Here is a 425,000-nt window from a genome sequence, read left to right on the forward strand (position 1 = left end):
TGCTGAACTGTTTGTTGTGACTGTCTGGAGCTATACTCGTGACTGCTTATCTCTTTTCTCCACATAACACGTAACCCTTTCTTTAGCTACACATGGTGCAAAAAAACGAGAGGATACTTTACTAAAGATTGAAGTAAGATCAAAATAAAGTGCTGAGAGAGGCTGACATTTAATTCAGGACACATGTGTAGCTAGGGCATGAGTTTTACTTTTGCTTTTATTTCAGCATTATGTTAGTTTCTACAGACCGAGTTACTGCTCTGTTTGTAAAGAGAAAAACAATGAATCCAGCCTTTAGATTCAGACTTTCATCTTCCACCATCCATCCTTCATCACTGCCTTGCTCTTTAAAAAAACTAAAAAAACTGTTTCTACAAGTTATGTACACACAGGCTGGGGTCAGTGAAGAGATGTTTGTGTTATCTGGAGGAGCCACTGATCCTGTCTTATAAGACTTTTATAAACACAAACTTGGAGAAAACATAACCGGTTATGGTGAGAAGTTGCTGCTTGTGTAACCTGCTCCACTGGTACGCACATGCCTCACCTATTTGTCCCTTGTTCCTGATTGTGTGACTGTGCAGACTCGTCATTCTAGACTAACCATGGAGCAGACTTATTTATGTGCCACATAGTTAACCTCTCTTACGAGACGATGTCTGATGACCAAATGACTCCAACATCATACTTTCTCAACTGTACCATGAATAATTGACTCATCTATTTCATTTTGCTCTATTTATACATTTTTGATGGTGTGACTCGGCAAAACATGCACCACTAATTGCAGCTTTGGAAGCAAATCTTATCCCTCACCTACTTATTTTTTCTTTTTCTGGTGTTCGTTTCAATCACTCTTCTTACCCAAAAAGTGGGGCAGGATCTAAGCTGCATCTTAGGTCTGGCTCCCCTCCTGCTCGTTCCAAATCGCTCCCCAGAAAGGCTATCAGATTCAGAGGGAGGGGAAGGTGTGATGGACAGCTAATAAAGGGGGGTTTTGTCTGCAGGCGTCTCCATTTTGAAACCCCAGGACTCCCGAGTTCTGGCCAGGGCCCAGACTGGAGTGAAAGGGTTGTGTTGCTGCTGCCTTTAAGGACTCACAGTGGACTCTTTACCATAGAAATACACACTCTCACATAGCTTTTTGCACACACACACACACACACACACACACACACGTCCCCTTAAATTAGATTAAAAATGTCAGCCTCTTTAAAGTCAAAATGTTCCTGAATAAATGATCCTGATAAGAAAAAGGAAACTCTAATCACTACACTCTGGTGTGAGGAGGGGGAAGCACTTTTTGTGTGTGTGCGCATCTGTATTGTTGCTATGGCCGTCTGGCACCGTCTGACACGGTTGTAAAAGGCACCCTGCTCTAATATTAATGCAACACAATTATGTGATTACATCCAGATCAGTGTCAACATAGCTAAGTGGCCTGTTTTTACCGCAGCCCTCTTTCAAATCCTGGCAGGCTAATCTGATCTGTCAGGCATGAATGTCTAAATTGCTGTCATTGTGGGTCTTCAAATGCAAGCTAATCCTTATTTTTTAAAGCAGGATCAAAGGAGGAATCTATCCTTGTGCAACTTTTCTACTCAGACTTTAGGGCAACTTCTTCTTTTGAGTTTGTTTAAGTTTGGCGTATAGGCTCAATAGAGGCAATGGAAATCTGTAATTGAGGAACACTGATTGTTATTCTAAATGCAAACGACAGACTAGCTCAGACCTGACTGTCTGGTTATTATCACTCAGATTAGATTTTTAAATGAATTGAATTGTTGCTGTGAAGTTATTGTGCAAAACCTAGGATTGCTGTTTATCCTGTTGTGGGGAATCCGGCGCAAACATGCATATAAACATTGTTTTATTACTGTGTAGAAAAACACCTTAAAGCTTCAATTAAAACGTCATACATAAAGTCAACAGTTGCAGGAATTTTTAAGCTGTAGGGATAAAGCATCTGTTATAATCTTCTGGATGAAAAAAAAAACAGTAGCATGAAATGATCATTTGAAAAGCCTCAACATCTTCAAATATCCATTTTGGGTACAAACTCTTCTAACTGCACGTGAGATTAATTTTGTCGCATCGTGACTAAAACAGCACAACGCTTTGGTGAAGTTCATTGAGTTAGCACATTTCTCATTGGAGTGAATCACACTCAATTTATTTTTTTCATTACTGTCCTGTGAGCCGTAATTTAGGCTCTTCCATCTTTGCAATTTGTATATAATGAGCATCTCAATGCTGCCCCGAGCCTGCGATTATATTTATGATGTTGGTGCTGATTACTGCAGGTCCGGTCGATTGGAGCCGTTTCCTGCAGACTCTTGTGAATTTAAAGCCCGGTGTGATCTTTCTTGGGTAATAATAAGTTCACTTAATTGTGACTGGGTTTGTTTGCTCCTTCTCTTCACTTTTAATGTCATTTTTCTGGAACATTTCTAAAATACCTAAGTGGTCACGTTTTGTTTTCAATTCTGTCTCTTTCCATTCTCTAGAGATTTGTGTCCTGTAGGGCACCCCGAAGCTCTCCGCCAATCAAGGTGCCTCCCAACGGCTCTCCGCCATGAGGGTGCGTTTCTCTCGAAAATTGGGCACCCTGGCCAAAGCTTGCTTCCTGCTCTGGATTCTCTGGCTTGGCTACCTTGTGTTAGCGCGCTCCTCTTTCCCCTCCTCTTCCCCAGCAGAGGAAGATAACGAGGAACGCGATGTCCACGTGAGACAGTTCACCGCAGAGGAGAGCGCGTCCGATGGGCAGCTTATGAGGCCCCTCTATGTTAAGGCAGCGCCAGACGGCACTGCGCCTGGGGAGTGGGGTCGGGCCACACACCTCAGCCTCAGCCCTGCGGAAAAGAAAGTGGAGCAGGACAGCGTGGAGCGCTATGCCATCAATATCTACGTCAGTGACAAGGTTTCCCTCCATCGGCACATTCAGGACAACAGGATGAGTGAGTGAGTAGACCAAACAGAAATGACCAAGTAGTCAGAGAGTGACTCACATTCTTTTCCAGCACTATCTTTTGCTTTGAAGGCTGCACCAGGCTGATAGTGATGCTAAATCTGTTTCAGGGATATATTACTCAATAGAGATTAAGTTGAGCTCCTTACTGGAATCAGTTTCTCCACTGACAGTTTGAAACAATAATGAAGGGTATCATGATGCAATGCAGGGCTTATTGAAGCTGTTGTAAGCCGCTCTTTTCCTGAATGGAGTTCCTTCATCCAGAGTTGTCTTCCACTGATATTCCCAGCTCAGCCTGTGGGATGAAGCGTGAAGTGTGAAGGCTTTTATCAGTAGTTTCTCCTTCTGCGTTTTGCTTATCTATTACTGGCTTCCATTCTAATGAAAGCCAGATGTGGTTTTCAGTGTTACGCTGTGTGTCCCAGTGAAGCATTTATTCTCTGTAGAACTGGATCCAGGGGGGTCCAAAGGATGCATTTTTTAAATTTGATGGCATTACACATGTTATTCAGCGTTTGTCCAGCTGACCTCACACCCTGCTCTCCTCACTGTCTGCTGCACATGAAGCAGAGCATTACAGCTGAAAAGACGACGGTCCACAGTAGAGTTGATTTAGACCCTAAAGAAAAGCCGTTTGAAAAGACAATTATAAACCTTTGCTTTTTTGTGCAAAATTGGGGAATAATCAATTTGGAAGAGTTCTATTAATCCCAGCATATCATTCCTCTGTGGTCCTGTGGTCCGCCGTCCCTTTTATAGCAGTGCATAGTGGGACTTATTGGACATTTTTGATAAGTGCACACTATTATTCCAAGTTGGCTACTTTTTTCAGTTTGGCTTTATGTTGATGAGTGTGTTATGTGAAATGTGTTAGGTCGTTTAAATCTATGACTTTAGGGTTTTGCAGTTCTGCATGTGCTGCACAGTCTCATCAGTTTCCTCCAGGGAACAGGTTTTCTGACATAATGACTTTCCCTCCACTAGGAAATGTTTCCAACATTGTGAACAACACAGTGCTGATTGTGATTATGATTATGAAAGAAGGGAAATCAGCTTACTTCAATTGAGCAAACGTATTTGATCTGATTCTTAGCAGTACCGGCAGAATTTGAGTTTCCACTTCCTGTTTTGTACACCACTTAGGAGCTCATAAAATGTTTTGGGCCCTCTTTCTATTTTATTGCTTGTCTTCTCATTGTTTCAAGTTTCTGCTTTTTTTACTTTGTTGTCCCCCCCCTCCCTGTCGCCCTTTTCTCTCTCTGTTCTGCTCTCTTGGTTTCTGTTAGTTCAAGTTTCTGTGGTCTCTCTCAGAGCACTGCTGTGGTATGTTGCTCACTGGTGTGATACCCTCCCCGCCCCCATCCATATTTCTGTGGCTCTTTATTGTTTTAATGACTGCCATCTGGATTAAGAGCAGATACCTCCTCCTGTCTTAGTAGTTTGAAGCTGCTCTGGCCACATGAAAAAAAAACCTCTGTCCTATATGAGTCCATTTAGGATGCTGTTGTGTGTATTTGTTTCATAAATATGTACTGTACATGTGTACTGTTACTTATGTCAACTCTTCCTGTTCCTCTTCTAACTCCCACACACACTCACTCATACCACAGATGCCGAAGTAAGAGGTTTGACTACCGGCGTTTACCAACCACCTCTGTAGTCATCGCCTTCTACAACGAGGCCTGGTCCACGCTGCTGAGGACGATTCACAGTGTCCTGGAGACGGTGCCTGCTGTACTGTTAAAAGACATCATCCTGGTTGACGACTACAGTGACAGAGGTCTGACCTGTTTGTCTGTTTTTTTGGTTTTAAATGATCTGACAGGAAAGGGTCTTTTAGCGCAGAAACAAAGACATGACTTTTTTTAACCTTGTTTATTAAAGCAGACAAACCAGACATCAGTTATGCTTTGATTTCTAAACAGGGACAGAGTCATGCTGCTCTCTGCTATATATAGAGAAAAGATGCAGTAAATAGATAATGCCTCTGGATGTATTTCAAAAGCAGTTAGAGGAAACAAGTCTGAACACATTCTCGTAGATGGTGGACTAAGGTCTATAATGACTACATGACAAACTGGAAGGGTTTTTTCCTTTCTTTAAATGTAGAAATGCAGGAATGTGGATGACGCTACAGTCATCATTCAGAATGAGAAAATCATTGGAAAAGTGATGGCAAAGGATTTGCCGTCTTACCTGTGGGTCTATTCTCCAGGCTCTTCTCGTCTCATTTGTAGAATTTTAACACAATGATTTTTTATGCAGACTCTTATTTCAAGGACAGTTAATATATTTTATTTAGGTAGGTTTTAGGAAGGCTTGTGAATGAAGTGGTGCATGCTATTCTTGAGCCTTCAATGTAGCTGCACATGATGCAGGTATGAATCTGAGTACTTAGTTTGTACTTGATTTCATATAAGTGGAAAAAAGCCTGAATCCTAATCTCCACTTACTCTCTTTTCTGATCTTTTAGCCCTGCTTACAGTGTCCATCAGCAAAAGAAATGTTGAGTGATTTCTGCAGTCCTTCGACTCTGAATGAATCTGCACGGTCACAGAAAGTGAACATAGGAGTAGCTCAATGTCCATTTGTCCCAGTGGAATAAGTGTTTGGTCAAAGCTAGTCTAGTCTGTACGTAGCGGAGACATTACATCATAATGATCACGTCAGTGTGCAGTGAGCTGCCATGACATCATTTCCTCTTTTTTAACCATTCTGGCCAACTGGAATGCTAGACATGCCGCTCCCAGACCAGGACAGTGACTGCAGACATTCTAATTTTTACAACTTGTTAAATAGGCCCAACATACAGAGCTTTGGAGCTCCATTGTCCTTGGACCATAACATGTGTGTGAAAGCCTAGAATGCTTAGACATTAATGTATTACTTGATGTATTAGGTAGCATTTTAAGCTAAAAACATTGACAAACTCACTATAAGTACCCTGCCAAGCATCAACTATAAATGAGAGCCTATGTGTATTTCTGTGGGACTTATTTGAAAGCACACTTTTCTATTGCCAACAAATAAGCCACAGCAAACAACTTAATATGTCTCTGCCAGTTTGATTGTATTGTCTGTCCTCCAGAAGCCAAAAATAACGAGACAGGAGAAAGAAGTTAAATGCAGGAAGAAGAAATAATGTAATTTTAATGTTACAAATTATAATTATAATAATGTGTTTTTTGTTTGTGCATTGTAACCAATAATAGGTTACCTGAAATCCAAACTTCCTGAATATGTGAGCAATCTGCAGCGAGTGCGGCTAGTCCGCACCAAAAAAAGGGAAGGTCTGGTCCGAGCACGTCTCATTGGTGCAAACTTTGCTACGGGAGAAGTGCTGACGTTCCTTGACTGCCACTGTGAGTGCGTCCCTGGCTGGATTGAACCTCTGCTGGAAAGGTGGGTCGACCGAGCTAGATGAGCTTTCTGAAAATCTAAAGCAAAAGAAACAGAAATACTAGACTTGAGTTTCTTTTTTTTTTGTTCTCTCTCTCTCGTGTTTAGGATTGGTGAGAATGAAAGTACCATTGTGTGCCCTGTGATCGACACCATAGACTGGAACACGTTTGAGTATTACATGCAAACAGATGAGCCGATGATCGGAGGCTTCGACTGGAGACTCACCTTTCAGTGGCACTCAGTCCCTGAACCGGAACGGAAAAGGCGCAAGTCTCGCATTGACCCCATCAGGTGACACTTTGATACTTTACAAGGACTACTCCTGTGGGTGAACACATAATGAGTTAGCCCGGACTAGATTAGAGTACTGCTAAAAAATGCCTCTTAGTGCTAATTTTTCACTCTATATTACTTAACATGTTCATATCCATCCTAATTTGTGGATCTCTTAAACACTAGGATCAATAAATCAACAAAGAAATGCCATCCAAAATATATGTAAACTTTTTTTTATGCTGCCTCAAGCTCAGTTTATTTTGCCTTTACACAAAATCTTGGATGGAGTTCAAGGGATTGCTGCACCTAACATCTTTGGGTCTTGCACTTCATGCGGTCTGTTGTGCTTGTTATCACACCCATTTGTCAGGCAGTATGTTGCAATATTGAATTATGGAGTCTTGCACTACATGAGCCGTGGAGATTACATGTAGCAACCACATGTCAGCTCTACAAACAAGACTATTGGCTTACCTTTTAATGCCTTCTTTCAATAAGTGAGTGTTTGTCTTTTATAAGGGGTGTATAAGACTCTTGAGTAGAAACATTAGCATTTGGTTGTTACAAGAGGACAAATTATGTTAGTAGAGGGGAATCCAGGGTGAAGAATGACCATCCTAAAGTGTGTTTGTACTGTTTCTCCCAGGTCTCCAACAATGGCAGGTGGCTTATTTGCTGTGAGCAAGAAGTACTTTGAGTACCTGGGAACATACGATATGGGCATGGAGGTGTGGGGAGGAGAAAACCTGGAGCTCTCTTTCAGGGTGAGTTCAGTTCTCCTTCAGTGAGGAAACAGAGCAGAAGCACTGTTCTATCAACTCTGCATACCGTACTTTGTTGGTTACTGTGATACAGAATGAAATATATCAATGAATCCCTTGTTCAAAGCTTTTGCGTTTGATATCTAGATTCATTCCTTTAACAGCTAACAGTCACCGTTGAGTAGGTAAGAGGGCGACACATGTCAGTGTCAGATCACAGTCAGCCACGGCATCTGGGCCTGCACCCTGATATTGGCTGACACCTTGTTGTGACGTTGGTGTTGCTTTTCACTTGTTTGCGTCAATCAAATTGGCACAGATTTAAGGCGATGTGTGAGTTTGTTGCGGCAAGGGTTTGGCGATGTAAATGAAGTGTGCATGATTTATAGTGTGTATGAGGTTTCACAGTGAAGCGGCTCATCCCCCTGAGTGATGCGTTATACATGTGGAAATAAAAATGCCTCTCACCGGGACTCTTTGCCATTCATAATTTATGTTCAGTGATTTGGTTTTCAGAGCTGCTTTTGGAGTGCTCAAAAATATGTTGCGGGCTAGAACTCCTGCTGAATTAAGATAGAAGGGCCTGTCATTTAATGGCTGTTTGGCTATGGATATATGATAATGATTTCCCGTGTGTAATTGGAACCCAGCTCAGCCAACTATTAAGAAGGACCTTGTTAACAACCTTTAAGTCTTTAAGGATGTTTTTTAGTTTGTTTTTGTTTATCCTTGGCGGAAGATCAAGTAATTATAAAATGCTAATTTCTGACATAAATCAGTTTTCAGATGTAGTCTCATGACTGAGAAGAAGAAGAGGTTGAATGAATTGTCACTTTTCTAGTCTTCTGACTACTCAAAGTGCTTTTACACTGCATACCCATCCACATCATTCACACACTGATGGTAGAGGCTGCTATGCAAAGTGTCCATCAGTATTAGCTAATCCCATGTAACACAATCACACGACTCTGACGAAGCAGTGGGAACAACTTGGGGTTAAGTGTCCTGCCAGAGGACACATGGGACATGTGGCTGCAAAGCTGGGGATCAAACCCCTGACCGTTCGATTGATAGTCGACTGACTCTACCGCTGAGCCACAGCCGCCATTCCCCCCTCCCTGTATGCAGCTTTGTTGTTGATTATTAATTTTTTTAATTACCAGCTGGTTTATTTGCAAGCAATTAAAATGCTTCCATGACAGACACTGTATTAAATACTGGTTGTAAATAAGAGTTAATTTCAGCTTACTATGTTTACTATGTGTACGTCATTGTGACAGCCTACATGAAGGCTTAACATGTTCCCTTTCTGCTGCTGTCTATAACACTTTACCTTTGGATGATTTTCTTTATTTCTTGCAGGTTTATAAATATCAACATAAACTTTTTTTATTTGCAGTCCACAGAGAAATTATGAACCATTATTTTAAGGTTAAAGAAATCTAAAAAGTACGTATGTTTAACCCCTCCTTAGGTGTGGCAGTGTGGGGGAAGCCTGGAGATTCACCCTTGCTCTCATGTGGGCCATGTGTTCCCTAAAAAGGCCCCCTACGCACGGCCCAACTTCCTGCAGAATACTGTCCGAGCTGCAGAGGTTTGGATGGACTCTTATAAACAACACTTCTACAACAGGAATCCCCCCGCCAAGAAGGTAGGACCGAATAAAGGAGCCACTTTTTTTTAAACAGCACATCTCACGAGTCATGTTGCTGTGTGAGGCGGTTTGAAAACTCTCCTTGTATCAGATTTGGACATTCAATAGGCCTTGAGTTTTGTCCTGGTTAGCCCAGTACAGGTTTGTTTTCATTCATTAAAATTAAAGCCCTGCAGTGATGCCATGTTAAACCCAGGATCACCTTGTTAATATGGCTCAGCGTGGCTAACTTTGATGTTCGATTTAGATGTTTCATATGATATGATTCACCTCAGTATATATATCAACATATGATAAAACACGGCCTGTCTGACTGGGTCAAACTGGCTTGTGTGTGTGTGTGTGTGTGTGTGTGTGTGTGTGTGCATGTGGGAGTTGGCATGTGTGTGTGTGTGTGTGTGTGCCAGAGCATGCAACAGTGTGTGCAAGGTGTGCCGTGCCTCTCATGTTCTGAGTACCACCGTCAGCATCAAACATTCATGTATCTCAGTTTCACCTCTCTGAAAGAAAGTACATTATTAATGTCAGGGATCTTTGATCAAACAATAAATTAGCTGGTCAGGGGGAGATTGAACACAGCAGTGCCAGACCACATAGCCAGCTTCAAATCTATAGTTTCTCTGTCTGATTGTCACTCTCAGGTTGTGAGAAAAAACCCTACCTGCGTGTTGTGCACACTCAAACCTATCGTACGTTTTTTTTTTTTATATATATATAAATGTTTGTATCCTTGATAAAGACATTTATTTTTAGATCTATCTATTTAAAGGAAACATTTTCACACTGGATTGTTTACTGGTTTATGTGAGAAACATTGCAACATTATGTGCACATGAAGCACCAGAGCATTAATATTTGACTAAATCATTGTAGCGTATCTGGGAGGCCTGGTAGTTAAATCCTCCCTTCAGGCAGTGCAAAGGTAAACTGTGTGTTTTGGACTTTGAGTTTATTAAGGCAGAGCTCCCCACCTCAGCAAACACAGCTATGTACAATGTGTCATATAGATGCTGCCATTCAGCTGCTAGTTCGTTTCTGGTTGATGTAAGGTAATATTTGCTGTAAGATCCAGGATGTAAATATTTAATATTAGGGCATGACTGTTTTGTTCACGACTCCTCAAATTTTTTTTTTTTTATCATATATCCATAGCCAATTTTTGAAAGATGACTGAGATTGTGTGCTTTCTTTACAGGAGACCTATGGGGATATTTCAGAGAGGCTGGTGCTGAGGAACAGGCTGAAATGCAACAGTTTTGACTGGTATCTGAAGAACATCTACCCTGAACTTCATGTTCCAGAGGACAGGGAAGGCTGGCATGGGGCTGTGAGTGTCTTCCATCTGTATCTGTATTTCACTATTTATCTTTATTACAAACTGTTTGCAGCTTCTGGGTTTCATTCTTGTGATTTGCAGCAGTGTAGTGACTGAAGGAAAAAAAAAAATTAAAGGTTTTGCAGTCGTGTCTTGCTTTCTAAACTTGATCTATTTTGAGTGATAGCGTTTGTCCTGGGGAAAGATAGGGAACATCCTGATGAAAGTGAGAAGACAGTTCTGACAAACAAAAGGCTTTGAAACCCATTTGGACTGGGATCAAGACCAATTCATCCAAATACAGGGTGCCGGATTCCATTGAAAAAGGCTTTGCACCAAAACATCTCTTCAAAGGAATGTTTTTGGCCTTATCATCCAAAAACCAAAGCCTACCAACCACCTTGTTATTTGTCTGCTTGTTTCACTCTCAGCAATGATGTCTCGTGTTTTATGTAACATAAATCCATAAACCTAATATAATATCTACTAGTGGTGGGCGATATAACGATATTAGATCGTGAAGGATTTTAACGTGCTGACGATCTGCCAAAGCAGGGAGATCGTAGAACCGGGCTAATGTGTTTCATCTATCATGCTGCAGTTTATACTGCGACACAGACGCGTCTCCCCCTCTCCTTTTTTGCTCCGCAGCGGTGAAAACGAAACTTAAAAGTAAAGTCCGCAAAAACAACTCCATCTCGGTTATATGCAACTGTTGTGATATTTTTCCAAACGACACGCTGTGAGCAACAGTTAACTTATCTGCATAGTTTGCATAGTTAAATTTACATCTCAGATAGCGACACAAGAAACCTTTTAATGAGCCGGAGAGACGTTAACAGTCAGAGACAGACAGGGCGGAGCTCAGACAGACAGTGGAGATATAACCCCGGTGTTTAAAATGTTGCTGTCGGTGTTTTCTGCTCTCTCAGTTTTTAAAAGTTACTTATCAAGCCTCTCCACCTGAAGCTCACCTGTTGTGATTACCAAATTTATAGGGATTACACTGAACGATGTTACATGTTGTGTGCAGCAGGCAGGTGAGAGTGAGTAACCATGGTGACTGTCTGTCTGTCAATCAACAATGTCCTGCCCCCTATGAATAAAACTCTTCTGTCAGTAAAACTTACTTTGATCATGTGTCACAGAATGAACACATTCTGTATTATGTTTGATTATATATAAACCAAACTAAATGATGTCATAAAAAACAACAAAGGCTGCAGAGCCTGTATGAAGCTATAGCTGGAGGAACTCTGCAGGGCTAAAATAGAACAGAAACACAAGAACTCGAAGTCTATGTTTTTAAATGAATGAATCACTGCGTGAAAATGTTCCCGATGAACATAAAAAGAGGACACATAACTAAATCATATAATAAGTGGTGCAGAAAACCTTCAAATTGTTCATAAATATTGATCAAATTGAGGGAAAGACATTTCTGTTGCTAAAGATGTTCTGGGTGTGAGACCTCCAGACCTCCTACAAAGATGTTTTTCAAATAGATTAAACTTGTCAGCACAGTTTTTGTGCATTTAAAAACATTATACAGGGAAATAAGTTTGGTTGAACTGGTCAGTAACTTGCAAATTTGTCTAAAGATAAAATCGTGATTGTGATTTTGCCAAAAAAAAATCGTGATATGATATTTTTCCCATATCTCCCACCTCTAATATCTACAATAGGGTAGGGAAAAAGTATCGGTACAAAACTTCAAGTGATCCTGCACTTTAAAGGTGCACTATGTAGATTTGGTAGGGAAATGTGAAATTTGGAGAAGTGTACAGATTCTGTGGTATATGTTCATAACTCTAAACACAAACTGTCCTCAGAGGAAAATTTGGTCCCTGTGACACTGTTTAAAGATAAAATGCTACGCGAGAAGTTATGGTGGGGGGCCCGCATTAGTGAAACTGTAACTCTCCTGGTAACTTTTTAGCTCCAAACAGCGTTCCAGGGAGCCATTTTTTCCTTTGAAGAAGTTAAAGTTTGTGTATTTAGTTCAGAAAATATAGCAGAGAATTGTTTCACGTCTCTGAACTTTCACATTTCAGTGACATTTCACATTCATTTTGTATTTTCTGTTTATCACATATTGTCTATGATTGTTTTGCAAATATATAGAATATATTGTGCATCCTATCTCATCCTTCCCGTCTTGAGGACTTTTGTCTGTAACCTCAGAGTCTGACCTGCTTGTAGAGAATAAAAACAATTAATCATGGTAAATTCATTGATATGGTTATTTATTGCTGTCATTCCACCAGGTTCGCAATTTGGGAATCCACTCAGATTGTCTGGACTACAACGCTCCAGATCATAGCCCGACAGGTGCCCACCTTTCTCTGTTTGGCTGCCATGGCCAGGGAGGCAATCAGGTACATACAACTGTTCACACTTATATCCTGTCTGTCTCCATCTCTCCTGCACATATTCTTGCTGTCACAATCTTGCAACCTCTCTTAAACCGATTGGGAAATGTATCTTCAAATGTCAACATTTTTTTGCTAACCCCTAAAACCAGCTGCCAGTTGTTTCTCATCAGAAAATAGCTCTCTGACGGTGTGTCTGGCATGACTGGGAAATGAAAGGCATAACTAAGTCTGGTATTATTTTTTATGCCCAAAAAACATACAGGTGAATCAAAGTTCTTTTAAATTGGCACCCAGCTCCTGTGATGGTGCAGCAACAAGCAGATTATTTATCTGTGAGGATGTATATTTAATGCTGCAGTCAGATAATAGGCACAGCTCTTTTCTGTGAATCTCTTACCTGCTCGATATCTCTGATTACCCCACTGAAGCACAGCATCAGGTGTCCCAGGTCACAAAAAGCACCACGTAAGCCTGAAAATCAATGTTTGAGTGGTTCGCAACTGAAGCAAAAACCGGAGGGCCCTTCACCGCCTCTTCCCCCTTTTCCCCTTGCCCACATAGAACCACAGTCCATTTAAAAGATACATGAGCCCTGCAGGCAGAATGAATGGCACAGCCCGGGTAAATAAGTTTGAAGCCAGACACGGGGTCTTTGAGCAACTCTTTTATCAGCAACAACCATTATGGGCCCAGATCCACCTGAAAGATGTATGAGACGTTAACAGAAGGATGCGGAGGTTTGAAGACTGATTAGCTGACTAAGCATTTAACGGTTAGACCGGGGAGTGTTGCCTCCTTTGTCCAGACAGGCCTGATTGTTGAAATGACACCAGAGGGAGGAGAGTTTGGTTTGTGTTCACGTCCGGTTGATTGAAAGGGCCAAGGCCCCGTCTGCACTGATGAGATCTCTTGACAGACATGCCATGCATGTAGCTTCTTCAGGACCTGACCTCAGAGCAGAGTGATAGAAGAACACACTTGCAGAAAGGCTTTCTTTTAAATGAAAGTAGATATGGGAAAAGTGCTTTTTTGCAGTACTTGTTTTTAGGTTGTTTGATTTTGTGGAAACAAAACAAAACAGGCAACTTAATTCCTCCAAATGTACTTACACAGTATTTATAACAAAGTTGAAGGTTTGGAAACATGAAGAGTAATAAAAAAAAAAGAAGGAAAAAATTAAAGCAATGAAGTGTTTCAACCTCAATGTGTACTCCCAGCTCAGTTTCTTTCCAACTAATTGAAAAGTTATTACAAGAAGATACACATGTTTGATTATAATGTCTGTCTTTCTGCTCCAGTACTTTGAGTTCACATCTCAAAAGGAGATCCGGTTCAACTCAGTAACAGAGCTGTGTGCTGAAGTAGTCCAAGGGCAGACCTCCATTGGGATGAGGCACTGCCCCAGTGACGCAGAGCCCAAACCCACCAGCATCATTTGGGAGTTCAGAAAGGTACGCACTTCTACAAAGGGTTACACCACCATTATCCTACAGGATTTCATTTCACACATTCTCATAGACTCTGTCTCCATCATTTCTCAGGATGGGACCATCTACCACCCTCACTCTGACATGTGTGCAACGGCCTTCCGCACATCGGAGGGGCGCACAGACACACAGGTACGCCGGTGTACCCCAGGAGACAAAACCCAGCAGTGGAAGTTTGAGTGGTAAAAGAAGAACAATGATAGAAAGTAGCAGTGAACCTCAAGTGACCTTTATTTTTTACCATAGTGCAATTACTACAGTGGATGTCTTCTGCTCTCGCTCTCCAAGACCACACTCCATTTTGAATGGGAATAGAGAGCTAATACAAAGATGGTGAAAAACTCATCATAAGCCAAGGACTCACCCTGTTCAGTGCTTTTATGCCCATGTGAATGTCTCAAGAGGAGCAGATTGAGGCTGAGTGAATGAGAATTACATGTCAAGGCTTATTTGGTCTTGTTACAGAGACCAGCTGAACTTTAGACTTTCAACCTGGGTGCTGCTTTTCATCCAAGTGCCTCTGCAACCAAAATGAAATGAAAGAGTGCATCAGAATAATCTTTCTTTAAAAAAAAAAAAAAAAAAACTAATACAAGAACTTGAAACCAGCTAAATTGATCTGAATACCCAGCAGCACACCAAGAAGTGCCTTTGAGACTGAAGACAAATTCCTAAATGAAACTACATGCAAAAAGATCATGCTGCACTACAAAATGCTACCTTAATGTGCAATAGAAGAAAACAAAAAAAGCAAAGTCATGATGCAAAGAAAACATGGCAGCGATGTAGTGCAGCTGCATGTTGCCCCTCACTGACTTTTTCCTACGTGCTCCATCATGTGAGAGGTTAACAGGGAGAGAGCGCCGCGGTCATACTAGACTGCCTCTCAAATCTATCTCTCGTCTGCGGAGCCGGTTCCACGGTAGAATGCTGCCTGAACAAGACCTGAAGCATTCATCAAGGGTGGTACTCAGTGCAATTCGTCCCAGAGGGCTTAGAGAGTTGACAGGAATGTTGTAATCTATTCTTCCCTGTTGTGTAAAATTAAGAATACCCTCAAGACTCGTCTGTCTGTCACTGTGCTTTTTCTGAAGAATTGTCACCCTTAAAGGACTGTTTAGTGCCGAAATGAAATGTGCCAGTGGATGTCAAATAGAACATTTAAAATGTTAAAAACAACCCTGGCTTGATGTACTTGATGTGTATTAAAACACAAAAGCCTTAAAAGTAAAACCTGTTTAATTTAATTTAATACTTCAATTTGCAGTGCCAGACTGTGTAAGACTCCAGTGTGTAAACTTTACTTGAAAAAATGTCAAAAACACTTCCTTGCCGCCGCCCCCCCCCCCCCCCCCCCCCCCCCCCCCCCCCACTGAAGACCCTTGTCATGTTTCTATTTAAGGGACCAAGAGATGCAATGTAACTGTTTTGGAAATGTAGCAGCAGCTGTATTTGCCGAAGACTGCTTATCACTGAGCGATGTTTGGTGTGGGTGCTCCTTTGAAATGATGAATATGAGATATTCATGGCAATGAATGGACACAGTGCGTTAACATGTAAGAGGACTCCTGTTAAGTGTTACCTTTTTTTAAATGATGTTTGGTGTAAGGGACCAGAGTGGGACGGGGTGCTCTCAAAAAGGAGCTCTAAAACTACTGATAATGAAAAGGGACGATGGTGATTACTTGATATGAAGGAGCGGGTGACTGAAGTGGGACGGATGTTTCAAAGAGGATAAAAGCTTCTTGGATGATTGAAAGAATAAAAAACTAACCACAGACGCACATTGTCATTTTCTTTGTTTCTATGTCAGCTCTACAGTGTGTGCCTTTTCCTTATATTCCTGTTTTCTCCGATAATCTGACACGTGCAGCAAAAGACAAAACGACTAAAGAGCAGATTTAATTCTTCTTCATTTAAATGATGTGTCATGTTGAATAAAAACAAATGGTAAACGTTAAAGAACTGCCACATCATCCCAGTGCTCAAGCCATTCAGACAGGGATCACAGTATACACAGTGATGTGGCTCCACCTACTGGTAGGAAACCTGGTAACACTCACAACAAGTGATAAGTTAAAGTCGAGACACAGGGTCATCAAGGTCAGTGGGGGGCTAACCTTGGTGGTTCATATAGAGGGTGATAAGCTGAAGAATGTTAGCCATGTGTTTTATTTTTCTATATATTAGAAAATGGTTAACAACAGAAATATGCTTGGCCCTGAGGTATTTGTGTTAGATTTGTCTTATTCATAGAAATTGCTTTTCAGAGGAACTGAATGTGTATTCATGCTGTAAGTAGTAGTAGTAGTAGTAGTAGTAGTAGTAGTAGTAGTAGTAGTAGCCACGGTGGTAGTGTGGCAGTTGTTAACCAGTTTATCCCATTGATTATGTTGAAGCTGTTAAATTGTTGTCTTTTCTGGCTGAGGAGCTTTCAGTCATACAGAAGGTCTCTGATAGGGATATACTGTAGTACCTCCATTCATCTGTTTTGGAATTACACACCATATCATAAATCATCAATGAAAAAAAAATATCATGTCACACATGAATAAAGCAGGTCAGTAAGTATAGAGCTGGGTAATTCAGCGATTTCAGTTACAACTTTGGCTTTCCACGATCATGAAAACAAGATAATCAAGAGTTAACGATTGCTGTGCCATGTTGCTCTCGATATGTCCCCTATGTTTTGTACCTCAAAAACATAGTTCATTATTTTGTATTCATATATGTTTCATTATAAATCATTTTTATATATTTATGCTATCTATTTATATTTATTGATTTTGTTCAAATTGTTCAGAATGTTGAAATGTTGAAGTTTGATAACTCCATGTGATGCAGATGTTGTCAAATCAATGACTAATCATGTTTAATAATCAGGATCTCAATGTCAATAAAAAAAACATCCTGGTTATTATGTTTGACATAACAGAGCAGTCCTATCAATGATCCTTTTATTTCTTCTATTTTCCTAAATATATCCTGCTGTGTTCACACACCAGCTCACCCTGACTCTTTGTGGACTTTTGACTAGATGCTGGCAGGAAAAAGTTTGGGTCAAAATTTTCAGATTTATATTCCCTCTTTGCAGCCCAGCCCGAACAGTTTGTGAAATTTCAGGACTGGAGTGCAATTGCAAAAGTGGCTTAAGTGTGTCCTTCCCTGTTAACTTAGTTTTACACTTGAATTACACTAACGCTAGAAGGATATTATAGCCCAAAGGTGCACATGCTGCTCCCTATTGTTTGATTTCCAACCCAATATCTGTTACATGGAAAAAGTTATCCATCATCCAGTCGTGAATGAAAATGCCCTCATGCATTCACATTAATATTGTGTCCTTGACAAGACACGACAAGCTTAGTCTAGCATGGTATATTACAACACTCAGGCTGACTTGTTGCCTTCCCACTTCTCTTTGTAGATTTCACAATATGGGTGCTCAATCAAACACTATGCCACTCAGATTACCTTCTCGCCTTGAATAATTGCTTTAATTATTTAGTGTTTTAATTTGCTATAACATACATTTTGTGTCACATTTCATATTTGGTGACAAGAGTCTTCCTATCAGTTTCATATGAGGGACAACCGGCCTGCACATGAATAAGGTTAAGGGACGCCTTGGCTTAAGTTTATTTGAATCAGGGACAGTGTACAAAAAAAAAAACATGAGTCTCAGAAGAGAAGAGATGCTTTGTACCAAATTTAGCTAACTAGCTCATTTCCATCTCTTGTAAAGTCAGTCACTTTATCATAGAAAATATAAATGGATTTTTGGTATATGTTTTAGTCCAGTTAAAATGACCCTCTTATAAGTTGTGGGACTGCAATTATTTTTGGAGTGTATAGAAAAATTGTAAGTTACACTGATTTTATTAAGATGACTAGCCAATATTTACATTTAGGCTACATTAATGCTTAAACATAAATAATGTGAGAGTTGGTGTATAACAGTCTGCATAGTTTAAAATGAGTACAACATGGTCGGCCTATAATATTTATGCTTGTGAAAAGCTTCCAGGAATGCAGAAGGTAAAAAAATCATTTCACAATAATTTCTCAAAACGTATTTTAATGAGGAGCATGGCAAGTAGCCCTATTTGAATTATTTTTAAGTGACTCCCGTTGACTACAGCTAGGCTATTTAAAAATTGGGTAAGTAGCTCAGACCTTGAAAAAAGATATGGCGTAGCCTGTAAAAATGTATTTATAATGACCTTACCAGGTTTAAACTACCCCACGGCATAGGGTTTTATAGCGAAACAACTTTCACTTTGCATTGACCAAAGACTCTTGCTCTGTTGTCATGGCGGATATGTTTTACTTCTGTATGTACTGCGGTCAAACCAGCCGCTCCTCGAGTTTACATGGTGAAGTGAGCCGCCCCTAAATTTGAAGTGCCCACGTATTCTGATCTTTATGGTAAATGCTCCGGACTCCAGAGCGAGCAGGAGTAACAGACAGAGAGAGCGATGAAGTGAAGTGCTAAATGCCTAGGTCTTACCATAAAACTGACTATGAGATATACGTGTATGAAACGGGAGCAAACAGAATGCTGTACAGGGAATAGCTTCGGAGGTCGAGGAAGTTAGTGTGAGAATAATTCTGCGAGGCTGCGGTAACTTCCGTTTTTCAAAATAAGGTGTTCACAATTTAAAAAAATAAATATTGGATAAAACAGTAGTTATATATATTTTCTTACATAAGTACACCATGATTCTGATATGGTTGGACTTAGTACGTCCTAGACTACATGCACCTGTACTATGAAGTACTTTTACTGTGTACTTTTTGAGAAATTCATTGTCAAAGTCCATAATAAATCACTATAATGAGTGGTTTTTATGACTTTGATGTTTTGTAAAAAAAATAAAATTATTCCATAAGTAGAAAATGATTCTGATATAGTTGGACTAAGTACTTCCTAGACTACATGCACCTGTACTATGAAGTACTTTTACTGTGTACTTTTTGTGAAATCCATTGACAAAGTCCCTTATAAATCACTATAATGAGTCTTTTTTATGACTTTGATGTCGTGTAAAAACAAAATCTTCCATAAGTACATTTATGTACTTTTACTGTGTACTTTCTGAGATAATACAGCACAATAATGAGCCTGTTATTTTCTCAAACCCTGGGACCCTTTTCAAAAAACTGTTAATTCATCAAAAATTGTTCTACACATTTATATAGGCCTACCTTTAACTTCATAAATACATGTCCTTTAACCTATTGTTTGCCATCATAACCCACATTACAATGTGTATTAATTATAACGATTTTATGTTTTAACAATAATTAAACTTATAAATAGACATTAGTTTTACCCTATATGTTCTGTAATAAAAAATATATAATAAAATATAAAACACAAAATGTGCAATGGAGGAGTTGTGCAGATATGTGCATTATTTGCAGTCTAAAACAGAGTGCAATGTAAACAGAAAATATATAAGTCCAGTGAGTGTTGATGTAATGCATCAAATCAGTTTCAGCCTTCACATTACTGTCATGTACTGAGCTCAACTTTACTTTTGACACAAACCGGCAGCACTTCTATACAGAGATGTTCCTAAATCAAAATTTTGTCTCAAAGGCTGAATGTGAAACATTTTACACATATTGTAAATATAGCAGAAATCCAGTATATCCTCTGTAAATATCGCTGTGAGTCATGACTGTCTACAATGAGTGCCTATAACTAGAAATTTTTCTCTATTGCACATGAAAAATGCTTGTATGTGTGTTTATTGCAAAGTATTAAAAGTGCAACATGTAGCTGTGACAGAGCGAATCAAATTGGTACTGTCACATTCAAAACACTGCAGAGAGCTGTGTCATAGTACAGGTGCATGTAGTCTAAGAAGTAATAAGTCCAACCATATCAGAATCATTTTCTACTTATGGAAGATTTTTTTTTTTTACAAAACATCAAAGTCATAAAAAAGACTCATTATAGTGATTTATAAAGGACTTTGTCAATGGATTTCTCAAAAAGTACACACTAAAAGTACTTCATATTACTTGTGCATGTAGTCTAGGACGTACTAAGTCCAACTATATCAGAATCATTTTCTACTTATGGAAGAATTTTTTTTTTTACAAGACATCAAAGTCATGGAAGAACATATATTTTTTTTCCCACGAAAACACCTTATTTTGAAAAATGGAAGTTATCGCAGACTCGCAGTATTATACTCAAACTAATTTCACCGACCTCCGAAGCTATTCCCTGAACAGTATTTTGTTTGCTCCCGTTTCATACACGTATATCTCATAGCCAGTTTTATGGTAAGACTTTGGCATTTATCACTTTTGCACTTTCTGTCTGTTACCCCTGCTCGCTCTGGAGTCCGGAGCATTTACCATAAAGATCAGAATACGTGGGCACTTCAAATTTAGGGGCGGCTCTTTCACCATGTAAACTCAAGGAGCGGCTGGTTTGACCGCAGTAGGTAACTGTGTCATTTCTAAAGAGATTAACCTGCGGCCACACAAACATTGAATTATACTTCCAGTTTGTCAAGCTACTTGACTTTATACATTCCACATCCGGTTAAACTATTTCTCATTTAATTTAAAGTTGTTTTTTTTAATATATTTTACTGGTAACAACACGAAAAGGGAAAATTTGACCAAAACAAAACCAGAGTGAACACGAATGCTAATACAAAGACTTTAAATATTTTAATCAGACTAGAACAGTTTACTGCGTAAACCGGAAGTGTAGCTTCACCTCTGCTTACTTGATAGCAGGATAAAACTTCAGAAGAAGTTGTAACGGGCCGGAGGTAAACTCTTGATATCAGTCACAGCGGCTAGAAGTAATACCGACAACTCGAGGTAAAGCAATTAGAAACACGACGAAGAGTTGACATTACTATAACATTACTACATTTTGGAAAAGCTGGACCGACTAATGTGACCTAGATTAGATTTCCTTCGTGCGGGTGAATCCAGGTGAAGTCTGGTCGTATTGGTGAGCTATCGAGTGTTAATCCGCTGGGAAAGGTAATCCGCAGGTGTTAATCTGTTCACACTTTAAAGCACTGTTGGAAAGAGTCCAGCAGGCAAAGGAGGAGGAGTGTCCTAGCGTTATTCCCACTGTCGTCGTTGTAGGCAAAACTCAAACATTTCGTAATTAGACCATTATGTCAAAAACCAGGTAAAAACCAGGTAACAATCAGGAGAAGTAGGCTACTTCGTGAAGTATGAGAAAAGTAAAAGTCGTCAAACGGAAACGTGTAGCAGGCTTGTGAAACAGAAAGGGTCATTTCTTCAGCGTGAGGTTTCAACGGAGTGCAGCTCCTCTGGGTATGAAACCTTAACCCATTTTTTTTTCCTGCCGAGCAGGGAAGCGACACGATGGCAATTTGTGGTAGAAGGAGCCAGCGCAAGCTTGTGTTTTTCATCTGTGGAGTCACTTTAGTGGGATACCTCATACTCTCAAAACACAACTCCGGGGACGTGAGCGTGACACATGAACGGGAGGCCCCCACAGAAAGAGAGGTGGGAGATGATGAGCTCAAGAAACCCGTCTACGAGAAGCCTCCCCTGGATTCAAACAGCCTGGGGGAGCTGGGGAGAGCCGTCAAACTCAATCTGAAAGGAGAGGCGAAAAAAGAAGAGGAGGAAAGCATCAGCAAGCATCAGATTAACACTTATGTTAGTGATAAACTCTCACTGCACCGCAGGCTGCCTGAAATATGGAACCCACTGTAAGTATGAGCCAAATGTCAACCAAGGAAACTCTTACTATCGCTCTAAAGGGGGGCTGCTATAATCCAACTCACATAGGATTGTGTCCTTCAATGTATAGGCTTCTAACAATGAATTTGCTGCACAACTGTTTTGTTTTTTTGCCACATCAGAAAGTCTTATATTGTGTTCACTTCTTACTATTTACCTTGCACAGGATTTGCTTAGTCAAACAACATTAAACTCAAAGCCAGATCATCAATGTGCAGGTTAAAACCAGTCTCACCTCCTCTCTTTGTCTCCATAAGCTCCTGCACTTGATGGCCTAAAGTGTAGCATGAACATTGTTATAGTAAAAACAAGTAACAATGCAAGTAGAAAATACAACTGTCACACACTTTAACTGAACAAACCCAGAGTAATGATTTTAATTCCCCCATAGTAGTCAGCTGTGACAGTTTTAGGTCTTTTGTACATTTTATTTTTTTAAAGATATATTTAGAAATGACAACGGATAGAGTTGAACACCTGAGAGAGAGTGAAGAATGACATGAAGGAAAGGGGCCACAAGTTAGACTTAAACCTTGAGGACTGCAGCTTCTGTACATGGGCCTCGCAACCTAACCACTAGGCTACCAGCGCCCCTCCTTTTGCACATTATCCCGGGAACCAGGGGCAGCATATTTAAACATTTTGTTCCTTCTTCTGGCTTAACTTTGAAGATACACATCTGTGCAACTTGGGAGCGGACAGGCCTTACTGTTTTAGTTTTTTACACACATATTCACACAGATATGCATAAACTAGCCCAAGAAGAGATTCATATATAAGTGACAGATAATGTGAAAGTCTGCAGGCAGTATCCAGCTTCTTAATGTGCTGGTCAGGTGCACTCATGAAGAGCAGATCACACGAAGGATAAACATGTCCTTACATTGCAGCTGCAAGGAGCTGAAGTATGACTACCGCTCTCTGCCGACAACCTCTGTGGTCATCGCCTTCTACAACGAGGCCTGGTCCACCCTGCTGAGGACAGTCCACAGCGTGCTGGAGACGTCACCTGACATCCTGCTGAAGGAGGTGGTGCTGGTGGACGACTATAGCGACAGAGGTATCCATGGGCACAGAGTGATTTAAGAACCCTGAGAAGGACAGACTGATGGACAGGCAGAAGGGATGTGTAGGCACGCGGACTCGGCAGATTGACAGTCAGGATGGACAGAGAGGTTGACACACAAGGAGGCACACAAAGGCAGATGGCAGTCAGATAGAAAGAAGGGAGGAGAGACTGACATGTTTGCAATTAGGTGAGTCAGAGAGAGTTGGACAGGGAGTGACGGGCAGGGAGTGACAGGTTGTGAATCTAAGATGTAGATAAAGGGAAATGTAATAGTCATCCAGATAGACTCGCACTGAAAATACAAGACTTTTGCATCATGTAGAATAATAATTAATAACAGTACATTGCATGGATGGTAAATACAAAAGAGGAGTCATAAAACATGCTTAAAATGTGGCATCAAGTTTCAAATTAACTAAAGTGAGATCAAATATATTCTGAATAAATGTAGCTGAGAAAACTGAAGGGAGTTGTTCTGAAACTTTTTGGCTCATAACCCTAAAAATGAGGCAATGCCTACCTCGCCCTCTGCCGTGACACTGGCTGCGTTAACATAGTGGTTTACAAGTATATCCAGCAATTATATTCTGGCTGTAGATTGCATCATTTGGTGTGATAGGGGAGGAGGCAGTGAGAACAAAAAGAAAAAACTTGACAGTATTCTTCTTAATATTTTAGAGGAAAACAGGCATTGTCACAGATTTGTTAAATCAAGATGTTTTGTTAATGAAAGCATCATCAAATGGAGCTGATGAGCTTTAAGAGCCTCTAAATAAGGAGATATTTTAGCATGACTCACTGTATAATTAAAAATCATGCAAGAAGCACTGCTGTGTTATTAAAACAACCAGAAACTCAATGGATGATCAAAATGCAGCAATTGTGTACGATCAACTTTCCTTTCTTTAAATAAGATTCACCAGATGCTTTCAAAAGCTAATCACAAATTGTAACTGTTGTGTTTTGTTCTTTAATTTTTTGTATCTTAGCAGTGATTGTGAGAAACAATAATTCACAATACAAACATAACCTTCATGAGCAAACATAGAAAGTAACACTTTAATCACATAACATTTTATTCTGGTTGATTTTTCTTCTTCTTAAATTCTGCGCAGCTCATCTAAAGGAGCCGTTGGAACGGTACATCTCAGGTCTGAGAAAGGTGCGTCTCATCCGAGCAACCAAGAGGGAGGGGTTGGTGCGGGCCCGGTTGCTGGGGGCGTCTATTACCGAGGGTGACGTGCTGACCTTCCTGGACTGTCACTGTGAATGTCATGAAGGCTGGTTAGAGCCGCTACTCCACAGGTTCGAGATTCATTATCAACTTTATTTTTATGTGCAGAGTTTAAGGACTCTTTGTCTGAGTATTTCTCCCAAAGTGTGACCTTGTCTTTTTAGCCTAGCTGAAGTGTCACTGTGTGAGGCAATGAATGTCTAGCAGCCCTGCTGAAGGAGTGCTTGTCAATCTGACCCAGGCTAAATATCTTTGGAGCGAGTGCAGCAGGAAAAGCTGAAATGATTTGTATTACTTGTTTCTGAGTAATCTCAGTACTCTTTGTTGTCCTTTCTTCTCCAGGATCAAAGAGGAGCCATCAGCTGTGGTGTGTCCTGTCATTGATGTGATCCACTGGAACACCTTTGAGTACTTAGGGAACTCTGGTGAACCTCAGATCGGGGGATTTGATTGGCGGTTGGTCTTTACCTGGCACACTGTCCCCGAGTATGAACAGAAACGCCGTCGTTCCCCTGTTGATGTCATCAGGTGTGTGTGTGTGTGTGTGTGTGTGTGTGTGTGTGTGTGTGTGTGTGTGTGTGTGTGTGTGTGTGTGTGTGTGTGTGTGTGTGTGTGTGTGTGTGTGTGTGTGTGTGTGTGTGTGTGTGTGTGTGTGTGTGTGTGTGTGTGTGTGTGTGTGTGTGTGTGTGTGTGTGTGTGTGTGTGTGTGTGTGTGTGTGTGTGTGTGTGTGTGTGTGTGTGTGTGTGTGTGTGTGTGTGTGTGTGTGTGTGTGTGTGTGTGTGTGTGTGTGTGTGTGTGTGTGTGTGTGTGTGTGTGTGTGTGTGTGTGTGTGTGTGTGAGATTTAAAATGTTGTGAATTAACTTCACAGAATAGAAATAAATTTATGATTTATCTCATCAGGAGTAAGTCCTCATTTATAAGATGAAATCCACATTTTTTCTTCAGGTCTCCTACTATGGCAGGTGGCCTGTTTGCTGTGAAAAAAAATTACTTCCATTACCTGGGGACCTACGACACAGGGATGGAGGTGTGGGGAGGAGAAAACCTGGAATTTTCCTTCAGGGTAAATAATTATGTGTCTTTAAGTGTTTCGTTTCATGTATCCTGCATGTGTAAGGCCCAAGCTTTAGGACAACTATGCAATTTATATTTTTGCACCACAACACACAGCACTTAAAGGCCAACAGATCTGTTTCACATTCATCAAGAACCACATTAACTGACACCTCCTTATTCGCTTGGAAAACCAACCAGAGAAATAATTATATCCAAACAACCAGTGGGAAAAAAAAGGCAAAGATCCTGATGCTTTAATTGAACTAAACAATTATAAAATCCCAACAGGAAATTCCCATAGGGAAAGAACCAGAAATATTTTCTGTCAAAAACAAACTTTTCTATTTCCAAGCTCAAACAACAAAGCTGTGCTTTGTTTTGCCCAAATAAGTGATTGAATCATGACTAAGCCTGACCAAAATCTCGTGGTTGTGTTTTTTTATTTATGTCTTTTAGATTTGGCAGTGTGGAGGCAGCTTGGAGGTCCACCCGTGCTCCCATGTGGGTCATGTGTTCCCTAAAAAGGCCCCTTACTCCAGAAGTAAAGCTCTGGCAAACAGTTTGAGAGCTGCAGAGGTCTGGTTGGATGAATACAAAGAGATCTACTACCATCGTAACCCCCAAGCACGACTGGTGAGTCATTAAAAATAATGTGTGTGTGTGTGTGTATGTTGGTGTGTGTCAAAATGATTAAACACAACCAAGAAACATCTTAAAGCAAATAATGGCTGCATGATGTGTTCCTTTAAAAAGTATTTTGAAGGCAGTGGATTTTTTCCCACAGCTGCAGTCATCACCGAAACTGTAAGACTGATTACCCGCTTATTTCACACAATGTAGAAACTTGGTCATACACACACACACACCCACCCACACACACACAGATGCACAAAATATTCACACAAACTACACACATACAAACTGACTGCACCCCCGCTGTGATGTAAAAGCTCCCCTGATTAAGTGACGCTTGGGATACATGAGCATCAGACACCCGAGGTGATGGGTGTCAGGGCATTCCGGTGTGTGATTACCACCTTTCCGTGTTAATCGCTGCCAACGGGTGTCACCCACCTGTCCTCGACAGGCTGAAGGCTGTGCTAACCTATGGGGTGCCCTGCCTTTGTGTGGATGTGTGTTCATGGAGAGGGAGCTGTGCTGTTGTGTGACAGTGTAGTTAAGAGGAGAAGCTCTCTAAGCACAGATCTGGTGGCACTCTCTCTCCATGAGAGGAGGCAGCACTGCCAACCTTGCCGTGGCACGCCAACCTCATCTACCAAAAGCCTCATGGATACCACCTTATAAAGATATTGATCCTTTCTAGCCATTTGTGCACCTCAGATGGCCTTTAGTTGCCCCTTAAGCACTTTTTGTGACCTCATTTATCCATTTACAGGAATTGTAATTGGACTTATAGTTACTCCTGTGCTGGTTGTTTTTTTTCCTTAGCTTGCCTCCTATAGTGTAGTGGCACAAGAGACCTACATTACTGGTCATTATGGGTCCTTCCCATCAACAGATTATCCCTCTCGTCACAGAAAAAAACAATGAAGGCCAATTAAGGCTGCATTCAAGTCAAACTACCAGCATCAATCATCCTTTAATGTTGATAAGCCTGTTCTCCAGCAGGGAAGGGCCCCACCAAGTCAAACTGGAGACACTCTCTGACCTTTAACTCACAAACTATTATCACTTTGGTGTGTGTGTGAGTGTAACTAACTAGCCTCCACACACACAGGGTATTTCATTGATTATACCTTAATACTGTAAGATGCCTTGGTTAAAAGTTTTATTGGGTAACTTCATCACAATTTCTGTTTTAATTCAGGGGTTTAAGGTTGAAAGCTGGAATTAAAATGAAAAAGGGGGAAATTGAATTTGTGGTCTTTGTTTCTAGGAGGCCTTTGGAGACGTGTCCGAGCGGTTGAAGCTCAAGGAGAGGCTCGGCTGTAAGAGCTTCAAGTGGTATCTAGAAAATATTTACCCCGATATTAACATCCCAGAGGATCGCCCAGGCATGTATGGCATGGTAAGAACACGTTTTAGTAGAGCCCGACTGATTAATCGGCCAGCCAATAATATCGGCCGATAATAGCATATCCAGTGATTATTATTATTTCATAGGCCAATTTTATCTTAGCTATGTTACCATATTACTAGATTTATTCACCAGTCAAATAGCATTTCATTTGAGTATCATTGTACTACTTTAGCAGTTCTCTTTCACCAGCAGCGTGCGCTATATGGATTACAACAAGCATTATCACTCTCCAGAGTGTCAAGCGGTGATGCGTGTAAATGTCCAGTTACTTTCCAGTGGGGTGACCATCTTGTCTTTATTATATATCTTTCCCACAAGTGTTTGATTACTGCATTTGAGGAATCAACACAATGCATCTGTACATCTATATCTATTCATTTCTACAGATCAAGGACAGAACCAAGAAAGATATCGGCCGATATACCAGTATCAGATTTTTTAAAATCCCCAATATCGACATCGGTATCTGTCCGAAAAGTCCCACATCGGTCGGGCCGTACATCTTAGTTGCTGTTTGTCATGATGACTGAACTTGTTTTCACGAATGAGTATGAGTGTAGGTAGTTGTGAGACGCAGATAGACATTATTACAATCACCAATGTAGCTTCTGTAAGGTTAACGTTATCAATACCTGATGTGTTGTTGTCACCTTTTTAGCTGAAGAGTCAAGGCATGGCAGACTACTGTTTCGACTACAACCATGATGAAGACAAGGACACGTTTGGCGAGAGGGTCATCCTTTACTCCTGTCATGGCATGGGTCAGAACCAGGTAATGGAAGTTAGTCTGTGAGCCACAAAAAGTGTCTTTATGTCCCTTCAGCTTGTTGTCATGTGCATTGACATGTTTAATTGATTTTTTTATCAGCTTCAAATACTTTCACCTCTTTTTTAAGTTTACAATAAAATAATAATTATATATGCTGTATGCTTGCGGTAAAAAACCCATTAAAGACTTGACCACATGTAGACTTGTTTAAATACCTTTACCTCAGGTGTAAACAAAATGAACAAGAGCTACATTGAGCTTTTGATTAAGTTTGATTCCAATTGAACATCATTTCTTTTCTATCCCTTTGATTAAAAAGACTTGCCAGCAGCAATACAAGGGTTGGAACAAAATATTGATAATGCAATATGTTGTCGTCAAGGGTATCAAATATGGAATACACAGTTTTACCCACAGCGACACCACTCCATTACTCCTCAAGGTGCTGCTAATGACCTGAATGAGGGGAACGTGAACAGAAGTTATCAGGCCTAAGAAAAAATTGACAGCATGGATAAAAGAAGAAGACAGTTTACCTCAGATCTCAGAGCTGGGAATGACGTCACACTTGAGTTAAACCGCCTTCCAGTTGCAAGTTAGAGAAGCAACATGGACGCCTCCAGGAGTACCTTTGTTTTGTTAGCTAATACTTGATGATAATACTTGACAGTTTTAATACCTGACGATTACAACGCACTACGTGATAGTTTGCGTACGAAAATAACGTGACATCATGTCTACAGGTAGAACTTGCAAAATACACTTCGGAATTTCCGACTTCCAAGATGAAATGGAAGGCACCATAATGCCGGACAACAGTGATACGAAATTAAGAGATGAAGATTGATAAGAGGTTAAAGTGACACCAAATTGCAGTACATAAACACATGAATCCTGCAATTTGACTTTGTAGGGACCTTTTGTATTTTCCAGTTAATCGGATATTGTGATGTGTAATCAGATGATTGTCTTGCAGTATACATTGCAGAATAACTGTCGCACTGTATCTTATCGTATCATAAGTTATCCTGCGATTCTCACAACATTCTCTTTATTACTGTGAGAGTCACAAGCCTCATTGTAATTCTTACTCTTCCCTCCCCTTTTTTACTCCTTAGATTCCTTCAACATCTCAACTCATTCAAAGTAATACAATCATCTTAGTTCACATTATACCACAATCTTACAATTGTAATCTTACAATTTGGGGAACAATGGACTAGTTCAACTTCCCCAGTTTGCAAACTGATCCGCTTGCCTTGTTGATACAAAGGAGTGTGTTTTCCAGCACCTTTATACTCTGTGGTTGACAGAAAGCGCTGTGAAATGTACCACTGTTATTCCAGCGGCCCTCTGTACTAATGTTGTCTCTGAAGGAAGTTGGCTCAGCAGTGTTTGTGTTGCAGGCCTTCAGGGATTGTTCTGCATGTAGGAGAAAAAAAAAAAAAAGATATTCACCTTACACTTTCATTTATTGTGTGTGTGTACTGTGTGTGTGTGTGTGTGTGTGTACTGTGTGTGTGTGTGTGTACTGTGTGTGTGTGTACTGTGTCCTTTTGCTTTGATGCTGCATATCTTTTTTCCCACATATGCATGCATACATGTGCATGCAATGAGTCTCCGTCAGTGACTTAAATGGCTGTGTTCTGTTCCAATAGTAGATTTCAAAAAAATAACTAACAGAAAAGACTTGTCTTTTTGTGTTCTCCTGCAGTTCTTTGAATACTCTGAGAGGGATGGTGAGCTTCGCTATAACACAGTCGAGCCTGGTGGGTGCGTTGTGGGAGACAACGTTAGCGCCTACCTGACGATGCAGCATTGTAAAAAAAAGGGGAAACCTGTACCTGTAGACCAGAAATTTGTCCTCCGAACGGTAAGGAGCCCTTTCTGGTTTTATATCTTAAGCTGCATCTGTTTATCACAGACAAAACTAAAGAGCCAGCTTCATACATGTATATACTTCTGTATCTGTAGACCTATTCAGACTGCCGTTTCAAGCTGCCATATTTACACCCCTGTGACATTTTGCCTTCAACCTGAATGTCGCAAAGGCGTTACGGGTGGAAAAAGTGATCCCCCTCTGTACCGTCGTCAGTAGTAACAGACTGGGACACAGATATTACGCCATGGCGGAATCAATATGAATGTACAAAGACGTGATGACAGCTGAGCTGGTAACGGCACTTGCAAAAAAAAAAGCAGTCTGAAAAGGGCTTGTGTCTGTATCTCCTCTTTCTCCATGAAAAGTAATGCATATAATTGTACTGAAACACACTTAAACAAAGAAAACACACAGCTTTGGATTATTGATTTAGACGTCAATCACCATGGCTACGGGGGAAGCTTCAGAGCATTCATGTCACACCTTCCTAATACCAAAATGTAAATCCCAGAGAATTAAAAAGCTGGGTATTCTCCACTCAGTGCTGCAGGTTTCTTAGCATATGTTCAGTGTAGTCACACCACACTAATGTCTGCCACACTATCTAAATGTAAATGGACCCAAGAGGGACAGAATAGCTCCAACAGGGCAAGAAAAAAACAGAGGAGGGAGGTAAAGTGACCTTTAATACAAGAAAAGACCATTTTTATCCGGGCCAAATGAAACCTAACGATAATATCACTAAACTGAGCTGTCGTATGTCACTTTAGAACTGTATTGTATAACCCACATTGCTCCTATTTTCAATTACTTGTTGTAAATCTGAGGGTATAAGAAACACGTTACCACTATATTCCAATAAAATGATATCCCATTTCTTTACCCTGTATTTTTTCCCTTCTGTTTCCAGGACGGAGGGCTTTACCATGTAGCGAGCCAAAAGTGTGTCCAGGCAGTGGAAAACAAAAAGGAGGGGAAACGATTCCCTTCGCTCCTGCCCTGCTCTGACAGTCCTCACCAAAAGTGGCTCTTTGAGCATTGATCATAACGGTATTAATGCAGAAAACATACACAGATATATTTTTCATTCCGGGTCAATATCCTGAGGAGGAATTTTTACTTGTTCTAAGAGGAGGAGGAACTTCTGTTTTCCATCCCAAACCTAAAACTTTTGCATAATTTTGTGCCAGCTGGATGAAATGGAACAAAAGTAAATTATACTGGTAATTGTACTGATGACGTACTTTGTAAAGGGGGATATTGTTTTTCCCTTGGAAGCTGTTGCTGGGTGACAGGAATGTGTATACTTTTTCTAATCAAGACGATAATGAATATCCGTGTGAAGTTGCAAAATTGTACTTTCTAATATTTTTTTCATGTTTTTCATTTACCTTCACACTGGTGCAACCTTTCAGAATAAGAGCCCTTCACCTGGAGGGATACTGAAACACAGGTGTATCTTTGCATTAAGTGGCTGACATCAGTTATTAAAAGAGCCACGTTGTGTTTGCATGCTCTCCTCTAGAGGGGGCTAACGTTCCTTTCAGCAGGTGTTCTCTCTTTGTCAAGAGAACGTGGGACAAATCTTTAGGTGTTTTGAAAATAATATTTCAGCAGTGTTTGCTCTTCTTACGCACAGTGACTTATAAGAAAGCCTTAGATCACAGGCATTATGCAAGTACCTAGTACCTCTTCAACTTAATCACAGAACTACTGATAACAGCAGCAACTCCAGTCTTGTTTCATTCTCCCTCGACTGAAGTCATTTTTCAATGTAAATGTGACCGAGGTAAAATGACATTGGACATTCTGCAAGTTTTGCACCACTTTTTGTAACATTTTTTTCCTTCTTATGCTCTTTGAATGATGTGATCATAGCCATCTTTTAGGGATTCAATTCATAGGATGTCAAATATGGATATGATGCTTTTTCTTTATTATACAACATTTTTTCTCCAATGTAGGCAGATCTCATCTTTAGTCTTTATTTTGGACGTAGTCACTTGATAAAAGTTATTTGCAAAAGCTTACACACAAAATATGTAAAAGTAAGATCTACAGTATTACCCATCTTTCTTGTCCTTGAAAGCCATGGAGTGCCTGATTTACAAAAACAAAACGTCTCTTGTTTTGTGCTGAATGTATACTTTGGCAAACAAAGCGACTGAAAGAGAGCTGAATTAGATTTGTGTCAAAGCATCTGCACACTTATATTATGCATGCTCCCCTGCTGAGAGCAACAACCAAGGTGTTCCCTGGAGTCTTCGTATATTGCTCTGGTGGGCTGATTTGGGCACACTGTCTCTGTTTGCATCCATCAGAGTCAGACAACTATAGATACCTCTGTTCCGAGCTGCGGTCACTTGTGGCTGTCCCTCAGGCTATGCAGAGTTGCCGAGGGAAACACAGCGGCGGCGGCGACAGTTGTTGGTGTCTCCAGAGTGCCGGGATGCCAGATGACTCCCTGATTGATTTTCTGGTCCTCTCTCAATTCTTTATCAGCACCTCTTCCTCTCTGGTGTCAGAGGTGTGCAGAGAAGGACTTCTCTTTTTGGACTTGTGCCGGCCAAATCCTTCTCACATGAGGACTTGTTACTCGTGGGCTTGAGGTTTGATTTATGGATTGAAGTCTACAGGAGTACAGTTTTTGACAGCAGAAGGAGATACTGGAGGAGACTGAATGAAGCAATTTGTGACCTCTTTCTTACCATTAACCTTCACAGGCTGTTGGCTCATCGGCCCCAGAGGAGCTCTGTTAGGAATTGATGTCCGCAGAAGATCGTACTGATATAGATTTTTGCTATTGATTTAGTATGTACACTCACAATAAGATGAATGGGAGGTGGAAAGAGACAATTTTTCCAGCCCCATAGCTGTGACTCGGTGGAATTTGGATTACTAAATTTGCCAATTACAAGAAAAAGTAAAGTATAGTGTAAAGGTGATGATGTTGCAACTACGTAATGACATACATGACAGTACAATGTGCTTTATTTGCCACCCATAGCATTTGAAAATAGCATCATGCAATTGCTGCACTGTTTAGCCTGACCTGAAGGGCTAAAATAAGATCAAAACTTTTGAATGGCCTTAATTTGGAGCTTTAAAATTCTAGCAGTCTGTAAAGAATTCTGGTTCTTGATTGTGCAAACCAAAGGAAGAGCGGATCTTTGAGGATTGAAAGTATGTTTCAGGGGATAGAGCCAAAAAGGGTTAATAGTGTACTTAGTGAACAGTTTCTTGCTCTTGGTCTTGATAGACTATAGTTGCTTCTAGATTTCCATGTTCCCTGGCAAACTGCCCTGTCCTGTCAGAATTTAAGACCATGAAAAAGCTGCTTCAAGATATCCGATACCTAAAAAGAAGTGACAGCTTTAAATCATTCCATCAGTTTATGTCTTTAGCCTTTCGGGGGTAGTCTAAGTTTTCCAATCTGTTATTATAAAGGGTAATTCATTGTCCCTATTGCCATTTGTTATTCAAGACATGTCTAGAACATCATCTTTATGCTGGCAGTATATTGTATGCTAATGTGATAAGGAACCTGCAGCTGTAGTAAAATTGATAGCCAGGGATCATATCTGTCTAGCAGGTCATTAAAGGGTTTTTTATGTCAACCATCCTGAGCTGTAAACTTGTAATACTCCAAGGATCTGTTGAAGCACTTGAGCCTGGAAAAATGGCTGATTTCACTGTGTCCTAACTCTGAGCCAGTGTCGATATTTAAGTGGTAATATGTGCAAATAATAATGCTGGAATGTAACACTGTGTCTGGTGTATTAATGCTGGCTGTAGCTCAAGTTGCCTTACATTGTAATTAGAAGAGTGAAGGATATTGCTTAAAATATTTTTGTATTTGTTGGCACCAGAGAAATGATCTGAAGACAGTGTATCTGTTTTATTGTCAAGATAAGGTAATAAAATATTCACTTGGATTTGTGTCTCTGCCTTTTTTTTTCTTTAGAATGTTTTTTTTTAATGCATCAATGTTTTAAAATAATCCTAAAAAACACTTTTTTTGTCTCACTCAACAGCATATCTTTATAACTGTGACTCATAATGGGGGGGGGGGGACAAAAAGGCTATCATCCACATTTAACCGTGATGGAGATGTGAATCAAGATGCTTTGGAGGGTAATGGGAGAAGAAAATGAGGAATAAAAAAGGAGGCAGTGAGTTTACCAAGCGTATCAGATTGGTTTGATCACCAGCTGCTGAGTTAGATGTTGAAATGGCGTGGTGGCGCCGAGTCGCTGCGTTCCCCCTGGTGTTGATGCTCGGCCCTGCAGTCTCTCCCAATTACTCACTCGTGATGCTCTGCTGTTTGTTTGATGGGATCCTGAGCGTGTGAGGCCCATGTGTTCTTGCACATGGCATGGTGGATAAAAGCTTTTTACAGTATAGTAGAAATGCCAAACAAGGAAAATTCTTTTGTTATGTAGTATCTTTAAATTTCAGCTGTTAACGTGAACTACTGTACAGCATTTGCACGCAGCAAGCTGGTTTCTGTCTCGCTCTGGATGACATGCTCTGGTGAAAAAACTTCACATTCAGACAAACGCTGCTCGGCTGCTTCCATAAGAAAATGAGAGGCACTGCAGAAGGCTGTGCTGCTTCTCTTTAAAACTGCTCATCCTAATCTTTTGCATGCTTCCCTCATGAGATATGCACACAACGATAAAATATCCTCAAATGCAGAAGAATGCGTCCACAGAAATGTTGCTGCAATCTGTGCACATTGTGTACTCCTATAGTGTTTGATCTGCTGTGGCATACATGCTGCACTTCAGTCTCCCTCAGCCCATATGTGTCTTTAATGATAATGCAAAACAAGACTCCCCATGGTGCAAGTCTTTGGAGATGCTCAGGCTTCAGTTGTCAGGGAGTGAGAGGAGGAGCACACACACACACACACATAGAGCAGTGTGGCCATTTCCACACTGCATGTCTGTTCAGTTTATGTAATCCCCAATACCCAGAACAGCTCAGGAGCAGTGGCTGTTGGCTGCATACATTAGATGACACACTTTTCCCTTTCAGGAGGGACTCCAGACGGTGCAGTAAACATGTGAGGCCTAGATAGTTAGCATCACTTTTCACATGCAGCGCCACAGCCTGACACTGGAGGAGGTGCATCATGCAGAGAAGAAGGCAGCTTTCCTGAAGTCCATAAATTCAATCAAATAACCATAACTGACTTTTCCATAGAAAACGGTAGGGTCTGAGCTGTATTATAGTTTTTATTTAATGGATATGTGTGTTATTTCCACCTTAAAATCCCTCTCTCTCTCTGTGAATAATATAATGCTCTTTTCAACAAGGCCCACTTCTGCTGTCAGTGTGTAGCCGACGTAGACCATTGCTTAGGTTGACAATGACATCAGCGGACCAGTCCTTCATAATGACTCACTTGTCACTTGCTCAGACATGTTACACAGATGATCCTGATTCCACTGCAGACAGAGGAATACAGCTGGTGTTTTTTTTTTAAATATATGCTTTCATGCTTGTTTTCAAACTGTTTCCATTTTTTACACTGACTGTTTTTTTTTTACCCCTGTAGAAATAACTGATTTTCTTTTTAAATTAAAGACAGAAAGAATGTCTGGGGTACAGATAATCATAACCACCCTGAGGATGAATCCAGATGACGTTGGTGATCTCCAGGCATTTTCTTTCTTATCCTAGGCATTTTCTTAACATGAACTGTAGTGCATTGTGGGAATGAAAATGGTTCCCTCTAGTTGCAGGTTAAAAATCTGCCCTGAAATACCTGAAAAACTAAAGTCATTCCATTTACTTAAAATGGTGAATGTTAGTTGCTGCTAACATGAAAAATACTTGAAAGGGTAATTATTAAACCTACGACACATTAGCATTGTCATTTTCTAACATGTTGCCATGGTAGCCGTAGACGTTCCTCGGATGACCATCACAAAGGTGCTAGCTTGGCTATTGACTGTTTTGTCACTTTCGCTGTTAACATTATTGCATATTAATTTGTCAGAAACTCAAAACCAAATCAGATCAGAATTTTGTTTAATCATCACAGTCAGGAGCGTATTCTTTGGAGTATTTTACAATTTTCTACTATTAGTTAGAGATCCTAACAAGAGAGACGAAAAACTGCTTAGGCACTTGACACGTTGGATTTGAAATGGCTGTATTTGAAATGCAGATTAAGACTTCTTCATCAGTTTGATGTTTTATTACACATGAGATGCAGAATGCAGGCCTTGTTTGAAGTGTTTGGTGACACGACCAATGTATTTCATCAGAAAAAAACATTTCCATGTTAAAAGAGAGACTAGTCACAATGCATATCACACTTGTCTTCCAAAACTGCAGTCTGTCACTCCTTGCTCTCCCACAACGAATAGACATGACAGAGCCTGGAAATACAAAATGTTTTATTCCTAATGTTGATTACATAATACGGGATGTCAATAGGAAGAGACAAAATCATTTGTGCTGTGGTTTAACAGTTTGTTCAAATTTTTTTTGACTTTGTGTCTTTGTCAGATTTGGATATTTCTTTACTGCAGGTCCTCCATACCTTTTTTTTTGTTGCTTTCCCTGTCATTTGCAGTGTTGGAAACCTGTGGAAACCGAAAGTCAGATTTGGCAGAAATCCTGTACTTTGGTTTGCTAAAGAGAACACGAGAGTCACATTGATTCACACCACGCCAGACTGCGATTTCTCACAGCCTCCCCCAGCATAGCAGCATAGCCTACATTGACAGAATTCCTCTTTAATGTGTTCCTACGAGATAAAATACTTCCACAGGCGATTATCCATTCTACCCCTCTCTCCCATTCATTTCACTTCATCAGATTTCTTCATTGCTTGCTAAATGGACTGCCCCCCTGCCCAGCACACACCACCACCACCCCAGGGAAATACTATGTATGCATTTCCTTTGGACAAATGAGATGTGCTGGATTTGTTTATTCTCACTTATTCGATCAGCCTTGGTTAAGTTCAGTCAATCGTACCTCAGGTCGGGAGATATTATTAATCCTTTCCAAAACAGATTGGAGATTCAGGTCTACATTGCGGCCCTGAGCTGTTTCAGAGTTTCAGGCCGTGAATAGTGAAATTGGAAAAATATCAGTGTAGTTTACAAATGATGTAGAGTGAATTAAAAGGGGTTTCTGTCCAAGTGCTGCATACTATTTCCTGTCTCACCACTTACTACTGTAACCATGAGCTCTCTAAAGGCTGCTAGATCATTACATTCAGTCCATGTGCTAAAGGAAAAGTTAAACATTTTGACACATTGAAAATATGTTTATTTTTTGTCATGTTGAGACTAAGTTGAGAGGATGAATACCACCTTTATATTTTTTTCGGTATTTTGAAGGTATACCAGAAGATGCTTAGCTTAGCTTAGCATGAACACTCGAAACAGAGGACAACTGCTAGCTGGGCTTTCTCCAAGAAATCAAGCTACACGACTTTGATGCTTCTCATAACTACATTATGTTTTCAATAAGAAATAAGTTAATAATAAATTAATATTAAGATTGTACTTACCTCTGGACAACTTACTATAGCACTTATTGTGTTGCTTTCAGTTGCTTATTTATTTTAACTTATGCCATGGTCCCACTTTCTAATAGAATTGTACATGCCATTCTAAAATAGATAGTGAATATTTAGTTTCAAGTGTAGATCAGAGCTGTTAGTTCTTTGTTAATGTTGTCGTACTTTTAAATTCAGCCCCTATTCCCTTTAGTTTTTGAAATGGTTGCTTGTTAGGTTACCTTTGGATAAAACAAGGCCAGCTGTTTCCCTGTCTTTAAAGTGTTTATGCTAAGCTAGGCTGCCCAGTTTCTATATCTGGTTTGACTGCAATCCCTTCAACTTAGAGTATTTCCTGCCGTATCAACCACAATTTGTATGCAAACCCAGACTAATTTGAGTCACTCACATGAACATGGATCATTCATTCTTCAGACAGATCAGAGTGCTGTAGATGTCGTGCCATTCACTAAAAAAAATATTCCGACACACTGGAGAAATTACATCTGCACAGTCTGTGAGAAAATTTGTTGCATGTTTTGTTTTCAGCTGAGTGAGATCTGCCTGCCGGATGCTGTTTTTGCATCTCTCCCATGAGATGAAATATGTCCTACACCTTGACATGCTCCTGATTTGAAGTGCTAAAGACATTGACATTGCTTTTCACAGTGTGCGATCAAATTGAATCTTGCCTTCTCTGAGGGGCTTTTTCACTTTAAGGGGGTAGTGATGCAGGTCAAATGAACCGATCCCTTGCTGTCTGGGTGTAGTCATGTGTGAATTAAACGCCTCATCACTTTGCAGAAGCAGTGTCAGCTGTGTAAGTTAATTGTGATGGTCTAGCAAATTAACAATATACACACAGACATGGATCTATATGGCAAATACAACCTGACACCCTTGTCGAAGAAGTCCATTGTGAATTATTTTTTCCAATCAGCACCATATTCTTAGCTTATCCGGAATATAAAAAATAAAGGTTTTTATACATCATTTTCCTGCCAGAGAATTAATTACTGTAGTCTATTAATCTTATCTGTTGGTGCAGAGGATAAGAAACTGCAGAGAAAAAAAAGTAGCAGGAAGCAGTCAAGCTTCAAGCTTGAGCATCTGAGGACTGGCTAATGTTCTTTTAAGAGAGCAGCACTTAGAGTTCTTTAGCAGTCGCCAAGTCTGAGGGAAAAAAAACCCATCCTGCCTCTGCATAATTCATTACCTATGTGATGATGATGATATGCTTGGTCAGACAGACAACCAACTACTCCGGCAATGGAAATTTAACTTAGATTGATGCAGCATACTCAAGATATTAATCATTTAAATCATTGAGCTGATGCCTTATCCAGTTTTGATAAAACATATTCATCTCTCAAATTGGTTACACCGACCCTCAGGACACATTTTTCCAAATAGTTTTACATTATTATGTGAATATGAACGCAGCACTAGTTTGCTCCTGTTCACATCCTGTTTCAGCATATTGACAATTTGGGTAATGCAGTTATGAATTTCTTTGCTATGAGTTGGATTAGAAGATTGTTTCCAAATGCAAGAATTCAAAAAAGGGTATTTCCAATAAAACTAAGACTTTTTTTCTTCAAGCTCAAGTCTAAGTGTATTTTTAACCAAGAGATAATGGTGTTAACCTATAAGAGTAACATCACCTTCAGGGCCCTGCGCTGGCTAATTAACAATCAATAAACCCTGGTAATGACTGAAATGTTATCGAAACCTTCCTGCACAAGCAGCAGGAGATTCCATCGCTACATATGCAGCCTCTTCTGGTGCCAGCCTGGTTGGGCAGCAGAGATTCTGGGTGCACAGTTCCAGTGAATGCCAGAGCACCAGGGGGGGGTGGGGGTATTCGGCAGTGAGCCAAGTCCCTGACCTTTCCTGCTTACCGATCGATAAGGCTCAACATTGCAGGGCTCCGGAAATCCCTCAGCAGAGAGACAAGAAGCAGAAGACGCATGCTGTCAGATGATGTGCTAATTGCTTGTGGTTGCTAACCTCAGGTGCCCCCTGCTGTGACGATCTCAGTGGAACGATTCAACCCCACACGCGCCTGGGACCTTCTGTGGTGTGTGAGACCACAATTCACTGGGGTCCACAAGGCAGGTGCTTGTGTACTGTATATGCTAGGTCACATAAGGTAGAATACATTGATGCTATGTGTAAACAAAAAGGCAACTCATTTTCTAATGCAAAGGGGCACGACAGGAAATTACTGGGTTTTTGTTGACTGAACAGATAGTTTTTTGGCATTTAATGGCCACAAATAACCACTGCTTAGAGAAAAGTATTTTGATGGTTGGTGTTAGTGAAAAGCTAGCCATCATGAGTTAGCCAGAGCAGAGGTTCAAAGTTAGGCTTTAATCAGCCAATGGTAATCATGTTATAGCCAATCATAAAGGACCTACTGTATGTACTATTGTTTTATTGGTTAAGGTCTTAAAGACAGAAGTGTTTCTATAGCTTAGGGATATTTACGTTAACGCTCTTGTATTTATCAGACTGCAAAGAAAGCAACCAGGTATACAAAGAGACACACACAAGAAGGACATATGATAACTATGTACGGTATAATACCAGAGGATGTGTAGCTCATATAAATGCTGTGTTTACTGTGGTGGATGTTTTACAGGCTTTATGATAGAGTATGTTGCAACTTCAAGCTTACTGGTGTTTGAAGCTCTTGCACTCGTACAGTACAGTGTTATGACATATGAAAGAATCACAGAACATAAGCTTCCCTGGATAAGAACATCTGCTAGCTGCACAAAAAATCCACATGGCAGCCTTCTTTTTACCATTGAAATCCAATCTACCAATTGCTTGCACTGTTCAGTATAAATACCCACTGATTTTAATAGTTTTACCCTAAAGTGACAGGTGAGCAATGCTCAGTGGGTAGCGGTGTGGAAACGTTGCATGTAGGACCACGCTCGATGCTGGTTCTGAGCCTGCAGACATGTGGAGGAGTGGCAGCTAGCAGGGCCAGTTTCTCTGCTTTCATCAGGCTTGTGTGCCTCGGCTATTAGACCTTTGTGCAGCGTTGAAGGGGGGAAGCTCAATGTGCCAGATTGGTTGGCTAGGTAACTTCCAAACTGCTTCCAACAGCACAGGTGCTCTTTGATTAACTGCTGAAATTAGGATTAGCCTTAAGCATTTAGATTTCTTACACATACTGCATGAATCAATTTGCTCCATTTTAATATATTTTATAAGGTTTTTGCACAAAAATCTTCAAATGTGAAGTTAAACAGACAAAACAATTTACAGACTCTGGATTAATTGACAGTAATTTTGAGCTGACATTACATGATAAAACTACAAGAAAATTGCTTTACGGGCATCATGCATATTTGCAACTTGAACAATATAAATTGATCTTTTTTCAGTATTGAAATGGTAATATTTCTCTTTTTTAAATGATGTATTGTTCGAGCAAATTAAAATGAGAGAAATGTACATGTAGACAAAACATATTTTTCTGTTCCCTGTGATAAGATCATGCTTTCATCCTTTGAATGTTTTCATAACTAATTAAAAATTTCTTACCATCGATTTGATTTTGCTTTATTTTCTACCCTCAAAATGACTTCTTCGCTCCTTTTCATTTCTTAGTTTGAACAGCATGACTATAGTCAAAACAGTTGACAGTACATTTGCAGAGCACCTCATCATAACCTCATCTCTATTCCTGAAGATCCTCCTCTGGATGCCATAATATTAGTCATGATGGGGGTCAGCCCAGGCTGTTACAGATACAATATGTTGTTTTCATTCTGCGCCAATACACTTACAAGGAGCAAACACTCGAGGGATGCAAGGAAAGACACGAAAAAACGAAATCCGTAGGGGTGTTTGCAGAGCCAGAGGTGGGCTTTGGGACTATGAAGCTGCTACCAGAAAGGAGTGGGTGAGTGAGTGGCAGGTGGCCTGGCCCTGGGGACTACTAATGAAGAGAGTCGGCCTGCCTGCTTATCGATCCAGCCACATCAGCTGATCTGAGTCCTGGCTGACTGGCAGACTGGGGGGGGGGGGGGGGGACGCTTAATAGGCACTTCACCAGCAAGGACCAAGCCACAACCAAATACGTTTAAGATATTTAATAATAGAGCATATGAATGTGCGACAGAAGAAAATATGCTAAGGTAATGATTATGATGGAGAGGGATGTTGTTGGTTGGCTGGTCTGGAAGGTTGGACTGACTGCAGGCAGAGGGAGACTCAGGATGGGGGTTCCGTCTCAAGCGTAATTCTGCCCGAGCTGATCACGGCCCAGACTGTGCCTAGAATTAGAAAAAAGAGATGGATGAGGAAGGAGGTTGATTGGATGAGAGGGAGGGAAGGAGATCGATTGGATGAGAGGGAGGGAAGGAGGTTGGTTGGATGAGGGGGAGGGAAGGAGGTTGGTTGGATGAGAGGGAGGGAAGGAGGTTGGTTGGATGAGGGGGAGGGAAGGAGGTTGGTTGGATGAGGGGGAGGAAAGGAGGTTGGTTGGATGAGGGGGAGGAAAGGAGGTTGGTTGGATGAGGGGGAGGAAAGGAGGTTGGTTGGATGAGGGGGAGGGAAGGAGGTTGGTTGGATGAGGGGGAGGGAAGGAGGTTGGTTGGATGAGGGGGAGGGAAGGAGGTTGGTTGGATGAGGGGGAGGAAGGAGGTTGGTTGGATGAGGGGGAGGAAGGAGGTTGGTTGGATGAGGGGGAGGAAAGGAGGTTGGTTGGATGAGGGGGAGGAAAGGAGGTTGGTTGGATGAGGGGGAGGAAAGGAGGTTGGTTGGATGAGGGGGAGGGAAGGAGGTTGGTTGGATGAGGGGGAGGAAAGGAGGTTGGTTGGATGAGGGGGAGGAAAGGAGGTTGGTTGGATGAGGGGGAGGGAAGGAGGTTGGTTGGATGAGGGGGAGGGAAGGAGGTTGGTTGGATGAGGGGGAGGGAAGGAGGTTGGTTGGATGAGGGGGAGGGAAGGAGGTTGGTTGGATGAGGGGGAGGAAGGAGGTTGGTTGGATGAGGGGGAGGAAGGAGGTTGGTTGGATGAGGGGGAGGAAAGGAGGTTGGTTGGATGAGGGGGAGGGAAGGAGGTTGGTTGGATGAGGGGGAGGGAAGGAGGTTGGTTGGATGAGGGGGAGGAAGGAGGTTGGTTGGATGAGGGGGAGGAAGGAGGTTGGTTGGATGAGGGGGAGGAAAGGAGGTTGGTTGGATGAGGGGGAGGGAAGGAGGTTGGTTGTATGAGGGGGAGGGAAGGAGGTTGGTTGGATGAGGGGGAGGAAGGAGGTTGGTTGGATGAGGGGGAGGGAAGGAGGTTGGTTGGATGAGGGGGAGGGAAGGAGGTTGGTTGGATGAGGGGGAGGAAAGGAGGTTGGTTGGATGAGAGGGAGGGAAGGAGGTTGGTTGGATGAGAGGGAGGGAAGGAGGTTGGTTGGATGAGGGGGAGGAAAGGAGGTTGGTTGGATGAGGGGGAGGGAAGGAGGTTGGTTGTATGAGGGGGAGGGAAGGAGGTTGGTTGGATGAGGGGGAGGAAGGAGGTTGGTTGGATGAGGGGGAGGGAAGGAGGTTGGTTGGATGAGGGGGAGGAAGGAGGTTGGTTGGATGAGGGGGAGGGAAGGAGGTTGGTTGGATGAGGGGGAGGAAAGGAGGTTGGTTGGATGAAAGGGTGGGTCGTCGAAGAACTGAGACAAACGGTGTGGAGTGGGATGGCTCAGTATAAGTAGTCTTGTCAGGTGATTGGAGGTGTGGCTTGGGCATAGTCCTGCTGCCGAACCTAAGTTAATATACATTAACTCCAACTTGGGCAACACAAACACAGGATGAAAAACTTTGACTCAACAGTTAGTGTATAGAGTGTAACATAGAAGTTGTAAAACTTGTTTGAAAAAAGTCTAGTATAATTTGAATACTTGTATTAAAGTAGGAGTGAATAAATACAGGCCCTGAGAGATGGTGTAATATGATCCCTAGGCTAAACTATGCAAAACTAGCTAAACCTAATATTGTATTTGGGACACCATTACACTGAAATAAATACAACATTTTACATATACTGATAAATATTCAGTGATTTACAAAGGGGTAGTTTGGAAAGTAAAATGTTACACAAAAAACCAACCATTTTTGGTGAAATTGTAATGTTCTGAAGTAAAGAACAGACACATTGATACTTGACTTAAGTACTCCAATAAAGCATTTGTATGGGAATGTTTATTTTTTTGAGAGTTGAAAAGCTTGTTAGTTGTTTAATGTGGTGGCAGAGAGTACTTTGAAGCACACAGTTCAGTATGTGTGTGCATGAGTGGGTGAATAAAACATCTAGGTATGAGTCAACGTCTTTAATATGGAACCTCTTTCTTCTCTTTTGATGGAGCACAGGCAAAGCAGAGGCTGAAGAAACAACAGCTGTCTGCCTGTCACACATTAACTCAGCATTTCTAAGCCACTGTCCAGTATAACTTACTTTCTAATACACACACACACTCACACACACACACACACACACACACACACACACACACACACACACACACACACACACACACACACACACACACACACACACACACACACACAAACACAAACACACACGCACCTCTGCCACCACAGATGCTCCTTCCAGCTCATTATTTTGGGGACTGCCAGCTTGTGGTCTGTTGTGTGTTGGGTAATGCATCTTAAGCCTGACTATCAAATATGAATAAAGCACTGACTGCCTCATTCATCTTTCATGGCTTTCATTTGTTAAGCCTTTTGCCTGCAAAAATATTAAGCATGTTCACTTACTACTGTGTATTATATGCTCGAGCAGCAGCAGCAGTAGTAGGTCTATTAGAGAACTGAACATTGCTTTCTAGTTTGTGTGAATGTTATTGTTCAGGGGGGATTTGGTTAAAATATTATCAAGAATGCGGCTTTGTGATCCTAATTGATATTAAAAATTTTCATTTTATGGTTTGTGTGACTTCATGATTGAGTTTGCTTAATATACAACAGAACACGCCTGTGTGGTCGTGTAATTTGCTTTCTATTTATCTCTGTCTGCGCTTGCCTTTTTCGGTTAACATCAACATTGTGTGCATGAGTGTGTGTTAGCATGTAAGTTTTTTTTGTGCAAATCAATGCATATATGTTCATCTTCCATGCCTAAATGAGAGGGAATATACTTTCTTCATAAATTCTATACTTTGCATGAACAGATTTGCATGAACAGTAATAGATCCTCTTTTATAAGGATAAATATAAGGATATTAGATATATATTTGTGTGATGTGTTACATGCAAGTTCTGATCTTCTCCATTAAAATTGGATTTAAAGTTGTTGACTTAAGGAGAATCCATATACGATTTGATCCAGGTAAAAAAACATTTTGTGTTTGCTACTGAAGAAAAAAAAGCTGAGGTTACAATAAAAACTGAAACGTTTCCCTGAAAAGCCTCCCTTTCACTGTCTAGGAACAGTTCCTCAGTTTGTCATAATGATAACCCAGAAATGAGGGCAGCTCTCTGAGGCCTTGCTTTGGGTGAAAGCTGTGCCTGTTCAGATCACAGACACTGTACTGGATTTGACAAAAAGCACAAGCAAGAATCAACTGCAACTGAGCTGGATTTCTGCACAAGTGCCCATGGACTTGACACTGCACTCCACAGTTCAAATTGCTGAGCCAATAGTATGTCAGCAATCCAGCAGCAATCAGTGATCAATACACATGTTAGAGCTCAGAAAAGCTTAGCATCTCCTGTTTCCATTAGAAGAGAAAAAGAAACGACTAACAAATGAAGCCATCTTTGTCCCGAAGAGCCAAATCAACTAACACAGACATCATCTAACTGCTTTGAACGTCTTAAGGGTGTCGTCTCTTTGTCTTAGTAGATGGAAAGGCATTATGTATAATTAATGCTGGTGGGGAGAGTCGTTGTGGGAGGTCTTGGAAAACCGCTGTCCCCTCCTTCCATTTCTAAAAACGTGCACTGCGGCTGGCCATGTGCACATACATCAACGTCTATCATTAACTTTGACCAGGAGATTCTTTATTCTTCATCTCTTTCTTATTTCCCCTCAATTCCTCATTTGAACCCTCAGACTTTCTCTCGATTTTCCTTTCACTCTCCTGTAAGTATCTGTATTATCGCTTTGAGTGACAGTTTGTACAGGATTCTGTACGAGGAAGAACAGTGACGCATGTGATGAGGGCAGACTCGAGCTGAGTGTGTGTGCATGGGCCTGTGACCATGTTTGTCTGTCTAAGTCAGTATACTGGTGCTTGCCTTTGTGTGTATATATCTCGCCATACCCACTAATTAGACTGACAGTTTTTATTAATAGTTTGGGGCTAATGTGAAATAGCGTGACTAGCTTCTCCACTAGCTCGTTTACCATGCTCTCCCACCACCCCAGGCCTTATTATTAAGCCGGCGATCTGACATCAGAGCACTAAAACTGAGACGACACATTGACATGTTGTTACTTTGGACTGTACCTCCTTAAAGCCGAGGTTACACTGCATACCACAGACTCAGTCTATTATGTAGGCCTATGTTTTCCTCTTAGCATGACTAAAAACATAATCTCAAACTCCATTCTCCTTAATTTACAAGGTTTGAGAGACCTGCTTCTTCATAAAATAAAGATAATCTGGTGTATTATGGTTCCACATGTCAGGAGTGATTAATCAATCTCAGAAAAGTAAGACAACAGCAGATGGTGATTTGTTTTGAATTTGTGTTATGAAGTAGATTTCTTTGGTTTTTATAGTAGGCAGGGTCAATATACATTGAGTATGAGTCAGAGACAGCTCCTTCTGGTACATGAGAAAAATTAGCATGCATGGATCAAAAGGGTGCTAGTTTGTGGATCTATTTTCAGACTATTCCTTGTCAGAGAGGATATACATTCCCCTTTTATCTCTATGTATCACACAAGAATCTAAATATTTACTCAATCCAAAACAATTTTTAATCATTATTCTGCAAAAATAATTTCTTCAGGGGTATACCAATTTATCTTAATATGTGGCTGTATTAGTCTGACATTCACAGGCTGAACTCTTCCCTTTTTCCACCTTGTTATATTCAACCTGCAGGCGTGTACAACTGCCTTTAAAACAAGCCCTGCTCTCGAGCAGCTCTGCTGTACATGACGTTAGAAACATTCATTGTAAGTGTGATTATGTAAGACATAGTTCTTGCTGTTACAAAGACTTGACAGTAATCAAAATAGTGTCCTCCCACTGCACAGCCATAGCCGAAGCTCCTTTGAAGGCAGTGGCCTACTTTACGCAGTCTCCTCCACTATTCCTGATTTAATTTCAGAATGGAATAAGAAAGGCTACAATAACCCGTTCTGACCAGGACAAATGTAGCATGCCCATTCAAAATTATCTCTCCTGGGTGCACAGCAGAGGAGCTCCTTTAAATCAGAAACATGAGCAGTTTATGCTCATTCTGACATAACACTCGGCCTGGAGTACACCCTGCTGTAATGCTGTCTGTCCATCAGCAAAATAGCCAACGTTTGTCCCAGTCATTTTTTGCATTTGACTATTTTGCAATGTTAATTACATTCAAGTAACGCAGCTATGTAGCATCTGTTTTTCCTGGAGATAAATAGCAGCACACTCTGAGGACTCTAGGTCATGGACAACACAACACTGGTTTGAATACATTTCCAAATTCCTAAAAATCCCTGTTATCTAGCTCCAATGTAAAATTAAAAAATATTTGTAGCATAACAAAGATGTTACTCTCATTCTTAAACATGACATTCCTGAAAAAAGGCTAGAGCCCTCTTTCTTTGAGGGGTCTTAAAAAATATCAACTTCTGTCTTAATATTCTGAATATAAGTCAAAATATTAAATAAGGGGGCAAAAAAACAAACAGCAAAATTAACCTGATTAAATTAAACGACCTGTAAGTTTTCTTTGAAGTTTCTCTCAGATAGCTAAACACCAGCTTAAAGTGCAAACAGCTGCAAGAGGCAGCAACGAACACCAAAGTATAAGACTGCTAACATGTTTTACAATGTTTTACAAGACTGTCTAACAAGTAATATGTTTCAACATGAAGTTAATGGCTGATTCAATCTCACCAAGGTAGTCTCAACTGTGAAAAAATGCGTAATTTAGTTTACATTTGCGACAAAAGTAGAGAAGCAAAAACAGCGAGAAAGTGATTTGTATCTCATTGAAACTTATATTTGTTTTTGAAAACTATTAGCCTGCTTTTGTAAAACATTGACCTTATTGGTCATTTTTAAAAGTGTTATATAAACATGTTTGTTTCCGGTATAGTGCCATGTACTACTGAAGAAGCTGACAGAAGCCATCATCAACCCACACAGGTGTTTTCACTTAATTTAATCAGAAAGCTTTACTAGACCTTGTTGACATGTACAGGCCATTTCATGTGTAAGTCTCATTACTCCACTCACTCCCTGCTTTTATTAATGGTTGTTAACTCATACTGGTTTCTTTCTTTTACTGGTTTGCTTATTTTACAACAACCATGTGGCTACCCTGAGTGGTTAACCTACAACTCTCAAAAGTTTAATAAAAAAGACCAGTTGAAATGTGTGTACTTTGACACAAAAACACACTTTATTGGGTCATATTTAACATTTTGTGACATCCCTTGTCCCACTCTTTGTGTTAGCTGGGTTTTTATTTATCCCAACATCATCCTGAGCCTGTAAGAGGGCAGCGTTTTGTTGTTTTCCATTTACATCTTTTGAAAAATCAATTTGATGCGTTCCTCTTTTTTTTATGAAGCCAGTAAATGGTGAAGTAATGTTGATATGAGGCACTTTCCCCTTTACTCTACATGTGCATTACATGTGCTTCAACATTTATGTCACTAAAGTGAACAAAATAAATATAGTCAGAAATGTACTCTAAGGTATCCCCAACAAAGGCTATCTGAGTTATCCATCTCCCTTATCACAAAAGGGAAATTTCCCAGTTGACAGTCTGCAGTTTTCCATGTTTTTCAAGCTCATAAAAAATTCAATCTCTGATGCCATGCATGGAACACGCCCTATTGAAAAATCACTCCTCTACTTGTTGGTATGCATGGGATTTGCAGGACTGTGACTCCAGATTCTGAAACCAATTATTCAAGTAGCTGCCACTGTAACTCGCAGGGCAAGCGTGTCGAGAACAAGGGGAAGAAGCATCTCAGAGATGCATAATAAAATGTTCCCTGCTGTATCGTAGAGTCACTTATATGCACCATTTTAAGTGAGATAGAGTCCAGTGTCCTTGAATTGGAGTTTTGAGATCAATCATGTGTGAGATAACTGAACTAAAGATATTGCATGGGGATAAATGAAATCTGTTCTTGCTTTTACCTTCAGTGTATGTCTTATTGTTGAGATTGCAGCTATGATTTTCAAACTGTAGTTTTTTGTGTTCAAATCAAACTTAGCCTTAGTGACAGATATAGGGATAGATATACCAAACTTAACACAATGACCCATCACAGGTAAATCGTGAATAAGTAACAGGATGTATGGATAAAAAGGCAAACGTTTCCATGTGTCTTAGCCAGTCAATTTCAATCAACACAGCAGTATTTTGATCATGTGTAGTTATTAAAATAACTGCAAGAGAACAAGTTTCCATGAAAGCGACCTGAAGTTGATTAATTGTCATATGGTGTTTAGGCATTGTCTCATTTTGGAAATTCCTCACGGTAGCACAAACATCTGAGCTATGAAATATGAAAGCATTGGAAAGATAATTTTTCATTCATTCGATTCTGAATACCTGGCATTTGAAATTCATAGAGCATCTTATGGCGTTTTGTCAGAGTTTAGGTGAGGGATCTCCTCAGGCAACCCCATTAATCTGTATTAAGCAGGGACATGTCAGCTGCTCTGTGTGTGTGAGTGTGTGCGTGTGCAAGCACGTGTGCACTTGTGTGGATTGGATGATAAATCTGTGAGTCATTTCAGCATTGAGTTTCAGGTGATCAGAAGATACAATTCTGAATTCCTTGTCATATGTTGGTTTGTTTCTAATTGATTTACAGGACCAACTGTATAAAAAATAACTCATTACACTACCTGAGAGGTTATGACCATGTTGTGTCGTCACTGAGCCTGGTACTGCATTCTGAGACTCCCCATAAAACCAGGTATCCTTAGGGCCAGTGCCTTACATACGATTTCTCACACTCTGTTGTGTGTCTGATAAGTTTTCTCATCAGCTTGTGTTTGACTGTCTTGTCACATTTTGGATAAACTAGCAAACACATTTTTGCCTGAACCACAAAATTTATCCAGAAAGAGAACTTGGTGTACTTGTAACTTCCATCAGTAGTGGCATTGTATTTTAAGAGTCAGAGAGCAACTAGACCCCCCCCCCCCCCTTCCGGTTTCAAATTACTTCTATCTTACTATTAATACATTTTGGGATTCACCTTAATAATTTTATACTTTAAAGTATATACAAATTCAAGTATGTGGGACAGTATTTGACTACTTATTGCAAAGATCTACTCTTCAGCCTAACCCACAGACCACAGTTATGTTTCCTATTGTGAAATGTCTCATTTAATGTTTAGGAACCAAATTACTTAATTCGATTTAGAAGAGATTACTGTTCGGGCTCAAATAACATGTTAACATGTTTTGGTTTTACAGGGGACACAGTGATCTTCAGGATGAGAAACAGCTTGACTGGGACTGTCATGGACTTCTTCAAAGCGTGTGCTGCTATTTCCTGAAAAATCACCCCCATGAATGCAGGTGCAGAACCATGAATCATTGTATCTTGTGTCATGATATAAGATTTGTTCTCTGATTGCTCAAGTACCAACATCTACATAATTTTATCAGTGTGTGCCCTTCATAGCACACAAGTTTGTTCCAATTAGTGATGATATATTGGCTTGACATCGCGGTTAGTAAGGATGGGCAGATTGCAGAGCCGTGATTGAAAACTTAATGAATGATTCATAAACTGAAATGAAATGGACATTTTCATTTGGGCGTCTGCAACAATGATTAGCTGGACACGCAGCATTTCTACATTCGTAAAAGACAAACTGCATCAATTTAGAGGCATTGCTTGATTCTACCTTGAAATGTCATGAAAGAGTTGTACAAAAACCTCATGTCAAAGCTTTTCAATACCAATAGAATAATAATTTCCTCTCCTTATGTACAAAATCATTTAATTTTCTGTTTGATGTTGTGTTGTCGCTCTTTATCTTGGTACTATCTGGGTGTTTGAGGAATTGAGCAGGGAGGCTTGTTGTCTTGTGTGAAACAAACAGATGGGACGACAAACCTGACCTACTTCTTCATGTGGACCATTCTGAATAGAAAGGACGATCTCTGAGAGAAGAGGGAAAATAGAGCTGTGTGATGAGTTAGTATTCCAGATGAATACAAAATTCATGAAAACAGCTACTTATTATTATAATTTTTTTTACATTTTTTTTTTTACATTTTTTTACATTTTGCTATTATACTCACTGCAATCACCTTACAGGATTCCGTGTCTAGTTTCTTCAGCCACTATTTTTTTCTTGAAAAACAAGACCCTGTCATGTAGTGATGTTGTGAGAGAATATGTCTGATTTGAGAGAATAATTGAAATATGAATATATGAAAATGTGTTTGCCAGAGATAGAGAAAGATCTAGATTATAATCCTTGAGTGCTGTTCCGAGATCCCTTGTGATGTATGCATGAAGTTTCTTTGCCTTGTGATAAATTACCTGTTTTTTTCAGCTCTGCTTTGTCAGCCATGATAGTTTTGTGCCTAAAGCCCTAATGGAAAAAAGGAAAAAAGTGCGAGGCATGAAAAAATCATATTCTAATTACGAGTATTTGCTAAATTAAGGTTATTACATGATAACCAATTTCAGTACAATAATCTAAAATATGAAATGCTTCTTGAAAGTTTATTTCAATAATCCTGCATATGATGACAAATCGTCTTACAGTTGCCAAACAACAAGAAATGTATCCAAAGCTGTTGCGTCATATAGGTTCATGTCCATGGTTAGGGGGATACTGAGGGATGTAGCAACAGCTTACACATGTAAACAGTGATCATGAAAAGGGGTCTTCTCACGTGACACTCCTATTTGTAGAGGTTTGACTCTGAGTAAGATGCAAGCTGTGACAAAATGTTAGTCCTTTGCACCTTAATAGATGCCAATAGATGCATTCTCTTAGAGACCTCCATTTGTGGAAGGGCTAAAGCGCAAGAGATTCATTCTACTTTACTACTTTTTGTGCTTTTATTCAGGCATCTTTTAAAGGAACCCCTGGATGCTGTGTGTCATTTTTCTTCTTCTTGAATAGGTCAGACTGTATGTGTGGCTCCGGTTGAAATACAGGTGCAGCTGATAACTTGAAAAGTGTTTATTATTTCCCACATGCAGTGAGCTGTTACCCCCTGGCTGAATATTCTGTTTATATCCACAGCCTGTTAAACAATATCATGAACTGTGTTTCAAACTATTGCATTGTTTGCATTTTTTGGACCTGGGGGCTTGCAGGAGAAGGTAATACCTTGCAAAGACATAATGTGTTCCCTTGCCCTGAGGAAGTACAGGTAATAGGCTAATACACATATGTCAATGGGAGTTCAAGGAGCTGCTGTCTTGTTCATTTCAGCACCATGGACAGCACTGAAGCTTCACAGAATGGATGGTTCACTGCCCATGGTGCTGAAATTCAAATGGACTTAAAGCAGATACTCTGGTCTTTTTCAAGTCATTTATTATATTAGAATGTAGTAGATTAAACTTATATTCATTATGGCCACTGGTATACTTCCTCTAAAAGATTCAAGTTTATTTTCACAAGTTCACTTTGAACGTGAAATGAACTTTTCCTGTGAAATCGATTAAACAGAAAAACCATACAATATCTGAAAATAGGCACGTTATTTACTTTTCTGAGAGCCTCTGCTTGTTTCCGGCCTTCTTTGGTTTGACCTGCACCTTTTACTTTTCAGTCTTATTGTTGTCCAACGATTTGGTATAATTGTCTTTGTTACATCCATCTTATTAAAAAAATATTGAGTGGAATTTGACTAAACAGGAAGCTGTGTCTTATCATGCTATGGGACGCTTCAGCAGACAGGGGAAACAGGTAAAGAGGGATCAAAGCTCAGCTACCTGTGGGAACAATCTCTCCATCCCTAGGTAACGCATTTATAATGAGTCACTTAAACTAAAGCAACAAGAAGTGTTTTTGATGCTGCTTTATTAACAGAACTGTACATCTGCATGGCAAGTATATTTTAAATAGCCTGCATGCATGTCTGAACCGCCGTCTGCTTCCCATAAGATGAAAGCCCAGTAAATCACTCCTGGCTGTCAAGCCGCTGATGTGTCTGCCCTGCATAAAGCCTCTGCAGCCTTTCCACCAGGCTGTTGTATCCCTCCTCTCCTCCTCACTTACCTCCTCCCCTCCCCTCCCTCGTTTCCTCTCCTCCTCCACATTCAGTGCTCCCTCTTGCGCGCGCGGCAAGCAGCAGCAAGGCTCGGGCGCTTCTCTGACGCACCATCAGAGATGAGCATCCCGGTCCCACAGGCTGTCAGGGCAGACTCTCTCGACATCTCCCCCCCGGACCTCTGCGGTCAAGATTTCAACATCGGCTCCATTTGTTTGTAGTCTGTTTTCGCGTTGTAGTCTGTCACATTGAGCTCTGCGTTTGGCTGGGATGCCAAACAGTTGCCATCGTCAGGGAATTTACTTCGGAGGTGATTTCTGTATCCGCAACAACTGTCATCGAGAAAGTGACACATTCCTGTCTACATATGCGAGAGACTTCTTGCTTTCGGGACATCCTTCAGGACATTCCCGCGCTTTAAGATAAGTGGTTCAAATTAAAGGTGGAAACGGGGGCTGAATAAGAGGGCTGTTTTGACAGGAGATCGTTTGGATGACGGACACCGAGACGCAGTAGCGCGGATCTGCGCCCTTGGAATATTCTTACAGTGCCTGTCATTCAGTAGAAATATTTTTCTGATTTTGCAGTGACAATACATACGACGAGTTTGGCCACTGCAGGGCTGCTGCGGCGTTCCTGTCTGTTCTGCTTTGAAATACGGTTTCCTTGACGGACGGGCGTCAGAGCATCCCGGACAAGCCCGATTTTGCGATGCTCAAACAGTGAGGGGCACGCTGGGATCTCGTTTGGTCACCCTGCGCGGTCGCATGGCTTCAGCCCGGAGGGACTGCAGCGGCTGGGAGATGTTCCTCCCGAGATGCCTGCTGCTCTCTGTTTTGCTGTTTCACCCTACTCTGGCCAAGGTGTGCAACGATCGTACCAAACACGGACAGGACAACAGCTGGTTCGCCAGGGACGGGGAAAACTTGCCAATCATGGTTCTAATGCCCATGAACGAGTCGGCCTTGATGAGCAGTATTAGCCAGGGGATCGAACCGGCGGTGCAGCTCGCCATCCAGCACATACGGGAGTCCAGGAAGTACTCGTTCTCTCTCATCACCAAAATCTACGACACCGAGGTAAACATCCTGGCTAAATCCCTCCACTAAGCTGCCGCTGGTTGGCTCAGGCGTGTTAAAACTGTTGTATGTGCCGTGTGTATGTGTGTGCCCGTTCGCGCGTATCTGTTTATGGCGCGCGCTTTGCCCCGCAGCGCTTCACACATTGTGCGTCCAAGGGGAAACGCTGGGCTTTGTAATGTTTGGTATGTGTGCAGCCCCGTTGTTGCGCAAAAGCCAGCTGCTTTCACTTTTTACTATATGACATCGCGGCGCTATTTCCCATGTAACTCCCTGTCGCAGCTGTCGCCTGTCGTTGGTGTTGAATTTAAATGTAACCTGGCATCGTAAAGCACTGCATCACCCGGGCACTCCAAAGACACACTCTCGTGCTTTCCCTACATTGGGCGTTTTAATGGTTTCCGCAATCTCAAGGCTGTTTGATGATGTAACTGTCATGCATTGCTGTCATTCTGCTGGCTTTTAAACACACGATACATTCAGTCTTTTTGTTATCGTCACTTGCTAAGATATGTGTGTATGACTTTAGCTTTCACTATGAAGATTTTTAGTCACGATTTAGTGACTTTCACAGATTAAAGGGCCTCCTCTCATAGTGCCTGAAGATGGCAGTAATTGGATGCATGATTTCTTGTTACTCCTTGCACCATTGAAGAGGGTATGTGGCCCACATAATCAAGCACCCAAATCATATATTTTTATTATAAATAAATGATAGATTATCATTGATAACATTACCAAAAAATATTAACAACTCCTGCAAAAGTTTAATGAAGTTTAGTCAACTCCTGAATCTGCAAACTTTGGAAATACAAGTATGTTCTCTGTGAGATGATTTCAATGTCCACCTTATTGGCCCTTAGGCTTAGTTTTTTGTCCTGTAAAGACACAATTCAGTAGAGGAGTTTAAAGCTGCAGTGTCAAACAGTTGCCATACCAACATGAAAGGATGTTGGTAGTGTGACAGATCTGTTTTAACACCTTAACAAGACAATTCGTTGCTTAGTATTTCATTGCCTTGTTAAGTGAATAATTAGTAACTGTTATAAGATTGCTGCCTGGGATAGCAGTAATTCTTTTGGTCTCCTGTCTGGCACCTTTTCAGTACACTGTATATTCACAGGTGTGTGTGTGTGTGTGTGAAAGAGCACACACACATCTCTGTTGACAGAGGTAAGCTCTCACAGGCAGCATGCGCTCAGACCACGGGATTAATATGCTCTTATGAGAGTTATGATTTTTCCACATCTACTCCCTGGGAGCGAAAGATGAGCTGGAAGCGAGAGGTCAGTGGGCCAGCCTGACGTGTGCTCACTGGGAATGTCTGATAGTGATGCCAGCTTTCTAATACTGGCAATCAATGGGAACTCATGAGGACAGTGTTATGTGACAACACTGTGGTCAAAGGCTAAACTCTATCACTCTGTGACACTGCCATTCTTTGGATATTTGACGTTTGTTTAGTTAACAGGCCAGCTGAAAAATCCGAGCTCTGTTCATGCTTTGAATATGGCAAAATAAAAATACTCCATGGCCTCAGGAAAACCCTTGATATTGCCTCTCAATTAGCAAAATATTGCTTTCTTTCAGTGCACATATGCATGCTAAACTTTATTTTGAACACTGTTTTTTATCATTCTTTTGTGGCCGACCCTATAGACATTTGTAACTGTAGTAGATGATTGGGTAGGCTGTTGCCCAGTGATAGCCCTTCAGCATTGGCTTTATCAGAAAAAGTGCCTTGCCAACAGCTTGGAGTTTATTTACAAGCTATTGAAAATCATTCGGCATAGCCTGGCATGGTTAAAGTCAACAAGACACCAAAGGGAGTGCGTTGAAGCACAAATGACTTTATATAACTGCAACAAAATATTGTTGTATTTTATATTATCTGTGAATAACATAGAAACATGATGATGAAACTTGTATTGTTTGTTTATGAAGAGGGCTGAGGTGCTCTGAGTGTCTCAACACTTACAGGTGGGGGAGACCCCTGCTCAGGGTTATTGCTGTTGTGTTGACTGAATTGCTGTTAAAGCCTCTGACATGTTTATAGATCCAATAATGCAAAGTTAGTGACGGCTGTTTTGTTAACAGTTAATTTTACTTGTGTTCATATATGTTTATTGACCTATAACATTTTACTTTCACATGAATAAAAGTCCAGAAACACACACACACACACACACACCCGGACACAGCTTCCTCACATACCACATGCTTATGTCAGAAAACAATACACGCATCAGTGCATTTGCTGCAGCAGATAGCAGCAGGCCAAGTGTGTGCCTCTGTATGGTGTTTGTACTCGTGTGTGTGTATGTGTGTGTGCTGGGATTTATCCTGGCAGATGTAAGTAATCAGTCCCTGAGCAGAGGCTCTTTATCCTTTTATCCTCTGTCAATGGAGCCAGGGGTTGACAGGGCAGACCCGGTCCATCCCCTGGTGGTAGGGAGCTAGGTGGTGCTGCTGATGAAGGTAGTGGTGTTTTACTGGGGGAGGGGGGCTGTCCCATGGTGAAAGGTCCAAGAAAAGAGGCCTGGTTGCAAGAGTGAAGTGGCTTGTTGTTGGAGGATTGAAGAAGCAGTAATTGAAAGAAAGCAGGTGACCTGATGTGCAATTCCTGGAGATGAGATATTTTAAGGTGTGAAATATGTGATCAATGCAGACTGGGACAATGGAAATTAGATTTGTTTTCTTTAAAACCAAAGCATTGCAGGTAGAAAAGAAGCTGGGTGGATTATATCAACTGGGAGGCTTAGTGCTGGAGCTGGAGTTGGGCCTCCACCACAGCTCCGGATGTGTGAGTGTGGGTCTTAGTGTAACCGAGCACTGATACTGTAACTCATGCAGGCTTAGCTGATCAAAGCTTTGGAGAGGACAGGAGGCACTGGAAGAGGATGGAAGGGAGTCTTTGGGCCATGTGAGCGTTCTAGGCTAAGCTACGCTAGTTCACCGGCTTAAAGGATGTGTGACAGGCCCTCGAGAGGAGCCACCTAGTGCTGGATCACTTTTGGTAACCTTCTGAATCTTAAAGATGTTTCCCCCCTGTACAGTTGTATTAATTAAAAGTTGAAAAGGTTTACCAGGGTATCAGTGGATTGGATTTGTAAGCACTCCTCGTTCCATAAACAGCTGATTGATGTAGGCACTATGGTACAGGACAGTTTGAGATACATATGTGAAGCACAAGTGAGAATAAGAGTCAGTCTGAAAATATAACAGAATCATGAAATGAATGAAAACACAAATCCACAAAGGCCAAACTAAAAATAAATGTAAGTACTGTTGTCACATAATTTGCAATGCAACTGCTGTCCTAACTAACAAATTTACAGGGGGACATCAGATTTGTTGTTGTGGTCATTGGTACTGCCGATGGTCGTCCTTTGTGTATGAGTTGCTACACCTTTAAGTTAGCTGGAGTACAAGCTGAAGCTTATACCATTTGTAACTCAATAAGATCATTTTCAGTTGCTCAAAATATATGTATATTTTATAAAAGATATATTTTGGGGCCTTTGTGCCTTTATTAGAGAGATAGGACAGTGGACTGTAGCCTCCGTACATGGGTCCCACACACTAACCACTAGGCTACCGGTGCCCCCAAAATATGTTTGGCAAGAGGTCTCATGGAAACTTGAAATTTGATATTGATCATTTAAATCTTCTTTTTTGTTTTCAATTAAATAGTAAAAACAACAGACTGCACTTCTTGGATTACATCTTAAATGTAATTCATGCACTTTTAGAGAGTGTGCTTCCTTGCTATCATATTTCCTCCGTAGTCAGAGGATAGTGAACACATGTATTTTTAAAGGCAAATCAATACCTTCACAAAGACACTGAGTCTGCACTGCACCACATACAGTATGCAGATGGGTATTTATAACATTCGACTGTCCATCCATGCACTACTATGTGACTCCTGAGACTATGCTAACAATGAACTGTGTTCAGACATACGACGCACAGATATACACTGCTTCCCCTGCTCTCACAGAGGACTAGATGCAACATGTCACATTTGTGTACGTGTTGCCAGGCATGAAACCCCCATACTTACACTCATTCACAGGAGGGAGAGCATCCCTCCGAGCGTGTATAAGGCGTTCTGTCATTTTGTCTGCAGAAGTTAGGATTGTGGTGGAAAGCATTACCATAATGGAGGTCAGAGTGCTGCTAAGCATAGGTCTTAAGTCCCACTGAGCTGTTGGTGTTTTTTGCTTTGAGGAGAATTTGTTGTGTCAAAATGTTTTTTGTTTATAGTGTGAGCCATTTATATATTTATTTAAAATAAGTATGCTTGAGTGATTTTTGACTGACCCTACTGATTCCCACACTCAAATTCACCTCTCAGCTTTTGTATTAAAGCATCTGACACAGGCCACACAAAAGCAGCCCCTTTGGACATCTTGTATGTCAGGGTCTCATATTGTACGCCACACTTTATCTAAATATCTGACATCCATGCAGCGCATGGGGCGGTGACCCAGGGGGGTTCCACAAAGATTGCCTGTCACTGTCCTTAAAGGGAGGGTGAATATTCAGGGCTAGTAGGGGAAAGTAGCCTGTGACAGCCTGGGTACTCTCCAGGCATACAGAAAATGCTGAGTGTGGCTGTATCCACTGACCCGACACAGATAGAGGGGATCAATGTGCACCAGCCCTTCTCATAGAACGAACAGCATCTCAGGGGAGAATCACAGAGAGAGCCAGGAGGGAAAGAGATGTGTATGGCTATGAGATGGAGATCCCGAAATAGAATTATATCATCTTCTGTGCAGGAAAAGGAAATGGCCAGCCTCTTAATTCTTATTGCATCCTAATGTAATGCCATTTGGGTTGTTTCCCTGAGGCTACATCGTTTAATGGCCATGTGAAGAAAGGCAATTACTGCATGCAATGAGGTATGCACATTAGATCAGTTAAAGGCCCCAAAGATTTTGTGCAGTTGTGTCAATGATCTGATTTTAAATGTTCATGAAATAATTGAAGTTTTTATTATGCAATTTAGATTACGTTTTTCACTGATAAACAGAAATTTAAAGGAACATTATATGAAGTTACTATATTCGAGAAATAATTGTTGACCTTTGTGTGAGTCAGGCTGCCATAGGCCTGCAGGGCTCAAGCAAGATAACTAGTAATGTAAACTTTCCCGATATGAGGCTGGTGTGTGCCCTGTAGCTGGTTTTATAACCGATACTGTGGCACACAAGCATAATCATTAGCATAATCATAATGATGTGTATTCATGCAAATATACTCATACCATAGACAGTAAATAATAGTGGATGAAGCCTGAGTGATGTCACCCATTGGTTACTGCAGGGGGCTTCCATTGGTGGTCGCCATGCTGGAAATGCTGTCTCAACCTAACACCAGGCTGAGAGCTGATAACGATAATGGTCTGATTAGTTATTGTCCTCATGGCACTGTACGAGAAGTGAATTTCTTTGTAACACATCCGTTTTTATTTCATGAACGATACATGTTTTCCATAGTTAGGCTTTTTTGAACGATGTGGGTATGTGACTTCTGGGTCACTTGGAGCCAGCCTTACTCCAGGATCTTCAGTTTTATGCACTTCCGCATTGGCTTTGTTTTTCAACACCAGATGTTGCCGCTTGGCTCATGTACGTGCTGCAAGTTTCATGCACAAAACCCCTGTACACACATACCGGTTTCCTCCCTTTATAAATACACATACACACACGCCGGCTTTTCGGCTGTGGCTCTGTTGTCTCTCAGTCTGAAGGTCTGGGGATCGATCCCCAGCTCCAAAATGCCTTTAGGCAAGACACTGAATCGCCAGCAGCTTTTGAATGCTTGTGAATGAATGTAGTACTGGTGGGTGGTTGTATACTTTACATAACATTCTCTGCCATTCGCATGTGAATTCGGTGTGAATGGGTGAATGTGACATGTAGTGTAAAAGCGCTTTGAGTAGTCAGAAGACTAGAAAGTGCTATAGAAGTCAAAGTACATTTAACATTTCAGACATATATTAATGGCTGTTATTAATAGGCCGCCCTGCAGCATTGCCTGAGGTCAGGACAATGGTAAGCAGAGCTGTTTCTGTATAAAGCAATGTCATGTTTCTGTGTCTTCGTTTTATTGGAACATCAGTAAATTTATCTATGTAGTCAGGGAAAAATTTTTGATCAGTCACATGAAACAGTGAATCAATTTTTTTTTCTTTTCATTTGATTTACAGGGGACACCATTAATTATGTCAGTCTGGGACACCCATTGATAGCTTTGCAAGATGTGTAGCTCAAAACCCTCCTTATTTATCTCATACTGGTGTCATTAAAGTTCCCCATTTTAGCCTCTGCCTGAAACGGTTAATTTCAGCTGCTGTCCCTTAAAGGCAACCCTTCCCCATGTGCCTTCTTTCCACTGATTGGCCAGCTCTGTTTGCAGTCGCAGTGACATTTGAGTGGTCTTCTGGGTGGGTGTGTCCTCAAAAGAGCTGCCTGGGTGGGCTTGTCATGCCACTTTGCTCCATGCTTTGCTCTAATACGTTGGCATAACCTGATGTCAGGTTCTGGCTCGCGAAGACATCGTAACATTATTTGTATGTATTTAAGTATGGATCAGCATAATAGATCTCCTTTAATCTATTTTATTTGTAAAGGGGCCATGCACAATATTTAACACAAATTTTGCCATTTGATGCATTGTACCGTAGTTAACTTAGGGCTAGTTTACATCTGCAGTCCCATGGCAGGTTACAACTCAAGAATGCACTGTGACACCAACACTTCCCTACTAGGTTTGTTCAATCACTCTGATGTGCGACAGATTACAAAATGTTCTTCTTACCCATTTCATGTACACCAGGCCTTGAACAACCAAAGACTGGACCTCTTGACCATTCTTCCGTATTTTTTACATACATTGTTTGACTGATCTTTTTCTTTGGTCATACTACATCCTGATATCAATGCACTGTGTGTGGTAACAAGGCAATACTTTATAAGATATTGATATTCCGTTCACTGACATTCAATTGGTGAGATTAAGTGTGACTAAAACAAATACACATTTTGGCCTTTTCCCACCTTGCACCTTACATTTTCCTGGAGTAGATGAATCTAATGTACTGTATGTCGCTGATTTGATAAAGCATGAGAGAGTTTTTGGAGTTACCCCTGCAGGGCCCAATGGGCTGACCAAATCAAGGGCTTATCACATGAGAAAGCAACGGCTAAATTCAGTTTCAAAAGCACCTTAAGCAAGTCCTGTTGGTTGCTTGCAAAGCAGTCATAATGTGCGTTTCTGCATGAGCGTTGCTGCTGGAGGTTTTGGAGGGAGGGTAAATGGTCTGCACACTGGATGTGTGGGAGGAAGTATTAATGTGAATATCTCAGAGGCTGGTGAATGTAATTCATCAAGATGGACCCAATCACCCCAAGATAATATTGTTTAAAATCAGATGTTTTCACAGGAGCCTCCAGCTAAAATGTAACATAGCAGAATGCTGTTTATAAGTGCATCACTATCATAACTGCACATCTTTCTGCTCTCTGCCTGTCAATGTTTTTTTCTGCATTTGTTATCTGCCTTACTGCTACTGGCTGGACTGTAATTTATCCCTTTGTTCGCTCATTGAACTAATAATATTCAGTCAAGTGCCCTAGTGCCGGCTCCATCACTTAGGTGGTGTATAATGGATGAAAAACTAGCAGAAAAAGAGAACACGTCAGTGCAAGAGAGAGAGTGCAACCTTGTTTAAAAGAAATAAAAACACTAATGATATTAAAGCACTATACTTACATACTGTACATTCTAGCATCCTCTGTCACCTGATAGATTGATTCAGTATGTACAACTCCACATATGTTCACCCTGAATTCATTGCATCTTAATTACAACCAGGCAGCATGCTTGTGTAGTGAAAGCTTTAATGAATTCAGTTTGTGATAATCAATTAGCTTTCAAATGAATTTGTCATTGTCAAGTTTTAATCTTCCTTTCTTTTGTGCCGTCCTATCGTGCTCTCCCAGCAGATGCTATGATGAGACATCTGTTGGTGTGCCCCCTCCTCTTCTTTCTCTTTCTTTTCTCAAAGACTCTACTGTTGTTGCGATTCACAACAACACCAAAAGGTGGTAAACCAAGCCAGGCATCTGGCTGCCATTAACATTAAACAAACAGTTACTCTCCGTTTCACATTCTGTGGTGCCCAGGGAGATACACCCACTGGGAAGTCCCCCAGGAGACAGATAGGAGGTGGGAAGGTGCATGTTAACAACAACAACTTTAAAGTTAAAGACGAGAGCTGAGGATTAAGAAAACTCCCATCTTTATTCAGTGCTGCTGACAATCCTGACAAGATGGCTGCTGCCATGTCGAGTGCATCGCTAAGTCAGCCCGTCTGGCTGCTTCTGCTGGTGCATCTATAAAGCTGCCATTGATCCCCAGCCAAGCCATTTGCCCAGACAATTAGCACAGTGAATGTTTATCTGCTGCTATAGCTTGTTCTTCTGCAAAACTATTGAAAAATCACTCTTTTAAATCCCAAATGTGGTGTGAGCATTAGGATTCTGTCAGTATTTTTGTTTTGGTCAGTAAATGGTTTCAGAATGATATTCATGATTTTCTAGTCTGTTTAATGAACTCTGTTTCATGCAGACAAGATCCAGGAGAATATGTGTTTGTGTGTTTATGGTTACGAGACCCAAGAGAGGTGGCCTGCTGTTGCACGTCTGGAGAATTTCCATCACCAGAAAACCTGTGTGAGTGTGATAGAAAGAAAGTGGTTGTATGTGTAATATGGGTTTAAAATGTTTTCTATTGCTCCTTTTTTGACCTTTTAACCTTTTAACAAAGCAGATTCTCACCACAATCCCCCTGTACCAGATGACCTTTTTAAAGGATGACTTGTTTTTTTTTAACCCAAAATCCACTTTGTCAGAGATTATTAGACCTCAATCCTCAAAATTCTACCTTCCCTGTTCACTCCATCACTGTCTGCTGCTGTCACTGCTGTCACCCCCCCCCCCCACACACACACACACAGACAACGCACCACATGCCTCTCTGTCCCTCTCCCATGAGTGGACAGAAATGAAAGGATTATGGTGGAAAGGGTGTGCTGTTGTCATTAGAGATTGGACAAGTGCTCTGAGCATGCTCCTGTCTGTCGCTCTCAAGAGGGCCCGGCACAGAGCAATAAGCAGAGAGATTGTGTCCTTGCCAGTCCTGTAATTACATTAAAGCTTGTGTAATTCTTAGCCCCCCCAAAAAGAGGGGCCAGCCCTTGTCTGCTTCTTTATAGATAGTAGATATAGAAGTCTATTGTGCGTGTTTGAGGATATGCATGCATCTTTCTTATCAAGAAAAGTAACTATTTGGTGCTCACACAGAGAATGTGTTGCCTGTGTATTTGGGTGAATCTCGCAGCATGTAGAACATTCGATGCTAGCATGTATAAATTCTATTCCGAGGAGTCAATGGCACTAAACAATTATTCCCAGAGGGCAGGTGGGTTGTCATGGCCACAGCTAAGGGATGTGTGGAAACTCAGGGCAGGTGCCACAGATGAACATCACCATTTCCTGCATTGTCTCTATCTTTCTCACCATGCAGCGGCCCGCCCCCCCAAAGCTGTAAACCTAGGGGAAACACTGCCATGACATACAACTACACACATTTTTTACAGACACTGGCTGACTTTAGAATATTAATGTTTATATAGTTGTTGTCAAATTGCATCAAAGAAGTCACTTATATGATTGGCTCTAGCATTATGTGTTTGAATAACATGGGAACAGATGGTGGCTAACAGACAGTGTTAATTTCCTAATGATTACAATAACAATTTATCAGTCAAGGTTAATATATGAAGAAGTGGAATGAGTCTTGTTCTGTCAAATAATGTTTTATTTTAGCTTATTTAGACATCATGAATCTGCAAGGTGAAGTGTTGTGGTAGAAGAGGATTTCTAACTGTTAAAAATTGATTATAGAATACCATTAACTATAAAGGATGTAAAGGGAAAAGATAGTTGTCTATAATTTAAGTGCAAGGATGAACTATCAGAACTTATATCTGTATTTCAGTGTTTTAAATTCTTAAATCTGTCTTCATCAAAAGTAAGACTTCTGCAGCTAATCCAATGCATATGCAGCAGTTTTAAACCAATGTTTTCCTTGGGGATATCAGATCATGTCATTGTCACCGCTGTTCCTCCGTCCTTCTCTAGAAAGAGAGGCTCAACTGAAGGAGCGATTACACAGCTTCACGCCGATTAGCACCTTCATGAAGCACCTGTCGGAAGCCTATAGCCTTCACAGTTGTTATTTTACAGAAATAGACTGTTGGATTTAATACATTAATCATCCTTGAGCAATATCTCATGCTTTTGTGCTCATCCAGCTGTGAGGAAACAAACTGTCAGTTTGTGTTTTACTTTTGCTCTTCCTGTGTATGCCATTTAGATTTTGCGGTCGTGAAACATTGTAATCTTCTGTGTGTTATTCAATATTTTTCTGCTGTAGCTGACATATGTGCAGGGAATGTCTCAGAGTGTAATTGTTGTGATTTTCTTTACTGCTAGTGGACTCGAGCATATGTCCTCTGCTCCTGCAGTCTCTGATACACATCAGACCTTTTGTCCGTTTGCCACCCGCTCATAGTGGCTCCCACTTCCCAATCCGTGATTGCTGGGGGCTGTTAGTGGTGCCAAGAGCGATAACAACAGACAGTAGAATCACAGATGTAACCTAAAACACGCACTCCTTGAGTGCCCATGCACAGCAGTGGTGGTATACACATCTGTCATGCTCATCCAAAGAAGGCAATCATGCCACATGCAATCACAAAAGCCTGTGCAATGATGATAAGAGATAATATGCAATAGAGCTCTATCTGCTGTGGCTCAGTCCTAATCTTTGTGCTTGTATGTATGTATGTGTGTTTGTAGTGTTTTGTCATGAATGGGTAGGTGGACAAATGGAGAGCAACAAAGATTAAATTGAGCTTTCTTATGTTGTATCAGTGAAATTGTGTTTTGTCAGTGAAAAACATCGAAGACCACGTTGCATTTTGCTTTGAGCAGTCCCAACTCCATATGGGAAAAAATGCAGTCCACAGTCCCAATCACACACACAACCACATGCAAATACCACATACACACCTCTACTCGATCCATCACACAGAGGTAGCTCAACCATAAATGTTTCTCTGAGCTACTCTACATGTTGCAATGAAGTCATTTCTCTTTGTTTAATACGCCTTTAAACAAACCATGTTATAGGTTATAGAGTAGTGATTGCGGCTGTAAACGGTGGTTACAGAGGCTGCGTCAGACTGCGGCTGATGGATGGTATGGGGTCCTGATTGGAGGGACCCAAGGCTGCCTGTCTAACTAATGAACTGTTACTGTAAAGCAGCAGCCTTTTATGACCTTCTTTATAGGCAGAAGAGGGTACACTTATGACTGTCTCCTTTATTGAGCCAAATTCTTGCTATGTACACACACACAAGGGCACACACTCTCAGCACATGTGTACAGGTACAAACACATTGTTACTAGGGCTTGGTTCTCCCTTTAAGGAATAATATCGCTTACGTTTTATTAGCAAGCGGCCTTACAGGGGCTGGTTGGCCAACAAAGAGAGGACTGCTCCGATGACCAGGCAAGAAACTGCCAGAACGTGCTTGTCGGTAAAAGTTATCCACGAGACTCAGTTTCATTTTATCGACATCAGGTCTATTCTGTGATTGAGTGCTTTGATGTAGCAGCATGCCAAATAATGTACAAGAATGGTGAAAATTGATTTCAAGTGGTGAAGCTTAGAGCTACAAATCCTGCTATTTATTTTAAATCATATCTGCCTTGAGCTTAAAAATAAAAAACATACAGAGCAAAAACATTGGAAGCAAGCTTGGAAATCCATTTCCTCTATCCTCTGTGGCTTTCTAGAACACTCCGGTCACACACAGGTGATTGTGTGTTTGTTTATTTCCACCTGGGCTTCCCATCAATCGCCCAACAGAAGCTGTGTCATTTATGATCCATCAGCATGGGCTCTTGAGTCTACTTCATCAGATTTGCAGGATGTGAACTAATATATATGTTCATGTATTACAATATGAAATAGATATATGTCCATTCACATTTGTTGTTGTTTTTTTGAATGCACATCTTTTGCACATCATCTTGTACTTTTGTGTATCTGTTTTGTTATCCTTATATTAGGTATTTTTGTATTATAGTTTTTAAAATCTTATTATACTTAGCTTACACCTTGGTTCGGAGAGAAACATTTTTTTGATTTTTCTGAATGTCCAGCATGTTTGACAATAAAGATGACTTTGACTTTTGACTTTTGAAAACACTTTCTCAAAGTGTCACAGATGAATTAAAAATTCAGGAACTGACAGGACCCTACACTGCAGCTGATGGAGACAATCAATTTTTATTCATTCATTTCCTCATTGTTTTATGTTGATGGGTGTGATCATTACAGTCTCTATGTTTGTGTTTTAAAAAAACCTGATGCTTTAAACACACAAAAAATTTTTTTTTAAATGTAGCTTAAAAAGGTTTCACCATGATGAAGATAGAGCTGACTTCTGCATATCAAAATGCGCACCAACTGTTTCTGTTCCTTGATTTTGAAAAAAAATTTCAAGCATGGAATGTGAAAATCTTAAATCATAATTGACATGTTGAATGGAGACTTGTGGGGATACATTTAGTATAGTGTAATAATCCTCATCTCAGACGGTCTTATCTCTGCATAACACTATTTACACGATTAGATGCTCTTACTCTCATACTGCCGTCCAAATGCACAACAGTCTTTTGCCAGAAAGAAGCTCCTCTGTTCATGCAGCCCAAATGCCTGTATTTATTCATGGCTTAAATCAGGGTGATGACGGCAGAGAGCCTGTTTTATTCTTCCTTTTGGGAACCTTCCAAGAACAACTGATCCCACACTTTTGCTGCTTTGAACCGACAGGAAGAAGCAGAATCCAACTGCACCTCAGTATCATCACTTAAATACGCTTAAATTGTGTTTTATTTGATTTGTCCATAATGTGACGTTTCATGGCCACAGCACATTGCTTGAAGATTTGGTTTTCAGCACTCTGTCAAGCGACACATCGCTACTTCCCCTGCTGGCCATCTTTTATTAAACCATTTCATTATGTTTGAAATTCCAACGTAAAAAACAGCTTGGGGACTGAATGTCATAAGCCATATTCAGCCAATTCAACACACAATACAAGGGAGATCAAGCAATTAAATTGCCAACACAGTTAAATGTGTATATTGAGCTCTCACAGTGACAAGAGAGTTATTGGCGGTTTGTCTCTAAAATAACAGCATGGCTATAAGTTGGAGACCCCCATATTACAGTCTTGCAGGATCATCTCAGCCATGTATCATTCCTTCTTCTCGTACTGTCATGGTTATTGGGCTTTTTATGCTTTTACTGCCTCTCTTGTGTGTGATTGATGTGCCCAGTGAACGGGGAGCTCTGGTTCGACTTATGACACCCCGAGCTGTGAGGAGGGATGATGCCTATCATGTTAATTCAATAGAATGCAGTTTGTTAGTAAGTGAAATTTCATTATCCCACGTAAAGCAGAGGGCCATCTGGGCGAAAACAGGGCATTGCTCCCAAGGCCTCTTCATATCAACTGTTATACTCCATAGACAGAGCTATTACAGCCCTCTGATCATGTAGTGGCAGTCAAACTGTCTTTTAACCAGTGCTATATTCGGCTAGGAGTGTATGAATGGACAAAAAAAGTGTGACATCCTTTGCATTGCTTCATTTTTAGAGTGAAAAGTTTGTTAGCATTAAGTATCTGCCAAACAGCCCCAATGCTAATTTAGAAAGGTCCACTCTCTGCCAGGGGCTTCAGTTCCGTTTTACAAGCGATTTCAAAAGCAAAAACCAACTCCTGTCCACACTGAGCAGCAGTCCATGTTACACTAATTACTACCCTTATTAGTATTCTCGTGGAACATTCGCAATTAGCATAGCCATTAAAAGCGTAAGGATCTCCTGAGGGGGGAAAACAGGAAAGAAAAACAAAAATGAGTCTAAAATGCACGTTTTATGCCATTTTCACATGGCTGTGTTTGTGCAATTGGGTTCCACCTTTCGGCCTTGCCAGACTAATGTTTTACGGCTGCTCTGACTATGCAGTGTTTGTAATGTATGTAAATTGTGCGGAAAGGGGACATCAATTAGAGTTGGTTGTGTGCACACGCTGTGCATTTTTTCATGAGGTTGATAAACCTGCTAATTATATGTACCATAGACATCTAGACATGTATTATATTGTAGATGTTTTGGCTGGATTAACGTAAACACAACTAACAGCAGCATGGATGCTCACAGTCTGTCCTACATAATAGAACCTCCACACATATGTAAAGATAAGCAGATATGGATAGATGAGTGTGTTATGGTGTGCTCAGAGACATCTTAAAAAAGAAAAAGACACACAATCATAGAGACGTGTGCATGAATATGTAAAAGAGGAATACCAAACAATTCTCCTGTTCTGAACTGTTGCTGCATTTATTCTTATTGAATAAATGAACATGCCTCATATTTACCAGATCACTGCTTTTAAGATGTATGAATCAGAATTATACATGGTCCCTGGTGGTTGTTGGCAGTCTCCCTCTACATAAATATTATCTGTATGCCCTGACTCTGTGCTACTCTCTGCTCTGTTGACTTGCTCTTACACACAAGGGAGCTTCTATTGATTTCTGCAAGGCCGTCACGCCAGTTACTTCAGCTCACTGAAATCACATTTTCAGGACTGGGTCTCCCATCTCTCATGGTGTGCAGTATCTCAGTTTTTCTGTCCAGTTTCTCAATATATTTCTTGTATTCTCTTGCTAGCTTTACCTTATAATTTAGATTTTTCAGACTGATAGGGATTTACAATTTGTCTTGGATTGTTGCTGAATTTGTTGCAGTATTTGGCGATCCACAGATTTGATATTATCTTACGAGCTTAACAAATAGAAAAGAATAGTGAATAATAGGAGGTAAGTGTAAATAACATAGAATTTTCATTTAGGTAAAACCTTCTTAGTAAGCCACTTTTTAAAACAATTTATTTAGCACATTTTCATTCTTATTTTCTGGCTTCAGAACACATTTTGCAAGTGTAGGCAGCCAAAAGCAAAGACGGGTAGTTAAAGGAAGAAAGTGTGTCAGGAACCATTATGGCTGAACTATTTTTTTGACATGTGTTCATATTTTATATATTGTCGTCATATTATTCCACACACACACATGCTGTCAGTGGTGTTGCATCACAGGGGAATCAGTGTAAGCTCCCTCTTTGCTCAAGGCAGAATGTGTGACAACGATGGCGAAAGGGTCATGAGGTCACAACCTTTCCTTTTTCTTTGATAGAGGGGCAAATGTAAATGTCAGCGCCGTCTGAAAAAGAAAGGTCTTCTTGTAGCTGATGCCACTGTGACAGATGGAGAAAGGGTTGCAAGCTGCAATTTATGGAGGAAAAAAGAGAGGATGAGAAGCAACACTAGAGGAATGAGGAACCCTTGTGGTGCAGACAAAGGCAGTGATATCAAAGTAAATGTATTCGCCTGATTGGAACATTCAACATTATTATGTGTTGATGAGCTAGTTGTTACATTATTGACAGAAAAAAAACAGTGGAGTTGCTGTTATGTTATCATTTGCCAAATTTCGAGGAGCTGATCTACTAGAGCTGTTTTGCTATCAAGAAAACTATCATCAGGATCCTCACGGTTTTTTAATCAAGTGGAAAATGTCCCTGTTCCTATTTGCTGAAAGAAGTGTAAGCCATTCTATGCAAGTCTTTTTTTTTTTTTTTTACTGAATTGCAGTCATTGTTTGGTTTTCAAGCTAAAGCTACCTGTTCCTTGATATCACTAAAAAATATTAAAAATAATTCAATAAGGAACCAATAGAAACAACAAAAATATTAAATAAAAAATCAATGCTTCTTAAAAGACACATATATGTTATCGGTTGCATTATCTTGGAAATAATATTTCCATCCATATCTCCCAAATCACAGAGCAACTCAGTAGCTTCCTCCCACCACAACAGAGGATGAAAGAATAATGTTAATGCCATTTCATTTATTTACGAGGATAATTGAAATATTAGCGCAGCTGGTTAGAAACTTGAGATTGAAGGTATTCAATGCTCAGATCTTCCTCAACCTGCCATGGATATCATCTTTTATTTACACATAACCTATGTCCCTCACATCACTATCCCCAAGCTTAGCGCAAGTGTTTCATGAAAGTCCCTGCAATTTTATTTTTATTTATAAATGTATTTAATTTTTTAGTTGTGCTATGTAGAGATTATTTATGTCAGACATCTTATTTCTCCTTCTAAAATACCAACCAAAACAGAGATTTGACATGTTTTTCATCGAAGCACACCCAAATAATTTGGAATGATATTGTAGCTAGCAAACAGAGGGGATAATGATCAGTCTTGTTTAGAAATAATCAGAAAGACACAGGACAGGATAGAGGAAAAGATACAATTCCAAGAAACCAAAAGAGGATTTTTGGAAGAGGGAGGAAGCAGCTGAAGGACTGACTGAATCTGACTGATACAAACACAACCTGGCATGTTTGCACCCTTTCTTACGTAAAAAAGAAGGTGTGTGCAGTGAAAGTCAAACAGCAGCACATCTTCCCTGCGTCTGTGAAAGGTTTGATCTCTGCAGACTTAGCTTTAGCTTCTCAGGCACGTGGCATCTTGTTTCTGTACCTACATCTCTGCATTGATGTGTGTGTCACTACATGCGTTTAATTGCACTGATAGGCATCTGTGTATATGCAAGGTTGTGTGCATGTGCGTGCCTTCGAGCTAGTCATTTGGGGTTGCTGGCAACAGAGCGAGAAGGAACATGACAAGTGTGCTGAGGTTGTTGCGGGGTGTTCTCAGACAGTCGGGGGGGAAACGAGCCTGCAGAGGACTGGGGTGGGAGGGGGAAGAAGCGGGGGTGTTACGAGGCCATGTGCCGCTACTGTCACATGTCACGCTTGGCACAGTAGCGGGCACAGAAAACACCACCCACTGGGAACGGTGGGTGTGGGGGCTGGATAAGCAGGATGGCTCCAGAGCTGGCGCTTGTTCCCCAGGCTTTGTCAAATGGAAAAAATAAAACGCACTGAGATAGATCTGCCACCAACAATCAGAGCAGTAGCACACTGTGTGTGTGTGTGTGTGTGTGTGTGTGTGTGTGTGTGTGTGTGTGTGTGTTTGTGTGTGTGTGTGTGTTTGTGTGTGTGTGTGTGTTTGTGTGTGTGTGTGTGTGTGTGTGTGTGTGTGTGTTTGTGTGTGTGTGTGTGTGTGTGTGTGTGTGTTTGTGTGTGTGTGTGTGTGTTTGTCTGTGTGTGTGTGTGTGTGTGTGTGTGTGTGTGTGTTTGTGCATGTGTGTCACAAAGGGAGAGTGGAATGCCTACATTCTTTTTATATGTACTGTTTGTGTACAGCAACCCAATCTATGTATAATATGTGTTATAACAAATGTTTCACTTTTTGCAAATGTATTTAAGTATTCTTTGTAATTAATTTCCTTCAGTACTTTATGAATGCACTTTGTTTTTTTGGGTAAGGGGTTAGGGTTAGGTTGTTTTCACTTTGAGCCGATAATATTGAATCGATGTATCCTACGGGGTAGGGAGGATTGAGCGGTTCTTAATTAGTAAGTTATAAATAACTTCTACAATTTACCACAAGTTCATCAATGAACTCTTAGACTTTTATACAGTCCGATTTTAACTTTCAGGAGAGTCGCCCCCTGCAGGCCATTGGAAAGAAAGCTGGTTTAAGGCACGAATGCATTGGCTTCACTCATCAGACCCTGTGTCTTCCTCCAGTTCCTTAAGACACAGGGATTCAAGTGAAGCAATGGATTTCCGTCAAATAACAATGACATTGAGGAATGGGAATTGATAACATAATTTAACTGAATATTGATACTGCCTTCTTTTGCTCTACTTGCGTTTTTTGTTGTTGTTGCTTTTTTATAGTTTACTTCAACTGTGCAATACTTCAGCTCAACTGGACTTTAAGTTGTGTGAGGTTATTTCTGCACTGTGGCATGACTACTTTTAGGCTACTCTTAAGACCTGAGTGCTTCTTTCACTGTCACCTATTTATTTGTTGTCTTAAATTCTGATTCCAAAACTCTCTACAATATCCCCCCCCCAGCCCCATTGCTTCTTTTTCTTTTGTATTTTCTTGGCTTTTACATTTTTCTAGAGTTTGCATGAGTCATGAATACTACCACTATAGCTTGCTGATATCTTAAGGCACACAATGTACTTGACTGTGGGCAGCCTTTCCAGCAACCCTGATGCTGAAAGCAGCCACACTGTGACCCTAGAACTGGGGTCTGCACCTTTTAAAGTTACTCAGGCATATGTAGGGCATTCGTCTGTAACTGGTTCAAGATACTAAACATTTTCAGTCAAAATGTTGTTCTGTTTTAATCCCTGAACACAGTCTCAGGGTTTGCGTTGAGATAACATCACTAAGGTTACGACTAAATCTGACCTTTGGTTTTGGGTCAATCTTTTATTTCACACTGCCTCAAGCTGTGTCAGATGGAATTAGAAGCATCTCGTTATCTGATCTGCAGGAATCTCCACTAATGCATCTTAGAATTATATTTTAATATATTTTTGCATTTTTTGGTGTTTCATTGAGAGCTCCTGTTTAGTCTTGAGCAGGTGTTTAGCCCCAATGAAGACCCTGATTAACTGCAGCTACACAAGCATTCATGATACTGCTGTAATATAACTTGACAAGGAGTATTTGTTTGTTTGTTTGACACACAATCTTAAGAATTTATGCCACAGTTCAGTTTTGGAAGTGGCATCTGGGAACCCCAGAGTGGGTCACTGCTGTAATCAAATATGTCGAAATATGTCGCTGGATGTGTTTGAACACAGTTAATTGGCTTGACCAGTGCCTTCCTTTGATTTATATTTCCTGTTGCCATATTGTGATATGTTTTTCTTCTTTGAAACTCATTGTGAATAGTAAGAGTGCTTGGCAGGTGTGGTGGTCCTTCACTAAAACGTGTCCATCCTCATTTAGATCAAGAGACATCTCAAGTTAGATCAAAGGAAACCAGATCCACCAAGGCTCATAGAAAGGAGGAAAGACATTCAGTATGTAAATGAATTATTTCTGCATTTCAGATTCAGTCTGGGAATATTTAAAAGTGTGTTTTAAAAATAGAGCAAGAGAGAGCGCCAGAGAGACACAACGGGAGGAGAAAAGAAAAAAGAGGAAGCAATGCTATCTCCAGGGCTAATCTGATTGTGTGTTTGTGTGTGTGTGTGTTCATACTCTAGTCATTGTAATGTACAACATATGTCAAAGTATTCTGTGTGAAGTACCATACGGAAAAACATGGTTCCCATAGAAACACCTACCTTTTACCCTTACATATGAAGACTAGCCTCACTGGCCACATTTCTTTAAACCGCCATTTCCCTGTCGCCCTTCATTCCTGCGGTTTGATCCTCAAGGCAGCCGATAATCCACACCCCCACGCTTGTATTACAACATCCCTTGTTTCCTCTTTAATTTCTTCCTCCCCATCACTTTTTCTTCCTCCTGTCTCTACCACCTCTACCCTCCGCTTGGTTATGATGGATGTCTGCTGTGTGCAGTGTACGGAGGCCTGGAGGAAACATTCTGTCACGCATCATCATTATGTGCCCAAGGACGGCTTGTGTTTAAGCCAGGGACCCTGGTGCTGTCATGTCCCCTGATTATTGTGTAACTGATTGATTAACCCTCGAGTGGAAGCAACCTTTTTCATCACGTGGCAGGCCGCCACTACTCTCTGGGGTGTCACTGTAAATATTTGTCTCTTTGCTCACTCCATCAACAATTACACTTGTTGCACTATTGATTAACACAACCATCAAATCAATGCCTTTAAGGTAATGCTTCTTTTATTCACGTGTGCTGCAGCTGCAGTGAACGATGGCTCAATAGGTATTCCGATGTTAATTTGTATAGGTGTAGGCGGACTGTGAGGAACTTGTGTAGACTGTGCATTATTTATAGAGCCATAAATGCCCCAATGTGAATGTAGTGCATTGTTTATTTACAGAGAGGAATAATCTAATATTAGTAAATATTTTACTACATTTCTTTTTAAAGTGTATATCAGCACACACATAACTGAAAACACAGTTATTGGATCAAAAAACAAATCAAAGTGAATAAATAGAATTGTCATAATGTTTAATTTTTATATGCATTATAGTTAATTCACAGCTGATTGTCTAAATGTATTAATCACAAGACATCAAATTTAACTTGAAGTAAAATCCGCGTGGTATTTTAATCAGCAAAGGATCAGGAAGATGTGTCGTTGCATGTGTGCACTCCTTTGCCGGGATTAATAAAAGGGAGTACAGAAAGAGATTTCTTCGATTTAATCTGCTTCTAACTTTCTCTGAACGGAACATTAAACTGCTGGGGAAAGTCTGAACGAGAGTCACTCTCCTTCTAATCTGCTGATTTGGCTCTCGGCGAGATTAAGGGTTATGCTTTAGAATGAAAGAGAGGAGAGGGTGAGAGAGAATAGATGACGGGAAAGAGCAGATTGAGAAAAGAAGGCAGGGAGGGAGGGAGGGAGGGAGCAGGGCGGTTTTGATTAGAAGGGAATTGTACAGGAGTATTGGAGAGATAAAAAATTCTGCAAAACACATGCAAGGAAAAAAAGGCCTGTTCCGTCTTCATTGTCTGTAGAACAACTCCAAGTTTTGGGGATTTATTTGGGGGTGTGGTTTTGGTAATGATGGACAAGCCTGGTTGGTTAGCAGAGGTCACGATGTCATGCTGTCTTTTAATGAAGCTGCTGACAGCACAGCTACTCCCTTTCTAACAACTGAGCTTTGACTTGATTTTACAGGCTCAAACTGTCACTTGAAGTTGTTGTAATCAGCAGTTTTGTTCCAGGAGTGCAGTCTGCGACAAATAGGAGGGAAGGCTCACTGTAAAAGGTGGTAGGTTTTAAATACGTTGCTCCGTCATCTGTCGCAATAGTTTTGCTATCTGTTGCAATAACTCAAACAGGGGATCTATCTCACTTCATTGTTCTTGTGCCACTCAAGAGTGGACTGTTCCTGACTTTTCTCTGCATATAGCTGTACAACATAAACTTCCAATAATCATTTCATTTTTTTTCAGTCTCGCACCAAACCAAACTCCTGGAAGCTAACTTAGTCTCATGTTTTACCTTTAAGAAGCACATTGATCAGTCTTCTGTAAGCACTCATTTTGGCAGGCTAGTGGTTAGTCACACCACCATAATGTTGACCTTCATTCTTGAACTACAGTAGAGGAAGAGTTTTGGTCGGTTAAGGTCTGGAAAAAGAAACAATTTGAGCTGAAGTTTGTTGCAAATGATCTGAAAGAGAGCCTCAGAAGAAAAGTCAATTTTTAACAAGAAACAGTTTAATTCAGTGTCTTTACCAGTATTTAGCATGTCATGTGCGAAGCATCATGGTAACAACGTTTTGTAAAGTTTACAGCCTTCCCTGCTGATGCTTCTGCAGTGCTCTGTTTAAAATGATGGCACTCTAAAACAAAAAGGATGAGGACAATTCAACCGACAAAATATTGTTGCAACTCTTTTTCTCCCTGACTGATGTTTCAATATGTTGACATTTAAGGGGCCAGTGTAGTTACATGGCCTGGATTTTTCTCCCTTCTGTCAGTCACCTCAAGTTTTTCATTCAATTTCAATTTCAATCTAGATGATGCAGCTTTACTTTTAAGTGTTTTTCAAGAAACCAATGTCACCACCCATTTTATTACCAGTACTTGCACCTCTTTTTTCATCTTCAAAAGCAAAGTCTAGCTGCAGATTTATCCTTGGGCCGTTTATTATCGACCTTTTCCTCCTGTGATGGATTTCCGTTTTGTTATCTGAACTGAGTTGATCGTCTCTATATATACACCAATTCTTCATAACTTGTCCCTCATAGGCACAAAAGCTGAAGATGGGTTAAAGTTCAGGCCCCTCTCGTAGGCTTTCAGATGCACACAGAGCGATGAACGACTCAATTTTTCATCGGGTATCAGAGAGACTTTCTTTTCACAAATACAACATGAAAAGACATTCCCTGGGTCTTCCTCTGCCAGGATTTGTAGCCTTAAAGACATGCAACCAAGCCCCCCCCCCCCCCTCTCCCTCCTCATTTGACAGCCCTATTTGTCTTGCCTGGTCAAGCCTATTCATATGGCTCACACAACCATAAGTACAGGAGTGGTACAGTTTATTTATAGCTCTGATTCAAAGCTCATCCTTCAGCCTGGCCAGCAGTGCTTGCGTGCAGTACAGTGTAGATAAAGCATATATTCTCTTTCACCCTCAACTCTCTACACCACTTTTTAATGGTCTTTGCTTTAACCTTGACACTGAATCATGCACACTCAAACCTGTGCACATCCACATTTAAAGAACACACACAGCAACACCGCTATCTAATTGGGCTTTCCTTTTACATTTCCTGTAAGTTATTACCTTCTATACATATAATGTCAGCAGCTTCTTGTGCCTTCACTTGACTTCCTCTTTCATCTAAACCCCTGTGTGTTTTTAAGAAACATACAAAGGATTTTCCCTCTGCACAAAATGCTAGATTAGCAAATGGTAGCATGTATGAAAGCATGAATAATGGAGTTCTTAAAGATTCTCCACTATTCTTCTCATTCATGGCTGTTTGAAGCACAGCTTATATGAAGTGTTTTGACCTGCAGGGCTAACAGAGAGGAAAGCTTTAATGAGCCAGCATCCCTACTAAAGTGTGTATTTATGTGTGTGTGTGTTCTGTGTTTATGTGTATGTGCCTGTTTTCTCTTGCTGTGCATGTGTGTTTGTGTGGAAGACAGTAGAAGATTTCTCCTGCAGCGCATGCACATGACTGTTGTTTCTTCCAAGCTTAAGTCCCCAGTTCATTAAGTCAGTCAGTATCCCAGAGCAAAAGAGAGAGAAGGACAAACAGGAGGAAAAGTCAGAGAAGAGTTTGAGGATTCTGTGAACACCTGAACCCGAAGAGGCCTTTTCTGGCAGCCGAGGCTGTAGCTTCAGTGCACACACAACCAGGATCAGACACACTCGCCCCTCAGACCCCTCCCACCTCAGCACACACTCAAACTTCCTCTCTTTACCACCCTGCTCAAACCATGAACAAGCAGGCCCCCCGTTCCACACCAAAAGCTGAAAAGATGGGGAGCACAGCTGACACTTGTGCCGAGGAGAGGAAGAGCAAATGCAGCCAGCTCCCCCTCCTCCCCTCTCCGCCTCACCTTCTCTTTCCTCCTCTTCTGTTCCAAGTCCTACTGCTGCTTTCTTAGTCCAGGCCCTTTTTGCAAAGCCTTTAACATTTAATAGCAGTAATGCACAGGCCTCTCCTGGGCTTCGAGTCACAGCATAGTTTATTCATCAGACCTCAGCAACTAGGTTGAAAGAGGATATTCAGATTTGAGGACACAGAAATATTGGCTTGGGTGGAGTATTTCAAGGTATAGTTTAAGGAAAAGAGGAAGGTATGTTACCTTTCTTTGTGTTTGAATATACAGCATCAAGACTTGTTCTTTTTTGTTTGCTGGGGTGGTTTGCACCATATTTTCTACATTTCCTGTCTTGTCTGACTTTTTTCTTCCCTGCCTCCCCTGTCAGGAGCAGTATTAGGGGAACTAGTGTTTTCTCATTAAGTTAGCATGAAACTGTAGAGCACAACACTCTAATATCTGCCCAGATGCCCATTAGTCTAGCAGCTTGGCCCAGCTGATGGGAACACAGATCAGAGGGCAGACAGTACAAGTCCCCACTGGCCCTGCCTCATAAAACATCCTGTTCCGCCAGCAACGTCGGAATGGAGCCGTCAGTGGGCTGTGATGAAGCCACAAAAAAGGCTGCTTAAAGGCGGCTGCACAAGAGCGGAAAATGTGTTCTGTGCAGATTTTTAGGTTTACAGAATGCCTGGCAAAACATGACAAACAACAAAAAGACGTGATGCTCATTATCGCCGCTATCCCGTCTTTCCACCCTGATGCATTTAGTTTTCAATTTCTCGTTGTCCATTTTTTAAGATTTAATATTTTTTGGGCTTTATTTGAGAGACAGCACAGTGGATAGAAAATTGGAAATCAGGGAGAGAGAGAGAGAGTGGGGAATGACATGCGGGAAAGGGGCCACTGGTTGGATTCAAACCTGGGCCACCTGCTAAAGCCTCCATACATGGGGCGTGCTAACCACTGCGCCAACAGCACCTGCAAGCACAATCGTTATTATCGAGTATATTACAGGTGTTCTTCTTTGATTTGTTAACATGTGATGTTTGTGTTCCTTCCTAATGACGATTATGTGTCCTAGACATGAAAATTGTCCGATATTGTGGAACCAATTAATGCCAGTGTGATGAAAAAATAAATACTTTATTTTGTTGTGAGGACACTGATTTCTAACATTTCACTAGATTTGAGTAATATTTACTACATTTTGGGTTACGGATTTAACCCTGTCAGTGCTTTATCGCTGTCCCTCTCTGAAAAGGAAGGGCAGGACATATTTGGGGGTGGGGCATACAGTTGGTTTTGCACTTTATTCCCATTAAATGTTGATTTATCTGCTGTATATTTTCCTGGATGCAAATATGGGCAGTGAAGAGTTGTTTTGTCTTGTGTTCACATGTAATGTTTTCGAAGGAAAGAAAGCGATGATTTCATACAATTTCTCATTAACTCAGTTGAAGTTTCATAATCTCTTGACCGTAGCATGCTTTTTATTTTTTCTGTATACATTTCTGGCTTGCAATCCTTAGATCCTTAAACTTTCTGTCATATTAACAAGATACATCTGAAGCATCACGTTTTCATACAATTATAACTAATAAAAGAATAAATGTACAGTCCACACTATGGTCTAAGTTTGCCATCAATCCATGGTTCAGCTTTAGACAACTACACCTCTTTTTGATTTTCGGACAATATTATCAGTAGGGCCAGTAGTAACGCCATTGCCTGCAGCATGTACAGCCTCTGCAGAAAACTTCACTTTCTTCTTCTTTGGAAGTTTTTGCTGCATGTTTTCTGGTGCACTGGATTGATTCTGAGACAGCGCTGCTACCACATTGACATAAGCCTTAATTATCAATGGGAAATAAAAGAATTACCAATTTCTGTCCTCTGAAAATGGTGTTCTTCATGAAAACACTGATCAGACTTTGACCATGGCTAGGGGCAGTACAGAATATGGCTTAGGTGGCCAACTTGCAGTTTTATATGCAGGAAAAACCCTGTAAACCTATATCTGCTGTGTGCTGTTCTGGTGATGTCCTGCCTGGTGTAATGGATCACTGTGTCTAAACACACATCATTAGTCCCTTCCTAAGCTCATCATCTCTATTAACCAGATCAACTATATTGTATACAGTATTAGACAGCCTCTTCCAGTGTGTGCCTGGTGGGGTCAGATCCGCTGTACAGAAATGCCCAAGGCGGCCTCTACTCTTCAATGAGACCAGCCTTGGTGATGATAAAGAACACTTGAGGAGGCTGGAGAACATAAAAACTCAGTGAACCAGAAGCAGAGCCTGTGTGCACCGAGATGGCAGTGTATTACATTTACATAGCAAGCGGGAGGCATTTAAGCACTTAAACACAAATTCTCTGACTCAGAATTTACTATTGCTTAGTTTATACTATGATGCAAAATACTGGGGTTAAAAAAATGCAGTTGTATTATGACGTGCTAGCTTGTTGTCGAATGCATTTCCTCAAAAAATTACGAAAATGTATGTCTGAATTGTTAAAATAGAGCTTTGTTGCATACTGTCCATGGACTTCTTTTAGCTGTTGATACTATTGATAAGAAAATTATTCAAAGTTTTCTAAGAAAAACAAGGAAAATATATTTAAAAAAACCCCACTGTGTTTCACATGGAAATGATGTGCCAAAGAAATCAGAAGAAATCCATCTCCAACCCTGTGTTGTAATGTGAGCATGCAGTCTGTCAGCAGTAGTCCTGAAGAAGTGCTTGTAGTCGTCCCCTGAAGACCAGTGAACTTCTCTGCATGTGACTTGTATTATATTTCTCAGCAGTAAACCACAGCATCAGCATTCTCCAGCACTTAATGAACAGCCACACAGGAATCACAAACGTATTTTATCCTTAGGACAGACTCCCCTGCATTGCTGCAAGAGAGGCTTGATGAAAAAGAAAAGGATTTACATGTTTTCATGTACGGAAAAACTTCTACTGCGCTTTAATATATACTTAAAGATCCTTCGTAAATTAAGGGTAAGAACTAAAGCATGAAACATCTTGTTGTGGGCCTCCATGGTTCAAATGTTCCAAAGGTCTAAACCATATTTCACTATAAAATCTATGATTTTTGTCACATGGCTTGCTGTATCTAAAGACAGTTGGCTGGAAGAGTGTGTTTTTTGTTGTTTGCTGACATGCTGTACTGTATGTAGTTTCTAGGCTTGTGAGGTAAAATTAATTGAACATTGGGAAACGTTCGCTGTTTGGATAGAGCAATCAGCTTTGATTGACAGTGTGAGTGGAATTATCTCAAAATAACTTGTTTCAAGTCATATCTGAAAATGAAAGTAAATAAAAAAATACAGTAACTTGATTCTGCCGAATTGTTTACACCTTCCCTTATCATGTTTTGTCAACAGCTTACCTGCTACCATTAGTCCTGTAGATCTCTTGTTTGAACGGTTTTGTGTTTGCAATGAAAGTCTTTGGTGAGTTGAAGCTGAAGAGCCATGGTTGTACTTGAGAACATCATTGTCCCTGATTTACTAAGTTACCAACTCTACCTGCCAAGTACATACAGCAATCAAGTGTTCATTTCAGTCTGTATTGCAAAACACATTGGTATTGAAATGAGTTACTTCAGGAAGCTGTGATGTTGCAAATTCAACCAATACTTTTTGCCTTTGTGGTATTCCCCCCTGTCTCCTATGGTTTTATAACAGTGCAGCACCCCATATGCAGATTACTCTTTGTATAGCATTGAAAAGGGGGTGTGCAGTACTAAATTTGTTTTTCATGGTAATTTACTTTTGTTTAAAATTTACAAATTTTAAATGCCATGAAATCAGGCTTTTAAGGCCACAACAATCACAGAATAAGCCCATGGAATTTTGGAGGGACTGAGTAATGCACATGGACATAAAGCTGACCAACTTTCCTCTGTGATCTAACTTCACTAAAAATCACATTTAACCATCAACTCTCTTTTGTAAAGTGATCTAAAGTTCTAGGTATACAGACTCCGATTGTACCACTCAGTGGTAATTTGTCATGCATCTAATTGCAGAGCCTCAAAGCATTCGAAACCTTTCTGCTGGTTTGCAGTGAGCTCAGTGGGAGCATGTGTGACACACACACACTCAACACAGATTTATGATGAATTGGTTTTGTTTTAAAAATACATTGAACTTCTCCTGCAACCATGGAGACAATAGCAGCCAGTGATTTTGCTCTCATTCATTCTCACTCATTATCTCCCCCTTTTACCTTGTCAGCTTCTGCTACCTCTCTCGCTCTCTCTCACACACACACTCACACACTCACACACACATACAGACGCATTCATGTTTAGTAAAAAATAAGCAAAAACACGTTAACTTATAGATACACACACCGATTGCAGAAACACACACACACTCATTTTTCGCTGTGGAGCTGTTCAAATATGCAAATACCATCACATGAAAAAACCTTTTTCTTCCTCGAACACCGGTAAGGCAGTTAACCCCTTCAACAGGTTTCCTGTTGCCATGGAAACATGCTGCAGACTGACCGAGCGGGATGTTAGTGAAAAACCCATTTCCTTGGCAACCAGTAGAGACATGCAGAAACATCAAAGTGTGTGTGTGTGTGTGTGTATGTACGTGTGTGTGTGTGTGTGTGTGTGTGTGTGTGTGTGTGTGTGTGTGTGTGTGTGTGTGTGTGTGTGTGTGTGTGTGTGTGTGTGTGTGTGTGTGTGGTGAACGAGCTGATGTGTGCTCCTGTGGCAGGATCTCATCAGTGCCCTTGCCACCTAGCTTTGCATCTCATCCTTTCCACCAATGATGAAACAGACTGTAAGTAAAGGGGCAGGATCTGTTTGGATGATTGACATGACACTTTGTTCTGCGAAAGCAATTGACTCACACTCTCTCTGTCTCACACACACACACCCAAGAAAATAGGTAAAGTTCCCCTTGTTCCCCATAATGACTGCAGCCCTCGTTATCTAGCAGCGGTTTGCGGTTCCGCGTGCGGGAACATGGAGACATGAAAAGAGAACAGTCTCCTGCTCATTCTGCATCACCTCCTCGGATGAGCTGATGCGAGAGAGAGAAAGAGAGAAAGTCATGAGCCAGTTCCCTCTGCATTCTTCTCTCCCATGAATCTGCCCACGCGCTGCCTTCCACCCACATCATCGCAGCAGTGATGGAACTTTTTTTTCTACCTCCTCCCTCGCTCATTTTCTCACTCTCTGCTCCTTCTCTCCCTCCCATTCACACGCTCTCATCCCTTCCCTATCTGTCACGCTTCTTTCTGCAATTTGTGTCTCCCTCTCTGCTGCACTCTTCATTTGTCAATCCTGAACTTTACCTTCTTCCCTGTGCCATTTTTGCTGTATTTCTGTCCCTTCATGCCGCCCTCGCCCTGTCTTTTCTGAGGGAGAGCACATCTTAAATAATCTCTGTGTGTGTGTGCGTGTGTGTGTATCCATTGGAGCTGGAGTTGTGCTTGATTTTTAAGACTTTCTCCTGTCATTTTAATTTCATAAACAAATCCTATATTTGCTCAAACTTAAGTCAAGCTTTTCTTGGTAAACTTGATTGAAGATTAACAGAAACGTTGGAACAGGGGATTCCCAGTTATTGCATTGTGACTAAGCCAGACACAAAGAGTACATTTAATTCATCAGCATTTGTAGAATCTCTATTAAGTATGCAGACAAATCGCCCAGAATTCTGGTAAAATTCCAACACAGTAAGCTAAAGCTTCGATTCAATAGCGTTGAATCCCTGTATAATTCATTCCACCGTCAGAGTTACTGCATCATCTCCTGGGGCAGGTGAATGAGAGGGGAGCAGTTTTCTGCGATCACTGCAAGCAGAGGTGCCTCATCAAAGGCCTGCTCCCCCAGGGGGGGCTCTGCCATCCTCCAGGAGACACATCAAACACATGAAAGGAAAAAAAAGCTTCAGAGTCACACTCCTTTGGCTCCATCACAGCGCTCCGCGTTTATCATCATACCTGACTGCCAGTTATTTCCTATGACGCCCTGCGGTGAGGCGTCCCGAAATTGCCTCAGATTCTGTTGGTTCTGTTTGGGTTGATCCGCCTTTTGAAACTGCTTTTAGACACAAAAACAGATTTAAATGTTGGAGTAGTTTCAAAATTCCCCAGATCACCACCTTGTTTGAATCAGGAGCCAGTCACATCAGTTAGTAAACATATAATTTTCACGCTCCATTTGTAAAGCTGTTTTTATGAGCTGTGCAGATTTGATCCCCATTTCATCTCCTGTTGGGACTGTTGGGAATAACTAAAAGTAAAGCTACAACTCTACAGCACAATTCACATGGATATCCTCTGTTCTCTATTACATATTCTTCCATATGATTACCTGCAGTGTGCTTCCCCACTTCAAGCTGTAGCAGACAGTGTGCATGACGAGGGATTGAGGGAGGGCACAGATGCAGCCATCTTGGAGGCAGTGGTGCATGCCAATGTCTGCCTGATGAGTTCACAGAGGAAGTAGTTCATCTTCCTCCGCTGTTATTTTATTCATTACTGCCTGCCAGAGAGGAGAACAGACACACAGTAGAGACACGCATACACACAGACACGGAGGCAATCAGGTGGGCAGGTAGGCAGAAGCGTGCACATTTCCTCCGTAGCTTTGTATTCTCTCTTATCCTCTCTCCTTTTCTCCTCGCCCTGTACTTTTTTTTCTGTTCATTATTTTTGTCTCATAATGGTTTATCTCCTCCATACACTCCCGATTCTTATGGTATGTCACATAGGCTCATTACAGTTGCCTGAGGCTTTTAAACCCATCTTTAAATAGTAGCTCTGAAGCCTTCTGAGGATTAAATGGAGCTATAAGAACCACCATCGCCTGTGGTGATGCTCTGCTGTGTTCTTTGTGTTGTCTTTTGTTTTGTCAATTTAAGAATAACCACTTTGGCCTACTTGTGGAGGGCAGGGGCAATTAGTTGGAAACCCTTGGGCAGTTGCTGTTGAGGATTTTTGAATTGTCTCACTTTAGTAAACAGTAGTAGGTTGAAAATACACACGTGTACACAAACTGACACACACAGAGTCAAAGGTAGGTGGCACAAATGGCAGCAGAGCACTGTGTTCAGACCCTGCAGCGGTAGTTATTTCAATGTTGCTTCTTAGGCTTTTGTATGACACTTTGCGTGTGAAAGGGTTGTTGGTTTGCTGGGAAAGATACAGAGCCATTGGGCATTTTAGAGTCAAAGAGGAAGGTAAGGAGAGTGAATATCTGCCTGGTAGCCAATGCTTACCGCAGCTCAACAACACTCATTAAGCTCAGCTGCCTGTGCTCTTACAGTTCTTTGAGATTCAAACTGAAGGAAGACGCATATCCCTCCTCCTGCAGGCCAAAGCAACCTCTGAATTAGACTCTTATCTCCATGGTTTCATACTTAGACGGAAATAAGTTCTGATTTGCCTGCACTGGGGTCTGACTTCTGGAGGCATTAGACTGGTTAGCGGCCATGTTTCAGGGTAAGGCTCAGCATCATACTGTGCGGTAATGTATAAGAAAGTAAGACAAATGTTAGCCTTCCTGGAATTTGTATCTACTTTACTAGTATACCTGAGCATACACCCAGATTATCTAGTATCACTCAAAGGCATCTGGACCAAGGTTTATTATAGATTATTAAAACGGAAGGAAAAACAAAAACTATTCCGTAGAACAAAATTCCCTCTTTTTGATGATCTGGATGGAGCATCATCTCTTCATGTTAATAGTGGTAAGGGAGAGATCACACAGAGACACAGCTCACTGCACTGTCTGTTTATTATCTCAACTGAAACACTGTTTCTGCTGTCAAGACAATTTAAAGACAATCAGGCCAGGCAGGGACAGCCAGCAATACCTCCTGGTTTTCCTAAGCCAGTTTGGATTTTTCAGTCTAACTGGTAAATGTTTATGGTGTTAAGAAATCAGAAAGTGACTCTCTCAGCAGAAGTAGTGTCAGTCACTGTGGATTAGTTCGATGAAGGAGAGATGGACGAAGGCTACATCTTTGAGCTGGCTGATTTTTACTTTGGTAAAAGCCGAGTCCTTTTCCTCTCATCAAAACAACCCTGCATACATCCATCAGCTGCAGAGCAAAGTAACATGACGCAATTTCAAGTGGTAACGTACTAGTTTGACAAGCAGGGGGTGATCCATAATTTATTTCATTAAAGTTAGATTAGTTGTCTTGATAACGATTCATGTTGTACTATCACATTATTAGTTATTATAAATGGGACTATTTTAGATGTATTTTCCAAACGCAGATGTTGATGATTAAAATACATTTGTTTTCTATTTCAGTTTCATGTATTCTTCTGAATAAAAGAGTCCAGACTCTTGGTGTCATATATTATGATTTTATATATTTGTTGGTCAAGGTATACACACATCATTGATCTGAAACGACCACCTCTGGGTTCCAGCATAAATCCCACTAAAACTAACATAAATGAACACCCGTCATTGTCCTTTTGTCACGAGCTACCAGCCATATTTCACCAGTTGTTGCCTTTGTTGCTCCACATACTGCTCACATAACATGAGTCAGTGCTGATACTAGAGGCAATACGTCTTTACTGAGCTGTACTGTCATCCAATTGTTCTAGGATATTTTCTGCTGTGACCAAGCTCTTCCCCGAACCTTCACGATGACAATCATTTTATTTTAACGCACATGACATCATATTACTTCAGAAGCTGCTTTAAGAAATCTGACACTCTTTTAAATTTTAAATTAGGCTAATTATTAAAAGGCGAAACTGTAGTTTGTGTACATTTCGACATAACCCTTCAAACTCTAATGTTGTATCGACATTCATTGAGAGGGTCCTTGGAGAATAAAAGTAGAAATCAGGAATGATGGACAAAGGACTTTGATGCAGGGAGTCAGTGTCTCTGTGATGCTTTTGAACTTCAGGGCCTTTACATTTGTATTAGATGTTTAAAACGCTTTTTAAAGTAAAACACTTCTTCATAATTAACTTCCTATCAAAGAGATGTGTACAAAGATTGTTTCTAAATGTCTAGTTATATCTGTAGACATGAGCCTGACACAAACTCTGCAGACAGAAGGTGGTTATCAGTGTTTGTCTATTCAAATATGTACAGATACTTTAATAGGACAGGGGCTGTTTGTTCTGACTTTAACATTAGTGTGCTGTGACTTTTTCCACAGAGGCCACCATGCACAGATGTTAGGGACCATGTTTGTGTGTGCTGACTGTCAGTGACACACACACACACACACACACACACACACACACACACACACACACACACACACACACACACACACACACACACACACACAGATAGATAGATACTTTATTGATCCCGAGGGAAATTCAAAGCATCCAGTAGCAGGTTACAAAGATGTACACAAATGTGACATGAAACATTTGTTACAAATTAACCATAAAACAGACGCCCCCCTCCCATACATATATATTAACCCGAAAAAAAGATTTAAAGAATACACCTAGATGAATCAAACTTAAACTGTGCAATTAAAAAATAGACTCATACAAGAAATGTACACAACCCGTGCAGGGATAAAAATATATGTGCAATAACACACACACACACACACACACACACACACACACACACACACACACACACACACACACACACACACACACACACACACACACACACACACACACACACACACACACACACACACTCCAGCATTCCTCCTGTCTCTTCCTTATGATCCTGCAGACTCTGAGTTTAAAAAGTGAAGGTGGCCAACACTGCTTGATTTATTTATGAGGAGGGGTTCAATACTTGCTTTAAGGCTGCTGTTTAGGTAAGCCTCTTATAGTCTATTCTTATTGACAGCTTTTGTGGTGGTCATTAATATTACATTTAGACATCCTGACAGGTTTGCATTCCCACAGGATTGCAGCAAAAAAAAGTTTTTTACTTCAAAAACACGGCCCCAGTACTTTCAGACTAACTTTGTTTTTTGATTTCACATTTCCTTTTTTACTGCTTTGGTTGAAAACATTACATCCTTGAACAGATAAAGGTTGAATGTATTTATCATTTATCATGTTATCATGAGTTTGTCCTACTGTAGGTGCATGAAATCTGAGCTACATTGGCTTTCTGAGTGTTTACCTTAAGATTAGTTGTAGCTTTGATTTAGACTGTTTTAATGGGTCATGCAAAGCAAAAAGTATCCTACACAGGTGAGAAGAAAAACAAACTTCTCATCAAAATGGCTAATTTTGTAATAATACAGCAAATTAGAATGGCTTTGGGGTGAAAGTCTACTATTTCAGATGGTGAAAGAGATGCAAAACGTTAAAGCAACAGACTGGATACATTGATCAGGATAATGTAATGTACAATTAGTAGTGCATTTTGTCCTTTATGTGGTTTCCTTACATGTAATTTAGAATGGGTACTTTGCTGTCTTTTAAATTATTCAGGCACACAAGGAACCTACACACACACACACACACACACACACACACACACACACACACACACACACACACACACACACACACACACACACACACACACTCACACACACACACACACACACACTCACACACACACACACACACACACACACACACTCACACACACACACTCCTGCACTAGGTAGGTGATGCAGTTGCAAGGAGTCACTGCTGATGACTGTCACTTGTGGTCCCATGGGTGGCTCAGTGGTCAGAGACTGGGATGTAACAGAGGAAGACTATTATTGTGATCCACTCAATTATTCATCCATGAAAGAACTCAATACCCTGAGTAAAAGAGAGTGAGCGAGAGGACTTTGGGTTGACATGAAACACAGCTGTCATCTGCTGAAGCATGGATAAAATGTCTGTGTTTTAATGTGACTCTCTTGTAAATAAAAAGCACATTTACAAAGGAAACAGTTGGTTTTGTAAAGGAGTTTTTTAATGCTATTGATTTAATTATTCAATATAATAATTTATTTTTATTTTTCATACAACTCATTTTAAGTCTGCACATGAAAAATAACCACACCTAATCTCTTACAAAAGGCCTGTGAACATCAGCGGTAACATTTCCACACTGTGCAAAGGAACCACCTCTCGATTCTTCCTCCAATGTCCAGAGGCATTCTCAGCTCTTATCTCACCTGTGTTCACTTTGTTCCTCCCCCATTCGACTCATCTGACTGCTGAGTGTTTCTCCGCAGATAGCATCGTCAGCTAGCCTAGCTTTACCAGCATACATGCAAACTGAACTTGAGCCAAATATTGCATCTGTGTATTTTAAACAATAAAACTTGCCCCAAGCAGTTTTCAGTAAGTGGATTCTTGCTTTATGAACATTTGCCCAAAAAACGAGGAGCAGTCGTGAATGTAACAGAAGGCATTTTTATCTCATGTTGTGTTTACATACCAGCAGAACCACCTTTGATGGGATTAGAAACACTAAAGATGTGCTTTAGCAGGCCTGGGAAGCTGCTAGCAGGGAGAATGTGCAGGGATTTATGCATTTTTGATGCAGCGTGGGGAGGAGTGGAACTATGAAAAGGCTGCATGACCTACTTAGAGAGCCGTGGAATTCAGACGACTCGTCATGCCACAAAAAAACTGAAAAAAATATATCTTCCTCTCACTCTCTGTATATGAGTGTGTCAGAGAGATGTATGTAAAGAGTGCTCTTTCACATGTTATTTTCAGCCTACTGGTGTTCTTGACGCGACACACACACATGCTCACAATGAGTTCATCAGTGTGTTTCCTTTTTTCCTATATTTCTCTCTTTACTTTGCATTAACGTGTATTCTACATCTTATTTAAAGCCTGTTTTATTAAAGCCTCTGTAATGAAGAGCCCTCTGACATCCTGCATCACTTCTGACCACAGTCCACTGAGATGGCATTCAGCTGTAGACATGTGCACGCTTACACTAACACACATGTTCACTTTTATCCAAACAAGTACCAGACTGACATAGGGTTCTCCCTCTGTCCCCATTTAATGGAAAAAAAATGCAATTTTCTTTGCGACATGGCCTTGTACACAAATTAATTTTCCTTTGCAGTCTAGCCCCCTCTCTCTTCCTCCTCACTCCATCCACTCCTCTCTCTCTCTCTTTCTCAGTAGCTATGGCAACACAGTGTCTTCTCAAACGAGAAGGTATTGTCCGATTGCTGGGGCAGTCACATTCCAGATTTACAGTCAACTGGTTGGGCGCGAGAGAGACTCTTTCTTATTGCTCCCATGTCATTCTAGTCACCCCAATACAGGCCACTCAATAAGCGATTCATTAGACACGACAAGCACTCACCGTCAATGCCTTCAGCTGGAGGGTTTATTTGGCCCGCCATTGTGAGACAAGAGTCGACCACCTGGTTGCATTGTGTGTATGTGTGTGGGGTAGTGTGCTTGGAGCTCTTGGTGATTGATGATTGTTTGTGGACACTGTTGGCATGGCCTTCAGCCTGGTTGAATCCCAGAGTGCATGATTTTTGTGAGTGCATGTTTGTGTGTGTCTGCTGGTGACAGTAAGTGCATATAAACTGGTGGCAGTGGACCTCCGTTGTTGAAGTGAGGCATAGTTGGTCCAAAGTAGGTGAGCTCACACAGAGCTATCATTGGACCCAGAGTGCCCAAAACATAGAAAATAATGTTTGTCTTTTAGAGTTTCTATTTGTCAGAACAATACAGTATGTATTCATACTTCATACATTTCATACATGCACTTTTTGTTTGGGAAAGTGATGGTTATAAGTCTTTACATGTCACCTCTTTTTGTTAAGTATATGTAATAGAACTACCCATAAGCAGTCTAAACAGATTCACTCTTACATAAAGACCCAAATCCGGCCTGGGACCAGTTCAGCTTGAAGTTCACATTATGTTATGGTCATATAAGTCTGGGCCTACCAGGCCAAAGTAAGTTTAGAAACCCATAATTTTGCTCTTGAAAGAGCCAAACTAAGTGAGCAGATGGATATCCTCTGTTTCATCGTGATTTAGAAGCTAATAAAAAAATGTGTAAAAAGGTAATGCTAGAAGGAACCAGAAAAACAGTCCCAGTATTCTGAATCCAACATTATTTTAGACGTACAAAAGCATTGTTTGTTTCAGATGTGATTCCAAGGTTTATTGACTATTTTACTGACATTTATGATACCAGGTCTCTCTCTCTCTCTCTCTCTCTCTCTCTCTTCCTTTGGACACGCACTTGGGCGTGTCTGTTTGTACTTTAGGCCATGTAATATATATATATCTTTTTTAAATATGATCCAATACAATCTTAAGAAAAATCTCTGGTCAGTCACTGCGGACTAATGAAGACCTCAACCATCCCACCCTAAATGTACACCTTTCCTGTATCTTTTCATTTCACTTGGCTGTCATAATCCATTCATCTCCAGCAGCTATTCTGCAGTCCTCTGTGCTCTCCTGTCACTGACTATTTAATCAATTTTCAACTAATGTTAATGATTGATAAGCACATTTGCTTGCCGTGTTATGGAGGTCCACTCTTTTCAAAGCATCCTTTGAAAAATACGCTTAGGTGGTTAACATTAATTGGATCGAGCAGAAAACTCCAACGTTAACATCCCGAGAAGATGTGTTAATGATGCAGCCGCCACTCACAGCCATGACCCCCAATAACTCACAGAGAGCGAAAGAGAGAGAGAGAGGAAGAGAGAGAGATAGAGAGGAAGGCCAAGTGCGAGAGATGGAGAGTAACTGTAAAACAGAGAGCGAGTGCATTTGAAATAATAAGAGCAAAGAATGATGATGTTGATGAAGTGAAGAAGTTTAGAGTAGTGGATAGGGAGAGAGGGAAATTTAGAGAATGACGTAGAGTTCCTAAATCCAAACAGGGACTAGGCCGGGATTCCTGGGGGGTGGCGTTTCGCTGTAACAAGATTGATGTGCGTGGACAGAAGCATCCTGGGGCTTCACAGAGGGCCGCCTGAACTGTGCTCTGCTGTATCCTACTTAGTACACACACGCACAGACCTCCGCACAAGCACCCACTCACCATCTATAACAGGCAGTCTTTTGAATCCACTTCCACATGCCTACACTTCCCAGACTCCCATCTGTCTTGTGTGGAATAAACACTGGCGCCTCACTCCGTCCTCTCCTGCCTTTTCACAAAAGTTGTCCATAGATGGTCCACCTCATTTGGGGAAGGATGAGTAATGTGGTGGCGTTTGTCCTTTCAGACCTGACTAAATGTCACCAGCAATATCTGCACTCGTTTTCCACTCTCTAAATGGCAGTTATTAGATAACCAATAGTAGACAGGACTGCTGGCAATGTCATCTGAAAACGAGAGTGCAGACGTGACTTGTGTGATGATTGCGCTGAGAAAAGTGCCCTTCCAAGGGACAATGTCATGGTGGTTCTGAAACAAACTTCCCACATGTTGTTACACAGAAGTTAATGAAATAATAACACCAGAATTATTGATAGGTGAAGCCACAGCAAAACAATTGTGTGAGCAAGTGCAGTATCAACTGTTTTCCTCCAATCATTTCAACATTATTATGATAATCTCTATCTATATCTTGTTAAGCTCCATAACTTGTTTGAACTGTGTATAGTCTTCAGTGGTTCTGGAGTGTTTTCAGGTCTATGAACTAAACCCTTGTAGTCCTGTGTGTTATCTCTGCATGGGATTCAAATTTATAACAGAAAACTTACTGTAAGATCTTTGTGGATAGCGTTTGATGGAAACACAGGTTTGTAACCAAGCAGGGAAGGTATAATCGATTTCCCCTGTTAAGTTGCATCTTTAGAATTCAAGGGTCCAGCTAATCCAAAACCTTTTACAAACTCACAAACTTTGTGTAAAAGCAGTGCGATGTAGTTTTCCTGACTTAACTGTACCGTTAGCACCTCTAATTCTAACTGAGAAACATACACAGAGCAGTAACATGCAAGCAAACACACCAGCAAACGTTGGACTCGGACCATTACAGTCTAGTTTGTGAACATTTCTTAGGTCTCTCTCCTTCTATGCCTGGACATGACTGATGGTCTCCACTCTTGCAGACAGTATTATTGAGGTAAACAGACTGGAGAGGATTAATAAAAAGTAGAGGCAGGGACTTTTCAATGTGACTTATTTGATAGCATAAGTCAGCGATACCCAGAAGGACTTGTATTTTTATCTTAAAAGAAGAGTTTTCATAAAGATGGAGATGGACAGGAGGAGAAAAAAAAAGGGTTGACTGGGATGAAACTTCCACTCACTTGTGAATATCCCTAATTAAAAATAGGTTTTTATGTGCTGCCTTATTATTCAGTTTATGTCCTGCTTCAGTGGAGGAAAAAACTCAAAACAAAATCTTACAAGTATCTTGAAGGGTAACAATTTTTCATTCTGAGTTCATTCGAGGTTGTGCTGTCAGTGATTGAACAGAAGAAAAAATGTATGCGGATTGCCTTGAGACAAAATCGACAGCAGTGCATTTTAAAGCAGCCGATATCACGACTTCTCTGTCAAGAATACTAACTTTTTTGTCTGCAGCAGTAACAGTAGCACCAACAAACATAATAACTACTTTACATTTAACTAAAAGAATATTTACCCTCTGTTTCCTGTCTTCTTTACTAAATACATCCATGGCAGAGTGTCTTATCACACAGTACAATGGTATCTATTGCTGAATTAGTGACCTATCTTAGAGATGCATTGTGGAATACTTGAAGCCCACGGTGCATAATGGTTTTTACAACAACAAACTGCACAACAAAATGGCAACCTTGCTGAAAGTGTACCAAACGTGGAGTAATGAGTGATTTGGGACAGTGGGACTTTTTTAGAGCAGAGCCAATGGTAATGTTAAAAGTAACACCTGCGCATTTCTTAATATGGAAACTTCCCCGTATGCTGATAAAAATGCAAATCTCACTAGCAAACCACCGACCTACCTGCAGAGCTATCAATTTAAATACTCGCCACTGCTCTCCACTGTGTCGAGCGTGTCCTTGGAGAACGATTGGCCCGTTTCAGCGGGATACACTTTGCTCTGCCTATCTCACTGGTTAGCTCGACATGTTCCTGCTGATGTTAGGCCGTGTCAAAAGCACACAACAACCTGTAATAGGCTTAACACAGCGTCTGCTTCCTGCGCGACACAGACTGCTAATAAAGGCACAATGTGTTCACTGAGATTTTAGCACAACTGCCCAATTTGAGCTTACTCTCTGATTCGTGAGTAAGCCTGTGTGTGTGGGGGTACAGTTGTGTTTTGTCACACATTTGTTGATGGATGATGCTTTCCCTAGTGTATGTCTGTGTTTAACAGGGCGACGTGTGTGTGTGTGTGTGTGTGTGTGTGTGTGTGTGTGTGTGTGGAGTGGAAAAAAGTGAGAAAGAGACTTGTCACCACTGAAGAGGCTTCCAACGTACCATCATGGTTATCCTGGTAGCCATCTGAGCGTTCAGGAAAGCGAGGGATGGATTGAGTGCAATAACAGAAGCCAGGCTGCAGGGAGAGAGGAGGCGATGGAGGGTAAACAGGCGTCAGTTTGAGCAGCCCGGTCGGTCTGTTGCAGTTGTTACATGCCAGCCTCTCCCAAGACAAGTTGCAGGTTCTTCAGTTTCTCTCTCTCTCTGTGTTTAAGGCATGCAGTATAAAAGAAACTGATTGAACAAAACAACTCCATCACTCTATCCTAGTCTCAATTTGACTTAATCTACTCTCTTTCTCAAATCAATGTGTACTCTCCTCATATACTCCAGGGCCTGCTGTCTAAATGTTACCACAAGGAGGCTTGATGCTTGCTGCATACACATCCATCCTCCCCTCTTCTTCCTCCATTTCTCTTCCTCTTATACCTTTTTTTCCAGCATTGAGTTTTTTTTTTCTTTGGCTCCTTAACTCTGTGAATTACCTGTCAGCTATGTCTTCCAGGTCATTTAGAGACAGAAAGAGGAGGCCTGGTGGGTGATATGTTATGACCCAGTGGACAATTGCCAAGGGGCTCATCGACGGAGAACAAATAGCTCTGGCTTCTTAAAGATCTTATGTCTCTGTGTGTATAATAATGGTGGGAGGCAATATGAGGCTGCTACCACTGTGTTATTTAGTCAACAATGGAGAATGCTGACCCTAAATGTCAATGAATGACCCCAGTGAACTCGAGGGAACCCTTTTTATCAAATTACTATTGATATTCTACAAAGATAATCAAATATAATGTTCTGCAGCTATGTTCCTGTACACTGGAATGAGGACTCTTTTCTAAACTGTTGTGGACTTTATCACATGCTCATACACCCCTCTCTTCCCCATTCTTCCTCTGCAGACACTAGTTGGTATTGGCAGCCATGACAGAGTTTAGAGGATTAGTTTGGTTGTTTTACATGGGGAAATAGATAATCTCCTTTAGATCTGACCCTGCTAACTCTATAGGTCTTTTTAATGCAAAGCACATGTTTAGCAAACGCTGGCTGGATTCTGCGTGGCTAACTTTTCCTCTTCTGGCTTGGGGATGTGGAAGTAATTCAATGAGGTGTCAGTGCATGCAGGAGGCGGATGTAGCTGTTAGTGGAGACCAGCTTCTTGCATCTGCTGCATTGTTGCAGCATGGGGAGATTATTTAGAACCGTTGCATCATGAAGGCATGATGAATGTATGCATGTGTATCCTGGGATATGTTATAGGTTTGTGTTGGCCATGCATTGATTTGAACTATTTGCGCTGCCCAAACACCAATAAGTATTGAAAATGCCCAAAATACAGCCTAAAATCTAGCATTTAGGTATCAACAAGTACGCAAGTTAACATGAAGAATTTTAGCCCGCCCAAAAAATCCCCCAACTTCTAATCCAAAGCAGTGTCCTCCATTCTTCATTATGGCTGCCACTACCTGTGGCAAAAAGTAACTGATCAGTCTTAATCACTTGGAGATAGTTAAAAACATTTGATTCCATTTTTTCTTGTTAGAAAGGTTTCTGTGGATTTCCATACGTCTGTATTACTGTGTTCAGGGTGTTTATGAAATATAAATGTTCCTCAAATGCTTTTAAGTGTCATACATTCTGTTTGTAGGATTGAGGGGGGAGTATTGTTTCAAACACACATAGCACACGCGGTAAGCACCTATTTGAGAGTGTTTGTAAATGGCATCACTTTATTTGCACAGTTGAGGCAGTAACAAGTACAAAACATGAAACCTCTTAGGAGAAATTCTTCAGATTTGTTCTCGGTAATCACCTGTGCTGTTGGCCCTGTCATGAATAAATGCGATGTGTGTGAGGAACAGATTGCTTCTGACATCAGATCACACTCCCCCCCTCTTCCTGTCTGTCTCTCTGTTGTTTTATGTCTCTCCTACATACTCACATGTGTGTGTGCAGGCTTGGGCCTCAGGTTGCTGATTTGGGTTCAGTAATTTGCCATTAGATAAGGGACAGGTGCAGCTGCCTCTGTTTGCAGCACTAACAAGGCATTTCATCATGTTTAGCTCCCGCCTGGATCTCTGATCAGCTCTTATTCTTGGTCACAATATCACACACGGGTACACTTATACACGTACAGTACAGAGACACACCCTCTTGGTCTCTACAGGGTTGTTCTACACACAGAGCTGGTTAGAGCGGAGGGTTTAGGTTCAACACTTAGAATAACTTGTACGTGTAGGACAGGTTTAGCATGCTGTTTTAGAGCTGTTGCATGTGTAACACTCAGGATACAAAATTTACTCTCAATCAAATATGTATTTATAAATAGTAAATTATCAAAAAAACAAGATGTAACAAATTAAGGTGTACTGGGCTAATGTAGGTTAGACTCTTGGAGCTGGTGGAGAATTAATTAAACACATGACACAGAATGTTGATAACCGGTTTTGTATTTCAAAGTTCAATTTTTAACAAATAACAAAAAAAAACACTTGAACTTAATCAAGGAAAATACCACAATTAAATAAAAGAAAATAGGCCTTCAATTAACAGATTCTTAAGGGCACTTTTTACCCTCCATACAACATATGCTAAATATTCCCAATTCTATTCGTATAAATCATACACCAAACACATTACACGTACTGCACTTTTTTGTTATGTGTGTGCAGATGTCCAACGAATTCAAATGTTTATTTAGGTAGGGGAAATCCTACCACACCCTTTAACCAGACAGCCAGGCTTGAGGCCTGCCTTTTGAGGGAATCTTCTTGAGTCTTTTGAAGTTGCTCCTTTAGCTCCCCATCTTCTTTGCTCCGGCAATATGGCCTGACCAGTGTTCAGCCCTGACACATTCCTCCACAGCAGCTCCTCAAGGGCTTGAAGTTTCAGTTAAGTTAAGTCCAGCTTTGTGTCCAGGGTTGAAAAGCACAGTGTTTTTCTTTCAGAAGTTCTCCTTGACTGTTCTAGGAATGACTATGTCCTGCTGCCTTCTGACTGACTCCTTGATTGGTTTCAATCAGGTGATTAGTGCACCTGGTGAAAGGGGGTAGATGCCTGTTGGCTGCAGACTGCATCCAATTGGCTCAGGGGATTTGAATGACAGTTGCTGTTGTCCAATTTCAGCAGTGTTACACATGTGTGATAATCAGTATTGTTTCCAGCTGAGCCTTCCAATTTAAAAACTGAGGACTTTTAGGTATAATATCTATGTGACGTGACGGCCTGGTTCGTAATGGGGAGAGAAAAATATCTGAAAGATGGCAATAGGAAGTGATTATTTGAATAATAATATCGAGTTATTGAACACTGAATCGATTCTTCAATCCACGTCTATGCATTGTTACATTTCTCAAGGCACATTGTTATTAGATGCCATTGATGTAATTTTTTCAGCCCTTGTATTCAAACTATTTCTTTTAGCTCTCAGAATACACAAAGCACTGCTAGTGGAAAATGAAATTCAGTTAACAGCAACTCAAACTGTACAATAAACAATAAATTGTTGGCTTGACTAAAAAAGATCCTCTCCAATGATGTTTAATTGTATAAATGTTTTTGTCTTTTTGATGGTTTTAAGTTCTGTTCCCTTTAAGTAAAGAATCACATTTAATCATGTTTAGTAAGAAAATCTTTATTGTTAGAGCCTTTCTGGAGGACAAATGCAGATCTGCATGCTGACCTTTAAATAAAACATGGCATTTCAAAGACTTTATAGATTCTGATTTTTTTTTAAATGTATGTATGCAAATCATCTCGTGCAACATTAGATATTAGGGAACAAACATGAGTTTCCCTCTGACATTATGGGGTAGCTGATTCCTAACATTTAGCCTAATTGAGTGTGATTTATCGGTAGCACAAAAACAGTGAGTTAATGTATTCATGTAATGATAAATCAGTAGGGATGAGTGTTAGGCGCTTTGTGTAAAGGTCAGAGTCAAGGAAAGGAAATGGAGACAATGCATTTAGGAGGGTATGAAATATATTCCTCCTTGGCACGCTGTCCCACCAGTAATATCTTTTAAATATTTTGTGCTAACTCAGTGCGTTGAAATGTCATGCTGAGGCGGCGACATCTTGAGAAAATTAAGAGTAATATAGCCGGAATATTGAAACAAGTATCTCTAAATCTGTGTGTGGGTGTGGGTGGGTGTGTGTGCTTGGCTGTATGTGTGTGTGGGTGTGTGTGGGTGTAGGCAGGATATGACACTGTATTACATTTTCTGTGTATGGATCTTCATCATTATATATGCCTTCCCTGGAGTTTCCATTTCCAGATTTTCCGCAATCAGCCTTTACTCCTCACCCCACCAACTTCTCAACGCACGCACTGACACACACAGACACACACAGACACACACACTGACACACACCTTCTTTGGCTTCCTCCCAAGGCGGTCAAACAGATTACTACGGGCGTTAACCCCATCGATCTGCTCCAAATGCCAGGAATTAGATTTCAGACTGGGGAGGAGAGAAATAAAGTGCTGTAGTATTTCTTGCTGCTCGACTTGAGAGTTAAGTGCTGCTATGCCTCTCTCAATGTACCCGTTTTTTCCTCGGAACTTCTTGTGTTTTATTTTTTTATATTTCTCTGGAAAAACTGGGATGTAAGACCCAAACCTCTAGAGGAGCTGCTTGGGAGACCTTGAAATATACAAAAAAAACTGTCTCTGAAATTTTGAGTAAGGATATACAAGATTGAAATAAATAAATGTGAGAGCAGAACAAGTGGCTCATGTACATAAGAAACAATAATCATTTTTCTTAAAATGTATTTTTTTCCATATATAATGGGTAGATAGGTAAACCAGCAGCTACTGAGCCATCACTCTTAGGTTAGTGAATCACTCCTTTGTGAGGTTGTAATGGAGGACTGGTTTATTACTGTTTGACTCTGCTTTATTAGTGCACTCTGAATGTCAGGCTGATACGTTTTCACTTTCTCTTTTTTGTCACTTTCTCGTCCCATCACCATCACTATCTCCATGTCTCTTTCCCCTCGAACCTGCTTCATGTCCGACATTAAGCTCTGCAGAGTCTCCATAGCTGCATAAGTATTGATTAATGTCCGACTGGTTGTGCTACCTAATGACAGGCTAAATATAACCATCTCTACACCGGCCCTACCACCGCCTCCTCCCTCATCTTGGCTCAAAGTGTGGATAGTTACACCGTTGGCATGACAACACAACACTCAAGGCTCTGTGAGCAGTCACAACAGATTGTGTGCATGTATGCCCAGCACAAGTAGGACAAGATGAATGAAGCAGGAGGGATGAACAGACAACGTGACAAAAAGACGAGGTAGCTTTTTAATGTTGTGATTGTTCATTACTTTTCTTAGTCGAGCGATGGCACAGTCCTAAAAGAAAATATTTGATAAGAGATGGAAAGGTTTATGGAAGGATTTGGTTAAAACCCTTAATAGATAGTTGGTGAGTTTATTAATAATGAATAAAGCATCACTTGTCAAGAAGAAATGCTACAAAATATGAAGGTTTAGATGTTCCATTGTATGGATTTGCTGCTTAATTGTGATATTGTTGTACTGTGATACTGTGTTTTGAGGGTCCACAAATTTTCATGAATTAATGTATTCATGATGAAATATCAGTAATGCAGATTTATTAGCATTATCTTCATACTTGAATTACTGGAAATGCATTCACTAAGGTGTTCAGTCATCAGTTATGAACATCCCTGAGTCTTTAACACATAAGCCATGAAGAAGAAATGCTGAAGTAACCATGATCAACACTTCCCTTTAACTTGTTTGTAAAGAAATCATGAACATCATGAACATCCCTCAATAACTCATGACTCATGACGACTGAAACACCTTAGTAAATGCATTAATGAATGAAGATACTGTTGAATACATGTGCGTAACTCATAATGAATACATGCTTTAATTCATGATTAATTCATGCATGACATTTATGATACGTGTGGACTCTTATCTGAAGTGTTATCAGTAGACAGACAATATACACGCATAAAAACAGTGACAGCTACAGTAATTTAGATCATTTAAGACAAATCTGGGAGTGAAAATAACATTTTGTTTTAAAAAAAAGAAACTGAACAAAAACATAAATGAGAAAAATGAAACGGGTGTTTTGTTTGATTTGATTTGATTTGACTACCTGTGTGAGTGTTGCCTGTAGGAGAGAGTAGAGAGAGAAAAATAATAGTTTTGACTGCTGGACAAGAAAGCATTAAGTTGGAAGAAGTTGTAGTCTTTAAGATTTTAGGATGAGAATTACACTTTTCCCTCACTGTCATTATACTTCCACATGCTGTGAAGGATGCACTACAAGAATAAACTGCATGCTCACTAGTTCACTATAATGTTCACTGTTCATGAGAAACAATCTGAGACTAAATATTTAATCACTTTTACTCTCTTAACATGCCGACATACATTAATTGAATCTGTGTGTGTTTTCAAATCATCATGTTAAACTATGTATCTCAAAGGCTGCATGAGCAGGGCCCCCGCTCTGATCCAGTGCTGCAGCCATTTTATGTTGCTATAGCAACCCGAGGTAAAGAGTGTGTGAAAGGGAGAGAGAGGGAGAGAAATAAGAGAGAGATGAAGAAAAAACAGCGTAGGTCACTTTTGATGGTACAACAACTGGCTAACTGGTTTTGCTGTGATCTCCACAGTTTGTAATGATATTCCTATCAGCGTTGAACACTTCCAGCCTCAGTCTTTTATTACACACACTCAATTCAGGATGTGATTCTGTGTGTGGCCGACGGACAGATGACTGGCTGGCTGGCTGAAAGGCAGGTGGTGTGCGTGTTGGCGCCTTCTAACAGAGTCCATCTCATCTGGAGAGTTATTTGACCTTGTTAGCCATCAGGCGGCGACTGAATGAGATTTCTCACTGAAGAACAAGCATGGCGGGGCCCACACAGCGCAGATTGAAAAACTGAATGTGGAGGGATGAGACGTCTATCCAAACATGTGTGCGATGTGTTGGTAACTTTGTAAAGCGCAGGGCAGGTGTCATGGCAGACACATGTGTACAATATGTGTTCTCTTCTTGTCTCTCTCTCTTTTAAAGGAGGAGAAAATGCACAAGCTGCTACAGTCAGATTTAATCATGAGCTACTGGTGTGTTTAAATAATCAAGTATTTTTGTGTGACTCCCTTTCAAATTGTCAAATATAGAACACCAATTACTGGTATAAATAGGCTTTCCCCTGAGCACATACAGAGAACAATATATCCTGTATTGTCAGTCACAAGCACACTAGATTGTGGATATGCCTCAGGTGGAATTAAAGGGAGAGGATGTGATTAGACACGGTGGGGATTCCTTATCCTATTCACACAGCGGAATAAAGCAGCAGGCTATTACAGAACATATCCCATTTGCATACTTTTACCATTCATTTCTAACCAGCTGGCCATAACAAGGTGGGCTGCTAGGATTGCCACTCTCACTTTGTTACCATGCAACAGAGAAGAAAATGTGGGCAACTCAACTTGTCAGTGTGAGCACAATAGAGCCTGGTGATACAGCAGCTTTAAGATGATTTCATACGGAGAATGACAATGTGATGTAGGTGGGGAAGAATGGTTATGTTCCTTGCTTTTTCTTCAGTAAATACAACTGTTTGACAGTGTTTGAAATCCTAAAAAAGAGACGCTTAACAAGTGTGTGTGAATGTGTGTGTCTGTGACCACAATGTTTAAGCAGTGGTTTGTATATTTTTGGATGAGTGACATTGATTTTAGTTGCCGAAACTGATCACTTTAACCATATTTATATTAGAAAAATACCACAAGCTTCTAAAATAGCTTAAAAATTGCCCACATGTTATAATGGGGGAATGACAAACATATAAAGGCCAATAAATAAATCTGATAAACTTTAGTAAATCAATTGGTCTATAAAAAGTAAGGGAAGCAGATTTTCTTGCACTAGTGGTAGCTATTGATTTATTGAACAACAGAAGGACTCACAGAGTACAGTGTTAAGTGTTGAACTCATTTATGGACAATTTCCCCAACTATCAAATATTTCAATTACCCACTGTCTCCCATTGCTTGCAGAGCAACACAAAGTCTGTATGTTAAGATTTTTGTCTTCTAAATGAAACTTACAATGCTTCTCTTTTTCCTTGTTTCCCTCTGCCTACCTCTTTCCCAACTTTATCTCTCTTTCCTCTTCTCCACCTCTCTCTCTCTCTGCAGTGTGACAATGCCAAGGGGCTGAGGGCCTTCTTTGATGCAATCTGCTACGGCCCCAAACACCTGATGATCTTCGGCGGAGTCTGCCCCTCTGTGACCTCCATCATCGCGGAGTCCTTGGAGGGCTGGAACCTGGTCCAGGTAGGGTTTGCACAGTATATATCATAGTGTGTGTAATGTATGTGTGTTGAATATATACGTTCACTGTTTTTGAACACTGGATGCTGTAGTGCCAAGCCGGTCAGTAGATCACTTCTGTGCACATGCTTTTACATGTTTTCTCAGATTTGTATGTTTTCATGCACTTCTATCAGAGAATTATTATATAATTTGAGAGTTAGAGTTTCCCGCACTTCCTTTCCCTATATACGGTGTGCAGATGTAATCCAGGATTTTAAAGGGGGCTCCAGCTCATGGATTAATCCTTCATTAGCCTTGCCAGGGTGAATTTCTAATTGGCGTAGCTCTTATATGCAGAATCCTCCCTCGTTCTACAACCAGACAGATTTAAATAAACTTAAACTCTTGGTGCAGCATAGAACTTCAGTTTTCAAAAAAAACTTCCCAAAACACGCTCTCACACTGCAAAATGATTGAGAGCATATTTTCAAATTATTAAACAATCTGAGGCTTTTTTTCTCACATTGATGTGTTTTTGGCATGAACACAAAAAAGTTCTACTAATCAGTCCTGATGATGTGAATTATCAAGAACATGAAATAGATAAGGGATAAGGCTTTCGTTTTGTCCAACGTCATAAATTAATTAGTCATAAATTAATTAGTCATAAATTCATTAGATTCTCTATAAACTTCTTAAAGCTTTATGATTTCTCCCTGCAGGTGTTAAACACCCCTCATTCCTGCATCTGGTAAACTTTTGACCCCCTAACTTTATTGCACACAGTTTCTTTGACTCTGCACTATTCTGCTGTAACAAAGAGGGGAAATGCTTCATCCAAAGAATACATTCCATTTGCTGTGAACTCTACAAAGGTTATCAGACGACGATAAGAAAGGAGTGAAGCTTGTGTGCGGGGGAGATAGCAAAAAATTCAAGAGGCTGCATTTTGAACTGAATGTCACATTACTCGGCATATTTCTTCCACACACACACACACACACACACACACAAAAAGACTTTGAATCTGCTGCTTTTTATGCCCCTCTTTGCTCGCTGTCTTGTCAGGGTCACTTACGATTGAAAAGACCGGGCAGGATGAGCGAATGAAAGGAAACCTCATTTTTTTGTTTCTGTGTTCACTTTCCTTGGATAGTAATGAGCTCACATTAGAAAAAGAGGTTTTTGAGTCAGAGATGAATTTCTAGTGCTCTTAAGTAGTTGTCTGTCTGTGTGTGTGTATGTGGGCTCCCCCTCTCAGTTTATTTGGCTTGTTTGCTAGTGATTACCTGCGAGAAGTGTGGTAGCAAGCTTAAGCTCTGCAGAAGAGTTTGTGTGGTACAATATGTTCCCCAACCAGGCTCCTTTTTTGCTGCAAGTACGAAAAACAAACCATGCCAGTGTGATCTCAAATACACATTGTGACACAAGTCAAACAAGTCAAACAAGTCACTCTTGTATTCAATGCCCGGGGCCACATGTAAAATTTCCATAAGCAGGTTGAAACACAAGCTTGATGTTGTTGGTGTTAGGGGCCGATAGACGGTACAAATATATAACAGATATATGGTAGCCAATATGGGCTGATATAGACACACACCAATGCTAAATGCAATGATAATTGTGATTTTGAAAATGCAAAATATGGCAGAACATGATAGCTGAGTGGACAGTGGTCAGCATAAGAATAAGACTGCAGGTATGTACTTTAATGTTTAACAGAGTTTACTATTTTTTTGTAGGAAGCCTTATGAATTGTGTTCGTGGACATGGATAAAGACAAAACATCAATTTGCAAAATGTATTAACATTCAGGCTGTAGTTGTTACATGTCATTATTGAACTAAACATGAATGTAAATACTTGAACGTGATCTGTTATATTTCTGGTGCTCTACAATATCAGAAGTTCAGGTTTCAGGACTTTGAGTAGCAGGATGTCTTTGCAGACCTAAGCTGCATCCTCCTCAGTGTATGACTCACCAAGCAGCCATAATGTGCACTGGAAACCTGCAGAAAGAAACGTCAGTGAATGTAAACAACACACCAGATAGCTTTCAGGTGTTCTCTGAGGCACACATGTGCAGTGAGATGGCACCTTGCTGTTCAGCTTGAGCCTCTCTGCTCCATCTCTCAGCCCATTGACTTTCACTTGTTCCCACTGAACGTGTCTGTGTATCCCTCATGTGTGTGGACATATGTGTATGAAAGGGCTTAAGTCTGAAGGTGGGAATGAGAATGGGAGTTGTAGAGTACGAGAGAGAGAGAGGGATGATTGCATTTTATAAATACTGCTGTCCAAAACATCAAGCCTGCAACATTAGCAGGAGATGTTTCTAAAATGTGAGCTCTGTCATATTTTTAACCCAACCCTGTCACCTTGTCGCTTGAAGACTTGAGTTGGTGTGGATGGAAAAAGAGAATTCTTCTTGGTGATGTTCAGGGCCAGGCTCAGCAAGCTCATCATTTCCACTTCAAAACTGTGAGTGTGCAGATACTCTCTACAGTAGAGACAGCTGAGAGAACAAACTCTCATATATAAAAAAAGAGAAGATCACACACTCTTAAAAATAGCTTTCAGTCAGTATTGATGCCTAATGAAGTCAGCATTGAAAGACTCACAGAAGAAACTACAGTTGGATCTGTGGACAAAACGAAAGCCTTATCTCTTGCGGATCTTGTCCTGTACATGTGTCAGTGGCGTTTGCCAATAAAGTCATTATTGTGTCTTTGTTTAAAACGTCTAACATGCAACTCAAATAATATCTTAGGTGTGACATTTAAAAAAAAGGAAAAGGCTGTTTCTTTAGCTTGCAGCACTTTCATGCACAACAAGATAGGACCAGTCAATGTTTGCGCTGATAGTCTTCTTTGCTATTTTTTTTGTCTTTTTAAAGAATCAATATACATTTCAGACGAGGTTATTACCTGCTAAATAAAAAACTCCTCACAGGAGCTTGAGAGTAGAAGAATCAGTGCCAATATGTGTTTTACTGAAAGCCAAAGGCCAACATCTTATTTCCTTTAAGAAATTTGAATAATGTCTGAACATAAAAATATCCTAACAGCTTTTTAATAAATATTGGGGTTAAAGGTTGATACAATGATACAAATATATGATTTAATAGTTGATAAAAATTTATGAAGAAGGGCGAGCTGCGCTAACTCTGTTCATGGGTAGTTTCTTAATGGACCTCTACAACTTATAAGGAGGCGATCACATGACTGACTTCTAGTCTGTAATAGCTCTACTGACTTCTCTGCATACTGTATATTGTAGAAGAGGGAACATTTTGGGGAAACAAAAGGAGAATAGAGTAAAGCTTAATAAAAGACCTGCACTCTTTCATCCCTTTTTACATCTAACAAGCCGTGATTTGAACTATGCACTTAACAAGAAACAAATTAAAGACCTTTAGCAAGCCAACTTCTCTCATAAACATGACTTTTTTAAATTAATTCATCCGTTCAACCTTTATCTAAATCTCAAAGAATCATTGAGGGTTTGTCCTCATTTTCAATGATGTAGAGAGAACTACAAAACAGAATGAGTACAGAGAATGGCAACAACACAATCAAAAACGATCATTTACATCGCTTGAATTCAAATTAGAAACCCCTTTAAGAATGACTGTTTAACATTCCTATCATAAAATAGTTATTCTGCTAGTGAAGTGTCTGCGTAGAATATCTTGACTTGAGAAATATAAAATAATAAAGAGATAATTGTCCAATGCAGTCGTTAATTATCAACAATCACATCCTAATTTCATCTCTCCATTGTTGCGAGGAAAGACTCATAGAACATGATCAAAGCCAGAGCCAGTGTGGCTAAGACAACCCTGTAAAAAATAGTGATCAGCCGTGTGTGCACAGATGGCATGTCACAGTGATCAGATTGCCCGCAGTGTATTGTTAATCTCTGTATGTGTGGTATGTAAGGATTGACCTGTTTGTGACACTCCCTCTCTATCTCATGTCTGGCCTTGCTGTAGAAATGTTTGGTTTGTCGATTTCCCCTTACTTACTGTCACATTTTGTAATTCAGTAGTGTACATGTGCTAACATGACTGCCCCCTCAAATTAAAATGGTAGATAAGAATGCTTCCAGGGTGGATGGACAGATGGTGAGAAGCGGATTGAGGGAATGATGGAGGAATAAACAGACAGTCGCACACATCGCCTGTGAGAGCATGAGAAGTGAATCTCAAAGTACCAGGGCAAGATGCAGCTGTGTGTGTGAGCTGCCATCAGCCACAAACGCCTCTGATTGCTGTGTTTTTTTTAATTTCCTCAAGACAATGACTGTTGAAATCAGCCTCTTGGCAGCCATCTTGGTCTGTGATTAATCTTGTGTTCTCCTCACCATGATAGCATATCATTCTAGAAAGCATTTGGCGAGCGATTTAAATACTCGCTGGCACAGGTATCTGTAAACCAGTCAACATGCTGCACTCTCTTCAACCATTTATTCCCAACTTACACAGTTATTTTCCTCTCCACACAGTGGTGAAGGATATTTTCTGTAAATGGTTCGTTGAGTGCCAGGAAATAGTCCAAGCCCACCCTCTTCACCAGTTGCTGTCCCTCTTCTAACTCACCAATTAGTTATATCAATGACGGCACTGTTCATTTTCATCAATGTCGGCTGTGTAATGAGAAATTATCCTTCCAGATCATTTGTGCCTCTTGTAAGAGAAGGAGGAGACAAGAGGGCATTAGTCCTGAACAGAAGACATCATTTGCAGAAAAAGGCTTCAATGAAAAAGGCTTTTGGTGTCATGTTAATATTTTGTCCACTGTAAAAACAATATGGAGAAGAGGCAATTGTGTATTTCTCCTTTTTCAGGTTGTATGAAAACAGAAGTGAAGATGAGATTTCACTGGTGCATGATATGGATAATTAAGGTTTAGATTTTTTTACTGGCACTTGTAACACTGCTGAAATTGGACAACAGCAACTGTCATTCAAATCCCCTGAGCCAATTGGATGCAGTCTGCAGCCAACAGGCATCTACCCCCTTTCACCAGGTGCACTAATCACCTGATTGAAACCAATCAAGGAGTCAGTCAGAAGGCAGCAGGACATAGTCATTCCTAGAACAGTCAAGGAGAACTTCTGAAAGAAAAACACTGTGCTTTTCAACCCTGGACACAAAGCTGGACTTAACTGAACTGAAACTTCAAGCCCTTGAGGAGCTGCTGTGCTGCTGATGTTGTATGGAGGGTAAAAGGTGCCCTTAAGAATATGTTAATTGAAGGCCTATTTTCTTTTATTTAATTGTGGTATTTTCCTTGATTAAGTTCAAGTGTTTTTTTGTTATTTGTTAAAAATTGAACTTTGAAATACAAAACCGGTTATCAACATTCTGTGTCATGTGTTTAATTAATTCTCCACCAGCTCCAAGAGTCTAACCTACATTAGCCCAGTACACCTTAATTTGTTACATCTTGTTTTTTTGATAATTTATTATTTATAAATACATATTTGATTGAGAGTAAATTTTGTATCCTGAGTGTTACACACTCATTTAGAAAACAAAATGCAGACTAGAAAATCCTCCTCCTCCTGTTTGTGCGATTCTTTGTTGTACTTTTGATATTTCCAGGTGCCCTGTTCCTCTCTGTTTTGTGTGCAAAACTTGTGACCAAAACCTTCAGAAGACATCAATTTATATATATGAAGGTTAGGGTTAGGGTATGCGCCTTCTGAGGGTATTATGGTCAAGACCTGAAGTTTGAACTAATATTTACCTTCATATGAAGCCCATTTTTCTTCTGCTCTTGCTGTATCGATCGCCGATGCTTCATTAAAGCAGACAATTTGAGGACAGCAAAGTCGCATCCCTGCCTCCTTCCAGAGCACAAGCTCTTGTTTCTGAAGCCTCCCCCAACTCTTTTGGGTCTTCCTTTTTTTTTCTTTCCCAATTTTTTTCTTTTCTCTCCCTCTCCCTGAGTGCTACACTGGATGCTTCAATAAAACATGTGATGCCGAGCGCTGCAGTATTCTGCCTCACTTACATCCAAAATTCTCCTGTGTACCATATCAATATTTCATGGCTTTCAAAGTTTAGGCTAAAATCTCAGAGTGCAGGGGCGAGGATGGTGTGAGCATCACAATAGATCATCATATATTAACTTTCTGAGGATAGTTTGGACTCAACTCTTTGTGCTGTATGTGTGTATTTGGCTCTGCACGTATCTTATAGGTAATATTATCTCCACTCTAAGCTTAAAATTATATCCCAACTCATTCTCATATTCATATGTCAGTTTCCTAAGTATAGGGTGTATTCAAACTATTTTCTAATCTCTTTCTCAGGACAGACCAGAAGGGAAAAAGAGTGCACACTAAATCAGCTAGTCATGATTTTCATACTGTCTCAGAGCTTGAAACAAGACACAGGAAATACTGGACGCATACTGTACGCCAGTCACACTGCTTTAATGGTTTTCCGCAAACTGGCCGGGGAAACATCTGATGTCACTGTTGCTTTTTTTTGTAATGGGCAGACACTTGATTCGCTCATGTTATCAGTGCTAGTTGAGGTACACTTTGGAGAGTGAGTGGGAGGACTTTTCAACATCCTCTTTTATGGGTTGTAAATTACATCCCAGATTTCTGGCACAGACTGCTGATGAAGTTAAACTAGGCGAGTGTTGACATTTAAACCAGAGCTAATTCTGGGACAAACGAGCTGCTGCACTGACATAAAAAAACAGGAAGAGTGTTTCCTCATTGCTATCGCTCTCTCTTTTATTGCTTATGTCAGAGAAAGAGGCTGAAAGAGACAGAGGAAAATATGAATTATACGCTGTGCTCAGACTGTTTTGATCATGAGTGCTGCCTGCACTTGTAGAGCGCACCAGTGCTGTAAAGCTGAGCTAACGCAGGCTGTTGTACCTACACTGACTTTTGAATGCACGCCATTTGACAGGAAACACAGTAATTAGCTTATTAGCAACATTTGTTGGATACACTTGTTAACGGTTGCAACTGTCTGTGACACATATTGAACAAACATGCTAGTTCATAGGCACTCGATGATAATGAGAGCTTGACAAAACATCTTTCTCTGTTTTTCCAACGAGGTGTAAACAACAAATGGAAACAGTTTCTCATTCTCTCTTTTTACCACTGGCACATCTGTTTGACACTGAGGTCCATGAGACGCATTCAAAAGGAATACAAGATGAACACATGCTGAATTCAACCCGTACATTACTGAAGTACTATTGTTCCTTCAGTTGTTTTCTGAGGCAGGCCGAGTAAAAAAAAGAAAATCAATGTGTTGTACTAACAGCACTAATGATGGTGCAGGACCTGCCAGCCACAAGCAACATTAAACATACCACGCACATGAATAGTTTAGGCTTGTTTTTGATGTTTCGCACAGGGACCGTATCATACACACCCATCTTGGGAAGACTGTAAGATCTCAGGGTTGGGTTGGAGGGGGGGGGGGGGGGGGATGTAGGGCGCACAAATCGTGGTTCTTTTCAGGTTTCTCTCTTTTCTCTTTTGGGGTTTTCAGACTTTGATATCCTTTATTTAGGTCATGGAGTCCATAGTTTTTTGAAGAGCTAGCTGAGTGTACACAACTTTAGGTTCCTTAATGAAAATGTGGCTTTAAACAAGAGAACTACATAGTTTCAATTATTATATTTTTTTACCTTACATTTAAATGTATTTATCATTATAAACTGTGGCCATGATATACGCTTAAAGCCAAGGTAGTTTAGCTCAAGCTTCTAGACAGCTGTTACGTATTGAAGAAACGTCAACAGAACCCAGAGAGAAAAAGGTGTAAGGGAGCCGGAGAGAGAAAAAAGTTTGGGGATCACAGTGGAGGAAAAGAACGACCAGAAGATTAAATAGTTACAGACATGAGACTGATAAGGGATGTTTAAGGCAGAAAATATTCCAGTTTTAACACAGAAAAACTATTGAGAGACCTAATTTCTTAATCATTATATAAATATAGAACAAATTGCAATTACATTTTGTACAGATTAGAAAACACACATCGAAACAGAAATATCTTTAATACACCCAAATCAGGAAATTATCAACAGACCATCGTATCGGTCATGTTCTAGGTCAAATAGTTCTAGGTTATGAAAGTCACTCAATGGTTGAGAAAGTCAGAATTTAGTTTCTCTGCACATGTTAGTTCTGGATATAAGAAGTAAAGATTGATTTCACATCGCAAGTCCGGTTAAAGAGGCTCCTCTCTGATTGTAGCTACACATTAGAATTTGAGTATTTAAACATCAGTGCAGGTTCAGAAAGGAAGTCAATCTCAGTGGTCTAGATAAGCTCATCTAATCTACATCATAGCACTTTGATTCAAGTGACCTTTGACAAAATGCCAAAACACAGCTCCCACCCAACCCGCTGTGGTCTCCTCTGATTTCCTCCAATACAGGGACATTTTAGAATTCCGGGGCCAGGTACCTCATCGACCTGAAAATTCATGTCGGAAATTAGGAGGATCCTTTGAAATGATATCAAAAACAAGGGCAGACTTGCAGAGCAATTGGACATCAAAGAGGCCCCTGATCCATTACAAGCCATTAAAACCATAACGGCTGCTTGGAAAGAGTGAAGCTTAGAGGATCGATAAAGGGCAGTTTAACTGTCTGACACGGCTCACTAATATCTGAAACATCAACTCCTCTTCAGGAGGCAAAGAGAGAGAGAGAGAGAGAGAGAGAGAAGGTGAGGACAAACTTAGTGGGTGAGAGAGGAAATGGAAATAAAGAAAGATTACAGATCATTACAGAGAACTTTCCATCCTTGTCTTTGTTCTCTTACCTCTCCCTGCTGTACAGTAAATATGAAATGATTTCACCTGATCTCCACTGTAGATTGGACCAAACAATAATTCTAAAATTAAACATCTCCCTCTCTAGTCTCCACATATCCATGGGGGTGGGGCGGGATGGGATTAAAATTGTTGAAGGTGGATTTAGTCGCATTTTTTGTTGCAGCTTGTAAACACAATATTCAAACTAGGCCCCTCCTCCTGGGCTCAATATTAGTCTATATAGTATATTTAAAGATATAAGAATTGCATGTTGACCCTTTTCCTACATTTTGGCGAACGGGTTGATTTTCCCAGACTTATTTTTCTTAACAAACACAGTCTTCATGAGGCGAACAGCTTTCAATTCCTCAAAAACACTAATCCCTCTGCCAGTTTGTGTCCTCTTTGAACAGCTGTGCCACTCAGGCAGATAAACAATTGTTCAGATGGATAAATGAACGTGCTCATACATGCACAGAAGCAGCAGCAGACTTTTGCATGCAGCCTGTTGTAGCCATGCAATAAGTCGTTCTCTCACTCCGTGTCAAATCTCCTGCGTTTTATCCTCTTTTTTTTTCTAACCCTTTTCCTTCCCCTCAATCTCTCCTGTAACAAAAGGGCTTTTCCTTTTCAAAGGGCCTCAGAAACCCCGGGGCACACAAAGTAGAAACGTCTATAATCGGTGAAAATGTGGCAAAGCGTTTGGCACCATGGAAGCCACATATTCTCATTATGCATTGCTGGCAGAGGAACAGACCTGTGCTGTTTCAGAGTGCAGAAACAACACGGCTGAATCTGCTCTTATATGAATAGTCCTAACATGTTATGTTATTATGAAATGTTTATAATGGAACATTGGCCAAAGATGTATCTTTGTTTTGTAGATTCAGCATCAAATTTGAATTTAAATTGGTACCATGATGTGCATATTCAAAATGACGGAGCAGTTTGTTCATGTTATATGAAAACAGACATTTTCAAATGGCCGCCTTGAAGCCTTTTCATGGGCCCGATCCGCTACTATCGCGCCGTTATAATGCAAAGCAGGCCATTTCTCTGTGATGCTCAGCTATAAATCTAGTTATATAGTTCCAGTGTTTGTACAGTATACAGAGTGTGGCTTTTTTTCCACACAGAGAATAATTTCAATACATTTTGCAACACAACAGCTGCTCGAAACACACCCTCATCTAGTGTGACATTAAACAGAACATTTTAAGGAACCTCTACAAACATGCTGCCTGACAGTATGGTCCCTGATTAGTGAATCTGCAGCTCCAGATAAAGAATAACGTACTACACTCTATGGAGATCATCCACTAAAAAGCCACTCACTATTGATGATTCATATACTATTGACCTGATCTTTATACAGAGTAAAGAAGCTATATTATATTAGCATCATTTAAAGTAGAATAAACAACCTTTTGGTATACTTGAGTCAATTTGAAGGTTGAGTCTGTTTGACTTACCCCCTTAAGATTGACAGAAGCAGGAGCTTGATGCAGTTCTTTTATACATCTCCTAAAAAGCTAAGGATCTGTAAAACAGAAGAAGATCCTGCTCCCCCTCAAAGAACCATGATTTACAATACTTGATAAATAGAGATTACAATTATTGACTTAGTATTTCAGCCTATGTTTTATTTTTTTAGAAGAACTTGAAAGAAGCTGAAAGTGTTTTTGTACTTGGAAGACTGGCACAAAACTATACGACTCAGTAGAGTGCTTCGAGTGATGTGAAGTGTTTTCATATATAAATGTCCTGAGATGCAGGCAGCTCAGCACAGCTCTGTTTAAAATTTTAATTCAAACCTTTTAGTGGTTTTGCAGGCAGGAGGGCCTGAGAGACAAAGCAGAGCGAGCATCACAGCCAGCTCATTAGAACAGAGTGAAACTTGCCTGTCCTTGAACATTTCTGTCCATCAACCATACACACAAAAAATGTAGACATCATATAAAGGATATGAGTAATCGCACAAAGAGACAAACAGGTGTGAAGGTGCTGGGTAGTTGTCCGTCTAAAAGCATCAGATCTGTTCCTTGTCATGCAATCTTCTTTTCAGCTACTGCACATCTTGTCCCATTTGGTAATAAAACTCAGAACTAAGCACCACTTTTCTTGTTAATAAAATGATTTTGTCTGGAGCTATTGTGACACATTGAAATGATTTAAACCTGGGCAAAAAATAGTTTTCCACCTGACTGCTGAAACAAACCAGTTATATGGCTCACATTATAAGATAATAATTTTGAACCAAAAAAAGAGCGTTGACTGGGAAACTAACTTCCAAGAAATGTTTGCCAAAGATCTGAAAAACATACCCATACAGCTGCAGAGTCATATATTTATTTTATGTATCACAGCGTTGGGATTTAATGATTGTTAGTGATGTTGTCACATCCACTGATTGGCCTGACCAGACTAATTAAACTGATGTTTGTTGCCCACACTGAAATCTTTTACTGAGAAAATGGATTTTGCCAGATGCAGTCTGGCTCTGTGAGGCTGTTGAAACCTCCCTGAACAGCACTGCTATTTTTAATGATGAATATATTACCTGCCTCTGCTCATTTTTATTTATTTTCCAGATACATCTTGAGGCTGAATACAATATAAAACAATCACAAACAATTGTGCATCACATTTCCTTCTAAACAATACATATTTACCTTGTACTCTCAGATGTGCTGCATATTGATTGCTTCTTTTTTTTTTTTCCAGTGAGCTCTTCCTATCCACTAAATTTAATCCCATTCTTAATGCCATCTCCTGCAGGTGAGAGGCTGATACTTAATTTTCAGTTCAAAGGTGTCCTGTTGTGCTCATCTGAACATGAACCAATGACAGCGCTTCGTCGTATGAAATCAGGCATGAAATAACAGCTACCTCGGAATTCCATTACTGTAAAAATCGTTCATGTAGCTAATGCTGATACAGGATCGAGTTCCACTCACACACCCGGGCACTTGGCCTGTCAAACAGCTTCCTGTCTTGGTTAATGAATCTCTGTGTTGAAACAAGATCCATCACAGCCAGGTCATGTGGATATACGGTAGGATATATCAATGTGAGGTGGAACACACAGGAAATTGATCCAGTGCTTAAATGTTTAGTGATCCTAAATGGATTGCTTTCATTAAATAAATCAGACACTATCATTTTTATTTTTAAGGATCACTGAAGAAGGTTATGAGGAAGAAGGAAGAGCATGAGATGTGGAATTTCATTGGACTGTGTTAGCTGATATTTACCATTCGATAGGTTAAAGCCTCGTGGGGTCGCCGCTTCCTGCAGTGGAACGGCGTGCATTTTTAAAGACACAGCGCAGACACACCAGCAGGACGCCAGCTAACTCGCTCAGTGTTAGGAAACGCACATAAACACACCACCATTGACCTTAAGCTCCAATAAACACCATTAAAAATGAATAAGGACATAATTGAAAGTAACCACTGGCACTTTCTCCTTTCTGCAGCTGCGCACACAAACATAGACTAACACTTCTAAAAAATCCAACCACACATTAACTGGCTCACTACCTGGCCAATAATAATCTTGACATTTTCTGCGGTGTCATTAAGAGAGACTGCAGAAACCCCGCATAGAGTCAAGACTTTGAAGGTGCATGACAATGTAAAAATGCCCATTTGTAACTCGACGGCTGAAATAGAGCAAATTCATGGCTCATATTAATTCCAGAGTGATTTTCACATCACTTGAAAGAGAGAACCGATAGAGGTTATTGAAAGACAACAATGAGAGGTGGGTGGGAAATATTTATCTTATCCATCAATTGGCTTTCAGAACAGCTCCCCTTTCCCCCTCTTCCATACCGACCTCCTTCTTCAAACTGCTTTCATTGATCCGTCAGGCTGAGAGAGACAGAGCACGCCTGGATAGATATTTAACTTGGACCGGGTGTTTATCCTGCAGAGGTAAACTTTGAATTCAGCCTCTGTTGTGGCATTACTTCCTTTTCCCCCACCGGCAGAGAACAGTGGGAGTAAATTAGCTTAATTGGAATAATTATGGGGTAAGCGCTGAACCCTCAAACACACGCCTCTGCTTTTCTAAACGGATATTCACAGATTATGGGGGTAAAGTTCTCCTCAGCAGAATACAGTAAAGCTAGCTCTCCTTTATTTTAACAGAGGCTATAATCTGTTTAATATTTTCATACTTAAAAACAGAGACGATCCAATCAGCTGACGAGACCTTTTGTTTTATTTTCTCATCTGTCTTCTTAACAGTCTAGCAGAATTATCCCTTTAAAATCTAATTCATTGGCATTATTAGTTTTGTCAATAAAATACATACAAACAAAGGACTGCTACACTGGAGACTGAATCCTGCGTTTGGTTGGTTGACACAACAAAAGACGGTTACATTTAGGGAAATATTATATTTTTTGTTAAATAGTTTGTTACAGTAATTACAGTAAACTTTTGGAAAGAGAATGAAACCAAAATGTTTCTGACAAAAACTTTGTTGTTGTGAATATTGACTATAAAAACATGTTTTTTAGGAGACATGGTAGGTTAATTACTATAATTAGCTAATTAATAAGAAATTTGTATCTTTGTTTGATGAATGGTGTTAAAATTAATTCAGCAAAATAAGCATTCTACTGCTTCATTTCACTTTCTCCCTTTATGCAAATGTTTTCATGACCAGATGAACCTTCACCTGATGACAACAACAGGCTTGAAATGTTTTTGTACAACACTCAACTCCTCCAATATTCCATCATCTCTTTAGCAGCATTTCATTTCATTCCCTTTATTGTACCACCATCCTGTAGAAAGCTTTGAGTGGTATTCAGTCGTTGGTGTCATCAGGCTCAAGGGTCTTTCATGTTACTTGTCTGACTGCCAGCCCACCTTAGACCCCGGCCATGTGTTCCTTGCAAAAGAAGATGGAATTTTAAAAATTTACAGTCCTCTTTGAGCTCGCCTTGTGGCCCCTGCAGGTCTCTGGAAATTGAAAAGTCAGAGTGAGGAAAAAAAAAGGTAAGATGGAGGGAGGGAGAGGGGCTTTCTGTAGAGCTGGACATATTTTGTAATACCCCTGTGGCAAGTTTTCGGCCACTTCTTGTTTCTCTCTCTTTCTCTCTGCCCGCTCTGTGGAGTGACTCTCCACAGCAAAGGACAGATGCTTTTAGATATCATCACTGAAAAATGTAACTTGTGTTGAGGGCAGTTCACTGAAATGAATCCCCACTCTGGGCTCTACAGCGTATTTCACAGCTGAAGCTGTTTCATGCCCACCATTGAAGGATAATTGAAAATCCATGGCTGATTGACTCAGTCCCTTGGTAATTAATTTCCCCTCAGTTGCAGGGCTAAGACCCACACCCACATCTGTGCTGTGTGGAGGTTCATGTGCTGCACCGAGGTGGTATGGACATGGAGCTTCTGTCAGCTTCAAACTTTGATGGCTTACATGTAACTTTTGATAGCAGTTTAATACACATATGTACGTGTATGTATATATACAGTATATGTACTATATACATATCAGACCTCTGATATTTCAGTTTGATTTCTCTGATTCAGCTGAAATAACTCATCAACTGTCAAGAATTTTTATCTGTATACTCCCCACAAGCATAATAAAAAATTATACACAAAACCCAAAAAAAGTAACAGCAATGACAAATGAGAATTCAAACAAAGGAGAAGAAAAGAGAGCGAGACAGACCGAGACCTAATGGCATGTCTCACATTGAGGGACCTTGGAGCCTGTGTCTTGGAGATGAGTCGCTGATATATACCCAGCATGCCGAGTGTGGGAACGGGCTGCTTTCCGATCCCAGTCACGTCTGCAGCAAAGCGTTGTATGGCACTGTAATCACGGTCAGACTATAGCAAAGAGAGAGAGAGGTGGTGTGTGTGCCACAGGTAGCTTTACTGAAGGTCTTTTTCCAAACAGTCCACTGTTCGCATTAAAAGGCATTTTCCTGATTAGCCCCATGCTGGGCTGTCTTGATTGTATTTAATGTGATGACGTATATGACTAGCATTTCATCGTTTTGTTGTATTTTCATTCATTTTCTGCACATTTTAGACAAAGTAACCCCAATACTACCATCTTTTTTTTCATCATGTCTTGATATTTATTTTTTGCAGCATAAAAAGTCATCTACAGGCCCTGATTTTTTGCATTATGGTTCTGCATATGCATGGCTATCATCCAGACCACGGCAAAAATTAGTGTTTTATGTACATGGATATAGAAATGACGTTGACAACCTCCAGGAGTATTGGTCTTTTTCCTTGTAATGGCAATAATCCTTAGAACCTTTGGTTTAGAGCATTAGAACGTTTTTGTTCACATCCAGTAGGCTGAGCAGATCTGTGATTTAACTTTTAACTTGTTGCATGTGTCAGCCTTTGTCGGTACAGTTCGTCTTTAGATTTGTGTTTGGCAATTGCTATCTCTTTTGAGGCGATTTAACTTCATTACTAAAACATTTGCAGTAGAAACACAGATGCCTTGGTTTTTATGAAGCTTATAGTTCTTCATAATTAAAAATAAAACAAACACAATAAATAAAATATGGCCTCTTTTTATGCCAGTAACAGTAAAACAATTGATGCACATAATTTAGTTACATGATGAGGATTTAAAAAAAATGTTGATTTCTCTTCTAGTGTTGGCACTGTGTTTGTAATAACACACACAAATGGTTGGACATTTCAGAAACAGCTTCTCTTAAAAGATGGAGACAATCCTTTCATTAGTGTCAGAAGCAGGGATGTTATATAGTTAGCATTCTTCAAAGCACAGTTAATGTTTTTCATCTTTTACAAGCTAAAAGCTAAACTCATACTATTTGTGGCAATTATGTACTTCTCGAAACTTGACTACCTAAGCCGAGTTATAAACACATTCCAGAAGTTATACTGAGTTTTTGAAAAGTGCTTCTCTTTGGCCTCTGTGTATAACGAAATCTCATTGATGTGAGCCTCACCGTAGGGCTCCTTCTGGGTTAACGCATGGGAGAGGAAAACCTGGCCACTGTTTTTTTTAGTATGTGTATCAGTGTGAAGCAGAGGGGAGGTTCTAACCAGCCTCCAGCCTCGCTCCAGGGAGGTGAACGCTCCTTCCACTCCCCTCAAAGCTCCATCAGTCACACAAATCCACACAGAAAGCAAGTTGAATCTGTGTGAAGGCGGCTGAATAAAATAAAGTGGAATGGAGTGAAGAATGTAGCCAGTGAGAGAGAGAGAAAGAGACGGCGTAAATGGGGAAAACAGTGACCAGAGACAGAGGAATAGATGCTGCTCTGTAGGCGGATTAAAATGAAGAGAACATTCATAATTTCTCTATGTGTTTATTATAGAGGCCGACAAGGGCAGACAACAGCTACAACAGCCTAAAATACTATTATGTAAAACTGACAGCAAATCCAGAAATGATGCACATTTAAAATACATGCAAAAATACAACAGGAATACAGAAATCCAAAACAAATACAACAGAAATGTGCTGCAAATTAAAACAGTTTGAAAAATGTTGTGTTGCTAAAAAATCAAAAACACACAAACGAAAAAAATGGCCCAAAAAATACTATCTGGTCACCAAAGCTGAAGTGCTCAAGGCCTGTAGGGGGCTTGTTTGCTCTTTATATAAATACACCTTTAAAGTAATTCAGATTTGATGCAGTGCAAAAAAGATTAGGAAGACATGCATTATACTGTCTTAATGCATCATTCTTTTGAGACAGCTTCCATTATTGGCTTAAGGAACTTATCATTTTAGACACATAAGCCACTGCTAAAGAAATCACCTTATATTCTCCCCAGGCACATTGCAAGACTGCTGACTAAATAAAGAACCGCTCACGCTTAGACTTAAAATCAGAACCATACAGCCGCCATCATTGACCTTATGAAGCACACATTATTGAAAGCTTCCACTTCTGACAAGTCCATTCCCAACTATAACCATTGCAACTTGTCACAGTCGATCCCACAGCTACAAAAAGCCCCCAGTTGGGAAACCCTTTGACCCTTTAGTCATAAATCTACCATGACATAACATTTCCTGTAACAGCATGAGCTCAAACTGTTGCAAAGGCTGCATTTTGAACCGTTTAGAAAAGACCTTTCTTTCTCCTTCCAAACTGCCTTTTTGCTCAGAGGATGCTTGAGAAGAGCCAGAGTGTCAAAAACCCCCCAAAACAAAGCAATTTGCATGGCAAAGAGGTGTTCTGACAAGCAAGGGAAGGAGGCAGCGGAGTTTGTTGCCCAGAGGACTGGACGGCTGTTGAGCAGTAGAGAGGAATCTGCTATTCGCTCTCCTTTTTTCTCTGGAGAAACTGCCAACTGCAGCCTCCCCTGAGGGTGAGGAACGCTGCACAGCACGGTAATGCATTTTGCGAATATCAAATAAAGGTACTAATACAGTGAGAAAGCAAAGGCATGAGCTGGAATGAGGAAAAAAAAACTCTGCTGAAGAGAAAGGAGTGCATGCATGCTTGCTGCCTGTATTCATACATTACATATGAGTGTGTCAGCAAGGTCTATTATATGCGTTTTATTGGAAATCTGAAACAATGTCTCCTATGACAGAACAAATCTGAAGTCAAAATATAACATGGAGAAGAGTCCTTTGAGGCTTGATGTCTCAAAAAAGATGCATTGTTATGTGAATAGGTGTGTAGGTGGCATTTAGGGAGATCTGCTGATCATCAAAAACCAATGAGTGGTCAGATAGCATGATCGCCGGAAGAGCAGGTGGGTGCTTGCAAACCAACGCACGCCCCTTCTTGTGATCTCCATAGGGTCGTGCAAGAAGATGGAAGCAGGAGCTGTTAGTCAGAGTGTTTGGAACAACATATTTATCTTGAAGACAATTTCTGCGATTAAGAGTCTTTGATCTAAGGACATTTGGAGAAGTGTTCCTTGGCAACTTGTGGAAGAAATCAGCTTAACAAAAACTTTTCGTACTTTTAACTTAAACCCCTTGTTGTTGGGAAATATTTATTGCCCCAAGGTGTTTTTTTGGTAAGTGTAAAAAAAAAAAACTCAAGGCCACATAGTTTATCTACCACTGTGAGAAGATTGGACGTAGGGATGTGGAGGAGGTGGACAGGGATGCAGGTGGTGCTTCCTTTGAGTTTCAGTGACAGGCAAGGATTGAACACAAAGTCAATACTACTGCAAAGTGCAATCACAATGTGTTGGCTAAAGTAGATGGCTGCAATGAATGGTACACCAGGGCCAGTCTCAGCGGCCCGGTGGCCCCAGAAGAGATGTTTTACGTGGGGAGAATTCTTCAGACTGTCTGCTTTCTGCCTCTCTCTCCATGTAAAACTATTTATTATTTCCCTGTTACTTACTGTAATATTGGAACAAAGGGTTAGGGGTTAGGGTTTCTATGTGAGCAGTCTATTTTATAATTAGATTGAATTATAGTTGGTCCAAACCATGCACTCTTTCAGTATAAGCCCCCATTTTTTTAAGCAATCTTCTTAAAAACTAATTTCAAATAATTTTTTGCCTTGTTTAAAACTTTTACAATATTTTTTTAAAACCAGAGAAGAAGAAAAAGGAGGAGAACAGAGCAGCTGTGAATGCTATTAAGAAAATAAAAAGTTGGGTGGACAAGCTATACTGACGCAGCCAAAGAGGATTAGTTGTAAAATATATCATTTTACAGCCCCACCTATCAGTTACCAATGGGACTGCATTGATCAGAGAGAGAGAGCTTGAGTGTCTGATTGTAAAACAGACAGAGAGAACAAGGCCCCAATACAGGATGTCAGAAGCGTTCTATAATTAGACCCAACAGGAGTCAGGATATCCTACAAAAACCTTTTAGCGTTTGTGTGTGTTGTTCAGTATACAGTTGCCATGAATTGTGGGTACTGTAGCATGACGCACATCATTTTGCTTGGCAGAGTGATGTTTGTCATTTTTCAAAGATGGTTTTGTTTTTCATTGGTACTGTTCCACTATTTGTTCAAATGAGCGTCATGTTTGACACACAGGATGGGAGTGGGAGAACTATGCTCATCCATTTTTGACTCGAGGGGGGGAACTCCTCTGTATATCTTTCCAGTTATTGTGATAACTTGAGATGACATTTGGAAATATACAACATTGCGTAAAGAAAGAAAAAAATCTGCTCGTCTCGGGCAGACACCCAGCTTCCGCCTCATTTTCATCTCAGTTGTTTCTGGAAGAATAATCTGTTAGCAATAATCCAGCGAGTCACAGCAGGTCACATGTTGGGAAATGAGAGCCAAGTGAAGAGCCACATTTGATTATTCATTTCAGTTCCCCTGTGGTTTATTAAACTACAGTGTTTTTCTCAGCACTCGTGTCCAGCGTCACACATGTTGATGTTAGCCAATCAGTGGGCATGTTAAACGTGACATGTAGCTGTTTGTGTTTTAAAGATGCTATTTTCACTATTTTTCTTTTACAGAGTTTTTGCAGAATCAGTGAGTGCTCACAAAAATAGTTCTCAGGTGCTAAAAATAGTTCCTGAGTGTGCTATCACACACACACGCACACACACACGCACATGCCCACACACACAAACACACGCGCCTTGTTTTTGTTGAGTTACTTCAAACGTAACTCAATATATATTTTTACACCACTTCCTGTGTGCTCTGCTTTGTCTGATGTCCCTTCAAGATTTTCCTCTGGACCATTCTGATTCCCTAAAATAAAGACCTATCAAAAAGTTTCTCAGCATATTGTCAAACATCCTGTATCCCAGCTAATGTAACCTGGGCATTTTAATACACATTTTATATACACCACTCAACACTTGCAGGTATACATATGACCATCTTAATAGAATAATGCAGAATGCACTTCCAAGCAGAAACACATCTCCGATTAGAGGAGCGGTACCATTACTAAGAAAGAGGAGGCCTTTGCTCGCCGCCTATTTCCTGATGAATGGAATACGAGAGAAGACATGAATGAAGTGGGATGAAGTCAACAGTTTGAAATAGAAGCCCTTATGGTTAAAAGTTAACCTGTTTACATAATTAGGCCGTTTGGTTCATTACTCATTATAATCAACTTAAACAACAACAAAAAACTTTCTAAAATGTCACATTTACATTGGGAGTGTGATTGTTGAGTTACAAAAAAGTGATGACATGTTCTATCACTGGAGAAGTTCACTGTTTTCTGTACTCATGGCAGTGCATAAAGAAAACAAATGAATAACAATACATAAGTTGAATCATTACAAACCACAGTCTTCTACTTTGTTTGACCATAACAGTGATAAATAAAGTTCAGAACGACAATCCCAAAAACTTGTGTTAGCACTTACTCAGCAAGCAGATCCATTATCCCATGTGTGTGTTTGTTTGTCTCCAGGTTTGTTCGGTACCTCACAGAAACAGGGCTAAAAGCTTTGTGTGACATCCAAACATTTAAACCCGGCTACAATCTTACCGTCAGAGTTGATCCCATCATTTTCTTGTTACTCAAACACAACACTCAGGCCTGCTGTAAGCTACTCTCTCAAAAACAACAACAACTGTATCAGGAGGCGTTTTTTGGTCGCTGTTGGAGGAAGCTTAGAGTTTGTAAATTTAAACTTCGACTCATTAAATCAAGGTAAACCCCGTAGTACGATACAATACGATCCCCAAAGCAAGATTATGATGACTTCTAAGTAGCTGGGACGGTTTCTGGAAATGCTTACTGACAGAATCCATAATCACATGCATAGTGAGGTCAAGGTTCTGCTCATAAGGGAACACCGGTATGTAAAAGCATGTTATGCCTCTTCATCTCTAGCCTGCAATCTCAAGGCTGTCTCTTCCCTTGCTGTAAGGAGAGAACAGATAGCCTGAAAATCAAATTAGCCGTCTAATGGAGAGAGATGAAGAGAGAGGGAAAAATGGGAGACGGAGGGATAGGAGAGGATGAGAGCTGTCGTGATCGATCTGCAGGATGACGTTATTGTCTTTTATTTGTGAATGGAAGGAAAAGAGAGAGAGAGAGGGTGAAAGAGGGAAATGGGCTTGGTGGTCTGGGTGGTATTGACATCAGGGGAGCCTTTTCAAGGATGTATAAGCAATTATAGAGCTCTCTGCCACCACAAGCTTCTTTTTCAGACTTGGGACGAGTCACTGGAACTCCAGCAGGGCTGCAGGGCTGTGTTAGATTCAATATCGCCTGACGTCTGTAATGGCATCCTTCGCTTGAGCGATCAAGGAAGTCTGGTAGTGACGCACGCTTACAGATGCTCACATAGGAACAGATATCAGAGCCAGAGCCATGATGGATTTATGAGGCTAATGCTTTGAGAGTTTAGAAAAATATGATACCGGTGTGAAGGTTCAAAATCAATTTATACCGTCTCAAGAATTTTAAAGGAAAATATATCCAGAGATGAAGTTGAAACAGATATAATATAACCTTGTGTGCAGTCTCTGGTGGGCAAACTGTGCAATAGCAACACTTTATCTTAATGTTTCTTTAACACCTCCAGCAATTACAACCCACTCACACAATGGAAGAGAGCGGTTACACTAAAAGAAGATGTTCAAGGCGTTAAAAAAGGTGATAGGAAGGCATTCAAATCCATTTAATGGAACAACACCTGATTCCCCTTAGTCAAAGTATTTGTGTTTATTCTTCTGAGCTCTTTATGAGCAATCACCATGCATCCTCACTTTTCCCAATCTTCTGTTTTGTATGAAAACTAGAATCTGCTTTCCCTGGAGAGGGTTGGAAAAAAATGTATGAGAGAAAAAGGATGTACATGAGAATAAAAATGAGAAAACGTTGCTCATGTAACCATCTGGATGTTGCCAGCATCATCTTTGCTCTCATTGAAAAATACTTTTATCTTGTCTCTCCTTCCTGCTGTGTCTGTTCCGTGTACCCATTCTTTATCTTAAGTTGCCTTAATTGAAAAGTAAGAGGAAGAGTCACATCTGAATATTGTCTGTCCAACTGGGACCGATACAATCCCGTAGGTATGGGCCGTAAAGTACATGAGAGAGAGGGACACAGAGAACGAGAGAGAGAGTGAGATGTCTGCCAACTTAAAAGATAGTAATTTGCAAATGCTGGCTGTCTCCAGTGAAATATTTGCCCACTCACAACATGAATCGCCTGTGTGTGGGCTTCCCCTGCCCATACAAAACTTATTATAGAATGGATAATACACAATGTGATTTGTCAGATTGTTTAATTCTTTACCTAGCTATAGCAACAGATTTTCTTGCATGTTCCCCCCTCTGGTTTATTTCTCTAGACTAGAACAGGCGCTAAGGCAGAGAAATGCTTTCACATTTAAATTCTGTGTGGTTGCACTTGCATTCCCTTGAAATCTCAATTTTGTAAACTAGTGACGAATTTTGACAGAAGGCAGGCAATGAAACGGCTGCTGCTTGTGCAAACTAGTAGGACGGACAAGGAAGGCATCAAGACAGGCTAAATACTTGATACAAAACTGTTTGTAGTGACAAGGGATTTCATCTTGGAGTTAAAATGCTTACACATCTGAAAACAAGGCCCAAAATACAAGGTGATATTACTGCATGTGTTTTTGGTCTTCTTCATCCTTACAAATTACTCGACCATGAAACATCCAGCCCTCAGGAATCAAAAAAAGTTGTTGTAAGTTTGTTTTTTTCCCTCAGTGATGAGATACAGTAACAATGGATTTTCATCATCAACGTTTCTTGGCAGTAAAAATACAGTCAAGAGGAGTTTATAGAAATAAAGCTAAAATGGCAGACATACTATTTCTCGGCTTGGCTATAACGTACATTTTCTGGTGGCCTCTCAGCCTCAGTGTGATGCCGGCAAATTAAAATTGATTAGCCAAGAAAAATGTCAACGCATAACCTCCCATAAAACCTCATTCTGTTTTTTCTAGACTGTTAGCAGGACTATCACTTTGATTCTAAGAACAAGGACATGGACTTTATTTCTTGCAGAGTGTTCACTTGAACCTGTCCAAGTAAGCAGACAAAAACACTAGCTCATGCAATGTAATCCCCTGCATCCCTGAAGAAATCAGTGTATAGAGCAATGGATGGAGAGAAGAGGCAGGGAGAGAGAGAGAGAGAGAGGGAGGGACGAAGGGAGGGGAGGAAAGAACAATAATGGTCTCCACAGTTCAGCATCTGCTCATTAATCATTCATAGGCAGCCAAGTAGAAGCAGCAGGGAGCAAGTGAGATTCCAGGTTACGGTATCAAATCTCAATTTATAAATAGAACAGTTATGGAGCCAGGCGGCAGCATACCATCACTCATAGCCCACACGCCCCACCTCACCTTAGTGTTCACTGATTTCTGTGTATGTCAGGATTACATATCATGCAGGGATACTGTGAGTCACACCCAAAACGTGGACTTAATGTAAATCTGTCCCCAACAGGGTTAGGAAATGAGGCTTTAACAACATCTGTATTTGTATAATGCTGCTTTGATTCGCTGTTGACGAGTTGCCTCTGTAAATATAAATAAATATGTGCATCTTTGATTCCTCTGGACCTTAAGGGGGTGTCACATTCTGTACCTTGGTAAGAAAATATAGCAGCTCGAGCCTGTTTAAGATAACAAAGCTTCAAAGATACCCGTGTCAATCTTCCAAGGACAACGTGTGGACAGACGGCCACATGAAGAACAGCCAAGTCCCAAAAGCTTGTCTCATTGCAAAGTGGATTAGAGGGGGTTGTCCCTTCTTTGGGCACTGACAAGTGACACCTTCTACTGATTAATGATACACAGAACTGTCACATTTAACATGCCAGGCACACACACCATTCTGTTTGACAAATAGGTCCCTGTGATTTATTTAGTTATCTACTGCTTCCTGCTTTCATATTCATGTGTCTCATTTGATTTGTCGCTTGAGGGAATGACATAATAGGCGTTTTACAACATTCGTGTTCTGACCATGTTATCTGATTGGACAAGAAACATTTAATGGGTGCTGATGTATAGATTAACAACACTGAGACTTAACTGTGTATCACTGCGCCTCCATTGTAACACGTCGACGTTCACAAAGTAGCATATAGCAGGAAAATGTTTCTGTTGCTAGGTAACAGTGCTGTACCCATCAAGTTCTAACACTAGTTGTGTTGGTGGAGTAATATCAATGTTTACATAAAAATAGTCTTTGCTATTACTTTTTCCTACTATATACTGTTTGTATAACTTTTGTATAGAAGCAAAGACACACTGTAGGTCGGGCTGTTGTACTGAATATTAGCACCCTGCATATATATGCCTAATGCCTATGAACGAATCACAGCCGTGCTGATATTCAGTACAACATCTATCCCTCCCTAGCGATATTGCTTAAATAAAACAAAGAACATTCACATGCAGACATACCAAGCTTTAGCTATGTCGTCTAACTCTATAGCTATTTTAAATATCGTGTCAGGAAAGCCAAGCAGTGAGGTCACCCCTGACCTTAGGAAAGAGTCCAAAAAGCTTACTCCACATGCAGCCAGTGTCGGGCTTTCAAGCTGACCATTCAAAGCTACATCACTAAGTATCTTAATCTGAGCTCAAACTCCTTAACACAGCATTACCAAGTGAGATGAGCAACCATCAGCCTATCAGTAATTAACTGTAGCCGTAACCCCTAAGCTTGGGCCTTATATCCAGGATTTTGTGTCAATTTCAAAATAAATATTCCGTTTGATCGATGATTTGTAAAAAAAAAAAAAAGAAAAAAAAAGTCTTAAAAGTTTCATGTGCCCAGATCTTCATTTCTTTTTCCTATCCCTTCACCTTCTCTTTGCACATCGTGTTCGTACTGCTTGTCACACTTGTCTATGCTGTGTGGACAAAAACCGAACGAGGGGGCACCTTAAAGAGGAGGTGTTGCATGTGTTTAGTGGGTGAGATATCCATGGAGAGTAAATGAAAGCCTCCACCTTGCACAGCAGCGATTTCAGCAGCTGTGCGTGTATGATTAAATGCTCTTGCCGGGAAGCCAAACATTGAACACAGCGCAGGAAACACACACACACGCACACTCAAGGCTAATTGTTACTACTCTTTAATAGCTCCCAGCCATTTGAAAAAATAATAATAAGAAAAAACGATACCTTTTAAAATTATAATTCCCACCCTCAAGTGTTGGTTCATCATGCAGAAGGTTGCAAATAGCTGTCCAGTTAAAATATACACTTTCTCTCACATTATATATTAGATCATATATCTGTTATATGCAGGAACTTCATTATGACAAATTATCTATTTTTCAAGCTGCAAAAAGGAAAGAAAGCAGCACAGTTAACACAATTTCTAAAAAACAATGATACATACAAACAATACAAGATATGTGACTGTAAAACATGAAAAGATATGAAATAACAAATTAAAGGAGCAAGGGAGTACTGTATCTAAAGTAAGACAGGAACCTCGTTCAAGTGTTAATGCATTCATATATGAATGTAAACCATATATCTTTACCAGAGGGGTTACACACACTGTGGGAAGCTGTAATGTCTCCATCCTACTGCATTTACTGTGAACCTGAAGTCAGTGTGTTCTCTCTGAGCTATTAGTACATCTGATCTCTCCCCTAGTAGTCAATCCATGCGGCAATATGCTCTCCATCGTTCTCACTTTGCAGAGCTAAATTGCAGCGGAGTCGAGCAGATTCACTTCCCTCCATTTAACCCCCAACTTTAAAACGAGATGACTGCAATGAACTGCCTCCCATCTGCTTCTACAATTGGAGGAAATGGATTGCAGTTTTCCACCAACACATGCTCGTCTGAGCCACATGATGATCCTCTGTGATGTGTAGATCTGCATAAATACTGTATGTGTGCATCGTCTGCTTACACACAGCAGCCCACACACAGATTCACTTTGCAGCATGAGATCAATAATTACACATTTCACTTGATGACTGGCCCATAATTCCTGTTTCATCTTCATCTACTTCTTCTTTGTCCATCTTTTTTTCCCATTGTCTCCCCACCTCCATATTCGGCTTCATCTTTTGACTCTTGACACTCCACCAGCCTTTCAGTCATTTGCTCCTGAATCAGCGCACAATATTCAACTAAATCTCCATCCTTCAACCTGGTGCTAATGAGTCCTGGATATGTTCGGTGTGGGGTCCAAAGCCTTTCCCTCACTGCCGCCTCTCCAGCTGGGTGCTCCCACCGTGCGCCAAATGCCTCTCTTGAATATTGAATAAACCCCGGGACCACCCCTGTGCTTCCTGATCAACAGCACTACTATTACCTAGCTATTACTCTGCACGGGGTCTCAGGGCTCTGTCAGGATGGATGGATAGTCTTTGGATCCCTTATGATGTGGGCGAAGGTAGGAATAATAGGCATGGGTGGGTTGAGCGTTTGAAGTTTTTTGATACCATGCTTTGTGATTTTTGAGAACTTTCTTTTCAAGATTTAGAAAATGCTGAGGTTGCCTCAAAGAAGAGCTTCAAAGGTTGGTTATTCTTGAATTCAGCCTGTAATGAATTGACACTCAGGTAACTTGACTGCTTGTGCTCCGACCTCATTGTGACCTTAAAACAAGCCTGAATGAATTGGCCCAATGGAAGCTGATTAAGAACCAATCATAACTGGGAAGTGTCAAGATTCAAAATGTATTTTTTAAGACTCAACTTATTTTTTGTGACCCCTTCAGAAATCAACAAACTACCAAATGTATGTTTTCAGTTACAACATGTTTACTATATGTAAGATAGAAGCATAGACAATGACTAAAGATCACAAGAGGAACATGAGGATCCAATCATAGGTTTTAGGGGTGTGGTGTATGGACCTGGACTTGTCTGGCACTTTTCTGCGAACTACGACAATTAACTACACAATGTTTAGGAAAATAGCAAATGTTGCCGGACATCCTAAAAACCCAAAACACATTTACAGTTAGAGATTAGCACCCCACCTCTCCCTCACATACAGCCAGTGACACTGCAAATGTGGCGTTGAATCTGGCAAGTAATAAATAGTGTTTTCCTTTTTTTTTTTAGTTAAGTGTTTAACTAATCAGCCAGGATTTTTTTATAGGTCAACATTTAAACTGTTAATTTGTTAACATCCTATAATGCCCTACTATCCTGAGACTGATATTGTTCAAATTTTAAGGGAAACGCTTTGTTCTTTATTTGGGGATCAATTGATGCAAACAAAGGGCTGTCTACAAATGTCATTGGGTCTGAGTGGTTTGTATTTTGAGAAATGTGTTGATTATCAAGTTTTATTGTGAGTTATCCATCAAGTTAAGTATGACCTTGTGCGTGACATGTGGATCATGTCTTTTAGATTTCCCACAAGTGTCTGCTGTTGAACACACTTGAAGGATATTGATACCAGAGACTCTGGAAACTGTTAAAGAATAACCTCAAGACATTTCAAAATGAATTTCAAAATGTATATTGCATAGGCTGTAAAGTAAGAAGATGATTTCTAAAGTGGAGAGCGGTGTTTATTCTTAGTTTTATAGAATAGTTTTTGTAGTTTTTTCTCAGCGGCCCAGGAACCATTTGGAAAATTTATTATAGAATAAATTCAGTTTTTCCTCCCTGTATGTGGCATAAACACAATTTATATGCCTTGTTGTGTCCACGGTTCATTGTCAGATATTAAATCCACATGCCCTATAAAAGATGATGTAACACCATGATATTATAAACATGAAAAGGATGAGCAAGGCGCTGTTGGTGAGCTGATATTTACCTACCATTCATTTTTTATCTGGCCTCTCTGTGATAGCCACTTCATTATTCAAAGGCCAACCACACAATTAGCAGCAGCAGATCTCATTGCGAAGCAGTCCCGCTAGGACCAATCAATGCTATTAGATCCGTCAAGGTGATTAGACACACTCCTGCGTCTTCCTCATTCCTTCTTCAAACTGCTTGTGCTAGGATAGCTTATAAGGCTTGTTGCCTTTAATTTAAGCACCATTGATTCCCAATCCCATGCCAGATCAGGCAGGTATAATGCACAAGGTATAAACATGGGGGTATTTTGTGGTGGGTGTTGGTAATAAGGGCTTAACAAGTTCATCTTGGTCTTTAGCTACAAGAACCTTTAAAGCTTTATTGTAACTTGATCCGACAGACACACTATGATCTCCCCCACTGACACAATATCATACAATTTATTTCCTGCAAAGAACAGTATAAGCATCATAGCAAGAAGCAGTAAGCTGGAGGTCAATTTACTCAGCCTATCAAATACCTACACAGCTTAACAGATAACTGCTCTTCAGAGCACCTTGTGTTTTCTACTAATTAGAAAACCATAATATGATAACATGTCATATTAAGACGTTTAATATTGAAACTGTCACTGCAGTTATATGTTGACAGAATTCTTATAATTCCAGGCAAATGAGCATTCTGACATAAGCATTTAGCCCTTAGCGCAGCCTCGCAGGGTGTTAGCATTGCTTTGGCACATGGTGGTGGTTCTAAATTTGCTTAACAAGACAAAATTGCTGATAGCACAACCCCGCCATGTTCTGTGACAACATGTGATGTTCAGTTTAGTGAGGTTAACAGTTAAGGATGGTCAGTCAAGACAACCTTTTCCATTTTTATCCCAAACATAAGTTTTCTATTGTACATAATAGCAAGCTTCAAAGCCTTAAACACAAGTGGTATAACTGACTAAAGAAGTTGGCCATGTTGTTTGGTTCTCACTTAAAGTTACCATAAAAAGGCTAGCAGAGTTCTACTTGATTAAACATACCCATACATGTCCTGTTAAAAACTGGAGTGCTCATGAGGACCTCATCAAGGATTCGATTGACAGTTATTTCACTGAAGTTTTTATCTGTAACTTACACACGTGAAATGAGAATGTGGGGGGTAAAATGGATGTGCTTTTTAGACATATTGAGGGAAACACTCAGTGGAATTTAAACTCCAAGGAAATCAGAAGAGGGATTGGCAGGAAATCAAAGTGTTAGCATGCATGGGATGCTGACCTGCTAGCTAGCTTGTTTATTAGCCTGTGCTCTGAGGTTACCGGCAGAGTTTGTTATCATGATGGAGATACGTTCAATTCTAGAAATAACGTGAACTTTAAATCTGATCAAATCTGATACAATTTAAAAGTGTATTCACTTGTGGTATCATGAATCAGCAGAAAACATCTCACCTCTTTCTGACGGTCCCTCTATTTCTCATTTTCTATTCTGGGCCCCTCTCTCCCTTTTTGGTCCAATCATAAACACAAAACAGGTTTGATTGTGACTTGAATGGGCCCAAATGGAGAGGCAGCAGAGCTATTGTGCTGACTTCAAATAGCGTCTGATAAGAGACTGTGTGTTCAGAATGTCTGAATAGATCACCACTGCGATGGTATCAGTAATTCACCTCGAGTCTTCACAGAAACGTCATGTCTCAGCAGGGCCAGACGGATCCTCAGTCGTATTACCGAGAGCCTCTGTGACCTTGCGGTGAGATGAGAGGGAGAAGCTGCTCAGAGCACATTTCCACAGTTTTAATTACCACCAGCAAAGGGAAGCTGCTGTAGAGATCTCTTGTTGAAGTGTGTGTGATTGCTTTTGCCTTAACCTGTGCGTGATCTGTGTGTATGTGCACACTGCATGTGTCAATCTGACACTGGTGGAGAGCCTCTCCACCCAAAACCATCCTGTTTGGGCTGGCCCTCTTTAAAACCCTCTTACATAAGCCACTGCTCTCAGATGTGCGATATCATGGAACTATTTTTGTCTCTTCCTCTGAGAAAGCCTGTTCGCAGTTCAAAACTAGCCTTTTCTTTAAATAAAACATCGGAGCTCCCTCGCTTCTCAGCCTGTCCTCACAAAGTGAGCTTCTGCTGAAAGGATTGAATGTCAGAGAAAAAAAAATCATTCAATTTCATCTTAGGAAACTTTAGCCCTTTACATTGGCTGACCTGGATTCAGGCGCCAAACAAGAAATTTTTTCTTTTTTTTGTCCCTGTCCTAGATTTTGTTCTGACACGGAAACAGCTGGAGAAATCTTGCCTGGTGTTATGATGGGATATTAATACCCACATTTTATGTTCCGCTTTCTATGCTCCATTTTGATCCGCAGAGAAGGGACCAATTGATCCACAGTTCCTTCAATAAATACAATAATAAATCGTCAAATGGCAAGGTCTGTAATCACGGACAATCTGACCTCTTGTTTAGTGACCCTGAAAGGTTACTGCATGTCCAATTTTTACCAATAAGTTTAAACAAATGAAAAATGGATTACTTCAAGCCTGGATGTTTTTCATTTGATTTTTTATTAGGTAAACAATATCAGTGGACTTTAGATTGTTTTGTTTGGTGAATAAATGAATAAAAATGAAGACGTGAAGACGATAAATATTTGAGTCTCAGTGTTGGCCTTCTCATCATTTGTGTTACTAAAGCATGCCATTAGAACAATGCATTTTTTATAGTTTGTTTTAGGCTTTTTCATTATATTATATCATACACCCACATACCAATGGAACAATGTTATGTGCATTCAATGTGAGGAATCCTTCATTTAATATGAAATAAAGGTTTTTAAAGCTTTAATCAGTGACATTTTTACATTTTCACATGACACAAATTCTGTATTTTCAATCCAACACTAAAATTTTATTTGAGTGTAGTGTTGTAAAAGAAATATAATGTACAATATAAGGCAATATAATATAATGTACAATTTAGCCAACTGCAGAGACTAGCTGTTACAAACAGCTTAACCTGGGCACACCCATCCACCAGATTCATCACCTCAAAAAAGTAACGACATAACTCTATGTTAACACAGCTTAACAATCTTACTTGTCTCGTAAAACGAAACTCACTATCGGTACAATACAGGTTTTGCCACATTATTTCATTCATTCAATCCCTCTATGCTTCACAGTGATCCAGTAGAGACCTGTTTTTTATGATTTATATTACTACTTAAGTTTTGATGGGTCTTTTTTTTTTTTTTTTTGAGAAAGAGGGGCCTGAACGTTATTAACAAGGTCTATAAGGACATTTCAACTTAATTTATTTTTATGAATAAGCTCTGTCTTCATGCTGTTTTATGTACTCTTTACATTCAAAGTAAATGTCAAAATCATTAAAAATAGGGACATTAGTACCTCACATTTACATCACACATCTGCTTAATTCAATATTGATCAACTAGAGTTGGAGAAAAAGTGACGTGATTTTTTTAACGATTACTTTATTTCATTATTCACCACAATTGATTGATAACCTATTTCTCTATGTCATGAGTGCTCTGGTTGTTGAGTTCCCTTGGACCATGACGTCTCTTCTCGCTCAGCCATCAGAGGACAGGTTCAATCAATTTGGTTTGAAAAGATCACTCGCTCTTCCCAGACTTACACAGAGGCATCTCCCAGAGAGGTTGTAGCAAACAGCCTTAGCTAAAAGGAGATTAAGGCAACGCTGGAAAGACCCCTTGAAGCCCTCTAAAGACTGGTGGGTGATTTTGGATTTAGCAGTGGTAGCGAGATAAAGGCCTTTTCTTCCTGCTTAATTGATGGCTGTAATCCATGTGTTGTTTTAAGAAGCCTGTCTCGTTGATGAGGGAACACAAACCCCTATGGGTCCCTGCAGAAAGTGGTGGTTTAGTGAGGTCATCAGACGGGTTTCCCACTTGTTGGGCGGGGGCAACTTGTAGCTCTAGGATCCTCCTGATAAATTAATACTTTTCTCCCAAAGTAAAAAGTGAATGTGGATGACAGCAGTCTTACATCATGCATGCAAATTCTTAGAGAATCTTTCATGTCACTTATATCCATGTAAGGAATCTAATATTCCAACAATTTAAGCTAAACTGTGCTATTGTGGCTTTTGTTTTATCCTGTACCATATTGTACATTTATGGGATTGTCTAGTTTCCTCTCATCCTCAAATGACATTTGACTTTTTACTTTAGATGCTCTCTACATTGCTCTAGTTAAAACGTCTGTGAAGAGTTTGTAACTGGTTCTGAAACAGACTTTTTCAGTGGAAAAGATTCAAAGTGTGATTTGACTCTTAATAGGGAGCAGAAGGGGGTTCTTTCGGGTTAGATACTTACCACACATGTACAAGGCAGGATCAGCAGAGCGATGAGACGTAGTGCTTTGTCCAAAGAGCCGAGATGGAGACGAAATAAAAATGTCCATGTAGTCTCTTTTAAGTTGTCACATTCTGTCTTTCTAAGTCCTTATAATTTTTTCTCAACCACTCTGCAGTTCATTTCCAGGAGTCAGGTTCCATGAGTGCACAGTAACACCAGCAGTACCAATTAATAGTTATTTAAGATGTGTAGAAGTGGATAGAGGCTTAATGAGAAGATCACAGACATCCCTTAAGTAAGAAGAGTCCTGACCTCGAGGCTTCAGCACACTTTTAGGAAATCTAGTGGTGTACCTCTTGGTCTCAGTCAGAATGATAATATCCTTGTGTTGATCGCTATCATGAATTACAAGTTGTGCTTAATCTCTACAAAGTATGTAATTAACCTTGCACTGATTCATATCGCTCATTATATCAGCACAGATGGGACATTGAAAATAGGGCAATGGTGCCTTAATATCTCATCTAGTGCCTGTGCTATATTATAGCGTACAAAGTGAAGCCATGTTCACAAATGTCTTGTGCAGGTTTGAAAATATGTCTGCACAAAATATGCTCAGGTCTTTGTATTTTCTTACTTATTTTTGAACCATAAAGGTGATTGCAGGTTGTTTCTGATGACATACAGTACATGTTTCTTAAATCTCTCCGAACATTACTATGTGTTGCATCCTATCAGCTATTTATGTCCTACCAAGAAACACCAACCAATACTGAACAAAAGTGTAAACTGAACAATAAAATGTCAAATCTCTGTCTCTTTAAGCGATTGCTGGTTGTTACATTGTACTGACTTGCAAAGTCTAATCTCAATTCAAAACTTAATTACAGCCATTCTGCCTCTGGAGAAAATTAGTGACCTATTGTTGAAATGTGCCGTAAAGTGGAAAAGAGAGAGAGAAACTTGATTAGCATGGACAGGTGGGGCGGGTTGAAATGAGGACAGTTATGACTGTGGGTGGTGTTAATGTCTGTGTGTGTTAACTCGAGAAGGAGAGAGAGCTTTAAATGTTTAAGCTCCCAACATAACAGAGCACCAGAGGAATACATATGTAGACATTCTCATTATGTTTCATGAGCATGCTTTCACTATATTAATTGCTCAATAAATCTCCGCTGCTTTCACTGGACCAGTTAAGTTACTCACTCCTACTTTTCCAACTATAAAGCATTCAGTCTGGGTTTATGCTCGCCGCCTCCTGTTTAGCTCATTAGCTTGCTAATGCTGTGGGAAAATAGTTCCAAAGTTTGCCTTTCAAAGTTTTTTTTTTATACCTGAATTGATTTACAGGAGATGTTCTTCAAAGTATGCTGATGTTGCTGTGGTCCAACTGAATAATACGGGCTTGTTGTAAAGGCAATTAGTGTTTGAGGCTGTTCTGAGGAGTTTGTGTGTGTGTGTGTGTGTGTGTGTGTGTGTGTGTGTGTGTGTGTGTGTGCACGTGCGTGTGTGCGTGTGTGTGCGCGTGTGTGTGTGTGTGTGGGGGGGGGTTCTGATTTAAATGTCTTGTATTTCAATCAGTGTTTAAAGAGTGTTTAAAAAGCCCATAGATGAATCACATGTCTAAACTACTTTTCAGTCACCTGAGTCAGTCACCTATACATACTCCAACACACACACAAGGGGAGAGTATGAAGGCAACGTGAAAGGTCATGCATACAGGGGTCAATATCCAGCTGATATTTACAGATCTATTCGCAGTAACACTTTGAAGGGACTGTTTTCTTTGACATTTGAAGTAATTTGAAGACTTTATCCGTTCTTACCCTCAGACTATAAATTACTTATTTTTTCCACAATTGTCACGACTGAGCAGACAGGGTTTAACCCTTGAAATAATTAAAGCCACAGCTTTTTCCCGGACAGTAAATGACTTCATTTTTTTAACCCCAACAGTCAGGACAAAAGCTCACTATGGTTTTTTTCCCTTTGTCATTCCAGCTGTCCTTTGCAGCAACAACCCCAGTACTGGCAGACAAGAAAAAGTACCCCAACTTCTTCCGCACAGTACCGTCAGACAATGCAGTCAACCCGGCAGTAGTGAAGTTCCTCAACTACTACAACTGGAGCCGTGTGGGGACCCTCACACAGGATGTTCAGAGGTTCTCAGAGGTCAGTACTCTTTGTTAATCATTTAAAAATATACGTCTTGATTTGTAACTGTTGGAAAAGTTGCGGTAGAAAGCTGAGGTTGGAAGATGAAACGCCACAGAGAAAATACACAGGAAATGGTAACCAGTTTTGATGTAAAGCAGTTCAAATAAAGAAAGGAGGATGGTTGTATAGTTCCATAATTTTAACTTAAATATCTATATCATGTCTACTATGTCTACAAACTAGAGGACACAAAATATTGAATCATCTGGCTCTCTGGCCTGAAGTCTGCCGTGTAAAGTATACATTTGTTAGTCAAGTCAATGTAGTTTAATGTATTCCAGTTTTATTCCAGTCTGCGACTGTCAAACCTTTGTGGGAGAGACTTTTACTTTTTTCTGAAGGAAAAGGTTAACATGTCACCATTCTAACGCTGCTCATGTATTTTCACTTATTGGATTTTTTATTATCTTGTCACATCCTGATGAACAGACTGAGAGCAGTATCCGGTTTGAACAATGACTGTCATTTCTTTACAATTATCATTCAGAGGATGTCAACATGGCTGGAGTGGGTGGCAATCAATCAAATCCAATCTTTTCTCCACTAGTTGGGTGAATAATATTTTTCCACCCACTTCAAACTCCATTGATGGATTTTCAATGATTCTGCATAAATGTGAAGATTGACATTTTTTGAATTAATAACGGAGCTTAATCCTACGGCTTAATATTTGTGTGTGTTTTTAAAAAGGTTACTTACATGAAGATTTATTATCATGACCCTTCATTACTGGAGAATCAGATTTGAGCAGATGTAAGGCGTACATGATTTTTTTTATACCAATTACATAGGAGTTTTGGCTAGATGATTTGTTTACCCAATTCTACGTGGAGCGTAGTGTAATGGCCATCTCCTAAATAAGCATAATTAATATCGGATAATGAACAAAGCCTATTTTGGATGGATGACCGAACATTCCAGAATTTGGAGACCAACTCAGACTCAAGGTACAAACATGGTATCATACAGTATCTGCAACACTGAAATATCACGTTGTTAAGCCATACCAGAAGACTTTGGGAAATAAACTGTTAGCTCTTGCCTCAAGGTGCTGGTTAAAAACAATCTGCTCAGCAGCTGGGGATAGGGGGGGAGATGGGGAAGTGTTGGGAGAAAGAGGGAAATGTATAAGAAGTCTCACTGCAAATCTCACAGAGCCCAAATCCCTTTATCTCTCCCCTCCTGAAAGCGCCAAGGGGCTTAGGACGTGAGGAAAACGGGCGGCCCGATTCAATCAACTTGCCACAAGATTGGCCTCTAATCCTGAGTTACAAATATGCAAGCATCACTTCCATACCTCATGATTTGTTCAATCCTCTGTCAAGTTCAAAGACATCGGCTTTTGGTGCATCTGGAAACTATGCTTGCGTGTAGCGAGACAAATGCTTGATAAGATTTAAAGTCATGCACTTTGTTTGGCCATTCTAAACAATATAAAAAAGGACACATGAGTCCAATGTTGCACTCTTATGCAGATGACTCCTTTCTGTTTGCGTATAATTCCAGTTTATTTGTGCTATTTATTATACTTTCGTGTCTCCAGAGCCATGCTAACTTTACACTCTTTAATGTCAGGGAAAAAGGCTTGAGGACACCTCTACAGCTTTGTAAATAACAATGGTTGCAATACAAGTTATTTCAAGCTCCTGACTCTGAGTCCATAAAAGTAGGAAACTGCTGCCTGAAACACCATAGTGGCTTACAGTATTAGCATCTTCTTGTAGGGCATCTTGTGGGTTAACCCAATTAATCTGCCTTTTGATCTATGCAAATTGTCTTGTTACCATGTGTGTGGCTCACTTTCACTATGCTGTAACCAATAAACACTCTCATTAACACAAAACCTGATGTAAATCTGTCGCCTGGCGGTAACTTGTCAAAAAGATCTGTATATATAAATATAAAGCTTAACTTAAAATTATAGGCTTTTGAATTATCTGATCACAGTTTTTCCAAGTATTTTTTTTTAACTAGCTAATTCCCCCCTTGACTTTGTAAGTGCTGCACTAACAAACAAAGTCTTTTCCACATCGTCAAAGTAACGTTGACCCTTGAGCAATTACAAAACCCTCGCAACAGTGGGCAGGGGCAGTCAGAAATCCTGTGAAAATCTTACTTATCTTCCCTATAATAATACCCCTGGATGTGTAACTCATGTGTGACTCAATACCATACACATGTTTAATCTAATAATTAAAAAGCATGAATGTGCTCTGTCTGAAGATTGTTCATGTCTCTGCAAATTGATTTCCAAATTGTACTGATGTAATCCAGAGGCTGCCTGTAGGGGAGGAAGCACTGCAGCATTATCAAACGCTTATAAACCTTTGCCAGTAAAAAGATAATTGATACAAAAAGTTGATGATGAAAAAATTATCAAAGACTTATTTTAAGTGGATTGATTTCACTTCAGGGTATCCTTAATATGTATGTCTACACAGTGTGCATGTGTGTTCACACATACGTGCTTACAGCTCCATAATGAGGATACTATTGACAGAGTAGCTGTAGACCCGTCAGCTCTACAGCTCTCTCTCCATGTCATTCTCTCATACTCTCTCTCTATCTCTCTCTCTCTCTCTTGCTCTGATCCACAGTGCTTTTTCCCAGGGAGAATGCTCACAAGGTTAATGTTATGTAACGCTTGTTAAGGACTCAGTCAGTAGAATGCACACCACACACACACATGCATAGAGTTTAATGTCCCCTGGGACTGTAACCTGTAAGCTAAAGCCAGCACGACACTTCTATTTATAGGCACCATTGAAACACACATGCACTGACACACCTACATGCACACTCAATGTTGTTTATTGATAGGCACTTATGTTTCATTAATCAGTGTGTTTTTAGTTTTTTTTTTTATAGTGAGTGATGAAAATGAGTAAAAGCAATGTATTAGTTGTGTTAAGTTGTCTGTCCCAGCCACACACACACACACTCAAACACACACACACACGCACACACCCACACACCCAAAGCAATCAACATTATTGAGATTGCCAGACAAACAGGGCTCACCTAGGAAACAGAGGAGCCATTATCAGACCATAGGATGACAGACCTGACAGAGAGCAAGGATTAGGACTCTGTCCTCCGCTGCCTCTGTCCGAGTGAGAGTATTTCATTACAATGAGACCAATGAGACATTTAGCGAAAGTAACTCCCACAGCATCTTCCTTTTTTTCCCCTTTCAATTTAATTTTTTGTCATTATTTGTGCTTTTTTCATGATTTTTCCCCAACTAACAGCTGTTGCAAATAACAAATATTTATGTAGTGCTGCTTGAATTCCTACCCAGAATGTCATTTGTACAGGGCATGTAAGGCCACGGGAGAAAGCCGTTCCAGAGCTTGTCATGAGGCTGTGGAGCCACCATTTGTCACGCTAGTTTTTATGAGCAAATGACTGGCATTACAGGCTGAACTCTGGGATTTGCATGCTGATTTGAATTGAACTCAATAGTAGTGGCACAAATGTGTGCGTGAATCAATCACATTTCCACATTGTAAAACCCAAAAAAGTACATCCTCTCCATTGTGAATCTACCAGTTGACACATAAATTCATTCTAAATGAGCGGTTAAGCATGCCAAAAAAAAAAAAAAAGAAAAGAAAGATTGATAGACATCTGCTATCACTCTACTATATATGATCGTAATAAACACACATGCAGTCACACCTGCAATGAATGGACCTGCCTAGAAAATTATGCAATTTGATGATGGACAACTGCAGTCTGTTTGTCTCACAGAATCATACCATGGTACTATTCACTTACACTGCATCAGGATCCTCTCTCTAGCCTGCCTCTCTGCTGCCTGGAGGGTGTGATTTGAATTTTTGGGGAAAGTGTTTTGTTTCTTTCCTTAAATGTCAAGCTTAGCCAGCAGTAGAATGTGGATTGGTTTGATCAGCAACTATTTGAGAGAAAGACAGAGCACATATATCATGTTATTAAGGTGTAATAGCTGATATATTGCCAAATGTAAAGTATAAAAATATAAAAGCTGAAATAATAGCAGAACTAAAGTTACTACAGAAAAAACTGTGAGCCAAATGGGTATTTACTACTTCGGAAGTCATCACTCCAATCAAGTTTGTAGTCTGACTGTAAACAAAGTCAACGCACTCGAAGGAAGTCATGGCCGGATGTCTCACTGTTGGCTTCATCTGAAGCCTTGAAAAGTTGACTGATCGGTTACGAGATTGCGATTTTATTTATCAAATTTTGTGAAGCCACGGCCAATAAAATATAGCACTGTGTCCACATGCAGTGTAGGTCCACAATGCCATTCTGTCATTTACACCCAAAACTATAAAGTGTCCCTTAACTTCCCAGCTGTATTCATTTGTATTATTTTTTGTGCAGTATATGTGTGGTACTTGCTGGTGAGATGATTCTGTAGTGTACCCAAGTAGAATCATTTATTGTTTCTACATACTGATGCATTGCCCACATAAAACTCAGTGCATTTGACATTTTGTCCATCATGCGTAGGTGTGTGCTTACATAGTTGGTGTGTGGACGCATGCCCACAAGTGCAGCATAATTATTTCTCCTCTGATTTGCTGCTGGGGATTCCCAGGCTGCCCGGGACAATGGAGGATGTTTATTGTTACGTAGGAAAGCTGTTCACTTTTTCCTCTTATCTATTCTCTGTCCATCAGCTACTCTTTCCTCCCCTCCATCTCTCTTGCTCTCTCTTACATATTCAATCCAACAAGCAACAATAGGTTCAACCTTTCCCATCTCATTTGAAAAACAAAACTAAAATAACAAACACTTGTGAAATAGGCGTCTTAAGATAGACCTGAATAGCTGTTGAGGTCGGCCATCATGTCCTATGCCTGTGTGCTTGTTGCTGTGTATGTGTTTGTCTGCACAGCATCTGTAAGCTTGTCTTGCATGGGCTTGTAGGTTGTTATTCCTTTCACCTCTGAACTACCGCCAACACACCCCCTCTAACACCAAGCTATCCTGCTGTTAGCTTCTTTCCTCGCATCGCAGCTGCCAGGCTTTTTAGATCAACACCAAAAACAACAGGACATTATACCTTGTCCAGACAAGAATGCTGATTGTTCCTCAAGAGCAAAACCTGGTTGTATTGATCCTGTCCCGCCTCCCTGTTGTTTCAGCTCAGCGAGCAGTTCATTGGAAGGAATGTTTGTACAGGAGTGAGTGATGTTCAGAATGATTTAAAGTTCCCTCTGGGGTACCATGGGAGGAGGCGATTATGACAGCAGACATTTAGAGACATGAGGGAAATAAAGTTGAGCTTGTTCAGAGTCATTGATTTTGAGAGGCTGCTACCGCCATTTGATTATATGAAATAGTTGTAATGACTTATTCTTACAGCCTAAGCAGTTGTAATAGTGTAAGTCTGGTGTTAGAAATAGTGGCTGCAGTCGTGGTTTTATATCCGTGGGGATGCTAACTGCTGTAACTATGCTTCCTCCACTTTGATGACCTTTGGCCATTCATGAAGAGATACTTTAACAAAAAACACTGCTAACATGCTCTCTTAGGTCCCCCTGTGATAGATAAAACATGATACAGGGCTCTATAAAGTTCAAGAAGGCTTTCTAGGGATGCTGGTGGCGCAATGGTTAATGCGCGCGCCCCATGTATGGAGACTGTTGTCTCAAGCGGGCAGCCCGGGATCACATCCCACCTGTGGCTCCTTTCCCGCATGTCGTTCCCCACTCTCTCTCCCTGATTTCTGACTATATCCACTGTCCTATCTATCCATTAAAGCCACAAAAAGCCCAAAAATAAATCTTAAAAAAAAAAGAAAAAAAAGGCTTTCTAGTGGAGAAAACCCAATGCAATCCCCTCTTGCCCCCTTTACAATGGAAAAAATAGACAAAGGGACCCTGAAGGTGGTTTTAGTGGAGAAAACATGATAAAAATTTAAACCGCAAGCGGTGATGAAAGGCCCTCAGTGTATGTCGTGCAGCAGTCGGCCAAATACTTAGTGGTTGATTAGCGTTTACTTAGTGGTTACTTAGTGGTTCCCTAGTGGTTACTTAGTGGTTACTTAGTGGTTACCTATTGGTTACTTAGTGGTTACCTATTGGTTCCCTAGTGGTTACTGAGGGGGTTACTTAGTGGTCAATTAGTGGTTACCTAAAGGTTACTTAGTGGTAACTTAGTGGTTACTTAGTGGTTACCTAGTGGTAACTTAGTGGTTACTGAGGGGTTACGTAGTAGTTACTTAGTGGTTATCTAAAGGTTACTTAGTGGTTACCTAGTGGTTACTTAGTGGTTATCTAGTGGTAACTTAGTGGTTACTTAGGGGTTACCTAGTGGTTACCTAAAGGTTACTTAGTGGTTACCTAAAGGTTACTTAGTGGTTACCTAATGGTTTCTTAGTGGTTACTTAGTGGTTACCTAGTGGTTACTTAGTGGTTACCTAATGGTTTCTTAGTGGTTACCTAGTGGTTACTTAGTGGTTACTTAGTGGTTACCTAGTGGTTACTTAGTGGTTACCTAATGGTTTCTTAGTGGTTACCTAGTGGTTACTTAGTGGTTACTTAGTGGTTACCTAAAGGTTACTTAGTGGGTACCTAGTGGTTACTTAGTAGTTACCTAAAGGTTACTTAGTGGTTACTTAGTTGTTACTGAGGGGTTACCTAATGGTTACTTAGTGGTTACCTAGTGGTTACCTATTGGTTACTTAGTGGTTACTGAGGGGGTCACTTAGTGGTTACCTAAAGGTTACTTAGTGGTTACCTAGTGGTTACTTACTGGTTACCTAATGGTTACGTAGTGGTTACCTAGTGGTTACCTCGTGGTTACTTAGTGGTTCCCTAGTGGTTACTTAGTGGTTACTTAGTGGTTACTTAGTGGTTCCCTAGTGGTTACTTAGTGGTTACTTAGTGGTTCCCTAGTGTTTACTTAGTGGTTACTTAGTGGTTACCTAGTGGTTACTTAGTTCTTACTGAGTGGTTACCTAATGGTTACTTAGTGGTTACCTAATGGTTACTTAGTGGTTACTTAGTGGTTACCGAGTGGTTACTTAGTAGTTACCTATTGGTTACTTAGTGGTTACCGAGTGGTTACTTAGTAGTTACCTATTGGTTACTTAGTGGTTACCTAGTGGTTACATAATGGTTACCTAAAGGTTACTTAGTGGTTAGTTTCCCATCCGTATACCACTAACTAATCATTAGCTACTCTAGAACATGTGATGAGGAAGTACTCACTATCTACCCATTACTTAGTGCTCACTTAGTGGTTAGTTTCCCATTTGATTCCCACTAACTATGGAAAATTTGTGTACCTTATTGTAAAGTGTTTCCGAAGAACAAATGATTAGTAGGATTTTGACAAAAATGACAATTATCAAACTTTGACAATATGCTGCAGCCACGCCCTTTTATGTAGAAACTTGGTTTCGCATAACTTTAGATCTTCAACATGTCTAGAACACACCGACACTGACTTGGCAATGATCGGATAAACAGGGCCTCAGGGAAGTACGTTCAAATAGGAAGCCTGTAAAATGTGAAATTGGACCATTATTTAGAAATTGAAAAAATGATGGCGGACTTCCTGTTTGGTTTTGACAATGGGTTCCGGAGTATTTAATGTAGGTCCTGACATGGTTACTATGCAGAAAACAGTTAATGCAAAAAGCCTCTATGGGGAGGCCTTTTGGAAAATTTTCACGGGGGTGCACCGAGACATCAAACTTTGACAATATGCCGCGGCCATGCCCACTTATGTAGAAACTCACTTGTACAGAAACACTATAATATGTAAATTTCCTGCTCTCTTGATCTGGGTGCAAAAATGTGTGAGTTTTCATGCACGTTAAAGCCCCCAAATTTGCGAAAACCATGGAAAACTCCTACAGATACAATAGGGTCCTCGCTCCGAGGTCAGTGCTCGGGCCCTAATTAAAGCCAAATAAAGTTATTTGGTGCAGAAGTTTCTGCGTATACAAATGAATGCATTCCATCAATTGTTAAGGGAGATACCAATATGTATTCAAAGCAATATAGGGCACATGAATATGGATAGAAACTATGGCACAGATGCACATTTGCAGACAAATATAGGGCAAACAAACAGGGCCTTCATCTGTTAGCTGTTATATGTTGTGTCTGCCAACTGAGTCTGGCATGCCCATCTGAGCACACACCCTCTCTGATGTCTGAACAAGGGCCCTAATGCCAAACTCTCGGGTGGGGGTAGAGGGATGGATGGCTGCAGGGCATGGCCTAAGGACATCAGACTAATCTGGACAGCGAGAGAAGATTCACAACAGTGAATCTTTGGATTTTAAATCGTAAATCCATTACAGTTAACATTTTGACTCACTTAACACAGGTGTTCCGTTTCCATCAAACCATGCAAGGGCACCTAAAAGGAACAGAGCGATCATGAATAGTATTAGTTACATGCATGCTTTTCCTGCTATGACAAGTCAAAATGTCTGCTGTGGAAAAAAAAGGTATTTTCTAAAATTGTTGCTCCAAGGAGAGGAGTCAGAGCAATGAATCATAATACGTGTGTGTTTGTGAGCGCTGAAAGGGAGTAAGAGGCAACATGATAAAACACCTCCAGCTCACCATCTCGGTGGGGTACCTTCTCCCCTCTCCTCCCTCTCTGATCCCATTACCCACCATCCCACTGAATCAATACATCAAAGTAGACATACAGCTGCTGCAGAAATATTTACATTAAGACCCATATCTCTGTGACAAATGTACACTGAATTACGACTCTTCTTGAACAGAGTGAAATCAGAATGCTCATGGTTTGATATCTTCACTCTTAAATATGTTGCTGTCATGCTGAAATGTCATAATGTGTCTGTGATCACAGTTTAAATTTCAACATAAACCAGATAGTTAACATAAACTAGTTCTGAACATTAGATAGTCAGAATCTATCTATCTGCCTTTTGTACATTGTACATGTTGATGCTGTGTAGTCAAAGATATAACATGAAAACTGGGAGTGTGAGTATTTTCAGAGTTGTGAAACCTTCATTTAAAAGGAATTCTCAACATATTCATTGGAAAACAATTAATTGAATTCAGAGAAGAATGTGTAACCTCATTTTTCTAAATTCATTCAAGAGACTGTTGACATTTCAAAAACATGTAAGGAATTTATTAAGATGGTAGAAACACATATTCAGGCTTAATCACTCATTGTGTCAGTATCTGCCATTGGCACCATTTGCCTCACGCAGTACAACACATCTCTGGCGCATAGAGTTGATCAGGTTGTTGATTGTGGCTTTGGTTTGTTGGTCCACTCCTCTTCAATGGTCAATGGTTGCGTAAATTACTAGATATTGGCAGAAACTGGATCAAGCTTTCTTATATGCAGATCCAGAGCATCCCAAACATGCTCATGTCTGCTGAGTGTACAGGCCATGCAAGAACAAGGATGATTTCAGCTTCCAGAGATTGTGTACAGGTCCTTGCCACATAGAGCCATGCATTATCATGCTGCAACAAAAGTTGATGGTGGTGGATGAATGGCACGACAATGGACCTCAGGATCTTGCCGTATAATCTGAGTCCGTAGCATATGCCTGTTAGACAGAAACCGGGATTCATCTCAAGTGCAAGACACAATCAAAGGTGAGCAATTGCCCACTCAAGTTGGTAATGACGAGGAACTGGAGGTCCTGGACTTTGCTTGGTGACATGTGTTTTGTGGTCATGAGGCGGGGTTGGATGTACTGCCGAATTTGCAGAAACAACTTTGAAGACGGCTTATGATAGAGAAATGAAAATTAACAACAGCTCTAGTGGACATTCCTGCAGTCAGCAGGTGTGATAAAACTGCACGTTTTAGAGTGGCTTTTAATTGTGACCAGACTAAGGCAAACCTGTTCAATAATCATACTGTCTAAATCAGCATCTTGATATGTTACACCTTGTTAGTACGAATTTTCATGAATTCATCTTGGTAACGTTGTGAATGTACCATTTAAATCTGTCTAACAACTAAGAGTAATTCTTCTTTTAGGTCTGTGAAGCTGTAACCATATATGTGTAAGACATCTCATAGCAGCAGATCTATATTTGGATAGGAGCCAGGCATAATGTGAACTTCAGAAGAAACAACTGTTTGCTCTAAAAATGTGTATGTCTGTAATGTCAAAGTCAAGCTAATATCATCTTTCTAGCCTTTTAGAGATGTACACAAATGGAAATTAATTTGTAGACTTTACCTTCTAACAGAAGCAACACTGTGAAGATGAATACTTTGTCGGCGATGTGTGTTCTGTTGCTGTGTCGTCTGACCACGGCCAAATAAATTCTAAGATGATCTGTTTCACGATTTCAGCATTCAACATTTACTAGAGAAACAACCCCCATTTAACACACCTGTCAGGTGGATGGATTATCTTTGTGAATGTGAAGTGCTCATTAACACAGATTTAAACAGATTTGTGAACAACATTTGAAAGAAATAGGCCTTTTGTTTACATAGAAAAAAGTCTTGGATCTTTGATTTCAACTCGTAAAAAATTGGAGCTAAACAGAAGGGTTGCATTAATATTTGTGTTCAGTGTTAAAACAACCGTTTTTTTAAATGGATTTTTAGGCTTTTTTTTATTACATGGAAGATTTTCCTGAATTGATCTCAGTTTTGTCTGAATTTGGTATGGACATTCCTCATACACCACAGTTCTCTTCACTCCTGCTGTGGGCATGTTGTTGGCCATATGTCACCTCTGATACACGTGGAGTTTTCTGGCAGTTCCGTTTTTTAGCAGAAACAAGTGATACTAAGTGCAGCAATATGGATATTATGCCACCTTGATTTCTATCTGTTAAACACTACATGTTGATATAAATTTGAACCTAAAATGGCCCACTTAAATTATAAAGTGCCCATTGAAAAATGACTCAAGGTTAAATGGTGACTATAAAGATCAGACGGAAACAATAACTATCTTGCACAGAAATAAAATCGTGTGGGATATTAAATTAAACGAGCATTGCAATGAACATCATACGTAATAAAATTGTCAACCATGCTCATCTGCTTTGCCTTTTCTTTCTCTGTCTGCTCTCTCAGGTGAGGAATGATCTGACCAGTGAGCTGGAGAAAGCAGACATTCAGATCGCAGACACAGAAAGCTTCTCCAACGACCCCTGCATCAACGTCAAGAAGCTCAAGGCAAGTAATTCAGCCCTCAACATTCATATCAGGCTTCATTTAAAAGTATGGAATGATTCAAGGTCTTGACCTGGTTTTAATGGTTTATCAGAATTGGCTTGGATCAGAACAACACAGAATCAGTGTGTGTGGGGCGGTGGGGATAAAGGGGGCCATGGCGTCACTGTGGGATCCACAAATAGAGCACTCTCATCTGTGATGCAGCTGGAAAGAGCAGACAGGAATCTCTGCTGGTGAAGCAGCCTTTTACATTCCTCTTTTGCTTTTTGTTTTTTTCCCCCCAGTCTATCTCTTGTTCTCCATGTCAAAGTAGGCAAGAGGGTGCCAACAACATCAGAAAACAAAGGCAGACTTACACACTCTCCCACACAAACAGCCACACTTTACTTATTTTTGAGAAACAATGATTTACTCTTCAAGTCAATCATACAAAAAATGTCATTTGATAAAACAGGGCGTTGTAAGATTTAGGGACATTGCACTCAATAGAAGGCCACAGGAGAAATGTCCTGGAAACTAAATTAAGTCCAAAACACTTTATTATTTATCACAATTCAATTATTTATCGCGCATTCGGAACTCATGCTCCTCAGATATGACGTAGGAGGGGACGGTCTATTTCTTTTTCAACATTTTCGTCACACAAAGATGCAAAAGGTCCCTCAGCTCATGTTTCACTTTAACTTTTGTTCTCAGACATTGTTTCATTTTGAAACAAACTCAAGAATTCCCTCAGTTGGTTTCCTGCTTTTAAAAGAATATGTTTCTCGATCTGGAGTTCAGTGTTCCCAATGGGTTATGAACATATTTGATGTGGTCTAAGATCTTGAATCTGACACGACAAGAGTCTTATTAAAGAGTGGGGTGGGCCTTTAAAATACACAAACATCAACAACAAATACACAGGAAACAAACCATAGAAACTCAACCATCAAACAGTAAATAACAATACAGAATACAACATATAGTATAATTAAAATACACATCATTCCCCACTATCCTATTAATAATAATATGTCCGTTGCTTTTGTTATTGGGAACAACCAAATCCAAAGCAGCTATACTACACTATATTTATCCCTTACATTTTCCCTGACTACACAATGATTAAGCATGCTACACTGTCTTATGGACCTGTGGACACAAAGGACCAGCTCAGGACAAATGGTTTACATTGATATTATCATCACAAGTTTGTTCATTTCATTCCTTCTGTTATTGATAACATCATCAGAACCACTGTTTCACTTCCTATAATCTGCTGTGTTTTCTCAGCTCTTTTTCCAAACTGATAAAGCACCTCTGCGGATCCCCAAATAAAAACATGTTTTTGTTCAATGTATGTGTTAGATATTATGGTTTAAAGGCTGTTTCTGTTACTTTATGACAAGCAAGTTTTGTAAAAAGGAATATAGATGGATATTTCAGTGCATTTATTTTGAAGGCAGAAGTATATTTATACAACTTTAGATGATGTCAAATCTTCGGTCAGTTTATGCTACATTTATGGCTCACCTAGGATCAATTAGCGCTCAAATGCCTTCACAAATCTCTACTGTGTACTTGATCGCACATGAACACAGCACACTCACTGCACATTAATCACAACAAACAGACATGGGGTGTAGTGGTAGAAGCCCATGCAGTCTACAAATCACGTCTCTCTCAGTCTCATAAAAGAGCGTCATTAGTTCAGTGTTTGTGTGAATGCGTGTGCGTGCTTGCGCCTAATAAGCCTTAACAGTGCCTGATTGGGCTTATGAGGTACAATATTACTGAAACCATTATCACATATAAATCAGCATCATAAAATTACAAACAACCCTGTCATGGACAAAGCAGTTAAGGCTGGGCCCAACACTACCCTCTTTGAGAACAATTATTGCTAGAGTTATATAAAAGCAATAGAGGCAATTAAGGGCCCTGTGTCTATCAGTGATGCTAAACACAACACACTCTCTGATGGCCTTGCTCAGGACTACACAGTCTTTTCATGTTGTTTCCACGCAGGACAGAATTGATTCTCAGGCTGAGCTCCTTTGCGCTGGCTGGAGTCCTTTTGGTTAAGTGACTTTAGTTAAGCTCCAGGGGGGGGCAGTGTTAAGAAGTAAACACTGGCAAATAACAAACACACAAACACTAACACACAAGCACAGTAAAAATAGTACAAGACAGCACCCCAGAAGAGTTCAGAGTCAGCACCTGCCTTTCTTCCACATCTACACGTGTGCCCGAGCAGTGGAACAACAATGAGGGCTTCATTGAAGAGACCCCTTAAATTTCCCAGCATGCTCCTTTCTCTGATGTGCAATAACCAGAGAAGTCTCCGAATTCAACAATGTGAATGTTGGTCTGATGTAAACTTGTAGAATTTTATAATGTCTGACCATTATATTTGTTGACCTTTATTATCAGGTCGATATTTGCCTATCACAGATACATCAGTGATGAATATACATGCTCACCGATATACAAAATAGAACATTTTCAAGTCTTTAATGGCACTTTAATGTAGAAACAATACTTTGTTCAGTGTGATGCACTCTGACTCCACTCTCATGGCATCTGCAGCACATAGATCACATGGCCATAGATCTGCTCCCATGAGCCGCCAGCTTGTTCCTTTTTATTGAGTTCAGATTATTGTTATGTTTTTTTTTGTGGAGAGTGCGTGACGGCACTGATTGTTGTCAATTCCATCGTGCGACGAGTACAATTCTGTTGGTGCTGAGTCGAAATGTGTGCTATGCTAAACTTACACAACTAAACGAGCGTGCCCACAATGGGCTGCCATAAACAAATACTGTATCCAGCCACGCATTTAGAAGGTAGAATAAAGTTCAATGTCCCTCTTCGACGTGTGTGACTCGTCTCAGTAACACTGCTGTCGTCCCACGTCCTAACCAGGTGCGCCCAATTTACCAATCAGCAGCCCCTCAAAAACAGCTGGGCAGGAAATAGCATCTCCCCAGAATCTGCCAGCGATGGGAGTTGTAGTTTCCTCCCAGGCATCCCCCAACATTAAAACCTACAATAAACATAGCTGCAGCACCTCCTGTTCACATCCAGCTCTTACTGTATATAGAAGATAGAAAGAAAAGAAAAACCCAAACATCTGTCCGTAACAATATCACTGTTTGTTAACAGTAAAAAAAACAGTTAACTAAAGTAAATTATCCATCCATTTATTGTTTATTAATGATGGTTATCGTAGTATTAGAGTCTTAACGAAGTCTAATCTATCCGATGTTAAATTAATTTAATGTTTCCAGAGGAATTGCTGCAATGTTTGGCCATCGGGAAGCTCTGTGTCTCTAACCGCCTGAAGGAATTGGAATTAAGATGACAGTGATTGGTCGCTCCCTCTGATCTGCGGATGCATGACATATGGTGGAGATTGCCTGAGGGCACAGGACATCATGAAGTGTTTTCATAATGGTTTCTCGTTATCCGGAAAAAAAGGCAGGACACCATAGGTTTACTTGATTTATAACTGATGTCTGTCAATCCATTGTTACTGTTACATTACTGTGCAGCTAACATCCGCTATAAAACATGTATTCAGACTATTGATAATGTTACTGTTTTATACTGTGGTATCTAAAAAAAAAGGCTGTCAGCAGTGCAGCTAAAAGGTTTAAGCATATGCGTGTTGTTAATAAATATCATATTTACCTAATTGATATACGAAGGAACTGAACCCTTAATAACTGCTGTAGCACTTACAGTACAGGACACTGCTGGAGAAAACACACTCAGTATTAAGTTTGTTTTCACAAAGAATAACGATCTCATTACAAGGTGACTTTTAGCAACAAATCCCAAAATAATAACTTTAGTGTTCAATAACATAATCGATCCCGTCTGTCCTTAGATTTCCTTCATATTGCTCAGGGAAAGCAAAACTTCTGAATTCAGTCGAGTGTGTCTGTTGCAGTGTCAGAGTTGAAGAAGAGCTATTTGACAGACGTTTCTTCATGCAGCACACGTCACCTCCAGCCCTGTGGACCATGTGTAGATTCATCAAATCTGTGTCAGTGTGATTGGATTAGTTTTGGGGCAATTTCCTACAAAAATGTGTGTGCTTGCGTTTTGACACAGCTGTTCTTGTGCGCAGTGTATGTGTGTGCTCGTGTTGTACTGTAATATACATATGCTTGTGTGTACTAAATGACAGACTGTTGGCCCCAGAGCCTGATCTTTTTCCCACCATGAAACATGCTGCACTTCCAGCCGGGCGGTCTGAATTATTTACACAGTCAATCACAAGACTGTGCGCTCTGAATCCCCATGTAAATCCATGCTCTCCAGCCCGGTTTGCAAAGGAGACAATTCTGCTTTCTGACACTAATGTCTATGTGTTTATGGATTGACACTTTCTGACTCAATGTTGCCATAGCCTCTCAGCCACTGGTGAGCTGTTCGGATTCCATAAACAGTACTTTGGAGGGTACTGACCAGGTAAATGAAGTGATACAAATATAGAACATACTTCATAGCTGGTTCTGTGATGGTGCAAAATGATGAGAAAATGCATCTAAAACACAATATGTGTTCCCAATAGTTGTATCGACTGAGGCCCAGGCTAACAAACAGAAAGGCCTAGCATGTACGGCAACATTACTGAGCAGTCAGGGTGTCAGAATATCACATTAAGAGATGGTACTGAGTGTAATAACAACTGTGCTGCATGTTGACAGGGTTTCAATAAAATATGGATAATGTATTATCTGCTGTTTCACATCATATACTCACTGTAGAGGTTCTATATTTGCTGTACTATATAAACCAAAGTGTTCATATTTGCCATTTAACTCATGATTTATTTTTCTTTATTTTTTCAGGACAATGATGTGAGAATCATCATCGGCCAGTTTGACGAGCACCTTGCCTCCAAAGTCTTCTGCTGTGTGAGTTTTTTTAGTCTTTACTCAGAGATCATAAAGTGTCGGTTGGTGTCTTTCAAGTTATCAAAAATAATACTTTTGATTAATGTATTAAATTTTTTAGGATAAAGATGGTGAAGTGAAGAGATAATTCTGATGTGATCTGATTAGTATGGTTCTAAATATTTAATTATAAACTGTAAATCTTAAGGTGATAGCTCAGATTCTTGTTTTAAATATAGGTTTGTGTGAGGTACTAGTGTTGAGGTATAAATACTCAGTGTATTACCTGCAGGAGAATGCAGACAGTACTATCAATACTGAACCAAGGGTGGGGTTTTAAATGCAGACACTGAGACAGGTTGCATAAAACAAAGTATTTTAATCAAGATAAAAGTTTGGTCAGACAATGAGGCGGAGGCATCCCAAAAGGCAAAGTCAGGCAAAGTCAGATAGGAGGGCAGAAACACAGGAGGGCAGAAATGTGAAGATCTGAAAGGAGACACAAGGTTAGTATCAAAAAATACAGGAAACAAAACATAAAACATAAGGGGAACTAAAGGACACTGAACTAGTCTAGGGATGTAAGTACCAAGATAAAGGTAATCTATTTACATTATGTGGACAGAGTCAGAAGCAAAACATATTACACATATTTACCACTAAAAATACCACCCAATCTAATAAGAGTATGCTATATTTTTTCCTGTTTACCTTACTATGCAACATTCCTTTGCCATTTTTTTTAATAACCGTACAAGTATAGCTTGTTAAAGGTGAGCCTTACATAGCCTTGTCTAATGGACACATTTATATTTAGTTATAAAATCCCACTTGAAGTATTCCTTTAAACAGAGTCTGAAATAAAGGCTCAGAGTTCTGCTTCAAATCTCAGGGGTCAGAAAATCTGGCTTTAGATAGTTTGTGCTCCTCTTAATACTGTACTATGTTCATAATTTAAGTATTTATTACCATAGTTGGAAATAAAACAGTAAGGTCAGGCTCTAGCTTTAGAAAGACAGCAGCTTACCTTAAGTCAGAGAGTTACATGAAAGTTAATCTCTTCATGTCACTCTATTTGTCCCTTCTGTGACATTGCTTTAACATCGCTCTCTCTTCTCCCCCTCCCAGGCGTACAACCTGAACATGTATGGCAGTAAATACCAGTGGATCATCCCTGGCTGGTATCAGGGCAGCTGGTGGGAGCAGGCCAACAGCACCAACTGCACCACCAAGAAGCTTCTCACAGCCATGGAGGGATACATCAGTGTGGACTTTGAGCCGCTCAGCGCTCGGCAGATCAAGGGCATCTCTGGCAGGGTGAGTGGCACCTACTACTGTACTTAAGAAAGCTATAATGTTGTTAACAATTGTGCTTCAAGGTTTCAGTAAAACAAGGGAGAATGTTCTTCGGTGCCCTTAGGGTAAAATCTCTCACCACAGATACAACCTTGATTTTTAGGTTATTTCAGAAAGACTTTGTTTTCATTTTTTAGACCAGGGCTGAAAAGTTTTCGTACTGCTTCGATTTTAATGTTTATGTAGCTGTCTCTTAAAAAGTGCCCCTTTATCCTGTTACAAAGAATATGTGGAGATATGAGATAACTGTCTCCACAAAAAACAAATCTGAGATGCATGTTTTCATGCCACAGATCTCAAACAAAATCAATCTTTATTATTTATTTTCTTTGCACATTTCTCTACCCAGCACACGAGTACGAATCTCAAAATAGCATTTCCAGAAACTTTGTATCTCAGTAGTGGGTGGGGAAACCCTTCTCCTTGGACCAAGTTACAAATAAAAAGTGCATAAACCAACACTAATACACTTTCCTGAGGCAACACATGTTCCCCTTTCGCTCGCTTTCAGACCCCGAAGGAGTACGAGAGGGAGTACAGCCGAGAGCTTCAGCAGAAAGGTGTGGAGTCCAGCAAGTTTCATGGCTTTGCCTATGATGGGATCTGGGTCATTGCCAAAACCTTGACTCGAGTGATGGAACTGCTCAGAGTCAAACAGCGGCAGAACACCTTCCACAACTTCACTGTGGACGACCGTGAAGTGGGAAAGATGGTGTTGGATGTCATGAACGAGACCAACTTCTTTGGTGTAACAGTAAGTCAGGGAGCTGATTTTCACCTTTTCTTTGTCTGATGATTGATTAATGTGTGTTATACACCCATTCTCTTTGTCAAAATGTTAACAATAACACACCAGCATCCCAAAAAGATGACATGCTGCTTCCTCCATGATGAAGCACCGGGAAATGCGCTGGTCATTAAGCGATCTTTTCCACTGCCCCTTCATAATCACACAAAGAACAGATCATTGTCATTATCGCAGTCTGTCTGTCTGCATGTGTGTGTACATGTGTGTATCTGTCTATGTGTGTCCGTGTATGTGTATGTTGTGTCTGCTGACATCTATTGTTCTCTGTTTAGGAACAGCTTGATTTGACTTAAACTACAAATACAATGACACTTTTTCTAAAAAAAAATATATAGTGGATGGACAGATATCATTTTGAGGGGCTAACTGCTAACCTGGTAGCTAGCTCGTAGCTCATGTGCAGTGATGGTAACTGACAGAATTTATAGTATGATTGAGAAACATAAAGCAGCCAATGAAAGCATTTCACTCGATTCGACTTGATGGAATAGAAATCAAAGATTTTAAATCTTTTTAAGGAAAAGACAAACTCTGAAATACCATTAAGAATACTTTAAATGTTATTGTCATTGTCAGGCCAGATTTGTAAATACATCACAATATAGTGAATCTTATTCCTTATCATGATATGTAACGTTTTGGAAGATGTAAGCCATTAAACTGTCCATATTCTAAAGATATATGTAAAGAAAACATTAAATATATCTCTACACTGAGATTTGTCAAATGTCAGAAAAACTCAAAGAGGCATTAATTAGTGAGGCTAGAAGAATGTTACATCTACATTGAAGCGTGATGTCATTTGATGCTGTCGACTCACTCCAATGCATTTAGGATTGATCCCGGTGGCTATGCTAGCTACCAGCTGTGTGTGTGTGTGTGTTTGCCAGTGTGGATGCTCACTTTCTCTTCCAATTGAGCTGATACAGGATATCTCTGTCTACTTGTAAAGGCCACTCCATTACTAGAGGACACCATGCAGCAACTAGACTAGACAGCCAGTGGGCATGCAAGGCCTAACATTACAGCATAACATTACTCTTTAGTCTTTTCATATAAATTAATCAAATTATACAAGTGTGAAAAATGTGGAGAGAGAATAAGTCCTTGAAAAAGGATGGAGATAATTTGTTTGATAAAAGATTGGCATTTTCTAATAAACATTGACTAAATGTATAATATAGAGAGACAAAAGTCAAGGTGGAGCAAATAAGAGGAATTTCAAGAGACACATCCAGTTTCAATCACAGTATTTGTTGTATTGCAACGCATCAGGAGAGAAAGACAGGAAGGTACCATTAAACAGGCTTCACTCCTGTGTGTGTTACAGCAGAATATTCAAACCTCCAGGTCGTCATCACACACCTCGCTCACCTCTCTCAGCACAGATACACTCAAGGCTGATCGGTCTAGCATTAAGTCTTCAGAGACTTCAGAGACTCAGAGACTTAGGGGAGTGTAGAAATATTGGAAACCATGTACCATTTCATTTACTTTTAACTGCAGGCATGAAAAGTTGATGAAGTCCATTTAGGTTGTCTGGATGGGCTTGCCATCTTTCGTTCTCAACCGTTTAATATTGTTTTTGCTTCATATTGATTCTACATAAAGGCATCGGTTGTGGTAAAAGTAGTCAATTTCACTTGAGTTTCGGTTTTGCAACACCACAGTACACCAATACTCCATTAAAAGTCTTGCATCACATTTTTGATGAAGTGAAAACTCAGGGGTCTGTGTCCCTGTCCCTTTAAGGGAGTTCTCTCTTGAAGTAGCTGACTAAAAAATAAAAAGTTTTATACATTGGAAGTGCCAAAATGGAGCTATTGTATTTTTCTCTTTACATTGCAGTCACATATAACATTTGTGTATTGTATAAAACAAAGTATTCAGATACCATAAATCAGAGGCAAATACAGATAGAGTTAATTTTGATGTTTTCTGTTAAGCTCCAGTAAACCTGCATCCTTCTGTGTTGCTGATGCCCTTTAGAAAACATGTCAGAAAGGCTACATGCAGTTCATCGTTAACCACACAATATAATACTCAAGTGATGTGTTCATTGTGAAAATCCTCAGTACAAAAACACATTTTCAGCAGGAATATTGTGCAGACAGTAAACAGTAACGTTGTTTGAAGACCACACCACATTTGCTCGCAGTTATAGTTAATTGCATCTTGGTACAAGGATGGATTGGAGCTCTGTCGACTATTCTTTCTGTTAGTCTGCAGTGCTTCATAAAATGGGATCAAACATGTTCCCTGTATGTAGCTCACATTAAGCACATAGAAACTTCCACCCACACATGATGATCAAAGCCATAGGAAGGCAATTTCCCTTCAACACTGCTTACATCATGTATGCTATTTTTGTATTCTAATATCAGACATAGCTATTCCACAACTCAGTTTGATTGTGAATTGATGTAACTTCAAGGTGTCAGATAAAATGACTCCATGTGCGAGCATTAGTGAAATTGCAAATCAGGGCTGTTGAGTTCATACCCTGACTTGGGCCTTATGCTTTTCCACATGTCACAATTTATCACTACTGTATTGTTTGTTGTGTACACACACACACACACACACACAAACGTCTCTGAGGACCAAATTGTGACCATTGTGCTGTATGCTCAGTCGTGCTGCTGGATCTGCAGCAGAGGCAGCGGGAGGGTGAGGGCTCCACAGTATTGATCTAGTTGCTGTCAGGGCCACGGAGAAGAAGTCTGACGTTAGCTGGGAGCGACTTTGAGGACATGGAGAGTGCGGATAGCTGCTAGAACCACAGGATGATGTAGACTGAAATCCACCAGGGACATAGACACAGCAGCTTGTAATTGGACATGACAAGTGTGTGGGTTTGTTTAGCTGTTTTTTTATTTTTATTTTTTTAAATCTGTGGTTGGTGGTCTTTGCATCGGTATCTGTGTCCTCTGGGTAGTTGTGAGTAGCACAGCCTGCATCTTGACGATCACCTCAAATAGACACAATGGGCTGATAAGTAGTGTATGTGTGCATATGTTGCCCTCTGTTAACGTTCGTATTTAAGTGTGTGTGCATCACATTTTCATTCACATCAACTGCACGCCCACCTTAAACCCTGAAAACCAGGTGGATGTCACACCTGCAGCCCACACACCGACATCTCATTTGACCCCCAACCCTGCTGTCACCCATATTCTCACCTCCACAGACAAAGTGATACATGGCAAAGTGAAACACACACCCCACAGTAACACATAGTAACACACACACACTCAGTGCAGAGCAGTGCTTGCTCCATCAGCCCCCATTGAGACTGAACGTCCTTTGAATACCAGACAAGGGACACCTGTCTGGGTCAGTGTTCTCCAGCGAAGTTGCCCCATGTGCAGAAGAGCATACTGACGCTACAGCGGCTTCATTGACTGTAGGTCAAAAGAGGTTAATTCAATCTCTTCAGCACAGATATTTATTTCCAATTGAGAATTTAGAGTCAGTGCTTCAGCACATGTTTGATACACTTATGCGTATTCTCCAAACCGTGTATGCACTTGAGAGAACAAATTGAGGGGCTGTTGAAATTAATGCAAGCCGTTTAAATAATGTTTGTAATAGTTCAAATTTCCTGACATGAAGTGCTATTATAGAAGCATTGAGGCATCTCTAGAAACCTGGATACATACACTTACAGTCATAAAAGGTTCAAGTTAAATCCCCCTATTATTGTCTGACCCTAACTCCACCGTCATGTGAATGTAATACTTAACAAGCTGAACCGAGCTGTACTCCCCTGTCATACTTTTACTTCAGATGTAATTAAACAGAATATTGTGGAAAGAGCAGCATGTGACAACAGGAGCTTGTTTGCGTTGACAAGTCAGACTGACTGGTAGCAGGGGATCTGTTCTAAAGGCAACATTAGAGACTTTGAGGCGCAGGAGTCGCTTGTTGTGCCATCGCTGGGGACATGCATGCATGCATGTACACGGGCGAAGTGTAACAACATAGTAGTAAGTGCAAACACATAGACATGCCCGCCGCGTGCACACTCTTTCAAACATCAAAGATGTCACACAAAGAGTGCGATTCAAACAGAGGGGTGGGATCCTGCGCTGCTACTTCAAAGCTTGCCATCTTTTTGAGGCAAAATTGGCTCTGGAGCTTCCTTCCCCACATTTCCCCCTCAGCTGTCTTTTAATCAGAAAATGCAAATGCTCTCTATCTATCTATCTATCTATCTATCTATCTATCTATCTATCTATCTATCTATCTATCTATCTATCTATCTATCTATCTATCTATCCATCTATCCATCCATCTATGGTCCGTCCGTCCGTCCGTCTGTCTGTCCCACCTTTGTTAGCCAGCCTCTAACGTGTAAACCCAGTTAAATGTGTAATTAAGAAGCTCTGTAAGCAGATGGCAGCCTGAATTCATTGAACAGTCTTGGTAGATGAAGAGAAGAGAGCAAAGACAAAGAGACAGGAGGAAGGAAAAAATAGAACAAAAGAGGGAAAAACTGAGAACCCAGGAGAGATAAAGTGACAGAAGCCAAATTGATTTGAATATGTCGTCGGATATTGACATAAAGTTGAATAGCTTTTGTCTACCCATGGCGCCTTTGCCAAACGCTCCCTGGCTGCAGATTGCTTTTGTTGTTCCTGTGGCGTTCAAATCAAACCCTTTGCCTTGACACTTTTGGTCATTTTACAGTTGTTGCTTTCTCAAAACAACACACACACATTTTTGGCGGGTAACAAATTTATATGAATTTGATGAACTCAACTACACTCATTGACCTCTACTCTCGCTGCTGTCCCCAAATATGAGATCCACTAAAAGAATCGCTTTTTTAAACGCATCTGAGCCAAGCTATGTGCCAGTAAAACGTGAGCAAACACAGTTAATCTGGGCAGCCTTGCTGATCTGATGTTGTTCCAAAGATATTAGCAGATGAATTGGCTGAAAGATAATTTTGTTTACCTCTATAAACAGATCAATTTTGCCCACTTCTAATCAAATGAGATGCAGCATGTGCAGAAGCCGAGACTCTGCCCTTTCTCCTGCCAAGAGTAGCACTGCGCATTTATTCAAATTAAATCAGCTTGACTTTTCATGCTGCATCAAATCCACCAGAAATTATTTATTTTCTAAAAGTCGAAATATGTTTCGTATTTGACCGATGTTCAATGTTATAGTTTAGATGCATTTAACATTTTCTCCTTCTTTTCAGGGCCAAGTCATGTTTCGGAATGGAGAGAGGATGGGCACAATTAAATTCAACCAGTTTCAAGGTAAGTGTGCCACTTACATTTGTATGGTCATTTAACCTCTACTGAAACTATTCTGAAAGGAAAATCCTCATTTTGAACCATCAGTTACTTTGTTTTTCCATATTGATTTGTCACATACACTCTGCTAGGATGTTTTATCAGAAACATCAATCATTAAAGAATATCGTTTTCCTTTTGAGGAAGTCCCCACAACTCTCTCTGTTTGTGGGGTTTGCTGCTGCGGAGTATCACCAGCTCTGCAGGGCTTCTTTTCCGTGCTTGAAGTCCTAGTCCCAGTTGTAAAAAGGTGCATGTCTGGACAGTCTGGGTTTGCACTTAAAAACATGCCTCAGTACTTGCTGTCCTCATAGCATCATCCTGAGGTTGTATTTGAGCCTGCAGGGTCCACTGAGGGGCAGAATAACCCTCAGATTGCATCTTAATTCAGGGGATTCCCAGCCTACAAACTGCCCACACTGAATGCAGCGTAGTGCATGCTGCTGTTTAGTCTGCTCTGCCTAAACATCTTATCTCTCCCACTACAGAGGGGCTCCATCCCTCTGGCTGCTTACATCATGCCGTGTTTGTGTGTGTGTTTGTGTCGGTGTGTGTGTGCGCGTCTCTACTGGTGCATGCTAATGCTGCTGTAGCACAGGCTCAGTGGGTAAGACAAAAATAGAAACTGTAGTTGAAGAAATTCAGAATAAATACATTTTTAAGAAACACTTAATTAACACAATAAATATATTTTAAGAATAGATATGGAATTAGGTTTTATTTTTATTTTTTTATTTACCTAGTTTAGTTTAGTTTAGTTCTTTTTATTTGAATTTCATTTTGCCTTATAACATCCATCTGATTATTTATTCACATCTTCTTCATCTAATCCACTGTCTTGCCACTAGATGTGTCTGTTTTTTTGTTCTAGTTATTTGTTTATTTGTTTGAACAAACAGACGTGCAAACAAAGATACTATCTAAGAACTTTTTTTGCTTTCATTTTTAACCATTAAATCCACTGCCTGCACTAAACTCCTCTTTGCGAAATCAAGTGGATGGGGCTTGAAGGTGTGTCGCTAGAGGAGAGTGGAGGCTTCAGTATGGCGGAGGTGTCGGCAAACAGCAGTTTGTTTTGGTTTCATGCTGGTGCTCAAGAGCGACATACTGGATCAAAAAGTTACACATTCTTCCTTGAATAGTTGTCATAAAAAAACTTTGACACAGGACAGAAATGAAGACCCATCTTATATGCATCTATACATTGTGCCTACATACTTACAGATGTAGATGACCCATCTATTGACACCTATGGGTCACCTGCAACAGTAAAACATAACAGCAGGAGTACTCTACACTTGTTTATTAGCTGTGATTATAGCCACACACTTTGTTTATCTCTTTCCTCTTTTTCTTTCCATGAGCTGGTTTAACACTGTGCCTCCAACACATACCTCAGTCCAGTCCAATCCCTTAAATTACAGCCTTCTCTCTCCATCCTCTTCCAGCCTTATTATATCACCTCCATCCCTCCTTAACCTTCACTCTATAACTTCCTCCTCACTTGTCGGGGGATCGCGCATTTGTCACCCTTTTGACACATGGAGAGCCTGAGCTGGATGGAGAGGAGAGGAGGGACAGCCCCAGCTTGAATATTTCAAAAGGGACTGATCCTCAACATGACCCTATCATCTGTCCTCCGCCTCTGATCCTCCATTTTACCCTGTCAGACATTCTTAGTAAGAAGCTTCAATGGCTCTTATTCCCACTGTCTCTCATGAGGCTAAGAGATAGCTCCACATCAGAGGTCTTGATCGCGGTTGCCGTCCCCTTGAGTACAGATTTTAGATCAACAAACCTGCAGGCTCGGCAGATAAGGAAACCTGGCCTTTGTCATTCTGTAAGGAGAATATCCATAAGCTGAGGTTTTGATATGTGTTGGTTAAAAGGTTTAAGATGTTTGGGATCTTTAGAGATGAATGTTAGGATTTACTATCTATAGCTCCCCTCAAGAAATAATTAATTTCCTGCTTTTCTATCTTCTTCTGTGGATGTTTGAACAAGCAGCAGCCTCACAGCTGTCAGTTTACCTTCAGGCAATCGTCTTCTCACAGTCCTTTCAACATAAAGACGCTCACAAGGAAAAAATCCCTGAGCTGTACCTCCAGTTTTTAAATGAAGCAGCCTTCTTTTCCACATAAGATTTTCACAAATCAGACATGGGGTAAATTGTAATTGCTAAAAAAGGATCATGTGAACTGCATGGGAAAAAAGTTGAGATAGAAAAAGAGTCCGCACACCAGAAGCTGCTCCAATTGAATTGGATTTAATGGAAAAATCACATGCAACGTCTCGGACCCTCGCCCTTCATCAGAGTACTTTTCAATCATTTTTTAAAACATGATTGAACAGCGTGTTCATTTGGGACTTTTTTCAGCTGTAGATTTATGCACTAATGAGTATTTACAGCAGCAGGAGGGAGTAAGTGGGTCAAAATAAACTACAGTACCTCTGATTCAGCTTCATCTTTTGCCCTTTTTCACGAGTGTAACATGTCAGGACATTTCTTATGTCATTAAACTTTTCCCAGATGAATTGACAGTCGTTTAAAGTGACTTATTAAACAGAAAGGCATGAAATGTCATCAGTCAGGGGCTGAGCACCGGGTGGATTTTTAGCAGCCTGCTGCAGCCGTCAATATTCCCTGAAGGGACGGAGTGCTTGGGAGTGTGTTTTAGCATCTCAAAGGATGAGCGCTGATTTACAATCTCTCCCACTGTTCAGATCCGTACAAAGGACGTGGCCAAGGAAAACACGGTTATTGATCCTACATGGCTATCCTGATTATGTATGCATCTTAAGTTCACTGTTCTGAAATTGTCACATATTGCCTGTCCGACACTTTAAACACTGATGCTGATGCTTTGATGCCAGAATTGGAGATCAAATGAGGTGATTCATGGAGCGTAGCAGAGTGGGGAACGTGATGCCTTTGATGCTGCAGTAGCTGATGTTATCTGTCATTTTCCTCGTCAAGGACAATGCTGCTGAGGAGTTCAGTGGGCCTATAAGAGTGCTAACAGGGAGAGATTTGTGCGTGCACACCAGAAGAAATAGCAGGTTGTTTGTAGTGCTTACAACAACAAAAAACAACAACAACAGAATAATCTGTCGTCTCTTCTACTTCTCTCCTCCCTGGTGTATTCTCTAAGTGAGTAATCTTCATGAGTGAAGCGGAGAGACGGCCCAGGTTTGTCTGACAAGGTCATGCTTCCTCCAATATTACACCTGAGGGACTCATTGTGTTTCTAAAAGAGAAAACACACAATCCTGAAATAGCTGTATTTGAGCACAACACCATGAAGACTTTGTTTTAAGGCTTGGCTGTACAGCTGTTTAAAATCCTTGCCTTGTGGCTTGAAAATAGTATCAACAATGTATATTACAATTTAAATACAAAGGTACCAATGCATTTTTTATTCCCTTTAACGTACTGTAAATTGACATCCTATAATGGAATGCATTTGAAGTCGGCTCTCTCTGCATCTTAACTTTTTTATGTTTTTCCCTGGTGCTGTCACAGCTGCTTTTCTGTGATAGCCGCCATTCATCGGTCTTAACGTTTCCTTTGGGTAAAATGAACTGATAATTGATACAGTAGAAAACAAAAACACCATTTCTTGCCTATGTTATCATGAATCTGATAGCTACCAATAGAAAAAAGAATCGCACTGAGTGCCCAGAAAAAAAGAAAAAATGTTGAGAAGTGTTTTCATAATGCTAATGGCTTTCTGTCAGCTTTTACACTTGTGCAGCTCCAATCTGTGCATTTTCTCCACCGTGTTTGAACTGGAATAACCTTCCCTCTTGTTACATTTTCCCCAAATTAGGAATCACTTATACAGCATAGTATACACCCACCAATGCACTTTGTATCATTGATTCATCATTTTTGCCTTTGAACATACTTCTATGGTTCACAGGCAAGAGGCGGGGTCTGGGCCTTCCCTGTCACCAAACCATGATGTTATATGATGACGTTTTGAGTCTCTTCAATCATGTTGAACACATTTTTGATGTCTGAACTTTAAATCTTGTGCTGTCTTCAACTCAAAATGTAACTAAGTGTCAGCAGGTTAGCAAAATGACGTAAATATTGAATAAACTACCATTTTCATTCTGTGTGCTGCTACCATGGATGCATATTTGATTTAAGACTACTTTACAATCCACATTAATTTGCTTTGAACGTGTTTTATCCAGCTCTGAGGATGAAAACAAAAAGATCTTTGACATCCAAGAAGCAGTTTTAGTAATCGTCCTTATTTCAATGTATTTGTTTTCAACAGAGGGCCAAGAAGTAAAGGTGGGAGAGTACAACGCAATTGCTGATGTGCTGGACCTCATTAATAACACCATAAGGTTCCAAGGTAAGAAGAAGTCTACACACATTTGTGTGTGTATGTCCCAGCATTGTGTGTCCCCCTGCGAGCATTGACCGAGTTGACGTAAAACTCACTGAAGAAGAAACAGATGTCCTGATGCATCCGATGTGTGTTTATATATATATGTTTAAGGCCCATCACTTACCTCTTCTGCACTCTCTGCTCTTATTCACTTGAACTCAAACTACCTCAGGCACATACACACACACACACTCACACACCATCACCTCCCTGCATAGGAACTTGCCACGCTGCTTTACTGCTCAGACTGTCCTCTCTATAATAAATTATTTACAAGTCCATTTTTCAACCTTTGCGTGTTTGCTTGTGTTGACATACTTTGTAATTTGTCCGATCCCCTTGGCTGTTCTCCCCTTTACCCCCCTCCCGCCCCTTCCTCCGTCTTCTCCTCTTTGCCCCACATAAAGAAAGCTTAGAACGCTACCATCTAAGATGTTTGTTTCCACATCCCTGACCACAGTAAGTGGAGACGTGTCAGATGATGCCATTGCTATCGATTGGCACACTGGAAGGAGAAAAATAGAGCAAAAGATAAAAAAGTGCACTGTCTGACCACCATAACTTGACTTGCGGTGCATCAAGAGACGTGCACCCAACCAGGGGAAACTGAGGATCAGGAAATGGGTTTCAAATAACTGGATGTCTGCAGCACTGTCACTATTTTTGTCTGCTTAAAGAGAAAAAGATTTGAAAGAGGCAGGCTTAGGTTGTCAGAGTGAAGAGCGAAATCTCTCTGAAGGTAGTGAAACTGTCCAAAAAAAACACTGTCGTTCAAAAACTCTGTAATTTTAGATCGCAAAATATACCAGGACAGCAACATTTGATAAAGCAATGTCACCTGTATTAGCTTGAGGTTCACTTGATTTGAAAGATTTTCTTCAAACATATCTTTTTGTATCATTCTTCCTTTTTTTGTTCAGGCTTGGAGCCTCCAAAGGATCGTACGTTTGTGCGTCAGCAGCGGCGCCACATCAACGTGCTCCTCTACAGTATCCTGTCCACCATCACTATACTGGGCATGCTCATGGCAGGAGCCTTCCTCTTCTTCAACATCAAGAACCGCAACCACAGGTCAGCATTCAGCATTCAGCTTTGAACGCAGGGGGATGGTGGAAGGGATTAGATGAAGGCTCTGTGGTGAAGGTGAACTACATAAACGAAAAGGTGTGGCTTGAAATTAAATGAGGGATCAGTGTTCAGGGAGAAGGAAGAGAGCTATAAATGAGGGCTGGGAACATCAGAGGAGATTGAATGGTATTGGAATGAAACAGTGATGATTAACCTTTAACCCTCTGCAGGTTCATTCTCTTCAAACATTTCACCCTCCTCAAACAAAAATATTATGCCTGGATGATTAGAGACTGATTCTGTTTTATTTTTTATGAATTCATTCAACTCCTTTGTTTTCTCCTAGACTTATCAAGATGTCCAGTCCCTACATGAACAACCTGATCATCCTGGGAGGCCTGCTCTCCTATGCCTCTATCTTCCTGTTCGGCCTGGATGGAGGATTTGTGTCTGACAAAGAGTTTGAGACTCTCTGCACTGTGAGTTCCCTCAACACTTTTTACTTATACATAACATAAAGATAAGAAGGTAGCTTTGGATTCCTGACTTATTCAAGTCTCTTTAACTTCTAAAATATATGTGGACAAGAATAGTTGATAGATTTGATCCTGATGTTAGACAGTGGTGTTGTAGAGAAGAACATCTAATGTAAGTTATGACCAAGACCAGGGTGTGTGGAGACAGAGGATACCAACACTTTAAAAGATTGATAGAGAGTCTAGAAAAAGCCTGAGGGCGAGTAGGACAGGACCAGACAGCAAGACAAACTTAAAAAAAAAAAGACTCCTCTCCCTGTATGTGTGGTCTTGATTATACTTGTGAAATCTAAATTTTTAATTCTCTTGATTTGGTTAGACAAGACAGAGTAAAGATGTGTGAAGACTTTTGATTGGGGATACAACGATGTATCAGTTGAACATTACGATCAACACATATCAGCCCTATTGACAAATCGTCCAATTGGCAAATAATTCAGCATGCACCGATGTCTGTAGCTGATGTGAATATGTTGTGTTGCACCAATTTAATGCTAGCAAGATAGTATACCCAACTGTTGATTCAGATGGGAGGTTTTTTAATGGGCAGAAGAAGTCACCTGTTGAACAAACTCTGATTTGTTTAGACGTTAAATGTGAAAATGAATATCAGCAGTGTGGGAGTCCTGCAGTGTCCTTTGGAAAGATCACAGACATGGGGTTTGTTAGACATGTACCAGTGACTTCTCAAGAGGAGGGACTACCTACAACACTTAAGATACTTAAAATCTCGTCGCTCATTTGAAAAACACACTTGAAGAATTACAAAAAAGTAATGAAAAAAACTTAACTTAAATTGAATGTTTTAACATTGGTATCAGTATCGGCCCGGATTTCTTAATGACTGCATCTCTAATTCTGATAGGAGGCGGAGATCTTCACATTCAGACACATTGTTTTGGTCACATGCTCAGCTTGCATACACACATGAAAGTCTATCTATCAGTTTCTAATATATTTTGCTCTCTTAATAGATGTAAAACTAGTTCAAATGATGGGTAACACTGCAGGAACACTAATCACATGCACTATGAGACCATCTCTGAAAAGTGATTGAATTTCTCTCTCTCTGCTTCGCTTACTAGCATGGAGCACATTAAGCGTCTCCCCCAGGTAGCATTACTGTGTGACTATGTACATGCTGGATTAATTAAAGAGTTTTGATTACAGTGATAACCAGTTTCCACTAAGATAGGGCCCTCGCAGACACAGACACACAGAGGAGTAATGTGAGGCAGGGCATGTCCCACCACTACCCCCTCCCCACCGGATCGTGGGTTGGCGGCCTGCCAGAACAACCCCCCCCACACACACACACACACACACACACACACACCCCCTCCCCTCCCCACCGGATTGCTGATGGACGGTCTACCTCCCCCCACCCCCTTGCTCTCTATCCCTCTTCCTGCATCTTATCCCATCTCTCCCCCTATCCCTTTCCAAGCTCTGCGCAGTCTAGGCCTGTGAAGACTGTTTCGTCATGAGCCGGGGATCCAGCCGAAGATTTCTGCCTTTTAATAAGGCAGTTTTTTCTTACCACTGTAACTTTTGCTGCTTTGCTAAAGTGCTCATGATGGATAGGCCGGATCTTTGTAACATAGCAGTAAGTAAGGTCTTTTACCTGCTTTTTGTAACATAACAATGAGTAAGGTCTTTTACCTGCTCTTTTGTAATGTTAACAGACAATGAGTAAGGTCTTTTACCTGCTTTTTGTAACATAACAATGAGTAAGGTCTTTTACCTGCTTTTTGTAACATAACAATGAGTAAGGTCTTTTACCTGCTTTTTGTAACATAACAATGAGTAAGGTCTTTTTACCTGCTCTTTTGTAATGTTAACAGACAAAGAGTAAGGTATTTTACCTGCTTCTTGTAAAGTGTCTCCAGATAACACTTGTTATGAGTTGACGCTATACAAATAAAGATTGATTGATTGATTGATGTCTTGAGCCGCCACCACCTAGCTGACACAAAGCTTCAGACAGAGCTCTACAGTAGAGGGACAAGGTGGTTGATAGCACCAATATGTGCTGCTTTCCTATAGATAAAGATGGCATCATTGTTTTTTAATTCTGGCAGCCTTTATTACCAATCTCCTGCCTTGCTTTGTTGCTTTCTTAGATTTGGTTGAGAGTGGCATGAAAAGATGGCTGGGTGGTGTAAATGTGTATGTGCTGCAGGAAGGGTTCACACACATAAAAACACAGCGAGCAGTCAAACACACACACACAATAAAGAACTCTGTAGCTATTTTAAGATTAGATCTTCTCTATTCAGATTCTAAGCTTCTAAAACACAACCAAACTGGTAAGAGGTCTTCTTTTTGTCTCTGATTAAGATGAAACGCTGTCAGGAGTGTGACAGCTTCCAACAGTCCACGACGTTCTACCACAAGTCCACACTTGGCCATCAAAACTAAATCTGACAGCTTCTTATTTTAAGACTCCTTCATGATGCTATTTTGAATGAACTTCTGGCGAGAAATGCAAATAGCTGTCAGATGTGATGTTGTTTTAAGCCTTGATCACCAGCTTCAGTCCTGACACCATTATGTGTGTCCCCTGTTGTTCTGGTAGGTTCGGACATGGATCCTCATTGTCGGATACACAACAGCTTTCGGCGCCATGTTCGCCAAGACCTGGAGGGTGCACGCCATCTTCAAAAATGTGAAGATGAAGAAGAAGGTATGGAAAAACTATCACATGATTCATAATGAATGCACAACTGACTGAAATCTTAATTCCATATCTTTAGATCTGTAAAGGCAAGGGAGAACATTCCCTTTACATTTGATTGTTCAAACTATGACGCGCATGCTACAAAGATTAAAGCGTCATTGTGCTTTCCTTTGTGAATCCTTTCATACATATACACATGATCTTTTATAGTGAAAAAGCTCCTTGTGAGCCTTTTATTTCTTATCACTCCATGTACATCTGCCGGATATGATGACAACCAGTCCACGTAACCACAAGAATCTCCATTAAAACGTGTAAACCTGTCATCCAGGAAGCCTCATACTGTATGTCTTTGAAAGCCAAACACTGGTGTGTGGGTGCTTGTATTCACACTCCTGTTTTTTTTAACAAATACACTGAAAGACTGGCAGCCCCTGGCACCTGCTTTTAGAATCTCCTCTGTGGAAAAAAAAGAAAGATTCAGAAATACAAATGGCTTTTTAAACATCTGACACAATTTGTTTCACTGGCCCAGTTACATAAAGTGGTGCTGGGCACACTGAGTGTTGTAACTGTGCTTGGCCTTTTTGTATTTATAGATCTTGCTCTCCCCCTCGCTTTGTCTCCCTCTTTCTCTCTCTCTCTCTCTCTCTCTCTCTCTCTCTCTCTCTCTATCTCTCTCACACACACACACACCCTCTTGTATATTGGAGGAAGAGTGGGTGGCCTGCCAGAGAGACAGAGAGCAGGAAGAGAGTGAGGAAAGAGAGCGATGGATCAAAGAGTTGGAGAGGGTGGAAGGCTGTAGTGGCAGAAGGGAGGGTGGGGTGGCAAAAGGAGGAAGGCATAGCAGGGTAGAGAAAAGGGACAAGACAAAAAGGGTGGCCCTGACGCCAAAGAAAGTCGGTTGGACTGTGCGAAAACAAGTTTGAAAAAGAGGGCAATAGATAGAAAGGAAATCTAGATTACAGGTTAAAAGACTTAACTGGAATTTATTTTTTATTAATCATTTGACAACAAACACACAAAGACATTTTTTGCCACTCCAAGCTCCATAACATGTCCTTCAACCTAACCAGCTGATTATCTCTCTATCTTTCCTTTTCTAAGAAAGACCGAAATAAGCTTTTTTTTAAAAGCAGAATTCACCCCTAACGCTTTTTTCAGCTCTTAAACCGTAAGACTTTTCCGCTGTTGGTTTATTGTTGTTTACAAAACACACACATGCCACCACACAAACAGGTAGGAAGGGACAAGCAGAAGTGTCAGCCATCTTTCCATTAAAGTGTTGGGCTGTTTCTGCATCTATCACTCCCTCCTCCAGCCTCCCCCCCCCCCCATACCTCAGGACAGCACAGATTGTAAATCAGGGATGTGTTCGACGATAAAGGTTCCTCTCGGTGGACTACAGCCTGCACTTCTTCACCTCTTTAAAAAGCTCACACACACAGACAGTGTGTTTGTGTTTGTGTGTGGTGGGGGGGCGCTGTCAATCAATGTCCACCTCTCAATACACCAACACACACCACAAACACAAATAAACCCACACACTTACTTAATACCACCCCTTACTGTACGTATGTAACCCTCCTCACCCTCAGGCCTATGTAGCTGCTACTTGTCACACTTTCTATCTTGGTAATTTACTACTACTGCTTTAGTACTCATAAATTACATATTGATGCTGTAGATACAAACACACACACCCTCTTAAATATGTTCTTAACATTAAAGGCTGTCCATAAATGTTCTAGAAATGGTCAGGAGTGTGTGTGTAAGGAGCTATGCTGTAGTTTGCACATGGACTTAGTTAGGCGGAAACATTTATTTCTACATTTCTATTCTGAGTCATGCAATTAAATGTTTTCCTCAATCAAACTCATCAGTAGACACAGTAACACTGGAATCCATCTGATATGTTGGAGTGCCCATAATACAGAGAAAAAATAAACAGCACATAGCACTTGTGGTAATTTAGAATCATTACGTCGTTTGTCTAACAGACTTAGTTGGCATAGAAACAAATCACAGTTGGCAGATCGTGTTGAAGAGGTTTTTTTTTTATAATTTCCCTAAAATATCACACATTTTGGATTTCGTTGTTGCAACAGTTTACTTGTTAGAATACAAACTGACTTTACTTCATTTATCAAACAGGTATTTTTATTCTTGTTTCGTCAGGATTATATATTTTTTCATTCTATGGGACGTCAGCATTTGATCCACTCTGCTGCCACCTCCCTCTCGATTGCCCTGAACATCTCAATATTTGGAAAAAGTAGCGTCCCCTTTCCTTTCCTTGCTGCCTGTATTCAATGCTAACACCATCAAAAGGCCCCAGATCAAAAAAATAACCCCCTCATGCATCTCATCTAGAGCTCACCAGTGGATGGAGACCACTGTGCCGCATGAGGGCTATGTGATACCCTCCGAACACAGCCCAGCCTGTGTTCCCTGACCTTTCCTTTGATGTGTCTTTCCAGCCAGTCAAACGCTATTAAAAATAAAGATCACAAACAGGCCATGGCTTTCATCCCTCTTAAGTTTACAGTACAAAAGAGAAGCTTTAATGATCCACAGCGTTGGTTCTGGTTTGGTGGATCTTTCGCACATTCTTTGGCCACCAAGCAACAAGATCATGGCCTGCTGCTGGTGTAAATCCTGAGCAAATGGAGTACAATCTGCTAAATGTTCGACATGAGCCACAATATGAAAGACTGCCACTGACATATGCTGAACCAGGTCCTGGTCTCTTGTTTGAGGGACGTGAATTCTGTCTTGTTTGACTGAACCACATGATTTTGCTCAGCCACATCAAAACATTGCAGCCCTCATATTTTATCAGATATTTTACAGAACGTATTAATCAGGACAAAAGAAGAAAAACAAAAAATATCAGCCTTTATATGGAAAGCGGTACACATCATTGTTCACCCAAAGGAGCTAGCTCATGGATCTGGAGGGGTTAAATGCAGCTGAATGTTATCAGTCCCTGATTAAATGATTAGAATGAAACTAGGTCTTAGTCCTCCCTCGCTTTATGAACACACACACCAATAGATAACATTAGCCGGTGGGTGCTATCGTGCTAACAAATGTATCTCATCTTCTTTTCCCCATACAGATCATAAAGGATCAGAAGTTGTTGATTATCGTCGGCGGGATGCTGCTTATCGACCTGTGCATACTCATCACATGGCAAATAGTTGACCCGCTTAAAAGGACGGTGGAAGAGTACAGCTTGGAGGTCAGTTTGCATTTTAATATTATTTTTCAGTGCTGTTCTCGGGTTGGCCTTGATTGTGTTTATTTTGGAACGACATGATGTGCCTAAGCTGGGAGACTCCCAGTGACACCGATACTTGCCTAAAATGCCTGTATGTTATGAGTTTAGGCGAACAAAATGTCCGCCTCAGGCTGTAGTGCAAGCATCTTTGTTGTGTTAGTTATTTTTGGGTCAGGAAGTGAGCCATTGCCGCCTCCTGCGCTCATCCCGTGGCCGGACATTTGCCAGCTTGGATGTGAGACATTGGCAAAGCCTGTTGGAAAAGAGGCTCTTGGCTTCTCTTAGTCCTTGCTGGAGAGATGGCATGGTGTGGAAAGAAATGAACTCTGCCTCGCTGTGATTGGTTAGAGTAGACTCAGATTCACTATGATTGGTTTGGGATTAGTCTAGCTGTGCACCAAATTGGTTAAAATAAATAAACTATTGCTTTGGCATTCGAGTTTGATCAGTGTGAAGCGTGTTTTTTGGTTAGGCATGACTTATTAGCACATAACTGTCAGCGGCTTTAAAGGAATGCAGACTGTGAAAAGGCAAGACACAGCAGCATATTTATTTTCTCAGAGGATTTACTCACTCTGGTTGAAGCGGCAGATTGCGTTTTTATTTATTTATTTTCATATTTTTGTGGTATTAAACATGTGGTATGGCTTGGTACGTCTGTCTTTTCTGTGAAGCCTTACACAACTGTGTTCAGCAGACGCCCAGTTATATTCTTGAATCGGGGATTTTGTGCACCTGCATACGTTAAAAAAGCTTTGACTCGAGCCGTTTTTCAGTTTTGTTTTGGAGCTCATGCTGGTAAATAGATGCTTCAGTGTTCCACTGGTTAAACACAAGAGGCTGTCGCACTCATTTGTTCCTCAATCTATAAGTTGTTGCACAAAAAAGATAGGCTCGCATTAAGCTGTGGGGCAGCTAATGCTGTTTAATGGTGAAATGGGTTATAGAGCTGGTGCAGTGAGGAATACTGTACTACTGGGATGGGTAGTGTATCAGTGTTTTAAGCTGAATTGTTCGATGTGAAATGCAGTTGTGGCTCATTAAATCAGCATGTATCATTGTACGTCTCTGCACTGTGAAACAATGAAAGAGTCAAGGAGCGGCTGACAATAATGTGCTATCTGTTGTTGCGTTTAATGCCTTTTTATTCCACGTTTGGTGCATTTGTCAATTTAAAATAATGTGTTAGAGTAACAATAACATCATTATAAAATCTATTTTACATTGCTTTTTATTTTTCACTTCATGCACCAACAGATAACTCAATGGAACAGGATATATTATGTTTACTGTTGCTGCAAACAGCAGAAGGAGCAATTATTCCATTGCAGCTCGGATTGAATCATTTGTCTTTGAAGACCACAGACTGTGGATACTGCTAAGTGGAGCTTTTTCCCTAATGAGTTGTCTTTAAAGTCCCCTATACTTCTGCATGTCAGCCACAAGACTGTTTTCAGGCTCCCATGTGCTGCTGAATTGATGCCATTGGTTGAATCCTCATTGACCCTTCTCTTCAACAGAGATTAGAAGGTCAGTGGAGTGAAAGTCAGGTCTGCTGCTGGATTTCATGGAGGCGTCTTTGATCAAATTCAATAGATTTTGTTGTTATTTGGTTGCATGTTGCCAAGGTGCTGCGGAGGCGATGGAAAGGAGGCTGACACCGTCTTGCACCCGGTTTTGACTTTTCATCTTTTCAATAAAATAAAAATAACCCCTCTGAAGTGATAAATAAAGCTTATCTAAGAGTAGGGGAGCAGGTCAGCCTCAGAGTTTTTTTTTCTCTATCTGATTCTTTGATGAAAAGATTCCTGTGGGAGAAGAAGCCAGTAATGAGACGCATGATATCTAGCCAGCCTTATTTACAGTCTTGTGCTCCTTTTGGCGTACTCTGAAGATATACTTAGCACATTTGTACAACTCTAAACAAAGCCGTATTTCCTTTGTGATGATAGCCACTTATATATTTAAGCCTGCCTAAAGGGTGTAGCAAAGCCTTGCTTAACATATTCATTTGTGAATGTTGTCAGTGTGTGCAGTCGGGTCCTCATGGAGTATTCTCAGACTCTAAGCCCCCGGCCAGGGGAGTGTTAGTGTGAATATATTAACCACTCAGTGTAGGAGTCTGCATCCTCCCAGGGGTCTCGGGTCTGCATGCTTGTGCTGAGGCAGAAACTCCACATGTCCGCTCAGCCCACCAGATTTCCAGCACCAGCGGCAGTAGCCTTTGGGAGTTCAGCTGGGGGAAAGGCAGCCTGGAGCTCCTCTGTACACAGGGGCCCCCAGGCCTGTCAGGTGGGACCAGAAACCAGAAGGCAACCCAAATACCCAGAAAGGGGGGTGAGAGGCTTGGGAGATACACAGTATGGACAAACATAGTGTAATAAATGATGTGAGGTATTTTACAGTGGAACAAATGAACATCTGGTATGAATGCAGACATAGAAGAGAGTAAGGTTTTGTTTATACCAATATCATGACTGCTTAAAATAATGCAACTTCCTTATCCAATCAATGAGTCTACAGTGTTAGCATAGCAGCCACGAGCTGTATGAACCAAAAACTTGAACCTAAAATAAAGTTTTCTTAAGGGGCTGTATAGCAGCGTTTTGTCATTGACCTCAGCGTCTCATACAGATGCACAAGGTACCTTACAGAGTCTTGATTGGAGGAACATTAACCTTGCAGACCATTTGATTAACTATTTGGGATAGCACTGAAGAAAACAAATGTAACAACTATAAACGCTAAAATCATCTCACATAACCCTGGGTGCCTTGAGACGCAAAAGAGGAGACCCTAAAGTGATGTACCAAAGGTATGTATTCACAACCTCGCATTGGAATAATATTTTCCACAGACAAGGCATCCAATCAGTTAACTTTACTTTCTGGGTCATGTCTCGTTTCCTTTCTGCTACCTGTAAAAAAGTGTCAACACCTTTCCCTCTAATTTTCTCCCTATAAACCAGGTTTATTTTTGGCCTGAACACCCACTTAGGGGTGGGGAATGTGAGATGTTCTTCATAGGTCTCAGGAGCAAGTCCAGCTCTGACTGACTAACAGTAATTGGAGAAAGGAGAAGGACCATTAGTTGCCCAGTTTCCTGTGAGCTCCAGCATTATTCTAGGCCATCCCTCCCCTGTGAATTCTGTCTGTTGTCTCTTTTTTTCCCCCATCTTTCTCTGTCCCGCTTTCTGTCTTTGTCAGAATCTCCCCTCCTCCACTTGCAATCCCCCACCCTCCCCCCTGTGGAGGATTGAGAGAAACATTGACCTTGGGTTCACAGAGCTGTATCTACCTGCTCTACCCAGGAGTATTCAGTACGACAACTTGGTGCTATTGAACTGTCACAGTGCTTGGTAGTCCACCGCATTTGTTGTTTGAGCCATCACACAGGAGGGATTCCTTATTGACTCAGAAGCAACAAGGTCACTCACACATTGTTTACAGGGATGGTACTGTGGTTCCTTTTTTGAGTTCAGAAAAAAGGGTGAAAACACTCCGGAATGATCATCAGTGAAAGTCTGTTTTCTGAAGAGAAACATACTGTAGTGAACTGAAGTGGGTACTCCTGCATGTAAGCATGTTTCTGCCCTCTGGTAGCCACAGATCTGGTAAAGTAAATACTGTAAGTGGAAAGTGGTTATGGTTCAGATTTTGGGGTAAAATTGTATTGTTTATGCTGTTCAATACTACCAGGGTTTCCCATTCAGAGCATGGACAGAGTCATAACTATGCTTCACCCACTGCTCTGAATCCAGCAAGCTAAGCTTAATGAGACAACATTAGAAAAAGTAGGGCATCCCTCTTTGCATCCTTTATTAGCATTAGCACGGAGATGAAACTGTGAAGAGGCTAACAATGGATCCTCGTGGAAAGCTTTATAAAACATGACTGATTTAATTCCCCTTCTAAATAAAAGTGAAGAAGGGCAGAGAGTGAAGTCTTTGAGTCTCTAAAATGAGAGGAGAGAGTAACCCACGGGTCTAATTTTAATTACTCTACACAGATGATATGCTTGTTTCTGACCTTGACAATGTCCCCAAACTCTTTAAACTAAGCTTGGCCTCTGAGCTGCACTTTTTAATGCTCTGTATGTAAAACAAAAGCCTTATACACTGAATTATATATGAAAAATGAAAAATATGACAAGATTTAAGGCAGCTCGGTGAAGATTGTAATTACAGCTCCATTTCTTCTTCGATTCTTTACACTGACCCCTGAATCCCAACAGCACAGGGAATATTCTGCATATCAGTTCCTCTCTTTTTTTCCCCGAGAGAGCTCATTGAGAGCAGGAATAACTGGCTGATCCAGGAATGTCTTGGGAATGCTGATGGAGACTGCAGTGAGCAATTAGAACCATTTTGTGGCTCGTTAATAATTGAGCATTTGTTAATGGCGTAGTTGTTTCAGCAGCAGAGCAGACCGCTGGTTGGCATCAGATTATGCTTCGCAGTTCCGACATATGTTGCTGTTTAAATGCACACGTGTGTGTTGAAGCATGAGAGTGGGATGTATGTGTGAATTGTTCTTTTTTTGTGTTTGTTACACCATCTCAATGTGTGTGTTCATGAGCATGACCTTGTGTCTATAATTCAGGCTTGTGTGGAATGTATGTGCCCACTCGTGCATGGATGTATTTTTGTACATATGCCTGGGTGTTTACATACACATTAACGCCCTCCCTTGTTGTCCTTTGCATTGTCTCCTGCATAATGAAGGACGAACAGTCGAGAAGCCGTGATTAGCATTCCAGTGGATCATGCCGCAGACCCCCTCTACTCCGGTCTGTCCTCGTGTCTCCTCTTCCCTCCCTTCCCTCCTCTGTTGTTTTTTTTTTTTTTTCTCTCTCCCTGGCTTGGAAGCTGCTGCAAGCGTCGGCAGGAGGGCGGGCTGCAGAATAAGAATATTGCAGTGTGGCATCACCATGGCAACGGCCACGGTTTCTGACATCCATAACACAGAGAGAGGCACTGTTGACCCATGAGGCAGAAATAGCAGGTTAGGGCACCCACTTTCGCATGGTGACATATGCAGAGAAGATTTCAAACATCCATGAAGGAATGCATGCACTGGGTTGTAATGTGTATGTACACACACACACAGACTCATGTGGATTTCCATGCACGCTTAGGAGCTCTCACAGAGATTTCCCTCTGTTTCCCTGCCTCTGACGTACTCACCTGTCTGCAGTGAGGCAAGGAGAGAGAGAGGGAGGTGGTGTTTATCCCAGAGCTTTGACAATGCTCTCATCTATTCCATTATCATATCGCTGCAGTATCAAGCCGATGTATGACTCTATTTTTGAATGTGGAAGTATTCCTCTTCATGAGATGATAAGATGATGTGAGTTGATGGACTACCATACATTTTGTGGTCAGATGAGGGTACCACTTTCTACCTTTGGCATTACATACATTGGAAGTGGTCATGCTTAAATAACCTTGATATTTCTCTTGCTAAATGGGCTTTAAAATGCCAATCAGTTATCATAAGATTAACATCAAATATACTGTAGATATTCCCATAAGATGGAACAAACATTGTTATCAACCCAGCTTCTTAAGGTGAGAAAGTCATTGTTGAAAACGGTTTACTGTAGTTAACAGGAGAAGACTTGGATCTGTTGTAAGTCTTTTTAGTTACATCAGAAATATACAACAGATACAGTTCAGTCCACAGCAGACTATAGCAAGTTGTTTTAACCTTTAACAAAAACATTCCTGTCCCTTATTATATTTAAGATATCCATAAATATGATAATTTCACCAAGCCAAGAACTGTATTCTCAATAGATTTGTCATCAAAGATATTCACAATGACATTCTTCCTATCAACATCATTTCACATGTATTCACTTCACTATTCCTAGGACTAATGAACTATCTACAATAGAACTCCTCCTAAGAATTGTCTTCATCTCAACAAAATTTAGAGTTTACAAAACACATGCACATCTCCATACATACAAGATTAGAGTTCCAACAGAATCATCTTAGATGCAAGACAAATTATTATTATTCGTTAATAACAAAGATATCGACCTCTCACTTTTACTGATGACTTTAGCTGGAGTCCTCTCACAGGCTAACACACTTTCTGCCCCCCTGGTATGATGTTTTCTAACATTCAATCCCCTCTCTTTTATTTGTTGTTTCTTCCTTTCCTCGCTATTTCACTTTGCTTACTTTGGAACCGCTCTTGCTGTCTACCTTTTTCATTTATCTATTTCACTCTGTGTCCCTCGGTTAGACATTTCTCCATCACTATCATGTAACAAGCCTCCTTTCTATTTGCAAACCCTTTCGTATTTCATCGTTCCTGCTCCCACCCTGCTCTACCCCTCTCCTGCTTTTCCTCATTTGGCCAGCCTGCACTCCTGGGAGCGCGCTGAAGAAGCAGAGAAAATCGGAAAACAAGCTTGTGACGGCAGAACCAGAGCACAAGACTCAGGCTGACCTGAAACTTTAACTTTTTGTTCCCCCCCCTGCTTTTTCCCCTGCTCTTTTTCTCTGTACTTCATCCTGGAGTTTCTTTTCTTCACACTATCCTGTTTCTCACATTTACCATCTCCTCCTTTGTAAATTATCTGTTTCAGTGTTCAAATGGAGGGCCAGCCATGTCCTCAAGTTGCAAATGTAGCCAGAGGGAGTGAGACATGTGCCAGCTAAGTACCTCTTGCCAGAAAGATGACAAGTGTGGGTGACAGTGAGCCTCCTGCTCGTCACTTATTCTATGTGAGTCGAGCTCAGCCAGGCAGTATAAATGTACACGTTTGAGATCATTTTAAAGAACTTCACCAGTGTCTTTATGTTACTGCAGTTATACTACAGCATGTATCTACTTACATCACTCTGGTCTATTTAACTGAGCTGTAGTTCACTAATTGATGATTTATTTCATTTTTTCATATCATTCTGACATTAGTTGATATCAGGTCAGTGTCTAAATCAGCTAACAAAAACTGAAAATGATATTAAGCAGGATAACCCATCAATTTCTGTCACATTTGAACCTAAAACTGTCTTTTGAAATGTCCATGTCCATGTAAAGGTTTGCCAGGACTAAACAGGTTTTACTAAAAGAAGTGATTAAACCAACATTGGACTCCTGTCTTGAAAAGTGCTCCTCAAATCCATCCATCCATTATCTATACCACTTATCCTGTTCGAGGTTGCAGGAGGCTGAAGGCGACCCCAGCTGTAATTGGGCAAGAGGCGGGTACCCCTTACCCTGGACTGTTCTCCAGTCAATCACAGGGCTGACTTATAGAGACAGACACTCACATTCACACCTACGGGAACATTTTAGAGTCACCAATTAACCTAACGAGCATGTCTTACGACTGTGGGAGGAACCTGAAGAAAAAACACGCAAGCATAGGGAGAACATGCAAAGTCCACACAGAGAGGGATTTGAACCAGGAACCTTCTCGCTGTGATGCAACAGCACTAACCACTGCAACAACATGAAGTGCCAGTGCAGCCCTGCTCTACAAATACAATTGTATTATAATCATTATTATAATTGTTATTATTATGATTATTATGATTATACACAGCCTGTCCATGCATTATTTCTAAAAAAAATTCTAGTTGTTGGTAAGGATCTGAATTGAGTAGATTTCAAAACAACATGACTTCAGATTAGATTTATAAGCTATAATAACACAACTCAATATTGCTCTGCATTTGTGCTTTTGAATAGGTTCCTTGTACATTTACCCTAAGAGGCCATGTAGGAATATATGAAGTAATTTCACCCTGATTTGGTGGAAATTGGTATTTTACCATGAAATTTGAGTTGAAAATTCTTCACTTTCTAATTTTTATTTTTTTTAACAGGCTAATAGACACAATTCAAATAGTGAGTTATATGTGACTTGTTGCGCTTTTGCATTAAAAAATACCAACTACATGATGAAGCTATTGCATGCTGCAGTTATACACCCACATACACACTCATCTGCACACACTGTTGTTGCATCCCCCTCCTCCCTCTCTCTCTCACAGGATCTCCACTGCAGTCAACAGTTTGATCCTGTGAATGTTATCTGAAGGACACAATGCTCCTGTTTCACTATCACCCTGCTTGGTGAAAGCAGACGGAGAGGATAGTCCTTTTTACATCCTATTTAATCCAGTTATATCTCCATTCCCAACATTACATTCTGAGGGAGATTATACATCGATGGTATTCTGTATAGAAAAAAAACACATTTAAATTAGATTCATACCAGCCTGTTACATTTCATCTCAGATTTGGGTAGATTAAGCAAGGCCTGAATTGAATAACGCAGATTTATCCAGGAGTAATCTCATTCCTAATGACAGAGACAAAGATGTGACACAACAAGAACCGAGAATCATTAAGTATTTATTCTGTCGACCCAAAAACAATGTCCTCTGCAGCACTGACAGAGCTCAGAAGCTTCTAATATGGACTTTGAGGCTCCTTTGTTAGCTTGGAGTTGAGCGCTGGCTGCAATCAATGCCTTTTCAAAGTAAACTGGGTCATTAAGGGATAACCACCTCCCACCTAGGCCTTTTCTCATCGACCACCTCTGGAGGGAAGTAGGAAAGGAGAAAGAAAGAACAAAAGGGAACGGTGCATAGATCACACATTTCTTGGTTGTGTGGCTGCCTGAGAACTTAAGTACTTATATGGGAGAAGGACCGTTATACATTTTCAGGGTTAGTGTTTCTCTGTTTGTGCAGCTTTACTATATAGCATTTAAACTCTCATGCATTGGTGAATTAACTATCCCAAAGTCTAAAAAGCTTCATAAGAAAAGACTCTGTTGTGTAAGTCTTCTTTGTGCATAGTTCTTCTTTACCTTTTCATGGGGACAGAGCAGAGTGGTGGCCTCTGACGTCACGCTGGCCTGCTTTTTTAAGTCCTCCAAGCTTGTCTCAGTTTATGTGTCACAGGTTTCACCCTGGGAATCACTGCTTCTGTTTATAGCCCTGCTTTTTTTTTTTTTGCACGTCCAGCCCAGCACAAAAGGTCACGAATGCCCTCCACCTGGACAGGACAAAAAAACTTGACCTACATAAAAATAATGCTGAATTACCAGCTGGTTAAATAGGATGCCTACCACTGATTTAAGTATACTTTGCTGACTTAAAAAAGCCCTGAAACCTACATAAAGAGAACCATGGCAGCACCAGAATCAGCTTTCAGATAGCTTCAAGATACAACAGAACTGAATACCAGATGGCGAGAGAACGAGGAGACTTCCAAGGAGAAGAAATAATTTTCTTTAGCAGCAGTTAAACCAGCAGAACATAATCTTTCTTTGTTCTTTGGAAATGCCAAACTCTGACAAACCATCGAAGAGAAAGACAAACATAGTTGTGGGCACAAGCACAGGCAACAGCTGAGCAAATTTAGGAGCTACTTCTAGAAATGAGCTACTGGCAGGTTTTTGTCACATTTTATTATTTACAAAAAAGGTTCTGCTTACAAAAAGCAGTCATTCAACTTTAAGTTGTATTTAAATTGACACTTTATATTTAGGTTAAAATGTTTCGTTTACTTGCACTGTTGTTAATTTACTGCTCTGTGTGCCTTTGAATTGCCCCCCGGGGACAAATAACGTTTTTTGAATTGAATTTATCCATAAGACACAACATCTGTTGTTGCATATTAATTCAAAAACATTGCTGGTCAAATACATGAAGGTACATATTCCATTTTTTTTTAACATTGACTTTGACTATAAGATGTGTATTAGGTGATCCAGGTTGTTTCCAGTAAACGGTCTGTCTTTTTCTGTTTAAAAAAAGAGAGACTGTTATCCTACATAACAAGAAATCCTTTTGATACGGACACCAAACATTTGTTAAAAAATCCTTGAATTTCTTGAGGTTTTCTGCTCTGCGGGTCCCAACGCTCAGCATGTGGATATCACAGGTCAGCGCTTGACTCGTGACCTCGACCATAAATCAAACCAATTATGTGGACTTTGGCAACCAAGCATGTCTAATGTTGTTGAAAACTTTGAAAGCATTTTTGTGTTGCGTTTTATCTTGTTTACATCTCTGCTTTCATCATCTTTTGGAGAGAAAGTCGAGTCCTACCTGCATATCTAGCCGAGTCAGCAGAGGATTCAGTTTACACATGATTTCATCATTTCTGCCCTGCTTTTGCAATTCTCTGGTATTTGTCTTTGTGCGGGACAACAGTGTATGATATGTGTATCTGACAGTGTTATCAGTGAATCATGCAGGAGGGCGCTCTGAGGACTGCTTCAGAGGTGCACTGTTTGTTGACACTCTGGCTGGTAAATTGGACATGTGGCTGTGCATGGCTGAGCCTCTTCAAGTGAATCTGTCCAAAAGTGGAATTGGGTGGCAATATTTACCTCCTTTTATTTTCTCTCCATTTCTTTGCACACTGTGATTCCTGCCTCCCTTCTCTCATATTTCCAGCTCTCTATATATCTTTCATTCTCACTTTCTCTCTAACAAAATAAGCCCAAATACACTAAATTATCCCCGACCTCCACCATCCCCTGCACCTCTGTTTTTGCTCTGCTCTCACTTTTTAACCTGCACCTTATTTTCCCCTGCTCCTCTACCTTCTGCTCCCCCTGACTGCAGTTGCTAGGCAACAGCTGATTGAACATGAGGAGTATGCAATTGACCAATTATAAGTCTTCAAATGAAAAGCGGTGTCAAGAGTTATTGCAGTTACAGCTAGATACATACCGTCTGTATAAGTACACACACACTCATGCCAACATAAACACATACAAACATAGAACATGTACACAAGATACACAATACACAAGAATATGTGCAATTGTAGATTGTTCAGTATGGGATAATGTACATTGAGCAAGTTGTTATACCAAGGAACCTGGACAGGGTGATGTCTGGTTTTATTCATATATTTATTGAGTGTCTGTTAGTTTCTACAACCCTAACTTTCTTAAATGTTTGTCAATATAATTCTGTCTTTCCTTTTGTTTTCCCTCCTGTCACATTTCTTCACTACATTTATTTGGCCTCTTCCTTTCTTCCCATCTTTACACCAGACACACCCCCATCAGTGACCAGACACATCAATCAATGAGCCTCCTCTTCTGCTCATCCACAGCCCTGAGGATTCCATTATGGCTCAGCAGCTCACACACACATACACACACACACACACACACACGCACATACACATGTATAGAGTTTAGGAAAAGGCCGCTCTATCTCATCTGCTCGCGGGCAGAGACATGATTAGTTAGAGACTAGAGATAGTGGTGCAGCTCTTGATGATAACGATGACTCTGTCCGTGATGATGACGACGATGATAATGATGATGATGGCGGTGGTCCCAGAGGCAGTGAGGTGATGATGAGGTACACTTAGGCAGAAATATTTCTAACAATTGTCGGCCTTGCCTTCCATTTGACCGCCATTAACCTTGTTAACATTCAGAAAGCTGCTTGACTTCATAAGAACGTGTGAGTCAGCAACTCTTGACCCCAAGACCTCATATAAACCAGACACCCAATCAACTTCCTCCCAGCTGGTGTTTTTCCCTCAGCAACCTTGTAGTGCATGAAGTGTTCCTTGAAGTTATTCTATTCTTGTAACCCATTTAAACATGCAGCCCAATTACTTTCCTAACTCATTTTCACATAAAACAGCCCAACATTGAAGTAGAAGGCCAACACAATAATGTAACTCAATTGACCAAGCAAAGTTTAGACCCCTTAAAGGCAAACTGTATCTGGGCACATAATCTTGATAAAGATGAGCTCATGAAAATGCAACCTGTAAACATGTCCTGATGGGTAATGAATCAGATGGATCAACTTGACTGATGCTGTGTTCAGGTCTTTTAATTGTAAATGTCATCACTACAACATGCTAGCATTTGTAGCTCAGCGTCATTCAGCTCTGATCTCAAATACTGCTGAGCAAACACTGTGCTCACAAAATAAGTAAGATGACCTAATGAGAATGTAAATCAAGTGTACTTAAACGTAGAGTAGAAAAAGTAGAAATGGAAGATTCCCATCCCTGTAAACCACCAGGAAACACGATCAGGCTTAGGGTGAATACCTCTCTATTCCTAGAGGAAAAGGCTCATTAATAAATATATTAAGAGAAAAAAAATGAAGAAAAGTTTAGGCTTGTAAATCAGTCTACCATACCTTTTGAAAACCAAATATCTATTAAGCTAAAGATAGGGTTAGTAATAACACATTGCTAGCGTTCTTTCACCTGCAATATTTCCAGCTGCTCATCCAAAAAAATGACTCACATGCAGGCTTTTCCTCTGGAGGACAAAGATCCTCACAGCTAAGGATAACGGGAACACATTAAAAATGCAGGTGTAAACGCAGTCAAGATGCAGGCCACATTTTAATAACATGTATTAACTGGGTGTTCTAGTCGACCAAGAGAAATTGTTGTTTTTTTTTCTGTGATAGTTTGTTTAATACTTTTGAAGAATATGCTCTTGGATTAGCTCAACAGAGCAAAAAGAATTGTCACCTCATTGACATCTTATGACTTCTAAACACATGAAGCCACTTCTACCATGGAGCAATTACAACAGACAGTTCCCACAAAGCAGTTTGCATTGACTTGTAGTATGGGTTCTCTCATTCTCTTCCAACTCAATATGGCAAACAAGCACTTTCCTTATCGCTGTTAATCACTGCTGTTTGTGTAGACAGCAACAAAAAGTATCTAGTAGTGCTGAGCCAAGCAGGCTGCATGACCTTTAGCTGGCCTGGCAAACAGCACTTGGCAAAGCTGAACGTTCTGATGCCAGGGATTGAACCAGGTGGACTTTTCTTTCTTGGAAACAGGAGCCTCAGTCAATGTGCTGCTTTAACTGACTTTAGTGCAGACTCAGCAAATCAAATGTTGCCTTTAACTATGAAAACAACCTTTGTAACTTTTGTTTGCTACAAGATCAGAAGTGTGGTCTTTTATGTACATTTCTTTGGAACTCTTCAATACAAATTAGTTTCCTTCTATGTTTGTTTTTTAAGATTTAAGACAATGGACAGAGTCGGAAATCAGGGAGAGAGAGAGAGTGAGGAATGACATGGAGGAAGTAAGCTAGATGTCGGATTAGAACCCAGGCTGCCAGCTCAGACGACTAACAGCCTCCATAAATGGGGGCGCATGCACTAATATGCTACGTCAGCCCTACTATCCTTGTTTTTTTGGTATGTAAATTACATATAGCTTTGTGATATCACCACCAAATGTTTTCTTTTGAGCACCTCATAATTGTGTCCAAGAGTAATTTTGAAGACACAATTAATGAGATAATTTTGTCCGCTTTGTAACATAAATCAATCAAAACATGCCGCAAAGCACAGAAAATGGCATATTAATGAAAAGCAGCTAAGATCAGAAAACCTTTTTAATAATAATAGTAATATATTAGACGTATATAGCGCTCTTCTGAATACTCAAAGACGATTAACAAAGAATAAAAACAAAACAAAACAGGGAAAACAATACAAAGAAGTTGTTCTAATGAAAGATCTTATTTTATTCACCTCTCATGTGAATCCATGTCTCTGCAGAGCTGAATTCAACTTAAGGACATGAAGGCGTCACCTTCAGACTTCAGTGACATGTGAGGGGAGGAGTCAAGTAGAGAAAGGTTACACCACACTTTCACACTTACACACACAAATGTAGAAACTCTGTAAGCACACACACACCACTGTTGCTCAGAGTCAGGTACAGGAGACCACCAAGGTCATCCAGCAATGGGGGGAAGAGAGCACTTCGCCTTTACTGCTTGAACAAAGTACCAGCGCTGCCTCAGCACTATGAGCCCGGGAATACAAATACATCCAGCTAAGTGGAAGAGTTCTTTTACACAAGACCTTGAGCCTCGGGCACACTGCAGACTTTACACTTACAGTACAGAGGGCTGGAGATAGGAGGACAGGGAAGGAGGAGTGATAGGGGACTGAAAGAGACTCAAGGGAAGAGTGGAAGAGAGACTGAAAGAAAATGAGGGAGAAAGAAGCGTGTGATAGGGGGAAAGAAAAAGAGAGAAGAGCTACAGGAGGAGTCAAGGAGCCAAAAAAACGAGAGAGGAGCTGCGAGGACACCAGCTTCAACTCCTGAGATAGAGCCGTTAGGGGAGATGAAGCCGAAGATATCTGATGAGAGAGAAGGGGAGAATAAGGGATGTTATAGTGACTTATCGTCACACTGCCCAGGGTGACATTGATTAGTATTTGCCATCGGCGGGGAGCCTGTGTGAGAGTCGACAGGAAGGTCAGATAATTAGTGTGGAGTGTGGCAATGGTTTACTTGCTCCATACTTGTCCCTATACAAATAAACATGAAATATAAATAACAACTATTTAAACTCAATGTCGCTACTAAAAGTTGGCAAAACGGACGTCTTGCTTCCACCCATAGATCTTTGGAGTCAGATGAAACAAAACATTTATGTTTGTTCATACATGCTTATGGTTGACATACATTGAAATGTGTGTTTATAGGTTTGTAAAAGTGTGAGAACAAAGCCTTAAAAATACTAATATAGCTGACAGTTATTAGGTGGTTGAATTTAAGGAGGCATTGGTGTATAAAATGTAGAATCTCAAGAAGTGTTCTGGTTTTCTGTTTTTAGTGCTTGTTGTAGTCCAAGTAGTATTGGCCAATCTCGTATCAGGAGGCCTCTGTGTTTAGGAAAACCAGTCTGTATGGAGAGCAATTGCAAGCTATACGCAATCGCAGTAATGATATCCAATATCTGCATGCAAGCGCTGCTAACATTCAGCTGCAGATCCAACAAAATAATCTTAGGTGACAAATTTGCTTAACCCTGTTTCTCATCGTTGAGTTTTATCGACGTCTTTGAATGCATCAGAAATGATCCATACAACTTTGTTTAACAAAAAGTGCTCAAGCTTTTTTTTCTTCTCCTCATGAGGACAGACTTGACAAAGCTTATATTTATACTTTTACAAATATGCATCACGATTTGTTATCTGAGCAAACTCTTCAGTTGTAAATATATCCCAAGGAAATTGTTTTCACATTGCTAAAGTTGGCCAGAATTAAACCTCTGTGTAACTCAATATTTACAGTTGAACTGAGACTCACCAGAAACAGATGAACGGTCTCTCCTCATGGGGGATGTAATGAACCAAGAAATTATGCTGTTTACTGTGCAGACATATCTGGAAGGATGAGTTTGGCTTTGCTTTTGTCTTAAACACTTGGTTGCTTCTCAAATTGATAATTGGACTGTAAACAGTGCAGGGCACAGAGAAGGACGTCTTGGCTACTAGTCGGTTCATTCTAACTGCTGGCTACACCAGATTTACAGAGCAGTTGGCCATAGTTCCCAGAGGCATATATCATAGTTAGAGATTGCAGGCATTGACTTGTAGCAGCACAACCAGAAATAAACATATGCTTGATGTATATTTATTCACTTTATATTTTAATATAAACAGTTAAAAGAGGTGGAAGTAACCTCATCCTTTGGTGTGTCACAGCATTGAGATCTCAGCTCATATTCACCAGCCCTCTATAGAGATATTTATTTCTTCCTGCGTTTACAGCTTCACTCGTCTGTCAGATATAACATTTGTGTCTAGTGAGTAATCTGCCCTTCTCTTATCTGGCTATGATGTGATGTTGTGGCAGACATGAGAAGTGTTTGTCTGCCAGTGAATTTCACCCCTGTTAAAACTCTCTTCCAACTTGGGATTTTATTTTTTTTGCTGTCATTTCCAAATTAAGAGGAGCTTTTATTGGCGTAGTGTTTGTGGAGTGAAGCGCAGAGATTTGATTTGACCCTTGTGATTTATCTGCTTAGTTTGATCTTTGCACGTTTCTTATTTTTAAAACCAGCCCGCACACTTTCTGCTGTCAACTTGGCAGTAAACGCATGAATGTAGCTACAGGCTTCATTAATAATGCTCTTTAAATAAAAAAGAAGGGGTGCTGGAGGTGAAGGGAACAAAACAATCAGGGGGAAATGGTTCAAATGAAGTACTAATTGCATGTGGAGCATGCTAACGGGATAACAGCACAGGTTACGGTTTTGAGACATCAATGTCTTCATTTTTAAGGAAAACCTGCCAAACTTCTCAGTCTGTCAGAGCTCTGGGAGATATTTTACAGTTCTTAATGCCTTCCTCTGAAGTGCCATTGTGGACAAACTCTGCACTCAACCTCATTAAATTACAAGTGACAGTTATCATTTCCTACGTCCCAATAACTGTATCATATTTGCGATCCTCTTTACACTCCAGTGATTCTAACAAGCTGCTGTTGGGACCGGTTTCAGCTCCTGTATTTCCCCTCCCTCCCCTCGTGTTCCTCCTGGTGTCTGCAGACACCTTTGCCACCCGCAAACCTCCGGAAACACAAATAGCAGAGGCAGATTATGAAGGTCCTGGATCGATACTCCCAGAAAGTGCATCACAGGAGGGGGAGGATGTAAACCATATGGTGGTACTTGAACTACACCCCATCCACTTAGCTCTGCTATCCCCACTTACAGAGCCACATGCCATTAAACTTTTTCCCCCTTTTTTTTTTTTTTTTAAACAGATGCCTCCAAAAGATAAAGTGCAAACTGAGGTCAGAGGTATTTAGCATCTTGCAAGATTAGCATTAAAGCTGTTGCCAAAGCTACACATCAGAGAATAAGTGATCTTTGTTAGCATAATCTTAAATCAAACAAATAACAAGCACACCAACCAATCCATTTCATATTGTATGACACTAAAAATAGAGCCTGGCTGCTTTTCTTTTTTTTATACTCGAGTAACTGTAACTATTGACAATGCTTTAACTATAAAATCCAAGAATTAGAAGTGACTTCTGTAAATTACAGCCATTAATGATGAATTACCTGTCACGTCTGAACTGCTTGCTTATTTCTTTGTTAAATAGTCTGATTGCTTCTCAGTGGTGCATTGCACATTATCAGCTGCAGCGAGACAGGCGTTTTCTGTGTGAGGTCTGATCGGCAAGACGTGTCGCTGCGTGAGAGAGGGTGAGAGAGCGGCTACGCAGGAGAGGTGTAAGGGAGGAAAAGACAAGGAGAGAAGGGGAAAGGCGAGGTGATGGCAGAGAGAGAAAATAGAAATATATAGTGGAGAGATGATTAGAAAGCAGTGAGGAAGTCCTTTGCATGCTGATTGTCACTTTGCCTGCGTGTGTGCAGATCATCTGCCTATGTAAACGCATTACTAATGTATGTTTACAGAAGGGGTGGCGTTCTATTACAGGCATGTCAGCCCCATCCGCCTCACAACCACACCCACCTGATGACACCGACAGCCATCTGTCTTGTAATTAACCTGCTGACACACTGTGCAGCATCCACTGCCCTTCCCAAAAGCGCTCTGTGTGTATGTGTGTATGTTTGCATGCTTGTCCACCGTGTGTGTGTGTGTGTGTGTGTGTGTTTCCACCTGTCTTTTAATTTCACTGGCCTGCACTCACTCATGTCTAGCTGATGGATGGATTAGTTCTTGTGTGTGACTCTGTGTGTTTGTGTTTATTGCTCAGATGTAATCTGATACAGAGAGGGGGGAAACAGTGTGCTTTAGCTAAAGCATTTTAAAGAACTCTAAAACCACCTTTATTACCATTCATTAGTCATTATAAACAGACAGGGGCAGTTTATACGGAGGGGGATGTGGGGGTGGGGGGTGGGCTAGATTAAGTTACAAAGAACGACGATAGTGAAAGAAAGTACAAGAGGATGATTGTTTTCTGTGAGTGAGAGCAACAAAGGTGTGAAACAGCAATATTGCGTTCCACCTGACATCAGCACATTGATATATGTTTTTTTTCTCAATGAAGGCAGAAATGCAGACTCACCGTGTACTGCGCCTCATGAACTCTTGGGAGGGGCATAAAGGGTGTGTATTTGTGTCCGTGCGTGTGTGTATGCATGAATGAGTGATGAAGGAGTTGCTTTGCGGTTTTAAGATAGCAATAACAGCAGTGCAGCATTTCTTATATAGAGAGTAGTGTATCTGCAGTGAGGTGTCAGGTTGCAGGCACACACAGAAAAGCTGCATTTCCTGTGTTATGTTATACATCTATGTATCCATTACAGTGTATATACTTTGTTTACATCATTATCAAATGATATAATTCCACTGACGTTATTTAAGGGAAGTGTTCTGACCTCCATGTTAGAAATAATCACATCAATTTTAAGCACAAGTTAAAATTCTATATTTATTGCTTGCTTCTGATTTATTGAGGCCCCTCTTTTTATTATACCCTGAAGGTCTCACTGATGGCACAACACAGGCTCTTTTTAAGTTGAGCCTGATTTATTGTCAGTTTACATTCAACTAGATCAAAACTTGATTGAAAGCTTTTTTGGTACACATACATTAAACCATTATCAACATTTAAATACATATACAGTTTGCCTTCTTCCACAAGACACCCTGCTATTGATTTGTGCTCAGATTAAATGTGCTGCCACATCCTCAGAATGAGATTCACGTAGCCTCAAGAGCCTGATTGGATCGCCGGAGAGATCGATAAGGTGGCAGAGAAATGGAGAGACCAGAGAGCAAGAGAGAGAGAGAGATGTATTCGCTGTTCTTCATTACACCTATAAAGGGGAAAAAATGAGAAGTGGCAGCAAGGGAGTAGTAGCATTTTGTGGCTGCACAGTCCCAACTCATGACTGAAGTACTTTGCATTAAGCCTATTTCAGCACCTATATAATGCAGTAAAGAAATAACAACGTGTAGGACCTTACATATTACTAATGCACACCATCTGTGTATCTGTAAGGTACAAATAACTACCAACCGAGGGCAAAGTAGGGCTGAGGATTTTATTTGCTGTGAGAATGGATATCCCTTATGAATAAATGTACCGAAGACAGAGGAGCTGCAAATAAAGTGGGACAGCCCCAGAGGAGCTGAGGTGAGCGTCACAGAGAGACAGACGACGCATCACAGGGCTCATCTGTCTCAGATAGCTGGGTGTAATTAACAAGGCTTTGGTTTTTTAATTAATCTACCTCAATCAGAGAACAAATTCTATTCTTACATTTTGGACTAAATGAATTCAAGGACACACGCTCAAACAGCCACAGACTGTGTACTCTTTTTTTCCCCTCCCTTTGTTCGTGCTTTCTTTCTATTTTCATTTCTTTTCCACTGTTTTTTTTTTCTTTGCTCCTTTCATTTCGTCTTCATTTAGATAATCTCTGACATGATCTAAATCTGGCATCCTCCTAACAGTGAAAGAAGGAAAAAAAAGGCTGTCCTGTGTTTCCAGCATTGTTCTAGTCACAACCTTGCTTGCTGCTAATGCTGCGCTAACCCTGCAGTGCCCTCCAATGGTGGGTTTGTGTCCAGGGAGGACGGGGCAGCACCTGGTGATGATCCCGATGGCCAGACTCTTCCAGCTCAGCTCACAGAACAACCACCATCTGACCATGTGACGATAATAATAATGTCTCTGTCACACTGCCAGCTCCTTCACGGAGGAGCTTTTACTCTGCTTTTCTGCTGTTCACTTTCTCTCTCTATAAATGTCTATCCCTTGTTTCATCAGTTGATGTTTTCGTCATTGGATAGAGTTTCTCTATCTTTAGTGTTTCATCTGTTTACAGACAGATGAGACCAGAGGTGATAAAGAGAACTGGTCATAAGGAAACTTGGTTTGTAGGAGGATGGGATGGCACACATGACGTTCAGATAATGTTCTCAGTCGCTCTTGAATTTGAATTTTTTTTATTATTAGACAAAATAAAAATAAATCTTAATACGTAACATAAAATTAGTTGTATTTTAGGTTTCAGTAGTTTCTAATTCTAGACACACAAATCCTAAATCTCTTCAACTTTCTTCAGCTGTTACTCTATATATACCCATATCCCTTCTTCCCCATCCTCCTTCTTCAATTTTAGAATCTGAGTGTACTTTTTACAGTTCTTGCTATCAAATGATATATAGCAACTTACCCAACAGAATTAGTGATGGACTTTTGGTCATAAATAAAGAGAGCTGTTTGGACCCTGATTTGTTGTCTATGGTTCATATTAGTCACCCTATCTGTCACAATAATCGCAGATGACAATGCACCCCAACATCTCTGCACAAAAAGTTGGAAAGTAATTTGCTCAAATCCCCAGTTCATGCAGCAAAACATCAAAAACAACAACAATATAAGATGAGATTTATTTTTCAAAATAAGTAGCTGACCGCCTAACCACCTCTATTTATCATGCACACTACCTGAATCCCTGAATTTTTCATGAGGCTCTCGCAGTGATGGATCTGGATGGCACATGACAGTAATCAGAACGATAATGACGTGCATTACTGAGTGGCGGTGAAGTTTCCATGACTTGAATGTTTTATGTGCATTCAAAATAATGTGAGAGGCCTGTGAGAAAAATGACTGAGATGAAGGCTCTTTGTGCCTCAGATTATTATACTGTCTGCAGGTTCAAAAAGTTGCTGATGACGCAGTGTGGACAGCTTGCACCAGACAGTTGTTCTGTTACTCTTAACGGCGTCCAGGCCATCAACGTGAAAAGCATATGTTCAGGCTAAAATGGGAACACAATGAGGCACTGTTTGTCCAAAGAGCGTTTATCCCGGGCTTTGATCTGCTTTCTAAAGAGGCACTTTCTTGGCATCCTTTTAACCCTTTTAACTGCACTGGAGGGAAGGTGGCCATTACTGAAAGAGATCCAATGGGCTTTTTTTCTGAGCTATAGCACCGGTATATTGAATTTGTGAGGAAATGGGCTAAAATGGGATGAAAAGAAAAGTATGTGTGTGAGTGCACGAGTCTTTGTGCTTTCGAGGCCACCGCTGAGTTGTGCATGTGTGTCGTTCTCGACAAAGAGAAGAAAAAGCTCAATCCACCAATCGCTGCCTCTATGACATCCGTCTTGTAAATGAAACACCAGAAGTCTTTTGACAATATTCATTTCATAAGAGTGTCCACAGAACATGGACGTGATAATCATCTTCTTTGTGTATTTTTACATCACATCATACTGTACCTTCCTTTCTCTGATCAACTTGAAGCACTGGGTTCAATCCATACAGAGCACAGAATCTGCCTCTTCTAGAATAAATGTCTGTGTATTACAAAACTGCTTTCCCTATTATGTTGAAGTAACCATTTTTTTCTGCCGAGAAAATGTACTGTACACAGACATTTTATTGGGCCACACTTTCTTTGGGCCACGCATACAAAGGTGGCAGGGGTGGGTGATGTGTGTACAAAATGTTGGAGTGTCATAAGAGAGACCATTCATATCCACAAACAAGTCCCTGGTAAGGTTAAAGCAAACAAAAAAAAATTCAGTTAAGGTAAAAGATTTTATAAAGAAGGGGCATCAGTTGGGTGCAGTTAAGACTTAAAGGCTTAATATGTGATTTTTCACACTTAAATATAATATAAATCAAGTATATCCTCTGAAAATAACTCTGTGAGTCATGACTGTCTACAATGGGTGTAACACCCGAGTCCCACTGTCTGTGATGTTTTCCCAGCTTTCCGAGCCGTAGCTTAGCTTCACTTTGTTTACATCGTTAGGACGGCTGGCCAGCTCCTCCCCTCGCGTTTAAAAGTTGTTTAATCGAGGGAGTAGAGAAAAGAAGAATAACATACTGTACTCACTGCTTAATTGAATGTCACGTAAGCGTTTTTAGATCACGGTCATTTTGGGTAAATTTACATGCAGTGTGAAGATACGAGCATAATAAAGATCGCTAGCATTAGCATGCTAACACAACAATGCAGCGTGAGTTGTTTTGGTTTCATGCTGGTGCTCAAGGGCGACATCTGCTGGATCAAAAAATTGCATATTAAGCCTTTAAAAGTGTGACACATGTAAATAAAGGTCGGCACACAAACTTTGTAAACATTTATTCTGCCTTTAACCGGAAAAGTTCAAACTAAAAAAACAAACTGATGGAATCAAAAGGGGTTGGATACCCTTGCCCCCCTGAACAAAATATGGGTTGATGCACGGTCCGGCCACACAATAGACCGTTGCACCCAGCACCTCCCCTTGAACTACCAAAAAAACAAAAATAACCATAATCAAACAAAGGAGTGAAAACTGAAGATCTCCAACCTCAACGGCCACATTTTAAAAAATCAAAACCAAGCAAACTCAAATGAGCTGAAGAAACTGCTTGAAAACCAGGCCACACCTGACACTGCAAATGACTTATTGTGGAACATGAAGGCAGTGAGCGGGGTCATCTACAGGTGAGCCTGTACATTGTCGTTATTAATTGATCATTTTGAACTTTCTATCTTATTGACTTTAATAATTACTTTCAAGAACACTCGTCGCAGTATTGCACTGTTCAATCAGCTAAAACTTTCTACCTTCCCTCACCTCCATGACTCAGATGGGATCCTCCTCTGCTGGGATTGGTGGCCCTGTATCATTCTCAGCTGCGACTGGTTGCTGTCCTTGGGGAGGCAGGCGATGGCAGACCAGTGACAGTTGAAGTAATTGACTGTTAAGCTGTTATAGATTTCCTGCCTGCTGCTGATGTAGCAGAGGGCTGATCAGCCTGTACTGTACACACACGGGTGTTTAAACACCATCTGAGACACGTTTGGACGGTGAGAAACATTAACAATGCAAGGTGTGAATCTTAAACTTGCTTAAGTTGGAGCCTACTTAATTGTGTGTATTTTGTGTTGTACATGCATTAAGACATTGTTGTGTTATGCAGATTGAGATTTCACAGGGATGTAGGAAGGTGTCTGTGTCACTGTTTCTCCTTGGGCACCAGTAGCCAAACATAAGGTGTTGTGTTTGTCTGAGCCAAGCTTCAGCTAGGTGAAGAGATGCCCCTGGGAGTGTCTGACTCACCCACCCAGCTTGTGTGGATATGTGCATTTGTGTGTGTTTCTGTCTTCTACGCAGAGGCAGTGAGGTGTTGGCAGGCCTGTCATATTAAGCCATTGGCGTTGAACTCATTGTGTCAGCTCCTGCAGGCTGCCATTGATGCTGCTATCATATAACTCTCTTTATTGCCCTCAGTGTGGCACACTGGCCAAAATCTTCTCACTCCTTGCCCCTGACACATGCATTTTGCGGTACATTTGCAATTGCACCTTTGCAGCTGTACCTGAGTGTGCAGGTTTGTATGTGGTGCCTACGTTTGTGTTTTCATAAGAGTGTGTGAGTGCTTCCTTTCTGCTCTCACAGCGCATCAGGAAGCTCCTGCAGAGCTGTGCTGCATTTCTGCATCATTAGGTTCTTCCCGAAGGTCGAGAGAAGGGGCCGGACCTGAGCAGGCAATGGATTGGGACCGGAGAATAAAAAGAGTAGAGAAAGAGGATAGGGACGGAAGAGAAAGTTAAAGAAGTCATTGTATTAAGGACAAGAAGATCAAAAGTAGGAAATTACTGAAAAGTGGCTAACTGAGAGGAACGTGAAAACGAGGTTACGTGCCAACTTAAGCTTGAGCATCTTAAACATGTGTCCCAGGGCTCTAGCAAGAAGTTTTATAAGGTCTAGCAACCATTTTTGTTCTAATTCCAGACTGAGTTTCCTTCGAATATTGCAACATAGACTCGCGCTCAAGGTCGTGGTGTTGTGCTGAGTGTCTTCACTGCTGTGAATGTCTTCAGCACTCGGCCTGCTGCCTTGTGTCCACGACTGATTGACATTGCTCCCTCTAATGTCATGTTGCTTAATTTAATCACTCTGTTATTTAAATGTTTTTTTCCTCCATCTTTAGTTTTGTAGTGAATCTTATTTATGGTGTTTAATGCCTAGTAATGATCCTGTATTGTATTTAATTTCTATTTTGGAGTATTGGGTACCATTATGATTGTGTACTTTATGAGAAAACTAAAATAAATAATTGAATAAAATGGATGGAGCAGGTGGTGGAGAAAAATGAGACAAACATGGAGAAATGGTCAGTCAGAGAGAGAGAGAGAGAGAGAGAGACAGAGAGAATGAAAGATGAAAAGTGCATGTGGGAAAGACAGACAAAGAGAAAAAAGTTAGGAGAGTAAAATCCGATGCCATGGGGAGATTCTATAAATACTGCAAAAACACTGTTAACGTGTCCTTTAATCTAATCTTGTGCTTTTAAAATGTTGCTTCTGCTCTTAAAACAACTGAACTGCCAGTGAGGTGGAATAATCTCATTAGGTTTAATGTCCGCTCACATGCTGAGAGACCTTTAAAGAAGCAAGTGACCACATTAGATGGTGCCAAGACAGTGTTCCTTAACTCTGGCAAAATGCTCGTGAGGTAATTTGACATTTTTTCAGATGGTGTAGCTTTCCAAACAAGAGTCCTGCTGCTGAGGTCGGCTAACGGAGGACTGAAACATGAACAGTACCCAAACAACTCCCATAATCCAACTGCGAGGGACTTTCATTTAGGATCCATATTCCAATCATAAACATCTCACTGCTGATTAAGTGCGTCTTGTTCCAACTTTGAATGAAAAAGTCGGACGACTATGAATGTTTTGTTTAAAGATTAACACAAAGTTTAATTAAAGATGAAACAGAAAAGGTAAATGGAAAAAGTCTAAGGCAGGGATTGCTCTAGTTTCTAAAGTCATTGAAAAATGAGTAACGATTGACACCTCCCAGGGAGACTCAAAGAAGAAATGGGAGAAATAAAATAAAAAGTAAAATACAGAGGAGGCTGTGGAGCAGTGGGGAAAAGTGCTACATGATGAGATTCTAGTGATTACTATGGTGGAAAGAGTAATAGAGGAAGGTTGCATAACAACAAAGAATACAAAAAGTTTGTGAGCTCTTTAGAAGACCGGTTTCCAACCCCAAGACACAAAATTCATACAATATGTGAAGAGAAAGATGCAAAATTGCAGTCAGTGTAAATATTGCCTTCTACTCACATGGAGAAGTAGACAAACAGTACTCGGAGGCCTCTGCCAATAACACAGTACGGTACACACTGGTTTGCTTGTGAATAACAGAGCCAATTAAGCATCCACAACACGGGACTCATGGCAACCCGGCAGCCTCAAAGGACTCAATTACTGCTCTTGGTTTGCAGAGACAGAGGGAGAGGTGGAGGCGAAGAGACACTGCGAGACATATTTCTCAGAAGAGGATTGCGCGGTTTCCCTCTGCTGGAAGCAAACACATTCTTAACGCTGTCCAAAAGCAACAGGGCTAATCAAATATCATGATGGCAGCATGTATTCCAGAGACAAACAGTGTTAGGATGTTTGCTTTTGCCTTTCAGGGATTTCCTCAGCCTATTTCCTCCCTCTGCAGAAAGGATAGAAATGAATATTCACGGGTTGAAATAGGTCATTCGTAGTCTGCATTCTTATTGTGTTGAATCACTGTTGCATTTGATGTTATTAGGTAGTGAGGCGGCAAGTGTCTGCAAGCAAATTAATTCATTGTGTGAGCATATTGCACTCGCTCAGGGCAGGTTTAAATACAGGAGAACGGCCTGTTTAATGAATGTTTAACACGATGGATCATTTCGGGTAATTTCCTGAGTAAGATATTCTGTGATATAAAAAGACAATCTTGTATCAGAAAGTCTAAACAGACGAGACAGAAAATGAATAGAAAAACAATAGATATCATGTCTTTGTTTCTAGTACACATTTGTTTGACAAAGGATGATGGGAAATGTAGTGAAGCAGGTAAAATGTAAAAAGGGGCTATTACAGTCATAATGACACTCGTCTTTATATCTGCCTTTTGTGGTCCATAATTACTATATGTCTGGATTGTAATAAAGGAAAGTGGCACCAAAGGCTGTTCTGGTGTTGAACCAAATCAAAAATTATGGCCTTGATGAGAAAGTGGGAGGAAAAAAGAATGGGTTTAGAGGAGAGTGTCGCAAGTGGAATGAGGAAATATGCCGAGATAAAGGTCAATGATGTATGTTAACCTCAGCTCAAGAAGCCGGAGCAGAATTATTCAAAAGATGACACAGAGGTATGTGTGTTACTGAAGATGTGCTGCTCTTTTTCCCAGATTCAGAAAAGCCCCCACACCCATCTGTCTGACTTGATTTGAAAGGGACAATGAGGCTCTGTTGGTCTGGGAGTCCGTTTCAGGCCATCTACAGATGAGGTGCAGAGTCTGTCTGCAATCTGGCAAACAGGCAAATAAGGCCTGACTAAAAGAAGTCACCGGCCTTCTAAGAGAGAGAGAGAGAGAGAGAGCTGTGAGGGGGAACCAGAGTGAGGAAGATAAAGAAGAAGAAAGGCTGTAGAAATAGCTAAGGGTGAGGTGATGTGTGAGAGTCACTTGTCATATCTGATGGCTTATCCTCGCTTCTTGGTGCCTTCCATTTGTCATACAGTCAACCAGGATTTATGAGCTTCTTCACAGTTACAAATCCTGATTATGGTCCTTCAGATTAAGAATGGCAGTCAGGTGCTAAAGGGACGGTATCTGTGTGGACTGCATGGTTTAATTTTCCTCGAGTAATGGGTGGGCCATGTGAGTGGAAAGTTTAGAGCTTGTTTCCTTAAATTCTTAAACAGTCTTAAACATGTGCTTGGTTTCCATTGAACTATCAACATTTCAATCAGGTATTTGTATAGTTATTATTGTCAATAAATGTTTGTAGATTTAGACACACATTTGAAGAATATCCTGGCTGCAAGTTGAAACTGGGCAAAGCATGTGTGTGGGGTCAAAGATACTGTATAAGCTTCCACTGAGTCACTCTTTTAGCGCATGAGCAAAAAGTCAAGTGAATTTAGCATATGTTGAGTTTTTTTGACAATAGAAGTTTGCAAAGGTAAGCATGCTTTTTTATCAAGGCTGATTGGCTGTGACATTCCTTTAGCAATCTGGATTGCCTATAAATTGAATCATCCAATGAAATCCAAACTTCTTCTGTACTCTTCTTCCAAAGAAACCCCCCTCTTCCCAGCCGTATACAGATCTTATTAACTGTCTTCACGCTCCTTCGCCATTATAATACCTCCCAAGAAATATACCTTGTCCCCCAGGTCTGTACATTGTTCCATAATGATGCTCCCACCCCCTCTGCATCTGTGGCAACAATGACATAAGGCAGTTACCGTTACACCCCACATGCAGCCCTAAGCTACACAGTGAGCAGATGGGAGCTTTGATCAAAGCTAGCCTTATGACAGGGAGTTATGCTAAAGAATAGCAGCCATAAAAGCAGTTTGAAGGAATGATAACGAAAGCCTCAGCTCGCAATCTTGCAGACTATACAGCGGCATTAGCATATTCTAATGAGCCCAATGTTCAGGGTTAGCCGCTTACACTAATGACGCGTTTAGCTCTTAATAAATCAGTTAAGGCAGCTCCCTGCTGGAGCCCAGGGAGCTGCACCCGCATGCACGTGTGTGTGTGTGTGTGTGTGTGTGTGTGTGTGTGTGTGTGTGTGTGTGTGTGTGTGTGTGTGTGTGTGTGTGTGTGTGTGTGTGTTATTCTGACTGTGTGCATACTTCATTATAATGTAGCTTTGTGTATTTGTGTGTCATTATGCTGTAATTTTGTGAGAATGCATAAGTAAGTTTGTAAGCGCTTAACTACTCGTTTCTATCTTCATGCTTATGTCAGTGCGTGTGTGTATGTATGTGTGTGTGTGTGTGTGTGTATGTGCATTAGTGGGTCTTTGTTGTTTTGTGGTAGGGGTTGTAGCTTCTGTTCATGTGTTACTTTGAAGTGTCCTCTTTTGAAGTTGTGGTACAAGCAATTCTACTACAAAATTATTCAGTGTTTCTTTTACCACTCAAATGAAAACCTTACATGCTGTTTTACTCTTTTCAAGTTTCATCATGATTGGAAAGATTGCTCTCGAACTGCACGTGTCCCAACCTAAATGTTAGGTTACAGAATTACAAACTGGGGGATTGAAAAAAGTCTGTTGCAGAGCGTCCTGCTGACCTGTATGGTTGCCATCTCTGCTGACTGTGTGTGAAACTGTCTGTAGTATTCTGACATTTGAACTGCAGCACACTTTGGTTTTCTTTAACATTTTGAGGGTTTGTAAAACTTTTTTTCAGAGCTATCAGGCCCAGCAAAGGGATCACAGTGTGATTGATTTACTAATAGGCTTTACATGAATGCAGAAACTTCAAGACCAGTATGTTATTTCCATTAAAAGAACACAGGATACAAATCGTCAAAGTCTGGACATTTCAAAGTGAAAACAATCAGAAGATGGACCCTCAGCCAGCTGTTAATTTCCCTGCATGAAGCTCAGCTTTGTTTCCAGTCTTTGAGCACTGAAAGGTCAGCCAGTTATCTCAACAACATGGAATCAGTCCTTTGTCCAATCATGTGCCAGTTCCTTGCAAAGAGAGAGAGAGAGAGGAGTAACAGAAAAGAAACATTTAGCAATTTCCTCACGTCACTGCCAGTTTGGCCCAGTGGTGGTTGGAAGGTCGTCAGTCCGTGGCCCTATCAGAAGGATTAGCACTCAAATGGGATTACAGGCTCGTATTAAAAAACTAAAAGAAACAGAGCAGAAACATTCAAATGCAGACAGAAACATTCTTGTAAAATTATCATTTTATCATCATTAGTGAGGAGGAGGAGGAGAATCTAAAGAGAGATGGAAAATGTATATAGTGAGATATTCATCCTGTAGTTTTATGGAGATTAAAGATGGAAAGATATGTAAGTGTGCGTATGTTAAAATAGCAACAAGAAAGTCGTAACTGTTTTTCTTTTTTATGATTTTTTCATGATATCTTTTGTTTTTTCTTGCTTCATTTCCACCTCTTCCTCATTCTCTCTCTTCATTAAAGGATCCACAATAATATAAGTGAAGATGCACTGGAGTGGAATATCCTGGTCATCCAGTGTGAATAGGACACTAAAGTAAAACAGCACACTAGCTCTCTCACACATACATGCATAGAGTTAGATGGTGTCCTCTCTCACACTCTCACACACTCACACACACACACACACACACACAGTGAAGCAGCATGTCTGAGACCCACATGGCTTGCAGTGCCAGCGGCATCTTGCTGCCATGCCACCATGGCCCCTCTGCATGTAGGTCAGCCCCGGCCAGGGGGCACAACACCCTTACCCTCACTCGCTTCCTAGCCTCCTTCTCCGCCTCATCTCTTCCAACCCTCCTTACTAGCTGTCCTCTTCTTCTCTACCTCATAATTTCTCTCCTTTGTTTGTAGTGGAGAGGAATTAGGATGAAACCTGCTACCCATTGACGTACATCAGCCCTTCAGTGAAAGTGTCATTTGAATTTTAACTTTTTTTTACCTTGTAAAGATAAACAAGCAAAAAAAGCAATTAAGTCATATCAACTGTTTTATGAGCCAAGAAAAACAAATGGATTAATTGTTTTGTGCTGTTTTCGAATACTTGAGTTTTTTCTTTTAAAACCCAGAAATGCTGTCATCCTGTGACAGTAGAAATGTGGGCAAATAGAAGTTTATGTAACACCATCTCCAGCACGGGAGCTTAGTCGCAAATCAGGGCTAGATTCAGCGGGATCTATCGATTCTCAAATGATCTGGAGACCCCATTGAAAGGTTTTGAACACCATTTGTGACAAAAAGATGCAGATTTTTTTTAGATGTTACCTACCTCTGTACGGTACATTCATATTTTTGTATGGGCTTGAGTAGCATGTCTAAGTATGCAGTTTACCTCTTTAACTGAAGTCTTTTTGTGTGTATAGACGTTTTTATAAAATAAAAAAAATGACAAATACTTCCCCCGCACACTGAATATCTGTTAGTAATGACTTTCTTCTGTGTTATCACAACAGCTCTAAATATTTGATCCCAATACAAAAGAATGCCTCAGATGTTAAGACAGTATAACCCTCATTTAGAAGTTCTCTTAGCTATGGGGGGGCCGGTAGCCTAGTGGTTATGTTGCGCGCCCCGTGTACAGAGGCAATAGTCCTCGTTGCAGCAGCCGTGTGTTCGAATCAGACCTTTGCATGTCATGCCCCAATTCGCGCCTCCCAACAGTCTCTGTCCGTCTTCAGCTGTTCTATAAAATAAAGGCAAAAATGTGTTACGGTTCAGTGTGTAAAACAAGGGAGGTGGACCCAAGTGTGGAAACCAAAGTTATTTAATTAAACAGAAAGACCAAAGGCACAAAAAAAATAAAGACATACAAAAGTTCAACAAAAAACACAGGGATCAAAACCAGGGAGCCACAGAGGAGCACGAGCACAAAACTGACATACAATGAACTGACACGGAAGGGAAGAAACACAGAGACTAAATACACAGGGGAATCAGACACAGGTGAGACTAACAAGACACAGGTGAGGACAATCAAGGCAATCACACAGAGGCAGGAATACAAGAAACACTGAGGACACACAGAACTCAAGACTGGTGAAAACACACTAGAACATAAAGAAACACTGAAAATACAAAACCATGACAGAACCCCCTCCTTCAGGGACAGATCCCAGATGTCCCTAAAACCACTCAAGGAAAACAAAGCAGGGTGGGTGGAGGGACTCCGGACCTTCAGGCGGACGGCCAGGAGACCGACCGAACAGGCAGTTCTGTTCAGGGGGGAGGCCGTGAGGCCGACCAAACACGGGTACCAGTTCAGGGGGAGGCCAGGAGGTTTCAGTCTGGCCTCCGACAGAGACACTGAAGACCGCAGGACCTCCGACAAGGACACAGGTGTGGGCAGAGTCAGCAGGATCTCCGACGAGAGGGCAGGAGTCACCATGGCCTCTGCCGGGGGAGCAGGAGTCACCAGGGCCACAGACGAGAGCGCAGGAGTCAGCAGGGCCTCTGACGAGCGAACAGGAGTCAGCAGGACCTCTGACGAGAGCACAGGAGTCAGCAGGAGAGGAGGGAGAGGACGACAGGCCCCGCGGCCTCCAGTCCTTCTTCCTTGGCCTCCCCGAGTTCCATTAAAAATAGCCAGCCGAGTTCCAGTCCAAGGACACTGCTCGACCCTAGCAGTGCGCTGAGGCTTGAGCTGAGGCTCGGGTTGAGGCAGAGACTCTGGGGTGCTGGGCAGTGGAGGAAGGAGAGGACAACGGGTTCCATGGTTTCCAGTCCTTCTTCTTTGGCCTCCATGGGTTCCAGGAAAAATAGCCAGCAGAGGAGACTGCTCAGCCTTCATTTTGTTACGGTTCAGTGTGTAAAACAAGGGAGGTGGACCCAAGTGCGGAAACCAAAATAATTTAATTAAACAAAAAGGCCAAAGGCAACCAAAAAAAAAAAAAAAAAAAAAAAATTACTTACAAAAACCCAGGGATCAAAACCAGGGAGCCACAGAGGAGCACGAGCAAAGAACTGACATACCAACGAACGACATCCAAACTACATACAATGAATTGACACAGAAGGGAAGAAACACAGAGACTAAATACACAGGGGAATCAGACACAGGTGAGACTAACAAGACACAGGTGAGGACAATCAAGGCAATCACACAGAGGCAGGAATACAAGAAACACTGAGGACACACAGAACTCAAGACTGGTGAAAACACACTAGAACATAAAGAAACACTGAAAATACAAAACTAAATAATACCAAATCATGACAAAAATGCCCATCAAAAAAAGAAAAAAGAAAAGAAACCTAAGACCCTGACAGGTGACTGGTGTGCGTCATCGGTTGTTCGTCATCTGGTGTTGAAGTTGTGAGCCTCGTCAGTTGACGGAGTCAGGTGCTTTGCTGTTATTGCACACATGTTAGCTCAGTGGAAGACTGGGGTTTTCAAATTGGTAGGCAGAGCCGCTTCTAAACTTTCTTCAACTCTATTTATTGCAGAAGGTGAGAGGTGGGTGACTTCCTGCAATGAGTGAGAATGACGCAGTTGGCTTAATCACGACATACAGTTTAGAGTCATTAACTGCCTGCTCTGTATTTAAGATGTATGGGTGATTCATTCTGTATTATTACCATTTTAGCTGACACATGTTGTGTTTAACTGACATCATGCTGGCAATAAAGTCCATGCATAAAGACTATACCGATGTGAACAAGTTTGATATATACCTCCATGAGTTCATGGCCTGTTTCTACCCAAGTTTCCCACCACATTAAGAGCTGTGTCCTATTACAACTGTAATCTTTTAGCCCCATTTCAAACCCTCGTCACCTTCATTAGCAGTGTTAATAACTGAAATGAATTGAATTGAATTTATTTATTTAATGGGGACAATGCAATTTAGCATAGTTTCAACACAGAGCATGAAACTGATGGGCTGCATAAAGAGTACATAGCTATTGCAAATTTATTTTTCCTAGTTTGGCCTTTGGGTAAACAAACAAAGTAGAAATGTACAACATTCAATCACATAAAATCCCATAACACTATATGAGGATACATTTAAATGTAAAACAATATGACAATACAAACGCCGTAAACAATTTAAGTTACAGATTTAAGATACCATTTAAAAGTGGTACAGTTCTGATTTTCTTTCAGCCAGCATCTCACCTTTATTGTAAAAGATTTTAAGTCTGAGATTAGTTGTATTTCAGGTGGTAATGTGTTCCAGAGTTTGCAGCCTTTGATTGAGAAGGCTGATTGTCCAAAAGTAGATCTACGTTGTTGTATGCTACAGCTTCCATTCACTGACCTTCTTGTTACCCTGTTTCCATCATGTCTTTGAACATATCTGGTGAGGGGTTCAGGGGCCACATTGTTGATACATTGAAAAACTAGTTTTAGAAAACATCAACGCATAAAGCTCTCAAAACTAAGTAGGTTGTGTCCGTTCAGTATGTGACAGTGATGCCACCGGAAAGGTTTTTAGTCTGTTATTTTCAGGGCCTGGTTGTATAGTGATGAGTGGAGTTCTGATTGTTGAGGGTGAAGCTTGTGACCAAACATACAATATGAGAGAAAATCATTGAATGCATGAACACCTGTGCTGCTTGAGTTGGTATTTACATGTAGTGTCTTATTATTTAAAGCAGTTAAGTTTGTTCTTGACTGTTTTTGTGATTTTTATGTGTTTTTATACTTTCGTTATATGCAGCTTTAAGGACAGTTTATAGTGTAGTAATGTATAGTACACGTACTAGATGACCCCATTCTCCTTCATATCTTTTGGGTTTTCACCAAACTGTCTATTTCTGTGTTTTAAAAGTAAAAACTAAAATTTGGCAACACCCAGTCTCTAGTAGCCAACATGACAGCAGTGTCCTACCCTACTGCACAGTGACTAAGACCAACTATTGGCTGCAGGGAAAGTAGAACAGGTATTTGAAGGGGAAATTGGCTGCATTCTTGAAAAATGATGATTTCTGCAATTACACAGATGTTGCAACTTTCCCCAAGCAACCATATGCATAATTTAGCGCAAAAAACTAAAAGAGTTTGCAGAATTAGATCAGGGTTTATCTGGTTCAAATGCAGCAATCAGAGCTGTTGTCTTTAAAATAGATGTAATGCCATCTGGGTTTTGAGCTGGACATGTGCAGTAACGTAGTGGTGAGTTGAACTGGTATGAACTCTGTCTTTTTTTGTGCGGAATCACTGGCATCAACGTTCCTGTCCAACCAGCTGAGCTAATTACCCACCATACACTTCTGCTATCTGCTTGTCTAAAGGCCATTACTGCCGTTCAGAAGCCATAGTGGGCTCTCTGCTTTTCAAATTATTTCCCTACAAATTACTGCTGCTGCACCAGGATGCTTCAGCTCACAATCCCTCTGCCCTCTGTGATCTGGATGTGTTTCTCTCCCCCTTACCCCTCTCCCAGTCTCTCCTCCTGGATTTCTACATCCCCTCCTTCTTTCTTTAAGTAACTCAATCCTTGTAACATTGCTTAGTATATAAAATCTATGCAGTTTCTATTCTTTCCTTCCCCTGTCCTAAAAAAGTGAAAACCCATAATTAAAGTTTGTAAACTGTGGAAATGCAGCCATTATATTTAACCAAAAGTGCAATCTTTATACAGACTATTAGCAGTTCTAAGCTTGAGAATGCAGCGACAGGCTGAAAATGACAAATATGATATGACAAATACTAAAGACGTCTCCATTTGCATGTATGGAAACAGTTGGTGCCACACAGGATAATGAGTTTGTGTTTATGTGACATCTCTATCAGTCAGACAGCTCTGCGTGTTTCTCTCCCTGTCTCTGTGCCCAGGAAAACAGTTGGTGGGGGCCGATACCCTGGGCGACGACCAAACACGAAGCCAACCGCTGACATTTGAAACACCAATCAGAAAATCTAAATTTGCTATACAACATATGTTATTGCTTAATGTTCTGAGAGATGGCCTCAGCATGCAAAAACATAAATTATGAAATCTCAGGAGTAATCACAACACAGTCATTTCATGCAGTGTTTATATCATAAAACTTTACGATCCTTCTTGCTTCTGGACAAAAATCTAGGTTTTTCCAGCGACTCCCATTTTTCCCTCCCTCTGCAATATTCTGAGCGGCTTACCCTCTGCCATTTTTCATCACAGTCATTTTCTCTGCTTTTCCGAAACATTACACTGACATAAATTGCTGCCGCACAGTCCATAGCTCCACCCACAGCACCTATCTTTTGTCCTCATCTCTTCACCATGCTGGAACTTCCTCTGCTGTAATAGCCAGCATGAGTGATGGAGTGTTTCTGTCAGTGTTTGCCTGATAGCTCATCTATACACACACATGCGCACACACACACACACACACACACACACACACACACACACACACACACACACACACACACACACACAAGCCATCACAAACACACACATGTCCTGTGCCATTACGAGTGCTCTGGGACCCATAGAGACATATGCTGCACACACACACACATATACACACACACTCTCTCACACTCACAAACATACACCCCTCTGTGTAAAGTAGCCGTAGGTGACAATGAGTGTGCTCTTCATTTCCTCCTGCACCTGTTGCTCACTTGGCTTTGCTCTCCAGCAGGCCAGAGGCCATCATACTGTCAGAGTGAGATACATATCCAGGAACAAGGCCTGGTAGCTATGGTTTTGGAATACAGGGATGTAGGGTAAGGCTTGGCTGTCTCTTTTCTGATTTTTCTCTGATTTTTCCTTTACCTTTACTTTTACATTACTTCCATTACTTTGACCTGCCTACCTGTTCAAATCTGTCAGGAAGCTATTATATGGACAATTAGTCTTTGTATTACCCCAGTATGCCGATTTCTGCACGCTTTGTGGGTCCTTTCTTCCTGCCTGCTCTCCCAATCTTCAAATAAGAGACTTGAAAGTGGAACACTGAACAGCAGAGGCTCAAACCTGAAGAAAAAAAACAAGTCATGCAAGGACATCATCAATAAGATCATGACAGTTTTATCTACATTTTCAGGAGCAACCGATCATTTAATTTAACAAGCTGGGAAGTTCATGAGCTAAAATAAAAAGTTTAGTGAGAAGGCCTTGCTTGTGTTTGTTCTTAACTTTGAGTACAAACTCATATTGATCAGACAGCATCTGTATCTACAGAAACATCTTACAGTGGGTAGTTCAGTCAGCCTCTTTCCAATCTTTACCTCAGTCTTTGGACCTTTGGGTGGTTCTTCCTGAGTTATTCACTCCTCCACACTGCTCTCCAGTTTTCTCTTCTTTCTAGATTTATTCTTCCCTTAATTGTAACTTTCTTTCACTCATCTCTTAAGTAAACTGGTTTGACAGCATCCATTTCCTTAAATTTTCCATGCAGTCATTTGTACATTTCCACCTATCCTCATATCCATGTATTCATTTTACCGTCCATCCATCCGTTCTTCTTGCTTCTACCTGTTCTTTCCATCTTAACCTCCATTTCTCCCTTCATCAGCTTGACTTGCTCCATCTTTCCATAGACACTCTGCCAGTCTTGTTCCCGCTCCAGCCCCCCTCGACTGATCCCGTTAGAGGGTTAATGCTGTGAAAAATGACAGTGAAACAGTAGTTTTCCTGCCATGCCACTACCGCTTAGGGGCCGCCGGCTGCTCTAGCCCTGTTGCCTGGCAACTCCCTAGACAGTTTTCCCAAGGAAGGGCAGAGCTCTGCTCCGCTGCGATAGAGTCCTTAGCCTAATAAGCATTGTATCTCATTTTGTCTTATCATTTTGTTGTTCGTGGCACAAGTTTGCTCACAGCTGTGACTACGCAAAGAGCACTGATGCAGGATGTGTCTCTCATATCGAATGAACAAGAAGATTTGCAATAAGTGTGACTTCATGGAGAATTGGTGTTTGAAGAAGGACTTGCTCAGCATAAAACATGAATGTACAGATGAAGCTGTTAGTAGGAAAAGGCTGAGATATTTTGACACCTTTAGAGATTTCTTAGACGTATGTATACACATCCAATCATTCAGTAATGTAGAAGATTGACACACAGCTTATGACAAATCATTGCATATAAGCTAATGCTCGTTGATTATAAGAACAGGCAAGTAAGGTACTGTATGTTATTGACAGCACAAAGCTACATTGCATCAGACTGAAGTAATTTCAGAAATAATTATGTATGCCTAATGTGGCACTATCAGCAGCAATTTCATTGTTATCGCTATATGAGCATTCAAAATACACAAAATTCTAAATGTGTTGAAATAAATAATAAAAATTACTTCATGTAAACAAGCAATGCTTTTCACCCAAGATGAGTGCATTCAACCCGGTGGATTCTGGGCTGGGTAAATAATCCATGCTTTGACGCCCTTTTTGATGCAGTGAGGCATACAGTATATACTGGGTAAAATATGTAGAACAGCAGATGAGCATAGAAACTGATTTATGGCTAATATACTCTCTTGAATGCCTACTCAGTTATCAAACCTCATACTGTTCTATCAATATTAAATGGTGTAATCACATATTGCATATTTTTTTCTCACATCATGCAGGCTTAATGTATATAAAGATCTTTCAGATCTTGGCCCCCAATTAAGACTCCATAGTCACAAATGAAATATATCTGAATTATTGGATGAAAAAACATACAGAGTTGCTTCTATTCATGACCCGCGACTGTCACTGAATGCACAAAAATTATGCCTTCATGTACAACTTGCAAGGGACAACAGTTGTTATTTTACCATCATTTATTAGACAGAACTGACTAACTTTAAATTTGAATGGTGCTAATGATCGATATGACAACTGAGCAAATAAGAAGAATCTTCTCAACAACTTAAAAAGCTAGAATATAAAATGTCCATGAACTCATCAGACAGTTGAAGCCAGCAATGTCAGAGTCCAAAGCTGCCAGCAGCTTGCAGAACAAATGCCTTTGTTGTTTACATGAAATATAAAACTGTGACACTTCCTGCGACAAGAGACGATTCCTGCCACTGGCTGCTGCCCAGAGACTTGTCCAAACCAGGACATCTCATGAATAATTCATGATTTCTCCTCCTCAGTCTCAACACATTTCAGAGATTGAAAATAGGTTAAACAGTTTTTATCTTCATAAAGAAGTTACCTGTAGCTGTGTGATGAACATGTCATGCTTGAGTCTCAGGATCTCTTCTCTGGACTGTGCCAGCTAATTGTGATTCTTTGTGAAGAAACAGCCTGTGTGTGTGCGTCATCTCCTGCTGCCCCACATTCTGTGTTTCCACCTCCTTGATTTAAAGCAGAAACCGTCTCCTTCCAGTCATTCACTTAAAGTTAACGAAAATCCAATATTCAAGTCCTACAATATTCACAGATATAAGTGACGTGAGCCACACGGTTGCCACGGCAGCTCTCAGGAAGGGTAACCAGAATGCTTTTGACGAAGTGTGTGAACTCACTCCCACCAAAGCACTCGTTGCTCTTTGAAATGTTTCAGTTTTGTAGGCATCAGAGTTTGGGAGGATTTCTGCAGATGGATGGAAAATGTGTGACTTCATATCTCAGTTGTGGGTGATTTCTTCTGCTACGTTGTCGCTGTGTCTTTGGAACAAACGGCACCTGATTTGGAAAGTGTGATCCTTAGCGGGATTAAAATGTTGAAAGCGAGCGAATGCAAGCTGGATGAGGAATTCTGTGTGAAAAAAGCTACATGTTCACGTTAGAGACATTCAAATTCAAGCGAGAAAGCGTTACTATAATACAGCTAAAACGAAATGGTATGGAGCCCATTTCGGTTCGTCTCTGTTGGGTGAATCAGTGCAGCTCTTTAAGCACCAATTTCCCTCTCTAAGTGATCTTTCTATAGAGAACCACTAATGTAAATCCATCAAGGTCATAGAGGAAAGCATGAAGAGCTGCAATTTCCCATAATGGGAGCTGAATTGAGAACATGGGGGTCAAAATGACTAGTGGAAGAGGTATTTTGCAGCACCTAGAGCGATGTGTCTGCATGTATTTATGAATGCTAAGATCATACACAGGAGACACAGTAAACACTCAGTGTGTAAACACACACAGTGTGTGTGTATATATGGAGACTAAAATAAAGCATATATTTCTCCATTTCCTTATCCATCCTTTTGCCTTAAAGGAATTAACGTAAGAACCGAATTTCAGCTAATCAAACACTATATTTAAGACACCTACACACACATACACACACACACATACACACACACAAACACACACACACACACACACACACACACACACACGCACACACACACACACACACACACACACACACACACACACACACACACACACACACACACACACCAAGCGAGCAGCGTGGCATTAGGCCCAGCCTTCCCCCAGGTGTCTCAGAGTTGATATATCGCTGTGGCCTCAGATGAATTCAGGCAGGCCAAGCTAATGCTCTTATTAACGGCCTTTTGTTTAAAGCGCTGCTAACGGAGAGAGCGAGCCAGAGAGAGAGGAGACGTGACGTATTTTAGCGTATAAATATCTACCTCAGGTGCTAATTTGCCCTGTAAGTCACCTGTGTCACCAGCTGCAGCAAAAGACAAGTGGAAATGAGAAAAGAGCTGAAGACACAGAGAGGCAGAAATGATGGAGAGATGGTGAGAAAAAGGAAGGGTGGGAGAGAAAGAAGGAAAGAAAGGAGGAGGTGTAAATCATGTTAATGAATAAGCTTCATTAGTCGTGCCCATTAGCGTCCTAAGCACAGATTAATTTAACTTCAGCCGACTTTGGAGAAGCCCGGCAGCCATGATGGGACACAGTTTGATTACACACCTGGATGTTTGATCACTGACACCCTTTACTCTGATTAGCAGTGGAAAGTCTGCGTACTTCTTGTCCCTGAATGTAAAATTAGAACACCTGCAAAGAGAAACTTATAATCATTTCTTCCTTTTTCTGCTTGCTCTCTGGTTTCCTCTATTGCTGTTATTGCTCCACAAGGAAATTAAACCTGCTTTAATGTTATTCTACATTTGGATGATTTGTTCATCCATCTTTTTTTTTCCAAAGACAATAAAAGGACATCGGGGGGTAAAATACTCAATTCTCTTCTTTTTGTGTGTTTTTGTTGTAAACAGGCGGACCCCCAAGGCCGAGACATCGCCATCCGCCCCTTCCTGGAGCACTGTGAGAATACCCACATGACCATTTGGCTGGGCATCGTCTATGCCTACAAGGGACTGCTGATGGTGAGGAGAGAGAACCAAACTTTCATTATGTAATCGGGCTAGACTAATAGGCTCTTTATGTGCATAAATAAGCTTAGTTAAATCTCCATACAGATAGTTGTTTCTCAATATTGCTATGTCTGAATTATGTGTTAATATCAAACCTCAAGTTATTACTTTAAAGACAGAAAAATAAAAAATCTTCCCCTAATTGTAATCTGTGGCCCAGTGTTAAATAATCATCCCTGCAGTGACTCTCCATCTTTCTCCTTGTAAAACCCAAGATACCACACACACAAACATTTTTGATGACTTACCTTGAATTCAAGTATGCTTCCATAAATTCATCCCATAAAATGTGATTTGGGGTGTGAGCTAACACTGCCCACTTGACCGTTTGCTGGCGTGTGTGTGTGTGTGTGGGTGTGTGTTTTTGTGTGTGTGTATCACAGACTAGCTTGAACTGTGGAGGCCAACAGTCCTGCAGCTCCAGAGCTGTATATCTCTCTGATGCGGTACATGGTGGTGAGATAGATGCATGTACTGGACAACTTGAGGAAAGAAATAAGACCAAGCTGCAACATCAAGTGTGCACTTCAGGCTGGTTCCTAAAACCAGGGAACTCTCATGAGGTCCTGTGATAAAATGCCTATTTTTACAGCAGAAAGAAACATGTTTACAAGGTTGAATTCTTTCATAACTCATCTATTTTGATTATATGCTAGCAGTTATTCAGACATTTGCATAATTAAGGATATGACTGATTTGACTGACAGGTGGATGTGTTGTAGCTGCTCGGTGGCTAAAGGCCCCAGCTCCACCTCTTTGCCTGTTGCTAGGTTGTCAGAAAGTTAGTTTGAGTCAGCATTTCCAATATGGCGACCACCATCATTTGTCTACAAAACAACTCTGAGACTACGTCCATGACTTCTACAATCTGTTTGGATAAGACCTATCACTACGTTCACAGAGGACTTCAGGACTAACACCTATGAGCTCTCACTAGGAGATACAGGGTTCTAGCTGTTACTGTTAGATTGTGATATATTGTCAACTTTTCCACCACACAGTGTTTTTTAAACCTTCATGAAGCAGGAGTTACTGTAATATATGAGTTTTGATGTAAAACAGAGAGATAGGAACAGATAGACTTATATATGAATTCACACATCCATACATTACAGTCAACTCACTCTTGCTAACACAAACCTGAGATTTATGAGATACACTAATCCCTGGTGAATACTCTCGTGATTCTGTGGCTTGTCATTCCACGGACTCTGATGTAGACTTTACAATAAGCAGATAGACCTCTTTACACAGCACACGGTGAATTATTCAGCAGGCTGCTGCTGCAACTTTAATGCTCCTCCAAACAAACAAGTCCCTCTAAATAAACAGTTTACAAGATTGAAACCTTCGGCTGCTTTAGAGGGATGTCTTTAGATTATATTTCCCCCCCTTTAAGGCTCTTTCAAGTAATGAAGTAAATCTTTGTTTGAGTTTCTTTTATCGCTCCTAAAGCTTAGTGTAATTAAATGTTTCATCACAACCTGAACTTTGATTGTATTTATGAAGATCTATGAAAAGCACTGACAAACAAACAAACATTAAGATTGAATCAGCCCTGCTTAATTTGAAAAACAGTTGGAGTTTTCACCAGCAGGAAAGAAGAAAGAAAGACGATCATTTCTGATAAACAGATGGACTTTACTGTTGACAAACCCATCCAGACTATTTATAACCCAAATTAAATTTTGCCATGAGTGTTCCTGAGATTAAACATAAACTCCTCTCCAACGTTTCATGAGACATGTTTCTCCTCTTCTCTTTTTCTCTCACAGTTATTTGGTTGTTTCCTGGCATGGGAGACGAGGAACGTGAGCATCCCTGCGCTCAATGATAGCAAGTACATCGGGATGAGTGTCTACAATGTGGGCATCATGTGCATCATCGGTGCTGCGGTCTCTTTTCTGACGAGGGACCAGCCCAATGTCCAGTTCTGCATTGTGGCACTGGTGATCATCTTTTGCAGCACCATCACCCTGTGTCTGGTCTTTGTTCCTAAGGTCAGTTGTGATTGAGTAAAACGTCTTTATTGCCAAGAACAAGAGCGCTAAATGATCTCTACATTCACACTAAGTCCTGATACTTAAAGTGCAGTATAAACAGTTACTGTAGCCCATCCAGCCAATGCAATGTGTTGCTGTGACTAATTCTCACATAACCTCTCTTCCAGTTTATCACCATGAGAACCAACCCAGACGCAGCCACACAGAACCGAAGGCTAAAGTTTACCCAGAACCAGAAGAAGGAGGACTCCAAGACGTCCACCTCGGTCACCAGCGTCAACCAGGCGAACACATCCCGACTGGACGGCCTCCAAACTGATAACCACCGCCTCCGCATGAGGATAACAGAGGTAAGTATTCTATGTGAAAAGACAACAGTGCAGTGGGTGAAAGGGTTTTCAGTGCAATAACGAATGGAGAGGCTTTAACATCTAATTAAAGGTACAGAAATTGAACACAAGTTTAATCAGAGAGCAGAGGGAGTGAATTTAAAACTTTCCACTTATATTTTCTATGCTGTCTGTCCGCCCATTTGTATGTTTGTCAGCAGGATGAGGGAAACTCCATGCCTGATCACCACGGTGTTTGGGGGAAGGTTGTAGCATAGGCCGAGGGAGTAGTTGTTACATTTTTTGACAGGATCTGGTCAAAGCCAGTAATTACACAGTATTACCAGAGGTACTGGCTGGAATATGAAGCAGCAGCTGTTCTCCCCCTTGTTACCCTGCACAAGCTCTGTGATTTATTTCTTAAACATGTCACACTGACATTGAGTATATTTAAAAAATCATTCTGCAATTACCTTGGCCTCTACCAGCTCTGTCTGGTAAGAGTTAGATGTGCTGTCCACGGCTTTAGAAAAAAATGAGGAGTGACTCAGACACCCAGTACATGGAGGACAAGTAAAGTTATTATGTCTTTGGCAGACAGTATTTTAGCAGTTTGTGGTCCATAGAAACAGCCTCCACACTGGATAACATATGTCTGATAAACATGAAGCCGACTACAAGCTTGTCTAATAACAACTTATGCAAATGTAATTTATTAAAAGACAGGATTTAAAATGTAGTACACGTTGTTCATCTATTTTGTTCAGTTTAAAAACAAATAGCATGAACTAATGTGTTTAATTCCTCTTGTTAAAGTTGGACAAGGAGCTGGAGGAGGTGACCATGCAGCTGCAGGACACCCCCGAGAAAACACCGTACATCAAACAGAACCATTACCCAGACGCCAACAACATCCTCAGCATACGCAACTTCACCGACTGCAAAGGTGAGACATTTGCAATATTTTTCTCCATGTAGCCTTCTGTCCTTATTATTATCTACTGCTCATAATCTAAGGCTGTTTCCGTAAACTGCACCGATTTGAGGCTCTCAGTACTCTTGAAGGCTCTTGAAGAAGAGGCTGCTTTTTCACTGTCCCTTTCATGTGGAAAAAGAGACAAAGGTTAACATTTTCAGTCAGAGGATGATTGATAAAATGCCTTTAGACAATGCCCTATCACTTGCTCTTATAATGTGTCAGTGCTCTTCAGTAAAGTCAATACAGCTCATGTAAAAAATGGTGCCTCATTTCTTCTTCACTGATTGTGACATGTAACCAAGACCAACCAACTCAGTATAACACCATCCAGTCACTTCTCCCTCGAATTCAGTATATGACCGTCATAACACTCAGAATTAGTTAAGCAAAAAAAAAATTGGGAACTAATCCTCATGCATTATCTCATGATAGCTCCCTGCTATGCATGTGTTACCTTTGCTTTTAGTGAAGGGTTTTAAAGCTGCATTCAGAGCAGCAACTTGCTGGAATATCTTGACGCCTTTTTTTCCACTGCTGGAGCTCCTGTCAGCTGCAGGTGAAGAAGGGAATCGAGAGCAATCTGTCTGACAGCCAGTCTGTGACGTCTCTGAGAATGAGTCATAGGATAAGCTGCAGTACCTGCATACTTTCACTGCTGCTTAGCAGGTTTTGCTCATACCGTAGTCACTTCTAATAACTCTTGCACCATTATTGTTAAACCCAAGTGGGTCAAGACTTGATTTTGTACCTAGTTTTGTTGTGTTTTTTGAGTTTGTTGGACAATCTTCTTTAAAAAAAAACAACTGGGAAAGACTACTAGAATGACAAAATGTGGAACATAAAGATAGATTTCTTATCCATCTCTTGCGGTTCACCCTCCCAACTTCTGCTCAATGTGACTGTTCAAATTGATACAGCTGCTCCTTAAACATTAAAAAGCAGAGTTCCTCAAAACTGAATCAGTGAATGGTTCCACTCCAGCAGCGTCACTTCACTTTAGGCACCTTCTTAACAGACCCAGGGTGTTGGCGATGTACAGCAGCCAGATTCATGTGTTTGATTTGATCCACACACCAACACAAAGCCGCTCTCCGGGGTGTTTAATGGATCTGTCTGATTTGGGGAAGGTAAAAAAAAAAAGTAAAACAGCTGCACTCGTTCTGCAGATTGAGAGCAGAGCTTGCTGGGAATGTTTGAGAAGTTCTTCATGTGTGAAGGTTCACAGTTATGCAACAAACAGTAGGTAGTTAGTGGGAACATTCACAAAGCAACATGTCTAATGCTTTTTCTTTGTTTGACTTTTTCTCTGCTTCCTTCTGTTACTCCTTCCGTCTCCCCTCCTCAGCTTTCGCCTTTGCACGAATAACACACACTCTGCTTTAGCACAAACATAAAACGTCTTTGAAATGATTTCAAGTGAAGGTTGATATCATGTTACAGCAAACGGGCAGGGCTAGCTTACATATAAAAACTTGCCTGGAGTGTTGAGTGTTGAGTTGATTGAGATGCTTATTGATATGTTTTTTTATGGAACACAGAGAGCATTTAGAGAAAGAACTGCCATCTATAAAGAAGTTTTCCAATCTGACATGAACATGTTGTATATATGACTCGATATAGAAAAGAAGGCGACTCTTCAGACTCTATAGAAAACAATCTCTATAAAAAAATTATTCATTCCTTTATGAAGCCCAGCTAGAAATCTACATCTTACTTTATTTCTCCTTTTGCTTTTTCCCGCTGATTTTTCCTGTATGTCTCAGTACAATGTTGAATTTTTACTTACCATGTTTAATGCTTCAGATAAGCCCTTTATACATCTGAGACTATATGTATCCATGAAACAATGTTCTTTCATACTACCTGAAAATGACTGACACATTCTCACATGTTTTCATTTTGTTGAGGATAATCTGTGTAAGTCCAGGCAGAAGCTGGCAGCTGATATCAAGCTCTGTTTGGGGAGTAAAATTAAAAAGGTATGGGCTCAAAAATGAATCTATTTCAGACTCAATATTAACACGAGTGTCTGTAAGTAGTATGAGACTACAGAGACAACATACATATACATCTGAGAGGTATTTTATAGAGAACAAATCAACTGTGATCAACAGTTTATGTGTCTCTTCTTTAAATAAATGTGTCTTTTCTCTAAATAAATGTGATAACAAAATGTAGTAATATTGTAAAACCTGTGTTTGAAACATGAACAAATAGCTGAACCTTTCTTTGGCCATTATCTGGAATAAAAGTAAGGACTGTGGCCTGTTACATTAAGAAGTTTTCCACAATATGTTTTCACTTTCTTTAAATCATAACATTTCCCCGAACAGAGACAAAACATTTCAGTTACAGAAATTATCTTTTTAAGAGTAAAACTGTAAAATAATTCAGTATCATAGGTATCTTACATGAAATGGCACCATAAATGGGCTGTCGGTTTCAGTGCAGAAGCTTTTTATATCTCCTAACATTAAGAAAATGTTTGAAAGAGAATGAGGTAAAAAGTGAACCCTCTTGAATTCGCCTGATATGCATTAAGCTTAGTCTGCATGTGGTAATCATCTGAGGCTTGTATCACAAAAGTCTGACCTGGCTAATACTTTTTTAATACAGAGAGAAGTGCATGAGTCTCTGGATAGTTGAAGTGTTCATGATAATGATCGTGTGAGGAGGGAGGGAGAAAAAGAGTTCAGACAGATCATTAGGTGCTGCTGACAAACGTCAATCTGACACACATTATGGAAATAAAATCACAGGTCATTAAACCTCCTTTAAAGATCGCCAGCATATAAACTCTTCCAGGCCTCAATCTGCTTCTGCTTGACAGTCATCATCATCTTCATCATCATCGCCTGCTCCACATCGCAGTCATCAGTATTCATAGAAGAGCTGGTCTAAATGTGTTGGGGGGGCTGTGAATAAGAGGCTGTTATAAGAGTAGAACGCCGTGTCAACAGCGATTACGTTCACTCACAGAGGGTGAGTGTTGATCTCTCTCTGGCTGTCTTCATGAATATGCACCAGCACATGGAGAACAACCGGAGGATGACAGATGAGGTGTGGTTCTCTGACACAGCGGCTGCTGAGACCTGACTTTAGGCTGAACAGTCAGAGGTTGTTAATTAACAGTACAGAGAGCATTTCATATTATGTTCAAGTGCACGCTCAGGTCTGTTTGAGCTCTGCTGTACAACGATACCGGAAATAATTCTTACATATTCGAGTCAGTTTGTGCAGATGAAACCACTAGACCTTTGACCTCTTTAAAGTAATGAGTCTTCTAGTACTTACATTGGTAGGGTTTTTTTTATTTTAAGTGAAATCTGTTCTTAAGTGACCCTTTGTAATATAACAAATAATAAGATCTTTTATCTGCTCTTTGTAAAGTGTCTCAAGAAAACTCTTGTTATGAATTGGAGCTATACAAATAATGATTGATTGATTGATTGATTGATTGATTGATTGATTGATTGATTGATTGATTGATTGATTGAAGCATATTCTGAGAATCTGTCGATCCTTAACTAAAAGTTGACGTAAGCCATGCTAAATGAGCTAAAAATTAAACATTGTAACAATAAGATCAATTTATGCTGTGAATAAAAAACATATTATTATGCACTGGATATCCGAGTGGTTATGTCGCACGCCCCATATACAGAGGCTGTAGTCCTTGACACAGTGGCCCTGGTTTAGGATTCGACCTCGGCCCTTTGCTGCATGTCATCCCTCACTCTCTCTTCCCAACAGTTCCTCTCTCTTTACAGCTGTCCTCTCTAATAACGGCAAAAATAGCCCCAAAAATAACTTGGATAGATATTGTCATTTTGGTAATCTATGCTCTGGCTCTTTTTTTAAGATTAAGTTGAACATTAATAAACACTGAATTATCACAACCCGATCACAGCCGTCCTGCTGCTCAAGGCGCATGCATCAAAATGAAGGGTTCAGCTTTAGTAGACTTTGATATTGATCATATGGAGAGAGGGACCACCAACACTCAAATCCCCCCAATACAAAGGTGAATTTGTAACCTTCTTAGGCAGATTCAATTTACTATTTTTCTGTCTGCACTTTCAATAAAAGTGAAACCTCAGTCAACTGAAATAATGAGATGTACACAAGCAGCAACCTCTCGTGTTGAAAAATGAAGCCATTGCGGATGTGCTTGAGGCTGGCTGCAGAAACACTGGCAGTCACATACACACCCATTCATTACCCACCCATTTTGGCTTGCACACATGCTCTGTGTCCATAATGGAGTGCATAAATAATTGCACTTATGTGTCTGCTCTGAGAGCTACAGGGTAGAGTTTTTCAAATTGCAAAGACAACTTCTCTGCTCCAGAATAGTTCAGTGAGCTCAGGTGTCCAATCAGATCAGTGCATGCTGTGATCAGGGGATCGGGTCACAGAGTTCTGGGGAATCTGGGACAAATGAGGGAAACCTGTGAACTGCTCAACAGATCTGTTTTTATGTTTTACTGCATCCTTCTTCTGCATCAGCGTCTGCCTGCTCCTGCACAGAATGCTGAACACATCTTGAGATTGTCCAAATGAGAATTCTTCAATATTTTCTCAATAACATCCAGACTCGTTTCCTCTTTGCTTCTGTCTGCACTTTGTGAATTCTTCCCACTCAGGTGCTTTAAATGTCACCCTGAGTATGAGATGTGATGAAATTATGCAGTCTGTCTCTGTTTTGGAAAAAAGAAAATTGGCTTATTTAACAGTCAGTTGACAGACATAACCGACATATTGTCAGTACCTAATTATGACTAATATTGGCCCTTATGGGTTTCTACAATTAGGATCATTCAAAGGCTTTTTGTAACCGGTGACCATTTTCTCCTTGAATCAGAGGCTGTATAAAAGAAGTGGCTCTAGCATCTTGAGTTCAAAAGTAAAGCCAATGCAGAAGTGCTTGAAAAAGCATTCTTTCTAATGGCTAATATAGTATTACAGTATATTAACCAAAGTACTTCTTGGTTGATTAATGGCCTCACTTAACATAGTTTGTTGCTCAGTTCAGGTCATTAATGGTCCCATTAAGAGTAAAATCAATGACAAGGAAGGGTCTGTATCGAGTATGGTCACTTTACTGCCAAAAAACCAAGATTGTACCAATGCTGAACCTGAGGCTTCAGGAGGGGGGTTCATAGACCAGTGGGGTGAGTCATGGTGGTTATGTCCACCTCTTTTAAACAGCCTATCCACTGAACTCTGTTTCCTTTTAAAAAAGAGAAACAAGAAGAAGTGGTCTTGAGTTAAACTCAGAGTGTTTGTTTGTGGTTTTGGGGTTCACCTCTAGCAAACTTTGATGCAGTTTCTCTAACTTTAAACCTTAATGTAAACTCCAACCTCTCCGCGGCCGAGAGGAAGATTCTTATTTCTAATTAAACATCACTCATTAGGTCAACATTTAAACCTAATATGTGTCAATGTAAAAATACTTTATTGTGACTCATTCAGAATCATCTATTCTATGTTTTTATTCCTTTTAAAGCGGCATTGAATTAGATTAAGAGTGTAAAAATGACAGAGATTCTTTCATGCTCATAACAGCAGCTGAAGAAAAAGATGTGGATCCAGACTCAGGTTGGGACCTAAAGCCAGTCTGAGAACTCTCTTTGTTTCATGTCTCAGGTGACAGACAGGGGAAGTGAAGTGAATCTGCTAGAGCATATCATCTTTTTCATGATGCTTTTGTGTGTTTCCGATACAGACGGAGAGAAGTCGATACTAAAGAACCATCTGGAGCAGAAGCCTCAGGCGCAGTGGGGCTCCATGGATCCTTCCAGAATAAACAGAGGTCCCCTCGAAGATATCAACTCGCCCGAACAGTGAGAACTCCCATTTCTTCAGCTCCTCTACCTCAGACTCCTTTCCCTCTACCCTCCCTCCCTCTCTATCTTGTCAGTTTCCTCATCAGACTACACGTCACATGTATCGCAACCAGCCGTATAGCTCTCAGGCGGTTGCTCTGGCAACAGAGCTCTGTGAAAGAATGGACCAGCCCTGTACTTTTCTCTCCCACGCACACCCACAATATTTAAACCGCGTAGAGTGTGTGTGTATTCTCTCACCATATACACTCACATATAAACACAAACACATGCAGGTACAGGGTACAAATGTAGACATGCAGCAGATTGATTTGTTGTCCCTCACTCCATCAAAACACTCATGCAGATCCATTCACTATGCATAAGGGGGCAAAGCTGAGGGACTTCATCAATGGGGGGGGGGACACCTCATGCATCATTGAGAGTTCTCTCTCTCTCTCTCGTTTAACTAGATCCAAGGAGAGGAATGCACAGCGCAGAGGGATGGAGAAGGAAGGGACAGCAGACAAGGGGGTGAAATATTAAAAAGGGGGCAGTTACAGAGAGAATATAGATTAAGAGAGAGGCATGTTTAGAGATAGAGAGAGGCAGGAGAGAAATTAAGAGGTAGAGAATCACAGAGGCTTATGTAACCGGTGATTTACAGCTCACATTGGGAAGCAGCTCTGAAAATAGACAGGGAGGAGAACAGAAGTAAAGGAACACTCGGAGCTATTCCCATGCTGCATGAATGTTTGATCACATTGAGGGAAGAGAGATGAAGAGGCAGTGAAAGAGACAGAAGAAGAGACAAATCAAATGAAGAGAGAGGGAAGAGCAAATGGCATATGGTTTGTGACATGATGAAGGCTGTCACACTCTATAGGTGCATATAATTAAAAGTTATCTCTCTAAATGCATAAAAATACAAAAACGATTTCCTTCATGGCCAAGGAAGAGTGTGCTTTCATCACAAATAGAACAGATCAGACTAACTTGCTAGGTCTGAGTACCATAAATATTTCAGAGTTCACCTAATTAAGACGTTTTCTGGGTCTATCACTGAATGAGGTTACGTTTTATTCCCCCTTTTCTTTTACATAACTAGCACTTGGTTATGTAATGTGCTTGCAAACGTCTGGAAGTGGCACTAGCACTGGCAAGGTGGTGTGAAAACTGTCACAGCAGGCAGAAGCATGAAATGTTCTTTTCGTCAGATGATCCCAGAATAAAGGAGGCTCGCTGGATCAGGGTTTAGGAAGGAGAAGGAAAGAAAACAAAGAGGTGGCTCAAGACAACAGGAAAACAATAAGAAGAATTGCTGAGGGCTTGAGTGATCTTTGTTGGGATTATCATTTTCTTTTTCTGTTTTATCAGCCTAGTTGGGATTCTGGTTACATAGACAGTCCTTTTGAATCTTTAAAGTTCACTGAGTGTGTCCACTACATGTGCCACCTCCTCACAGTGGAACAGTTCATTCTAATCATTCACTCTCCCTTGTGTCCTTCCCCTTTTTGTTAATGAATTAAATACACTGAAGGTTGATGTTTAGTGATAATAAGCAGAGGCAGTATTAATGCAGAGATTGACTACTACAGGGTGTTGTAATTTATAGCATCACATTATTGTTGAGGACTTTATCTCGTGTTGTAAAATATTAAAAAAGAACTGTAACCCTTTGTTACAAATAATTCTATTTATATTGAACCATGTTTCTGTAATTTCACATTAAATGTGACAGGCCAGAATATAATCTGCCTTCTTTTATATCGAAGCAGGAAGTAAGGATGAGGAGGAAAGTGAGATTACTGGATGTTGAAATCAGATTTCAACATTTGAAAGTGTCTCACCCCAGGATTTCATCCAAAAATAAAAAAAGGCAAAACAACAAATAGTGGACCGTTGGAAGGAGATCACTTGCTGCTCTCAGCACTACACTCAACTGATACTCACCATGATCGAAAAATAGTGACCAAGAAAGAAAACTCAACTAAGGCCACAAGTTACACAACAACACACAATAACTTCACCTCATTTCAGCCCCCATTTGTTACGCCTCACCATAAGGCGACCCTAGTGGGGCTAACAACAATCCACAAATTGACCCAATAAAACACTTATAACACCTTAACAAAGTCAAAACGAAGGGATTTCTTATCAATGGATAGACTAAATGATAACAAAGAACAACTGAGAAACTAATATCACAAAACACAAAACACAAAAAACATGAGTTTTTAAGCTCTGAGACCCAGTGCACCTCATTGTGACACAACAGAAAGGGAGAAGGGACAAACAGCACAGGGACACATACAGCCGTAACAATACATCCGGCCTGTTGGGCTAACAGCTAACAGGTTTTTAAATATTTATCTGTAAGGTGATTAATATGAGTTTATAGTATAATGTTCATATTTAGTCTCTACTTGTGAGTTTTACATTATTTATTTTCTTCACTTTTCACAGCATACAGCGTCGACTGTCCTTGCAGCTGCCCATCCTGCACCACGCCTACTTACCTTCCATAGGAGGGGTCGATGCCAGCTGTACCAGCCCCAACGGCAGCCCTGGTTCCAGCCCCCGGCACAGACACATGCCCCCCTCCTACCGGGTCATGGTCTCTGGCCTGTGAGCTTCATTCCCTCCCCCACCTGGCTCCTTGCAGAGGAGACATATATGGTCCTTTTTTCTACAACAAATAGACTGATATCGTCAGCGTATGTGCGTATTTTGTCTCAGAACAAGGAGGACAGGGGGAGAAGACAGGGAGGGGGGGAGGGGCAAAGTTTCACTCTTCACACCTCTTCACCCAAGCCTCTCTTGAGAACTGAAACCCTCAGTCGGGAAGGGGTGGGAGGAGACGGAGTGGGCACTGGATGACCCATAGAAACTCCCATGATTCACAGCAATGTCCCCTTGTTGAGCTGCTCCCCTTGCAAATGCACAGTCAAACAAACATACTCCAATACACACACACACACATGCACAACTACAGTCCCGCCCCAATAGCAGAACAGTGGTGGAGCAGCCCTGCCTGACGTGTAGCCTTATCTGCTTCAAATGGGGGGTTGTCTTTTACTGTTCTTTATCTGTTGTATGTTCGGCTTTCTGCTACATGTGAGCTTGTCATCAAACTTGAGTATTTTACAGCTTTGGTGACTGGATACCAGTGTGGAGACATATTATTTACAAAACCCAACAAAGGAAATCATGAAATTAACTCCCGTCCCCTTCCCATCTTTATGGAGACATGTAAATATCTTCATTTCTGACTTTGATGTTCTGTAAGCTTTGTATATGCTGTGAACGGACAATTAAAGGGGTTGGAAGTGTCAAGCTTATGACAGAAGAAGGTTATCAGGAACATTTCCAATGGAAGCTCATAAAACATGGCAACCCCTGGAAGAATTAGACATATGTATGACAGAGATGGAAAGTGCTTTGTGTTACTTTTGATAACAAGCGCAGCAGAGTAAGGTACATGAAAGCTTGTGAGTCACTGAACATGAAAAGGCCCGTTCCTCAATCTAGGAGTAAGACGCACATGGCTCTTTTTACCACTTTGCTAAATTTTTCAGCACTGATTTCTTTAGAGATTTCACATCAGACTTTGCATAGGCCTTTCATGCTTTACAACTTGCTTAGTATGTGATCAGAAAGCATGATATACAGATTATTGATGCTATGCCTTTTAACAGGTTTTCAAGGCTGCATAGTTTAGAAAATTGAGCTAAAAAAAAAACACAAGGAAAGTGTTCCACGGTTGATTGTGTGTTAAATGCCAAGAAATGCATACATTCAGATGTACACATAAAACGCAAGAGAGCACCTTATGGAGTCAGGTGCTTTTCACTGAGTGGTCTTCATAGACTGTTAAGATGTCTGTATATTCTAGCCCTCACAGCTAACCAGCACATAAGAAAAGGGGCCCCGGGTTCATGTCAGCGGCAAAGGGGCATGAGACTCACGCTTATAAAGACTTCTTCAGAAATTAAACTCAAGAAGTGATGCTGGAAAGGATGTAGGTCTACCAGTGCCACAACAATTGGACCAAACGGTTGACCTGAATTTCCACGAGAGGTAATCAAGCCGATGCACACATGAGCCCCAACCGGCCATAGCTTTCGGTTCCTATACACAGTGATAGATAAAGCACAGACACAGGGCTTTCTTTCATATTGACTATCATGAAAAATCACTTCACACTTAGCAACAGTGAACGTACCTCACTTGCTATGGAAAACGGGCTATAACCTGAGCCCAAGAAGACTGCACTGGGCTAAACTGTCATCAGCACAGTGTCGTCATGTTTTGTTTGTAAAACAGTCCTCATGTTGGAGACAAGCAAACAGGAACTCTTTAAAGAAAAAGGACTTCAAATGGAGTGTGAGAAAGTTTGTTCTCAGCATATGTTTTCACCATTGGTGTCTTGGTTTTTAGTTTTTAAGGTGTTTGTTGAGCGCTGTGCCTGTTGTCTTATATTGTAGCCTGCAGGACCCACGGTACATAAATAGGGTGAAAATGGCACTGAAACTACAACAACTACATTGGCCACACATCTGTATATTGTACAACGTGTCATAGATTTATTTAAATTCAACGCCTCAATGCATGGGACAGTGTGGGAGAACATGGAGTGGACTACTTTGAGCTAGGTCATAAATACTGTCAGTCTTCGGTTTAAAGGCCAATCAAAGGATACAGAGTTGGAGTGGAAGACAAGCTAGCAGAAATCCACCTGCTATCGGACATATCAGGGTGACTTCCTGCGAGAGCTCCTCCCCTTCCAGCCCCTGCTGAGCACAGGAGCAGGGAAACCCCGAGCACAGACCTCTAAGGAGTCACAGCGTCTCCCGCACCTTTTGCCAACCAGAGAATCATGGCCACTCGACAAGCGAGTGAGGGACATTGTCAGAGGGTTTGTTCTTCCTACAGGAGAACAAAAAAACCAACTGCACATTTTATATATTACATTATATGTGATTGTGTACAATTTGCTGATACCCTGATGATGGTGTCCATGTATGGATATTTGGTATTTGGCTTTCTCAAGACGGCATGATATGAAATGTATAATTCACAGAGTAACCTCTGTTTTTGCAAATGTCGTGACAAATCCACTCTGTTGTGTCATTCTCACCCACAATTTGGTTTTCTGTTTCGTTACACAACACAGATTGAAGTTCTTTTAACCTGTTGATCAGCTCACACATGTCAATGCCAAGATTCTCAGTGGACAAACATCATCATATCAACTATGCTACTGGTTTTAGCAGTTATTCACTGAGGGCAATAAAGTGAAAGTAGTAGCAAACGATCAATCCTAATAACCCACTCCTGGCATTTACCAAATTACAAAATGACTTTTTTTAGTCCATCTAAAATGCCAAATGCAGATCATCAGGTATGGTTCTGTTGTTAAATTGTTTTAAATATGCCCTGATTTATTTTCCTTTACTATGATTCTTTTTCATCTTTCTTTTCAACATGGATGGAAAATTGTTCAAATGCAATTGTGATGGGTCAAGGGCTCATTCGTTACTGTAATAATTAACATCACTCTTATGGTTTGTATATGCCACAGTATTTTTTTTTTTTTTTACCTTTTTCGTTTGAAGATCAAAAAAATGACATGTATACGTATATAATTATATCTTTGTATGTGTCATCATCAGGGTTTCTGGAGACGGCGAGACATACATGTCCAAAAATATAACAATATGACCTTTATATTAAGTGGAAGAACACACACAGGTCCATACTGTTACTGTTTTGTCGGTTTGTTATGTGGTATCACACGGAGTTCAGTTCAATTACGAGTTTCAATGGTAAACAAAACCTATGTTAAATGCAACATGTTCGAGAGGGGCAATAACTTGTTTTCTTATAAAAGAAAGAATAGAGAACTATATATATATGTATATGTAAAAGATCTTTACGTACATTCATTTTTACATAGGAAATATTTCACAAATGCGCCACAAGGATACTTGGAAGTCATTTCTTTAATTTACAGTATCTGTAACTATGTTATGTACAGATGAGGTATAGATATGAAAAAGTTGTATAAAATAAGTATCACACTTTGAACACATGAACATTTTTGAAGCCATTAGTTGTTACGAGGGGGGTGGGGGGGGGGCGGGGGGTTGGATAACATTCTTCTTTTATTGTCTGAATGTTATGGACAGCCTTTAATTTTCACATCATCGTTAAATAAAGTGAGACTGAAAATAATCCAATGTTTTTTTTCATCTGCACTCAACTCTTTAATGTACTCGAGTCGGTCAGCTGGTTCTTCAAAAAGTATGTTTGAATTTATAATGTGTGTTTGAAGGCAGTCAGCCAATAATTGATCATCCATCTTGTTTTTTTTTAAGTTGCTAGAAGTTACATAGAAGTTATATAGAAGAATGTCCCTCTGAAGTTTACCACATGTTAGCTGGTTACTATGGTGATATGAAGAGATGGAGATCAGTACAGATAAAACAAACAGTGTGTCAGAAGAGGTGAAGCCTACATACAACCATAACACCGTACTTCACGATGACACACCTGGTCCAACTTAAAAATGTGTTTTTGTGAAGTCACTTGATGTTTTCTAAATGGATTGCATGTCTTGTATCTAACATGACATGCACTATTTAATTTTTTCTTTGACCATTTTGGTCATTAAAAAACAAAGATTTGACTTGTATCTTTTCTTTGAATATTTTGAGCAGTGTAGTTAGAGAAAAGAGCAAAGTGGAGCAGACCTCCCATTAACATTTGTAATGTTCCAGTTGGAAAATGTATGTAATATGGAACATTTCCTGCCAAACAGGAATGGTTCACTCATTTTTCAACCTTACACTTTAAATTAGTTAGCTAGAGGATGAGATTTGCAAGTGGACAAGTTTCTATGCAGCATCATACATGAACTTGGAAATTGGTTGTGATGTGTACCCTTTCAACAATAAGGTCAACTGTGTATTTTCTTGTTTCCTTTGTGAGACTGACTGAAGTATTCAGATTGTTCTGAAGATCATTTCGTAAAAATCTACCACTGGCGTCCCCAAAAAAAATCTGAAAAATGAGAATCACCCTTCTGTAATTAACACACAGAAGAAACAACGCTGCTCTTTCCCCGACAAATACAACAATTATATGTTTTATATTTAGTCTTCTGAGTTCCTAAATGTAAGACCAAAACATACCATTTCACACTCTTAAGTAGTATTACAGAGCAATGTTTGTGTCAAAATGCAGTCACTAAGTCATACTGATATATTCTTCTATGGCATTCAAAGTAAAAAGGAGAGAACTGCACCCATGTGATGAATGGCTGCTTAACAATAAGACTCTTGTGAAAAAGGCACATCCAGTGTGCTGGCTGCCTGCAGCCCTCAGACAGCAAAGCAAAAATAAATTTATAATGAAAAGGCCTGTATATGGAGGTCGATAAATAATTGAACTTTGAGGAGGAGCCCAGTGGCAAACAGGATGGAGGGGATGAGTGTGTGTGTTTGAGTGTGTTCTTGACAGTGTCGTTGTGGTTGTGTTTGGTTTAAACGTGTGCACAGGTCCTGTCGTTGTTCTGACTTTTAAATATTTAGCATGGGGGAGCCAGAAGTGGTTTTCAGCTGTTTTCAGGTCTCATAAAGAAGCAGCCGAGCAGTTCACTGAAACTTTGTCGACCAAAAACTCTTCCATCAACCGTCTGTGAGTAACAGACTCCAAACACATCCTCAAATATTTTAAATGTTTTTAACAAATTAGCTAAAAGAGGGAACACCTAACCAGTTAGTTATACTCAAAGAAGAGTATTTACCAAGATTCTCAAATATGCAAGTCAACAGATTACCTTGTCATGGCTGTAATTGTTGTTTGTACAGCTCAGGAGGAACTCAGGTGATGTTAAGATTTAAAGTCCGGTCTTCCTCTGTTTCTGCCTAGGATTTCAAAGATACCACATGTTTTCCCGGGTGTCTTCTGAATGAAGAAAAGCCTCAGCGTGTAAAAGCTTCGTGACCTTCTTTCTCGTCTCAGCAGGATCATGCTGTGCAAATGGAAGGCCCGTTGATTAAGTTGACCTGGGTGTCAGTGGAAGGGAAGCCTCGATGTAACCTCCAACATCAGAGAAATTAACACAAGCCAGTTCTATATCCAATGTGTCCGACTAATGCACACGTGCAAGTACTTAGCTGCATTGATCTGAGTATTGAGATGGAGAGGGGATACTCACACATGAGTTTTATAGAATTGAATGTGACAGATGTCATACTAACTTTATGTTATTATGGTGCATTAATAATGGCCATACAGTATTTAGGGGCCCTCCTTCATTCTTCTTATGATACTGATTGATGGGGATCATTTTTCTGAGAAGTTTAGATTTAATTAATTATTCAATGCAATCAAAACAGGAGTGCAACCTCATGATTGACAGCTTTGATGATAAATGCTGCTCTACAGTGCTGTGTGCACAGTATCAGAAGAGTAGGAACGACGAGAGGCGAAATAATAACACTAACACGAGTCGTTTAACGTTCCATGGCTGTGAGAGTCTGTTTCTCACCCACACAAGAGTCTGTTCTGCTACGGATCTGAAGGCTCTTTGCTGATTTCTCAGTAAGTGAGCCTTTCGATTGGTTGGTTAGTCTTTTGGTGAGCAGGACCTCTGTACCACCAGCTGGCCTCTACTGCTCCATCTTGCAGATTCAGATTCAGATTCTTTGTTGTCCCACAAGGGGAAATTTGCGTTGCAGCAGGAGCACACAGAAGACAAGAAACAGAAGGACAACATCACCGTAAAACATAAACGAAAACTAATTTAAAAAATCAGACAACACAGCAAAATATAAAACCAAATAAAACATAATAAAACATTGCAATAAAATCAGTCAAGTGCTCATACCAAAATGGGAATTTCTAGTGAAGGTTTTGGCTTCTCTTTGGCTCCAAATGTGCAAATATATAATTGCAGGAGGAGATGGAAGTGCCTCAACCATCTTTATATAAAGTCAATGTCTTTAGCCAATGGAGCCTCTGCTGGTCATTAGGAGGAATGCAGGTTTAAGTCACAAGAGGATAACTCCAACTTTATATTAATTCAATGGGTATAACCGTTTATAGTTCTCTTAGCATTAAATGTGATCATAGGCAGCCTTTAACTGCTCTTTCTCTGTCAGCATCGTTTTAAACTTTACATTTCTTTAATACTTCCTCTAAAAAAAAAGTACTCTTTTTGAGATTTTTAAGCTGACTGCAAAAAAGTTCCAAAGTTGACTATAAAGTTGCACTTTGATTTTGTATCCTTTGGACCGTTGTTAATGAGATTTAGTGATTAATGATGTTTTGTTGTGAAATGCCTCGAGTAACAGGAAGTCTTTATGAAGTTTCCTTTTATCCTGATCTGCATCCACACCTGTCTCTCCACACTTAATTGCAGGTTAACACAACAGTTGGCTTGTAACCATGGAAGTCTTACTACACTGCAGAGAGATACATACACCCCCTCAGACAAATATACTCTGATGCATGACTCATTCACAAACTACACAAAAGCAACAGTGCAGACTGGCTTCAAACACATTGTAGCATACAATAAACTTACAACAATCTGCCTGTCAATGCTATTTTTTTTTTACATTTAATTTGTCTATGTCCATCCAACAAAGGCTAAAAGTCCAGCATGTTAACACACAAACAGGAAGTTCTTATTTCCCATTGAAGTATGTTACTATACTATGGGAAATCAAACTCTGACACAAAGGCACAATGATGTATTCATGTTCAGTATTCCCTCCTTGAAATCCTTTCTCAAGCTTCCTAGCTGAGGTCCCAGTCACCTTTGTTTGTGGTTTATTACCTGTGCCACTGGGTCCTCATTTTCCCCATTAATCAGTAACATTCAAGGATTTTCAGATGGGACTTCTAATCCCTCCTCAGAACCATATTATGGCAGTCTCACCTCATCAGGACGAGTGGTCAAGGACACACCGGCGAGGACATCTTAGAAAGGAGCATATGCCTCATGTATTAGTATGCTAGTCAGAGCGAAGAGCTGAGAGAGCTCCTCTCACAAACGTGTTGATGAAAATCCACCGGCAGGACGATCATTCATGTTTAAATTGAAACATCACTGATAATGACTCAATAATTACGTTATGTAACGTATGATGTTGAAAATCCCCTGATATATGAGCGTATTGTCCCCAAAGCCTCATTTCAGTGTTTGAAAAACAGCTGTTTCCTGGAGCAGCGTGCACCGTGGGAAGACTGATGCTTCCATACATACCGGGATGCGTGATTAGAGGGAGAGTTATGGCCACTACTTACAATCTTCTGGGATAAAATTTATGGCTGATATATAATGACGGCACACTGAGTTGAACCCTCATTAAATCCACAATATGGACGTCCTCCGCTCTGTCCTTGAGAATTCTGTTAAGGACCCTCCTCTTCTTCAAAAGCACATGAACCTAAATCTGAAGCTTCAGAGCTCAATAACAGGACAGTTCAGTGTTTATTGATCTTACTCCTCCGCAATGTTTGAAGTCCTGCCTGTAATGAAAGATACCAATGTTTCTGTTTTCTCTCTCCACATAAACTCACGCATAAAAGCTCAACATGTACAGATGCCTGCTGTTTCCAAATGGGGAAGAAAGATGATATATAAAGGAAAATGTGTTTGGATACTCAAACAACACATTTGACATTTTTTCCTGTAACACTTCAGACACGAGACAAAGTTGAAAATGACGAGGATTATGAATTTTAAAGGAAACAATCTCAACACACTAATTTGCGTCTAATCACTATTTGGGAATCGATTCAAGTCTGCTACAAAGCTGAGCCCTCCACAAATTTCAGCAATCATCAACAATATTTGGAAAAGATGACTTCTGGTCCAAGCCAGGAGAAGTTGGAGAAAGGATTGAAGCAATTGGAGCAAGGATGTACAGCGACGCTGACACCACCCTGCCCTTCCCCTTCATCGCCGACAACAACAGCTGTCTGTACGGCTCGGTATGCTCGTCCCCAACAAGAAGGACTGTTTCCAGTTTGAGTTTGGTGAAAGCTGGCCCTTAATCAAAGTCTTCACATGTGAAAATATTGTTTTGAGTAGGATATATAGGAAGAGGTGTCTCTGTCTGTACATGTTTATGACTGTCGAGCAATCTATCGTTTGAACATAACACCACGGTTTTCTATTTATCTCCACCTCCATTATGTCATAATGATGGGACATCCTGAGAGGGGAAATACATTTCATATAAACAAAATATACTACCTTTATGTTCAATCTAATCAAATGCTGTTGTTCTGTGAGATACAAGAGTCTGTATGATTGTCATACAGAAACAAGTTAAACTTTGTAAACATCTGGAATTCTAAAATATAAATCAATGAGCCTCATTCAGAACATTTGGGATATACAAACATTTAATGATTTTTAATAAAACAAAAACAAATAAAACATCTCGACATTCCCAAACAACCAGAGAGAATTGTGTGATGATAACAAACTAATTACTAACAAGCATCTGTCCGTGTTTATAGTGATACGATGATACGTGGATATCCAGTGGGAATGTGTGATGTGTAGAGAAGTCCAGCAGTGTTGTCTTCTCAGAAACTGAAACACTGTGAAGTGTCTGAGCAGAGCCCCTCCCTGGGGTCGTGGTGTTTTCAGGATCTTTCCTCCACCCTTCACATCGGTTCAGCTGCGCTCACACAGACTGCAGGGCTCGAGTGCTGTGGGTCTGGCCTTAGACTGACCCACGACTTAACCGGCTGTCACAGGGAGGGGATGGCTTGCCAGCGAGCAGCTGTGGCCTCTGTGGCACAGTGCGGCCTGTGGCCCTCAGTCCAAGTATCTCTCGGTGTCAGAGAGACATAATAGTGTCAGTGTTGGTGGTGCTAAAGAGCCCGTCGGTTGATGTTGAAGATTTTGACAGAGTGGTCGGCGCTGGCACTGGCTAGTTGGAGCCAGGAGCTCTCCTCCTCGGTTTCACTCTCTCCCTCAGCCTGTCCGTCCTTCCTGTTGTTCTCTCGACCTACTCGGCCAGCACGGGGCCTCCAGCGGAGCCTCTTTACTGCCAGAGAGTGGCTTTGTCTGACAAAGGATGTGTGATGAAGGCAAAAAAACAGATACCAATCTGGGTGACTGAAAAAAACAGATTAAATCCAGGTACCAACTATACATGCAAAAGTCAAAGAGACTGTGCCTTAGTGATTGTCGCTCCTAAACTTTGGAAGGTTCTCTCTGAGAACTGTGGACATTTAAAAAAAAGAACTATTGACTATCTCTGAGCAGAGCAGCGAGCAGCACCTGAACAGAGCAGCGTACTATGGTGAGCGTATTGCATAATTTCTTGTTCTGTTCTCCTCTGTACTGTGTTACTGTGCACCTACTCTTAGCTTAGCAGTTAGCTTTACAATGGCTTCTTTTTCTGTCTCTCCCTCTCCTGCTCTCTCCTGCTCTACGTATCAGATGTTAAGTTATTCCTCGTCCTCCTTTAGTGATAATGATACATGTAAGAAATGTAGTTTATTTTTAGCTTTGGAGGCGAGGGTGTCTGAGTTAGAGAGACGGCTCCGCACCATTGAGTCAGAGTCATCGTATACAGCAGTAGTTAGCCAGCCACCTGTAGCCGGTGCGGGCCGACATAGCTTGGCTTCCCCCTGGTAGCTCCCGAGCAGCCGGGAGGCAGTGGCTGGGTTACTGTCCGAGGGAAGCATAGTCGAAAATCGAAGCACAAGGTTCCCCACCAACCACTTCACGTTTCAAACAAATTTTCCCCACTCAGCGACACACCCGCTGAGAATAAAACTCTGATTATTGGAGACTCCATAGTCCGAAACGTGAAGCTAGCGAAGTCAGCGGGCATAGTTAGGTGTATACCCGGAGCCAGAGCGGGCGACATCGCATCTCATTTAAAGTTGCTGACAAAGACTAAAGGTAGAGTTGATACAATCGTAATTCATGTCGGCCCTAATGACTCCCGACTACGCCAGTCGGAAGTCACTAAGGTTAATGTGGAGTCGGTGTGTACTTTTGCTAAGACGATGTCGGACTCCGTAGTGTTCTCTGGACCCCTCCCAAATCAGACCAGTGATGACATGTATAGCCGCATGTCATCACTCAACCGCTGGCTGTCGAGGTGGTGTCCAGCACACGATGTGGGCTTCATAGATAACTGGCAGGTTTGGGGAAAACCTGGTCTGCTAGCTAGAGACGGCATCCATCCCACTTTGGACGGTGCAGCTCTATTATCTAGAAACATAGCAGACGTTATTAGTCCAAAACCCTGACAACAACACAGAGTTCAGACCAGGAGGCAGAGCTGCAGTCTTACAAACTTCTCTGGGCCTCCCTTAGATCTGTCTCCCAGTCACTATAGCTGTAATTCTGAATCGAACTGTAGTTATACTATAGGTACTGTGTCTGTCCCCCGGCCCAGACCCGTTTTTATAATTCATCCAAACGGCGTGAATCGTCAAAATCTGATTAGAATCAAAACTACGAATACGATTTTGCTACAAGATCGGAAGATTCACTGCGGACTTTTGAACATTAGGTCCTTAGCATCCAAGTCTCTTTTAGTGAATGATCTGATATCAGATCAGCACATTGATTTACTTTTTTTGACTGAAACCTGGCTGTGTCGAGATGAATATGTTTGTTTAAATGAATCCACTCCTCCCACTCATTTTAATACTCATATACCTCGAGACACTGGACGAGGTGGTGGAGTAGCAGCTATTTTTAATTCCAGTCTTTTAGTTAACCCTCGACCAAAGCTGAATTTTTCTTCTTTTGAAAGCCTTGTTCTTAGTCTTCCACATCCAGTCTCAAGAACCTTTCAGCCAGTTCTAGTTGCTGTAGTTTACCGCCCTCCTGGCCCATATTCTGAGTTTTTATCTGAGTTTGCAGAATTTTTATCAGATTTAGTCCTTAGCAGTGATAGAATAATTGTTGTAGGTGACTTCAATATCCATGTGGATGTTGATAATGATAGCCTTAGCACAGCTTTCATGTCACTATTAGACTCTATTGGTTTCACCCAGGGTGTAAACGAACCTACTCATCGTTTTAACCACACCCTGGATCTTGTTTTAGCTTATGGAATTGAAATCCATAACCTTACAGTTTTCCTAGAAAATCCTCTTCTATCAGACCATTTTTTTATTACATTCGACTTTGTCCTACTAGAATTATCTCTGCCTGGAAGAGGTGTGCTCTCTAGAAGTTTGTCTGATAGTGCTGTGGCTAGATTTAAGGAAGCTATTTCAGCTGTTTTTGATTCAGTACCGTGTTTCAACCCAGTTGGAAACTCTTACGATAGCTTTAGTCCCTCTCAGCTAGATCAGTTTGTTGATAGTGCAGTGGATTCGCTGAGAGTTACTCTTGATTCGATTGCTCCCCTGAAACAGAAGGTTGTCAAGCGGCGGAGAGTGGCTCCATGGTTCAACTCAGAAACCCATACTCTGAAACAATCATCACGGAATTTTGAAAGAATATGGCGTTCGACCAAAATGGTAGAATCTTGTTTATTCTGGCAGGATAGTCATATAAAATATATGAAGGCTCTACGTCACGCCCGAGCTGCCTACTACTCCTCTCTAATCGAGGAAAACAAAGGCAATCCTAGATACCTTTTCAGCACTGTAGCGAGGCTGACAGAGAGTCATAGCTCCATTGAGCCTTGTATTCATTCCTCTAGCCCTCAGCAGTAATGACTTCCTGAGCTTTTTCAACAACAAAGTTCTAGACATCAGAGACAAAATTGGTAACCTCCCGCCCTTACCTGGTGCAGATACGTCTGATATGGCAGAGACAGTTCCAGGACCAGATATTAGTCTCGACTGTTTTTCTCCAATCGACCTTTCAGAGTTATATTCCATTTTTTCTGCGTCGAAACCGTCAACCTGTATTTTAGACCCAATCCCAACCAAGCTGTTTAAGGAAGTCTTTCCCTTAGTTAGCAACTCCATATTAGATATGATCAATATGTCTTTACTGGCAGGCTATGTACCACAGGCATTTAAAGTAGCGGTAATCAAACCTCTACTTAAAAAGCCTACTCTGGACTCAGGAACTCTAGCTAACTATAGGCCTATATCCAACCTTCCTTTTTTCTCGAAGATCCTGGAGAAGGTGGTAGCTAAACAGCTGTGTGACTTTCTCCATGACAACAGTTTATTTGAAGAGTTCCAGTCAGGATTTAGAGTCCACCATAGCACTGAGACTGCACTAGTTAGAGTTACAAACGATCTACTTCTAGCCTCAGACAGGGGACTTCTGTCTGTGCTCGTCTTGTTAGATCTTAGTTCTGCTTTTGACACCATTGACCATTGGATCCTGTTGTACAGACTGGAGCATTTGCTTGGAATTACAGGGACTGCTTTAAGTTGGTTTGAATCCTACTTATCAGACTGATCTCAGTTTGTACATGTTAATGATGAGTCCTCTATGCACACCAAAGTTTGCCATGGAGTCCCACAAGGTTCAGTGCTTGTACCAATTCTTTTTACATTATATATGCTTCCTCTGGGAAATATTATGAGGAAACACTCCATACAGTTTCATTGTTATGCAGATGATACTCAGCTTTATGTATCAATGAAGCCCGATGGTACCAGTCAGTTATGTCAGCTAGAAACGTGCCTTAAGGACGTTAGGACCTGGATGACCAGAAATTTTTTGCTACTTAACTCAGACAAGACTGAAGTTATTGTGCTAGGCCCTAAGAACCTCAGATAGACTTTTTCTAGTGATGTGACTGTCCTTAATGACATCAGCCTGGCATCTAGCACCACTGTTAGGAATCTAGGAGTTCTTTTTGATCAAGATATGTCTTTTAGCTCTCACATCAGTCAAGTTTCAAGAACAGCCTACTTTCACCTTCGTAATATATCCAAGATCAGGAATATCCTGTCGCAAAGTGATGCAGAAAAACTAGTTCATGCATTTGTTACCTCCAGACTGGATTATTGTAACTCTCTTTTGTCAGGGTGCTCTGGCAAATCTCTAAAGACTCTTCAACGGGTCCAGAATGCTGCAGCTCGTGTACTGACCAGAACCAGGAAATGGGACCACATCACTCCTGTCCTGGCTTCTCTGCACTGGCTCCCTATACAGTCTAGAATAGAATTCAAGATCCTTCCTCTCACCTACAAAGCTCTAAATGGCCAGGCACCATCTTACCTGAAGGAGCTACTAGTGCCGTACTGTCCCTCGAGAGCGTTGCGGTCCCGGAGTGCAGGCCTGCTGGTGGTACCTACAGTCTCCAAGTGTACTATGGGGGGTAAAGCCTTCAGTTATCGGGCTCCTCTCCTCTGGAATCGTCTTCCAGCCGGGGTCCGGGAGGCAGACACAGACTTAAAACTTTCCTTTTTGATAAATCTTATAGTTAGGGCTGGTGCTGGTGTAGACCAGCTCTTAGTTATGCTGCTATAGGCTTAGACTACCGGGGGAACTGGCACCCTGAGCTCCTCTCTCTCTCTCTCTCTCTCTCTCTCTCTCTCTGCATATACAGTACATCATATTACTGCATGTATCTATCTATAAATCTCAGTCACTAACCACCGACTTTCCTGAGAGCTCTTGAGCTCTCCTAGGCTCCTCAAGATCGTCGGTTGACGGCTTGCCAGAACAACCCCCACCCCACCACTACCCCCTCCCCACCGGATCGTGGGTTGGCGGCTTGCCAGAACAACCCCCCCACACCCCCTCCCCTCCCCACCGGATTGCTGATGGACGGTCTACCTCCCCCCACCCCTTTGCTCTCTATCCCTCTTCCTGCATCTTATCCCATCTCTCCCCCTATCCCTTTCCAAGCCCGGCGCAGTCTAGGCCTGTGAAGACTGTTTCGTCATGAGCCGGGGATCCAGCCGAAGATTTCTGCCTTTTAATAAGGCAGTTTTTTCTTACCACTGTAACTTTTGCTGCTTTGCTAAAGTGCTCATGATGGATAGACCGGATCTTTGTAACATAGCAGTAAGTAAGGTCTTTTACCTGCTTTTTGTAACATAACAATAAGTAAGGTATTTTACCTGCTTTTTGTAACATAACAATGAGTAAGGTCTTTTACCTGCTCTTCTGTAATGTTAACAGACAATGAGTAAGGTATTTTACCTGCTTCTTGTAAAGTGTCTCGAGATAACACTTGTTATGAGTTGACACTATACAAATAAAAGTTGATTGATTGATTGATTGAAGACACATTTGTTGAGATTTGCCTTTGTTAAACAGTTTTTCCCCCAGCACTCTACAGTATTAAAGCCTTTTTTTTGCATCTCTCCGTTTTTCCTTTTCCATCTTTTATTGTGAAGGACTCTGTGATGTCTGCTCTTGAAATGTGCCATATGGATACACTTGACATACTATATGCTTCACAAAACTGACTGATCATACAGTTATTTGATCCACATACAGCAGAGAGGTTTAAATATAATAATAATAATGCATAGAATATCTTAATGACTTGATTTCAAAAGTATGAGCAGCACTGAAGTCTGAGGAGCAAAACCTCTCCCAGTCAAGACCACAAAACAACGATTTTCTACACACCCAACGTCTGTAGAGCCTAGAAAATAACACGCCTATTTTAGATACAACACACACAGAAACACACAAGTCTACCTGTCCACCCTGCCTCCTGATCGTTCAAAGGAATGCAGACATCTGAATCAAACAGCCTGCTACCTTGTTCTATAACATGGAAAGGAAAGCTTTGTCCCTCACCTGCCATCAAACTGAAGCCATGTTGATGTAACCATGACACACTGTCATATACTGCCAGTGTCCACCGGAAACCTTTCAAAGTGTGTGTGTATGTGTATGTGAATTTTTTTATTCATGCTCCTATTTATTGTGTTTCTATGTTGTTTCATTCTATATGTTATTTTATTTGTTGTTTTTACATTTTGCATTTTGCACTTTGGTCAATCTAAGTTGTTTTAAATGTGCTATAGAAATAAAGATTGATTGATTGATTGATTGATATGTGTGTGTGTGTGTGTGTGTTTTTGAAGGATACGATCCGTCTGTTTCTCCACATCTGCTCCAGTCATGTCCACCAGCAGGCTCCTGAGCAGGACTCCATCTGTACAACAAGATCCTGCCGCTCTCTAGACCCACTGCGAACAGGTAGCTGTGGAGGGCAACAAAACAAACACACACATGCACACGTTTGTGTTAAATGAAGGCTAACATGACTGACTACCTTTATTTTCTGATGCTCTTAGCTAACAATTTTAAACTGTACAAATGTCCATACTTTTATATCTTTACAAATCTGAGACACTTTCACAGCTAGTTCCAGAACCTACATACTTAAAGCGATAAGCAATTGATTTTGAAGTCAAGCTTAGAAAATATGTTAATACATACTGTAAATATATTAAGTATTACTATACTGATAGCCATTTATTAGATTTCTATTCTGCAACAGCGCCATAATGAAGCTCCACACTCATAATGTCCTTGTACTTTCATATCAATTCTGCAACAGCTTAATATTGGTGTCCCATCACGGATTTCACATTGCGTTACATGAATTAGTTAGTTGTGTAATGAAACAGCAGAGACTCCACATACACACAGACTTAAGACACACACACACACACAGTTCTGTTCTCCCCAGCTGGCTCTGCAGTATCCCCTGTAATAGATCGTTTACTACCTCTGATGGCCATACAGAAGTGAGAACGACTTGGTCCCCCACACTACACGTCTGTAACACGACCTTAATACAAACATTTAAGAAAAGGGTTTTGTGTTTGTGTGTGCACCTGTTATCAGAGCAGAGTAAAGGACAGAAAGCCACAGCTGTAGCAGAATCTCCCACATCCAGGATGGAAGAACTCGGTTTAATCTCAGGAGGAGGCGCAGAGTCTCCAGAGTCCTCCAGTCTGCACGGACCCCACACTATCACCTACACACACAAACGCATAAAAGAAAAAAAATAGAGAATGATAACTATGAAAAAGCATTCATCCTTCAAAGCAAAGTCTCTACTTTCTGTTTATTATAATTGGAAATTTTGAATTCATTATTGTGGGAGAATATACGCAACATCGAAAAACTTCTAACCTTCTTGTCCCGGCTCGATGTCACAAAGAATTTGCTGTCTGCGCTCCAGTCACATGACCAGATGATTCGGGTGTGTATGGACGAGTCCTTCCCTGCGTGTGTGTGCAGCGAGAACTGCAGCTCTGCACAGAAACAAAAACACAAACAAAACAGTATTTATGTAATAGCTATCAGCAATCCCTGCACAACATATATTGTGTTAACATTTATTTACAAAAAACGCTGACACTTCATTTTTGGATGACATGAAATGTGGGTCATAATCGTTGCATGCCATCAGCATGTCGAGATTCACACATCACAAAAATTGTCTTGAGCGACATGTAAACAAGCAAACAAGGCGGCACGCCTCATCCCAAGCCCCTCCATTTCACTCAGCTTTGCTTTATGACCTGCTGCTGTTTATTTCCCCGGCCTAAGTCATTTCAGAGCCCAGATTGGTTTTCCCCAGAGAGCTTGTTTGTATGCTACTAGCAGCCGCCTGTCTGCACTTTAAGACACACACACACACACACACACACACACACACACACACACACACACACACACACACACACACACACACACACACACACACACACACACACACACACACACACACACACACACACACACACACACACACACACACACACACACACACACACACACACACACACACACACACACACACACACACACACACACACACACACACACACACACACACACACACACACACACACACACACACACACACACACACACACACACACACACACACACACACACACACACACACACACACACACACACACACACACACACACACACACACACACACACACACACACACACACACACACACACGGCTGTAAAACCATAGTGAAGCCACTAGAGTCTGAGTTAACCACCATGTCGTGTCAGTGTGCTCACAACACACTATCTACCTAGAAACACAAATTTGAGTGTGTGTTATTTGTGATACACATTTTTTTTTAACGTCCCTCCATTTTTTTAATTCCAAAAAAAAAGACGACGCAACGAGCAAAATAGATCAAGAAACTACACAGAAAGGATAGATGCAAAAAGGGAGCGGAGGAGGACAGTGTCTCCTTAATGAAGCTGTTAGGGAGCGAGACAGGAAGAGTGGGCAGGTGGATGAGGAGGAAGCATGGAGGACAAAACAGGTGAGAGAACAATGAGACACAAAGAGGTGAGGATGGAGGATGTGAGTTTGTTTGGTCAGCTTCGACTTCATTTAACCTTCTCTGGTCTGGCCTGTTAGACTGTGTGTGTGTGTGTTTATGTCTACGTGTGTGTGTGTGTGTGTGTGTGTGTTCTTCACTATCACCTTGAATGATTCAGCAGCCAACCAGAACAGACGGGACCCCCCCTGTCAATCCCTCCCCTCCTCTGCTCCACACACACATCCCCCCTGCCTGTGTGCAGTCCACATACATTCACACAGGAGAGAGCAGGGCTGGTTAAATGCTGTCAGAGTCATTTAAGGCCACCCTGAGCTGCCAAAAGCGCCACGAGATGCATAACTGAGCGCTGGGCGAAGATAATCCTCTGGGCTTAAATGTCGTGTTCTGCTCACCTTGGATGCAGGATCAGGTTATTTGTCTGAGTCAAGGTGCTCAGGTTCTCTGATATAAACAAACTCTGCAGGAGCATGCGCTTGTTTACAACAACAGAGGCCCCATAGGAGGAGAACACAGAGCGGGGATCCAAAGGTTCCACTTTTTATTTTCTCTACTGACTCAGGACAACACTGATATCATATCAGTGCTAATCAAAACCTGATCTATGCCCACTGGATAACCTTTAAGAATTACACTGTAAAAATATCCATAGAGTGCATTTCAGAGAACAAAACAAAGTGTGAATTTACAAATTAGTAATAAGCACATGTTGTTTTCATTGTTGTTTTCGCAAAAATCCTTAACTCACATGGTACAATACCAACAGTTGTAAATGTTCAAATGAAAAAGGATTGATTAAAGGTTGCATATTATGCAAAAAAAACACACTTTACCATGCTGTTCTAACACTAATATGTTTCCCTAGTCTGTCTACAAACCCCCTCAATTATGAAAAAAGTCCATCCTCTCCGCCTTTTGCCTGCTCCACTTTTCAGAAAATGTGTGCTCAAACAGGCTGTTTGGAGATTATCCCTTTATGACATCACAAAAGGCAGTAACCCCTCCCCCAGGTGGGTGACCCTCCCACACCAAGGTGTTTGTTCTGCCCTCTGAGTCTGTCTTCCTACGGTAAACAATAAGGCATGTTGCATGTAAGCCCAAGCCACATCCCCTTCCAGAGGGGCGTGGTCAGACAGCTCATTTGCTTTTAAAGCTACAGAGACACAAATACATCCTGTTCTGAGCAGGACTAGAATAGAGGGGTGAATAGGCATGCTAAAATACAGGAACTGGATTTTTGGCAAGAAACTTCACAGATATGTTCTAGGTATCTCTGAGACTTATTTAAACTTGTTTAAAAGGAGTATAATATGTGACCTTTAAACCCAATAACTGTCAGGACATGGCTGAACCTGAGTAAAAAAAAAAAAGTCTACTGCTAAAAAGGCTTACGGAGAAATTATATACTAAGGAGAAATTTACCACATTGACAAGCATAGACAATAAAGATGAAAATCATCTGAAAACATAACCAGCTCCAGCTTCATCTGGTGGTGTAAGAGGATATTATAACAGGCTACAAAATGTTCAAACCGAATGCAAGCAGGCTAACATAAAAAAGCTGCCATATATACATCAAGCTTACTTCAACATGAGAATTTAGAACTGAGGTCCTGAAATGATTTCTCCTCACTTTATCATCACTGTCATCACCGGGACCACACTGACAGTAGTGACCTTCAAGAAACAAATGTTCCTCTAACCGTTAATGTCAGCAGCACTGAGAAGAGTCTGAAAGAGGTCAAGGTTAAAGCATTACGAAAAAACGAGTGATAGAGAGGAAGCCTTTACACTTGTGTTCACAATATATCAAAATAACAAAAGGCTGTATTTAGTGGATGTGTCCCAGGAGCCTGAGATCACCAAATGGTAAATGGAGTTGAGCTTCTATCGCGTTTAGTCTTTTGACTACTCCAAGCGTTTTATGGAAACGTCACACTTACCCATTCACACACTGATAGCAGAGGTTATATGTAAATTGGCCATCAAAAGTAAATAATCCCATTCATACACCGCAGACAAAGCAGCGGGAGCAACTTGGAGTTAAGTGTCTTGCCCAAGGACACATTGGACATGTGGCACCAGACCAAAATCCTAAGTCAACTAACAATGGCTGCTGAATTGTAGAAATGTGTTTAAAGCACTGATAGATTTCTTCCTCACCCTGATCCTGACATGATTTGATTGCCCGCAAAGATTTGATGAGAAAAGGTAATCTAGTGTTACTTTGGAAAAAGCCCTCCTTCAATCAAAGAGGATGAAATAGTCCAGAGGAAGACATCTATCGTTTTGTGCATTGTTCTCAAAATGATAATAAAGCTTTACTGCGCCTGCCTTCCAAAGGATTACATGAAGTAAATATGATCGTTCTTTTATTCAGTTGGAAAGAAAGACAGCAATTGAAATTGTGGCTCATATTCAGAGAAAGTGTGCTCAGATTTGTATCAAACAAATGAGCTCTTTTATGAGCTTTTGTCGGAATAGTTTCAGTCACTGCATCACATGCTTGGCTGTTTTCAGTATTCATTAGGGGAGACCTTCATAACAGGCCAGCTTGATTTGGACCAAATTGATGTGGTGCAACCTGCCAGCAGGGCTCACATATTGTCTTGAAATTCAGTCAAACCTATTTCTAATTTAGCTCACTTTTTGTCACATTCCCTCATGAAGGACTGTGACATCATCTTGCAGTGTGAAACTAAAAACACAATCCTTTAAGGTGGCCCCGCCTTAATAGTGACAACCCCTCCTCCTTCTCTTACCTGGACTATTAGGTGTGGGCAGGTCCCGTCTCCATAAAGACCACGTGCGATCGCGGGAAACGGCGATTAGGAGCTGTGCGTCTGGGGAGAACGCCATCTGTGTGACGGTGAGGGTGTGGCAGGGCAGCATCTGCAGCTGACGCCACGTTGCTGTACTCCACAGCAGAATGGCGGCATGCTCTGCTTTAGATGCCTGGAGAGAAGGGTTTAGATGAGATCACTTGCAGATAATAATTACACAGTACGACATCTTTAGAGAATCTTGAAATCAATGTTAAACATGTGCTGTAGAATGCCATCTTAAATACTTGACTATAGACAGGTGGGTTGAGAGATTAGGGTTGCTTTTAAGGAAATAAAGTGGAACATGATTCATAGGAATAACGCAGCAAAGAACAAAGCAGTAGGAGATGAAGAGAAGAGAGAAAAGGGGAATAGAACTGGATGAGAGTTTAGGTGAGGAAGAAAAGGGGTGCACGATTAAGAGAAGCAGCAAGAATATATATTCCAAGATGATCATAAAATGATACATCACAATATCAACTGAAGAAAGTAAAATATTACTGAGAAGGTCAAGCACAGGATCCATACTGCATCAGTTTCACCTCTTATCATGCTTCATACATCTTTTCACTGCTGTCTTACTTTTTTCTGTTGTTTCTTCATCTTTCCTCTTGCTGTCAAATTCTTCATTACCTAGTTTACTTCTGTTCATGTTACCCTCATTTGTGTTTTTAACTAAGGAGACAAGTCATGGAGAAGTGACACAATGAGTCATACGTATGTGTGGGTTAAATCTGTTTAGAGCGCTGGTTTTGTTTTGATTAAATATTGATATTTGGCACCAGTGATTCAATAATTCTATTAAAGAGACAGGACGACAATATATCACAGATAAGAGGAGTCCTGACCTTGATGTGGACAATATGTAGATGAAGAGTAAATGGTCATGCAGCCTGCTAATGCCCTTTGTTGAAGGCTGGTTTTTTTTTTAGGTTTTAACAAACTGACCTTGCATGCAGAGGCCACCACCGTCTTGCAGCTGTCTGAAGCGAGACAGAACATCTCAAAGCCGTGGCCGTACCTGGAGGAGAACAATCTTACAGAGATGAGTCATGGCGATTCAAGATAACAGCCGTGCTGAATATGTGGAAGGAGAGAAGACAGCTGAGAGACAGACTTGTGAAGGAAGGAGGACAGCGACAGAGACAGTGCTCCAGTAAATGAAGTATTCTGTTTCTCCAAAGTGACACCTCGACAAGCTTCCAGGTAAATAAGCAGACAGAGTGTGAAATTAAAATACTGATCTGTGATGGCTGGTCCATCTCCCGCTGACAGAGATAAACAATGATGACACTCCCGCTAATCACTCACAGCTTAATTACTTTTAGCTCGCCAAATATCACCTGGTTATATGTAAAAAAAAGAAAAGAAAAATCACAGCCTGCGAGAAATTCCTCCCTGACCAGGAAGCTTTCAAACGCTGCAGCCATTTGGCTACGACATTCAGTATCATTTCTGCCACAAAAATAATTTTGCCACTTACTAATTTTAATGTTTCTATTATGCACTAAATGATTCAAAGGGGGAATGGAGCCAAATGGAGGCAGAAAAATGCTTTTCAAACACACACAATGCCATACCTCATGTTTATGGCCGATTGACAAGTAAATGGATTTAACATTGGCCACAAATGGAAGCAATATATTCAGCCTGTACTAATGGCTCATGGGAGGGCAGATAGCTAGATTATGATTGGCTGATGAATACAAGGAGGGAGACAACTAAAGGCTTTGGGGCGGTCCATCTTTTTGCCCTCCTGGGGAATTATAGAAATATAGAAACTGACATCTATATGGTGACAGGAAGTGTGTCAAAATGGGACAGGAAGTGTTTCATATGGGGATGGGAAGTGTGTAAAATGGAAAAACCTGTTGGATTTCTTTGTACAGGAGGAAACTTAAACAAAAAGAAACAGTTAGATACTCACAGTTTCTGGACCTCGGGCCAGAGTGTGTTCTGGAGAAGATGATCCTCTGGTGGGGGCTCTACAAAAAACCCATCACAGACGAAATACAAATACACACTCAAACAGTTGACCACTAACTTCAAAATCCTTTATAACTTTGGTTTTGTGGGGCCATGATCTGTTTAATCATTCTAATACAAACAGTCTGCCATTCCCTTAAAGCCCCTGTGATGGGTGTGGTAGACATGAACCTCTATATGATGAGAGCATCAACATGAATATAGTTTATTTCTCAGAGTGATTTCTAATGATTGTAAACACTGGAAGGGGTCAGGTGTCAGACAAAGTGAGTTACAGTACACTGCAGATACATCCTCTTTTTCAAAGACTCTCTCTGAGTGATACATTTGACTTCTAAAAGAAAGCAGCATGAGATATCTTAAAAAACACTACATACACATACACATGATAGAATCAGCAAAGAAATGAGACAAACGACTTCGGCCACAGGGGGCACCAAAACCCAACCCAAAGTTCCTAACAGGAGCTTTAATGAAATTACAACCAAGTGGCTATTATCATTCTCCTCTTTCAAATCCTGTTATTGCTCACCCGTAGAGCTACAGAAGTTAACATTAAGAAAGATGGTAATTGGCATCAGGAGAGACGGAAAAGAGTGAACAAAATAGTTATTTTCAAACAACTGCAGCTTCAATCTCTGATTCTTGATGGTTGCTGGCTTTAATAGGCTTCAAATCTATTACAATCTTTTCCCTTACACTGCAGATTCCTTCCAAGCCAACACTGTCTTTGTGTGTATTTGTGAGCTACACTCCTCTTGTGTCTCTTATTGGTCATCAGCTTATAGGTTTTCTTAATTATCCATTTGTCTTCCCTTCTGCATGTAAGCCAATCAAATGAGTGAAAATGCATTGTTAAGAACAGTCTCCACACTTGGCTGCTCCCTACATAGCCCGGGGTCATTGATACTTAAACTTTGCAATCACATAAGCCTGCTTTCTAATTAGCAGAACAGATTAAGGAGTGGCTTCAATCATGCTGATGACAGCCCTTGACGCCCTCAAGCTCCGAACTTTCAAAGCTCCATGCTAAGTTTTATTAATTTGACTGGCATCCATTTTCCATCTGGAAAATTTCCTACAATTACTTTCCCTCATTTTCCGGTTTCTTCTTTGTGTACCTCTGTGGCCTCTTCTCAGGTTAACTCAACACTACACTCAGGCAACAAACCGCATCAATCTTAGCTTACGTTCCAGATTTTTCTCTAAATGTTATGCCTCATAAAACAAGCCTCCAAGCTTCTGCTCTTTCTCCTTCTGCTCACTTCTCTGCTTCCTGACACCTCTTCTCCCTCCTCTGACTATCGCCCACCACCCTTCCCTCCTGTAACACCATCGCTCTCCAGCAGACCTCAGGCACTGTGGGTGTAGAGCATGTCGAGAGCGGTAATAACTAACTGTCCGTCTGGCGGCATATCATTGTCTCTTGTAAGAACACTCAGCGACAAGCAGACGGGAACTCATGAATGTGCACCGAGGCTGCTGAGTGAATTGGAATCAGGCAAATGAGTCAAGCTTTCCAACTGTCGAGGAGGCAGAGATGCATTTAGGCTACTTTTTTCTTTTTTTTTTAAACAGGGGGTTTAAATTGCATGAGGGGTTTACACAGCTGACTACACATTTTTAGGATTGAGCATTTTATATTTGTGAAGTAATGAAAGTATTGTTGTTGAAGGTTACCAGTCATGATGAGCGGGTGGAAGTAAGACTCCTGGTACTGATCTGATACGCTGCTGAATTTCTCCCCTTCTTTGTTGGTTTTCGGGACAAGATCACCTGCGGTTTCAAAAAACATTCCTGTTTACATATATTTATCTAAATATTTGAATAAACCTCTCAAATGAATTTAAGGAACTGATAAAATATTGATAATCAGACATTATTGGGCTTAAACCTTAAACAGCTGAGCAAGAATTTACCTTGAAATACAGCCTTGTTGGACAGACCCAAGGCAGGTGTGCTGGCTCCTTCTGGTATGTTGGCACAGTCCTGGCAATAAGCATAAAAAATAAATGACCCTTTGATAACAACTGAGCACATCTATGTTTGGAAAAAGAAGGAAAAGAGAAGCTAAAAAGAAAGTGTGTGTGTGTGAGTTCTGATTGCAGGGCAGAGGGCAAACATATTATTCCAAAGGTCATGGATTTAATCCCTCGTTTCTTTCCACACATGGAATAAGAAATAACAGTGGGTGAAGTATTTTGGAACTCACACTCGATGTCAACAACTTTTCCCTGGAGGTCCCCGAGATGTTAGCGAAGTTCTCCACAAAGTTTCGAGGTGCTTGAAACACTCGCAGCACCTTCTCGTCGGCTCCAGACACAAACTGAAACCTTCCCACCATCGCCAGACACTGCATGTCGTATCCGTGGATCTGAGGCCGTGAGATTTCATGCCAGGTTGCCTGCAGGAGGGGGAAAAAAAATAAAAGACATAGCAGGATATTATAAAGATGGAGATTTGATCACTGGGATTCCAACCAGCTGCTTGTTGTTGAGGAGGGAGAGTGCCAGCGTTTAAATAGACCTCTAATGTCATTGAACTGGTTTTCTTGGCGTTACATCTCATCGTCTGAAACCTGGCCAAGTGCAACATTAAAACCTCCAATCCAAGTGAAAGATTTCCAGCTTTAGATGCAAAGTGTTCTCACGAGGGCTCATCCACAGCGACTGGACTTCCACTGGCACCAGCACGATGGCAATATTCCAAACTGGCATCTTGAATAATGTAATGAAGTCGGCCATCTTGATTATGTTCCCACCCAATATGTTTCTGCTCTTTAAACAATCAAATACGTATAAAACTGAGGAGAAGTCAAAAAGAAAAGTGTTCTGCAGTCCTGCAGGGGCTGATCCATAAATCCCTGCACCTAATGTACGGATCCCTTTTCTTACAACTAAATAATCACCACTACATAACTTGTATGTAGCTGTCAATTAATTATTAAGTATCTTACTAAAATATTAAACCCCAGACAGAGCGTATTTCAGCTAAATGCAGCCAGTAAAAAATATATTAGGCCTTCTTCTCTCCCACAAAGGTTCAAACATCTGAACAGTGATACAAGAAGAACAGCATGCTAAGAAACCATTGCTACATGATAAAAAGAGACAAACAGATGACCTTATGTAAGCATGCTGATGACTGTGTGAGATTTAGAGAACATTTACATCAGTGTGATTCATTTTTTCAGGTGTCCACTGAATCAGCCAAACAGACAAGCTTTCAGTTACTGACTCTTGTTCCAAACCAAACACATAAAATAGTCAACAAACACCGTCAAAACTGAGGCTGCACTTTGTTCCATCAGCAGCATATCTCACCTGTTTTGAATCGTGTTTCCTCCACGGAGTGAAGAGTCTGGATGTCTGATCCGAGCCCACGCTCAGGATGAACTGGCCCTCAGGATCCCAGCTCAGGTCCTGGACTGCATTAAAGTGACCGGAGATCACAACCCCGGGCCTCCACTCTCCCTGGACAGACAGCAGTCGGATGGTCAGTTCATAACTTTCAACTTGAGTTACATTATCTGAATTCCCCTGCCACGGGAAATGATAAACCTGAACCTTCTTGTGCCTCTTTTTGTTCAAAAGTTATCGGACTAGATCGAGGGTGAAGGATTGCATCAAGTTCTGAAATACAGTTGCTCTTGAATTGCTGAATCCCTGAACTGTCATAGAAGAGGATGTAGACATAAGGTTGTATAGAACTAAAGAATATTTCTCCAAATAGCTGCCAAATTATTCAATCGAATATTTACTGAGGAAATTACAGTTTTTGTGGATTTCGGTGTCCCCTGTCTACAGAATATGTAGTGTGAAGTCCTGTTCACAGCAAAGTAATCCTGATGTGGTAACCCCTAAAAGTCTGGTTTTGGAGTCTGGTGTAACTGAGGCTGTGACTCTTACCTCGTTGTCCTGGTCTTTGCACCAGAGATGCAGCGCTCCATGAAAAGCATGAGCCACAATCATGGAGCCATCCGGACTCAACTGGCAGCCGTAGAAGCCCAGAGTGTTACCACCAACCTCGCCAACACGCACCTGGTGTGAAATGAAAAGAAAACATGCTGAGGGGGCGATCATTAGAGGTGAGAAAGAATTCACTCGTTTCCCTTTTCAAAGCCCTCTGACATCAGGAGGGTGAAGAACGTTTGGTTTCTGGGTCAGAGTCGTTGACTTGCTCTAGACAAAGATACAAAGTGGACACATCATTCTGCATCAGCTGAAACATGGGGGAAAAAAAGAGTACAGTGGGATGTTTAAATAAAAACAGCTAATTATGAGAGATTCCTTTCATCCTGTATGATAAGCAGAAACATAGTAAATACATGTTACAAACATCTGGATTTAAATCTACAGACTGAAAACATACATTTATAGAAATGAAGTGTGAGGGGAACAAATTATTCTCAATTCTTTTACCAGTCTCACTCAAAGACTTATTAACTAACAGGTCAAATGTCGGAGGATGGAAGGGGGAAAAAAACAGCAAATTAAGCTGACAAGTGAGACGAGAAATGATATAAAATGGGACTTATTATAGCTGAATTAACTGTGTTGTGATTTTTTCTGACAAAAGACATTTGTCTATTGCAAAATGAGAGCAATCTTGGCTCAGCATTGCAAATAAACAAATAATTATGAAAAATGTCTACGCTTGAGAACACAGAAGGATTTACATGAATTGGAATGGGGTGAGAGTCGGTGACCCCTGAACCACGTTCATAGATCATCCAGACAGTGAGGGATGAAGACAGGGGTCTGAAAATCAATCAAATGTTTCCAATAAATATAACACAGCCTTAGAAACTGTGCGTAGAAGAAGCTGTTTCATGATTCTAAACTCCTATCTTATCTCAGACATGTTGCTTTTTGTGCATCAAAGACAATCTGTATTGACTTCTGTGGATTCAAATCACTACCTGGAGCAGGAAAACCAGTTTAATTTAAGTGCAGTAACCAGTTACACTGACCAGTAAAAATGAATTTAATTAAATTCCTTTAAGGTCACTCTCATTAGGTGTTTTTTATTTTTCAAAGCAGAGAGAGAAAGGAAAGAGGCAAACAAGTGTGTTAACCATGAACAGGCGTGTAGGCGGGAAAGTGGAGGATTAAATCCAAAATGAACAAAAATCCGCCTGAATGCCAAATCAAAAGCTTCTAATTAATTCTAAAAATGTAAACACTGAATTATAATCTCCATTCATATTTTAACTGACATTAATATCCATAGAGAACAGAAATTACATGCTAAAATACAGTAAGAAACATTCATATCACATCCTGTTCTGCTTATATAACCAGGAGGATTCAGTGCAGGATTATGGCACCAGACAGAAATAACTTGAAACAAGAAGGAAATGAAAAAACTCTCAATGAACAGGAGGGCTTGTTTACGTGATGGGAGTGCTCCCAACCCTGAGCTGGGAATATTTCCAGTTGTTACTGGTTTGTAAAAGAAAAACACGAGTTCCCTGCATAAGAGCTGGAGTTATCGATGAATTATTTTACTGTTTGACATCGATGCATATGATTGGGCCTCGCTCTTAAATGACATGAAATAATGCTACACAGTTTAAAGGCCTGATCACACAGAGATGCATCACGAGTCAGGTGTTGTTGTTCAGTCCTTTTTTCTGCCTCTTTTTTATAATCACAGATGTCCAATAAAGTCCTCACTGAAATCTTGTTATTCACAAGAGCCTCTACTGTCACTCTTAACCAGTCAGGAGAAACTCAAGGACTTTGTGGGTAGTCTTTTGACCAGGCCAACATCTCCCTGCTGAGAGTAAATCTAACAATTAAAAGCTTAATCGAACCCCAAGGCCTTGCAGGTAAACTGTGCCCAGAGGGGAGATCTATTTGAATCGATAACAGCAGAACAAACCCAAGAGAGAGAGCAACACTCCTCCCACAGCAGCATCACCCTCTGTTACCAGACACACAGCCATATAATATCTTCTCCATCTTTAATTAGCTTGTGCTTTACATAATGTGGAGTACAGGAAGTATGAGAAGTGCTAAATTCACAGTGGAATGATTCAAATCTGGAAAATGTACAGCTTAGCCTGTTATCGTTTCATAGGCAGAGAGAGTGATAGCAGGTTTATCCCTCTGCAGAGGAAATACACAAACCAATGTGCATGCATCAATTACTTCTCAAACAAACAAGTTGAAAGGCTACAAAAATCTATTTATATCATATCCATCTTGTGTCTCCTGTATTCTGCAGTAAAGTGGTGTCCTCAGTTATGGGGCCTTTTTAGCTTGTGTTGGTCGTCAATGACCTTCACAATAATGTCTATCTGCAGGCTGAAACACAGCGGAACTAATGACGACCATAAAGGCATGCCTTCCCTTTGAATGGCACACTCCTGCAGCCATACAGGAGAGATGTAGAGAGAGAGAGAGAGACAGGCAGTGAGGACAAGGAGACGGTCAGCTAGAAACATAGATAGTGAGACTGAAAGAGACTGAGATGCAACATTAAGCAGATTCATTTTTTAATTCTGCACATAAAGAGCCGGCCGTAAATCATGCAAAAACTCACAGAGGCAAAAAAGCCGTCGTCTGTCTTGTTTACGAGAGGGGGAACAATACGGATGAACAACGTGCCTTATCGCTGGCCAGCGGGGACGTGGGGGAGGAATCAAACAAGGGCAGCACAGAAGGGGAGGCATATATCATTCTTGGAAGGAGAGAAGAGGGCTGATGAGAGCTGAATGAGCTTAGCCAAGCAGGGAAACCCATACAGTGTTGAGTAGAGGTTCGAAAATCAACTTGTTCATACTCAAATACGAACTGAGGGTTTGTTTACAACTAGAACCTGCTCATTTGTCAACTGTTTTGTCCAGAAAGTGTGAGGAAACTGGGAAACAATATTCAGGGAAAGAAAGACATATCATCACTTCCAAAAGAGAAAGTGGTAAAGGTTTTTTATTTTCCAAAACAATGAGCTGAAAGAGGCTAAAGCTTATCTCAAAGCGAAGATGATTCGTAATAGTCTCAACTGATTCATTCATTGTTGAGGAGCTTCTATTTTGCATCCATTTTTTGCCACGCCTGTGGGAAAACCTGAGCCTATTATTTCTTTGCTGATCCCTTTACTGTACATGGGTGTGTTTTGTGATGTAACATTTTCCAATCCTGGCCAGAACTTGTCTTTCCGGGCAAAATAACTTCTCCATTTCTTGGGTCATTACATCCCCCAGAGTGGTGCCCATTTATCTTTCTCAGTTTAACTGTAAATAGTCAGTATGAACCCAAAATAAAAACCTGATTTTCTCATGTTGCACTTGTAATTAACAGGTCCTAAATTTTCCAAACAAACAGCATCATGATGTTGAATTATAAAAAAAAAAAAAATGCAAGCTCTGTCCGTCTGTCCCTAAGAGGAGAAGAAAACACATTTTTATAAACGCCTGTTTGTTGAAGGGCGTCTGATCAATTGTTAGGATACATTCCAGAAGTCTGGAAAACTAAACGCTGATTGGCTTTCCCAACACAGCATCAAGCAGACATTTGTCCTTCAAGTTGAACATTTTAATCAAGAACAGATTTTATATTCATTTTTATCAATCAACAAGAACATAAAGTCTGACAACAATTGTGCATGAGTGGGCGAGGCAGCGTCTAAGCAGAACGGCACGCCTGGCCTGAAGGGGAGCAAAGGACAGGGTCTGCTGTTTTTGAACAGGTAGCTGTAGCACACCTCCAGCGACCCCAAACACAAGGGTGGTGTTTCAATTGTTTTGTTTTGAAGTCGATTTTTTTCTTTGATCATCAGGTCAAATGTAACTTAAGGACAGTACACAAGCTGAGGTCTGAAAATAGGGTTATCTCAGAAACACACAAACCGACAGTCCCCTCCAGGCTTTATAGTGGCCCGCTGTGGTCAGTCTGAGATGTTAATTACCAGCGTGTCTCGTTAGTAAGATGTGCTTTACGCAGCGGTGAGCCCCGGCCACCCCACTGCTAACCCCACTCTCCCTTAAATCTCACCAATTACTCTAATCAGCGTGAAGAAGTGGAGCACTTCTTTGTAAAAAAAAAAAAAAATTGGCTAATTAAGACACACATGGCTGGTCATTTAGCGATGCAGGACGTGCTCTGCCAAAAACTTCAGCGTCCCTGTAAAAAAGCCTTCGTGAGACTTGTTCTGATCATGCAAAACATTCAAAAAAGGCCCAAAGGCTTTTAATTCAGGTTAACTTAACCTAAGTTAGGAACATCATGTAAATACACATGAGTTCTTTTTTGCACATGTGCAACTGCGTTAATGTTCTTAGGTTAAAGTTCCTTTGTAGGCAGGGAAGCTGCCAGCTCAAAGGGTTTGGCTTTTGCCTTTGAAAAGGAAAAGGTCAGATGGAATAGAAAAAGAAAAGAGAAGAAATGAAAGAAGACTCTTGCTTTATACATAAGCTTTCAACAAGAAGGTTATTTCAGGTAGGGGGTTTACTTTCATATTTGGATGAAGAAGAAAAGCCTGGGCTGCAGAGGGAAACCAGACTAGATTTCAAACGCTGCTTTTCTTTCCCACTGACCACCTTTTGTCTAAAAAGTAGAAAAAGGTGACATCTGCGCTGGCTTCAGGCATTAATCATCGTCCCTTTGTAAGAGGAGAATCAACACTTTCATGGTTGCTCCTTGCTTTGGTCTCTGCTGCTCGACGCTGTGGATGTAAATGACGAGATCAAAGGTGCAAAAATGTAACTGATCCAGTGTGGAATCTGTCTCACCACTGTGATCACATTGAAGGTGCGCGGCATATTGAGATTAGCCGTCTGTGAGCAGTGGAATGTGAGTGTTTGTGGGCACATTTTGTCTTTGTGAGCCTGCCTGTTTGTAGTTTGCGTCTGCAGCTCTGCGCATGTGTTGCTGCAGGGTACGTAAGAAAGTTAATCCGAGGTACTCCTAAACCACCTGAGAATTAGCCAGACGTGTTTTCTGTTTTGTTTTTAAAGAGCTGTGGGGCAGATGGGCAGAGAACTGCTCTTTCTTTGCCTTCCACACTTGTGTTTAAAATTAGCCCCATTCTGGCATAACAACAGCTGTTGGGAGCTGAGAGAGAGCAGTTGGAGGAGGAGAGAGAATGTAAGGGAGGGAGACGAGACAGGAGAAGAAGAAAAAAGGAGGCGAGTGTTGAAAAAAGGAGGAGGTGGAGGACACAAAATGACAGAAAACAGGAGTGGGGAGTGAGAGGGAGAGGGAGAGATAGATCACTGAGGAAAAGAATTATAAAGGAGAAAGGCGGTGCAGGCAGAGGCTATGACATGTCTTCCACCAGCCACCCCATCCCCTGTAGGATGTGTGAGGGAATGGGCTGTAAAAAAAGGGGGGGGGGGTTCTGTGTGAATGAGTGATAGCGTGGAAGATGGGGGGGACAACAACCTCAGCTTGTCTAAACTCACAGTGGTGCGCCGGGCTCAGCGGCTCTTCATCACTGTCCATCACTTCTATTCCTGACACCTCAATGTCAGGGAGAGTGGAAACCGACGCAGGGGCACTGACAGCAGGAGAGAGAATACTAGAAGAGGGCTCAAGCTCCGGATCATGTCAAGAGCAGCTCAAAGGAAAGCCAGCAGGAATGGAGAGGGTAAAAATTGGTGTGTGTGGGTTATGTGTGCTCAAAAAAGAAACTGTTTCCCCTTTCAGAGGATGATTGATACCATGTGTGTGGATGTTTGTGAAGAGGCTCTGTGTCTGCATACACTCCACTCATATTCAAGTCAACACTCACCTGCTCCACCCAGACTCCAGATCCATCCTCAGGAGCCCACAGGATCATGGTTTTGTCCATGGAGGCAGAGAGCAGACTGAGTGGTTGTTGCAGCTCACCACCTGCAGGGAGAGACAGAGAGACAATAAATAACCCATACAGGTGCAGCAGACAAAGACAAAAATGATGAACAGACAACGACCAATTGTTACCAGGCCAGTGGTTTTCAACTTTTATTGATTTGTGTATTCACACCTTGATTATATTAAGATAGTGTAATGTCTGTAGAGGTCAAACTATGCAATATTGACCATATAAAACAAGCAAAAATGAATTGTTACCTACTTTTTTAATCACCTCGCAGACCAACAAATTCAACTCCACAACCACTTTCCATTAGGTCCTGTACTACTCATTGTTATGCTGCATTGCAAAGATGATGATGTTTGTCCCAGCAGGTTATTAGAGTTAGTAAAATACAACAACACTGACACATACAGTCGTGTGTTTACAAGTTTAGATAGACAAGACGGGCCAATCTCATTGATACAAATTGAAACTACAGTGACTCTAAACTCTGCATATTTAGTGTGGAACTGTTAATCTTGACTTACTTTAAGTGTCTAAACATAACAATGTGTGATGAACACAAAAGCTGGGCTGGGTTTAGAATGAGCCATTTTATCCGTCAGCTATCTCTCTTGAGAACTAATTAAGCTTCACACACCAGTTGCTTTTTCTTTGACATCGTTAGCGTCTTCTTGTGCTGCCGTTTGAGAGCAAATGCACCGTAAAACAAAGTGAGAGAAACAGTGAATCTCAGCTTAGGATGAAAGACGACCCGTTCATTTTCACAGGCTGTAGAAACTAAAATGTTTAAAAGAAACAGTTTTTATTTGGAACCTACTGCTAATGATCAAAAACAAGGATTCCATTCAGTGTCCAGGTTTTGAAATCAAGGTACCTTTGTAGAAAGGAGGCTGCCAGTGGACTCCGTAAACCCAGTTCTCATGACCTGCCAAAACCGTCTCAAGAGACACAGCAAACACTGAGGGCACATCTGTAGCAGGGAGAAAAGGAGACCAGTTGAAGACGGTTATCAAAACAACCAGTTTGATGCTTTGAACAACATTTTAGCTAATTTACTGAGCAGCTAAGAAATGTTTGTTTGTTTTGGCAAGCAACTACAAGTGATAAAAAAATCAATTATGTACGAGTTACAACCTTAAAAGACAAACAAACGGACACACTTTATGGAGGTCTGTGACCACCATGTGCAATTAAACCATGAAAAAGTGCGTCTCTCCAACTGATTATTAGTAGGCCTTTTTAGAATTAAAGCGCGGCCCGCTCACCTCCCTCCTTCACTTCAAAAACGTCCTCTTTCATTTTGATGATGGTGTGATCGTCCTCTGCGTGGGCGTCTGTCCCAGACTTGGCGCACAGCCTCCACACTCTGATGAGACAGTCCTGTGAACAGCTGGCTAATAACAGCTCCCGACCTGAACGAAACAGAGAGAGAAGCTGACAATCTGATGACTCAAAGGCATCCTCTATCAACTACCTTCATCACTCACTTTATTAAAGCTGCTTTTGTATTAGTTATCATCCTGCAATCCCTAAGCAGACATGCATCCAAACATCTTATTTACTGGATTTTCCTGTGATGACACAAACTGTCACGTTGTTTGCTGGAGATCTCCCAACCCAAGCAAAATCACATTACAAATATAGACATAGGCTTAAATAACCTCATATTTGCAGTGAGGCAGTGGCAGATTAGCCTGTCTTGATCTGGTTATTGTTCTGTTTTCTTGATTATTCCGTTAAAGTTAAACATGGTTTCAGTCTCAGTGATGTCACCCATTGGTTTCTGAAGAGGAAATACCATCTCAAAATTAACTTTGGGTCGCCCTAGCAACAGGCAAAGATGTGAGAGCTGAGGCAGGCAAACAGCTACAAAGCACTCGCCTGTCAGTCAGATCAGCCATGCCCCTAATTATACACATCTCTAATCCTTTATAGAAACAAAATGGATCAGGATGGAGGAAGTTTTTTTGTACCATAATGGCTACATTTCTTCAACACCGGTGTTTCCACTTGGATATCACGTGAAAACAAGTGGGGGGTTTTTTATCTCCAGATAATTAGATCTCAAACAGAAATTAATTCAATTTCACCAGCGTTGTAATCTCCAGCTAACAGAGCTGTTCTTTAGAAAACAACTCCAAATGATTGGTCATCAACAATAAATAAAGTTAAAATGTATGGATGCATGTTTGTATACTTGGCTTGTTATCAGGGCACTGATGGCCTAATGGTTTTGTCATGTCCCATGTACAGAAGCTAAAGTGCTTCAACAGGCAGCTTCAAGTCCAACTTGTGTCTCTTTCCACCATGTCATCCCCCACTCTCTCCCTCTTTTCCTACTCTATCCTCAGTCCTATCCAAATGAAGGCAAAAGACCAAAGATACACCTTTAAAACAATGTGCTTGTTATTGTCAAATATGTTTTAACTGCATTTAAAACAACATGAATGTGATGTCGTTCACAGACCAGAACCTAGACACTCATCTGAATATTAATCTTTTTTTTTATTCCTCCAATTATTGGTTAGAGGAGATATCAAGGCATTGTAGATAAATGCTGCAGATGGTCACCCGGCCAGTAACACAGCGGGAGTACAGTCTAAATATATAAACAGACAGGTATAAAACGAAACCCATGCTGCGGTCTGAGTGCTCCTGGCTGTCACATTATGTTTTCAGGTTGAGTCCAGCGGCTACGAGCCCAGTTTTGGCCCTGCCAAGACAAACAGACACAATAATGATGCCACCTAAAACCTCCTGAGAGCTGTGGGGACGTAGGAAAGAGGCCATTATTGGAGTCAATGTGTTGAATTTTAATGCTGTAATGATTACGGTGATCATGATTTGTTTTGCTACTTGCTGAAATCTGACAACATTTATTCTATTGACCTAAATGACTCTGTCAGATTAATTTTGGGGAACAAAGCGGTTGATACATTAAACAGGACTTGTACTTATAACGCATTTAGAAACTGTTTTTTCTTTATTCAATACATTTAAAAAAAACATTGTTTGAAGGTAAGGAGCTGAATTTGATCATTCTTTCATTTAAACAGCCTGACCATGGAAAGTTGTAAAATGATGATCAGGCCCTAACTCCACAATATTTCCTCTATCTCATAGCCTTAGCATAAATAGGAGCTCGCTTTTCTAGCCTCCTGTGTGTAAGATATGTCTGATTGTCCATCATTAGAGTTAGGGCTGGGCGATATGACTCAAATATTTTGCTCCTGAGTGAAAGTTGAAGAAACCAGATGGTTAATTGTGGTTTAACCTTCTTTATTGTTGGAACATGACAAACTATACTTGAAGAGAGTCATTTTTCACAATCATAAGCCCAGTGCACGGTGCTGGAAAAGGCTGATAAAAGTCATATCGCGATAATTATCTTTGTCGTTTTAACGTTGAGGCCTAGTTAGAGTATGAAGACGAGGCTTAATCATGTGCAGAGAGACTCCAGTTTTTACTCTGTGGCACTTTGAGAATTGATTTAAATGTGGAGTGCATTACAAACAAATGTATAACTTGTCTATAAGAAAAGCCAGCAGCATGTTATAATACATCAGCAGCAATGAGCCCACAGTTGAATATGAAAACAAACATTAGAAGCATGGCTAGGTTCAGCTCGGTTGGCTTTCATGCACAGTGACATTAACTGTTGTTACACCTGGCATTGTGGTGAATGAGTGAAATATGACAGGTACAAAGCTCCATTTCTGCTCAAGAAAGTATAACTAAATATTCAATTAGATTTGCCTGTAGTAGTTATGACATCACATATCTGAATGTCAAGAACTTGGTGCCTAAATTGCATAACTCTGCCTTTTGGAGACAATGTTGGAGAATAAATGAAGAAAGGAGATAATTGAAGAAATAAGGCAGTTTTGTGAAGACGTAGCATGAATGCTCACACCTTGTCTCCTCTTTGCGTCAGAGTCTATTAAACCCAAAGTCTAAAAATAGCACAACACAAGTAAGATTAAAAAAAGAATCCAGAAGATATTTCAAAGCATCCTAAAATATCACTAAATGTTAGAAACAACAAATATTGTTCGACTTATGCAGAAGTCTGGCTGATCAACAAGGCTGAAGCACACAGACAATATCTCTGTTGTGTGTGTGGAGGGATCAGCCACTTTGATCACTGATGTAATCATCATGACGCAGTGTGCAGAATGTTAGACAACGACCACCTGTTAATCAGGACGCTGACAGGCCAGGAACAAAAGAACAGACGGATTGATTTATCTGCTGTGTCTTTGTCCTTCCTCTGGACATATTTCACACTGACAAACGTCTCTCTCCGTCTCTTTGCTGGCTCACAGCTTGGCAGCATCAAGTGGGTCATAGACTGTGAGTGGGACGGAGACACTGGTGGAGAGGGCTGGTAGAGGAGATGAAATGGCTTTTACACAGTCAGAACAGTGCGTAATGAAGTGCTCTCGAAGAGGGTTACACAATTAGTAGCACTTGGATTGGATCCATGCTTTGCCATATGCCAACACAATCCCGTGAATAGAACATTAGTCGGAGAAGTTGGACTTTCGAATAAGTGGTTGAAAACATCTGGACACGACGTATAAAATTCAGATTTTTCTATTTTCTTTTGATGTTGTAAGAGAAATTGGTCTGTTGCATTTCTAAGCTAAAAAAAGGATCAGTTGTTTGTCCTGGCTGTTGAAGCACATTGACTTGCCTTTTTGCTGTAGTGTGTTCTATAAATAAACTTGCCTTGCTGTGCTTTGAATTGATACTCACAGAATTCAGCTGATCATATGTTACCTCACTTTTTCATGATAAATGAAAACCACAAGCTCAGACCCTTGTCTAAAAACAAGCATGTACATCAACTTTCAAATTCCCAGCATATGATCAGTTCAGCTTGAAAACATGTGTACAGTATAGTCCATGTATAGTATAGATATTATAGATTTAGATACTACAGTAGTTATAGTACTGTATAAGAATCTTTTCACTTATTCTCAGAAACCTCTGGACTGTTAAGCTCCCATTTTGTGTATTTCAATGTCATGAACTTTATGTTGGTTGCCCAAACTAAATAAGGTCATAGAGGTAAAAAAAAACTACAGAATGCTGACTTCAAGACATAAAAGAGGAATAATCCTAAATAAAGAGTTGATTGTTAGAAGATAGAAGTAACTGTTTTGCTCTTATACTGATTAAATAACGCTTAATGCCATCTAACAAACAATGAATCTACACATACAGTACATTGTGTATTTCATCACTGAAGATGGGGCTGAAGAAGACGCTGGTGTTCTATTGGAGGCTGGTTGTAGAACAGAATATATCTTTAATATTCATCTCTATACAAGAACACCATGGCTTCCCAAAAGCAAGATTTAAATATTTTAATCAGTTTTCATACTGATTTCTGGATAAGGATTTTTATTTGCTAATAGCATCCTGCCAACATTTTAGAGTACACCTATCTTTAAGTCAAGTTAGACCTTCAAACATACCAATAGTGCAAAAGCAGCACTCACCTTGGCACACCCATGCCACGCCTCGCACCCAGTCTTCATGTCCTTGCAGCGACATAACTTTCTGGAGCTGTTGTGGAGCAAGTTTAAAGAAGATCTAATGTTACTATCAGATATTAGAATGAAAAAATTAAAGAGCTGGCACAGAATACATGAGCAAGTTTCCCCTGACAAAGAATCAATCTGAGCCTACCTGTCCACTGGACTCCACATATAGATGCACCTGAGAGTCATCGCCCCCACAGGCCAGTATGGGAACTGTAAGAAAAGAAAGTCAGGTTCTTGCACATTAAAGAAAGTACACACACACAGTAAGTATCAAACACTCATATGTAGGTTTAGAAGCATGAAGAGAAAGATGAAGAACAGATCAAACACACAAATGGCATGTGAACCAAAATGGCAAAATGACATGAGACACTTCAAACGCAGGCTGTGTTTTTAATATGACATCCGATTACAGGCACTGAAGGAGAGATGCAAATGGAGATGGATGACATGAGAGGAAATAATATCTGTGTGTGCAAGTGTGTGTGGCACAAAACTTAAATTACTTTGATGTAGGAACAGCTTAGGCTTACCTCTGCTGCCAGGCAACAGCGCCAGAGAGACATCCATCATGAAACGGCCGCCAAATGACAAGGTATGGAGGCACTCAACTGAGAAAAACACACGCACACACAGAATTAAACCTTGATGCTCTCATAATACTACTACACATTCAAAGCACAATGTTGGCTGTATTCAGTTTAATGTGGTTTGTGGTTTTTGTTTGACCTCAGTTGCATTTTAAAATTTTTCTATTCACTGATCCTGTGTGACTCTCGGCCTCCAGTTATTCACGGAGGCCGAGAGTCTTTCACGCTGACACAATCTGCATACAAGCTCCAAAATAACACTGATTTTATTTTTATCTTGGAATACATCCCCAGGTTGTGCCCAGTCTACAGACAGACAGACAGAGAGACACACACACACACACACACACACACACACACACACACACACACACACACACACACAGAGTCAAGCAGCATCATTGTTCATCTGCACTGACGTGGACAGAAACTTTCCACACAGTGAAGCTGTTATTAGACAGCTTTAAAAAAAAAAAAAAAAAATTAAAAAAAGGACAGTAGATAGTTGACGCTTAGAACTACACTGATTTTCAATTATGTGAAGAAATAAAATGAATATTAAAATTAATACAGCTGGTGTTATTCTGTCAACTTTGCAATGAGAGACTGTCCAGTAGGAAATGTAATTTCTGTCCAAACCGATCATGTGTTATTTCATTTTTTACCACAACTTTAAGAACATGTTGTTTACATTTTGGTTGATTTCTAAACTAACAAAATGTGACAAAATGTTATTAAAAAGGAAACTAACAAATACGTTTTACAGAGGTGAGTCAAATGATCATGTTGTGTGTAAAAAATAGCAATACCCTCTGACCACCACTAGGGGGCAGTTAATGTTAGTGCCTGGGAAAAAAACCTTTTTATGAAATATGGCAGTGTGCTTTTTGTAGGGTTTCACATGCAGAAAAAATGCAATGCACCATGATACCAGGATTTCATCCAGAATAATGGCAATAACCTTAAATTAGGGACAAGATGAGCAAAGAACCCCTGATGATGAAATGAACCCAGGCTGCCTTTGGCACTGATTTAAAAAAACTAAACATAATTAAACAAATTATAAACAAAAGAACTGTATTGGACACAAGAAACTTAATCCAAAAGGTTGAGAGAGAGAGAGAGAGAGAGAGAGAGAGAGAGAGAGAGAGAGAGAGAGAGACGGGGGGGGGGGGGATTGGGGATTGATTGCCATCGTATACAGATTTGAAAATATACTTAGGCTGGTGAAAACATACCCGGGCAGCATGCCCAGATATAGTCTAGAAACACTTTCTGATCATTTAAGTGTTGTGGGTCAACATTTCAAGTCAGAAAATCTGGAGTTTTGAATCAATCTGGTATCAAGTATTACATCCCTGTAGAATCGTCCTCATGTATTATGAACAATGTTATTATAGCAATATAGCATAAAAACAAGTCCACAGACTGACACTTATCATGGATTTGACTTCCATGTGAGGTTGTGAGTCTCTTACCATCTTTGGTTTCATTGTAGAGCCACAGTCTGACAGTGGAGTCGGATGCTGTGGAGGCCACCAGGATCTTTGAGTCCCCGGTGTAGATGGCATTAACAGCACAAACAGGACCAGTATGGCCCTTACAGGGCACAGACTGGATATACTGGAAACAGAAAATTACTTTTTAGAAGATGTCGTTAAGAAGATTTAGGAAATATTGAGTCACAAACACTGTCAGATGAAACAGGTGTCTTACCTTCCCATTTTGTGCCTCCCAGACGATGATCTGATTGTCTGAGCCTCCTGAGACGAGATGACTCTCTGGAGCTGCGGCAACAAAAACACAGTGAAATACAGATCCACTAAATGGCTATCAGAGCTGGTTTTGCATGGTCTAAATGTAATTCTATGATTATAGACTCATAATAACAACCATGGTTTGAATGTGACGTTAAACAATCACATGAGTGAGTTTAATGTTGTGGTGGCCATATTCCTCTTTAGACCATAATGCATATATTTCATGATATAGCCACCTGTGGTGGAATTTCTGTAGTTATTTAGATTATAATGTAAAGATGTCACTAGGTTTATTCACTGTTCTCTAATGTCAGTCAGACCTGACAGAGTTCAGCTGTTATTAAAACACCAAGTACAGCTTAGAGAGTGTCAGCTGTTCCTCCTGATATCTGTAAGGATGTTTGGTAGACTTGTTGTCTGCTCCAGTGTTATAGACGTCACAGTTTAGTTTAGGTGGGTCAATGTGACACCACCCTGATAATGATAATGTCTTTTAGGATATATGTGATGCCTTTCGAGAAATTCGGCAGATGTGATTGAGCACCTCACAAGTACAGAAGTATAATGTTGAATCATGTCTCCTCATGAGTATTCTTCTGATGTATAAACTTTCATCAACGTAAGCCATCTGAGTCAACTGAGTCTTATTGTATGGAGTCAAGTCTTAGTCATTTCTTCAACAGTCTCAATATAGGATTCAGGAGAATGATGTGGATTCTTATTTTAGCCACCACGGTCCACCCAATAAAGAGTAGTTTGAGCTTTAATGAAAATACACCGTTTATTTTCCTATATGGCCACAGATATAAAGATTATCAGAAAGCTTCATTTTTACATGACGTCAAATGAAGAACTAGGAGAAGAACTACAAAATACCCATTAAAGAAGACGAGTTTAAGATCAGCTACTAACACTGGTGGTTTGATTCAAGTTCCATGTACCAAGTTTGTTTAAGTTTTAATATTGCATCTCTCTTCTTTTCTAGTAAATGATGCCACTGAAACGTATATGTGTTATGGTGGTGACTCTGAAATGTCTGAGACAACAACAACAAGCTGTTTGACAGGTCCACCGGTGTCCTCCTTCTCTTCACTCACCACAGTCCTCTCTGTGAACCCACTGGACCGTATTCACTCTGCCTGTGTGTCCATTCAGCAAATCCACAACTCTTCTCTCCTATTGTAAAAAAAAACAAAAACAAACACCGTGTTTACTTAGGCGACGAATAGACTTTGAATTATTCTATCGTTAGCAGTGACAACCGACAGCTAACTGTACAGTAAATATAAAACACAGTTTACTACCTGGGGGTCGTACAGTGCCACGGAGTTACATGTCCCAAACGCAATGGTCCCTCCACGACTCCAAGAAACCACTTTTGGTGTCCTGTTTGCAGAACAAGCTACATGGCATGTTTCAATCACGGGCGCCGCCATCTTGGATGATGTAGTTGTGGTGTTGCTGTAAATATGGCCGTAGACAAACCGCCCCGTGCTGACAAAAGTTCCACTTTAAAGAGTCAAAAGTTTAACTATTTGATTTGACGTCATGTTTAAGAAAATACGTACCCAAATGAAATCCTACTCAGGTGTGTTACAGTATGAGTTAAAGCTTTGTCGGTAAATGTCGGTAAAAGGCAATTACCAAAGCTTTTTATCTTTTAACCACAGGAATGCATTATTAAGTAATGTCCACTAGAGGGAGTCAGACAATCACTGAATCCATTCGGGCTATCTGCTCATGTGTCCATAAAAGGCAATTTCCTTTCTAATGAGTGCAGCTCATACTATTAAAGATTATTTTGTCAGTGAAACAAAGTGACAGGACAACAATAAGGTGTTCCCTTCTATCAGGGAGATAACAGGATTCAGTAATGTGGCTACTTAGGGGTGCCTGAGGGGTGATTGGATGACAGGACTAATGTTTAAAACTATTTGGGCTGTGTTGCAACAGGATGCACGTAGCATTCTTTGTATTTCAATGTGGTTGATTTCCTTTTGGCAGTTCTTTAAATTGTGACATGGAACACACGTTCTCTTTTTGATTCCATATAGAAATAAACATGGAAGATGTAGGCCATATGTTGCCACTAAGTAACACTACAGAAATATACACTGGAACCTCTTTTAGATACTCTTTAAGAAACTCGATTTAGATACTATGAAAGAAGTTAAAATAGATTTGATCATTGGAGTTAGAAAGGGTAAATAAATGCTCTCGATTCAAGTGTATCTGCACAAACATCAGGCCACTCCTCATAAGCTGGACCACCAAAAAAGTCGGGATCTGCAGATGTCGTATTGAGGATTTTAACATTTTCCTTTAGCAGAAGGTTTTATCCAGCAAACATGGTGTATATGTCTAGTGTCAACAAACAACACTGAACACAACTCAACCATATACTTAACACTACAGAAACAGGAAATGGTAGTACAGTTTACATTTACCAAAGTTTTAGAGCAGTAAAGAGATTGTAACATAAAACAAGCACATTTAAAGAAAGAAAATATTAAAAAAAATTTGCCTAGAAGAATTAAATAAATTATATGTTATATGAACCCAATAGCTCAAGACATTTTGCAATAATTCAAAAGTACTCCATCAACATGCCACAGCGTACACCCACCGCTGCGTCGGGGTGGATTATCTCCTTGACAAGGGTGATTGAGGGTGACTGGTCACAGCTGAGCTAGCTGCCAGCCAGACAGCCCTGCTTGTTGAAAAAAAAAAGCCCCAGGGCCTTTTGGTTTTGAAAGGTTGAGGAGACACTTTTGTCACAAAGAGTTTCCAGGCAAACACTTGACATGATCAGGAGGAAGAATGTGATGGCATCTGTGAACCCTTGAGACGATATGATAGATGACAACGTAGCAAATACAGCCTGGGACAGAGCCAAATAATATGAGGAAGTGAGAAGGGGTGGAGGAGGGCGTCTGGGGCCTGCCCCTCACTGTGCTGACTTGTTGTGAATGTGTGTGACCAAGACAAAAACAGCCTGTCACAGACACTTGAGCAGAAAATAGATCGTGATCATCTTGCTATTGTTGTCCCTCCTTTGTCAGTCTGAAGGGGACAGAATTCAGACAGACTTGGCAGGGTGTGACGACTTCTCAGTTAAGGTTACCCATGCATCTTTTGCTCTTATTTCAGGAGCGGCAGCCTGGCATTAGCTGGGATGTCGCCAAACAGCTGTGCCTGAAAGAACATCTCTATTATCTTTGTTGTGCCTTGCAAAGGAGGATGCATCCATCCATATATCTTACAGCAAGCAGCATTAGTTTAAATCAATAATGTAATTGTAGGAGAAACAAAGTAAGGGGAGTTTTATTTAGGAAGGATCTTGTCCATTTTCCACTCCAAAAATGTGTAAGAGTATGTCTTTGTATGCAAGTGGTGTATCCATGTCATTTAACTAATTTTACAGCTACAGTCCTTAACAGATGGAATATCAGGTTCCTGTTGTTAATTTATTAATTTATGGCAGGGAATTCAAACATTTGCATATCTACATAGTTTAAGTAGTTGGAAACAATATTTGTATCTGTGTGAGGGAATTAATCCCACATAAAGCTGCTTTCCTTATAAATGTGTGACTCATTTAGTCATTAAAAGAAATGCTCATATTAATATATTGTATCACATTATTCACACAAAATCATGACATGACGCTCACATTGTTAGTTCATAAAGTGTGACATTATAACATCATAATAATATATATATTAATTTGTTTCTGTTTATAAGAAAGTGAACAAAAGTACCATCCTGACCTCAAATCTGAAAATATCCTACTTCATCTATAAATGGATCATAATCTAACTACTGAAAGTTTCAAACATTTATGAATGCAGAAGGTGTTAGCTTGACAGTAGCAAAAATATCCTTCAATATGTTAGTGTTAATAATTGTATTCATCAATATGAGCCATGGAATACCTTAACAATAACCTAATGTGTCCCAGGAGCTAAATGACTAAATAGGACTATTTCAGAGACTAAGTGATGAAAGAAAAATGTTCTTCTGTTTATCTCTTATTACTAAACACAATCTTAAGATGCTAAAAGTGTCTTTCTCACATAATTCCTTTTCATACCCTCTTATAAACAGGCCTCAGTTAACACTGGAGTTGAGTGCATGTAATGACTACATAATTATGGTTTTTAGATCTCAGGTAAAACTGTATTTTTTGCAAAAGTTCACTGTGTGTACTGATTATCCAGTAAATGACTAAAAGACTACAATGATCTTGATTCATCTTGCTGAATGGTATTGCACGCAGGTATACAAACATAAGTACAGAATATAATTCTCCAACATTATGTGGTTTAAAAGTTTGAAGGTTCTGTATCCATAGACATAAATGTATCAACATAATCCTTTAATTTCCCTTTTAATATCTTTGTCTGAGCAATTACATCACATCATATCAATTAAAATAAATATTGTCTTTAAGTTGATTCAAATCATATCTACTCCTTAGGTGATTATAAATAACAGATTTCCACACCGACTTTTTGAACATTTCTTTGTGGGACTTCATCTTAGATTGGATACGGTAGAGTCGGTCTTATCTCAACCGGAATGTCCGGGGTTCGATCCCCAGCTCCTGCAGCCGCATGTCCGTTGTGTCATGGGCAAGACACTTAACCCCAAGTTGCTCCCTCTGCTTCTTGTGAATGGGGTTACTTACCTGTGATGGTCACTTTACAAAGCCGCCTCTGCCATCAGTGTGTGAATGGGTAGGTGTGATCTGCAGTGTTAAAGCTTTATGAGTAGTGAGAAGACAAGAAAAGTGTTATAGAAGCTTAACTCCATTTACCATTTTAAAACTTCAATTTTAATTAAATACGCTTTTTATATGTTGTCTATATGCATTCATTTCTTTTGCATGCATTACAATATTTGGGAGTAACCATATAAAGCATGTCCAGCTCATGCATACTGTGCTTGATGCTTCATATCTCCACATATTCTTGTTTTTTTTTTTGCATTTGCTTTTATTTCAAACTGCAGAGCCTGCTTCTCTGACAGATGAGGCAGCGTTCAGACAAAGCAGCGCTGGATGGAAACTGAATGATAATGAGCATATGCAAGGTGTCTGTGATTATGTAACAACAGAAACAGAGATGTGAAAAAATGCCAAGATGACTGGGATGAGTGTCCACATGGCACTTTGCTGCTGCCTGGTTTTGTTTACAGGTAATTAAATTAGCCTGGTCCTGTCTGTTTGGCAGAAGGAGAGCGGTAAGTGACAAATGACCTGCTCCTTGTTAGCACTGCTGCTGTGTTTTCCTTTTATTTGAACATATTGAAATGAATGGGTTTTTTTTCTCATTCTGTTTCTATTGTATAATTTTTTTGCACTGCAGCTGTTTCATTTCTCCTGACTCGAGCCCATATTAACATAAACACCTGTAAAGCCAGTCAGGATTAAACTGATTTAACCTTTCAAACAACTCTTCAAGGTTTTACTGTAAAACTATTCAGGGTCAGCCAGTAAAAACAGTCCAGAAAATACTCAACCAGGACAGCTAACCTGCAGTTGACCTCCTCTAAGAAACAGAGGCCTCTCAGTTTGATGTACAAGTTTAAGTCAGTCAAGGACATCGAATGGTTGTGTTAAAAGTAAATAAAGACATAAAGCTATGGATGAGGAGAGCAAAAATCAAGAAAGTATATTTGACGTTTTTATTAAAGATAGACATGTTCCTTTAACAATCAGAAAAAAAAAGTTATTTAATATTCCACCACAACCCCGTCTATGAATCTTAAAATTTCAATCTACATAACCAACTGGGGAATATGACTGAGTGCATTCATTTTACATTTTGCAGTGTGCAAAATCACTATCTTTTTAGGCTCAGCAGTTCCTGTCCCGGGAGCTGCACGGACAGAAAGAATGATCGTGAGGGAGAGAGAGAGAGAGAAAGAGAGAGAGAGGAGAGAAGTCAGCACTTCTAAAGCATGGAAAGAGACAGAAGCAGCTGCTAGCAACACAATCACGCCACGCATAAGCATCTTTTTCTTTAATGAGTAATACCCTTGGACTTTGCAGATGAGAATACAGAACAGGGACTCACTGCATGCATTGGTTTTCAGGCAACTTTTCAAAATGCAATGTGCCTGAAAGAGATTAGAGGCAGAGGAGTAAACATAGCATATTTCAACACAAATTAGATGCTGTTTTGGAAAAACAAGCAGCTAAGAGTACTAACAAACTAAATTAGAATATTCAAGCCATGGGGATTCTTTGGGCCTCTGAATTTGATGCTATTCGTCTGGATGATAACTAAACTATTTCCACTGAAATGTTACAAATTGTTACATATATCTAATTTTCCTCTTAAACTTATCTTCTATGACCAGAATCCTTGAAGCCCACATAAGTTGATATAGCACGATGCAAGTAGCCAGAGTGTTTGCGTGTTATCATCTTCTTATCGCTAAAAGAAAGCCTCAGGGCAGCTTAACAAAAACAGGCAGATATTATCTAGTTATAGTATAGAGCTATTCATCAAAGTGGAACACAATCCCGTTCGCACATAGCAGCCAAACTGCTTGCATGCCTTCATAATGAAGCAGTGTGTGTGATTGAGTGTGTGTGTTTGTGTGTGTGTGTGTGCGCGTGTGTGTGTGTGTCTGTGTGTGTGAGGTGAAACCTATGTAAACAGGGAGGGTTAAACTAAAGCGTAGCTCTGGGGTTTTAAATAAATACTGGCAGGGAATAGGAATGGTTGACAGATTTACACACACACACGCACACACACACACACACACACACACACACGCACGCACACACACACACACACACACACACACACACACACACACACACACACACACACACACACACACACACACACACACACACACACACACACACACACACAGGCCATTGTCTTCACTGCTGACAGAGTAGCTAGCCAGCCACCATAGTTGATGATAAAGCAGCTGTAGAAAAAGCCCTCGCTAACAGTGCCACATGCAGTGCTTAAAAGTCTATCTGCCTATCTGCTCTCAGCCATCTGCTGTGTTTGTAATATCAAGAGTCGCTCACCACTTGTCATCCAGCCGCTGCACATGAAAAGTTAGAAATAGCTACCGGAGCCACTTGAGGATACAAAGTATTTGGCAATAGTTTGGTCAGGCTCAGATCCAGATGGCTGTTAAGTATTTTGAAGCCTAATGCAGCCACTGGGTCACAAAATAAGAAGAGGAGCGATGTAATGCTTGGAAAACACTTTTTCACCCATTTTTGAGACTTAATGATCCTGTGATATGTACGACATGTATATGACTGATGATACATTTACTGACCTCACAGGACAGGGGATGGTGGACTATAAATCCTACACCAGAATCATTATATCTAGAGAAAATAATCTAAATAAATAAATCTGAGTCAGTGAAACAATCTCACACAAGAAGGAGTGGTGTATTGAATATCAGCATGACTTTGATTTAGTCGAGGTCGCAGCCATGATGATATTCAGGATGACAAAATAACCTTAAGTGTTACCAGTTTAACACGCAGCATGCATTTTAGTTCTACAGTAAAAAGCAACAACAGATTGTTATTTTAGTTTATTTAATCTTTCATTTTGCTTTGCCAACACAAGTATATTTCTGGAGCTGGAGCTGTATTTTTTATCAACTATATTCAGAACATATGGCAGAGTGATACTCGTATAGTGAAAGTCCCGGTGCTGTTGTTACTCTTTATCAGCACTCATGGAATGTGTCGTCCAATCAGAGTAGTCTACTCATCAACTCATCCTATAAGTCACTTCTCATATCATCTTGAGAAAAATAAACCTGTTTGCAAATCTGAATGTAGTCTCAAAGGGCTTTACTGCTGATGTTTTGGTTTCAGAATTGAAACGTTTTTTCCTTTTAATTTTGATTCTCATCTTGTTATCTCTTTTGAGAAATGAGCTTTGGGATTTATGAGGGATGCTTAATGTTAGCCTGGTAAATGAAAAGTGGAGAATTGTGTCCATGTGTGACTTATGCATCACATCCTTCTGCATGCACAGAATTAAAAAGTAAACAAACACACCTTTGTCCACCACTCACAGCTCACATATATTCCAACCAAAACCAGCTCACAGGAAATCTTTAAGAAACAACCATAAAAGGGTCCTTAGGTTAAACCTGCAGACTCCTGGTTACATAAGATTCAAAGCTTTCTCCAGACAGACAAAAGCTAAAGTTTCCAACAGAGCTGTATTCCAGTCAGAGCAGCTGTCCCATGTGGCTGAGTCAGTGCAGCAGCATTTGATTGGCATGTCTGGTGTGTATTTGGAGAGGATGATAAGGGATTCTCAGACTCCAGGGGATAATGTGGGATTCTTTGTCTCAGGGATCAAACCAGAGCTGTGCAGCGAGGAAAGCATCACTCTAAAGTCTGGATGGATTATAAATGTTTTATATCGTAAAACTCTGTTAGGACTATATAAAAACCTCTAGAATCTGCCCAAAGTGGAAGGCTACATTGTGAATGTTTAAAATGTTAAAGTCTGACAAATAAGACCCTCTGAAATGTGCATGAATTGATGATTCATTTTTTTTTTTTTTTTTTAAACCTCCCTTCTTCTGCATGCTATGGCCAGAAGAAATTCAGGTGGGACACTTTGGATTGAAATGCTTTGAATAGTGTAACTGTTCTTACTGAGTGCAGGATTAAAATCAAAGTAGGCCTTGTCTGAATAATAAAGTCTAATCTGTGGTACAAAAAAATACCGAGTAGCACTCTGGGACGCCTTGAGCTGCATAAACCAGAAGGTAGTCTACTAAAGGTGTGTGCGTGCTGTGGTGCGCGTGTGAGTGTGTGAATGTGTGTGTGGTTGCCCACAGTGGTGTGCTGCAGTCCGCTCCCAGCCGTTGTTGAGTAAACTACATGGACATTAGCGGGCGCAGCGGCACCACCACCGAGCCGGAGTGGACTGAAACAGCGTGCTGTGTGTGGAGAGCCACCCGATAACGACCAACTAGTGAAAAACCCCCGGTGTGAAACTGCAAGTCTGCTGACACCAGTTTGCAGCCGGGAGACAGCCAAAGAAAGGGGCTCGTGGTGAACTCCGTGTATTGTGTTTTCAGCCAGGCAGGGAGAGAGAGAGAGAGAGAGAGAGAGAGAGAGAGAGAGAGAGAGAGCTCGGCGGGAATGGCTTCATCTCCGTGCGGCAACAGTAACTTTGATTCCGGGCTGGAAATCAAGACTCGCTCGGTGGAGCAGACGCTTATTCCTTTAGTATCGCAGGTGAGTACTTTATTCACGCAAAACAATGCGTTTTATTGTTATTTCTGTCCACACTGTACTTTAAATACGTAGTTTTGCCTCACAACAGGCGTGTTCGGAAGCAGGAGGCTAACTTTCTCCTGTTCACCTGAGACTGCATGTTTCCTCTGCGTGCTATGTTTAATCTAAGTTATTCATTGAAACTACTGCCGTCGTTCAAATTAATCGTGGTTTTTAGGTTACAGCATGCTACCAAGGGGACTTTTTTACAAGTTGCACCCAACTTCACAGATTATTAAATATACTTGTGTCTCCTAAAACAAGCACAAAAGTGACATGAAAAGCAGATATTTAGTTGTTGTTAGGCAGAAGCTGCAGGATACAGAATTATATAACAGGGCAAATAGGGAAGTTGCCAAGGAAATGGAGCAATCAAACCAATGACCAGCCATCCAAAAAAAATCTATTAAATAAGTGTGATTTTTTTTAAATCCCTAATTCTTTTGCTGGAAATCCTCCTGAAAGTCCTCACACACTCCACTGTGAGAAAATGCTGCTAAAGAGGGACAGCAAAGTTTCCCAGAAGTTGTGTGTGTGTGTGTGTGTGTGTGTGTGTGTGTGTGTGTGTGTGTGTGTGTGTGTGTGTGTGTGTGTGTGTGTGTGTGTGTGTGTGTGTGAGAGACTCCCACTTCTCTAATCGGGCCACTTCCAGGCACGTGTTTTGTTTTTCAATAAACAGAAGATGAAAGACCCACTTAAGTTCACTGCACTCCTTCAACAACTCCTCTCTGGAGTACTAGAAACAGTAGCTTTACAAGCATGGAGTTTAGGTCATTGAGTTAATTAATCATCATATTGTATCCACAAAAGCTGTTTTTTTCTCTCTCAACAATAATGTCGTTTTTAGGCTGATTGGAAAAAAACACAGATGATTCAGTTCAAGAAGGTTCTGCTTTTTACCTGAAAATGACTTTTTTTCCCCCTCACTGAAGTTCTAAGCATGTCAGTATAGGAGGTGGGCTGCATCTCCGGGAAAAGGAGAATGGACGGTCACCACCAGTCTTATAAATGCGAACGTCCCCTTTCTTTGCAGGGGATAATGGGTCCTTGTAAATGCTGTGGTGTTTCCAAAAAGAGACAGAGGATGTGAAAGAGACAGTTCTTCTCCCTGTGTGCTCTGAAAGGCAGCCTCCTCCCTCTCATTGTCCCAGCTCATTTGAAAGATATAAGGTCACCATGCTCTGAATGGCTATTGGGTTGCCATTAGAGAAGTACATCTTTCAGGGGATGTGCTTTCAATGAAGGCTGCTTTTTTGTGTGTGTGGTTGTTGTGGATTTTCAGACATTCTGGAAAGCGTCAAAAGAAAGTTTGGTTGAGAATTAAGGGGTAAATCCACTCAAGGTTATACCTGTGATGCAAACAGCCGTTACTGTAATAAGCACTGCTGTGATATTGTGATAAAAAAAGCACTGAGTCAATCTGCTGCACTCTGCGTTATCTTAATAATATTCACGCTGCAGCAAACTTATGGTGCACTCTTGTCCGTTGAGAAAACACTGGCTGAGCTCCAGTCTATAGTATAGAAGAGTGTGCTGTACACTGAAACAGCTTTCAGCATATTGAAGTCCACAGTTTGAATAGTGGGCCTCAAGGACAATCTCTTCTAACTTTCTTTTTCTTTTTTTCTCAGTGTGAGGCATGTCCCCATAGCAACAGAGCACTGCATTGCTGAAAGAAACAACATTTGCAAGCCGGGCTATCTCCATTTGCAATGTCTTTTTGTTTGTCAGTGCTGTTGTGATGTCATCGATTGGGAAGGCTTCAACTTGGTCAGTGCTTACCTCTATAGTTTGAGGCGACTATTTTTTGTGCACGATGGTTACACATGTGAAGAATCATTACTTATTACTGCAAGTATGCAGACAACATGTTTCAGGATCAGCATTTATAATAGCTAATTTGTCATTTAGTTTGTTTCAAACAAAAACTAAGCAAATGTACAAAATGATGTGGATTTAGCTTTTTTAAATCAGAATATTTGCTGGTGTGCTTCAACTCGGATGATAGCACAGTCAATATATTTGGGATAGTTGGTCCGTTACACAAAAAGAAAACACCATTAAACCTGAATTTTCTCTCTAGTGGATCAATACAGGATTGTCTTCATTCCCTTTAACATTGCCTGTTCAAGACAGGTTACTGTTACGCCTCCATTACACCTCGAGCATGTGTGTGTCACTGAGGCGTAATGAGGGAGCACGGTCATTCTTGTTGCATTGGTGGTAGTTAAATTACAGAGTAGTAACGTAGGCAAAACGATTTAAATGTCAGTGTGTGTGTGTGTGTGTGTGTGTGTGTGTGTGTGTGTGTGTGTGTGTGTGTGTGGAAACTAAAATGTACATTGTTGTTGTTTTCATTAGACCCTGTACACAAGGTTCAAAAAAGGGTGCACACATTGGATAACATAAAAGCTGATACTATCAATATTTAGTCTGGAGGTGGTTTAGTGGTGTAAATGGGATTTAACTAGGGAATGCTGTTACCTTCACCTGCTGTGTAAGCGTACCTGGGGCATGAGGACAGCATCAAATATCCATAAGAAATCTGTCTTTATTCAGTGGTCAAGACTGATGTTCCAACAGGCTCTGGCACTCCAATTATCGCCTTAATGTGAGTAAGATAACTCAGTTAAGGGGCTTATGCCACGGTTCCCAGAATCAGTATTGAGTAACATGGGTTATAATTTAATTATTATTATTATTAAAACCAGAGTGAATGCACGGACTGTGTGGCCTGTGCTGTGCGGCTTTACTTTGGAAGGAGCTTTGTGCCTCAGTGTGTGTGTTTATGTGAATGCATGCTCATGTGATGTGGTGGGGTCATTAGATAACTATCAAGGAGGAAATGAAAAAGCAGTGTTAGTACGAAAAGCTTGGTTTGATGAGGTAATAACGAATCATGTGGTGCACCAGTATCCTCTTCTTTTACCTCTCCTCTCCTCTCGTCTCCTATCCTCACTATGAGGTTGATTTCCTCAGGCTCTGTTATCAGCGTCACTCCCACCAGAGTTTAATTATAGGCCTGGGAGTCTCCCAGCTTTGCACTACGTACACACACACACACACACACCACATTTACACATTCCCACCCACCTCTTTTCCTTTCATGATTGTATGCTCACCTGTCTACTTGAGTTCTTGTATATGCAGTATGCACTAAATCACAGATTTTGCAATTTAGATTACATCTGAATGTGTGTCATAATGGGGCCCACCTGGATGTTTTTTTACGCCATATCTCTCCGATAATTTCCACCATTCACTAAACATGCTCTTAGGCTCTTAGGAAATGTAACTGAATCACTCACCTTTGCTATGAATTCACCACGTCCCATGTCTCCAGCTTTTTCTTCTACAGCCATCTCCATACCAATGGACTTGAGCATAGTGAGGGTAATGAATTGCTCTGGTGGTGGTCAAAAATGTAATGGGCGTCACACAGAGAGGAGGGAAACTAAATTAATGGGTACCCTTGCTGTTGCCTGTTTTCCTACCTGTGATGTGTTATGTAGCCAGCTGGAAAGCAATTAGTGATAATCCAGCTGCTTTTCCCTTGAGATTTGATTCTTGTTTTGAAGTGGTGATTAGAGAAATAACAGTTTAGTTCCTTGTTTTTTTTAATTGGGGTGTGTTCCTATAAAAACACACCAGCCCGGACATGGTGGTCCTCTGGCTGACAAAACGTAGGGGTGTTGTTTTGAGGTAAAGATGTGTGGGAACGAACAAGGGCGAGGGAGTAATAACCAAGACTTTGATCAGATACGTGAACATTTAAGCACTTGTGACACGCTGGCCTTGTGATTACAAAGCTATGTGGGCTTCATCATTTCTTCTGCAGGGCTAAGCCTGCACTTTCTTAAAAGATTTTCAACTATAATTGGGTCTGGAAAATCCGTTTTCTGTCCAAGTTTGTAAGCATTAACTTTGTTATGCTTCCAGAGGTTCTGTGGTGCTTGCAGTTTTTGCTCTCTGATGTGTTAAAAAAAGAAATGTAGGTAAAAAAATCTCTACAATGTTCGATTTGCAGACGAACTGGATTGAATTGGCATATTTATTACTCAAACAAAAGCGCAGTGGCAGTTTTGAGGACGTGATTTGCTCAGAGCATTAGCATTTGTCACATAAATTCTCCATTAAACAAAATGCTGACAAGTACACACCATAAACACTCTCCCCGCTAAACAGCTCTGTAAGCACGACTGCCACAAGTCAAACATTCATCCCTCTTTCTGGAAATATTAGAAATGGAGTTCAGTGAATGTACTATATTTATCTCTCAATGTTCATGCTCCTGCAATGGCTTGACAAGACAAACGTACAGGATGTGAAGTTGTTTTTTTCATACCCTAACAGAGAGGCAGCCCTAACAGATCTGCCTCCTTCAGCTGTGTGATGATAATGAAGACAAATGAGCCCCTGGCATGAAGGTGAACCCACATGAGGATTACAGTGCCACACAAGCTTTTGTATCCACATATACACACTCAGAAAAATATACACCATTCTCCTGGGATTGATCCAAAAGATCCTTTACTGTGTATTAATGAAAGGGGGGGGGGGGGGGCTCCACTGTGGTTTGTTTGTCTTTGTGTACTTTGGTATACGTAAATGTTTGCTCATGGACGACAGAACCATAATGAATCTGTGTTATGGGGTTTGAGGTTTCACACGTCATCGCCTGCATTTTTCTGTTCTCGTGTGTTGCCACCATGACTTGTCACGTTATCAGCCTTCACCCTTTTGAGGCCTTGACAAAACAATGAGTCTGATAACACATTTCCACTGCAGGTCTGACCAAACCCAGGAGGCTGCAATTTTACCATCATCAGTAGAAGATTTTCAAAACTGGCCAGTATCAATATTATCATGTTTTACGCAACTGCAAAGTATGCAGGCAGTTGATTTCGATTTGGCTGAACAATAGAAAGCTTAAAATATTAGTTACTTTTTAACTCCTATATCAGCCTATAGGACTCTCATATTTGATCCAGAAGACGCATGTTTATCAGAGATTTCTATGCTGTGTTGGTGGAAGACTGGACATCAAATAATTTCCCGACGACAACCAATACTTTCTTGTAGTTTCTTGTCACTTTGTGTGATTTTTAACTAAATCATACAACCAGGTGAAATACTTTAACCAGCCAGTAAATGGGATTTGTCAAGGATTGCATTTTATGGGCCTTTATGGGTGAAACAGCATTTGTGAATTTCTTTTTACCCAGCTGGTCAGTTTGTTTCGAAAGGGATGGAAACCTTAGCAGTGTTTTGCTAGTTACACATTTCACATAAAAATCTAAATGGCCTTCAAGTCAAAAATGGAATGCCCTTATTATGTTAAAATCTGCATTATTTTATTATTCTATAAAGTGCACAATCATTTTTTTAACAATATAGGCTTAAACATGAGACTTGCGCTGTTTAGATTAAGGGACCCATTCAAACCACCATCCATTGGTCCAGAGTACTCACTCCCTTGAAATGTTATCAACATCACTGCCTGAGAAAATTATGAAAAATAAAGCAAGCAATCCTTACCTAAAAACTAGCTTGTTAGCTGGTTTTGTATTGAGGTCAATAATAAATAAGGATGTATCCTCGATACGAATGCACCAGTGGATAACGATGCATAGTCACACTTCACTAAGTACTGTGGGGGCTGGCAGGTTAGAGTGTGTTCTAAGTCTGGGCCAACCAAATTGTACATTTGCTTTAGCCCCTTGGGAAATGTCAGGTCGTTTTCAGGAGTGCAGTGCATGTGTGTAACGGGTACTAGAGGTTGAGACTGTTAGAGCGTGTGGTTAAGTGTTTTGTTCAGCAGATCCCTTCAGGTTCACGCATCAAAGATATGAATCACAGTGAGCCTGACTCACATTATTGTTGTGTAAATTAGGATCTGCGGCTATATTCCTGCCTGGTGGTAGTATACACACAGACAGTCGGCAACCCTGTGTCATCACACTGAAATGAGATGTAATTCCTCTAAATGCCCTGTGTTTTCTAGAACAGTTTTTGCATTGGGCAGCTATCTCTGTCAGTTTTTGATGATTACCCTCTCACCAAAGCCTTACATCCATATTTCTCTAGCACTCACACATAAATATAAACACACATATGCCAGGCTATATGACCGGTGTTTCCCCCCTTGTCCTCCCTCCTACACTCCCCTCACTATCGCTATCAAGGGAGTCATTGCAATTCGCTGTTCTCTTTAAGTGCCGATAAAGGGATCTGTCTCGCATGCTGTGGGTCAATGACATCTTCCCTACTGATATGCTTCCAGATAAGAAAGCTGTGTATTTTTTGTTTTATGTGTGGGACTGTCCCTGAAACCTCAAAATAACCCATCCCAAAGGGATAAGAAAGAACAGCACTGTTAACTTAATGGTGAAAAAAGCTATCTCACCCTCTGCTGTTAAAGCTATCTGAATAGCTAATAGCGATAGCCAATTTTAATTACTCGAGAAGAAAGCCTCTGCCTTTGACATAGATCTATAACTTAAGCTGCGAGGTTGATAATTTATTGATTAAACATCCTCCCCATTTTCAAGGCAGCCTCAAAGTGACATTATTGTGTGGCGACTGAAAATTGAAAGCAATTTTAGGCATCTCTTCTCCAGGAAGAACTGTCCTCTTGTGGTTTTTGGTTTGCGAGGTTTTAAATTGTCCAGGGTTCGCTGTGACTTTTTCAGTTCAAAAGAAAACAATTAACGCCAGGGAATTCAAGCAAATGTTTAAATGGGTTTTAACTATGCTCAATCTATAAATGCAAAGGCTCCCCTAAGGCCTGGAAATGCTATTAGGGGCTTATCATTCTTGTTCAGTATCAAGTTACTGTCCAGCCAAATACCAGCCTGTGTTTACAGTTTATTCTTAGTTTATGATGGTTAGTAATGAGATGTCTCATCAGTGTGAGCACTCAAGAAGAGACCTCTATCAGCAGGGATGTGGTGCCTAATGTAGCGTGGTGTTTTCAGTTGTCCGGCCTCACTGGAAGCACCCTGCAGATCGAAACAGATGCATGAACTCACGCCTAGACGCACAGGCAAGGACATAGTTATTGACATGAATTACTCTGCAGTCACACAGAGGCCATCTGTGAACAACAACTTCCCACCCACTGCTTGTGAAGATGGGTCAGATTTGAATAGACATGCCATCATAAAGGGCATATTGACATGATAACATAAAAAACAAATAAAGCTGGATTTACAAGAGATTGAGAGTATTACTTTTCTATCTGGCGTCCTTCTAACAGAGATATAAAGATGGACAGTAACATGAGGTGTCAGGATGAAACAACGTTGAAAGATAGCCTGCTTTCTGTAATCTTGCAGACATGTACCCTCCCACACGTCCTGTCATGTATTGCCAGTGATATCAGACAACGTATCTATATTGTCTGCTGCCCGGACAACCAGAGGTAAACAGATCAGTATTTGGCAGGCAACTATTTGTATCCCTGTCTGTTGGCGGTTTCTTGGCTCCGAGGACTGATTATTCCAGCCCTTTGAACACAACATTGACTAGGACAGTTGTTGACAATATCAAGTATTGGCCTTGAAGCTCTGGGAGTACTGGTGAAGGCAGGAAACATTGAGAGTTAAGATATTGTTTTAAAAGATACAATGACTGTAGTATCATGTTATCATGACATCATTCTCAATATACTGTATTATCCTCACTGAAAAAAAACCCACTATAACTTATTCACTCTATTTCTTGTCTCTATAAACAGATTCTGTTTTTAGCCAGCACTGGTTGTATGCAGGGAAAACAAACTGTGAAAAGAAACAGACGGAAAGCAATTGACTAATGAAATGCTGTTACTTGTCTATTGCTTCTATTAACATATATATATATATATATATGTAAACAAAACTCTGCATGACAGTGCAGCTATCAATTTACTTTTCCACTAACCTCCAGTCCAGTTCTTGCTTGTCTAGCTGCTAGTCAAACTGTAAAACAATGAGCAGGGTAGGGAACAGGAACTCTTAACTCAAAATTATTCATCACTATTCTTTGGCTACAGTGGAAGCCCCCAAAGAGTTTTTTTTTAATTTCTTTGGACTTTTATGCCTTTATCGGTAGGACAGTGGACAGAGTCAGAAACAGGGATGAAAGAGTAAGGAATGACATGTGGGTAAGCAGCTGATCACATCCAAAAAGTTGACAGTTGCCCCCCCTATATCGTCACCAAACCGTAGCTGATTGGTTCAGAGATTGTTCTGTTTCAGATGTTTTAAAAGTCTTAACACCATGAGCACCTTCTCAGACGACTATGAGCCCCTTACTACCCAATTTTACTCTACTACAAAAAGAATAGCCAAGCCTATTAATAATCGTATGAGATGATGCTGTAACTATAAGAGGAAGCAGGTATAATGTTGCTAGCAGTGACTCTGAGCTACATAAACAGGTTGAGTCCTGTTCTTTTACCTGTCACTGTTCACATTGGGCAAATTGGCATCATTACAAGGATACCAGATAAGCTATGAGCCACATGTTTGCATATTTCTGTGAAGATAACTTCAAACATGAAGCTTCTCAGGCAAGTTCTAAATTGAGATGGATTTTTTTTTTGAGTGTATTTATAGACATTTATTTGCGACATACTTCAGAGATAAAGATATTCGCAGGGGAACACAAAATCTAAAAGTAGTAGAAAAACGAATAGTATCATGTCTCTGTAGTCTTCTTTCACTCAGTATAACTCAAAGAAGTATGAATTTTCTTCCAAATTGTGACATTCTGGCTCCAGGAGCTTTTAAACCTTTAAAGGACCTCAGTTGCATTTCAGGTCAGGCAGTATCTTCTCCTCATGTTTCTCCCTCTGTTCCCCCCTTTAACTCCCCTTAACCCCCCCGAGGGAGATGCACTTAACACTTTGAAAATCTCTGCGCTGTGTGATACTTTATAAATCAGTTTCATGAGCATAACTTCTTAACTCCAACTGGACTGTCATGGCATCCCTGATTCATTAATGAAAAAAGTAACACTATCGAGAGACGAAAAAAAAAGGTTTCAGGTATAACATAGGACCCCTAAAGAGCATCAAACCCAATAATACTTGTATTCTAGTGTACTTCTGTGCTCACCTCTCTCTCTCACTCGCAGCAGCTTTTGGTTGAATTTGTTTCTATATATCTTTTAAAGCATATAGTATTGAAGAGTATCAAAGTATTGAACATTTTGAAAACCTTGATCGCCAGTGACAGATGGACCGTAATATATATATCTTTACCTATTAGCTTGACGCTAACACATAATGGAAATTGCCATGAACCGGCTAATCATGCTCATTTAACCTGAGAAAAAAATCTGTTTTACTTTTTAATATCTAGGGGAAACCACTGGGGTTAAAAAATAAAACCAATGCGGAAGTCTGGCTGCAGAAGCACCAGTCACAAACAAACCCATTCAAAACGCCTGTTTTTACTGCAGAAAGTAACACGTTTACAGCCTATTGGATGACTATTGGAATATTTGCAAAATCATGACCGATCCCTAGTTTATACCCTTTTGTTTTTGCTTTAAATGGAAGTGTTCTATAGGCTCTTAAGTTTTTGTGTGTAATGATTTCTATCTTGAGGTCATGCAAAATAAAAATATCTGACTTCCAGATTCATCATGTTTATTCTTCTCGGCCTCTCCAGCAGCAACGTCGCTGACTGTACCTCAGAGGAATCCTTCAGTCTGTAGCTTGTATGTGTTAATTGCTTTCTTCAACAGTCTTTGAACTTCTCCCCTCTCGATAATGAGTTCTTTTAAAGAGATGAAGTTTGACATGACAGAACAAAGAGGGTGTGAAGGACACCAGGAACACAGAATACCAAACGTTTTCTTATCTATTTCTAATTCCGAATAGTCCGAAATTTCAAATATTTGAAGTTTCTATGTCACCCCAACCTTCTTCCAATTGAATAACATATGTAAATTAAATCTTTCTATAATATTAAAAAAACATTGACAGATATATTTTGCTGGAAAATGCACTTTTAGGTTTACATTTTAAACCCTGTATGTCAGAATCACTTCAAGTTTGAGGCCATAAAGTCCACAAAAGCAGGGTTCAGCTTGTTAGTGTGAGGAAATATCAGTATGTGAGATGCTATAGCACCTTGTTTGTATGCCTTCCGACCTTCCTGTGTTGCTCTGCCCAATTTCTTGATTCGGTTTTCCTGTCACACACCTAACTCTCCTGCTCTTTCACACCCTGACTTGAGCCTTGTTCTCCCAATCTCTCTCTCCACTTAGCCCCCTGTTTTTACACGTTTTATCCCAATCTCCCCTGAGAAAACTGTGTCCCTGTATCACCTCATTAATTTGGCAGTCTGCTGAAAACCAAGCCTATGGCAAAGGTAGTGCTAAGAGCTGAGAAGTCCAGTCTTACCATTTCTCAAGGGACCTTTTACCTGTTTTTCTTTTTTCTCCGTGTTGTGAACTGAGAAGTAATCGTCAGCCTTGCATCTATTCTAAAGAACAATAACGGGAACAGCATGTAACCTGCTGAGCCAGATTTAGCTGTCCTTTTCTTTCACATGGAATACCTGAGAGTGATCCAGATGATGGGAACTGCACTATCCTTTGTTGGATTGTCACATATCTTTAGGGGGAATGTTTTTTGAAGTCAACTAAATTCTTGGCGTTGGAGTTGGCCTTAAAAAAATACACCCGCCCTAAATAATATGTAGACATTTATTCATATTGGCTTTTGAAGAATTAGAAAAAACAGACTTTGACAAAGTTTGTTTTCAATCTTTTCAGGCCATCTTTCAAACTGTGTGATTCCTGTCTCTGGTCGATATCCTGAAAACACCGGGTATCAAGCCCTATCAGTACAGGGTGGCTTTTCTCAATTTGTCTCTGCTTGCTGCTCTTGGGTGACTGGAGCCTGTGGGTGACGGCTTGGGGGCCAGCAAGCCGGTAAAACACATCCCAGTGTGGTTGTTCTAACACACACGTGTACACACACACGCACACATCTCTATAAATAAGTAAAAGTCACTAACCTTCTATAAATACGGTTGCGGTTGTTCTGGACATTCAAGCGTGTCTGTTATTTGAAGGACTCTTTGAGTCTCTAATGAAATGAAAACTTCACCCGTGTTCCAATGTGACACTTCCTGATTGAGGTTAGACAAGTATTTTCTTTGGGTGTTTCTTTATTTACCCGTTTGGTCTGGATCCCTGCCTGTGTTTAAAGGTTCCTGGTATTGGTTCAAGTTGATGGTTTTTAGGGTTCAAACAGAGTTCCACTTGAACGACAAATATGTGATGTAGTGAAAGCGTGTGTGAGAGAGTCTGTATGTCACAACACAGGCCATTATCCGTCTGAAGTAAGGGGGATTGCATTCCTTGACTGGTTTCAGATTTCGAGCACCTACAATGTGTATGGTGTGAGGGCAGCCTGACATTGTGTCCCATGTATTCGTTGAGGTAGCATCACGCTAAGGTCTGAGGTCAGTGCCTCTGAGGTTGAGACCTTCCCGCACTGTATACTGACTGGTATGTACGAGTTAGTTCCTTTCCCCACCAAGGGCTTGAACTGTGTCTCGCTTCCTCATCAATGAATCATCCCGCTCAGCCAGTATCTGTCTGCATTGAAAGTTTTGATGTTTGGTTTGACACACCTTATTGATTTATTAATGGAGTCATTCACTTTTTAAAGTCCTTTTCTTCTCAGATGTCAACCTTCAAAACCACATTCTTGGGAAATATATATATTTTTTCTTCTTCTGGGTGAGGATTCATCTCTCTGTCTCTCTCTCTGAGGTTGGTTTGCTGTTGACTTTCTCCCCCACCTGACATCTTATCTTCCCATCTCCTTCCTTTTATCTTAGAGAAGAAAATAAATCAAATATTCTGAACCTGGGAGGGTAAGAATCATGGAGGAAGATTGCTAGAATTATTGTTGTTCTCATATTGGACGCTTGTGTTTTTATTTGATTTGTGCCTCAATGGGAAAGCTAGACAAAAAAACCCAATTTTCTTAGTCAGACAAGCCTGCCCCTGTATGTCAGGTGTGTTAGGTCAGCATCCTCCCAGCAGCCACTGCAGTCCTTCTGTTCAGTTCTACAGAACATGCTATCGCTGCCTGTGGGAGGCTGTCACAGAGCCTGGTTAAGCCACTTTCACACACTGTTCACTGCACACTATTATTTGTCCATTTCTTGTAATTACCCATCATGATGACTGATGGAATGTTTTCCAGGCTGACTTGGCGAGCAGTTGGGATTATCCTGTTGAGGACTTTGTGTAATTAGCCGGTCATTAAACACGGCTCAGTGTGATGACGACCTGAGGGGGGCGACTCGCCAACGTCTCGGTTGTTGCGTTTGTACCCTCAGGGTTGTGGAAGCAGGCTGTCGTCTTCGTGCTATGCTGTATCAAAGAGAGTGACACTGGGATAAGAGCTGTGTGAGCAATGGCTGCTGCATCCCGGCAGTCTGGTTTAACGACACTGGGACTAAGCTAACTTTTAATATTGAACTCTCAGGATAATACTTTGTACGGCCTGTTTAACAAACTAAGCTGCTGGTGCTGATAATTTAAATTGTCAGTTGAAAGGACCTAAATCATGTGCCGTGTTTCCAGTCAAACTTTAGATTTTTTATTTGACACAGAGCTTTGCAAGAGCTATGTTTCCCCTTGGGTTTCTTCTAGGGGGCGGTGGCTTTGTTTTACTTTATGAGGTTAAAAAATACAACATGAAATATTTAGAATACTTTAATGTCAGAAGTAAACCTGCTTAGGCGGGGCAGTAAAGGTATATAAATGATGTTCAGCCCCAGTCAAAAAGTCTGGATTCAATTCTACTTGTTAAACTAACACGCTTGCAGCACGTCATGTTACTTTGATCGTGTTTGGTGATGACGGATGTGGTGAAAGCTCTCCGATTGCATCGATTTGCAATTTCACCTCTTTGGTTTTTATTTTTATTTTTGTAATTTTTGTATTTATTTTATTTTATTGTGATAAGGTGAACAAGTACAAAACAAAAATGCGCACATAGACATGACAATTAAAGCAATGGAAAATAAACAAAAACAGGCAAAACAGAAATAAACAACCTCTTGGGTTTTTACAAAGATGCTCATTCATCTCTCCTGGCTGCCCAGCAGATCATTTTTTACATTTTTTACTTGTTTAATTTAATGGTGTGAAGTTTCACCAGGTGAGATGAACTTTTCAAACTCTTAGGATGTACTTGTTTTCATGGTTGACTTTTTGGACCTTAAAGCAGAACAGAAAACCATCCACCTTTGATCCAGTTGTAGGGTGAAATTATTCATTAACTGCAAATTTTGGTCTGTTTATGTGCATCAAGAACAGGCTCAGTCTGCAGATGAAACCTTGCCTGAAATGTTTTTCTTTTCTTTTCCACTTTTCTCCTTGACCGCATGCATAAATACAAATATATGAATATTATATCACTTAGTTCAAAAGAGGAAATGAAATATTGCTTCACAATCCAGGCAAAGACTTTCTGATGAGGCGCCCTGTTTGGAAGTTATACAACTTCCCTTGAATGTTGCCAGCAGATGAATCTGATGTGAAGAATTGAGACCTCACATTGAGATGTAATATGTAATGTCTCAATGTTTTTCTCCTGTGGTTTGCTTCTTTGTTACTTTACCTAGCCAAATTAAACAACTGCCGTTTCCTTGTTAAAGATTGATGCCTTGGCAAAAGTATGAAGGGATGTCTCTATGAAGTAACCTGGTTTTCCTGAGAACAAAGAGCCCAGTGTTTCCTGAAGAAATGTGGAAATGCATATGGGGAACATTTCCAAATGGGTGGGAACTTATTTGCATTGCCCTGCTGCCTGGACCATTACATACAATATCTTTGATATTACATCTTCAATTTTCTTGAGTTCAAAGATGTGTATGCTGATGTGTATGCTGATGCTGCCAGGCTGGTTGTCTTGGTTTCTGTTTGATGACTAATAGATCCATGTAAAGATGGTGAGGTCCAGGTTGAAAAAAAGAGTATGCTTTCAGTCTTTTCATTTGCTCATCTTTTTCGACACACTCTTGGATCAATGTCATTTCCCCTTGACTAGATTTGCTGTCTGCCTGTTTGTAAGGATTTTGGTTTTAAGTCTTAACACAGTATCAACGTCTGTTTGAGACAGGCAAGAAGATGCATGTTCAGGTTATTCACTACCACTAATGAATTAGTAACACCCTTTAATGGAGAAGTTTGCACTGCCATTCAGCAGACCATTCTAGGTGCATCATTAATATCAGCAGCTACACACACTGGGAGGAAAAAGCTGAGCCCATCCTAAGCATGAAGGCTTGGGCTACACTAATGAAACACCAAGGGAAGCATGTTCGATTTATGGAATTATTTTTCAATATAACAGACAGCAAAATCTCTGTTAGGCTTTTGTTATGCAAAACAAGAGCAGAAAAGATCCCTTTCACCCACAAATGTCAAAGTTGAGCAAGAGCTTTTGAGCTTTACCACAATGCTTCACTAAAATCTCAAATGTGCCATGCTAATTTAAAAGATGTGAAAGGTAGCTATTTCAGTTTTTGAACCACTTCCAGAATATTAGGGTTAGCCTAGCACAAAGTCTGTAACTAAACGAAAAGTCTGCTTTGTCCAGAGTTTTAAAAACGGCCAACCAACAGCACATTTATCAACATTATTTCTAATCGGTTTGATGTATAGAAAGTTTTGATTTCTAATTACTGTAATGACCATCCCTATTTTGGACAGAGCTAGGCTACCTATGTTTCCTTGTTTGCAGTCCTTATGCTAAACTACTGCTAGTGAAGTTTCTTCTTCTTTTCTGACTAGACAAAAACGTAGCAGCATGTATTTACCAAAGATGTGGAGCTATCCTTTAAGTAACTCAATCATGGTTGTAGATGGTTGCATATATAGATGGGGTACTTCAACTGTCACATCTGATTTCTGCGGGCACAGCTGCAAGAGATAGTCCGGGTCTTCTGATAAGACGTAGCCTTTCAACCCCCCCCCCCCCCCCCCCCCCCCCCTCATGAAGGCCCCATTTTGTGGTGTGTAATCTAATATAGACATTAAATTAGTATATAATCAGATTTGTTTATTTACTTTTCTACAGGCAGTGACTGTAAAGGCTTTTAGAGGCGTACAAGGTTTGTGAACCACAGCACTAGTTTGCGTCATTGCGTCACAGCACATTTGGTCTGTTTCTCTGCAAAGGCAGGAGATCGATTGCCTCTGCTCCCTTTCCCACCTTAGTTAACCTTGAATGGTGGTTAAGAGAGCAAAAAATTGATCCATGGCCATGTTGTGTTTGTCTAGCCCCCTCAGCAAGGCCCATTAAATCAGGGGTCACTCTTACTCATGCTGTCTCATCACTGTCTCGTCTTTCACAGGTTCAAACCTCAATGAAAGAAAGCAGTTTCTTCAAAAAGGTACATACTGTAGTGAGCTGGTAAAGACTCCTTTTTGCTTTGTTTCCTGTGTATCTTGGCCAGGTCTTAGCTGTCCACCCTCTCTGCCATCCTCCCTCCTATCTCTCCATCACAGCTGTCCATCTGTTTTTCTCCCCAGGTTTATCATCCACTCTTATCAGCTACTTCTGGTTCCTCTGGGCTTCCTGCACCTCATATCAGCCTGACTGATTACATTGTAGATTATGTGTTTCTGGCAGTGCAACAAACAACAACAACAACAACAACAACACAGTCACTGGGGGCCCATAATGTGTTTTTCTCTCCAATGAATGATACATCTATTCTAGCTTTGATTTACAGGGGAATAAAGCAGTGGATTAGTGAATAATGAGAAGTACTGTAAAAATACAGACTGATTTAATTAAGCTAAACCACAAACAGCTCAAAGTAACTCCTGAGTTCTCTCTGCTCAGCACCCTCCCCAGGCACACGTGAGACTTGATAGATTTCCCATCATTTTCAGAGAGCCATGATGGAGTACCAGGTAACCCACAAACCTGTTCTGCTGTCCTTTCAGCTTTGACTTCCTGACTGGAAACACTAACACGGCGATGGCACATGAATGGTGATCTGTTCTGCTGCCAAAGTCATGAAGATGAATACTTCTCTTCATGTGAAACAATCATAAATATGTTATCTGGAAAACCCTGGGCCCCGTTTCCATCCATCTTGTTTGAGAGGTTTTCAGAGAGGCTACATACACTTGAACCGTGGCAGAGCACCAAGGATCGATGCCAAGCTGTAAAAGCAGGCAATAAGTGGGTTTATATTTGTCGTTTATTTGACAGCGAATGGTCCCTTGGAAAATATGAGCCGAGTTGATTGTTTTGTCTGCTCTGTGCCAACCGTGCAATCTCTTCTGTTTTGTCTTTGCAACTCTGCATACTCGTAAGCAGGCTGAGCCAGTTGCCCATCAGATTGCAGTAACATTGAACCTGCTAAGTAGAGAAAACAGATTCGAAATATTTGTAAGCAAGACATGCAGCTTTTGTTTTTCCTTAGCATTGAAATATATTCCCCATCTTAAAGTTGTACAGGTTTGATTTGATTTTACTGTAGGAGGCTTTTTCATTGTAAGGGTAAATATAAGGGAAGTTCCTAACTGACTATTTTCCCAGTATGTTAAAGTGATTTTAAATTAAAGGCAAAAAAGACTTTGCAAACAGTCACTAAGCACTGTTACTGCTACTGGATGCCTGAATTTCCCTCAAGATCAACAAAGCATCCATCCATCCATCCCATTTGAATAAATCCTATATAGGTGCCTGCTTTGGAAGAAGTCATAGCTGACTCTCAGAGCTAAATATAATGTGATTGTGATACTCATAATTAAATTGGGTTAAATGCTTTGCTCAGTAAAAATACCTGCATTTTTTCTTGTTATTCAATGGGCTCCTTGGTGAGTCAGCTAATCTGGCCAAGCATGAATTCCTACAATCACAAAAATAAGTGATGATGCACACTGCAGCAGGACTCGCTGTGGTGCGACAAAAGCCGGGAAAGCAGAGAATGAGTATAGTTTTTGACAAGTTGTCGTGCTGTGAGTCATACGAAGAGCCTGGAGCAAACATTTCCGTTGACTACTCATGGGGTTAGATACCACCTCAGCTCTAATGGGATAAATCACGTTCACCTGCAGAGATTAACTGTACAGAGAACACATATGACAGTTGAGATGAAAATTTAGTTTTTTTCCATTGAACATGAAAATTCAAAGAGAAAGAAGCTAAAATTTCAGTTCTGGGCAAAAATCGTGACTGTTAATGAGACATGTTTTACTTCATGCCACCCTGCATTACTCAGGATTCTGGATTCAGCTCTGCTTGTTGAACTAACACGCTTCCAAGCACGTCATATTACTTTGTCCAGAAGCAGGAGGACAGAGGGATCTGTTAACGGACCATGGGTGTGACAAGTGCAGGACAGGGGCTCAACTTTAATCAAGTAAAAGTCAGGCAACTTCCCAAGGATTAAAATTTTCCTTCATCGATCTCATCCACAGTGACTGACGCTGCTTTCGCTGAGAGTCACGTCTGATTTCACAGCTGTAAAAACTGATAAATTCTTTAAAAACACAGAAAAAGTGCAAGATCGTGCTGAAAGTTCCAGCCTACTCTGATCTCGCCCAACTACAATCTATCTCCCTCCCTCTCTATAAATATACACCAATAATAATCCATTGAAGTCATCGAAAAGCAGGGACTTTCTTAAACAGAAAAATAAGCTGTTTGAAAAATGGAAGAATTGGTCAACACCATCCATATAGTGTTTTTTGCACTTTAAGAGCCGCTTGATATATGCACGCGTTTTAATTAGATATTAAAAGTCAGCCGAGGAATTAAAGCTGTCTTGGTATCGTACATGTTTCAGAGACACATCTTTAATGGAAACCATAAGAAAATGATATAAGAAAAAGAAAGAGTTGTAACTCCTTCAGGTTTAGACATAATTCATATCCTGGCGCTGTATCTGAGACAAACCATAAAGGAGATGTGTCAGTCAGTGTGCTTGTGTCAAAGAAGACAACTCACTCTAAAAAGTGGATGTTAAGGCAAAGAGTAAAAGAAATGTCAGCATGTGAAATTTCTCTGAATGCGGGCCCAGGTGTGCCAGCGCCTCAGGAAACTCTGCATCTGATGCTGACCGGCACAGTTATATTCCTAGATGCTTCCCCAGGTACACTGGAGAAGGGGCATGTGAACTGTTCAGACTGCCAGAGGGAGTTTGACCCGTCGGTCATGTTGTGTTCAGGGCACATCACTCCTCTCCTTGGCTGACCCCCTCCCCCTGACTTTCCCTTTGTCTGTGTCTGAGTCCCCCCCCCTCCCTTCAACCTACTATCCGGAGAATTACGTGAGCAAAAAGGAATGAAAAGCTGTATTGTGCTCTGTTGACTTCAAGTTGTGTGAGCGTGTGTGCATGCTTGTTTCCGTGGATGTCTTTTCTCTACTCTTGCACTATATAACTGGTACATGCTATCTTGGCCAAAGGAGTGAGGAGCATGTTTTGAGTCATATGACCATCTTTTCCATATATCAAGGCAGACACCCACAGATCATGCTGCTACAACATATACAATAGTAATATAATATATAAGAGTCTGGAGTAAGAGGTTCTGTAACAATATATTAAAAGAAACTATTCACTTAATAATGTTGACAGTGAAATTGCACTCACTGTACATAATGTATTGCCTCGCAGCACTGGCTTGGCATGATGTTTTTGGATTTGAGCCCAGGGCCCCAACACTGTATCTGCTGACAGCAATGTGTGTATGTGGCCATTTTTCTGTGCAACACGCAAGTGGAGGCACAATTGTTATTGTAACAGTGAGAGTGGTTACATATTTCATCATGCCACTAACTTGAGAAAATCCAGAGTAAGAACTATTACCTTTAGAAAAGAAGGAAATGGAGCGAAGTTTGTATTTTTGAAAATATTTCTCTGCCTATATGACCCGCGTCAAATACTTGTGATTATAACCTGAGCAGAAGTTTATTTGATAAAGAATAAGTTGACAGACTAAATTAGCATGAGCAGGGTATGTTGTAGTTTATGCAGGACTGTAGTAAAGGGCCTCTACGCTTCATCTTTAACACACCATTTGTATGCTGTTAGATACTGTAGTATTGGTCATTTTCCTTCCTGAGGAGTTGTACAACTAGTTAATATTCCTCTGCTCGTACCTTCTACCCGATGTTTGCTGTGGTTTCAGTCTGCCTGTCCACATATTCAAATGTCAGCTGTGATTGCTGAGCCAAAGCTTGAAGGCCAAACTGTGCCCTTTTCTCACACAACTCAGATGGAATACCATCTGATAAAAACTCCATACTCATTCAGCCGCTTGCCTCTGTGCAGTTCAGGTCGTCCTTTCTAACTGTCAGCCTTTGTCTCTGTGTCTGCGAGCCTCCGTAAACCTCGACCAACTCTCGGTGTCGACCTCCATCAGTGTCCGCCTGCCTGTCTGTCTTGCTGGCTGCGTACGACTGTTGGAACACATGAAAATGGGCTGAGGTTTGCGTCATGTGCTCGTTTTCAGATCTGTAAACTTTGTCACATGCTACCAGCTTTCTTTCTCACCCTTTATGTTTACTGTATGTTGTGAATTGGGGATGGTTATGCTTGTTTATTAATCACAAAAATGAAGCAATCAATTCCATGAACTAGTCCTAAGAGTCACAGGGCTATCCTTTATTTCCTACTGTGGGAATTATGTTTGGGCCATTGATGATATTTTTTGGTAGCAACGTCATAACTAATGATCTAAGCAGATAGACAATGTCATTTAGCATTGCATTTAAGTCTTTGAAAATACAGACAGAGATTTAAGCTAATGTGTCAGTTAATCACTTACTATCATATAGTCCCCAAAGGGTTTTTTATGCCCCAAAAATGTACCAGTTGAAATGATTATTTTAATTTGCAGGGCTTCGGTATCCTCCTCTCACCTGGACTTATACTGACCACACTGATTGTTACACTACATGAACAAAACTTGATCAGTTATGCCTACACAGTCTTGAGGTATACTAAATAAATTAGCAGGATTTTCTAATAGTAGGATAACTCCGTATCTTTTTAGATTGTGTCCATGTTATTGTAATTTGACCATCTTTTAAAATGACTACAAACATCTGCCAGATATGCAGAGCAACTCTCGCATTCAGTAATATTTCATCTGGCACCTGGTAAATTGAAGTCCAACTTAAATTTACCAGGTGGAGCTGCAAAGGGGCAGAGGTCTGATTCAAACCCATGGGCGCTGTGGTGAGGACTATAGCCTCCCTACATGGCATGCGCAACATAACCAATGGGCTAGCTGGTGGCGGCGTCCCTGAAGGCCAATATTAACTAAGATCCTACATCTGGATAGTTTATTTTCTAGCTCTTTATCTGCTACATGCTCCACTTTGTTGTTAAGATAATCTTTTTAGAATCCATTGCAATGTATGATTGTTAAACTATTGATGTGATAAATATATATCTGAAATATTAAACCTTCATTCTCATCAAGCTTCAGATAAAGTGTAATAAAGAAACTCTTGCAGGCTCATAATCACAGAGTCATTTTTCCTTTGAGCACAACAACAAGAAAGCTAATCAGTTTGTTGGCTACACTGCTGGCCTGTGTGTCTTCCGTCCTCCATCACCTCCTTTATGCCCTTCTTCTCCACCCTCCGCTTCTGTCTTAGGCAATCAGCTGGTATTATCCCTGTCATCTTGTGCTGGTATAGGCACACACTGATCTTTTTCCTGGAATTATCTTTCATGCTGGATAAAACCATCTGTGTTCAATCACCCTAAAGGACCACAGATACCTCTGCCAAATCACTGCACTCTCTATCTTTAACTCAGGGAAGTTTCAGCTCGATATTTCTGTGTAGAAAGAGATTGTTAGTGAAGTTGGCTTCACTCAAAAGTGAGGTTTAAAGTAGGCCTGTGTGATGTGAGAAAAACCTTAAATGTGCAATAGCTTTCTTCAGTATTGCCATGTGGATTTAAGTGTTGATATGCTAAAACATGCAGTGTCTTTCTTTCTTCTGTTCATATTTCAAACATTACACATGTGTATATCAAGTTGATTCTCCTGAATCCAAAATAACTCCAAATAGCAGAGGTGCTGTTTATTTGCACCTCAAGGTCCTATTCAACCACACTTTCTCCCTTTATGCTAGCTAGGTCTTCATCTGACAAGCTAAGTGTGAATACATGGGGAAATTTAATTAAATATTTTCTCTATTTATTGTAATCCAGGCTATCATTTGCAATGTTTATTGCACCTGTTCATATTGAACTGACAATAAAATAGCAAATATAACGCAGCCCTAGTGGCTGCTATCGCTAGTTTGGGACCAACATCAGATGTCTTAGGAAAAGATTTAGCATGCTGAAACCTTTTGTGTGATGTCTACTTATTCATGACAACAATTATTGGGATGACATGGGTTCTCTTCCTGGTAGCTCTAACATTAGTGTGTGTGTGTGTTTGTGTGTGTGAAATGTCTTTGCAGGTACATTATGTCTTACATTCCTAAAGAATGCCTGACCAGTCACGACTACATATGGATGTAGTACTGTTCAGCCCTTATGCTAAATAAAACTTCTGCCTTATGGTTCTAGTGAAACAAAAGTCTACCTGAAACATTGCATTGTGCTCCCATCACCTTCCTCTCTTACTCTTTGGAGTTTTGGCTTTTGGCAGCTCTGCATATACTTGATGAGAGCATCTCTCATTGCTTGATATGGATGTAAATTGGTAACAGGCCCAGTAAGTTTTACTGATATTTTTGTTCAGTAATGGCAGACTGGAGCACAACTTTGTGTCCAGAAAACTATCCATATTCGTGTGGACCAATTTGTCAAGAACCTGTGCTTTGTCAACTTCAAATTTGCCCCTAAAGATAAATGATTTCATGAAAGGTCATTTGTTTTTTGATTTATGAGTATTAGTGAAAGACTGAGACAGTGCAGCAGCTCTATTATTCTGCTTTCTGCTTTTCTTCTATGCACATGCTTTTTACAGTATACCCCAAAGGGGTATAGGCTTAAAAATCACAAGCTGCTAGTGTTGTAACACACTGTACTCCACCACTGCAGTGTTGCTCTGGGGACAGACTTGAATCACGACACAGAGAAGACTGCTAGAGGAGAGATGGATGAAGGTGAAGACGGGGATTTTTGAAAGAAAAGAATGACGCTATAGTGAGGAAAGAAGAAGACAGGGTAAAGTGTGTTATAGATGTGACACATCCTACTCTTCATTCTCTTACTACCTTCGTCTCTCCTTGTCCGTCTGTATCCTGTCTCCCTCATCTCTTTTTTATTTCCTCGTATTGCCTCTACAGACTGGCTTTGGATCAGCATAGCATTGAAACCCCCGTCTGCTTGTAGCCAATTTGGCTGCTCCCCCATTAAAGTGCATGTTCCCTCCGACTTTCATCCCTTTCCTCTTATGTATTTTTTTTTTCTTCACTCGATGTCCCCAGTGAACATACAGCCACGTCTCTCCTTGCATCAATAAAGAGCACAGAGAACAGAAACTCACAGTTCAGATTCCTGTGTGTACACCTCCAAGAGAAGACAAACATTCAGTGTTCCTTTGGGTGCTGTTCTTCCCGCAACAATGATCCCTTTGTGCTATAATGGGCTGAAATGAGACCTGGAAGTATTCTTTTTCCTGTTTATTTAAAATAAGTGGTCCATATGCTGTAGACGTCTTATTGTAATGAGAGTGCCAATCCGAGGTGTACAGAAATAGGAGGCTACCAAAAATAACACAATTTTCTCTTTCATATTAACAGGCAAAAAAAGGCAGCTAGTTTCTTCTGATAGAAAGAAAACAAGTCGATGAATTTCTTGTTTTGTTTCTCTCCTCCTCGTTTAAAACTTTGCAAAAACTACCGACCAATTACTTCCCGCTGTGCTGTCACTAAAGATAGACTGATAGTGTTTCTTCTTTGCTTTTCACCCCCTCATTTAGACATCTTGAAATCCTTCACATCTTATGTCTGAAAGAGATTTTATTGCTTTGCATGGATTCTGTTTCTAATCTCAGCTTTACAGCCATTCTTTTGGTTTTAGGCGAAGAAAAAAAAAAGTTATTTTTTTGAGTCATTCCTGTCGCTAGAAGTCTGAATAAGACTTTAAAGAAACAGAAATATATAACACAAGCAGCCCTATATAACACCTAACAACAGGCACTAGTTGTGATGAATGGCTACAATGTGGGTTCAATGAAAACCTTGCTGGGCACCAGGATGGGCTGCTCAAAATCACTATTATCTCTCTGCTGTTTGGGTAGGATTTCATGCACTCCAATACACCATCTGAAAAGAGGCTTTGAATTTATCTCTTTTAGACCAAACTGGCCTTTTCTTTGTCTAACACAACCATTTATCCACACAACTTTACAACTGCAAAATCCAATACTCAGGACAGAGGACAGTAAAAAACTAAGCAGGGAAAAGGGATGACTCCATAACTCCAAACTCTCTCCGAGCACAGTCAATCTTTGAAACCCAGTGAGTATCCATGGGAAGCAGCCACAAATGTTTCCAGCTTTTGTTCCGCTCTGATTTATTCTCAGTCACGGTGTCCTTGAGGTGTTGGTGTAGATTTCCTGTTAACCAATGGGTGGGCTCTGTTTTTTGTGTATTGTGTTGCTGCGGATGAGCTTTTGGTGTCGTTTTTATGGCCCTGTAATCGTCTTCCTAATTATTACTACAAAAAAAAGATGAGAGGAGGATGACAGGGATTTGACTGGTTGTGTAGCAGGGGAGAGAGTAACAAGGGGTGATGGACAGACGGCTGCTGTGTTAATGTTAGAGTGAGGCAGAGAGAGCATACACACAACTGTGTGGGTAGTAACCATTAGTCATTCAAGCCCTAAAAAACCTTGATTTCTATAGAGCCTCATACAATGTACATGTTCTCATACAAGAACAGTTGCTCAGAGTGCTAAGGGAACTATAGATGACAACGTTAACAATGAACTGACATTTTGATGAGCTAACATAAATTAAAAGAATAAAACGCATTGATTGAATCGTGTATTCAGTACAGTATGGAAAACCAACAAATGAAAGTGATAAAATTAGAAATCAGGGCAACAGAAGAAGGTTTAAAAAACATTTTTTGAAGAATAACAGCAGAATAAAGCATTCCTTGATGTCAATTAGCAAAGAAGTGTGTTCGCAATTTATCATGGCCCAAGCCCATTTACATTTTTGTATGCAAGGGGGATGACCTCTGAGAAATTCTAAATATAACAGAAAACCAGTGTACAGATATGAGTTATAAGGACCTCTTTATGCTGTTTCATTTTTTTTTGAGGTCATTAAAATACAGTAAATCTTTTTATTTTATTTTCCCAAATCAGCGATGTCAGGGAGTTTTAAAAAAAATCTGTTTTTCAAAAGAATAAAATGGATCAAAAAACTCCTTTTGTATACAGGCTGGAACAACAGCAGAGACAAACTAACCAGGAAGAAGTTAAGTTTTTGTATGGGTCATGGAAGAGTTCAGCTAACCCAGTCGATACACAAATCAGTTGGAGGTCTAACTTTGCTGCTAAAACAACATTAGTGCTTATTTCACAGATTTCTTATTGTGTAAATCCTTCGTTGGGGTTTGGAGGCTCTGGGCCGGATGCGGCTCTTTTGGCAGGGCTCATTGGCATTCAGACACTGATGGAGTGCAGCAGAGCACAGCGGCATAGAGCGGAGAGGAGGGCGTGTGTGAAACAGATGAAGAATGCAATGAGAAGAGAGATAACCAATGAGTGAAACATGCAGTGCACTCCTAACCTTCAAGACTGATGGCGGCTTTAATGACTAAGCAGCTGTCTGTAGGGAAAGAAGCTGGCTCCTGGACCTCAATACTGTAGATGTTTCGGTGGAAATGTTTTCAATGAACAGATCATCAACATGTTTGAAAGCTGGCATTTCATGTCAGTTCATTTGTAGTCTTGCTTGATGATCTGTAGAGTGATAATACTTGTTGTAATCCATATAGCACACTCTGCTGGTGAAAGAGAACTGCTAATGTAAAACAATGAAGCTCAAATGAAATGCTTTTTGACTGGTGAATAAGTCCAGTAATATCGGCGCATATCTATGATAAAAGTAGCCGATACCGATAATCACTTGAAATGCTAATATCATCAGCAAGCCGATAATATCGGTCGGGCTCTAATGATTTTTGCCTGGTTTTGGAAAACTCTGGATCAGTTTAACTCATGTTCTTAATTGACACAAATTCTATAGATAACAATGTAAACATCACTTGATACCTAGAACCAGAACTTAAGTTAATAATCAATGAATCAATCAAAAGCAATTTAACAGGCCAATATGTTGATAGTTTTGTGATTTTTCAGGCAAAATGTTAAAAAGTGTCTTCATCCAGCTTCTGTCCTGCTCTTGGGTATTACATGAGTCTTTTGTTTAGAACAGTTTGCAAAAGGGGCAAATTGAAGACACAACTTTAAGTTCAGACAGATTTTGACAAGCTGTTTAAAACTTTATAGACTTAAAATGTATCTGCACAATTTTCAACAAAGGAAAATCATCACAAGTTTCAGCCCAACAAGAAACAAGTTCTAAATTCTGTCCATGAAACTATGAAGTTCCTCTTCTACACTCACAAACACCGTGGCCTCTCTTCTGCGATGGCACTGTATCAATATTATTCTCTCCTCCCTGCTCTGTTCCTGTTTGCACGGCCCAGTAATGTCCCCACCTAGAAATCCCTAATGGAGGAAATCCCAGGCAGAGTGTACTCTCTCCTCTCTCTCTCTCTCTCTCTCTCTCTCTCTCTCTCTCTCTCTCTCTCTCTCTCTCTCTCTCTCCCAGTCCCTCTGTTGTTATTCACATAGAGTCTTTTTCACTTTGTGTTTGTCTTTCACACACACTGTGTTAAACTGACTTCATCTGCTGCAGTGTGGAGAAGGCTTTTTCACACAGGAAGATCTGTTGACCTTGTTTTGGTTTGGCTCTGTCTGCCCCTCAATCTCTTTTTCTGTCACTTTCTGTTCCTCTCTGCTCTCTTTCTCGGTGAGCCTCACAGTTCTTCTTGAAAGGCACTTGTGTTTGTTTACCTGCACACATGCACACACTCAGAGGCCGAGTTCCTCTTGCCCTCACCCACCCCCTTAAACACTGGTTTCTGGATGAGTGCCAGAGTTGACGAGTGTCACCATTTGCTGCAGGCGCTCTGGGAAAACAATAAGGTCTTTCCCTGCATGCATGCTTTAAAAACATTTCAGCTTGTACATCACAAACAAAATGTCCTTTTAGAAAATCCTGGGAAAAATCTGCAGAGCCCAGGGACCTTAACTTTAAGTCCCAGAAGTGTTTATCAGGTCTGTTGTGTAACATGAATGGCACCAGACATTGGACAACAAGTCTGTTTTGTGACGTAGGCCTGAATCATGTGTCACGTTGCCCTAATTCCCTCTGTTAGGCTGCGTAACGTCCAGCCAGTTTGTGCTCTCCACGGAGTAGCCTGCTTTGTGTGGATGAGTCATTGAAAAACACAGAGCTCCCAGGAGAGGAAGCTTTAATACTGAGATAAAAGATGATGCATATAGTGACTGAACAAAAGAAATGCTGTATGAGCACTCTGTGGGCCAGGATCCTGCTACAGAACGATGCCACAGACCATGCTTTTTTACGTTTGCAGATTGCTCATCTTTTTGTCATTTCTTCAAAATGACCAGACAACAAGACAGCATTCACCAAGAAACAAGTCTGCTGTGCATAGTGATCATGTTTAAGTCATTTGGTCAAAACTATGAGACTCAGTGACGTTGATGAAACTGTCAAATGGCTGATGTACGATGTGAAGAATTGATATGGGTCACGTCATACGTGATACAGGGCAGCAGCTCAAGAGGTTTTCTTGACTCAGACACATTTGTTATTGTGGAATTCAGAGTCCTGAACCATTTGTTGTAGCATTATAGTTCCCCTTTTGTCAAGTCAAGTTATTTCGTTTTTATTTCGTACTTTAAACAGCACTTCACTGTTTTCTGACATGGATGATTATTAATGTTAAATCAGCAAATTTAATCAAATTAATTGATAATAAGAATAATTAGCATGTTTAAAGCAGAACCCATTATAAAAGTCAAGTAATCACTGACTACTTAATCATAGAAGATCTTTATTTTGTTGTCATCATGGTCTCCTGTGGTCACCAGCGGTAACTACAACTGTGTTTTTGGACTCATAATGCCAGCAGAGACCTCGGAATAACGGTTTGATATTTCAGATACAAGTGAGATGAAATGTTGCATCTGATTGATGCACGTCCTCTTAAAGATTTATTTTGGGCTTTTTGTGCCTTTAATGGAGAGATGGATAGTGGATAGAAATCAGGGAGAGAGAGTAGGGAATGACATATGGGGAAGGAGATTTGCACCTGGGCCGCCCGCTTGGACGACTAAAGCCTCCATACATGAGGCGGACGCACTAACCACTGTGCCACCAGCACCCCGATGCACGTCCTTAAATATGAATCACTTGTGAGTTTACCCTAGAAGATATCACTATTATAAAGGCTGTACTGCATATACGTATATATGGTATTTAGTTATTGTACCATAAACACCATTCCCACTGTCATTGCCCATTCAGCATTGTAAGGGACTTAACTGACATTTTCTTAAATGACAATAATTGAGGGTTTTAGTGGAATCAGGAAGAAAATCTGGGATGTTTTTATGGTTGGACTTCAATTTAGAGAGGACTGTTGGCTATAAAAACAGATATTTAAAGAATCCCCTTTTTCCCAAAGCTTTGAGCACAACTTTTCACTGTTTACTGATGCAGCAAACAACTTATCAAGAAAATATCTTCAGAAGAAGAATCACAGAAGGCTTCCTTTGGTGGTCACATACACTGTTGGGCTGAATTTAGAACAAAAGGTATTAATAAATCAAACAGTCACTTGGCAGATAATCACCCAAGCCAACTTTTATTTTTTTTTAATTACAAATCAAGGCAAGGACCTAGATGACAAAAACATCTATATCATGTTTGGGCACACATTTTTCCCATGCCACCTGAGGGATGATTTAGGGATATGCTGACAAAGTTGTGCAGTGATAGATTCCTTTGTCACGATTCTGCTCGTTCAAACAGCCGTCTGAGCTCAGCAGAAGCAGCATGAGCTCTGTAGCCCACAAAGACTTCACTGTCAAAGTTTCCCCGCTCAGACCACCTGCAGCTGTGGACCAATTAAAATCGCCACCCACCACCCTCTGACCCAAATGCTTGACAGATACACACACACACACTCACACACACACACACACACACACACACACACACACACACACATATATGCATCTACAATGATAACAGCTGGAGAAAGTATCAACAATAAATTAATAATTGATGATAATTGGCTTTACCTATTCATAATTGATATCCTCAATTACCACCGAGTGCCCCCACCTGAGTTCTGTGTGTGAGTGTTTGGGTGCACCCTGGGGTCCTATATACAGTATGTCACAGAAGACACATGTGCATCTACTGGACCATCTGCTTGGCTTGTAGGTGTTCCTTTATTAAACACTGAGCTGGGGATTTGGGAGATTCTTGGGTACATTTGTGGGCCCATTCTCCAAGTTTGTAGGTGTGTGTGTGTGCGTGCGTGTGTGTTGGTCTGTGAGTGTGCGTCCGTGTGTGCGTGCGTTGGTTTGTGCGTGTGTGTGCGTGCCTTGCATTCTCTCCTCCTGACACACATAGCAGGCTCCCACATGCTGTTTTCCAAAATGTTATCTCCAATTGTAGCTAGTCTCCTGATAAGCAAAGGGAGTGTGTGATGCAGACTCAAGATGCTCCCTTATCAAAGGTGTTATAGAACATGCACTGCTTGCTTTTACTGATGTACAAGTCAGTTTGATTAATTTTGCTTTTGCTTCATTTTTTGGATCTCATTTTAAAACAGGCTCAAATTCAACACTTATACATTTTATATGACTGAAAAACAACAGAAAAAACAGAACCATAAACAGCCTGGTTAACTATTTCTATACAGACATTTTAATGGGATTTACACCTTGCTGCTTTTATTTTCACAGTTGTGATTCACGCTGAGTGATACATTTGACTGTCAAAAGACATCAAGAGATTCAATTTTACTCTTTCCACAGGGTTGACAGCTCGACAAAAAAATAATGTGCCTCAAAGTAGCTTTTAATAACTAGCTATAGCAATGTATATGATGTGGGTGTGTACAGGTGCCTCATTGGCTGATATACAGTATATATACGTGGATGTATATGATTGTTTATCTTGTTGTTTGCAATGTGTTTCTTGATGACCCTGATGAAGGCCACAAGCCGAATCGCGTCAGTCTAATTGTTGCTAAGTGCTGAGCTCATGATGGATTAACGTTGGGTCTCTGTAATATAACAATGAGTAAGGTCTTTAATCTGCTTTTTGTAAAGTGTCTCGAGATAACATTTGTTACGAATTTGCGTTATACACATAAAGATTGATTGATACTTTAAGTGTTGCTGGAGCTTTTTGACCTCTTTAAACATCTCTCAGGTCAAAACAAAACATTCTCTGATGACTGCTGATTAAATGTGAATCTGTTGCTTTTATTGATTTCTTTATTTTTAATCCTTGTAACCGAGAGTAACCCAAAATTAAAAGAACCAAAAGTTGAGGTCCTGTATTAGGTAATTAGAAAGTCAAGACCACTATATCAACTTTTTAGTTTCAGGATTATTTGCAGACTTGCATCGTAACAATGACGTGCAGTAAAACATTCGCGAGTTCAGACATGAAACAGGTTTTGACAGTTTTGGAAGAAATGTGTTGCTGCTGTGTTGCCTGAAAGTTTGTGAAAGTTCACTTCTACTTTGATTAAAAAGAGTGAAAAGTGGTACACTTCCTACTAATGATCTTTTTCCCCTCTCCATTCATTCCTGCAGATCACCACTCTGATCAACCATAAAGACAAGCCAAAGAAGTCCGAGCGCACACTGGCAGCTATTCACCGAGTGGGCCAGGCAGTGAGTGTAGCTGTGGGACGCTTTGTCACCGTCGGGGAGGCCATCGCCACTGAGAACCAGGAGTTGAAGGATGAGATGGGTCAAGCCTGCTTTGAGGCCCGTCGTGCAGGTTAGCCCTTCTCATGTATTTGTCTTGTCATGGAACTGCTGCACGTAGATGCAATGCTGTGAGTCTTCTGCTGTCTGATAGGTTGAGACTGATGTTATAAAGTTATTTAAGTTTGTTCCTTCCCAAGGCGTTATAGCTGATACATAATCTTACTTCAATAAAATTAAAAAGGTTGTGTTTATTTATGTCAAACTGTGACACTTTAATAAAACCTCAAACTTCACCTTCAGGCTTCACAGTGTTATCAAATTTGAGCGAATTTCGATTTGTCTGAACACTCAGGCTGTCAGAAGATATTAAAGCAGAGGACCTCCAGAGTTTTCTAAAGACATTGTTGTTATTAGACTGGAAGTTAAGGCTTTAAAAAAAAGTGCTTCATCACCCAGGGGTGCTGTGTAGAAGGAAAGAATGAATGTGTCCGTGCTCGCTTGGAAAGCCCAGCATAATAGATTGTGATAGGAGGCTGCTGGAGACTTTCTGCATCGGGCTGCTGGAGAGATTTAAGCCGTAGTTCTGCTGATATTCACTGCCACATAAATTGCTTCTGTGTTCCATTGAGAAATATTTCTCAGCTTGAGGTCAGGACCTCCACTTTTTTTTTTTTTCAACTATTGAATCTGCTGACTGTTTCTTTTTTTTTTTAATCTCCATGACTCAATTTCTGAAGGTTTCCTCCATCTTTAAAACATTCAGGTGTGGAGATAGACAGTCAATGCCATGGTGTTGTTTGAAGCTCACCCAATGTGTGCTGAAAGAGGCTTGCGAGTCTGAAAAAAAAGAATCTGTTCGGATGGATGTGTGGATAGTGGATACATCAAGTGTAAAACAGTAGACGACAGTGAGAGACGGCAGCACAGAGGGTTGTAGGAGGGTTAGAAATTGTGACAAGCAGAGTGAGGAAACAAGAATGTGTGCATCACTCTTGCAGGGACTGTCAGCTTTTATTGAAAGTGAGAAAAGCCAAGGTGACAGTTTTGTCAGACGTTTTTTTTCCCCCTCTGTGATTTCTTGTAACATTTTGAAGTTTAAATGCTGTCAGAAGTCAACATGTCAACCTCGATCTTCCTGTACATCTGAAGTATCTTACCAGCCTTTCTTTGGCACTCCTTTTTATATCTGCAAACTTAGTTATCAGGCAAAACAAGCACCTCATTTAGCCTTCTACAGAGCATACAGGAAGCAATATCTCATTGGATAAGAATTTAGACACAACGGCTTGATAAAAGGTTTATGTTTGGAGGGAACCAGCGTGTGAAGCAAAGCGTTTAATCTGCATGAAGCGCTGATTTGTAAAGATGGCTAAAACTCAGACAAAGAGTGCTGGTGGGAGGAGGATAACAACTGATGACAAAATGTGTTTGTGCTAAGGTAGGGCCACTCTGTGTGTGTGTGCGTGCATGCTTGCGTGCATGCAAATGTCTGGATGTGTGTTGCCCACTGTGACTAATTTATTCGATTTCTCTCTTTGCTCTCAGGGAGGTGTTTTAACAGTTTTCTCTTGCACTTCTCTTGACAGACACTGTACAACTGTTCCCTGATTAAAAAAAGAATAAAGTTTTTTTTTGTCCCAGAATATTTAATAAGATCTGATGAAGTCCTAGTCCAGGATGAAAAGGAGACTTTTTGGAGGCTCACGTCTCCAGGAGAAAGAGGGGCTAGTTAGTGAAGAATTGACATTCTCTGTAACTCATCGCTGCAGGGAGAGTTTTAATCAGGCAGACTTCAGCCTTGTGTGCTTTAATGAATGAAATAAAGGCAGGCTGAAAGCACTAGTTTAATTAGATGCTACCCATCATCGGAACATTTGAGAGATCCAATGAGGCAGGTCAGTGAAGGCAATTTGTGCTGGATCTCTGTCTCTGTCTCTTTGAATTAATCCCATTCTCACGTTTCTGTGCTGCCATCTCACCTCCTCTTTCTCCCGGAGAAGGATCCAAGATCATGTGGAAGTTAGGGTTAAAATAACACCAAAGTGCAGCACAGACACTATGTGAGTGTTTAGATTAAGAACATATGTGGACAACAGGTACAGGGTATACAAATATTGTGATGATGTTGGCTCATAGCTTTGTACCAACACTTCCAGATTGGTCCTATAAAAAGTTTTATACGAGAGTGAAACAAGTCATCATTACTGTTGGCCTCTCTTTTACACTGTGCTGTAAACGTTCGGTGCATTTACCTTAATGCATATAGGCCAATGTGTTGAGAGGGTAGTGTTTACAGTTTCAAACGTTTCTAACAAACGGCTCCAACTTGGATCCGACACTAGGGGTAAAACGGTTCACAGTTAAAAGTGTGTATGCTTCGGTAATGTCTTCAACCATCTCTACTTTCACATCCATAGAGGGTACTTAAAAACAGCTGGAGAAGTTGTTGGACACATGTTTTCTTTGCCAAGCTCAGCTGATAAGCACATCCGAGTGATGCCATCTAATGTTCATTGGCATGTTCTAGGTGTTTTCAGTGACATACGACGACTAAATTAAAGAAGCACAAGACGGGGCACCGGTAGCCTTTTGGCTAGTGCGCCCCATGTACAGAGGCTATAGTCCTTCAAGTTTCAAATCCGATCTGTGGCTCCTTTCCCGCATGTCGTAACCAACTCTGTCTCCCCAATTTCCAACTCTATCCACTGTCCTATCTCTAAACAAGACATTAAGCCCCTAAATAAACCTTTAAAAAAGAAGCAGAAGACAAACTCAACAATAAAACATACTGGTGGTAGTCATGAATGGTTTATATGTGAGCAGCTCTGAGTGGTTGGACTTTGGCACAGTGCTTTGAACTAAATGCTATCACGCTAATGTGTAGTAAGGATAATGCTTAGCAATCCTCATGGTTTTGCATTGTGAGAACGTTAATTAGCACTTAAAAGGTAAAGCTGAAGCGGATTGTAAAACAGTTTTGAATGTGTAATCACAAAGAAATGTCTTCCCTGAAAGGAAGATGGAGTCTATACCAGATTTGATGCCAATCCTTAAGAGAGAACAACAGACATTGCCAACGACTGAGTCATGACAAGATTGACTGACTGACTGCCTGCAAACGCTGCATCAACACATCAAGGATCCTTCAAGTTGTAACTTATGAATAATAAATTAATAATACACTGACAAGCTGGATCCACTGTATCTGACATATGATTCTCTATGATGGAACAAAACTGCTTTCTGCATGAAATGGAAAATACAAAGATTGAGTATATATGATTAGTTTGCTCAATAATGCAGTCCACACAAAATCTGTTTCCTTAAATTCAGCAGCTAGTGTTGACTCCTTCTGTATTTTTACCCTTGTTGCATTGAGGAGTTGGAGCAGTGTTTTTTTTTTTTTTTGTTTTTTTTTTGAGCCAGGCCTAGATGTTTGAACTGGTGAGCGGGACTGGCTCTGAAAAGCAGCCTGTCGGATGCAATCAGTTTGTCAGTGCTGCTTCTTTTAAAGGACCAGCCAAACCAAATAGAAAGCCAAGCTGCAGGGCCAGATAGAGAGTGAGCTGTCTACCCCTTCCCCCTCCGCTCTGAGTTTCTTTTTTTTTCTCTGAGATTTCTCTCCCAGATCCACATGCTCTAAACCCTAGACAGTTTGCTCTCCAATGGTTCCAATTTTGGTGACAAGTTGTCAGCTTTAAACCCTGTATTCTTCACATTTTGGGGCTAGTATCAGCAGGTCTGAAAAGAGGAAATTGGACTCTGTATTTCCTGATGGGTTCAGTTCTCTACCCCTTAAAATGGCTCAAATCATCCAGGAAGTATGTCAGCAGTATTTGGGTTAGGATGCCACAGCTGACGTACAACTGTGCTGAATATAGTACTGTTGTGTTGCATCCTGTCAGGCACAAGATGTTTTCTAAGAGGTGAGGAACACATGCAATAGTGTTCTTTGTCTTACTTAGAGCCTCTAAGTAAGAAAAAAAACAACTGAACTGATGAACTGAATGCCCTCTAAGTTAGAGGGCATTCAGTTCATCAATGCATCATCCATCATCCACTCTGTTTTTTTCAATCCTTTCATCTGGGTTCAGATACAAGTGTCAGAAGGCAAAAAATAACCTTTAGGTCTTATAATGTGATCAGGCCCTTTCTAAGAAGAATTGATTGGCTGGTTGATTAAATGTCTGCTTGATCATATCCTCCTGCTCTTCACAGAGTCCTCCTTGCCATGATGTGATACTGAAACTCTCATTCATGTTTTGGGTTTGTTACCCTCAATAGGAAAAAAACATAGACTGAAAAAATGTGTGTGTGTGTGTGTGTGTGTGTGTGTGTGTGTGTGTGTGTGTGTGTGTGTGTGTGTGTGTGTGTGTGTGTGTGTGTGTGTGTGTGTGTGTGTGTGTGTGTGTGTGTGTGTGTGTGTGTGTGTGTGTGTGTGTGACTTCCAGTGTTTCTGCAGCAAGCCTGAAGCAGACACTCGAGCAACTGCAGATTTTTAGAACTTCCACATCAGCTTCACTTTTCAACACCCGCAGGTTGCCGTTTGGAGAAAACTCTTCTTCTGCCTGTCTGGCTCTTATCCAAAACTGTAGATAACTGTCAGACTTCTAAAGTCTCTTTTCCGTCTTGATAAAGAAACCTAAAATACATTTCTTTATAAGTGAGACCAACATGTGTTGTGCTTTCTGCTTTCTTCTATGGACGAGGTGTACAATATAATTAAAATGACACTTCTTAAATTTCTGTTCTATTTTAAAAAACCTAAAAATCATAAAGGTAATCCATCACTTTTTTTTCCACAACAAAAAAGTGGTATTGTTGCATCGCTGTTCTTCACTTTACATCCCTCACATCATTTATCTTCAAAATCAGCCAGTAAGAACGACCCTCCTCTCTCCTCTTCCAGGTGATGCCATAGCCCAGCTGACAGATGTCAGCTCAGCACTGCCATCGCAGTCACCATCGCCGTCAGACGCACGTGTCACAGTGTTCAGTGATAGGACAGGCATGGTGAAGGCTGCCCGCCTGCTGCTCTCCTCAGTCACTAAAGTCCTGGTGTTAGCTGACCGCATCGTCATTAAACAGATTATCACGTCACGCAACAAGGTGAGAAACGAGAATGTAAGACGACAGCCTATAAGGATATGAACACGCTTCTTATTTTTACCCGTTCTCTTTTTCACACACACACACACACAAAAATCCATCCTGAGTCTTTATTCCCTAATAGATAAGGCCCTGGCTCTCTGAAAGGGTTCTCTTGAGGTAATTGAAGGGAAGCAGTATATTTAGCAAGCACATAAAAAAACAGAGCAGGGGGCTGTCTCTGTGTGTCATACCTTGCTATGCTCTCAACCAGGAAGCGTGATATGGATGTAGACCAAGCCAAGAATGGAAACAGGGAGGCTAATCACGACTGCTTAGCCTCTCTTGGACCGACAGTGGACAGCCCACTGTTCTCTATTACTGGCAAACACAATTACATCTCTTCCTGCTCTTTGTCTCTATGGATAAAAGCTGCTGTGTTCGTGCTGCCAGCTAGCATACCCTATGCTGCTAAATAAGGAGATACATAGACTGCTTTGAACTAGTGCATGTTAGAAATATACTCAAACTGCTGTTTTAATTTGAGCACTTCACTGACATAATGACACCACATTGAGCTTTTGTAAGTACAAAAGGGAGATTTTGGCAGAAATGTAAGATAGTCACTCTGAAATATTGTATATCATATCACACATCACAAGTCCAATCACCTTTTTTCTTGGTTCTGTCTTAATATAAGGATTTTCTGTTCCGGATATGAACATGTGTTTTTTTTGCACTTCTTGATGATGTCCTGCCGGATAAGAAATAGTAGAGCTTGAAGAACATGAACCATATGTCGTAGTTCACACACTTCTCTGATCTTTTCTCTCCTCAGGTTCTGGTTACACTCGACCATCTGGAAAGAGTCAGCACCTTCCAGGAATTTGTGCAGATTTTCAGTCAGTTTGGCAACGAGATGGTGGAGTTTGCCCACCTCACCGGAGACAGACAGAACGTGAGTAGCATGGGAAGAAACTCTGCTTTACTCAAAAGCATTAGCACACTGTAAATCCCCTGTCAATAAGTAAGATGTAAATGTGGTTTAAATGTGGTTTTCTGCAAGTTGTTATGAGAAGGAAGTAATTTGTATTTCAGTTTTGCAACTCTGAGCACATTTTGTTTACTCCTGTTGATATAATCACAGAACAAGCTGTGATTTTTCTGGATGAGCAGACAGGTGTTGGAATTAGACTGTGAAACCTACAGTATTTACACTGTGTATGTGAAGGCACGTTCAGAACAAATCAATAATGCAAGCATCAAATATTTACACTTCCCCCCCTCAAAAAAAATCAAACAACGAAGTAAAGCTTCAGGCTTCTCCTGTTTTTGCACAGTTCTCATTGCTTTCTGTATCTGGTAAACTTTTCTAACCCACGTCTTAGCTTAAAAAAAGAAGTGTACAAACGAGTCATGACTCATTCTGCTCATCTCTTAACATCATAATTCAGCCTTAATATTGACTGACCTGTGCTTACAGTGCAGCTCTCTGCAGCATATCAGCTTTACTCTTGCAAATTTGCAAAACAAAACTTTAGCTCAAAGCTTCAGAAAGAAAAAAAAAAAAACAGTCCAGCTTAGGGATTCTAACTTTGTTCTGTCAACAGCTGCTAATCCCACTCTGATGCGAACATTCAGCCTCGGCAACTAAAGCGCTTTCCCTGCAGAAGCTGATGTACAGTAAAATGCAAACGGCAGCGATATCTTGACAGGGAGAGCGGATCGACCAGCCTTCTTTCTTCCTTTTTTTTGGTTTCCTCAGGGCTCGTGTTTTGACACACATCATGTCTCTCATATTTTGGTCATTGCTGCTAATTCTCTACCTCCTCATTTACCAGCCTATTTTTTTTTTTTTTTTTTTTTTTTTCATATCGGCTCCCACTCATGTACTCCTATGCACACACATGCACAAGCACACAGCCCTTTCAGGAAATCATCTGCATCTATTGAAGCCAGATGAGCGGAGAGACAACAAATAATGACAGATAATCACGTCGGCTTTGCAATCTATGTCTGAGAAGAGTTGATTCAGCTGCATTCTCTAAATCCTGCATATACCTAATTCCAGTCCATCTATTTAAATCGGCAAGACTTGAAGGGGGAGGCAGCAGATCATATATATTTTATAATCTTTGCTATTCTATTAGCACTTTTTTTTGTTACATGACCGTTAACCCAGGGAGCGTCATGTGTATGTAACCTTAGAGAGGAATCTGTGTTACATTTGTGTGTCCTTTCATTGCAGCATGAAAGAGATTTGTTGCATATTTTAGTTTTCCTCGTGTCCCTTGGACAGCTAAAAAGTTCTTAGAAGTTGGAACTGGAGTAAAGCCACCCATTGCCCGTGTGCGTGCGCGTGTGCGTGTGCGTGTGTGTGTGTGTTTGTGCTGCAGGACTTGAAGGATGAGAAGAAGAAAGCGCGGATGGCAGCAGCCAGAGCAGTGCTGGAGAAATGCACCATGATGCTCCTCACAGCCTCTAAGGTAAACTACTGGCACACAAACACAGGACCTCTGGGCAAGGGGAGAACCTTTTCAAGGCGATGGAAATACTCCAAAGTCAAAGTAACATGTGACAAGAAAAGGCAAACAAAGTAGGGCGAATCATTGAGGTCTAAAACATGCAAAAGGATACAGGTTGAGGAGGCCACAAGCTTTGACATTTCACATTAAATTACTTCCACAGACTTGCCTGAGGCACCCGGATTGCGAGTCGGCGCGGATCAACAAAGACGCTGTGTTCCACCGAATGCGCTGCGCCCTGGAGCAGGTCATTGAGATCGTCACCGAGGCACGGAGCTGCGGGGAGAACAAAATCCTTCCTGCCAGCATCTACAACGGCATCAAGGACTTCAAGGTAGGGTCACAAATCAGAGAAGGACTCAGTATCTACAATCAAATGAAAGGCTTAAGGTTAGAGATGCTTATCTGACACATGTTGGCCTACAAAGTTAAGCATCCATCATCTTTTTCCTTTTTTTAAAGACCAAGGGTTTAAAGCTCAAATCTTCAAATCCCGATCCAGTTGTGGCTTTATATACAACCTCAAATTGAGATCAGAGAATCAACACAGGAGACGAGACCTTTCTACTTTGTAATTTAGGTCACATAGTTATGTGAATCACCACAAAACCTACACCACTATGACTAATCCTCTCTCCTCATATAGAGAGAAATAAAATGAAAAAAATGGAAAAGGTCTTTATGTTGAGAGAAAAGAAGAAGAAAGTGTCTTAATGAAAGGGCACAGAGAGGGTTATTGCTTTTGATAAATGGCTTGGTAAGTTTGAATGGCTTAGACGGTAAGTTAAAGTAAACCTGTAATGTGAGGACACAAAAGCTAAGACCATTAGGGTTTTTTCTTTGAAGCAGATTTTTGTCGATAAGAGAATGATGAAAGAGGAATAAAGCATAAATTTTTATGTTTTTTCAGCTTTTTATGTTTGTGTACTCAGAATGAATCGTGCACCTTTTGATGGCCTGAGGTGACTGTCAGGCTAAACCCGTATCCCATAATTCTTGTTATTTAATGATGAAGTCAAGGGCCCAATGTTAATGAGGTTGTAAATTATGTACTTTTCCCCTCAGAGCGTTGGCTAGTAAAACTTTAAAGTGTGTTTAATCTTCTCCCTTCTCTCTTCATCAATCCTTCAAATGCTCCTTCAACTGACATCTCCTTCTCCTCCTGCAGTCCAGCGTGGAGTGTCTGCGGGAGAACTTGTACTCCTTTCCGCCCCAGAGCATGGGCAGCCAGCTGGAGGCGCTGGTGGAACGGACGGAAGACTTCACTGACTCGGCTTACACCAGCCACGAGCAGCGGCAGGCCATCCTCGGTCTGTGCCAGCTGACGCGCCAGGACACCCAGCAGTTGGTGCACGTCTGGGTCGAGGCGGTATGTTGGCACAAGCAGGCTGAACACACACCTACAGGAATATTCATAAAACCATGTGGTAGCATATGAGACTGGCAAGAGGCGTATAAAAATAAGATGCAAAACAAAGGAAGAGGAATAAATGTGTGTGAACTCATGTCTTTTCTTTTTTTCCCCCATACAGTAACATTTAACCATGCACAAGTCCAAGATCAAGTGCTCTTAGTCTTTATAGCAAAATGATAATTTGCAACATCTGTCCACAGGAGGCTTTTAGGTCTTCAGTTGGCAAAGTTATAAACAAAATTTTCCAAATGTTCAAATTAAAAGTAACACCTGCCTGGCTGAAAGAAACTCAGAGACGCACTCATTCCTATTAACACTTCCTCTCCAGCTCTCCCAGTCGTTCACTTTGTCTGCTCTCTTTCTATTCACACATCCTCACTGGAGCAGCAGCGCTTAATGGCCCACCTGAATAACCATCTCTTTAACCGTCTTGTAGCCTTTCAGCAGAGTTTCCATAACTCCTGCCTCTGTAACAAATGGATTTATAAAAACACAAGCCGTTACTGAATTGCATTTTTCATTGTAAATATGTTTTTCAGTGTGTTTGGAATGCCATTGTATGATTGTGCTTCATCTTGTCTTTTCAAGATCACTTGAGAAAAAAGAACAGAAAAGAAACTTGTTTTTAAATGTATTTCATCTTGGGTGTTCTGCCCACATCCAATTTGTCTTTTTTTTATATATATCTGTAGAGTGTCAGGTGAAGCTGAATTTGTATTTTTTCCCCTGAATGAACTCAAGAAGTATGAAATATATTTCTTCATGAAATCACAAGTTTGAACAAGTCTAATTTTCCAAAACCCTAGACCCTGACTTAATTTATTTTTCAGATGAATTGTCCTACTCCTCTATGTGACACTGCAGGTTGGTGTGTGGGTCCTGTTGCACACTGGGTCTGGCCTCATGTTTTATTCTTCTCTTCCTTCCTCTGTCTCTCTGGAGCAGCAGTCTGTCCACGCCAAAAAGGCCACAGAGGACATGGAGGTGTCCATCCTGAAGACCTGCCAGAGTGTCAATGACCTTAGACGTGAGGTGAGGTGCAGTCTGTCTGAGCTCTGAGTCTGAAAGATTTTTCTCAGTTACAGAGAGACATAAAAGTCTTCCTGGATTTCTGCGTCTCTTTGACACATCACTCCTCAGCTTACCTGCTGTCTCTCTGTCATCTCAACAATGTCACCTCTTGCTCTTCTTCCTCAAAACCCTCACTCTTTCATGCCTCTCACTCATCCTTCCTTCACTTGTGTTTTCTCTAGCCTCCTTCAATCCCTCCTCTTTTTATTCTCCAATCTAATCTTTGTTTCCTCCTCCAGCTCCATAAGGTTGCGGTGGGTCGTGCAACAGACTTGCTAAAAGTACACGGGGAGCAGTTGCCTCTTCTGGCTCTCAAAGCTGCAGGCGCTGAGGGGAACCTTGAGACGGTGGCGGAGTATTCACGCAAGCTCACTGAGCAGAAGGAGCAGCTGGTGGAGGTAAGCTGGTCTGGTTCACGTTTTATATATTTAATAAAGAATTTCATTTATTAATTTCCTCAGTTTGAAACCTCAGGAGCAGCCAGAGCTAATCATTCTTCCTTCCTGATTCCAGACGTGTCGGCTGCTGTGCCATGTGTCAGGGTCTGAGCCTCTGGAGATCACCTGCATACACGCTGAGGAGACCTTCCATGTTATTGGTCCACAGGTAACTTTAACCCTCTGACTTAAATGTCATACCCCATTGAATGTACTGTATGTGTAAATGGCTGAAAACAGGCCACAGTTTTGCTTTTAAGTCAACCTGAAACGCAATTCATTCCATTCAATATGCAATGCATGGAGAAAAGTCACACAGGTCTCTCCCAGATTGTCAACTTCCCCGTTCCTTTCTCTCTCCTCCGCCCATTACGGGTTACTTGGCCTCTCCTTCCTTCTCACTCTCTCTCTCTCAGATAAGAAGTTAGACCCTAAAGTAGCTTCTCCAGAAGTGTTTAATAAATGAAATTATTGACCTTTCGCTTCATCACAGAATAAATAGGTAGTTTTATTTAATTTGCGCGTCGAGTCGGGGAAGGGCCTCTTGTCTTCTTACAGGATAGCTGAGAGAAAAGACAAATTAGCTCATGTGTCCTCTGTCCACCTCCTACACCTGCCGTCCATCCAGGAAGGCGGAAGGCATGATTTCCGCCTCGTCTCCCACATCTAATTATGTTTGCGCTTGGAAATCGCCCATGCCAATAATTACCCAGCGATGTAGAGCGTCCTGATCCTGCGGCGCTAATGTCAGTCCCCGCATGACTCTGCAGTAATGACTCCGCTCCTAAGGTCAAAGATCAGCCAATCAATAACGCTGCGGCGTGGGGGTTGGTGCTGGGGATATGTCTCTGAGTCTGCACAAACGAATAGTGGGGTGGCCCGGAGGGTAATTGGCTATTAAATAGTACACTGGAGAGGAGGAGTGTGTTTGTTGTGGTGTGTGTTTGTGTAAGTATGGCTACACGTATGTTAGTGTGTGATTTTTAAGCGGTTAGAATTCTAAAAAGGAAACTAAACTTGACTGTTACATGTGTTTCAGACTAATATAGTGAACCATGCTCCAGTGACGCTGAACTGTTCTTATTACCTTGAATGTCATTATGTTGTCATTTTTATCTTAATGTCTTAAAGACTGAGTGCTTTATGTGTCGAGTCATCCTGATTGAAAATGCCTTTCTTATGACTGTCTGAACATGTTTACAGATTTGAACAATCTGTAACCATGACTACAGTAGTTCGACAGAGATATTGATACTAAATGTCGATCAGGATGTGCAGCTGTGGCTCAATGGTAGAGTCAGTCGTCTCTCAACCAGGAGGTTGGGGGTTCGATCCCCAGCTATGGCTATGGGTAGCACCTTGAAAAAGCACTTTGATTAGTCGTAAGATTAGAAAAGCTATATACAAGCTCTAGTCCATTTACCATTAGTATTTATCTTTAGAAATAAGGATCTGGTATTTTTCCCATTTTCAAAGGCAGTTGACCCACAACAGAAAAGTTATTCACATGAGGCCATCCTAACAAGTTCTATGAACAAGTCCCCATGGGAGTAAAGTCTGTCTACCCACAGTTATCGCTGGCTGTATCACTTCCTTGGTTCACTATTGATGGGACACTAAGCACGTTAAGCCTGAGAGGGAATTTAAAATCCTCTCTAGAAATCTCCTTACACAACTGTACAACTGTGGATTTGTTCAGAATAGTTTATGTAGGGGACAGTAATGATTACAACACTTACAGATGTAATGAGTGTAACTGTAGATCGAGTGATTTGGACCCTTCAGAGAGCTGAAAGCTGTTTTACTGTCTGGCTGTGCTAATGTTGATTAAAGTCTCAAGTGTTATTAAAGCCTAGAGAGATGGTAGAATGCTTTCAAAAATGAAACAGGCTTACCAAGCTTGAACCATGTGAAATCATTAACAGAAGATGAATGAATGACTTAGGGTTTCTTACTGCTAGTGTTAATGTCTGTATAAAAGTCAGTTTGAAATGGGTGTCAGCTTTCAGTCTTCTACTTAAATTGTAATTGTTAGGATGACCCTCTGAGTTCTGGACTATTATTCCACATCCTTTTTTACTTTCAAAGCATTTCATTAGTTACAGATCAACTTTTTTAAAAACATTACTTTCCTTAAGTGCCATGTTTTCCTCACTCTTGCTCAGATCATCTCTGCGGCCCAGACGCTGGCTCTGCACCCGTCCAGTAAGATCGCTAAGGAGAACCTGGAGGTGTTCTGCGAGGCCTGGGAGTCGCAGCTCTGTGACATGGCCCTGCTGCTGAGGGAGATCAATGATGTGTTTGAAGGCAGGCGAGGTGTGTTTTTAGCTCAGTGAACAGATACCTGTGTGCATTAGTACAGGAGGAACAGAAGCAGAAGTGACTGCAGGTGTAAAATGCTGTTAAAGGTATTTCAGCCTGAAAGAATTGAATTCTCTCTCTAAAAAAACCAAAAATCTTTGTGAATCATTTTGCCCATTTAAACTTCAGTACAGTTAACAAAAGTCAAGGAAAAAGAAGCAGCATGCACATGGCTTTTTACAGTTAGGCATGCAGATGGAGGGAGTGTTTTGAAAATGGAACTATGTGTTTGCCTCCCTCTCTCTTTTTCACATTGCACCATTCACCTGAAGTGTGCAGTAAATATCATGAACAGACAGTCATAATTTGCATCTAGTCAACATTTTTATTTTTTGATCAGGAAACATGGGCTGTAAGTCCTCTCACAGACTGTCAGTCTGAGCAATCTCAGAGACGGGCGAAATATGTTTTTGCAGATTGCTGAGATGTGTTTGCCCTCAACTTTGTGACTTGCAAATAAAATGCAGTAAATATTTTGAAGTGCAGCCCAGTGAGGTGAAAGAATCCCGTCCGTCACACATTTATATTCCCATGAAGGAAAAAGTGTTCAAATGTAAAAACAAAGATTGAGATCTAAGAGAGATTTGCTGTTATTATATCTGTCTATGAACATGGCCGTAGAGTTTATTTCTTGTAGGCCACTAAAGGGAATCAAGCTGTTTGTGTTTTTGAAAATGATGAAAATGTGTCAAGGGTGCACGGTGATAAAAGCAAAACAATGTCATTACCATAATTACTCAATCAACATGGCTGCCACCCTCATTTTCTTGATACATTGTTGATATTGGTGCAGCCGATTGAATAAAAAAAAAACAAAGTGTCATGTTGTGCTTTTATCCTTGTGACCTTGTGTTCATCTCATCACAATCCCTCTCTCCCTTTAGGAGACAAACGACCATATTTGTCACTTCCCCGACCTGGGGTGAGTATCACAGCATCCGTCCTCATGAATATTACTGTGACTAAATGATCGGATTAATCTGATGAATGCCGCTCTCTTTTCCCACAGAAACTCTCGGCTAACCTGAAGACTGCCAAGGCTGTCAAGTTGGATGCAGAGGTAGTACACGCCATAAACCCCTGTGCCTTTCAGAACAATGCATCATGTCACATCTGGTGCCAGCTGTTCTGACAGCAGTGCATTCATCTTTTGGAAACTTCTGTGTCACCTCGTCTGAAGAATTGATGGTGTTCGAATGTTAAAAAGGCAGCAATTCTGCTGAAAGGCAGTTTTTTTTTGGTCACAGCTCCACCGCGACAGGAAGCAGAATTATGCTGATAAGGAACTTCTCCGAGTGTTAAAGGGATAGTTCGATATTTTTGAAGTGGGGTTGTATGAGGTAATTGTCAGTAGTAAGTATATAAGCCGTCTGAGATGTTTGTCGACTCAGCTCCTCTAATGAGAAACTGAAAGGAGTTCAGGGAATGAAGCTAGGCCGTACATCGTAGCAGATGGGTATGTTTGCTGCATGTAAATTAGCTAATTTTAAGAAATAACGACGTTGGGGTAAATGTAGGCTGTACTGAAATAATTCCAAGCGCTTAACTTTTCCGCTTGCGAGCCCCTTTGGGTTTGGGGTTTATTTCAAATTTGTAACAAACAAATCAAATGCATTTAGATTGAAAACAACTCTCAACACAATGACTACCTTTTTAATTGCATGATATACTTCATCCTCTGTCTTTATCCTGTCTTTCCTTTAGATCATTTTAAGCAGCTGTTACTTCAGTCAGGTTACTGTTATCCTTTTTTATTTCCAACAGAACTCAAAATAAGGTATCTATCAGTCATATGACCAGGAGGTATACTTAAAATAAAAAGTGATGGACCTAAAGTAAAGCTAATGCACAAAACCTGTCCGATCCTCTATTGTATATCGATAACTCAGTTTAGTCGATGCAACATAATTTTCATTTTACTGTGTACATGTCATGTTGACACCATAACATTCAACCTTTTACTCGTTGATCAACTCTGTGCATGCGTGTTTGTGCAGGAGCAGACGAGCATGGCCAAGCTGGGCCTGGAGCTGCGTCTTCTGTCCTCTGATGTGGACACAGAGGTGGAAAAATGGGAGGAGCAGGAGCACGAGATCGTCCGGCAGAGCCAGAGCCTGGCCAGCATGGCTTACAACATGCACCTGTTCACCAGGTAACTCAACAGCAGCGCACACTGCAAAAACACACTTGTGCTTCGATCACATATCTGCAGCCTGTCACATGCATTCCAGAGCTCAGCACTTTAAAGCCTCTTAAACTTGCACATGCATCTCCTTAGAGGCCCTATTGGTACTTACCAAACATATTTTGAGGCCCTTGAAGAGTACATGACTCATACTGACAGTAAAATCATTGCGGTTCTTCTAAGTAACACTGATTGTAAATGACTGTGGATGTGTCTTGGTGCTCATCCATCTCTCATTGTCCTCGTTTTCTGTGTTCCCATATTGATTCCCCAGAGGGGAGGGGCTGCTGAAAACAACACTGGATCTTTTTCATCAAGCTGAGGTACGTGCGTTCAAATCCACTAATCTCTCCTTTTCTCCACCTCCTGTTCGGTCTTCTTCCTGATATATCGAAGGTGCAAATGAACACATCTGTTGTTTCATTCAACTGAAGACACACTGGGCATGGTGGATCAATGGGAAAATGCCAGTGATCCTTTATTGACATTCACATCTCACAGCTCTGATAGGACAGTGCTGCCACTTTGGACATTAAGTGCTTACAAACAAGGTTGCGTGGCAGAAGTGTATCTTATTGAATTGGGATCATTGCCAGTAATGCACAGTATTTGTAGAATCAGGGTCCAAAATGTCAGCCAGGATTTATTGCAGCTGGGTTAGTATCAGCCGAGGAAGATAAGAGAGGAAGAGGAATGATAGCGGGCGAAGGAGAGGGGAAGCATAAAGAAAAGGAGAGCCAAGAAAAAATAACGTTTAGAACTTTATTTACTGACCCTGCTTTGACCTTGCTATGGAACCTCTTCCTGGTGGAAGGTAGAGGAATCGTGATTTTGCTTTTGTTTGTGTAAAAATGTGTCTTTTTTTTCTGACTCACTCTTCAGGTTCTCTCTGAGGAGGGGCTCCAGCTGTGCTCTTCTCTCCGCACTTTCTCCACTCAGGTGAATATAAGAGCAATAAATCTCTCTTGAAAACACATACACGCGCACGCACACACAGACACACACACACACACACACACACACACACACACAGAGAGAGTTTAAGGATGAATAATAAATCACAATGTTCCTACTTTGCCATTTTAAATGTTTTTGCACATGAAGCACTAAGAGAAAGACATGTATTACACCCACCGGATTTAAACTTTGTAGAGATAAATGCAACAGACAAATGAGCACAGTAGATGATTAAAAATCAAGAAATATCTTCATTTTTTACACAGTATGTTGTTGCTTCTGTAGGGGAATTTTATTGACTTAACTTTAGATATAAGAAATTACAGAAATCAATACAGATTAAAGTAAGATGAAGAAATGCTAACAGAAATAAAAAACCCTCTTCATTGTTTTTGCACAGGTTGAGCTGCTCCCCTTTTGTATTCATACACATACACACATAGTGACACCTGTGCCCCAACCTATGATACGCCTGTCATACACACACGCACACACCCATATCACCCATCCTGACATGCCCCCACGCTGCCAGGCCGGCCTTATAAATCATGAAGCGAGAGCAGGAAATTAATCCTGTCAAACACTTTCATCATCTTCGTATTTTCCTCTCTGAGCTGTGATCCAAACATACAAACAAACAAAACAAAAACAAACCTCCATGCCCTACTCTTCTTGCCCTCCACTAACTTCTTCCTCAGGTTTTTCAAAGTTTAATTAAAAGGCTCTCTTTGACAGCCATTAACGACCACCATTTGTCAGCGCTGCGTGTGTAGGTGTGTCTGTAGGTGTGCATGTTGTGAGTGTGTGGAGGAGGAGGGTTGGGGAGTCATTCATAACCCAGCTCCTCAACTGGCCGCACACTTTCTGATTAATTACATTCAACAAAAAATAGCTGCTAATGGGGTCCTTCTAGTCTCACCCTCCACTCCTGTAGTTTTTCACAAAAACACTTGTAGCACACCTGTCATAGTTTCTCCCTTGTAGAAAGCACAAGACTATTTATGTAAATGAACTTGGACATCGTTAATGAGGGTTTGAAAGGTTTTATGTACTTTAGTGAGTAGCTACCCTGTCTTTGTTTTTGGGTCACTGGTGGCATGTTGCTGAAGTAGATTGACAGCCCCCTTGACTGAGATTTAGGGATTAGCTCAGCTTGGTAACAGATTTAAAACTGTAGATCATGACCTGGCTGTTGTTTAAGGATTATATCAAATAACCCTTAAATTTGATTTATTTCATCCTCTTGTTTTTCCTCCTTTTGATGCTTGATTTGTTTAAAAAAAATAAAACTGTTGTAACTCCAGGATATCAATCATGTCAGTATTTGTCTCCCTCTTTAATACTCCTTTAAGTATCTCTGCTGTTGTGAAAGCTTATCCACTTTTCGTCTTTCTGTTCCAGCTGGTTGACGAGGAGAAGTCTGCGGTGATGACAGAGATAGACAAACTGGTGGCTTTGTGCCAACAGCTGCAGATGGGGGCAAAGACCCCTGTGCAGGGCAAGACTGCCACCTTCCAGAAGGTACCCACACTATGCTCGTATCTCTTTGTGTGTTATGTTTGTATTTACACTTTTCTTTCCTTGTTTGTTGGAACCGCTTAACATTTAATGTACAGAAGATCCTTTTTTGTACATTTTGAAAGGTTGGCTTGAGCCACATCAAAACTACATATCTAACACCAGACATAATTCCCTAGCTGCCTAAAATGTGATCTTTGATCTGCAAGTAACACCATTATGGAACACAGGATGTCAGATAAATGACTGTGTGAGGATACATGAACATTAGAGCAGGGATTAGCTCACCTTGAATCTAAAGACAGGCGTGACAGAAAAACATTTCCTCTGATATTAGTTCGCTCCCATCCCTTTGTCTTAAATCTCATGTTGACTTTTATCAGTCATCACTAATGGAAGAAAATGTGCCTGTAGGGGGATGCTACAGCAGATCAAGAAATGTTGTTATATATTAAATGCTGTGTAGATGGGGATGATGAGAGTGTGATATTGGAAGGCTGCTAGCTCGGTGTGTTTGCGTGTTTGTGCATTCTTACTCAAAGCTTTACTCATCCTACCCTCTTTAATCTACTTTTTTTTGTAATTTCCTTTCTATGCGTCAAGGTGGACTCATCCATTCAGACGACCAGAAGTATCTTGACGGTCGTCCTCTCCCTCCTCCCGGTTTGTAACAAGCTCAACAGAAAGGTGATTGAACAGGGCTCCTGACTTAGTTGCTAAATGCTCTTTATATTTTCATGAGCTAATCGCTAACTTTGTTTGTCTGGTGGTTGATGCTCAACATGGTCTTTTTTAAAACTGAAAGCAGGTGCAACAAAAACTAATACATAGATATGTTACAGTGAAAAGATGCAAAAACACCTCTTAAGAGTTGATGGGAGATGCAGAGTTAATCTTTGTAATCATATGTTTCAGTGTTGATATAAAAATGCTCATCATGGCAGCTTGAAATGTTGTTACATCTTCCACCTTCTAACTTGCAGCTTTAAATAAGTGACAGTGGAGTTCAATGATGTCAAAAGACGAACACTTTTTTCTGTCCATTAATCCTAGATTGCTTTTGTCCGTCTACAGTACAAGTCAGAGAGGAGCAGCCTGGGTTCCCCTCAGGACTGGAGAGAGAGGCAGGATGCTTCCACGCCCGTCAAAGAAGACGGAGCTCTCAATAACAAGAACAGCAATGGTTTCGGTGTCAAATCACTGGAGCAGCACATGGCCGGCCTCAACATCCTGGAGAGCAAATAATCCAGGGGAATGGTCTCCTCTTTTGTCGTCTGGTCTCCCTTGGAGCAGCACATAGCCAATCTCACCTTTCTGGACGTGTAACCCAGAATATACTTTTATTATTCCCCTCATCCTCATGCACCCACCTGACATGGGATAGAGTTTCCAGGGTCAGTAAGAGTTAGTATTTACTGTTAAGTATGGATCTTAAAGTTTACAGATCCAAGCTTTCTGTGCTCAGGAGCAGTTTGACCGTAGGGTAGATTTTTAACTGTAGTATCAGTTCCACTCCAATCCACCAGATGGAGACAATCAGCCAACACTATGGCATCACCATTTGCAGTGAGCCTCTCTGAAGAGTGCGAGGGGGGCCTGGGATAAACCTGATTTTAGAGTCACTTTTATCTTTTCCCTGGACTTTGATTCGATAAACTGATCAGAAATCAGGAAAACTCTCCTTGATGCTCAGCCATACATCTGTCTTCACTATGTGCCTCTATGCTTCGTGGTGTACTGTAAACGTGTCGCACATGTAAGCTAAACGGGGAAAAAAACAAACAGTGAATATGCTGAGAACCCACCCTGCATGATGCTATCACCGGTCTCTGGTGTTTGAGTCTCTTATGGTCGATGTGTCATAGTTTTGTAATGTTAACGTGTTCCGTATTATAAGTCATAATAGTGCATTCTGTCTGTTGATCTCTGGCATTGTAGTCAGCATCTTACTTGGATAAATAAGTATTTTAAAAGTCAAACACATCATGTGAGTAATGTCCATTGTCCATAGTGCCATGTTTGTAACAAAGTGCAAAAATCCCAGTTTAATGCCAAATATGATTGTTCTCATGAAGACGCTCTGATCTTCAGCTTGCTACTACTTTGACATAAAAAGCTCTTAAACCTCCAGTGTAAACAACTGGAGACTTATTTTTATTTGGGCCTGCTTTCTCCTAAAAGTCAGATTATGATTTTGGGATGACAGTATCTTAGTTTATACAGTCCTGGGTATTATTTAATCATATTGTGTGTAATATGTTTTTCTCCCATAAAAGAAATGAGATACGATACAGAAGTGGCACCGGTGTCAAATAGAGCCTTGAAGTGTACTTGTTATGAAGACTATCATGATGAAGCTGCCTCGTTGTGTTAAATGCTATATATGTATAATATGGTACTTGAAGCAGAGATGTATAAATATATACAACTATTGTATCTTAAGGTTATGACTTTGGTACTAGGGGAGGTTGTGATAATGACTGAAATGAATAAGATGCATTAAGCTTTGTACAGTGTGAGAGCAGCTAAGGATGCTGGGAATTGTAGGGGGAACTCAGATGTGAAGATAGATATAGTCAGATATAGTTTTGGACCGTCTATTCTTTTGACAATTGAAAAAGGTTAGTAAAACTAAGACGTAAAAAATAAACAATATTTTTTGTTACGTCATTGTTTGTGTTTATTGACATTGTAGAAAAATAATTACTGACAATGAGATGAGTGGATCAATGGACATTAAAGTAGTTTTTTCATGCTTTCCTCTTTTCAAATTGGGAAAACCAAACAATAAATTAAGAACTCCCAAAAGTTTTGAAAATGATAAAAAAATATAGGTAATAGGCTTGAGGTGCATTAAATGCAACAGTCTCTGAAGTTACCTCATGTAACTGTCAGTTAATAGGAGAAAGTCCTTTCTTCATCCAACCCGGTCAGATGGGAAGGATGAGATATCCTCTCAGGAAAGCCTGAACGTCGATAGGGTAAGAACTCAGTCAAGAGGGCTGGGATTGGGTAACAGTACGTTTGGAGACGAGGCTCTCGAACTGCTCCCTGCTCAGTAGGTTTTCTGTGATGCTCTTGCTCTCCTCAAACTTTGGCAGGATGACGGCGATGTATCCATCAGTGGATGGCTGTTCAGATAAAACAAGATTACTTTTAGATCAATAGAATAATTTTGATACGACAGTCTGCTGCATCATGTGGTACATACAGAACAGTGTAAACATCTTGCAGTCATAAACAACCTTAACAGACTAACATTGGCCATGGTGTTAAACTACTCAAATATCCATCCCTGATACCTTACATGAATAGATGTATGAAAGAGAATTCAAGGTTGGAATAAAAAGAACATGGTATTGAAAAAGAGATGAAGAAAAAAACATTATTAACCTTTTCCAGCAGGAGAGACGGTGTTTCTAAAATATTCTCATTGACCTCTAGAAGACGGCCTCGGATGCAGCTATAAAGGTAAAAGATTAATGTGACTGATTGAAACACAACATGTTGAATATCCACCTAGAAAATCAGCTTTTCTCTCACCTGTAGATTGTATATTCAGTTTCATCTGTGCATGTTATCCTGCACAGAGGTGCAAAATCCGTGAGAAACTGCCCCCCCTATAATGGAAAAAAATAATGTATGACGGCGAAGCGTATGATGTAAGAAAGGGAAAAAGTGCACATAGAAAGATGTAGATCTATTTACCCGCTTGGATTTTCCAGACACTTTATTTTTTAGTCGACTGCAGCCATTACTGATCTGGTAGTTGATGCTTTTGATTGTCCGGCCATCCTGAAGGATCGGATGAGTGTCTGCTAATGTGACAACACATAATCTACAGAAAACAAATGTCAAAGTCACACACACTGAATGTGGATCACAGTTAAAAGCTGATTCTAACAGGAAGTCTAGTACTTTACATAAAGAGAATTATTCTGAGTGACCAAAATAGAAAAACAAATATGAAGTTATATGTTCAACACGCCCTTGAAATCATATTTCTGTGCAGCTTAGTTATACATTTGGAAAGACTCATTTATTTAGTTTTTGGTCCATTTTTTCTGAAATATCTTTCAACAATAGGCAGCCTAAAACCTCACAAAAAAGTCTGCAATTCATTTTTTTTTATCAGAACAAGTCTCTACTCGTGGTCGCTCGGTTTCCACTTTTAAAAATGACGCCGTCGTGATGTTAATTATTATCCCCACCTGGTGTTGAATCTGTAACCTTACCTGTTTGAATGCTGTAAGATGCAGTGGTCCTCACACGATTTCCCCTTCAAATCTAAATAAAAAACATGTATTTTAATAATCGTGATCTTTCATGCGTTGTGTTGTTATATAATAAACACATTTAGAGATTTCTATTCCGAGGTCTCATGTTTAACACTCGTTAGTTTCCATTACAGACATTTACCTGCTCTGTACCATCGTGTGTAATATCGGTCAACAACTGAAGGCGCCTTTACTTCCGTGTCTTTCTCCTCTGCGTTCTCCATCAAAAGCACTTAAAATAAAGGTTAGAAAAGGGACTTAATCAGAGCAGTATTTACGCCTGTTCACTACTTTATTTGACGGACAGTAAATGACGTGACACAGGGCGGTCCGTCCAACTATCGATTCCGAAAGTTTCAAGAGCGACTTGGTTCCGTGTCCCTTTGGCTTCTTTTAGGATTGAAAAGGTGAATTTGACACTTCAGATGACTAAAGTACATCAAAGTATTGTTTTAACAGAAGAACAACAAAATATTAAACACAGTAGCTTTGATGACAATGGAAGACTGTACAAGTCTATCAAAGTAAGGTTGACTTAGAGTAAGCTAGTCACTAGTTGATATCAGTGTTGTTTATTTCCAAAACAATGCTTCCTGTGCTTTTAAAAAATTAAAGGGCTGTGTGTATATTTGTTATGATAAATAAATCATAGTCTTTGTCTCAACTATTTCCCCCCGGCTTCTCCTGCATTGACAGCAGAGCAAGGCAGATAAATACCCCTCAGGGGCCTCAAACACCCTATTCATTTATTTTACCACATGACATATTGTCCCATAATGACATTTAATGCATTTTGTAATGTAGTATGTAAGAATAATTTGACACATCTCCCACTAGATGTCAGGCTACTGCTAACAACTAGAGTTCACTACATCGTCGTAGGTCTCAGTCTCAGTGTATGATTAACACTTTATATAACTTTAAAATACAATCTCTGCCTCCAAGATACAGCTAGTGGAGTAGAAGCATGTGATCATCTGTTTAAATTTCCACACATTGACCACTGTATCATTATTTCCCCTTGTTGGCTCTAATGACTCTAACAGATGGCAGATAGATATCAGTATGAAGAGTCTGCCTCCCGCAGGATTATGTAATGAAGATGTCTGTAAGGGGGGATGGATGCAAGAATGAAAGATTTGTCCCCTCCCAAGATCTGGCATGTTGCCCCCTTCTGACCCAGACCGACCACATACCGAACATGTCTGGCTCCATGTGCTACTTCAACAATGTGGACAATGCTGAGGGAACGTTTAAAGGGATTGGTATCCACACGAGGAAGATTAACTAATAATGACTTCATCTTGATTACATAGCAGAGAAAAAAAAGGGAGTGAGAGAGAGCGGCTCTGCTGACTTTTGGGGGCACAAGGAGTCTTCCATGAATTTATTCACCGCCACCAGGACTTGGAAAGTTTTGCTGTCAAGATCCCTCTCACTGAGTTTCCATTACTCCTCTGTCTGTGGTAGGCCGCGGTCTGCAATTAATTCAGAGATGAAACATAAAACCATTGTGGAAACAATGGACACAAAGGATCAGGCACTTTGCAACAAACACTACTCTGTCAAAAAGCAGATGCATAGAGTGCTGCATGGGTGTGGAAAATGTTTTTAAAACGTTGAAAAGAATGTGTCCCTCTGGTGCTCTTCAGTGTGGGGATCCAACTTAGAAGTTATTGAAGAGGTCAGAGAGATAGTAGATAAAAAGCCTTCATTTCATCAGGGCTACACACGCCATACAGGCTTTCATCAGGGCAGGTGGACACGACTCAAATCACATGATTCAGCAGCTTTACCTGGGATTTTTTTCCCCCAAACCAAAATCTGTTGCTGCTCAACTGGAGTGAAGATGCTTAATTCCAAAAGTCAGGATTTCTCTTTTCTCGTAAAGAAGGTCACATATATGGCTGTAACTACTTATTATTTTCATTGCAGATTAAACTGTTGGTTATATACACAATAAACTGATTACCTTAACGCCTGACTATGAACAAAATGGTGGAAACAAAAGCTTAAAGTTACATTTTTGAGTTTGTGAATTGTTGTTTTTTTTGTCAGACCTCACAGAGCTCCTAACATTTAAGAACCTAGAATCAGCACGTTTGAAAAACTCTAAACTGACCATTTGATCTTAATTGAGAATCAGTAGGTAATAGTCGACCTTCCTTTTCTTTTGATCAATTAATCCTTGCAGCCTTTGTCACATTGGAAAAAGGTCATTGAATCGGCAATCTCTCATTGAAAGGTTCCTGTTTGACATCACATCAGGTGACCCCCCCCTAGATGTTGGTATTTGCACGAGTGTTTCTAATGTGTGTGCATCTGTGTTTATCAGTCTGCTCGTAGACTTATTTGTATCCGTCAATCTGTGTACATTCCTGTCTCTTTACTGCTTATTGTCGGATTGAAAAAGCTCCGTTTGCTGATCTTGGTCGCTTCCAGCTTCACAACCTGGCTGTCAGACAGGCATCTCGAGTGTCTCCAGCTGCACAGACCTTTATGTGTGTGTGTGTGTGTGTGTGTGTGTGTGTGTGTGTGTGTGTGTGTGTGTGTGTGTGTGTGTGTGTGTGTGTGTGTGTGTGTGTGTGTAGCAGTAGCTCCACGTCAGCTACTACTACAGCGAGCAGCTCTTCTTCTCTTGTCTGCTGTTTGGCTCCAGCAGTCTTTTCCTCCTCATGGAAGTATGTTCTCAACGTCTCTCTGTAGCACGTCTGACATGCCAGAAAAGAGCCTGATAAGGGAAGTGAATAGCTCTATGATGCCAGCGTGGCTTAATGAAAACCTGTTCCATCTTCCTCAGAGGAGGACAGGGCTCACATGTTAGGGCAGAAAGTAACAGATTTCCTCCTTTGTGACACATACTTGTCTGAATGATATCTGTTTTTGATGCATGTGGAGTGAATTATTTCAAGGGAGCATTTCTTTTGCTAAGTGCTTCATGCAGACGAGCTATCAGTAACGCTTTCAGCACTTTATTAGGAGGGGAATTGCATTGTGGCCAGGCTCGCCCTCAGAGTCTCATCATTCAAAAAAATGTTGAGGAAAATATCGAGAGAATTGGCTGCAGCTAGAGATCCTGCCTGTCTTTTCCTGGAAAGAGGAGGACACACCTGCTTTTGCCATTCAACAGATTGAGTCATATGCTGCCAAAATGCACATTTAAACCTTCCTGATTCAATGGTATGTGCAGTGAGATTAAAAGAAAGTGGACCTAGGTATTTCAGGGTGAAGGTCAGGGTGGGGGGGTTCTCAAATAAAAATTATTTGGTTTATGTGAAAGCATTTAAAATGCCACAGTGGACTGATTGAAACTTATAAGATAAAATAAGATAAGATATACTTTATTCATCCCAGCAGGGAAATTTAGGTGTTCCAGCAGCCAGCATACATACAAACACACAACACAACACATATATACATACAAACACACAACACAACACATATATACATACATATCCCACCCATACAAAAAAACATGAGCCCACAATACAGTTTGATATATGATATATGCAACTCAGGCTAAAGTTTAAAAGTTGAAATGTCTTCTGTCCTTACTTAAAGGGGAGTCGTTATAAAGTGCAATTGCAGTAGGTAAAAAAGTATTTTTAAATCTGTCCTTTTTGCAGCTTAGCTGCCGTAGCCTCCCACTAAAAACACTCTTTTGTTGACACACGAGATTGTGTAAAGGATGCATGTTATTATCCATAATGTTCAACAGTTTCTGTATCATCCTTCTCCCCATCACCACCTCCAGGGGCTCCACAGCAGTCCCCAGCACAGAGCCAGCCCTCCTAATCAGCTTGTTAATCTTTTTAGAGTCACAAGCCCTGATGCTGCTGCCCAACAGACGGCTGCAAAGAAAATGGCACTTGCCACAACAGTCTGATAAAACATGGATAACATTTTGCTACACACATTAAAAGACCTAAGCTTCCTCAAGAAGTAGAGTCTGCTCTGACCCTTCTTGTAGACGGCCTCTGTGTGGTGCTTCCAGTCCAGTTTATTGTTCATGTGCACCCCCAAGTATTTATAGCACTCCACCACCTGCACCTCATCCCCAAGGATAGAGATGGTGCTTAGCTCAGGCCTGTCCCTCCTAAAGTCCACCACCATTTCCTTGGTCTTTGTTACATTTAACACCAGGTGGTTCTTCCCACTCCATGCAACAGAGTTATCCACCAGCATCCTGTATTCTGTCTCCTCTCCACCACTGATACACCCCACTGCCGCAGTATCGTCTGAGAACTTCTGTAAGTGACAAGCCTCAGAGTTATACTGGAAGTCTGAGGTGTATAGTGTGAAGAGGAAAGGGGACAGCAAAGTCCCCTGCGGCGCTCCTATGCCACTGACCGCCCGTTCAGACACAGACCTCCCCAACCTCACAAACTGTGGTCTGTCAGTCAGGTAATCCATGATCCATGATGTTGTGGTGGTGTCTACCTGCATCAGCTCCAGCTTCTCACATAGCAGTACTGGCCGTATGGTGTTAGGGTAAGCACTTGAAAAATCAAAAAAACATAATCCTCACAGTGCTATCAGACTTGTCTAGGTGAGAGTGGGCTCTGTGGAGTAGGTAGATGATGGCTTGGGGCAGTATGCAAACTGCAATGGGTCCAGGTAGCTGGTCACCTGGTTGCATAATTTCACATTCCATTGAAAAGGTTAAGATGGAAAATCATGAAGTTTCAGCTCCTGACTGTTGCTCTGATTCTGCAGCAAAAGTTTCATGTCTGCAGAGGGGCGACATCACTCAAATAAACTGTTATTATTAGCTTCATCTGCAGTGATCAGCGGCCAAAGCTGCTATCAATCATGTCAGAGCTGCTCTGTTTTATCTGGCTGCTCTCCAAAGACAGCGAGGCCTGACACTCTGAGACGTGTGACTCGATCATTCAAATTTATGATCTGTAACTTTTATTTGAAACACACTTCAGCACAAGACTGTTTTCTACAAGTGGTGCACACACCCTCTACATTGATAGCAATACATAAAGAAGTAACTTCCTAAAGTTCCTGTGAAGAGTTCTTATCTGATAATGGAACAAACGGAAATGAATATTGATGCCTCTATATGACCTTCAAAAGTAATCAAGCCCCTCAGTGAGAAGACGGATTATTTCCATATAGTTATTTTATAAGGCTTTCATAATCTGCTGCAGGGTAGGTGTCAGACAAGGTGACAAAAAGCATTCTGCAGATATAGCTTTTTCACAGTTGAACAATAGTCATTTAAAATATATGATTAATAATAAATCTATTATTTTTTTCAGAAAATACTACTTACACATGTACCACAGAAAAGATTTACAAAGAGAGAGAACAAAACAGCAAAAATATAGTTATAATGAAAACTATAAATCAACCTTCTTTATCCACAGGGGGTTCTAAAATGGACACAAACCTAAAGTTGTGCTTTAAATAACAGAAAATATAATATATTACATTTCACTTTGCTCTGCTCTGCTCTGCTCCTGTTTCTGATGGATCTAGTGTTAGCATGGCAACAAGACAGATGTATTTAAGCCTAAAGATTTTTTTTTTCCACTTGAACTTTTTGCTTTATTTGTCTGTCAAAATGTCAAACTATACCTTTAATGATACAGTTACTGTGTATTAAAATGTAGTTCAGTGTTAGTTCCCTAAAGTTGGTATGTAAGCGTCACATGGTTTGAAGTAGGAGACATTTTTTTAACTTTGAGCTCTGAAGTGTGAACTCAAGAGGAAGTGGTCTTAGACTGTTTGTTACAAATGCATCGGCCATTTAAGAACACGGCTTTCATTTTGTACTTTCTAAATGCAACCTGTATCTTCTTTAAAATCAATTCAAAGTCCTTTCTTACAAAGAATGTTTAAAATATTTTCAGCAGGTTACATCAATCAATATGCTATGATTCTCCATCTAGGTGACACATCCATTTATTTTCCTACAGTTTGACCTGTTCCTCATTCATCCTCCAACTCGTCATCCTACCGAGAGAGAGAGAGAGCGAGAGAGAGAGAGAGTCCCACGGGGGCTGGAGAGGATGGAAAGAGTGTGCACGCTGCCAGGTACGACACTGAATCCACATGCACACACGAGGAACTATTTACAGGAATTAAAAGGCTCTGCATTCTTACCACATGCTTTCGCCTGCCAAAGCAATAAAGTTTAACAAGACCTTTTTTTTTACGAGACTTTAAAAGGGATATATGTCTACATGTTAAGTCACCAACTGGGCTTATTTAGGTTTACCAACATTTTAATTTCTAATGAGAAAGGGCCTGCACGTTGCTCGTGTTAATTATTTGTGAGAGGCCACGTGGCAAAGTGCTTGGAAGTCTCCTCATTGAAAACAAAGTGTTCTCAAAGAGGAACTCTCCTCCTCTTTGGGTTTACTTGTAACAGCAGGATGCTTCGAGGGCTGTTGACAGGGGAGCCAACTTGTTCCTGCTTTTCTTCAAATACCTTCCTTGAAAGCTTCATTTATGCCTCTGTCTGACCGCCTGTTTCTTAAAAAAACTAAACAGTTCTCTTGTGTTTATGCCCGTTCAAAGAGGCTTCTCTGCATGTCATGATGGTGTTAAAATGTTTCTGGATGTATTACATTGTTAGTTCACTTTCAGTGGAATAAACCCAGAACAGCTCAAAAAGTTCACTTAAAAGCAGCTTATAAAAAAAGTGGTTACAAGCAGAGTAAAAGTTATTGCATGCACTTTCCAATCCAGTGTTACATGAGTGAAAATACAGAAGGTCCACTTCTCCATACTTGCTCATTTATTCACCACAGAACAAGAAAAACAACATTTAAAGGGACAACAAGAGAGAAGTGTTTTAAGGAATGAGAGCGCAGATTCCTGGCCGGTCACATCAGAAAACTCCATTCTCTGGCAAAGATGCACACAGTTGGATTTGGAGCCTTTTTTTTGTAGAGTTTTGGTTTTTGTTTGTTTTCCTGTAGTTCCCTGGACAGCCTTGGACATGGTTGTATGTTTTGGCTGAGCCTCTTGATTCAACAACACTAACTGACATGTTCTCATGTGCTTTTTCTGAGGCTGTGTTCATCAGAGGAGGTTGCTCTCCCTTTGCGTAAGCTGCTTTGTTGATTTTCCCAGGGTCATTTTACCATCACCATAATGTGGACGGTTGCTTTTTTTCTCCGTCCAATGCTTTCGCAATGATCTTTCACCCTGCAGAAACCATACATATGTCCTTCTAGGGGCAAGAGAAATATACTGTAGAAATCCACTGTAACTTAGATTATTTTCTGTATGAAAGTGGTTTCAGCTAAAATTAGAGTGGAAACGATACTTTGTGTTTCAAATGCAGCCCAGAACGACAAAAACTAGTGCTGCGCGGTGATGCAGTGGTTAGGGTTGTTGCCTCATGGCAAGAAGGTTCCTGTTTCGACTCCTTATTGGACAGGGCCTTTCTGTCTGAAGTTTGCATGGTCTCCTCGTGCCTGCGTGTGTTCTCTCCGAGTACTCTGGCTTCCTCCCACCGTCCAAAGACATGCTCTTTAGGTAAATGGGTGACTCTGAAATTCTCAGTAGGTGTAAATGTGAGTGTGGCTGGTTGTCTGTCTCTATATGTCAGTCCTGTGATTGATGGGGAACAGTCCTGAGTGTACAACGCCTCTCGCCCACTGACAGCTGGGATCGGCTCCAGCCCCCGCGACCCTTAGCCGGAAAAGCGGAATAGATAAAGGATGGATGACAACAGCTAACTGTGAGAAGTTTGGTACAGGAAATGAACTGGATCTATATATTTCCTGAAAGCAGAAAAATTCAGACATAACATCTTGTCCAAAAACCCTTCAAAAGTACAGTTTCATATTTAAAAGACATAGTCATTGAAAAGAAAATGACCCTCTTTAATTAAAAAGAGAGGAGAGTGCAGAACGCGTTTTGTTAGTGAGCAAAGCAAATATTTAACTGGATTTTTTGCTGCTCATGAGTGCAGAACTGGTGAAGTCAGAGGTTTGGACAGCTGGGGCTCAGGGGGAGAATGGAGGATGTGGTGAGATTAGAAGAACCTGATTAACAGAAAACAGGCTGGAGGAAGAGGAATCTCTCTCCATCTATTCATTTCCGTCACTTATCCCCCTTTTCTCTCGTGCCTTGATCCCATTTCTACAGATAGAGACTCCCCTTCCTCTTTTTGTTTTCATTCATGGGGAAAAAAAACAAAGTGCTTTGTTAAAGTGTTTTGCTTGGTGCGTACATCGACTGAAACATCAAACATAATTCAAATGGAGAACAAGGGACTAAACCTAGGATCCCTTCTGTCTGTTCATAAAGTCATATCAAACCCGGGGGTCTCATAAGACAACATGCTCTGCACAGAAGTGACTGTTTTTCTTTTAAGCTTGAGCTGTAGTTCTTCCACTATTCATCCTTCTAAGGACCTTTGTTTCCAACATGGACACACACAGATGTGTGATGATTGGCAGGGCAACACAGTATTGTCTTTCCCTTCTGCACTGGTATTACGGTAAAGGCTTACACAACTTCAGAGAACTTCAGTTGTTCTACGTTGAAAGTTCCCTGATGTAAAAAAGATGAACTGATCAGAGGGAGAGTAACGTCTATTTCTTTGAATATATATTAGAGATCTTCCATAATGTTGCCATTTACCATTATCTCATAGCAACCAGTTTCCCCTCACGTCTTATCAGAGTGGGGAGTGGGAAGTTCAAAGGCTTATAAAATGTCATACTGCTGTGTTCCAGATTGCAGATTAGTTAACCACAGAGCATCATTAGCATTTGACCTCTTCTTGAATGATCAGCATCTGAAGAGACAATGAGTAGTAGAGAACAGGGCATGCATAATAACAAATATATACTGTATGACATCAACATACTTAAATCATCAGCTACTGAAAACTGCTGACCTATTCAGCCACCTCCAAGCTTAGATTCATATTCAACAGTACAGGCTTCCAACAAAAATAGGGTGTTAGGTAACAGCTTTATACAAGCTAACAGTTGTTAGCTATTCTAGCTAAAAGTTGATATAACTACAAGTTGTATTAACAACTGTTAGCTTGTATATATTTCTAGCTACCAGTTGTATTATAAGTTTTACTAACATACTCTAGTTGGCTGAGAACTTTTACATCTTTCATATCACGTGACACTATCAAATTGTTACGTTAGCTAGTATGTGGTTGAATGCTAACACTAGCTGTTGGAAGTTGGCTAATAGGTTGTCAAATATGTTGGTTTACCTTAACATTTGGCCAAATATCCATCCTGTTCACTTTTCAGGTTGCGGAAGCAGTGAAATTATATTGATTCATCACATTGTTTCAGTGAAATCAACTTATTAAAATCACAATTGACCATATTAACATGACGGCCATTTTCCTTCATCATCATCATGAGGGTGGGAATGTCAAAAGCTGTCATGTCTTGACTATTTGTGACTAGTCGACTATTTGTGATTTTAAATCACATTTTCCATTGAACTTTTAAACTGCACACTGTGCTTCACCCTAGATAAAAACTCACATCTGAGTAAAGCTCATGAATCAACATAAAAAGTCTCTCCGAGCACGATCCTCCATTGGTCTATTTAGTAGACTGTTCCACAAAGTCTGGAGAGGCAGCCTGACGTGAGAGTGACTAATGCTGACTGGACAGCAGTCTCAACATGGTGCAGCACGGGGCCACCAGATGTGTGTGAGCCTGCATTACTGATTGTTCCGACCAACACCACACACACGTACACACACACACTGTTTGCCTATTTCCCTAAAACAAAAGTTACTTTCAAGTGTTTTATTAGACTTTAAAAACAGGACACACACACAAGCATTTGATCCTGTGTTTCTACTGAGAACAAAGTGCTGACCTTGTCTTAACAAGGCACACACACACACACACACACACACACACACACACACACACACACACACACACACACGCCCACACAGGATTTGCTCATAGATTTAATGAATACTAATAAATAAGATCTGCAGAGTTGCAAACTTTGAGGATGCACTTTAACTTCCACTTTTCTGTACTTTTCCCATGTAGTGAACAGAGAACCTTTTAGTTTTCACATCCACCGATGATGATAACTTTTGGTTATAAAAACAAGTTGTGTAATGTCTATTTTGTGTGAACTTGGTGGTTTTCCCTTCTTAGACTGTTTAAATTTGAATATTCTTAGTAGCCTGAAATTATAAAACTGCCCAGCATATCAAACTAAAAAGCAAATATTAGAGTTAAGATTGAAAAAAAGAACTTATATTTGTGTAGCACGTTCAAGATTTTGTTAAAATGCCTTCACAGACAACCTTCCGGGACCACTTAGAATCAACTACTTGTAAGGGGCTAAAACCTGCATGTTGACAACCACAGTTTAAAACTTCAAACGTTTAAAATTAATACATGTATTTAGTTCCATCTTTCCTTCACTGACTGACTCTGCACGTCACTTCTGCTCTCTTTCTTGGACATATGCTATATTTCTCACATTACTCTCTGACTCAGATGCACAAGAGGTAGCAGGAAGCTATAGATAACGACACATGCTGCTCTCTTTATTTAGTTTATATTTTCACATAGTCAGTCTCTGGGCTTAGTGGTTAATATTGTTTAGGCAATGTCTTGAGCACAGAAGGGAAATTGCTCAAGCAAAAACATAAAAATGTGAGAGGGAAGTTTGGTGTGAAGTTTTTCCGTCACAGACTAAATAACTGTTTGTTTACATGCCTTTATTCAAGATGTGCTGTTTTTTATTGTCGACGGTCTGCCTGTCGTATGGTAAACATGTGAGATTAGAGAGACAGATACACTGGCAGGTCTAGCCACAGCTCAGCAAAGGAAGTTCAACAAATGACAACAGTTTGGCCAGAGGTTTGCGAGGAAATTTTGTATCAATGAATCGTCAGAACTTTGGCATTGGAGCATTGAAGTCACGAATGCCTTAAATCCTGGATTAATGTCAGCAATCACACAAGGTTCCCAAATGCTTAGAATTACTGGCATTTGTGCAAGACAAATCACAAAGACAGATCATGACTATTGAATCAGAAATACCTGGACAAACGTCCTGCACAAGTGTTATTCATTTTATTCTATTTTTTTATCGAACATAAAGGAAAATAGATAATGGTATAACGAAGGCTATTTTACTTGCTTTTCCAAGATTTTTGTGAATTATCTTTGATTCAAAAGTAAAAATGTCAAAATTTTACCTTTCCCGGCTGAAAATTTTCAGGTGTTATCAGATAAACAGTGGGTCCAATAAGTGTATTGTAAAATGGATGATAACCCTAATCCCATCAAACCAATCACCCTATACTTTGCATTTCCCATGAGCTCTTTGGGGTGTTTAGGCATTTTTTTAACTATTAACTTTAAGGGTTTTAGTTCACTTCCAGCAATATGTAATGTCTAGACACAGCAGTTTGAAAAGAAAACCCAAGCATCAAACTGATAACCAGCGACTAGCTAGTAAAATAGTGTAGCATTTATTTTTTCCTCAGGAATCCCAACAGAGCTAGTAAGAGCTCAAATGGTAAATGGTAAATGGACTTGAGCTTATATAGCGCTTTTCTAGTCTTGCAACTACTCAAAGCGCTTTTACACCACACGTCACACCCACCCTTTCACACACTGATGGTAGTGATCACTATGTAGAGGCCCCACAAAAAACACAAGTTAAAGCATATCTAAGTGGGTGTCAAAATATAACCATTTATCATATAATATTTATTTAGAACACAGGAAAGTAGTTTGAAAGCTCTTAATACTCTTATGCACAATAATATTAACCAAAATACCCATATCATTGAAGTTTCATTTTACAATCTTAATGTCATGCTATCAAAAAATCTGTCACTGGTGCAGAAAACACATCATGGCACAACTGCAACATTGTACACTTCAGCTCCATATAATCTTATTTGCTGAGTCATTGTGTAAGTGATAATACAATTTGCATTTTTGCTAAAGTACGTCAAAGTGCTCATGTAAGCTAAAACATGATTAGGTGTTTGGGATGCTGAAAACAAAAGTCTGTTTGGTGCAGCCCATTGCCAACACAAGGGACTCTGTTGATGCTGCTCTTCACTTAAAGATATTCCAGTCTTTAAACGCCCACTGTCACCTCTAGAAGTCATCATCATAGTCAATGTTCCCGAGGCCACTGTCAGGGAGTGCATAAACAGATTTGCTCTTTTTCTTCCTGCTGTTTGCTTTCGTCTGTGAAGGATTCTGACTCCCAGAGAAGGACAGGTACGCAGCGATGCTGTTCCTGACTCCGTAGCTCACTATGTTGTCACTGCAGCTTTCCGTGCTGACCAGCTGACTCCTATTAGAGGAGGAAACCCAGAAAAATAATTAGATCTTAGTATTATAAATTATCTTTTTTCACTTCCACCACTGATTAAATATAGACACGGCTTCAGTGTCTGTATTTAAAAATTAGGAATTAATTGATGAACTAGCCACTTGAAATAAAGGGCAACATTTTGCCATTAGATTACAATTATTACTTTCTTTTATCTTATTTTTCAAATGTCTGAGTTGGATTCTTTGCTTTCACATAAATCCAGTTACACACTGTGGTGCTTGCACCTCTGTCATACCTATCTACTTTCTTCCAGTCAAAGTTGCGTCTCATGACTACAGGTGGTGCTCCATTAGATGTATCCAATGGAGGGATGGTGGCTGACAGACATGGGGAGGTTAATGCACAACACAGACCATCTGCAAAATCTGCAAAATTAAAAAAATTAAAAAAACAACAGTGAGGATCGGAAAGTCAATTACCGATCACAAATGGCCAACAAACAGAACAGATGTTTTGTTGCATAATTTGCATTAATCATGTTTGCACCCAATTTCTCAGGCACATACACAAACCACACTAGTAGAGTCGGGTGAATAACGATGTATTTTTTTCTGACTGTGCATGCACCAGTGGTCATTATCAAGCTTGCATGTTTTATCTCATTTCCTGTTCTGTTCTAAAAATGTTCTGTCAGAGCAGGAAATATTGAAATAGCCGGAGAGTGATAAGAAATATATCTATAATAAGACAATGACAGTATTTTTATAGCCTTAGAGCATTTATGGACTTCACTCTTTATGTTGTAAGTTTTTGTTTCAAGTTTGTGTTCAAGTGTTTTATGCGTTCAATTACCAGAGTAGTGGTTGACCAGGTCTTCCAGGCACTGGAAAGTGAGGCGAGGGGAGATGTAGTACCAGCTGTTGTCCAGTCTGAAGATACGATAGTGCTTTACGGTCCTGTGCTTTACTGCCAGCGAATACAGACCTGAGGATATGACACACATGTTTGTTATGAAATTAACACGATTTGAATCATACAGTAACACCAAGCCCCTATATTCCAGTAATCAAGCTCGTAATCGTAGGAGGCAGTGTGATTTTCAAGAGAAACCTAAAAAAAATGGGTTAGTGTTGATCCACTCAAAGTGGAAATGTTGGTGCAAAGGAAAAGTAGAAGACACATTCATGTTTACCCTGAAATGCGATGTCCTTCTTTTTCATACTTGGTAATTTATGTGTCATGAAGAAAGAAAAAATTGCTATATATGGTTGATATTTTGAAAAAACTCCTATCACCTTCTTTATCTGAGTTGGAGGAATCTCTAGGAATTGGTTCAGCCTGTTTTTGTGGTTGTTGTTTGTGGGGATTTTTAAAGGCAGGGTGATTTTTTTTCTCCTTTTTTGTTAGAAAACATGTAGTGTGACACATGTAGGAACCCAAGACGTTAATCAATTGATTGTGTCCAATGTGATAATTCAAGTGCTTTTGATGCAAAAATATTCAAAATCCTGAATTCCTTTCGTCTTGTTTTCTTTTAGAATCCTTTACTATAACATGTATTTTGGTTAGGCTTGATTTAAGGGCAAATCTTTCTTTTAACTTTCTCTTTCACTCTTCTTGAACCCCGTTGTGTGATCCTGATCTCATCTTGGCACATACTTACATACTTTAAAGAACATTAAAAAAAAGCATGCTTTAAAGAAAGACGGACTCCAGCCAAGCTTCTAGAGATAATTGCAGACACTGCAGTAATGAAATGTCCTCACCTCTCTCCTTGGTGCTCTCCCGCAACAGGAACGAGCCAACTCTGTTCCCAGGGAGACAAAGCAGCTCTTCAGCCTTCTGCCTCTCTATGCCTTCAAACAGCCACCTGATATGACAAAAACATCCAATAATATTAGATATCAACTGCATCTTAAAGCGTAGCATTCATATTCAAATTCTGTTAGATCTAAAAAAAAAATAAATACAAAAATCAACACAAAAAGCTAACATCTTGTGTTACTGACATCTCAAGTTACAGCTTTCAAGACAGAGAGAGATCATGGTTTGGTCGTGGAAAAAAATGCGTTTGATCATTTTGGCTGTTATCAATCCATTCAGAGAAAGTAGACTGATCCTAGATAAGATAATGAGTGTTGTTTTACATACCCGTGGAACACTTTTGCCACATGGCTGTTTGGTATGTAGTTCTCCTTTCCTGTTTGCAGAGAGCACACTCTCCACCAGTATGCATCCCTGATCACCAAACAGAGGCAAAGAGGAATCAACAACTGACCTTTTGTGTGACCACTTCTCTAAACTGCACATGAAGAGTGTGAAGTTACAAAGAGACAATTCACTTCCTCACAGTCACAGTCAACTTAGATCCTTCCAATGTTTTGAAATCAAGAATGAAAAACAAAGAAGACATACTGAGCAACGACTTTGAGCTTCTCCCCGATCCTGTAGATTGGCTCGCTGATTTCAGGAGTCGGGTAGTCCTGGAGCACCACCACTATGTTATCGTCAGACCCTGCCGAGAGGATTATTTTCAGGATTAGTTTAACATCGCTTAACAGTTAAACATACATCAATAATTTAAAAAGAAAACAACAAAGGACCAAACCTCAGACATTTGCTCATAAACTCTTTGAGTTTACTTTGGTATATTGTGATACCTCTGATACCCTCAGGCTTTTAAGAAAGCTGCATATTTTAACATATTATTTCTGGCAAACACTTCGTGCCTCAGTGCCGTGTGCAGGGATGATGCAAATTGTTATCGGTAGAAAATAGTGAAGTTTTCAATATGCCTGGCTGCTGTTACTCTTAAAGCAATGGGGATCAATTTGAATTTCCAACTTCAAATGTAAACATATCATGTCAAAGTAAAATCGTAGGGCGATCTTACCTTTTAGAGAGCTTTCAGTGGTTCCTGTATCAGCCTTCTCACTGATCCTCGCACCTCGCATCAGATTCCCCATCCTCCACATGGATCGGACTCCAGCCTAAAGTCACAGGTGAATGTAATCCTCAAGTCTTCCAATTTCCACCCATCTTAAAATCTCAACTTTTTTTTTATACAGCACTTAACTTCTCTTTGCTCCTTCGCATCTACATCTGTAACTTCCTAGAAGCTAATGATCATTGAATGACACCAGCCCTCTGCTATATGGTAAGCTGAGACAAGATGCTATCAACCTCAATTTTCCATTTCCCTGTTTACTGGCAGCTAACAATGACTCTGATGATTATAATTGCAAAATAGTTGTCCAAAATTGCAATGTCAGGTTACAACATGAACTTTATGATTGATTTTAAAAAGACAGTATTTCAACACATCCTGTGTAGTTGTGTATATTTCTAAGTTGCATAACAGTATCCAGTGGATAGAGAAAGAACAGAAACTATTAGCATGGTAGCAGAATCGATTAAATACAGACACCAACCTGTAGGGCTCGTAGCTCTCCTGCTGGGATGGAATCAGGTGTTGAGAGACAGACGATGATCCCAACAGGGCATGGCGGCATCAGCGGAGAATGGTATACTAGAGAAGTACCATGTTGACAAGACTTTACAGCACAATGACCTGTCACTGAGTGTGGCTGCTTCTGACTGCACACTCACTTCCTGTGATGAAATGAGGAAGAGGGCCAGAGTTAGTGCTGTGAGAGACAAACATACAGCACATCATGAAAGACCAGTGCTCATTAGTCTATGTGTATATGTTTTGTCTAACTGGTTGCTCATGACTTAAGTGTTACCAATGTTTGTTGCTCTGGAAGGTATGGGAAGGATTTCAATAAAAATGGTTGCCAGTAACTTGACTCAGAGAAATATCCAACAACAAAATACATCATTGTTGTTCAAGTATCAAGACTCAAATTCAAACTTTCGTTTGAAGTAGTTGTGCACAACAGAATTGGTTAGTTCGACAAAGACAATAAAATAAGAAGTGACAAAAACCCCTGATTTATTGGAACTGTTTTGACTTGTGTTACATATCCTGTAAAGTTGTTTTTGGTGCACAGGAGGAAGTGTGCACTTTGCCAGCTTTCATGTTTAGTGGGGCACACAGAGACTGTGACTGCTGTGGTTTGAGGACAGAATTTAAGTGATATTTCTGTCTAAGCAGAAATAGAAGCTCATTGAATAGCATGAAGATGTACATGTGTGGAAAAAGACTTCACATTTCCTATGAACTGTATGCATTTATAGTTGAAGGTTATATTTATATGTATGAGTGTTATCTACTCCAGATTGGGACTGGTGATGTTTTTAACACTCAAACATTCAGTTTCAGTTCTTTGACCATTTTTAAACATTTTGTGTTATGGTCATAGATTTGTTTTAATTATTTCATTTGTAACTCTTCCTGACATTAAAACAAACAGACATGATAGATCAGATCAGTTCTGCGGTTCAACCAGCCAGCTCACTTCTGTGCATTTCTTGGCTCCAAATTACAACACCAGACTAGTGCAATACTTCTGCGGCCGTCGTGGGTAATATAATCTATTTTAAACTAAGTTATTAAATGCTTGAACCAAAAGGTGACTGGACTTGGTTCAATGTTTTGAAGACATTTCACCTCTCCTTCACAAAGCTTCTTTAGTTCTAAACTGACAGCAGAAATATATTAAGCCTCTGTGGATCATGCTGATGATCAAGATGGTCAAATGGGAGTCATTAGCTAAGCTGTCAACCTAGTTCCACCTGTAGTCGTTTAACACTCTCAGTCGTCCAAGAGTCATTATGTTCACATGGTTTGACAGAGAATTCAAAAACAGCATTGGGTGATAGATGGTGTCTCATGCCACCACCTCAGTTAAGGGAGGGTTGTTCCCTAACATTAACATAGATGGCTTCAGTAACACCTCTGAACAGGATGTGAACTTTTCTGTCTTTGCATTTTGAATAATTTAAATTGCTTTGTTTATGCCTGGGGTTTTGTCTTTAGGGTGAACCAATTTTGACCAAATAACCATGTCCTGCGACCGAGAACCCACACAGATATCTTCAATTAAGTACGGCACAAGGAGAGAGAAGCGCTGTCCATTTTATTATACAATCACAACCAGACTGTATGTAATGCTAATCCAGCGATGTCAAAATTGGTGTCCCAACCTTTAGGGAATAACTGAGCTCCGTCTGTTGAAGTAAATCTGTTCCATTTTAATAATAAAAAGCATTTCATAGAGCCACCAATGGTAGTAGATTTCTTACAAACTGCTGCCTATTTAAAACAAGTGTTTTGTGCTGATATATTTTGGGTTACACTGGAGATGTATTCAGACCTGTTTTACCTTTTAAAATATTTGTCACCGTCCTGTGCCCTGTAAATCATTGTTTATTTAAACACACATTTTTTATTTACAAAACTAACACAGAGATTTGTCATTGATCAAGTGCAACACTTGTATAATGCTAGATTTGGGTATATATAAAGCCTCAGTTCCTTGGATACATAAGAATATAATTGCCCTCACTTCTGCCTGAATTTATTTTCTCAAGACAACTTGAGGCTCATTTTATTCCACATTAAATTCTACATTAGGCTGCTTCTGACCCCTTTCACCTTTCCTTCTTAACGCAGAACTGTGGTTCAATAAACCAAACAAGCAAAACATCAGCCTCTTTGTAAACTTACCTTAGAGAGTTTTAAAACTACAGTAGATAAATATGTGTTTCATTTTGAAACTTTTGAACATCTGCTTTTGAAATCTTAGCATTAGTTGGAGTCAGAAAACATTTAGCCTGCATGCTGCTCTGTGTGAGGAGAGAAGACGTCACTTCTTAGAGATAAATCGTCTTTTAAGGAAGCGCACAGGGATCATTGTCACATTACGACTGAACCAATGTGAAGTTTAGTTGCAGGCTTAAACTGAACAGTTTTTCTGCTGCTATGGCACAGTGGGTGGAGGCTGGTGGTGTCAGATGCCAGGACTCTAAAACTGTTGTGGCTGCTGAGAAGGAAGGAAGTCTTCAACAGCTTTTGACGAAAATAAATATGGCAAGTTATGGTCACACACATAGCTTTTGTGGTGATGGTGAAAAAAGCACTTGCACAAATAGATTTTGCAAAGTTCGCACAGCCAGTTTTACTCATATTTTAGAAGGTTTAAATGTAGATTTTTTACTTTAATTCTTTGAAGAAAAGGTCACAGCCCAAACTTTTTTTTGGAATCTCAAAGTATTTCTTCAGTACAGCAGAAAAGCCTTTTGTGGTCTTTTAAACTGTTTGGTGGTATTTTTAATTTGAGGGTGTTCATGGCAGCAGTAAGAAAAAGTTACACTTCGGGTTTTTTTGGGGGGGGGGGGTTTGGGGGGGATTGGACACCCACCTTAAAACAGTTATTCCCTATAATGTCATGTATAAGGGTTTACCGCTGCATTAAAAAATCAAACAGAAACAAGGATTAAAAAGAGGCAAAGAACATGTAAACAAAATACAAAGTGTACAGTTCTGGATTAACCATTATATGACACAATAGGTTATGACTATCTGGTATTTAGTTGTACAGGGCGGTTACTTCACCTTTGGAACACTTTCTTCCTCGACTGTTCAGCTTTTTTCTTTCCATTTTCTTTCTCTTTGGTCCCTGGCTCCTGTCACTGACAGTGCCCGGGCCACGTGTGTCTTTGAATGAGTCACTATCATAACAGAAAACAGGTGAAAGTCAAACAGTGTGGCTGTCTCTGCTGGCCTCCCAGCTCAATGGTCTCTTTGTTACACCAGGATGGCAAGTCTTGGTTGGCCTAAAATTGGATCAGACAGGTGTTTATTTGGCAAATTGCATGCATAATATCTTAAAGGGTATAGTTTGTGAAGAGAAGGAAGTGGGTGTAAAGCTGACACACCATTATCACTACTTGTAAAACTATGACTTCAACCACCTACTTTAAAGATCTGAGTCCATTTCAACAAACAGTCAGGACACAAAAGGCTAAAAAAAAAAAAAGACGTGCTGCAGGTGTTTCTCTGGCAAAGCTGGAATTTAGCTGTCAGAAACTTTCCTCACATGGATACCTGCTGAAGAGAGCTCCATGATTGATGTCAATTTGAGGTTTGTAACATGTTGGGGAAGTTAAGCCCCACCTTTGAAGATTTTCGATGATTTGTAACCACTTTTTTCTGGGCAAGACACACTTTCTCTGCCTCTGGCAAAGACAGTTGCTCTCTGCCTGCGGTTGCTTACCAGCTGCCAGTGGCTGGTGTGTAGGAGACTGCATGGGTTTGAACATTTCAAGGAGATGTGACTAAAATTACAAAATGACTGACTGTTAGGAATCTCCATCATAATTTATTTTGTCTACATGTCTAAATCAAGACATTCTCATGTGGCTTTAAGGCTTCCTGGCAGGGAGTGAAAGCTGATGTGAGATTAAAGCTTTATTCCTCTTTTCCTAAAAACAATACACATTCTGCATTCTCGGACACCGTAGTTAGTCCTTATGTGGTCTTTATGTTCTCTTGAGCGCCAATCTAAATGTAGATGCAAGGCTGACCAACTGGACCCGAAAACACAGGATTGAGAGGAACGGGGCGTGCACATGTATGCATCTGCAGCATTTTTAGCCACAGATCTGTCCACAGACTCTGAGCCAAAAAAGCCTTAAATAAAAGGACCTTGAATCCTGCAGCAGTTGGCCTATAATCATTAATGTATCGTGGTCACTGTTTGTGGGACATTCAGGCATCTGGAGCATCTTATCCATGGAACTATCTGCACAAATCATCAGCCCTCACTGCTTCTTACATCCACTAATGCTATCCTCTGAGCTTTTGCAAATGTTCCTCTGAATAATCCTCACATGAATGTCTACAGCAGTGTTTTATTTACGTTTTTTATTAGGAATATTTTTAATGACATCACGTTTTTTCCCCCAAGCACACCTCAGCAGCATAATTTTGGCATTTTAGAGCATAATTAGATCAAAATGGATTAAGAAATGTTAGCATGTGATTGTAAACCACTGCATCATTATAGTTAAGTGTGTGAGGCAAGTAAAGTTCCTCAGCGGATCAACAAAAACAGTAACTTTTCCAGGCTGCAACAATAATAAGACCTGAACTTGTTGCATTTTTTCCCCAGCTTTGTATAGGAAAATATTACTCACAAGAATGACTTCACTAACATTACAGTGAACCGCGATCATCATTAAGAAAGCCAGCAGAGAGCCATGTGATGATGGCACTTGGTAATGTGGAGGTATTTAAAAGATCTGTGGCTGCAGCCTCTTGGCAAAATAACTCGCATGAAGAAAAGCTAACACTTCTTATTTCATGTTCTGGCCTACAATTAATGTAATTGCACACAAAAAAAAAGAAACTTCTCAGAAGTAGTCCTTTAATTAATTTTCAGTCCTTAATTAACTTTCTAAAAGTAGCTAGTAGTATGCTAATGCAAACCTTGTATTCCCACTTTTGCTGTGACACATTTAATGCTCATACTGGCATTATATTTGTTTTAAATTTGCTACAGTGATCAATGCTAAAGCTAATAACAATCATTTATATTTTCTATGGGAGTGTTTACTGTGGTCATTTATTGTCCCTGAATCAACTAGAACTGAAATATCATGGACTTAAATCTTAAAGAGACAGCGAAGACAATCATTGGTTTGAATGTAAGAGAAGAATGCATGGAAAAGGTCCTTGCTCCAATCGAGTTATTAAACTAACAATTGTCTCCCCGTACTGTAATCTGCAGAGTTGTGATCTGCAAAGAGGGAAAGGGTTCCTAACAACACGGCGTCATCCAGCTCTGGATGTGATTCAGTGATTCCATGAGGCCCACCTTTGTATTCTAGCAGCCCCGCCCTCCACCTCTATATCTGCATGCATGCTTCCACATGCACGCATGGGGGAAAATGCAAGCCTTCACTTCCAGAGCAGGGTAACTATCAGTTACCCTGCCAGCTAGCCCTGCCAAGCCCATAATGAGAGTCTGCATAGTGGATGCACTCGCTCTCTTCAGCAATCCAGATGGGAGTTAACCCTTTATTGCTGCGTCATCATCTATTACCCCGTCATTACAGACCAGAGAGCTATTTTCATGATTTGTGTTTTCACTGTGCACCTGTGAAAGTACATCCACCCCCAGCATGCAAACATGCAGGCAAACTGCTGTTTTAAGACATGTTAATCCCAAAAAGAAAGCCCCAAAAACCAGATCAGATAAAGACTTAAATGCTGGTGTCAGCTTCAGTGTAAGCATGGGTTCGCTCACTGGAAACATGTAATAAGTGATGTATTACTGTGTGGAATGTAATAACTCACCAGCATGAGCAGATAATGTCCTGTAGAATGCATGTAAGCCAACTTCACTTGACAGAAGATTGTATTTTTTGGGGAAAGAAAATAATAAGTGCCACAGCCATATGTTCTTTTTTAGCTTAACAAAAATGTTTGATATCCACAGATATCTTACTCAGTAAAAGTGAGTATGGGACTGAACCATTTTACGGATTTTAACTGGGACATGACTTGCTTTTGATGTGGGGAAAGTAAATGCAAGTGAAGGTCACATAATGAAGGAAACACCACTAGCTTGTTGTCTAAATCATTCAGCTCTTTGTTGCACTCCAGGCAGATAATTTGTTTTATTACTTTTCTGAGAAACAATCCACAACGGAACTGTGAAAATAAATTGCCAACAGGTCTTAAATTTACGGTCCATTTGCTGTGAAACCGAGGCTGTCTGAGCTTTCCGGCTTAAGATGATATATAGTTCCTGTCATTTCTGCAGGATGTCTGTGGATAAAACTGCTCAATATTACGCACACTGGTGTGTTTGAAGTGAGACAGAACACATTAAAATGCAATGAAATGATTCCAGGCATATAGCTGGCAGGATTCAAAAGGTGTCTAATTTGTCAAATATTGTTCTTAGTTTGGGTACATTTAAGCCTTTGTGAGCACAACTGAACAGTCAAAAAATCATATTTTATGGATTTGAAAAAAAGAGGCTTTTAAACTTTTGAAAGGAAGAATAGCACAATATTTATCTTACTAATAAAAAGCAGGGGTGATAATAAAGAAACCACGTCATTCAGTTCAACATACTGAGACTTTTTGCTGCTACAGTCTTACTTGGTCAAGTTTATGACTGTTAGCTTAAGTTGGCTAATGTAAGGGAACCTTTGCGCATACCCAGTTAGTTTGTAGACTTTATGTTTCATGTCTAATTCTGCAGTTGGTAGTGGTACACGTTATATAAACACTTTCTTTTATGCTCTAATTTGGACTTTTTTCTTATGATTAGCCTAGCTTGAACTATAAGCCTTTAAGTTGACGTCAAGGTGACTTTCTGACTTTCTGCTGATGCTAACACCTAGCTAATGCTTTCCATAACTTCTTTAGAAAACTAAAAACTTAGTTATCTTGCTTTTAATCTTTTCACCAAAATCACTGAAGCTTTGTCTGTTGTCTAACTCATTAAACGAAAGATTATAAAGCAAAACAATACTCACTTTCTGTTTCTACAAGGGAGCAAATGCTTCCTGCTGCCCCCTCCTCAAATTGAACCATCACAGAGTCAGTGTTACCTGATTCTTGCCATTTCTATCGTTCTTTACATTCCTGTCTGATGTTTTTAACTTTGGAATTTACCTTGTCATTTGAATTCAAGGCATCTCTCACGTTCCTTCATTACAGTCCATGAGAAGCTGATTTTTTAAAAGTGGTGTACTCTCATCCTTATCTCCCAAGAAGCCAAATGAATCTCCAAGGGGAAGCCTCAAAAACTCATTTAATTCTTGTTATTAAGGTTGATCTTAAATAAACCATTAAGAGTTTTAAGTAGCAGAGACTTTCTCCCTCACTGGAACAATCTGTACAGATAAAACAGGAAGCACTTGAGGCCCTATTTTGCCTGTCAGCAGCCACGTGCACTGAGCAGAGACTGATCCCAGGTCACAACAATATAGCTGACTTAGTGTCCTGCTATTAACTGCTATCTGTGCAGGAACACATTTCATGGTTAAGTGCATATGCTACTGAAGAGACATCCACTGTGCAGGCTGTGTTTCATCCCACTGTGTAATTGGCCCTCATTTACTCCCATTACAGACTTCACAGTGCAGCAAAGGTCAAAGGAAAAAAAACTGCAGCTATCAGGCATGATTGCTGACAGCTTTTCAGTCTTCTATGGAGATCGTGTAAGGCATTTCAGGGAGCTCTGTCATGCCCGCTCACTTTCAACCCGTCCCTGCAGGTTTGGAGTTGTGATTGCATAAACCAGACAGACGGTTTAAGTGCAGTTTTCTTCTGTGGTTGGTTCTCTAGGGATGTGCTCAGCTCTAAATCCTATTTACAGCTTCAAATCACTTAAAGGAAATCTGTACAGCCATAGTCGCTCCAAGATTCTCCCCAACCTCCTGAACTTCTTGACAGATGAAGCAGATGAAGCAACCTGGACCAATCACACTGATCACAATCTTTAACCTCTTCTTTTTACATGTGCATCTGGTTCTTTCCACCGTTAAAGCTTGTCAAAATTAGACTTTTGCTTCTTAAATTCATATTAGCTTAGCCATAAACTTGGATATTTGGGAAATGTCCAATCACTGACTTGATGGTATCAGAGGATAACAATGACAGAGTCCTTAAATACTAAGGAGATAAGCAGATCTTGCTGCGTTCATAACTGAGAGTGCATCAGAGTCATTCAGCCCTTTCAGTCATTTGGATGCGCCCAGGATCCAGAAAGATTTTGATAAACAGATGTTGAAAAGCTTTAGCAGAGTCTTGATCTCTATGGTGTGTGAGAGACGTCAGATTTCACCTTGGAGCAATTCTTTGCTGTAAATGTCGTTTTTTTTTTTTTTAAATCTGATATCCTGAGGCCAGGCCTTAAGAGATAGCCTGGATAAACATACTAAGATGAGGAATTCCAAAACTGGGCTGGGCTCATGCAGTGAAGAAATGCCAGGACCTTAACAAATCAGCAAGAATATAACCAAGACATCCAAAAACAGCACAACATTTGTGTTTTTGAAACATACAATTCATTGTCTACACAAGCTAAAAGGAACTTGAGCCAGTGTTTGGGTTGAAATAAAGCCAAAGCCATACTGAGCTGTAATGTATACGCCTCACAGAGCTGCTTATTGTTGACCCACACTTGGATGCTCCAAATGAGAGCTTTTGTTGGAAGTTTTGATCTGGAGAGCAGTGTGGGATCTCACAGCATCTTAAAACCCCAGCTTTGTCTTCATGTCTTTGTCCTTCAGCCAAAAGCCAAACAAATGAACAAAGCAGCAGGCACAGTGTGTTTGAGACTCTGTTACAGCTGCCCCTTAATGCTCCACCATTACCTTCATGTGTGTAGTGGGAAACATATTCTTTGTGTATATCTTTTGGCACTACACTACCAGAATGTGAAAACCCTTCATGAGGCATGCTTGAGCCTGGACTCAAATCCCAGGTCATGGCTGATGTGCGCTGAGGATTTCAGCTTTAGTTACCTAACTCAAAGCAAAATCCGAACAGGTGTTGAAATTTTGAAGTGACACCAAGCATGACCATGAAATATTTCTTAAAAATACATCCTGTTGGAAAACCTATTACTTCTGTAAGTCATTTGTCCTCTTGGGTCATTGTCTTTACTATTGGTTTTACTGGATAATGATTGAAAGAAAAAGCCCAAAACATTAAAGGAAGAATGTGTGACTTTTAGATCCAGTAACTGTCGCCCTTGAGCATCAGAATAAACCTACACAAACCGCTGTTTGGCTTCACCTCTGTCATACTAAAAGCCTCCTCTCTCCTCCAGTAACACACTCTCGAAACCCTCTTCCAAACACATTCGCACTGAGGAATTTAGCGCGAGGTACAGACAAAATTCTCCTTGAGCTGCAGTTACCTTTTGCCTACATTGTTGTGTTAGCAGGTTAATATTATTAAGTATTGTATCCGTATAGTGTACTTTTAATTAAACTGTATTATTTTGATAAATCTGCCGCTATTGGGTTGGGTTGTCAAAATGGTTAAAATATTAAGAACGTCTGTGATAGGAAAACAACTAAAGCTAATAATAGGTTTGCTGGGCCAGCCAGTTTAAATAAACAGTTCAGAGAGAATAACGATCGTACTTAACAGCCCCTGGTTACAATCATTTTAATCAAAAGTAAATTACCATGTAGCTTTTAGCTCTGGAATTTGAACATGCTTGTGAAAACTTCTGCATGCAACTGCACATTCACTAATTCAGTGGGTATTTGTACAATGCAATTCTTTTCAAGCTATTATCCAAGGTAATGCCAACAGCATTGGACCTGAAACTGAAATAAAAGTTTTATTTGGCAGAGCCTTGGCTTTCTTAATGTTTTCATGCTGTGTTGGGATTCTTCACTTAGCAAACATGGAGACTTGATTTTTATATAAACATCTCAAGAAGTCTGAGTATCTAAAAGCGTGAAACTATTTATAAAGTGATGCAATCTATTAAAGGAATAATAAATGATCTAGTATAATTATCTTTCAAGCTGAGCTTGGCCTTGTTTTAGCTGTTTATATAAACTGTCTTGAGTGTTAGGCTATAGGTTTTTTATCTTTTAAGTGTACAGTGTAATGTCTGCAACACAACAAGCAACATGACAAGTCTCTTAAAGTGCTTTGAGTTCATGTAAGATTATTCTGTCTATGGAGCCCAGCAGATGTTTTCCTCAGTCCATGAGTCTTAAACCACAGCTATATAAAGACAGTATAATTACTGGACTGGTCGGAGCACAGCCTGCCATGCCCATCCTCTGTCGCACACACAGATATGCAAAACAAACGAGACTTACTGTATGGCTTCAAATTCAATGAAGTTCAAGGGAATCATTTACATTTAGGGAAACATGATAATATACTTCCTTGTTAAAAAATAAGATGAGAAGGTTTTTAACCTATAGTAAAGGTAGAGCCAGCCGTTAGCTTAGCTTAGCATACAGACTGAAATTTGGAAAATCTGTAGTCTTGTAACTGTCACTTTGTTTTCAGTGTATGCTAAGCTAGGCTAACTGTTCATGTTAACCATACAGACATGAGTATGTTAATAGTCTGGTCATTTTACTGTTTGCAGGAAAACAAAAATAGAACTTTTCAAAAATGTAAAGCTATTCCAATCAGATGTCAGTAAATAGAACTTGAAAAGATCTGCACACTAAGGAGCTCCCGTTAAAAGGATGTATTAACAAGTAACGTATTGAGTAACCGTGCTCTTTCCCAGTCTGAGGGTTCTTTTAGCTTCTTTTTACCTATTTGCTTTTTTGTATCCAGTAGCCACTTAGAGATGTGCGTGTCTGTTTTAATTATTCTTGCTATTCAAATACACATTGTAGTCATTTTAGCTAATTACTGCACTTAACTTTCAAACTACTCTCTAACTGTGCAGTCAGTATGTTTCTGCTGGAAGAATGATCGTTGAGCTATTTCAAGCTGCAGAGAAAACACACACTGCTATTTAGCGGCGTCTATTAAAGGACTGTAAAGCGGTGATGTGTGATGTTCAGAAGATTTTCCCACACTAACAGTGTGCTGTCAAGGATCTCTCTTTTTTAATGTATCACCTCAGCAGTTTTTGGTTGCCTCAAGGTGTTGTAAATGTATTCTCCCATTCTGAGGAGGATTACCGACTCCACTTGACTTTGAAGCTCAAAGATTTCCAAAACACGGTTTGACTTTAAGGCTTCTGTGTGAGTTGAGGGGATTTTAATGAGGGGATTTTCAGTTTGACCAGAGATGCAAGACACGAGTCATAAATGGTCGGCTCCAGTAATTAGGCCATCTATCATAATGTTATACCTGGAGTGCATTCAAGGCTCCTTCATTCTCCTTTAGCTCATCATTTATAGAAATGGTGGGTGAAATAAGTCTACACTGTTTCCAGCTCTCAACCTAGTTCATGCTGGGATAACTTATAGGTTGTAACTTTGAGATTTATTTTAGTCAGAAAACAAAACTTACACATGTATAGAACAAGAGCAGCAAATATATAAACCTAATTCCTAACTTCAGCTCAAACAACAAAACATTCTGTGTTATTAACTACATTGTACAGTAGTGAACTTTGAGGTTGTTGATTCTTGTCTTTATGCTAAGCTAAAGTCATTGCCTATAGCTTTAGCATCATATTTTGCACCAGATCTTAGACGAGTATCCTCTCATCTAACTTTTGGTAAGATAAAAGATCAACGTATTCTCCAGTATGTGAAACGACTATAAGATCTAATAAAAATAAATAAAAATAAAAATAAATAAAAGCTCCTGAATGCAGGACAGCTGAAAAACTACACATCCTCTGCATTTGAGAACAAAGCAATATCCGCCTCAGACCTGGCTTTCATTACGACATATTTCTGCCAAATGAACCACAACAGACACATGAAGAACGCAGGCGAGCTGGCCACAGCTCCGCTTAGATTGACGTCACCTAATGATGCGTATTGTTGGTCGATGTAAAGCTCTGCAGTTAACAGAGCTGCTGGTAGCAGACCAGAAAATGGAGGACAGATGCTGACTTGAGCATTAATGATACCATGTGTGGTTTAAAACGTCTCTTTCCTGTCTCTGTGTTGTTTCAGAAGATGGCAAGGCCTTTGGTGTGACAAGTAAAGATGAGGTAAATGATTAAGGAGAGAAAGAAAGAGACTAAAAAATTACACTCATACAGCCAGCAATCAACATACAACATAAGAACAATTAAATAAATACAATAGTTAAAAAACAGGTGAATAAATGCAACATGATTAGTCATCCATTAGTCAAGGCGATGGCAGCAGGGACAAATGAGTTCCTCAGTCTCTTTGTCCTACATGCTGGCAGAGTGAATCTGCAGCCTGACAGCAGCAACTTAAACTTCTTGGACAAAGGATGACAATGATCTGTCAAGATTGACTGGGCCTTCTTCAAACTTTTTACTTTATATAAATAAGTAACTCAGACAGGGACGAACCTGTAATTTTGCCACACAATTTAATGACACTCTGCATTTTGTTGCGATTCTTAATGCTGAGTGACCCGTACCAGGTCACCATGATGAAAGTTAAAACTGATTCAATAAAACACCTTCATAATAGCTTGTTTCATAACCAGCTCAAAACTCCTCACATTAGCTTTAAATAAAATTTAAAATGCAAAATCACTTCAGAAAAAAAAAAAGAAAACAGGAAACTATGCTTTATGTTTACAGATGGGGAAATTGTAAAACCATTACACTAAGAACACTTGAAGATTTAAGGAATAACTGGGAATACAACATGACAAAGAAACAAAGAAAAGATACTCCACTCCAGACAGCACCTATTAATTAACATGGATTGAAAAGGTAATGAATACACCAATGATCTGACCTGAACTCAGGTTGGTAAATATGGAATTGACAGAGATTAGAGATAGCAAGAGAGCAACAGGAGCAGAGAGAGAAGTTACATTGTGCAGCGTAGGGGTCGTCCCGGTCACACAGTGAGAGAAGCTCTGCTCAGATCTCAGATCAGCTCTGCGGCTGACAGCTCTTTGACAGGGATAAGAGCTCAGCCTGTAAATAATAGGGGTTCAGACCTGGGGCACCTCGCTCCTTTACAGAGTGCTCATTTCTCATCTATCACTCCCCCCTCTCTCTCTCTTTCAGTCGCCTGCAGCGTCTAATCCTCACAGAGTTATTTCCAGTGATATTTTCATCAGTGACAGGAGAAGTCCCACATACCTGCACTAAAAGACATTTTCCGTATGGTTGAGTAGCAACATACAGTGGAATTCTTCTGGCCGCTGCCTGTGTCATCTCAAGGACAAACAATCAGATTTCCAGGAAAATGAAAGGAAAGCAAAGTAGAAGACTGTGAGATAGATGACATCATTGATTTAAACTTAACATCTGTGTGCCAGACACAGCTCCAGTGTCAAATAGATTCTGTAGGTAGGAGGTAGACAACCTGTACTCTATATCTGTTCACTCCTTTAAAAAACAAATTTTCGTTTCAAGAATTTGAGTGCGGTTGAGATCATTCTTGGAGCAGCTGAAGTTTTGGTCATTTTGGAGGAATCATACAGCCTTAAAGTGTGCAAAGAAAACTATAGGATCAGATGTGGTGTGATACGATGGGATGACAGTAAAATGAGGCATTAGAGACTCTTTGGGGCTTGACTGGAGTTTAAAACTCTCAAATGAACCATTAAGCAATATGCAAGAAATGAGCTGCAGAAAGATTAAGAGTTTATACATAAAGTGGTCTAGTTTTAAGTCAGGCATTAATGAGGAATGTCTCAACTGATAGACAACTGAATGCATCTGTCCACAATTATCTAAATATGTGCACATTTTCAAACAGTGTAAAACTAATACAGTTTTTGCTCATATTTACCTGCATGAACACTCAAACGCTCATGTTTCTTTAATTGCATGAAAATTTATTTTATGGCAAATTTGACAATAAGAAATATTATAGAAAAAAGCCACTTGAATTTAGCAATTCAATGTTTACATTCTGTCTTGGATTTGAGTCTTGGGATATGGGGATTATTTACGTGTGTGATCATCTGCTTGAAATGTTGTCTCTATGTCTCACCATATCTGCCACTATGTTCCATACCAACTGTATCTGTTTAAATCAAGATGTAGTGATTAGCCTACAATAATCCACTCCTTGTCGCCTGATTTTTTTCTTTTTCTTACATTTTTACACGTGTGGACTGTATCACTTTCACTCAAATGCATGTGAGTGCATGTGCTTACTGTTTTAAGATACACAGGGAAAATATCTGATTGTGTCCTGTAATCTTTACTTAAACGACAGTCAGTCACGTGTCACAGGGACCTCTTCGTGGCCTTGAACGTCTCCGGGTTTGCGGACACGCCCCAACCACCGGGGCTCTCCGGGGAGGAGAAGGAGGAGGATCGGGTGAAAGTGGAGCAAAAGGAAAGAGAAGGAACCGTCCCCTCGCACACTCAGAAGTATGCGGGGCTCGTCCTTACAGACCTTACGTCAGTCGGGACTCTTTAACAGGCTGTCAACCGCGGTCCGGACACAGACAGAGGTAGAGGTGGTGGAGGAGATGAAGATGATGACAGAAAGGGCACGAGGAGGATGTAGCACACCTGCGGGGAGCTGCGTGGCGAGCGTTTAACGCGGGACTCATTCCGGATTCAATGCATTTGCACTTTCACACCAGTGATGAGTTGGCTCCTGTTGTGGATTCTCACTGCCGCCGGGATTCAACAGGTGGGACGGAGGATTGATTTGACTTTGTATACAACAAAAATCAAAGCGCAAGCTGTAGCTCACTTTCAGGAAGGAGAGCAACAGTGACAGTGAAAGTATTTATGTATCCTGTTAATTGTACATGGCTAAAGTTGCTATAAACGTCATATGGGGATTAGAAGAACTTTCCAGAACGCTTTTGGATTATTTGTATTTTCCCTTTGACTAGGCTATAGGATATATAATTGTTATTATACAGTAGGCCTAGACCTAGGATTTTACTTTGCCCCAACTCTTGCTTTAATAACTATTTTTTTTCTCTTAGATATACTTTGTAATGGCCCCCAGATTATGATTCCCTGATTCAATAGTCTTTTTCTTCCTGTTGTCGTATTATACGATTTCCATTGTTACTGTACGGTTAGAGAAACTGGCCTGAACCGCATCACCCTCTCTTAAAGTCTCAGACAGGAGTTCATTAATCATCCCTCAGTGTGAGATGCTGGCAGCCGCATCACTTCAGCATCACTTTCAACCTTTTGTTGCATTTTAGTGCCACCTAGCGGTCCAGTAAGACATAACTTTTATGAATAGCTTCAATAATGTTTTTCAACAGAGTATCGTCTATTTCCAAGGTTTCCACCATTACCTAGCCCTGTCTATCGGTGGGTGGATTAGCTTTTGGAAATGCCTGTGTGGGAAAAAAATGGTTATGGTAAAATTGATTATAGTTTATTACAAAATAAATAAATAAACAGTTATAGCCTACATTCCCATCCCCCCATGAGATATCTGGGCTCTTAAGTTATTTAACAAGTTGTAAGGTAATTAATGTTATAAATGTTAAAACATACTAAAACAATGCCTCTGAATGGTGTTGATATGTGATACTGATATTATAATCATTTTTAAAACACAATGTAATGCTATGCACCATATCACAAACATAGCCTTAATTGTTTGAACATGTTATATACTTATTTATAGCTGCATTAGTTAAACAACACTTGCTTTTGGAGGGACATTTAAGAGAAAATGTGTTATTGTATTTTATTTTTATTAACCCTCACCAAAAAATGACATGTAGCTGCAGGTAATGCAGGAAATGAAGTTATTGCACCAATGTGTCACAGATGTCTTAACCTATGCTTAAGAAAATGGGTCTTAAAATCGTGCTGAATTTGACCAGCATTATGTTCTTCTCTGTAAATTAGCCCGATATAGCTGTGTGCTAAACTAACTGGAGAATGGCTCAGTGGCATGGCTGTGATTAAAACTCATTCATCTACATTATCTCTAAACACTGTGGTAGCTATTAATACAGCCTTAAAGCCACTGAAGTGCAGAGAAATAACTCTAGGGTACATACGGCTTGAATAAGATGATTAAGCATGTTTCCTCTCAATTAAATACAGATGAAGTGTGCATGTGTGTATGTGTTTTACGTGTAGCCCTCTGTTGTTTGTAACATAGTGTTTTGATTTATGAGTTTACAGACAGATGTGAACATTTAATAATGCCTTGTTTGCCTTCCTTTTAACAGTCTGGTATTTATGAGGGACATTAAGTTTGTATACAGCGTTATTTTGTCTTTGTCATGAGCCTTCATGATTTCATCTTTATTTAATTTGAGATAAATAGAAATGTGCATTTTGTTTAAAATTATTTGGGATACGTAGCGTTCCAATAGGATTTGTTGCAGACAAAAAACATCTAATTTGAATGCCTCCCACATTGAATAACAACAATCATCTTCTGGAAATTTCTCAGGAACACTCCACTCTCAAAACAAGCAAAAATTGCTTGTAAAAAAAAGTAAAAAGGGGTATTTGTTGTCAGAAAAATGTCCTCTGTTGGGACTCGTGCATCTTTTGTCCAAAACTAACTTCCGAGCGCTAGGCTGTTAATGTGGCTCATGTGGCCTGTTTCAGTGAGAACATCTGCTTTGACAAAGTGTTGAGTTTTTTACTGGGCGATCTGTTTCTTTACAGAGCAGCTTGTGAGAGTCAAACACAGAGAGAGGGAGGGAGGTGATGATTAACTTTCATTGGCAGGATTTTGTAACTGTTCAGCACAGTCAGTTATGTTCAGATTATAAACATGATGATGGAACACTTCCAGAGTGTTCAACACATACAAGACGTTATTGATTTAATGGGATTAACTCACCGGGTGTTTCATTCTTTTATACTCTGTGTTTAATTTATTGCACAGCAGGACTGGATGTTTGCTCCTGCCATGTATTTTACCCAGGCAAGCATAGAAGAGGTTTGTCAGACCAGGTTTGCAAAGAATGCTGGATATGAAATAATTCAGGATTAGGGTAAAAAGAACAACAACAACATTGCCTCGCTTCAGGGGCTCAAATATCTTTCATTTCATAAAAGTTGGCTAAAGCCTAAAGCCTCTGAATTTGTGACTTGTGTTGTATTGTGAATGTAGTAAAGGTTCCAAAAGTTGAGTAAAAAAAAAGCTACAAATGTGATGCACTAAACAGCTTAGGGGTTTTATTTAGCTTTAATTTGTCCTGCATATCTTCCTTTCCTCAGGCCTACTCCCAGAATTCCACTGCTATGCCACCAACCACAGCAGTCACTACCCAAGTTGCCGACCTCTTCAACCGGACGCAGTACTGCAAGTGGCCCTGCGAGTGTCCTGAGGTCACCCCAGCCTGTCCGCCGGGCGTCAGCCTCCTCATGGACGGCTGCGACTGTTGTAAGGCCTGCGCCCGGCAGGTGGGGGAGGTGTGCAACGAGGCTGACACCTGTGACTACCACAAGGGACTGTACTGTGACTACAGCTCGGACAAGCCTAGGTACGAAAAAGGAGTGTGTGCATGTAAGTGTCACTCTACTGAAACAAACAACAGCTTTCATACATCAGGGACATGTTTTTATTTGTTTCTTTATCTTCATAGTCGGCATCATTGCACTACTGTTCAGATAAAGCAACACACCACAGTGACATGGACCAGAACAGAACAGTGTACAGTGCTTCCTAATTAACACATTTTTTGACATAAAAAGCCTGAATTCAACTTATTTGTGGGTAATAATATCAAACTTCTAGTGGACAGATAATAAGTTATATTCTGATAAAGTCTTACATACCATAGATACAGGGGACATTTTAGCACAACATTGTCCCTACATGCAGTTTAAAAAATGACATATGTTACACAACAGACAGTATTTGTTTTAAAATTCAAAATGTATTTACAAATAAAAATGTTAAAAGGTTTGATTTATTGAATTATTAGATTTGGTGCAAGCTTCTGCACTTGTTTATCCAACTGATATATGCAGTTGAGACTTCTCCTTTTTGGTAGTTATAAAGTAAAAAGCCAGAATAAGTATTACAAATTCTGGTTTGTTTAAAATTCTTAAAAATGTGAAAAAGTACAAGTTCGGGGACAATACTTATACTGTACAATGCATTGTGTTTAACCTGTTTTTGTCATTCACAGCGTTCTTCTTGTTTTTTGGTTCAGTCAAGTTGATCCCTAGGAAAAGCATTACTATCATTTCTAAGTGTTTGCAGTTTTCCTTGCAGATCTCTATAACATGTGCCCTCTTGTCGTTCCCCTCTGTCAGATATGGTGGGAACCGGCTGCGAGCATGATGGGGTGATTTATCGTAATGGGCAGAGCTTCAGTCCCAGCTGTAAATATCAATGTGTGTGTGTGAACGGTGCCATCGGCTGTGTCCCTCTATGCACAGAGTCCCAGCCTCCGCGGGTGTGGTGCCAAAGCCCGCGCAGGGTCAAAGTCCGAGGACAGTGTTGTGAGCAATGGATCTGTGATGAATCCAAAAGAGGACGTAAGACAGCGCCGCGGCACGCAGTAGAGGGTAAGATGTTTTGCATGTAATGTATATGCATTATATATTATTTTGCTTTTAGAGGATGCATTTTTTCAATTTCCCAATAGCACTAACAAATCCCCTTATTTCCTCTCAACCCTGGTTAAGTCTGAGAACATCAGGAAAGCCAAATCAAAGGGAATGCATGAAGTACTGAAAGAGCAAAACATGTTAGTTTTGAATAAACTAGGACATATTTCTGAGAAATCCTAGTCTTTAGCCAGTTTTTCCAAATACCATTGAAATTAATATTACAGCAAATGGCATTTGTCTAGATTGATCAATCACACAGCAACTGTCAGCAAGCTCTTATTTCACTTGTTTTGCAATAAATGGAAACCTAACCTTAAATGTACGAAATACAAAGCAGCTGTTCATGAAGTCACACAAAGTTTAAAAACTGTAAGAACATGCTTTGCTTGGAAAACATCCAGATCCAGTTAAGTTGTCAAACTAGTTGTGATGTTGGGGCTAAGACAAGGATAAAATTGAAAATAAATATATTAGTTGCTGCTAATTACTGTTTACCAATATATACAGCTTTTCAAACTGTCACACTTGATGTAGTGCTGTTATACTTAATATTAGCAGCTGCATTTATCTTCTTACTATTCCCTCTGTCAGAATCACAAATGTGCTAATATTCAGTAGAGCAGCACTCCCTCTTGTATGGTATTCTTTAGTTGTCTTCATGAATAAATTCAGATCTCTGAACAAATTATTTTTGAACAGTTGACCTTGTACATGTAAAGAAATGTTCAAAGAGTCCAGTGAATGAAAAGTCTTTACATTAATACCCTCCAAGGTCAAGTTTTACTTTATTTATATCCTATCAGAAAAAAGGACGAGTTTACAATTCTGTATTTTGTAGTAGAAAGAACTCATAAATAGTTTTCAAATGTGGTTGGTTAGGATTTGATCTAAGTAGACTGCTGCTGTTGCAACTGTGTGTGGATTTGGCAATTAGAAGTCAGGAGATGTGAGAGGACAGCTTGTAGTTCTGGAGGATCATGAGGTTTGTGTGTGTGTGTGTGTGTGTGTGTGTGTGTGTGTGTGTGTGTGTGTGTGTGTGTGTGTGTGTGTGTGTGTGTGTGTGTGTGTGTGTGTGTGTGTGTGTGTGTGTGTGTGTGTGTGTGTGTGTGTGTCTGTGTGTGTGTGTGTGCAGGGACAGACCGATCCTTTTCTTGTGGAAGCCCTCACACTGTTTCTGGTTTATGTCCAGTTTCCGTTCCTTTAGTGCAGCAGTGCTGAAAAGGGAAAAGTGGGAAAGAAGATCTCTCTGTGTTGTGTAATGGTGCTAATCAGTTCCAGATTACAGCTCAAACACAATTTAAAGATTAAGATTACACACAGAGACTTTGCATATATACGTTTGTAGGAAATGTCCCCAGCTGGTCCTCAATTAAAATGTTAAAAAGGGCATAGAGGACATTGATCGCATTATTATCATTAATTGGATTACAGCCTTGTCGTAAAAGGAAATGTTATAAAACAGTGTCGGTTAAGGGTACACTTTCTTCCTTTACTAAAAGGAGTTATAGCATAAGGAGTGGTTGTGTAGATATAAGCCTTATAAGGTTTCTATTTTTAATTGTCAGTTAACTTTCTGCATTAGTTCTATTTTTAAATTAAATCTATATTGTATCAGTTGGATTGACATTATCTATTGACCTCCCACCTCTGTGTTGATCCAGCTCCCCCAGCTGAAACCAGGAGCTGGCACAAGAACTGCATTACCCAGACTACCTCATGGAGCCCCTGTTCAAAGACTTGTGGCCGTGGTCTGTCCATGAGGATCTCTAACGCCAATGACCAATGTGAGCTCATCAAAGAGTCTCGCCTCTGCAACCTACGGCCCTGTGAGGTTGACATCACCAAACACATTAAGGTAAGCATTTCATTTAATCATCAAAAAAAACATACTACCTCTTAAATTAAAAATGTTCACAGGATTTACATTCTTCTTTCTACTTTCCTCCATCAGCCCGGGAAAAAATGTCTAAACATCTACAGGGAAGATCAGCCCTCAAACCTCACCATCTCTGGCTGCACCAGCAAGAAGCAGTACCGGCCCAAATACTGCGGCGTCTGCACCGATGAGCGCTGTTGCATCCCCTACAAGTCCAAAACCATCGACGTAGACTTCGAGTGTCCTAACGGGTCTGGGTTCACCTGGAAGATGTTGTGGGTCCAGGCCTGCTTCTGCAACCTCAGCTGCAAAAACCCCAACGACATCTTTGCAGAGCTGGAGAGTTACTATGGTTACCCAGAAGTCATGAACTAACAGGTGTCAGTCATGCTCTCTGCCTTCGGGAGCATCCACACCAAACCTGACCTATTTATGCTTTGCAATGTTTTGTATTTGTGTTGTGTGTGTTGAAGTATAAGGGATTTTCTTATTGTCTTTTTTTTTCCTATTGGAAAATGTGTAAATATACTAAATTGCCAAATATTTTAAGAACTGTTTTGCACATGGAAAAAAATGTAAGAGTGTGAAATATTGAAGGCTTAACTTATTTATGGAGCTTTTTGATTTGTAATAATACTTCTGCCAAACATTGTCTGTCTTTAACTTACAGGTAGATGATCATTCTTTCTGTATATATGTTACTTTAAATGTCATCATTTGTTCTTATTTGTATGTTTTCAAAGGAAGAAATGGACCAAAATGCAAAAGACAAAGCCTTATTTTATGCCCACGTGTTTAAATATGCAATAAAGACACGATGAGGGAAGATCAGTTACAAGTTTTTTTTATTATTATTTTTATAATAAATACAAACTGTTATGTCATTGTAATGCTTTTCTACAGCATTACACTGTTTTGAATAGCATCTTTACAAAGCAGCTGTTCTTTAAAGCAAAGCGTTGCTGTAGTGCAAGTACAATACAGGAGCAGAAGGTATAAGGTAAGTTCTACAGCTAGCCTCATGTTAACATGTGGAGCCATCATGTCGCTCACCCAAAGACCCACAACTACATCTACAGTGAACAAATCCATGGCACATCTTTGTTCCTTTGAGCTTGATTGCATAGAAATCCTCATAAAAAAGTTTTGTCTGAAGCCATGATCCATTAATAAAGCATAAGATATAAAAGATTTTGAATTTGTGATCCAGGCTGGGTTTTGATTAACAAACAAAGCACACAGTCTCATTGGAATGTAATAAAAAAGTTAACACCAGATTCCTGAAAAGACCGCCGACAGGAAACTGTTAAAATTACAGGGAATGTTTTGGATAACAGACGAGTTCATTCGCTGTGTATGAATGAAACACATGAAGTCTGTCCCTTAATTTTTTTTTAAAGTTACAAGGCAAACTGCCAGTTTTATTTATCTAAGTGTCTCCCCATGCTCTCCACATCTACAAATCTGCTCCTAAGCACAAACAACAATACCTCAAACATGGAAAAAGGAAGAGTAAATGATCAAAAAAATTACAGTAAGAACAGAAAACAGTCATTTACAGTCAGGTACATTTTGAGAAAGCTGTGTCAATGTGGTCAAAATGGATGAAAACAGGATGAGGGAACACAGAAATGGAATTTTTTTTTTTTTTTAGAAGTACGGTATATGAGATTATGAGAGATAAATGTACAAGCTGGTGTGTTTGTTGCCACAGCTTTCTCTGACATTCTCTGCTTCTGTGTTCCCAGACGCTGCGTTGCCCCTAACTACACACTCATCTGACTGAGGAGCTCAGTGGCAAAATTTCCTATCAGAGATGTGTTTGAGTCCCTTAGAAAGACAAATGGGGCGTTTCAGCTGCACTACAAAGTCTGCAGGTGAGTGTCCACATGCATTTTTACAATCCCAGGTTTGCTATTTTAGTGCCCCCTCTACATCGGTGAGTGTGTGTGCATAGGAATGTGTGTGTCTGTGTGTCAGTTAGAGGCAGCGCAGCACAAACCGAAAGGGACCTGGACAGGGTTTTTTCGGGGCGTCTGGAGATTTGAGGTTTCACTTAGCAGGACACTTCGGTGGACTTGGGCACGGCTTGGTCCACGTTGCTATTGCCCGAGCCATCCATGGAGCCTTCTGTGTGGGAGCGAGCGCGCTGGTTGTCGGCTGTGTGGCTGCGGCTGCGTCTGCCCTCGTTGGTGTGTGAGCGCGAGCGGCTGCCATCGAAGGAGGTGACGCTGGAGCCTGAGGCGGTGCGGGAGCGGACCAGGCGGGTCATGCTGGCTGAGGGCACTGAGGGGAGAGGTGGAAGAGGATTTAGTTAAAACACACGGAGATGAATTAGTAATGTTATAACACCTTCAAGTTCCTGTGTGAAACTTTCTGTGATGATGTTAGCTGCTCTCGTCCTGTGAGTATGTAGTGCGCACGAGTCGTTTATCAACGACTACTAAAAGGAACTTCAGGCCAAACTTCTTTATTTCACCACAAGGTGGCAGAAAACTATTTTTTTTAAACAATGAACACTCATCAAACTAGAATTTTTTAAGGACAATTATTTTTTTAAATTGCCATATTTTCAATATGTCACCACAACATTCCTGTTAAGTGCGTGCTTTCAAAGTGAAATGCTGCATGTCTTGACTACTTACTGTATCCCATGCCCTGGATGAAGTACTTGAAAGCTTCTGTCAGTTTTGCAGGCTGCAGAGAAGAAAGACAAAAAAGAAGGTGATAATCAGTCCTCCTGTCACTAATTATCACATTTGTTTACATAACACTGACAGACTCGATTTGTCATCCTGCAGATTATTGCTCAGGCTCTGAGGTATGACAGCTGCTGTGAGCAGGTGGTGCACGAGGCAAAGGATTACAACCTGACAACTACGGTTCATGTCTGCTACTTGCTAATGCTCTTAAGTTACATATTTATGGTTTTAGTAATTCACTTGTATGGCATTTTATGATTATTTAACTGACATGTTTTACCGACAAATGAATGTATTTTGTTATTTTTTGTTACTGCATCAGAGCTCTGTGAAGTCCAAGACAAATTTCCCACTGGGACAATAAAGTTAATCTTAAGTGCAACCGTCTTATGGCATCCACCCGATTATCCAGCCCTGTCCGGTGTCGAGATTTTTCTGTTTCTGTCACACAAACACAGATGTACACACCTGGTCAACCTGGGGCATGCCTCCACAGTCAGCCATCTGGAAAGAGCAGAAGAAGAAAAAACACCATTAGTGTTTAGCATGGTAGTGCTTATACATTTACTGGGCAAGCGCCATTAAACTTAACACGTCCCATTTGAACACCTGGTCCCTGCAACCTTCAATTAGTGTTTCTCCAGATCCTGAACATTTGGCCCCAAATGAATGACGCCCTTTTTAGCACTAAAAGCGACTTGTTTTCAGTTGTGGATCATAAACGGTTGCCACAGGTAAAATAAGAAAGTAGGTCAGCTGCAGCAGATTGCAGAGGTAGCATGCATACACACGGACACTTTCAGCTTTTCAAACAGCTGGTTAATATGTCACCAGGCAATTGCTGACTCACTGGAATCTTATCAGCTGATATCTTTCCATGAAGGCTATTATAATCAGTATGAGGATATTGGGCAAGGGTGGAGAGCAACAGGCCTTTACCTTCAGGAGGGTGGTCTTTGTTGGGTCCAGCTTGGTGTTGCACTCAACCTGTGGGTACACATAAGAATTTTCAGCAAAGAAATTTTACATTTACAAACATTACAAACTGGACTCACATTTATTTTTCAGCCTTATGCACCTTCAAACACTAACTTTCCAAGAGTTTCAGATCTAAAAAAAACTAATTGTAAGAAGGGATAGATAGGGGATGGGAGGTTATTTGTCCTTTTTGCTGGACATCCTCTCAATGCCATTATTTCTTAAAATAGATTATTCATTGTACGTTTTTTTATTAAACATTATTCTCTTTGTTTCTGTTTTTAATGTTAATTTTTTGGAGGCTGAATTATAAGTTAGCTATAACTAAAATGTATTTAAAATATCTAACAGTATAATCAAATTGAATTAAAAAATATATATCGTTTACTGAATAGCTTATCAATCCTGGCTATGGCTTATAATGCTAACTGTAACATACTGTAACAGATTTGCTGGGGGATTTGCAGCACCTCTCTGATCTAATGGCAGTCGCATATTAAAACTTTTCTACATCACTTGTTCTTGCATCAGTCATGTTCGACAGTTGTCCTTAAGCGTTTAATCTTGCGTCTCTTTTTGGCTTAAATGGTTGACTGTAGTTAATGGGAAACACGTTAAGTACATGTTAGCCCGGTCAACTAGAGAAGGGAAGTGTTATGATTAGCATTAAAGGCTTGTTTACTATATCTGTGTGAATGCTGCGCCTGAACTCACCACAGCCTCCACAGCAGGAGAACTGTCGCCAACCACTAGCAGAGATGGGCACCTGGATAAGAGAAACACTAAATTACAAAGCAGCCTGACATATACGTATATCACATTTTATATTAAGAGTTTTGTTGATATTTCATTGTTGCTAATGACAACTTACTTGAGGGTTCTGACATTACTTCCAGGGACCGGCCTCTCAATTTCCAGATCCCTTCGACTGCAGAAAGAGAAATGTTATGAACAATCTTGAACAGATTCAGATCTTTTTTATTACATTCTAAAGATTTTAAAACCAGTGGCATGTTTTGTTGTACATTAAGTAGTGAATTTGGCCCTAAAGACTCTTTACCCTAACCCGTAAAAGGAAAATGTTGACCAAATGTTTACCTTTCGTAGGACTTGACGAAGAGATGCAGGTTAAATTGGTTCATGTCGTTGAGGATGTGATGGCGGAATGTTCCGATCAGGTCAGGATTGTTGTGGATTTCCTCCTGTGGTAACCAAAAACAAAATCTGTGGAACTCATTGAGCACTAAACACCAATAAAAGATAGTTTAGCAACATGCTAAAAGTGCACTACCAGTGAGAAAAGAAAGATAATTTGAATCTGTACCTTTCCAAAGAGGTGGCTGATGAGCATGTCCGGCATGGCATGAGTCCATCCGCTGATCTGGAAAGAGATGTAAAAGAAGAAATGTTTAACTTTAGTCTGTTAGTTAGATCTGCCACAGTTTGCTTCTGGTCAAGTGAATGTTTAAAGGGTAAATTTGTGAAACTGTGTATTTTCAAACCATTAATGTGTGTGTTACCTTGTGTGCAGCCCAGTCCATCCATCCCTCAGCACACGGGTTGATGTTGATGAGCAAGAGTCCCTCAACCATGTTCGGGTAGTCCAGCTAAACACACAAATCATGAACATTTTAAAACACAATGCCACTTTTAGCTAGAATAATAAGCAAATATCTTTGCTGATTTTGTCCTGTTCATGTTAAATTAATAAATCAAAAAACTTTCTTTAAACAGCCAGATGTATCACTTATAGAAAATCGTTTCAGTGGAGAATTAAAAAAAAGAGGCTGTTTTAGCAGCATTCAGATGTGATCTCTACATCTAACACCTACCCCGCGGCAACATTTTCAAGAATTATTTATTATTATTATTATTAGTCAGCTAAAAACTACTCACTGTAGCTTTAATGTTAATGAAAATGATTTTTTTTCCCATTCAAGTCCTGTAGGAATCAGATTTTCTGTCATATTCTGTGTTACCTGTATGTAACATATTGTTATTTATGCTTACAAAGGCTCTAGGAAACATGTCTTTTTTCACACAGTTTTCCCTGTCAAATGTTTTTTATTCGTTAAACTATAGAGAGAGCTGCAGCGAGGAGTTAAAAGTTGTATCTCTGTCAGCCTTGTGTCAATATTGTGAGACATCCTACAGCGCACAGTGTTAGTGTTGAGCTGATCTGGAACATTCCTGAGACTTTTTATGGCTCAGCAGGCTCGAGCAATAAGCTGTGTTTCATTGCCAAAATCAGCAATAAGAAGAAACACTTCTGGTAATCCTTAAATGATTAAAACTCTTATAATTATTAATCCTGAGTGAGGAGAAAGGGGGGGGAGACTCACGGCAAATCTGGTCAGAATGTAGGCCCCGGCTCCAATGCCCATTCCAATAACACTCTTCAGCCTGTGGTCGGATATAAATAACGACTGTTAGAACAACAGGTTAGAAAATATCTTTGATTTAAGTGTGTAAAAGTCAGAGTAAAAACTGCAGCTCAACTTACCCAAAGTGCTTCAACACAGATGGGAGGGTCTCTGAAACCTGGTCCATGGACGGGTACTCATATCTAGGAAACAAAGCACACGTTGTTCAAACTTTTATTTTACAATTTAATAACAAAGTGCAATATTTATTAACTGGATTTATTGCTCCTTATTCACTATCTGTTTCCATATCATGATCAGTTAAAGAGTTCAGCCATCAAAGCACAGAGATTAGGCTGAAGGAGATAAAGACAGCACACTTGTCAAATTAGGTCACCTTAAGAACATTCGCACTGATCTACCTGTCCAGTCAATGGTCACAGACAGCCTGACATACATTTAAGTGTGTTTGTGTGTGTGGATGTTTGTGCGTGTCTGGCTCACCCAGTGGAAAAGGTGTTGGCTCCCTCATGCTGCCCGGGAGCATCAACGTGACACACGGCAAAATGCTGCATGATCTCGGACATGTCCTCATGGTTGAAGAGCGTGTTCCAGCAGGTTTTGTCTGGCAAAAGAAGGTGGAGGTGGATAAGGGATTCTTGGCAGATATTCAGGATTGACTTAAAGTAACCTGAGTGTGAGTCTCACAGGCTTTGTTTTTGTAGGTGCAGTGGGTCATCATTTAGCTCAGAAGACTTCTACTACTGTAATTATTAACTATTTTTAAAAAGCAGGATAGAATAAGTGAAAAGGGTAGAGAATTCACATTATCTACATCAGAGTTGTGAAACTAGTAATCAAAGGTCAGAAATGCATCTGTTCCCTTCTAGAGGAGATCTAAGTTGTTGTTTTAATAAATCAATTTGAACTCTTAACATCTTTTCATTCCATTTGGCCCTCCTAAATCTTACTTGCTGTGACTTTCAATTCTTAACAGTAGCTCTAACTTATAACTGGGCTGAATAGCACACTAAAAAATAATGATCTTCTAACAATCAATCAATATACTGACAAATTAACTGATGGCTTTGCCAATAGCATGACTTTTTAGAAGAAACTGTTTTTTTCAGTTTTATTTAAATTCTTATCTAAAGTTGTTTCAATATATTATCAAAAGGTCTGATCAAACTCCTTGAAGACCAAAAATACATAACTACTTATTTAATGCAATATACTTATTTTTAAATGAATACAGTAAACTAGTGGACTTTATATAAAGTTCTCTTGGGGATATTTGTTAAGTGGCATGATACTATAATACAAAACACTTGAGCCTCTAGCGACATCAGTAGATGTTTCACCAATGTAGAGCTAAATCTTGAGGCAGGCTTACGGTTCAGTCCAACATCGTGGTAGGTGAGGATCACTGGTCTGTCTCCCTTGGGCATGCCCTTCATTGTACAATGGATTCTTCCATGAGGAGTCTCCACGTCGTGCTCCTATCAAAGCAAAAACAGACCAAACTAAGTATCAAATGTGGGAAACTTTTTTTAACCAAAATTCTAAGTAAACATATTGATGAATTCTGTTTTTAAACTAAAGTAAGTATGTCACTTTGAAACTATAACAAAAGACTGTTTCCAAAGACCTACACACATCTACTTAACATTGTAATTCAAAAACCTTCGTATTTTCTGTTCGAGTTGAGGAATTAACCAAAATGTTTCATTACTCCTTAATCCAATTGTAGAAATCCTCTTAATGCCATTCAAATTTTGACCTTTATTCATTCAATGTTTTTTTCTCCAAAAGAACTTAAAACAAGCCAAAGCACTTTAAGGATTGTCCACTTCTTAACATGTGCTCACAATTTCCTCCAATAAGAAACAAACTTTATGAATATGAAGCTTTTGTCTATCCAGTGTCTTCACCTGTTCGACAATCTTATGGCTAACAAGGAGAATAAACCAACAAATCCTCTGAAAAAGACTCAGACCAAATGTGCAAACAAAGTCTTCAGTCTACTCACGCTGACTTCAATCTCAGTAACAATCATTTCCACATCAGAATCCTCTAGAACCATGTTTGCAGGAGACGAGTTTGACACCGCTCGCCACTCAAAAAAGTGTTTAGGCAGTGGCTCCCTGAGCTATAAATCCAAATGTTGGTAAGCCTCAGAAATTGTTGAGCTCCGCTCTGAACGCTCAGTTTTATACCCCCACTGCTTACCAGTTGGCTTAAGCCCCTGGCCTCCCATGGTGCATTGCAGGCTGGTCAAAACAAGCTAACTCTAGATGAAGCGATCCCTAAATTGGATCAGTCAATGTCAGACAGAGGGCCATTGGCAACTGAGTAGTCACCAATAGAAAAACAGGATGAATAAATGCGCTGCTATTATTATTCAGTAATATTGTGTTGTTCAAGGCTAAACAGCAAAATAAAGTCAATTAAGCTTTAAAAAAATACAATCCAAGAAGAGTTTCATGAACTGATTGCTTTGACCTATAACCTATATAACCTGAAGCAAAACAGAAAGAATATGTATTTCTGATAAACTCTCGATATTATTGAAAAATCATTTTTTTATAATTGTTGTTTACAATTTAACTATAGGCCAGAGTATAGTATTTTTTATGTGGAATATGTCCTGATGAGAGTACATTTCAAGTCAAATGATTATGAATTAACATACACTTCATGTTTCCAAAATATTCCCTCTATGTATATTTACACTGAATATGTATGATCATTGCTATGATAGTGTACCTATGCTTCTATACAACCATTCATTTCAAAATCTTAAAGCAAAAAAAACACTTTGAAAAAATGGTTTGAGTTCTGATTGAGTCAAAACAAGCAAACATCTGCTCAATGGTGGCCTGACATTTGGGATTTTACATGTCAGATAGTTTTTAAACCAGTTCTGGCTGCGACTGGTTTGCGCTATGGGAACGTCCAAGAGTGCTTCTAACCTATTGACTCGACGTTATGTAAACATAAACAACCAAGGATTCCCCTCACTATGTCCATCCTCTGCCTCGTAATCCTGCAGTCGAACATATGTTGTGTATCTCTGTGTGTGTGTGTGTGTGTGTGTGTGTGTGCCGAGTTGCACACGTCCTACTCCCAATGCCTGTATATGCATGTATTTAACTCAAAGGTTGAAGAGCGATTTGTATCAACTGTATCACCCTCATGGAATCCTATGGCTCTATTTGTTGTAAACTAAAGTGTAATAGAGATGTCTGACACTTATCCAGGATCCCTCAGGTCATCTTACTTGGCAGCGTGACATCAAATTAAGTCAGCAGAGCTTTAAAGGCATTTTTAGCTCTTTGATGAGACTGAGTCAGCTTGATGAAAGATCTGAACAGACGTCACACACTTTGACGTAGAGTGTACGTTTGAGGAAAAGGTCAATGCATTTATTGAAAAATGGCTGAGATTATGAACTACATGTTGACACTGCACCTTTAAGACGATGGTGTGTACCTTTAAAAACTGGACTGTGAGAGACTGGATGCTGTCCAAGGTGCTGACAGGCCCCCAGACTCAGCAGCACCCTCATACCAACCAGGATGTGTTTGTTTATGTACAAGTGTGTGCACATTAGCTACGTAATCTACCCATTCTGTAGCGGACTGAAATATAGTAGAGGAGGTCCAATTTGATTTCAGTCTTAATAACATCAAAGCAATGAAAGCTAACCGTAACAACTGTGTTCATTTGAGTTATTCATTCTTATATACCACTAGATGGTATACGACTAAAAGAGTTAAGAATAGGCTAACACGTCACATTACTCAATGAATTCATAACAAAGCTTTGTTTACAACTTGAGGACATTTTTCTATTTTTTTTTATTTTTTGTCTGTGAACATACCTTGATGACAAGCTGCTGCACAGCCTCTCTCAGACCCTGCAAGGAAACAACAGAAAATATCAAACTAATGTAATTACAATGAAACATGCAATAATCTAATATCCTGATTATGTCATCCAGTGACTGAACATATTCTCCTATGTATATGACCTCAGTAGTATGACTATAATGCTAGATAATAAGGACTAATGTTCAGTGATTTAGCAGCTTTCTTTGCAGAACTCTGTGTTACTGGGTGAGACCAATACAACAAAGATTGTCCTTATAAGTTGTGCTGCACAGAAACCATCAATTTGTAACGTTAGAGAATGTTAAAAAGATTGGAAAACACTTGTAATCTTTTGGCATGTAGTACACATGTATGTTTATATGTCATCATGGTTCTTCTGTGCAAAACTCTCAATAAACTGTGAATGAACTTCATAACCGCACAAGCAGCTTGTCAGAAATAAATCCCACAGAGCTGAGCGATACAATATTTGAGCATGTCAAAGCATATCTGTTACAACTACTTCCAAACACTATTTGACTTGGATTGGACCAGGAAACATACCGGCAGTTCCTTATCAACCAGCAGGGGTTTGGACTCAATAACCTGGATGTCGTCCATTTCAAGAGCTGCAGATGCTGGAGGTCAGAGAGAACAGCAAAGTTATTGCGTGACAGGACTTGAGACTTTTAAAACAAATCATGTTTGAAATGAAAAACAGAAAATGTGTTATGGTGCTATTTGAAGTGAACAAGGATTTCATTTAAGGTGTGGCGAGCTATAGACAGACAGATAATAAAATGACAGATTGTTTGAGCTTTGAGGCGGGTGTGTGTCTTATCTACACAAAATCCATCAAAAGAGACCTGAACTACAGACCTGAACACACTCCTGTACACACACCCAACTGTATAGGCACAGGCACATGCAGGGACTGGACCTGCTCTAACATGCGACCACATAATGGGGCCACACCTGAACCGCCTACAACAGAGACACTCTGAGAGAAAGTCTCACGAACTACCCAAGTTTATTATCGAAAATAAAAGCAGCCCCTCCCTGGTAACTGGGAGGGGAATTGGGATTGGGAATGTACATATTTTAAGAAAAGCAAACATGACTGAGAAGATACATAAGAAAGAAGAGAGGGAGAGAAACAGAGTGTAAAATAAGGCAGGGAGAATTAAAAAGAAGGGGGTGAGAAGACAAGCCAGGCGATCATGATCTTGTGTTTGAGGCTGCAGCTCGGCATGCAAATTCAATAAGCCAGTTTAGAGGGCTCTTTGTGCACTGGCACCAGTGGCTCCTGAGAGCCAGCCTTCACTGACCCAGACACAGGAAGCAACGGACACTCTGGTTCCCATCGATACAACCCAGCCTCTTTTCATGCCTCTGCTTGTTTTCTCCCTCTGTATTCTGTCTCTTTGCTCTGTTTGTCTTGGTTTCTGCTTGGTTGCAGACGCTGTGTTTACTCCTTCCAGACTTTATCCATCTGTTTGTGCACTATTTGTCTTTTTGTTTGTCTTTAAAAAAACAACATCAACATCGACCTACAGGAATGAACTGTGGTTTTCGGAGCAAGGTGGTCTTTAAGAGGAAGTGATTCATTACATTTCAAACTCCTACATGACGATCTTCCTGCAAAAAAAGAAAGAAAAAACCCACACTCAAACACACACATACACACATTTTCCTCTGACTTGGAAGAACAGAGGCCGGACTGGAGCCAGCCGGATCTCACAATAGGACAGAGGAAGAGGAGTATCAAACAACAGGTTCATTTTTCTGCTGAGGCGTCCAAAAACATGGCCGCCATCACACTGCGGGAGCTTTGTCAAGAAGGGCAAGACATCAGCCCCCGGCGAGATTCCAGAGAAATGACAGAGAAGCTCACACATTTTTTAAAAATGAAGCAACTTTTCAGACAAGGAAGTGGGAAAAATAAGTTTATGCATCAACATGGTGGGGAAATCCTCTAAGCCTATTTTACAGTCTATTTGCAAACACAGCTACAAAAAGCAGTTTATCAGCTTATTAGCTGATAAACAAGACTGCAGACTTCCTCTGTTCCTGTTGCCACCTGTTAGCCTGTTAGCATGCTGGCAGCAGAGGGGGAGCGCCTGGACGAGACAACTAGGTCACCTGCTGTTTACCCGGTGTGTGCCTCCAACTGGTTGCCTTGCTGAGCTAATGTTTCACCTGGCCAAGAGCATGGGGGGGGGGTTGATAGTTTAACCCCAGAAGATCACAATCCCACGCAAAGAGATATGAGAGCAGCTTCTTGACTTTTCTTGCAACCTGCTGCTAAATTATTTCTGCAGATGTAGAATCCTGTAAGATCAGCATGGGAAAAACATGCTAAATTCAAAATGTAAACAAAAATGATTGCTGAATTAAAAAAAAAAAAAAACACTGAATATTAGTGATTAAAGGTGAGGTGATGTTTTTGTGGTGCGTCTTTTTCTACAATTCTACAATTCACTTAGCAGACTCTTTTATCCAAAGCGACGGACATCAGAGAGTAAGTACAACACAAGCAAGGATCTAGAAAAAAGGGAACAATGTCAGTAAGAGCAAACGATCAGCTTTGAGTCTGATTGGACACACAGGTGCTGACAGGAAGTGACCAGAGGCAAAGCACAACATTGACGGCAGTTCTTGAGAGCTCTAATCAGTATAGAAACCATCTTTTTCTCACAGGGATTTTCTGTTGCTGCTGCAGCAGGGGGCTTTCTTTAAACTGGCTGTGTTCCAAACTGGCTGGGTGTCATTGGCAACAGTCACATGTTGTTTAACCAAGTCAAACCAGTTCCTATGCTTATTCCCTATTGAAACTGTGTGTGTGTGTGTGTGTGTGTGTGTGTGTGTGTGTGTGTGTGTGTGTGTGTGTGTGTGTGTGTGTGTGTGTGTGTGTGTGTGTGTGTGTGTGTGTGTGTGTGTGTGTTTTAAGAGAATGTCATGCTGTCAGGAATAAATCTAACTCACTGAAACATCTTTCTGCCCGGGGCAGAAGTGAGAATGTGTTAGGCAATCATGGACAGGAAACAGAGGGAGTATCTGAAATGTGTGTTCTGAAATCAGAACACAAACTCTATACTTTGTAGTAAAATATGGCATGCAGTAAGCAAAGCCTTAAGATGGCTATATTATGCTGCCAATACTCTGTTAAGAATAGACAAAAACACGTTTCTCATGATTAGGTTTTAGTGTTGTTTCCTAAACAGCAGATTCCAATGTTTCCACTCCACAGCCAGATAATTTGGTCTGAGCAATTAATGAAAAAACAACAACACAGGTCTACTTTTTTTCTAAAATAAATCCAGATATACAAAATGCTACTTTAAGCCGGAATATACAAGTTACAAAACATCCTGAGAGCTCAAACTCTTCCTGCTGAAAGAGAGAAAACATATGGACTGATTCGATTTGGGCAGCTGGTCTTCATTTTAAGGGAGAATCATGGCCAGGACATCCTTCCTGCATTGCCTTCATATAGTTTTAAATCCACAAGCGTCCATCTGCAGAAACAATGATTGCTTCCCTAATCTTTGGGAACTCACTTAATCTGTCAAATCCCTGGTTCTGAAATATCAGCGCAGCAGCAGGCCTGCTGTACTAAGCTGACACAGACCTACATTTTGAGATTGTAAAAGATATCAAAATGTGGGTGCTGCAGTAAAGTGACTAATGGGGGCATCAGGGCGGTTTTGAGGGGATCAACATTGATAAACATCACTAGTCCAAGCAGCTGCTGCTGCTCATTGTATGATGGATCCTCATGTATCACTTAATTTGATTAAACATTAGATAACAAAGCTGGAATACAGGGCATGTTGCAGTTTTAATTTTAAAGCAAGCAATAGAGGACGTTTTAATCTTTTTAAAATAAAATTTTGTTTAAAATGGTTGAAAACACGTTCATAAAAGCTTCCTGTCTCTTCTGAGCTTGTGTGTGTATGTGAGTGCTTACAGCCTGTTACACGTGTGAAAGCATGTTGATAAGATCAGGTAACCCAACCTGTTTACATGCTACTAGTATTATGAAATGTAATGAATACTCTCAAACACAATGACAGACCCTGCAAAACAGCACCTGTACATGTAATAACGCAGGTTTATCGCCACTTTGTATGCACAACAATAGAATAAAAAAACATTCTGCAATCGACACGTTTTGATTTGTGAGTTGGGTCTTTTCTTATATTTGTGGTTGGAAAAAAAATGAGAGATTACCACTGAAACTACAACCTGTCTCTCCATCCTGTATTGAAAAAGTATTGTACAGCCAAACAGAATACCAACGTGTTCAGACATGTAGTAAAAACTGACTAAAACCTGAAAAGTACGCAACCAGTGTTTTAATAAACAATAAAGTTAGAAGTCAAAGCAGAAACCTACCTTTTGTTTTTTTTCTGATTGTCTTGATATGAACACTCCCCAAAAAAGGTCCACAAAACTTTCTCTTTCTCTATCTTTCCAAACAGCACTATTTGTAGCAGTGTCAGAAGCGTTGCTTTGTTTATAACGTGCGACGCAAGGCGGATGTATGAGGGAATTTTATAAAGGCTGCGGCGGGGAGGGAAGGGGGTGGGGGGGGGTGCGGCCCGTCCCACTTTCCCCACCGCTCTCTCTATTGGGCAACAGCAGCTGTGGCGGAGTGATAACACACGACTCTTTCCAGAGGTTGCATGATGAGGATTGAGGAAGCTGATGACAGCTCCTCATGGGTTAAAGCAAGTATATACCAACCTGCTTCTTGACTTCCATTTCTTTTTAAAGAACTTCAATGCTCTTTTAAGGATCACCTTTTACTTTCCTTTTCTATAGAATAGCGTAGTGCTTCGGCTGTGGTAGCTCTTTTTTGTCTGCTGACTAAACAGTAAGCTAGAAATAATGCGTATCAAACTTTGTAACAGCCCTTTGCATGGCTTCTAGTGTGACACTTTGTGTGGTAATTACTTTAGTATGATAGAACTCTTGCTCTACATTATGAAGTGATGGGTGTGGAGAGGAATCTTTGATAAGCTGTTTGACTTTCATTACTCATAGGCCTATCTATTGTAAACTATAATTCATCTTACATGAAAGTCCCATGCTGTCCACACAGCTGACTTTCTAAAGATGTGTGACTGTTTGCAGCCGATGGTCTAGGAATGCAGCCGGGCCCTCAACCTTGATTTGAGGCCAAGAGGAGATTAGTGTGTACAAAGGGAAGCCCTTCCCTCTCTTCGGATCACCCCGCTGTTCCTTGATAGCCCACTTCTATTGTTTTATCACAGTCAACTTGTCCCAGAGATGCAATAATCAATACCACAGCAAAGGCAGTTTGCTGTACAGATGTTGCCTGAAAGAAAGCATGTGAGACATGTTGTCTGTCTAAATCCTCTGTACAAGTGACTTCTAATAGATATCTAATCAGGACACTACTTCTGTTAAATGGTCTCTTTTTAGTTTGACACTTTCTAAACTGCACACAGCACATGTAATCTGAGTGTTTTGAGTAGTCCGAGTTAGTATAAATGAAGGCGTCAGTATCTTCTAAGCATTTTAATTCCAGCTCTACTGTATTTATTTCACTCACTTATCAGCGTGAGTGTCCATGGAAAACTACCACACCTGCAAGAGTCTGACTGCTACACAGTGGATCTGCCAATAAGTGTTAGTATTGGCCATGAGTGTGTGAAAGGTCCTTGTTAAGACACAATAGGCGCACTGTGGGCTTGTAATGTGAGGCCCTCAAAAGGAACACATCAGACAATAGGCGCATTGGAGGAGAAAAATATAACCACTATGCTAATTTCAGGTCGGTCACATGGGGAACAACACTGATGGACAGAAGTCTACAACAAATATTCTTACAGCTCTGGCTGTTATCAAAGACAACGCATGCAGTACAGCCATGTGTGAGAGATCCATACACATCCAGATATCACTGTGAAACAAAGATTGCATTCGAGAGGCTGCCAACAGTGGAAGATTTAGTTCAGTACATAGATACATAGATATCTCAATTCTTGATAAAACGGTTGGACTTTCACCTGGCTGATTGCAGGGTTGCTGGCAAACTTTTAAAAAGCATTCAGAGCAGGAGATCCTCAGGTTCCTATGCACTTTGCCCTCTTTGAAGATTACTTCTTAATAATTAAGTCTCTTCAGCAATACATTACCTAAAACTTTATAGCGACTACCAATAAAGCTTTTTTCACTCTGCCAAAGAAGTTAGATTGTTTGTGTCGTTTTGCCACGAGTCTATCAGCAAGCTCATAAAAAAACAAATGAAACTTGGCAAAATGCAGAGCATGCGAGAAAGATAGAACCTAAATGCAGTTGTTGCCAGCTCTCTGTGTCTTTTGGGCGCAGCTCAGCAAATTTACAGAATCTGAAAGAACAACTGGCTATTTCAGGTTGCCGTCTCTTTCCTTGTATTGTAAACTTGCTGTGAAACAACACTACAAACCTCTAAAATCATCAGTGAGAATAAATCAGTGCAAAATATATTGACAGGGATATGCTCAACATTGTTTCAACTGACTCAGACATTCAGCGTTATTTATAGGAGTCAGAATAAGTCAAAATAAATTCAGTAGAGCAAAGTAAAAGTCAGGGCTGCTTAAGATCACTTTTTTCAGGTACAAGTTTGTGATGCATTCAAGATCAAGATCAAAATGTACTTTGTAGTCCTACAATGTGAGAGATTTATCGTGGGCTCCTCAATCATGCTGCAGCCATAACAAGACAACATTCAGCATCAGTCACATTTAACATAAAAACACTGGATATTAATAAATACTGTCAGAAATTGTCTAAAAAGATAGACAACATCAGGGTTAAAACCCAGTGCAAAAACACAAAGAGAAATCATAGTCCAGTGCCTATCCTGCCTTGAACTGTGAACCTCTTACCAGAGGGCAGCAGCTCATGCTCTGTATGTAGAACATACAGTTATTGGCTTGTCTTAAAGTAGCCTGTTTAACAATAGTCTTCAGGGTTGTATGATGTTTACCTCCCATCATTTTACATGCAATCTGAATCAATCGGATCAGTTTGGTTTTTAGGTGCGCAGACAGGTTGCTAAACCATGCTCTGATAACATAACTGGATTAGGCAGCTTTCTCAGTAGTGTTATAGCTTGCACTGAGGGACTGATTGCCTCAATTGACTGCATGAACAATAATCCACAGAAAATGTAGCATTTATACTCTCAATATGTGACTTTACAACTATCTGACTCAGCAACAAGCACTACATCGCAGATGCAATTTATGAGCATCTAAAAATGTCTTTCTTATACACATAATAGTCTTTGATAACAAGTCTTTTTTATTAAAAGGCTGACATAGTCATGGCATTATTTCAGTCTTAGCATTTGATATTCGTATGGATGATTAAAAAAAAGCATGTTCTGCTCCTCACAAATGTATTTCAATTATGCAAAATACCTTACATAAAGGAGAACAGATAACAAATGCACAGCAGAGCTCATGACTGATTTGCATTCTGCCAGAAGACTACACTATTGGCCTTTCCATTTCAGTTCTTGTTATTGTATTATTTGCAGTTATTCCGCAAGCTTGTGATCAAGAAAAGGGAATTAAATCATTAAACAGTCCAGTATGAGTAAGTGTGAAGTCGACCTCAAACAAAAAGATCAAAAAGAAACATACTGTATAACATTTCATTATCGAAAATTTCAACAAACATCGCAGAGGAATACGTTCTCTCATTTAGTCCCTCTTGTTCTCTGTCCGCCTGTTCCACCAATACAGTGTAATGCACCCGATGTACCCTTAACTACAGGTACATCCAGTTATAGCACGAGGTGAAACGATCTGCTGCCCTCTTTATCATGTCTCTGCTGTATACCAGTCAGGGGTCATCCAGTTGAAATGTGTTTAATCTGTAAGTTCATGGCCAGGCTGCTCTACTGCTCAAACAACAGTTAATAAAACACAGAATATGTAGCTCTGAAGTTGACCCATCTGTCCTACTGACTGGCTCCTCAATCTCGTTTAACAAATCTATTTCAATTATATACAATATGATTATTGGCTGCCTGTTTGACCTTCATTCATTACACATGCCCATCCCTAAGTTTGTGTGTGGCATTCCTCTGAGGTGGATTCATCAACCACAGTGATGCAACACGTTTTAACACGAAGTCGTGATTCAGACACACATGACATGAAATGTGTCTGAGGTCACGTAGTACAAGAGATGTCCAGTAACTTAAATGTGTGGCCTATGCAGGAAGGTTTGCCTGCATTACATTTTGAATGAGCAGCACAACAACCTCAATGCTGACCTCAGCTGTAACTCTTTGAAAACTTTTGGCAAAAATACCCAAAGTTGAAAAGTGACTTTTCCATGTCACCTGTTTGCTATCGTATAAATTATTACAAGATTTTGGCCCACTTTTGTTGGTTATTAAATATGACTGTTAAACATGAAGCTGTACTGTAGCAGCTGGTTAGCAAACACGGACTACTAAAAACAGGGTTTAAACTGTTTAGTCTGTTTTTTTCTGAATGTTACAAAAGCTCAACATTAACGTTATAATTTGTCAAAAGAAAAAGAAAAAGAAAGGTAAGCCCCAGTTTCTTGCTAGCTAGCTGGCCCATAGCAAAGTCATATTTAGGATAAGCTCTTATTTATATCTCATATGTGTCTTGGACAAAAAATAAGCATGTGTCAAGAGCAAAAGGAGAATTTGTCTATTTTTCCCAGTCTCACAGTGAGCCCTGTGTGAGACCCTGTGTGAGACCCTGAGGGACATCTCTTGTATTTTTGACAGTTTTCTCATTCTAAGATCTTAGATCTAAATTTTGACTTTTGCGAGCTCTGAAATTTTGTCTCAATATAAAGGTTTAGTCTCACAGTCCAAGTTATTTGAATTGTCTTACAGGTGTCGCATTCTTAGATCTCAGCTTAAAGAAAAATGATTTTTCAATTAAGAATCTTTGAATTTTGGACTGGTGATCAAGAAAGTCATTTGACTGTGTTTACTTGAGCTGACATTTTTCTCATATTTGTCTCATGAAATTCTCTTGACTTGAGACAACAATGAGACACAGATGAGATCTCTCAGGTATTGCTTCAATCACTTTCTCAGTTCAGTCTTGTTTGTCTTATAGGAATCTCATCTCTTTGTAGTGTGATTGATTGTTCCTAATGGTCCCTTAAGAGCATTCAGACACATATAAAATAGATATAAGACAAAAGTGAAAATTTAGGTTTTTTATTTTTGCCAACAATGGGGCAACATTTTTACCTATGGGAAGCTAAATTTCCATTTCTGGCCCCTTTCTCCACATTTATCTGACTGATTTGAGGTTCCATTTTTACAATTCTTTTTTTTTTAGATCATGTCAGGGTCATTTCAAGGATCATTGTTTGGCATGTTTATGAATTCATGCAGCATGATATTACTGTGCCTAATCATAGGGCGTCAGATAAGAAAACTTTGTCTTTTAAAATTGGTTGTATAGTTATTTTCCCAGCAGCAGTTTGCACTCTTTCGATATACCGTTCTCCCCATGCAATAAGTGCTTTGATAACACTGTCCTCTTTTCTCTTGATGTTGATAAGGTTGTTACTGAGTGACTAACCAGGCTGGGTAAATGTTACTGATGTAGAGGAGTCATCATTAAACAGTGAAGCTTTAATTACATTGTTTGTTTGGTCTGTGAGCTCCGGGAGCAAAGGTTACACCAACCAGACACCTACAAACCTACAAACACAGTGTTGTTTTATTGTTTTATTGTTAACTGAATTTCTCCTGCTGTCAAGAGATGATTGTGTAAACCAATGAAAAAGAAAAGTGATCTTTCTTCTTCATAGGCTACTTGTTGATTTAATAAAGGCAGTTTAGAGTCACATGACCACACTGACCGTCAGCTGACATATTCCCAAGAGATTGAGATAAACAGGTCTGTTTAACTATATAAGAGAACATCTTACAAAGTATAACTCTCCGACTTTCCAAGAAATGCAAAGAGTAGAAATACATTCAATTGTGTTCCTTCTTGTATTCAAACAAGCAAATGTAGTTGTTGCTTTTTGATGCCAAAACCAAGTTCAGTAAATAATCTTATCAGAATGGAAAAGTTGCCAGCCAGTTTTTCAACTTCACACAAGGTGGATGATGTTTTCACCAGAATAAACACAAAATCTGAGAATATGAACAAACAATGAGTTGACTTGAGCTCACATGATCCTCCAAGTCGCTGTTCACTGAGTTCATCCATCATCCAAGAGCTAATGGCTTTATCACCAACACCAATTTAAGCCTCAGTCAACATGCAAAGCACCATGGGAGTAGTTTATACACATCAACAATGCTGTAGTCGCACTCTCAGTAGGATTTTATTGTGTGAAAATCTGTACTGCTAGCGTAGCTGTTTACAGGATTAGAATTTGTGCATCACATAAATTGCTTGGATAAGTAAGATGAGATTTGATTTGGTAACGTTTGCAAATAAAAAAGTGATGCCATTTTTCATGCTTGTGAAAATCCTATCTAATTACAAAGGGTTTTTTTTCTGCATTTAGTCCTGGCAGGAGCAACACATTCCTACAGCCCGCCTACGCAGATAAAGTTGGACCGGTAACAAAAGTGGAAATTGTACATAACAAGTCTCTGCTTTGATTCCTGAGGGAAATATGCAAGGTCAGGATGACAGGACGTTAGCTTTGGGTGAGACACTGTGTTAGATCTAAACTTAACTGCAGAGATTATGAACTCAGTGGAACAGGAAGCGGACACTGTAACATCACAGCTTGGTGAAATTGTTGTCAAGTTGATGGGAATTACTGCGGCATAATAGTGAAATAAAAAGCCTTTTCCTGGGGGGAAAACTCGGTGAGATAAAGAGGCTAAACTGTGACAGCAGCCAAACACACCAATTTGAATTATATTCAAGCTTAACGTTATGCATAATGAAGGGAATCGCTTTAAGTGACAGTTGGACCACAGCCTGCTTGTTGTCACCAGCTAATTCAATCACCTAACTTAACATCTTGGCCTGTTTTGTTGGTTTCTTTTATGTATTTGTTGTATGCAAATATTGAACAAAATGTGGCTAGCTCTGTGATTTATTGTCTTAACAGTCCTTCATTCAGTCCAATCAGTGATGCAGATTTTTGGCAGATACAACAAGCACTCTTATCTTCTGTAGTCTGGTAATAAAAAAACTGGTTAGAAACCACCACAACAACAATCTTGTTTTTCTTTTTTACCAGAGATTTCTCAGCTAATGAATTAGCTGACTAAATAGCTTTGTTAACTTGCTGACTGCTAACCCCTTTCTCCAAATATGTTCACTTCTGTCTCCAGAAAACCAACATTATGGCACCAAAATGCCAAACTACCAAAGGCTACTAAACAGTCAACAAAACCAATGGATGATTCTAAAGCGGTGATGTAAATTATTTATACTGTCTATGGGCTGTTAACAAATATGTTATTCACATGGAAGAGTGTACAACAGATTGTTACTGATAACTGTTCTCGTCTCACACTCTGCATTGAACAAATTGAACTACTGCTTTAAAAGGTAGCCTACTATCTGGGGGCCTAGGGCACGTGAGGCTTTGGGAAGAGTCTGCTGCGTGTGAAGCATGTTTTGACTGGCTGCCTGTCCTCAAAGTTACAGATTCATTCACGGCCAAGGAAAACTTAAAGCTGATTAACTCAGAGCGGGATAAACTGTGCCGCGCAGCCTGTAGGAATGAACACTGCTCCACTATTTCAATGATTGACGGATTGTTTTAGGAAAGTTGGCCATTAAATTGGAGCACTGTGATATATTACTGTCTTTATCACTGTCTGAGTTGCTCCTTAATAGTTAATGACTGATTAGTTGATGACCCAGATAGTCTGGCTGTTAATTATTCCTTATTAACCTTATATTGAGGGAAAACAAACAGCTTAATCTTTAAAAGCTGGTAATATAATAACATATTATCACTGTTGTAAATTAAAGGTCACTATACTGTAATAAAAAGGACTGTAAAGTAAGAAGTACAGTACAGTGTGATTAGCATAAAGAGGCCATGAATATGGTTCTACTCAGATTTCCCTTCTGATAGGCCATCTTTTGTATTTTGATCTGTCAACGAAAAATGGGTCTGCTTTTCAGATTCAGATTCAAATTTTTATATTGTCCCACAAGGGGACATTTGCGTTGCAACAGGAGCACACAGAAGACAAGAAACACAAGGACAACATCACCATAGAACATAAACCAAAACAAATTTAAAAAAATCAGACAACACAGCAAAATACAAAACCAAATGAAAACAGCGCAATAAAATCAGTCAAGCCCATACCAGAATAGAAATTTAAGTTATTAAAGTGCAAAGTGGAGGTGTGCAAATGTGCAATTCAAGTGCAAAAAGAGCAACAAATACCTAATTGTTGTTTAACATATTAATTGCACTTGGTAAAAATGAGACCTGGAGTCTTTTAGTCTTCCTCACAGGAGCTTGATATACACAGATTAAAAATATTATTTCATGTTGATAATATGTAGATGTTTTTCCAGTTTAAAAAAAAAAACATGTATTCAATGTCTTTCAATGCTGCAACACAAAGAAAGAAGTGTAACTAAACTTAACAGCCCACGTGACTCTGGTTTTCATGGTCTGAAGCACCTGAACGCCGCACAGCACCGTGCGCTGGGTTAACAGGTTGTAGGCTAATGATACTAGTTTGAGGATGACGGCAACTGCGTGGGCGGGACCGAGTAGAGGAAGACAGGCGCGACGTGACGGACGTGACAGCTCCGGTTGTTGTTTGTTGTGAATGGACGTCAACGTGCTGCCTGTTAATCCTTTTACGAGCCACACCTTAAGACACTTACTGCTCAGGATATCAAGGGCATGAGTGCAGAAAGCGGTTGTGTTTATGTCAGGCTGGATGTTTATACAGTAGCCTACCTTTGAGAAAAAGCAACATAGCATAGTAATGAGGTAGGATTTACAAGGCCAATTGTGTCAAATTAAACTGCATATATAGCCTAGACTATTTCTAATAATAGCTTGTAAATGTTTTCAATGTGGGGCTATTTATGAAAGTATTAAAAGTTTATTTTACTTTGTTCAGAAGCAAACATTTTTCTTTCCATTTTAAAACATTTAATTCATACAGACAGCTTCATTTAATAAAGTTACTTAGCAGATTCAATTAATTGACAAAACCGTGCATTAAATTTATGCAAATATATGTTGCATTGTTGAAAACATGTAAGCAGTTAAATCAACCCTTCTGTATATTATGGAACTGTAAGGACTGTTTAAAGTGCAATTTATCAGAACAACAAACAATTTAAAATGACCTATTCATCAAATATTCTTCAACATCTTAGGGTCAGTTTTTTGAATGACTTTATCCACCATTGGGTGTTCCTGAAATAAACAGCGTAATATTGTTTTATTATGTCGGGGGAACTTTGTGTTATTTTCTTAAATATAATTCTATATTTGGACAGAACACAATTTAATAAAGTGAAATGACAATGACATATTTTTTATTAGGCTACTCCAAAAAATCCACTATCAAAAGGCAGGAAGTGGAAGTTTGACAGCTAATTTTAGTCATTTGTTCTCAATAGAGCAAACTCCCATGGTGTACTGTGGCCTACATGTAAACAAGCTGCAGAGTGTTTATCTGGAGAATAATCTGCACACACACACACACACACATACACACACACACACAATTCTAGTAGTTATTCTTGGTTATATTTTGGGTTAAGGATTTGTGAGAGGACCCATTCATAAATATAGTAGTAAACAAACACACACTCATACAGCCATTCATGGGATTCAGGAAATCCTGACCAATACTAGCCTTTACAGAAAGTACAGTGAGGATCATCTGCACAATGTGCATTCTGGGGGATTAATTCCTGAACCAGTTTACTCAGTCGGTAAACACAAACAACTGACACTAATCCTTTACAGTACAGAGACGGACAGACAGGCAGACAGACAGACAGACAAAGTGTGCTGTTTTTGTGCAATTCAAGGAAATCTTGTCAACTCTATTCCTTGGTATAATTATCATTCCTTTGACATGATGTCTGTCACAGCAACAACTTGGGCTTGTAAGCATTGAAAACAAAGCAGTTTCTGTCCCATGCTATGAGGTCTCTTTCCTCCCATGATATAACTTGATAAAATATCCCCAAAAAATCTGCTCTGGGGGATAAATAGCAGTGTTCTAATCGCACAAAAGCACAAGAGATGAATAGGGAAAATAGAAGCAGTGAAGACAGAAAAGAGAAGATGTTTTTTTGTCCCTCAGCGTGTCACTCAGTCGGTCACATGCTCAGCTGCCCTGCCTGACTGCCAGGCTCTGCTCTCTGACTGTAATCTCTGTTGGCCAGTCAGCGCAGGGAAAGGAGGGAGGGAAAAAAAAAGATGGAGGGCAGGAGAACTGCATTGCAATCTAGGTCGTCGACCAGTAATCCCACTGGCTGGAAGTACAGTATGTCGTGGGCACATGCTAACAAACGCTGAGCTCACCCAACTCCTCTTTTCCTCGCCCTATGTCCGGCCACATTCTCCTCTCGTGACAAACGTCCCTCAGTTTGTCTTTGACTGCAAGACTCACATGCTCCGATGTTATCTGCAAGAAATGCCTGACCCTGATGAAGACTGATAAGTAGGGCTTAAAAAGTACAACAATTAAGTCAGCTTCAGATGCCTCAATTTAATACGGTTTACTTTAAAGTGCTGCTCAGCAGGTGGTAAAAACAACAAGTCTGCCCTTAAATTTAAATTCTCAGTATTTCAGAATTTTAAAAAGACATGCTTTAAAATCAATTTTTCTGCCACTTGGATAGTAACTGAGGTACTGGGTTATTATTCATGCAGAAATACCCTTGAAATTGAGACATAGACCATTAAATCACTCATCACAACAGCATCCCTACATCACAGAATCACTTGGGGTGTTTTTTTCACTGATGGCTCTTGTGCTCCTGGCTGTAGCATTGCAGGTAACCTGTGAAACTTGCAAATCATACTGTCTACTTTCAAACTTGCTGCTGAGCCTGTGCGTAGTTGTTGAAGTTGAAATGCCTAGTTAGTGGGTAATAACCCATGCCTTGCTTTGTGACCTTGTGACATCTGAGATTACCAGCACATTCTCTGGTCCAGGTGTGTTTGTGAAAGCTGTATGTATGTCAGAAGCCATTATATTTTCATTTGAACTCTACTGTGGAAGAAAGTTAGAAAATATTTATATAACTCTTATGACGTCTACCTCATGTTGTAGGTATACATGTAACTTTCAATGGTTTCAATGCATAATTAGACAGAGAGGTGAAGTAGGTTATCGTTCAGTCAGTTCTGCTGCAAACAAACTTCATCTACTACATATTTGCTCTTCTTAACCTTGCCCCTGTGGTCACTCAACTCACAATTATGTCAACCTAAATAAGGTGACTCTAGCCTCAGCACGGTGCAATGTTCAAAGTTTAATAGAAGTACCACTATCAGCTTGTACGATTATTAAAACCCATGTAACCCCTATAGATTAGATATAGGGGTTAGATATAGATAGATTTTCTAGTATGTATAGACCTAGGTGTAGCTAAAAAGACATGTTCAGTACTGATAATGAACAAAGACAATCCACACACATGACAAGAGACAGAAGATGTATGATGATTGAGAACAAACAACTTTAATGAGTTTGACACGAGGCAGTGTAAAAAAATATTCTGCATTTAAGCTCAAATGCTTTGCCCTGAAGACACTTTAAAAAGTGTGCTAAAAAAAATCAAAATTGACATCTGTTGAAAAAAAAGTCTTATCTCACTAAACCAAGTCGAAGTAGACATTAAGAACACAAGAGTCATAAATATAAAGGGATGTTTAGACTTTTTCAGCCACGAGACCTCTGGTGGGCTTTCAAAATGTGTCTTTTCTTTTTTTCTGTTTGAAAGATAAAAATATCTCTGCAATGTACAATTCAAAAACATTCAACATATAAAAGTGCAATTAAGTATTTGAAATATATTTACAAACGAAATCGCAGAGCATCATGGGAAATAGTGGGTACAGAGTAAGTGATGTAACTGCTGTGTGGGCTGCTGTAATAAGGAGCAGCTCTACAGTAAACTAGGGAAGAGGGCTCAGACAACACATGGCTCCTCCTGACGGGTTTAATAGCTCCGGCAGCAATGAGTCCATGGTGCATGCTGCCCCCTACTGAGCACACGGGGGAACTTCCTGCTGAAGTCTGCAGGAGGAGATGCTGCTCAGAGTCCCAGCTGAAGCTCCTCTTTGTCCCAACTCGCTGTTCCACCCTGACCGGCATGCTGCACAGAGGAGAAGCTGTAGGGCTCCGAGCAGAGGGGCTGTCTCTCTTCAGGAGGGATTCGATGGAGAAAGGGCTGCTGAACTTCACCTCACATCTGATCTGAACGGATCTGCAGGGGGAGAGGGGGACCAAGCAGCGCTCTGGTCCTCTGCTTGTGTTCTCAGTCTCCACTTTGGAGGCCAACTCAGGAAAAAACTGCAGGATCCCTTTGAAGTGACGACGCACCATCTTTGCTGTGATCTTGCTGGTATCCAGCTTCCAGTAGTTTCTCTTACTGTCCAGTAAATCTGGGACCATTGGGATCTGGAAACAAAACATGATAGACAGCTTGAGTTTTGATGTTTTACCCACAAATTCACAGATATTGTTAAACTACTACATTAAAACTACTGTGAAGACTAAAAATGGTGTATGGTTATTTCCAAAATCTACTTTTCATGCCTGGGACAACTGCTGGGCAGGGTAGGGGTCAGAAACTCCAGCAAGGCAGATTTCAATATCAAGACTGTGGAATAATCACTCACCTTGACAAAACAGGTGTTGGAAGATAAACAGACTCTGATGTTGTTCTCAACAGATCTTCTGTCTTCACAAATGAGTGGCATCAGCTTGTCCATCAACTGCAAAACACAAAGATGAAATTGGATTTAGAATTTACAGAATTTATTAAACAGCCATTTAAAAACATACAAATGCAACGAAACACTAACAACAAAGTCCAATAAATGCTCTTAAACTCTTGGATACAAGTATGTCTCTAAAGACTTTATAAAAGTATATTTTAAATATATAGCCTTATGGCTCTGTCTCTACTAAAACTTGATAAACTGAAAATTTTACAAAAACTGAAGATCTGTGAAAGCTCTTAAAAACTAGAGGGTGGGTAACATAAAATAGATCTCTTAAAACTCTATGTAAAGTACAAAAGAGGCTCTAAGAAATATATTTAAACTCCATCATTTATGTTAGTGGTTATGAGTCTTCTCTTACCTGACTGAAAGTGAGCATCTTTCCTGGAGCGTCCTGGAGGACCACAGCTATCTTAGCCAGGTAGGTGGTGCTCTTCCTGAACAGACGTTGCTGGGAGCTGCTGGCCAGAGCAGAGGGAGGTAGCCTGGCTCCTAGATTCTCCATCCTGGTCTGCATCTTGATTATGAAGGGTCAGAGGAGTCAGGTTCCACACTGAGCAGAGTGATCTCAACTCCAGTGAGGGGAGATATGCACCTGATGTGATCGGAGGAGGATTTAAGTACTGTGGGGACAATGGGACGTTGGAGGGTGTGCACAGCAAGTTAATGAGGAGCTTTTGATAAGAATATGAGCCATTACTGCTGGAGGTGGAGCCAGAGATCACAGTATCAGACCATTTCCAAAAGTTCATTAGCATGTGTATACGAGGAAACAAGTTCAGTATTAACTTTAAATCAAAGCTTAAATAAGGAAATCCAAAGTAACAGACAGGTGAATAAGGATTCCAAACGTTTATGTTATTTAGCTTCAAACAGAGATACATATGGAAAAAAATAAATGTCCTTATGTCTTAAAATGGTTACACCTCAGAAGGAAAACTAGATATCCAATCTTGACACTGCTTATCCTTTGTAATGTTTAATAATAGTTACTTTTTTTTTAAAGATTCAAGTTAAATATTATAAATTACATTTAAATCCAATTCAAACAAGTTAAAATCAATCATCATTTGATGTAGAAGGAAACGGATTAGCCCCTTACAAAAGACCAAAACAGCGAACAGATAAAGCTCAGTCCCAGAAAACTTAAAAAGAAAGCAGTTAAGCTTAACATGAAATATTAGCTCAAATTATTTACTCAACTTTACCTGATTTGGGTGGTTGGTGGGGCTTTAAAAAAACCTAACTTTTTATATATAATTTGGTTTAAGCACAATTTACCTGTTTTGCTGTTTTGTTAAGCTTTTCTCCAAAGCAAAGAACAAAGAAGTACAATACAAGCCACACTCAATCAAAAAGGTCTAGAAGAAGAAAAAGTTAGAGGTCGCACAGCTGTGAAGTTAAGGAGACCTACATTACAAATGTTCATCAGTTTCTCAGCCTCTTTCCATATCTTAAGGTTCATTCTACTCACCCTGGAGTTGTTGTCAGAGAGAAGCAGCAGACAAACTTCAGCTGATTCACAACCACCTTCAGGTGTGTGCTGTTCAGGGGCTCTGATCTGCCAGTCTCCTCTCAAGCGCCATTTTTGAGACTAAAAGTTTCGACTTTAGCTGCTGTGAAGTCTTATATTAAATAAGGACATAAAAAGAGTATGCATTATTCCTCCTGAAAAACTCTTTAGGGCTTCAAAGTAGTTGTCAAAGAATTCAATTGAGCATTTGAAAATACAGATGAGGCTTCAGTTCCTTCAACTGTGCTTTAAGAGAAATCTAGGCATGTTGTTTTTCAGCCTCTTTCATGCTGTTCTGTTAATACACATTACACAGATGATTGATTCTGACATTCCAATGAGCAATCCAATCAAAACAGAGCAGTTTGCATATCAGACCTGAAGCCCTTTGTCCCACATAATGACAAAGCTCATTTACATTAGTGATCCTCATTCAGATACATGAGCATGTTAGCTGCACTCAATGCTTTGAGAAGAAACAGGTTTAGAAGTGGGGCCAGGTGGAAGGCTGTGTATCAGCAAAGCAGATGAAATCATTTGATTGAAGCTGTTCTGGTGACAGATCCAGAAAGCAGGGGTGGGTGAACAACAAGGAAAGCAGTGAAGCTGAGCTGAACCTGGAATTAGTAGAGCTGAGCAGGCTTCAAGTTTTACTCAAGAAAACAAGTCTCAAAATATATAAATCATTATATATCATTGAACTGACCCATCATATAAGGAGGGCTTTATGCCCTGTTGATATTTATTTATTAGGATAAGCCCCTTGAGTTGACCATGTTGTTTTCAAAGGGGTCCCAACATGGAAACTGATTTGAACAATTAAAAAAGACAACTAAAATCAAACCCACTAAGATAAAACTGAGTAGTTGAGGACAAACATTATATCAAATGACCGCCGAAATGTCCAGCAGTATCAAAGGAAACAATATTGATGGATCCAAATATAATTATACGTCAATAAATATAAATACAAATATAGATTCTGTCATTTTAATGGTTGAGATTATACGAAAAAAAAAGATGGATGGGGCACAAACAGGAGTGCAGGTAACAGATTCCAAATGACAGTATACCAATAATTCAAGATTCAGCAGCAAACTGATCCAGTGATTTTACAGGAAAAGATATGAACACGCTTGATTTTGGTTGTTTTGGTCTTGAAAGAATCGAAAAAAATTTCAACCAATTGAAGAGCAGTGTATAAGATTAAATGAGAGTTGGCCATCTCCTCACATAAAATAAAAAACAGAAGATAAGAATCCAGAGCAATATAATGTTGAGAGGTGTGCAGAGCAGATAACATCACCATTACAAGTCTGAGGTTATTTATATTTTAAATGTCATTTCCTCTTCTTCTTTTTTTCTTATGGATTTTCTGATTTCATTTTATTTTAGATTTTAATGTTTTATATTTTCTGTGTTTGTTAATGGTTTGTTGAGTAATTTTTAAAATGTTCTATGTTAATGTTTCTTTTTGTCGTGAAGCGTTTTATGTTTTGTGTGAAGCACTTTGAATTGCCTTGTTGCTGAAATGTGCTCTAAAAAATAAACTTGACTTGAAATTAAAAGAGGAGAACACTGTCTTTAACAAAAAGATGAAAATAAAGTGTGATTTGATCATATGTGTGTGAGTGTAGCACCAAATTTATATTGACGCTTAAACAAGGCAGTAAAGTGAAAGACAAAATAAAATAAGAAACTGATTTATTCAGTTTTCTCACTTCTGTTTTCAAAATCACATGAAGACATATAAAATATGTAATTCAGTGAGGAGGGAGCGTTTGTTCTGTGAAATATATAAATGAGTGACAAGCCACATTAGATTTAAAGCTCTTCTTGCTTTGAAAAAATAGACAAGACATTTCAGAATTTGAAGCTCAGTATACAAACACATGAAGAATTCAGGAATGTAAAAATTGAATGACAGATTCTTAAAAAAAAGTACACACCCTTGGGGGGGGGGGGAGCTTTCTTTAACCTAAACCTGAAAGAGGTTGTGTAATTCAGAGCATGTTTACAAAAATACAGCTAAAGTGGGACTAACTCTTGTACTTGCATCCATTGTGTCACTTCTAACGACCTATTAAAGCGTCACATTCCAGTGATTATCACCTCTTTCTTCACTCTGGTTGACAGTGGGAGTGATGCCACATAAAGCTGGAACTACTAAATATTTATTATGTGGTCACCAAATGAGCCATCAACTCAACAGGAGTTCAAGTCAAAATGTTTCTTTTGATTCCAAACTGTTCATGAGCATTATCTACTACTATAATACTAAAAACAAAATGAACAAAACTGCATGTGGATGTTTCTGTATAACATGAAGCACTGAAAGAATACTGACATAATGAGAACCTGTTTCAAGTAATACCTCTTACTTCTAATTTCTCCACTTTGATGTAGAACAGGAGCCAAGGGCTTTAGATAAGATGAGACCAGATGAAAAAAGGTGCTAGTTCACTGCATGACTCACTGCTTATTTCCACATACTGTCATTCTGGTACTTTAAATCTGCCACTATATTAAGTGAGAGGATACAGAACAAGACATTTGACCACAACATGTTCACTGTCAACACCATTGATAAACTCATTCCAAAAATATACAACTTTTATAAGTAAGGTACGTTTACAAGTAAGTTTGTCAATAGAAGATATTTTTTTATTCTCATTAAATGTACAACAACGGATGGAAGCTGTACTCTGGTAATATGAGGATTTGCCTATGAGGGAGATAAAATAAGGAAATTTAGATAAATTATCATAATACTGATTGTCTTCATAAATATTGAAGTAAAACTGTCTAATGATTTCAGACTACGGAACTGTTGTGTCAGTGTTTGGATTTCAGTAAAATCTCCTAGGATGTAAAGAATCTTTTGGACAGCTTTACAGACATGCTAATGACAGTTACAATGATCTCTGGCTCCACCTCCAGCAGTAATGGCTCATATTCTTATCAAAAGCTCCTCATTAACTTGTCGTGCACACCCTCCAACGTCCCATTGTCCCCACAGTACTTAAATCCTCCTCCGATCACATCAGGTGCATATCTCCCCTCACTGGAGTTGAGATCACTCTGCTCAGTGTGGAACCTGACTCCTCTGACCCTTCATAATCAAGATGCAGACCAGGATGGAGAATCTAGGAGCCAGGCTACCTCCCTCTGCTCTGGCCAGCAGCTCCCAGCAACGTCTGTTCAGGAAGAGCACCACCTACCTGGCTAAGATAGCTGAAAGTGGAGACTGAGAACACAAGCAGAGGACCAGAGCGCTGCTTGGTCCCCCTCTCCCCCTGCAGATCCGTTCAGATCAGATGTGAGGTGAAGTTCAGCAGCCCTTTCTCCATCGAATCCCTCCTGAAGAGAGACAGCCCCTCTGCTCGGAGCCCTACAGCTTCTCCTCTGTGCAGCATGCCGGTCAGGGTGGAACAGCGAGTTGGGACAAAGAGGAGCTTCAGCTGGGACTCTGAGCAGCATCTCCTCCTGCAGACTTCAGCAGGAAGTTCCCCCGTGTGCTCAGTAGGGGGCAGCATGCACCATGGACTCATTGCTGCCGGAGCTATTAAACCCGTCAGGAGGAGCCATGTGTTGTCTGAGCCCTCTTCCCTAGTTTACTGTAGAGCTGCTCCTTATTACAGCAGCCCACACAGCAGTTACATCACTTACTCTGTACCCACTATTTCCCATGATGCTCTGCGATTTCGTTTGTAAATATATTTCAAATACTTAATTGCACTTTTATATGTTGAATGTTTTTGAATTGTACATTGCAGAGATATTTTTATCTTTCAAAAAAGAGAGAAAAGAATAAAGGAAATAAGAAATAGAAATAAAGGCTGCACTGTAAGTGGTCTCATGCGACTCAACATGATTACATTTCTTATATTTATGGCTTAATTTGTTCGGAAATACTCTTATGGTCTTGTTTTGTACTCTTTCTCTCTGAGTTAATTTCTCTCAGCGCTCATCTCTAGTGTACACTAGAGCTGCTCCTTATTACTTTATGAAGCTCTGCATTTGAGTTTGTAATGTATCTGTACCTGACACAACAACACCTTCATTACACAATAAAAGATGAAAAAGCAAATTTGGGCTTCTTGTTGTTTTTATTAAGATTGCAAGTAGGCCTAAGCTTTGAGGGAATGAATATTGATGTTAATGCTCTCCAAAAGGAAGGAACATGATGTACAGTCCAGATTCTTTTGACTCATGCAGGGGGAATATGTATTTTGTGTGTGACAAAATTGAAAAGCATTTTCGGTAGTCAAAAAGCAGATGCTTGTGTAAAAGTCACGTTTTCCTTGTAAGTGATAAAAATACACATATTAGCAACCTCTAAATATATAAATATACATTGCAAATAAGCATTCTAAAATACTAACCTCAAGGGCCTATACCTCCCAGTAAATGGTAAATTGACTTGAACTTATAAAGCGCTTTTCTACTGTGCTTTTTACTCAAAGCGCTGTTCCACCACATGTCACACCTACACATTCACACATTGATGGCAGTGGTAGCTATTTAGTGAATGGAATTCTGCATCTGGACTGTGACATCATAAGAGTGACATCATAATGGAGACATTCTACAGAGTTTTCTTAGTTCCTGAGATTTCATATTAAATTCATTGCACCTCAAGACTTCAGCCAGAGAGCCACAGTCAGATTGAGAGCGACAAACCCAGAGAAAAATCTGAATAATAGCAAACTGTTGAAGAATTGAAGTTGAGATATTGAACTGAGCCATCAGTAAACGTGTCAAGTAAGTACAGAAACATAGGTTACCTGAGAGACAGGCGGACCGAGGAGCAGAGATACTTGATCTGAGTGTATTAAGTTTGAGAGAAATATTTACCAGCAATAATTTAAATTAAAACTTATTAGATTACAAATATAGAGCTTTTTTCTGTACTGTGGATTTTGCTCTAAATACTTTTGTTTTAAACTCAGAGAAATAACTTTCTCTGGATGACTGTTGTTGGCATTTTCACTTTTGTGTGTGTTTAAAAGATCAAATGATTCATACATTGTAATGTAAAGACATCAGTTTGGTTTCAGAGAAATATAATAAGCGTTTGCTTTTATTATTTCAGCACATTATTGATACAAAAATGTACATTTGTGGCAAGACTTTGAAGATGCTTTAAGTCTGAATATTTCTTGGTTTCCTTTAACAAGGTAGTTAGTTCCACTCGTGTATTTGTTATATGTTAATGTATATTACTGTTTTATTCTAATCTTGTTTTTGCATAAATAAAGAATACAACTTGAAAACAAGGGTCAGTTACTTAGGCTATATTTTCTTTTTTAAATAAATCAAAAGTCAAAATGTGATGCTTGTGATAAATAGTTTCTTATATTCAGACATATAGACTCAAAATAAACTTGTAAATGGACCATTTAATGCCAACTAATAATTTATATATTGAGTCATAATAGTCACAGTAGAGCATGGACATATCTAAACCTATCATATATTTTGTATTCAAATCTGCAATCTGCTATTCATTTATAGAACTAAAAAATCCCTAAATGATATATATTTTAAATGTCTTCAATTTAAGTGTCTCTAAAGCAGCTTTCTTGTACTGTGTGTGACAGGAGTCCTGAAGCTACCAGGCAGAGCCAGGCCGTGTCTGTCTTCTGCAAAGTTCAGAGACCAGAACCGAACACAGACGAAAACATCTCTGCTTTCAAAATGAATGACTTTAGAGATGCATTCAGTGGGATGAAGTGGGCAGATGTAGTTTCCTGCCTTGATGAGACCATTGCTGGTCTGTTGGCTGACCCAGCCCACCCTCCACCTCCACCTCCTGATGTCCCTGCTGGGTTTGAGCCCAATGCTCACCCACAGGAAGAAAAGAGTCAGGATATAGAGAGTGAAGAGCACCTGCTCTTTGAAACAGGTTTAGATCTGTCTGACATGCTGAGCCCCACGGGTAGTCCCTGGTTGCAATTTGAAAGTCTGTATGAGGAAGACACCCAGCAGCTTGAAGACCTGCATGGTCAGGAAGGTGATCACATCCAGGAGCAGGTAAGAAACTCCAAAGTGGTTAATGAAAGGTCATTGTAAAGTGATCAACACTTTTGTTTGTCAGTAGAAGATTGTGACCAGTTCTCCTCAAATGTAGGTATTGCTCCAAATGGTGCTTCGAAAGTCGCAGCTGAAATTTTATGATTGATCCCTGAAAGATATTCCAGAAACAATCACTGTCAAAAAAAAGTCTAGTTGGAAGTATAGCCACATAAACAGTTTTTTGCTTTAAAACAAAACAACAACCCCAAAACATTTAGTTTGAACATTAAAGTTTAGCAGTTAAATCTTCACACTGCTCTGCTTCTTTCTCTTTTTTGACAGCACACTATATGCATGTTCTTCTGATGGTAAACCTTCACTCTCTCTCCACAGTACCTGCCCTGTGAGATGCCTGTTGAGGATGATCCTCCTGCTGCAGAGGCAGCCCCCATCAGTTATCCTGATGCTGCTCCACAAGAAGTAAGACCCCCCAGTTAGCATGTCACATTTTCATCTTCTTTCATCATCAGTGGAAATAAAGACATCTGATGGACACCAGTGAAGCTCACCTAACCTCTATTTCTGTGCTTGTGTTTGCAGTGTAATGTGGAACCATTGACACCCTCAGACAGCCTTGAGCCAAACACCAAGCGTATCCGAGTGATGTAAGTAACACAGACACATAAGAAGGCCCACTGAGTTTCTTGTTTTTTGTTTTCTCTTACAAACTTTTCCTGTTATTTAACGTTTTGTATCCGCCCTCCTTTTCTCTGTGTAGTTCTGCGGATCTGTTGAGTGAGTTTCGAGCATCAATCTCGAGGCCGACTCCCCCTGTCTCTGCTGCTCTTCCTTTCAGCCCCTGCTACTCAAGGTATGTTTGGGTGAAAGTACATTTTTTCTACATTTTCACGACTGGCCTAATATATATTTTTTTAATATCACATTAATTTAAATGTCTCTCAAGTGTTGCTTACTTTGAAGTGTCTGTAGAATATTTAGAAATAAAGCAGCACAGAAGATGAGGTCAAAATGTGCTCATGTCGTCATTTGTGCCTCACTCGTGTTTTTATTGAATGATAGAAAAAGACAGCGGGAAAGCACTGAAGATGCAAACAGGACTTATGTGAAGAAGCCTCCGAACGCCTTCATGTTGTACATGAAAGAGCAGAGACCAAATGTCCCCGCTGAAATCCTGGAAAGAGGAAGTGCAGGAGTGAACGTGTTCCTCGGACAGACTGTAAGTGTTTTTTGCAAAGTTAACATCCTCACAGTAAATAAATTAACTGGGAGTTTGTTCATTAGAACTACACTCAGTGTGTTTGTGTGCTCACCAACAATGTGCTTTCCATAGTGGAGGTCCCTGTCCAAGGACGAGCAGGCTAGATATTACCTACAGGCTGATATGGAGAGCCGCCTTCACTCTCAGCTGCACCCTGAATGGACCACAAGTGACAATTATGTAAGTCCACGCTTCTCACACACAGCAACACAACTGCCTCATGTTTACAACAAAACAACAATAGAAGCATGATAACAGATGGAAAATGGTTTTAACAATGTTGTTGTTGTTGTTGTTTTTGTTTAGGGCAAAAAGACGAAGAGAATGAGGAGGAGAGCTCAAAATGTGGCTCCAAAAGAAGGTACAAAAAGATCTTTGTTTTTTAATCACAATACGTTTTTGTGTAGAATATTTTGAAATGTGGATTTTTTAAAGGAAAATGATATATTATCAGTATAACATATTAGATAACATGTTGTTTAACATACATTTAAGAAGCAGCATGATGTATTTAAAGTTAAAATGATATATTATCAGTATAACATATTAGATAACATGTTGTTTAACATACATTTAAGAAGCAGCATGATGTATTTAAAGTTCAGAAAGACTCAACAGTGATTTTGTTTTATTTACTAGGTGACTACCTAGTGATGGAGGTGGTGCAGTCTTCCTCGTCACAGTCCCCAGTGATGGATGCTCCTCCCATGCTGATGGAGGTCACGGATCCTTCCACCTCTCAAACAGGGGTTCTAGGAATGAAGCCTTTGCAGAACGTGCTTGTGCTGCAGACGCAGACAGATGTGACGGGGCAGACAGTGCTGGTGCAGCTTCCAGACATCCAGACCCCGCTGAGTGTTTCTGTTTGCCGTGGTTGTTGTCTGCCGCAAGTGTTCATGGCCTCCGCTGGGACTCTGATGGCTTGAGCCGCTTTAATTCTCCTCTTTTTTTAAAAAAAGGGCTGTTATTCATGCTCTTATGTTCTTTGTTTGTTTGTGTTTTTGTCTGTTGTGTGAAAGTTATCAAACCTTCATAAAAATGAATAAAATGATAACTTCATATAGTTCTGGTTTGCTCGACTTTGTTCTGTCCAACTTGATTTCAACCTCGTTCTTTGACTATCAGCAAGGACCAAAGCTGATTTTACTTAACAACACTTCTTTCTTTCACCAAAGCATTTTTTTTAAACAAGTTACTTTATATATAAACTACAATGTTTTCAGAAGATCAATTTGACTGAAACACGTTGGCTGTCCAACATAAAGACAAAGAGGTTAGTTATATGCACATTACATAGGTGCAGGGCAAAAACAACAGACTGAGGAAGAAGATATGCCCGCACACTTGCTCAAATGCCACAAACTTTTTATTCCATCAAAATCACAACATTTGACTAGAGGTCTTCTTCATGTGATAAAGTTATCACCTTCCTCTTCTTCCTCTGTCCAACACAAAACATTAACAGTGATTTCATAAACTAGAATAATTAATTTTTCATTTGGCACTGCAGTTCAAGATGGAACAAGTTTGATTTCCTTGGCTATCTTTACATCATTTTAAGATGAAGAGAGAGAGAGCTGAAGTGTGGGCTCAAGAGGAATGAAAAGTGCAAAGAGGGAGATTCAATCGATCAATGAGCTCTACCAGAAGAAACAGACGAGGGCTGCAGTTAATTAACCAACTGAAAGATGTTTCACATGTCTTTCTAAATGTGAGCATGTGCTGCTTTCCTGTCATTCATGATATTAAATGAAGAGTCCTTGGGTTGAGGAATGTTGGTTTTTTTTGGATAAACAAAGCAGTTTGAAGACTTACCTTCAGGCTGTGGGAAGTTGTTGGAGAGATTTTCAATGATCAGATCGACTGAATATGGAAACAATCATTGGTTCAGCATCCCTTCCTGTGAAATGTGCTCTCTGATTCACTATTAAAAAAATTAAATTTAAGTTTCTTGCCACATGTGAGAATCGGTAAAATCATTTTGGGGTGTTTTAATTATATCTCATATCAATGAGTCATTTCTGATCTCTGAACGAGAGTCCTGCTCACTTTCTGTGTGAAGACAGTTCATTCACTGTGGATTAATGATGACTGACGGGGACAAATAGCAAAGATCAATGAATGAGCACAGCAGTCAATGACTGTCTGCTGTCAGTTTTTATGTTGTTGAGCGAAGTCACTGTCCCCAGATCACATCTGGATATGATCCATGACCCACACTTTCCACACCTTGAATACAGATAAAGCTCATGTCCCGTAGTGTATTAAGAAAATAAACACATTCAAGTTTGACTAAATTGATACCTCTTACTTTAAATCTAAAGATATATTTTCAAAGAATATCTCTACTCTGAAACAATGGAAAGCCTTCATGTTGCTGCTGTGTTTTAATGATGTTCTCTGAAGGTCACATCAGATTATCTGACCTTCCAGCAATCGATGACTATTTCATTAGTCACTTCTATCCGTCTTATTGATTTGTTGTCATAACGTTTTCTCGTATGTCTTTGTTTACCCTCACTCATATTCAGGCACTGATATGTTGCATTCGTCCAGTTGCAATGACTCGTGTTCCTGACTGTTTTATTTGAGATTTTAACACTAAGGACTTTTTCAATCAGTATACCTAACTGATCTCTGAACACTTTGATTTTTTTAATTTAATTAATATAAAAAGTGGAGACTCCTGCAAAAGAAGACGCAGTCTTTTAGAGACATAACATTAACACTATACTTGCTTTACATATTGGAAACACTGATTTCCAAGCCAGCAGGGAGATCTATCCATAGACTGTAAATATTAACTAACCCATGACTTTCATCATGTTAGCAACAGCTTCAGTCAACCAGCTGAGCCAAGCACCCCTTCAACATTCAACTCTCCTGTCAGAGATCACAAACACATGCAATACTTACTTTTCGGGAAACCTTTGCCGTTATTGGAGCTGGACAGGAAGTGTTGGGATGAGGGAGCGGGGGATGACATGAAGCAAAAGGGCAGGTCGGATTTGGAGCCCACGGCTTCTGCCATGAAGTCTATAGCCTCTGAGGACTTATTACCACTAGACCATCCAGTGAGTGCACCTACTCAAAATAATCTCAATCGATTAAGTAGACATGGTCAGCTTCATGTTCCTGTTGCACCCTTTTAAGTTAGATTTTTGTAGCTCATTTATTTGAGTATGTTTCCTACCTATTATGACTTTAAATTTGATCAATTGGGTATCTGCATAGTGGGACAAATCTAAAGTGGGGCTTTAGATGCATTGATTTCATTCCTGCATGATGTTGAAAGGTCCTGTCTGAGTACATGATCTCTACACCACAGGGACGGACAGAGGACACGGGAGACACCAAATGAAATAAAATGCCATTTTATTGTTCAGCCGTGTCATAACCTCGTCTCCAAAATAAGCACAGCAGGACTACACCTGGTTCATCAACCTAGCTACCTTTGATAGCACATAAAACTGGGTTTTATTCAACCACCAATGATAGCATTAAAGACTTTTCTATCAGACATCCAATGATAGCATACAAAATAGTTGTTAACCTACCAGTGATACTGTATATAAAACACTTGTCTCTAGATTTATCCCCAAACCCACCCTCAATTTCACCCACAACCCCTCTTTAGAACATTTGTGACACTGACATACTTTATGCTTAAACAAGCACATATTAAGAATGCATAATTCTCCATTTTTGAGATTATAAAAAAAACTACACAATGTTACACTTTAAGTCAGAGTACAATTCAACTGATTATTAGTGTTCTACACATTCAGCCATTAACCAAAGGAACATTGTATAATATCACTATAACTTAACACTACATGTAATATACGTTTAAAAAATAAAAATTACAAATGATTAGCATTGAAGAGAAAATGAAGATGGCTAGTGTGAAGGCAAGCTGGGTCAGTACCATAACAGAGAATGAGTAATACAAAAAGAAATAAAAAAATAGAATAAGAAAAAATAGAAACAAAAAACTGATAATAATACAGGCAAGGCTAAACATATGTGTGTTTCAAACTCTTAAGCTCCACCTCATGTGCACTCATCCATTTAGATAACCTGCTCCAAGACTTCCATTTTGTGATTCCACATCTCTCTGATACTTTAACCCCCCCCCCCCTCTCGACTTGCTTGAACATTCCCATGGCAACCATCTTCTTTGTTTTTTCTTGTGTCAGGCACTTTCCAAGACCCCTTATTTCTCTCTTTACCTTCAACAACTCCACAAGTCAATCATAACGCTGATTCAGACAACACAGGCCAATCACAATGCAGGTTCTAGTAGAATACAACTGTAAAGGAGCACAAAATGTTTTTTTTCCATCAGTGCTATTAATTAGATTATTACTTGAATACTTGAAATGTAAGAACTAGCGAGTTTTCTGTGGCGATGTGCCTTACCAATCCTACAGGTCGGTGTCAAACCAGGCCAGCTGGTTGCTGTCCATCAGGTCCTGGGTGTGGCCGAGGTCGGGCAAAGGATCGGTGTGATGACCCAGGTCGGGAAGAGTGTCGGCATGGTAGTCAGCACCCTCCATCATTGGGTCCAAAAGACTGTCCTGGCCGTAGGCTGCTGGGTAAGCCCGGTAGGCCCCATCTGAAAGGTTTTTAAAATAGCATATTTTTTCTCTTATCATACATAGTGTCTGACCTGGATAGACACCAACCTGAAAATAATGACAAACATCACACAACATCCAATAGTTTTGACGTATTTTCTATCATTAAGTAAGATGCTCCTAAACACAGATTTACATAAACCATAGGGTGATGAAATACAAGATGAGGACCTCTTTCATTAGAGATAAAACAGGTACTCACCATCTGGCCTGTAAGCAAGAGGGTCTCCCTGAGCTCCCATATCCAGTCCCAGGTCTCCAGTCTATAAAAAGAAAAACAGCATCGGTGAAGATGTAGGTGTCCTTAGGCCAGATCTACTGGTTGTATGTATGGGATTGTAGAAGCTAAAAAAAACCTGCTAAAATAGTGTACCTAGCTACAGCCGGTTTGTTTGTTTGTGCACATACCTCATTCCAGGCCATGGGCTCAGTCCTAAACAAAGAGCTGGTCAGCTCCACTGACAGCCGTTTCTTGTAGTCCTGGGGTTTGTCCTCAGACATGCGGAACAGGACAGCTGCAGCGTAGGTTGCTACAGGAGATAGAGCATGGTAACACAAGTCAAGTAAAGAAACAACAGTGGAAGTGCAGACAGGCACAACCAAAATCTGAAATGTTTGCAGTATTATTTTGGCATGTGTACTCACCAACGCCCTCGTTACGGGAATGCAGCAGCTCAGTGAGGGGTGCAGTGGCTCCTTCAGCTTCGATCGCCTCTGCAGCTTCCTTGTCTTGAGCCAGCTCGCACAGCACACCTGCTGCCACACGCTGGATGTTCTCGACTGGAGAATACAGCAACTGGAGACAGTGGAGGAAAATGTTAATACATTCATTAATATCCAGCTGTTCTGTGATGGCAGGGGTTTGTTTAGAGAGAACGTTTTCACACTGAGGGTTTAGATTACCTGGACAAAAAGTGGAATGGTGTTGAGTCCTCTAATGACAATTCTGTTGTGGACGTCCCGGGCCAGGATGTGCAGAGCTCCCGTGCAGCCCTCCACGATTTCCTCCATGCGCACACCCTCCTGTGTGCACAAAAGTAAGGGGAAAGAAGGTAAATAAAATACACTATTTTTCAAATGTTCAGCTAAAGAAAGCTTGAGGGTTTGTTACACACCACAAACTGCTGCTGGTTGCCTCCCATACTGGTACGCCTCTGGGTGTCCTGGTGGGCCCTGACAAGCAGCTGGACCAGCCGCGGGATAGCTCCCTGCTCACGCAGAGCGCTGTGGTTGGCTGGGCAAAGAGCCAGGTTGCGGATCAGACCAACTGTGGCCTAGATAGGAAGAAAATTTGAAATACTTAAGTGCTGGTAATCAATGGGGTCACTGTTTACTGGTTGCTTGTCTGGGGGATATGTGTAGGTACAGAGAAAAAGAGATGACTAAGGACCTTGATTAGTGGCCAGTGGGACGGAGGGTGCAGAAGTTTGACCACCACAGGCAGACCATAATGTAGGCGCACGGCATTCTGGGCCATTTCAGCATCCTGATGGCGGGAAGTCAGGTGACGCAGGGCACAGACTGCCGGCTCTGTGATGTCCTCTCTGTCGCCGGCTCTGAGCACTGTTCGCACCAGAGCCTCAATGCCTCCAACCTTAAATGATGAGATCAATCAGTGGAATATGTACAGTTACATTCGAAGAAGAAAGGGGTTTAAATGGAATACATATTCTACATTTCACAGATACATAATGATGTGCAAAGGTTTAACAAGGAAGCATTTTGCAAAAGCTCTGTGTATATTATATACCTGGCAAACCATGAGTTTGTTACTGTAGTTGTTGCAGGTCAGGTTGGAGAGGATGCCAGCAGCACAAGTCACTACATTAATGTCATCGCTGCCCAGCAGCTGGACCAGGGTCCCAAGGAGACCTTCCATTCCCTCCTGGAGAGCAGATGACAAGTAAGAAGGGAGAGAAGAAATTGCATAATTTAATATTAAATTGATTTAACAGATTGCCATGAAGTGACACTGTCTCAACAAAACTGGACCTATGTTTGTAATTTTCCTGCTGCCATAAAAAATGGGCTGGTGTACCGCTGTATTTTAGCTTTACCATAGAGACAATTTAACACATTTGCAACAACTCCTGAGCTTGAACCTGGGATTCATGTGTTAGCATTTGTGACTACTGACGTTAGTGTTGTACCTGTTTAGTGGCAGCGTCTGAAAGATTCCTCAGAGTCCAGAGACAGTTCTGGACCAGACGCTGGCTTGGGTCTGTCAGGTGAAGCCCCAGTGCCTGCATGCCTCCTATCAACACAAATAAACATTCATTACATGGGAGGAATTTCACCTTAGAAGCAAAAAATAACTACAATCATGTATCCAGGACTAACACTCAGACCACCTCATTAACCAAATAATGTCCACAAAGGGATTTTGTATCAGCATAGGCCTCTGTACACATCACTACCATATATAATAATACAACTAGTTAGATAAACCTGATCATCCTCTTTTACTAAGAAAATGCTTTTCTAATCTGAGTTCAAAAATCTTTAACATAAAATTGACATCATTTAAATAACTGTATCCGTTACCCTCCATCAGAAACATCAACACAAATGTAATAGAAATCTTTCTCTAAAGTTTGCCATGAACGGAAACACATTTTTCTAATATGAGCTTAGACAATGATGAACACGCAACAAACACACCGTTCATTTAGCTGTGTGTGTGTCAGTGCACTGGCTGCACGTGCAGCGCGTTGTGAGAGATTCCAACAAAACAAATGGGGGCATTTGGGTTTTGGTACTATATCGTTTTTTGGACCGAACACAGCGCTCATTCAGTTTGTTTACAGCTGCAGCCTAGAGCGGATTGGTAATGTTACACATTTTAAGTTTCTGGTTGAAGTTATTCACAGCCAAACAGCTGATGCCTACATGTTCATGCAGATGCAGTGAGTAGAAACAAAGACATTCTTCAAAATGAAATGTCTAAGCTTTAAGAGATATTTAATAAAATTAAACTCACATTTTTTTCCATTTCAAACGACTGAAGTAACTTCCTATTTGTACAACGGACTGATCTGCAATTCAGTATGTCCAGAAATGTGAGGGGTGAGCCAAGCCGATCAGATGTTATCTATATTACAACTATTATCAACTGAGCTGAGAACACATCTTTTTTTTTTTTTAAATGGTCAAGCTAAGAGAAGTGCCTGTTTTTTTTTGGTTTTTTTTTTAAATCGACTAGTTTTTTATGTCATTCACAAGGGGTAGCAAGTTTTTTCCTCACAGAAAACCCCTAAATCAACTGGAAAGTCATTCCTGAATCTTCCTAATTCTTCGTCCACAAAAAGTCTGGACTTTTGCAATCTACTCAAAAAAATAATGATAATGCATTTTCTCTTTGGGTCATATACCACACAGGCTAATCAGACTACATTCAGTTCTATTGGCACATTAGCCATAAGATAGGCATCCTCTGTATACATTGAATGGGGGCCTTCCTTCCTGAATGGAAGCTACAATTCTTTCAATGTTTTTGCATTTTCATTGAATAAGGTTAACATTGTATTTGTGAGTTTGTACATACCAGCCTCTACAATGGCAGGCTTGTTGCTTGAGCAAACAGAGAGCACTTTAAGGACTCTGCTTGTGGTCCACAGCAGTTTCTCATATGTGAAGGTCCTCATGATGTTGACCAGGGCCTGGGGACCGCCACTGGCCAGAATAATCAGCTGAAAGAAAGACACATCCATAAAGATGTTAACCAAGTGGTTTTGTCAGGACCCAAGAGGGAAAAATTATTTTAAGAGATTAAAAAAAATAAAAAGGTGATGTTCTATACCTTGCTTTCCTGGTTGCCATATGCCAGAATTTGCAGGCAGTCAGTGGTGATTGCCAGGAACTTGACGTTGGTATTAGACAACAGGGCCACCATCTTCTGCAGTCCTCCAGCCAGGCGCACTGCCATCTTTGCTCCTTCCTGATGCAGCAACAGGTTGTGGAGTGTAGTGATGGCATAGAACAACACACTGTCCACGGGCGAGCTGGAAAAATATACAAACAAATGATCAGTATTTGAAAACTTTTAAAACAAGCTCACAGACAGGTTTCCCTTCAATCAAGATAATGACAAGACACAACAACCACTAATCAAGACTTGGTTTTCGCAGTTGGCAGTAATCAATCAGCTTTGTAAATCATACACTTCCTGGATGATAAATAATTGTAACAGTAATGCAACGTTTGACAGTACTAGAAGCAAAGAAAAAAATATTTCTTTAAATCCCATGTTTTTAAAGACTTCTGATGTTTTTTCTTGCACCTGGCAAGCAATTCTTAAGACAAACAATGGATCTTGGCAACTATTCATCACCACAGGCACACAAGCCGTCTGCCAGGGAGAGCCGACTGACTGACCTGCTACTCTCAACCACTATGCAGAGATAATATCTGTTATCTTGGAGAGCGGTGTCATTTTTTTATTTTACATTTTGTTATTTTTGGGCCTTTATTGGAGAGACTGGACAGCGAATATCACTGAAAATTGTGTAGAGGAAGAGTGGCAGATTACTTGAAGGAAAGGAGCCACCGGTCAGATTTGAATCTGGGTCGTCCACTTTGAGGACTACAGCCTGTACATGGGGCGCACAAACTAACCACTAGGCCATCAGCGGCCCGGGAACCGTGTCAGTTTAACACGGTTTTCCAACCCTTTTCCAACAGTTTTACACTTTAGAAGTTTAAAGACCACTCAGAGAAAATAAATCTGTAAATCTGATGGAACCTCAAAAGTGACTTACATTCATTTAATTTCTTGCATTCATAGTTATGAAAGAAAAAATCTATTACCATCAGGCTGGTTGGAAAATCAAGACTTCTACCAGCTTTCAACTTATTTCTTGTCTGTAGTCTTAATAAAATCAAGCAGTTTATCATCCCTCCATGCAACTGTTCATATCCTGCATGTAAGTGCAGTAATACGATTCCAAGTTGAAAATCAAAGACACACAAGGGAATCCAACAGGTCGCAACTCGCCAGCCGGTTAATTGTTTTGTCTGTGTGCTTCGGCTTTCATGGAGAATACAAAGAGCAAAGTAAAGAGGTAGACATTTTAACAGTTTCAAATCAGTCACATTGTGGAGTTGTCTGTTGTTTAGGAGTAGAGCTCAGTCAGGACAGACAGAGGTGGTTGTTTCAGATAATAGACATGTTTTTTTTATTTTCCTGCAGCAATGGGAAAAGTCCTTAAAACACTGGTAGTCTAATGTTGCTGATTTGTTGCGATTGTCAGGCCGTGGTTCAGTTTTACCAGAAACTGCTACCATCTTTTCTTTTGACCAGAAACATTGTTGGCATTTATTCACAGTTGACTCATTATTTGCGTAATTGTTTTTATAAACCCAGAACACAGTGAAAGAGAACTGGACAGAGAGGGGTTGTGGGAGAGTCTAAGACACTCAAATGAATTTTAGTTAGTTGAAATATGCCTCTGATTAAAGCTTACTGGATATATGCAAGTCAAAAACCACCATGTCTGGCAAATTAGCAGGATGAAATAGAGAAAGGCTGTTAGTGGTATTAGGACTCATCATGTGATCTTCTAGTTATTGATAGACTGCAGTATTGTCAAACTAAACTAATTTGAGCTGTAGTGAAATGTGAAGAAATCCCCAACTGGATGTGGGCACACAACTAAACTCATCACACATACAGTAAAACATCCACAAGATCTAAAGTTTCTCACCCCAGCATCTTGACCAGGGCAGGGATGCCTCCAGACTTGAAGATTGCGAGGAGCCCCTCACGATGATGGGAGAGGTTGTGCAAGGTGCCAGCAGAGCAGCGAGCCGTCTCTACATCACCGGTGTTCTGCATGGCACGAACAACCGCCGAAACCATCTGCGGGGAGCGCATCAGGGCGTGGCGCGATGCCTCCTTCTTTGACAGCTGATGCACCATTACAGCTGCTTTGTTCACAACAACCTAAGACGGAGACAACATTTGTTACAAATGCAGTTTAGAAATCAGTGTAAACAGCTTTCTATTAAACTGTGTTGAATTATGCAACAGTTACACTTAGATGTTATTTTGAGTTCACACATTGATTCATTTGTTTACAAACCTGGTCCTCGTCGTTGAGCAGTTTGGTGAGCTCAGGAATGGCACGAGTTGCCAGCTCAGCATCATCTTGATAGTTAATGAGGTTGACCACTGCATGCTTCAGCATCTGAGAGGGCTCTGCCAGCCGCTGCACTGCTGTTGGGTGGGTGGCATCCAGCTGTGTGGGTGGGATCTGGATACCCTCCTCCAAGGTTTCAGGGAACATGGCAGCACGCACACGTTGGGCACGGGTCATGGCATATCCCTCAATGTCTGCAATACCAAGAGATAACAAATATTTGCCACAGATATTACATTTATTCAGCAGTTGCTATAACAATGCTGCAAATATGAGGAGGCATTTCAGCATTTTATAAACCTGTAGGCTCAGGAGTGAAGGGCTGGTTGAACTCCCAATCGTACAGGGCTGGGTCATCATCCTCAACATCAGGGTTCCCCTTGCCGCTCAGAGATGGTGCTGTGGTGGTGACTCCAGACTGGATGCCTGAATCCAGGTAAGACTGCTGCTGCCACTGGCTCACTGCAATCTTGCTGTCCCCCATTGCCATGTCCAGCTCCATCAAATCAGCTACACAAAAGGAAGCAAAAAGGAAAACACCAGGAGTTTTTTTTAAACTTTTACTCACACCAGCTTAACTTCTTATATCAAGCCAAGATAATTATCAAAGATTTTTAAGGTTCCAATTATTTTCAGCATAATGTTTGTAATCATTTCTACCTTCCACGTTTTAATTCTGATTAGAAACTCAAATGTTACAGAGAGGTGGAATTATAACTACTCCTGATACCATGACATGTGCTCACCTGGCTTCCATTTTCCTAATTTCGACAGCGTCTAAAAGGCCTATATAATCTTATATATCTGTATTCAAAGAATCTCTTCTGCATGCTAGTTACTGATCGTCTTTATATAACCTTGAACAGAGATCTAGAAGATAAAGTTTTTCATACTTACACTGGGTAGCCATTGTTCTTGCCTGCCCTCAACCCGCACAGCAGATTTGTCTGTGTAGAAGGAAAAAAAAGATCACACGGGGAAAATTAACAACTCGCACTCAACCTTGAATTTTTGTTTGTCACAGGCAAAACAAATCGTGAAGTTAAAACGACACTTCAATAAGATGTTTGTCTTCTGCGCTACCTGGGCCAGGTTCCTCTGATTCAGACACTTGTTTGGCTATGAGGGGGGAAAAACCGAGCCTCCACCTCCAACTGAGAGAGCAGAGAGGTGGGTATTTCCAGGCCAGCATGAACACAATTCACCATTCAGCGGCAAAGAACATCAAAGGCATATTTTCTCCCCCTCCCCCTACCACGGCCAAGTTCCGACCCCGCAGCTTGGGTTTCCAATATGAGGAACTCCGCCCCGCAATCACTTCCATGGTTCCTCCTCTAGTGTTAAGTCTGACTGCGAACGTAACAAGCTGCATAATCAACACTAAAAAAAAAAAACACAAACACTCCCTACGTAGATCACACAACACGTTTATGAGAAATGTTTGAAGCACATATTAGCCACCAGCGGTAGCTAACAGGTTGGCTAGCTTACCTAACGTGCCATGCTAACCCCTTCGCTAGTTAGCTCACCAGCTAACATAAACAAACTCAATTTCGGGCTTTACTCACGATGTCTAAAATGATCACAAGGGTGCCGTGACGCAATTGGGATAAGCAGCAATCGTAGTCACGAATCAGTTCATTATGAAAATCGTGACTTTCAAGCTTCCCCTCCAAATGCTCAAGTCTGGTTTGATTAGCTTGGCTAACCAGGACGTATAAAAAAGTAGATCCAAGAGCCACCGTACGAAACCTGCCGTGCTGCCAGCCAAATCAGAAAACCCCACCGGAGCCCCCTCCCAAGATAAAGATGATTTTCTCTGGTAAAGCAGACATTGACACGCAAAAAAACGTGGTATATTCATGTAATAAACACATTATTTTTTTTACCAGAGTCGAGTGGCTCCTCCGTGGTTCTTGTCAGGGGAATCTTCTCCTTTCTCTTGGCCGAAAATTGGAAAAGAGCTGCTAGGTGAACCACCCGTAGAAGTCCGAACCACACCCGCTGTAGCTCCGCCGAAGATGTTGCTTCCGCTTGTGCGAGCTAACACCAAGATGGCGAAGGTGAAAATACAGTATTCTGCCGCACTCGGAAAAATAGGGCGCCATTTTAAATAAAGTTTTAACATCGAAACCAGTGTTTTACATGGATTGCCATATATTAATGTATTTATTATTTTTTAGACCAGCCATCGATTATATTTGTGGGGTTTCAGTTGATGTAGTTAAAAGATGTTAGATACTTGCTGTAGTGGGGAGGGCGAGGTGCATTCATTAGAAAGGAATGTGATTCATGAGCTGCTGAGATATGATAGAGGGACTCATTAACATGCAGTTTACTCAGGGACACAAGCGTTTGCCTGAACAGAGCAGGCTTCATCATGACTTAACATTTATCTTTAAAATCAAGCCTCGTTTGGGCTAAAATTGAGTTTGTTTGAGAACCAGCTTTGTCTTTCACATTTCACACTTACACACAATTTCATTGGGAATTACTTAAGAGATAAACTGCAGTGTCAAAGTGTAGAAAAACAAGACCCACAAGTTAAAACCATATGAGAGACAGTGGATCATGGCTGAATATAATTTTTCTAGCAATTGAAACTCATTAATCACTTAAATTAAAAACAGCAAACAGTTAAAGATAAGACTGATTAATTGGAGGAAAAAATCAATGTCCACAGTCACATGGAGCTGTACTTGGTTTCAATGGTATTTTATTGTTTTGTCCGAGTTGTTGACACTCAGTGCATCATTTGTGATAACTGTGATTTGAATCCATCACTAAAGTCATTTAAGTCAGACACACTGAGTGCTACATCTGTTCTGCTTTTGTTGGTTTAATAAGGCTTGAAGCCATGGTACATGTTATTTGAACCATTTGGTATGTGGACAATTATTCATGAGCTTTCCTTATAGAAAAATGTAATGAATATCCCTGTGCAGCAACAGACTGATTTCCAACATTCACTTAAAAACAAATAATTGTTCTTGTGCATCTACTTCAGCTTCAAGTTAAAATCACAACAATTGGAGTGAACATTTGACTTACTTTGGCTATATAGTAAAATGATTTATTGATATTGAATGAAAAGAGAATGTATCAGATGTAGAAGAATGCATGTTCAAGTCGCTGCTCTGTGCTAGAGAGGGTCAAAGACCTAAGTCATTGTGGACCTCTGTTACATGATACTTTCTAGAAATAGCAAATTTAAACTTACTAATAGAAAATGTTCCAGTTATTATTATTACTATATATTTATTTGTATTATGATCAAATCTCTGAAATATAGCCAAAAATGTGCAATTACATGAATACTTTGTTTATAAATGTGTGGGAAGATAAAACCCCTGAAATGAAGTAATATAAAGCTAAAACATTACATGTCACCACAGTGATGGAGGTGTAAGGTAGCCTCACAAAAAATATTTGTTTGCCATCAGCAAAGTTCTCCTATTATCAGATGGGCAGATGTATTCACTTAGAAGAAATTCAGACCCTTCTCTGCATGTATATTAATTTATTTGGCTGAATTATTCACTATTAAATCAGATAAGAATCTGCTTGACAGCAGCAGCCATAATGCCTTCTCCAAGGAGAAAAAGAAATAACTTCTATAATGAACAGATTGAAATGTCCTATGAGAAGGTCCATTAGCCTTTTGTTTCTGCCTGAGAAAGACTTCTTTCTTTACAAATACCACAAATGCCAATGATCTACCTGCTTTTATGTGTTTTAGCCCAGCCTTTGTCATTTTTTTTCTAGACATTTCTTAATAATTTCCCATCATTTAATTTAAAGAAAACAATTGTATGTTCTGAGGTTTCTACTGAAGGTGAATGCTTACCAACATGGGCACAGTCTTGGTAATCTAATAAAGCCAAACTTCACGGTTTCCTCATAACAATATCATGTATCTTTTATTCAGAGTTTGAAGATGAGTTAAAAAAAACAAACAAATAGAGCAAAACCATGTGGATGAATCCGAATAAATACACCTTTTATTTGACTGATTAACAGATCTGATTATACAAACGCCAACACAGAGCTCTGAAATAACAGGACCAATCAGCAAGACAATGACTGTACATTCTTGGTGTGACCCTCCCTTGTTCTGATCCCTTTGCCCGCCCACCACCCTGCCCGCAGTAACTATTCAACTAAATCACTAGCGCTTCTTTCTGTACAAGTAAAGCTCAGCTACCCACCTACCCCTCCCCCTCCCTTTTATTAGTGCACTGTCTGTTATCTACAGGTTGGAGCGGTATGTACCACCAGATGTTTGGCCAATTGTAGAACCAAGTGTCATGATGTACCCTAAGTGCCTTGTACACAGGACTAGTGTTTGGGTGTGAAGCGTTTTTCTTGTCATGTTTGGTTTGTGTAGACTAGCAGACAGTGCTGCAGTATTAATAGTGTATCCACCGTTGTAAGAGCTTGTAGTGTAAGAGCATAGTAATGTAAATGCCTTTTGGTTGAAATGCAAACAGCCAAAAATCTGTCAACACACAGGGCTTGGTTGAAGTACCACACACACACACACACACACACACACACACACACACACACACACACACACACACACACACACACACACACACACACACACACACACACACACACACACACACACACACACACACACACACACACACACACACACACACACACACACACACACACACACACACACACACACACACACACACACACACACACACACACACACACACACACACACACACACACACACACACACACACACACACACACACACACACACACACACACACACACACACACACACACACACACACACACACACACACACACACACACACACACACACACACACACACATGTTTTTCCCTTCATCTTAAAAAACAAGACTGTTTGCAATTTTGTTTCAGGCATTTTTTTTTGTTCTCAATCTCTTCCTCTGGCCAAGCTTGACTTGCCCCACCTTACATGAAACACAATCAAGCAATCATCCCTAAATTACCTAAGGACAGACTCTTCCACATGCGCCCTTCAGCTGTTCCTACAGTAAAAACGCTAACTTCACCATCACAAGAAATGGATGGATAGAAAAACCCACACTTTCATCCTTGCAATCTTTTTTTCTTCAACCCTGACTCTGACTTCTTCTCGCCCTCTCCTCTACACACACACACCCCCATTGGTCCCCCATATCCATTTACCCTCATGTAACAGACAGTCTTGTATGTAACAGTGACAAATATTCGCCCTTAGCATAACAGCCAGGAAGAGAAGAGAGGGAGGAGGGAAAAGGAGAAAGAGGTGTGGGAGAAGGAATCAGGGGAGGAGAGAGGGTGTTCTTCTGAAAGTGAAAGATGACAGGGAGGTAAATCTGTGTGTCCAACCCTCCTTTTCCCTCTCTACACCTCTCTTTCTCCCGGCATCTTGGTGATAGAGTGGATTGAGGAAGGACAAGGGAGGTTAGTGAGGGAAGACCACTGAGGAGAAAGGCAGGGGATGGGGAGAGAGAAGGAGAGCAGGGTAAAGTGTGTGGTCTTCATGTGTCCTGGCTGTCGGTGGCGGGGGTTTCATTGGCATTGGGCAAGTCCGAGTCACTCTCCCGGCTGGAAATACGGTCTAGCTCTGCCTGTACGTCACCCAGGCCCAGCTTAGAACCTGCATCAGATGTAAACACACAAATTATACTAGTACTGTACAAAAGCACACAAAAAAAATCAAACAAACACATGATCAGACGGTGCATTTTCACAGCATTGAGAATGCACAATACAATTTGCACAAGAAATTACACATGTTGAGCGTAGCAGCTGGGAGAATATTGAACATTAGAAAATGTTTGTTGCATTATTATTGCAAAATGATCAACATGCTTCTACTTTGCTCAGTAGGAGGGCATTAATTTGTTATTCAGATTATTCAAAGTGACCATTTTCCTCCTTTCCTTTTCAAGATTATTTTGCTCAAACATACCTTTGTTGATACTGAATGCATTTTAATTTAGTTGCATATTAGCTGACATCTCACTTAACATGTCAAAGTGTTAAATTTGACCTACTCAAAGAGACGTGTCATTTATGTGAATCTTTGAATGGACAGACATGCAATTTAAGCAACAAGATTTTTTAGGTTCCATGTTGGAGTTTTACAAAAGTGATAAATTACAAGAACTACTACTCAACTAGTTCATATTGAACTAACTGGAAGACAGACATTACTTATTGTCATCTATTGCTGTTTGTTTCCTAACCTATTATGGTATAACTTTGTTTTATATATATATGTATATATATAGGCTTATCTATCAGTAGAATTTGATATGTATTTTTCCATACTGCCCAGCCTTAGTTAGAATCATGTGTAATGTTTGTGGCTGTTGTTAGTTATGAGAATGCAATGCAACATGCCAAATAAAAAAAAATATATGCAGAGGAGCAGGATGGATAAAATAAGGGGTATATGGTAGGGATGGGCATTTACAGTAGTTTCAGTACTCACTAATCATCAATCAAAAAAATTGTCAGACATGGACCTGCTGCCAGTAGCCCACTATGTTTTCTGTGGAATGCTGCTCATCAGTACTTCAAATCCCACTTGAAATAACAAGTGATGGGAATGGAACCAAGGGTTTTAAGTTTCACCTGAACTGTTTAAATATTAAGAAAACAACGACAAGGATCTCCATGAACAAGACCTGTTCCAGCCGGTTCAGACATTATTTGGCCATCGTGGTCAACTCCTATACAGCACTTCTGTTTTCACCCTTCAAAATAAAAGTCCTCTGGATACCATAGTGTTTACCAGACTTAAACTGAAATTCACTGAGCTTTACGCTACTCAGGGACAAAACAGCTAAAAGTAACATATGACTCCATGGAGAGATCTGTTCATAGGTCTGTAGTAACAGCCACTTTATTGACACGTTGCCAATCACCACTCAATTCTGCTGCATTTTCCTCATGCATGTTTTCCACTCTTGTAGCTTTTAGCCACAATAGTGGATTTTACACCGGCTTGAAAAACGTCATTAGCTTGCAGAAGCCTTCTCTTTCCACAAAACTTAATAGGAGCATATCTCCAGTCACCAGTTTAGTTATTACCAGACACCACATGTGCAGTGCACAGGAAAAAAAAAATGTTACTCGCTTAATGACGTACTTGAGTACTTGTACCCATCCCTAGTAAAAGGAGAGGAAATACTGAGGCTGAAAATTTATTTATGTCATCAACCAATCAGATGGAAATTAAACTGTAATGGCTGCCACTGTTTTCTCCTATAAGAAAAGAGTGCAGCTCTTAGATAGGTTAGCTTGCCAGCTGGTGATTTTGACGTAGTTCTAGATCTTGCCACTAATGTTAAATCAATACAAATAATGTCTGTTTCAATTCAACTTTTCCCAAAGCAAAGAAGAACCCTGAATCATGTGTCGGTCTGCTTTCCTAACACAATTAAAACATTTGTGCAAAAATAATTCAGAAGCCCTGGGATCATCTCCCACACCACAATTTAGTTTACCAAAGACTTTCCTAAAAACGAGTCGTTCAATATAAAATCCATGTGCATTTGTTGTACAAGAAGAAAATGTGTGATACAGGAAGAATGATCCCAGCAAAAGAGGGGGGGGGGGTCAAGAAAAAAATGGATGCATATGGGGATGGACAATGACATTAGCAAGCAATAATTAGTGAGGAGTTTCTGTCTCTCACACACCTTAACGTGGCCAGCATCCTCTGACTATTGCACACACATACACACATTATGAATGTTGTTAAAAGTGACGATACACAATACACTACAATGAGCAGAGTTTGGAATTAAAACACTGTCACACAGAGCTAAAAATGCTTAAAGATGATAGTTGGTGTTCATCATTCTCTTTTGCATGAAAAGAAAGCAGGAGAGGAAGGGGACAAGGAGATGAAGGATGGCAGATGAAAAAACAAGACGAAGCTGAGTGACTGAAAACAGCAACAAAAACATCCTAAAAAATGTTTTAAAGAGCCCACATTATGCCCTTTTTGGGGTTCATATATTTAATCTATGTACCTACTGAAGTACGTTCACAATAGCTAAAGTTCGAAAAAAGTGTCTGTTTTCATGTTCTGTCGCTCCATGCACCAGCTCGCTTCTAACTCTCTCTCTAAGGCTCTGAATTACCCACGTTCAGAGTCCCCACGTGTGCCAAGTCTGATCTGATTGGTTGGCAATGTCGGCTCTGCCGTAATTGGTCAGACGCTCAGCACGGTTCTCAGAAATGTCCCGCCTCTTTTACCATATTGGGAATGCAGCCACTGGCTCCGTCCAAGGGGAGCATAAACATTAGCACCTTAGCACTACTGTGCTACCGCAGGCTACGTCATATCATGGGCGTGCTACAGAAGTTAACGGGCGTGCAACATGAACTGCAGGGCTTGCCACAACGAGCCAATGGGCTTAGATCAGTGATATCACACTGACAAGACGTCACACTGACAAATTTTTATCGAGGGGGGCTAGAACCGAGCGTTACATGCAGCTAATGCTACAGCTAACAGGAGGACGTAGGAGAAGCGTTTCCGCAGACTTTGAATTTTTGCACATAGATGTGCCTAAACATGCACAGGACACTTGGAAAACACACTAAAGAGCATATAAAACCAGAAAAAGAATAATATGGGACCTTTAATAAACTATCACTTTCTCTTTTATACAAAGCAGAGCATTACAACGACCTAAAACGTCTACTCGTGTATTCTCACCTGACTTGCGTACTGTTCCTGGCGTGTTGTTACCGCCTCCTGGCGTCCCAGGACCCCCTGTCCCCGCTTTCTTTGTCAGTAGACTGTTAAAGAAGTTGGCCAACACGCCCTCACTGGTCTGACCTAAAGAACACACAGCAAATGGTTAAACTTACTCACAGAGCCAGGCACATGGGTGGTTTCTTACAGCTGTGTAATGCATCACAAACCTGACTGTGGCATGGCGTTCGCTACGTTGGCCGCAGCAGAGCGATTGCTCGTCCTGGGGGAACCGGTGGGTGCTCTACTGGTGGTGTCCTGTGAGTGGAAACAGTTCATTTTACAAATACAAACACTGGAAGGAGATTCCCTTTATTTTAACAGCTAAAAAAAGGGGGGGGAAAAAAAGAATAAAGAGAGCCGCTTACCACTGGTCGCCCTGCTGTCACAGCGGGCTGTTTGGCGAGCAGTGACTGCAAATTAGAGCACAATATGCACACTCACTCTAATTAGTACCTAATTAACATATCAGGACCCTCAAGTCAGATTTAGTTGGAGGAGCTACAAGCTGCCAACCAAGTGGCAATGAGAACACAACCGAAATGTTTCCTGACCTGCAGTTTCACCAGAAACACTTGGTCATCTTCCGCCTGAATCTCCTTTTCATGTACAATCTGTGGACAAGTGAAACAAAATTAAGAAATCTTACATACAGCTCAAAAACAGCTAATAAGCTAGATTTGATCCCTGCAGGAGTATTTGCGAAAGATTAGTGCAACGGCTTGGAAAAGATGATTTAAAAACAATGATATGCAACATTACAGCAGTAAACAATGAGGTACACTTTAAGCTTAGCATGACTAAGAGGTTCTTTCCAAGTTAGCCGATTTAGAAGTGAAAGCCTGTACCTTTCTGACTGGCGGTTTGACTACTACGTCCTCAAAGCTGTCATCAGCTTTTACTGTCTGGAAGTTCTCATGAAGTATGGCAATCTTTTTCTCATTGTCCCAGCCTGATGGACTAATAAAGCAGATGTAGGCATTAGAAAAACCAAACACAGGTGGACGCACAGTCCTGCATACATAATATGAAGGCAGGCTTACATGAAGACAGCGTCTCTTTCCACCACTTGTGCCGGGCAGTGGAAGGGGAAGCCGTAGAGTCTGTGGACCAAGTATTTGTAGAGGATGTCCAGGTTTTTCATCTCCTTCACTGATGTGTAAACCAGAGACGCACCATCTGACACAGCCGTCAAGGACATCTTTAACACATCTATTTCTAAATGTAGGAGAAAAAATACAAACATCAAAAGGGACAAAAACATCTCTTGATACCAATGGCACTGCATTAAAACAGATTCTAGCAATAACTAACTGCCACTTGTGCTTGGGAGAACTACAGCAGTGTGCCTTGTATTAAACATAATAAACCTTAAAAAGATTGCGTACCATTTTCATTCTGTATTGACTAGAGAAATGATTCTGTAAATAAACAAACACATTTCAATGGGTACTGGGTAATATGACTTATCAAACTCTCTTTGCAACAAAGCAATATAAACACCAACAGATCAGACACAGCTTACACTCGCTAAAACCCTGCAATAATAAAAGTGCTGCCCTGAGAAAAGAACACCTTATAATGCTTTATCACCCTCCTCCACTACACGGCAGCTGGATGTAACGAGTATGCAAGTTTAAATGTGAATTAATGCCTTAAAGCTCTTCTCATCTGACAGCAAAATTGCAGAGTCAGCAGTATCGATCAACAGCGCTTTTAAAACCGCTGCTTATTCTGTGCTGATCGATACTTTCATTGTTTAGTGACACTTCAAAGTTTCTGTTTGTGTAACTTTCAGCTCGCAGCAATGTTTAGCAAAGGATACACTGCAGACAGAAACGCCTGACGTAAGACTGGATGAAGTCCAGGTGCTCGTCTCTGTAGTCGTGCTCCTTCTCCAACGTGCTGATGGCATCGCACTGAGGTCAGATAATTAGGTGTCACACAGAGGAGAATGCATGCAAATAGATGCAAAGCAGAAGAATACAAAGATGCTAATTTTTTCCATATTTGTTATGATGATGCGTGTACCTTGGTACAGACCACCACCACTGGTATTCCTAGATTATGTGTTAGTGTGTTGTCTCCTAACGGCAGAAGCACACTCTCCTCATCTTCACTCCTTCTCTGCGGGGTGCCATCCTCCCCACTACCAGGCTCTGTGTACTCCTGGAACTGTTTTACAACTGCACACAAACAAAATAAACAATTGTCAGGCAGTACTTTTTCAACAGTTTTAAACCTTTGTTGCCTCATGAGGCAAAACATGATTATTAAAAAAACCTCCTTATTTACATTTCCCTTAAATCCATACATACTTAGTTTCAACTTTATCTGCAAGTAAAACTGACTGCTGTATGCGTCACTCACGTCTGTGCTCCAGCTCTCGCAGCGTTTCCGGGGCGACTCGGAGTTTGTCGATATGTTCCCTAGCAACGGCTGCCCACTTCTGGAGAGAGTCCAGGGCATTCCAAGGCCGTGACATGTCCAGCGTTATCAGCAGCAATGTGTCCCCGATCGAGTCCACTGGGACAGCTACTCCCTGCAGACCTTTGTGATAAAGGTCTCCGTCTAACACCCACGCGTTACACCTTGTGTGGTCTAAACACACACAGACACACAAAACATATGGAGATGTATATAAGGCTCACACAACCATGCTCCAGGATTTCTTCACTGGAACTCTATTGGGAAAAAATGATTTTAAAAGGATTTTTGATTTTGAGAATTGGGAGCTCTTGCTAGTTACCATCAATGTCGTCGTCATGGACACTGAAGTAGAGGTATTCCAGGCCACGCCCCTTCATGTATTCCTCAATACCCTGAAGTTTTGCAACCAAGGTTGTCTTCCCTGAACCCACCTCACCTAAATTCGGTGGATAAACCAGACGTTCAGATACAGAAATGAAAGACATGAGGCACAAGTGTACACCAAACATGAATACAACCGTTACCAATTCATCTACACATTACTGCGATTCAATTATTGATAATCATACAACACAGTTTTGTTGGCAGCTTAATTGTGATCTTTTTTAAATATTCAGTCCAAAACCATTAATTCCAGTCACTTGGTTAAATGTCACACAAAACAAAAACAGATTGATCCAAACATTCAAACAGCATAATTACACCATTTTTGTAATTTCCGGCTTGAAAATTTACTCCAAGGATGAATAATAATCAGCTAATTACCGGTAGTTGCAGATGTACCTTATAATCTACCAACTAATGTGTTATCGCCTCACGGAAATAAACGTTTTACACACATAATGGAAAAAAAATGTTTTGACTATAAAACATATACAGTATCTCCTTTATGTGAAAACTGCGTTTTTTATTAAGTAACAACAGCATTAATTTACTGCACTTCTCAAGTGCTTTACTCAAAGCTGACAGTACAACATTGTTATGGATGTGTGTTTTAAGGCAGGGGGAGTCCAAACCGACAGGGGGGCTCGCTGCATCATAGAGCAGAGATTGCTGATGTTATCATGGATAGCACAACACACTTTACATCGGAAACCAACGCGCTGATTAGCTTGAATGGGTAGCTGGCTGCAGGATTATCTCAGTCGGATGTGTGGACAGTGTGTGTGTGTGTGTGTGTGTGGGGGGACACGAGGACCGAGCGAGACAGGGAGGCACCCTGTGTCTACTTCAGGCTCATATAGCTTCGTGTGGCCTCGTTTGAAAGCACACACAGGCTGATGATTTGTCTTGTCCCTTCAGCATCATCTCCACCTAGCTGCAGCTAGCATCACTGAATGCTAGAATGACTTGCAGTGTTTCAAAGCGGCCTGATTCTCTCTTTCAAGATGAGGTAGTGTGCGCGCACCCGTACTCGTGCGTGCGTATAAGTGCCCAAAAAAATACACCTGTCTCACTGCTATCGGTCTCACCTTAACTTAAAGCTTCAACACAAGAGCATCATCATTCTGGAGAAAGGCTAGCTTAGCTGTCGAGCAGTATTAAGTCTACTAGAAAGAGATAACCAGCAGCTGAGCTATTCAAGCTAATGATGCCTATTGGCTAGCCAGGACAGACTGCAGACATACACAGATACACACCCATGACCAGGACATTTTTCCCCGACGGTAGCTTTGATCTTGAATGGGTTGAAACTTCACTCAGGATGGTAGACCTGCAGAAAGAAGAGCCGCTGTTATAACTCGGCTGAAAAAGTCTAATTCATTCATTAAAAACAACGACTGACAGCGAGAGGCTAACTGGAGCTAAGTGCTGTTGTGTCACCAGCGTCCAGTGAGTCTGGTGCTGATGCTAGCTAGCATCGTTAGCAAACTAGCTGTCAACCCATTCTCCTCCCCGCACAATGCACCCTCTGCGTCCACACTATGTGTTAATACAGCTTAAATAACATTTCTCCCACCATAAGTCCTGTCCGTCCTCCTCCTCTGTGTTGGAGCTCTCCAGTGTGTTCTTGGGTCCAGCTGAGGTGGAGGATAATAACGCACTCCTCCCTGAAGTCGCCATCTTCGCAGGGTTTCTACACCGAGCAGAGCGCCCGGATGTAGCAGCTGAGTGCTAAGCTAGCCTAGTGGTGCACTACCGCACCGCGCCGCGGCCGGGGCGTGGTCCGCCCGCACAAAGCTGGACTCCATGCTCCAGACATAATGATCTCATCCATCGCTAAGTGACGGATCTGGACTTATCATTCATACCAGGTTATAAACAAAGAGGAATCTACAATTAAAGACTGTTGTATTTCAAAAATCAAACTTAATAATTGGCCACAGAGGGAAATAATTTGTTGTCATAATTTAAGGTTTATTGTGATTGATGCCAAAATTAAATTGTGAAAAGCCAAAGCTATTAAACAGGCTATTAAAATATATGAATACAGGATATGCTTGTAGCCGATTTAACAGGATAAATGGGCTTTCAAAAGATCCACACAAATCCGTTTTAGACTATATCCTCTTACAATTGTTTCCTTCTAAATCAATGCCTTGATTTGTTAATAATATGGCACCATGCCTAAGCCTACAGGATAGAGATCAAGCTGTAATGCCATGTGAGAACTGGATGCGCTTCAAATTGCATTGGTGCATTTACTATTAGAGGTTCAGAGAAAGAGCCGTGATTTGGGAACATTGGAGCGCATTCTTCAACAAGACAATAGGATTATTCACGAGAAAAAATTAGTCAATCCAAAAGTTAATGTAGCCCCAATTAAAATCTCATGCGTAAAAAAGTCAGTGCACATTGCATTACAGAAATCAATTGATATTTATGAGCAGCCTTCAGCAACTGTTGGCCAAGGCTACTGCACACAATACAAAACTAATTTAGACGAAAAGACAAATGATCAAAGTGAAAAGTTAGGAAATAAAATAAAATAAAAGCACAAAACATTAAAACTCATATAAAGCACCTCAAGCAAAGATCTGCCGGTAGTCTATAGTTATTTATTACATGAAGCCTATTTCAGCAGTAAAAACGTCTTTAGCCTATACTCTTTCAAATTAATCTGAACCAGTGAATCTGTTGAGCACAGCGTGAACTTTAATTTAACTGCCAAGTGGTCTCAGGTGTTCGGTCATCCCTGATTATAAAACCGGCGAGGCGTATCGCAACCAATCAAAGCAGAGAACCAGAAAATCAATTTGAAAGGTGTTGAAAGTTCTCGATAATAGCCACCAGATGGTGCTGATGCTCTATGCTAACGTGTTGCTGGTCCCTGGACACGGTGCACTCACTGCGGCCCCCCATGGAACCGGCGGATTACAAACTCCAGTTAAGTGGCGCACTACTCCTCCCCCTCCTCTACTCCTCCTCCTCCTCTTCCTCGCCATCCTTTACCCAGAGTAAACCCAGGCGCAAGAAAGAAGCGCATCCTCATCGTACCTGCCCTGTGGGAATCAGAAAGCATCTCTGTGAGGCTGTCAGCGCCAACACCGGCTGAGCTCTGCAGTGTAAGGGGGAAACATATAGCCTTGACTAAGAGAGTGAGGAGAGGGAGATGGGTCCGGAGGCGCTGAGGTATCCATGATTGTGAACTAAACGGCGGTGAAGTTGTTCGGCTCCGCTCGGATCTTTTCTCCAGGTCGTTCAGGTGAGTTTCCTCTCATCGGGAGAGAGCAGCAGCAGCAGCCTGGATGGTGCATGTTTTACCTGGTGCAAGAGATATGCTGTTGCAAAAATAAGTCTTGGACCTTTTTATGTAGCCTAATGTGGTATTAGTAAAATATAGGCTTGATTTAATGATATTGGATGTTTACAGCCTGCTAAGAAAAATGTAGCCTACTTCATATTTAATGTTGAGCAGGAACTGTGTGACTTTTTGTGGATGTGTTAATTATTCAGTCGACTAAATAGAGTTAAAACACTGGCATTTTTACCATCAGGCAACTGAATATTTTCCCGAAGATATCCAGAGTGTCTTAGAAGTTTCTTTATTCAAAAGAACACTGGAAAATACCTTGTAGGCTTATCAGAGCAAGATATGCTTTAATTTAATTCTGCCTAGAGTGCCTTAAGACAAGATAAGCCCTATGAGAGGGGGAGATCCTCTCTCTGCTACTCTCTCACTCTCTTATTCCTACCTTTTTCTCTCACCCCATCTCCCTAATCCTCTCTCAACCCCTCTGTCTCCCTCACTCTCTCCCTGCTTCCGTCTCTCTGTCAGCTCTAATAACACTGAGTTCTCAACATCACACTGCTTCACTTCTGATACTATACTTTGCCCGGACACAGCCTTTTATGTGTCCACTCCATCTTCAATCTGTCACCTTGCATGATTAATATTCCATACAGGGTTGCATAACATGTCACATAGTTTGCTCATGCTGCCTGTCCTGTGGCTGCAGGCCGATGTTATCCCTCTTTGTCTGATAATCAATATGTGACAGAGTAATTACAGTGTACTTGAGTGTTATGGACCTTCTGGTGGCTGGATCATTAGTGTCACATCTGTCAGAGTCACTTTACACACATGAACATGTGAAGGTGAACGGTCACGCACTTACTGTACATGCACATTTTAAAACACACACACACACACACACACACACACACACACACACACAGTGTGTCAAGGGTCATGGCAATCGAGCTCTTGTATGATTGAGTGTGTCAGTGTGGAGAATAGGAGCGGACAGAGAGGAGCCTTGAAGGATTGTACAGCATCTTACACCACCTATCAATCAATTCATTCTGTGTCATGCTGGTCATTATTTTTGATTTACGTACACATTTCAGTGGATGCAAACCATTTACAGCAGCTCACTTTTTCATTGGAGGTGAATACTTCTATCTAGGAGAATACAGTGACAAAATTGAAATTTTCTGCCAAAATATTTTTGTTAAATGTTTGAAAGATGCCCTGTGATTGTGTAAAGTTCTTTACTCCCAAATATTGGGAAGATGTATTCAAACTAAGACCATGAGCTGTCCTCACCAAAGCATTTAAGCCCATTAAACAAGTTGAAAGTCTTGGCATAACCACAGTTTGGGATTCCCCCTTCCCCAAGAATCTATGCCAGATCAGGTAACATAGTTTGATTCAAAATGTTTCTGTCACCTCTGGCAACAATTCAGCAGATCAGTCTTAAAGTTGTACTGTAAAGGAAAATCCTGCACACAGTTCCTTTTCAGTAGTTACAGCAGGAGAAATCTTGCACATCCTCTGTCGCTGTCAGTGTCATCTGCTGTCAACCGGAACAGACAAGCATCTGCTGCTTCCTATACACACACAAACCTGCGCACACGCAGAAAAGTACCACCATGCTCACACTGGAATTTCTGTACACACCACCTTCACACAGGTTTGCTGTATGTCACATACCTGTGGCCCTTCTCTTTCTCCTAACATAGTCAGTTTCTGCGTGCTTTAGCTAAAAATAATCACCAGCAGCCAAATACACACATGGAACATGAATTATGGAAAAAAGACAGAGGCAGAAAGAGGAAGAGAGAGGCATTCAGGTCAGAGTCAGACCCAGTTCCAAGAGCTTCTCTCCCCAAGGATGACGCTACCAGACCGCTGCATTAATATTCAGTTTGTACCATCTAGCACATCAGACCTGCGGTTATTCTAACAGCAACTGGACTGGAGGCTACAAAAATCTTATACCCCAGTTCTAATTGTACTGTATGGACAGAGACAAAAATTATCTCTCATTCTAAGATTCAATATTCATGCAGCACACTTTGTCAAATTCAATATGAACTGTATGGAAAAGTTGAAGTATCTGGCAGCTGTTTCTTTATAGGCATTTTGGAAGGGTGTTTATGTTTTATTGATAATGCTTAAATGCCTTTAAGTAAACTGCTGTGACAGTAATTTGTTGATCAATGTTATTAATGTTTCTTTCCAAATATGAATCTACATTCAGGAGATATTTAGCTTAAAATAAACAAATAGCCTGACTCACTGTAAACGGAAGAGCTTTAAATGGTCAGCTGTTTTTCTAGTCGTTAATAGGGCTGTATGATAGGAGAACAATCTAAAATTGCAATGACAACAATTCAAACCACAACTATGTTACAAGTCGTCTCCACCGTATACAACTCTCTCTTGTTGCAGAAGTGCTACTCTTTTTCTTCACAATTGCAATCACAAGTTCTGCAAGGTTACATAGCTGTGAAAGTACTAGCTAAACTTACAGTTAGCTTATACAGCTCACCGCAGCAATATGTCAATGTGGCAGCGATCTTGGAGAGGGGTTATGATAGATTATAAAATGTTACTGGGATTTCTCTATGTAGAGAATCACGGTGCAGGCTACGTCACAAGATTACTGTGATTCACAATAAACTCTTATAAGATATAGGCCTACATTATGGTAGCCTATTTAAACATGTTTTTTTTACTTAACCGAGTGTATCATACATACAACAATCCCTTTGAATATCAATTCACATATTAACCAGTTATGCATTTTTTTGTAGATAGACCTCCCCTCTTCATTATGAGCCTCGACTATACCCTATACTCCAGGATAGATGCATCTCATAAACCACAGCAAATTCAAACTAATGGACCAAAATCCCAGTTACCAAAATCCCCAATAATCTGAGGGTAGGTATCAGATGGCTTAATATTTTTTTTAAAGATTTATTTTTGGGCTTTTTGTGCCTTTATTTGAGAGATAGGACAGTGGATAGAGTCAGGGGGCGAGAGAGACTGGGGAATGACATGCAGGAAAGGAGCCACAGGTCGGATTTGAACCTGGGCCACCCGCTTGGAAGACTACAGCTTCCATACATGGGACACGTGCACTAACCACGGCGCCACCAGCGCCCCAGCTGGCTTCATTTTTCATTGCAATTGAGGC

The 425,000-nt window shown here is 40.4% G+C and overlaps 13 protein-coding genes across 17 annotated transcripts in view; 6 read left to right on the forward strand and 7 right to left on the reverse strand.

Moving 5' to 3' along the window:
• The window catches only part of poc1bl (POC1 centriolar protein homolog B (Chlamydomonas), like), a 16,137-nt gene extending 549 nt beyond the window's left edge, over window positions 1-15,588 (forward strand). Inside the window, exons 2-11 of the mRNA XM_061059344.1 lie at window positions 2,508-2,961; window positions 4,582-4,751; window positions 6,184-6,373; window positions 6,479-6,664; window positions 7,296-7,413; window positions 8,885-9,061; window positions 10,260-10,391; window positions 12,647-12,757; window positions 14,053-14,205; window positions 14,296-15,588. Of these exons, the coding sequence (XP_060915327.1) occupies window positions 2,576-2,961; window positions 4,582-4,751; window positions 6,184-6,373; window positions 6,479-6,664; window positions 7,296-7,413; window positions 8,885-9,061; window positions 10,260-10,391; window positions 12,647-12,757; window positions 14,053-14,205; window positions 14,296-14,427 (1,755 nt within the window). The 5' untranslated portion in view covers window positions 2,508-2,575 and the 3' untranslated portion in view covers window positions 14,428-15,588. The remainder of the gene's footprint in view (window positions 1-2,507; window positions 2,962-4,581; window positions 4,752-6,183; window positions 6,374-6,478; window positions 6,665-7,295; window positions 7,414-8,884; window positions 9,062-10,259; window positions 10,392-12,646; window positions 12,758-14,052; window positions 14,206-14,295) is intronic.
• Window positions 15,589-21,577: 5,989 nt separating this feature from the next.
• galnt12 (UDP-N-acetyl-alpha-D-galactosamine:polypeptide N-acetylgalactosaminyltransferase 12) lies at window positions 21,578-33,987 on the forward strand. Its single transcript, XM_061059345.1, has 10 exons — window positions 21,578-21,968; window positions 22,890-23,059; window positions 24,184-24,373; window positions 24,645-24,830; window positions 25,250-25,367; window positions 25,817-25,993; window positions 27,258-27,389; window positions 28,060-28,173; window positions 29,885-30,043; window positions 30,963-33,987. The coding sequence occupies exons 1-10, from the start codon at window positions 21,616-21,618 to the stop codon at window positions 31,092-31,094; spliced, it is 1,731 nt and encodes a 576-aa protein (XP_060915328.1). The 5' UTR covers window positions 21,578-21,615; the 3' UTR covers window positions 31,095-33,987.
• Window positions 33,988-53,044: 19,057 nt separating this feature from the next.
• Window positions 53,045-226,988, forward strand: gabbr2 (gamma-aminobutyric acid (GABA) B receptor, 2). The gene is made up of 19 exons (XM_061059533.1): window positions 53,045-54,058; window positions 102,000-102,137; window positions 135,941-136,111; window positions 147,212-147,313; window positions 152,158-152,223; window positions 153,331-153,519; window positions 154,070-154,312; window positions 159,579-159,639; window positions 163,965-164,045; window positions 165,002-165,152; window positions 165,496-165,628; window positions 168,264-168,371; window positions 171,490-171,612; window positions 210,994-211,104; window positions 212,928-213,152; window positions 213,323-213,505; window positions 214,301-214,430; window positions 220,192-220,309; window positions 222,758-226,988. The coding sequence occupies exons 1-19, from the start codon at window positions 53,747-53,749 to the stop codon at window positions 222,921-222,923; spliced, it is 2,811 nt and encodes a 936-aa protein (XP_060915516.1). The 5' UTR covers window positions 53,045-53,746; the 3' UTR covers window positions 222,924-226,988.
• Window positions 226,989-231,700: 4,712 nt separating this feature from the next.
• On the reverse strand, window positions 231,701-264,544 carry elp2 (elongator acetyltransferase complex subunit 2). The gene is made up of 22 exons (XM_061059596.1): window positions 264,387-264,544; window positions 264,180-264,258; window positions 263,039-263,109; window positions 262,801-262,945; window positions 261,266-261,343; window positions 260,878-260,942; window positions 260,688-260,754; window positions 256,446-256,592; window positions 256,055-256,150; window positions 255,112-255,212; window positions 249,282-249,413; window positions 248,697-248,846; window positions 247,586-247,777; window positions 247,293-247,362; window positions 247,054-247,149; window positions 245,315-245,372; window positions 244,336-244,408; window positions 243,325-243,517; window positions 239,376-239,497; window positions 239,075-239,217; window positions 238,321-238,434; window positions 231,701-232,391 (listed from the first exon to the last, which is right to left on the reverse strand). Exons 1-22 carry the CDS (start codon window positions 264,516-264,518, stop codon window positions 232,196-232,198), a joined length of 2,520 nt encoding a protein of 839 aa, XP_060915579.1. The 5' UTR covers window positions 264,519-264,544; the 3' UTR covers window positions 231,701-232,195.
• A 7,387-nt stretch (window positions 264,545-271,931) lies between these two features.
• ctnnal1 (catenin (cadherin-associated protein), alpha-like 1) lies at window positions 271,932-322,631 on the forward strand. Its single transcript, XM_061059339.1, has 19 exons — window positions 271,932-272,341; window positions 302,291-302,480; window positions 307,320-307,519; window positions 308,337-308,456; window positions 309,895-309,984; window positions 310,187-310,357; window positions 311,192-311,392; window positions 312,383-312,469; window positions 312,748-312,906; window positions 313,022-313,114; window positions 315,111-315,261; window positions 316,191-316,228; window positions 316,316-316,366; window positions 317,304-317,458; window positions 317,766-317,814; window positions 318,374-318,430; window positions 319,850-319,969; window positions 320,570-320,653; window positions 321,041-322,631. Exons 1-19 carry the CDS (start codon window positions 272,246-272,248, stop codon window positions 321,209-321,211), a joined length of 2,283 nt encoding a protein of 760 aa, XP_060915322.1. The 5' UTR covers window positions 271,932-272,245; the 3' UTR covers window positions 321,212-322,631.
• On the reverse strand, window positions 322,620-324,590 carry abitram (actin binding transcription modulator). The gene is made up of 6 exons (XM_061059340.1): window positions 324,386-324,590; window positions 324,202-324,253; window positions 323,675-323,804; window positions 323,510-323,586; window positions 323,360-323,429; window positions 322,620-323,097 (listed from the first exon to the last, which is right to left on the reverse strand). Exons 1-6 carry the CDS (start codon window positions 324,465-324,467, stop codon window positions 322,960-322,962), a joined length of 549 nt encoding a protein of 182 aa, XP_060915323.1. The 5' UTR covers window positions 324,468-324,590; the 3' UTR covers window positions 322,620-322,959.
• An 11,316-nt stretch (window positions 324,591-335,906) lies between these two features.
• sla1a (Src like adaptor 1a) lies at window positions 335,907-340,122 on the reverse strand. Its single transcript, XM_061059845.1, has 8 exons — window positions 339,960-340,122; window positions 339,422-339,518; window positions 338,944-339,043; window positions 338,680-338,766; window positions 338,295-338,398; window positions 337,381-337,512; window positions 336,824-336,953; window positions 335,907-336,546 (listed from the first exon to the last, which is right to left on the reverse strand). The coding sequence occupies exons 1-8, from the start codon at window positions 340,038-340,040 to the stop codon at window positions 336,345-336,347; spliced, it is 933 nt and encodes a 310-aa protein (XP_060915828.1). The 5' UTR covers window positions 340,041-340,122; the 3' UTR covers window positions 335,907-336,344.
• Window positions 340,123-354,377: 14,255 nt separating this feature from the next.
• On the forward strand, window positions 354,378-361,296 carry ccn4a (cellular communication network factor 4a). The gene is made up of 5 exons (XM_061060005.1): window positions 354,378-354,717; window positions 357,246-357,534; window positions 358,290-358,544; window positions 360,251-360,444; window positions 360,541-361,296. The coding sequence occupies exons 1-5, from the start codon at window positions 354,670-354,672 to the stop codon at window positions 360,838-360,840; spliced, it is 1,086 nt and encodes a 361-aa protein (XP_060915988.1). The 5' UTR covers window positions 354,378-354,669; the 3' UTR covers window positions 360,841-361,296.
• An 895-nt stretch (window positions 361,297-362,191) lies between these two features.
• Window positions 362,192-374,938, reverse strand: ndrg1a (N-myc downstream regulated 1a). 3 transcript variants are annotated; one of them, XM_061060003.1, is made up of 16 exons: window positions 374,779-374,938; window positions 370,945-371,018; window positions 370,392-370,427; window positions 367,902-368,007; window positions 367,013-367,133; window positions 366,649-366,711; window positions 366,488-366,548; window positions 365,666-365,752; window positions 365,470-365,526; window positions 365,244-365,347; window positions 365,017-365,073; window positions 364,860-364,911; window positions 364,107-364,154; window positions 363,636-363,671; window positions 363,111-363,162; window positions 362,192-362,751 (listed from the first exon to the last, which is right to left on the reverse strand). In XM_061060003.1, exons 2-16 carry the CDS (start codon window positions 370,999-371,001, stop codon window positions 362,522-362,524), a joined length of 1,167 nt encoding a protein of 388 aa, XP_060915986.1. In that variant the 5' UTR covers window positions 371,002-371,018; window positions 374,779-374,938; the 3' UTR covers window positions 362,192-362,521. The 3 variants fall into 3 exon arrangements, 2 of the variants coding, with proteins under 2 accessions (XP_060915986.1, XP_060915987.1); XM_061060004.1 differs by lacking the exons at window positions 370,392-370,427; window positions 370,945-371,018; window positions 374,779-374,938 and adding an exon at window positions 368,538-368,691; XR_009676168.1 differs by lacking the exons at window positions 362,192-362,751; window positions 363,111-363,162; window positions 374,779-374,938 and adding an exon at window positions 363,185-363,361 and having other exon boundaries at window positions 363,527-363,671.
• Window positions 374,939-386,047: 11,109 nt separating this feature from the next.
• Window positions 386,048-389,141, reverse strand: si:rp71-45k5.2 (uncharacterized protein LOC560783 homolog). Of its 2 annotated transcripts, none has more exons than XM_061060248.1 (4): window positions 388,814-389,141; window positions 387,701-387,934; window positions 387,235-387,330; window positions 386,048-387,013 (listed from the first exon to the last, which is right to left on the reverse strand). In XM_061060248.1, exons 2-4 carry the CDS (start codon window positions 387,854-387,856, stop codon window positions 386,408-386,410), a joined length of 858 nt encoding a protein of 285 aa, XP_060916231.1. In that variant the 5' UTR covers window positions 387,857-387,934; window positions 388,814-389,141; the 3' UTR covers window positions 386,048-386,407. The 2 variants fall into 2 exon arrangements, with proteins under 2 accessions (XP_060916231.1, XP_060916232.1); XM_061060249.1 differs by having other exon boundaries at window positions 388,754-388,826.
• A 10,366-nt stretch (window positions 389,142-399,507) lies between these two features.
• LOC132990854 (catenin beta-1-like) lies at window positions 399,508-408,972 on the reverse strand. Of its 2 annotated transcripts, none has more exons than XM_061059342.1 (17): window positions 408,816-408,972; window positions 407,824-407,873; window positions 407,227-407,436; window positions 406,870-407,120; window positions 406,492-406,730; window positions 404,589-404,790; window positions 404,334-404,478; window positions 402,940-403,043; window positions 402,540-402,674; window positions 402,180-402,383; window positions 401,905-402,063; window positions 401,693-401,812; window positions 401,435-401,585; window positions 401,198-401,319; window positions 400,992-401,052; window positions 400,572-400,767; window positions 399,508-400,462 (listed from the first exon to the last, which is right to left on the reverse strand). In XM_061059342.1, the coding sequence occupies exons 2-16, from the start codon at window positions 407,834-407,836 to the stop codon at window positions 400,577-400,579; spliced, it is 2,307 nt and encodes a 768-aa protein (XP_060915325.1). In that variant the 5' UTR covers window positions 407,837-407,873; window positions 408,816-408,972; the 3' UTR covers window positions 399,508-400,462; window positions 400,572-400,576. The 2 variants fall into 2 exon arrangements, with proteins under 2 accessions (XP_060915325.1, XP_060915326.1); XM_061059343.1 differs by lacking the exon at window positions 408,816-408,972 and adding an exon at window positions 408,495-408,641.
• Window positions 408,973-411,653: 2,681 nt separating this feature from the next.
• dync1li1 (dynein, cytoplasmic 1, light intermediate chain 1) lies at window positions 411,654-420,316 on the reverse strand. The gene is made up of 13 exons (XM_061060487.1): window positions 420,092-420,316; window positions 419,772-419,845; window positions 418,451-418,567; window positions 418,072-418,302; window positions 417,733-417,887; window positions 417,527-417,620; window positions 416,745-416,880; window positions 416,550-416,661; window positions 416,256-416,315; window positions 416,070-416,114; window positions 415,872-415,959; window positions 415,663-415,785; window positions 411,654-412,581 (listed from the first exon to the last, which is right to left on the reverse strand). Exons 1-13 carry the CDS (start codon window positions 420,193-420,195, stop codon window positions 412,463-412,465), a joined length of 1,458 nt encoding a protein of 485 aa, XP_060916470.1. The 5' UTR covers window positions 420,196-420,316; the 3' UTR covers window positions 411,654-412,462.
• Window positions 420,317-421,529: 1,213 nt separating this feature from the next.
• The window catches only part of cpne4b (copine IVb), a 27,051-nt gene continuing 23,580 nt past the window's right edge, over window positions 421,530-425,000 (forward strand). Inside the window, exon 1 of the mRNA XM_061060313.1 lies at window positions 421,530-421,637. The gene's annotated coding sequence lies outside the window, so the exon portion shown is untranslated. The remainder of the gene's footprint in view (window positions 421,638-425,000) is intronic.

The sequence above is a fragment of the Labrus mixtus genome, chromosome 16 (assembly GCF_963584025.1).
Source record: "Labrus mixtus chromosome 16, fLabMix1.1, whole genome shotgun sequence".
Classification (NCBI taxonomy): domain Eukaryota; kingdom Metazoa; phylum Chordata; class Actinopteri; order Labriformes; family Labridae; genus Labrus; species Labrus mixtus.

Bases quoted from the DNA above. Each gene is read 5' to 3' on its own strand.
- si:rp71-45k5.2 (XM_061060248.1), bottom strand. From the start codon at position 387,856: ATGCAGACCAGGATGGAGAATCTAGGAGCCAGGCTACCTCCCTCTGCT. The intron at 387,331-387,700 runs GTAAGAGAAGAC...TGTGTTTTGCAG, and splicing joins AGATGCTCACTTTCAGTCAG to TTGATGGACAAGCTGATGCC. The intron at 387,014-387,234 runs GTGAGTGATTAT...TTTTGTTTCCAG, and splicing joins CCAACACCTGTTTTGTCAAG to ATCCCAATGGTCCCAGATTT.
- ndrg1a (XM_061060003.1), bottom strand. From the start codon at position 371,001: ATGGACGACATCCAGGTTATTGAGTCCAAACCCCTGCTGGTTGATAAG. The intron at 366,549-366,648 runs GTAAGTTGAGCT...ATCCGACCACAG, and splicing joins TCTGTGTTGAAGCACTTTGG to GCTGAAGAGTGTTATTGGAA. The intron at 365,527-365,665 runs GTAACACACACA...ATCTCTTTCCAG, and splicing joins TGGACTGGGCTGCACACAAG to ATCAGCGGATGGACTCATGC.
- LOC132990854 (XM_061059342.1), bottom strand. The intron at 406,731-406,869 runs GTTTGTAAACAA...TCTCCGTCTTAG, and splicing joins TGCTCAACGACGAGGACCAG to GTTGTTGTGAACAAAGCAGC. The intron at 402,675-402,939 runs GTACAACACTAA...TCTGCTCTCCAG, and splicing joins CAGACGCTGCCACTAAACAG to GAGGGAATGGAAGGTCTCCT.
- dync1li1 (XM_061060487.1), bottom strand. From the start codon at position 420,195: ATGGCGACTTCAGGGAGGAGTGCGTTATTATCCTCCACCTCAGCTGGA. The intron at 416,316-416,549 runs GTACAGGCTTTC...ACTTGTCCACAG, and splicing joins TCAAACCGCCAGTCAGAAAG to ATTGTACATGAAAAGGAGAT. The intron at 416,115-416,255 runs GTCAGGAAACAT...TCTAATTTGCAG, and splicing joins TGTTTCTGGTGAAACTGCAG to TCACTGCTCGCCAAACAGCC.
- abitram (XM_061059340.1), bottom strand. From the start codon at position 324,467: ATGGAGAACGCAGAGGAGAAAGACACGGAAGTAAAGGCGCCTTCAGTT. The intron at 323,805-324,201 runs GTAAGGTTACAG...TGTTTTCTGTAG, and splicing joins ATCTTACAGCATTCAAACAG to ATTATGTGTTGTCACATTAG. The intron at 323,587-323,674 runs GTAAATAGATCT...TTTCCATTATAG, and splicing joins TGTCTGGAAAATCCAAGCGG to GGGGGGCAGTTTCTCACGGA.
- gabbr2 (XM_061059533.1), top strand. From the start codon at position 53,747: ATGGCTTCAGCCCGGAGGGACTGCAGCGGCTGGGAGATGTTCCTCCCG. The intron at 136,112-147,211 runs GTCAGTACTCTT...CTGCTCTCTCAG, and splicing joins ATGTTCAGAGGTTCTCAGAG to GTGAGGAATGATCTGACCAG. The intron at 211,105-212,927 runs GTGAGGAGAGAG...TTTCTCTCACAG, and splicing joins CCTACAAGGGACTGCTGATG to TTATTTGGTTGTTTCCTGGC.
- ccn4a (XM_061060005.1), top strand. From the start codon at position 354,670: ATGAGTTGGCTCCTGTTGTGGATTCTCACTGCCGCCGGGATTCAACAG. The intron at 354,718-357,245 runs GTGGGACGGAGG...TCCTTTCCTCAG, and splicing joins CTGCCGCCGGGATTCAACAG to GCCTACTCCCAGAATTCCAC. The intron at 357,535-358,289 runs GTAAGTGTCACT...CCCCTCTGTCAG, and splicing joins CGAAAAAGGAGTGTGTGCAT to ATATGGTGGGAACCGGCTGC.
- sla1a (XM_061059845.1), bottom strand. From the start codon at position 340,040: ATGCCGCCATGCCCTGTTGGGATCATCGTCTGTCTCTCAACACCTGAT. The intron at 338,399-338,679 runs GTATGTAAAACA...TTGTCATATCAG, and splicing joins GTGGCAAAAGTGTTCCACGG to GTGGCTGTTTGAAGGCATAG. The intron at 336,547-336,823 runs GTATGACAGAGG...CTCCTCTAATAG, and splicing joins GACTGGAAGAAAGTAGATAG to GAGTCAGCTGGTCAGCACGG.
- galnt12 (XM_061059345.1), top strand. From the start codon at position 21,616: ATGGCAATTTGTGGTAGAAGGAGCCAGCGCAAGCTTGTGTTTTTCATC. The intron at 25,994-27,257 runs GTGAGTCATTAA...CTTTGTTTCTAG, and splicing joins GTAACCCCCAAGCACGACTG to GAGGCCTTTGGAGACGTGTC. The intron at 30,044-30,962 runs GTAAGGAGCCCT...TTCTGTTTCCAG, and splicing joins AGAAATTTGTCCTCCGAACG to GACGGAGGGCTTTACCATGT.
- elp2 (XM_061059596.1), bottom strand. From the start codon at position 264,518: ATGGCGGCGCCCGTGATTGAAACATGCCATGTAGCTTGTTCTGCAAAC. The intron at 263,110-264,179 runs GTGAGTGAAGAG...TTGTTGCCGCAG, and splicing joins GGTTCACAGAGAGGACTGTG to CTCCAGAGAGTCATCTCGTC. The intron at 260,755-260,877 runs GTAGGCTCAGAT...GCTCCACAACAG, and splicing joins ATGTGGAGTCCAGTGGACAG to CTCCAGAAAGTTATGTCGCT.
- ctnnal1 (XM_061059339.1), top strand. From the start codon at position 272,246: ATGGCTTCATCTCCGTGCGGCAACAGTAACTTTGATTCCGGGCTGGAA. The intron at 272,342-302,290 runs GTGAGTACTTTA...TCATTCCTGCAG, and splicing joins TTATTCCTTTAGTATCGCAG to ATCACCACTCTGATCAACCA. The intron at 307,520-308,336 runs GTGAGAAACGAG...TTCTCTCCTCAG, and splicing joins TTATCACGTCACGCAACAAG to GTTCTGGTTACACTCGACCA.